The sequence below is a fragment of the Macaca mulatta genome, chromosome 16 (genome assembly GCF_049350105.2).
Source record: "Macaca mulatta isolate MMU2019108-1 chromosome 16, T2T-MMU8v2.0, whole genome shotgun sequence".
NCBI classification, from domain to species: Eukaryota; Metazoa; Chordata; class Mammalia; order Primates; family Cercopithecidae; genus Macaca; species Macaca mulatta.
The window spans coordinates 17,759,667-18,336,382 of NC_133421.1; the positions used below are offsets into that span (position 1 = coordinate 17,759,667).

At 43.0% G+C, this 576,716-nt stretch overlaps 6 protein-coding genes, 2 long non-coding RNA genes, 2 other non-coding genes and 2 pseudogenes across 65 annotated transcripts; 4 read left to right on the forward strand and 8 right to left on the reverse strand.

The window, feature by feature from the left end:
* Window positions 1-8,795: 8,795 nt before the first annotated feature.
* Window positions 8,796-19,978, forward strand: CENPV (centromere protein V). 2 transcript variants are annotated; one of them, XR_013406143.1, is made up of 5 exons: window positions 8,796-9,244; window positions 12,281-12,379; window positions 13,760-13,829; window positions 17,531-18,892; window positions 19,222-19,978. XR_013406143.1 is itself a non-coding variant. In XM_015118717.3 (5 exons), the coding sequence occupies exons 1-5, from the start codon at window positions 8,829-8,831 to the stop codon at window positions 19,711-19,713; spliced, it is 825 nt and encodes a 274-aa protein (XP_014974203.2). In that variant the 5' UTR covers window positions 8,796-8,828; the 3' UTR covers window positions 19,714-19,978. The 2 variants fall into 2 exon arrangements, 1 of the variants encoding a protein (XP_014974203.2); XM_015118717.3 differs by having other exon boundaries at window positions 17,531-17,645; window positions 19,589-19,978.
* Window positions 16,850-17,475, reverse strand: LOC144335351 (uncharacterized). The gene is made up of 2 exons (XR_013406146.1): window positions 17,332-17,475; window positions 16,850-16,931 (listed from the first exon to the last, which is right to left on the reverse strand). It is a non-coding gene; the product is annotated as an uncharacterized LOC144335351 (long non-coding RNA).
* Window positions 19,979-31,500: 11,522 nt separating the features above from the next.
* PIGL (phosphatidylinositol glycan anchor biosynthesis class L) lies at window positions 31,501-143,318 on the reverse strand. Of its 4 annotated transcripts, XM_077970458.1 has the most exons (8): window positions 143,071-143,318; window positions 126,648-126,747; window positions 122,292-122,408; window positions 61,551-61,641; window positions 49,945-50,012; window positions 46,825-46,856; window positions 44,974-45,107; window positions 31,501-32,036 (listed from the first exon to the last, which is right to left on the reverse strand). In XM_077970458.1, the coding sequence occupies exons 1-8, from the start codon at window positions 143,303-143,305 to the stop codon at window positions 31,938-31,940; spliced, it is 876 nt and encodes a 291-aa protein (XP_077826584.1). In that variant the 5' UTR covers window positions 143,306-143,318; the 3' UTR covers window positions 31,501-31,937. The 4 variants fall into 4 exon arrangements, with proteins under 4 accessions (XP_077826584.1, XP_014974200.2, XP_077826585.1 ...); XM_015118714.3 differs by lacking the exon at window positions 122,292-122,408; XM_077970459.1 differs by lacking the exon at window positions 44,974-45,107.
* A 1,681-nt stretch (window positions 143,319-144,999) lies between these two features.
* NCOR1 (nuclear receptor corepressor 1) lies at window positions 145,000-334,409 on the forward strand. 47 transcript variants are annotated; one of them, XM_077970417.1, is made up of 49 exons: window positions 146,660-146,790; window positions 147,486-147,545; window positions 166,324-166,501; window positions 177,289-177,422; window positions 191,573-191,765; window positions 198,690-198,872; window positions 205,750-205,863; window positions 211,767-211,823; window positions 213,164-213,216; window positions 213,546-213,572; window positions 215,662-215,728; window positions 218,607-218,779; window positions 219,838-219,928; window positions 224,994-225,172; window positions 225,965-226,019; window positions 226,760-226,861; window positions 238,277-238,404; window positions 243,457-243,674; window positions 245,312-245,374; window positions 246,752-246,891; window positions 255,160-255,286; window positions 262,216-262,771; window positions 265,529-265,658; window positions 270,254-270,449; window positions 275,603-275,776; window positions 276,509-276,669; window positions 282,331-282,451; window positions 282,549-282,650; window positions 282,993-283,093; window positions 287,881-288,049; window positions 289,678-289,818; window positions 290,970-291,053; window positions 291,530-291,786; window positions 292,677-293,037; window positions 295,018-295,245; window positions 297,475-297,684; window positions 298,167-298,316; window positions 299,002-299,127; window positions 302,496-302,661; window positions 302,868-303,361; window positions 306,146-306,274; window positions 306,672-306,829; window positions 306,996-307,219; window positions 317,057-317,200; window positions 318,940-319,082; window positions 325,152-325,205; window positions 325,999-326,220; window positions 330,762-330,941; window positions 333,322-334,409. In XM_077970417.1, exons 3-49 carry the CDS (start codon window positions 166,394-166,396, stop codon window positions 333,507-333,509), a joined length of 7,581 nt encoding a protein of 2,526 aa, XP_077826543.1. In that variant the 5' UTR covers window positions 146,660-146,790; window positions 147,486-147,545; window positions 166,324-166,393; the 3' UTR covers window positions 333,510-334,409. The 47 variants fall into 47 exon arrangements, with proteins under 47 accessions (XP_014974183.3, XP_077826549.1, XP_014974188.3 ...); XM_077970419.1 differs by having other exon boundaries at window positions 238,280-238,404; XM_015118697.3 differs by lacking the exons at window positions 146,660-146,790; window positions 147,486-147,545 and adding an exon at window positions 145,000-145,175.
* On the forward strand, window positions 226,301-226,405 carry LOC114673251 (U6 spliceosomal RNA). Its single transcript, XR_003723979.1, has one exon. It is a non-coding gene; the product is annotated as a U6 spliceosomal RNA (small nuclear RNA).
* LOC114673264 (U6 spliceosomal RNA) lies at window positions 265,227-265,330 on the reverse strand. Its single transcript, XR_003723991.1, has one exon. It is a non-coding gene; the product is annotated as a U6 spliceosomal RNA (small nuclear RNA).
* LOC106993925 (large ribosomal subunit protein eL22 pseudogene) lies at window positions 278,462-281,177 on the reverse strand (annotated as a pseudogene).
* On the reverse strand, window positions 321,060-323,932 carry LOC106993926 (large ribosomal subunit protein P1 pseudogene; annotated as a pseudogene). The gene is made up of 2 exons (XR_013405857.1): window positions 323,914-323,932; window positions 321,060-321,539 (listed from the first exon to the last, which is right to left on the reverse strand). The product of XR_013405857.1 is annotated as a large ribosomal subunit protein P1 pseudogene (transcript).
* Window positions 334,410-337,352: 2,943 nt separating the features above from the next.
* On the reverse strand, window positions 337,353-368,047 carry TTC19 (tetratricopeptide repeat domain 19). Of its 3 annotated transcripts, none has more exons than XM_015118719.3 (10): window positions 367,839-368,047; window positions 367,623-367,753; window positions 365,870-365,980; window positions 364,765-364,803; window positions 363,708-363,764; window positions 363,331-363,392; window positions 361,027-361,121; window positions 340,924-341,078; window positions 339,421-339,583; window positions 337,353-338,746 (listed from the first exon to the last, which is right to left on the reverse strand). In XM_015118719.3, the coding sequence occupies exons 1-10, from the start codon at window positions 368,020-368,022 to the stop codon at window positions 338,613-338,615; spliced, it is 1,131 nt and encodes a 376-aa protein (XP_014974205.2). In that variant the 5' UTR covers window positions 368,023-368,047; the 3' UTR covers window positions 337,353-338,612. The 3 variants fall into 3 exon arrangements, with proteins under 3 accessions (XP_014974205.2, XP_077826579.1, XP_028691886.1); XM_077970453.1 differs by having other exon boundaries at window positions 337,353-339,022; XM_028836053.2 differs by having other exon boundaries at window positions 367,483-367,753.
* Window positions 368,048-368,153: 106 nt separating this feature from the next.
* Window positions 368,154-390,404, forward strand: ZSWIM7 (zinc finger SWIM-type containing 7). Of its 3 annotated transcripts, XM_015118658.2 has the most exons (6): window positions 368,154-368,341; window positions 374,405-374,426; window positions 381,486-381,588; window positions 388,198-388,302; window positions 389,974-390,090; window positions 390,221-390,404. In XM_015118658.2, the coding sequence occupies exons 1-5, from the start codon at window positions 368,266-368,268 to the stop codon at window positions 390,085-390,087; spliced, it is 420 nt and encodes a 139-aa protein (XP_014974144.2). In that variant the 5' UTR covers window positions 368,154-368,265; the 3' UTR covers window positions 390,088-390,090; window positions 390,221-390,404.
* LOC144335352 (uncharacterized) lies at window positions 388,927-389,193 on the reverse strand. Its single transcript, XR_013406147.1, has 2 exons — window positions 389,059-389,193; window positions 388,927-389,026 (listed from the first exon to the last, which is right to left on the reverse strand). It is a non-coding gene; the product is annotated as an uncharacterized LOC144335352 (long non-coding RNA).
* Window positions 390,405-391,206: 802 nt separating the features above from the next.
* Window positions 391,207-420,888, reverse strand: ADORA2B (adenosine A2b receptor). Its single transcript, XM_001088484.4, has 2 exons — window positions 420,338-420,888; window positions 391,207-392,271 (listed from the first exon to the last, which is right to left on the reverse strand). The coding sequence occupies exons 1-2, from the start codon at window positions 420,859-420,861 to the stop codon at window positions 391,611-391,613; spliced, it is 1,185 nt and encodes a 394-aa protein (XP_001088484.2). The 5' UTR covers window positions 420,862-420,888; the 3' UTR covers window positions 391,207-391,610.
* Between the last annotated feature and the right edge of the window lie 155,828 nt (window positions 420,889-576,716).

Sequence of the window (576,716 nt, forward strand, 5' to 3'; positions counted from 1 at the left end):
GCAAAAGAAGATAAGTTAAGCACCTATGTACTCAGTATCACCCATGCACCCTACCCGAGGAAAATACGGAAAAGTTCTCTAGGTGTGCAGTGGCTCACGCCTGTAATCCAAGCATTTTTGGGATGCCGAGGCGGGCAGATCATGAGGTCAGGAGTTCAAGACCAGCCTGGCCAACACAGCAAAACTCTGTCTCTACTAAAAATACAAAAATTAGCCAGGCATGTTGGTGGCTGCTTATAAGCCCAGCTACTTGGGAGGTTGAGGCAGGAGAATCACTTAAACCTAGGAGGTGGAGGTAGCAGTGAGCCGAGATCGGGCCACTGCACTCCGGCCTGGGCGACAAGAGTGAAACAGTCTCAAAAAAAAAAAAAAAAAAAAAATTCTCTAATCAATTGTTAATCATATTTAAAAAGAGACCTCAGGCTGAGTGCAGTGGCTCACACCTGTAATCCCAGCACTTTGGAAGGCTGAGGCAGGTGGAACACTTGAGGTCAGGAGTTCGAGCTGAGCCTGGCCAACATGGTGAATGAAACTACGTATCTACTAAAAATACAAAATTTAGCTAGGTATAATGGCCTACCCCTCTATTCCCAGTGACTCAAGATGCTGAGGCAGGAGAATTGCTTGAACCTGGGAGGCGGAGTTTGCAGTGAGCCAAGATCATGCCATTGCACTCCAGCCTGGGCGACACAGCGAGACACCATCTCAAAAAAAATAAATAAAGTAAAATAAAATAAAAAGAGACCTCAGTATTAGGTAGATGGTGAGCACAATGCTTGTTGTGAACAATTGATCTTGTAATTTATATCTAAATGAATAGTTTATTCATTCAACAAATATTTTGAGTGCTGGGCTCAGTTCTTAGCTCTGTGGACACAAAAGAACAACAAAAGTCATCAGAATTCTTGGAGCTGGCCTTATGGTTAATAAGAAATACGGAGTGTACATGCTCTGAAGGAATCTTCAGAAGAAAGTGTACTTCAGAGAGGCTGGGCATGAGGTCAGTGGGAAAGTGAGGAACTAAAAATTTCAATTTCCAAAATTTTCCTCTAGGTGAAGGGTTGGGGAGTGAGTGGATAAAATATTTTGGAAAACATATTTGTTGATCAATTTGGCAACATTACTAGAGGAACACAGGTTTTATCATAACTACTAGATATAAGAAAGGAAACCACCACCATTATAAAGACAAACGATAGAATTTCCAAATTAACAGGAAGGCAAAAAGGGAATGAAGAAAACTTTTCCAAGTCAATATAAAGAAAAAGATGGCCGGGCGCGGTGGCTCACGCCTGTAATCCCAGCATTTTGGAAGGCTGAGGCGGGCGGATCACAAGGTCAGGAGATCGAGACCATGGTGAAACCCCGTCTCTACTAAAAATAGGAAAAATTAGCCGGGCGCAGTGGCGGGCGCCTGTAGTCCCAGCTACTCGGGAGGCTGAGGCCGGAGAATGGCGTGAACCCGGGAGGCGGAGCTTGCAGTGAGCCGAGATTGCGCCACTGCACTCCAGCCTGGGCGACAGAGCGAGACTCCGTCTCAAAAAAAAAAAAAAAAAAAAAAAAAAAGATAAGGGCTGGGCACGGTGGCTCACACCTGTAATCCCAGCATTTTGAGAGGCTGAGGTGGTTGGATCACAAAGTCAGGAGTTTGAGACCAGCCTGAACAACATGGTGAAAGGCTGTCTCTACTAAAAATACAAAAATTAGCCAGGCATGGTGGCATGTGCCATTAATCCCAGCTACTCGGGAGGCTGAGGCAGGAGAATTGCTTGAACCCAGGAGGAGGTTGCAGTGAGCCGAGATCATGCCATTGTACTCCAGCCTGGGCAACAAGAGCGAAACTCCATCTCAAAAAAAAAAAAAAAAAAAAAAAAAGATAAATAGATTGAGTTTTAAAAAAGTTCACCTATTAATTATTTTCATTTAAAAGTGTTGGCTGGGCATAGCAGCTCACGTCTGTCATCCCAGCACTTTGGGAGGCCGAGGCGGGCGTATCACTTGAGGCCAGGAGTTCAAGACCAGCCTGGGCAACATGGAGAAATCCCGTCTCTACTGAAAATACAAAATTAGGTGGGCATGGTGGCACATGCCTGTAATCCCAGCTACTCAGAGGGTGAGGCAGGAGAATAGCTTGAACCCAGGAGGCAAAGCTTGCTGTGAGCCGAGATCGTGCCATTGCACTCCAGCCCGGGGAACAAGAGCAAAACTCTGTCTCAAAAAAAAAAAAAAAAAAAAAATTCAAGTGATCCATTACATGTGGATCAATGTCTCAACCCTCCATTCTGTTCCAGTGATCTACTTACTTATCCTTAGACCAGTTCCACTTTGTTTAAACTACTTAGCTTATTTCCTTAGTTCTGAAATGAGATACATCAAGTCCTCCAAATTTTTTGTTCTTCAAGATTATTTTGGCCCGTCTAAGTCATGTGCATATCCACATAAAGTATAGAATTGGCTGTTAATTTCTACAGAAAAGCCTGATGTGATATGCTATGTCAATCATATTTCTGTTTTTTTGTTTTGTTTTGTTTTTGACAGAGTCTCACTCTGTCGCCCAGGCTGGAGTACAGTGGCGCCATCTCAGCTCATTGCAACCTCTGCCCCCCGGGTTCAAGCGATTCTCCTGGCTCAATGTCCCAAGTAGCTGGGATTACAGGTGACTGCCACCACACCTGGCTAATTTTTGTATTTTTAGTAGATACGGGGTTTCACCAACTTGGCCAGGCTGGTCTTGAACTCCTGACCTCATGATCCACCTGCCTCGGCCTCCCAAAGTGCTGGGATTACAGGCATGAGCCACCGCGCCCAGCCTATCAATCATATTTCTATGAAAATCCCTCACTTCCTCCAATTTGATAGCCTTAACCTCATTCCTTTAATTTTCAGTTTTTCACTTCTAGTGTTCTGAGAGCCTAATGAATAATTTTCATCTTATTCTAGTTACTCCTTGATTTTCCAATGCCATGATTAAATCAACTCAATTTCATTCCCAGAGTCAGACTGTTCCGGGCACATGCCTTGTTTGTTTGTTTTGAGATGGAGTCTCTCTCTGTCTCCCAGACTGGAGTGCAGTGGCACCATCTTAGCTCACTGCAACCTCTGCCTACCGTGTTCAAGCTATTCTCCTGCCTTAGTCTCCCGAGTAGCTGGGACTACAGGCACGCACCACCATGCCCGACTAATTTTTTGTATGTTTTTCATAGAGATGGGGTTTCACCATGTTGGCCAGGGTGGTCTCGAACTCTTGACCTCAAGTAATCCACCCGTCTCGGTCTCCCAGATCACAGGCGTGAGCCACCGCACCCGGCCTTTTTTTTTTTTTTTTTTTTTTTTTTTTTTTTTTTTTTTTTTTTTTTGAGACAGAGTTTTGTTCCAGGCTGGAGTGCAATCTCACTGCAACCTCCACTTTCTGGGCTCAAGCGATTCTCCTCGCTCAGCTTCCTGAGTAGTTGGGATTACAGGTACCTGCCATCATGCCAGGCTAATTTTTGTGATTTTAGTAGAGATGGAGTTTCACCATGTTGACCAGGCTGGTCTTGAACTCCTGACCTCAATGATCTGCCCTCCTAGACCTCCCAAAGTGCTGGGATTACAGGCGTGAGCCACTGCACCTGGCCAGCACATGCCTTTTTAATTGCCTTCTTGAGTTTTGGGTTTGCATAACTATTCAATTGTTTTCTTCACCTCAAGCCTACTTAATGGTATAATGTCTTTAAAATAAAAGCTTAACTTATAGATTTTTTTTTTTTTTTTTGAGACAGAGTTTCACTCTTGTTACCCAGGCTGTAGTGCAATGGCGCGATCTCAGCTCACTGCAACCTCCGCCTCCTGGGTTCAAGCAATTCTCCTGCTGCAGCCTCCTGAGTAGCTGGAATCAAAGGCATGAGCTACCATGCCCAGCTAATTTTGTATTTTTATTAGAGATGGGGTTTCTCCATGTTGCTCAGGCTGGTCTCGAACTCTTGATCTCAGGTGATCTGCCACCTTGGCCTCCCAAAGTGCTGGGATTACAGGTGTGAGCCACCGTGCCCAAACACATTCTTCATTTTTAAATTGAGCTAAGTCTTACATACACTGAAGTGTTTTTATGTGTTTTACATATCTCCGTAACTACCACCTGGATCAAGATAATATGGAGAACATATCCAGTGTCTTGTTTTTCTTTGAGACGGAGTTTTGCTCTGTTGCCCAGGCTGGAGTGCAATGTTGCAACCTCCCGCTCACTACAACCGCCATCTCCCGGGTTCAAGAGATTCTCGTGTGTCAACCTCCCGAGTAGCTGGGGTTGCAGGTGCCTGCCAACACGCCCAGCTAGTTTTTGTATTTCTAGTAGAGACAGGGTTTTGCCATGCTGGCCAGGCTGGTTTCAAACTCCTGACCTCAGGTAATACGCCCACCTCCACCTCCCAAAGTGTTGGGATTACAGGCGTGAGCCACTGTGCCTGGCCATATCCAGCATTTTAGAAGAGTCCTTTGTTCTCTTTCCCAGTTAGTTCTCCTCAAGGATAAGCACTCTCCACACCCAGTTTTTTTTTTTTTGTTGTTGTTGTTGTTTTTACTTTTTTGAGACAAGGTCTCACTCTGTCACCCAGGATAGAGTATGGTGGTGCAATCACAGTTCACTGCAACTTCTACCTCCTGGGCTCAGCAATCCTCCTTCTTGCCTCAGCCTCCTGAGTCGCTGGGACTACAGGTGTGTGCCATGACATCCACCTAATTTTTGTATTTTTCGTAGAGATGCAGCCTCGCTCTGTTGCGCAGACTGGTCTGGAACTCCTGGCCTCAAGTGATTCACCTGCTTCGGCTTCCCAAAGTACTGGGATTAAAGGCATGAGCCCCCACACCCAGCCACCACTCATCTTATATTATTACTGTGAAATAGTTTTGGTTGATTTTGAACTTCATTTAAATGTATTTACACAATATGTACTCTTGTGTATGACTTATTTTACTCAATATGTCTGTGAGATTAATCCATGTTGTTGTACATATCTGTGGTTCACTCACTTGCATTGTGCTGTAGGATTCCATTAAATGATTATACTTTTTTTTTTTTTTTTTTTTTTTTTTTTTTTTGAGACAGAGTCTCACTCTGTCGCTCAGGCTAGAGTGCAGTGGCACAATCTCGGCTCACTGCAACCTCTGCCTCCCAGGTTCAAGTGATTCTCGTGCCTCAGCCTCCCAAGTAGCTGGGATTATAGGCATCTGCCACCACACCCGGCTAATTTTTGTATTTTCAGTAGAGACAGGGTTTCGACATGTTGGCCAGGTTGGTCTTGAACTCCTGACCTCAAGTGATCCATCTGCCTCAGCTTCCCAAAGTGCTGGGATTACAGGTGTGAGCCACCTTGCCTGGCCTACATTTTATTTAATCTATGGTTGAAGAACATTTAGGGTGTTTCCAGTTTTTGGCTATTTGAACAGGCCGCTATGATATTGTTGCAACCCCCTAACCCCACTGGAATGTTGGTGGTTTGTGTGGTGTGTGGTGGTGGGCACCTGTGTTCCCAGCTACAGAAGGTTGAGGTGGAACAATTGCTTGAGACTGGGAGGTGGAAGTTGCAGTGCGCCCGATCATGTTACTGCACTCCAGCCTGGGTAATGGGGAAGACCTCGTCTCAAAAACAAAAACCACACCAAAAAACAACAGTGCTAACCTGTGACCCACAGAGTCCACTCCAATGTATGTACTGAAGAGAAATGTTAATCCACAAAAACCTTGTATACAAATGTCCATGTAAATAGGAGCTTTATTCATAATTGCCACAATTTGGAAACAACCCAAATATCCATTAACAGAATAAATTTTAATATATTCATAAATCAAATATTTCAGAGCAATAAAAAATCAATATACATAACATGGATGATTCCCAAAAACATGCTGAGTGAAAGATGTCAGGTGTAACAGAGTACATGCTGCTTTTACACTTGGTCTTAGCCAAAAGGCCGAGAAGCGATAATGCTGTTTTTATTTTTTAAATTTTTTAAGTTGTTGAGACAAGGTCTCTCTGTTGCTGAGGCTTGACTGCAATGGTGTGAGCTCCACTCACTGTAGCCTCGACCTTCGGGACTCAAGCGATCCTCTCACCTCAGCCTCCCGAGTAGCTGGGACCCCAGGCACAAGCTACCATGCCTGGCTTTTTTTTTTTTTTTTTTTTTTTTTTTTTTTTTTTTTTGACAGAGTTTCGTTCTTGTTGCCCAGGTTAGAGTGCAATGGTGCGGTCTCAGCTCGGTGCAACCTCTGCCTCCCGGGTTGGAGCAATTCTCATGTCTCAGCCTCCGGAGTAGCTGGGACTACCGGCAGGTGCCACCATGCCCGGCTAATTACATTTTTTTCAGTAGAGACGGGTTTTCACTATGTTGGCTAGGCTGGTCTCGAACGCCTGACCTCAAGTGATCCACCCGCCTCGTCCCAAAGTGCTGGAATTACAGGCGTGAGCCACCGCACCGGCCCCGACTATTTTGTGTGTGTTTGTTTGTAGAGACGGATTTCACCATGTTGGCCAAGGTTGGTCTTAAAAAACTCCTGGGCTCAAGCGATTTGCGCGCCTCGGCCTCCCAATAATGCTGGGATTAGGCATGAGTCAATGCGTCCGGCCTACATGTTGTTTTAAAATGATGTTCAAGAATAAGGAAAACCAACCTATGGTGGTGAAAGAACAGTGATTGCCTCTGTTTTCTTTTTTTTTTTTTTTTTTTTTGAGACGGAGTCTCGCTGTGTCTCCCAGGCTGGAGTGCAGTGGCGTGATCTCGGCTCACTGCAAGCTCCGCCTCCCGGGTTCACGCCATTCTCCCGCCTCAGCCTCCCAAGTAGCTGAGACTACAGGCGCCCGCCACCACGCCCGGCTAGTTTTTTTTTTTTTTTTTGTATTTTTTAGTAGAGACGGGGTTTCACCATGTTAGCCAGGATGGTCTCGATCTCCTGACCTCGTGATCCACCCGCCTCGGCCTCCCAAAGTGCTGGGATTACAGGCTTGAGCCACCGCGCCCGGCCAGATTGCCTCTGTTTTCTTTTACCTCAAAGAAACTAGTGTGTTGAAAATGTTCTGTATCTGAAGTGGTGGTGGTCACATAAGCTGTACATGTAAGATATTTGCACGTTGCTGTGTGTAAACCATAATTCCAACAACAACAACAAAATGGCAAGGTGGGGCTCGGTGGCTCACGCCTGTAATCCCTACACATGGGAAGGACTAGGCGGGAGGATCGCTTGAGGCCAGGAGTTAGATAGAGACCAGCCTGGGCAACATAGGGAAACTCGGTATCTACAAAACAATAGCAACAATTAGCGGGGCGTGGTGGCGCCCGCAGCCTGTTGTCCCAGCTGCTCCAGAGGCCCAGGCGGGATGATCGCTTGAGGCCAGGAGTTCTTGGCTACACTGAGCCGAGATCGCCACTGCACTCCAGTATGTTAGATCCTGTATGGAGGGCGGGGGGAAGACAGTTAAACTACGCCTTTAATTCAATAAACTATTAAACTAAAAATACCACGAAGAAAATCAGAATAAAGAAGAAAGATAGACTGAGTCAGGAGAATCGCTGGAACCGGGAGGCGGAGGTTGCAGTGAGCCGAGATCGTGCCACTACACTCCAGCCTGGCGACAGAGCGAGACTCCCCCCAAAAAAGAAAGATAGGCTGGGCACGGTTACTTAGTAATCCCAGCACTTTGGGTGGCCGAGGCGGGCAGATCACCTGAGGTCAGGAGATCAAGACCAGCCTGGCTAACATGGTGAACCCGTCTCTACTAAAAATACAAAAATTGGCCGTGCACTGTGGCTCACGCCTGTAATCCCAGCACTTTGGGAGGCCGAGGAGGATGAATCACCTGAGGTCGGGGGTTCGGAACCAGTCTGACCAACATGGTGAAACCCCGTCTCTACCAAAAATACAAAATTAGCCGGGTGTGATGGCGAATGCCTGTAATCCCAGCTACTCGGGATGCTGAGGCAGGAGAATCGCTTGAACCTGGGAGGTGGAGGTTGAGGTGAGCCGAGGCCATTGCACTCCAGCCTGGGCAACAAGAGCGAAATTCCGTCTGGAAAAAAAAAAAGAAGAAGAAGAAGAAAGAAGAAGAACTTAAAGACGTAGAAAAATAAAAATGAGTCAAAAAAAAAAAAAACGCGAGTTCTTTGCAGATATGATTAAAATAGAGCAACTAATAGGTTTGGGGACCATCTGGGTTCCATCAACGATTCTTGTGCCTTTTGTCTTTAAACTTTGGTGCTGCATTCATCAAAATCATACTAATGAAATTCGATGCGCCGGGTCATTCATTTAATTAAAATGAAACCCTAAATCTGTTGACTATTGGTATCCTCATGACACTGTTCTATAATGTGACAGAAAAGACGAAGGTGAAGAACTATGGTTTTGGCCGCTGTTACCCAGGAGGTAGCAGGTGGCAGGCCGTTTACACAAATTAACTCGTTTTTGCAGACGAAGTTACCCTAGGCTGCCCGCTCGGATGAGCCTGCGAATTCAGGCCCGACCCAGGCCCCTCCAGGTCAGGAAGGTACGAAGAGCCCGCTGGATTCACACAAGGCAGGGGCGCCTTCGCAGGTGCGAGTGGATTCTGGGTATCGCGAGCGTAGGCCGGGCGCAGCCCCTCTGGGCCTGCGGGACTGAACAGGCAGGTGCGTCCCAGCGGCCGGGCGGGCCGGGTCTCCCTCCTGCGGGCAGGCGCCTGGCTGCGGGACGCGGCGGGCGGAGCGGGGGAGCCGGGCGCAGCGCCCCCTGGGCCTGAAGACTGGCGGGCGGCGGGGGCGCGCGCGGGCCAGCGGGGGCGCGCCGCGTTGCGAGGCCTGCGCGCCAGGCTGCGGGAGCCATGCGGCGATCGAGGAGCTCTGCGGCCGCCAAGCTGCGCGGGCAGAAGCGGTCCGGGGCCTCCGGGGCCTCCGCGGCCTCCGGGGCCCCCGCGGCCGCTGCCTCGGCCCCCAGCGCCATCCGCACACGGCGCTCCGCGATCCAGGCCGAGAGCAAGAGCCAGGCGGCGGCGAAGCCGCCGTCGGAGAAGCCGCGGCTGAGGCGCTCGTCGCCGCGGGCCCAGGAGGAGGGCCCGGGGGAGCCGCCGCCGCCGCCGGAGCTGGCGTTGCTCCCGCCACCGCCGCCGCCGACTCCCGCGACCCCGACGTCCTCGGCGTCCAACCTGGATCTGGGCGAGCAGCGGGAGCGCTGGGAGACGTTCCAGAAGCGGCAGAAGCTCACCTCCGAGGGCGCCGCCAAGCTCCTGCTGGACACCTTGTGAGTGCGGCGGGCCGGGACGCGCGGGAGCCGGTGCCACGCGGACCCCTCGGCAGGAGTCGGGCTCGCCGCCCGCGCGCAGGCCTTGGGCGCCTTTCAGCTCTGATCCTTCCACGTTACGGAGCCGACGCGGCTCCCCCGTTAGCACTGGGGTTGTTCGCTAATTCTAAGGGCGGCGGGGCGGTGCTTCTAGGGCTCTGTGGTCCGGGAATTGAAAGGGGGCTTCGTCCGGAGCTTGAGGGCGCGCGCGGCCGTCTTGGGACACAAAGGGTCTTTCCCGGCTACAAGCATCGTGCTCGGGGACGTTGTCTCTTGCTGGCGCGCAAAGGGTGTGGGGGCCTTTCCTAATGAAAAGAAGATATATCCCACGGCTTTCTCTTACCCGAATCCCGTTTTTTTTATGTTTGCACACGTGTTTTTGAGGGTAGGTGGAAGGGAAAGGTAGAATCGCTGAAGCAAGCATGAGTAGTTTTGAACTAACTGGGAAGCGAAATCCCGTCATTGTTCCAGGCACTGCCAGGGAGGGAGCAGGGGGCGGGGGTTATTGATCTGGGAGAGAAGCGCGCGCAAAGAGATGCTCCGGCGGCGGCGGCGGGGATGCCTGCGCAAGGAGGCTTTTATGTGCTCCGCCAGCTAATGCTCCCGGCCGCTTGTCGTCCTGGCTGCTCCGCAGTCTTTTAGATGTCCCAATGAGCATCCCGAGTGTCCGCAAGTTAGAAAAGAGCTGTTAACTGGGGTGTTAAAGGGCTGCCTTCTTTTCTCCAAATGTGATCTGGATTCCTGCTTCAGGGAAAAGTTGTGCTACGGAGAGATATTTTAACGGCCTGATAATGTATTTCAGTGTCAATTTTACGAATTAAAAAGAACAATCAAAACACTAGGGGGAAAGACCGACAAGAATAACCTAGCAGTTGCATAACCTGAGAATTACTTCTTTTCTTGAACGTGTTCCTTTGAGCTGCTTGCAGAAGAAATTCTCTTAGTTAGGATGGGTCGTCCCCGACAGAAGATATATATTTGGTTTTCTGTGTGCTTCATACATATTTGGTTTTCTCTGTGCTTCACTTTTTGGTTTTTCATCTTGGACTGCACACTGAATTTTTAAAAAACGTTCATCCATCAAACATTTTTTGAGTACCTATGGGGTAACGGCTGCCTCTGGGCAGAAGGAATATGAAGATCCTTAGGAATGTAAAACTCATGGTGTCTTCAAGGCATACAGAAAAAGAAAAAAAAAAGGAATGTAAAACTCAAATTTGAGGTAAATTTTGACTTTAAGACAAACTGATAAATGGTCAAGAAAAAGATTTAAAATAGTGACATAAAAGAGATGTTTTTCTCCCACTAGATTGCCATGACTTTGTACTTATAAAGTCCACTAAATTATATTCAAAAAGTGTGTATAACTGTACCATTTTCATTACAATATTGTATAGAAAAAAGTTTGGGAGAATATATAGCAAATAATTACCTGTAGATCCCTCTGGGTGTAAAGATTACAGGAGGCTTTCACTTTGAGCACTCTCAGATACTGTAAAGTTTGGATTTTTTACAATAAGCATTATGTATGCCCCCAAAATTAAAATACATAAACTTGTAAAGAAACATGAAAAAATGATCAGTCTTAATCATGCAAATTAAAACTGCAGTGAGCTATTTTTCCTATGATTATTGCCGGAGACTGTACTGTGAAATGTTTTCTCATTTGTGTATCGGGTAAGAGTGTTCAGTCCTTTTGGAAAGCAATTTTATGACATTTATCAGATCTTAATGTTCATTTCTGAGTTTGGCTTATATATAAGCTTTAAAAGGATTAAAATGGTATATAGGCCAGGTGAGGTGGCTTACGCCTGTAATCCCAGCACCTTGGGAGGCCAAGGCGGGCGGATCACCTGAGGTGGGGAGTTTGAGACCAGCCTGACCAAATGGAGAAACCCTGTCTCTACTATAAATACAAAATTAGCCAGGTGTGGTGGAGCATGCCTGTAACCCCAGCTACTCAGGAGGCTGAGGCAGGAGAATTGTTTGAATACTGGAGGCAGAGGTTGCAGTGAGCAGAGATTGTGCCACTGTACTCCAGCCTGGGCAACAAGAATGAAACTCTGTCTCAAAAAAAAAAAAAAATTGTATGTAATGTGTATTACAACTATATAAAACGCCTGTGTATGAAGAATAGTGGAAAGAAATAGAGTAAAAATATGAGCCTTTATTAACTTTCTCAAAAGGCTCTTCGGAACCTCTGGACTTGATTGAGTACCCAGTCTTAATTTTCATAGCAGCCTGTACCTCCTTTATCACAATCATAATTAATTATTATTTGAGTAATTTGTTAATGTCGGTAAGGGCAGCAATCGTGTCTGCTGTGTCTTGTTTACTGTTCTCTCCTTCGTGCCCAGCTCATAAAAATTTTTAGTATTTCAGGCTGGGAGTGGTGGCTCATGCCTATAATTCCAGCACTTTGGGAGTCCAAGGTGGGTGGATCACGAGGTCAGGAGTTCAAGACCAGCTTGGCCAAGATGGTGAAACCCTATCTCTACTAAATACAAAAATTAGCAGGGTGTGGTGGCAGGCATTTGTAATCCCAGCTACTTGGGAGGCTGAGGCAGAAGAATTGCTTGAACCCAGGCGGCAGAGGTTGCAGTGAGCCAAGATTGCACCACTGCACTCTAGCCTGGGCAATAGAGTGAGACTCCATCTCCAAAAAAAAAAAAAAAAAAATTTGTATTTGACATATAAATAAAAATGTTTGGTAGTGGGTTAGGATCCCTCACATTTTCGAAATGTTTGGAATGTTCTATTTTGCAACTTAATACAATTTAAGAAATTGGAGAAAAGAGAGCTCATAGATAAAGAAGGTGCTGAAACCATTCTTGACTTAGAAAATTGACAGTATCTCCCTAAAAGCAGAAGTGCATTTGGTTGTCATGTAGAAAAGACTTTTGTCTAATCTTACGTCTTTCATTCAACAACGAAAAGAAAGAGAGCAGGAGGTACCTATTCAGAAATTCTTATCTTTCTGATTTTTGTTTCATTTAGTGAATACCAGGGCCTGGTGAAGCACACAGGAGGCTGCCACTGTGGAGCAGTTCGTTTTGAAGTTTGGGCCTCAGCAGACTTGCATATATTTGACTGCAAGTGAGTATTTTTTTTTCCCCCTAAATTGACTTAAAAGAATTTCAGAGTTAAAATGCAGTATTTCAAAATAATCTGGGGAGTTGGGGTACAGAGGAAACACTGGCCATGGGGTACAGAGGAAACACTGGCCATGGGGTACAGAGGAAACACTGGCCATGGGGTACAGAGGAAACACTGGCCATGGGGTACAGAGGAAACACTGGCCATGGGGTACAGAGGAAACACTGGCCATGGGCTGGTAGCTGCTGAAGTCAGGTGATGGGGACAGAAAGTTCATTGTTCTATTCTTTCTCCTTTTGTGTGGCTCACCACAGAGCTTCAACAGCATGGCCCAGGTGAGACAGAGCAGGGTCCTCAGGGCTTGTGACTTGTGGCAGCGTCACCCTCAGACTGACACTGCTGAGGAGCCGGGGGCGGTTAGCTGCAGGTGTGCCTGGCTGGGTACTGAATGGAAAGCCTTGGGCAGAATCTTCGTAGGAGTCTGGAGTTGGGGAGAATTGGAGGGTGCTTTAGTGAAGGGTGTGTACACCTAGAGGCTCCCCAGGCCCTACACTCTCGCTCTGCTCTTTGGTTGAGGCAGATGGTGCTGCTGGCTGTGGAGGGCCTGATTTGTACCACCTTCCCCGGCATTATGATGGAGCAGGGACGACAGGCTCTGGCTTTGGGACCCAAAGTTGGCATGCAGCTAATTATTTAACAGCATCCAGTCCTTTTTGCCCCTAGGTACCGGAATTATATATGAATAATAAGCACATACGATGGAATTACTCAAATGGAGAACTGACCAGGCTACTAACAATAGAGTCCAGATTGGAAAAGAAGCACTGTGGAATAACTTGTGAGAGGATTCTATACTAAATTAGAACTTTTTCAAAGGTGGCCTGAAAAGAGGGGACTTCAGTTTAATTCCAGAGATGGTAATTCTGGGGACGTGTTTTACTTGGAGCTGGACTTTTTGTGACATGGTGATGAAGAAAGAGGGCAACCTAAACATCCTTGTCCATTTTTGATGTGGATGTCTCAGAGACATCAGGTTGTAGAAGTGTCTGAAATTTGTTTTCTAAGTGTCTCTGAAGTCCAGCGCCTCTCCTTCACTATAAAGAACTGGGGGGTGGGCAGTACAGACGTGTCTGTTGGTCCTGTGTTCTGAGCATTGCAGAGCCTCGACTGCTGACTTGGGACCCCCCTGGGCTCTGCTGTACCTGCAAACCAGAGGCCCTGGATATCCAGGCCTTTGCCCCAGCTCCTCAGCCCTGGATGGTACTGAAAAGAGCCTTATCTGTGGGGTCGGCTGGCTCTGAAAACATATCAGGCTGGGCTGCTCAGGCACAGAGGACGCAGGTGGCTGCTCACAATCTGGAATTTGCTCTCTTTTTGTAGCTGCAGCATTTGCAAGAAGAAGCAGAATAGACACTTCATTGTTCCAGCTTCTCGCTTCAAGCTCCTGAAGGTCAGTGCTTAAGAGCAGGGTCAAAGAGTGCAGAACGCATTGGTGAGATTTACAACACTCCCCAACGAACCCTCAGCATGCCCTCTGTAGCATGGGAGGGGCCTGGAGCTTAGCAGGGCCTCTCACAGGCTTTGGTTTCAGATTGACATTTAAAAGGTGGGCTGGGCGCAGTGGCTCACGCCTGTAATCCCAGCACTTTGGGAGGCCAAGATGGGTGGATCATCTGAAGTCAGGAGTTGAGGACCAGCCTGGCCAACATGGTGAAACCCTATCTTTACTAAAAATACAAAAATTAGCTGAGCATGGTGGTGCATGCCTGTAATCCCAGCTACTTGGGAGGCCACGACAGGAGAATCACTTGAACCTGGGAGGCGGATGTTGCAGTGAGCCAAGATCGCGCCATTGCACTCCAGCCTGGTTGATGAGCGAAACTCCATCTCAAAAAAAAATGAAAATAAAAAATAAAAGGTTGTGTTATTTTTTACCTTTATTTTTTGGAGGCCTATTTGGTATTGTGGAAACATTTTCAAATTCAGAGAATCAAAAAACAATAAAATCACCTAAATCCTATCAACTAAAGGTAACCACTGTTAATATTTTGGTGTCTGTCCTTGTGTATAATTTTCTACTCTGAGAAAATACATCTGAGACTACATCTAAACCTATTGTCTTATGTTTATTAAATAGAATTTTACCATTCTTTTTGTTGATAATCTGCTTATCTCATTTCCCAATGAAAAACTTATATACATATTTTTAACTTTAATTTTATTATTTTGGGGAATTTTTTGTACTTGGTACAAAATTTGAAAGGTAGAAGAAAATATATATATACACAGTGAAAAGTCTTTCCCTACTGTCCCCATGCCCCAGTCTCCCTCTTCCCCACAGCCGATTTCCTAGTCTACTTATCCCATCACTGTCTCTGCATCATTGCACTTCTAGGTTGAGTCCAGTTTTTTTCTGATTATCAACAACACTGTGGTGAACCTCCTTGGTATACATTTTTGACAATTTAGAAATTTTTTCTTCGGGATCAATTCTCTTAGAAATAAGTTATCTGGCTATTCTGGGCACACTTCTATACCCTGCTCTACAAGGAGCAGTGAAAAAAAAAAAAAGAGAGCGCTTTAATTCCATCCAGATAATGCTGGATGGCTTGGGACCACCTGGTAGTCCTTTGCTGCTTTTCTGTGCTGCAGTGGCTATGGAGTGAGCAAGGCTCCTCAGGGAGCTATTTCTATAGGAAGCACAATTCTGGATGGTATGTTAGTGGCTGGGGAAGCGTAAAGAGGGTTAACAATGATAAGAAACCTCTACCCCCTCCCCTTCAGCTGTCTGATTTCTCTCCCTAAAGGTAGGCCATTGTTTCTTGGATCCCTCTTCAAAGATACACATGCATATAAAAGCACATACAGGCCAGGCAGGGTGGCTCATGCCTGTAGTCCTAGCACTTTGGAAGGCCAAGGCGGGCAGATCACTTGAGCCCAGGAGTTCAACTCCAGCCTGGGCAACACAGTGAGACCCCCATGTCTACAGAAAATAAAAAAATCAGCTAGGCATGGTGTTGCATGACTATAGTCCCAGCTACTCGGGAGGCTGAGGTGGGAGAATCACTTGAACCTGGGAGGTCAAGGCTGCAGTAAGCCGTGATCATACCACTGCACTTCAGCCTGGGTAACAGTGAGACCTTGTCTCAAAAAACAAAACAAAACAAAAACAAAAAACAACACACATACCAGTATATAGCCTTAAAAAAAAAAAAAAAGAAAAAAGAAATGGTAGTATACCACATACATTGTTTTATACCTTGCTTAACTTTTTTTTTGAGACAGTCTCACTCTGTCGCCTAGGCTGGAGTGCAGTGGTGTGATCTCGGCTCACTGTAACCTCCGCCTCCCAGGCTCATGTGATTCTTCTGCCTCAGCCTCCTGAGTAGCTGGGACTGCAGGTGCCCGCCACCACATCTGGCTAATTTTTATATTTTTAGTAGAGTCGAGTTTTTGCCATGTTGGCCAGGCTGGTCTTGAACTCCTGACCTCAAGTGATCTGCCCACCTTGGCCTCCCAAAGTGCTGGGATTACAGGCATGAGCCACTGTGCCTGGCCTATACCTGGCTTAACTTTGTAACCTTGGCAATTGTTCCATGTTAGTATTTGTAGCGCTGTCTCATTCTTCTCAAAAGTCGGAGAATATTCCATTTTATGAGTGTCCATAATGCCTAACGGGTCCTCTATTGATGGACATTTTCAATTTTTTCAATCTTTAGCCTTTATAAATGGTGCTATAGTATCTATATACCTATGTCATTGAGACATTTGTAATACATTTGTAAGATAAATTTCAAGAAATGGAATTATGTGCTAAAGCGTATGTACGCTTTAAAATTTTGGTAGATATTGGTGAATTGTACCAATTCCTATTCCTGTGACTGATGTATGAGAGCACATATTTCTCTACATACTTGTCAATACCATGTTAACAGCTTTGATTTTGCCCACCTGACAGTGAAATACATCTCACTGAAGTTCATTTAGGTGAGCATTTCATAGGCTAAAGAGTGATTTATTTTTCTATCTGAACTGGCCATTCATGTCCTTTGTCCAGTCTCCCATTTGTATTATCCATTAAGGAAATTAGCCTATCTATGATGTCTGGCAAATATTTTTTTCCTGGTTTGTCCTTTGTGGATAAATTAAGCACAGCCATCTGTTTTCTTAAGACCTTGAGTCGTTCTGTTTGGGGACATGGAGAGCCAGACCCTTGGGTAAACTGTTTCTCCACATAGGCCCTAGGAAGCAAGCTCTCTCCCTCCCTGATGTGATGTATGAGGGAAGGCTCAAGGCTCAATTCTGTGTGCAGCTGACCTAAGGGAAGCTGTAAGCTGTCACGCTGCAGACTGACATGACTCTGTATAGTGTAGATGGGTCTCTGTCCTCAAGAAGGTCCCAGTCTCTTACAGGAGATAGGAAGTGGCCTCTTAATACAAAGAGCCCTACAAAAGACCTCCCCCCATTAAATTTTTTTCAATATGTATTTTTTAATGGTGCAGTCTCAGCTCACCGCAGCCTCCACCTCCCCAGGCTCAACTGATGCTCCTACCTCAGCCACCCAAGTAGCTGGGACTACAGGTGTGCGCCACTGCACCTGGCTAATTTCTGGAGTTTTTTTTGTAGAAACAGGGTTTTGCCATGTTGCCCAGGTTGGTCTTGAACTTCTGGGCTCAAGCAATCCGCCTGCCTCGGTCTCTCAAAGTGTTGGGATTACAGGCGTGAGCCATCATGCCTGGCCAAAGATGTATTTTTTAAGTGACAAAAAAAATCTCTTTGTGGCCAGGCATGGTGGCTCACACCTGTAATCCCAGCACTTTGGGAGGCCGAGGCAGATGAATCACGAGGTCAGGAGTTCGAGACCAGCCTGGCCAACATGGTGAAACCCTGTCTGTACTAAAAATACAAAAAATTAGCCGGTCTTGGGGGCACGCGCTTGTAATTCCAGCTACTTGGGAGGCTGAGGCAGGAAAATCTCTTGAACCTGGGCAGGCGGAGGTTGCAGTGAGCCAAGATCGTGCCACTGCACTCCAGCCTGAGAGACAGTGGGAGACTCTGTCTCGAAAAATAAATAAATAAATAAATAAACAAACAAACAAACAAACAAAGCTCTTTGTAAAAAAGAACACCCGTTTGTCTCTTTTCACCTAGGGAGCTGAGCACATAACGACTTACACATTCAATACTCACAAAGCCCAGCACACCTTCTGTAAGAGATGTGGCGTTCAGAGCTTCTATACTCCACGCTCAAACCCTGGAGGCTTCGGTGAGTAATGGGGATGGACTGCAAGCTCAGGGGGACACAGAGAGGCCCGTGGTGCTCTCACTTAAAGTCTTGGTTGGACAGGGGGACACTGACTAGACCCTGTCACATGCGTATCTTAGAGGAACAGGGCTCCTCAGCAGAGCGCTTTCCACGTGATAGAATGTGAGTTGGGCTCTGGTGAAACTTGTCTGAATCCCATATCTGAATGTGGTGAAGTTGGACTCGGAGCCCATCCAGGTTGTGATTCTCATTCACTGGTGCTGCCAGAGCTGGTGTTGCTGGGGATCGTGTTGAAGGGTAGGGAGTAGAGGGGTGGGGAGATGGGCTTGTGGGGCCAGGGGAGGCAGGTTTAATAATGACAGGGGTTAAGGGAGTGAAGGAGGCAAGATTGGGGAGCATTGATAATGCCATTTGAAAGCTTTTTGGTTGTTCAAAAATTAGGCAGGACTGGCTGGCTGCGGTGGCTCACACCTGTATCCCAGCACTTTGGGAGGCCAAAGTGGGAGGATTTCTTGAGCTCAGGAGTTTGAGACCAGCCTGGGAAACATAGCAAGACCCTATTTCTGTTCTTTCTAAAAAATAAACAAGCAGGGGACCCTCCAAGCCCCGCTTCAGGGCCTACTTGGGTCTGACAGTTGTTGAGAATCATACCAATTGTAGTGTGAATTGAAGGGGAAAGCAGAGGTGGAAGATGTTCCTGAGGACTCTTGTTCTCTGGGTCAGTGCAGCCTCCAGAGCTGCGAGAGCAGCTGTGACTGTCAGTGTCTTTTGCTTTATGTCAGTGTCTTTTGCAGAGGGGTGCATGGTGTCATCCTTACCGCACCCCCATTGCTTCAGGGGCTCTGTTCCTCATCTGTCACATGGAGACTCATTCCTGTCTACCTCGCAGAACAGGAAAGAGTTTTGAAAAGTATGAAATCTTGTACAAATGGGAAGACATTTAATTCTTAGAAAGTTATCTATCTAAGGCCAGGCGTGGTGGCTCACCTGAGGTCAGGAGTTCGAGACCAGCCTGACCAACATGGAGAAACCCTGTCTCTACTAAAAATACAAAAGTAGCCAGGCTTTGGTAGTGCACACCTGTAATCCCAGCTACTTGGGAGACTGACGCAGGAGAATCACTTGAACCCGGGAGGCAGAGGTTGCCAAGAGCCAAGATCACACCATTGTACTCCAGCCTGGGCAACAAGAGCTAAACTCTGTCTCATAAAAAAGGAAAGAAAGTTATCTATCTAAACACAGGAAAGGCCTGTGAATTCTTTTTTTTTTTTTTTTTTTTTTTTTTTTTTTTTTTTTTTTTTTTTTGAGACGGAGTCTCACGCTGTTGCCCAGGCTGGAGTGCAGTGGCGCGATCTCGGCTCACTGCAAGCTCCGCCTCCCGGGTTCCCGCCATTCTCCTGCCTCAGCCTCCTGAGTAGCTGGGACTATAGGCGCCCGCCACCGCGCCCGGCTAATTTTTTGTATTTTTAGTAGAGACGGGGTTTCACTGTGGTCTCGATCTCCTGACCTTGTGATCCGCCCGCCTCGGCCTCCCAAAGTGCTGGGATTACAGGCTTGAGCCACCGCGCCCGGCCAGGCCTGTGAATTCTTTAGGCCGCCAGTCAGAGATTGCTCTGGGCTGTGCCTTTCTGCATGTTGTACTGTCAGCTTGGTATTGAATGATGTCTAGCCTTGGCCATCCCTGGTTCAGGGAGTGTGATTCCCATCTGGCAGCTGAGGAAAGTGAGCCAGAGGGCTGAAGCGGTAGGCTAGAGCCAGTGCTTTCCGAGCCAGCTGGCAGCCTGTGGGTCTCATCGCTGAAGCCATAAGCTGTGGCATATCCTTTGGAATCCCTAATGTGTAGCATGATGATGCCTGCAGGTGGGAGCTTATCCAGGAGCCAGTACACCATCTGGTCTCACTCATACTGAGGATCCCTCTTTGTCTGTGCCACTTTCTCCTAGGAATCGCCCCCCACTGCCTGGATGAGGGCACTGTGAGGAGTATGGTCACTGAGGAATTCAATGGCAGTGATTGGGAGAAGGCCATGAAAGAGCACAAGACCATCAAGAACATGTCTAAAGAGTGAGCTTCTGCCTCTCCTGCCCTGAAAAGGAGGAATGATTGGGGCCAGCAACTTTGCTTTCCTTGCCGTGCCTCGGTGGTGCTCCTAAATGTGGCTGACCTGGGCTGCTGGTTCCGTTAACTAGGGCCATCTTGATCTCTGCAGTTTGCTCCAGCTACCAGTTTCTTTAGGCAGCTCTTTGTCCTCCCTCTGCCCAGATTTTGATGTAGTCTAGTTGACATCCTTCTCTTCCCAACTTTTGTGTGATCTTTTAGGAAAAAAAAATAAATATTTTTAACATTAAAGCAGTTACTTTGGTTTATCATTTCTTTTGTACTGTGATTTGCTTCTGAGGCCAGTCGATTAATAGCAGATATATACTCAGCACTATCAAGATGTTTGCAACCAGGCATTGTGGCTTAAGCCTGTAGTTCCAGCTAGTCTGGAGGGTTGATCGAGCCCAGGAGGTTGAGGCTGCAGTGAGCTGTGTTCACGCCACTGCACTCCAGCCTGGGTGACAGAATGAGACTGTCTCGGAAAAAAAAAAAAAAAAGTTTGTAGCCAAATTGGAAAGAAGACATAAACAATTATTAAAAATGGAAGATTGTGGCCGGGCATGGTGGCTCACACCTGTAATCCCAGCACTTTGGGAGGCTGAGGCGGGTGGATTACTTGAGGTCAGGAATTCGAGACCAGCCTGGCCAACATGTTGAGACCCTGTCTCTACTAAAATTACAAAAATTAGCTGGGCATGGTGGTGTGTGCCTGTAGTACCCAGCTACTTGTGAGGCTGAGGCAGGAGAATCACTTGAACCTGAGAGGCAGAGGTTGCAGTGAGTGGAGATTGCGCCACTGCACTCCAGCCTGGGTGATGGAGTGAGACTCCATCTCAAAAAAGAAAAAAAAAAAAAAAAAAAAGGCTGGGCACCATGGCTCACACCTGTCATCCTAGCACTTTGGGATGCCAAGGCAGGTGGATCACCTGAGGTCGGGTATTTGAGACCAGGCTGGCCAACATGGTGAAACCCCATTTCTACTAAAAATACAGATTAGCCTGGTGTGGTGGTGGGCGCTTGTAATCCCAGCTACTCAGGAGGCTGAGGCAGGATAATTGCTTGAACCCAGGAGGCAGAGGTTGTAGTGAGCCAAGATTGCACCACTGCACTCCAGCCTGGGTGACAGTATAAGACTGTCTCAAAAAAAAAAAAAAAAATTGTGAATGGTTACAATCCATGTGAGCTGTAAAGATAATAAGAGCTCTAAGAGTTCAAAGGAGAGAATTCAGGGAAGCCTTGAGGAGAGAATGATTTGAGTCTATTTTTAAAAAGTTAAATCAGCTTCTAATTTCTTTTTCAGTTGTAAAATACACATAAAATTTACCATAAACAATTTATTTAGAGACAGTCTCCCTCTTGAGTTATTTTGAGACTGTCTTGCTCTGTCACCTAGGCTGGAGTGCAGTACATGAACATGGCTCACTATAGCCTTGACTTAGACTTAGATCTCCCCACTCTTAGCTTCTGGAGTAGCTGGGACTACAGGTGTGTGCCACTACATCCGGCTAATATTTTTTGTAGAGACAAGGTCACTCCATGTTGCCCAGGCTGGTCTCAAACTCCTGGGCTCAAGCAGTCCTCCTGCCTCGGCCTCCCAAAGTGTTGTGATTACAGGCATGAGCCACTGCACTTGGTCTTAACCATTTTTAAGTGTACAATTCAGCAGTGTTAAGTACATTCTCATTGTTGCGTGGCCAACACTGCCATCCATCTCCAGAACTCTTCACCTTGCAAAACTGAAACTCTGTACCCATGAAACAACAACTTTGATCCTATTTTTAAAGGAAGCAGGATTTCGGCTGGGCACGATATCTCATGCCTGTAATCCCTGCACTTTGGGAGGCCAAGGCAGGTGGATGGCCTGAGATCGGGAGTTCAAGACCAGCCTGGCCAATGTCGTGAAACCCTGTCTCTACTAAAAATACAAGAATTAGCCGGGCGCGGTGGCTCAAGCCTGTAATCCCAGCACTTTGGGAGGCCGAGGCGGGTGGATCACGAGGTCAGGAGATCGAGACCATCCTGGCTAACATGGTGAAACCCCGTCTCTACTAAAAATACAAAAAACTAGCCGGGCGTGGTGGCGGGCGCCTGTAGTCCCAGCTACTCGGAGGCTGAGGCAGGAGAATGGCGTGAACCTGGGAGGCGGAGCTTGCAGTGAGCCGAGATTGCGCCACTGCACTCCAGCCTGGGTGACACAGCGCGAGACTCCGTCTCAAAAAAAAAAAAAAAAAAAAAAGAATTAGTTGGGCGTGGTGGCAGGCACCTGTAATCCCAGCTACTCGGGAGGATGAGGCAGAATTGCTTGAACCCAGGAGGCGGAGGTTGCAGTGAGCTGTTTGCGCCATTGCACTCCAGCCTGGGCAACAAGAGCAAAACTCCGTCTCAATCAATCAATCAATCAATCAATAAAGGAAGCAATATTTAAGGAGACAGGAGAAGTAACTGTGAACAGAGGTACGCACACATGCGAAAGCCAGGCTGAAGCTGCATGTGGTGGTGCACACTTGTAGTTGCAGCTACTCAGGAAGCTGGGGACCTCATGGGCCCAGGAGTTTTGAGACTGCAGTGAGCTTGATGGTGTAATGCATTCCACCCTGGGAGACACAGCAAGACCTCATCTCAAAAAAAAAAAAAAAAAAAAAAAAAAAAAAGGCTGAATTGGAGGCTTTTAATGGGAAGAAGTAATGAAGAGATCAGAAAGGTATGTTGAGGATAGACTGGACGGTCTTGGATATTAGGCTCAGGAATTTGGCCTTTATTTTGTAGGCATTGGGAAGCTGTGACCACCTCTGAACAGGATGAATAAAGCCTGGCCTGATACCGTCTTTTGATTGGTTGCCATCTCCCTCTTTTCTTAACTTCACATTGCCCCATATTACTATCATATTAACTTTCCTCAAATATTCCTGCCATTACCAAATACTGAGTACAAATAATGGCAAATGCTTAATAAATATTTGCTCTTTGCTTTAGGCAAATTAATCATGAAATGATTTGTGAGGTAGACTAGACAAGGAAAAAGAACAGGGAGAAGAAATAAAGATCTCAGAACAAAGGTCTCTGAGGAAAAAAAAAACATTAAAAAAAAAAAGCCAAGTGTGGTGGCTCACACCTGTAATCCCAGCACTCTGGGAGGCCAAGATGGGTGGATCACCTGAGGACAGGAGTTCAAGACCAGCCTGGCCAATATGGTGAAACCCCATCTCTACTGAAAATACAAAAATTAGCTGGGCGTAGTGGCGTGTGCCTGTAATCCCAGCTACTCGGGACGCTGAGGCAGGAGAATGGCTTGAGCCCAGGAGGCAGAGGTTGCAGTAAGCTGAGATGACACCACTGACTCCAGCCTGGAAGACAGAGTGAGATTCTGTCTCAAAAACAAACAAACCAACAAGAAAGAAATATAGACAGCCAGGCCAGGCATGGTGACTCACACCTGTAATACAGCACTATGGGAGGCTGAGGCAGGAGGATTGCTTGAGCCCAGGAGTTCAAGACCAGCCTGGGCAATATAGTGAGACCCCCATCTCTACAGGAAACAATAAAATACAATAAAAATGGCAGTTTCTCGGTTTGCTGTGCTGGGGTTCTGTGTGGTAACTGCCTCTTCAGAATCACTGATGGCCAGGTTCACTCCTCAAGACTGGAAGGAACACCCACAAGGATGGGATTTTCGAGGTCAGAACGCCAGGTATTTTTAATTTTTAAAAAAATTTTTAAATTATACAGGGGCCAAGCACGGTGGCTCATACCTGTAATCCCAGTACTTTGGGAGAACATGGCAAAACCCTGTCTCTACTAAAAATACAAAAAATCAGGCCGGGCACGGTAGCTCACGCCTGCAATCCCAGCACTTTGGGAGGCCAAGGCAGGTGGATCACCTGAGGTCAGGAGTCTGAGACTAGCCTGGCCAACATGGCGAAACCCCATCTCTACTAAAAATACAAAAATTAGCCAGGCATGGTGGCAGGCACCTTTAATCCCAGCTACTAAGGAGGCTGAGGCAAGAGAATTGCTTGAACCTGGGAGGCGGTGGTTGTAGTCAGTCAAGATTGTGTGCCATTGCAATCCAGCCTGGGTGACAACGAGACTCTGTCTCAAAAATAAATAAATAAATAAATAAATAAATTAGCTGGGTGTGTTGTGCTCACCTGTAGACCTAATTACTCAGGAGGCTGAGGTGGGAGGATCACCTGAGCCCAGGAAGTTGAGGCTGCAGTGAGCTGTGATCACACCATTGCACTACAGCCTGGGTGACAGAGCGAGACTCCGTCTTAAAAAAAAACAACTTTTTTTTTTAGAGATATGTGATCACAGCTCACTGTAACCTTGAACTCCTTACTTCAAGCAATCCTACCACAGCCTACAGGTGTGTGCCACCACACCTGGCAAATTTTTAAAAATTTTTTGTAGAGATGGGGTCATGCTATGTTGCCCAGGCTGGTCTCAAACTCCTGGCCTCAAGTAAGCCTCCTGCCTCAGCCTCCCTAAGTGCTGGGGTTATAGGTGGGAGCCACAGAACCTGGTTGCATTTTTTTATTTAATCACATCTTGATCTTTTCATATCAATAAACATATCCTCATTATTAACTGTTGCGTAGAATAGCATACTGTGGGTATAGTTTATTTAGCTATTCTTTTTTTCATGGAAATTATGATTGTTTCCAGTTTTTTGCTACTACCAAGAGTGTTAACAGTGAACATTCTTGTACCTCTTTATACATACATATGTGTATTATTTGAGAATAGAGAAGTGGGATTGCTGAGCTGAAAGATATGCATTTGTTTTTTTTTTTTTTGAGATGGAGTTTCACTCTTGTTGCCCAGACTGGAGTGCAATGGCGTGACTTGGCTCACTGAAACCTCTGCCTTCCTAGTTCAAGGGATTCTCCAGCCTCAGCCTCCCAAGTAGCTGGGGTTACAGGCACCGGCCACCATGCCCAGCTAATTTGTTTTGTATTTTTTGTAGAGATGGGGTTTCACTATGTTGGCCAGGCTGGTCTCCAAACTCCTGAACTCATGATCCACCCACCTCGGCCTCTCAAAGTGCTGGGATTACAGGCATGAGCCACCACACCTGGCCGAGTTTTAATTTTTGATGGAGTCAAATTTATTAGTCTTTTTTTTTTTTGTCTTAATGGCTCTCTGACTTGGGTTTTCTGTTTTTGTGTGTGATTTCTTTCTTTCTTTTTTTTTTTTTTGAGATGGAGTCTGGCTCTGTTGCCTAGGCTGGAGTGCAATGGCATGATCTCGGCTCATTGCAACCTCCACCTCCTGGGTTCAAGCGATTCTCCTGCCTCAGCCTCAGCCTCCTGAGTAGCTGGGATTACAGGTGCGTGCCACCATGCCCAGCTAATTTTTGTATTTTTAGTAGAAACGGGGTTTCAACATGTTGGTCAGGCTGGTCTCAAACTCCTGACCTTGTGATCCACCTGCCTCAGCCTCCCGAAGTGCCAGGATTACAGGCGTGAGCCACCGCATCTGGCTGTAATTTATTTCTTGTTTGAGAATATCTTTCTGGGACTAGGTGTGGTGGCTCACACCTGTAATTCCAAAACTTTGGGAGACCAAATGAGGAAGACCACTTGAGGCCAGGAGTTTGAGACCAAACTGGACAACACAGGGAGACCTCATATTTGCAAAAAATTTTTAAAAATTAGCTTAGCAGGGACGGGCGCGGGTGGTGGCACATGCCTGTAGTTCCAGCTACTTGGGAGCCTGAAGCAGAGGGTTCCTTGAGCCCAGGAATTTGAGGCTGCAGTGAGCTGTGATCACACCACTGCATTCCAAGCCTGGGTGACAGAACAAGACCCTGTCTGAAATAAATAAATAAATAAATAAATAAATAAATAAATGGATTTATCAGTGGCCAATAAACAGTCAACTTTTGTAAACATTCTATCACATAAGTGAATGTTTGCTTTATTCAAACGTTCGATGTTATTATTTTTTGCCAACTTGATTTTTCAAAATTCTGAAAAAATACTGAGGCCTCCTACTATTATTGTGGTGTTTTGTTTATTTTTGTTTTTTAATAAAGGTCTTGTATGTCTGGGAGGTTTTGTTTTATGTATCTGGCTACTGTGATGTTGGGTGCCTATCATCTCACGGAGTGAACCTGTTAACATACCCATCTTCATCCAGTTTAGTGCTTCTTGGTGTCATATTGGGCTTGGCCTGGATTTCTGGTGTTGCTCTTCCTTCTTTTTGTTCTCCTGCTATATGGTATATGGTTCATCCTTTTATTTTTAGCCTTTGTTACTTTTAGATGTACCTAGATTTTATTTTCTAACACATTGATTTGACAGTCTGTTTTGGTCGGGAAATTCAACCTATTCATATTTTTTGAAGTAGCTCTGATTTTATTCTTTTTGTATTACTTCTATTATATTTATTACATTTTATACTATTTTCCTTTTTTCTTACTTTTGCAGTCTTTTAAGTTTCTCTTCGTTTCCTGCTTTCCTCTTTGTTAATTGAGATCCCATGCTTTTCAGTTTCAGTCCTGGAACTGTATACCTTTCAGTTCCTCACAATCCAGACTGCAGCCCATCACTTGTCTGTTTGTCGCCCTGCACCATGCGGCTTTACCCCTAGCCCAGCCCAGCCTCCCCTTGACCCCAGAGGACACCATTTTTTTTTTTTTTTTTTTAACGAAGTGTCGCTTTGTTGCCAGGCTGGAGTGCAGTGGCGCAATCTTGGCTTACTGCAACCTCCATCTCCTGGGTTCAAGTGATTCTCCTGCCTCAGCCTCCCGAGTAGCTGGGACTACAGGTGTGCACCACCACGCCCAGCTAATTTTTTGTATGTTTAGTAGACAGGGGGGTTTCACCATGTTGACCAGGATGGTCTTGATCTCTTGACCTCATGATCCGCCCGCCTTGGCCTCCCAAAGTGCTGAGATTACAGGCATGAGCCACTGCACCTGGCCTGGTTTCTTTTTTTTTTTTGAAACAGAGTCTCATTCTGTAGCCCAGACTGGAGTGCAATGGCACAATCTCGGCTCACTGCAACTTCTGCCTCCTGGGTTCAAGTGATTCTCCTGCCTCAGCCTCCCGAGTAGCTGGGATTACAGGCATGTGCCACCACACCCAGCTGATTTTTGTATTTTTAGTAGAGACTCCTGACCTCAAGTGATCTGCCTGCCTCGGCCTCCCAAAGTGCTAGGATTACAGGTGTGAGCCATGGTGCCTGGCCCCCAGAGGAGACCTTTTGAATACTTTAATCTCCCCCTTCTCACTGGGAACTTAGGAATTTCATAGCATATTTGTGCTTCTGTTTTAAAAATCAAAGCTGCCTAGGATTTGGCGGGCTCTTTTAGTGTACTCAGTCTTCTTGAGATTATGGAAGTTCTCCTGTATTACCCTCCTGCTTTTGTTCCTTCTGAAACTTCCATTATTCATGGAAATCATTCATCCATTAAGGCTCTCCTTAATGTGTTTTCAAATCTCTTTCCCACCCTTATTTCTATTTCCTGGCTTTTTTACCTCTTTGTTCTGCAATCTATCTTCTGCTTGATGTTCCACATTACTAATTTGGTCACCATGGAGAAGCATGCTTTTTCGTCTGGGTCAGTGCCCGGGCTTTCCCTACTATTTCTGATAAAGTCTCTTCCATTTAATTGCTACGTCAGTGAGATCTGCCCTATTCCCCTCCGTCTGAGCCTCCTCAGGTCAGGGTTCCCCTTTTCTGTTGTGTCTGGTTGCTCTCGGTTTTTGTGTTTCCTTAATGAGTCAGGGCTGCTGAGTAGTGGCCAAGTGGGGAGTGGTTTCTGCTCTCTGGACCGAGGTGAGAACTGGCAAACCGTCAGCCCTTGCTGAGGATGTGGGTGGGGGATGGTTTGCAGGTCTCTCTGACAAGGGGTGACCCTCTCCTGATTTCAGCACACACACCCCGGCCTGGCTGCTCTCCAGGCCTCTGAGCAAGTGGATGCTGCCCCTCCCAGAGGATTCTTAGTTCACTGAGATCCTTTCTATGTGGGCAGTTGGAGGAAAGAATTCTCTCTCTTCTCTTCCTTTCTTTTTCTTTTTTTCTTTTTCTTTCTTTCTTTTTTTTTTTTTTTTGGTGTTCCTTCAAGGAACCATGAGATTCTGATTTTTGCTCCAGGCTTCGGCGCTACTGCTGCCTAGTTCTGCAAGTTGTTAACCAAACAAGGGCATCCGGTTAAGTGGATGCTTAAGTCTCTGGTCCTTCTCTACAAGGCTGTTGGTGGCTGTCCCTGGGGAGGGAATGTGTTGCCTGCAGGAAAGACTACCTTTTGATAATTTGCACAAGGACACTCTTTTCTTGCTAGGACAAGTGTCCCCAGGGCTGCATTGCATCTGGAGGGTACTTTCCTCACCAAGGCACTGGTAGTGGCTGCCCTAACTGGCTTCCAGGGGCTTCCTTCCCTCCTGTGCTGCGGTCCCTTGGCTCTCTGCTGGTACCAAGGAGAGCCTAGTTCTGGTCTGTCCTCTTTCCTGAACCCAGAGTAGAACTTGCAGTCTCAGATGCAGCAACCCTCTTTTTTTATTTTTTAAATTAAATTAAATTAATTTATTTATTTATTTTGAGACAGAGTCTCCCTCTGTCGCCAAGGCTGGAGTGCAGTGGTGTGATCTTGACTCACTGCAACCTCTACCTCTCAGGTTCAAGCAATTTTGCCTCAGCCTCCCAAGTAGCTGGGATTATAGGTGTGAGCCACCGTGCCGGCCTATTTTTACTTAATTATTTCAAAAAAGTGGAATGTACAGTAAAACAAAACAGGCAGGAAGGCTGGGCACAGTGGCTCACGCCTGTAATCCCAGCATTTTGGGAGGCCGAGGCATGCGGATCATGAAGTCAGGAGATTGAGACCATCCTGGCTAACATGGTGAAACCACATCTCTACTAAAAATACAAAAATTTAGCCGGGTGTGGTGGCAGGAGCCTGTAGTCCCAGCTACTCAGGCAGCTGAAGCAGGAGAATGGCGTGAACCCGGGAGGCGGAGCTTGCAGTGTGCCACTGCACTCCAGCCTAGGCGACAGAGCGAGACTCTATTTCAAAAAACAAAATAAACAAACAAACAAACAAAAAAGGCAGGAAATAAGTTTCAAATCTCACCATCCAGAAGCAATATTAATAATTTTGTTCGGCCGGGTGTGGTGGCTCAAGCCTGTAATCCCAGCACTTTGGGAGGCCGAGATGGGCGGATCACGAGGTCAGGAGATCGAGACCATCCTGGCTAACACGGTGAAACCCCGTCTCTACTAAAAAAAATACAAAAAACTAGCCGGGCGTGGTGGCAGGCACCTGTAGTCCCAGCTACTCGGGAGGCTGAAGCAGGAGAATGGCGTAAACCAGGGAGGCGGAGCTTGCAGTGAGCTGAGATCCGGCCACTGCACTCCAGCCCGGGCGACAGAGCGAGACTCCGTCTCCAAAAAAAAAAAAAAAAATAATAATAATAATAATTTTGTTCATCTTTCTAACCTCTAAGATTTATACATATAAATATACATATATATATATATATATTTTTTTTTTTTTTTTGAGACAGGGTCTCATTCTGTGGCCTAGGCTGGAGTGCAGTGGTATGATCATGGCTCACTGCAGCCTCAACCTCCTGGGCACAAGTGATCTTCCCTCTTCAGCCTCCTGAGTAGCTGGGACTATACATACCCACCACCAAGCCTGGGTAATTTTTAAATTTTTTGTAAAGATGGTGTCTTACTATGTTGCCCAGGCTGGTTTCAAACTCCTGAGCTCAAGTAATCCCCCTGCATCAGCCTCCCGAAGTGCTGGGATTACAGGTGTGAGCCACTGCACCCGGCCTATACACGCTTTTTTTTTTTTCCTTTGAGATGGACTCTCACTCTGTTGTCAGGCTGGAGTGCAGTGGTGCGATCTCAGCTCACTGCAATCTCTGCCTCCCAGGTTCAAGTGATTCGCCTGCCTCAGCCACCTGAGTAGCTGGGACTATAGGCGCTCGCCACCACGCCCGGCTAATTTTTGTGTTTTTAGTAGAGACGGAGTTTCACCATGTTGGCCAGGATGGTCTTGATCTCTTGACCTTGTGATCTGCCTGCCTCGGCCTCCCAAAGTGCTGGGATTACAGGCGTGAGCCACCGCGGCCAGGCCTATAAATGCACTTTTTAAAAACTTCACATGATATCAAAATTCTCCCATCCAAATGATCCATAAACAATAACAAAGTCCTCTACAATTATAAATGTTCATTGTTGAAAGATTACCTTGCCAGCTAGTATTTATCTTTTGGATATATATCTTTTGATATATATGTATTTATTTATTTGTATACTTGTGTATATATTTATTCAACAAAAATGGGATTGTGCTATTCCTAACCCTTTTAAAAATTTAATACGGTGTGAACGTTCTTCCTTGTTAGAAAACACAATTGCATCACTGGATTTTTCCAGTTTTGCTATTATAAATAATACAATGATGATCTTGTGTATATAATTATTGTTGTTTTTTTGGAGACAGAGTTTCGCTCTGTCACCCAGGCTGGAGTGCAGTGGTGCGATCTTGGCTCACTGCAGCCTCCGCCTTCTGGGTTCGAGCAATTCTTGTGCTTCTGAATAGCTGGGACCACAGGCCCGCGGCACCATGCCTGGCTAATTTTATATTTTTAGTAGACACGGGGTTTTGCCACGTTGCCAAGCTGGTCTCGAACTCCTGGCCTCAAGTGATCCACCCACCTCGGCCTCCCAAAGTGCTAGGATTACAGGTGTGAGCCACTGCGCCCAGCCTGTGCGTATATAATTTTGATTTTCTAAGTATTCCTTAGTTCATAGAGTATGCATATTTTAAAAGCTCTGAGCAGAGTTGCTGTTCAGAAAGGCTGGGTCAGTGTCTGTCTTCCTAGTAACAGGGCAGAAGTCAGCCTGTCCTACCACACTCTCCTACTGCACTCTAGCCAGTGTTAGTAACGTGCTTCTGGTCACACTTTCACATGAAGCCTATTAGGAGCTACTGACAAAGTTTAAGTAGACAAATCACATAACCACATTTGCATTTTTGATTCCAGCTTCAGGGCCTAATAGCTCTATTAGTCTTATATGGCCCCTAGGAGGCATTCAAGATAATGATGACACTAAGCAAAGTGGGGGCAAGTTGAGGTAGAGAGTCTGAACAAGCAGGTCTCTAACCTGCAGCTATGGAGAAGCAATTCAGTGTTTCCTGTGGCAGGTGGAGGGAATACTTACCCAGCAGAGCATGGGAGACTCCTCGATATGCACCTTCATGTATTATCTGGTTCAGTTCTCTGAGGTTGGGATCGTTGTTATCTCCCATTTTGCAGGTGGGAGAATTGAGGCAGAGAAAGGTTCAGCACCTTGCCTTTGGTTACACAGCTGATCATTCTGGCTTCAATCACAGGGCTACCAGCCTGTGCTCTTCACCACTGAGCTTCCCTGCCTCAGGCCACTTCCCCGGACCATTAGCTGGATTCTGAGAGTAGTTTCCAAGCCAGAGCTTTCAGAGTGCTTTTGTTTGTAGGACAATTTTAAGACAGTGGGTTCTTGAATCTTTTGTGTTTTTTTAAGTCTCAGATTTATCTTCCTATTTCCTACTTCTCCAAAAAGACTGAGAGCTGACATATTTGATTGTAAGCTCTTTGGGGCAGAGCCCTTGTAATCGTCTCTGTATAAAACAGTGCCCACCCCAGTGACTGGTACTTGGATGCTTCAGTCAACAGCTGTGCTGTTAAATAGGGCAAGTTTTTCCTAGACCCGCATTCTGATAAAAGAAAAATCAAATGAATTATGATTGAACCAATTCAACACACACTGTTGCATTTTATGTATGTGTTTTTGGTGACCTTACTTTGGAAACAATGTAAAAGTCACATCTGTGGAGTGTTTTTAGAGCACTTTTACATTCATTTATGATAATAGGGACCTGCCCAGACACTGGGCTAGGTGTTCCACATATACTGTGTCATTATGTAAATTGTGATTCACAAGAACTTGAGAAGCTAGCAGGGTAGCTATTATTATCCTTGGGGTGGTTTGTTTTTGGTTCTTTGGGTTTTTTCCCAGGGGAAGAAGCTGGAGTTTGGACAGCCCCTGGCCTACATGGGCTCCCTTTTGCAGAGGCTGCTCCAGTGGGGATCTCCTTGAGCTCAGGCAAATAAGCCAGTGCCAGGCCAGGTCCCCTGCACACCTTTGTCTATTTTCCCCTTTGTTCCTTGGATCTGAAAACCCTTCAAGGCTTCAGAGGAAGCTCAGTGAGTTGATTCTCATGTACCGGGAGAAGAGAATGTAGAGGCGGCGGAACCAGAGGAGCTGGCTGCGGTGGCAGGACATGGCTCTCTAGAAGAATCAAAGAGAATCAGTTATGAAACACTTGCACTGGAGCTGTTTCATTACTTTCAGATCTGGCCTCCTCACCTTAAATCCTTCCTCGCACTAATATGCTTCATGCTATAGCCTTATCTTCTTCCCGTAACCCACGAACCTCTCTGGATTGGCCCCCTATCATGGCCCCTGCTTTCATATGTCCTACTTACTCCCTGTGATTATAACACACAATGCTCACGGTAGCTACAACACTCACTATGGGATGCCAGAAAACTGGCAAAACAGTCCACATGCATCATCTCAATGTTAATAACCCTGTGAATCAAGTACTGTTATTACTGTTTTTTAAAAAAATAAATAGATGAGGAAACTCATCAGTCTCAAATAGCTAGTAGGTAGTAGAGCTGGCTGAGATTTTAACCCAGAGCCATCTGATTGACTCTACAGTCCACATTCTTTTTTTTCTTTTTTTTTTTTTTTTTTTGAGATGGAGTCTCGCTGTGTCGCCCAGGCTGGAGTGCAGTGGCCGGATCTCAGCTCACTGCAAGCTCCGCCTCCCTGGTTTACGCCATTCTCCTGCCTCAGCCTCCCGAGTAGCTGGGACTACAGGCGCCCGCCACCTCGCCCGGCTAGTTTTTTGTATTTTTAGTAGAGACGGGGTTTCACCGTGTTAGCCAGGATGGTCTCGATCTCCTGACCTCGTGATCCGCCCGTCTCGGCCTCCCAAAGTGCTGGGATTACAGGCTTGAGCCACCGCGCCCGGCCTTTTTTTTTCCTTTTTTTTAGTTTTTTCTTTTTTTTTTTTGAGATGGAGTCTCGCCCTGTCGCCCAGTCTGGAGTGCGGTGGCGCAATCTTGGCTCACTACAAACTCTGTCTCCCGGGTTCACGCCATTCTCCTGCCTCAGCCTCCCGAGTATCTGGGACTATAGGCACTCGCCACCACACCCAGGTAATTTTTTGTATTTTTGGTAGAGACAGGGTTTCACTGCGTTAGCCAGGATGGTCTCCTGACCTTGTGATCTGCCCGCCTCGGCCTCCCAAAGTGCTGGGATTACAAGCCTGAGCCACCACGCCTGGCCGTTTACAGTCCACATTCTTAATCATGTTGCTACTACCTCAAATGTACAACACAGACAGGGATGTTTCATGGGAAGCAACCTAGTACGTGCTAGTACACTATGCCCAAATTCCTCTGAGTTAGGTCATTTCGGAGGTACAATCACTGTCAGAAGAAGAAAACAAGGAATGGCACACAGGCGTGAGTTGTCGTTCCCACCTTCTAGGGGAAATGTACATTATCTTGTTATTCACACCTAGTATAGTTCGGTTTTTAAACAGAATAGATTACAGCAACTGACTTCACTAGATATACATAAAAGGATGTGCCTGTTTATCTCTGAGTACCATAATTAACTTGCCTCTCTAAGCTAATATCTTCACAAACTTTTATGTAAAGAACCCCTTTTATATTCATTGTCAGACGCTACATGACTTGCCAGGTGCAGTGGCTCACACCTGTAACCCCAGCACTTTGGGAGGCCAAAGTAGGCAGATCACCTGAGGTCAGGAGTTCGAGACCAGCCTGACCAAAGTGGAGAAACCCCGTCTCTATGGAAAATACAAAATTAGCCGGGTGTGGGAGCTCATGCCTGTAATCCCAGCTACTTGGGAGCCTGAGGCAGAAGAATCGCTTGAACCTGGGAGGCAGAGGTTGCAGTGAGCTGAGATCACACCATTGCACTCCAGCCTGGGCAACAAGAGTGAAACTCCATCTCAAAAAAAAAGAAAAGAAAAGAAAAAGAACCTACATGACTTTAAAGACATAAACACACCTGTGATAACCAAGCTTTAACTGATAAAGAGAATTGAGGCAGAACAATCACCATAGAATATTATTGAGTAAATATTATGCAGCATTATTTCAACAGGAAATCCAACTATGATTTTTTTTTTTTTTTGAGATGGAGTCTCTATCGCCCAGGCAGGGGTGCAGTGGCACGATCTCAGCTCACTGCAACCTCCGCCTCCCGGGTTCAAGCAATTCTCCTGCCTCAGCCTCCTGGGTAGTTGGGATTACAGGCTCCCACTGCCATACTCACCTAATTTTTGTATTTTTAGTAGAGATGGGGTTTCATCATGTTGGCCAGGCTGGTGTCGAACTTCTGACCTCAAGTGATCCACCCACCTCAGCCTCCTAAAGTGCTGGAATTACAGGTGTGAGCCACCGTACCCAGCCCAACTATAATTTTTTTTTTTTTCTTTTTTGAGATGGAGTCTCACTCTGTCGCCCAGGCTGGAGTGCAATGGTTCAATCTCGGTTTAGCGCAACCTCTGCCTCCTGGGTTCAAGTGATTCTCCTGCCTTAGCCCCCAAGTAGCTGGGATTACAGGCACCTGCCACCACGCCTGGCTAATTTTTGTTTTTTTAGTAGACACATGGTTTCACTATGTTGTTCAGGCTGGTCTTGAACTCCTGACCTCAAGTGATCCACCTGCCTTGGCCTCCCAAAGTGCTGGAATTACAGGAGTGAGCCACTTTGCCCGGCCCAATTACAATGTTTTCTTTTTCTTTCTTTCTTTTTTTTTTTTTTGTTGAGATGGAGTCTTGCTGTGTTGCCAGGCTGGAGTGCAGTGGCCCCACCTCGGCTCACCACAACCTCTGCCTCCTGGGTTCAAGCTATTTTCCTGCCTCGGCCTCCCGAGTAGCTGGGATTACAGGTGCGTGCCACCACATCTGGCTAATTTTTGTATTTTTAGTAGAGATGGGGTCTCACCATGTTGGCCAGGATGGTCTCGATCTCCTAACCACATGATCCACCCGCCTCGGCCTCCCAAAGTGCTGGGATTACAGGCGTGAGCCACTGTGCCCAGCCTCCAACTATAATTTATAAAGGAAATTTACCATCAAACAAAATGGATGTGTAAGATCACAGAATAAAATGAAAATTTTGAAGACTGTAATAAAGAAAAAAATATTTAGGAAAAAATTGAGAGAGAACATTGTAGTCCAATCACACTTGATTTGTCTACTTGTAATAGTTACCAAGTTACAAGGATTTCCCATATCATGCTGCCTACATGGCCCATATACTGAGATGCCCTAATCTTTCAATGACTTTCAGCATTCATTAAGATAGACACTTACAGAAATTATTTATGTAGTGTGTCCAAAAATTTATTTAGATGTGTCCAAAATTATGTGTGCAATTTTGTATTTCTGCTTTTTCCCCTCTTTTGGAGCATTTTCACTATATATCCTTCAAAACTGTAATTTTATTCGTTATATAGTACTGTCTCATTCACCTGGTGAATATTAGTTCCTATTTTGGTTATTATAAATTATTCTAATGAAAATCCTTGGACATAAATTTCTGGACACATCTTTGTTCACTTCCTGAACATAAAATTATAAAAATATACAGAAGGAGTAGGATTGAAAAAAATTATGGAAATAAAAATTATCGGGTCAAAGTACATATATTTTATTTAATTTATATATATATATATATATATATATTTTTTTTTTCTAGAGACAGGGTCTCACTCTATTGCCCAGGATGGAGTGCAGTGGCATGATCATGACTCACCGCAGTCTCCAATTCTTGAGCTCAAATGATACTCCTACCTCAGCCTCTCAAGTAGCTGGGACTACAGATAGGCTTTGCCACACCTGGCTATTTTTTTTTTGTTTTTTGGAGACAGAGTTTTGCTCTTTTTGCCCAAGCTGGAGTGCAATGGCGTGATCTCGGCTCACTGCAACCTCTGCCTCCCGGGTTCAAGTGATTCTCCTGCCTCATCCTCCCGAGTAGCTGGGATTACAGGCGCCTGCCACCACGTCCGGCTAATTTTTTGTATTTTTAGTAGAGATGGGGTTTCGCCATGTTGGCCAGGATGGTCTCAATCTCTTGACCTTGTGATCTGCCCACCTCGGGCTCCCAAAATGCTGGGATCACAGGCGTGAGCCACTGCACCTGGCCTTTTACACCTGGCTAATTTAAAAAAAATTTTTTTTGTAGAGACAGGGTCTTGCTATGTTGCCCAGGCTGGTCTTAAACTCCTGGCCTCAAGCGATCCTCCTCCCTTGGCCTTCCAAAGTGCTGGGATTAGAGGCATGAGCCACCATGCCCAGACTAATTTTTTCTTTTTAATTATTTTTGAGACAAAGTTTTGTTCTTGTCACTCAGGCTGGAGTGCAATGGCGCGACCTTGGCTTGCTGCAACCTCCGCCTCGCAGGTTCAAGTGATTCTCCTGCCTCAGCCTCCCAGGTAGCTGGGGTTACAGGGATGCGCCACCACGCCCAGCTAATTTTTGTATTTTTAGTAGAGACGGGGTTTGGCTATGTTGGTCAGGTTGATCGCGAACTCCTGACCTCAGGCGATCCACCAGCCTCCCAAACTGCTGGGATTATAGGCGTGAGCCAATGTGCACAGCCTTTCTTTTTAAAATTTTTAAACATCTTAATAATTGTGTAATTATTACTTGTAATTATACATAATAATTACTTATATAATTCAATACATTTGCCCAGGTGCAGCGGCTACTTGGGAGACTGAGGTCAGACGATTTCTTGAGCTCAGGAGTTCAAGGCTTCTGTGGGTTATGACCATGTCACTGCACACCAGCCTGGGTGACAGACAGAATGAGAGCCTATCTCTAAAAAAAATTTTAAATTATATTTTAAAAAATGTAGGGGGCCACCACAAACAGCAGGGAGAGAAACAAGGGAGAGAGACTGTGGAAAACTTGACTAATAGAAGGCAGGAAAAGAATTGGGGGTGGGAGGAGTGTTGAACAGAAAACACAAAATTAGATAGTAGAACTGTCTAAATATAGCAGTAATTACAAATAAAAATAGACCAAATATATCCGCGATATTTCATAGCAGGACTTAAAAAAATTCCAACTACATGCCACTTACAGAAAATACAACTAAAAATCACAAGAAAAGGGTGAAAATAAAAGGATGAAAGAGATAAACCATGCAGATACTAACCTAAAGAAAGCTGGTATATGGAGGCCAGGCGTGGTGGATGACACCTGTAATCCCAGCACTTTGGGAGGCCGAGGCAGGTAGATCATCTGAGGTCAGGAGTTTGAGACCAGCTTGGCCAACATGGCAAAACCCTGTCTCTATTAAAAATATAAAAATTAGCTGGGTATGGTGGCACATACGCATAATCCCAGCTACTTGGCAGGCTGAGGCAGGAGAATCGCTTGAACCCAGGAGGCGGAGGTTGCAGTGAGCCGAGATCGCACCGCTGTACTCCAGACTGGTGACAGAATGAGACTCCGTCTCAAAATAAAATTAAAATTAAAAAAAAAAAAAGAAAGAAAGCTAGTATATGGGCCAGGAATGGTGGCTCACGCCTGTAATCTCAGCACTTTGGGAGGCCAAGGCGGGCGGATCACGAGGTCAGGAGATCGAGACCATCCTGGCCAACATGGTGAAAGCCCATCTCTACTAAAAATACAACAATTAAGGCTGGGCATGGTGGCTCATGCCTGTAATTGCAGCACTTTGGGAGACCAAGGCAGGTTGATCACCTGAGGTGGGGAGTTCGAGACCATCCTGACCAACATGGAGAAACTCTGTCTCTACTAAAAATACAAAATTAGTGGGGCGTGGTGGTGGGCGCCTGTAATCCCAGCTACTCGGGAAGCTGAGGCAGGAGAATTGCTTGAACCCGGGAGGTGGAGATTGCAATGAGTGGAGATTGCAGTGAGCCGAGATCGCCACTGCACTCCAGCCTGGCGACAGAGCGAGACCCTGTCTCAAAAAAATAAATAAATAAAAATAAAATAGAAGATAAAGGGAAAACCATTACAAAAGAGGGAACTTATAAGATAATAAGAGGAATTGGTTAGACGCAGTGGCTCATGCCTGTAACCTCAGCACCTTGGGAGCCCGGGGCGGGTGGATCACTTGAGGTCAGGAGTTTGAGACCAGCCTGACCAACATGGTGAAACCCCATCTCTACTAAAAAAAAAAAAATCCAAAATTAGCTGGGCGTGGTAGTGCATGCCTGTAACTCCAGCTACTAAGGAGGCTGAGGCAGGGGAATCGCTTGAACCCAGGAGGCAGCGGTTGTGGTGAGCTGAGATTGCATCATTGCATTCCAGCCTGGGCAACAAGAGCAAAACTCTGTCTCAAAATAAATAAATAAATAAGATAAATAATCTCCTAAAAAGATATGACAGAGCCTGGGCGCAGTGGCTCCCACCTGTAATCCCAGCACTTTGGGAGGCCGAGGCAGGCGGATCACAAGGTCAGGCGATCGAGACCATCCTGGCTAACACGGCGAAACCCCGTCTCTACTAAAAATACAAAAAATTAGCTGAGCGTGGTGGCAGGTGCCTGTAGTCCCAGCTGCTGGGGAGGCTGAGGCAGGAGAATGGCATGAACCTGGGAGGTGGAGCTTACAGTGAGCCGAGATTGTGCCAATGCACTCCAGCCTAGGCAACACAGCGAGACTCCGTCTCAAAAAAAAAAAAAGATATAGCAGCTTTGGGCAGGGTGCGGTGGCTCATGTTTGTAATCCCATCACTTTGGGAGGCTGAGGTGTGCGGACGACCAGGTCAGGAGTTCAAGACCAGCTTGGCCAATATAGTGAAACTCCGTCTCTACTAAAAATACAAAAAACTTAGCCAGGCTTGGTGGTGTCAGCCTGTCTGTAATACCAGCTACTCAGGAGGCTGAGGCAGGAGAATCACTTGAACCCAGGAGGCAGAGGTTTCAGTGAGCTGAGATCTCACCACTACACTCCAGCCTGGGCGACAGAGCAAGACTCCACCTCAAAAAAAAAAAAAAAAAAAAAATCAGTGTTACGAAAACCATTCACTGACCACAAAGCAATTAAATTATAAATTAACAATAAAAATACCACATACACGGCAGGGCACAGTGGCTCACGCCCGTAATCCCACCACTTTGGGAGGCCGAGGCGGGCAGATCACCTGAGGTCGGGAGTTGGAGACCAGCCTGACCAACATGGAGAAACCCTGTCTCTACTAAAAATTAGAAAATTAGCCGGGCATGGTGGCGCGTGCCTGTAATCCCAGCTCCTTGGGAGGCTGAGGCAGGAGAATCATTTGAACCTGGGAGGTGGAGGTTGCAATGAGCTGAGATCGCACCATTGCACACCAGCATGGGCAACAAGAGTGAAACTCTGTCTCAAAGAAAAAAAAAAAACAAGAAAAAAAAAAGACCACATATACACACATAGCCATGCCATTCTCATTTGTGGTAGTTCTATAAAGTCACTGAGAACACTGAATTAGTGAATACTGAACCATTGTTTCTAGCAGAAATACAGGGTTGGGTTCCCCCAAGCCTTTGGCCACAATAGTTTCATCCATCCATCAATATATAACCTTGTTTTATGTATATTTCTGTTTAAAAACTCCATATGAAATACATATTGTGGATTCATTAGCACTGAACTCATGGCCAATTGCACTGTAACTCATGCTTGTGATCAAACCCACATAAGGCATATTACAGCCTCTTGTGCTTAGGAATGCAAGACAGCAGTTCAGCATCATTCTTAGAGGCTATTTTAAACAGCAAAATCAACAAAAACCACAAAAATGAGAAAAATGGGGCATGAAATATACCACAAAAAGGTATTTTTTTACAGTGGGAGAGTTGAAACAGTTGGGAACATGCATATGTGCATCCAGTGACTCACGTTTCACCCCTCTGCGAGTGTCCACGAATGACCACAAAAGCACTTCGAGCACTGACTTTGGAGTTACAAATGAATTTTAGTGAGTAGGTGCATTCATAAATATTGAACTACAAATAATGAAGATTGACATACATGTCTGTAAACTCTATACCCTCAAAGATTAAGGAGGAACTCACAATGGAGACTATAAATTACTTATAATTAGGTGACAATAGGAGAACTACATATCAAAACTTATCATGTGTAGCTAAAGAAACACTTCAAGGAAAATTAATAGTATTAAAGTTTTTTTTTTTTTTTTTTTGAAGATTGTAAGTGAAAACAAAACTAACCTTTCAAGTTAAAGAGATTTAAAGAACAGGCTGGGTGCAGTGACTCACGCCTGTAATCCCAGCACTTTGGGAGGCCGAGCTGGGTGGATCACTTGAGGTCAGAAGTTCAAGACCAGCCTGGCCAACATGGCGAAACCCAGTGTCTACTAAAAATACAAAAGTTAGCCAGACACGGTAGTGGGCCCCTGTAGTTCCAGCTACTCAGGAGACTGAGGCAGGAGAATTGCTTGAACCCAGGAGGTGGAGGTTGTGGTGAGCTGAGATCGCTCCACTGCACTCCAGCCTCAGCGACAGAGCAAGACTGTGTCAAAAAATAAAAATAAAAAATAAATAAATAGGCTGGGTGCGATGATTTATGCCTGTAATCCCAGCACTTTGGGAGGCTGAGGTGGGCGGATCACCTGAGGTCGGGAGTTTGAGACCAGCCTGACCAACATGGAGAAACCCTGTCTCTACTAAAAATACAAAATTAGCCAGGCATGGTGGTGTGTGCCTGTAATTTCAGCTACTCGGGAGGCTGAGGCAGGAGAATCACTTGAACCCAGGAGGCGAAGGTTGAAGTGAGCCGAGATCACACCATTGTACTCCAGCCTGGGCAACAAGAGCAAAACTCTGTCTAAAAAAAAAAAATAAATAACAGCAGAAAGAAAGAAAGAAAGAGCAGAAAGAAGGAAGGAAGGAAGGAAGGAAGGAAGGAAGGGAATAAAACCATAAATAAAGTAGGACAGAAATAATAAAGTACAAAAACTAATGTACGATCGAAGAAACAAGATATGTGCTCAACACTGCATTCTCAGTACCTAGCAAAGTGCCTCTTACTAGGTACAAAGGTTTACTGTAGAAAATTCAGAAAATATGGGCTGGGAACGGTGGCTCATGCCTGTAATCCCAGCACTACGGGAGGCTGAGGCGGATGGATCACCTGAGGTCAGGAGTTCAAGACCAGCCTGACAAATGTGGCGAAACCCTGTGTCTACTAAAAATACAAAATTAGCTGGGCATGGTGGCACATGCCTGTAATCCCAGCTACTCGGGAGTATGATGCAGAAAAATCACTTGAACCCAGGAGGTGGAGGGTGCAGTGATCCGAGATCGCACCATTGCACTCCAGCCTGGGCAACAAGAGCGAAACTACGTCTCAAAAAGAAAAAAGAAGAAAAAAAAAAACAAGCCCAGTGCAGTGGTTCACGCCTGTAATCCCAGCACTTTGGGAAGCAGAGGTGAGTGGATCATCTGAGGTCAGGAGTTCAAGACCAGCCTGGCCAACCTGGTGAAACCCCGCATCTACTAAAAATACAAAAATTAGCTGGGCGTGGTGGCATGTGCCTGTACTCCCAGTTACTCGAGAGCCTGAGGCAAGAGAATCGCTTGAACCTGGGAGGCAGAGGTTGCAGTGTGCTGAGATCATGTCATTGCACCCCAGCCTGGGCGACAGAGCAAGACTCCATCTAAAAAAAAAAAAAAAAAAAAAAAAATCGCCAGGCACAGTGGCTTAGCCTGTAATCCCAGCACTTTGGGAGGCCAAGGTGGGTAGATCACCTGCGGTCAGGAGTTCGAGACCAACCTGACCAATATGGTGAAACTCTGTTTCTATTAAAAATACAAAAATTAGCTGGGCGTGGTGGTGTGCATCTGTAGTCCCAGTTACTGGAGAAGCTGAGACGGAATTACTTGAACCTGGGAGGCGGAGGTTGCAGTGAGCCGAGATTGTGCCACTGCACTCCAGTCTGGGTAACAGAGGAAGACTCCATCTCAAATAAAATTTAGAAAATAAAGCTAGGCCGGGCGCGGTGGCTCAAGCCTGTAATCCCAGCACTTTGGGAGGCCGAGACGGGTGGATCACGAGGTCAGGAGATCGAGACCGTCCTGGCTAACACGGTGAAACCCCGTCTCTACTAAAAAATACAAAAAGCTAGCCGGGCGTGGTGGCGGGCGCCTGTAGTCCCAGCTACTCGGGAGGCTGAGGCAGGAGGATGGCGTAAACCCAGGAGGCGGAGCTTGCAGTGAGCTGAGATCCGGCCACTGCACTCCAGCCTGGGCGAAAGAGCGAGACTCCGTCTCAAAAAAAAAAAAAAAAAAAGAAAAGAAAATAAAGCTAAACAAAAAAACCCCAAAACCAAAATAATCATCCTGAGTTTCTTCTATTCTCTTAGATTTTTTCCTTCCTTCTTTCCTTTTTTCTCTCTCTCTCCCTCTTTCCCTCGCTTCCTTGTTTCCTTCCTTCCTTCCCTCCTTCTCTCCCTTCCTTCTTTCCTTCCTTCCCTCCCTCCCTTCCTTCCTCTCTCCTTCTCTCTCCCTCCCTTCTCTTTCTTTCTCCCTTCCTCTCTCTCTTCCTTCCCTTCCTTCCTTACCTTCCCCTTCCTCTCTCCCCGCTTCCTTCCTTCCTTCCTTCCTTCCTTCCTTCCTTCCTTCCTTCTTTCCTTTTCTTTCTCTCACTCTCTCCTTCTCTCTCTCTCTTTCTTTCTCCCTTCCTTCCTCTCTCTCTCCCTTCCCTTTCCCCTTCCCCTTCCCTTCTTCCTAATAAAGCTGTGTTGCCCAGGGCAGACACAAACTCCTGGGCTCAAGCCATCCTCCCACCCCAACCTCTCAAGCAGCTGAGACTACAGGCACGAGCCAGAATCCCCGACTTGGTTCTTTCACTTATTGTGCTACCCGTCTCTCTGTGGGGGGCTTAAGTCTACAGGGGGATGCACCTGGAGACAAACTGGGGAACAATTCTCCCAGCCCACCCTCTCCCTAACTCTGATGGCACTCAATCACCTGCTCCATGGACAGCTAAGAGTTTTCCCTAGGATGACCTGACCTGGCCTAGCTCTTCCTCAACCTGCATATAGGCTTCATATAGGCTTCTTGCAGTCTGCCCTGGGCTCTTTTTTTTTTTTTTTTTTTTGGAGACGGAGACTCGGAGTCTCACTCTGTTGTCCAGGCTGGAGTACAGTGGCGTGATCTCAGCTCACTGCAACTTCTGCCTCCCGGGTTCAAGCAAGTCTCCTGCCTCAGCCTACTGAGTAACTGGGACTACAGATGTATGCTGCCACGCCCGGGAGGGCGTGTTGTGTTGATAGTGTGAGACCTGCCCATCTCACAGGATTAATATAAGAATCAAATGGCTGGGTGCAGTGGCTCATGCCTGTAATCCTAGCACTTTGGGAGGCTGAGGCGGGTGGATCACCTGAGGTCAGGAGTTCAAGACCAGCCTGACCAACATGGAGAAACTCCATCTAAAAATACAAAAAAAAAAAAAATACTTTTTTGTATTTTAGTAGAGACGGGGTTTCACCATGTTGGCTGGTCTCAAACTCCTGAACTCAGACGATTCGCCCATCTCAGCCCACCAAAGTGCTAGGATTACAGGCGTGAGCCACCCCGCCTGGCCTCCCCTAGGCTCTTTACAGAGGCTCCTGGCAGGTCTGAATTCTCCTTAACCTCAAGCTGGGAGCATTGCTCCATGTATAACAGTGATAAAATGGCAAATCAAAATGTCCAACAGTAAGGGATTCATGATATATCTTATGGTATATACATACAGTGGAGTAATTGGCAGCCATTGCTATTTGAATACTAAATGAAATAGGAGAAAATGTTCATAATAAATAGTTCTGATTTTTTTTTTGGCTAGGGTCTGGCTCTGTTGCCCAGGCTGGAGTGCAATGGTGTGATCAGGGTTCATTGCAACCTTGACCTCCTGGGCTCAAGTGAACCTCCTGCCTCAGCTTCCCGAGTAGCTGGGACCACTGGCATGTGCCACCATGCCTGGCTAATTTTTTTGTAGAGGTGGGTTTTGCTCTGTTGCCCAGCAAGCAGTCCACCCACCCTGGCCTCCCAAAGTACTTGGATTACAGGCATGTGCCACTGTGCCCAACCCATAACATATTGTTAAAGCAGGTTTTTTTTTTTTTTTTTTTTTAGACAGAATCAGCTCTGTCGCCCGGGCTGGAGTGCAGTGGTGTGATCCCAGCTCACTGCAACCTCTGCCTCCCAGGTTCAAGCGATTCTTCTGCCTCAGCTTCCCGAGTAGCTGGGACTACAGGTGCATGCCACTATGCTCGGCTAATTTTTGTAGCTTTAGTAAAGACGGGGTTTCAACATGTTGGCCAGGATGGTCTTGAACCCCTGACCTCGTAATTTGCCCGCCTCAGCCTCCCAAAATGCTGCGATTACAGGCGTGAGCCACCGCGCCCGGCCGAAGCAGGTTTTAAATAGACACTGTGTGATCCCATCTGAAATGCGTTTACACCTACACACCATAAATATATAAAGAGTAGGGCCGGGCGCAGTGGCTCACGCCTGTAATCCCTGCATTTTGGGAGGTCAAGGTGGCCGGATCACCTGAGATCAGGAGGTTGAGACCAGCCTGGCCAACATGATGAAACCCCAGCTCTACTAAAAATACAAAAAATTAGCCAGGTGTGGGGGCGGGTGCCTGTTATCCCAGCTACTCAGGAGGCTGAGGCAGGAGAATCGCTTGAACCCGGGAGGCGGAGGTTGCAGTGAGCTGAGATTGTGCCACTGCACTGCAGCTTGGGCGACAAGAGCAAAACTCCGTCTCAAAAAAAAAAAAAGAGTAGAAAGATGTAGCCCAACATGTTAACAAGGATTACCTGTGATTGGTGGGGCTGCAGGTAATTGTTCCTATTTTTATTTTCTTTTTGATGCTTTTATGTTTTTCAAAATTTTCTGCAATGAGCATGTGTTACTTAGTTTTAGAAAAAGCATATATTATTTTTATAATTAGAAAAAAAGGCTAAAGTCATTGAAAAATCTATGCCTCTCAAGATCTAGCTGGCCTAGTCCTAACTCTCAGGGACAGATGCTGAACCACTGTGGAAGGCCTTCAAGTAGGGCTTCTGCAGAGGTGGGGCTTTGAGGAGACAAGGGGTCTGGGGCAGAGATCTGAGTTGGGGTGTCCAGGAATTTACAATCCTCACCTTGGCCTGTGCCACTTCTTTGCTGTTGAGCACAAAGAGGACATCCTGAGTATGAAGCCGAGACAAGGGCAAATCCAGAAGGGAGATGTACTTGCGCAGCACATTCACAGACTGAAGTGTGAGCACAGAACACCCTGGTTGGAAAGGAGACAGGGAGAAGTGATGAGCCTTGAGGTCTCCAGCCAGATTTTCTCCTGAGCGTCCTCCCTCTACCCTGTGGCTCAGGGCAGGGCAGGACAGTGGCCACAGCATTGCCAGGTGTTTCTGTGGCACCAAAGCTGCTCTGTGCCCATCATTCTTGCAGCTAGAATGAGTAAAAGGGCCACAGAAGACCTGGCTGGCTACCCTCTACCCTGCCGTGTGCCCTACCAAAAAAAGGTTGGTTGCTAGAGGTTGAGATCTGGCTACCTCAAAGCCAAAGGAAAGGTGAAGGAGACAGGAATTACTGTATTGGGAGGTTAGAGACCCGGTTCTAGCTCCGTCAGTCAAAAACTGACAGGGTTGGCAAAGTCCTTTAACCTCCCTGAGACTCAGGTATTTTTGTTTGTTTTTGTTTTTTTTTAGATGGAGTCTCGCTCTGTTGCCTAGACTGGAGTGCAGTGGCATGATCTTGGCTCACTGCAAGCTCCACCTCCCGGGTTCATGCCATTCTCCTGCCTCAGCCTTCCAAGTAGCTGGGACTGCAGGCGCCCGCCACCATGCCTGGCTAATTTTTTGTATTTTTTAGTAGAGACGGGGTTTCACCGTGTTAGTCAGGATGGTCTCGATCTCCTGACGTCGTGATCCACCCGCCTGGGCCTCCCAAAGTGCTGGTATTACAGGTGTGAGCCACCGTACCCAGCCTGAGTCTCAGTTTTCTAATCTGTAAAATTGTGTTGATAGTGTGAGACCTGCCCGTCTCACAGGATTGATATAAGAATCAAATGGCTGGGTGCAGTGGCTCATGCCTGTAATCCTAGCACTTTGGGAGGCCGAGGCGGGTGGATCACCTGAGGTCAGGAGTTCAAGACCAGCCTGACCAACATGGAGAAACTCCATCTAAAAATGCAAAAAAAAAAAAAAAAAAAAATTAGCCAGGGATGGTGGTGCATGTCTGTAATCCCAGCTACTGGGGAGGGTGAGGCAGGAGAATGGCCTGAACCCAGGAGGTGGAGGTTGCAGTGAGCCAAGATCCTCCATTGCACTCTAGCCTGGGCAACAAGAGCGAAACTCCATCTCAAAAAAAAAAAAAAAAAAAAAAAAAAGAGAATCAAACGAACTATAGTCATGTACCAAAGACATCATGGCTTGGTAAGCTCTTTTCAGTCATCCCACACAGAAAGGGCATAACCTACTTATGTTTTCATTCATTGAATCTTCATATCGCTCCTATGAGGTATGACAGACCACCCCAGAAACTGGCCCAGAGAGGATAAGCATGGGGGTCATGCAGTAAATGGTCAGGTGAGGTCAAATACTTCCTGTGGGTTAGGGAGAGTTCCTGACTAAGGCAGATTGATCCATCAAGCATCCAGCAGTCATTTACAACCTGCCTAATTGGTGGGGGGATGGGATTGAGTTCAGACTGGAAGAATACCAGAGGTGTAAAACATCCACCCTGTGAAAAAGCTAGACAGGTGAGGGGCAAACCTGGCCTCCCCACTCATCCAGAGGTGGCCCTGCAGGCAGGCACTTGCTGGCAGATACAATTTGCCAGGTACCCTGAGGTGAGTGAGGAAGAGCTTGGCGGCCTCCCCAACCACTGCCTCTGCTCGGCTGAGGGCAGCTCTCCGTGGATTTGCAAATTTCCCTCTCATAAGTTTCTCAGAAGGACAGTATATTGTGGCCCTTTGCAAAAGGAACAAGCCTTACCTTTAGGTAACTTCCCTTCTGAGTGCAGGGCCCTGGAGGAGGGAAAGGACAAGAGTGAGACGCATAAGAATCATTTCCTTTGTAGGTAATAGGAGGGGCCTTCAGAGGAAAGCCTGCCATGCCCATGGTCCCCCTCCATGTGAGTTTCCAGGTGGTTTCTTTTGCATAAATCACTGCATAGATTTCCAGGATCCCATACCTCTGGCAACAGCTGAAGGGATCCGGATGGGCACCTGAGCCAGGGACAGCCAATCCAGAGGCTGGTCTGTGGCTTGTGAAGTACCCTGGTCTAAGCTTTGCCCATTAGAGAATGAAGATAACTGTGCTGGACTCTTCATAGTTTTCCTCTTGAAATTGTAATGGGAGTATGATGGGGGAATATTTTACAATGCTAACTGATAGCTCTTCCCTGATATTTCCTTTCTCCTTTCTGAGCTCCCCCCCACATCTACCTTCTGACAGTGAAGGTCATTCTGTGCTCACCACCTTAAGAGGAGGAGAGTGTCAACTGCAATGAGCTCCAAGTCTCTTCCCTACTTTGTTGTTTAGAAATCTGGGGGCAGAGAAGGATTGGGAAGGTAGCCCCGGCAACATAGACACACATACTTATATGAACAGAGACTCTTGGGAACAGGGGTTAAAGAAGAGAAGTTGAGAGAGAATTGACAAACTCATGGAACTGACTGCCTGGCAGAACCTGAGAGGTAGAAAAACCTGAAAAAGGAGCCAGGCGCGGTGGCTCACACCTGTAAACCTAGCACTTTGGGAGGCCGAGGTCGGTGGATCACGAGGTCAGGAGTTCAACTCAGCCTGGCCAACATGGTGAAACTCCATCTCTAATAAAAATACAATAGCCAGGTGTGGTGGCATGCACTGGTAGTCCCAGCTACTCAGGAGGCTGAAGCAGGAGAATTGCTTGAACCCAGGAGGCGGAGGCTGCAGTGAGCCGAGATCACGCCACTGCCCTCCAGCCTGGGTGACAGAGCGAGACTCTGTCTTAAAAAAAAAAAAAAAAAAAAAAAAAAAAGAAAGAAAAGAAAAGAAAGAAAAGAAAAACCTGAAAAAGATTTCTGGGATCCTGAGAATGAAGTGGCTTGTTCTGTTCTCTGGGCAAAGCCCTGTGGATATTCTGATAACCAGGGAAAGCAGTGAGCTGGAGGCACCTGTCTGGAAATAGAGCTTATAGTCCTTAAAGCCACAGGGGAAGCTGTGCTGAGGAGGCCTGGGGAGCGAGTCTTGGGGACAGGGGGATCAAGGGGCCACTGGTGGGAGGGAAGCCAGGAAGAGACTGAGAAGTAGCCAGAAAGGCCAGAGTGAGGAGGGCAAGCTGGTGCCATATAAGCCAAAGCAGCATTGCAGTGAGGGACATGCAGGGCCAAATGCCACAGAAAGTTGAAGATGGCTGAGGGCTAAGGTGAGTCTAATGAATTTAGCAGGCAAGAGATGACTGTGGGGAAAAAGGTTTTAGAAGATTGGTGGCATGTCCACGAATTGTTTTATCTGAAGCACAGTGGCCCACCTTCGTGCTGAGAGCCTGTGGCACTCCAGCCTCTTCTGAGGAAAATGGTCCCAGGCAGTTCTATCTACACAGAGTTGTCTCCTTGGGTTCTTTCCATCTAGAATGATGCCTTCTCTGCTTTTCCCCACTTCAGTGATGACTGGACCAGGAATGGGACCAGGTGACTCAATCTCAAGTGCCCCAGCCCCCTGCCTGTGGAGGTACTCTTAGTATGTTTGCAACAGACCTGACCTGATCCTTTCTCTGGTGCAGCGTAAATTCTTGGTGAGAAATCACCAGGCTCAGTGTGCATCCAGAATGAGGTGAGACCATTTTTCCAGTTCTCCATGGGGCTTGCTGTCCATGCTAGTCTTGGAAGCTCAAGGCCTCAGAGTAACCATGTGGTTGGAAAGACCACTCCGGGGCTGCCTCATTTTTCCATATATCATAAAAAAAATTTGTATTTCAGACTAACCAGGGAATGTTCCTTTCCTGAATCTGAAGGGACCTAATGTGACTAGCAGCACGTCTCCTCTAAAGCTGTGGCCGCTGGCTGGACCAGGAACTGAATAGCCTTCACGGGAGAACAGTCTAGCCTCCCCTCATTCCACAGTCAAGGAAACAGGGAAAGCTGCCTAGAAAGAGTATGTGGGTAAAACTATAGCATCTTCCACCAAGTGATGTAAAATTTAAGGACAAGGAGGGTCTTCAGTTTGGATTGGTCTTCACATACATCTGAGAGAATAATGAATGGAGAACTAGGATTCCTGAATTCTGCCTCTGCCATAGTTTAACCTTGTAGTGCTGGGCAAACCACATCCCAGCCTCAGTAAAATGAGGTGGCTGTACTTAATGGTTGGTGAGGTCATTTCCAACTTTACATATTGCATTGCTTCAGTCTGAGTGTTAAGCATGTTTAGAAGAAGGTTATCAAATAAGTCCTTCCCTTCAAGTTGCTCCTTTCCTTCCTCAGTAGCTGGGACAGGCCTGCCACACCGCTGATCAGGGGCCCAGGAGAAGCACTTTGCTAGGGGACAGGAAACACATCTATGTTTCTATGACTCTATGTCACTCCATATCTTTGAGCTTGCATTTTATTTTTATTGGTAAAATGTAAATAAATATCAGTAAAATCGGGTGACTGTGAAGAACAAACGCATTTCATATTATGTATGTATATCCTCCTTCTCCAAAGATTTGAGAGTTGTATAAAATACATGAAGGAAGTGAGAGTAAGGGGAAGAAGATGGTGAATCTGGAGGCACACTGATTCACAGCACTCATTCCTTAAAGTCTTGTCCATGTGCCACAGGGGTTGCAAATTTGGCCCTCAAGATTTCTGTGGCCACAGAAAAGAGATGAATAAAGTCAATTACCCCATTTGCAGTATTCAGTGTATACAAAAAATTCAGCTGTTTAGGAGATGAGCATTCGTACTAGGACTCGAGAGAGATTTCTCAGAGAGAGGACATGGTGAGATGCAGTGAGCAGGGCTAGATGATAAGCCAGCAGTGAGTTTCATGGGCTCACATAACAAGTGGGAAAGTGCTTTAGACTTTAAACCATGAGCCCTAATCAAACAAACAAACCCTCCCCCACCTCCATCGCCCAGAGAATCATACCTCACAGCTGCATACAGAGCAATGTGATTGCTGTGGCCACTTACTCCCCCTGCATCGAAAGTCACCACCTGTAGAGAAACACAGGGTTTTCACTTATGACTGTCTGAATGCCTTCTCCACCACCTCAACTTCAATGGAGCTATCTCCATCCCTTGGGAAGGAGAGGAGAGAACAGAACCCTGAAACTTTCCAAATGCAGCATCTATCTGAAGTGACTTCGGAGCAGATCAGTGGTGTGTAGCTCGTGCTGTGGTTGATCACGTAGAGACTGTTTCCCAGGGTTTGACGCTTTACTCTTGTTCCTAACCAGTGGAGCAGAGTGGAATTCGGCCATGATATCAACTTGGGTTCAGAATATCTTTGTTGCTTATCGGTTTAGCCATTTATTAGCACATTTAGCATTCCTGGCTAGCTTCTAAGTGAACTCTGTTCATGCAGATACAGTCTGAATTACTGGTTCTCTTTTTCTCGTGCCATACTGAGGGCAAAAAAAAAACTTTGAGGGACAATGTCCACCGTGTCCTGGGATTGAGTTCATGGAAAAAGTGTATTTATTCATAGACTGCCTCTGTTCCCATTTTCACAGCTATATCAACATCTGTTTAGTAACTACAAGCTCAGTCTGTATTCCAACATTTCATTTCTACACAAATGAATTAAAGAAAAAACAAAGAATAATTTGAATAATTATAATAAAAAGGCTAACTTAAATAATAAAAGAAACATAAAAACGACAACAAGGACTGAAGAAAAGGATAGAATGGTTGATTAGGGGTGATAGAAAGAGGCCAGCTGTCCCCAAAGAAAGGTGACCATCCTGCATGGATGAAGGAGCCTGGAACTGGGATTGGAATGGTCTGGGAAGGGATTCACTCTTGGTCTTTCTATTTTAAAGTGTAAAGCATAGTGACTGCATATACAGCAAGCCCTCTGTTAATAAGAGTGGCTAACATTTACTGAGCAAAGGCATAGTATTAACCCTATCTTACATCTGAGGAAGTTCAGAAAGCAGAGGCCGAAGCTGGGATCACCTTGCCACTGAGTGGAGGAGTTGTTCTTGGGGTTTGGATCTTTCTGACTCCACAGTCCACGCTCTTTACCAGCATCCTCTATGTGAGAAGGCGTGCTAGGTTGCAGGAAGAAGCACTGTGTAAGAATCAAAAGACCTTTGGGAGACTGAGGGGGGCAGATAACTTGAGGTCAGGAGTTCGAGACCAGCCTGGCCAACATGGCGAAATCCTGTCTACTAAAAATACAAAAATGAGCCGGACGTGGTGGTGGGCGCCTGTAATCCCAGCTACCTGAGAGGCTGAGGCAGGAGAATCACTTGAACCTGGGAGGTGGAGGTTGCAGTGAGCCAATATCACGTCACTAGACTCCAGCCTGGGTGACAAGAGTGAAATTCCATCTCAAAAAAAAAAAAAAAAAAAAAAAGAGAGAATCAGAAGACCTGTACTCTTATTCTGATAGCTACCAACCAAGTACATAAGTTTAGATTAGTTATGCTTTCTCCTGGAGTCTGGAAGAGCTCATCTGTGAGGGAATATGGTATTCCAGGCAAGCAAACACTCTGGTTAGAAGGATTATCTTGAGAGTCATTAATAGATCCCTTATTTGAAAAGATAAGTACATAGTTAACCTCACTGTTCATGGCACCAAACACACACACACACACACACACACACACACACACACACACACACTTTTGTTTTTGTTTTTGTTTTTTTTGAGACGGAGTCTCGCTGTGTCTCCCAGGCTGGAGTGCAGTGGCATGATCTCGGCTCACTGCAAGCTCCGCCTCCCGGGTTCACGCCATTCTCCCGCCTCAGCCTCCCAAGTAGCTGAGACTACAGGCGCCCGCCACCACGCCCGGCTAGTTTTTTGTATTTTTAGTAGAGACGGGGTTTCACCATGTTAGCCAGGATAGTCTCGATCTCCTGACCTTGTGATCCACCCGCCTCAGCCTCCCAAAGTGCTGGGATTACAGGCTTGAGCCACCGCGCCTGGCCACACACACACAAACTTTTTAATAATTCAGAAGACATTTTAGGATCCTGTGACGTTAAAGTTACCATGACCCTCAATGTATTACCATGTTGACAAAATCAACAGAAGTGGTGGGTAATGGAAGAATTTTAACAACAGAATGCCATAATTCAACTAGAGTCTTTTAATGATGAATGGTTTATATTACTTTTTCTTTCTTTCTTTTTCTGAGATGGAGTCTTGCTCTGTTGCCCAAACTAGAGTGCAGTGGTGCAATCTTGGCTCACTGTAACCCGTCTCCTGGGTTCAAGAGATTCTCTCACCTCTGCTCCCAAGTAGCTGGGCCTACAGTTACGTGCCACCACGCCTGGCTAATTTTTGTATTTTTAGTAGAGACAGGGTTTCACCATGTTGGCCAGGCTGGTCTCGAACTCCTGACTCAAGTGATCCACCCGCCTCGGCCTCCCAGTGTTGGGATTACAGGCATGAGCCATGCGCCTGGCCTAATGTTTATATTTCTGTTTCTTTTTTTTTTTTTTTGAGATGGAGTCTTGCTCTGTTGCCTAGGCTGGAGTGCAGTGGCGTGATCTCTCGGCTCACTGCAACTTCCACCTCCCAGGTTCAAGCAATTCTTCTGCCTCAGCCTTCTGAGTAGCTGGGATTACAGGTGCGTGCCACCACACCTGGCTAATTTTTTATATATTTGGTAGGGATGGGTTTTATCATGTTGGCCAGGCTGGTCTCGAACTCCTGACCTGCTGATCCACCCGCCTTGGCCTCCCAAAGTGCTGGGATTACAGATGTGAGCCATGACACCAGGCCTAATGTTTATATTTCTATCCTGAACCAGATTACTGTTTTGTGCTCAACGATGGAATCCAAGTAAGAACTAATTTAAAAATGATACTTTTCGGCTGGGCGGGGTCTCTACAAAAGGTACAAAAAATTAGCTGGGCGTGGTGGCGGGCACCTGTAGTCCCAGCTACTCAGGAGGCTGAGGCGGGAGAATGGCGTGAATCCAGGAGGCGGAGGTTGCAGTGAGCCGAGATCATGCCACTGCACTCCAGCCTGGGTGACTGAGTGAGACTCATCTCAAAAAAAACAAAAACAAACAAACAAACAACAACAAAAAAAACCAGGATACTTTTCATGCTTCTGTCACTTACTTTTCAAACTGCTTTTATGTTCACTTTATCACTTTCCTCTTTAGGTCCCTGGAAGAAGACTAATCTAATTATCTATGAGATGGTTAAGTGTTCCTGCTCTGCCTCCCAGGCTGTAGTACAGTGGCATGATCATAGCTCACTGCAGCCTTGACCTCCTGGGCTCATGCAGTCCTCCCACCTCATCCTCCTAAGTAGCTGGGACTACAGGGGCATGCCACCATGCCTGGCTAATTTTCTAAATTTTTAGTAGAGACAAGGTCTCATTATGTTACTGAGGTTGGTCTTGAACTCCTGGGCTCAAGCAATCTGCCTGCTTCAGCCTCCCAAAATGCTGGGATTACAGGCGTGAGCCACTGCATCCAGGGTTTCTTTGTTTTTGTTTTTGTTTTATTTTTTAGAGACAAGGTCTTCCTCTGTCGCCCAGGCTGGAATGGTGTGATCATGGCTCACTGTAACTTTGAACTCCTGGGCTCAAGTGATCCTCCTGTCTTCCTCTCCCAAGTAGCTGAGACTATAGGCACATGCCACCAGGCCCAGCTAATTTTTTTTTTTTTTTTTTTTTTTGAGACTGAGTCTGGCTCTGTCGCCCAGGCTGGAGTGCAGTGGCCGGATCTCAGCTCACTGTAAGCTCCGCCTCCCGGGTTTACGCCATTCTCCTGCCTCAGCCTCCCGAGTAGCTGGGACCACAGGCGCCCGCCACTTCGCCCGGCTAGTTTTTTGTATTTTTTAGTAGAGATGGGGTTTCACCGTGTTAGCCAGGATGGTCTCGATCTCCTGACCTCGTGATCCGCCTGTCTCGGCCTCCCAAAGTGCTGGGATTACAGGCTTGAGCCACCGCGCCCGGCCAGGCCCAGCTAATTAAAAAATTTTCTTTTTGTAAAGACAAGGTCTCGCCACATTGCCCAGGCTGGTCTCAAACTCAGGGGTCAAATGATCCTCCTGTTTTGGCCTCCTAAAGTGCTGGGATTACAGGCATAAGATATTGTGCCCAGCCGAGCATTTCTTTTTAGAGGTTGTGGTAATAGCTGTAATAATAGCTAACTGACATTACTGAGCACTTACTCTGTACCAGGCACTGGGGTCAAAATCATTCTTACCTTTGATGACAGAACTATATGTAATGCCCAGAGGATACATAAGGGGACACATTTTTAAATGTGGTTTCCTTCATGGTAGTAAAGAAAGAGTCTTGACAACTGTGCTAGGTGCAGTTATTGCATTCAAGCTGCCCTCTCCCACCCAGCATGCACAGTGCAGGCTGGAAACGCGCAGCTGTGGAAATAAAGCAGAAACTTTGAAGGAGTTAGCACCTAGGCCAAGGTGCCCTGGACTTTACTGCACTGGGTCAGGCCCACACCCTATGGCCTAGCAAGAGGACCAAATCTAAGAGGTGGAGACAGTGGAAACAACCACAGAACACAAGGTCCAGTCACCAAACATCCTCTGAGAGTGCCATGGCCATGGGGAGACCGGCTTCTGGGCATCATGAGATTCAGGAATCATTGGGAACATCATGAAGAGTCAGCATCACTTTAGGTGAATTCAGGGTAATCTCAACATGGTCTCCTGATAACAGAGAGAAGGGTTGTGCCTGTGCCATGGGAATGGCCCCTTTTGTTAAAACCGAGCAGCTCCCTGACAGAACCCTCTCTCTTTCATTTCCCTCTCCCTTTCCTTTTAAAGCTCCAACTGCCAAGTTTCCGTGGGATCAAGTGCCCTGAAGAGAAAGGCTTTCCCAGGGCTGGGCAATCGAAGCTGAGCCTTACTATTAGTAGCATGTGTTTCCATCTCCCCTACTCTCCTGGCCGTCTCTGAACTGTCATTCTAAGAATCTCACCCCTTCAGGGTTGATATAGTTCAAAAGCCGGCCGGGTGCGGTGGCTCACACCTGTAATCCCAGCACTTTGGGAGGCAGAGGCAGGCAGATCACCTGAGGTCGGGAGTTCAAGACGAGCCTGACCAACATGGAGAAACCCCGTCTCTACTAAAAATACAAAATTAGCTGGGCCTGGTGGCGCATGCCTGTAATCCCAGCTACTCGGGAGGCTGAGGCAGGAGAATCACTTGAACCTGGGAGTCAGAGGTTGCAGTGAGACAAGATTGCGCCATTGCACTGCAACATGGCCAACAAGAGGGAAACTCCATCTCAAAAAAAAAAAAAAAAAAAAAAAAAAGAGCTAAACATATAACTCAGATACATGGTTCTGATCTCACCCTTCCATGCAGTACAAGGTGGGTGGTGGGGTGGTGGTTGGGGGAGATCAAAGTCTACTTTTATCTCTAACTCTAGTTAATCACAGCACCTTGGGTAAGTCGGAAAACTTTAGTACTGGAAGTTATTTCAACACGGAATGTCTTGGTTTTCCTCATGTATAAGATCAGGAAAAGTAATGCCAGCTCTACTTTCCTCGCTGGGTTGAGGTGAAGATAGTCTTTAAAAACTGTACAGCGAGGCCGGGCACGGTGGCTCACACCTGTAATCCCGGCACTTTGGAGGGCCGAGGTGGGTGGGAGATGAGGTCAGGAGTTCAAGATCAGCCTGGCCAGGTTGGTGAAACCCCGTCTCTACTAAAAATACAAAAAAACTAGCCAGGCACAATGGCGTGCTTCTGTAGTCCCTGCTACTCGGGAGGCTGAGGCAGGAGATTCACTTGAACCCGGGAGGCAGAGGTTAGTAGTGAGCTGAGATCACACCACTGCACTCCAGCCTGGCGACAGAGTGAGACTCTGTCTCAAAAAACAACAACAGGCTGGGCGCCGGTGGCTCACGCCTGTAATCCCGGCACGTTGGGAGGCCGAGGCGGGTGGATAACGAGGTCAGGAGATCGAGACCATCCTGGCTAACATGGTGAAACCCCGTATCTACTAAAAATACAAAAAATTAGCCGGACATGGTGGCAGGTGCCTGTAGTCCCAGCTACTCGGGAGGCTGAGGCAGGAGAATGGCGTGAATCCGGGAGGCAGAGATTGCAGTGAGCCGAGATGGCGCCACTGCAGTCCAGCCTGGGTGACAGAGCAAGACTCTGCCTCAAAAACAACAACAACAACAACAACAAAATTAGCTGGGCATTCTGGCGTGCACCTGTAGCCCCAGCTACTCAGGAGGTTGAGGCAGGAGGGTCATTTGAGCCTAGGAGTTTGATGTTATAGTGGGCTATGATAGCACCACGCATTCCAGCCTAGGCGACAAGAACAAGAACCTCATCTTGCTACAAAAACGAAAACTGTACAGCAGAAAACCCTAGAATAACTCAACTCCCAGTCTGTTGCCATCAGATGGAGCTGGCTAGCACACTGGCTGGATGAATATCAGAAGGGTGCTGGAGGGGAGTCCCTTGGTTAGTGGATTTGGGGTCCCATGAAATTCAGCTCCATCACTTTTGAAATTCTCCAGTCTTTGCTTTTTCTCTCATCCTGTACCTTGCAGTTTCTCCCTTTCTGTTGCAAGTAGGGCTAAGCTAAATTATGTTCAGCTCTCTGAACTTTGCAAATTTGTACATGACAATGTCACCTGTCATTCTTTACAAAACTCCATCCACTGTTATTTTTTCCTGAAGTGCAAAAGTATTTGTTCAAATAAAATCTTACCCAGATCCCAATAAATAGGTAACTATGGGGCTGCTCTGGTTTCTAAGACACTGGTTCTCACCTAGGGTAGTTTTGCCCCGGGCTCATTTGGTAACTTCTGGAGGTTTTTGTTTTTTTTTTTTGAGTCACAGTCTTGCTCTGTTGCCCAGGCTGGAGTAGTGCAGTGGCACGATCTCAGCTCACTGCAAGCTCTGCCTCCCGGGTTCACGCAATTCTCCTGCTTCAGCCTCCCAAGTAGCTGGGACTACAGGCGCCTGCTACCATGCCCGGCTAATTTTTTGTGTTTTTAGTAGAGACGGGGTTTCACTGCATTAGCCAGGATGGTCTTGATCTCCTGATGTCGTGATCCGCCTGCCTCGGCCTCCCTAAGTGCTGGGATTACAGGCGTGAGCCACTGCGCCCAGCTGGTTTTTTTTTGTTTTGTTTTGAGACAGGGTCTCATTCTGTCACCTAGGCTGGAGTGCAGTGACGTGATCATGCTCACTGCAGCCTCAACCTCCCAGGCTCAAGTGATTCTTCCACCTCAGCCTCAGCCTTGTGAGTAGCTGGGACTATAAGTGTGTGCTACCACACCTAGCTAATTTTTAAATTTTTTTGTAAAGGCAGGGTCTCACTGTGTTGTCCAGGCTGGTCTCAAGCGATCTACCCCCTGCCTGAGCCTCTGAAAGTGTTGGAATTACAGGTGTGAGCCATTGCATGCAGCCTAGAGACGTTTCGATTGTGACAACTGAGGAGGGGGATTGCTACTGACATCTAGTGGGTAGTGGCCAGGGATGCAGCTAAACATCCTTCAATTCACAAAGCCAACCCCCACAACAAATTCTCCAGTCTCAAATGTGCAATAGTGCCGCACTGACACATCCTGCTCTATGGGAGCAAGGACTAAGTGCTTCTGGCTCACTGTTGTATTGCCAGTTCACCACTGATAGTGAATGTCCCATATTGAGTACTCAATAAATATTGGATGAAAGTTGAGGTAGAGGGGTTGAGGCCCAGGACCTAGCCTGCTTGACACCCAGAGAAGACATTACTACCCCTCTAGGCTGCTTTCCAAGGATGGTAGCTTTGTACTTTTCTTTTTAACATTTATTTTATTTCATTTTATTTAAAAATAGAGATGGAGTCTTGCTATATTGCCCAGGCTGGTCATAAACTCCTGGCCTCAAGTGATCCTCCCACCTCAGCCTCCCAAAGTGCTAGGATTATAGGCGTGAGCCACCACACCCAGCCACCTTCGTACTTTTCAAAGCTCTGTCCTGTCTGCTATTCCTTGTGGTCTTTGTGATGTTCCTGCAGTACTATAGAGCTGAGGCCAGACAGAACCCAGTTTCCTGCATTGATGGCTGCAGAGTCAGTTTTGCTTTGGATGATGATGGAGAGCTTATGCTCTCATCCTGGTTCAGCCCAGGTGAGAAACTCTCTCCCCGTGGCTTGGTCTGTGCTCCACACCTCTGTCTGTGCTTCTGTGTTGCTGTTCCACCATCTCTTGTGTGCAGTTGAAACTTCTGGGCTGAATGGAAACCCATGCTCAGCTCGAATGATGGCCAGTTATAGCTACACTGGCCACGGTGTTAGCATGATCTTATACTTCTACTATGGCACTAAGTGCAGGCCAGAGAAATCATTCTCAACTGTACTGTAAACTTGAGTTTCCTTATTAATAGCAAGTGTGTCACAAGAAATTTGTTAGTAGGCTGGGCGCAGTGGCTCACGCCTGTAATCCCAGCACTTTGAGAGACTGTGAAACCCCATCTCTACCAAAAAAACAAAAATTATCTGGGCATGGTGGCGCACACCTGTAGTCCAAGCTACTCGGGAGGCTGAGGCAGGAGAATCGCTTGAACTGGGGAGTCAGAGGTTGCAGTGAGCTGAGGTCACGCCACTGCACTCCAGTACGGAGACAGAGTGAAACTCCGTCTCACAGGAAAAAAAAAAGATGAGAGTATCCTACAGCAGGAGCAACTTGAAGACCAGTAGTTCTCGTGCATTGAAGTAGGGGAGGACAGAGATTATTTAGGGACTGGGAAGCCACTAGCATAGAAAATGAGGTGCCAGGGGGTACTTCAGGCTGGCCCTGACAACTTCCAACCTCAGCCCTGTCTACATATCTAGGCTGTGGAGGCTCTGAGAAGTTCCAACTGTGTGGGCTGAAGAGGAGGAGTAAGAGAACCAAGGCAAGCCCCAGTCAGCACAGCTGGGCATTATTCCTAAGCCCATGGATCTAACACTACTGCTTTCATGCTCAGACCCTCTGGGAAGGGTAAGCAAGATTGTGGGGCCTGCAAGCTGCCAGTGACCATTTTTCCAGCCAGGAAAAGGAATAAAGCCAACATGCAGAGCAAGATGGAGATGAGTCCTGGTAGGGTCGGGGTATCTGAGGCCCATCTGTAGCTCAGCCTTTATGTGACTCAGGGTGAGTCAGTTAAGTGCCTGTTTTGGCCTCTGTGTACTAAATTTCAGTTGTATTTCTGTCATTAGAAAACAAAAACAGTTCAATCAATATATCAATGAAAATCTGCTCTCAGGACCTGGTGCAGTGGCTCACACCTCCCAGTGCTTTGGGAGGCCAGTGAGGGAGGATAGCTTGAGCCCAAGAGATGGAGACCAGCCTGGCCAACATAGCAAGATCCTGTAACTAAAAAAAAAATTTAGGCCGGGCATGGTGGCTGATGCCTGTAATCCCAGCACTTTGGGAGGCCAAGGTGGGTGGATCATGAGGTCAGGAGATCGAGACCATCCTGGCTAATATAGGGAAACCCCTTCCCTATTAAAAATACAAAAAATTAGCCGGGCGTGGTGGCAGGCGCCTGTAGTCCCAGCTACTCGGGAGGCTGAGGCAGGAGAATGGTGTGATCCCAGGAGGTGGAACTTGCAGTGAGTGGAGATCGTGCGACTGCACTCCAGCCTGGGCGACAGAGCAAGACTGTATCTCAAAAAAAAAAAAAAAAAAAAATTAAAAATTGGCTGGGTGTGGTGGCTCACGCCTGTAATCCCAGCACTTGGGAGGCCGAGGTGGGTGGATCACGAGGTCAGGAGTTTGAGACCAGCCTGACCAACATGGTGAAACTCCATCTCTACTAAAAATACAAAAAAAAAAAGTAAAATTCTCAGTTTACGTTGAAGAAACAGGTTTTGCAGAGGCCAAGCAGCTTGTCCAAGGTAAGCAAGTGGTGGTGAAGCTAGGATTTTTAAGCGTTGATTTCTTCATTCTAAAAAAACCATGAGAATGCATTTATACCCACTAAGGAAGAAAATTTTACATGCAATTAGAGCAATAGCAGAGATTCGTATTTACTGCAAAGGTGGACAAGCCAAGCAACACCAGTCTCAGCTCTTCTAGGATCAGCAGGACTGCTTAGCCCATAGTCAATTTTAAAGCTGCCAAGGAGGCTTACTGTCTCAAAAAATATATAGTAATCCTTCATGAGATAATACCTAAAATTCCACATTTAAAGCCTCACTCATTTGGCTTGAGTTTTGATTAAGTTCTCATTAAACATGAATCCTGCTGGCAGAGAAACATATGAGGCTTTTTTTTTTTTTTAGGCACAGGTTGTCCCTCTGTTGCCCAAGCTGGAGTGCAGTGGCTGCCTCAGCCTCCCAAGTAGCTAGGACTATAGGCACATACCATCATGTCCAGGTAAATTTTTTTTTTCTTTTTTTCCTTTTTTTTCCTGAAATGGAGTCTCCCTCTATCGCCCAGGCTGGAGTGCAGTGGCGGGATCTTGGCTCACTGCAACCTCCGCCTCCTGGGTTCAAGTGATTCTCCTGCCTCAGCCTCCCGAGTAGCTGGAACTACAGATGAGTTCCACCACGCCAGGCTAATTTTTGTTTTTTGTTTTTTGGTTTTTGGTTTTTTTTGAGACGGAGTCTCGCTCTGTCACCCAGGCTGGAGTGCAGTGGCCGGATCTCAGCTCACTGCAAGCTCCGCTTCCTGGGTTTACGCCATTCTCCTGCCTCAGCCTCCCGAGTAGCTGGGACTACAGGCGCCGCCACCTCGCCCGGCTAGTTTTTTGTATTATTTTTAGTAGACACGGGGTTTCACTGTGTTAGCCAGGATGGTCTTGATCTCCTGACCTCGTGATCCGCCCGTCTCGGCCTCCCAAAGTGCTGGGATTACAGGCTTGAGCCACCGCGCCCGGCCCTACTTTTTTTTTTAAATTTCTGAGACAGAGTCTTGCTCTGCCGCCCAGGATGGAGTGCAGTAACAGAATCTTTGCGCACTGCAACCTCTGCCTCCCAAGTTCAAGTGATTCTCGAGCCTCAGCCTCCCAAGTAGCTGCGATACAGGCACACACAACCACACCCGGCTAATTTTTGTATTTTTAATAGAGACGGGGTTTCACCATGCTGGCCAGGCTGGTCTGGAACTCCCGACTTAGGTGATCTGTCCAACTCGGCCTACCAATGTGCTGGGATTACAGGCATGAGCCACCGCATCCAGCCACAAAGTTTACTTTTAAAGTTAAGATGATATTCTGTGAAAATGCTTGGTAAACAGTGAGGTGAAGTTCTGTATAAATGAGAATCATTGGGCAGGCTATGGGAGACCTGAGTTTTTAGGTGTCAGGACAAATGCAGGGGCTTGAGGGTGTTAAGGAGGGCACAGTTTAGAAAAAACTTCTGCCTCTATCTGAGCATTGATAATTTAGTTATTCAGTCTCACAAAAGATAGTAAAGATATCAAAAGGCATGTTTGTTCCTCAGTAGGTTTAACAGTGAGCATTGGAAGTTCTGGCCTCCTTAGAGAGTGGCCCTGGAGAAGGACTGGAAGTGGGAGGGCAGCCACAGGAAAAATTACAGAAACCACCTGGTGTGAATGGGACCAAGACCTCAGGCTTTCCATTCAGGGAGCTGTCCCCTTACCAGATTGATGCCATTCACTTCTATGTGCTGGAGGAGGACGCTGGCCACATGCTCTGTGTCCCACTGCACACCTGGGTCATCTGGGAAATCCCTACAAGGGAGAAGCACAACTTGAACACCTTTTCTAATCAGGCGCAACCTTCTCCCTAAGCTCCAGTAAGTAGGTGCATGCCCGGTTTTGTGATAATTACATTGGGGGTAAGGGGTCCCTGCCCTTAAGCTTCCTCAGATTTCAGTTAAGGTGAAATTCACAAACATGAGACAACTAGAAATTAATGCACAATTCCACACAACACACTTTTGGAGCTTTATGCTTATTGCTGAGGGGAAGAAACAATATCAACGAGATAAGGCTCTGTTTACAAGTTGGGGAGACAAATGTGTTAAAAATGAACTTGAGCACAAGGCATGATGATATGCACTTTATGAGAATAATAGTAACAGTACTTTAATAAAAAGTACAAAGATATGTTATTTCATTAACCTCATGAACACCTTTTGATGGAGTTTTTTTTTTTTGAGATGGAGTCTCCCTCTGTCACCCAGGCTGGAGTACAGTGGTGAGATCTCGGTTCACTACAGTCTTTGCCTCCTGGGTTCAAGCGATTCTCCTGCCTCAGCCTCCTGAGTAGCTGGGATTGCAGGCACCCACCACCACGCCTGGCTAATTTTTGTATTTTTAGTAGAGATGGGGTTTCACCATGTTGGCCAGCCTGGTCTCGAACTCCTGATCTCAGGTGATCGGCCCAACCTCGGCCTCCCAAAGTGCTAGAATTACTGCTCCGTCACCTAGGCTGGAGTACAGTGGCTCACTGCAACCTCCGCCTCCTGGGTTCAAGCAATTCTCCCACCTCAGTCTCCCGAGTAGCTGGGATTACAGGCATATACCACCACCCCTGGCTAATTTTTTTTTTTTTTCCCTGAGACTGAGTCTTGCTCTGTTGCCCAGGCTGCAATGTAGTGGCGTGATCTTAGCTCACTGTAACCTCCACCTCCTGGGTTCCAACAGTTCTCCTACTCAGCCTCCCAAGTAGCTGGGATTACAGGTGCCCGTCACCACACCCAGCTACTTTTTTGTATTTTTAGTAGGGATGAAGTTTCACCATGTTGGCTAGACTAGTCTTGAACTCCTGACCTCAGGTGATCTGCCTGCCTCAGCCTCCCAAAGTGCTGGGATTAGAGGTGTGAACCATCATGCCTGGCCTTTGACAGAGCCTTTATCAATGAAGTTAAGTAGCTTGTTTGCAAGACTGTTAGAGTTAGATTTTGAATGCAGGTTTTGCCTGCAAAGCCAAAATGCTTTAGCAGTAGGGAGCTGGCTACATCCCCCCTCCATCAGGACTGGGGCTTGCTGCATGTTAGGTACAAAAGTCTTTACCAGAATAAACTGCAACTTATCTGTGTCTCCACCTGGCCACACCACAGGCCTATCTATCTCCTTCTCCAACCTGCTGAAATCCTTCCTGTCTCTTTTTTGTGCTTTGATCTATGGTGTCACCTGATATGAGACCAAGGCCTACTTTGGCCCCCTTTTTTGAAAATATTATTTGTTTTTTGTTTTTTTTTGTTTTTTTTTGAGACGGAGTCTTGCTCTGTCGCCCAGGCTGGAGTGCAGTGGTGCGATCTCGGCTCACTGCAAGCTCCGCCTCCTGGGTTCACGCCATTCTCCTGCCTCAGCCTCCCGAGTAGCTGGGACTACAGGCGCCCACAACCGCGCCCGGCTAATTTTTTGTATTTTTAGTAGAGACGGGGTTTCACCGTGGTCTCGATCTCCTGACCTTGTGATCCGCCCGCCTCAGCCTCCCAAAGTGCTGGGATTACAGGCGTGAGCCACCGCGCCCGGCCTGAAAATATTATTAATAATCTTATAAACTGATACCTATCTCTCTTTTGGTCAGGTCCTACAGCAACACCCATAATGCTGCTGAGAGGACATGGGCTCTGCTCCCTACCAGGCAGGTTGTTATCACTTCCCTATGGACAAAGGTCATTAACTGGCCCCCTTTCGAACTTTGGGCAAAGGAGAGTCACAGGAGGTTTTTCAGCACAAAAATGACATGAGCCTCAGCAATAAATAGTGTCATTATTTCCTTTGCTTCAGCTGGTTCATTTACCAACCACTTATGGCAGTGGTCCCCAACCTTTTTGGCACCAGGGACCAGTTTCATGGAAGATACTTTTTCCACGGACAGGGGTGGGAGGCATTAGATTCTCATAGGGGTGTGCAACCTAGATCCCTCGCATGTGGAGTTCAAAATAGCGTTTGCGCTCCTATGAGAATCTAATTCCACCACTGATCTGACAGGAGGCAGAGTTGGGGCAGTAATGCTTGCTTGCCTGCCACTCACCTCCTGCTGTGCTGCCTGGTTCCTAACAGGCCAGGGACGTGTACTGGTCTGAAGCCTGGGGGTTGAGGACCTCTTCTTTAGGGTGTTTACTGCAGAGGGCAGCTTTGTACTTTTCAAAGCCCTATCCCGTCGGCCACTCCAGGTGGTTCTCATAGTGCTCCTGCAGTGAGCAGGACGGGCAGCTCAGCAGGTGGGGGACAGGATTGGGAGAAAGGGATAAAGTGGGATCAGGACAAAGTCCAGTTTTTCTTCCTGGATATGGAGCTGAATATGATGTGTAAAACATAACCCCCTGAGCTCAGGCAGCTGAAGGAGAAATAGACACAGGGCACAGAGAAAATGTCTTGGAGTGACAACAGCTACATACATACTCCCGGCTGAGAGGTCCACATAAATGTACCAAGGCATCATTTTGGAGAGAGAATACACCAGTAATAGTATATGGAACGTTAGCACACGAGAGAAAGGATAGGAGGATAGTTGGCTAAGCCTACTAATTCTCTGTTGTTCTGAGATTCTAATGTGCTGAAAGATAAACCTCAAAGAGGGGGAAGTTCATGGCTGCCTTTCATTTATCTTCAGAGAACTGGGATCTGCTTTTTTGAGGGGCGATGCAGGAACAAGTGTTGCTCCATGCCTTTCTTTCGGTGGCTCCACCCAGTCATTGTGGGTGAGGCCAATCATTTAGGGAGGGACTTTGAACTGTAAATATCTGCTCTGTGATGTGACACATCTGATAACGCATCATCACTTTTATGATTAAGTCCAAACTCCTCTGGTCAGGCATTCAAGTTTTCCCCAATCTATATCCTATTTTGATTCACTTCCTTTCTCATTATTTGAAGGGGTCAATGAGATAACACAGGTCAGAAAGCATTTAAGAACTGTCTGTAATGCCAGCACTTTGGGAGGCTGAGGCGGGTGGATCACAAGGTCAGGAGATCGAGACCATCCTGGCTAATACAGTGAAACCCCGTCTCTACTAAAAATGCAAAACAAATTAGCTGGGCGTGGTGGCGGGTGCCTGTAGTCCCAGCTACTCAGGAGGTTGAGGCAGCATAATGGCATGAACCTGGGAGGCGGAGCTTGCAGTAAGCTGAGACTGCACCACTGCACTCCAGCCTGGGCCATGGAGCGAGACTCCAAGAACTGTAAAGAAATGTGTAAACATCAAAATCGTGGCTGTTATTGCTGCATTAGCCTAATTTAAACCCCCCTTAAAAAAAAAAAAGAAAGAACTCCCCAGTCCTTTTTTTTTTTTTTTTTTTTTTTTTGGGACGGAGTCTCACTCTGTAGCCCAGGCTGGAGTGCAGTGGGGCAATCTCAGCTCACTGCAACATCTGCCTCCTAGGTTCAAGTTATTCTCCTGCCTCAGCCTCCCCAGTAGCTGGGACTACAGACACCTGCCACCATGCCCAGCTAATTTTTGTATTTTTAGTAGAGACAGGGTTTCACCATATTGGACAGGCTGGTCTCAAACTCCTGACCTTGTAATCCACCCACCTCGGTCTTCCAAAGTGTTGGGATTACAGGTGTGAGCCACCGCGCCCAGCCCCCAGTCCTTCTTTCTTGCAGTCCCTTGCAGAGCTCTTTGACGGCCACTTCTATTGCAGTTGATGATTTCAAAGTGGGGTAGGCACCACAGGAGATGTGTAAGATGACTCACTGAGGTAAAGCAATGAATCACCAGGACTTCTATTTACCTGTTTTTCTGTTTAAATCTATATTTTGTAGCTATTTTATAAGGCATCATATACGAACGGGGTTAACGTGTATATAATTTGAGTAAATAAGTACATAAATATGGAGGTGCAAGCTCAAATGTTGTTTCTTGCCATTAGGGGAGTGTGATAAAAATGTTTGGAGATCACTAATCTACTCATTTTTCATTTTTCATTTATTTTCTCCTAAATATTTTATTTTATTTATTTATTTTTGAGACAGAGTTTTACTCTTGTTGCCTAGGCTGGAGTGCAATGTCACCATCTTGGTTCACTGTAACCTCTGCCTCCCGGGTTCAAGTGATTCTCTTGCCTCAGCCTCCCAAGTAGCTGGGATTACAGGCGTGCGCCACCATGCCCGGCTAATTTTGTATTTTTAGTAGAGACAGGGTTTCACCATATTGGCCAGGCCAGTCTCAAACTCCTGACCTTGTGATCCACCCACCTTGGCGTCCCAAAGTGCTGGGATTACAGGCGTGAGCCACCACGCCTGGCTGATATTTTATTTTTTTGAGACAGATACTTGCTCTGTCACCCAGGCTAGAATGCGGTGGTACAAGCACAGCTCACTGGAGCCTTGACCTCCAGGCTAAAGTGATCCTCCCATCTCAGCCTCCCAAGTAGCTGAGATTACAGGTGTCAGCCACCAAGCCCAGCTAATAACTCGGTGATTTTTAGTACATGTATGGAATCTCTACATTTTATTTTACTAGTATTTTACATATATATATACACACACACATATACACACACACACACACACACATATATATATATATATTTTTTTTTTTTTTTGAGACAGAGTCTTGCTCTGTCACCCAGGTTGGAGTGCAGCGACATGATCTCAGCTCACTGCAACCTCCGCCTCCTGGGTTCAAGCGATTCTCCTGCCTCAGCCCATCAGTAGCTGGGATTACAGGCATGCAACACCATGCCCGGTTAGTTTTTGTATTTTCAGTAGAGACAGGGTTTCACCATGTTGGCCAGCCTGGTCTAGAACTCCTGACCTCAGATGATCCACCCACCTCAGCCTCCCAAAGTGCTGGGATTACAGGCTACATATATTTAATTCTTTACTCTCCAACCTATCATAAGTCCCCTGATGGACGATGTTACATGAGCCATTCATCAGTCAAGGTCTAGCCAAGTAAATAGAGACCACCAGGTATTTCAGAAGGAATTTAATACAGAAATCTGTTTACCCACTCACTGTATGGGAAGAGCTGAGAGGCCAAACAGTGAAACAACGCAGAGACTGGCAACAGCAGAAGGGCACCACCGCCTCTAAGATGGGACACCAGAGCCATGGAAGGGGAGCAGTGGTGGGAACTAGATGTCAGGAGAACTAGCCTGATGTCAGGGAAAATACCAACCTGCTGATGGACATGCCACTTAGGGTGGAGGGTGGGGGAAATACCTTGTTCTTCCCTCTGCTACCTCCTAGTCATCCATCATTGCCATCTACTGGTCAAACCTCTCCAGAAGCCAATGGACATGGGAGCCTGGAAACTGTAGTTTCCATTGGAAAAGAGCAAAGGCGTAAGATTGAGGCGACGTCTTACTCACAGCAAGTGTTCAATTGATACTTACTTTCAATTGCTGCTCAATCTTGACCCTAAACCTTCAAAGGACAGCAGCAGTCTGACCACCTGCCTCTCACTGTCTAAGAGTTTTCCAACTTTATGGAAAAGCAATAACCCGCCATGTGCTTGGTTATAGAGGGCAGCAGGGAGCACTGTAGTGGGGGACATGGGGGCACCACAGGGCAATCAGGATTCAAGGCCAGCGAAGGGAGACATGGCAAAGGTTAATAGCCAACTTCACCCCAGAAGCTCAAGGACAAAGTACTGTCCATGATTACAATGGTCCAGTGTCACCAGCAGGCAATGTGATGTGGCAGAGAGAACATGGGGTAGGATGACACAGAACCCGAGTTCTAGCTCCCCTGCTTTCCATGTGACCATGGCAGGAGCTGCATCATCAGTAAAGATAAAATAATTCTGGGATGCACCTGATGACTGCCTGAGAGTCCTTCCAACTCGTAAGTTTAGGACTGTGTCATAAGCAAATGATTGACCTCACCCACTATCAGGAGGTGGACCAACTGAAAGAAAAGCATGGAGCAACACCTGTTCCTGTGAGCCTTTCTCCAAACGAGCTTCCCTCACAGAGCAAAGACACGGCTATCAGGTATGACACAGATAACCTCCCAAAAGCCAGAGACCAGATCTCTCATTGGGCAAGGCCAAATTCTTTTAAAAAAAAAATTTTTTTTTCTATGAAATACTTTATTAGGCAAAACTGCATACTATACACATGCTTTAAAATGCATCAGGAAAGGTGAAGACACAAATGAACAAGTGTGTAGTGACACATGGCTGTCAGAACACACTAAAGAACCCAGTTTCCCTCCTTTACCAAGAAGCAAGGCCAAATTCTTTACTACACACCTTTCTTGTATTTAAAAACCTTCACTGAACTCCTCTACCAACTATAGCTCAAACTACCCGACTTCGTACCTGATTCGAATAGTATTCTATTATTTTCTGTTGTTTTGTGTGTCTCTTCAGCTAAAGTTAAAATATAAGACTAGGCCTGTTCCTTATTCTTCTATTTCTTAGGTGGTACATGGCACAACTCAAGTAAATGAACAAGTTTTTAAAGTAAATAAACAATGAGTAATTGTGCTTCTACCCTATGCAAGGAAGAGTGTTTGGGGGTTTAATAAGCACCAGTTGCTTGATAGAAGTACCCTGTATTTGGATGAATCAAAGGCAATTATACCAGCCACTGGGGGCTGATGCATGTAAGCAAGATGTTTGAAAGATTGCAATTTTCTTTTTCTTCTTTTTTTTTTTTTGAGATGGAGTCTGCCTCTGTCGCCCAGGCTGAAGTGCAGTGGTGTGATCTCGGCTCACTGCAACCTCTGCCTCCCGGGTTCACGCCATTCTCCTGCCTCAGCCTCCCGAGTAGCTGGGACTACAGGTGCCCGCCACCATGCCCGGCTAATTTTGTTTTTGTATTTTTAGTAGAGATGGGGTTTCACTGTGTTAGCCAGGATGGTCTCGATCTCCTGACCTCGCGATCCGCCCGCCTCGGCCTCCCAAAGTGCTGGCATTACAGGCATGAGCCACTGCGCCCGGCTGAAAGATTGCAATTTTATAAAACAGATTAGGGGTAAAAAGTGTACACACTGGGCAAAAGGGCAAAATATCCTAATAGAACCCCTTCCCCTCGATATAGGAAAATATAAAATTTAATGCTGGGAAATTTCAAACAGATAAATGTAGAAAAAACTCCTTTTAGACCAACTATCTGAGTTGTTATTTGCCTAAAGTTCAATCCTAATCAGCTCAAGGCCTAGGTCCAAGTATTGTTTCTGTCTTCTATAATAGAGTAACAATTCTACCCTAGATAAACATGTTGTAAGTCAGTTTTTGGATGCTTCCTTAAGAGACAGTTGGTGAATGCCATTTGCCCCAGTTTTCTTTGTCTCGTCCCTCTTCCTGATAACTAGAACAGGAGAAGCCCTCTTGGTCTGTGAAGTAATCTTAGGTATGAAGTCAGACACAGCAGAGTAATGAAAAAGGAGAAAACCTGCAAGGACTCTGGGGAGTGAGCCATCACACGGTCCCGGACAGTACCCCTCCTCCTACCTCAGTTACTGTGGGTCATCTGCTATTTGCAGCACAGCCAAATTCTCATTTACAGATGCCATAATTTTTTAAAGCTTCCCTATCATCAGTTATTTAGGTTGTATCCAGTTTTTTAGTATTGTAAAAAGGTTGTAATGAGCATCCTTATCCATAACTCTCTGTACGCCTCTCTCAATACTTCTTTGTGATAAAATCATAAATGTAACTTCTGAGTCAATGGTGAAATGAAAAGCACATGTGTGGATCTCTCTTGTAAGAACTCTGCTATGAAGAGTAGATGGAAAGTGTGTTAACTTGCAAGGGGTACAGCATCAAAGGACTGCTTTTTTTTTTTTTTAAAAAAAGAGAGAGATTTGTACATTTTATAGGCTGAAAGGAAAAACTAATAAGTACAATTTATATCAAGAGCTCCATTCCAGCCCGAGATATTGGCTCGTGCCTGTAATCCCAGCACTTTGGGAGGCTGAGGTGGGTGGATCACCTGACATCAGGAATTCGAGACCAGCCTGGCCAACACGGTGAAACACGTCTCTACTAAAAGTCAAAAAATTAGCTAGATATGGTGGTGCACGCCTGTAATCCCAGCTACTCGGGAGGCTGAGGCAGGAAAATCGCTTGAACCTGGGAGGTGGAGGTTGCAGTGAGCCAAGATCATGTCACTGTACTCCAGTCTGGGTGACAGAGCAAGGCTCCATTTCAAAAAAAAAAAAAAAAAAGAGCTCCATTACTTTGAAAAATCTAAGGTATTTTAATATTGTCTGCTTTTTAATCCTTTTTAAATTTTATAGCCATGGGGTCTTGCTATGTTGCCCAGCTAGTCTTTAACTCCTGGTATCAAGCGATCCTCCTGCCTCAGCCTTATTTTCTTTTTTCCTTTTCCTTCTTTTTTTTTTTTTTGAGATGGAGCACCCGCCATCATGCCTGGCTAATTTTTGTGCTTTTGTAGAGACGGGGTTTCACCACGTTGGTCAAGCTGGTCTCAAACTCCTGACCTCAGGTGATACACCCTCCTCTGCCTCCCAAAGTGCTGGGATTACAGGCATGAGCCACCGCATCCAGCCAAGTCCTATTCTCTTATCCTTGTAAGCTCTCTGAAAAATCCATATCATTTACTTCTTCTTCTTCTTCTTTTTTTTTTTTTTTTGAGCCAGCGTCTCGCTCTGTTGCCCAGGCTATAGTGCAGTGGTGCCATCTCAGCTCACTGCAACCTCTGTCTCCTGGGTTCAAGCAATTCTCCTTCTTCAGCCTCCTGAGTAGTTGGGACTACAGGCACCCACCACCACGCCCGACTAATTTTTGTAGTTTTAATGAAAATGGGGTTTCACCATATTGGCCAGGCTGTTCTCAAACTTCCGACCTCAAGTGATTTGCCCACCTTGGGCTCCCAAAGTGCTGGGATTACAGGCGCGAGCCACCACGCCCAGCCCCATATAATTTACTTCTTTCCACAGTTGGAAAGAACTGGTTAAAAGAGATTTACTTAGTACATGTGGACTTATACAAGCACTAATGGGGCCAACTGAGAATATAAAAGAATGCACATATGGTAAAGACCACAATTTTATCTTGTTAACTGACGCTCCTCCTTGGAAATTACTTGTATGTAATTCAAAACCAATTTGAAAGCATAAGTCAAGCCTCAAAGAGCAGTCAAGCTTTACACTTAAAGAATATCTGGGGGCCATGTATGGTGGCTCACACCTGTCATCTCAGCACTTTGGGAGGCCAAAATGGGAGGATCACTTGAGCACAGGAGTTCAAGACCAGCCTGGGCAACATAACGAGATCCCATCTCTACAAAAAATAAATTATAAAAATTAGCCAGGTCAGTGGCATGCACCTGTAGTCCTAGCTACTTGGGAGGCTGAGGTATAAGGATCACTTGAGCCTGGGAGATCAAGACTGCAGTGAACCGTAATCACACCACTGCACTGCAGCCTGGGCAACAGAATGAGACCCTGTCTCAAAAGAGAGGGAAGGGAAGGGGAGGGGAGGAAAGGGGAGAGGAGGGGAGGGGAGGGGAGAGGACAGATCACTCCTGTAATCCCAGCACTTTGGGAGGCCCGGGAGTGGGGGGCGGATCACTTGAGGTCAAGAGTTTGAGACCTGCCTGGCTAACATGTTGAAACCCCATCTCTAGTAAAAATACAATAATTAGCCGGGTGTAGTAGCACATGCCTGTAGTCCCAGCTACTCTGGAGGCTAAGGCAGGAGAATCACTTGAACCCAGGAGGCGGATGTTGCAGTGAGCAACTGCATTCCAGCCTGGGCAACAAAGCGAGTCTCAAAAAACAAACAAACAAACAAACAAAACCCCCCCAAAAAAACAAAGAAAAAAAGAAGGCTGGGTGTGGTGGCTCACACCTGTAATCCCAGCACTTTGGGAGGCCAAGGTGGGCGGATCACCTGAGGTCAAGAGTTTGAGACCAGCCTGACCAACAAGGAGAAACCCCATCTCTACTTAAAATACAAAATTAGCCAGGCGTGGTGGTGGGCGCCTGTAATCCCAGTTACTTGGGAGGCTGAGGCAGGAGAATCGCTTGAACCCAGGAGGCGGAGGTTGCAGTGAGCTAAGATCGTGCCACTGCACTCCAGCCTGGACAACAAGAGCGAAACTCTTTTTTTTTTAAAAAAGAAAAGTCTGGCATTTCCCTCCCTATGTGACATAGGCATGAACCAGGCAATGGATTTGCTCCAACAAAAGACAGGTATTCTAGTGCACTTCCCTTGCTGCCTGTGACTTTTCAAATCCAGACCTTTGCAGCTGTACAGGGAATGGTCGTAAAGTTACTGAGCTTAGAGTTCCTAGAAACTTCCTTTCATTTTAAGCAAGGTCCTTTGTGACTTTTATTGCAATTTTAATCAAAGAGTATGGAAATTTCTCAGATACTGATGTGCGTGGGTAAGTTTGCAAAGATGTAAAGCTGAGTTAAGTCTGCCTAAAACAGATGGATATGGAGGACTGAAGCCAAGTTTCCGGCCAGGTTTTATCCAAGTAAAGGAGAGATGACGAATCTGAAGAATGGAGCTAGATGAGATAGCATCATATACTGCTGGTGCAGGACGAAGATAACTAGAGATTGCATCAGGCAGTTGCCAAATCCTCCTTTGTTGACATATTGCTCTCCTTTCAGAATTCCAGTCCAAAGGGTTTATCTCACCTGGCCTTCTCAGCTCAGAAATGATAAAAGGCAAGCTGTGAAATATCTGGTAAGGTTGTACCTTGCACCTAAACCTTCGAATACAGAGACCTGTGGTCTTTGCACTCCATCACTTTACATCTCAAATCAGAATTCCAGTCCAAAGGGTTTATCTCACCTGGCCTTCTCAGCTCAGAAATGATAAAAGGCAAGCTCTGAAATATCTGGTAAGGTTGTACCTTGCACCTAGACCTTCGAATACAGAGATGGTCTTTGCCCTCCATCACTTTACATCCCAAATCAGTTAGGTGGTGTTTCCTGATAAGAAGCCAGCAAAAGAGAACTGAGAATAAAAGGCAAAACTTTCAAGAGGGTTCACAGAGAAAATCTGAGGACTACTTAAAACATTAAAGAGACCTATTAAAGAATGTTTAGCCAGGTGCAGTGGCTCACACCTGTAATCCCAGCACTTTGGGAGGCCGAGGTGGGTGGATCACCTGAGGTCGGGAGTTCGAGACCAGCCTGGCCAACACGGAGAACCCGGTCTCTACTAAAAATACAAAAATTAGCCGGGTGTGGTGGCAGGCACCTGTAATCCCAGCTACTCGGAAGGCTGAGGCAGGAGAATAGCCTCAACCCAGGAGGCGGGGGCTGCAGTGAGCCGAGACTGCACCACTGCACTCCAGCCTAGGCAACAAGAGTGAGACTTCGTCTAAATAAATAAATAAATAAATAAATAAATAAATAAATAAAAAGAAAACAGGCAACTTAGAAAAGAAGAAATGCAAACTGCCAACATATATTCCTTCTGCTTCTCAGAAAGAATCAAAGAAATGCAAGATTAAAGCAAGATGTCTGTGTTGGAGAAAGACACAGAGAAAGGGGCACCGTTATATACTGCTGGTATGAGTTTAAATTGTTGCATCTCAAGAAGAAGGCAACTTGCCTAGATGTGAATATCTGTGCCCTTTGACCCTGTGTTTCTGGAAATCTATCCTAAGGAAATAATTAGAGAAGCCTAAAGGCCAACGTCAGCTCAGGCAGAGAGATATCACTTTCACTGCAATTGGAGCGGAAAGAGGTCGGCAGTTCTGTTGCTCTGCACCAGGGAGCAATTTCTCTAACTTCCTGAATTGTGGCTTATGAAAAATGCTAAAGATAACACAAGAGTTTTTTTGGGCATGTTCAGAGTAACAGCAAAGAAAGCACAGATACACCCACAGTAAGGAATGTCAACGTATAACAGGACAAAAAAACCCTAGTCACTAAACTTTAATTTTGCTTCTGACTTCTCAGTCAAAAAGAATGAGACTCAGACGAAAGAGGAACAGAAATATATTTAGAGGAATTGAATTTTGAAAACAAAAATAAGTCTGTGAGAGAACTTCTTAAAGGGCTCTGAATGTATTCAAGTCTCAGTTCCCCTAGGAAGAAGGCCTCAGCTTAGTGTGTACTTTACTGGGGACTGCGACCCCAGGAGCAGAAGCCACTGACAGATGGAGAAGGCAGGGAAGCAGGGATGCTCTATTGATGTGGCCCTACTTAGGGGCACTGGCTGTTGTGATCCCACGAGACTGTCTGAAAGATGTAAGAAAATCATCTTACAAATGTCCATCTTCCCAGGAAGATAAAGAAGGAAGTACTTATCTCCATAGGCTGTTAGCTCTCTAATCTTTCCGAGTTGAGCCCGCTTGGGGACCCCAGAGCAATGGCAAGTCCTGGGGCAGACAGCAGGAGGAGCAGTGTGGGCCTGAGGCGAGGGGCTGTGAGCTGGAACCAGCCTGAGGCTTCTGGGTGCCTGCACAGCCGTGGCTGGAGAAAGGCATCTGGAGGGGTCCCCAGGGACCCACACCACCAGAGCGGGGCTCCGAGATAATGAAATCATTGTATATTTAAGTGATCTGGACTAAGCACACAGTATGTGCCAAACATAGGGCTGAGTTTTAGGGATATAAACATGAATACAAGTCATGGTCCCTTCCCTTGGGAAGCTTAGAGGCAGAGTTCGGGCCGCTGTAGGCTGAGCAGTTTGCTGAGGGAAGGAGAGATGGGCAGGGGAAGAGGTGAGAATCCAGGCAGGTTCACGGTACCATCAGTCAGTGGCTATTGAAGCACACGAGGCACCTCATGAATATGACGGCACCGCGCGTCTGACTCTGAGGAGAAAGAGACTACTATTTTGGAAGCTAAGAATACAACAGAAGAAGCCAACTCTTGCCAGTCTTTAAGTGTGACACGTACAAGCCCGACGACTCCTTCCCTGAGGTGTACTTAGCAAACACAGTGTTAATACCTCTGGAAAAGGCCCCAAACTCTAAGCCCCGCCCTAGACCTTAATGTTCAGGAAACAAGCCAGGCTGAAAGAGTTCATTAAAATAACGTTGTGTTTTTCTCCTCCACTGGCTGAATATCCTCAAACAGTGACCTTTCCTACACATTCTAATGAGTCACACTGGCTGGCACTTTTTAGTCGGGAGAGTCATGGAAACCCTTTGTGAAAATCTGTGGGGTTATGGGTCCCTTCAGTCACCAGGTGCTGGTGAGGGAAGCCCCCCTTCCTTCCTCTCCCCTGCTAAGTAAGCCCAGGGGCCCAGATCTTCCTCCCCCAGACCTAGCCCTGCACGGAGCGGGAGACTCCGCAGCCTCCGCTGCTGGAACTCAAGCAGGGTTGGGTAACAGCTTATCTCTGAAAACCGAGTCCCACTTTTGCACACTGCACTCTGAACTTTAATACAGACGGAGGCGGCTCACACGCCCTTATTTGGTCCTGTGGCTTGTACAGCGCAGGCCGGAAGGTTCAGCCACCCCTCCACCCACCTCTGGCCCATCTCTAAACTCGATTACTTCCTTTGTCATCCAAAGCGAGCAAAGGTCAGTAGAGTTCAGAGCTAACGTTAAGGCTAGCCAAGGACGTGGAAGCCTAACCTGGGACTGCCAATATCGCCCCCCAAGGGCCACTGTGGGAGGCAGCAACTGTCTCCTGGTCTGAGGGCCTGGCAGGATGGTAGCTGCTCCAACTATAGGAGTGTGAAGAAATGAAGTCTAAGCTGCAGGGAGATTGCAGCAGGGTCCAACAACTTCTGGGGGGTGTCTCTGCACCGCCAAGGACTAACCTAAACCATAGGCAGAGAAAAGAAACGGGAAAAGATGAGTAAGAGAAGGAAAAGGTAATCCGAGAAAAAGAAAAAGGACTGAAAAAAGAGGTGTATAAAGATCAATGCACTTTTATTAAGTATCTGCTGTGATAAGGACATCATTTCCAAGCAGCTTAGGAGCCCAGACAGACCAAATGCCCCAAGAGAGCCTTTTCCACATACGGCTTGAAGCCCCCAAATCAAACCACAAAATGGATTTTTTTTTCTTTTTTTTGGGAGACAAAGTCTCACTCTGTCGCCCAGGCTGGAGTGCAGTGGCGCAACCTCTGCTGTCCGAGTTCAAGCGATTCTCCCGCCTCAGCCTTCCGAGTAGCTGGGATTACAGGCACCTGCCATCATGCCTGGCTAATTTTTGTAGTTTTAGTAGAGACGGAGGTTTCACCATCTTGGCCAGGATGGTCTTGAACTCCTGACCTCGTGATCCACCTGCCTTGGCCTCCCAAAGTGCTGGGATTACAGGCGTGAGCCACCATGCCCAGCCTGGATTTTTCCTGTCTCATAGGACATAAAAGGATTAGCAAATCATGAGTGCCAAGTATTATACCGAAATCAGTTACCTGTGTTCTTCTTCCCAGAAAGATGCATTTCATATTATTGCAACAAATAAAGTACATAAAGCTTGCAAAGTCCTTGTGAGAAATCTTTCTTCAAAAATTGCCAATTTGGCCAGGTATGGTGGCTCATGCCTATAATCTCAGCCTTTTGGGAGGCTGAAGTGGGAGTGCTGCTTAAGGCCAGGAGTTTAAGACCAGCTGGGCAACAATAGTAAGATCCTGTCTCTACAAATATATTCTTTAATTGCCAATTTGCTATCTAATGTTGTAACCACCCAGTGGGTTCACCTTGCCTGCTGCCTAGACAGAGTCGATTTATCAAGACACAGGAATTGCAGTAGAGAAAGAGTAATTAATTCATGCAGAGCCGGCTGTAATGGAGACCAGAGTCTCTTATTATTACTCAAGTCAGTCTCCCGTAGCATTCTGGAATGAGTTTTTAAGGACAACTTGGTGCAGGGGGAAGCCAGTTAGCGAGGAGTGCTGATTGGTTAAGTAGGAGATGAAATCATAGGGAATTGAAGCTGTCCTGTTGTGCTGAGTCAGTTCCTGGGTGGGGGCCACAAGATCAGATGAGCCAGTTAATCGATCTGGGTGGTGCCCGCTGATCCATCAAGTGCAGAGTCTGCAAAATATCTCAAGCACTGATCTTAGGAGCAGTTTAGGGAGGGTCAGAATCTCATAGCCCCCCCCCCCCCCCCCCCCCCACTGCATGACTCCTAAAACCTAATTTTTAATCTTGTGCCTAATTCGTTAGTCCTACAAAGGCAGTCTAGTCCCCAGGCAAAAGGAGATATGTTTTGAGAAAGGGCTGCTATCATCTTTGTTTTAAACTATGAACTGGCGGGGTGCAGTGGCTCACGTCTGTAATCCCAGCACTTTGGGAGGCAGAGGAGAGTGGATTGCCTGAGGTCAGGAGTTCCAGATCAGCCTGGCTAACATGTTAAAACCCGGTCTCTACTAAAAATACAAAAAGATTAGCCAGGCCTGGTAGCGCACACCTGTAGTCCTAGCTACTTGGGAGGCTGAAGCAGGAGAATCGCTTCAACCCGGGAGGCGGAGGTTGCAACCCGAGATCGCGCCGTTGCACTCCAGCCTGGGCAATAGAGCGAGATTCCATCTCAAAAAAAAAAAAAAAAAAAAAAGAAAAGAAAAGAAAAGAAGTTTGAGTGAGTGAGAGTGATAGGAAAGTGAAAAAATAAAGATCTAAAGGAGTGACAGCCTGGGGAAGGAGTTTTATAAGCTAGAAGATGTTTGACTAGTGAGGCAAAGAAGTTGGTAGAATTGGAGGATGAAGCTACTGGAGGGGGCAAAATAACAGAGACAGAACAGAGGAATTGCAGATAAAAGTGTGGTGCAGTTTGTGATTGGGGAAAAGGGACATATCAAGCAGGGAGCAGAGCTGTTGGTTTTAACTGGGTTAACTGCTCCCACTTCATCAGGCCGCTATGAGGATTAAATGAGATAGTATCTGAAAATCACTAAGAACAGAGGTTGGCATATGGCAAGTGTCCAATTAATGTTAGCTATTGAGCTTATTCTTGATTGGAAGGTAATTCAATGCTGGGAAAGAAATGAGCAATGGGGCGGCTAGGCGCAGTGTCTCACACCTGCAATCCCAGCACTCTGGGAGGCCGGGGCAGGTGGATCACTTGAGGTCAGGAGTTTGAGACCAGCCTGGCCAACATGGTGAAACCCAGTCTCTACTAAAGATACAAAAATTAGCCAGGTGAGATGATGGGTGCCTGTAATCCCACCTAATTGGGAGGCTGAGGCAGGAGAATCGCTCAAACCCAAGAGGCAGAGTTTGCAGTGAGCTGAGGCCACTGCACTCCAGCCTGGACTACAGAGTGAGATGTCATCTCAAAAAAAAAAAAAAAAAAAAAAAAAAAGAAAGAAAGAAAGAAAAAGAAAAAAATAAATGAATGGGATATGAGGCTTCACGAAGAAGTGGTCAGCTAACAGCAGACAGCCCTGTGTGATTAGATTGCAAAATGAAGGAGAATAGAGCTGGGCCATGAGGGGCCTTCAATATTCTGCTCAAGGGATTGGACTAAGATAGACCCAATAGGGGGCCTTTAAAGATTTTGGGGGATTCAATCTATGTTTTAGAAAGGCATACTCTGGAGCAGGCTGAATGAGATAAAAATCTTTGCAGATGTGCATAGAGAAGATGATGAGGAGGGCCTGGATTAAGATGGTGGGGTTGAAAAGATGGATATCAATAGCAGAATGACACAGAACTAGACTCTACCTGATGAGGATGCTGACTAGAATGGAAGGCAGACTGAGAGAGAAGACCTGAGGCATTTACCAGAGGGACTGGGGGGAGGGTGGTGGTGCCAGCAGCACAGATGTGAGAACTGAAACTGCCTAGGAGAGGGCACTTTAAAGACAGCACTTTAAAGATCTACAAAGAAAGAGCTGGCAAGAAGAGGAGCCAGGAAAGGAGAGAGGAGGAGCAGTTGGAGATTGCCTGTCTGACTTGCTCTGGATAGGACATAAACATTTACCAGATACCAGCAGCATGCCAAGGACGAGGCTGGGTGCTGGTAACTGAGCATGACAAGTACAGAACCTGTTTATAAAAGCAGCTTTCAGGCTGAGCGCAGTGGCTCATGCCTGTAATCCTAGCACTTTGGGAGGCCAAGGTAGGCAGATCACCTGAGGTCAGAAGTTCGAGACCAGCCTGGCCAACATGGTGAAACCCCATCTCTACTAAAAATATAAAAAAATAGCTGGGCATGGTGGCGGGCACCTGTAATCCCAGTTACTCGGGAGGCTGAGGCAGGAGAATCGCTTGAACCTGGGAGGCAGAGGTTGCAGTGAGGCGAGAGTGCGACATTGCACTCCAGCCTGGGCAACAAGAGTAAAATTCTGTCTCAAAAAAAAAAAAAAAAAAAAAAAAAAGCAGCTTTCATGAGCAATATCCTGGTGGCCACCCAAGTTCATGAGGCAAACGCAAGATACATTTCCCTCTCTATGAGGCAACCCTGGCAGACCAGGAAGGGAATTATGAGATAAGGCTTTAAGCTTGATCAATGGATTCTGATCGAAGTGAAGTGGGTTCTTACTCATATTCAACAGCATTAATAGTAATTGCTAACTCCTTAATAATTCAATAAGAGCTTTTGTATAATCGGTGATTTAAAAAGTTTTACAGGCCGGGCGCGGTGGCTCACGCCTGTAATCCCAGCACTTTGGGAGGCCGAGGCGGGCGGATCACAAGGTCAGGAGATCGAGACCACGGTGAAACCCCGTCTCTACTAAAAATACAAAAAATTAGCCGGGTGCGGTGGCGGGCGCCTATAGTCCCAGCTACTCGGGAGGCTGAGGCAGGAGAATGGCCTGAACCCAGGAGACGGAGCTTGCAGTGAGCCGAGATCGTGCCACTGCACTCCAGCCTGGGGGACAGAGCGAGACTCTGTCTCAAAAAAAAAAAAAAAAAATTAAAAATAAAAAGTTTTACAAAATCTTCACGCTATTCAATTGTTTAATATAGATTAACATCTCTCTCTCTCTCTCTTATTTTTTTTAAGAGACAGAGTCTTACTCTGTTGCTTAGGCTGATCTTGAACTCCGGGTCTCAGATGATCCTCCCACCTCAGCCTCCCAAAGTGCTCAGATTACAGGTGTGAGCCACGCCACCTGGCCAGATTAACACCTCTTCTAAGAGCAGTGAGTCTTGAATGATAAATTTTGCTCCTCAGAAATATATATATTTTTGAAACAGGGTCTTGCTCTGTCATCCAGGCTGGAGTGCAGTGGTGCAGACACAGCTCACCGCAGCCTCAACCTCCTAGGATCAGGTAATCCTCCTTCCTCAGCCTCCTAAGTAGTTGGGACTACAGGCATGCACCACCACGGCCAACTGATTAAAACAATTGTTTTGGCCAGGCATGGTGTCTCACACCTGTAATCCCAGCACTTTGGGAGGCCAAGGCTGGCAGATCACCTGAGGTCAGAAATTAGACACCAGCCTGGCCAACATGGCGAAACCTCATTTCTACTAAAAATACAAAAATTAGCTGGGCATGGTGATGTGCGCCTGTAATCCTAGCTACTCAGGAGGCTGAGGCAGGAGAATCGCTTAAACCCGGGAGACAGAAGTTGCAGTGAGCCAAGATCATGCCACTGCACTCCAACCTGGGCGACAAGTGAGACTCTGTCTCAAAAAAAAAAATTTTTTTTTTTTTTTTTTTTTTAACACATGGGGTCTCACCATGTTGCCCAGGCTGGTCTTGTACTCCTGGGTTCAAGTGATGCTCCCGCTTCAACCTCCCAAAGTGCTGGGATTGAACCACCGCACCTGGCCAGAAATATCTTTTGAAGTAGGCATTGCTTACTATTACTGGCTGCTGGACCCATAATGGGGGCTGAGTCCTATAACCAGCCTGGACATCTTGGCCAGCTTCTTGAGAGGTGCCAGCATCACATCAGGATATATGTATGAGCTGCATTCTGCACTGACTCTTTCACCAACTTAATGAGTACTCTGGATTCCCTGATACCATTCTTAAAAAGAGTTTGAGGAAGATACTTTCCTTCCACATGATTAATGCTGATTCATTAACCAGAGAATGCAGGAGTTAGAAGGGACTTTAAGAATCATCCAAGTAGTCCTGTTAGCCTTAGAAAGAGTAATTCTAGGGATATTTTGTGAAATCCTCACTGACTATGTTTGGGAAGTAAAATGATTGCTTTGTTAAGGTGTTCAGGTTTGGGTGTTTAGGGTATGTAAAAATAGGTATTTTACATAATAGTAGTAACTAGACTGGTGAAAAAAAACCCAGACCAATTATTTACCTCTAATTCAGCATTCCATTGTGCTATCTCTCTCCTATAACTCAGGCTTTTCTAAGTTGTAAAGAACAAGGGTATGGAGTCTTTCTACCTCCCTCCTGCATGTTCGCTCTGAGATGCTGGCTATGGTGGGCAAGAAGGAGGCTAAGCCAAGGAATCCCCAGCCATTCCTGTCACACCCAGAAAAAGAGAGGGCTTTTAGGGCACTGTGGGCAGGCAAAGCTGAGGGAAATTTGGGATTTGTGCTAATTTCCAGGAAGACCTTGTCTGGTGATGCTCAGATAGCTTTTGCAGGGTGAATTCTTCTCAAAAGGCAGTGGTCTCCAGATCAGGGCAGTCCACCACTATGGTGAGTTACAGTCCTGATCTGCTGATCAACACCCTCTTAGCAGTGCCCCTATGGACAGCTGTCGCCCCCCTTCCATTGTCTAAGGGCAACAGCAGAATGTCTGAGGATAGGTCTTACAGGTTGCATTGCTCTTGCTCCCCTTTGGCTTGCCTGCTTCTTGTCAGATGGGAGCTGTATCAGTGGGCACCCCACCTGTGTACCAGAGCTCCTGCTTCTGCAGGAGACTGAGGCCAGTATTTCCCCCTTGTCTTGGAAGATTCTAACACAGGTCCCCTTCTTCTTTCTCCTTTAGCCAGTCTTGTAAAAATTTGTCAATATCGGTACCCAATTCTTTCTAAAATTAGTATTTCTTAGATGTAGGCAAGGAACTAAGCATTAAATATTGCAGCAGAAAATATGCACGCCTACCAGGCTAGGGATTTATAGAGAAAATATACAAGAGAGATCCAAATCACTTCAAAATCATTTCCAAGTGGGCTGACGCTATTTGATGTGGTTACTTAAGAGTGTAGATAAAAGATACACTTGCAGTGCTGGCCAGAAGATAGCCTTAGTTATTACAAATGTTGCATCTGGCTTTGCAGAGAGCAAATGCCTAGACACACTCTCAGGGATGGGATGGGATTTGTTAAACAATCTCTTGCATCCAGTCTTTGAAACATAAAAGCCGTTGATATTCTTTTAGAGCAGGTGAAAAATGCTTGGACTTTTCTTAGAAAAGGGAGAACATTCCTAGAATTAGCATCTAAAACATGTCAAAATTTAGCTTGCAAAAACGAGTTAAAAATGAACTACTGTTCTACAGCAATGTTTTCCAACTGAGGTCCACAAATCCCTGAGAGTCTGTGGCTAAATTCTCAGGGGTTCATGCATTCCTAGAAAAATTTTTACTTAAATAATAATCTGAAACATTTCACGATTATTTCCTTGACAACTTCAAATGAATGTATGTTCACGTGATTTTAGTGCTTATATTTATACATGTGAAAGCACAAGAGTCTTCTCAAAGTAACTGAGATTTTTTTCCTTTTAAAAAACACCTAGTGGGCCAGGCATGGTGGCTCATGCCTGTAATCCCAGCACTTTGGAAGGTTGAGGTGGGTGGATCACAAGGTCAGGAGTTCAAGACCAGCCTGGCCAAGATGGTGAAACCCCATCTCTACTAAAAATACAAAAATTGGCCGGGTGCAGTGGCTCAAACCTGCAATCCCAGCACTTTGGGAGGCCGAGACGGGCAAATCACGAGGTCAGGAGATCGAGACCATCCTGGCTAACATGGTGAAATGCCGTCTCTACTAAAAAATACAAAAAAGTAGCCGGGCGAGGTGGCGGGTGCCTGTAGTCCCAGCTACTCGGGAGGCTGAGGCAGGAGAATGGCATAAACCCGGAAGGCGGAGCTTGCAGTGAGCTGAGATCCGGCCACTGCACTCCAGCCTGGGCGACAGAGCGAGACTCCGTCTCAAAAACAAACAAACAAACAAACAAACAAACAAAAATTAGTCAGGCATAGTGGCAGGCACCTATAATCCCAGCTACTTGGGAGGCTGAGGCAGATAATTGGTTGAACCCGGCAGGTGGAGGTTGCAGTGAGCCAAGATCGTGCCACTGCACTCCAGCCTGGGTGACAGAGTGAGATTCCATCTCAAACAAACAAACAAACAAACAAACAAAAGAAAACACTGAGTGAACCCTAATGTAAATTATGGATTCCAGGTGATAACTATATGTCAATGTTGGCTAATCAAGTGTAACAAATGTACCATTTTGGTTGGGGATGCTGATAACCAGAGAGGCTGTGCAGGCGTGGGACAAGGGCTATAACTTCTGCTCAATTTTGCTGTGAACTTAAAACTGCTCTAAAAAATAAAGTCTGTTAGAAAAAAAATTATTTAAAAAATGACCCAATACTGTATGTAAGCTAAACATGAACAGAAAAGTTAAATTACAAGAAAAAAAAGATCCATCCATCACTCAAAGTTAACCAATTCTGCTCCAAAGTATTGGGGGCTGAAAACCAGCTGACGTTCGCTAGGCAATTAAGGCTAATCTATCTGCATCAACCCTCTTTCTCCAGTCTTATGGGACCCTTAGCCTCTCTCGAGTAGAGTCAGTATGGACCCATGCAGGCACCATTTGGTGGGACCTGCCCCTGGGAGCAGATAAGGTCTAGAATTACCAATGTGAAAACATATTTCAGACCCAGTATCTAATGGACCGGGGTGAATCTCAAGCATCTGTGTGTACATCAAACTCCAGGCACTTCCTCAGTGATGCATACAGTTTTCCATGTCCATGTGCCTGGGCTTCTGCCCTGATGTAGTTGTCTGTTCCTCTACTGAGAATAAAGCCTGCCCAGTTGGTCAAGACCGTAAGAGGGTCTGGCAAGATGACATGTTCAAGCCTAGTGACTTGAACCCGTTTTCTCTCCTAGATGCTGGCTATAGTCATCTAGCTCCAAACAAGGTCAACCCAGAATCACAGCAAGGCACCCCTGCCTGACTCTGACCATCTTGTTAGCTAGAAACATTTGCCGTAATGGCTTACCCAATAGATTGGGCCTCCTTGGAAATAGATACTAGTCCAGTTCAAGCCTGTATTCACCCCATTCCCAGGCTACTATAATCTGATGACTGACTCACTGGCATGTGCTGTTGAGGTCCCTGTGCCTCTGATAGACACAGCAGTCTAAGATATGACAATCTGGAGCAAGAGAAAGACAATGGGGACTGAGCTGAGGTACAATAGGAAGAATTTAATAAACCTTTTATAAAAAATCTTCTCTTGGGAAGTGTAATAAAATAAACAAATGTAAATGAAAATTTAAAAGTTAGATATATAAATCTGTTCAAGGATAATGCTGAGCCTAAGTCCATCCTAAGTGGGTCTCATTGGCCTTGCAGGCAAAATATCTCTTTATTACATGCATTTGTTTAGAAGTCGCAGTCCTTTGATGCCAACAAGTCTAATCTTATGCCTTACACTAAATGAACTGGCATCTAAAATATGTGAAAAATTAGGTTGTAAAAATGAATTTAAAGTGACTGGCTGCTCTGCCTATGGAGTAGCTATTCTTTTATTTCCTTTACTTAATAAACTTCCTTTCACTTTACTCTATGGATTTGCCTTGAATTCCTTCTTGGGCAAGATCCAGAACCCCCTCTTGTGGTCTGGATCAGGACTCCTTCCCGGTAACATCTTTCAGGTGAACCCTGAAGGGACAATACTGAGGAAACCCTGGCCCAAAGGAAATAGACTGCTGCACCAATTGGCCACCTTTGGCTGTACCTGCTTACGATGCCCTAGAAACTGCATGCTTTCCTGGGCCTGTTCCTCCAAGTGCTCTACCCTGAAGCCCATAATCCAATTAAGAAACTGGTAAATGAAAAATCTTAACAACTACTGAATATTCTTCTGTCTGTGTATTTATATGTGTTGTGTGTATGATATGAAAGCATTTTGATTAATTAGTTTAAAAATAATAGGTGCTTAAATCAAATATTGTCAGAAAAGTAAAAAGTATAAATGCTTTTTAGTTCATGAGACTTAAGCAATCTTTGAGAAATAAAAATAGTTTTACATGCAAGGAAAGTGAAATGTGGTTTTTGGTAAAAGATTATAAGAAGGCAAGTGAATGTGGATTTTTTTTTAACCTAGATTTAAGGGTTAAAGGATTGTTTTAGGTTAGATAGGAAAAAGCTGAAGTTTGAACAAGTTGTAGAAGGTGTGTGAAAAATTAATCTTGTAAAAGAAATTCTGTGTGTGAACATATTAGCTAAAATTAAAGGGGTATTATTCAGTTTATCCATAAATTGAAGACTGAAATAAAAGCACAACAGAGTTTTCTTAGAACACGAATCTGCCCTTTAACAAAAATTGTAAAGGGTTTTAAAAGGTTTATAAGAATCTTACCTTATGGTCAGACATTAAAATTGGATAGATTTGCCTATAAGGTTTTATTTTATTTTTTTTATTTTTATTTTTTTTGAGACGGAGTCTGGCTCTGTCGCCCAGGCTGGAGTGCAGTGGCGCGATCTTGGCTCACTGCAAGCTCCGCCTCCCGGGTTCACGCCATTCTCCTGCCTCAGCCTCCCGAGTAGCTGGGACTACAGGCGCCCACAACCGCGCCCGGCTAATTTTTTGTATTTTTTTAGTAGAGACGGGGTTTCACCGTGGTCTCGATCTCTTGACCTTGTGATCCGCCCGCCTCGGCCTCCCAAAGTGCTGGGATTACAGGCGTGAGCCACCATGCCTGGCCTAAGGTTTTATTAAGAATCGGGTTTGAGCCTGGGCACAGTGGCTCATGCTTATAATCCCAGCACTTTGGGAGGCCAAGGCAGGTGCATCACCTGAGGTCAGGAGTTTGAGACCCATCCTCACTGGCGTGTGCTGTTGAGGTCCCTGTGCCTGGCCAACATGGCAAAACCCTGTTTCTACTAAAAATACAAAAATTAGCTGGGCGTGGTAGCTCACACTTGTAATCCCAGTTACTTGGGAGACTGAGGCAGGAGAATTGCTTGAACCTGGGAGGCAGAGGTTGCGGTGAGCCGAGATTGCACCACTGCACTCCAGCCTGAGCAACAGAGTGAGATTCTGTCTCAGGAAAAAAAAAAAAAAAAGAATTGGATTTGACATCAATAATGCACTAATTCAATTGTGAAGTTTGACTTATTGGTATAAAAATCACATAGGAAGCACTGTCAAATACAAAATGGTGTTTGGCTTTCTTTGGGCTATATTTGTATAAATATGTTATTGGTATATGTTCCAAAATCATAGAAAACTATAATTCTGATATGACTCAGTGTATGTTGTTAATCATTATAATTGTTATGTAAAAATTGTTATATGCCACAGAAGTAACCAAAATTCTTAGTCAACAGTGGCTTTAATAGAGGCTGCCCTAAGGTGTTTTGTCATCCATGGATAATTGTTGTCTTGTCTTGATCCTCTTTAGAAGGTGGTTTTATAATCAACTATAGAACTCTAATAGGTGTTATTGAATGTAGGTTTCTAATAACTTTGGAAATTGTGACATTAAAATAGAGGCAAAAGCTTTCAGGACTCATGGAGAGCTGAAATGTTCATGAATATCAAGCAAAACAGGAGTTAACTGCATGGATTGACCTAACAGAAGACTGAAGCAATCTTTTTTTAACTTTGGCTTAAAATGTTGCTGATCCTGGCCTGGTGCGGTGGCTCATGCCTGTAATTCCAGCACTTTGGGAGGCCGAGGTGGGTGGATCACAAGGTCAGGAGATAGAGATCATCCTGGCTAACACAGTGAAACCCCGTCTCTACTAAAAATGCAAAAAAAATTAGCCAGGTGTGGTGGCGGGCTCCTGTAGTCCCAGCTACTCAGGAGGCTGAGGCAGGAGAATGGCGTGAACCTGGGAGGCAGAGCTTGCAGTGAGCCGAGATCGCGCCGCTGCACTCCAGCCTGGTTGACAGAGCGAGTCTCTGTCTCAAAAAAAAAAAAAAAAAAAAGTTGCTGATCATTCCTTTTGTTTTTTAGAGCCAAAGAAGCTTTTCTTTTGAGCTATTAACAGCTTTTAACAATTGAGTAAAGTATACTCCTGTGAACAAAATTTGAAGCATATTTGTTTCTCTCTACCCAATTTCTCCAAAATTTGGAAACCATTTGTGAATATTTTTAACTTATAGCAATATAATTGTTTGCATAAATGCAATAAGAATGTTTTCTTTTGTACCAGAACACAATTGGAGAAACTGATTTTTTACCAAGGCTTTGACTGGAATGACACTTTTTCCTTTAAGGAATCAAACTTGGCCGGGTGCGGTGGCTCAAGCCTGTAATCCCAGCACTTTGGGAGGCCGAGACGGGCGGATCACGAGGTCAGGAGATCGAGACCATCCTGGCTAACATGGTGAAACCCCGTCTCTACTACAAAAATACAAAAAAACTAGCCGGGCGAGGTGGCGGGCGCCTGTAGTCCCAGCTACTCGGGAGGCTGAGGCAGGAGAATGGCGTGAACCCGGGAGGCGGAGCTTGCAGTGAGCTGAGATCCGGCCACTGCACTCCAGCCTGGGCCACAGAGCGAGACTCCGTCTCAAAAAAAAAAAAAAAAAAAAAAAGGAATCAAACTTGACTTATAGTGCCAATAAAAGCCCCTTAGGAAAACTGGCCTCATACATTGTCTACGTAGTCCCTGTACAGGGTTCCTGACCTGTGGTAAGTAAGGAATGTCACTTTATGACAAGTCCAGGAGCCTCAAGTTATCTTGGGACCTCAAGAGGAGAGAAATTTACCCAATTCATACAGATATTTGAGGGTACAGATCCATGGCTGGGCTCAGCTTTAAAAAAGTCTTATCTGAGATTCCTTCTAAGGAACAAAGTTCCATCAAAGCCGATTTAAAAAGCCTATCTGAAAAATAATTATTGTTGCTGTACTTTATACAAATAATCAGGCCACGTATAATAAAGCAAACCACTCTTACTTGTTTTTAGTAAAAATGGGAGACTAGAGAGAAAAAAGTTATGTTTCAAAAACTATGGTACATGTGTTATTAGAGTGTAGATTTTTATTTTATTTTATTTATTTTATTTTTTGAGATGGAGTCTTGCTCTCGTCACCCAGGCTGGAGTGCAGTGGCGTGATCGTGGCTCACTGCAGCCTCCATCTCCCAGGTTCAAGTAATTCTCCTGCTTCAGCCTCTTGAGTAGCTGGGATTACAGATGCCCACCACCACGCCCACTTGGTTAATTTTTGTACTTTTCGTAGAGACAAGGTTTTGCCATGTTGGCCAGGCTGGTCTCAAACTCTTGACCTCAGGTGATCCACCCACCTCGGCCTCCCAAAGTGCTGGAATTACAGGCATGAGCCACCGCGCTCAGCCAGAGTTAGTCTTATTGGTTGTTTTTAAGTTTTTTTTCCTGCAATTTTAACTGACTGCTTATTCCTGAGAACCAACCAGTGATCTCTGGCTGCTGCTTAGAAGAAACAAAAGGGATGGATAATGTAAAAATCTGGATCAATATTCTAATTCTGGCCACATATTGGAATCAGCTAGTGACCCCATATCAGCTTGGTTTCAACAATTGCCCAGTTCATAGAAAGCCTTCTTATTTAGTTTACTTGGAATAATTTCACTTATTTTGCTTTACCGTTGTGGAATATGTTATTGTTATACTCTTTGTGTAGGAATGCAGGATAAGCTTATTGAATGTTTCCTTAAATTGAACACTTATTAATCTTTTAGATATCACCTTTTGTCAGAGTTACAAATGGACTTCACCATAATGACGCTTTCTTTCTTTTTTTTTGAGACAGAGTCTCACTCTGTCACCCAGACAGGAGTACAGTGGCCTGATCTCGGCTCACTGCAACCTCCACCTCCTGGGTTCAAACGATTCTCCTGCCTCAGCCTCTTGAGTAGCTATGATTACAGGCACCCACCACCACACTTGGCTAATTTTTATATTTGTAGTAGAGACAGGGCTTCACCATGTTGCCCAGGCTGGTCTTGAACTCCTGATCTCAAGTGATCTGCCTGCCTTGGCCTCCCAAAGCACTGGGATTCCAGGTGTGAGCCCCTGCGCCCAGCCTCTATACTGACACTTTCTGTCAGAGCTCCTCTCTACCCCAAATACAAGAGACCCCAATAGGCAGTAATATCATTGCCCCTATTCAGCCTGAAGAAGTCACAGAAGATGGATCTTCATCTCTCTACAACCCTTAGGATTAAGGTTCTCTTATAAAAGGAAAGGGCGAAATATGTCAGAGGCATTTGAACCAGAGCAATTCCATCTTGAATAGCGGCTGGGTAAAATAAGGCTGACACCTACTGGGTTGCATTCTCAGGAGGTTAGCATTCTTACTTATGAGATAGGAGGTCGGCACAAAATACAGGTCGTAAAGACCTTACTGATAAAACAACATGCAGTAAAATGTTGTTTTACTGCATGCCCACCAAAACCAAGATGGCAATGAAAGTGACCTCTGGTGGTTCTCATTGCTCATTATTCGCTAATTATAATGCATTAGCATGCTAAAGGACACTCCCACCAGTGCCACTGACAGTTTACAAATGCCATGGCAATGTCAGGAAGTTACCCACTATGGTCTAAAATGGGGAGGAACCCTCAGTTCTGGGAACTGCCCACCCCTTTCCCGGAAAACTCACGAATAAGCCAACACTTGTTTAGAGTATAATCAGGAAATGACTGTAAGTCTTCTTAGTGCAGCAGCCCACTTTGCTGCTCTGCCTGTGGAACAGCCATTCTTTATTCTTTTACTTTCTTTTTTTTTTGAGACGGAGTCTTGCTCTGTCTCCCAGGCTGGGGTGCAGTGGTGCGATCTCAGCTCACTGCAGCCTCTGCCTCCCGGGTTCCAGCAATTCTCCTGCCCCAGCCTCCTGAGTAGCTAGGATTATAGGCGCAAGCCACCACACCCGGCTACTTTTTGTATATTTAGTAGAGACAGGGATCACCTCAGGTGATCCGCCCGCCTCGGCCTCCTAAAGCGCTGATATTACAGGCGTGAGCCATAGCGCCCGGCCTATTCCTTTACTTTCCTTTTTTGATTTAGATGAAATCTCGCTCTTGTCCCCCAGGCTGGAGTGCCATGGGGCGATCTCGGCTCAATGCAACCTCCGCCTCCTGGGTTCAAGCGATTCTCCTGCCTCAGCCTCCCGAGTAGCTGAGATTACAGGCGTGTGCCACCACGCCTGGCTAATTTTTGTATTTTTAGTAGAGACAGGGTTTCACCATGTTGGCCAGGCTGGTCTCGAACTCCTGACCTCAAGTGATCCGCCCGCCTCAGCCTCCCAAAGTGCTGGGATTACAGGTGTGAGCCACCGTGCCTGGCCTCCTTTACTTCCTTAATAAACTTGCTTTCACTTAAAATAAATAAAGTGACCTACGTTCTACAGCAACATTTTCCAGCTGAGATCCACAAGAGAACTCTTGCCTTCCTCTTCTTGGCCTCAGGTCTGAACTGCCTGTCCTGCGACCCATTTCCTTTATCACACTCCAACCTCCTCCTCACGTCTGGCCTCAGTCTTATCTCCTACATCTGGCGTTGTCCTGACTTCCACACTTGACACCTGACACTATCTTCTTGGCAATAACCTTAGTTCCCAACTGACCGGACTAAGGTTCCCTATTTGTGATAGTCAGCTTCAGAATACTTTAAATAAATGCCTTTCCTGATTAAGTACACTCTAGAAGCCCTGATGATCTGGGGCTTTGAACCACACCCTGTGAGTATCAAGGGCAACGACGGAGGCCATCAGTTTGCTAATGAGAACAGGAGCCTCTTCACTAGCCAGGAGAACCTGGAGACCTTACTCTCCTCCAGAAGCCCTGTTCACGCCTCTAACACTTCAGCCCTAAAAAGTATTCAATGGCTTAGTTTAGCCATAGGGCAAAAGGGTTTTCCCTCAAAGAAATGTTTTCCCCCTTTAGGCAGAGTGATATTTTTGGTGTCCAGACTAACAGGGATGATGAACCGATGAATTATTTAGTGGAGGTGATGCATTATGCAGTCACTAAATCCACACATCTGGGACACCCTTTGGTTTTTTTCCTCCCTCTTATCTTTGACAATCAATTGTTCATCAAGCCTTAGAAACGCTACCTCTGTAGCAGCACTAGAAACTATCTCCTCTCAATTTCCTCTGCCATTGTTTCTTTTCTGACTCTCCTTTCTCACCTGACCATGCCCATTGGTTCCACTGCACCAAGTCTGGAGCCCCCTTCCCAAGCTGCTCTCCACAGTATTGTCAGAGAAATCTTTCTAAAATGAAAATCAGATCAAGTTATCGCCCAGTTTGACGTACTTCAAAGCTCCTTATAGTTTTAAGACATTTCAATTCCATAACCTTCGCCTCACACATGGTCTTTGTGATCTGGCATTTGCCTGGCTCCCTCACTTGATCTTCTGTCATATTCCCTCAGGCATGTGGACTCCAGCTATCTGGAAGAACTCATATGGAATGCACCTGGCTAATTCCTACTTGTTCCTTAAAGCTCAGATCACAGGTAACCTGTCTCTAGTGTCTTTCCTGGCTCCTGCATCTGAGTCCATGGTACCTTTGTGTGCGGTCCTCACATCATTAGTCAGTTTGTTGGCTTTTACTAGACTGCAAGTTCCTTGAGGGCAAGGACTTGACTTGCCATTTTGTACTCCCAGGACCTGATATTTGAGATACAGTATATGCTCAAAAAATGAGTGCTAAATGGACAAACAAATATATTTCAAAGATTAATAAAGAAACAAAGTGAAATCCATGTTCCTCTCATGTCCTCTCAGAATCCTGTTTCATCCTGACTTCCATGTGAACCTGGGTCAGTGGGGCACCAGTGTTTTGTAAATACCTCAATCACAACTACAGAGTGTGCATCAAACACTGAGAATCCCAGGCAGATGACAAGAGTGGCTGAAGGTGAGTGACCCAAGTGGTCAGGGAAGTAAGAAGGTAGGAGGACAGCTGGAGCCAGGGACTGTTAACAGAAGCCAAGAGTGGTTTGTGGGTTGGGGGAGTGGTCAACATTGGCCAGAGCTGCTGAGAGGTCCAGTAGGACTGGGACTGAAAAGCATCCTACTGATTTCACAAATGGGAAGTTACCAGTGACTCTGGAAAGAGGAGCTTCAATGGCAGTGAGAGGAAGGAGGATGATGAGCCAGAATTTAATGCATTGGGGAATTAATAAGAGGATGTGAAGACAATACATGTAGATAATACTTGGTTATGAAGGAAGAGAGAGAAGTAGGGCAGTAGTGGGATGAGGAGGGTTAAGCAGAGGTTCGTGTTTATTTGTTTTTAATGATGAGAGAATCTTGAACAAACAAATATGGAAAGAACCCAAGCAATACAATAGGAATAGAGGCAAATGAAAATTTCCAGGAAGGCATGCTATGGTATAACAGATTACATGGCATAGGTCAGAACTATTGACAAAATGTCAATAATGAGGCTGTAAATAACAGACGTCCAGGTGTAGTCCTGGCAGCTAGTTGTAGGAAACAGATTGCTGTTAACTATTCTCTCCAAGTTCTGGGAATTTATTTCATAGGTAAGGCAATGGAGTGAGTGAAAATTTGATATTCACAACCTGTTTCAGGCTAAGGATAAAAGGCAGAAATAAGCAAGTTCACAGGAGGGAAACAGTGACACTGACTTTCACAAAATGGGATAAAAAGCAATGGCTTTGGGGTTAGGGTTGCCAATAGCCAGTTACAATTTGATTTTAAGCTGGGCATGGAGGCTCATACCTATAATCACAGTGCTTTGGGGGGCCAAGGTGGGAAGATTGCTTAAGGCCAGGAGTTCGAAACCAGCCTGGGAGACAGAGGAAACTATGTCTCAAAAAATAATAAAAATAAAATAAAATAAAATTTGAATTTCAGATAAACAAGTGAATAATTTTTTCAGTATAATTATGTTCTGGCAGGGCATGGTGGCTTACGCCTATAATCCCAGCACTTTGGGAGGCCGAGGTGGGCAGACCACGAGGTCAGGAGTTCAAGACAGGCCTGGCCAATATGGTGAAACCCCATCTCTACTAAAAATACAAAAATTAGCTGGGTGTGGTGGCGCGCGCCTGTAGTCCCAGCTACTCAGGAGGCTGAGGCAGAAGGATTGCTTGAACCCAGGAGGTGGAGGTTGCGGTGAGCCGAGATTGCACCACTGCACTCCAGTGTGGGCGACAGAGTGAAACTTCATCTCAAAAAAAAAAAAAAAAAAAAAATTTGTTCTATGTTAAATTTGGGACACACTTAACATTAAAAAATTATTGTTTATCTGAAATTAAAATTTAATTAGGCATTTTGTATTTTAGTTGTAACCCTATGTAGGGTACATACCTATTTGCAGGACAGTTAATCCGTTTATTGAATCACAAAATGCTAGTTGTGAAAAAACCTCAGAGATAATCTAACACAATGCTTCTGTTTGATGAAGAGAAGCCTGAGGGTCAGAGCATGAATGTGCCTGCCCGCTGTCGCAAAAGGTGGAGCTGAGGACTGATCCTGGACTGCTCGAGGTTGCTACAGAAGAATAATTCCTAATTCTATTTTTGAGTCTAGCTTTAGGAGACATAACGAAATTCCCTAAGATGCCTTAGAATCACAATAATTTTAATAAACATTATTCAATAAAGAAATACATATATATTCCATGACTTCTTTAGGAATTGCTGAGGAAAAAGGTACATTGTTGAATTGATCTGTCATTCATAATACATCCCAATTACAAAAAGGTTAATAACCTTTACACTGGAAATGAGTCCAAGGGAGGGACCATGACTACTTTTCTTTTTCTCTCTTTTTTTTTTTGAGACAGAGTCTCGCTTTGTCGTGCAGGCTGGAATGGAGTTGCACGATCTCGGCTCACTGCAGTCTCCACCTCCTGGGTTCAAGTGATTCTGCTCAGCCTCCCGAGTAGCAGGGATTACAGGAGCCCGCCACCACACCAGGCTAATTTTTGTATTTTCAGTAGAGACAGGGTTTCACCATGTCCGCCAGGCTGGTCTCAAACTCCTGGCCTCAGGTGATCCGCCCACATCAGCCTCCTGAAGTGCTGGGATTATAGGCGTGAGCCACTGTGCCCGGCCTGACTACATAAGTTTTCATGGGTAACGTCTAGCATGCTTGTAAGTAGGAGGCTGACAATCATCTAATGAAAAAAATACTGCATAATTTTTTCTCAGGTTCTATTTAATAAACTTGAAATTAATTGTGTGATCACAGAGGATCAGTCTAGGAAAACACCCGCAAAATTAGAACACAGGCAGGACAATGAACTAAATATGCCACAGTGGGAAGACTGGAGAGTGACAGCAAGACTAGCATCTGATTAGAATTTTTTTTTTTTTTTTTTTTGACACAGCGTTTCACTCTTGTCGCCCAGGCTGGAGTGCAGTAGTACGAGCTCGGCTCACTGCAACCTCCGCCTCCTGGGTTCAAGCAATTCTTCTGCCTCAGCCTCCTGAGTAGCTGGGACTACAGGTGCCTACCACCATGCCTGGCTAATTTTTTTTTATTTTTAGTAGACAAGGTTTCGCAATGTTGGGCAGGCTGGTCTCAAACTCCTGACCTCAGGTGATCTGCCTGCCTTAGCCTCCCAAAGTGCTGAGATTACAGGCGTGAGCCACCATGTCCGGCCTAGAATTTTTAAAGTATAGATGAGTGCTGAAGAAACAGGATATGGTTTCAGCTCTGTAACTTTGTAAAAACAGATGAATGAAGTGTAAGATTATCTTGGTCAAATACTTGAAAGATGCAATGACTCATTCTTAAAAAAAAACAAAACAAAACTTGGATTTCAACCCAGAGACTCCAGCCCAGAGATTCCCAAACATTACTGTGCCTTAGGATCATTTGGGGAGTTAAAAAAAAAAATTCGGGTTTTTAATCACCCACCCCATTAGATTCATGCAGAGTACAGTGGAGCCTAGGTATCTGTGTTTTATCAAATGCCCCAGGTAATTCTTTTTCTTTTTTTTTTTTTTTTTGAGATGGAGTCTCACTGTGTCACCAGGCTGGAGTGCAGTGGATGATCTAGGCATCTAGGCTCACTGCAACCTTAGCCTCCCAGGTTTAAGTGATTCTCCTACCTGAGCCTCCTGAGTAGCTGGGATTACCGGCACATGCCAACACACCCAGCTAATTTTTTTTGTATTTTTAGTAGAGATGGGATTTCACCATGTTAGCCAGGCTAGTCTCGAACTCCTGACCCCAGGTGATTCACCTGCCTCAGCCTCCCAAAATGCTGGGATTGCAGGCATGAGCCACTGTGCCTGGTCTGCCCCAGGTAATTCTATTGCACCTAGGCTGCAGATCAACCTCTGTGTTTTACAAAACACCACTCTAGTCAGTCTGGATGGAGAGTGGTCATGTAAAGTCTAGGCTATAGAGGCCATATGTGTCGGCTAAAGCACAGATGACAGACCACATGGCCCTATGTGTACCTTTGAGAAGTTACTTACTCTCCCTCTAACTCAGTTTCCTCATCTGTAAAATGGGAGTAATAACAGCATTTACTCCTAGAGAATTTAACAACTTAATAAATTTAAGGGATGTAGAATAGAGTTGGACACAGAGTAAAAACCTGGCTGGGCATGGTGGCTCACGCCTGTAATCCCAGCACTTTGGGAGGCCGAGGCGGGCAGATCATGAGGTCAGGAGATCAAGACCATCCTGGCCAACATGGTGAAACTCTGTCTCTACTAAAAACACAAAAAAATAGTCAGGCATGGTGGCGCACGCCTGTAGTCCCAGCTACTCGGGAGGTTGAGGCAGGAGAATTGCTTGAATCCTGGAGGCAGAGGCTGCAGCAAGCCAAGATTGCGCCACTCCACTCCAGCCTGGGTGACAGAACAAGACTCCATCTAAAACAAAACAAAACAAAACAACAACAAAAGAAAAAATGCCAGGCGCGGTGGCTCACGCCTGTAATCTCAACACTTTGGGAGGCTGAGGTGGGTGGATCACTTGACGTCAGGAGTTTGAGATCAGCCTGGCCAACGTGGTGAAATTCCATCTCTACTAAAAATACAAAAAACTAGTAAGGCATGGCGGTGGGTGCCTGTAATCCCAGCTACTTGGAAGACTGAGAGGTAGGAGAATTGCTTGAATCCAGGAGGCAGAGGTTGCAGTTAGCCAAGATTGCACCACCGCACTCTAGCCTGGGCAACAAGAGCAAGACTTCATCTCAAGAAAAACAAAACAAAACAGAACAAAAAACAAAAAACACCTAATATATGTCAGCTATGATTGTTATTAGGCTGCTAGCAATGTTTCACTTAAAAGGGGAAAAGGAAGTGGCAACAGAAGGGAAATGGCTCAGAAGACAGCCAATATCTCACTTTACACCACTGTCTTGCACTATGTTTGTGCTACTATTACCCCCAATATTCATAGCATGCAGCTTGGGGCCTCTGATGTCTTTGGGTTTTCTTTTTTCTTTTTTTTTTGAGACTTTGAGACGGAGTCTCGCTTTGTCGCCCAGGCTGGAGTGCAGTGGCACGATCTCGGCTCACTGCAAGCTCCGCCTCCCGGGTTCACGCCATTCTCCCGCCTCAGCCTCCAAGTAGCTGTGACTACAGGCACGCACCACCACGCCCGGCTAATTTTTTGTATTTTTAGTAGAGATGGGGTTTCACCGTGTTAGCCAGGATGGTCTCGATCTCCTGACCTTGTGATTCGCCCGCCTCGGCCTCCCAAAGTGCTGGGATTACAGGCGTGAGCCACCGCGCTCAGCGCCTTTGGGTTTTCTATCTGTAATGCTCTTCTCCTGCTTCTTCACAAGCCTATCTTTCAACCCATTCCCATCTTGGCTGAGGTCATGTAGACCAGTCATCATCTTCAGGAGAACTTTCCCTAAATCTCAGGTTAGACAAAGTACCTCTCTTCCGAGATCTTTCTCTACACTTCCCCTTGTGCTCCATCTCTGCTCTTACCACGGCATGGTGAATATTTACAATCTCCTCCCCTCACTGGTCTGGGAGCTCCTTGAGGGGTGAGTCTGTTCTCCTTACCAATCTAGCCCCTGTTCTTCCCTGGCATAGAGTTAAGTAGAGCAGAGCCTGCCTCCACCAGGAGAGCCTGGGACACCTTCTTTACTGTGGCTAGTATTGCGCAAACAATTCTGGTGCTCAAGTTGCACCCCCTGGGCTGGCTCTTAGTGAAGATATTGAGTCTAAACTTGGGGTCAAAGAAAAATTAATTGCCAAGTTAGAAACCGCAAATTCGGGTTAATTTCTTTCCTTTTCTTTTCTTTTTTTTTGATATGGAGTCTCACTATGTTACCCAGGCTGGAGTGCAGTGGCACCATTATAGCCCACTGCAGTCTGGGTTCAAGTGATCTTCCTGCCTCAGCCTCTCAGGTAGCTGGAATTATAGGGCGTGTGCTACTGTGTCTGGCTAAATTTAGGTTAATTTCTAAGACCTAATGGCTAAAGAACCCCGACAATATGACCACAGTTGACCCTTGAACATGTTTGAACTGTGTGGGTCCACTTATACAAAGATATTTTTTCAACAAAAGTTACACCAACTGTGCCTGCCTCTCCCGCTTTCCCATCCACTTCCTCTACTTCTTCCGCCTCTGCCACCCCTGAGACAGCAAGATAGCCTACTCAATGTGAAGACAGGGATGAAGACCTTCATGATGATCCATTTCCACTTCATGAATAGTAAATACACTTTCTCTTCCTTATGATTTTCTTAATAACATTTATTTTCTCTAGCTTACTTTATTGTAAAAATACAGTATATGATAAAGATACAAAATATGTGTTAATCAATTGTTTATTTTATCAAGAAGGCTTCTGGTCAATAGGCTACTAGTGGTTTGGGGAATCTAATGTTTTATGTAGGTTTTCAACTGCGTGGTGGGGGGTTGGCACCCTAACCCTCTCATTGTTCAAAGGTCACCTGTAACTCTAAAAACAATGAAAAGGAATTGCTGGGATGGTGCTGTTTGGAATAATTCAGAGATCAAGGAGATTCATAAACTTAGTTTCCACGACAATCCCCCACCCCTGCAGGAAAAAAAAAAAAAAAAGAGCCAGGCTCGGTGGCTCAAGCCTGTAATCCCAGCACTTTGGGAGGCTGAGGCAGGCAGATCACAAGGTCAGGAGATCGAGACCATCCTGGCTAACACAGTGAAACCCCGTCTCTACTAAAAATACAAAAAAATTAGCCGGGCGTGTTGGCGGGTGCCTGTAGTCCTAGCTACTCAGGAGGTTGAGGCAGAAGAATGGCGTGAACGCAGGATGCAGAGCTTGCAGTGAGCCGAGATAGCGCCACTGCACTCCAGCCTGGGTGACAGAGCGAGACTCCCATCTCAAAAAAAAAAAAGAGACTATTATCTGTTGAGCAGCTTCCCTTGTAAGTCAGGATACTAGGCAGTTAAAGGTCTTGATTCGGTCAACGTAAGAGGCTGGTGATGTGAGTACCAGCTCACTCAATTCGTAGATATGAAGCCATGATTTCAGTTGCCCAAAAGTATTTGGCACAATAAATGAAGTAATAGAAGATATTCATTCTTTTTTTTTGAGACAGAGTCTTACTCTGTTTCCCAAGCTGGAGTGCAATGGCGCGATCTCAGCTCTGGCAACCTCCCTCTCTTGGGTTCAAGCAATTCTTCCGCCTTAGCCTCCCCCTATCATGTGGGGCTAATTTTTGTATTTTTGTAGAGATGGGGTTTCACCATGTTGGCCAGGCTGGTCCTGAACCACTGACCTCAGGTGATCCGCCTGCCTCGGCCTCCCAAAGTGCTGGGATTACAGGCGTGAGCCACCACACCAGGCCAGAAGATACTCATTCTAATTCTGGAGATGAATGAGGTTATGTAAAATAGCACTGAGATTTTTCTAGAAAGAGACATGACAGCCAGATACTTGGTGTGTTTTTCAGACTAACACTTAAGGGTATATGGTAAGGTAACTAAGACATGTCCTCTCAGTCCTCTTACTTCTTTTCAGCATGAAGAGTCCTTTCTGGGTGAAAGGGCCCTCAGTTCCCCTTCTTCATGATTAGTACTGAGGAGAAGCTGCCCAGGGATGGGATGATTCCTAACAGGATATTCAGGACTTTTACTCTTCTTAAAGTACAGGGTCTATAATGCTCTTCAGGGCATGGGGGGAAATGCAGGGTCTGAAGCCCAGAAACTCTCCTTTACTTGTTGGGACTATTAAGCCCCAGCTGTTTCTAAGAAAGTTTCCTTGATTTTTCTTTCTTTTTTTTTTCAATATGGAGTCTCACTCTGTTGCCCATGCTACAAGTGCAGTGGTGCAATCTTGGCTCATTGCAACCTCTGCCTCCTGGGTTCAAGCGATTCTCCTGCCTCAGTCTCCCAAGTAGCTAGGACTACAGATGTGCGCCACGATGCCTGGCTAATTTTTGTATTTTTAGTAGAGAGGGGTTTCACTATGTTGGCCAGGCTGGTCTCAAACTCCTCACCTCGTGATCTGCCCGCCTCGGCCTCCCAAAGTGCTGGGATTACAGACGTAAGCCACCACGCCTGGCCTGGTTTCCTTAACTCTTGATGCCAATTAGGTTGTGAGGACTAATATTCCATCATGGGCAGTCTTGAGCACCTATGCAGTCATCATGTTAACACCCACAGGAGTCTCCAGCCCTAAATCATCTGTCCAAATCACCTCGTGACCACAACTTGCTCACTATGTGCCCGTTTGCATCACTCCCCACCCATTTATGAATGTGACCTAATTAGCACCCTTAAGGTCACCCTTAGTTACCTTACCATATACCCCTAAGTGTTAGTCTTAAGGTAACACTATTGCCTTTATTCCTAGATGTTCTTCTCCAAACTGTTACCTCACAATGACACAGTGTCACTTCCCCTCTCATACAGAAAGAATTAATACCACTACTCTGCAGTCAGTGGGCTGATTCTTCACAAAGGCCTTTACCATCTTAGAAGGACTATCAGCACTATATAAATTGACGTGAAACGTTATAAAACTGTTTGTCTCTTTATTCATGTTGCCACGTGAAAATGACTACATTGCATTTCAATAATATGGAAAGTAGCCAGGCACAGTGGCTCACGCCTGTAATCCCAGCACTTTGGGAGGCAGAGGAGGGCGGGTTACCTGAGGTCAGGAGTTAGAGACCAGCCGGGCCAACATGGTGAAACCCCCGTCTCTACGAAAAACACAAAAATTAGCCGGGCGTGGTGGCGGGCACCTGTAATCCCAGCTACTTGGGAGGCTGAGGCAGAAGAATCTCTTGAACCGGGGAGGCAGAGGTTGCAGTGAGCTGAGATCACACCGTTGCACTCCAGCCTGGGCGACAAGAGTGAGACTCTGGCTCAAAATAATAATAATAATAATAATAATAATAATAATAATAATAATAAGGACAATGTGTTTGGGAAGACTAGTTTGACTTAAAGGTTACATGGCATACACAAAATTCCTTGTGAGGACATTCTAGGTGAGGCATTTCAAAGAGATAGGCAGTTATCTCCTAGAGCAGCTAATCTGCTTCTGGTATTAAGAGTCAATTTATATAGGCCATATGTAGTGGTTCACACCTGTAATCTGAGAACTTTGGGAGGCCGAGGTGGGTGGATCACCTGAGGTCAGGAGCTCGAGACCAGCCTGGCCAACATGGTGAAACCTTGTCTCTACTAAAAATACAAAAAATTAAGGCTGGGCCCAGAGACTCATGCCTATAATCCCAGCACTTTGGGAGGCTGAGGCGGGTGGATCACTTGAGGTCAGGAGTTCAAGACCAGCCTGGCCAACATGGTGAAACCCCATCTGTACTAAAAATATAAAAATTAGCCGGGCATAGTAGTATGTGCCTGTAGTCCCAGCTACTCTGGAGGCTGAGGCAGAAGGATCATTTGAGCCCAGCAGTTTGAGGCTGCCATGAGCTGTGACTAAGCCACTGCACTCCAGCCTGAGAGCAAGATCCTGTCTCAATGAAATAAAAGAAAATGAACAATTCAAGTTTTTAGTATGTTCACAGAGTTGTACAGCCATTACACTAATCAATTCAATTTTTTTACTATGTTCACAGAGTTGTGCAGTCATTACCACAATCAATTATCAAATCTAGAACATTTTCATCCCCCCCCACAAATAAGTCATATTTTAATAAACCCCATTTTTCCCTCCTCCCAGCCCCTGGCAAACACTTATATACTCTGTTTCTATGGATTTGCTTCTGGGCATTTAATATAAGTGGAATTGTATGTAGCTTTTTGTGTCTAATTTATTTCACTTAGCATAATGTTTTCCAGTTTCATCCATGCTACAGCATCAATAAGTATTTTATTCCTTTTATGGCCCAAATAATATTGTAATTGTATTAACATACTACATTGTGTTTATCCACTTATCAGTGACAAACGTTTTGGTTGTTTCTGCCTGTTGGCTAGTGTGAAAAGTATTGCTATGAAAATTCATATACAGGTTTTTGTTTGAATTATTATTTTCAATTCTTTTAGGCATTTACCTAGAAAGAGAATTGCTAGTCATATGGTAATTCTATGTTTATTTTTAATTTTAATTTTTTTTTAGAGATGGGGTTTCACTATGTTGCTGAGGCTGGTCTTGAACTGGCCTCAAATAATCCTCCTGCCTCAGTCTCCCAAGTAGCTGGGGTTACAGGCACAAACCATTGTATCTGATGTTTATTTTTAATTTTTTGAGGAACTGCCAAACTGTTTTCCACGGTGGCTGCATCATTTTTCATGCCTACCAGCAATGTATTAGGGTTCCAATTTCTTTGCATTCTCACTAACACTTTTATTTTTCCTTTAAAAAATTTATGTAGGTGTGAGTGGCATCTCGCTGTGGTTTGGATTTACATTCCACTAATGACTTATGATGTTGAACATCTTTTCATGTGATTTGGGGCCATTTGTCCCATCTGACATCTTCTTTGGAGAAATACCTACTCAAGTCCTTTGCCTGTTTTTCAACTGGACTGTCTTTTTTTTCTTGAGACAGTGTGTCACTCTGTTGCCCAGGCTGCAGTGCAGTGGTGTGATCTTGCCTCACTGCAACCTCTGCCTCCCGGGTTCAAGTGATTCTCCTGCCTCAGCCTCTTGAGTAGCTGGGATTACAGGCGCCCACCACCGTACCCGGCTAATTTTTGTATTTTTAGTAGAGACAGGGTTTCACCATGTTGACCAGGCTGGTCTTGAACTCCTGGTCTCAAGTGATCTGCCCGCCTTGGCCTCCCAAAGTGCTGGGATTACAGGCATGAGCCACTGTGCCTGGCCACAGGGGCAATTTTAATAATTTTTAAAATTATTTTTTCAGCCACACATGGTAGCTGACACCTATAATCCTAGTGTTTTGGGAGGCTGAGGCAGGCAGATCACTGGGAGCCTCAGAGGTCAAGACCAGCCTGGGCAACATGATGAAACCTCGTATCTACAAAAAATACAAAAAAATTAGCCAGGCATGGTGGTGCGCACCTATAGTCTCAGGTACTTGGGAGGCACTGAGGTGGAGGGATCATCCCTGTCTCAAATTCCAGGCTGGTCTCAAACTCCTGGCTTCAAGCAATAATAATAATGTATTATTATTCTCTCTGCCTCCAGAGTATTGGGATTACAGGCGTGAACCACTGTGCCCACCCTATTTGTTGTCTTTTTGTTGTAAGACTTCTTTATATATTCTGAATGTCAATCCCTGATGAGCTATATGGCTTGTAAATATTTTCTCCCATTCTTCAGATTGTCTTTCCCAATCTAGGTTCAAATGATCCTCCTGCCTCGGCCTCCCAAAGTCAACTTCATTATTTTGCATGTGGATGTTCCAGCACCATTTGTTGAAAAGAGTATTCTTTTCCCATTGAATTGTCTTGGCACCATTGTTGAAAATCAACTGACTATATGTGAGAGTAGAATGTATTATTCTTTTTTTTTTTCCTGCCAAGTCCAGGATTGAGGCTTAGAACGTATTACTAAAAAGAAAGAAACAAAAAAGAGCAACAAAACATAATAAAGCCTACTCATCCTTCCATTACAGAAACCAGCCCATTAAGTTGTGTCTCAGTCTTAAGGAACTAGGTCTATCTGATCATAACAGTTGTACCAAACTAGTAGATGTAGCAACACATCATCTTGAATTACAACACAAACAGTTGCAACTTTACTTGTCCTAAGGGCTCTCTGGAACATCCCACACACGACTAGAAATTGTTTTTTGGAACTTGGTGTTATGGGGAAATAATCTGAAAGACTGACCCAATAACCTTTCTTCTGGACACTAACATTATTTGTCTTTAAGACTTGCATTTTAGAAAATTCGTTGCCTCATATACAGTTTTTGGTCCCAGTACAATTTTTGTAGAGGCAACGGTGAGCCAACTAAATTCATTTTGGTTAAGAAAAAAATGTCTACTTCCAGGCTGGATGTGGTGGCTCACACCTTTAATCCCAGCACTTTGGGAGGCCGAGGTGGGCCAATCACCTGAGGTCAGGAGTTCAAGACCAGCCTGACCAACATGGAGAAATCCCACCTCTACTAAAAATAAAATTAGCTGGGCGTGGTGGTGCATGCCTGTAATCCTAGCTACTAGGGAGGCTGAGGCAGGAGACTCCCTTGAACCCAGGAGGTGGAGGTTGCAGTGAGCTGAGATTGCACCATTGCACTCCAGCCTGGGCAACAGCAGCGAAACTCTATCTCAAAAAATAAATAAATAAAAAAAATAAAAATAAAAGAGGCCAGGCGCAGTGGCTCACGCCTGTAATCCCAGCACTTTGGGATTGGTGACAGTGGGAGACTCCATCTAAGAAAAAAAAATAAAAAGAAAAAAAAATCTCCTTCCTTCCTTCCTTCCTTCCTTCCTTCCTCCCTCCCTCCCTCCCTCCCTACCTCCCTCCCTCCATCCCTCCCTCCATCCCTCCCTCCCTCCTTCCTTCCTGCCTTCCTTCCTGCCTTCCAAGTTTTGCTCCTGTGGCCCAGGCTGGAGTACAGTGACGCTGTCTTAGCTCACTGCATCCTCCGCCTCCCAGGTTGAAGCGATTCTCCCACCTCAGCCTCCCGAATAGCTAGGATTACTGGTGCCCGCCACAACACCCAGTTAATTTGTATTTTTAGTAGAGATGGGGTTTCACCATGTTGGCCAGGCTGCTCTCAAATTCCTGACCTCAAGTGATCCGCCCGCCTTGGCCTCCCAAAGTGCTGGGATTACAGGCATGAGCTACCGTGCCCGGTGGAAATATGGACTTCTAGTTAAAGGACTAGTGTCATTTTCACTTTACTCTCTTCTCTCAAACCCCATTAAAAACAACAACAAAAGGAATAAGAATTAAATAGCATCAATTTCTATTAAGAAAGAAAAAAAAAACACCGCTGAAAACCACAAAACATGATACATTCCTGCCTATTACTGTCAACCCTGCCCCAGAAAGAGGAGGGCATACAGCCGTCTGGTACATGCTGCACCTTGGACTTTTAACAGGATATAGAATTCCCTCAAAACTGAGCCTCAGAGGCATCTTCAGAGGCTCACCATCTTCAGAGACAACTAGTGTTCTTTTTGGTTGTTTTTTGCTTGTTTTTTTTCAGATGGAGTTTCGCTCTTGTTGCCCAGGCTGGAGTGCAACGGTGCGATCTCAGCTCACTGCAACCTCCGCCTCCTGGGTTCAAGTGATTCTCCTGCCTCAGCCTCCCGAGTAGCTGGGATTACAGGCGCCCGCTGCCAGTCCTTGCTAATTTTTGTATTTTTAGTAGAGATGGGGTTTCACCATGTTGGCCAGGCTGGTCTCAAACTCCTGACCTCAGGTGATCCACATGCCTTGGCCTCCCAAAGTGCTGGGATTACAGGTGTGAGCCACCGCGTCTGGCCTGTTGTTTGTTTTTTAAGGACATTAATTAATTAATTTTGTTTGAGACAGGGTCTCACTCTGCTGTCCAGGCTAGAGTGCAGTGGCAGTGGAGTGCATGGCTCATTGTGGCCTTGACTTCCTGGGCTCAAATGATCAGGAAGAGGGTCTTAAAAAGAGACTGGCTGGCATGGTGGCTCATACCTGCAATCCTAGCACTTTGAGAGGCTAAAGTGGGCAGATCACTTGAGCCCAAGAGTTCAAGACCAGCCTAGGCAACATGGCAAAACCCATTTCTACTAAAAACACAAAAAATTCCCGAGTGTGGTAGAGCATGCCTATAGTCCCAGCTACTTGGGAGGCTGAGGATCACCTGAGCCCAGGAGGCAGAGGTTGCAGTGAGTTGAGACTACACCACTGCACTCCAGTGACAGAGTAATACCCTGTCTCAGAAACAAAACAAAACAAAAAACAAAACAAACAAATTTAAAGGGTGAAAAATGGCTGGGCATGGTGGCCCATGCCTGTAACCCTAGCACTTTAGGAGGCTAAGGCAGGCAGATCACAAGGTCAGGAGTTTGAGACCAGCCTGGCCAACATAGTGAAATCCCATCTCTACTAAAAAATACAAAATTAGCCAGGCGTGGTGGCACACGACTGTAGTCCCAGCTACTTGGGAGGCTGAGGCAGGAGAATCGCTTGAACCCGGGAGGTGGAGGTTGCAGTGAGCAGAGATCACGCCATTGCACTCCAGCCCAGGTGACAGTGTGAGACTGTCTCATACAAATAAACAAACAACAAAAACCCCTCAATATTATATTATGAGCATCTTCCTGGGTTATTAAATATGCACAGAAAACTTTAAATTGTGGTTTAATGTTCTAGACCATGGCTATAAAACAGTTCACCTACTGCTAGATGTTTCAGTTGCTACCAGTTTTTTGCTATTATAAATAGTACTGCAATGAATATCACAATATATAAAGGCACCTCGAATCCTATTTTTGTGGTATTTGCAAACCTTTTCCAAACAACCTCTTCCAATGAGTGGTATTAGCTCCAAGTGTATGCTTTGTTCCTTCCTGGTCTCATTTTTTTTTGTATTTGACTTCCCTAGTCATATTACTTGAAGGCTCAGTCTCCCTTCAGTTCCCAGAATAAACTGGCTTTGAAGTAGTATCGAAGCAGCTTTCAGTTTTCACGTAATAGCTCTATTATCAGCTAGGTCTACTTTGGTCTCCTTCCTTGGTTTCTTTTCTAGGAAACATTCTTGTCCTTTGCACCCTTTGGGAGGACCAGAGCCCTGCCCTGCTCTTGCCAACAGGGACTGGAACTGTGCCCTTGAGCCTCAGCCCAGTCACTTCTTTGTGTATTTGGAGAAAAGGACTGCTGGAGGCTTTATTTTAATCTCTCAGAGTGAGAGGACACTTGGTCAGATCCACTTTGGCAGCAAGCTACGGTCTTTTTTGTTTTTTGTAGGGGGAAGCCTCTCACAGAGTTTCAAGAGGAGAAAGAGTTTAATTACTAACATGATCCCAACAGTCCCAGCCTCTGCTTTGTGGCTTCTCTTTCCCTGTTACGATTTGCATGGATTTATTGGAAAACACAATGACTTCCAGGAACTGTTAGCAAGCCAGGCCCATTTATGTTTCTTAGTAGGTACTAGATTCTATATCCTTGTTCAGCTTAAATTAAAAGTCTTGGACTTTTTAATGCTACATTGATGTCAAGACAAGCACTGGGAGAAACGAGATTTTTATTGTGCTGAAACCTTAGGACAATGGAGCCAAATCTATAGAATGGCAAAATAAATAGATGTAGAAAAATACTTTCAAACCTAAGTATTCATTTAGAACTTTCCATCCAGTGTGGCAATCAGGAACAGGAAGAGAGAGAGAGAGAGAGAGAGAGAAAGAACTTTCCAGAAGGTTAAAACTAGTAAGTCAAGGGTTTAGACTTTAAATAAAATGAAAACAATTTCACTTAAGACTCAGAAATTAGTTTGCTAATTTCCATTTCTGGGTAAATAAAAACTGAGGAAAGTGGGTTGAATAGCTTAAGCATCATTCAAGTTCTTAGAGACCACACATTCACATGCTGGCCACAGGAAGAAAGTTTATTGTATAAATGGAATCATTCCTTTACTAAACAAACATAATTGAGCAAGTACTATATATCAAGGGTTCAAAGGGTCTTATGACCTACAGTAAAAAACTAGTGTATATGGGCCAGGCGCGGTGGTTCACGCCTGTAATCCCAGCACTTTGAGAGGCTGAGGCGGGCGGATCACGAGGTCAGGAGATGGAGACCATCCTGGCTAACACAGTGAAACCTCGTTTCTACTAAAAATAGAAAACATTAGCCCGACCTGGTGGTGGGCGCCTGTAGTCCCAGTTACTCAGGAGGCTGAGGCAGGAGAATGATGTGAACCTGGGAGGCGAAGCTTGCAGTGAGTTGAGATAGCGCCACTGCACTCCAGCCTGGGCGATAAAGCAAGACTCTGTCTCAAAAAAACAAAACAAACAAACCAAAAAAAAAAAAAAAAATTCGTGTATATGCCGGGTGCGGTGGCTCACGCCTGTAATCCCAGTACTTTGGGAGGCCGAGGCAGGCAGATCACCTGAGGTTGCAAGTTAGAGACCAGCCTGAACAACATGGAGAAACACCATCTCTACTAAAAATACAAAACTAGCCAGGTGTGGCGGCGCATGCCTGTAATCCCAGCTACTCGGGAGGCTGAGGTAGGAGAGTCACTTGAACCCAGGAGGCAGAGGTTGCGTTGAGCCGAGATCACGCCATTGCACTCTAGCCTGGGCAACAAGAGCAAAACTCTGTCTCAAAAAAGAAAAGAAAAAAAGAAAAAAAAATTAGTTTATATGCTAGATATACAACACAGTGGAACAATGGGAATGTAACAAAAGTGTTCAAGAAAACCTGGGGCAAATCAGGGATGATGCCATGGGATCTAAGATAATTCTTCTGAAGGATAAACAGAAGGTTGCTAGAGGGACAAGACGAGCGGTGTTGGAAAATGAGGAAGCGTGTTAGAGGAGGGACTAGCACATACAAAGGCGTGGATGCATTAGACAGCATGGTGTATTGGAGGCACAGCTTAAATAGGAGACTGGGAGATGGAGAGGAGAAACATAGATTGGGGTACTGAGAAGTCCTGCCTTTTTTTTTTTTTTTTTCTTAGACAAAGTCTTGTTTTGTCACCTAGGTGGGAGTACAGTGGCATGATCATCACTAATTGCAGCCTTGACCTCCTGGGCTCAAGTGATCCTCCTGCCTCAGCCTCCCCAGTTCCTAGAACTACTGGTGTGCAGCATGCCTGGCTAATTTTTAATTTTTAGTAGAGATAGGGTCTGGTGTGTTGCCCCGGCTGGTCTTGAATTCCTGGGCGCAAACTATTGAGCCTCCCATCTTGGTCTCCCAAAGTGCTGGGATTACAGGCATGAGCCACTGTGTCTGGCCAGTTCTACCTATTTTTGTTATGGGAATAGAGGTGATATGTGTATAAACAAGTGCTAAAAGATGAGGCTGAGCAAGGAAAAAGAAATTAGACCACAAACTGCTTTTTGTGTGTATTTTTTAAAAGTTTTAAAAAACCTTTTAGAGGCCGGGCGCGGTGGCTCAAGCCTGTAATCCCAGCACTTTGGGAGGCCGAGGCGGGCGGATCACAAGGTCAGGAGATCAAGACCACAGTGAAACCCCGTCTCTACTAAAAATACAAAAAATTAGCCGGGCGCGGTGGCGGGCGCCTGTAGTCTCAGCTACTCGGGAGGCTGAGGCGGGAGAATGGCATGAACCCGGGAGGCGGAGCTTGCAGTGAGCCGAGATCACGCCACTGCACTCCAGCCTGGGAGACACAGCGAGACTCCGTCTCAAAAAAAAAAAAAAAATAAAAAAAATAAATAAATAAATAAATAAAAAACCTTTTAGAAAAGTAATAATTGTATATATTCATGGGTTACAATGTGATCTTTTGATATAAGTATACATTGTAGGTTGATCAAATCAGGCTATTTATCACATTCATCACCTCAACTATAAATTGTTTCTTTGACCAGGAACAGCTTTTAGACCTTCAAGTTGTGCCAAACAATAGGTCATTGGGGCCCCATGCACTTTAATAGGCATGGATTTTAATTGGAGGGATCTTGTTTGTTTTCTGTTTTTTTTTTGAGATGGAGTTTCCCTCGTGTTGCCCAGGCTGGAGTGCAATAGCACGATCTTGGCTCACCGCAATCTCCGCCTTCCAGGTTCAAGCTATTCTCCTGCCTCAGCCTCCCGAGCAGCTGGGATTACAGGCACATGCCTCCGCGCCTAGCTAATTTTTGTATTTTTAGTAGAGACGGAGTTTCACCATGTTGGCCAGGCTGGTCTCGAACTCCTGACCTCAGGTCATCTGCCCACCTCAGCCTCCCAAAGTGCTGGGATTACAGGAATAAGCCACCGCGCCGAGCCTTCTTTATTTTATTTTACCATAAACAGTCCTCTTCTGACTCCCTCACCATTTCTAGTCTAAGCGCTTAGGAGTGGTGTCTCTGGGTCACTCCCCACTCATCCTCCAGAAAGAAGCCCACGAGAAGACTACACTGTTTATGAAAAGGTTTAAAGGCATTGTCATCTTTTAAAGGAACTCTGTTCTATGCTTTGAACTTATCAAGTAAAATATTATCAAAATGTACACAGAATTATTTCTAATCTAGCATTCACTTGGATGGCTAGAAGTTGAGTAGAGAGGGAGGAAAGTTTTATTAGTTATGTAGGGTAGTCTTTTAAATTATATATATGCTTTCAAAATTATATACATATTATTATATACACATAATTTTAAAAGTAATAAAGGCTTACTAAAAACAACCTACACAGATTCATGTGGAATTAAAAAGTGATTATCCCTCTTCCCTGGCTCCAACTAAGTAGTAGCTACTGTTAAAGAGTTTGGTGTCTATCCTTTTAGAAATTGTCTGTGCATACTACCTAAGTCTTGTCTTAGTGTTATTTAAAAAAGGAAAAGAGGCTGGGTGGGGTGGCCCACGCCTGTAATCCCAGCACTTTGGGAGGCCAAGGTGGGTGGACCATGAGGTCAAGAGATCGAGACCATCCTTGCCAGCATGGTGAAACACCGTCTCTAATAAAAATACAAAAATTAGCTGGGCGTGTTGGCGTGTGCCTGTAATCCCAGCTACTTGGGAAGCTGAGGCAGGAGACTCGCTTGAACCCAGGAGGTGGAGGTTGCAGTGAGCCGAGATCGCACCATTGCACTCCAGCCTGGTGACAGAGCGAGACTCTATCTCAACAACAACAACAACAACAAAAGAAATAAATTATCTGTGCATACAGAAATTCATGTTTTTGTTTTTTTAAATATAAATAAAATAATTCTATAGATTCTTCATAATATGCTAAGAAGCACAAAAGCAACAAATGAAGACCAAATCTGTTGGCTGCATTTCTCAATCACATACAGTTCCCAAGTATTCTGGAAAGGGTCTCTAATCTTCTTTCTAGGCCTGACCTTCAACACACACATAATGAAATATCTGTCCACAAATCCAGCAGCAATGACTGTCATGGCAAAACCTATTATTCATTTCCTATACCTTTCACTACTTTTCTCTTTCTTCAGCATCTAGCACAGTGTTATTCTAGGTACTGACTAGGTATCTGTTAACATCTGTGCAGCACACATTTTAACATCATACTAGATGTTAAGGTACTGGGTAAAGTTGCCAAAAGTCCCCATATAGTCATCTTATGATTGAGATTATGCCTTCTTTTCTTGAGAACTAGATTTTTCCCCCTTCTTTAACTGATTAGTTGAGGGGTTTACTTGGATGAGCTCCCCTGGCTAAATGTTTTGTAGTGAAGTTCAGAACAAGGGGAAAATAGAGCTGATTCTGTACGATGTCAACTAAATATAGTCATAAACCCATGTTGGTCTTTTAAAAAAATTTTATTATTTTTTTATTTTTATTTTTTATTTATTTATTTTTTGAGACAGAGTCTTGCTCTGTTGCCCAGGCTGGGGTGCAATGGCATGATCAAGGCTCACTGTAACCTTGACCTTTTGGCCCCAAGCGATTCTCCCACTTCAACCTCCCGAGGAGCTGGGACCACAGGCACACGCCACCATACCAGGTTAGTTTTACTTTTTGTAGAGACGGGGTTTCACTATGTTGCCCAGGCTGGTCTTGAAATCCTGGGCTCAGGTGATCCTCCCACCTCGGCCTCCCAAAGTGCTAGGATTACATGCACAAGCCACTGTGCCTAGCTTGTCTTTCAAATACAGTAACAAAGTGGTGATCTGTTTCCCTGAAGAAAGTCAGAATCTATTCCATCTCCCTTTCTGTTTTTGAATCCTCACATTGTCATTTATTAAACGTGTGACCACAAAGATTCTCTTAACCTCTCTGAGCTTTAGTTTCTTCCTGTGAAACAAAAAAAGAAAATAAAACCTATCTTGTGCAGTTAGTCTAAGAATTAAATGAGATTGCCTTTGTGAAAGCATGTGTCAGGCATGGAGAAGGTGGAAAATACAGTGGTTGAAGCGTACACTCTGCAGCCAGATTGCATCAGCTCAAATGCCAGCTCTACCACTTATTAGCTGGATGACCTTGAGCAAATTACTCAGTCTCTCACTGTGTCTCTGTAAGATGGGAAAAATAATTGGACTATTTTGAGGATTAAGTAAGATCATATATTTATTACTATTTTTTGGCACTGACAGTAGTAGTTTTATATTTACTCTTATTGTTATAAGTGCAGGTCCTCTATAAAACTTCCCTTTCTCTTCTTCCCCTTCATTATTCTCTTTGATTTATCTAAATAATCTAAAGTAAGATTTGAAAGCTCTGCTTTTTCTGGGTTAAGAGATGAGAGGCTGAAAGACTGACTGTTGCGTGTTGCTATGGATTAAACTGTGATCCCTCCAAATTCATCTTAGGTTGAAGCCCTAAACCCAAATGTGACTGTATTTGGAGGCAGGTTTTTTGGAGGTACAGCACCCTCCCTTTACCTGTGGATGATATGTTCCAAGATCCCCAGTGGATACCTGAAATAGCGGATGGTACTGAACCCTATATATACTACGTCTTTTCCTATACACACATAACTATGATGAAGTTTAATTTATAAATTAGACACAGTAAGTGGGTTAGTTAATTTTAAGTATTGGCCAGGCATGGTGGCTCACACCCCTGTAATCCCAGCACTTTGAGAGACCAAGGAGGCGGATGGATCACCTGAGGTCAGGAGTTTGAGACCAGCCTGACCAACATGGGAAAACCGTGACTCGACTAAAAATACAAAATTAGCTGGGCATGGTGGCGCACGTCAGTAATCCTGGCTACTTGGGAGGCTGAGGCAGGAGAATAATTTGAACCCAAGAGGTGGAGGGTGCAGTAAGCCAAAATCATGCCACTGCATTCCAACCTGGGCAACAAGAGTGAAACTCTGTCACACACACACACAAAAAATAATAATTTAGGTATCAACTTGACTGGATTAAGGACTACCTACAGAACTGGTAAAGGATTATTTCTGGGCATTTTTATGAGGGGGTTTCCAGAGGATACTGGCCTGTGATTCAGGGAACTGAGAGGGGAAGACATGCCATCAATGCAGGTAGGCACAATCCAATCAGTGGGGGACCCGCATGGAACAAAAAGGTGACTTCTTCTCTCCTGGAGCTGGGATACATTCTTTTTCTTCTGTCCTTGGACATCAGAACTCCAGACTCTTTGGCTTTTAGATTCTAGGGCTTATACCAGTGGCCTGCTGGTTTCTCAGGCCCTTGGCCTTGGACTGAGTCATACTTCTGGCATCCAGCTTGCAGATGGCCTGTTGTGGGACTTCTCAGCCTCCATAATCACATGAGCCAACTCCCCTAATAAATCCCCTCATATATCTATATCCTACTTTTTGTTTTTTTTTTGTTTTTGTTCTTGTCTTTGTCTCACTCTGTTGCTCAGGCTGGAGTGTAATGGTGCAATCTTGGCTCACTGCAACTTGTTGCCTCCCAGGATCAACTGATTCTCGCGCCTCAGCCTCCTGAGTAGCTGGGACTACAGGCATGTGCCACCACGCTCAGCTAATTTTTGTATTTTTAGTAGAGATGGGGTTTCATCATGTTGACCAGGCTGGTCTTGAACTCCTGACCTCAGATGATCCACCTGCCTCAGCCTCCCAAATTGCTGGGATTACAGGTGTTGAGTGAACCACTGTGCCCAGCCAGAATGGTGTACATTTTAAAAGGTATAAATTGTTTATTTCTGGAATTTCCATGTAATATTTTTAGACCACAGTTGACTGCAGGTAACCGAAACAATAGAAAGCAAAACTGTGGATAAGGGAGGACTACTGCAATTAAGGTTATATAAGCCCATAAATGTAGGGCCCTAATCTGATAGAACTGATGGTGCTATAAGAAAAGGAAGAGATCTCTCTCCGTCTGTCTCTCCACCACATGAGGCACAGTGAGAAGGCAGCCATGTGTAAGTCAGGATGAGGACCCTTACCAGAAACCAACTCTGCCAGACCTTGATCTTGGACTTCTAGTCTGCAGGACTGTGAGAAAACAAATTTGTGTTGTTTAAGCCATCCAGTCTATGGTGTTTTGTTTTGGCAGCCCAACCTGACTAAGACAGATTTTAGTACTGTGAAGTAACAGATACATAAAAATGTGCAAGTGGCTTTGGAACTAGATAATGGGTAGAGGTTGGAGGAGTTTTGAGGTGAATGTTAGAAAAAATCCTAGACTGCCAGGAAGGAGTGGTTGGTAGAAACATGGACATTAAAGCTGATTCTCGTGAGGACTCAGTAAGGGAAAAGGAGAGCTGGAGAGAAAACCTCCATCTTCTTAAGAGAATACATAAACAATCATGAACAGAATGTCAGTAGAAATATGGTCTTTAAGGCCATTCTGATGGGGTCTCAGAGAAAAATGAGATAAGATATTGGAAAATGGAGAAAAAGTGATCACTATTATAAAGAAGCAAAGAACTTGCCCGTATTGTGTTCTAGTGTTTTGTGGAAGATAGAACTTGTGAAGGATGAAATTAGATATTTAGCTGAGGTGAATTCTAAGTAAAATTTTGAAGGTGTGGCCTGGGTCCTCTTGACTGTTTATAGTAAAATGTAAGAGTTGAGAGATAAAGAGGGAAGTGTTATGCTTAAAAGGAACCAGAACGTAAAGGTTTGGGAAAATTTTCAGCCTGTCCATTTTGTAAAAAAATGAGAAAGCTTGAGGTCGAGTGCGGTGGCTCAAGCCTGTAATCCCAGCACTTTGGGACACCAAGGCGGGTGGATCACGAGGTCAGGAGTTCGGGACCAGCTTGACCAACATGCTGAAACCCTGTCTCTACTAAAAACACAAAAATTAGCCTGGTGTGGTGGTGTGCACCTGTAATCACAGCTACTTGGGAGGCTGAGGCAGGAGAATCACTTGAACCCGGAAGGCAGAGGTTGCAGTGAGCCAAGATCGTGCCACTGCACTCCAGCCTGGGCAGCAGAGTGAGACTCCATCTCAAAAACAAAAAAAAAAAAAAAAAAAAAAAAAGAGAGAAAGCTTGTTCTGAAGAGAGCACTCTGGTGTGACTGAACAACCATTTGATGAGGAGATTAGCACAGGTGTGAACCACACATGTAATCAACCACCTCAACAACAGCCAGGAGAAAGAAAAAATCGGGCGGGACGAAAGAAGGCTGCTGGACTTAGAGTCTACAGGACGAGACAACAGAGCTATCTGGCTGCAAACATGCATTGTCCTTCAGGAAAAGGGAAGAAGGACCTCAAAAGTTATCCAGAGATCAGAAGGACTACTATTTCCACCACAGGCTCCAGAGGGCTTGGAGGGCCTAATATCGACCCAAAGAGGATTATTCTCAAGCCTCAAGATCTAATGGAGTTTACTTTCCTAGGTTTTGGCCTTGCCTGGGGCCTGTCACCCATTTCTCCCTTTTGGAATGAAAATATCTATCCTATGCCTCTCCATTCCTTGTATTTTGTAAATATATAACTTGTCTGTTTTCACAGGTTCCACAGCTGGTGAGGCTATTTAGATGAGACTTTGGACTTTCGAGTTAATGCTGGAATGAGTAAAGACTTTGGAGGCTGTTAGGATGGGATGAATGTATTTTGTATGCAATAAGGACATTAATTTTGGGAGTCTGGGATGGAATGCTATAAATTGAATAGTGTCCTCAACAAATTCATGTGCTGAAGCCCTAACCACTAGTTGTAACTGTATTTTGAGATAGGGTTTTAGGAGGTAACTAAGATTACATGAGATCATACGAGTGGGGCTTTAATCCAATAAAACTTGTAGCTTTATAAGAAGAGCCAGGGAAGAAGGAGAGGGTGAGAGAATCTCTTTCAAGCATGTGAGAACATAGCGAGAAGGTCATCTGCAAGCCAGGAAGAGAATCCTCATCAGAAAGTGACCCTGCAAGACCTTGATCTGGACTTCTAGCCTGCAGAAATGTGGGAAAATAAATTTCTATTGTTTAAGCTACACTGTCTATGGTATTTTGTTAAGGGAGCCTGAGCAGACTAAGATGCATTTTTCTTGAATCTTCAAACTGGTTTCTTGAAGTATTTACTTTTTTTTTTTTGAGACGGAATCTCACTCTGTTGCCAGGCTGGAGTGTAGTGGCACGATCTCAGCTCACTGCAACCTCTGCCTCCCGGGTTCAATTGATTCTCCTGCGTCAGCCTCCCAAGTAGCTGGGACTACAGGCATGCACCACCACACCCAGCTAATTTTTGTATTTTTAGTAGAGATGGGGTTTCACCATGTTGGCCAGGATGTTCTCAATCTCTTGACCATGTGATCCACCCCTCAGCCTCCCAAAGTGCTGGGATTACAGGTGTGAGCCACTGCACATGGCCTGAAGTACTTACTTTTAACAGGCTTACTATCCCTCTACTATAGCATTTCACGAGTAGGAGAGTGATGCTGAAGCTACATGGTCTTCATGTGATACTATAAAAAATACAGGGGCCATGGCCGGGCGTGGTGGCTGGGCCAGGCATAGTGGCTCGCACCTGTAATCCCAGCACTTTGGGAGGCTGAGGCGGGCGGATCATGAGGTCAAGAGATTGAGATCATCCTGGCCAACATGGTGAAACCCCATCTCTACTAAAAATACAAAAAATTAGCCACTGCACTCCAGCTTGGTGACAGAGCAAGACTCTGTCTCAAAAACAAAAAAACAAACAACAACAACAGAAAAACATATATATATGTACTCCCTGGCTTACAATCCGGCTACATCCCAATAAACCCATCCTAAATTGAAAATATCATAAGTAAAAAACACACTCTAGGCCGGGTGCAGTGGCTCATGCTTGTAATCCCAGCACTTTGGAAGGTCGAGGAGGATGGATCATTTGAGGTTAGGAGTTCGAGACCAGCCTCGCCAACATGGCAAAACCCCATCTCTACTAAAAATACAAAAATTTAGCTGGGTGTAGTGGTGGGCGTCTGTAATCCCAGCTTCTTGGGAGGCCGAGGCGGGCGGATCACGAGGTCAAGAGATCGAGACCATCCTGGCCAACATGTGAAACTTCGTCTCTACTAAAAATACAAAAATTAGCTGGGCGTGGCAGTGGGTGCCTGTAATCCCAGCTTCTTGGGATGCTGAGGTAGGAGAATTGCTTGAACCCGGGAGTTGGAGGTTGCAGTGAGCCGAGATTGCACCATTACGCTCCTACACTCCAGCCTGGGCAACAAAAGCGAAACTCTGTCTCAAAAAAACAACAAGAACAATAAAAAACACACTCCAGTCTGGGTGTGATGGCTCACACCTGTAATCCCAGCACTTTGGAAGACTGAGGTAGGTGGGTTGCTTGAGCTCAGGAGCTCAAAACCAGCCTATGCAATGTGGTGAAACCCTGTCTCTAAAATAATTACCAAAAAAATTAGCTGTATGTGGTGAGGTGTGCCTGTAGTCCCAGCTACTCAGAAGGCTAAGGCAGGAGGGTCACTTGAGCCCAGGAGGTGGAGGCTGCAGTAAGCCATGATCCTGCCACTGCATTCTAGCCTGGGTAACACAGTGAGACCCTGTCTCAAAAGCAAAAAACAAAAACCAAAAACTCCCCACTCTATACCTTCAACTTAGTAGGTGTTTATCCAAATGTAACCCCATCCCAAGTTGAGGAGTGTACTGAATGCACATTGCTTTCTATCAGAGTAAAGATCTTAATAACCAAGATCTCCAAAACAGATTTGGCCCTGAAAAAAATTGCATTACTGGGCCAAAGCAGACACTGCACAGGCAGGACACTGTGCAAATGGAGTGCCTGAGAAAAAGTGCATCATTATTAACATTGAAATTGCCTTTGCAAAATTTTGACTGAGGCAGTGAAAGAGAGCTAACTTAACCGACTCCATCTTGCTTCTAACCTCCATGCTGTCCTTGTTCATTCCTGGGCATAGGATGAACTAACTTTGGGAGAAACTCAGTTTATAGATCATAGTTTAAACAAAGATGGTAACAGCCCTTTCCCAAAGCAGACCTCCTTCTTGCCTGGGGACTAGATTGCCTTTGTAGGACTAATGAATTAGGTCCAAGATTAGAAATTATGGTTTAGGAGTCATGCAGCTGGAGGATACAAGATTCTGACCCTCCCTAAACTGCTAAGATAAGTGCTTGAGATATTTTGCAGATCCTGCATTTGATGGATCACCCAGATCAATAAACTGGCTCATCTGATCTTGTAGCCCCCCACCCAGGAACTGACTCAGCCCAAGAAGAGAACTTTGACTCCCCATGATTTCATCTCTGACCAATCAGCTCACTGGCTTCACCCCACTCACCAAGTTATCCTCAAAAACTCTGCTGCCTGAACGCTCAGGGAGACAGATTTGAGTAACAATAAAACTCTGGTCTCCCGCAGCTCTGTGTGAATTACTCTTTCACCATTGCAATTCCTGGTCTTGATAAATTGGCTCTGTCTAGGCAGTGGGCAAGGTGAACCCCTTGGGCGGTTACAATATTAATGTGAAAAAACAAATCACAACATTCACAGAGTAAGAGGGCGGGATATCATCTTTGAAAACAAAGGAACCCATGATTCCTTTCACAAATTGACTCAAAACCATGTATCTTTCGAGGTTTACGGAGGAAGAAATTTAGGAACAGAATTCAGTAACTTGCCTAGGTTATGCAATTAAAAACTTGACTAAACTTGGGTCTCATTCTGGGCAGTCTGGCTCTATAAATTCACTGGCATAAACAGAAGAAAGTCTCCCGTGGTGACCTCAGCAGTTTACCCTGAAGCAAGTAAGATCAAGAATAAATCTAAACTTTTTCTTCATCTCTTTGTAGCATACTGAAATGAACAGGATCCCCTACCCAAATTGAATACAATGAACATCAATTCCCACCAATGCCTAATATTATAAAGAATAACCAGCAGGTCGGGCACGGTGGCTCATGCCTGTAATCCCAGCACTTTTGGAGGCTGAGGCAGAAGGATCCCCTAAGGTCAGCTTTGAGACCAGCCTGGCCAACATGGTGAAACCCTGTCTCTACTAAAAATATAAAAATTACCTGGGTGTGGTGGCACATGCCTGTGATCCTAGCTACTTGGGAGGCTGAGGCAGGAGAATCGCTTGAACCCAAGAGGTGGAGGCTGACATGAGCCAAGATTGCACCACTGCATTCCAGCCTGGGTGACAGAGCAAGACTCCGTCTCATAAAAAACAAACAAATAAACAAACAAACAAACACACACCAGTAACAACACAGTTAATGGTCAAACACTAGATATGTTGTCAATCAAATCATAAATAAAGATAAAGTTGCCTGCTTTCCCTATTTTGTTTAACATAGATTAAGGAAATCCACTCAAAGCAATAAGAAATGGATCAGGGCCAAGCGCAGTGGCTCACGCCTGTAATCTCAGCACTTTGGGAGGCAGATCATTTGTGGTCAGGAGTTCAAGACTAGCCTGACCAACATGGTGAAACCCTATCTCTACTGAAAAAACAAAAAATTAGCCGGGCATGGTGGCGTACGCCTGTAATTTCAGCTACTCAGGAGGCTGAGACAGAAGAATCACTTGAACCCAGGAGGCAGAGGTTGCAATGAGCTGAGATCGTGCCACTGCACTCCAGCCTGTGTTACAGAGCAAAACTCTGTCTCAAAAGAAAAAGAAAAAAAAAAAAAAGGATCAGAAATAAGAGACATACCTTGAAAAAATGAAGGATTGTATTAGCATTATTTGCAGATGATTTACCTACAAAACTTTAGGGAATCAAGTTAAAACTGGTAGGTTTTTTACAGAAGTTTCAAAGTGATGAATATAAAATAAATATGTTAAAAAAATCAATAAAGCTACATACTAGCAGTAAATTCTTAGCCAAAAAATCTTATTCACAACAATAACAATAAAAAAGAATCAAAATAACTTTAGCAGAATTGTTTAGTACCTAGATGAAGAAAACTACAAAAAGTCCTATATAGACTGGGAATGGTGGCTCATGCTGTAATATCAACACTTTGGGAAGCTGAGGCAGATCACTTGAGCCCAAGGGTTGGAGACCAGCCTAGGTGACATGGCAAGACTCTGTCTCTAAAAAAACTTTTAAAATTAGTTGGGCATGGTGGTGCACACCTGTAGTCCTAGCTACTTAGGAGGCTGAGGTGGGAAGATTGCTTGAGCCCAGAAGTTAGAGCTTGCAGTAAGACATGATCACGTCATTGCACTTTAGCCTGATGGCAGAGACCTTGTCTCCAAAAACTAACAAACAAAAAAAAACTCCAAAGAAAAAGTCCTATACTCTGACCCAGTAATTCAATATCTGGAAATTCATTTATGGAAAGAGTCAGAACTTCAAAGATTTGCTAAAAAAAATTATAAGTGCTTAAATATTAGAAAGATTTAAATATTCAATAGTAGGAGCATGTTAAATGTTATGGTACATCTTTACTATTAAATCTTTACAATCATTAAAAGTCTTTAATGATTATTTAATGACATAGGAAAATGCTAAAAATACTCTCTAGTGAAAAAAAGCAGGGTACCAAATTTCTTATACCATTTGATGCTAATTTTGTTTAACACTGGGCAGATAATTCTCATTTTCCTTATAATTTTCTCAAGTATTCCCACCTTACATCTCAATTCTTCCAGTTCTCCTCATTATAGTTTGTGGTTTTATTTTCCTCTGACTGATCCCCAATTCTTATCACTCCAGTTAATCCACAGGCAATTTCATTCACCCCAAATACTTTCTTTTTTTTTTTTTTTTTGGAGATGGAGTTTCACTCTTGTTGCCCAGGCTGGAGTACAATGGTGCGATCTCAGCTCACCACAACCTCCTCTTCCCAGGTTCAAGTGATTCTCCTGCCTCAGCCTCCCAAGTAGCTGGGATTATAAGCATGCACCACTATACCTGGCTAATTTTGTATTTTTAGTAGAGATGGGGTTTCTCCATGTTGGTCAGGCTGGTCTCAAACTCCCAACCTCAGGTGATCCACCCGCCTTGGCCTCCCAAAGCGCTGGGATTACAGGTATGAGCCACTGCACTCAGCCCACCCCAAAGACTTTCATCCTCCCATATGCTAAAGATGCCTAATTTATTATCTCTTCATACCCAATTCTCCTCCTTTGCAAACTACCCTCGCTAATCTTTATCCACCTAGATATCTAGGTGGGTTTCCATTATCCCAAATTTCTTCTGTTCCTTGAATTCCTACCATTTCTTTCTTTCTTTCTTTCTTTCTTTTGAGAGGGAGTTTCGTTCTTATTGCCCGGGCTGGAGTGCAATGGCGTGATTTCGGCTCACGGCAACCTCTGCCTCCTGGGTTCAAGCCATTCTCCTGCCTCAGCCTCCCAAGTAGCTGGGATTACAGGGATGCGCCACCACACCCAGCTAATTTTGTATTTTTAGTAGAGACCGGGTTTCTCCATGTTGGTCAGGCTGGTCTCGAATTCCTGACCTCAGGTGATCTGCCCCCTCTCGGCCTCCCAAAGTGCTGGGATTAGAGGCGTGAGCCACCGCACCCAGCCTATTTCTACCTTTTTTTTTTTTTTTTTTTTGAGACGGAGTCTCGCTCTGCCGCCCAGGCTGGAGTGCAGTGGCCGGATCTCAGCTCACTGCAAGCTCCGCCTCCCGGGTTCACGCCATTCTCCTGCCTCAGCCTCCCGAGTAGCTGGGATTACAGGCGCCCGCCACCTCGCCCGGCTAGTTTTTTGTATTTTTTAGTATATTTCTACCTTTTAAATAAGACTGGAGGCCAGCTGTGGTGGCTCATGCCTATAATCCCAGCATTTTGGGAGGCCAAAGTGGGAGACTGCTTGAGTCCAGGAGTTCAAGACCTGCTTGGGCAAGCTAGCAAGACCCCATCTCTACCAAAAAAAAAAAAAAAAAAAAAAAAAAAGGTAGCTAGCATGGTGGTGCATGCCTGTGGTCCCAGTTACTCAGGAGGCTGAGGTGGAAGGATCCTTGAACCGCGGAGTTAGGCTGCAGTGAGCTGTGATTGTGCCACTGCATTTATCCTGGGTGACACAGCAAAACTCTGTCTCAAGTAAAATGAAACAAAACAAAACTTTGAGGCTCGGGCTGGGCATGGTGGCTCACATCCATAATCTCAGCACTTTGAGGGGTTGAGGTGGGAGGATTGCTTGAGGAGTTCCAGACCAGCCTGGGTTCATTAGTCCATTCTCACATTGCTATAAATACCTGAGACTTGGTAATTTATAAGGAAAAGAGGTTTAATTGGCTCATGGTTCTGCAGGCTATAAAGGAAGAATAGTAGTTTCCGATTTTGAGGAGGCCTCAGGAAGCTTCCAATATGGCAGAAGGCAAAGGGGGAGCAAACATCTTACATGGCAGAGGGAGGAGCAAGAGAGAGAGGGAGGAAGTACTATATACTTTTAAACAAGCAGATCTTGCCAGAACACACTGACAAGGACAGTACCAAGCAGGATAGTGCCAAACTATTCATGAGAAATCGGCCTCCATGATCCAACCACCTCTGACTGATTCAAGGCCCCACCTCCAATATTAGGATTACAATTCCACATGAGATTTGGTGGGGACACAGATCAAAACTATATCACTGCGTAACTCAGGGAGAACCCATCTCGACGAAAAGTTAAAAAATAAGCCAGGCATGGTGGCCCACACCTGTAGTCCCAGCTACTCAAGAGTTCAAGGCTGCAGTAAGCTAAGATTGCACCACTGCCTAACAGCCTGGGTGTCAGCGTGACACCTTGTCTCTTAAAAAAAAAAAAAAAAAGAGTTGAATTCATCCCATCATCTCCATCTCAGTTGCTGCTACTCTAATTTGAGATATCCTCCTTCCACTGGGACAAAAACAGTAGACTAACCCATCTACAATCTTGATCTCTTCAATCCATACTTTCATTAGAGTAATCATTCTAAAGCACAAAACTCATCATCTCTCTCCACTATTCAGTTTACATTTCTGTATGGTATCATGAAGGTTCAACAGAAAGAGATATATGTTCTGCCAAAGCTAATTTGTTCACAGCTCACCTGAATTTTACTGCCTTTTCTTTTCCTTTTTTTTTTTTTGAGACGGAGTCTCACTCTGTCACCCAGGTTGGAGTGTAGTGGTGCGATCTCAGCTCACTGCAACCTCTGTCTCCTGGGTTCAAGTGATTCTCCTGCCTTAGCCTCCCGAGTAGCTGGGATTACAGGCACGTGCCTCCACGCCTAGCTAATTTTTGTATTTTTTAGTACAGACGGAGTTTCACCATGTTGGCCAGGCTGGTCTCGAACTCCTGACCTCGTGATCCACCCGCCTTGGCCTCCCAAAGTGTTGGGATTACAGGCGTCAGCCACCGCACCCGGCCCTGAAATTCTTGAAAAGATTAAAGAAGAAAATGAGTAATTATGTTCATGTTCTTGGAAAGGACTTTCAGTGTGACAGAAAAAAGATTCAGTTTTTTTTTTTTTTTTTCTTTTGAGACAGGATCTCACTCTGTTATCCAGGCTGGAGTTCAGTGAGCATGACCTTGGCTCACTGCAGCCTCTACCTTATGGGTTCAGGTGATCTCTCACCTCAGTCACCCAAGTAGCTGGGATTTCGGGCATGCCACCATGCCTGGCTAATTTTTTGTATTTTTAGTAGAGACAGGGTTTCACCACATTGCCCAGGCTGGTGTCAAACTCCTAGGCTCAAGCGATCTGTCCACCTCGGCCTCCCAAAGTGCTTGGAGCCACTTCACCCAACTAGAGATTCCATTGTAAATATCAATGATGTTAAACAAAACCCCTGAAATATTAACTTTGAATTGTAATTATCTGTATATATTTCTGATTTTTTTTCCTTAAAAAAAACAAAAATAGGCCAGGCATGGTGGCTCACGCCTGTAATCCCAGACTTTGGGAGGCCAAGGAGGGTGGATCACTTGAGGTCAAGAGTTCAAAACCAGCCCGGCCAACATGGCAAAACCCCTTCTCTACTAAAGATACAAAAATTAGCCAGATGTAGTGGTGTGTGCCTGTAATCCCAGCTACTCGGGAGGCTGAGGCAGGAGAATCACTTTAGCTCAGGTGGCGGAGGTTGCAGTGAGCTGAGATCGCACCCCTGCACTCCAGCCTGGGCAACAGAGCAAGACTCTATCTCAAAAAAAAAAAGAAAAAAAAAATTAGCCAGGTGTGGTGGTAAGTGCCTATAGTCCCAGCTACTCGGGAGGCTGACACAGGAGGATTGCCTGAACCCAGGAATTCAAGGCTACAGTGAAGTGTGATCATGCCAGTTCACTCCACCCTGGGTAACAGTGAGCTCCTGTCTCTAAAAAAGCCAAAAGCACACAAAAAACACACATCCTAGCTCTGTCCACTATAAAAGTCAAGTAGCAATGAGAAATAATAACACTATAGCAGCCAGGCGTGGTGGCTCATGCCTATAATCCCAACGCTTTGGGAGGCTGAGGCAGGCGGATCACCTGAGGTCAGGAGTTTGAGACCAGCCTGACCAACATGGTGAAACCCTGTCTCTACTAAAAATACAAAAATTAGCTGGGCGTGGTGGCGTGCACCTGTAATCCCAGCTACTCAGGCTAAATTTTTGTATTTTTAGTAGAGGTGGGGTTTCACCATATTGGCTGAAACCAATATGGTGAGGCTGAGGCAGGAAACTTGCTGGAACCTGGGAGGCAGAGGCTACAGTGAGCCAAGATCGCACCACTGCACTCCAGCCTGGGCAACAGAGCAAGACTCCGTCTAAAAAAATAAATAAATAACACTATAGAGGCCGGGCGCGGTGGCTCAAGCCTATAATCCCAGCACTTTGGGAGGCCGAGACGGGCGGATCACGAGGTCAGGAGATCGAGACCATCCTGGCTAACACGGTAAAACCCCGTCTCTACTAAAAAATACAAAAAAAACTAGCCGGGCGAGGTGGCGGGCGCCTGTAGTCCCAGCTACTCGGGAGGCTGAGGCAGGAGAATGGCGTGAACCCAGGAGGCGGAGCTTGCAGTGAGCCGAGATCGGGCCACTGCACTCCAGTATGGGCAAGAGTGCCAGACTCCGCCTCAAAAAAAAAAAAAAAAAAAAAATAACACTATAGCAATGAACACTCCTACTATGCTGGTTATGGCCTCTAAATACCATTCCCTACCAAGACAAACAAAGGCTCTTTGGAGAAATGGCTGATTTCAGAATTGGGGCAGGAAAGTATACAACATAGTACTGGAAAGTCTCATTGTACTTGAAAGAAAGGAAGGAAATCATAAAAGACAAGGAGGTCATATGAAAAGGATCTATAAGCCAACATGAAGAGACTCTCTGGCCAAACATAAGACAATTTAGTATTAAAGAACATTACAACTGAACCTGAAACACTGAATACATGAAAACACACAATTTCCTAATGAAAGTTAAAAGTGTCCTCCCCATTCAAGAAACAAACAAACAATAGATCACGACTGTAGGTGTACAGCGTATCAACTCTTTATTCTGAAAAATGTCAATTAAAGGGAAAAAGTTAAGCACATATCCTGTTTTTTGTTTCAGATTATTATATATAGCAGTGTAACTTAATAGTGAAGATTCTGTTTTACAAAAGAATTATAGCTAGTACACATAGAATATGTGAGACAATTGGAAACTCAGCATTTTGCAACTTCTAGGTAATTAATGATTCAGGCAATAGGCATGAGAACATATGAAAGGTTGATGGGGGCCTTTAAAATAAAGGGAATCATTGCCATCTGAACTTGCTGATCAATTGTAGATTCACTATAGGTCTATCAGATAGTACATGTCTCCTGATAAGATGCAAAGTACATAGTGCAGCCTATGAAATATTCTTGCCCCCCAAAAATTTAGACCCAAATCTGATTTGTTGTGTGAAAAAAAAAAAAAAGACCAGGCGTGGTAGCTCATGGCTATAATCACAGCACTTTGGGAGGCTGAGGCGGGTGGATCACCTGAGGTCAGGAGTTCAAGACCAGCCTGGCCAATATGGTGAAACCCCATCTCTACTAAAAATATAAAAAATTTGCCAGGTATGGTGGTAGATGCCTGTAATCCCAACTACTCGGGAGACTTAGGGGGGAGAATCGCTTGAATCCAGGAGGCGGAGGTTGCAGTGAGCTGAGATGGCACTACTGCACTCCAGCCTGGGTGTGACAGAGTGAGACTCAGTCTCAAAAAAAAAAAAAAAAAGAAAAGAAAATAACTTAGACATACAGGAAACAAACAGATAAATCCAGAACATAGAACACTCTGTATGACAACATAATTCAGTTTCTTCAACAAATCCACTGATTTGGAGAAAAGGGGAATTAAAAGCAGAATATCAACTAACTATAATGTGTGGTCCTTGCCGAGATCCTGATTTGAGTAAACCAAGTGTAAAAGGAAATTTTTGAGCTACCTGAAGAAATTCTGATATGGACTGGGTGTTAGTGGACACCAAAAAATTACTGTTATTGTTAATATTGTTAGATGTAAAGATAATGGCTGTCTGTAGCTAGGTGAAAAGTGTCCCATCTTCTTAAGAGATGCAGACCTAGGTACTGAGGGGTAAAAAACCTGATGGCTGGAGTTTTCTTTAAAATGCTTTGCATACACAAAAGATGTTAAGTTAGGGATAGCTGAAGAAACAAGCACTGTATAGTAAAGTCTAGATAATCAGTGAGTTTAGGTAATGGGCACATGGGAGTTTATGATACTATTCTTTATACTTTTGTGTGTTTTTGAAATTTATAATAAAACTTTTTAAAGCTGTAGATATAAAGAGAAGTAGCCATGTCAGGAAAAAAAATCCAAACAGAAGTTAAAAAATTTCTTTCAATCACGCTGTCATTTAAAAACAAATGTGAAGTTTTATTACTATTATTATTATTATTATTTTTTTTTTTGAGATGGAGTATTCCTCTTTTGCCAAGGCTAAAGTGCAATGGTGTGATCTTGGCTCACTGCAATCTCTGCCTCCCAGGTTCAAGTGATTCTTCTGCCTCAGCTTCCCAAGTAGCTGAGATTACAGGTGTGTGCCAAGAAGCCCGGCTAATTTTTGTATTTTTAGTAGATGTGGGGTTTTACCATGTTGGCCAGGCTGCTCTCGAACTCCTGACCTGAGGTGACCTGCCCACCTGGGCCTCCCAAAGTGCTGGGATTACAGGTGTGAGCCACCGTGCCCTGCCATGAAGTTATTTTATGTAGACTTTTCGTTTCTTTTTTTTTTTTTTTTGAGATGAAGTCTCACTCTGTTGCCCAGGCTGAAGTACAACGGCTTGATCTTGGCTCACTGCAACCTCCGCCTCCTGGGTCTAAGTGATTCTCCTGCCTCAGCCTCTTGAGTAGCTGGGATTACAGGCGTGTGCCACCATGCCCAGCTAATTTTTGTATTTTTAGTAGAGGGGGGGTTTCACCATGTTGGCCAGGCTGGTCTCAAACTCCTCACCTCAAGGGATCCGCCCACCTCGGCATCCCAAAGTGCTGGGATTATAGGCGTGAACCAAAACACTGAGCCCTAGATTTTTCATACAAGATGTTCTAAGCCACTCACATTAGTTTTTTTTGTGTCTTTTGAGTATATCACTGCATATTTATTGCCAATAAATTTCTACATTGTTAAAAGATATATTACCTGTTGTCAATAATCATTACACTGGAGAGTGGAATCCCCAAAACATCACAGCTCTGCAAAAGTTCTTTCTTACGAGTCTCTCCTTGATTGTAGTAATTTCCTGAGGATAACAAATATACAGTGGTAGATTTTTTTAACAGTGGAGAACTATCTATTCACTCATTCTCATCCTGTTTTTGTTCCTTGAAGGATTTAAGCTGCCTGAAAATGTGTGATTATGATACAAAGTTTAAGAAAACACAACACCAAGATACTCCTGTGAGAAGACTACCAGTAGCACAATCTTTAGAACCACCATTCACAATTCTTTCCCATCTTTGTATTTATCTACCTATCTTTCTGACTGCATTTCAGTCACATGCTAGAGGCAGCATGGTACACAGCCAAGGGTACTAACTTTGAAGTTAAGCAGATTTAGGATCAACCCATGTATGACCACTGAGAACAACTGGGACCCCCTCTTCATTGACAGCCCTCAAATAACTGTTTAACATTGATTTAAGGATGAAGCTTTCCAAGCTCATTCTTGTTGGTATAGAAAAAGAAAATAGAGGCTGCTACTCTTGAGTATTACAGGAAAATGTGCAGATACACGGAAAGCATCCTCTTTTGAAGAGTTTCACAGCCAGCTATCCAGCATGCCCCAAGGGGATCTTGATCCCATTGGCACCCCAAACAACATATATTCTTTATTTTCCCAAAACATATACTATATTCCCTAAAAATAGTTCTGGTAAATAAAACTCTTCTGTATTCTTACAAATAATACAGTGACATTTTGGTGTCACCTAAGTTGGACTCATTTTGAGCAACTGTCCAGCTAATGCACCTGTTAATTCAACTCTCCGATAAATAATTGCAGGTCTGATTTGTGCAAGTTACTTAACTTTCTTGAGCTACAGTTTCTTCACCAGTTAAGTGGGGATAATGGCTATTTCTTTTTTTTTTAGAGTCTTGCTCTGTTGCCCCAGCTGGAATACAGCAATCTCAGCTCACTGCAACCTCTGCCTCCAGAGTTCAAGCGATTCTCCTGCTTCAGCTCAGTAGTTGGGATTACAGGCACCCGCCACCATGCCTGGCTGATTTTTGTATTTTTAATTGAGATGGGGTTTCACTATGTTGCCCAGACTGGTCTCGAACTCCTGACCTTGTGCTCCACCTGCCTCAGCCTCCTAAAGTGCTGGGATTACAAGTGTGAGCCACTGCACCTGGCAAACAGGCTTAGTTTTGTATTGTCCTCATCATACCTTTTTTCTTGTTTTTTTTTTTTTTTTTGTCATAAACATTTTGTGTATATTTTGGGTTTCCCTCAAATCTCTATACATACCCTCTCCCATTTTTTTGCTCCCTAGATTACTTGATTTTTGGTGATAGTCTCATGTACATTAGTACTGCAATTGCTAAGTTCAAAGGCTGTGCACATTAGTCTATGATTATGGTTATGAGAAACTGCTTAGAATTGAGGTTAATGTGTTTTATTGGGGCCAGTTTTATTGCTTTGTGTTTGAACTAAGGAACTTACAACAGTTCTGGAAGTTGAAGTCAAGGACCATTTTAATTGTTTTCAATAAGTTTGGTGAACATGTAGGCACTCAACAGAACACATGTCTGAGATCCTTCAGCAGCTTTTAACTGATACATTCTAGAACAATGTCCAAGTAAGATGGGTACACCCTGGGATGCACAAAATAATCTTTTGGGGGTGGTAGAGGAAAAGCATTAGGATGTCTCCCCCTAATTTTCTTTTCTTTTTTCTTTTTTTTTTTTGAGACAGAGTTTTGCTCTTATTGTCCAGGCTGGAGTATAGTGGTGTGATCTCAGTTCACTGCAACCTCCGCTTCCCGGGTGCAAGCGATTCTCTTGCCTCAGCCTCCTGAGTAGCTGGGTTTACAGGTGCCTGCCACCACGCCTGGCTAATTTTTGTATTTTTAGTAGAGACAAGATTTCATTATGTTGGCCAGGCTGGTCTTGAACTCCTGACCTCAGGTGATCCACCCACCTCAGCCTCCCAAACTGAAGGGATTACAGAAGTGAACCACAGTGCTCGGCCATCTCCCCCTAATTTGTTTACCTTGTTTTTTACAAATGTAAGTTTTTGTTAATGTTTTTAATGTACACATTAGTCCATATACTTATGATATATTGTAAATAAATATACATATAATGGTAGTATATGCTCCACATTTTTTACCGATAGGAAAATGTGACCAAAGAGTTTTGAGACTATTATTCTAGGAAACAGAAAATGATAAAATTAATGTAATTTCTAGATGTAGAACTACATTATGCGTGTGTGTATAAGCTCATGCACAATTGTATGCTTAGTAGTCTTCCCATAACATACTTCTCAGTCATAACTAGCAATCATAATCACATTTAATACAAAGTAAAGACATTTTGTAAAGACTCAAATGTATACATTATAATTTATAAAGGTAAACATTTTATTTTACTTAAAAAATTTAAAATTAATTTATTCTAAATAGGTAATAGATTTATATGGTTAAAAAAAAAATCAAAGCTGGGCATAGTGGCAAAGTGTCCCAGCATTTTGGAAGGCTGTGGCAAGAGGATCAGTTGAGGCAAGGAGTTCAAAACCAGCCTGGTCAACTTAGTGTCTTTACAAAAGAAAAATTTTAAAAATTAGCTGGGCATGGTGGTTCACGCCTGTAGTCCCACCTACTCGGGAGGCTGAGGTGGGAGGACCACTTAAGCCTGGAAGTTCGAGGCTATAGTGAACCATGACCACACCACTGTATTACAGCCTGGATGACAGTGTGAGACCCTGTGTCTCAAAAAAAAAAAAAAAAAAAAAAAAAAGAAAAAGAAAATAAATCAGTAAGAAGCTGGCTCATGCCTGTAATCCCAGCTTCCACCACTTTAGAAGGCAGGAACATTGTTTGAGACCAGGAATTCAAGACCAGGCTGGGGAATATAGCAAGACCTCTCTCTACCAAAAAAAAAAAATAATAATAATAAAGGAAAAAAAGCTCCTCTCCCACTCCAACCTGGGAAGTTTTAATTTGTTAGAACAAGAAGTGGACTGGGCATGAAGGCATCATGGTCCCAACACTATCTGGTCTTTTACTAACTATATGAATTTGGAGAAATTCTTTAATTTCTTTAATTTTATTATTTAAAAAAGTTTTACCTTTATACATTGTGATGTAAAATTTGAGTCTTTACAACGTGACTTTACTTTGTATTAAATGTGATTATGAGGCTGGGCGCGGTGGCTCAGGCGTGTAATCCCAGCCTGTAATTACTTGGGAGGCTGAGGCAGGAGAAATGCTTGAACCCAGAAAGCAGAAGTTGCAGTGAGCTGAGTTTGTGCCACTGCACTCCAGCCTGGTAACAGAGTGAGACTCCAACTCAAAAACAAAAAGTGATTATGACTGCTAGATTGCTAGTTACGACTGAGAAGTATGTTATGGGAAGGAATAGCTGCAAGGTTTTTCCTTTAACATGACCAAGTAATTCTAAAATGTATTTGGAAGACAAAATGGTACAAGTTTCTTCCCCTATAAAATGAGGGAATTTAGATGCTATGTCAAGATCTATCCAGGGTAACAGAAACCACATCAAATAGTTAAAACAGCAAGAATTTAATGCAAAGATTTTGACACATAACTGTTGGAGGATCTAAGGGGTGAAACAGAACAGTGAAGTAATCCAGAGTTTAGAGATAGCTAGAAGTGACTACCAACCCTCGGTTGGTGAGGTAAAGGAAGGAGGCACTGTTATTGGAGCCCAGAGGCCTGGGTTCCCAAAGGAAGCTGAAACTAAGACAGCTGGATCCCCTTCTGTTAGGATGTGTCCACAGAACCTAGTCTAAGAAATCATGACTTGGCCGGGTGCAGTGCCTCACACCTGTAATCCCAGCACTTTGGGAGGCCGAGGCGGGCGGATCACGAGGTCAAGAGATTGAGACCATCCTGGCCAACATAGTGAAATCCCGTCTCTACTAAAAATACAAAAATTTGCCGGGCGCGGTGGCTCACGCCTGTAATCCCAGCACTTTGGGAGGCCGAGGCGGGCGGATCACAAGGTCAGGAGATCGAGACCACGGTGAAACCCCGTCTCTACTAAAAATACAAAAAACTAGCCGGGCGCGGTTGTGGGCGCCTGTAGTCCCAGCTACTCGGGAGGCTGAGGCAGGAGAATGGCGTGAACCCGGGAGGCGGAGCTTGCAGTGAGCCGAGATCGCGCCACTGCACTCCAGCCTGGGCGACAGAGCGAGACTCCGTCTCAAAAAAAAAAAAAAAAAAAAAAAAAAAAAAAAAAATACAAAAATTAGCTGGGCGTGGTGGCAGGTGCCTGTAGTCCCAGCTACTCAAGAGGTTAAGGCAGGAGAATCTCTTGAACTCAGGAGGTGGAGGTTGCAGTGAGCCGAGATCGTACCACTGCACTACGGCCTGGCAACAGAGCGAGACTCCATCTCAAAAAAAAAAAAAAAAAAAAGAAATCATGACTTAAAAATGAAACTAGAATCAGAAAATGGGCAAAAGACTTGAACAGGTATTCTCTAAAGAAGATATATAGATGGCCAATAAGCATGTGAAAAGATGCTCATCATCATTAGTCATTAGGGAAATGAAAATAAAAACCACAATGTGACATCATTACTGCACACTTACTAGGATGACTATAGTCCAAAAAATGGAAAATTACAAATGTTGACAAAGATGTGGAGAAACTGGAACCATGGTTAATTGCTGGTGGGAACGTAAAACTGTACAGTTGCTGCAGAATACAGTTTGTCAATTCTCAAAAAAATTAAATATAGAATTACCACATGTCTCAGCAATTATACTCAAAAAAAAAAGAAAAAGGAAAACTGGTACTCAAATAAATACTTGTACACCGATGTTCATAGAAGCATTATTCCTAATAGCCCCAAATTGGAAATAACCAAGTGCCTATCATTAGATGAATGATAAACAAAATGTAGTGTGTGTATATATATATATATACACACATACAATGGAATAATAAAGCTATAAAAAGAAATGAAGTTTTTTTTTTGAGACAGGGACTTGCTCTGTCACCCAGGCCAGAATGCAGCAGACTGATCAAGCTTACTGCAGCTTTGACCTCCTGGATTTAAGGGATTCTCCCACTTCAGCCTCCCAAGTAGGTGGGACTACAGGCACTTGCCACCCAGCCTGGCTAATTTTTTTATTTTTATTTTTTGTAAAGACGAAATCTCACTATGTTGCCCAGACTGGTCTTGAACTCCTGGTCTCAAGGGATCCTTCCACTTCGGCCTCCCAAAGTGCTGGGATTACAGGCGTGAGTCACTGGGCTCAACCAGAAATGAAGTTCTGATAACATGCCACAATATGGATGAACTTTGAAAACAGTATGCTAATTAACATAAGCCAGGCATAAAATAACAATTATTATATGATTCCACTTATTCAAGTTACCTAGAATAGACAAATTCATAGATATAGAAATAATGGTGGTTACCAGAGGCTGGGGAGAGGAGGGGATAAGGAATGCTAAATGGGTATAGAGTTTCTATTTGGGATGATGAAATAGTGGTCATGGTTACATAATACTATGAAAGTGCTTACTGCCATGGAATTGAACACTTAAAATGTTTAAAATCGCCGGGCGCAGTGGTTCACGCCTGTAATCCTAGTACTTTGGGAGGCCGAGACAGGTAGATCACCTGAGGTCAGGAGTTCAAGACAAGCCTGGCCAACATGGTGAAACCCTGTCTCTAATAAAAATATAAAAAATTAGCTGGGCATGGTGGCAGGCACCTGTAATCCCAGCTACTCAGAAGGGTGAGGCAGGAGAATTGCTTGAACCTAGGAGGCAGAGGTTGCAGTGAGCCGAGATCACGCCATGGCACTCTAACCTGGGCAACAAGAGTGAAACTCCATCTAAAAAAAAAAAGTTTAAAATGGTAAGTTCTTGTTATGTATGTCTTAACACAATTTAAGTAATATTAAAAACTGGATTCTCAATGAATAAAATCTTTCAATTATGAAATTGCTGGGATTACAGGCGTTATCCCTATAAAACAGAAATTGTCTTTAAAATTCTTCAACAACTTTTTACAGGATCATTAAGATAAAAAAATTAAAAAGGCCAGGCGCAGTGGCTCACGCCTGTAATCCCAAACTTTGGGGGGGCCAAGGTGGGCGGATCACCTGAGGTCAGGAGTTTGAGACCAGCCTGACTAACATGGAGAAACCCCATCTCTACTAAAAATACAAAATCAGCCGGGCGTGGTGGCGCATGCCTGTAATCCCAGTCACTCGGGAGGCTGAGGCAGGAGAATAGCTTGAACTTGGGAGGCAGAAGTTGCAGTGAGCTGAGATCATGCCATTGTACTCTAGCCCGGGCAACAAGAGGAAAACCCCGTCTCAAATAAAAAAAAAAGAAAAGAAAATTAAGAAGAAAGCTGAGCACGTATCTCTGCAGATCAAGAAACATTGTCACATGATATTATCAGCCAATATAGCCATACTTGCGAGTAGTGTCATTTCTCATTATTCCCAAAAGGATTGCATTCATATCGACTCTTACTAATGAAATTGCTACCTTTCACCGGGTGTGGTGGCTCACGCCTATAATCCCAGCACTTTGGGAGGCCAAGGTGGATGGATCACTTGAGGTCAGGAGTTTGAGAGCCATTTATTCCACTACTAATTTATTCCACTCTTTTTTTTTTCTTTTGTCACCCAGGCTGGAGTGCAGTGGTGCTATCACAGCTCAATGCAGCCTTAACCTCTGGCTCAAGCTATCCTCCCATCTCAGCCTCCCGAGTAGCTGAGACCCCAGGCACACGCCACCATGCTTGGCTAGTTTTTTTTTTTTTTGCAGAGACGATGTCTCACTATGTTGTCCAGGCTGGTCTTGAACTGTTGGGCTCAAGTGATTGTCCTGCCTTGGCCTCAAAGTGCTGACATTACAGGCATGAGCCACTGCCCATTCCATTCTTTTTTTTTTTTTTTTTTTTTTTTGAGACAGGGTCTTGCTCTGCCTTGTAGGCTAGAGTGCAGTGGCACAATCTTGCTCACTGTAACCTCCACCTCCCAGGTTCAAGCGATTCTCCTGCCTCGGCCTCCCGAATAGCTGGGAATACTGGCTTGTGCCACCACGCCTGGCTAATTTTTGTATTCTTAGTAGAGACGGAGTTTCGCCATGTTGGCCAGGCTGGTCTTGAACGCTTGGCCTCAAGTGATTCACCCACTTCAGCCTCCCAAAGTGCTGGGATTACAGGCCTGAGTCACAGCGGCCAGCCCCAGTCTATTCCATTCTTTACAGGATGCAGTCAATACTTAAAATCATATTTAAAAAATTTCAAAGATATTGAGTTGGAAAGAACAGAGTTAGAAAGACAAGACTAACACTTTGAGGCTAGGTCTAAATATATCTCAATATGAAAAACTTTGGGTCAGGTGCAGTGGCTCACACCTGTAATCCTAGCACTCTGGGAGGCCGAGGCGGGCAGATTGCCTGAGCTCAGGAGTTTGAGACCAGCCTGTGCAACTCGGCGAAGCCCCGTCTCTACTAAAATACAAAAAATTAGCCGGGCGTGGCAGTGTGCGCCTGTAGTCCCAGCAACTTGGGAGGCTGAGGCAGGAGAATTGCTTGAACCTGGGAGGCAGAGGTTGCGGTGAACCGAGATTGCACCACTGCACTCCAGCCTGGGCGACAGAGCCACACTCCGTCTCCAAAAAAAAGAAAAAACTTTGAAGAATTATTAATGATTAAAAGCAATATTAAGGCCTGGCATGGTGGCTCATGCCTGTCATCCCAGCACTTTGGGAGGCCAAGGCGGGTGGATTACTTGAGGTCAGGAATTTGAGAACAGCCTGGCGAAACCCTGGCTCTACAAAAATACCAAAATTAGCTGGTTATGAGGGTGGCACGTGCCTGTAATCCCAGCTACTCGGGAAGCTGAGGCAGGAGAATCACTTGAACCCAGGAGGTGGAGGTTGCAGTGAGCTGAGATCGTGCCACTGCACTCCAGCCTGGGTGACAGAGGGAGACTCTGTCTAAAAAAAAAAGCAATATTAAAAATAACCTCATAAGTTCTATTTAGGCAACATGGCAAATCAGATATGCAGAGAAACCCTCAGGACGAATACCTGAACATGTGAGATAAGAGGCAAATGTGTTCTAGAATGCATGGTTTAACTAGCAGGAATGTAAGGGATATCCTTGATGGACTAAAACAATAGGCAGACATGAATCCTGAGAGGTATTATGGGGCTGACCCAGAGCACTTTGTGAACATCTGCATATCCTTGGTGGCCTAAAGTCAGGGGAGCAGGAGATAAAGCTTGGACACAAATAAGGAGACCTCCACATAAAGACAGGACCTTCAAAAGGCAACACCTTCTCTGGATGAACCAGGAAAAAACTTGCCCTAGACAGATATGGTGGGGCTACTTCCTATCCGTAGGCTTGGTTCTAGCAGAAGGGAAAATAAGACAAAATGTCACCGCCTAAGAATTGCTAACCACATACTCTCTTTTACTTGGTGTGATAGACTGTATTTTCCAAAAGTAGTGAAAGCAATATTTCTAGTCCCACATGCACTTCTAGAATGTCTACATTCCCCATTAGGAGGTGGAATCTAATTCTCTCCTTGAACCTGGATGTGGCTTATGATATTGCATGATTTTCAAGGATAGGTCCTGAAAGGAAATATGGTTATCCCTAGCACAGGTCTTTCTTAGGACACTTGCCCAAGAACTCAGCCACCAGGCTGTGAGGAAGCCCAAGTCACATGGATATACCGTATGTGGATGTTCTGGTTGACATCTGTAGCAAAGTCCCCAGCTGACAGCCAGATACATAAGTGAACGAGTATTCAGGTGATTCCAGTCCCTAGTCTTTGGGTTCTCCAAATGAGGTACTAAACGTTGTGAGGCAGAGACAAGTATACTTTGTCTGAAACCATGAGAAAAAAGGTTTTTCTTGTTTTGTTTGTTTTTGAGACAGGGTCTCAGTCTACAAGGCATGATCATCATAGCTCACTGTAGTCACAAACTCCTGGGCTCAAGTATTCCTCTACCTCAGCCTCCCAAGTAGCTGAGACTACATGCAGGTGCCACCAAGATCGGCCTTTTTTTTTTTTTTCCTGGTCTGGCTATGTTGCCCAGGCTGAACTCTTGAGTTAAGTGATCCTCCTGCCTCGGCCTCAGAAAGTGCCAGGATTATAGGTGTGTGCCAGCACACAGGCTGGAAAGATTTAATTACGGTTTTAAGCCACACGGTTTTGAGACAATTTGTTACACAGCATTCCACAATGAATGCTCTTGGGTTAGATCCCTGAATTTATATGACCTCTGTGGCCTGAAAAATCTCAATCTAAAATTTTAGAGTGATCACAGGTAGGTAGTGCCCTTAGCTACCTGGCTGAAGCTAAAGCAAATCACCAAAATATTACCACAAATACGGTTCTAAGAAACATGTGCAAAAAAAAAAAAAAAAAAAAGGCCAGGCACGGTGGCTGACGCCTGTAATCCCAGCACTTTGAGAGGCTGAGGCAGGTGGATCACCAGGTCAGGAGATCAAGATCATCCTGGCCAACACAGTGAAATCCCGTCTCTACTAAAAAAAAAAAAAAAAAAAAAAAAAAAAAAAAAAAGCAAAAAATTAGCCGGGCATGGTGGCGGGTGCCTGTAGTCCCAGCTACTCGGGAGGCTGAGGTAGGAGAATGGCATGAATCCGGGAGGCAGAACTTGCAGGGAGCTGAGATCGCGCCACTGCACTCCAGCCTGGGGGACAGAGCAAGACTCCGTCTCAAAAAAAAAATAAGAAAGAAAAAAAAGAAACGTGCTTACATTAAAAAAAAAAAATCACAAAATACACATGGAACCAAGTCACCCAGAATGAATTACTAGAACAAAGAACAGAATCAGATATACAGACTGCAGAAACTGGAATTATTAGAGGCAGATATAAATGTTTAATATAGTTAAAGAAATTAAAGAAGATACTGAAGTATGAGAAAGTAACAGACTATATTTGCAAAAGGAATGTCTACACATAAGAACAGATTAATGGACACAGTGACATAATCATCTCAATATACATATTTAAGACATTAATTATAAAACTATTAACAGACAGTAAAAAAGGCCAACATATAATAAATGGAAGCATACCATAATATCAGAGACACAAAGGCTTTATATTGGAAATGTCAGTTCTCCTTTTATTAATCAGTAGAGTCAGTGAAATTCCAATAAAAATGCCAGCAAGCGCTGTGCACTGTGGTTCATGCCTGTAATCCCAGCACTTTGTGAGGCCGAGGCGGGTGGATCACAAGCTCAGGAGATTGAGACCATCCTGGCTAACACAGTGAAACCCCATCTCTGCTAAAAATACAAAAAAGTTAGCCGGGCATGGTGGCACATGCCGGTAGTCCCAGCTACTTGGGAGGTTGAGGCAGGAGAATCGCTTGAACCCGGGAGGTGGAGGTTGCAGCGAGCTGAGATCGCGCCACTGCACTCCAGCCTGGATGTCAGAGCGAGACTCTGTCTCAAGGGGGAAGAAAAAATGTCAGCAAGATTTTTCCTTGAACATCACCAAGCTAATTCTAAAATGTATTTGGGGGCTGGGCATGGTGGCTCATCTTGTAATCCCAGCACTTTAGGAGGCCTAGGAGGGTGGATCACCTGAGGTCAAGAGTTGGAGACCAGCCTGGCCAACATGGCAAAACCCTGTCTCTACTAAAAATACAAAAATTAGCTGGGCATGGTGATGCATGCCTGTAGTCCCAGCTACTTGGGAGGCTGAAGCAGGGGGATCACTTGAATCCAGGAGACAGAGGTTGCAGTGAGCGTAGATCGTCTGTGCAACAGAGTGAGGCTCTGTCTCCCCACATAAAAAAGGTATTTGTAAAAAAGGGTCAACGACAGCAAACATACCCTGAAGAACAGTCAGAAGGCTATTCATATCAGATAATAGAGCTTCCATAACATAGTGTAGCTTTTTTTTTTTTTTTTCCCTGAGACAGAGTCTTGCTCTGTCACCCAGGCTGGAGTGCAGTGGCACAATCCTGGCTCACTGCAACCTCCGCCTCCAGGTTCAAGTGATTCTCCTGCCTCAGTCTTCTGAGTAGCTGGGACTACAGGTGCACGTCACCATGCCCAGCTAATTTTTGTATTTTTAGTAGAGACAGGGTTTCACCCTGTTGGCCAGGATGGTCTCGCTCTCTTGAACTAGTGATCCACCCATCTCTGTCTCCCAAAGTGCTGGGACTACAGGAGTGAGCCAACATGGCTGGCCTAGTGTAGCTTTTATAAGCTGCAGTAATTAAGATAGGGTTGTTGAAATGACTATAGTGTATAGACCAGAATTACATACAAATCTAATATATGAGAGCTGGCAGTGCAGTCTAGAGAAGAAGCCTGGGCTGAATTGGTTTTCCTGACTCCAATCTTTCCTTCCAAACCATTCTCCACATTGCCACCAGAATCAGCTTTTTTTTTTTTTTTTTTTTTTCCTTTTTTAAATAGATGGGATCTCACTATGTTGACCAGGTTGGTCTTGAACTCCTGGCCTCAAGTGATCCTCCCACTTTGGCCTCCCAAAGGGTTGGGATTACAGGCATGAGCCACCATACCTGGTCCAAGACGGAGCTTTTATTTTTGAGACAAGAGTCTAGCTCTGTCACTCAGGCTGAAGTGCAGTGGAGTAATCTTGGCTCACCGCAACCTCTGCCTCCCGGGTTCAAGCAATTCTCCTGCCTCAGCCTCCCGAGTAGCTGGGATTACAGGCATCCACCACCATGCCCGGCTAATTTTTGTATTTTTAGTAGAGATGGGGTTTCACCATGTTTGCCAGGCTGGTCTCGAACTCCTGACCTCATGATCCACCCACCTCAGCCTCCCAAAGTTCTGGGGTTACAGGCATGAGGCACTGTGCCTGGCCAAGAATGAGCTTTCTAAAACACAAAACTGATTATGTTACTTCTCTACCATATATATTCAATGACATCCTACTACATAAGAGATGCATCTATTAGTAGGTATTTTAGTGGTCACATAAATTGGAGGAATACTGGATTAAACCAAGTAAAAGTTTTTTGCAGCAATGCTTCTCGAAGATGTTGATATTCTCATACAGACTATAAACGTCTACATAAAGGATAGCACATCTGGCTATTCTCCAAACTTGACCAAGGCATTCTTTTTAATTTATTTATTTATTCTGAGTTGGAGTCTTGCTCTGATGCCCAAGCTGGAGTGCAGTGGTACGATCTCTGCTCACTGCAACCTCTGCCTACTGGGTTCAAGCGATTCTCCTGTCTCAGCCCCCCAAGTAGCTAGGATTACAGGCGTGTGCCACCACACCTGGCTAATTTTTGTATTTTTAGTAGAAATGGGGTTTCTCCATGTTGGCCAGGCTGGTCTGGAACTCCTGACCTCATGTGATGCACCTGCCTCGGCCTCCCAAAGTGCTGGGATTACTGGTGTGAGCTACTGTGCCTGGCCTCTTTTTTTAAAATAGCAGCTTGATGAACTAATGTTCCTTGGAACATACACTGGGAATCAATTTAGGTATTTCATCAACTGACAAGGCATACAAGGCAATGTGAGAGGCAGATTGGGTGTAACGGTTTTAGAACAGAGAAAAACCACGGGGTCCTGGCTTCTTCACACTGTAGCTGGTCACTTCGGTTGTTAGTTAAACTTCATGATTCAGTTCCCATACTTGTATAATGGAGAAAACAATAGTACCTACCTCATAGAGTTGCTGACAGCATGAAATGAGCCACCAATAACAAAGCAATTATTAGTTTTTCCCTGCTTCTCCCCTTCTCTTAAACTGAAGATCTTGTTAGAATGAATTATTCACGCGAATCCAAGAGTTACTGATGCCTTTACTACTGCTTGCTTCCTATATATATCTACTCCTATTTTTAAAGTCCAGCTCAAAAGAAAACCAATTTGGAGATTACCTTAATCTAAAACCCTGAAAAGAGATTTAATGCTTTTTTCCATTTTGTGTCCATAGTACTTTCTCCATCAAAACATCATAGCTTTCATTATATTACAAATCAATAGCTTCCTGTTTTTCATATTAGTATGTTAAGTCAGCAGAATAGATAATGTTTAATCCATACATGTTTGAATAACTTGTGAATTTAAAAAGTGATTTTAAAAATTAGGCCTGGAGCAGTGGCTCACGCTGTAATCATTATTTCCTCTGAATCCAACTTACCATTTTTTCTTGTATGTTATTCAGTTTGGTTTATTTTATAAAGACAGGGTCTTCCTCTGTCACCTGATATAAGAGCTGGCAGTGCAGTCTGGAGGGGAAAGGCTCTAGACAGAACAAGATCCTGTTTTATAAAATAAACAAACAGGCCATGTTCGGTGGCTCATGCATGTAATCCCAGCACTTTGGGAGGCCGGGGCAGGCGGATCGCCTGAGGTCAGGAGTTCGAGACCAGTTTGGCCATCATGGTAAAACCGTGTCTCTACTGAAAATACAAAAATTAGCCTAACGTGGCCAGGTGTGGTGGCTCATACCTGTAATCCCAGCACTTTGGGAGGCCGAGGTGGGCGAGTCACTTGAGGTCAGGAGTTCGAGACCAGCCTGAACAACATGGTGAAACCCCGTCTCTACAAAAAATACAAAATTGGCTGGGCGTGGTGGTGCATGCCTGTAATCCCAGCTACTCGAGAGGCTGAGGCAGGAGAATCACTTGAACCCAGGAAGCAGATGTTGCAGTGAGCCAAGATCGAACTACTGCACTCCAGCCTGAGAGACAGGGTGAGACTCCGTCTCAAAATAAAATAAAATAAAATAAAATAAAAAAATAAAATAAAAAACAAAACACGAATAAAGAATAAATAACATACAAGAAAAAACAAAATGGATTCAGAGGAAATAATGAAAGACAATAAAAACATTGAGTGCCAAGTGCGTGCTCTCTCTCTATACATATATATGTACATATATCTCTATGTATATATATATTTTGAGACGGAATCTCCCTCTGTTGCCAGGCTGGAGTGCAGTGGTGCGATCTCGGCTCACTGCAACCTCCGCCTCCCGGGTTCAAGTGATTCTCCTGCTTCAGCCTTCCGAGTAGCTGGGACTATAGGCGCAGACCACCACAGCCAGCTAATTTTTGTATTTTTAGGAGGGACGGGGTTTCAACACGTTGGCCAGGATGGTCTCGATCTCTTGACCTCGTGATCTGCCCGACTCGGCCTATCAAAGTGCTTGGATTACAGGCATGAGCCACCATGTCCAGCCTATATTTTTTATTTGAACAAATTTTCAATTGTGGTCCCAAATTTTTATGAACTTATTGAAAATAAGGGTAAGTTTATTAAAGAGCAGTACCTATAATGTTTTGCAAATAAAATCTAGGCTTCTCTTGAAGATCTTGTAACAAACTAGCTTATCATTTGACTCCTATAGTTGTAATATAAAATACAAATACAACTAAAAGCTAGCCGGCTGGGTGCGGTGGCTTACACCTGTGGGCAGATCACTTGTCAGGAGTTCGAGACCAGCCTGGCCATCATGGTGAAACCTTGGCTCCACTAAAAATACAAAAATTAGCCCAGCATGTGGTGCACACTGTAGTCCTAGCTACTCGAGAGGCTGAGGTAGGAGAATTGCCATCCTGGCTAACACAGTGAAACCCCGTCTCTACTAAAAAAAACAAAAAAACAAAAAAATTAGCTGGGTGTAGTGGTGGACACCTGTAGTCCCACAAAGAAAGGTGTGAACCTAGGAGGCAGAACTTGCAGTGAGCCGAGATTGCGCCACTGCACTCCAGTCTGGGCAATAGAGCGAGACTCTGTCTCACACACACGCACAAGAAAGAAATTTATAAAAAAATCAGTCAATGCTACAGGAAGTAATATATTAAGACAGATACTCTCATTAGTGTCAGTAAGAATGCAAATGGGTAGGCCAGGCATGGTGGCTCACACTTGTAATCCCAAGCACTTTGGGAGGCCAAGGTGGGTGGATCACTAGAGGTCAGGAGTTTGAGACCAGCCTGGCTGACATGGTGAAACCCCATCTCTACTAAAAGTACAAACATTAGCCAGGTGTGGTGGCATGCGCCTGTAAACCCAGCTACTCAGCAGGCTGAGGCAGGAGAATCACTTGAACCCGGGAGGTGGAGGTTGCAATGAGCCGAGATCGTGCCACTGCACTCCGGCCTGGGAGACAGAGTGAGACTCCATCTCAAAACAAAAAGAGTAAATTGGCATATAGTTTTTGGGAATGTGTTTTGCATGCAAAGCCTCAAAACAGCCAATTTTAGAAATTAATACTAATGAAATAATATAAAATACATAAAGATGTTTTCTGCTCTTTGCAATAAACTAGGAAAAAACCTCTGAAGGTACAGACAATAAAGGATGATTAAGATTTATCCCAATGAAGCCATTTAACAAGCTATACATTTAGATCTAATTAATATGGGTAGATGTTTTAAGTTTCATGAGGACACTGCTCTTATCTAGCTTTTCACTTTTGTATCCCTAGGGCATAGAATAAGGCCTAGCACATAAATGTTTAATAAGTATTTGGTAAGTAAATGAAAAAGTAATGTTAAGTAAAAATGATATAAAATTTTATAAAATGTGATTTCTGTGAAGAAGCTGTATAGAAAAAGAATTGGAAAGACACACAACCAAATGGGAAAAGAGGTCATGGGCAATTTTACAAAACAGCTTTATTGAGGTATAATTTGACATACCATGAAATTCACCCATTGTATGTGTACAATTCAATTACTTCATTTATACAACTGTTCAATAATCACCATATTCCAGCTTGATGGTCAATATTTGCTTTGTCATTTGATCTTTTCTCTATGGTAAACAAAAATCTATTATTTGAAAGGTTCCTTCACTGAAAGCTGGGTGCAGTTGAACTCTAAAATTACCTACAAAATTACTTTCTATGTAATCATCTATGTCTAATTCTTCAGTTTGACACATGCGTTACTAGCACAAGTTGCATTTAAAGGCAGCAGGAAGGTCTTTCACTATTATTAAAAATTAACTTTAAGGATGGAGCAGGCACGATACAGTATAGATTGTTTCGTGAACTATATAGTAAGGTCAATATTCTTGCTCCTTCTACAAATAAAAAAAAAAAGTTCCGCAGAATAACAAGTACAGGTGGAGTTCCCATTGGAAATGCAGGTATTGAATGCAACCAACCGCAACTGTTTCTCTGCTCCTCAATCCTGCTAGCGTACTACGCGAGCTGCCGACGTCCCCCAACCCACCAGGTAAGCCAGCCGCTCCTGTCCCCAGCCTGTGAGGGGGTCAGAGGTAAGACCCTCGGTGTATTCACTTAGCTCCCTACGGAAAACTCTTCGAGAAGAAGGCGACTGAGATCGGTTAGCACTTAAATCCCTTTCACAGCCCCGGCTCCCATCGCCCCTCCTATGGCCTCCTACCTGCAGAGAAGCAGAGCAGGTACACCCAGTGCCTTAGGCGGGCCAAGCCTAGCACTGTGGGAGCAAAAAACATGGCTTCATCGTCAGGGTGCGCTATGGCCAGGAGGGTCCGGCTTTCGGCTCCCAGCCGTTCTCCCTGCTCCCGACTCTTCACTCGTTCTGAGGAGTCCCAAACCCAGAGGAAGCCCCATGCCACGACCGCCGCCGCCACACACAGGAGCCACATTGCTTCCATTACGGGTAAGTAGCATTGAGCCTGCGCAGTAGGAAAGGCTAACTGACCCCGACTCCGGCTGGAAAACGGCACCCGGGGATGTTGGGTTCCGCGGTTAAGTCCCTCCCCACCGACATGCTCCGGAAGCTTGAGGTTTTACCATTAAGGGTGCTCCTGTGTTTTAACACAGAAGTCGCCATGCCGTCCAGTTTCCTAACCTAGTCCTACCACACTGTACAATCGCTTTAAAAGGACGCGTCTTATATATAAGCTACCACTTCTTGTCTTGTAGGAAGAGTGCCTTCCTCTTCTTCAACTCATTTTCGAACTCATTTCTTAAAACTCGGGCCCTTCTCGTAATTATAGGGTTAGATAGCCCGTTATCCGGATGACAGTTTTCCGAAACAGCCAGTTACACCAACTTTGTTTTTCCTTCTCACTTTTGGATGGCTTTGCTTTTTTTTTTTTTGAGAGGCTCTGTCGGCCAGGCTGTAGTGCAGTGGAGCGATCTCGGCTCACTGGAACCTCTGTCTCCCGGGTTCAAGCGACTGTTCTGCCTCAGCCTCCCGAGTAGTTGGGACTATAGGCGCGCGCCACCACGCCCGGCTAATTTTTGTATTTTTAGTAGAGACAGTGGTTCACCATATTAACTAGGCTGGTCTCGAACACCATATTAACTAGGCTGATCCGCTCGCCTAGGCCTCCCAAAGTGCTGGGATTACAGGCGTGAGCCACCGCGCCCGGCTCCTTCTTTTTTTTTGAGTCAGGGTCTGGCTCTGGTCGCCCAGGCTGGAGTGCAGTGGCGCGATCTAGGCTCGCTGCAACCTCAGCCTCCCGCGTTCAAGCAATTCTCCCACTTCGGCCTCCCCAGTAGCTGGGATTACAGGCACGCGCCACCACGCCCGGTTAATTTTTGTATTTTTAGTAGTGACGGAGTTTCTCCATGTTGGTCAGGCTGGTCTCGAACTCCTGACCTTAAGTGATGGGCCGGCCTCGGCCTCCCAAAGTGCTGGGATTTACAAGCGTGACCCACTGCGTCCTGTCGGGCCTGGCTTTTCTAAAGGAAAGTATGCGTGCGGTTACGAGGAACCGTCATTTCCCCGGCAGGGTAAGGCACTTAACAGTCGCGAGGGCCACAGGCTCCTATTGCAAGTAACTTAAGGTTAAGGAGCAACATCGTGGACAAATCGGCCTCGCCCAGCATTTCAGTGAGGGCTTGATGCGAATTCCAGCCAGAGCCCTAGAAAGTATCTTGGGCAGGTCGAAATGCACCCCTCCGGCTCCCAGCCACGAGGGGGACCTGGCTTCCCTCTCCGCGGCTCCGGACAGAGGAGGCCGCCACCGCCCCGCCGCCGAGGGGTTGCAGGGTCCCTTGCACGGCCTGGCGTTTTTCCTTTTCCCACGCCTGCGGAAGGCCTCGGGCGCGCAGAACAGACTGGCTCGCGGGGGGCGCACAAGCCCAGGGCGCGATGGCAGCCGCGCTGGATCCGGCTAGGCGCTGCCCGGCCCCGTCTCCGTCCGAGAGGACCGCCGCTGCCAGGCCTAGAGGAGATGTGAGGAGACCGGGCGCGGCGCGACCCAGGAAGCTCCGCCGAGGTAGGAGAGGCGACCGGCCAGCGGAGGGAGTCGGTCTCCCAACTCTCCGGAAGGAGGAGGAGCCGGCGTCGGAGCCGCCTTAGCCGCGGCTCCCCGGGCTGGGGGGAGGGAGAGGGGTTGAGTCAAGATGGCGGCCAAGGTGGCGAAGCAGCAGCAGCGGCGGCGGCGGCGGCGGCTGGAGTGAGCGCCCGGCTCGCCGCGCCAAGCGAGGTCCCGGTGTAGGGCCGCGCGCCGGGACCGCGCCCCACTGCTCAGGCCGGGGCGCACGTCGGCTCCCACGCTCAGCCAGCTCCCGGTGAGTAGGCCCTGGCGCCTGCAACCCCGGCCTCCGGGCTCCTGTTAGTCCGGGGGCTTCCGAGGTCTCCCGGGGCAGCAGCCGCTGGGACGGTTTCTCCGCCGGGCGGGGGGTGTCGCAGGCCTGGGCAGGTCGGGACCCGTCCTGGCCGCCTGGCCTCTTCTCGGTAGCCCAGGGGAGAGCCGGGCGCGGCGCGGAGCTCGGGCTCGGCTAGCGGAGGCTTATGGAGTTTGAAGGAAGAATGGGCTGTGGCCGGGCCGGGGCTGGTCCCGAGGTGTCCTGTGCGGAGGGGCGTGCAGAGCCTACAGGGCCCGCGAGGGAGAGCGGGCAGCCGGGGCCCCGGGTGGGGCCGGCGCAGGTGGCGGGCCTGGGCTCACTGAGGCGGAGTTGGTGGCCGACTTGGGAGTGTAGAAGGGGGCTAGGGAGGGTGACAGCCATGGACAAGTGCGAGCAGAGTAAATTAGTTCACCTTTCTAACAGACCGCTTCAGGGTGTAATGGCGAAGGCTGGGTACTGGTGGAGATGGCAAAGATCCGAACCCTATACCTCTGCCGTTTATTGTTGGTGTTTTCTTGAGCGAAGTCCGTGAGTGCACCTCTTTTTGGGGAGACAGGAATTTGAGAAACTGTAGTTGTGAAATCAGCCTTTATGGAGAGGAGACTGAATTCTTCAAATTCACTGGATCAGGAATAGTCACGTATTAGAGGAATGGATGGGAATAAGTGATATGGACGAAAACTATTTGCTCAGAAAGTGTCAGTTTTCTTTATGTGATGTTGCATGCTGCGGTGCCCCTTCAACAGAGTTAACCTTGGAGAGTAGTGGTATAGGTAATTCTAATCTTTGGGATTAGTATGTAAACCTGCATCAGATTTGCTTCTCTAATTATATCCTAATTATATTGAAATTTACATTCCATGTGTGCACCCTGCTGAGGCGGTGATGGAAGGCTGAACATGGCAATGTGCAAGGAGCAACAGGCCTGGGATCTAAAAATGCCTACAAAGATTCATTCATTCGTTCAACATATCTTGATCAATAGCTGCTGATGCTGGGTTACATGTGATTGTCCTGTGGATAACTGAAGAGTTGATGGCATTGTTTAATTTTTAATAGCTTTTTGAAATGTTTTGATGTACCTTTTCATGAAGATATTTATTGGATGAACCAACTTGTACTTGCCCGGGCTCAGGAGCAGACCAATTTTAGAATGTTATTTAGACAAGGGTAACAATTACAGAAGAAGTAACCGCAAGTTACTGGAGAGAGAAATCTTGTATCTTTTTTTCTTCTTCTGTTAACATCCGGTGGAAATTTATTTATTTATTTTAGTATTTATAGTACCCAGTTGCTTGGCCTTGCTTTAAGCACACCTGTTAATGGAAGTCAAGATTAATTGTATATATGGATATAGCTATGTATAAAATGCTCACAGTAGGAACTGATTACTTACAATACTAAAATACTCTTTCCTTTTACAAAAGGCTTGCCATATGTTGAACTACTCCCCCGGAGAAAATATAATACAAAGTATCTTGATTCTTGCTGTAACTATGTGACATTTTGGAACTTGATCAACCTTTCTGTGCTTCAGTTTCCTCATCTTTCATATTAGGTAAACATCTACTCTCCTAGGGTTGGCTATTGTGAGCCTAAAGGGAGTTAATAGTTATCAAATTGTTTTAAACAGATTGAAGGGGTTATATTTCTGTGAGGTGGTAACAGCTCCCTCTGGACTCCTGTAATGCTTTTTCTGCACATCTCTTGTGGCATTTACACTTTCAATCTTGTAGGTATTTATGTACCTATTTTATCTCTTGAGAGCAGGATAGGCCCTTCTCTGATTTTATCTTTTTTTTTTTTTTTTTTTTTTTTTTTTGAGATGGAGTCTCGCTCTGTCGCCCAGGCTGGAGTGCAGTGGCACAATCTTGGCTCATTGCAACCTCTACCTCCGGGTTCAAGCGATTCTCCTGCCTCAGCCTCCCAAGTAGCTGGGACTACAGGCGCGTGCCACCACGACCGGCTAATTTTTTTGTATTTTCAGTAGAGGCGGGGGTTCACCGTGTTAGCCGGGATGGTCTCGATCTCCTGACCTCGTGATCTGCCCGCCTTGGCCTCCCAAAGTGCTGGGATTACAGGTGTGAGCCACCATGCCTGCCTTATTTTTAATTGAATTTAAAAAACAGTAAAATTTGTGTTTTGCCTATCCTCTTAATCAAAAAAGAATGAAATGATGGAAATTAACTTATAGGCAAAATTAGATTAGTCAATAACTTCTGTAAAGCTTTTTTTTTTTTTTTTTTGAGACAGGGTCTCTTTTGCCCAGGCTGAAGAACAGTGACTCGCTGCAGCCTTGACCTCTGGACTCAGGTGATCCTTCCACCTCAGCCTCCCCAAGTTGCTGGGACTACAGGCGCAGGCCACCATGGCTGGGTAATTTTTTTTTTTTTTTTGAGACGGAGTCTCGCTCTGTCGCCCAGGCTGGAGTGCAGTGGCTGGATCTCAGCTCACTGCAAGCTCCGCTTCCTGGGTTTACGCCATTCTCCTGCCTCAGCCTCCCGAGTAGCTGGGACTACAGGCGCCCGCCACCTCGCCCGGCTAGTTTTTTGTATTTTTAGTAGAGACGGGGTTTCACCATGTTAACCAGGATGGTCTCGATCTCCTGACCTTGTGATCTGCCCATCTCGGCCTCCCAAAGTGCTGGGATTACAGGCTTGAGCCACCGCGCCCGGCCTTTTTTTTTTTTTTTTTTTGTGGAGACAGGGTTTAACCATGTTGCCTAGGCTGGTCTCCAGCTCCTGGGCTCCAGCGATCTGCCTGTCTCAGCCTCCCAAAGTGCTAAGATGATAGGGGTGAGCCACTGCAACCGGCCTTAAAAGCATTTAAAAAAAGTTGTGTTATGAATTGGTGAGATTTTCTTTTCTTACCTTTGTTATCTGCTGTAGAAGGCAAAGGACTTTGGATAGACTGGGGGCTGATGTAGGTGAATGTCAGGCTGTTTGTTTTTTAAAAAATATGTTTTGGTTATTTGGTTTTGATTGTATTCTGTGATCTATCTTAGTTGTAATTTCAAATTCTTATTGATGCCTGGGAATGATATAACTCTTGCATATTTAGTTCCATCTGTTCTTTTACTTCCGATATTGGATTTTACTAGACTATGATACAAAACAACTAGTAAAGGTTGATCAGAATTTATTATGTATAATCTTATTTGTAGATTAGAGATTCATGTATTTTTGTTTACTCACTTATTCAACCAGTATGAGGTGTTTTTTATGTTCTGGCACACTATTAGTAAATACTAGAGAGTTATAAAGTATAGTCGAGCAGGTCAGTTATGTTCACAAATAACTCAGTCTATAGATTATCTTTTTTTTTCTTTTTTTTCTTTTTTTTTCCTTTGAGACGGAGTTTCACTCTTGTCGCCCAGGCTGGAGTGCAGTGGCGTGATCTCAGCTCACTGCAACTTCCGCCTCCCAGGTTCAAGTGATTTCTCCTGCCTCAGCCTCCTGAGTAGCTGGGATTACAGGCATGCGCCACCATGCCTGGCTAATTTTTGTATTTTTGGTAGAGACGGGGTTTCACCGTGTTGGTCAGCCTAGTCTCGAACTCCTGACCTCGTGATCTGCCCGCCTTGGCTTCCCAAAGTGCTGGGATTACAGGTGTGAGCCACTGTGCCCGGCCACATAGATTATCTTATATTTGGTCCTTTCCAGGTTTGAGGATGTGAAAAATACATGTAATACATGTAAATGGTTAAGAAAACATTTTGTTTCTTTTTTTATTTGCCCTTTTTAAGAGCACTGAAAAACTATGAAAAGCTTCTGTAATGTAGTAATAACCGTATGTGGAGCATCTGTTTTTTATTTTGGTTTTTTTCTGGTGGCATTTTTCCTTGAACACTTACACTATTCTTCTACTATTTTTTCCTACCCCAGTAGCTTGTGTGGTCAAAATATTACTAGAATAGTCTTCAGATACAACCTATTTTTTTTTCTTTGCATTTGAAAGTCAGAGACTGTATGAAACACTGCAGATGTTCCTATGGAGTTCATCAGACAGTTTGCTTCTTCCATATGTGCTGCTGTTACTTTTATTTAACGACGATCTCAAAACCAACAAAATTGGTTAAAATAAAATGTTAATGGCAGGGCACATTAACAGATCACGCCTGTAATCCTAGTACTTTGGGAGGCTGAGGTGAGAGGACCACTTGAGGCCAGGAGTTTGAGACCAACCTACATAACAGAGTGAGATCCCATCTCTATAAAAAAATTTAAAAATTAGCAGAGCGTGCTTGTGGTTCCAGCTACTTGGGAAGCTGAGCCTGGGAGGTTGAGGTTGCAGTGAGCCGTGATGGTGCCACTGCTCTCACTTCAGACTGGGTGATAGAGCAAGACCGTCTGTCAAAATAAATAAATAAAGCTAATTTATAGAATGTAGAGTCAGATTATCTAGTCTTGTTTTACTTTTGATAAAACCGAAGGTCCCAGAAGTAAAGTGATTTATCTGCCTAAGTTGCTAAAGTTGGGCAATAGTGGAAATCTAAGTCTTTTCATATCCATTATAGTGTTCACTGTGTTACACTGTATCATCCATGGGATGAATCGATTTGATGATTGACACTTAAAAATTGGCCGGTGGCGGTGGCTCACACCTGTAATCCCAGCATTTTGGGAGGCTGAGGCGTGCAGATCACGAGGTCAGGAGATTGAGACCATCCTGACCAACATGGTGAAACCCCATTTCTACTAAAAAAAAATACAAAAAATTAGCCTGGCGTGGTGGCGGGTGCCTGTAGTCCCAGCTACTCGGGAGGCTGAGGCAGGAGAATGGCTTGAACCCGGGAGGCGGAGCTTGCAGTAAGCTGAGATCGTGCCACTGCACTCCAGCCTGGGTGACAGAGCAAGACTCTGTCTCAAAAAAAAAAAAAATTGGAGTAATAGGAAATGAGAGATTACTCTGGATATTTAGCTTTGGTGTTGAATTTAAGGTACTTCTTAATATTAAATTTCTGCAATGAAAATATAGTTTGAAAAAATTGATACTGATCTATGTCAGTGTTACAGTGATCAGGAATTATTTAGTTTGCTTAATTTTTAATCTGCTTTGATGAATATCTTCTTAAGATATTCTAGGCCGGGCGCGGTGGCTCAAGCCTGTAATCCCAGCACTTTGGGAGGCCGAGACGGGCGGATCACAAGGTCAGGAGATCGAGACCATCCTGGCTGACACGGTGAAACCCCGTCTCTACTAAAAATTACAAAAAACTAGCCGGGCGAGGTGGCGGGCGCCTGTAATCCCAGCTACTCGGGAGGCTGAGGCAGGAGAATGGCGTAAACCCGGGAGGCGGAGCTTGCAGTGAGCTGAGATCCGGCCACTGCACTCCAGCCTGGGCAGCAGAGCGAGACTCCGTCTCAAAAAAAAAAAAAAAAAAAGATATTCTGTCTTAGAGGTTATCTGGATCCAGTGACACTTCATGGAATTTAAGTATTATAGTGATGGAAATTTTATTATGCCAGTGGTTTAAATACCTCTGAGGCCCAAACAAATAGGTTAAATAATAATAATAATAATTATTATTATTTTTGAGGCAGAGTTTCACTCTTGTTGTCCAGGCTGGAGTGTAGTGGCGCCATGTCAGCTCACCGTAACCTCCGCCTCCTTGGTTCAAGCAATTCTCCTGCCTCAGCCTCCCGAGTCGCTGGGATTACAGGCGCCCGCCATGACGCCTGGCTAATTTTGTATTTTTTAGTAGAGACAGGGTTTCTCCATATTGGACAGGCTGATCTCGAACTCCTGACCTCAGGTGATCCGCTCGCCTCGGCCTACAAAGTGCTGGGATTACAGGCGTGAGCCACTGCACCCGGCCTACAAGTAGTTTAAATTATTTTGTAAATTAGCTGTTGCCTGTTTTGCCTACTCTCAGACTTCTGGATTTTTTTTTTTTTTTAAGTATGAAGGATTTCAATTGTTATATTAATATAAAAGCTTAGATAAATAGTACAAACATGAACCTTTTTTTTTTTTGAGACAGAGTCTCACTCTGTTGCCTAGGCTGGAGTGCAGTGGCACAGTCTCAGCTCACTGCAACCTCCACTTCCCAGGTTCAAGCGATTCTTGTGCTCAGCCTCCCAAGTAGCTGGGGTTACAGGCATATGCCACCATGCCCAGCTAATTTTTGTATTTTTAGTAGAGACGGAGTTTCACCATTTTGGCCAGGCTGGTCTCGAATTCCTGGCCTGAAGTGATCTGCCTGCCTTGGCCTCCCAAAGTGTTGGGATTACGTAATAGGCGTGAGCCATTGCACTCGGCTGACTGTATTCTTTATGAATTTTTTTTACATCAAAAAGCTCATTTGTAATATTCATTTTCTTTATGTATTCATGCTATAAAATTTATTTTATTTTAATGTTTTAAAAATAGAGACGGGGTCTGACTTTTTTGCCCAGCCTGGTCTTGAATTCTGGGCTCAAGTAATCCTCCCACCATAGCCTCCCAAAGTGCTGGGATTACAGGCATAAGCCACCATACCCGGCCTATAAAATTTATTGTAAAGGAAAAGGCATATTCTTATTAAGCTGATAATCTTTACCTAAATACTGAAGCATGGCATATTTATTCTACTTGGGCTATTTTGTGTTGCATTAAGAAGAATTTTTTGTTTGTGTTTTCTTGTTACTATGCTTGCTTCTGGAATACTGCTTTCCTCCCTTACTCTTCCAAACTCTACTACGTCTAAATTTATCCTATTTTTCAAGGGTTTGATCACATATTACATCATCCAGGAAGTGTCTCTGCTATTCCCTCTTCTCCAAAATGTATATTTTTTATTCTGGAAACTCTTGATCCTTTGCCTCTAGACCATAAGCCCTTTGTAGGCATGTCTGTATCTGAGTTTTAAAAAAATTTTTTCTTCTTTTCCCACTCCCAGAATAACACCCTATGCCCAGGAGTAGTAGATACTTGTTGAATACATAAAAAAGAGCTTAGCAGCTAGAGTTAGTGTGGATGCTGTAGAAGATGTCTGATACACATGTGGCAGTTTGATGCTGAATAGTTTTTGGAAATTAAAAAACAGGTAGAAATTTCACCAATGTCAGTGACTAACATAGCTGTAATTAGTAAATTATCAAAATATTTCTTTCTTTTTTTCTTTTTTACAGAGAGGGTCTCTCTCTGTTGCCCAGGCTGGAGTGTAGTGGTGCGATCATAGTTCAATGCAGCCTCCAAGCCCTGGGCTCACGCGGTCCTCCCGAGTAGCTGGGACTACAGGTGTGTGCCACCACACCTGGTCAATTTTTTTATTTTGTAGAAACAGGGTCTCATTATGTTGCCCAGGTTGACCTCAGATTGGTGGGTTCAAGTGATCCTCCCACCTTGGCCTCCTGAAGTGCTGGGGTTATAGGTGTCGGCCACTGAACCCAGTTAAAAGCATTTCTTTAAAAAAAAAAAAATTCTGGCCGCCGCGGTGGCTCACGCCCGTAATCCCAGCCCTTTGAGAGGCCGAGACGGGCGGATCACGAGGTCAGGAGATCGAGACCATCCTGGCTAACACGGTGAAACCCCGTCTCTACTAAAAAATACAAAAAAGTAGCCGGGCGAGGTGGCGGGCATCTGTAGTCCCAGCTACCCGGGAGGCTGAGGCAGGAGAATGGCGTGAACCCAGGAGGCGGAGCTTGCAGTGAGTTGAGATCCAGCCACTGCACTCCAGCCTGGGTGACAGAGCGAGACTCCATCTCAAAAAAAAAAAAAAAATTCTGTTTATTGGGATTTTGGGGAGGAAGAGAAAGTAAACATGGGGTTGGTTCATCCTAGACAGCACTCATGGTTCTAGATAATATTAGAATGCAGTAATGTTTTAATTTATATATGCATTTATATAATTATTTATTTATATAATTTTTATTTATAATTTTATTTAATTTATATAATTTTTATTTATATGGAGTAGTTTCAATCTTAGGAGAAAACTGTGAGTTAGAAATATGGAAGGCTGGCTGGGCACGGTGGCTCATTCCTGTAATCCCAGCACTTTGGGAGGCCGAGGCAGGCGGATTATGAGGTCAAGAGATCGAGACCATTCTGGCCAACATGGTGAAACCCCATCCCTACTAAAAATATCAAAAAAACCAAAAAAACAAAAAACTAGCCGGGCATGGTGTTGGGTGCCTGTAATCCCTGCTACTCAGGAGGCTGAGGGAGGAGAATCGCTTGAACCCTGGAGGTGGAGGTTGCAGTGGGTGCCATTGCACTCCAGCCTGGCAACAGAGCAAGACTCTGTCTCAAAAAAAAAAAAAAAAAAAAAAAAGAAATACAGAACGGTTGGTGTTGATAGGATTATAATAGAATTTGAGACTCCCTTTGAAAGAATAATATCAACTAGTTTTATATAAAAAATTAAATTCTTAAGTAGATTAGTCAGGAGTAAAGGAAAAGTCAAGATTCCCAACTTATTTGGATTTCTTTCCCCCATTACAGTGTACTCGAGGAACAAAATTCGGGCTGTTTGGCTGTTTTTATTCTTTGTTATACACAAATAAACTGATATAAAAACCAAATATGTTGAGGTTACATCTTTCTTTTCTTTTCTTTCCTTTTTTTTTTTTTGAGACAGAGTCTCGCTCTGTCGCCCAGGCTGGAGTGCAGTGGCGTGATCTTGGCTCACTGCAAGCTCTGCCTCCCAGGTTCACGCCATTCTCCTGCCTCAGCCTCCCAGTAGCTGGGACTACAGGCGCCTGCCACCACGCCCAGCTAAGTTTTTGTATTTTTAGTAAAGACGGGGTCTCACCGTGTTAGCCAGGATGGTCTCGATCTCCTGACCTCGTGATCCACCCGCCTCGGCCTCCCAAAGTGCTGGGATTACAGGCGTGAGCCACTGCACCCGGCCAAGATTACATTTTTCTGGGGAAAATTTGACTCTTAGATTTATGATGAGAGTCACCTTTATGCTTATAGATTGCCCCTTTACCCCATACTTTTGTTGAACTAAGACATTCTTCTTGCCATTATCACTGTCATACACAGTTCACATTCAGAGTAATTTGTTTCAGGCAATTCATTTCCCTTGACAATAACAGCGATTTGTGTAATTTTGAAAATATTTGTTTTAAGTAGTCATGATCATGACTTTGAGTTTCTGTTCAAAGATGTTTAACTTTGCATTACTTTAAGAGTTTTAAATTCATTTTTAATTACAGTAACTTTTATGTATTTGGAGGTATTTGGAATGAAATCAAAACTTGTGCTATCTAGGAGTTATAACCTAAAATATGCAGAATGTAAATATACCTGATGTAGGAGTATATATATTCTGCTGAGGGGGGAAGAAGAAGTTACTTTATATTCACACAAAATCATTTTAATGCATGAAGGAGGATATGCTATTTTAAAATCTTATCTTTCATTAATTATAAGTAATACATTATTTTACATATATACTGAAATTGAAAGAACTACTTCCTGGATGTAATCTAGTGAGAGTTTGTTGCATTTTAAGACAGAGCCTTGCTCTTGTTGCCCAGGTCGGAGTGCAGTGGCACGATCTTGGCTCACTGCAACCTCCGCCTCCCAGGTTCAAGCGATTCTCCTGCCTCAGCCTCCCAAGTAGCTGGGATTACAGGCGTCCGCCACTATGCCTGGCTAATTTATGTATTTAGTAGAAGATGGGGTTTCACCATGTTAGTCAGGCTGGTGTCCAACTCCTGACCTCAGATGATCCACCCTCTTCGGCCTCCTAGAGTGCTGGGATTACAGGCGTGCGTCACCACGCCCAGCCATATGTCTTTTATAAATTGCCTTCTGTTGTTCTTTGGTTATTTTCTGATGGGGTTATTGGTTTTTAACAGGTTAAAAAGTTCTCTACATATTCACTTTTTTCTTTTTTTTCTTTCTTTCTTTTTCTTTCTTTTTATTTTTGAGACAGAGTTTTGCTCTTGTTGCCTAGGCTGGAGTGCAATGGCATGATTTCAGCTCACCTCAACCTCCACTTCCCAGGTTCAAGCGATTCTCCTGCCTCAGTCTCCTGAGTAGCTGGGATTACAGGCATGCGCCACCATGCCTGACTAATTTTGTGTTTTTACTAGAGATGGGGTTTCTCCATTTTGGTCAGGCTGGTCTCAAACTCCTGACTTCAGGTGATCCGCCCACCTCAGCCTCCCAAAGTGTTGGGATTACAGGCGTGAGCCAATGCGCCTGACCTTATTCACTTTTTTCATACGTGTGCACATATCCCCCTAGCAATTCTTTCGTAGTGTTATGTACTCAGATATATCCAAACCCAGCACTGTGCTGCTGTGGGACCTTGGGCACATTATTTAACCTCTGTACACCTTAATTTCCTTATTTGTAAAATGGACATAATGTAAATAGCATTAGGCATAGTGGCTGGCACAAAGTAAATAATAAATCTTAGCTGTGATTATTTGTCTATTTATGTGACTTTTGTGTTTTGTGCTCTACTTAAGACTTTCTTTACTCCAAAATGTAAAATATTCACCTATCTACTAAACTAGAAAAACAAAGTGACATTATATGCCTCTATGTTTCTTTGCGTTAAAGATGAAAAGCATTGTATACATGTTTGCTTGTATATCACAGGATATATGATACTTGGAAACACTGGTTGTCATAGTAAGAAGAATGAATGAGAGGAAGACTTTTTGACTGCATGCCTTTTTGTATTTTTAAAACAAAGAAGTCCTCAGATTGTAATTTAATACTTCAATGGTTTCTTTTTCTCCTTTTCTTTTCCTTCTCTTTTTAACACTTCTAATTCTTTGATCCATCTGGAATTTATTTCTGGTATAAGAAGTGAGACATATTTTGGGGAATAAAATTATGTGTGAATTCTACCCCAACTAGCTAGTTGTGTCAGCACCATTTAGTGAATAATCTGTTTTTTGCCCCACTGTTAGAATTGCAACTTTTGTCATTTACTAAATGTGTTTGGGACTGTTTCTGATTGGCCTTATTATTTTATTTTGATCTCGTGTGTTACCATACCCTTTAAATTACTATCATTTTATAATTTTAATACAGATGGGGTTAGTTACCTGTTCATTACTTTTTTTTTCCATACTTTGACAATTCTGGTCTATGTGTTCTTCTATATGAACTTTAGAATCATTCTGTGACATTCAAAAAGAAATCATAGAGATTTTTATTGAATACTGAATGTTGATTGGGAATACTGAAATTGTAGGTGAAGTTTGGGGAAATTGACATCTTTATGTACTTTCTGTCCTGTGTTCAAATAGATTTTTATGTCCCTCAGTAGATTTTCAAACTTTGCTTCAAATAAGTCCTGTACAAATAAGTCTTGTATATTTCTTCTTTATTTCTTTTAAAAAACATCAGACCCATGAATGGGAGTTTGTTTGTTTATTTTATTCAACAAATATTGTAGAGAATCAAACAGGTAGCTTTTATTCTAGTGAGAGAAGACAGAACATACTCAAATAAAATGAAGTACATAATCCATTTAAGATTATGATAAACCTATAAAGGAACCAAAAGGGTGATGTGATGGAGAGTAACAAGTGGGAGCTTACCTTATATGTAGGGTGGTTGGAAAGACTCCTGAGATGACATTTGAACTGAGACCTTAAGTTTGAGGAGGAGCTAGCCACCTGAATGAGCCAGGAACAGCATTCCTGGCAGAGAGTAAAGAAGGACAAAGGCCCAGCTAGGAAGGACCTGGCAGAGAAGGGCTCCTGAGGAAACTAAAAGGAAACTCACGTTGCTGGGGCCTAGCAAACAATCTGGAAAGTAAGCAGGCCAAATCAAGTAGGGCCTTGGGTCATCGTAGGTAGTTTAGAGTTTGTTTGCCGCGCTTAGGAAATCCTTGGGGAATCTGAAGCAGGAGAGTGATGTGTTCTGATTTAAGGCTTAAAAAGAGTACTTGGCTTTTTGAGTTGAGAAAGTATTGAAGTGGGAAGCCCAGTTAGGAATTTTTTTGCGGCAATAGGTAACGATGGTGGTAGTTAGATGGAGAGGCCTGGGAGGCTTCAGAGTGTGTGTGTGTGTGTGTGTGTGTGTGTGTGTGTGTGTGTGTGTGTGTGTGTGTGTGTGTGTGTGTGTGTGTATGTAAGGAACAGCTAAACAACTTGCTGTTGGACTGGGTGTTACTGAGAGCTAAGTACTGCTAACTCCTGCAGAGGCCATGTAGAGCAGAACAGAGCTGATCTTTGCCTTCATAGGTGGTGTCTGATAGCTCTGTTTGTTTCTAACGTGTGTACCAAAATAAAGTAGGCTAAAAGCATTTGACTTTAAGATTTATGGAGCTCGGGGGTGCTGAGGCGGGTGCAGCAAAAAACAGAGTCTGTTCATAACCCATGTTTTATATTGCTTAATAACCTGTCTCTGTTAGTGGGTCAAAGGGGAGGCAGCAGCAGGTGATCTTTAAGGTATCTGTCTCTGAGTTAGAAAAACATAGCTTGAGGAAGTTATGTAGCTTCCCTACAGCCTTAGAGGTAATAGTGGAACCAGACTTTTAGGTGAGCTCATGCACACACCAAGTCTTAGTACACTGCCTAGTATATATGTAGAACTCAATAAATGGTAACTCTTTTAGTAATATCCACTTAGATATTGTTATATCTGTTTATTTAGGCCAAATATCTACATTAAAATTTTTCTCATCTCAATTTCTTTGTTCTTCTTTTGTGTTAATCAAGGAGGGAATTGGCATGTAGTCATCCATTTTTGTTGTGAAATATATTTGTTCTTTTTTTTTTTTTTTTTTTTTTTTTTTTAAGATGAAGCCTTGCTCTGTCACCGAGCCTGGAGTGCAGGGGTGCGATCTCGGCTCACTGCAACCTCCACCTCCCAGGTTCAAGTGATTCTCATGCCTCAGCCTCCTGAGTAGCTGGGATTACAGGTGCACACCACCACGCCTGACTAATTTTTTGTATTATTATTATTATTTTTTGAGATGGAGTCTTGCGCTGTCGCCCAGGTGGGAATGCAGTGGTTCTCTGCTCACTGCAAACTCTGCCTCCCGGGTTCAAGCAATTCTCCTGCCCCAGCCTCCCAATTAGCTGGGATTATAGGCGCACGCCACTATGCCCAACTAATTTTTGTGTTTTTAGTAGAGATGGGGTTTCACATGTTGGTCAGGCTAGTCTCGAACTCTTGACCTCGTGATCCGCCTGCCTCAGCCCCCCAAAGTGCTGGGATTACAGGCGTGAGCCACCACGCCCAGCCAATTTTTTTGTATTTTTAGTGGAGACAAGATTTCACCAGGTTGGCCAGACTGGCCTTGAACTCCTGACCTCCAGTGATCCACCTGCCTCAGCCTCTCAAAGTGCTGGGATTACAAACATGAGCCACCACGCTTGGCTGGTTTTGAAATAACATTTGTTCTTATAAGTTGAGTGAGTGAGTGTTGTTCAGTTCAGAGAATTAGTTCAATGTAGTGCCGATACACCACAGAGTTCTCAGTTGGATATTGTTATATTGTACTGCTGTCTTGGGACAGTACTTTATGTAGAGGTAAAGTAGCATCATTTTCCTTTCATTTAAGAATTATATATTATTTATTATTATTTTTTGAGATAGAGTCTTGTTTTGTTGCTTAGGCTGGAGTGCAGTGACACGGTCTCGCCTCACTGCATCCTCTGCCTCCTGAGTTCAAGTGATTCTTGTGCTCAGCCTCCTGAGTAGCTGGGATTACAGACATGTGCCACCACGCCTGGTTAGTTTTTGTATTTTTAGTGTAGACAGGGTTTTGCCTTTTTGGCTGGACTGGTCTCAAACTCCTGGCTTCTAGTGATCCTCTTGCCTCGGTCTCCCAGAGTGCTGGGATTACAGGCATGAGCCACTGTGCCTGGCCAGAATTACTTATTGAATATGTGTACCCATAGATTTATCAAATAATTATATCCTTATTAAAAATTTTCTTTCAATATCATATTTTATAAGAGGTAGGATAGGTTAACTAAAAATCTTTTTCTTTAGCTTCCATTTGTTTCTCTGTCTTTAAGTAAGATGTCATGATATCAAAAGAGGCTGCAAATAAAATACCTTGTTAATGGCATTCCCCCAGAGTAGATCTTAACCAAAGGCTGAGAAACAGTAGCTTTTTTTCCCCCCAAAGAGAAGAATGCTTTAGTTTATTTTACAAGAGAAAATTTATTATAGTGTAGCACTACTCTGGTCTTGTACAAATTACAGAATTCACTTAGATAATTTCTAGTCTTTTCTCTCCTGGATGCTGGACTCTGTAATACGTTTAGGAGGTTGTCTTTGTTTAAATTGTCCCCAGGTTGGAGGATTTTAGGTGGTTGGGATGCCCAGGGTGGTGATCCTTCTTAGCCTTGTCTTGCCTAACATACTTTTAGAATTGGACTAGAGGTGGACAGCTTTGTGGGAACTGGTGTGACCTAATTTGCCTCAGTTTAATAACTAATATTTAAGCATTTGAATGTCATAGAGGCATTGCCCTATCCCATACTTGTGTATTAGGATATTTTATTATTTTATCAGTTAAAAATTGCGTATTTTGTAGGATCCTTTTTCTGCTTTGGTGAAATGTAGGCTTCACCTATATTGTGACGCTTGGTGGATTCATTCTTGCTCATCCGAAGTGGCATCTTTAGTCCTGCCACAGTGAAGTGTATTTTTAGCTTCTTTTTTTTTTTGTGAGATGGAGTCTCACTCTGTTGTCAAGCTAGAGTGCAGTGGTGCGATGCCAGCTCACTACAACCTCTGCTTCCCAGATTCAAGCGATTCCCCTGCCTCAGCCTCCCAAGTAGCTGGGACTACCAGGTGCGTGCCACCATGTCCGGCTAATGTTTTTTTTTTTGTATTTTAGTGGAGATGGAGTTTCACCACGTTGGCCAGGATGGTCTTGATCTCCTGGCCTTGTGATCTGCCAGCCTTGGCCTCTCAAAATGCTGGATTACAGGTGTGAGCCACCGTGCCAGGCCATTTTTAGCTTTTTTTCCAAGATGGCTTAGGCCACCTTGAACACCTTTGCATAACACATTTTGGTTATGCAAAGGTTTTGGGCCAAAAGCCAGGAGTTCCTGCTGAGAGGAAAAATTGCTTTTTTTTTTTTTTGGCAGGATAGTATTTGAAATTTTGTTGTTGCAAGATTTTCCTGTTGAGTAAATATGTATGTGTTTATTTAATATGAGAAGATTTAAAAAGGAACTTAAATAGATCATTTTCATTTTGCAATATCATATTGCTTGTTTGCAATATATATGAGGCTAGTTCTGGGTTTATCTGTGTAATTCAGTTAGAAGTGCTATTGTCTTTTATGACAGTGACATATAATTATTACTATATTATTCCCATCCTAACACATTGTATGTTGATATTTAAGAGATGAGGAAGTTGATTATAAAATCTTGATCAGATTTCTTAAACAATTCATAGAATTTTTTTCAGTTCATGAGTCAACCATGTAACTACCCTGAGTTAATGAGTTTTGGTGGCTAAGAACTGAAGTTATAATTTGATACTGCCACTTAAGGTGCTCCCTTCCCCTTCAGTCTGAACTTTAAGCTAGATTCTTTTATTTCAGTGGATTTCAAATGTAAAGTATTCTGCCCAGATATCTTAGTGAGCCAGGACTGGAGTGAAGGGTGGAGGGGAGGATGGGGAAGGGCAGGGGGAGACTGAAAAGATGAATCCTAGGTCTCCCATTCTCACTAGATCAGAATGTTTCTCCATTGTATCTTTCGTACATTTAGCTTTCATTTAAGACTTTTGAGGAAAACATTCTGGTTAAAAAATAAGATCTGAGCACTGTTGCTGTGTATCTCGTGGATACGTTTTGAGGGAGGAGGTTGTAGTGTTCTCCAGGCTGCAGTTCATGTGAGGACAGGAAGGGCTTGCTTTAACCTGTAAATTTGTATGCCAGTAGGGGCTAATTTCCTGATTTTGCTAGTGTTTTTGTTTTTTTTTTTCCCCTTCTGTGTTGGGCGGATAATACTTTTAAATAAAACTGACTTTTTTTTTTTTTTTTTTGAGATAATAAAGTTAAACTTCACTAAAGTCATACCACAAAACTAGGACAACAGGAAGGATTACTGAGATGAGGGAAAAAATGGACAAGTCACTTAACTTGTGACTTTGAGTGACATTGAGTGTAATTGTTGAACCCAGGACTCACCATAGCTGAAAGTTAAACAATGTGCATTAAAAAATTATACCTCATGGGTTTCTAATCATTTAGGCCACTGTTGGAAAAAAATTGGATGACCCTGGGTTAAAATCTTTTTATTTTTATTTTTTGCTTCTCCATTCCATTTATAGCTTTATTTATTTGGGATGTCTGAGTTGGGAGGAGAACGCAGAGATAGATCACTTAAAGCATGTTTTAGGACAGCACATCATAATTAGTTGGAAAACTTACAAAATGAATGAACGTTCATATAGTGAAATACTCTTTTTTTTTTTTTTGAGTGAGTTTCACTCTTGTTGCCTAGGCTGGAGTACAATGGCATGATCTCGGTTCACCGCAACCTCTGCTTCCCAGGTTCAAGCGATTCTTCTGCTTCAGCCTCTCGAGTAGCTGGAATTACAGGCATGTGCCACTATGCCTGGCTAATTTTTGTATTTTCAGTAGAGATGGGGTTTCACCATGTTGGTCAGGCCAGTCTCGAAAACTCGACCTCAGGTGATCCACCCGCCTCAGTCTCCCAAAGTGCTGGGATTACAGGCGTGAGCCACCATGCCCGGCCCATATAGTGAAATACTCTTTAGCAATAGAAAGAACCATAAATTCTTGAGAATAATTGCCAAGATTTTTTTTTATTGTTTGTTTGGTTTTTTTTTGAGATGGAATCTCGCTCTGTTGCCCAGGCTGGAATGCAGTGGTGTGATCTCGGCTCACTGCAACCTCTGCCTCCCAGGTTCACGCCATTCTCCCGCCTCAGCCTCCTGAGTGGCTGGGACTACAGGCGCCCGCCACCATGCCCGGCTAATTTTTTTGTATTTTTAGTAGAGACGGGGTTTCACCGTGTTAGCCAGGATGGTCTTGATCTCCTAACCTTGTGATCCGCCCACGTCGGCCATCCAAAGTGCTGGGATTACAGGCGTGAGCCACCGCACCCGGCCAGCCAAGATGTATTAAGTAATAAAAGCAAGATACAGAACAGTGTGTATCTAGTATGCTACCATTTACATAGGGGAAAAAGTGTGAGTGTATGTATGTGTAGGATCTTTCTAAAGGACACTCTAGAAACTAGTAACTTTAGTTGCTTTCTGGTAGGGTAACTGGGTAGCAGCTAGAGGAGAAGGGCGAGGAGATTTTTCACTTTGTATTCTGTGGTACTTTTAAAAACTCTTAAGTCCTGCATATAATATTTATTTCCAAAAAGATCAACCCTCCCCACAAGGCCAAATGTTGGCTTTTCCCTTTCCACTTGGAGCAGTTGCAGGTGTATAGATGAGGCGAAAGCTCCTCAGGTGGTTTTAATGTGTGGTCTCACTGAACATCTCAGCTCCTCCTAGTTCACTACTTGCTGAGAAAGCGGCAAAGCATTGCAGAAAACATTAGTTTTTCCCGTTTTGCCACAGACAATTATGTGATATTGGAGGAATTGTTGACTTTCTCTGATCTTCAGATTTCTCATCTGTCAAATCAGTGTTAGCTGGGTAATCTCAACCTTCCAATCCTTAAGATTTGCTGACCTCCATGCCTCGGGCCTTGGAAGGGAGCAGGGAGAAAACAGACTGAGGGACAACTGGTCAGTCTTCTGACTCTTTTCCTGGTCAGCTTTCACAACAGCAGGAAATGTGACATCAGGAGGAAATATGGTATATTTATTTAAAATATTTATATATTACATGGTACCACATATGGTTTTTTTTTTTTTTTGAGACAGAGTCTGGACCCCTCGCCCAGGCTGGAATGCAGTGGCGCCATCTCAGCTCACTGCAACCTCTGCCTCCCAGCTTCAAGTGATTCTTCTGCCTCAGCCTCCCCAGTAGCTGGGTTTACAGGCATGCGCCACCATGCCTGGCTAATATTTTGTATCTTTAGTAGAGATTGGGTTTCACCATGTTGGCAGGCTGGCCTTGAACTCCTGACCTTGTGATCTGCCTGCATTGGCCTCCTAAAGTGTTGGGATTATAGGTGTGAGCCACTGCGCCCGGCCTTAAAGTTCTTTTTTTTTTTTTTTTTTTTTGAGACGGAGTCTTGCTCTGTCGCCCAGGCTGGGATGCAGTGGCCGGATCTCAGCTCACTGCAAGCTCCACCTCCCGGGTTTACGCCATTCTCCTGCCTCAGCCTCCTGAGTAGCTGGGACTACAGGCGCCCGCCACCTCGCCCGGCTAGTTTTTTGTATTTTTTAGTAGAGATGGGGTTTCACCGTGTTAGCCAGGATGGTCTCGATCTCCTGACCTCGTGATCCACCCGTCTCGGCCTCCCAAAGTGCTGGGATTACAGGCTTGAGCCACCGCACCCGGCCTTAAAGTTCTTTCTATACGTTTTTTCTTTTGTTTTTTGAGTCAGAGTTTCATTGTATCACCCAGGCTGGAGTGCAGTAGCACAATCACGGCTTAATGCAGTCTTGACCTCCTGGGCTCAAGTGATCCTCCTGCTTCAGCCTCCCAGGCAGCTGGGACCATGGGTGTGTACTGCCATGCCTGACTAATTATTATTATTATTATTATTTTAATTTTCTTGTAGAGATAAGTCTGCCTTCATTGCCCTGACTGGTCTCGAATGCCTGGCCTTAGGAGATCCTCCGATCTTGACTTCCCAAAGTGCTGGGATTACAGGTGTAAGCCACTGTGGCCAGCCTACAAGTTTTGTTTTAAAGTTAGATTGAACGACAATTCCCTAGAAAATTTTACTTTCTTTTTTTTTTTTTTTTTTTTTGAGACGGAGTCTCGCTCGTCGCCCAGGCTGGAGTGCAGTGGCCAGATCTCAGCTCACTGCAAGCTCCGCCTCCCGGGTTCCCGCCATTCTCCTGCCTCAGCCTCCCGAGTAGCTGGGACCACAGGCGCCGCCACCTCGCCCGGCTAATTTTTTGTGTTTTTAGTAGAGACGGGGTTTCGCCGTGTTAGCCAGGATGGTCTCGATCTCCTGACCTCGTGATCCGCCCGTCTCGGCCTCCCAAAGTGCTGGGATTACAGGCTTGAGCCACCGCGCCCGGCCGAAAATTTTACTTTCTAAACCTAAACTGGGTAAAGAATATATTGATAAAAACTGGGAAATTGATCAAGTTGTTACACTGAATTATTTTTTGAATTTGCCCTCTTCCCAAATCCCTTGAAATGATGGAAATAAAATTAAAACTTTATGAATAAAATATTAAATGGGTGGAGATTTTATATATATAAAATTTATATATTTTTATATATGCAGTTATATAATTTTCATCTTATGTATAAATTCTGTTTTTTTAAAACCACCCAATTAGGTAATAATAGAAATCCTGTCTTAAAGTAAGAGTGTATGTACACACATGCACATGTATATATGTGTATGTATATAACATTTTTGTCATGAGAGTTTTATATATAATTAAGATAGAAATTATATATTATAGCACACATTTTTATACATATGTAATATTCTTTATCATATGTATGTAAAATACTCCCATATTAATTATGTATAACATACATATTTATGCTATCCTGAAACATAAACATAGATAATCATGTTTTAGGATGGGAATACTCAGGAGTATAAAGGTACCTGTTCTCCCATTAGTCAGTCTGTGAATTCAGTATTTATGTGTTCTTATCCAGAATTTCTATGGGACCTGACAAGCCGACTCTGATGCTAGTGTGCAAGAGGAAATGTGCTAGAATAGCTGAGAAGGCGATGAAAGTAGCGCAACAACAAAGCACAGCGCAGGTGAAACTTGCCTTGCTCAATATGAAACCTCGTAATACTAGAGTAATTTGAAAAGTATGGCATTGGCACAAGAAAAGACAGACAAAAGACAAATCAAATTAGTCTGGAATTGTGGATAAGTAGGAATGTGCTTTATAATGAAGATGGCTTTGTTTTTCTTTGTTTTTTCTTGAGACGGAGTCTTACTCTGTTGCCCCGGCTGGCGTACAGTGGCGTGATCTTGGCTCACTGCAACCTCCGCCTCCCAGGCTTAAGCAATTCTCCTGCCTCAGCCTCCCAAGTAGCTGGGATTACAGGCGCATGTCACCATGCCCGGCTAATTTTTGTATTTTTAGTAGAAAGGAGGTTTGACCATGTTGGCCAGGCTAGTCTCGGAACTCCTGACCTCAAGTGATCCACCTGCCTCAGCCTCCCAGAGTGCTGGGATTAACAGGAGTAGCCACCACTCCTGGCCTTTTTCTTTATTTGCTATTTCAGGTCCATAGAAGCATACAAAGAGTAATATAGCAAATGTCCAACTACCTACCATCTCTGATTACAAAACTTAGTATTTTATCATCCTTGCTTCAGAATTATTAAATAAAGACAATACTTCCTCTGCACAAATACTTACCTTAAAACTACTCTTGAATTCTTTTCACAATTGACTTATCAATTCCCAAATTTAGAACCATGTATTTTTGTCTTTATATTTGTTTCTCAGACATTTATAGAAATATATTTACTGAGCAGTTACAATGTGTCAGACCTTATGCTGTTTTTATATACTGTTTTTACTTATATAGCTAATTATATTATTTGTCACATATTAACCTATTTTAAGCATAAAAAGAAATGACCCATTAATGTTTTGAAACTTTGGTAACTTTTATTAAGTAAATACATGAGAGGAAGCTTTTACTGGTAATTCTGGTTTTATTTATGTAGCTATAGTTATAATTTATTAGAAGTACACTTGGTGTTGGCCGGGCGCAGCGGCTAATGCTTATAATCCCAGCACTTTAGGAGGCCGAGGTGGGCGGATCACGAGGTCAGGAGATCGAGACCATCCTGGCTAACACGGTGAAACCACGTCTCTACTAAAAAAATACAAAAAAACTAGCTGGACATGGTGGTGGGCACCTGTGGTCCCAGCTACTTGGGAGGCTGAGGCAGGAGAATGGTGTGAACCTGAGGCAGAGCTTGCAGTGAGAATAGATCGGGCCACTGCACTCCAGCCTGGGTGACAGAGCGAGACTCTGTCTCAAAAAAAAAAAAAAAAAAAGAAGCACACTTGGTGTTTTAGTTCTTATTAATTCTATTTTTTCCCATCCTGTTTAGGTGGTTTCCTGGAAACATGATTGTTTATTGGTGTTGATCTCACAGTCTGGTGAGGACTTCTTTACTGATAATGTCAAGTTCAGGTTATCCTCCCAACCAAGGAGCATTCAGCACAGAACAAAGTCGTTATCCTCCTCACTCTGTCCAGTATACATTTCCCAGCACCCGCCACCAGCAGGTAAGGAACAAATACTATGCAAATTATACATGTTTTTTGTGTTTTTCTTTACTTTTCCTATTTAAGACACATGTTGGTCAGAAACCACCACATTTACATTTTTTTAAGTGGCAAGAGCTATTTACAAAGACGAGGAACCAAAGGTTGGGAATTAATTATTTCTGTCTTCTTACTGTGGTTTTATGCCGGATTTCAGGAGTTGAACTTGTCTTTGCTTTTGATGATAGGAATTGATGATAAATAGAAAACGTATCAATTCTCTAGAATTTCTAGGGTAAGACCTATATTTATACTCCCAAGTTGTGGTTGAGTTTTAAGCTGGCCAGATAACTTCGCATGTCTTGAGAGATGGCCAGGATAAAAACCTCTCTCTTCTTGAGAGATTGATGGTAGGAAGATTTGCATAGTAGGTAGGAAGGAAGGAAGGAAGGGATGGTAGATAGAAAGGAAGACTTTATCATAGGAAGAGTTTGTAAGAGATTGATTTACCTTGTGAAAAATAAAATATGAGGTGAAATAATCATCTCAGAGGGAGACCAAGGATATGTAAGAGGTTTAAAGAAAAATAGGAAAGGATGGGATAAAACGACCATCTCAGAGGCTAAGAAAGCAGATTTGTCATCAAAATGTACTATGGGGTCCTACTGAGGACTCCTTTGAAGTGTAGTCATGATTACAGAGTTAGAATGGACATTCTTACATTGTTCCTATGTAGGGAGGCATTTAGTCTTTCACCATTACATGGAATGTTAGTTGCACGTTTTTGTTGATGCTTTTGGTTGAAGAGGTTGCTTTCTGTTCCTAGTTTGAGAATTTCTGTCATGATTGGGTGTTGAATTTTGCTTGTATTGTCCCCCTACCCCAGTGTTATTAATCTGATTACCAATTTTCTGGATTATCGTTGCTGCTGGTTTTTTTTTAAAAATCAGGCCGGGCGCGGTGGCTCACACCTTTAATCTCAGCACTTTGGGAGGCTGAGGCAGGTGGATCACTTGAGGTCAGGAGTTTGAGACTAGCCTGGCCAACATGATGAAACCCCTTCTCTACTAAATATATGAAAAAATTAGGCCGGGTGCGGTGGCTCAAGCCTGTAATCCCAGCACTTTGGGAGGCCGAGACGGGCGGATCACGAGGTCAGGAGATCGAGACCATCCTGGCTAATATGGTGAAACCCGTCTCTACTAAAAATACAAAAAACTAGCCGGGCGAGGTGGTGGGCGCCTGTAGTCCCGGCTACTCGGGAGGCTGAGGCAGGAGAATGGCGTAAACCCGGGAGGCGGAGCTTGCAGTGAGCTGAGATCCGGCCACTGCACTCCAGCCTGGGCGACAAAGCGAGACTCCGTCTCAAAAAAAAAAAAAAAAAAAAAAAGAAAAAAAGAAAAAAAAAAGAAAAAATTTGCCAGGCATCGTGGCAGGCACCTGTGATCCCAGCTACTTGGGAGGCTGAGGCAGGAGAATCGCTTGAACCCGGGAGGCGGAGGTTGCAGTGAGCCAAAATCGTGCTGTTGCACTCCAGCCTGGGCAACAAGAGTGAAACCCCATCTTAAAAGAAACAAAATTAACTTTGCAGTTTAGTTTATATATATACACATATATCTTTATTAATGCACTCATTATATGTGTACATTGTAACAAATTTTGAAAAATTCATAAACTCATAGAACCATCACCAAAATGAAGATGAACAACATTTCTAACACTCCAGAACGTTTCTTGGTACCCCATCCTCCTTGGCACCCTATCGGTGTCAGTCCTTCTCCCCCACTTCCTACTAACCTCAGCTCCTAGGAAACCACTGATCTGCTTTCTATCATAATACATTGTATATGTTCGGAGCTTCATGGGAACTCTTTTGTCTGTGGCCTCTTTTGCTTCCCATGATACTTCTGTGATCTATCCATGTCTGGCATGTCTCGGTTCATTCCTTTTTATTGTTGAGTATGGGTATGCCACAATTTATCCAGTCGCCTATTCCAGTTTTTGATTATTATAAGTAAAATTACTTAGAAAACATATATCTATATATTTGTTGTATCTAGATTATTAAAAGAAGTATTGCCTCGTTTTCTTAACAGTATCCTTTGGAGAGTGTACATTTTTTATTTTCATCAAGTCCGATGTACTTTTTTTTTTGAGATGGAGTCTTGCTCTGTTGCCCAGGCTGGAGTGCTATGGTGCCATTTCAGCTCACTGCAGCCTCTGCCTGCCGGGTTCAAACAATTCTCCTGCCTCAGCCTCCCGAGTAGCTGGAATTACAGGCATGTGCCACCACACCCAGGTAAGTTTTGTATTTTTAGTAGAGATGGAGTTTCACCATGTTGGCCAGGCTGGGGTCGAACTCCTGACCTCAGGTGATCCACCCTCCTCGGCCTTCCAGAGTGCTGGGATTACAGGCATGAGCCACTGTACCCAGCCCCAATGTATTATTTTTATTGTTCCTTTTTTGTGCTTTTTGTGTCATACCTAAGAAATTTTTGCCAAATTCACTAAGATTTTCACTTATGTTTTCTTCTCTAAGTTTTATAATTTTAGGTTTTTCATTTAGGTAAATTACCTATTTTGAATTAAAATTTTATATGTGATGTGGTAAGCATTGAGTTTCAGTCTTTCTGCATTAAGAATAATGTTAGCTTGGAGAGTGGTCTTTACTCCTGTGTTTTCTTAAGGGGTTTGCGTAGGATTGGTACTTTTTTTTTTGAGATGGAGTCTCGCTCTGTCGTCCAGGCTGGAGTACAGTGGCATGATCTTGGCTCACTGCAACCTCCATCTCCTGGGTTCAAGCGATTCTACTGCCTTAGCCTCCTGAGTAGTTGGGATTACAGGTGCGTGCCACCACACCTGGCTAATTTTTGTATTTTTAGTAGAGATGGGGTTTCACCGTGTTGGCCAGGCTGGTCTCGAACTTCTGACCTCAAGTGATCCACCCGCCTCAGCCTCCCAAAGTGTTGGGATTATAGGCATGAGCCACCATGCCTGGCCTTCTCTCTCTCTGCCCCTCTCCCTCTCTTTCCCCCTCTCTCCTCTTTCTCCTCTTTCTCCCTTTGAGTCTTACTCTGTCACCCAGGCTGGAGTGGGCAATTGCATGATCTTGGCTCACTGCAACCTCCTCCTGGTTCAAGCAATTCTCCTGCCTCAGCCTCCCAAGTAATTGGGATTACAAGCGCCCACCACGTTGCCTGGCTAATTTTTTGTATTTTTATTTGCAACAGGGTTTCGCCATGTTGGCCAGACTAGTCTCGAACTCCTGACCTTAGGTTATCTACCCACCTCAGCCTCCCAAAGTGCTGGGATTACAGATGTGAGCCACCACGTGTGGCCCAGGATTGATACTTTTTCATCCTTAGATATTTGATAGAATTTATCAGTGAAACTATTGGGCCCAGAATTTTTTTTGTGGGAAGAATTGAAATATGAGCTCCCTTTCTTTAATAGTTATAATTCAGATACTCAGTTTTTTTCTTGAGTCAGTTTGGATGTATTTTGTTGTTTAAGGTATCAGATTTATTGACATAATTTGTCACAATATTTCCTCATCATTTCAGTGCCTTTGATCAGATATGTTGCGATGTTGTTCCTCATGTGGATAATGTGTTTATTTTATTTTATTTTTTTTAAATCAGTCTGCCTAGAGGTTTATCAGTTTAATAGATTCTTGAAGAACTACCTTTGGTTTCAGTCATTTTCACTATTTTCTCTATTTCATTGATTTCTGCTCTTTATTGTTTTTTTCCTTCTTTAATTGTCTGTGTATATATCATTTCTGACATCCTTCATTCTTTCTGTATATTCAGGTTTTCTTCTGATATTATTGTGTTTTTGCCTGAAGAACTTCATTTCTCTTAGTTTAGGTCTTTTGGCAATTAATTCTCTCAGCTTTTATTTGCCTGAAAAAGTTTTTATTTCTGAAGACTATTTTCACTAGATATAGAATTCTAAGTTGACAGTTTCAGTATTTTAAGAGATACCTGGCTAGTATGATTTCTGACTAGAAGCCTGTGGTCATTCTTAATTTTTGTTCATTAATGTATAAAACACATTTTCCCCCCTCTGGCTACTTGTTGTTTTTTTTGAGGCAGTCTTGCTCTGTCATTCAGGCTGGAGAGCAGTGGTACGATCTCAGCTCACTACAACCTCTACCTCCCGGGTTCAAGCAATTCTTGTGCCTCAGCCTCCTGAGTAGCTGGGGCTGCAGGCATGCACTACCATGCCCAGCTAATCTTTTTTTTTTGAGACGGAGTTTCACTCTTGTTGCCCAGGCTGGAGTGCAGTGATGCAATCTTGGCTCACCACAACCTCCGCCTCCTTCAAGCGATTCTCCTGCCTCAGCCTCCCGAGTAGCTGGGATTATAGGCATGTGCCACCATGCCCGGCTAATTTTGTATTTTTAGTAGCTACAGATGGGATTTCTTCATGTTGGTCAGGCTGGTCTTGAACTCCTGACCTCAGGTGATCCATCCGCCTCAGCCGCCCAAAGTGCTGAGATTACAGGCGTGAACCACTGTGCCCGGCCCTAGCTAATTTTTTGTATTTTTAGTAGGGACAAGTTTTCGCTATGTTAGCCAGGCTGGTCTTGAACGCCTGGCCTCAAGTGATCTGCCTGCCTTCGCCTCCCAAAGTGTGGGGATTTCAGGTGTGAGCCACTGTGCCTGGTCTCCTCTTGTTACTTTTTAAGAGTTTTCTCTTTATCATTGGTGCCTTGCTATGTTGCCTAGGCTGGAGTGCAGTGGTTTTCATAGGTGCAGTCCCACTGCTGATCACACAGGAGTTGTGACCTGCTCCTTTTTGTTTTTTTTTTTTAACCTGGGTGGGTTCATCCCTCCTTAGGCAACCTGGTAGTCCCCCTGCTTCTGAGAGGTCATCATATAAATGCTGAACTTAGTGTAGACATCTGATTGGCATAGCCCAGAGCGGTAGCCCAGAAGTACTGGGCTGAAGGGATCCTCTTGCCTCAGCCTCCCAAGTAGATGGGAATACAGGTGTGAGTCACGACGCCTGGCTGTTGTGCTTTTTGAATGAATACATTATTGTCCCTGACATTCACCAAGCTTCCTGATTCTGTGGATTTACAATTTTCATAAAATTTGAGCAGTTTGGGGCCATTGTTTTTTCAAATATTTTTTCCTGTCTCCTTTCCCCCTAGTTTCTATCTGGCACTCCAATTACTCATGTTGCATGTTATTCCACAGTTCACTGTACCTCTGTTCACTTTTTTCCTCCTGTGTTTTTAAATCCATTAGCTTCATTTTGCTATGGTATCATAGTTAGTGATCTTTTCTTTTGTACTTTTCAGCCTGTTGTTAATTTTATCCAGTGACACTTCTATTGCAGATGGATTTCATTTTTGATTAGAATATGAACGTGAATTTCGTACTTTTTTAGTGCTGGCCTTTGTTATATTCCTGTAAAGAGAGATGAAGTCCTTCTGGTAGGAAATTAAGTTACTTTTGAGGCTTGTTTTTAAACTCTTAGGGCAGGTCTAGAGTAGTCTCTTTATTCTAGGTCTAATTTATTCCCCACTTCTAAGCTTGTCTCCTAGGGTTTCTGTTGAATGTCCCATGTATTCAGTGGGGTTTCCTCACTCTTGCTGGAAGAAATTTGAATGAGTTCTTGCCCTGAGTGAGCTCAGGGAATTGTTTGCTTTATAGTTGCTTCTAATTGTTCTATCATCAGAAATTATTTTTATCCCAGCCTGTGATATTTCTCCTTATGCATTTACAGACTAGAATTCAGACAGAGGCTTAAGGGATCCTAAATTCAGAGTTCAAGAAATCTTTCTCTTTGAAACTCACTTGTGAAAGTTCAGTCCCTATGGCTTATCCAAACCTCGTACGGTTGCTTCTTCAATGACTGTGATTGTGGGACACGAATTAGGTTCCCTTCCCATGGCTGCAGTTTGGAAATTGCCTTTAGGCAGAGGGCCTAGAGTATGGTAGGTAGGGCTTACCTCATTTGCTTCATTTCTCTCAGTGATCAAGCCCTTTTTTTTAGCTGTTGACTGTGGGAAGGTAATTCTGAGCAGTGTTACCTGCTTATACCTGGAAGCTGCAGTGCACTGTTGTTACTTTTATTTTACTCCTTACTCTTAATTTTTCTTGCTGGGTACATCCTTTAGAAATTCTTTCAGAGAGTATTGGCTGGGCGCGGTGGCTCATACCTGTAATCCCAGCACCTTGGGAGGCTGACGCGGGCAGATCACGAGGTCAGGAGATCAAGATCATCCTGGCTAACACGGTGAAACCCCGTCTCTACTAAAAATACAAAAAAAAAAAAAAACCCAAAAATTAGCTGGGCATGGTGGCCGGCACCTGTAGTCCCACCTTCTCGGGAGGCTGAGGCAGGAGAATGGTGTGAACCCGGAAGGTGGAGTTTGCAGTGAGCCGAGATTACGCCGCTGCACTCCAGCCTGGACGACAGAGTGAGACTCCTTCTCAAAAAAAAAAAAAAAAAAGAAAAAAAGAAGTTCTTTCAGAGAGTGTCTGTGGTTGGTACATTATTTGAGTTCTTGAATACTCAAAAGTTAGTAGCCTTAAAACTTGAGTGATGGTTTATTTTTTATTTCATTTTATTTTTAAAGACAAGGTTTCACTCTATCACCCAGGCCAAAATGCAGTAACACAGTCATAGTTCACTGTAACTTTGAGCTCGTGGGCTCAAGTGATTCTCCCACCTCAGCCTCGTGAGTAGCTAGGACTACAGGTTTGTACCACCGCCGTGCCCAGCTGATTTTTAAATTTTTTGTAGAGATGGGCTCTCACTGCACAGGCTTATCTCAAACCACTGGCCTCAAGCTGTCCTCCTGCCTTGCCCTCCCAAAATGCTGGGATTACAGGCATGAACCAGCATGGCTGGTCAATGATGACTTAGTTATTCAATTTGTAGCTTCAAAGTTATTTTCCTCTGAACTTGGAATATGCTATTATTTGCTGTTTGCTTCTATTCAGTGTTGCTAATGAGAAGCCTGCTTTTATTATGATCCTTCTAACTTTGTAGGAAATCTGTTTTTTATTTCATGGAACTTATAACAAAGTTTCAATTTATTCTTGTTTTCTAATATTTTTATGTGTCCAGTATGGATTAATTTTTAAAATACATCCAGTTTTTTCCTTAAGCCCTTTTAAATCTGAAGACCATGTTTTTTTTTCTAACTTCAGAGAAATGCTGTTCTATTATTTCTCAGGATCCTGTCTCTTACCTGTTGATATGGGAAGTTGGAACTTTTTGCACTAGCTCCCATTTTTAACTTTTCTTCTGTGGTTTCTATGTCTTTGTGCTTTACTGGGTACTGAGAGAATTCCTCAGTTCTCTCTTAGCTTTTCACTTCTGTGTGTTCAACTATTGTTTACATTCAGTGATTCAATTTTTAGTTTCTTTGATTTTTTTTTTTTTTTTTTTTTTTTTTTGAGATGGAGTCTCGCTCTGTCACCCAGGCTGGAGTGCAGTGGTGCCATCTCGGCTCACTGCAAGCTCCACCTCCTGGGTTCAGGCCATTCTCCTGCCTTAGCCTCCCGAGTAGCTGGGACTATAGATTCTGCCACCGCGCCTGGCTTATTTTTTGTATTTTTAGTAGAGATGGGTTTTCACCGTGTTAGCCAGGACGGTCTCGATCTCCTGACCTCGTGATCTACCTGCCTCGGCCTCCCAAAGTGCTGGGATTACAGGCGTGAGCCACCGCACCCGGCCTCTGATTCTTTTATTAAATTTTAAAAAAATTTTTTGAGACAGAGTCTGACTCTGTTGCCCAGGCTTGAGTACAGTGGCACGATCTTGGCTCATTGCAACCTCCACCTCCTGGGTGCAAGCAATTCTCGTACCTCAGCCTTCTGAGTAGCTGGGACCACAGACATGTGCCACCATGCCCAGCTAATTTTTGTAATTTTAGTACACATGGGGTTTTGCCAAGTTGGCCAGGTTGGTGTCAAGCTCCTGGCCTCAAGTAACCCTCTCACCTTGGCCTCCCAACGTGCTAAGATTACAGGCGTGAGCTACCATGCCCGGCCTACCATTTTATTTATTTTTTATTTATTTATTTTTTTACAAACCCTTGTGATGAGGGCTGACTTTTTTTTTTTTATTAAAAAAAACAAAACAAAACAGAATCTCGCTCTGTCGCCGAGGCTGGAGTTCAGTGACTTGGTCTTGGCTCACTGCAACGTCTTTCTCCCAGGTTCAAGCGATTCTCCTGCCTCAGCCTCTGGAGTAGCTGGGATTACATGTGCCTGCCACCATGCCTGGCTAGTTTTTGTATTTTTAGTAGAGATGGGATTTCACCATGTTGGCCAGGCTGGTCTTGAACTCCTGACCTCAAGTGATCTGCCTACCTTGGCCTCCCAAAGTTCTGGGATTACAAGCGTGAGCCATAGCACCTGGCCTATTTGATTGTTTTTGAGAATATTATTATTATTTTCTAAGTCCTTTTTATTTTTATCTACTGTTTTTTTTTTTTTTTTTTTTTTTTTGAGACGGAGTCTCGCTCTGTCACCCAGGCTGGAGTGCAGTGGCCGGATCTCAGCTCACTGCAAGCTCCGCCTCCCGGGTTCACACCATTCTCCGGCCTCAGCCTCCCGAGTAGCTGGGACTACAGGCGCCCGCCACCTCACCCGGCTAGTTTTTTGTATTTCTTAGTAGAGATGGGGTTTCACCGTGTTATCCAGGATGGTCTCGATCTCCTGACCTTGTGATCCGCCCGTCTCGGCCTCCCAAAGTGCTGGGATTACAGGCTTGAGCCACCGCGCCCGGCCTTATCTACTGTTTTACCTGTTTCCTTGGATGTAAATTCTTTTTTGTTTTGGTGCCTTTGAAAAAACTTTTTTTTTTTTTTTTTTTTTTTTTTTTTTTTTTTTTTTGTGAGACAGAGTCTTGCACTTTTGTCTGGGCTGGAGTGCAATGGTAAGGTCTCGGCTCACTGCAGCCTCCGCCTCCCAGGTTCACGTGATTCTCCTGCCTCAGTCTCCTGAGTAGCTGGGATTACAGGAGCACGCCACCACGCCCAGCAAATTTTTTGTATTTTTAGTAGAGACGGGGTCTCGTTATGTTGGCCAGGCTGTTCTCAAACTCCTGACCTTGTGATCTGCCCGCCTTGGCCTCCCAAAGTGCTGGGATTACGGGCGTGAGCCACCGTGCCAGGCTGAAAAAGTTTTTTAAATGGTTTTGTTTTTTATGTATTCAACTTTATATCTGAGATTTCTTCTTAGACTATGAGTTATTTTTCACTCATAACTTACAGAGAAGGGCTCTCAATGGCTTTATCTACCCCCTGTTTTATCCTGGACAGCACAGTTTTATCTGTTTATGATTTTTAAAACATTTTTGTTGACACAGAATTCATATAACAGAAAATTTACCATTTTAAAGTATATAATATAGCAGCTTTTAATATATTCATTATATTGTGCAACTATCACCATTACCCGATTTCAGGATATCTCCATCACCTGCAACGAAACCCCATACCTAATAGCAGTTTCAGTTCTCCTCCTCTCCCCATCTTTTGGCAGCCACCAATTCATTTTCTGTTTCTATGGATTTGTTGCCTTTTCTTTTCTTTTTTTTTTTTTTTTCTTTTTAAATACAGTGTCTTGCTCTGTCACCCAGGCTGGAGTGCAGTGACGCAGTCGGAGCTCACTGCAGCCTCTAACTCTTGGGCTCAAGTGATCCTCCCGCCTTAGCCTACCGAGTAGCTGGGACGTGCCACAATGCCTGGCTAATTTTTAAATTTATTTTTTGTAGAGATGAAGTCTCACTATGTTGCCCAGACTAGTCTTGAATCTCTGGGGTCAAGCAATCTGCCCACCTTGGCCTCCCAAAGTGTTGGGATTACAGACGTGAGCCATAGCACCCAGGCTGGATTTGCTTATTATAGACATTTTATATAAATGGAATAATAATATGCGACCTTTTGTGCCTGGCCTTTTTTTTTTTTAAACTTAGTATAATGTTTTCTATGTTCATCTGTGTTCTAGCATGTGTTCTAGCATCTCTTCTTTTTTAAGGCTGAATGATATTCAGTTGTATGGTTATACTACATTTTGTTTATTTGTTCATTAGTTGATGGACATTTTGGTTGTTTTTTGTTTTTATTTTTTGGCTATTGTGAATAATGCACCCATGAAAAATTGTTTACTAGGTTTTGTGTGTGGTTTTATGTACTTGCAATTCTTTGGGGTATATACCTAAGACTGGAGTTCCTAGCTTATTTAGTAATTTAGTAATTCTGTGTTTTTCTGTTTATGATTGAGTTAGCACAATAGATTTGTTTGGAAAATAAGTTTTTGCCAAAAAACAAAAACAAAGGAAAGGTACAAAAACAAACACAAAAAACGCACCTAGTTTTGATGGGAAAAACTACTACTCTTAACTAGCAGGTTGATTCTCCGGACTTCAGTTTCTTCATTGTAGGTGTGGAAGGATTTGATTAGACTTCCATGACCCTTCTTCCAGCTTACTCATTATGAATTTAGTATTGGAATGCTTTTTAGGATTTCATATTGAACACGTGAGTTTGAGATTTTACTGACGTGAGTAATACGGATTGGGAGTTATTGTAATTTGTTATTAGAGGAATGAATCAATATAGATTAAACTTGAAATTTCATTTTGGATTATTTTTAATGATACACGGTTAAAATGCTGATTATTTTAAGGAGAAGATTATGTCAATGAAGGATTGAAATAGTCATTGCTCTTTCTTTCCATACTTAGTGGTCCATAACTACCTTTATACTTGCTTTGATTTCATGATGCTGTTCAGTTTTTGGTTAACAACTGATGTATGATTATTTTAATACTAGGAGTTCGCAGTCCCTGATTATCGTTCTTCTCATCTTGAAGTGAGTCAGGCATCACAGCTTTTGCAGCAACAGCAGCAGCAACAGCTTCGAAGGCGACCTTCCTTGCTTTCAGAATTTCACCCAGGTTCTGACAGGTAATGAGGTTTCTTTTATGTTTCTATTTAGGATTATAACTGTGAAGTATACAAGTTTGTCATTATTTTATATTTTTACTTTTTATTAACCAAGCCATGACTGGTCATTTATAGTTTACATTTTGAATTCTTTCTTGTTGGTTGGTTGCAGTAGTTAACAAGCTCTTAAAACTTGTTTCCTTAGTTTGGCATTAATATTATATAGTAGAAAGGCAGTAAACCCCCTGGTCACCTGTGTGTCCTTGGTTATGTTCTATAGACTTGGGCTGCACATTAGAACCACCTGGGATGCCCAAGTCTCATCACAAAACACTTAAATCAATCTCTGGGGTTGGGCCCAGGCTTTATTTTATCGCGGAAGTTTTTCTGGTAATTCTGATTTGCAGCTAGGGTTTCCAATCAGTGATCTCAACTCTTCAAGCTTTAGTTTTCCCTCCTATAGAAATGGAGATAATAGTGGCATTGTCCTCAACTGATAGTAAATATTCTATCAGATAATGTAGGTCCTGTAAAATGCATGGTGGGTTCTCTTTTTCCTCAGTGTCCTTACCATCTCTGCTTTCTTTTACTTCATTCTCATTCTGAAAGTTGTGTGTTTTTGTTTTTTTTGAGACGGGATCTTTGTAGCTCTGTTGCCCAGGCTGGAGTGCAGTGGCATGATCGTGGCTTATTGCAGCCTCAGCCCCCTGGGCTCAAGTGATTCTCCCACCTTAGTTTCCCAGTCCAGGCAAATTTTGTAATTTTTGTAGAGACAGGATTTCGCCATGTTGAGGCGAAATTGAAGGAGTCTTGAACTCCTGAGCTCAAGTGATCCGCCCACCCCTACCTCCCAAAATAGTTAATTCTTTTTTTTTTGAGGAGGAGGAGTCTCGCTCTGTCACTCAGGCTGGAGTGCAGTGGCATGATCTCAGCTCACTGCAACGTCTGTCTCCAGGGTTCAAGTGATTCTCATGCCTCAGCTTCCTAAATAGCTGGGATTACAGGTGTACACCACCACACCCAGCTAGTTTTTGTATTTTTAGTAGAGACGGAGTTTTGCCATGTTGACCAGGCTGGTCTTGAATTCCTGGCCTCAAGTGATCTGCCTGCTTTGGCCTCCCAAAGTGTCGGGATCACAGGCATGAGCCACTGCACCTGGCCAGGGTTTTTTTTTTTAAATTGCGTGTGTTTAAGGCATACAGCATGTTGTTACGGGATATGTATAGATAATAAAAAGGTCACTATGGTGAAGCAAATTAACGTATCCATCATCTCACAAAGTTATTTATTTTTGCTTTTTGGTTTTTTTTTTTACTCTTATGGCTGGACCAACTAAAATCTACTCATTTATCATGAATCCCAGATACAGCACAATATTATTGCCTGTAGTCCTCATGTTGTACACAAGAACTCTAGACTTGTTCATTCTATATATCTGCTACTTTACATCCTCTGACTTTCATCTCCCGCATTTTCTTTCCACCTCCTGCCCCTGGTAACCACTGTTACCACTGTTTTGTTCTCTTTGTAGAGTTCCTTTTTTTTTTTTTTTCAAGATTCCACATATAAATGAAATCATGCAATATTTTACTTTCTGTGTCTGGTTTATTTCACATAGCATAATGTCCTCCAGGCTTATCCATGTTGTGGAAGGCAAGATCTCTTTTTTTTTGGGGGGGGGGTGGTGAATAATATTCCATAGTATATATATACCACAGTTTATGATTCATTCATTGACAGACACTTAGATTGTTTTTATATCTTGGCTATTGTGAATAATGCTGCAATAAACATGGGAGTGCAGTTATCTTTACAAGATGGTGATTTCATTTCCTTTGGGTATATATCCAGAAGAAGGATTGCCGGGTCATATGGTAGTTCTATTTTTAATTTCTTTAGGAACTTCCATACTGTTTTTCATAATGGTTGTACTAATTTACATTACCACCAGCAGTGTACAAGAGTTCTTTTTTCTTCACACCCTCGTTAATATTTGTTATCTTTTGACTTTTTGGTAATAACTATCCTAATGGGTGTGAGAGTATCTCATAGTGCTTTTAATATACAGTTCCCTGATGACTAATGATACTGAACATCTTTTCATATACCTGTTGGTGATTTTTGTGTTTTCTTTTGAGAAATGTCTATTCAAGTCTTCTGCCCATTTTAAAATCAGGTTATTTGTTTCTCTGCTATTGAGTTTTATGAGTTCTTTATAAATTCTGGATATTAATCCCTTAGCAGATACATAGTTTACAAATATGTTTTCTGTGTCTACAGGCTGCTGACTCATTTTGTTGTTTTCAGAAGCTTTTTAGTTTGATGTAGTCCCATTTACATATTTGTGCTTTTGTGGCCTGACCTTTTGATATGCAAAAAATCATTGCCAAGGTCAGTGTCCTGGAGTTTTCTCTTGCAGGACTTTTATAGTTTCTGATCTTATATTTAAGTCTTTTATCCATTTCGAGTTGATTTTTGTGTATGGTGTAAAACAAGGGTCTAATTTCGTTCTTTTGCATCTGGATATCTAGTTTTCCCAGCATTATTGAAGAGACTACCCTTTCCCCATTGTGTTGCTGTGGTGCCCTTGTCAAAAGTTAGGCGGCCATATGTTTAGATTTATTTCTGGGCTTTCTATGCTAATGATCAGTGTGTCTGTTTTTATGCCAATACCATATTGTTTTGATTACTGTAACTTGGTAATACAATTTTAAATCAGGAAGTGTGATGCCTCTTTGTTTTTCTTTTTCAGAATTGATTTTGCTATTGGGGGTCTTTCATACACTTCCATGTGAATTTTAGGGTTTTTTTCTATTTATGTGAAAAACGCCATTGGGATTTTAATAAGGATTGTGTTGAATCTGTACTGTATATTTCTTTGGGTTGTGTGTACATTTTTGCAACATTCTTCTGATCCATGAGCACATGATATCTCTTCATTTATTTGTGGCTTGAGTTTCTTTAATCAGTGTTTTATAGTTTTCAGTATACAGATTTTTCACCTCCTTGGTTAAATTTATTTAAATGTTTTTTAAAACTCTGTCATAAATTGTTTCCTTGATTTCTTTTTCAGTTAGGTTGTTATTTGTGTATAAGACTGCTGTTGATTTTGTATCCTGCAACTGTACTGGATTCATTTATTCTAACAGTTTTTTTTAAATGTGTGGAATCTTGGGGAACTTTTATATGTAGGATTGTGTCATCTGCAAATAGAGATATTTTTACTTAGGATGCCTTTTATTTCTTTTATTATTATTATTTTTTGTTTGGTTGCTCTTGCTAGTACTTCTAGTACTATGTTGAATAGAAGCGTTTGCCACTGCTTCTAATCAACATAGTACTAGATGGGAAAAGGATCCCATCCTTACCTTTCATGGTATCTTAGTGGAAAATCTTTCAGTTTTTCCCTTTTGATTATGTTGTTAGTTGTGGAATTTTCCCAAATGGCCTTTATTTATGTTAAGGAACTTTCGTTTTCCTAAGCTGTTGAGTTTTTTAAGTCAAGAAAAGATTTTGGACTTTGTTGAATGCTTTTTCTGCAGCAGTTAAGATGATGTGTTTTGTTTTTGTTTTTACTTCTCTTCTTTTTACCAATAGGATATTTTATATTGTCGTTTTTTTCTTCTTGAATATTTATTTCTTCTCCTCAGTAAAATTTTTTTGCTAACGTATTTATTCTTAGTAGCATTTTACTTACTGATGACTCTCATATATTTCTGCTACAAATACAGAAATTTTGGGCCAGGCACTGTGGCTTACGCCTGTAATCCCAGCACTTTGGGAGACCAAGGCGGGCGGACCACGAGGTTGGGAGATTGAGACCATCCTGGCTAACATGGTGAAACACCATCTCTACTAAAAATACAAAAAAATTAGCCGGGCGTGGTGGCGGGCACCTGTAGGCTCAGCCACTCTGGAGGCTGAGGCAGGAGAATGGCATGAACCCGGGAGGCGGAGCTTACAGTGAGCCAAGATTGTGCCACTGGACTCCAGCCTGGGCGACAGAGTGAGACTCCATCTCAAAAATAAATAAATAAATAAATAAATAAATAAATAAATAAATAAAATAAATTTATTTAAATTTTCTGTGATTTTAGGCCCTGAGTGTTTAAAAGTTTTACTCTGGATTAAGTTATGACAATTAGTAGTAGTAGATCATCGAACAAAAAACATAAATATATGTATACATTTTATTTATATTATTATTAAAAGCAAAAAGTAAAATCTTATTAAAAACATATCTTTTAATGAGAGAGGACTGGTTTCCCTTCCCCCAATTATTGTAATTTTTGAGTACTAATTACTGGAAACAGGCAGGCTTCTATGTGAATACTATTCCAATTTTTATTTTTTTTAAACAATGAATAATGTTCATATAAGTAGGTAGAAGTGGAATAAATTTTGTAGCTGCAATTTTGCTTAATTCTCTGAGTGCCTTCCAATTTCTAGACCAACAATCACAATTATCTGATGTCTAAAATTATTTTTTTGATCTTTCAGCTAAAATACAGTTTCTCCTTTGATACAAAAGCAAAGAATTAGAAACCACTTGGTTTGGAAAAAAGTTTGTTACCCATACTTTTCCCAGTCTCTTCTTTCAGTATTGACATCATTATTTCAAATTGTTCTTTTGCAGTACTGGAGGTTTAGTTTTATTGGTTTTTCACTTTTTTTATTATCTAGGATAGAGGTTGCCAAACTAAGGCTAGTTAGTGCTGACCATATCTTGCCTGTCCTGTTTTTGTTGAGCCCTCAAGAATGATTTTTTACATTTATGTGTTAAAATAAATTTTATTTTGTATATTTGAGGTTTACATGATGTTATGGAATACACATAGTTTAGCCAATGAACATGCCTGTCATCTCACATATTTTGTTTTGGTGATGAACAGCTAAAATCTATCCATTTAGCAAAAATCCCTGATATAATATAATTGTATTAACTTTAGTTCTCATGTTATACATTAGATCTCTAGACTTGTTCATCCTACACATCTGCTATTTTGTATCTTTTGACCTGCATCTCCTTATTTCCCCATCCCCAACTGGTAAACCACTGTTTCATTCTCTAGCCCCGTGTAATTGAGTGCTTTTTTTTTTTTTTTTTTTTTAAATATTTCATATATAGGGGAGATCATGCAATATTTTTCTTTTTGTGTCTGGCTTATTTCAGCATGGTTTCAGCGTGGTCCATCCACATTATGGCATATGAAAGGATTTTTTTCTTTTTTAAAGCTGAATAATATTTTATATACATATATATACACACACACACACACACACACATACACACATACATACATATATATGTATACACACACACACATCACATTTTCTTTTTTTTTATTTTAGACAGAGTCTCACTCTGTCACCCAAGCTGAAGTGCAATGGTGCAACCTTGGTTCACTGCAACCTCCACTCCTGGGTTCAGGCTATTCTCCTGCCTCAGCCTCTGGACTAGCTGGGACTACAGGCACGTGCCACCATGCCCAGCTAATTTTTGTATTTTTAGTAGAGATGAGGTTTCGCCATGTTGGCGAGGCTGGTCTCGAACTGTGGACCTCAAGTGATCCACCCACCTCAGCCTCCCAAAGTGCAGGGATTACAGGTGTGAGCCACTGTGCCTGGCTTGCACATTTTCTTTATCCATTCATCTGTCAGTGGGCATCTAGGTTGTTTCTATATATTAACTATTGTGAATGATGCTGCCGTGAACATGGGAGTGTAGATATCTGGTGGTTGTTTTTTTTTCTTTTGAGATAGGGTCTTGCTTTACCACTCAGGCTGGAGTACAGTGGCATGATCATGACTCGCTGCAGCCTGGACCTCCCAGGCTCAAATGATCCTCCCACCACAGCCTCCCAGGTAGCTGGCACCACAGGTGCATGCCACAGTGGCATGTTAATTTTGTATTTTTTGTAGAGACAGGGTCTCACTATATCCAGGCTGGCCTTGAACTCCTGGCCTCAAGTGATCCTTCTGCCTCGGCCTCCCAAAGTGCTAGGATTACAAGCATGAACCTCTGAGCCCAGCCCAGATATCTTTACGAGGTGGTGACTTCATTCCTTTTGAGTATACAACCAGAAGAGGGACTGCTGGGTCTATAGTAGTTCTATTTTTAATTTCTTTGGAACCTTTCATACTGTTTTCCATAATGGCTATAACAATCTACATTCCCACTAACAATATACTAGGGTTCCCTTTTCTCCATACCTTTGCCAACATTTGTTATCTTTTGTCTTTTGGAGAATAGCCATCCTTACAGGTGTGAGGTGAGATCTCATTGTAGTTTTAATTTGCGTTTCCATTGTGATTAGTGATATAGAGCGCCATTTTATATATCTCTTGGCCATTTTTATGTTTCTTTGGAGAAGTGTCTGTTTAGGTCCTTTTCCCATTGTTTTCACTTCTCTTAATATATCACATTGATTGATTTGTATGTGTTAAACCAGTCTTGCATGCCGGGGTAAATCCCACTTGCTAGTGGTTTGTAATCTTCGTGATGTGTTGTTGAATTCAGTTTATTAATATTTTATTAAGGATTTTTGCATCAGTGTTCATTAGAGAGATTGGCCTCTAGTTTTGTTTTCTTGTGATGTCCTTGACTTAGATATCAACCTAAATGCCATTGACTTAGATATGCTGGCCTCATATAATGTGTTGGGAAATATTCCCTCTAGCTTTATTTTTTGGAAGAGTTTAGGAGGAGTTGGTAGATATTTTTCTTTGACTATTCAGTACAGTTCTGCCATGAAGCCTTCAGATCCTGGAGTTTTCTTTGTTGAGAAGTTTTTGATTACTTCTTCAGCCTCTTCATTCGTTATTGGTCTGTTCAGGCTTTCTACTTCTGCCTAACTCAATCTTGGTAGGTTGTATTTTTCTAGGAATTTATCCATTTCCTCTAGGTTATCCAATTTACTGACATATAATGGTTCATATAGTTCCTTATGATCCTTTTCATTTCTGAGGTATCTGTTGTAATTTCTTCATTTTCTTTCTTTATTTTATTTATATGAATTCTAAGGTATTTTGAAATATAATTACCTTGATAAATTTCCTTTCTGATTTCAGCAATTTTATAAGGTACCTGATTTCCCATTTCAAAAATATGCTCACTGTTTAGGTTCTAAGATGATCAAAGATTTGAAATATAATATTATTTTTTTTGAGACGGAGTCTCACTCTGTTGCACAGGCTGGGGTACAGTGGCGTAATTTTGGCTCACTGCAATCTCTGCCTCTCATGTTCAGGCGATTCTTCTGTCTCAGGCTCCGATTAGCTGGAACTACAGGCACTACAAAAAAAAATACTTTTTTTGTATTTTTAGTAGAAACAGGGTCTCACCGTGTTGGCCAACCTGGTCTCAAACTCCTGACCTCAGGTGATCCCCCGCATCAGCCTCCCAAAGTGCTACGATTATAGGCGTGAGCTACCACTCCCAGCCTAAAATTATTATATAATACATTTCTTGGTTAAGTTTGGAGAGAGAATTCAGATTACTTGTCCCCTGATACCTAAAAAATATACAAAAATATTTATTTTTCAAAAAGGCTAAAAATTTACCCTTTTATGAACAAGGAAAGGCATATAGATATTGTCAAAAACTTGGAAAAGTGGGATTCACAGAAAGAATTACAAGTATCTTGAATGACTTGGCCTATTTTCTATTTTTTTTTTTTTTTTTTTTTTGAGACGGAGTGTCGCTCTGTCGCCCAGGCTGGAGTGCGGTGGCACGATCTCGGCTCACTGCAAGCTCCACCTCCCGGGTTCACGCCATTCTCCTGCCTCAGCCTCCCGAGTAGCTGGGTCTACAGGCGCCCACCACCGCAACCGGCCAATTTTTTTTTGGTGTTTTTAGTAGAGACGAGGTTTCACCGTGTTAGCCAGGATGGTCTCGATCTCCTGACCTCGTGATCCGCCCGTCTCGGCCTCCCAAAGTGCTGGGATTACAGGCTTGAGCCACCGCACCCAGCCTATTTTATTTTTTTGAGACAGAGTTTCGCTCTTTTTGCCCAAGCTGGAGTGCAGTGGTGCAATCTCTGCCTCCCAGGTTCACGGGATTCTCATGCCTCAGCTTTAAGAGTCGCTGAGATTACAGGTGCCTGCCTCCATGGCCGGCTAATTTTATATTTTTAGTAGAGGTGGGATTTCACCATGTTGGCCAGGCTAGTTTCGAGCTCCTGACCTCAGGTGATCCGCCTGCCTCAGCCTCCCAAAGTGCTGGGATTACAGGCGTGAGCCACTGTGCCCGGTGAACATGAGTTTTTAGAAAAGAAAATTTTAAAAAAGCGATATTGAAGAAAATAAGTTAGTGAAATCCTAGGATTTCTCATGAATATTCCTTGATTGGAGAAAATTTAAATTGGTGGTGGTGAATGGTTTGCTTGAGAATTCCCATTATGCCATCCTGGTTTCTTAACAGCTGCAGAAAGGACAGTTGGGATGTGCCATTCTGTAAAGTGATGAGCCAGAACCTTCTGGAGTGGTCTACATGTCTGGCTGGTAGAGGGGGCCAGAGTCCTTAGCAAAGGCAGTTACAGCCCTAACCAAGATTTTTCCTCCTTTGCCCCACTTCCTTGCTCCCTCGGGTCGTAGAACAGTATATAGGAAGCCATACCCAGTCTTCCCGTTTGCAGAGAAGATGAACACATGCCAGAAAAAGTGGGAACAATCAAGGAGAACCTACCCAGACTATCCCACACCGAGAGAAAGGCTGCCACAATGTACCTGAGCAGGAGGGTGGGGAATGGCACAAACAAGGTGAATATATTCCTAGAGAAGAAAATTAAAGCAACACAGTATGCCAAAAATAAAATCACCACGTGTAAGAAACATAAAGAGCATGCCTCGTAAGTGCTATGCACTATAAAAGAACTTAAATAATGAAGTATTCAAAAACAAAATGATAAGACAGACAAATGGGCTAAGTGTAGTTCAGACATTTGACTGCCCTCGAGATATAAAATGAGAAAGAAAAGGAATAAAGTAGATGTGGCTTAAGGTAAACCTTGTCTTAGAACAAAGTCTTGATATAATTAGAGTGAGTACAGAAGAAAAGGACAAAGATTAAGACAATTAGAACTTGTAGGGAGGACAAATAAAGATCATCCAGGATACTGTAAGAACATGTTTTTGAGGTGGAAAACCTGATAAAGGAACAGTAACAATATTCATAATACAGAAATTCCCCATAAAGTTAAGGAAGAATTGATAGAATCTATAGATTGATAAAACACCTTGTTCCAGGAAAAATTTGTACAGAAAGAATGATCCATACCAAGACAGATCATGGTTAAGGAATTAAATTGCGAGGATAACTAAAAGAATTAGGAAGTCAGGAAACAAAATAAATGCTCCACAAGGTGGAAGAATCAGGCTGCAAACGTCTATATAGCAGAATTGAGTGACTGAAGATAGTGGAGCAATAGCTACAACGTTCTGAGTAAAAGAAATTGATATTCAAGAATATTATACCAGACAGTTTAACAATAAAAGCAACAGGCAGATGTTCTTAGACATGAAAGCACTGAGCAATTATAGCATCTAAAACTGAAAGAGGCCGAGTGTGGTGGCTCACACCTGCAATCCCAGCACTTTGGGAGGCCAAGGCAGGCGTATCACCTGAGGTCAGGAGTTCAAGACCAGCCTCACCAACATGGTGAAACCCTGTCTCTACTGAAAATATAAAAAATTGCCGGGAGTGGTGGCGCACGCCTATAATCTCAGCTACTCTAGAGTCTGAGGCAGGAGAATTGCTTGAACCCAGGAGGTGGAGGTTGCAGTGAGCCAAGATTGTACCACTGTACTGTTGCCTGGGAGACAGAGCGATACTCTGTCTCAAATAAAACAAAACAAATCAAAACAAACAAACCAACCTGAAAGAATTTCTTTTTTTTCTTTTCTTTTTGTTTGTTATTTTTTTTGAGATGGAGTTTTGCTCTTGTTGCTCGGGCTGGAGTGCAATGATGCGATCTTGGCTCACTGAAACCTCCGCTTCCTGGGTTCAAGTGATTCTCCTGCCTCAGCCTCCCGAGTAGCTGGGATTATGGGCATGCGCCCTCACACCTGGCTAAATTTTTTGTATTTTTAGTAGAGATGGGGTTTCTCCATGTTGGCCAGGCTGGTCTCGAACTCCTGACCTCAGGCGATCCACCTGCCTCGGCCTCCCAAAGTGCTGGGATTATAGGCATGAGCCACTGCACCTGGCCTGAGAATTTCTTGATGACCGATTCCAGCCAAATAAAGAATGGATGCCACGGTAAGAGGATTGGTAGTAAGCCATAAACCCATCTTTTTTGTTTGTTTGTTTGTTTGTTTTTAAAGAGACAAAGTCTCCAAATTCCTGGGCTCAAGTGATCCTCCTGCCTCAGTCTTCTGAGTAGCTGGGATTACAGGCGCATGGCATTGTGCCTGACTAATTTTTTTTTTTTGTAGAGACAGAGTTGCTATGTTGCCCAGACTGGTATCAAAACTTCCAGCCTCAAGCGATCCTCCTGACTTGGCCCCCGAAAATGATGGGAAACATGTGTGAGCCACTACATCCGGCAACTAGGGCACAGGAAAATTAAGAAAAACATTGAGTATGGAACATTTTCTTTTTATCAAGAAATCAGACTGCTTTAGAATTCTTTAAAATTCAAATGATAAAGTGTAGTTATTTAAATGTGTTTTGTAATTTTAATTTGTTTTAAAGATGTTTAAGGATGGTGTTACTAGATGACAAAAGTCAGTAAAATGGGGAACTTTACAAAGTTTGCAAGCCTACAGAGTTTTGTTTTTGTTTTTGTTTTTGTTTTTTAAAGACATGAGTCTCGCTTCATCGCCCAGACTGTTGTGTTGTGCAGTGGCATGATCTTAACTCACTTCAACCTCTGCCTCCCGGGTTCAAGCGATTCTCCTGCGTCAGGTTCCCGAGTAGCTGGGACTACATGTGCGCACCACCACGCCCGGCTAACTTTTGTATTTTTTGTAGAGACAGGCTTTCACCTTATTGGCCAGGCTGGTCTCGAACTCTTGACCTCAAGCGATCCACCTATCTTGGCCTCTCAAAGTCTTGGGATTACAGGCATGAGCCACGGCATCCGACCCTACAAAGATTTCTTTATATGAAAATTTGGTGTTAGGTTTTGTTTTGTTTTGATTTGGTATACCACATTTTATTTATCTATTTTCATCAGCTGATGGGTGTTTGGATCATTTTTACTTTTTGACAATTATGAATAATTCTGTGAACATTCATGTACAAGTTTTTGTTTGGGCATATATTTTCCTTTCTGTTGGTTAGATACCTAGGAGTGGAATTGCTGGGTCATATGGTAACTCTATGTTTATTTAACTATTTGAGAAACTACCAGATCATTTTCGAAGTGTACCATTCTACTGGTGTTAATTTTAAAAGGCAAATACATTAATTTAAATTGGAGATTTCATGCTTAGTTGTATCAGAACTCCTAATATTAAATTGTACTTAGTGAAGATTTTCGTAGTTTATTTAAATTTCTGAGATTTTATACATTATATATTTATTTATGGCTGAGTAGGTTTGTTCTTCTAAAAAGGATTGGCGGGCTGAAATGGGAAGTAGTCTGATTTCTAGATAGAAAAGGAACATTCCATACTCACTGTTTTCTTAATTGTCCTGTTCCTTGGTTTCCTTAGTTTCTTCTCCAGTACTGGGTATGGTATATCTCAACTTCTAGCTTTGATAAATCTCAGAGGCAGAGTTGCTGGAAATGAAATGTCATACTTGAAAATTATGCTTTTGTCGGTTATGTTCTAACTGAGGGGGCAACTGAGGGTGGAAGTCCAGGTAAGGCATTACTTGGGTAGATTACCTCTGGCCTTAGTGGAGGATGAATCTTTTGATTATAATAGCTTTGTAGTAAGCTTTAAAAGGTGAAGTGTGAGTTTTCCAACTTTGTTCTTTTCCAAGATTGTTTGGCTGTTTGTAATCCCTTGAGATTCCATATGAATTTTGTGATGACTTTTTCTGTTTCTGCAAAACAAGCCAATGGCATTTGATAGAGATTGCATTGAATCCACAGGTTGCTTTGTGTAGTATTGTCATTTTAATGACATTGTCTTCCAGCATACGAATTTGAGATTTCTTACTATGTATTAAGTCTTTTATTTCTTCGAGCAATGTTTTGTGGTTTTCAGCGTTTTAAAGTTGTAAGCCTCCTTGGTCAAATTTATTCCTAGCTATGTTCTTTTGGGTGCTCTTATAAATGTATTGCTTTTGTTTTTTGAGACAGAGTTCCGCTGTTATTGCCCAGGCTGGAGTGCATGGCACGATCTCGGCTCACTGCAACCTCTGCCTCCTGGGTTGAAGTGATTCTCCCGCCTCAGCCTCCTGAATAGCTGGGATTGCAGGCGTGTGCCACCACGTCCGGCTAATTTTGTATTTTTTAGTAGTGATGGGTTTCTCTATGGTGGTCAGGCTGGTTTCGAACTCTCCATATCAGATAATCCGCCCGCCCCGGCCTCCCAAAGTGCTGGGATGACAGGCATGAGCCACCGCACCTGGCATAAATGTATTGTTTTTAAAGTTTCATGTTTGGATTGTTTAATGCTAGTGTATAGAATACAACCGAATTTTGTGTGTTGATTTTGTGTCCTGCAACTTCGATGTATTTATTTGTTAGCTCTAATAGTTTTTTTTGCCAATTCTTAGGGTGCTACATATGGAATCATGTTGTCTTGAATAAAAATGCTTATTTCTTTTTAATTTGGATACCTTTTATTTCTTTTTCTTTCCTAGTGCTCTGACAATAATTTCCAATATCATATTGAATATAAATGGTGAATGCAGTCATCTTTGTCTTGTTCCTGAAGTTTTCCACCCCATCATTTTTTGTGATGTCACTCTGAATTTTAAGATAATGGGATTCTATGTGTTGAATGAGATTTAAAATTTTGAAGTATAATAATTTTTACAGAATTTAGCATTCAGGCCAGGTGCGGTGGCTCATGCCTGTAATCTCAGCACTCTGGGAGGCTGAGGCAGGTGGATTGCTTGAGCTCAGGAGTTTAAGACCAGCCTGGGCAATGTAGTGAGATCTCATCTCTACAAAAATTAGCCCGGCATGTTAGCTCTCGCCTGTAATCACAGCTACTGGGGAGGCTGAGGCAGGATAATCACTTGAATCTGGGAGGTGGAGGTTGCAGTGAGCCAAGATGGGGCACTCCAGCCTGGGCCTCCAAAAGCAAATGAACAAACAAACAAGGAATTTAGCATTCATTTCATTGTCTGTCCTCAATATGAAACCTAGTGATTCTGTTTTCAATGAAATATTGCTTTACAAAGCATTAGTTTACAGGTTGTCTGTGAGATACAATATCACCTCTGTAAACATCTGGTAGAAAATGAAAAGTCAAATTAATGAGCACTCACGAGCAGGACTCAACAATACATCCTGTAAAGAAATAAAAGATTCTGATCTTCAAGTCGTGTATTTAGGGAAACTAGACAGAATACATGTTTTGGGGGCCAGGATGATGTTTTAGAAGCAATGTTGGATTTCTCCTCAAGATACGTGTCTTTAAGACTGAATCGTACCTCATAACTGAAGTCATTTCTCTTTCTATGTAGCGGTAGCTGGGAGAGTTTTATTTCTTGCTTGTTTTTATTATTGGTTGAAAAATGGTGGCTCTTCTGGTTTATATTATCCCAAATTTAATTATTATGGCATTTTAACATTTAAAAATATTAGTTTATAGATATTCTTCAGCAACTAAATTTTCTGCAAATGTTTTGTTTTGTCTTTCACTTCCAGATTAGTTTTTAACCCTCTCCTCAAACATTTTTTTTTAAGACGGAGTCTCATACTGTTGCCCAGGCTGTAGTGCAGTGGTGCCATCTCAGCTCACTGCAACCTCCACCTCCCAGGTTCAAGCAATTCTCCTGCCTCAGCCTCCTGAGTAGCTGGGATTACAGGGGCCTGCTACCACGCCCAACTAATTCAAACCTTTTTTAGAAATTAGAATTGAAGTTGAATGGTACTATAGTGAGGTATATATTCTTCGGGGGTGGGAACAGAAGGGGTACGGGTTCACTTTGAATGCAAGCATGACTTTTTCATTTATTATTTCAAAGTCTATCCAGGGATATTAGCAGGGAGTTGTACATCACTTACAAATTTTCAAGTGTTTATTTTCTTTGTATGTATTAGGCCTCAAGAAAGGAGAACTGGTTATGAACCGTTTCATCCAGGCCCATCCCCAGTGGATCATGATTCACTGGAATCGAAGCGACCACGGCTGGAACAGGTTTCTGATTCTCATTTTCAGCGTGTCAGTGCTGCGGTTTTGCCTTTAGTGCACCCACTGCCAGAAGGGCTGAGGTCTTCTGCAGATGCTAAGAAGGTAAATATTTGTTCTCTTACCCTGTGGAGTTGTAGGTTTGTAATGTTTGTTTAGTTGTATTCATGCATAGCATCTCAAAGAAAGTCCAATGACGCCAGTCTCTAAAGGTTAGTGGTATGGGAAAGTAAAAATTTTGTTAAACAAAGCTAGAAACCACAGATGAGTGCTCCAGACTGGTAAAGTGAGCACTTTTGCCTTTTTGGTAAGTGAAAACAATCCAAGAAGACTGCTCCCGTAAAGAAGAATTTCTATTAAATAATGCTCAAGCATTTTTGTATTGGCTTGCTGGCTATAAAATGTGGTCAGAGGTACTCAAGACTACTAGTTTTGTTAAATCTTAATTAAATTTTAAATAAGTCCCTTAAATTTAGTAGCAGTTTATTAACTGCTATATGGGAGAAAACACATCTAGGTTAGGTTTAATTGTGCTTATAAGTTTTATACAAAAAAAATTGTTCCTAATTTATATAAGTAATACATACTTATAGAAAACTTGGAAAATACAGAGGAAAAAAGTTACTTGTAATCCTATAACTTGGAGATAATGACCCTCCCCCAGTTTTATTGTGGAATAAAACTTGTATATATTTATGGTGATATTTATACAGTGTGATATTTTGATATATGTATACATTGGGAAACACATCAAGCTAATTAACATATCACCTCACATAGGTTTTTTTTTTGTGGTAAGAACATTTAAAATCCACTCTTAGCAATTTTTAAGTATATAATACGTATTGTTAGCTATAGTTGCCATGCTGCACAAAAATAACAAGTTTTAATATTTGGCTATATTTTGTGATATTTCAAACAATGAGAGTTCTATTAATAACTTTCCCCATGCACTTATTTTTATTTACCCATCTTTTGTGAAATGTTTGCTCATGTATTATGTCCTTGTTTTGTTGCTGTGTTTACCTTTTTCTTTCTTTTTGTTTTTTTTTTTTTTTGAAATGGAGTCTCGCTCTATACCCCAGGCTCCCAGGCTGGAGTGCAGTGGTGCAATCTCGGCTCACTGCAACCTCTGCTTCCTGGGTCCTGGTTTAAGCAATTCTCCTGCCTCAGCCTCCCGAGTAGCTGGGATTACAGGGATGCACCACCATGCCCAGCTAATTTTTGTATTTTTAGTAGAGACAGGGTTTCACCATGTTGGCTAGGCTGGTCTCTTGAACTCCTGACTTCATGATCCACCCACCTTGGCCTCCCAAAGTGCTGGGATTACAGGCATGAGCCACCGCGCCTGGCCTATGTTGACCTTTTTCAGCCCTCTGCTTTGCTTATTATTAATTCTGCAGATTAGGAAGTGCCTGACACTTAGTAGATACAGAATAAATATTTGTCATAGAAAGAACAAATGAATTTAAAAAACTCTTAAAGTGTTAACCTTTTTATTAACATATACTAATATTTTTCCCAATGTCTTTTTGTTTCAGTTTTTCTTTTTTTTAAAGCATACTGAAGTTTAAAATGTTTTTACTGTCATCAAATCTTTTTTCTATAATGTTTATTAACCTTTATGCCTAATTGCCCTTTCTTCCCTGGTATCAGGTAAATAAGTACCCACGCATTTTCTTTGAGTTTTCATGCAATGAAGAATAATTTAAAAGATAGTAAATGTTACGTACAATTTATTTTCAAATAGTTCAGGCAAAATGAAGTTATATACACACACACACACATACACACCCCCGAACACACACACAGAAAGCAAATATATTAACTACTGGTGAATCTAGATAAAGGATAAATGAGTGTCCATTATACTGTTCCTTCAACTCTTAAGTAAATTTGAAATTTTTCAAAATAGTAAGTTGGATGGGGAAAAATTCTTTGCCATAAGCTAGAAATTAGCTAAGCGTCTAGGTGTTTTGTGACCCACCTTATCATGTAAAATATCTTGATCATACAGTAGTCTGTGAGGTTTATAAGAAATGTTCTGCTGCATTAAAAAAAAGGAAATTTAAAAATATAGTGAATAAAGGTCATCTTCCATGGCTGAATACATGACCACAAATGTAATTTATAACTATAGAATTTTGTTTTTTAGCAGAAAAGTGTCTTAAAAACTCATTCATTAAAATGGGACGTGTCATGTTGTAGTGTGACCCATTTCCATGTTATAATTAAGAAACTGGATGTTCGGCCGGGCGCGGTGGCTCAAGCCTGTAATCCCAGCACTTTGGGAGGCCGAGACGGGCGGATCACGAGGTCAGGAGATCGAGACCATCCTGGCTAACACGGTGAAACCCCGTCTCTACTAAAAAATACAAAAAACTAGCCGGGCGTGGTGGCGGGCGCCTGTAGTCCCAGCTACTTGGGAGGCTGAGGCAGGAGAATGGCGTGAACCCGGGAGGCGGAGCTTGCAGTGAGCTGAGATCCGGCCACTGCACTCCAGCCTGGGCGGCAGAGCGAGACTCTGTCTCAAAAAAAAAAAAAAAAAAAAAAAAAAAAAAAAGAAACTGGATGTTCAGAAAAATAAAGTGACCTAGGTAGTACCTCCTGAGTTGGAATTAACCCAGGACCCCTGACTCTAGTCCTGCTTTTTTCCCCCTAAAGTGTAAACCATGGCTACTACTACTAACTAATACTTCTCCTTCCGTCTTCCTCTCCCCATTCTCTCCCAACTGCCCACCTCCAGAAGTAAGGATTTAAAAAGAACTGACATTTGTTATATATATATTTTTAAATGTTAAGCCTAGGTATATCATTTATAGAAGAGTTGAATAAGCTTGAAAGAAAAAATTACCTACAGTTTTGCCACTTAAAAGTTATTAACATTTTCATGTTGATTCTTCCCTATTTCTATGTGTATTATTTTAATATTAATTTTGTGGGGTTTTTTTTTTTTTTTTTTTTTGCTACTCCTTGTGGAACAGGGCTAACCCACAGGCGGTATATCCAAAGTCAGCCTGTATGACTATTTTAATGTGCTCACTTCACTTTGTACATTCTGTTTAACTTTACTTTTGCTTAAATATGTGCTTAGCTTCTTTTTGTGCCAATAAGTTTACAACTGCATTGTTAGTGGCTGCTTAGTATTCCACATATGAATAAATAAAGTTCATTGATTAAGTAATTTATTAAATTGTCATACATTTAGGTTACCTATTTATTCAGAAGTACGGTGTTGTGACATGCATTGTTTTTTTTTTTTGAGACGGAGTCTCACTTTGTTGCCCAGGCTGGAGTGCAGTGGCACGATCTTGGCTCACTGCAACCTATACATTCCAGCGGTTCTCCTGCCTCAGCCTCCAGAGTAGCTGGGACTACAGGTTCATGCCATCAAGTTCAGTTAATTTTTGTATTTTTAGTGGAGACGAGGTTTCACCATGTTGGCCAGACTGGTCTCGAACTCCTGACCTCAGGTGATCTGCCCACCTTGGCCTCCCAAAGTGCTGGGATTATAGGCGTGAGCCACTGAAGCTGGCCCATACATTATTTAGGTTGATTTTTTTGTATACATTCTTACTTATTTCCTTAAGGTAGATTTCTTTTAGTATAATTAATTACAGACCAGGTTGATTTTTAAGGTTCAGTGGATATTTCCCGATTGTCCTGCAAAAGAGTAGGGCCAGTTCTTAACTCCTGACAGCAGTGTAGAAAGGTACCCACTTCTTGGCCAGGCGTGGTGGCTCACGCCTGTAATCCCAGTGCTTTGGGAGGCCGAGGTAGGTGGATCACCAGAAGTCAGGAGTTCGAGACCAGCCGGGCCAACATAGTGAAACCCTGTCTCTACTAAAAATACAAAAATTAGCCAGACATAGTGGCAGGCGCCTGTAATCCCAGCTACTCAGGAGGTTGAGGCAAGAGAATCGCTTGAACCTGGGAGGCGGAGGTTGCAGTGAGCTGAAATTGCGCCATTGCACTCTAGCCTGGGGGACAAGAGTGAGACTTCGTCTCAAAAAATAAAAAAAAAAAAGGTATCCACTTCTTTTGTATCCTTGCTGACACACGTGTTTATTGTTTAACAAAAAGATTGTTAATTTGATGAATGATTGTTTTTTAACTTAGTTTGTTTATTGGTTATTTTTCCTGTTTTGTAAATTGTTTTTTCATATATGTTGCCCATTTTTCTGTTGGTTCATTTTATATTGAGTTGTTAGTGCATGTTTTACAGAAGGTTTTCCTATTTAATCATTTGCCTTTTTAATTTGTTATTGCTGTTTTGATAAGCAGAAGAAGATTGTGTTTTTTTGTGTGTGGGTTATTTATTTATTTATTTATTTATTTATTTATTTATTTATTTATTTTGAGACGGAGTCTTCCTCTGTCACCCAGGTTGGAGTGCAGTGGTGCCATCTCTGCTCACTGCAACCTCCGCCTCCTGGGTTCAAGCCCTTCTCCTGCCTCAGCCTCCCAAGTAGCTGGGATTACAGGCACTCACCACACCTGGCTGATGTTTGTATTTTTAATAGAGATGGGATTTACCATGTTGGCCAGGCTGGTCTTGAACTCCTGACCTCAAGTGGTCTGCCCACCTTGGCCTGCCAAAGTGCTGGGGTTACAGATGTGAGCCATTGTGCCCAGCAGAAGATTGTTTTTATTTTGATCCATCAATCTCTCCTTTTTTGAAACTAATGTCTTTTATATCTTTTGCTTTTGGCCTTCCTGAACAAGATAATGTGAATCCTTTTTTTTTTTTTCCTTTAAACTTGAGGCTTTTGTGATTTGCTAATAAGCCTTTTATAAATGTTTACTATTACTTGGCTTTTTATTTGATGTAAGATATGAGGTAAGAATCTAATTCTTTTTCTTCAGGATTGGTATCTGGCTGTTTCAACCCAAGATTGTAAGCTGCATGAAGGCAGATAGTTTGTTTTGATCCACCACCCTATTCCTGTTATATAAGTAGGCACTTGAGGATTTGTTTTCTTGTTAAATATTTAATATTTAGAAAGGAAGTCAGTGGAAAATATTCATTTGTAATATTAATTCTTTGGGCATGCATCAGAATCACCTGAGGAGCATTTTTGAAGATTGCTGAATCAAAATATAATCTCTTTTGCTATTATATATGTTTCTATAACACAAATTTGCTCATATGCGTATAGTGGGAGAATGATATTAATTAATGTATCATGAATGTCCTGGTGGTTCACCAAAGATCTTTCTTTATGCATTAACATTTCTAAGTTCTATGCCATCTCATAATGAAAGAAAAAGGCTTCACAACACATGAAGACTTAGAAATATTTGAACATTCTGCATTTAGTTTTCATTTAGTGCAAGTAGTAGCTGGTTTAGTGAATTTAAGAACTGCTGTGCTTTTCACAGTGCTAGTGAAGATTTGAGCATTGAAAAGACAGTGTGAAGAAAATTTTCTTTTAACGTTGATAAAGGAGGGAGGGGGAGAAAAAAAGGTTGATAAAGATGGTTATATGCCAAATCTGATTTTTTTCTTTTCTTGAGATGGAGTCTCGCTCTGTCACCCATGCTTGAGTGCAGTAGTGCAATCTCAGCTCACTGCAACCTCTGCCTCCTGGGTTCAAGCCATTCTCCTGCCCCAGCCTCCCGAGTAGCTGGGACTACAGGTGCCTCCCACCACGCCCAGCTAATTTTTGTATTTTTTAGTAGATATGGGGTTTCACCATGTTGGTCAGGTTGGTCTCGAACTCCTGACTTCGTGACCTGTCTGCCTCAGCATCCCAAAGTGCTGGGATTACAGGCATGAGCCACTCTGCCCGGCCACTGATATTTTATTTAGATGAAACATACTGGTTTATTTTGGAAGCCAGTGACCTCAAGGATTTACATCTTAAGAGAGGAATCATAAACTCTAGGGCTTAAAGCTGCCAAAGATTGACTGTATGCCAGATGCAAAGGATACTGGAGCTCTAACTCTATTAAGTCTATTAGAATTGTTATTGTTTTTATTGGTGCTTTCCTTACAGAATTGTACAGGTTTTAGGGTATAGCCATAATCTTATTTTCCCAGAAGGCCTCTTAGATTCAGTGCATACTATTACAGAATTTGAGGCTTTTCATCAGTGTATAATTAGCTGAAATATCTGTACGAAGGTGTTTTGAAGCAGCTGTCCCGTTATCTCCTGTATACATTCTTGGCTCACAACTATTGACTTTTCACAGTTCCTTAATCATTATTTAATACATTTTAGGGTTCTGTAATCCTGTGAACTCTCATTGCAGGTTTCTCATAGTCTAAGTAAAACTAGTTCTCTAAAATTTATCTGTTTTATAGTATTGCTTATATCTTTAGAGCAGACTGGAAATTAATAGGGTGTGTGTGGATGTGTGTTGGAGTGTAGTGGATTTTGGGTTGAAGGGGCTTTCATTCTGGTACAGCTCTGCTGATTTGGAGGTACAGTGGGATGTTTTTGACTAAGGAAATGTTATGTATGCTGTAGTGTGGGCTTTATGAAATTAGGCCCAGAGATAGTAGCAACTGAAGTTCCTAGGTCACTTCTCTGACTTGTGTACCTCAGTTTTGGTTTGGAAAGCCTGAAAACTTTTGATAGGAACTCTTGGCCATGTTATAGTTGTTAAGTTGGGTGGGTACACAGGTTTTGCCTGGAATAATAATATTTCCCAACCCCTTGTTCAGACCATTTGAAGAGCCATTGCAAGGAAATGGCTGAGAAGTTGGTATCTTCCTTTGTCGTGGTTGCATTATTTACCTATAAATTCTCTATAATTTTGGTATTGTTACACTAGAGGCTGAACAACACTAACTCACCTCACTTTGTATAGCTTTTATGGTCTTCAAAATAGTACATGGTATATCTGAACTATGAGTGAGGTGTGAATTTGCATGTATGTGAATATGAAAGTTACTACTAAAAGTTTCATTAGAGACATAGTACACATGGCTCTGCTGTGGTTTAAAACTGACTTTTTCATTTAAGGCAATCTGGACTCTATTAGTTAGAAATAAATTGTTTTTCTTCGTTTTATTCTCTAAAGGATCCAGCATTCGGAGGCAAACATGAAGCTCCATCCTCTCCAATTTCGGGGCAACCATGTGGAGATGATCAAAATGCTTCACCTTCGAAACTTTCAAAGGAAGAGTTAATACAGAGTATGGATCGTGTAGATCGAGAAATTGCAAAAGTAGAACAGCAGATCCTTAAACTGAAAAAGAAACAAGTAAATGTCTTTGCTTAATATATTCTAAGAATGTATGTTTGTCTCCCTACAGAAGATATTTTTGAGTTTTCCATATTTTGAAACTTTACATAAAAGGAATCATGCCTTATATATTCTGACTTGCTGTTTTTTGTTACTATTGTGGTTTTCTTACATTCATTCATTTCCCTTGCTGCACTGTCTGATTATGTGATTGTAGAGGGTGAAATTTGTTTGTCCATTCTATTTTTTATTTTTTTTTTTCCTATTCCATACAATGGTGCTGGTTTTTGGTTCACATGTAGAGGTTTTTCCAGGGCATGTGCCCAGGAATGGCAGTGCTTGGCCCAAGATTATGCACAGTGAACTATTTAATAGATGATACCAAATTTGCTAAGAAGTAACACCATTTTACATTCCCACTGGCAGCTTATGTGAGTACTGGTTTGTGCACATTCTTGCCTTTACTTGATATCGTTTTTTCAGATATGAGATAGTCTTCTCTGTGGTTTTGAAGGAGGCTGAGCTTATTTTCATTTGTTTATGGGTTATTTGGGTTCCTTATGTGCATTGTTCAAGTCTTTTGTCTATATTCTCCTATTTTGTCTTTGAAATTTTTAGGATTTCCTCAAGTCCCTTGTCAGATATGTATATAGAAGATTTGCCTAGTTTGTGGCCTGTCACTTCACTTTTAGCCAGTATTCACTCTAAGTGTACACTAAGTGCATTTTTTTTTTCTTCTGATTTGGAGTCTCACTCTGTCACCCAGGCTGGAGTGCAGTGGTGCGATCTTGGCTCACTGCAACCTCCGCTTCCCAGGTTCAAGCAATTCTCCTGCATCAGCTTCCTGAGTAGCTGGGACTATAGGCGCTTTAAATGCTTTTAATGTATTTGTAAAGTTGTACAGCTATCACCACTCTCTAATTCTAGAACATTTTTATCATTTCAAAAAGGAACTCCATACTTACTAGCAGTTATTCCCCATTTCCCCCTTTCCCCAGCCCCTGACAGCCACTAGCCTATTCTCTGTCTCTGTGGATTAGCATATGCCAAATATCAGAAAAAACAGAATCATATGTGACCTCTTTGTTTGGCATCATTTATTTAGCATGTTGTCCTGATTCATCCATGTTGTATCTCGTCTCAGCACTTCATTACTTTTTATGCCTGAATCCCATTGCATGAGTATACTATGTTTTGTTTATCCATTCATTAGTTGATGGATATTTGAGTTGTGTTCATTTTTTGACTATGATTAATAATGTACTGTGATGAGATTCATGTACTCGTTTTTGTGTGGACGTATTTTTACAATTTTCTTTATATATCCAGGAGTGGGCATATGGTAAATCTATGTTTAAATTTTTGAAAAACTTCAAAACTGTTTTCCAAAGTCTCTGTACCATTTTATATTCTTACCAGCAGTGTATGGAGGTTCCATTTTTTCCTACCTCCTTGCCAACATCTGTTATTTTCCTTTTTTAAAAAAAATAGCCATCCTTATAGATGTGAAGTGGTATCTAGTTGTAGTTTTCATTTTCATGTCCTTAATGACTAATGATTTTGAGCATCTTTTCATGTGCTGATTGGCCATATGTATATCTTTTTAGAGAAATGTTCATTTAGATTGTTTGCTCATTATTTAATTGGGTTGTCTTTTTGTTATTCTAAGAATTCTTTATATATTCTGGACATGAGTTCCTCGTCAGATGTATGACTTAATAGATATTTTCTCTCATTCTGTGGGTTCTTTTCCCTTTCTTGATAGTATCCTGTGATGTACAAAAGTTTTGAATTTTGATGAAGTCCAGTTTGTTTTTTCCTTTTGTCGCTCTTGCATTTGGTGTTGTATCTAAAACCCATTGCCTAATTCATGGTCACAGATTTATACCTATGTTTTCTTCTATAAATTTTATAGTTTTACCTCTTATATTTGGGTCTTTGATCCTGATAGTGTTTTTTTTTTTTTTTGGTGAACAGAATTTGTTTAGGTTTTATATGAAAACCCCCTGGGGTTATTAAGGTAGTTTTACTGTATTATTTTTAGAAGTTTTATAGTTTTGCTTCTCATCTTGTTCTTAATCCACTGAAAACTACATGTTGTATAGTCAGTGTTCATTTATATTTACCTATATATTTGTCTTCTTACATGCTCGCCATTTCTTCTCGCAACTCAAGTCTTCCATCTAGGGGAACACCCTTCTACTGAAGAACATCTCTTAGAATTTCCTTTAGTGAAGGTCTTTTAGTTGGCAAATTCAGTATTTGTTTGGTTTTTATGACTTAAATATTGTCTTATATTTGGCCTGTTTATTAAAAGATATATTAATTTGGTATGTAATTATCTTGTCTTAGTACATAGTCTTCTTGCTTCCACTTTTAAGACATTAGCTCTTGGTCTAAATCCGTATTCTTTAATGGATAATGTGAATTTTCTCTCTGGTTGTTTTCAATATATTCTTTTCTTTGGGGTTCCGTTATTTTTATGATGATATATTTAGGTGTTTTCTTTTCCTTTTAAATCTATCCAACTTGAGCTTCCTGAATATAAAGGGTGGAGTTTTTCATCACTTTGGGAAAATTCCAAGCCATTATCTTTTTTACAAAACCTTTCTAACCGTTTCTTGTTCTACTTAAAAAATTCCTGTTAGTTGTAACATCTTATCACTCTTGTCTTCCCTATCTGTTGTTTCTCTTTCTTATTTTTTACTTCTTTAGGCTTCATTCTGAGCAATTTCTTCAGCCTGTCTTCCAGTTTACATTTTCCTTTTCAATTATATGTAATCTGCTGTCAAATCTGTCTTCAGTTTCAACAATTATGTTTTTATTTCTGGAATTCCTGTTTGTTGTCCTTCTCAAATTTGCCTGGTCATTTTTTAAAACTTTTTTTTTTTTTTTTTTTTTTGAGACAGAGTCTCGCTCTGTCACCCAGGCTGGAGTGCAGTGGCCGGATCTCAGCTCTCTGCAAGCTTTGCCTCCCGGGTTTACGCCATTCTCCTGCCTCAGCCTCCCGAGTAGCTGGGACTACAGGCGCCCGCCACCTCGCCCAGCTAGTTTTTTGTATTTTTTAGTAGAGACAGGGTTTTACCTTGTTAGCCAGGATGGTCTTGATCTCCTGACCTCGTGATCCGCCCGTCTCGGCCTCCCAAAGTGCTGGGATTACAGGCTTGAGCCATCGCGACTGGCCCTTTAAAACGTTTTTTTGCTTTCATTGAGTTGTATTAAATTTTTATTATATGCCCAACAATTCTAATTAAGTCTTTATTGGTTTGATTTTGCTGAGTCTCTTTTCTTTCTTTTGTCCTTATTTTCTTTACTTGCACAATGGTAATAATCTAGTAATAACACCAACTAAATCACATGATTGTTTTATGAATTGAGATAATGAATATATTGCATAATATCTGGTACATAGTAAATGTACATGCAATCCATTATAATTAGAAATAATGAAATACGGTATATGATTATTATGAAATGTACCAGAGCCACAAATTTTATTGAGAGATATAAAAGACAACTAGAGAAAACAAAGAAATATGCCATAGCTGAATGGAAACAGTAATAATACTGTGTGTTCATCTTGCATTAAATCATGTCTCATACAGTTTCAATAAAATTCCAATTAAATTTATTTTTAAAACATGGCAAATACATTGTAAAGTTAATGTAAAAGAACAACCAGGGCCAGGCTTGTTGTCTTGACCTATAATCCCAGCACTTTGGGAGGCTGAAGCAGGCCGGATCACCTGAGGTCAGGAGTTTGAGACCAGCCTGGCCAACATGGTGAAACCCCACCTCTACTAAAAATAGAAAAAATTAGCTGGGCGTGGTGGCGGGTGCCTGTAATCCCAGCTACTCTACCTGGGAGGCTGAGGCAGGAGAATCACTTGAACCCCGGAGGTGGAGGTTGCAGAGAGCCGAGATTGTGCCACTGTGCTCCAGCCTTGGCAAAAAGAGTGAGACTCCGTCTCAAAAAATCAAAACAAAACAAACAAAAAACAAAAACAAATAGGTGAGGAGGGAGTGTGTGTGTATGTGTGTGTGTGTGTGTGTTTGCTTTTAGCCTTTGAAGTGTAATGGTTTTGTCCCAGGGCTATTTGAGTACTAAGAACAAAGTGTGATGTGTTTATTCCTTAACAAAGATTCTTTTTTTTTTTTTTTCTTTTTTTTTTGAGACGGAGTCTCGCTCTGTTGCCCAGGCTGGAGTGCAGTGGCTTGATCTTGGCTTACTGCAAGCTCCGCCTCCTGGGTTCACGCATTCTCCTGCCTCTCCCTCCGGAGTAGCTGGGACTACAGGCGCTTGCCACCGCACCGGGCTAATTTTTTTGTATTTTTAATAGAGACGGGATTTCACTGTGTTAGCCAGGATGGTCTCGATCTCCTGACCTCGATCTGCCCACCTCGGCCTCCCAAAGTGCTGGGATTACAGGCGTGAGCCACCGCGCCCGGCCTACAAGGATTCTAAAAGAAGGACTGAGGCAGGAGAATGGCATGAACCTGGGAGGCGCAGCTTGCAGTGAGCCGAGATGGTGCCACTACACTCCCACCTGGGCGACACAGCAAGACTCCGTCTCAAAAAAATAACAACAACAAAAAAAAATAAATAAATAAATAAAATAAGACCCTCTAAGCAGGAAAGAAAGGGAATCATTGAAGAACCCTTTACCATAAAAATGATCTCAGAATTTCCAAATCTTTCTTTTGCTTATACAGATAACAGACTGCAAGAGTACTTATAATTCCAAAAAGTGGAAGTGTTCCATACAGTTTACACTCTCTTGGTGGTTATTTATTATTATTTAAAAAAATTTTTTTTCAAATCAGGCAGCCTTCTGAGCCAGAATAGATTCAGAAACTCCCTCTTGGTGTATTTTTTTTTTTTTTTTTTTTTTTTTTTTGAGACGGAGTCTGGCTCTGTCTCCCGGGCTGGAGTTGCAGTGGCCGGATCTCAGCTCACTGCAAGCTCCGCCTCCCGGGTTCACGCCATTCTCCTGCCTCAGCCTCCCGAGTAGCTGGGACTACAGGCGCCGCCACCTCGCCTGGCTAGTTTTTTGTATTTTTTAGTAGAGACGGGGTTTCACCATGTTCACCAGGATGGTCTCGATCTCCTGACCTCGTGATCCACCCGTCTTGGCCTCCCAAAGTGCTGGGATTACAGGCTTGAGCCACCGCGCCCGGCTTGGTGTATTTTTATGCTTTCATTTGGACATGGTCTGATTTAGAGTACTGGGAGCTTTGACTATCACCCTTATTTATTTTATTTTTTTGAGACGGAGTCTCCCCTTGTCACCTAGGCTGGAGTACAATGGTGTGATCTTGGCTTACTGCAACCTCCACCTCCTGGGTTCAAGCGATTCTTCTGCCTCGGCCTCCTGAGTAGGTGGGGTTACAGGTGTGCGCCACCACGCTGAGCTAATTTTTTGTATCTTTAGTAGAGATGGAATTTCACCATGTTGGCCAGGCTGGTCTTGAACTCCTGGGCTCAAGTGATCCACCTTCTTGTTCTCCCAAAGTGCTGGGATTACAGATGTGAGCCATTGCACCCAGCCTGTCAGTCTTATTTAGTAGTGTAGATCATTTTTTCCTATAGGCTATACTAGACTTAACCTTTATTTGTCTTTACCTAATTTTTCTTTTATCATGTTAGACAGTGAACTTATGCTAAATTTATTCATGTGGATATTTTTAATGCATTAACTAGGTATCAGGCACTGGTTTAGGTGTTGAAAAAAAGCAGTAGACAAAGCAGACAAGTCCCTGCTTGCTTCACTGGTAATACTGGATAATATTTAAAAATTTATAGTTGTAATATGCTTTATATATATGTTAAGTCATTTAGTCTTTTCAAAAAACTGTATGATAGGTAGTATTATTATCCCTACTTTATTTATGAGTAGTTTAGGTGTTTGCTTAATATTGACTTAAGGGAGCCAGGCATGGTGGCTCACACGGGTAATCCCAGCACTTTGGGAGGCCAAGGTGGGTGGATCACCTGAGGTCAGGAGTTCGAGACCAGGCTGACCAACATGGTGAAACCCCGTCTCTACTAAAAAAAAAAATACAAAAATTAGCCGGGCATGGTGGTGGGCACCTGTAATCCCAGCTACTCAGGAGACTGAGGCAGGACCAGGCTTGAACCCTGGAGGCGGAGGTTGCAGTGAGCACCATTGCACTCCAGACTTGGTGACAGAGCAAGACTCCATCTCAAAAAAAAAAGAAAAAAAGAAAAAAAGAAAAAAAAAGATTGACCTAAGTACCCAGAAAGTTTCCTAGGATCACACCACCTATAAAGGGTGACCCTGAGGCTCAAACTCAGGCACGCTAATACAGTTAGCTTTTTCTTTATACTTGCGCACACCAACAGTCTATATTTTTGTAGTTTTGTTGATTGCCCTTTGACTGGAGCACTGTAACATGTGAAGGTTGGGTGTTGAGGGTGGCATGGTGCCATGCTGAGTTAAGGATTAACCCTTGAACTCCTTTCTACCATATTCTGCCCAGCAAATATTAATGTATACTGTGTATCTATAACATAAAAGAGTGTTTTTTCAGTGCTGTCAAAGGTCATTGTGATAGAGGTATGTAGAGTACCTTCATTAAATTTAATTTCTCTTATTATTTTGCTTTAAGTTTGTCAGAATTAAAATCTTAAAGGATGCTTCCTCTTATTTATTTATTTTTTTAACTCTGTGTCTTATGAAAATTTGTGTTGGTTGATTATGAAATAAATCTGGTTAATTCTCTTTGAGCTTGGTCCATGAGACCTTTGTGGATTAATTGGTTACCCTACAGAATCTACAAGCAAAGCTTAGTAGCCTGTGTTATCTCCAGCGGTTAATCACTGCTGGGTGTGGTGTGCAGCATATGCTTAATTCTTTCTTTCTGGATCTCTCAGCAACAGCTTGAAGAAGAAGCAGCTAAACCTCCTGAGCCTGAGAAGCCCGTGTCCCCTCCTCCTGTGGAGCAGAAACACCGCAGTATTGTCCAAATTATTTATGATGAGAATCGGGTAAGCTCATACCATCTCTGGCAGCACAGGCCTTTAAACCCACTTGACTCTGCCTTTTTCAGTTTTGAATGTATGCTGGTATAATTTTAATTTTATTAAAACCTGATTTCTTTTATAATTTTGAATGTTCATAACTTTGGCTGACTGAAGCTTGGTGTTTTTTTCCTTGTCAATTGAAAGAAAGTTTACAGTTGTGCTTTAAATTATGTAATATTTCATTTTACATTATACATTATATAAATATTTAATCAGTAAAATTTTGTCAGCTGAGTCTACTATTGTATGAATACTGGCAAGGAAGTTTGGTAGCACATAATACAAAACAACCATTCTGCAATTTTTCATATAATAAATGATGTTTAATGCTGACTACTGATAACATTTTAGTAAAGATAGGTCATTGTATGTGGAAATGAACTTTCTTATCAGCATTAGTTCACAGTCCAATGTAGTTGGGCTGTGGTTTGAACTTCAGTTAAAAAGTTCAAGGCGGGGCATGGTGGCTCACTTAGGGTCAGGAGTTCGAGACCAGCCTGGCCAACATGGAGAAACCCCGTGTCTACTAAAAATACAAAAATTAGCCAAGTGTGATGGTGCATGCCTGTAGTCCCAGCTACTCGAGAGGCTGCGGCGGGAGAATCGGTTGCACCCAGGAGGTAGAGGTTGTAGTGAGCTGAGATTGAGCCACTTCATCCCAGCTGTTTGGGTCTGTTTGGACAACAGACCAAAACTCAGGTCTCAAAAAAAAAAAAAAAACCAGTTCAAGGTAGATTTTGACCTTTAGGTAGACTTTGCTTTTTTAGGTTTACTTTCATACTCTTAATTAAAAATGTTCATGGATTCAGAAAAGCCAGCCATGAATTCTATGAATCATTTTTGTAATATCAAAATTAGTTTTGGCCAGAATATAGCCCAGGAACTAGCTGTTAGAGGGAAACTGATTTTACCTCAACATGAAGAAAGTGTCTGTTTAACAGTGGGCTTCCAGAAGTCCTCAGTGCAAAAGATGATAATATGCTCTATACTGTGGGATAGAATAGGCTTTTTAGCTAAAGGTGTGATCATCAGGTAAAATTTGGGATTGTTGTTTTGATTTATTTGATTTGTAGTGAGTGGATTCATCTGTCAGTGTATCTTACACATACAGTCTGTAACTTTATAGTAGTCCACAGCCTAAAGGAAATTGACCTTAAGTAAAGCAATTGTGAATTAATAAATATTTATGCACATGTACTCCTGAACTTAAAAGCTAAAGAAATAAACATTTATAGGAATGATCTTGGATTTAGATATACATGTATCAAGTAGATTACTGAGAGTCATCAGAAATATACTTATGGTAATGGTAAGTGTTATGGGCAGGTAAAAATACGGGCAATTAACATTATTTTCTTGGCTGGGTTCAACATTTGTCCAATTTATTGTATGGCCACAACAGTCTACATGAAGATAAATCCAGTAAAGAAAGGGAAGGAGGTGACCATGCCTAAGATGGGGGCTGTGGCCCAGGATATACAGTTGCTCCCTTGTTTAAGAAAAGCCCAAAATAGGGGTTTTATGTGAAATCTCTGATTTGTTTAAAAAAAAAAAAAGTCCTCTGCATAGCTGCAAAACACTTTTGTGGGCTCATGGGCTCCATAGCCAGTTTGTGACTGTGACCTCAGGGATAAAGTAAATAGGCATTAGTGGGGATACCAATGGAGATTTGATAGTTTTTTTTTTTTTTTAAGTTTTATAACTTTTTTTTTTTTTAGTATGAATTATTTTTCAAATACATTGGATTTGGTAATAATTATTAATGGATCTAATTTATTAATGAGCCTTTTCTTACAATATTAGTCAATTCTGTGGTTGCCTCACTGAGATTTGAGGACTGAATACTATTGAACAAGATCTGATCTGATAGAGAATTTAATTTGTGTTTAATTTTTATATACAGATGTTTTTATTAGTATAGTGTTTCTTGGTGCACATTAGCAAAACTTGAAAACTACTTTTACACCTCTTCTTTCTGTTTTAACATGTCCATATTTGGTTTGTTGTTTATTCTATGAAGAAAACCAAATCTGAAATCTGTTTTAGTATTAGACTTGCCTTCCTACAGTGAAGATTTTTTCTAACCCACAGCAACTATAGAAGTCATCTTTCTTTTCCTTTTTTTCTTTTATTTTTCTTCTCCACCCTCTCCTATTCTCCCTCTCCCTCTTCTCCTCCCTCTCCTTTCCTTTCCTTCTTTTCTTTTCTTCTTCTTCTTTTTTTTTTTTTTTTTTTTTGAGACAGAATTTTGCTTTGTCCCCAAGGCTGGAGTGCTGTGGTGCAATCTCGGCTCACTGCAACCTCTGTCTCCCAGGTTCAAGCAATTCTCCTGTGTCAGCCTCCCAAGTAATTGGGATTACAGGTGTGAACCACCACACTCAGCTAATTTTTGTATTTTTAGTAGAGACGGGGTTTTGCCATGTTGGCCAGGCTGGTCTTGAACTCCTGGGCTCAAGTCATCTACCCATCTCGGCCTCCCAAAGTGTTGGGATTACAGACGTCAGCCACTGCACCCGGCCTCTTTTATTCCTTAACAGACAGGGTCTCACTAGGTCTTGAACTCCTGGCTTCAAATGATCCTCCTGCCTCAGTCTCCCAAAGTACTGAGATTACACATATGAGCCCCCATGCCTGGTCTCATCTCTTTTTTATGTATGTTTTATACATGTACCTGTGCAGTTTCACAATTGTAACAGGGAGCTCCCGGAGGGAAGGAGGAGAGCACAGTGGGCCTAGAACCCAGTCTTTCTCATATGTACTCTCCAAGGCTTTTTCTGCCCCAATATGCTCCCTTTGAAAGGCCCTCCCTGTCTCTTTAGCATTTTTTAATGAATGAGCATATCTGTTTCAGCGCCATAGGCAAGGAGGAAAGGGGTGATTACAGAAGTACACCTCCCTCTTATTCATTGTGTGACATCGGTCTACACTAGTTGGAATTAAGCCAAGTGTAGCTTAAGAGATCGAGGGACCGTTTCTTTTATTTAGAAAGTTAGTGGGAGGAAAAAAGACTGCCCCAAAGTGTTAATTTTAAAGTTGACTTCCTGAGAAAAGTCGACTTGCATCATAGTTAAATTTCAGTCTAAGTTTGTTTAGTCTCTAAACAGACTATTTTTAACAGTTCTATTTGATATTACCCTATCAGTTGTAAGTTCCAAAAATATTTGTAAATATACTAATTTCAGAAGAATAATACATATAGAAAGGTGATTATTGGGCTCTACTAGAGAAATTTGCAGAATATCTTGTGTGTGTGTGTGTGTGTGTGTGTGTATAAAAATATTTTTTTTTTTTTTGAGGCGGAGCCTTGTTCTGTTGCCCAGGCTGGAGGGCAGTGGCACGATCTTGGCTCACTGAAACCTCTGCCTCCCGGTTTCAAGTGATTCTCCCGCCTCAGCCTCCCAAGTAGCTGGGATTATAGGCACCTGCCACCTTGCCTGGCTAATTTTTGCATTTTTAGTAGAGACCGGGTTTCGCCATATTTTTAGGCTGGTCTTGAACTCCTGACCTCAAGTGATCCACCTGCCTCAGCCTCCCAAAGTGTTGGTATTACAGGCATGAGCCACCGCAACCTGCCTTGTTTATATTTTGATGGGTTGATTTGCAAGAGAATGTGACATCAGAAGAAAGAAAAGGGTGATGGTAGGAAGTATATTCTGTGCCAGCACCTCTGGTCATCTAGGCCAGCATCCTAGGAATTATCCAGTTCTCTCTCTTTGCCTCTTCATGTATGTTGAGGTAATCAATGAAGAGTGTTAGTCCCACCTCCTATATATTGGTCTGGTCTTGCGCTTCTTTCCTCTACCTTTATCATTAGCTTAATTTGAGCCTTCATCTCCCACACAGTTACTGAGTCTCACTCTTCAGTCTTTTTTTTTTTTTTTTTTTTTTTTTGAGACGGAGTCTCACTTTGTCGCCCAGGCTGGAGTGCAGTAGCGAGATCTGGGCTCACTGCAAGCTCCGCCTCCCGGGTTCACGCTATTCTCCTGCCTCAGCCTCCCGAGTAGCTGGGACTACAGGCGCCCGCCACCTCGCCCGGCTAGTTTTTCGTATTTTTTAGTAGAGACGGGGTTTCACCGTGTTAGCCAGGATGGTCTCGATCTCCCGACCTCGTGATCCGCCCATCTCGGCCTCCCAAAGTGCTGGGATTACAGGCTTGAGCCACCGCGCCTGGCCTCAGTCTTTTCTTGCTAACCCATCTTTCATATTTTCTCCCATTTAACGATTCTCCAAATAGAACCTTTTGATGATTTCCCACTTTATACAGAATAGCCCAAGCTTTTATTGATGTTTACATGCTTACCCGTCTGGCCCTTTCCCCATACTCTTTTCTTAGTAATATTCCACCAGAGGAGGTTTTGGATGTTCTCTTGTTAGTAATATATTTACCCCACTATGTTGCCCCTGCTGTCACGTGGCCCCGTGTTTTGTCTTTTTTGCCGAGCACACTCTTACCTCAAGCCCCAGTTCAAGTATCATTTTCTCTAGGAAAACTTTCAAGACTCCTCATCTTCCTATGGTAGGAAGGCTTATCTTATTCATTATTTTCTTAGTGTCTAGCGAGTGCTTGGCACATAGAACATACCGAACATATGTTTGAAGTGTTGTTTACTTATGTCTGTAGACTTAGAATACAAATTCTAATACGAACATATGAGGGTCTTAAGTTAAAATTTTTGTTGCCAAAATATTGATTGATTAATCTTAGCAAGGGAAGATTTCTGCTAGTTAACACTTTGGTCTAGATTATTTTGCTTTTGAAAATAGCAACTGGGGCCGGGCACGGTGGCTCACGCCTGTAATCCCAGCACTTTGGGAGGCCGAGGCGGATGGATCACAAGGTCAAGAGATCGAGACCATCCTGGCTAACACGGTGAAACCCCATCTCTACTAAAAATACAAAAAATTAGCCGGGCGTGGTGGCAGGTGCCTGTAGTCCCAGCTACTCGGGAGGCTGAGGCAGGAGAATGGCGTGAACCCAGGAGGTGGAGCTGGCAGTGAGCCGAGATCGCTCCACTGCACTCTAACCTGGGCGACAGAGCGAGACTCCATCTCAAAAAAAAAAAAAAAAAATAGCAACTGGGTGCTGTGGTTCACACCTGTAATGGAAGAGCTTTTGGAGGCTGAGTTGGGGACATTATTTGAGTCCAGGAAGTTGAGGCTGCAGTGAGCTATGATGGTGCTATTGTGTTCCAGCCTGGGCGACAGAGTGAGACCCTGTCTCAAAAAAAAAGGGGGGCGGGGGGGGAATAGCATGTTACAAATACATATAATTCAGCATTTTTTAACTACTGAGCACTTTGAATAATTCAAATTAGCGGTTTTCTTTGTTGTTCAGCTATTACTAAGGATTCCTTGTGACTAGAAAATTAGCTCATTAACAGCTTTTCTTCAAAGAGATCAGTGTGGCTTACCACAGTAAAGAGTGGCCATTTTATGGTATTTTATTGCTTTAAAAAGTTTCTGTTAGAGATAATATGAGTTAAAGTATGTAGAATGTTTGGGGGATTTATTTCTAATAGTGAATTTTCATTCCCTCTCTCCAGATTTTTAATATTATTATTTGCTTTTTAAAAACTTGTCAATTCTTCAGGCATTGCTTTCAATACAAATGTTAAGTTTTGACTGAATTTGGTGAGGAAAGCTATGAAAATACAATTTCAGAGTTTTTTTTATCATTGTAACTACAAATTAAGAAAAAATAAAAAATAATTGGAACATATTTCAGCCTATCATATAGAAGAAGGATATTTGGAAATAAGGATAAGTTCATCTATAGATTAGTCTTAGATAAATATTTTTAAATAATGATTTTGCACTTAGATAATGTAATTTTTAATTATATGATACAACAATGTCTTTATCTCTAGAAAAAAGCAGAAGAAGCTCATAAAATTTTTGAAGGTCTTGGCCCAAAAGTTGAACTGGTAAGTAAGAAATTACTTTTTTCATTTGCAGTGATTTTATTTTTATTTTTTTTGGTAGTTTTTCTTGGGATAAGATGGAATATGATCCATTTACTTTGAGATAAGAGAGATGTAGCTGAGCAGAGTTTGAGATGAAGTTTAAAGTAATGATGAGTGAACTTGGTTACCTTGGCAGACCTTTGCAGAAGCATCATCCTGGGCTTGTTTTTGCTTGAGCAGCTATTTAATCCTTCCAGGTAGAATGAGAATTAAGAACAGAATTAGAAAACTCTTTGAATGTTACTGTTAAAATAGTGACAATGGTTAATACTCCTGAGTATTAGGGAATATTAATACTTTGAAATTAAAAATGTGTATAAATATACTTATTATGGGAAACAATGGATTTATAAACTGTATTGTGGGAGTGACAGGAGATGGGATTAACAGTTATTGAGGGAATCTAAAAGTTAGGAGGTTTTGCCACAATGAGGTACCATCTCATACTAGTTAGAATGGCGATCATTAAAAAGTCAGGAAACAACTGGTGCTGGAGAGGATGTGGACTAATAGGAACACTTTTACACTGTTGGTGGGAGTATAAACTAGTTCAGCCATTGTGGAAGACAGTGTGGCAATTCCTCGAGGATCTGGAACTAGAAATACCATTTGACCCAGCGATCCCATTACTGGGTATATACCCAAAGGATTATAAATCATGCTACTATAAAGACACATGCACATGTATGTTTGTTGCGGCACTATTCACAATAGCAAAGACTTGGAACCAACCCAGATGTCCATCAATGATAGACTGGATTAAGAAAATGTGGCCCATATACACCATGGAATGCTATGCAGCCATAAAAAAGGATGAGTTCATGTCCTTTGTAGGGACATGGAGGAAGCTGGAAACCATCATTCTGAGCAAACTATCGCAAGGACAGAAAACCAAACACCATATGTTCTCACTCATAGGTGGGAATTGAACAATGAGAACACTTGGACACAGGGTGGGAAACATCACACACTGGGGCCTGTCGTGGGGTGGGGAATGGGGGAGGAATAGCATTAGGAGAAATACCTAATGTAAATGACAAGTTAATTGGTACAGCAAACCAGCACAGCACATGTATACGTATGTAACAAACCTGCACGTTGTGCGCGTGTACCCTAGAACTTAAAGTATAATTAAAAAAATAAGTAAATAAAAAAAATAGAAGTTTGGAGGTTTTGGTAGGGCATGTTATTGTGTAGATCCATTAGTACTTTACCTGTGCTTACATTAAAATTATGTTTCTTTGTCTCTTCATAGATATATGTACAACATTTTATATATAAATATTTGATTTCTTTTATAGCCACTCTATAACCAGCCATCAGATACCAAGGTGTACCATGAGAACATCAAGACGTAAGTATTGATCATCTTTGGAGTTCTTCAATTAAAGACCATATATTCTATAAAGAGATCATTTTTGTTATCTGCTGACATTATTATAATATAGTGTAGGTATGTTTTAGATTTGTGTAATTTGCTGTCGTTTTACTATATGTTATCTTCCTCTGGCTTCTTGGGGGTTGGGGTAACAGCTTTGAGTTTCCGAGGCCAAAAAATGAAATAAATTATTGCATAAAACTAGCTGGTTTTATAATCTGCTAGTAAAAAAGGTGGATACTTAACATTGAAATGGCTTACCTTGAGGCTTGAATTTTTTGCCTCCTGTTTTGTCTTTTTTTCAGTGGAGTACCTGCAAGGCGCATGATGAAGTAAGATAATGAAGCTTTTTCATTTAAGACTAGTGATGACACCGTCCCCCACCAAGCCACATCTGCCATTGCAAAGTAGAAGTGCCACGGATCATTTTATCATTATTCAAAATCCTATTCTAGGGAAATCCCTTCCATGACTCTTGCTAATGACGGTATTTGTAGACCCTTCTGCCATTTAATGTCCTGGTGCCTTGGAAGCGCTCAGTCACCTCGTGGGTGAGGAGGCTGCTCCAGAATGTAGTTTGCTTAGCCTTGCTCATCCTAGTACCAGGCCTTTATGGATGCAGATTTTGGAATAAGAAAATAAGTGAAAAGAAAATCTTAATTTCTTGATCTGATTGAAGTAAGAGAGGAAGCTAGATAGGTATCTTTTTTTTTTTTTTTTTAATTATACTTTAAGAGAGTTTTAGGTGCTTTATTCTTAGTTTGTGACAAAAATGTGATATTTCTACTTTATATGTTTTATTAAGTATAACCAGAACATTATAATTATTTACTAGTGTGGTTACTAATGAGCACATTGCTATTTTTTATATATATATATATATATATATATACTTTTTTCTTTTTAAAAATTTCTTAACTGAGAGTATGTGCAATTATTGACTACTTTGCAGAACTGGTGGCAAATATGATTTGCATGGTAGTATGCATGAAAACAATTGAATTTGAATAATTTTAACTTTTGTTAAGTAAGTGGTTCATAATAAAATTTATGTATTTGTGAATTTTTCTGTGAGATGCTATTATGATCTTGAGAACCCTTAGAAGTAAGTTAGTCAAAACTCACATATAATATACCTTGTTTTGGAACTGCTTAGCTGTTTTAACATTTTTAAAGAGTAGAAGAGCAGATAAGATCTAGTTGGCTACTTAATGACTTTTTTTTTTTTTCCCCACAAAGCCTCGGTGTTATGTTTGTGGTGTTGTCCTGTTTCTCCTGATACAGTCTGGAGAGCAGCCCTGTCCGATTTATTTCATGTCATCTACATTGCCTATTTAGTGCTCAGCACACTATCCTGAGATGGATTACTGACTGGCTGACTTCATTTAAATTCCTAGGAAACATTTAAGATTGTATTTGTTCATTGTCATTTGCTTTTGAGTAACATATAATTATAATTAGAGCAAATTGAGTATATAGTAATGCTTCCCTGTATGACACCTTTTGAAATATTTCCTCAGCTGCATGCATCTGTATGAGTCATTCAGTAGCTATTCTTTCATCACCGTCATTTGCTTTGTATGAAATAGCAAATGTACATTTTAATAATTCTTTTCATCTCTTGGCTACTTTTTCATATAGCCAGCTCCTGATTGTCCATGCTTATTTGAGTGGAGCCAGTGTCAATGTTAGTCCTGAGTGGCAGATAATCCAAAAAATTATTTCTACTTGCCTTGGCTTTGTATTTGTATTTGAATAATCAGCTTGAAATCCTTTCTGGAAATAGGTGGGGTATAAATATTTATATTTGAACCTGCATGTCATTGTTTTTGAAGGTCACAGTGCTTCCAATTTAAAAAGTGATTAAGATATATTAGAAATCTTCCTGTTTTGTCACATCGCCCTCCGTTACTTCTTAGAGTGGACTGTGTCATTCTGTGACTGAAGAAAATCTTCTGTTTAAAGCAGAAGTCTCCTATCTCTACATATGTTGGTATACATTCTCCTCGTAGAAGGGAGGTTAGCACCTGATGTAGGGAGGTAACTGTAAAAACACTTCCTTCTCTTCTCCCTCCCTTCCTCAAAGAGTAAGATGTTTATGTCACCAGAGTTGTTAAGAAGGATAAGTAACTGTAATTTTAATTTGAAAATATTTATCTTATAATTGGATGTGCTAATTGAAAGTTAAAACCATTTTGTATAAAGTCTTACTGTAGAATGGGAGGAACTTTAGTCAGTTCTAAGTTTTGCAAAAATTATAAAGTCTTATTTTGCAGGGTGAAAAAATTAGGATTAACTTTGTTTACATCATAAATTCTTAAGTGATCTTTGCCTATTTTCCAGTGTCTCTGGAAAAAAAGTGAGTGCATTATTAAATTGTGCTTTTTCTAAATGTCATGCAACCATATTTTTCTCTTCTAGAAACCAGGTGATGAGGAAAAAACTCATTTTATTTTTTAAAAGAAGAAATCATGCAAGAAAACAAAGGGTGAGGTCCTATCCTTGTTAACTGAAATTTGTACAGCTTTCCCATTCATGCTCATTTAGGCATTCACTTTCCTACTATTAATAAGATTGGTCCTTGACTTCATTTGAGGATAAGTGCTGATTTAGAAAGTAATCATATATATATATGACTTAAATCTAATTGTAGTAACATTTTGATACCATAGTTTATATTTAATATTATCAAATTAATTTCATTGGTCATCTATCTAGCACATTTTCATTTAGTCAAAATAAAATGGTGAGTAGTTTAAAAGAATATGAAAGATACTTTAGTTTCTTAAGCCTCAAACAGTTGTGGGTAAGTTGCAGTCGTGCTGATTAGATATTACTATTCTTTCTTTTATTAGAAATGGGGTCAGCTAGGGTTCAGCTTTTTCAAATTCAAATAGTTTTCCATATTTTGTTATATGACTTGCAGTCCAAAAGTTTTGTGGTTATATACATGGGAATTAAGTTATAGAAAATATAATGCCAGTAATTTTATTTTCACAATATGTTTATACTAATTTTACAGATAAACTGTTACTACATTTAAACTCAAGTGTCTATTAAATAAATGCTACTCTTTAAATCGACATCAAAAATGAACTTTGTGCCTTAAGTTAATGACCTGACAGTTTAATGAGTTGTAAAGCTCAAGAGTCAGCAGCTTTTATTTGGTGGAAAACATCTAACGTTCTAATTTGCCAGTCTGTTCCTTCATACAACCTTTAATTACTGGTCTTGAATTGCTTTTTTGCCAAGAACATATAAATATCAAGTAAGAAATTCGTTCATGTATTTTTTTTTCCTTTCCAAGTAATTTTGTTGTAATTCTGGTACTCACTAAGTAAGTTCACTGGTGATGCAAACACTATAAGGTTTGTATTTTCACCGATTTGCTTAGATATCACTTGGCTGTGTACTCTGTGCCATATATTATTCTGCAAAGGTGAGCAAGATAGCCATATGGTTTTAGTAGTTAGGGGGAGCCTAACGTGTTGGGAGTCAGACAGGTCAGTCATAGTATTGGATCACACCATGGTCATGGACTATGGATGACTGAGGAGGACACCTAAGGCAGATAGGAGTTATGAGGGGAAGTTTCAGGGGAAAACCAATTCTCTGCAAACTTGTATACACAGAGGGAGTGGCTTAAGTGAAGGTCTGGGAGCCGGAGGGAGTGTAGACTGAGCTGGCAGTGTGGTGAGAAATGAGGCTGCTGAGGGAAGCCAGAGCCAGGTTGCATACTGTCCTGGAGGTTGCATAATGTTTGGGTTTGCATTTTAAGAATTTGCATTTAGCGGGGCAGGCGCAGTGGCTCATGCCTGTAATCCCAGCACTTTGGGAGGCCAAGGCCGGCGGATCACGTAAGGTTGGGAGTTCAAGACTGGCCTGACCAACATGGAGAAACTCCATCTCTACTAAAAATACAAAATTAGCTGGGTATGGTGGTGCATGCCTGTAACCCCAGCTACTCAGGAGGCTGAGGCAGGAGAATAACTTGAACCCGGGAGGCAGAGGTTGTGGTGAGCTGAGATCATGCCATTGCACTCCAGCCTGGGCAACAAGAGTGAAACTCCATCTCAAAAAAAAAAAAAAAAGAATTTGCATTTGGCTACAACATTAAGAATGTATGGGAGCTATTGTTTTGATCTAGGTGAGGGATGGTGTTGGCCTGGATTATGAGGGTACCAGTGGAAATGGAGAAAAGGTGAAGGACACAGAAGACATACAAGAGTAATTGAGAAGTGGGAGTGGGGTGTGCTGTGAAATGTGAGGAAGACAATATTCTCTTCTACAGTGCCACTTTCTTAAGATGAACATGTTAGCAGTTTTTCATGAACCCTTCCTCACTTTCCTCTATCCATATGTCATCAGATATGTTGACAGTTCTTTGTCCACAGTGGGGGGTTCGTCTGTCTTTTCTTCTCTATTTAGAAAATGGTATCATAATTCAATTACTTCTCTAGAAGCATTAATTCTCAATTTCATGTAGTTCACTGGATTTCTGTTTTTTTTTTTTTTTTTTTTGTCTGTCACCCAGGTTGGAGTGCAGTGGCGTGATCCTGGCTCACTGCAACCTCCGCCTCCCGGGTTCAAGCGATTCTGCTTCCTTAGCCTCCCAAATAGCGGGGACTACAGGTGCCCGCCACCATGCCTGGCTAATTTTTGTATTTTTAGTAGAGATGGGGTTTCACCATATTGGCCAGGCTGGACTTGAACTCCTGACCTTGTGATCCACCCACCTCGGCCTCCCAAAGTGCTGGGATTACAAGTGTGAGCCATGTGCCCAGCCTGGATTTCTTTTTTTGATAAAGTACAACCAATCATTTTCTGCCTTTTTCATACTGTCAAAATGTTTATTTTATAACATTATTTATAATAGCAAAAAATGTCAGTCAACCAGAACCTCCAACAATAGAACCGTTAAAGCATGCGTGTTTTGTTTCGCAGATTGGAAGGATGACAACAAAATGTTCATATGGTTGCCTTTGGGTAATTGGTCAGATTATGAACTATTTACATGTTTGTATTTTAAATTTTCCATTTTTTTTGGACAACAATAACATAATGTTTTAAGCAAAATAAAAGTAACTGGTCAGCTACTACTAGTAGTAGGTGTCAAGTAGTTTATAAATATGCATAGCCTTAATGTTAACTAAAATATCCAGCCAACCTGTGCTCTGTGTATTGATCTTAGTAGGAAACAGAGCTACCTTTCCTCTCTCCTCTTTCAGCTTTTCATTCACAATTGAGTCATAAGCCAAATGTACTTCTGACTTAACCTTAAGAAGTAGCATTTATTTTAAAGTATTAGGTTTGTCAGAATCAGAGTTTAGTTTAATTATTATTAATTTGCTACGGATATTTAATAGGAACAAAAAATCTGCCAGCGTTATGATCAGCTCATGGAAGCATGGGAGAAAAAAGTGGACAGAATAGAAAATAATCCTCGGAGGAAAGCTAAAGAAAGCAAAACAAGGGAATACTATGAAAAGCAGTTTCCAGAAATTCGAAAACAAAGAGAACAGCAAGAAAGATTTCAGCGGTAAGTAGTTTGATGTTTAATGACTGTGATATTTTTCCTCAAATATTTATTGTTTCTTGAAACTGATCATGAAGAAAGTTTATAACGAACTTTTATGTTTTGGACATATAGAGGGGAACAACACATACTGGGCCCTATCGGAGGGTAGAGGGTGGAGGATGGAAGGAGGGAGAGGGATCAGGAAAAATAACTAGTGGGTAGTAGGTTTAACAGCAGAGTGATGAAATAATCTGTACAATAGATCACCATGACACAGGTTTACCTATAAAACAAACTTGCGCATGTACCCACGAACTTAAAAGTTAAAAAGAACTTTTATGTTGAAAAGAAAACTTTATTATCAACCAGTAAACATTGTGTCTTAGTAAATTTAATTTTTTGTATTATCCCGTCGAATCTAAATATGTGATTATTTTGAAATTAATTCTGAAGTTCCTAAAAATATTACATCCTTTGGAAATGATAGTGAACAAGAACAGACCTAAATATCCTTTAGTCCTTTGTTACCAACATATTCGAAGTATATTCAGTTGATGGCCAATTAAATTCTTTGATAGATTCTGATTTGTTTTACTTTTAGCGAACAGGTATTTTACAAAGATTTTAAAACCATTAGTTTTCTCTTTTATTGTTTCGTGTAAGAGTCATGTATGGAAGCCCCTTAACTCACAATTAAATCTTTGTGAGGGATGTTGGTTGAGTTTTTTCTCTCCTTTTAAAAATGTTTCATGTGTTTTTCTAAGTCTACTACAGGACATACAAAGACTGCCATTTGAAATGGAAATGGCATCAGTAACTGTGATTTTCTAGAAGTTTTCCCTAACTAGTTCTCCCATTTGAACTTGGACATGTAACCTTCAAATCTCAATCGTAACATTTAAATTGTTGTTAATAGGTGACACAAACATTACTTAAAAGTATATATTCAATAGTATTTTACATTTCTTCTCTTAACTTTGTTAAAAAGTTCCATTTAGAAAAGTAATCTATAATTTAATTGATATGTCTTCTTTATATAAGGCCTTTAAATATATTTTTAATTTCTCCCTCATGTTTAGAGTTGGGCAGAGGGGAGCTGGTCTTTCAGCCACCATTGCTAGGAGTGAGCATGAGATTTCTGAAATTATTGATGGGCTCTCTGAGCAGGAGGTAAGAAAATTTAATTCAGGTTAATTCATTAATTATTAAAGCATTTTAGCTCTGTAGACTAGGAGCTAAGGGTTTATTTGTATGTAAATGTGGGAACTTTATTTAGTGCTAAAGTTTAGACTGTGTCAAAGATTTGAGGTGTCTATTAAAGGGTTTTTAAATGAGGCATTCACATGATCATACTGGAATTTTACAAAGATGGCTTTGGCAGCAAGGAGACCTGGAGAGAAGTGAAGAGGCTGTTAGGATAAAACTAAGGTTCTGAGTCAGGGCAACAGTTGTAGGGATGTATAGGAGAGTGTAATAGAAAGGTAGAATGGACAGGCCAAGATGGATGGGATGTGGGAGATGAGAAAGAGGAAGAATAGAATGTGACTCCCTGGTTTCTAGGTTAGGGGACTAAGCTGGTGGTGCCTTTTCCTAAAGTGGCAAAGGAGCATGTATTTTACAAATGGCAGTATGTTCTTCAAAGGGTGTTGTCTAGCAGGTGAACCTGGGATATAGTTGAACTGGGGATGGTTAGATATCAGAGTCATCTGTATGCAGGTGATATAGTCCCAGACAAGTATGGTAACATGAAGTGAAAGGGACCAGTGAATGAGAATATAGAGATTAAGTTTATATATGGAAGAGATTCATCTATGAACAAGAATGTTTCATCTATGAAACAAAAATTTCACTAATTTTTTAGGTGAAGATATTCTTTTGTAGCAAGTGGTATTACTTTGTTTTTCAAGCATTTCCTTTGCCTGTATAAAGAGCAGAATTAATAAAATTATAACACAGGTAGTAGAGACCAAGGTATACGTTTGACAAATATATCTTCAGACCCAAAAGCAGTATTTCCTCCCTTGTGAAGCTTCCCCACTCACTTTCCCAAAACAGAACTCAATGTCTAGTTAGTGTCAGTTTACATTTATTTCTATTGTGTTTTGTTCAATAAATATTTATGATCAGCTAAAGTGTTGTCTTCATGAGTGCAGTTATTATAAACCTTTGGGTCAGGCTATCTTTGAGTTCCTGGTGCCTAATGTTTAATTGGATATTAATAAAAATAAATGCAGAATAAGAATAAATTTCCATTTCTAACATTGAGTCTTCTTAGCCGTGTTCAGACTCTCAAGATTGTTCCAAAAGCCATCTAGTATTGACTGAGTTTTGCTAGTTTTGATTTTATTATATGGCTTTTCTTTTTTTTTTTCTGTTTTATTATACTTTAAGTTCTAGGGTACATGTGCACAACGTGCAGGTTTGTTACTATATGGCTTTTCTTAAACCTCATCTCAAAATTCTGAGAGTCTTGTTTATTTGAAGTAGTGGCCTTAAGTAATGATCAAAGATATTTTTTACAATGCTTTATACTTCAAAATAAATGTTAAGTGTAAATAAATATATTTTTTGAAGACTTAAATATACAGCTAATACTCGATTTGCAAAATTAAGTGAAGTGGATTTAATCTGAAATGTTAAATAATTTAGAAATAATATAGATAAGTCAAATTCCTGTTTATATACTGCTTAGCACATTTAGAAGTAAAAAGCAGTGTCATGAATTCCTCTGCTGTACCCTTTACTACTACTTAACCTAGCCAGTTTTTTTTCTCCTCTTTCTATGGATATTGTTGGTTTAGGTTGTGGTGGACTAACTATATCTGGTTTTTTGAGGAGGGGGAGTTTGAGGGGTAGTTACTACTTAAAATTGCCAATTGTGATAAGCACCTCATATGTATTATTTAAACTATGAAAATTCTGTGAAGTGGAGGCTATAATTTTTTTTTTTTTTTTTTTTTTTTTTTTTTTTTTTTTTTGAGACGGAGTCTTGCTCTGTTGCCCGGGCTGGAGTGCAATGGCCGGATCTCAGCTCACTGCAAGCTCCGCCTCCCGGGTTTACGCCATTCTCCTGCCTCAGCCTCCTAAGTGACTGGGACTACAGGCACCCGCCACCACGCCCGGCTAATTTTTTGTATTTTTTAGTAGAGACAGGGTTTCACCGTGTTAGCCAGGTTGGTCTCGATCTCCTGACCTCGTGATCCGCCCGTCTCGGCCTCCCAAAGTGCTGGGATTACAGGCTTGAGCCACCGCGCCCGGCCAGTGGAGGCTATAATTAATGGCTGTTTTGCAAGTTAGGAAACTAAAGCCCAGCTGCAAGTTAAATAATTTGCCCAAGGTCACAAATTAATAAATAGTGGAGCCAGACACTCAACCTAGGCAGTCTGACTCTGGAACTGTGTGTTCTTTTCCATATCTATATTCAATCAAGTCTATTCTTTCAACAAATATTTATAACCCATTATGTGCCAAACTTTCCTTTAAGCATTGGGAATACAGTGGTGAATTAAACCATCAAGTTGCTTGATCTCATGAAAAATTACTTGCAGTAAGTTTTCCTCTAGGATGAAAAAATAGCCTGTTTGTACAGAGTTTGTCTTTGTGTTGATATATGTTATAGGGTTCTATCAGTATTTGATTATGATACCCTGTTTTGCATTCATAACTAAATAAAAGTATATAGTATGTTCTTATAACTTACTGTGTTTCAGAATTCTAGTTAAACTAGCCCTGGAGGAGGTAGAGAACTATATAAGCTATATCTCAGGGTTCCTTGATCCATATTACTTCTCAGATTGTTCTTACACTGATCAAAATAGACTTTTACAGGTGGTTTTTCTTTCCTTTCTTATTTCTGATATTCTCTTTTCCCAAAGAGAGGTTTCCAAGGTGATTTTTGGTGCATTGAAATACATAACCCTTTAGGGGCAATTACAATATTTAGTCACAGAGGTATATCCCACACTCAAGCTTTTCAGTGCATTGTTATGTGATTTCAGGATCTTAGCCATTTCTAGAGACACCTTTGAGTTATCAGTGTTCCAGAGCACACCAGCTTCACTGTGTCCAGATTCCCGGAGATATACTTCTTTTGGAATACATTGATGATGTTATCCTTGCTAAATTTTATCTCAAGCCCTAAATACATATTGCACATAATATTGCATAATATCAGGACAAGTGGGTTTTTCTTTTTCTTTTTCCTCCTCTCCTCTTCTCTTTTTTCCTCTTCTTCTTCCTCTTTCTCTTTCTCTGTTTTTTTTTTTTTGAGATAGGAGATAGGGTCTTACTCTGTCACCCAGGCTGGAGTGCAATGGTGTGACCATGGCTTGCTGCATCCTCCACCTCTTGGGCTCAAGTGATCCTCCCACCTCAGTCTTCTGAATAGCTGGGACTACTGGTACACCACTATGTCCAGCTAACTTTTTGTTTGTTTGTTTGTTTGTTTGTTTGAGATAACGTCTTGCTCTGTCAGCCAGACTGGAGTGCAGTGGCATGATCTTGGCTCACTGCATACCTCTGCATCTCAGGTTCAAGTGATTCTACTCCCTCAGCCTCCCGAGTAGCTGGGACTACAAGCGCATGCCAACACACCCAGCTAATTTTTGTGTATTTAGTAGAAACAGGGTTTTACCATGTTGGCCAAGCTGGTCTCAAACTCCTGACCTCAGGTGATCCACCTGCCTTGGCCTCCCAAAGGGGTGGGATTACAGGTGTGAGCCACCCCACCCAGCCTCTCACTTAGCTAATTAAAAAAAATTATTTTGTAGAGATGGGGTCTCACTATACTGCCTAGCTTAGTCTTGGACTCCTGGGCTCAAGCAGTCCTCCTGCCTTGGCCTCCAAAAGTACTGGGATTACAAGCGTGAGCCACTGTGCCTAGCAATTTTTCATTTGTTTTGTAGCAGTATATTCAAGAGCTTTAAAACATAACCACTTACTCTATATTGCTTTTAAAATTACCTCTAAAGTATATGATTGAAATGACATTCAGCCCTTGGAATATGTAGCCATTATTTTTACAATGATAAGTAAATCTCTGTTAAATTTCTTTTTTTTTTTTGAGACGGAGTCTCGCTCTGTCGTTCAGGCTGGAGTGCAGTGGCCGGATCTCAGCTCACTGCAAGCTCCACCTCCTGGGTTTACACCATTCTCCTGCCTCAGCCTCCCGAGTAGCTGGGACTACAGGCGCCCACCATCTCGCCCAGCTAGTTTTTTGTATTTTTTAAGTAGAGACGGGGTTTCACCGTGTTAGCCAGGATGGTCTCGATCTCCTGACCTCGTGATCCGCCCGTTTGGCCTCCCAAAGTGCTGGGATTACAGGCTTGAGCCACCGTGCCCGGCCTAAATTTCTTTATTGGCTCTTTGACTGATTCCATGAGGAAACATCTGTAAGCATCTAAAATTAGTTTATGTATTGAGGTAATTTCAATCTAATGTGTAATTTCAATCTAAACACTATATGTTCAAACTGATTGAGAGTGTCCCAGGAAATTAGAGACTGTGTAAGGACTTGACTATTAGGCAGTATCCACTTTTATGAGGATAATTTTTAGGGAAATACCTTTTCTTATACTTGGGTAAATACTTGTAATTTGGGTAAAAGTTTTTAAATAGAAGTTTGTACTTACAAATTTCCTCAGTTAAACTTTGCGAAAAATAACTTCTACACGTGTAACAACGTTTTAGTTGAAACAAGTTTCATTTCTAAGAATAACAACCTTAAATTTTCAATGGAAGGATGATGTAAAATTAGCAAGAAGCATTTAATAGTAAAGTGAGTGTAATTTAAAATCACTGACTTAAATTTTGATGCCTGTTTTTTTTCTATTCTCTAATATGACGGTAAAAGTTGTTCTCTAAAATGATGTTGAGATTTTTAAAAATGAGACTAATATGATAATTAAATGCTCTGTAAGGAACTTGACATTACTTTTTATCTTCCAGGTCTAAAATTTTATTATGTTAAGGATCAGCTTAGTTTAAGAAAATAATTATTCTCAAAGGATTAGATTATTTAAAAAGTGATATGGATATTCTCTGCCTCTGTAATTCATACAGTGAATATTTATTAGACATATGAGTAATTATCGTATGTTAGATGCTGTGGTGTACACTGCTGTTGTTTTTAAACTGCACACATGGTTTTTTAGTGTATATTAAGAGCATTGGTCCATGGCCCTCCTTAAATTTCTAGTTTATGTTTTATTCTAAGTAAGTTGTATTTTTTTTCCAGAATAATGAGAAACAAATGCGGCAGCTCTCTGTGATTCCACCTATGATGTTTGATGCAGAACAAAGACGAGTCAAGTTCATTAACATGAATGGGCTTATGGAGGACCCTATGAAAGTTTATAAAGATAGGCAGTTTATGAATGTTTGGACTGACCATGAAAAGGAGATCTTTAAGGACAAGTAATTTATATTTTAAATTATTCTCTAATAGACGTCTACATAAGTTAGTAAAAAGTATTTGGCATTTACTTGTAAATTGAACTGTTTTCACAAAAACTTGGTCTCATTTTGGTGTTTGAATCAATACTGTGAAAAGTAGAGAATATTGATCTTCCTGTAAGTTTATAGGTGGGAAGAGAGGTAACAGATAAGAACTGGGGTTATGAAGTCATGTTAAGAGTGGTTCCCAAACTTGGGTGCTGTCTGAACTTTTGGGGAGCTTTTATAAAGTACAGATTTCTGTGTATTACCATAGACCAATAATTTCCTGGTGTATGGTGCCCAGAAATCTGTGCCCTTTAAAAGTCTCCAGTGATTCTACAGTTGTTCCTCAGATTGGCAGTTAGAAAGCCCTATACATAGTATTTCTTTTCTGTTTTTTTTGAGACGGAGTCTCGCTCTGTCGCTTTAGCTGGAGTCCAGTGTTGTGATCTCGGCTCACTGCAACCTCTGCCTCCTGGGTTCAAGCGATTCTCCTGCCTCAGCTTCCCGAGTAGGTGGGACTACAGGCATGTGCCACCATCCCCGGCTAATTTTTGTATTTTTAGTAGAGATGGGGTTCTGCCATGTTGGTCAGGCTGGTCTTGAACTCCTGACCTCAAGTGATCCACCTGCTTTGGCCTCCCAAAGTGATGGGATTACAGGCGTGAGCCACCACGCCCGGCCTATACATAGTATTTCTTTTCCCAAGTTTTCTTTTTTAGTTGCTGAAATGTTTGTGTGCAAGTGTGTTTTTGTTTTCGTTTCACTCAGGTTTATCCAGCATCCAAAAAACTTTGGACTAATTGCATCGTACTTGGAGAGGAAGGTAAGACATGGTTTGCATTGGGAATGTTTGTAGGTTTGTGATGTTTGTTACTTTGAAATTCTTGTGCTCTAACACACATAAGTAGTTAACTAGAACCGATTTTAAAAAGACTGCGAAGAGTCTCATGTGATTAATATAGTGATAATTATAATTATAACAGAAATCTTAGAACACAGAACTAAATGGTTAATGAAAGATGACCTGATTTTTATTTCCCTAAAAACACATAGATTACAATGCTTTTAGAGCCTCATTAAATTTCTTATTAAAATACGAGTCTTGTGCTCGCTTCAGCAGCACATAATACTAAAATTGGAACGATGAAGAGATTAGCATGGCCCGTGCGCAAGGATGACAAGCAAATTTGTGAATCATTCCATATTTAATATAAAATTGATTTTAATGTTTTTGAACAAAATATTTAAAGACATTTTAAAAATTTACATATATGTAAGCAGAAAGGGAATTTACTTGTTAATAAGAAAATATTTGAATGTTTCTGATAGTTCCTGGTATCTTTCACATAATTTGGATTAACAACTGTAACTGTCTGTTATAATAGTAGATAATGTAAATAGTTTTAGAGCCTAGATATGCCTTAAAATGCTAGCAAAGTATCTTGTTGTTTTTCTTTAATTTGTACTTTGAGAATACCAGAGATTTTCCTTGAAAGTAATATTTAATTAAAAAAAATTTTTATTTCATTGGATCCTCAAGAATAATTGTTTTGTTTCTTACAGAGTGTTCCTGATTGTGTTTTATATTACTATTTAACCAAGAAAAATGAGAATTATAAAGCTCTAGTCAGAAGGAATTATGGGAAACGGAGAGGCAGAAACCAGGTGTGTTTTCTTACTGTATGGAAGATATTTCAGGATTGGAGGAAATAGGCAAGCAAAAAATGTTACAACAGAAGTCCTGCCCTTAGTTCTGCCCTTAACAGAAACATTGATGTTTCTGTTAAATTAATGAGGATGTTGTAATTATTTTGAAGTTTTATATATATATATTTAATGTATTGTATCTTGTATTTCAAATATATTTTAAGTTTCTAGTGTGATAAAATTAGAAAAGTTTTATACCTTTCTGTCATCTGAGTCATTCATTTCAGTGTCAGCAATAATCATGTAATTAAATATGAAACCATTAATACTTTTAATACACTATCTTTAGCCAGTCTGTTTATCTGAGGAGGGGTCAGGTAGAGTAAGGGAGAGAGATACAACATGGTACCTTGGTTAGGGATTTTTTACAAATCCTGGAACCTGATTTTGTTTCATATTAACTTCATTTGTGGAGTTTAGATAATTTAATTTCTTTTTTTTTTCTGAAACAGAGTCTTGCTCTATCGCCTAGGTAGGCTGGAGTGCAGTGGTGCTATCTTGGCTTACTGCAACCTCTGCCTCCTGGGATCAAGCGATTCTCCTGCCTCAGCCTCCTGAGTAGCTGGGACTACAGGTGCCTGCCACCATGTCTGGCTAATTTTTGTATTTTTAGTAGAGATGGGATTTCACCATGTTGGCCAGGATGGTCTCTATCTCCTGACCTCCATGATCCACTTGCCTCGGTCTCCCAAGGTGCTGGGTTTACAGACATGAGCCACTGCACCCAGCCTAGATAGTTTAATTTCTAAAAAAGCACTTTTTCTGCCTGGTGTGGTGACTCACGCCTGTAATCCCAGCACTTTGGGAGGTGAGGGCCAGAGCATCACCTGAGCCCAGGAGTTCAAGATCAGCCTAGGCAACATAGCGAGACCCATCCCGTCTTTTACAATATAATAGAAAAAATTAGCTGGGCATGATGGTGCATGCCTGTAGTCCTAAATACGTGGGAGGCTGAAGTGGGAGGATGGCTTGAGCTTGGAAAGTCAAGGCTGCAGTGAGCCGTGATTGTGCCATTGCACTCCAGCCTGAGTGACAGAGCAAGACCCCTGTCTCCAAAAAATAAAAAAGACACTTTTACTAAAGGTAGTTTTCCACAAGTACAAAACTGAAAAGGTTAGTTTTCATAGTTGTAATTCAGTAATTTCAAAATGATTTTCCCCAAAACAACTGATCAGCAGCTGCCATCGCTCACGGGTGCTTACCAGAGAGGCTGCTGTGCTACTGCCATCATCACAGCTAATATGGAGGCTTTTGCTGTCCACACCCAGATAGATATTACAATAAGGACTTGCATACATGAGCTCCGACATTGCAACTATTCGTTAGCATTATTAAATCTCTTCGGGCGTTCCCACTCAGCCACCCTTTTATTGGGGTGGGGTCTTAACTCCCTTTCTTCGTTTGATACCCCCTGATTACCAGATATAGGTTATTGACCCAGTTCTCAGTATGCACAGCTATAACCTTTTTATGTTTTCTGGGTCATTATTTCCCACAGAACACCGCCACCCCACATGATGTGATTACATGTTCTTTGGAAACAGTATTTCTTATTTTAAAAAGTATAGAATGTTTCATGAGTCAACTGTGTAAAATGCTGCTAGAGGTTGAGTAAGCCAAGGTGCCTTAGACATGGATTTTCAGTGGATTAGTGAGGGGGCAGAAACACGGTTACACAGAGTTGAAGAAGATATAGAAGGTGAGGAAGTGGCATTAGTACAAGTGCAACCTTGTTTTTAAAATTTGTATATAAAGTGGAATAATGAAATGGGTCGGCAGGGCTAATGAGGATCAGGGAAGGGAGGGTAAAGGGCATACTTGTACACTGATGGGTGCAGTACCGTAAGACAAAGGATGGATACTTGCCAAGCTTCATAAAGATGTACTGACAGAAAAGGAATAAATTGAGTGTTGACAGTGAGATAGGAAGCACTATTCCATCAGAGAGAAGAATATTGCCAGGGCTTTTCTTCCTGCTTCCCCTAAAGAATGTGGAATCAAGGTCCTGTAATACTTCCTGCTTCCCCTAAAGAATGTGGAATCAAGGTCCTTTTAGCTAGAGATCATAGGGACCGTCTATGTTTTAAACAAGTTTCAGCTGCAATTTTTTTTTTTTTTTCGAAACGTAGTCTCGCTCTGTCACCCAGGCTGGAGCACATTGGCGTGATCTCGGCTCTCTGCAAGCTCCGCCTCCCAGGTTCATGCCATTCTCTTGCCTTAGCCTCCTGAGTAGCTGGGACTACCAGCACCTGCCACCACATCTGGCTAATTTTTTGTATTTTTAGTAGAAACAGGATTTCACTGTGTTACCCACGATGGTCTCGATCTCCTGACCTCGTGATCCGCCCCCCTCAGCCTCCCAAAGTGCTGGGATTACAGGTGTGAGCCACCATGCCTGGCTTCAACTGCACATTTTTAACAGTTTTTTTCCTAATTACCAAATAGTATTCATAACTTTATTTTTAGAAATTATGTATGTTACTGTTTAACATGTTCAGTCCTACATTAATGTGAGGGGATAAGGTGATACTTATCCAGTGTACCTTAACCTTTGCCAGATTAGCAGCCAGTTGCCCATGATGATAGAGGAGAGAGCTCTAGGAGGAAGTTCTGTGGGGCAGGGATGTCTGTTATTCTGAAACAGTCGTTTCTGTCCTGAAGTTGTCTGCGACACGGTTTCACTCCTGTCTGTGGCACACTGATCCTTGTTAAGATCCAGCCGTGTCGGTATTCTCTTCCATACATTCTTGTCGCATGTTTCAAAGTACCTGTCTCAGAATGTATTTGCAGATCTAAGGCTTGCCACGTACACCCTCACCTTGACCTGAGCCTTAGGTTGCTTACCTCCAAGTAGGCTCAGTTTTGGGTTGGTCAGCACTTCTAGTAGGCTAGCCCTGCCCTCATTGGCTTTTAAGTTATTATTTTGAAGATTTTTCCTCCAGTTTTACATTTCTCTGGTTGTTTCACTGGGTATTTGGGAGAGGTGTGAGTTAAATGATGAATTTAGAGCATCATCTCACGCCACCAAATGTATCGTTTCTTAATTGTTTGTATACTTATTCCATTTATTTGTGTCAAAATAGAGGGGCAGCTTTTCAGAAATTAGGTGGTGTTAGTTTAAGGGCTCTCTGTGTAAAGTTGAATGCCTTTAGAGCTAATAGCAGGTAAGAGAAGAAGCCACTGGGTTTTGAGGAAAAGAGTGATGCCAGATTTCAGTTGTGACATGATTACTCTGGTTGCTCTGTTGAGAATAGTTTGTAAGGAGACAAGAGAAGCAGCAGAGAGACCAGTTAGGAGTTTGTTTTTAGTAATCCCATTGGCTTGGACTACGCTACAGTGAGGAGGTGGGGAGAACGGATTAGTTTCCGGATGTACTTTTGAAGGTAAAACCACGAGATTTTGCTGATGGATTGATTGTGGGGATGAGGGAAGGACAATAATCAAGGAAAACAAGTTTTGACCTGTGGACTTGCCATTTGCTGTGATAGGCGTGAATGAAGGAGGAGCAGGTTTTGAGGGGAAATCTGGACGTGGCTGAATTTGAAATAGCTATTAGGTGTCTAAGCAGATATCCAAATGAGATGTCCAAGTAAAGTGGGTAGTCTAAGTCTGGAGTGTAGGAAAAAGTTCTAGGTTAAAGATAGAAAATTTGCTATATAGAAAAAAGTTTAGAAATACTTCTTTTTAAAAACAATTGAGTTGCAAGGTTAAGATTTTCAAAATTTATGTATAACCTTTCTTGATTTTACCCTGGTGGAGACAGAGATCCAGATAATTTGAAAATCGCTTTGCAAAGGACACAAACTCATCCTTTTTGATGGCTGCATAGTATTCCATGGTGTATATGTGCCACATTTTCTTAATCCAATCTGTCACTGATGGACATTTGGGTTGATTCCAAGTCTTTGCTATTGTGAATAGTGCTGCAATAAACATACGTGTGCATGTGTCTTTATAGCAGCATAATTTATAATCCTTTGGGTATATACCCAGTAATGGGATGGCTGGGTCGTATGGTACATCTAGTTCTAGATCCTTGAGGAATCGCCATACTGTTTTCCATAATGGTTGAACTAGTTTACAATCCCACCAACAGTGTAAAAGTGTTCCTATTTTTCCACATCCTCTCCAGCACCTGTTGTTTCCTGACTTTTTAATGATCGCCATTCTAACTGGTGTGAGATGGTATCTCATTGTGGTTTTGATTTGCATTTCTCTGATGGCCAGTGATGATGAGCATTTTTTCATGTGTCTGTTGGCTGTATGAATGTCTTCTTTTGAGAAATGTCTGTTCATATCCTTTGCCCACTTTTTGATGGGGTTGTACATGGATGCAGCTGGAAACCATCATTCTTAGCAAACTATCACAAGAACAGAAAACCAAACACCGCATGTTCTCACTCATAGGTGGGAACTGAACAATGAGATCACTTGGACTCAGGAAGGGGAACATCACACACAGGGGCCTATCATGGGGAGGGGGGAGGGGGGAGGGATTGCATTGGGAGTTATACCTGATGTAAATGACGAGTTGATGGGTGCAGCACACCAACATGGCACAAGTATACATATGTAACAAACCTGCACGTTAGGCACATGTACCCTACAACTTAAAGTATAATAATAATAAATAAATTAAAAAAAAAAAAAAAGAATAAATTTAAAAAAAAAAAAAAAAGAAAATCGCTTTGCTTCTCTGCTATGTAACCAAGCTCCAGTTAGGAAGGTTTAGCTCAGCTAATCTCACAGCCATTATGGCATGTTTCCTTAAAGATTCTTTAGAGTTCTGCTGAAGTTTATGCTTGATCCTGTCAATATGAGTTTGATTACCTATCCTCTACTCCCAGCCTCCTTTTTATAGGAAGTAGTTTTTATTCAGCGGATAAATGTATAGTTTGTGGCTGGGTGCGATGGCTCATGCTTGTAATCCCAACACTTTGGGAGTCCAGGGCGGGTGGATCACTTAAAGTCAGGAATTCGAGACCAGCCTGGGCAACATGCTGAAACCCTGTCTCTACTGAAAATGCAAAAATTAGCCTGGAGTGGTGGTGCACACCTATCATCTCAGCTATTCTGGAGGCTCAGGACGAAAAATCACTTGAACCTGGGAGGCAGAGGTTGCAGCAAGCCTAGATCATGCCACTGCACTCCCACCTAGGGTGACAGAGCAAGACACCCCCGTCTGGAAAATAAAGAAAAAAGAGAGAAGAGAGAGAAAGAAAAGGAAGGAAGGAAAGGAGGGAGGGAAAAAAGAAGAAGGAGGAGGAACGGAAGGAGGGAAGGAAGGAGGGAAAAGAAGGAAGGAAGGAAAGCAAGAAAAGCCAGGCTGGACTTGGTGGCTCATGCCTAGAATCCCAGAGCAAGACTCTATCTCAAAAAAAAAATGTATAGTTTGCTATTGATAGATTCTAAGTTCGCAAAGTTTGATTTTTTTAAACCTGTTGCCATAGGGAAGCTTGTGTAGTATTTACTCTGAAAATGAGTTTTAATCTTAGACTCATAGGAAAATGAGACAGATATTTATATTTTTGTTAAAATTGTGTTCAGAGGTGATTATTGGCAGGAATTTTAACTCCTCTCTCCAAATTCTGATAAGAGTCTGCCCCAACCCATTTTTATAGTTCAGCTTGTTACCATTCCATGGAGAGTGAGTGTGGTTCTCTATATGTTTTTGTTGAAGTAGTGAATACATATTAGAGATTAGAAGCCAAAAACCACTGTTGAATGTTATTATTTGGGATCTGGGATTATGCCCTACGTAATAGTTTGATTCTATGTACGTTGTTCTTGCTAGCAGTAAGAATTTCGTCCCCTAGTAAATGCTGCATTTTTCCAACATAAATTGCCATCTGGTAAGTCTGTCACTGTGCGGGTAGAATTTACCGCTAGTTACCTGCGGTAAAGCAAGTCATGTTAGAAACCATATTCTTCATTTCCAAATGCTTGATTACTTTTCACAGGAATTCGTGCCCTTCTTTTTATGCTAACACCATTTTCCCCTTTATACCAACATGTTTTTATTCTCTAAAGGTATTCAGAAGCATATACTTAGGTAAATATAGCAATTTTGAAATTGGAGGAATTTCTGACTAAACTGTTAGCTAGTCACTAGATCGAAAGAATGTTTCAGACAAGTTAAAAAGTTTATTATACCAGCAAGAGCTTTAGACCCCAGAGTGCTCTACCCCTTTGTAGCTATGTGACTCTAGGTGGGTCTTTTCACTTGGTGAGCCTTGGTTTCCACATTCATGAGAAGCGGGGGGACAATAATACTTCGGTTGCATGGTTAATGAGAACTGGGTATGTGTGTAAAGTACCTGGAGTGCAGAGTCGGGCACAGAGAGTGCTCAATAAATGGTAGCCACTGTTATCTTCATTGCCATCGCCATAGTCTTGTTTTTTGGTGATTGACAGCTTTCACTCTTCAGGAAGTTAGTCTGAAATTCAGTTGGCTTAGGAACACTAATTGTTAATATGTTTTGATAAGATAGGCTTAAGATATTTTCTGTTTATTTCCTGAAGTATATTTTTAAAGAAAATATTGTCCAGTGGTGAAACGGTATTTCATTTTCTTCCTCTTGTAAATTTTTATTTACAATTGCTGCTTGTTATTAAATTTAGTAATTTAGTTTTTTGGCAACTTATTTTCTGCTGAGTGGGAACTTGTCTGTTTTTCCATTTTCTAAAAATGTGAACATTTTCACAAATATAATTAGCATATATATATAATTAGATATTCATTTATATATAGTAGTAATGAATCTCAGCATAAACTATTATTTGATCTTGCCAAAGAGGACCCAGATGAAACTGAATCCTGTTCTTAAGTTATGTTGAAATACACTTACCAGGTCAAGCATGGTGGCTTACACCAGTAATCTCAGCAGTTTGAGAGGCTGAGGGAGGAGGATTGCTTGAGCCTGGGATTTTTGAGACCAGCCTGGACAAAAAAATTTAAAAATTTATACAAAAAGTTAAAAAATTGAAAAATTTGATTTTCTACCAAAAAATTAAAAAATTAGCATGGCATATTGGCATGCACTATAGTGTAATCCCAGCTATTCAGGAGGCTGAGGTGGGAACATCGCTTGAGGCTGGGAATTGAGGCTGTGGTGATCCGTGATTGTGCCACTGTACTCCAGCCTGGGCAACAGAACAAGATCCTGTCTTTAAAGAAAAAAAACAAAATCCAGGTGCAGTGGCTTATGCCTATAATCCCAGCACTTTGGGAGGCTGAGGTGGGGAAATTGCTTGAGCCTAGGAATTTGAGACCAGCCTGGGCAACACGGTGAAACCTCATCTCTACAAAAAATACAAAAAAATTAGCCAGGTGTGGTGGTGTGCGATGGTAGTCCCAGCTACTCAGGAGGCTGAGGTGGGAGGATCATTTGAGCCTGGGAGGCATAGGTTGCAGTGAGCCGAGATTGTACCACTGCACTCCAGCCTGGGTGACATAGTAAGACCCTGTCTCACAATAAAAATAAAATAAAATAAAAATAAAAGAAATACACTTAACTTTTACTTTTTTCTTTGAATTTTCATTTTGTTTTATATGTGTTCTAGCATATTCATTCATAGTGAATAGTTTGTTATTTGACCGAAGTGTTTCATGTTGTATTAACATCCTGATAGAATTAAACTTGTTTTATTGACTCTCAAGTATTGGGTTTAAAGAAGGGGGGAAAAGGAAAAACCTGGACAACGAGCCATTGAGAATATTTGTGTCAGTATAGGGAACTTTTAGAAGGGTTTCTTTTGAAGGGGTGGACCTCTTTTGCTCCAGCCACCCTGCAGAGTTGAGGGATGTAACTTGTAACCTTCATCCTAGACCATGTGGATTGATTGGCACTTCTCTTTACAGATTTGCCTGAAACAAAAGTAGTAGTTCCAAGCATCTCTTGTTTAAATTGGAGGTAATTCCTTACTCTCTTGAATGTCAGTGGCAGTTGTTTTGATAGGTCTTTATGCATATTGCACAAAGGTGAGGTCCTTCAGTTGCTGCTGACTGCACTTCCTCTCCGCTCACCACTGCCTGGTCAGTATACAGAGTGGTGAGAAGTTCTACTGGACAGGTGCCAAATACTTCTCTAAACTCTAATCCAGCAACTCTGTCCATTTCTTTGGATTGTTTCCACACTTTCTGCAGAGCCAGGAGCTGTTGCCTTCTTTATACTGATTGGTTTAAGCAGGTGCTGCAGTTGTTTCTTATTCTCTAGCACCAGGGAAAGGGGAGTGAAGTTATTTGTTGGCTGGATTTTAGACAGCAGGGAATGTGTGAGATCACTTTGAAGCTCTGATTGGCATTAGAAGCAGAAAAGTATTGGGGAAATAAGATTAGCATGTGTTACCCAAGTCTAAGGGGATATTGAATCTCTTTCCTTACCTTCTGCTGAGTTGACATGTCCTTATCGTATCTTTAGGCTATAAACCATTTTCTGGGTTACACAGCTCACTTGCTAGGCAGAAGACATGATTTGTCCTTCCTGTGCCATCTTACTGGTTCAGAGTGACACATGGATGCTACATTGGTTGCAGGGTTAGGTTATTAGCATTTAAACAGGTCTTGTGACCACTGTAGTGTCCCAGGGAGTCCGAGCAGAATAAAACTTGCCCAGTTATAAAGCAGACCTACTCATGGTTTGAAAGTTTAAATTTTAAAATCTCTGTGATTGATCAGTTTTCTCTAGCAATAAATACCCAGAAGAAAGAGAAACTGGCAGTTAGCCAGGGTGAGAAGTTAGTAAGGTCAGATAAAACAAGTGAAGGAATCATGGTATTGAAATTAGCAAGTACAATAGTAGGTACAGTTCTCACTGGACTGTGAAAATTTGATAGACTAAGGGTTTGAAGGTCACGATGAGGACAAAGCAGGATCAGTCACAATGAAGGCGTGCGATGGGTGGTTGTAGTTGGAGAGAAGACTTTCTGATTTTAGGATCTAGGAGGCAAAGCAGTGCCTACTGCTGATGAGGCAGTTGTGATTTTGCATGTAGGGAGTTTAATGGACATGACCTAAAAGTATTTTAACGGTTAGATGTTATGTTGATTGAATGGCGAGTGTTAGAAAAGCCATTGACATGCATTTTGAAATCTGAAAAATAATGTCAAGGCATAATGAGCCATGTGATGCAATCACTTATATATTCTAGGGAATATTTAAGAAGTCATTCCATAACACCAAAAGAGAATGTCGACATAGGGAGATTTTATGAAACGTGAAAAAGGAATTATTTTTAAAATATCACAGTTCAGCAGTGTTCTGGAAGTGGACCAAGAGGGATTCATTTTCTTCTTTCCTTCCCCCTTGGATTAGAAGGAGGCATAATGTGGGTGGGACTTCTTTTGGGGAGGCGAATAAGGCCTTCGTTATCTTAAGGAAAAAGCTAAGTGTTGGTTTTGATGAATAGGTAGAAGACTTTGGAGCACTATTAAGGGAAATTTTTCTTAAAATTAATGAGTTACTTCCATGTTTTCTGGTGAAAACAGGTAAGAGGACAGGTAGAGTTACTATGAGGCAAGATTGACATTAGCCTGAATCAGAATGAACAGTCGGGATTGGAAGGTAAAAACTTTTCAGATAACCAGAATAAAGGAATTTGATTTTTGTTTTATCCAACATACGCATACACCTATCATCATGGTCCAGACACTCTCCTGGGAGCTGGGGCTGCTTAGAGAAGTAAGATTGGATTCTTGTTCTTGATGAGATGATAAGGCACAGAGAGCCAGACGGATGCTGATAAGCAGGCACTAAGCTGCCTAGTAACAGTGCTACAAGCAAGTGTGGGCTGTGGTGGAGAGGGAAGGACATGGGCCCAGAGTTCCTCTGTGGAAATCAAGAGAGGCTTCACAGGAGATACTGCATTTTGATCTGAATTGTAGAGATTATGTGGGACTTTACCAGGCAAGGGAAGGGTAGAAAGCTGTGCAAGTGCTGGGTGTGTTTAGGTGAGTCCAGAACAGCGAAGATGATGTGGCATGATTTGGATTGGAGGGAGGTGTGCACGGGCCAGCCTGCTGTGCTGTAAAGATGTGTTGAAGTTCTGTTTTAATTTGGTTATACAGTCTTGATTTCTGAATTAAATAAAAATGCAGGCCAGTCACAATGGCTCGTGCGTGTAATCCCAGCACTCAGGGAGACTGAGGTGGGAGAATCACTTGAGGTCAGGAGTTTGAGACCTGTAGCCCCAGCTACCTGAGAGGCTGAGGTGGGAGGATTGCATGAGCCTTGGAGTTTGAGGCTGCAGTAAGCTAAGATCACACCACTGTACTGTAGCCTGGGTGACAGAGTGAGATGTTGTCTCTTAAACAAAATACAGCAGTTCCCCTTTATTCACAGGGGATATGTTCCAACACTCCCAGTGGATTCTTGAAACCGCAGATAGTACCGAACCTTAATATACTATTTTATATATATATTTCCACACATATATATACACACGTATATGTATATATACATACACTTATACACACACACACACACACACACACACCCCCCTATGATAAACTTTGATTTGTATATTAGGCACAGTAAGGAATTAACAGTAACAAATAAATAATAAAATAGAGCTATTATAGCAATATACTGTAATAGAAGTTACATGAGTGTGGTCTTTTTTCATATATACTGTACTTCAGTCACCCATTTTCATACTGCAGTTGACTCCAGGTAACTGAAACCACAGAAAGAGAAACTCCTGATATGGGACTACAGTAGCATTCAGTGCACCCTTAGTTTCACTTTTTTCTTTTAGAGTCACAGGTTTTGCAAATGAGACATCAGAGATAAAAGGGTTCCTAATCTGACTGCTCAACTTAGAAATATTTAAGCATTTTACTTCTTTTCACCTTATTATATCTTTAGTATTTTTCCGAATTACTTCAGTCTTAGTAATGACAATAGCTGTTTACTGTTCCATTAAGTAGACTATAGCTCAAAAGTATAAACGAATAAAGATGTTTCTTATAGCATTATAGATAGTGATGAAAAAATTGGAAACATATTAAGTATCTAAAACATGATAAATTATATATGGTTAGCAAATTTTAAGGTAGAATTGAAATGCTTGAGTGACAGATTAGATGTGGAGGTTGCCAAAAAAGGGAACCACCCCCAGATTTCCAAGTAGAATCTTAACATATTTACTTTCTCATGGGTCCAGATGCTATGAGCATTTGTGTCTGTGTAAGACCCTTTAAACAGTACATATAGAATACATTATAAACCTCTAGACTGGTTTTTAACACATGATCACCAGTTACATTGTAAATGACTAACAATCATTTAAAATTTTTTTGGATAGACATAATTTATCACACTATAAGGAGCTATTTCTGTTGCCTTTGAATTTTACAAATGATGGTTGATTCTAGCAGCAAATTGCCCGACCCTCGCAAGAAGAAAAAGTAGAAGAAAAAGAAGAGGAGAAAGCAGAAAAAACAGAAAAAAAAGAAGAAGAAAAGAAAGATGAAGAAGAAAAAGATGAAAAAGAAGACTCCAAGTGAGTTAAATAATTAGTTATATAATAAGTTAAATGTTTATTTTTATTTTTAGTTTTGTAGATTTACGGAGTACAAGTACAATTGTCACATGGATATATTGCATAGTAGTGAAGTCTGTGCTTTTAGTGTACCATTGCCTAAACAGTGTACATTATACCCATTATACCTCACCCACCCCCTCATACCCTCTCACCTGTTTGAATCTCCAGTGTCTATTATTCCACTTTCTATATCCATGTGTCCACATTATTTAGCTCCCGCTTATAAGTGAGAACATGTGATAGTTGACCTTGTGTTTCTGAGTTATTTCACTTAAGGTGATAACCTTTAGTTGTATCCAAGTTGCTGCAAAATTATAGTTTTTTTTTTTTTTTTTTGCGACAGCATCACGCTCTCTTGCCCTGGCTGGAGTGCAGTGGCATGATCTCGGCTCATTGCAAGCTCCACCTCCCAGGTTCATGCCATTCTCCTGCCTCAGCCTTTCAAGTAACTGGGACTACAGGCACCCGCCACCGCACCCAGCTAATTTTTTATATTTTTAGTAGAGACGGGATTTCTTTTTTCTTTTTTTTTTTGAGACGGAGTCTCGCTCTGTCGCCCAGGCTGGAGTGCAGTGGCCGGATCTCAGCTTACTGCAAGCTCCGCCTCCCGGGTTCACACCATTCTCCTGCCTCAGCCTCCTGAGTAGCTGAGACTACAGGCGCCTGCCACCTCGCCCGGCTCACTTTTTGTATTTTTAGTAGAGACGGGGTTTCACTGTGTTAGCCAGGATGGTCTCGATCTCCTGACCTCGTGATCCGCCCGTAGAGATGGGATTTCACCATTAGCCAGGGTGATCTCTATCTCCTGATCTCGTGATCTGCCAGCCTTGGCCTCCCAAAGTGCTGGGATTACAGACATGAGCCACCGTGCCCAGCCTAGTAATTTTTAAATAATGAAATTTAATCTGCTGAAATTTTATTTTATTTACTTATTTTTGCGACAATCTCACTCTATCGCCTAGGCTGGAGTGCAGTGGCGTGATCTCGGCTCACTGCAACCTCTGCCTCCCAAGTTCAAGTGATTCTTGTGCCTTGGCCTCCCAAGTAGGTGGGATTACAGGTGCGCGTCACCACGTCCTGCTAATTTTGTGTTTTTAGTAGAGATGGGGTTTCACCATTTTTGCCCAGGCTGATCTTGAACTCCTGACCTCAGATGATCCACCCGCTTCAACCTCCCAAAAGTGCTGGGATTACAGGCATGAGCCACCATACCTGGCCGAAATTTTAGAAACATCTAATAGTTACATGATTAAGTTGATGTGATTAAGGAATAGAATATTATAGTAAATGTAACTTTTGACTTAATGAACTTATTTGCAAGTCATGAGTTATTACTGCTTTTCAGAAGGAATGGGTTATAGTAATAAATACTTTCCCCCAGGATATATTGAATGTCATTTAATCTTTGATTTGGAAGATTCCTCAGGTTCTGTTTTTGAGTCTCAGGTAGTATATATTAGATAGTAAAAATGCTAAGAAAGGAAGACTTTTTAAATTTTAGATTCCAGCTTTATTGACTTTGTCATATAAAATGGAGTTTTGGGTTTGTTTGTTGTTGTTATTGCTGTTTTCTTGGTTATAAAAGTGCATTATAGAAAAACAGGAAAAGAAAGAAAAATATAATGAAAATTAACCTATGATTCTGCCACTCAGAGAGTTATTTTTGATGCTTTTGTGTATATACAGGGGTGTGGTAGGTGTGGCGGCATGACAGTTGGTTTGGTTTCTTTTTTCCCCAAGAACTAGCTTTGTAATTTACATGGAACAAAATTCACCATTTTGAAATGTATACATTGATGTGTTTTGACAAGCATATGCACTTGTGTCACTATTATCACAATTGTGATGTAGAATGTTTCCATCACCCCAAACAGTTCCTGTATGCTCCTTTGCAGTCAGTTTCTCTTTCCTCATTTCCAGCCTCTGGCAGTCACATACCTGTTTTGCTTTCTCTAGAATTACATAAAAATGAAATCATGCAGTATGTATGGCTTCTTTTACTTAGCATGAATGCCTTTGAGATTCACTTAGGTTATTGAATGTATCAGTAGTTTGTTCCTTTTTAATATTTATTATGTTATTTCTTTAGTCCTTGTGGAACTATTTAAGATTTACCTAGTTTTGTGGAAGCTAAAGTAGCTAGTCACTTGCCATGGTTTTAAAAGAGACAGATATTCCTCTCATTGTAATTTTATACCTTAGGAAGATACCTATAAGGGAATATATTTTTTTCTTTTAATTTAGGTTAAACATATTTTGGGCCATGTAACCAGTGGTTCTTCTCACATAGAACTCTGTCATATCTTGATTTTATTTTTTTGTTAAAATTTCTAAACTATTTAACAAGCTTTCATTTATTATCTGTGTGAGCTAGGTCTTAGGGAGAATGTGAAAATATGTAAGATGTATACTATTCCCAGGTAGTTCATGATTTAGTAGGGGAAAACTAGGTAAAGTACAAGTATTACTTTAAGAAATAAAAGCCTGGCAGTAAGAAGTCAGCAGACAACCAGTTAAGTGCTTTGGCAGATTAAGAAGAGGTCGAGGCTACTTCTCTCTGGATAATTTGAAGGACATTATGCAGATGCTAGTGGTTAATGTGCGTAAGGTAGAGGGAATCACATGAATAGCTAGTGACAGATAATGATTTCATTAGACTTAACATAGTGTGCATCAAGAAGAGAAGTGGAAGGTGGATTGGAGTTAAATTATGTAGAGCTTTCATGAAAGCCAAACATGTTAGACTTCATTCAGGAGGCTGTGCAGTGTGTCTGTTTGGGAGTAGTTAAAAAAGGGATTAGAATGGATGGAGTGGTTTATTGCCAAAGCTATCCTGCTAGAATATTGATTCATTGGCAAGGTAGAAATGAATAGACTAGAGATATGGATCAGGGAGGCCAGTATGAAAGGCCAGGATTGGGATACTAAGGTGTTGAATAAGTGTAGTGATAGTAGAAATAGAGATGGTAGAATTAGTGAGAGAGGCATTTCTGAGATGAAATAACCAAAACTTGGCATTAGATCACATGCAGGAAGTATGGGAAAAAGGAGAGAGCAAAGGATGATATCAAATCTGTAAACCTGAATGATGATGAACATGGTAGGAGTGTTAACAACAAATGATTAGAGAATGACTTGGAGCAAGGAGCAGAGGTGAGGATGAATCTGATTTTGGATATGTTCAGTTTCTGTTGATGGGAAATCCAGGTGGCCCTTCCAGCAGGTAGTTGGGAAGACAAGCCTGAGTCTTTGGAGTTGGTGTGTGTCCAAAGATAGAGATTGGAGTCTTCCCAGTAGAACGTATGAGAATGGGTAACCTCACATAGCTCTAAGGCTCTAGGGGAGAGCCTTGGGAAATCCCTGTATGAAAGGATGAGAGGAGCCCGGCACAGTGGCTCACTCCCGTAATCCCAGCCAAGGTGGGAGAATCGCTTTAGCACAGGAATTCATGACCACCCTGAGCAACATGGTGACACCCTGTCTCTACAAAAAATGCAAAAATTAACCAGGTATGGTGGCACGTGTCTGTAGTCCCAGCTACTCCGGAAGTTGAGGTGGGAGGCTCCCCTGAGCCCAAGAGATCGAGGCTGCAGTGAGCTGTGTTCACGCCATTGCTCTCCAGCCTGGGTGATAGAGTGAGACACTTTCTCAAAAACAAAAATCAGAAACCCAAAAGAAAGGAATGAGAGGAGAAAGGTCTGTCCCCAGTAGGAAAGCCAGAATAGCAGCAGGGATATTTCAAAAGCTAAGTTTAAAGTGATATAAAAAGAAGAATTAACTGCAGCGTCAGTTGTGACAGAAAGACTTGTGGGGAAAATTGAGAAGAGGTCATTTGATTTTGCTGTTTGCAAGTCATTGGTGACTTTTGAGAAAACATCTTTTAACAGGAGGCTGCAGAATAGAAGCCAGCTTTATAAGGGAATAAGTAAGTAAAGGGAAAGAGGGCTATGCAGTAACTTCAATTTAGGACTGAAGGGGAGAGAATTATTTTTGGAAAAAAAATCAACATCTTCCATTAAGCAAGAATAATCAAGTCTTTGAGTATTGCCATCTATCCATTCATTTGCGAAAATGTACATTGAGTATGTTTTCTTAAATATAACAACCATGGGAGGTAAGTAGTACAGAGAATGGTCTTCCAGTATTACATGTAGTACTGTTGCTATTAACAGGAACTACCATTTTTCTACATGCCTGAGACGATGGTAAGCACTTTATATCCTGAGGGAATTTTAGCTTGAATAATAGCCAATTGTTATTTGATGCTGACTGTGTTCCAGGAACTGTTCTGGGTACTTTATTTAACTCCTTCAGTCCTGGCAACAGTCCCATGAAATAAATTCTTTTTCTCATTGTACAGATGAGGAAACTGAGGCCCATGGAGGCGAGGCAGCTTGTCCAAGGTGATCACATGGCTAGTAAATGACAACTGTGGTACAAACCCAGGCAGCCTGGCTCCAGAGGCCGTTTCCTAAGCATTAACCGTTACTGCCCAATTTGTACATAATTAGTATCAGACATGATTTAGAGCACTGAGTCTGGTTTTATAACACAATATTGTGGATTGTTACTATAGAAAAGGCATCTATCATGAAGATCATCTATTTTAGCTTCTTCATTTCATGCATGAGGCAACCTAGAACAAAGGCAAATAAAACCCTAGAATTTCTGCCTTTTGGTGTAGACTCTTGCCTCTGGATTGGAGGTCTAGGGCTTTTCTGATGTCATTTGTTGCTTTCTCATGTAGTTCTGGTTTCTAAATCAGTTGGTTTGAAATGTGTTTAAATTTTGAGTCCATTAACATGTAAAACATGTCTTATAAAATGTCTTAATTTTAGCTGGTCAAAACTCTTAAAAATTATGGTATGGCAGAATTTTTTTTTTTTTAAAGTAACTGAGAGATTAGGTAGTTTTATTCAGTTTCTATTTAGATAATATTCAAAACTAAAACCTTCTTTGATGGATGTATACTTTTGAATCACACAAGTTTTCATTTACTTTTATGTCCAGAGAAAATACCAAGGAAAAGGACAAGATGGATGGTACAGCAGAAGAAACTGAGGAAAGAGAGCAAGCCACACCCCGGGGGCGAAAGACTGCCAACAGTCAGGGCCGCCGTAAGGGCCGGATCACCAGGTCCATGACAAACGAAGCTGCAGCTGCTAGTGCTGCAGCTGCAGCGGCCACTGAAGAGCCCCCACCACCTCTGCCACCGCCACCAGAACCCAGTGAGTGGAAGAGATTGGCATAAACAGGCCATAATTTTGTTTGGGATTCTGTTTCACCGCTAGGATAGGGTTGGAGGGACTTTTAATATTGACAACCTAGAAATAATCCTGAAGTGTGATCTTTAAATTTTTTTAACTTCAATATCAAAGTTTTTTGAAAAAGAGCATCACCCGCAGTCTTGCCACTCCAATACAGCTGTTTTTCTTTTTTATTTCGTTGTTAGCTAGTCAGCATGTTACTGTGTCTTCTGATATCTTAACTTGGTATATATCATAATTTCTAATTTCTAAGTAATTTCCATTTTTATTTTTTAATGGCTGTGTAATATTCAGGCATGACTTCTTTAACCATTCTCTTATTTCTGAATGATTAGGTTGTCTGTCCTCTTCCCTGCTTTTAAAATGTATAAAGCACTATAATAAAAAAAATCTTTATTCACATAGTATTTTGTTTACGTTAAATTATTTTTCATGGAATAAATTCCTACGCAAGGGAATACTGGATCTAATAGTTCAAGCATCTTTCTCTCTCTAAGTATTGTCTTATTAGTTTATAAAAAGGCTAGATTAATGATAGAGTACCACTGTTAATGATTCAGAGGTACCAATGTTACTCTAACATGAAGTATGAAAGAAAATGCAGTTTAGGGAATGGCAAGAATGAGATAGGGGCACTAACTAGATAGGAGGAGGAAAGATAGGCTGGGGCAGGTCACGATGGGCCTTGTTTGAGATGTATTTTGCTTTGATTATGAAGTGGGGAACTTGCACAGGTTTTTAAGTAGAGGAATGCTGTGATTAGATTTGTGTCTTAGAAAGATAACTGGTAGCAATTGTGGAGGTCAGGTTAGACAAAATAAAGGCTGGAGGCAGAGGGCCCGGCATATATGCAGTGGCCCAAGCAAGGAGGGGATGGATTCAGAGTTGATGTATGTCATTGGATGTGAGTGGTAAATGGGAGGCAGGATTCAAAAGTTAGTCATCAGTCTAAGGAGGCTATTAGTACTTTAAGTGACTGGGTGAATAGTGGTACTTATAAATTGGGAAAGGGAATGTGACAGGAGCTCATCTCAGGCCTGATGTTCTCAGGAGTTTTTTTTTGTTTTGTTTTTTTCTGAAGCAAAAGAGAACATATTCAGTTTATGATCCATCTTTACCCACTGGATGTCAGACACTCGGGGATGAACTGAGGGGTCTTCAGGAGTTAGGACAAGATGGAGGCTTAGAGGAGAGGAGAGGGAATTGTGCTTGGACAGGAAGGAGGAGGGTTGCTTCTTCCTTTGACGCTGCAGGAGAGGAGAGGTGGAGATCACTAAGTGGGAAGCTACTGGGTGAGGTGGAACTTCTCCAAAAAAAAAAAAAAAAAAAAAAAGCTAAAAACGTTTAAAAAATGTAGACATGGAGAGAACTTTTAAGAACATTGAAAAAGATCGTAATATTGAAGTGTTGACTTGTTTCTTTTAGTTTGGTGGAGGAGAGGTTGATACTATCCTATCCTATTTCTGCAGTTTCTTTCACCAAATACTTTTACATAGTCTTTTATGTCAGATAAACAGATTATATAATTATATGATTGGTTTGAATGAAGGATTTAACTTTGTTTTTCTCTGCCTGATTGGGTTCTCTCTTTATTTTAGTTTCTACAGAGCCTGTGGAGACCTCTCGATGGACAGAAGAAGAAATGGAAGTTGCTAAAAAAGGTAAATTGTAGTAGTTCTGGTTTCTGAGGTTTTTGTTTTGTTTTTTAGGGTTATTAGTAATGAGTGAGATGGAACTAATTTTTTTAAAAGGCAAACAGGAGTCAGAAGTGACTTTAAGAGTTCTTTTTTGGTAGTATAGTACCCAGTAAAGTACCCCCAGTGTGCCTTGTTTAAGATGCCCAGTTTTGAACGATTTAAGATTCTCTCTACAGTTTTATTTTGAATGTCATTTAATTAAAGAACAAGTAGGTCATTTTCACTTTTTTAGAGTAATTATGACTATATGCTATTGAAATTGTTTTGGAATGAATGTTGATATAAAGTCTTATGTTTCTGTTAATTAAAAGTTATATTTATAGGATGGTAAATACTTTTGTCAGTTTGCATTTGGTAAGTCATTTAATTATAAACCACTAGCAAATTGCTCTGTGATTCAGAGGAAAGAGCATGAAGTTTGTAATCAGGCCAACACAGGTTTGAGTCCTGTCTCTGCCACTTTCATAGCTTTGTGGCCTTCCTCTTACTCTGGCACTTTATGGACCTTGTGCTTTTCTGTTGTTGCTTGTTAATGTACTATAATTTGAAATTGAACTAAAATTTCTAATAGGATAAATAATTGGTAATATTGAGAAAGATTAGCTAATTTTTTGGTGGTTAAATATTTACCTTGTAGTTGTAAAGATAAATTATTGTAAATAGCTTGACATTTGAGTGACACATTTCAGATTTTTTTTGTATCTTCCGTATATATGTATACAAATGCATAGATACATATTCTTTGCACATATGTGTGTGTTTATGTGTGTGCATATATATATGTGTATGTATATATAGATTAGAGAAGTGTTAAATTGCATTGGTTTCTGTAATGCATTGTATTACCATAGGATTGTTTTTAATTGGCTAGTATTTTTCTGATGGCATTGCTTGATTGTGAATTGACTGAGGACAAATATGGATTATAAGTGGAGTCATATATATATCTTTAAATTGTGTTCATTTATATATGATTACCTTATTGGCTTGATATATTGTGTCCAGAGATCTAGATGTACCTAATCATTTAGTTTGCAAGTATTTGAGCTATTACTAATGTGTCTAACGTTGTCCTAGCCCTGTGGGAGATACATGGGAAGGACAAGGTTTAGCCCTTCTATTAATGAGCATATTTTAAATTTGAGGGGGAAAAATATAGAACTGTAAATGAGTTTTGTTTCAATAAGTATTTTTATAAGTATCAAAGTATATGTAAGTAATTGAAAGCACACTTCTAGTGTCAATGGTTGTGAATACAATGATTAAGTTAATTTATTATTTCTCTTGTTTGCTTGATCAGGTGACTGTTCAATTAACATTTGGTCTGTTTTTAAAATGCAGGTCTGGTAGAACATGGTCGTAACTGGGCAGCAATTGCTAAAATGGTGGGAACAAAAAGTGAAGCTCAATGTAAAAACTTCTATTTTAACTATAAAAGGCGACACAATCTTGACAACCTCTTACAGCAGCATAAACAGAAAGTGAGTATATCAGGGGTGGTGAATCTTTTACTTATTGTTTTTTACTTAGAGTGTTGTTGTTGTTGTTTGAGATGGAGTCTCACTCTGTCACCTAGGCTAGAGTACAGCAGTGCAAGCTTGGCTCACTGTAAACTCTTCCTCCTGGGTTCAAGCAATTTCCTGCCTCAGCCTCCCGAGTAGCTGGGACTGCAGGCACCCACCACCATGCCTGGCTAATTTTTGTAGTTTTAGTAGAGACAGTGTTTCACCATGTTGGCCAGGCTGGTCTTGAACTCCAGACCTCAGGTGATCCACCTGCCTCAGCCTCCTAAAGTGCTGGGATTACAGGTGTGAGCCACTGCGTCTGGCCTTGATGTTTTTTCCTGAGCTTCAGAGATTGGTTATAAGAGAAACCTTTTTGTATCTTACATTTTTATTTACTGCACTTACATGTAAAAGGTATGCTAAATTTTTAGTACAGGCTAGCTGTTTCTCTATTTATTGCCCAAGGAGTAAAGTTTCTATTTGTATTCCTAACAGTCGAAACAAGGCCTATCGTGACCTGCCCCAACTTACCTTTCCTCCTTGGAAGTTTCTGTTTGTAGTAAAGGGAATTAAATACTCTTGAATTACTGTAGGCCGGATTTGAAAAATATAAACTTTTTGGAGGTTGAATTGAAAACTTTAGTTGGAGGTCTGTTGATAATATCGAGTGAATTGATTTGGTATATTAGACATTTTTTCAGAGAGAAGATTCCATGGTATAAATATTAAAAACCAGGGAGTATAACATTATTGGAAATTCCTTAATAAGAAAGTTCCAGTGTAGTGGTTGTCAAAGACCATAGAGCTTTTTTGATGATTCCATGAGGACACGGCTATTTTCATAAAAATATCAATCAAATGTTATTTACTTTTTTTCAGTATATGATGTTTGCATTTATGGTGTCAAAGCAGTGGTAGATAAAATTGCTGATGCCTTAGCATAAATCTTGGCAGGGAACCAAACGATGCTAATACTCAATGTATTTTTCATCTCTGAGCATTTGCAGTTTTTTCTTAAAATGTCACTTAAGAATGTCCTTGATGACACAGTGAAAGTTAGTTTTATTAAATCTTGCCCCTTGACTACGTCTTTTTATACTTCGTGTCATGTAATGGGAAGTAAACATAAAGTTCTTCTGCTCTATACCAGAATATGATGGTTCTCTCAAGGAAAAGCACTTTGGCAATTGTTTGAGTTCTAAGTTGCACTAGTCTCCCCTTTTTCATGGAATGTCATTTTAGATTGAAAGAATGACAGACAAACTATGTTTTCAGACTGGGATTTTGGGAGACATTTTCTTGAAAATTAATGAATGAGGCTGTCTTGCAAATAAAATAACTGATAGTATTTGTCGCCACTTTAAAATTTGGAGTTTTCAAGCAAAAAATGAGAATTTTGGAAATAAGTTTCTCTAACCATGAGCTTCACACCTTCTCATTACAGATTTTCTGATGAGATCAGTGGTAATAATAGCAAATGTGATAGTTGTTATTGTGTGATGAAATGTATCCAAATTACAAAAACTTGCTTTAACTCAGTACTTTCCAAATGGCCATTTCATGATGTCATAATGTGATTTGGTTTGACTGTGTTGCCACCCAAATCTCATCATTAATTGTAACTCTCACAATTACTGTGTGTTGTGGGAGGGACTCAGTGAGAGATAACTGAGTCATGGGGCGGGTTTTTTTCTCATGCTGTTCTCGTGATAGTGAATAAGTCTCAGGAGATCTGATGGTTTTATAAAGAGGAATTTCCCCGCACAAGCTCTTTTTTTGCCTGCCCTATCCATGTGAGATGTTACTTGCTCCTCCTTGCTTTCTGCCATGATTGTGAGGCCTTCCCAGTCATGTGGAACTGTCAGCCCTTTAAGCCTCTTTTTCTTCCAAGTCTTGGATATGTCTTTATAAGCAGCGTAAAAATGGACTAATACAATAAATTGGTACCAGTAGAGTAGGGCATTGCTGAAAAGATACCTGAAAATGTACAAGCAACTTTGAAACTGGGTAACAGGCAGAGGTTGGAACAGTTTGGAGGGCTCAGAAGAAGACAGGAAAATTTGGAAATGTTTGGAATTTCCTAGAGACTTGTTGAATGGCTTTGACAAAAATACTGATAGTGACATGAAAATAAGGTCCAGGCCAAGGTGATATCACCTCAGATGGAAATGAGGAACTTGTTGGGAATTGGAGCAAAGGTGACTCTTCTTATGTTTTAGCAGAGACTGGCAGCATTTTGCCCCTGCCCTAGAGATTTGCAGAACTTTGAACTTGTGAGAGATGATTTAGAGTATCTGATGGAAGACATTTCTAAGCAGCAAAGCATTCTAGAGGTGACTTGGGTGCTGTTTAAGGCATTCAGTTTTATGAGGGAAGCAGAGCATAAAAGTTTGGAAAATTTGCAGCCTAACAACGTGATAGAAAAGAAAATCCCATTTTCTGAGGAGGAATTCAAGTCTGCTGCAGAAATTTGCATAAGTAATGAGGAGCTGAATGTTAATTTCTAAGACAATGGGGAAAATTTCTTCAGAGGATGTCAGAGGTCTTTATGGCAGCCCCTTGCTTCACAGGCCTGGAGGCTAAGGAGGAAAAAATGATTTTGTGCCCTGGACCCAGGAACCCCTGCTGTTTGCAGCATGGGGACTTGGTGCTCTGCACCCCAGCAGCTCTAGCCATGGCTGAAAGGGGCCAAGGTACAGCTTGGGCCGTGGCTTCAGAGGATGCAAGCCTCAAGCCTTTGCAGCTTCCATGTGGTGTTGAGCCTGTGGGTGCACCAAAGTCAAGAATCGAGGTTTGGGGACCTCTGCCTAGATTTCAGAGGATGTATGGAAATGCCTGGATGTCCAAGCAGAAGTTTGCTGCAGGGGTGGGGCTCTCATGGAGGACCTCTGCCAGGGCAGTGCAGAAGGGAAATGTAGGATCAGAGTCCCTACTAGGGCACTGCCTAATGGAGCTGTGAGAAGAGGGCCACTGTCCTCCAGAATGGTAGATTCACCTACAGTTTGCGCCCTGCGCCTGGAAAAGCCGCAGACACAACGCCAGCCTGTGAAAGCAGCAAGGAAGGAGGCTCTACCCTGCAAAGCCACAGGGTCAGAGCTGCCCAAGACCATGGGAACCCACCTCTTGCATCAGCATGACCTGGATGTGAGACTTGGAGTCAAAGGAGATCATTTTGGAGCTTTAAGGTTTGACTGCCCTGCTGGATTTTGGACTTGGATGGGCCCTGTAGCCCCTTTGTTTTTGCCAATTTCTCCCATTTGGAATAGCTGTATTTACCCAATACCTGTGACCCCATTGTATCTAAGAGGTAACTAGCTTGCTTCTACTTTCACAGGCTCATAGGGGAAGGGACTTTCCTTGTCTCAGATGAGATTTTGGGCTATGGATTTTTGGGTTTATGCTGAAATTAGTTAAGACTTTGGAGGACTGTTGGAAGGCATGATTGATTTTGAAATGTGAAGACATGAGATGTGGGAGGGGCCAGCGGCAGAATGATATGGTTTGGCTGTGTCCCCACCCAGATCTCATCTTGAATTGTAGGTCCCACAATTCCCATGTGTTGTGGGAGGGACCCAGTGGGAGATAACTGAATCATGGGGCAGGTCTTTCTCATGCTATTTTTATGATAGTGAATAAGTCTTATGAGATCTACTGGTTTTATAAAGAGGAGTTCCCCTGCACAAGCCCCCCTTTTTTTCTTCTTTTTTTGGCCTGCCACCATCATGTAAGATGTTACTTGCTCCTCCTTGCCTTTTGCCATGATTGTGAGGCCTCCCCAGCCGTGTGGAACTGTAAGTTCATTAAACGTCTTTTACTTCCCAGTCTCAAGTATGTCTTTATCAGCAGCGTGAAAATGAACTAATGCATAATGGATCATGCATTGATAAAATATTGATAATTTTTTTTTTAATATACCAAATGTAAGATAGATTTTAGATTTTTTTCTTTTTTATTTTTTTTAAGATGGAGTCTCGCCCTGTCGCCCAGGCTGGAGTGCAGTGGCATGATCTCGGCTTACTGCAACCTCCGCCTCCCAGGTTCAAGCAGTTCTCCTGCCTCAGCCTCCTTAGCAGCTGGGATTACAGGTGCACGCCACTACACCCGGCTAATTTTTGTATTTTTAGTAGAGACAGGGTTTCACTGTGTTGGTCAGGCTGGTCTTCAGCTCCTGGCCTCAAGTGATCTGCCTGTCTCGGCCTCACAAAGTACTGGGATTACAGGCGTGAGCCACCACGCCTGGCCAGATTATAGATTTTAACAGGGTATAAAGGGTTCCTTGATATGGTATCAGATTTCATATTGTAACTAACAAATAAGAAGTGACATTTGCTTAGTTTTGGTACAATATCAAAAAATAATATTCACAAGTATCTGAAAAATCTGTTAAAATATTCTTCCCTTTTCCAACTACATATCTGTGTGAGGCTACATTGTTTTCTTATACTTCAACCAAAACATTAGATGACCTAATGTAATCCACAGATTAAATCATATGTGGAAGCACCTTGAGAATTGTGCTGTCTCTGTTAGATCAGACATGGAAGAGATTTCCAAAAACGGAAGGTTGTGCCACTTTATTTGTAAGTCATTTTTTGTTTTGGAAAATGGTTACGTTTCATTAAAAAAATAAGTCGCGCGTGGTGGCTTACGCCTGTAATCCCAGCACTTTGGGAGGCTGAGGAGGGCGAATCACAAGGTCAGGAGATCGAGACCATCCTGGCTAACACAGTGAAACCTCGTCTCTACTAAAAATAAAGGAAAAAATGTTAGCTGGGCGTGGGGGTGGGCGCCTGTAGCCCCAGCCATTCAGGAGGCCAAGGCAGGAGAATGGCATGAACCCAGGAGGTGGAGCTTGCAGTGAGCCGAGATTGCACCACTGCACCCCAGCCTGGGCGACAGAGCGAGGCTCCATCTCAAAATAAATAAATAAATAAATAAATAAATAAATAAATAAATAAATAATTTATGAGTTTATATTGTTTTTAATAAGTTAAAATTTTAAAGTTTTCTTAGTTTTAGTTTCTGATATAGTAAGTGTCTATCTGGCTGTCTATGTATATTTCTCTCATAAAGAAAAGTTCTTTGGCCAGGCGCGGTGGCTCACGCCTGTAATCCCAGCACGTTGGGTGGCCGAGGCGGGTGGATCACGAGGTCCAGAGATCAAGACCATCCTGGCCAACATGGTGAAACCCTGTCTCTACTAAAAATACAAAAATTAGCTGGATGTGGTGGTGTGCACCTTTAATCCCAGCTACTCGGGAGGCCGAGGCAGGAGAATCACTTGAATCTGGGAAGCGGAGGTTGCAGTGAGCTGAGATCACACCACTGTACTCCAGCCTTTTTTGAGGCATCTCAAAAAGGAAAAGAAAAAGGAAAAGTTCTTTGCGGCCTTTAATACTTTTTAAGAATGTTGCATCCTTAGACCAAAAAATTTGAGAATTATTAAAGTGTGATAGTAAAGCTAATAAGATTTGAATTTATTAAGAGTATACAAGATACAACATCAACTGATTTAAAAGGGTGTATACAAAGGGGTCTTTAGGTTAATAATAAGAATGTGAGAGTTAAAAATATGCTGTAGCAACCAAAACATGAAAAAGTCTACTGACAAGATAAAGACTTGACTTCACGAGATAACATCCAAAATGTTTTGAGACAAAGTGAAGTAAAGAATGAATCAGATGTGTATTTAAAATATAAATGTTGGCTGGGCGTGGTGACTCACGCCTGTAATCCCAGCACTTTGGGAGGCTGAGGAAGGCAGATCATGAGGTCAGGAGATTGAGTCCATCCTGGCTAACATGGTGAAACTCCGTCTCTACTAAAAGTACAAAAAATTAGCCGGGTGTGGTGGCAGGCACCTGTAGTCCCAGCTACTCGGGAGGCTGAGGCAGGAGAATAGTGTGAACCCAGGAGGCGGAGCTTGCAGTGAGCCCAGATAATGCCACTGCACTCCAGCCTGGGTGACTGTGCGAGACTCCGTCTCAAAAATAAAAGTAAATAAATAAATGTATGTTATATTAGTCATGGTCCTTCTGAGAAACAAAATTAACAGGATGTGTTTATGCATATATATAGAAAGACTGAGATTTAAGGAATTGGCTCACGCTATTGTGGAGGGTTGGCGAGTCCAGTGTCTGATGGGGTAGGCTGGTTGATTAGAGATTCTGGGAAGAGTTGCAGTTGGACCCCAAAGGCAGTTTTCCCGGCAGAATACCTTGTTTTTATTTTTATTTTTATTTTTTTGGGATGGAGTTTTGCTCTGTCGCGCAGGCTGGATTGCAGTGGTGCAATCTCGGCTCACCGCAACCTCCGCTTCCTGGGCTCAAGCGATACTCCTGCCTCAGTGTCCCGAGTAGCTGGGATTACAGACACGCACCACCATGCCCGACTAATTTTTGTATTTTTAGTAGAGACAGGGTTTCACCATGTTGGCCAGGCTGGTCTTGAACTCGTGGCCTCAAGTGATCCGCCCGCCTTGGCCTCCCAATGTGCTGGGCTTACAAGTCTGAGCCACTGGGTCCGACCATGAGCCACTGCGCCTGGCCTGTGTTTCTGTATATTTGACTTTACATTAAGAATTAGTGAATACTATCATATATTGAAGAAAATGCTTGGTGACGTAGTGGATTATTGCATGTGAACAGAGGGATGTTGTAGTAGGGTAAAACGTTGTCTCTTCCCTAGTTACTAGTGAAAGGATCAAACAGAATGGGTTAATATTGGCAAGAGAGGGACATACACTGGGCTCTGGAAAAATCCATATAATAACTTATCTGCTGGGCATGGTAGGTCATGCCTGTAATCTTAGCACTTTGGGAGGCCAAAGTGGGAGGATTGTTTAGGCCAGACGTTCCAGACCAGTCTGGGCAACACAGCAAGACCTCATATTCAAAAACAAACAAATAAATTAAAAGTAGCTATTATCTAATCCTTGAAAATTTACAGAATCTTCTGAAAGCTTTTTAGAAAGTGTAGCTAGTGTGTCTCTGGGATTCTCTTGCATTCCTACTATGAACATAGAAATATTAGCCTTGAGAATTGCAGCTAATTCTGTGACTCTAATATAGAAAATGATTGTTTCTCTTGAGTTAATTAATACTTTAGGTTGGCTCCTAAATATCATCCACATGAAAATGTTGAGTAGACGTGCAGGTAATTTTTAACAAGGTAGTAATGTATTTTCCTATCCTGAGGAGTCTCACTGGGAGAGGCTGACAGCTGAAGTGAGGTGAAATGTAGGCTCTGTAAGGGGCGCAGGATAGAGGACCATCAGGTCTGGGACTTCCAGAAACCTGGGTCTGCAAATGCAGAAGATATTAAGCTTTCTATTTAGTAACATGAAGTTATAAATATAATGTAAATAGTTAATGTCTTACAGTTAAATGCATACATATGTACTCTTATGTATATGCGACCCCAGTAGAAGAATGAGCAATTTTGTATAAACATACTTTGCAGAAGGGAGCATACTATTTTTTTAAAAAAGGAATTAAAAAAAAATTTTTTTTTTTTTTTTTTAGCAAGTCTTACTCTGTCACCCAGCCTGGAGTGCAGTGGCGTGATCACAGCTCACTGCAGCTTCAGCCTTTTGGGCTCAGGTGATCTCCCTGCCTCAGTCTCTTGTGTAACTGGAACTACAGGAGAGCACCAGCACACACAGCTAATTGTTTTTTGTAGGGGCAGGTGTCTGACTTTTGTTGCCCAGGCTAGTCTCAAACTCCTGGGTTCAAGTGATCCTCCCACCTCAGTCTCCGAAAGTGCTGGGGTTATAGACATGAGCTCCTGTGCCTGGCTGAATTTGCACTTTTTTTATAGTAAAATAAATTGAGTGGTATTGGCTGGGCATGGTGGCTAACGCCTGTAATCCCAGCACTTTGGGAGGCTGAGGCGGATGGATCATGAGGTCAAGAGATCAAGACCAGCCTGGCCAAGATGGTGAAAAACCCCGTCTCTGCTAAAAACGTGAAAATTAGCTGGGCCTAGTGGCGGGCACGTGTAATTCCAACTACTCGGGAGGCTGAGGCAGAGAATTGCTTGAACCCAGGAGGTGAAGGTTGCAGTGAACTGAGATCGTGCCACTGCATTCCAGCCTGGGTGACAGCAAGACTGTCTCAAAAAAGAAAAAGAAAAAAAAAAAGAAAAATAAATGGAGTGGTAAAAAGAAATAATGTTCTACATTATTTCAGAAACGAAATTTTCTTTTTAGTTATTTAAATCAAATAATACTCTTTACTCCTTTAGACTTCACGAAAACCTCGTGAAGAGCGAGATGTGTCTCAATGTGAAAGTGTCGCTTCCACTGTTTCTGCTCAGGAGGATGAAGATATTGAAGCCTCCAATGAAGAGGAAAATCCAGAAGACAGCGAAGGTATCTCCAAATTTTAAATTTAGTTGTGACATCTGCTACCCAGAATAAATAATTTTTAGTCATTTGACTGTGTAGGAGTTGCTTCATTGAGGAAACAGTGTGCCAGTGTTTTCATGGTTATTTTCATGATGTGGAGACTTCAAACTTGAACATAATTTTTTTTTTTCATTCAGTCAACTAATATGTAGCACCTAGGATGGTCCAGAAGATCTTGGAAATGGCAGTCCTGCTTCAGACATCAAGTGCCAACATCAATAAAGTACCTGTGTGTCTGTGTTGTTGCCACATTTATTTGTTCAATTAGTATAGTCGGTTATATTTCTCTTTTATTGCCTTGAGTTTGATTTATTATCATATTTTCACAAAGATTTATATGTACTATAGTAATGTTTTTATGTAAAAAGAATTAGTGACCCTAGAAGCACCAGTAGGGAAAAAAACAAAACAAAACATGAAACTTAAGGAAATTTAAGAAATCATGTCTCTTTGTCATTTAAACTAATGACAAGTTCATGAAAAGGTAAATGTTTTCTTGATTTTTTTGGTTAAAAAAAAAGACACCTAATTTATTTCAATATACACTCTGATTAAAGTTTCTGGTTTTTTGTTTTTTTGTTTTTTTTTGTAAATTGACTGCTTCTGATGTGGGGATTTTTATAATGGTTTTAGTAGCTCTTCATATGTATTAAACATGTTCATGTTTTGTATATGCAGATAATTTTTCCATCTTATTTCCCTTTTGTTTTGCTTTTAAATTACCTTTGCTTAAACTTTGTGTAATTAGAGTTGTATATCTTTTCTTTGTAGGGTCTTTATTTTGTATAAGCTTTAAAAGTTCTACCTCCTCCAGGTTTAGTAATATTAGATTTTGGGTTTTTTTTTTCCCTGTAGATTATTCTTGTTATCTTTTAAAGTTAAACTTGTATTGAAATGGGTTTTGGCTTTGAACAACTCCTAACCTTAAACTTGTTTTTGGGAGGGTTTGTGAAGAATGAGGTCTCTTTACAAGAGTAAAGAGAGTATTAGAGAAGGCTCACCCGAGGGTAAGGTAAGAGTGCTGTAAACAGGGAAGGTAGTTGGGTGTGTTAATGGCACTTCCAGAGAGGTTGTCAGAGTTTCTTGGTTTTAATGGGTTTCTGATGGCTAGTATTCTCTGGGGTTATAAATGTTAATAAAGCCTGGAGGTTAATAAACCTTGGGCTGCCATAAGAAAATACCATAGATTGGGTGGCTGCAGCAACAAGTTAATTTTGTCATGGTTCTGGAAGCTGTACGTGCAAGGTCATGGTGCTGGCACAGTTGCTTTCTGATGAGGACTGTCTTCCTGGCTTGCAGATAGCCAACTGCCTCCTTACTTTGTCCTTACGTGGCCTTTCCTTTGGGTGTGCGCACTCCTGGTGTCTCTTCCTCATATGAAGACAACTCCTACTGGATTAGAGCCCACCATTATAACTTCATTTAACCTTAATCATCTCCTTAAAGGCTTTGCCTTCAAATACAGTTACATTGCGGGGTAGGGCTCCAACAGAAGAATTTTGGTGGGGAGGGGCACAATGCAGTCCATAACAAAGCCCAAGTCTGGTATTAATATATCTGTCTGGGCTGGGCACGGTGGCTCAAGCCTGTAATCCCAGCACTTTGGGAGGCTGAGTAGGGCGGAACATGAGGTCAGGAGATCGAGACCATCCTGGCTAACATGGTGAAGCCCTGTCTCTACTAAAACTAGAAAAAGAAGTTAGTCAGGCATGGTGATGGGCACCTGTAGTCCCAGCTACTGGGGAGGCTGAAGCAGGAGAATGGCGTGAACCTGGGAGGCGGAGCTTGCGGTGAGCTGAGATCACGTCACTGCACTCCAGCCTGGGGGACAGAATGAGACTTCGTCTCAAAAAAATATATATGTGTTCATATATGTATCCGTCTGATCAAGTGTAGGATGGCACCATCACATCTGCTCAATCATCTAGAAGAGTTTCCTATTAAGAGGAAATGAATTTCCCAGTAGAATTGTAGACTCTGTCTTCCTGTTGACTTAGCTTCATTTGGAAAGTGTCAAGAAGAGAACATAAATGCAGTTCATGTGACCTATGATCTCATACTTATTCCTAATCTTAATGAGACACCACAGATGCACTGTTCATTGTGTGGCAAGGCTCTTGCCAATTGAAAAACGAAGGCAACTGCTGAAGGGAGGGTTCCTATATCTGTTTTCCTAAAACGCATCTGACTGTGTGAGTATCTTTCACGATTGGAATAATTAAATCAGACCAGAACTTCACCAAAATTTGGATTTGCTCTTGTTCTGTTTTTCTACATCATTCTTTAAGGTTTTCTTTTTGTATTTTTCGGGGAAGAAAGATACTCATGTTTGGCTGCTGCTTGGTGAAACAGTATGCCTTGGAAACTTTCCTAGTGTTTTGTGGCTTGGAAGAAGAAAATTGGAAAAGTGGTTATGTCAAATGATATCATCTGCTGTATAACCACTAACATGTCTTCTACTAGTTTGAAGATAAATGCCTTGTTAGTTTACCCTTGGATTTGGGGCTTTCTACCACCATGTAAACAGAAATGAAGGTTAAGTTGGGCTTTTTGTTAGCTTTTCAGTGCTTTGGTAGAATCTTTCAATAATGGTAATGGCTGCCGTTTTTGTTTGTTTGTTTGTTTGTTTTGGAGATGGAGTCTTGCGCTTGTTGCCCAGGCTAGAGTGCAGTGGTGTGATCTTGGCTCACTGCAACCTCTGCTTCCTGGGTTCAAGCAATTCCCCTGCCTCAGCCTCCCAAGTAGCTGGGATTATAGGCGCCTGCCACCACGCCTGGCTAATTTTTGTACTGTTAGTAGAGATGGGGTTTGGCTATGTTGGCCAGGCCTCGAACTCCTGACCTCAGGTGATCCGCCCACCTTGGTCTTCCAAAGTGCTGGGATTACAGGCATGAGCCACTGGGCCCAGCCGTGGCTGCCATATATTGAAACCTTACTACATGTGAGGTACTGTTCTGAGTTATTTGCTTGTCTGTCTTTTGTTTTATTTTGGAGACTTGAACTCTCATGTGAACTCCAGGCTTATACATTTGATCACCTACAGTATTTTCATTTGGATGCCTAAGAGCCATCTTATCGTTAACAGCCAGAGCAAATTCTTGTGTCTCTACCACCACAAGCTGCTTTTCCCTCTGGTCTTTCGCTATATCAATAAATTAGGTTTTCTTTAGTCTCTTTAGAATTGGATCCTTGTCTCCATTGCTCCTACCCTGCTTCCGAGGAGCCCTCATTGCAAGAGCTTTTTGATTAGTCTCTTGCTTCTTTTTGTTCCATTCTTTTTTTTTTTTTATTTTTAGAGATGAGGTCTCGCTGTGTCACCTAGGCTGGAATGCAGTGGCTTGATCGTGGCTCACTGCAGCCTTGAACTCCCAGGCTCAAGCAATTTTCCTACCTCATCCCCCCAAGTATCTGGGACCATAGGCATGCAGCACCACACTTGACTAGTTTTTTTATTTTGTGTAGAGACAAGGTCCATTCTGTTTTTTCTTCTGCAGCAGCCCGAGTGATTCTTACAAAATGTAAATCAAATCATGTTTCTTCTCTAGTTCAAATTCTGTAATACTTTCCCATCTCAGTAAGAATAAAGACCTAAGGCCTTACTGTGATTTTTGAGGCTCTGCATGAACTGACCTTTGTACCTCTGTGAACTTTCTGCCAGCTACTTTTTTGTTGGTCTCCTCTGCTCCAACCACACTGTTCTCTTTGTTGGTTCCGGGCAAACCAACCCCGACTTCAGGAGCCTTTGTGCTTTCTAATCCCTCTACCTGGGATGCTCTTCCCCACCATGTGCCCAGGGCTCATTCTCTCGTTTCCTTGAGTCCTCTGTTCAGATATCACTTTATTTTATAATACCTCCCACCTCTTTCTCAGTTTTGTCATTTAGTCACTGCACTGATCACCACCTGATATATTACTTTTTTTGATTTTTTGAGACAGGTCTCACTTTGTTACCCAGTGCTGAAGTATAGCGGCATGAACATGGCTCACTGCAAGCCTTGACCTCTTGGGCTCAAGTGATTCTCTTGCCTCAGCCTCCTGATAGCTGGGATTACCAGTGTACACCACCATGCCTAGCTAATTTTTTAATTTTTTTTTTTTGTAGAGATGAGGCCTTACCATGTGGCCCAAGCTGGTCTTGAACTCCTGGTCTCGGGCAGTCCTCCTGCCTTAGCTTCCCAAAGTGCTGGGATTGTAGGTGTGAGCCACCACTCTCAGCTTGTATCACATATTTACTGTTTATTGTCTATTGCATGCTAGAATGTGGGCTCCATGAGAGCATCTGCTTACATTTTTTTAAATTACTATGTCCGCAGTACCTCAGATAGCTCCCTGCACATACATAGTTGACACTTCATCATATTTGAAAGAATGAATTTGTAGAAGTTTTTTTATATTGCTGTATGTTATATACAATTAAAAACTAATTTTTTTCCCAGATGGTTATTTAGGTTTTCACAACCATTCATGTACTTTATAATCCAGCCAGTATTTGAGTCTACTGTGTACCAGGCTAGTACTTAAGTGATAATCAAAATATATGATCTCTGTCTTCATGGAGTTTATAGCCTAGTGGAAGAAATAGCCAGAAATCATTCTAGTAAAGAAATGTAAGATGTAACTGTAACTACTACATGTGGTATCAGAACTATATTAGCAAAATATAACTTTGCTAAGGAAACCATGGAAGGCTTTTTTGGGGGCGGGGGTGGGGGGACAGAGTTTCACTCTTGTTGCCCAGGCTGGAGTGCAATGGCACGATCTCAGCTCACTGCAACCTCCACCTCCTGGATTCAAGCGATTCTCCTACTTCAGCCTCCCAAGTAGCTGGGAGCACAGGCATTCCACACCTGGCTAATTTTGTATTTTTAGTAGAGATGGGGTTTCACTCTGTTGGTCAGGATGGTCTTGAACTCCGTACCTCAGGTGATCCTTCCACCTCGGCCTCCCAAAGTGCTGGGATTACAGGCATGAGCCACTGCGCCCAGCCCATAGAAGGCTTTTTAAGCATGTGATGTTTGAGCTGATCACCAAAGGAAAAGTAGGTAAAAGAGCCTTTCAGTAAAGGTGAATGGTATGTACAAAGTCTCTGTGGTAGAAGATGCGTGAGGCATTGAACAAACTAAATAAAGGCCAGAGTGACTTAATTCAGAGAGCTGTGTGCAAGCTGGAGAGGCCCCACTGGGCAAGGCCTTGCAGGTCATACTAGCAATTTTGGAACTTTATCCTAACAGTAATGGGGGTCTATTGAAAAGTTATGAGAGAGACAGTGAGAGAGTGAGTTATTGTGGTAAAATCTGGCTTTTAAAAAGATAACTCTGTCTTTGTTGTAGAGAATGGTCTGAAGTGGAGTGAAGAAAGTTGGTTTTGGATTAGAGTGCTAGCTGTGAAGTCAAACAGGATTGGATAGATTCAGGAGAAATTTTTAAAGAGAAAATCAGTAGAACCTTGTCAAGGCCGGACATAGGGTAAATGAGATGGTTTAAAAGATGACTTCTTGGTTTCTGGTTTGTTTAATTAGATAGTAAACCCTAGAAAAGAATCTGATTTGCGAGTGGTTATTACAACTCTAGTACAGGACATATTAAATTTGTAATGCGTTTGATATATCTAGGTAAAGATGTCAAAAGCACTGAAAGTCTATTCATAGAACAATACAAATGATATGGGGAAACATCTGTGTTACAACATTAAATGAAAAATCTCTGAAATATTATTCTAGAGTCTTCTGTCCAGTGCAGTAGCCGCTAGACACTTGTGGCTATTGAGCACTTGAAATTTGGCTAGTTTAAATTTAGATATGCAGGCTGGGTGCTGTGGCCTATGCCTGTAATCTCAGTACTTTAGGAGGCCGAGGCAGGCAGATCACCTGACGTCAGGAGTTCAAGACCAGCCTGGGCAACATGGTGAAATCCCATCTCTACTAAAAATACAAAAATTAGCCAGGCATGGTGCCAGGCACCTATAATCCCAGCTACTCAGGAGGCTGAGGCACAAGAATCGCTAGAAACTGGGAGGCGAAGGCTGCAGTGAGCCAAGATAGCACCACTGCAATCCAGCCTGGGTGACAGAGCGAGACTGTGTCTCCAAAAAAAAATATTAGATATGCAGAAAATGTAAAATACACACCAGATTTTGAAGACTTAGTACCAAAAAAAGGAAAAATAATTTTTTTTATGGTTTTTCACTGTTGATCACATGTTAAAATGATGTTTCACGTATACTGGGTTAATTAAATTCTACAAAATCAGCTGGGCATGGTGGCACACACCTGTAAATCCAGCTACTTGGGAGACTGAGGCAGGAGAATTGCTTGAACCTGGGAGGCGGAGGTTACAGTGAGCCGAGATCGCACCATTGCACTCCAGCCTGGGTAACAAGAGCGAAACCCCATCTCCAAAAAATAAAAAAAAATTAAAAAAATTGTTTCAATTATTGACCCATTTCTTCTTACTTTTTAAATGTGGCCATCAGAGAAAGTAAAATTACAGATGTTATTACATTATATGCCTATTAGATGGAGCTGTTCTAGAGTGTCAGTTCAGCTGGGTAAAAGGAAATTCACAGGAAGAGCTTCTAGAAATACACCAGAATGTCATCATTTATAGGAATTTTTTTTGTTTAGTTTTATTGTTCGTTCTTTGTTTTTCAGTTTCATATAAATTATTTTCAGACATTAAAATCCTTTATGCTCTTAGTTTCAGAAGGTCAAGACAATTTGATCTTTCACTTTTATACCCTGTAGGAAACTTTAGCCTTCTCGATGGCTGTAAGTACTTCAATGAGGTCATCAAAGGAGTAGAATTCATCCTAAACAACTACTTTCAAGCATGGTTTCTATCACCACCTGAAACATGTTCATTATCAGATTTTTATGCTGTATCATTATCTTTAAGGTGCAGAAAATAGTTCTGATACAGAAAGTGCTCCTTCTCCTTCACCAGTTGAAGCTGTCAAGCCCAGCGAGGACAGTCCTGAAAATGCTACTTCTCGAGGAAACACAGAACCTGCGGTTGAGCTTGAGCCCACCACGGAAACTGCGCCCAGTACATCTCCCTCCTCAGCAGTTCCAAGTACAAAACCAGCTGAAGATGAAAGCGTGGAGACCCAGGTGAATGACAGCATCAGTGCTGAGACAGCAGAGCAGATGGATGTAGATCAGCAGGAGCACAGTGCCGAAGGGGGTTCTGTTCATGATCCCCCACCCGCTACCAAAGTCGACTCTGTGGATGTTGAAGTGAGGGTGCCAGAAAACCATGCATCTAAAGTTGAAGGTGATAATACCAAAGAAAGAGACTTGGATAGAGCCAGTGAGAAGGTGGAACCCAGAGATGAAGATTTGGTGGTAGCTCAGCAAATAAATGCCCAAAGGCCCGAGCCCCAGTCGGACAATGATTCCAGTGCCACGTGCAGCGCTGATGAGGATGTGGATGGAGAGCCAGAGAGGCAGAGGTGAGGCTCGTTCCATAAGTCCTCCCCTGTGCTTACTCTGCTGGTTGGTGACTGAATCACAGGGTGGTGCTGGCTGCAGACATGGCTCCTATATAAATATTGGCACCTTATAGGTAGTCTGTACGATTTTAATGTTGGGCTGATATTATTCTGTTTAAATAACCACAAACAATTGTATGATCATTTTAATGAAACAGATTATACATTTCTTCTACGTCTGTCTTGTTACGTGTGTTCTGTATGATAGCATAACAGGGAATTTCAACTAATAAAGTTGTGAATAAACCACAGATAACTGTTGTGCCCGAGGAGGGCAGCAGTGGGATGTGGTAGATGAAGGTGGAGGCTAGAGGCATTGAGGAGCTCCCACTGCACTAAGGCAGTGCAGCCTCAAAACAAGGCCTACCAGCCCCTACTTACTAGATAGAAGAAAATGCTATGGAAAGAGAGAGATGTTTGGTGTTCTGAAAATTTTTAGAAAGCATAATTTAAATGCAAATTAATGATAATTATGATGACCACTTTTTTGTATCCATTAACATTTTAGATTGTTCATATTTGTAATTTAAAATATCAGGTATAATGCGATTAATTTGCAATTTTTTTTTGGTTTTTGTTTTTGTTTTTTTGAGACGGAGTCTTGCTCTTCCCCAGGCTGGAGTGCAATGGCACAATCTTGGCTCACTGCAACCTCCATCTCTTGAGTTCACGTGATTCTATTGCCTCAGCCTCCTAAGTAGCTGGGACTACAGGCACATGCCACCATGCTTGGCTAATTTTTGTATTTTTAGTAGAGATGGGGTTTTGCCATGTTGGCCAGGCTGGTCTCAAAACTCCTGACCTCAGGTGATCCACCCACCTCAGCCTCCCAAAGTGCTGGAATTACAGGCATGAGCCACTGCGCCCTGCAGTTTACAAGTATTTTTAGTCATTAAAGGTTAATTAATTATACAAAAAATGCATCATATCTTTATGGTTTTTGTAAAAATTACAGTAAAAGATATATATTTTACAGGTATAGTTACTACTTTATTTCGTATATTTTATTTCCTGGTGTTTCCTTTTCCTTAAAAGAAATTGAATCACTTACAATTTTAGTAGAATGTTAAATTGGTGCAAATTCTAGAAGTGAATCAGACTGAAACATCACTTAATCCGAGCCCAATTAAACCCCTCTCCTTTTTTTCTTTTTAATAAGAAAAAAGAGACAAGCTACTCAACAGAGAGCTAAATTCTCTTCCAAGTTTAGCTTTCAAAGTGTGTCTTGGTGTTACTATTTTCAGTTCATATCCAATATATTTTTATGTACTCCATAATGAGATTTGATACTAGAAAAATAATAGCACTATAGTGCTGATTCTTCAAAAGAGTGTTTTATATAGTAGATGCTAGAATTTTCATCAACATGAGTTGAAATAAAATAGGTGTTCTGCTTAACTATTGGTTTACCAGAAAATTTGACTATCACTCTTTTTCCTTCGCCTCACAGTAATCTAGATTTTATTTTAATGGTGTCAGTCTTTAACTGCAGTAAACATAAATGGATTCAAGCTGTGTAGTCCCTTTTTAAGCATTTTTTATGAAACATCTCATCTAAAATAAAGATTATCTGTGTTTTGCACTGTTGTTTTTGGTAACTATACGTGAAGGAAAGATTAGGATGGCAGTAATTTTAAATGGTAAACATCCTAAGAGATGAACATGATAGTAGTTTTGAAATTCAGAAATTCCTTGGAAAAATATGATGGTTTCTGAATGACACCTTGAAGTCTACACTGCTCCCCTATGACCGAAATAACACTTTCAATTTTCTATAGCTTTAATATCATCTTTCTTCTTTATGTAGTATGTGAATTGTTTTTTAAAATAGATTCTAATTTTCTTACCAATTTATACATTTTTAAATGTTCACCTTCCCCCAGTGACCATGACAACATTGGGAAATATGACCAAGCTCATAAAGCATGACACTAGTACAAAATTTCCTGAAGTTTATATATTGGGCGTCCTAAACTTGAGTGTAGGTATTGGCAGCATCAGCTGGTGGAGTGTGAGATGGCAGGGACTATGGTGAGCAGAGGAGTGTGTGCTCATGTGAGCAGGGCAGCGGCTGCTAGATGCATGGCAGGTCGCTGCTGTGGGGGAGTGCTGATTTCGTGTTGTTGGTTCTTTCCATTTTTCATGAGAAGCCAGAAGTCTGGAATTTTGGATGAAATTTTCAGTTTAAAAATCACAGCAGCTTATTCAAATATTAAAAAAAAAAATACTCTGATCCCAATAAAACATCCTCTAACAGGTAACTAGTTTTTAACCCATGTTAGGACATTTGTGGTAAATTAGGACTGAACAGTTTTAAATGGACTTTGTTCAGATTGTTTTGTTCAGATTGGTCTTATAGACGATTGACATAAATTTCAACCTGTAAGTCAGTATTAGGTTTCTTTTTTCTTTTCTTTCTAATATAAAATGCTTTGCAAATTTGCATGTTTTTCTTGCGCAGGGGCCATGGTAATCTTTGTATCATTTTAATTTTAGTATGTGTACTGCTGAAGTGAGTACAATATTCAGTTTCTTTATCTGGAAAATCAGCTTTATAGGTTCCTTTTTCCTTAACTGTCCAAATATCTTATACGGGTATATGTGTGTCCAGTTGTGCATGTGTATGTACATATTAACTTAGAGGAAATTATAGTGATCATATATGTTTGGGTCTCAAAAATGTATTCATTTATCTTTTTTTTCAAATTGCAATTGCAGGATGTTTCCTATGGACTCAAAGCCTTCACTGTTAAACCCCACTGGATCTATACTAGTCTCATCCCCATTAAAACCAAATCCACTGGATCTACCACAGCTTCAGCATCGAGCTGCTGTTATCCCACCAATGGTAAGTTTTCATTGAGGAAGAAAACTAAAATAGAAAAACTGAGACCTTGATAGACAAATTTCTTCTCTTCTTTAATTGGTTCTAGATTTTAAAAAATTGTGGTACAAAATGTAACATGAAATTAATAATCGTAACCAATTCTAAGTATACAGTTCACTAGTCTTCTGTGTGTTAAGCATATTGACATTGTTTAGAAAATGATCCCCAGGACCTTTTTGTCTTTCAAATACGATATTAATTAAACAACTCCTCTCTTCCTCCTCCCGCTAGCCACTGGTAACCACTCTTCTGCTTTCTGGTTCTATGAATTTAACACACAGTTTAGATACCAATGAACTGTTTTTTCCCACAATACTTACTATAACAAATGTATGGGGTTTTTTTTCCTCACACCAATGAATTCTCCACCTTTTTGGTCACCAACTAGGTTCCTACAGTTCAGTTCAATTCGGACACTAACTACCTGGTGTAATCGTCTAATACCACAAATGTAAGGGCTCAGTATCACAAGGCTACCCCCATTTCTGATGCCAGCTCTATAGGTATTGGGTCCCCAGGTTACTCACACTTCTGACTAGGCTGCAAATTGGGGATTCCTCTGACTCTCCCCGTCAGGTTCCATAATTTGCTCGAATGCCTCAGAGATCTTAGGAAAGTGCTTTACTTATAATTACTGGTTCATTATAAATGATATAACTCAGAAACAGCTAAATGGAAGAGATGGATCGGGCAAGGTGTGCAGAAGGGGTGTGGAGCTTCTGTGCCCTCTCTAGGTCTGCCTGCCTCCCAGCATCTCCACGTGTTCACCAACCTGGACACTCTTTAAACCCCATCGTTTGGAGTTTTTAAGAAGGCCTCATCACATAGGCATGAATGATTACATCATTGGCCCGGTGATGGATACATGAACCTTTAGCCCCTCTCCTCTCCCTGGAGGGTTGGTGGTGGGGTGAGCTGGATGGAACTGAAAGTTCCAAAATATTGAGAGACATCTTACTCCAATCCCCAAAGAAGTTCCAGCCCCTTGCCTTGTGGTTTTTTGGACTGCCAGCCCTTATCCTGTGGCAATCTAGAGTCCCCTAGCCTGGAGTCAGTCATCTTGTTAGCATATAAAAGACACTCTACTGCTCTGGAAATTCTAAGGATTTGAAACAAAAAAAGTCTTTGGGAGAAGGACCAAATATTTAATTTTTATTGTATCACACTATGTCATATAAATGAAATCATACAGTATTTGTCATTTTGTGATAGGCTTATTTCAGTCAGCATAATGTCCTCCAGGTATATTTAGCACGTGCCAGAATTTCTTTCTTTTGAAAGGCTGAATAATACTCCATTGTATCTGTATACCACATTTTATTCATTCATCCATTCATAGATATTTGGATTGCTTCCACCTCTGGGCTAATGTGACTAGTACCTGTATGGTCAGTCCTTGATTTTAGTACCTTGGTTTTTCATATATCCTCCTGTACTTGGCGTGGACATATGGGTGAGAAGGGTAAGAAGATGCTGAGTCTAATTTTGAGTAAACTCTTTGAGATAACCAAAGGTTATATCCTTAGTACATTGCTTTTTCAAATGACTTGTAATGATTGATTGCAATGGTCATTTCCAGTTAAGAAAAAAAAGAAATATAATGCTGTAGTCATAAATATTAGTAAGTCCTGTTTTTGTTTGTAACCACAGCAATGAGCCATAAAACAGTAGTAGCATTAAGCATGTAATTAGGTTTTGAATATTTAGAATGAATTGTAGAGATTATGGCTAGCTCCAGTATATAATTTCAAGTCTAGTTTATATTTTACCTTAATAATCTACAGATTTCAAGTATATTTTATTTACATTTTACCTTAATAATCTGTAAAATTTGACTCATTTTTGATACTGAATTCCCATGTTGGGTATTGTTCTTTTCTTTAGTTATTTTCTCTTTATTCAAATATTTAAAGCTCTTACTTTATTAAAAAATGTGTTTTCTATCTTAAATAATAATTGGTAAAAGTTGTTAATTGTGTACTTATCACAAAAAGATCATTAAACATTTGTTCATTCACTGATTCATTCAAACGGACGAATGATTGAGTGATTAGTTTAAGACAATGTTCTTAATACTGGGGAGAATATATATTATAGTCTCTGATTTCAAAAAACTTAGGGACTGGTCTGCATAATAAGGCAAAGAGGCTGGGCGTGGTGGCTTACGCCTGTAATCCCAACCTATTGGGAGGCTGAGGTGGGCGGGTCACTTGACCGCAGGAGTTCCGAGACCAGCTTGGACAACATGGCGAAACCCTGTCTCTCCCCCCCAAAAAAAAAAAAAAAATTAGTTCGGCATGGTGCCATGTGCCTGTGGTTGGGAGGCTGAGGTGGGAGGATTGCTTGAACTTGAGAGTTTGAGGTTGTGGTGAAGTGAGATGGCACCACTGCACTCTAGCCTGGGTGAAAAAGCGAGACACTGTCTCAAAAAAAAAGCATTAAAAAAAATTATCGTAAAAGTTAAAATGGGCCGGGATCGGTGGCTCACGCCTGTAATCCCAGAGCTTTGGGAGGCCGAGGCGGGCGGATCACGAGGTCAGGAGATTGAGACCATCCTAGCTAACACAGTGAAACCCCGTCTCTACTAAAAAATACAAAAAAATTAGCCGGGCGTGGTGGCGAGCGCCTGTAGTCCCAGCTACTCGTTAGGCTGAGGCAGGAGAATGGCCTGAACCCGGGAGGTGGAGCTTGCAGTGAGCCGAGATCGCGCTACTGCACTCCAGCATGGGCGACAGAGCGAGACTCCGTCTCAAAAAAAAAAAAAAGTTAAAATGAATTAAAATGCGATGCTCTATTCGGTTAAAAAATACTATGGATGTTTTGGAGAAGAGGGAGTGTCTTAATTAGAAGCTTAAAGAAGATTCTGCATAAGAAATAATATTTTCACTGGATCAAAACAGCTCATTTGGCTTTATAGCAAAAGGAGGAAAAGCTATGTTTACGTGTAAGACAATGCACAAAGGCAAGAAAGTTATGGCTTTTAGGATCAGTGAATAATACTACTTCTGCGAGGGGAAAAACTATGGAAGTCTTAAGTTACCAGATTCTAAAAAAGTCAGATCTCTAGGGCTTCCTAGGGATATTTGTTATTCATTAGGTATTTAATCGTGTACTGTGTTCTGGGCTATTTTTTTAAGTATTGGACAAAACAGCTTGGTTGTTTCCTTCATAAAGTCAGAGAGACAGAAAAATAAAACAGTTTCAAACTGTGGCAAATGCTGTGTACTGTGAAAGCAATGAACAGGTCTCAATGAGAGGGAAAATGGGGAGGGAATCGCCATGTTTTATTGGATGGTTCTGGATGGCCTATCTTAAAGAACAGTCCATTTCTATCCTAAGGGAATAGCTATGTAAATGAATTGGTTGTGGGAGAGGAGAAGATTGTTTAGTCAGGGATGGCTGCCAAGTTTCTGGCTGAAGCACCTGAGGTTCCGTGTCTAAAATGGAGAGCAACTGAAGAAGAAGAATGGAGTTTCAAAAATGGGAAGTTCCCTTTTTAACATAAGTTCTGAGCTTCCTTGAGATATCCCAAGTGGAGTTGTTAGGTAGGTCATTTTATATGAGTGGGGAACTTGGAGAAAGTGTCTTGAGGAAATAGAAAATTTGTGAATCATTAACAAATGGATGACATTTAAATCACATAAATGGATGTGATCCGCCAGGCACGGTGGCTCATACCTGTAATTCCAGCACTTTGGGAGGCTGAGGCGAGAGATCACTTGAGGCCAGGAGTTCGAGACCAGCCTGGCCAACATGGCGAAACCCCTTTGCTACCGAAAAAATAGAAAAATTAGCCGGGTATGGTGGTGTGCACCTGTAATCCCAGCTACTCGGGAGGCTGAGGCAGGAGAATTGCTTGAACCCGGGAGGTGGAGGTTGCAGTGAGCCAGGATCACACCATTGCACTCCAGCCTGGCCAACGGAGCCAGACTGTGTCTCAAAAAAAAAAAGAAAGAAAAGAAAAAAAATATATAAATGGATCTGATCCCTGGTAAGAGAGAGATGAGGGATGGGACCTAGGGCCACAAGGGACTTGGCTGCCATAAATTAGAATCAGACAGATGTGTTGTGATTTCTGATTTTTTGTTTCTCTTACTACAGATTGTGTGATTTACATTGTGATCAGTTCTGAAAGAAAACCAGGTCTCGCTGTGTTGCCCAGGCTGGAGTGCAATGGTGCGATCTCAGCCCACTGCAACCTCTGCCTCCCCAGGCTCAAGTGATTCTCATGTGTCAGCCTCCCGAGTAGCTGGGACTACAGGCATGCATCACCGCACCCGCCTAAATTTTTGTATTTTTGTTAGAGACGAGGTTTCACCACGTTGGCCAGGCTGGTCTTGAACTCCTGACCTGCCTGCCTCAGCCTCTCAAAGTGATGAGATTACAGGCATGAGCCATTCACCCAGCCTTAAGCATCATTCTTGAAGATACCTTTGATTAAAAAATGATAAAATCAATTCAACCAATAATATGACAGAAATAAGCATTACTTGTAACAAATGGCAATTATTATTACATTGGTTGTTTGCATATTTAGATTTATTTTCTTCCTGTAGGTATCCTGCACCCCATGTAACATACCAATCGGAACCCCAGTGAGTGGCTATGCTCTCTACCAGCGACACATTAAAGCAATGCATGAGTCAGCACTCCTGGAGGAGCAGCGGCAGAGACAAGAACAGATAGATTTGGAATGTAGAAGTTCTACAAGTCCATGTGGCACATCCAAGAGTCCAAACAGAGAGTGGGAAGGTAGGTAAATAGAGCCATCACCACAGAGAACTTTTATGAAGGGAAATAAAGCTAAACCCATAAGCAGTGTCCATTGTGCTTTGTAAGTTATCAGCCTCCCAACTGATTATTACATTTGTCCCTAACAGACACAGTTCCTTAAATTGACCTTAAACTCTGAAGAAATGTTAGTATTATTAACTATTAAAGGATGCCAGTAACATTTTTAGTAGCATTCTAGTTAATGTGAATTTTCTGATATTCATCTTTGTGCCGGAAGACTTACAAATAAAGTCATGCTTTATGTTCCATTCATCTGAATTTTCAGAGTAAGTGAGAATTGTTGTCCGGTCCTCGAAGCAAATCCCCTTCAAATATTACAGTGTAATATTCACATTCTCTGGTAGATGAGAGACACAACTTTGTGTAGTGGCTGTTCCCAAGCAGATGCTGGTTAAGCCTTCACCTTGGCGTTTGCCAGCTGTGTGGCCACAAGCAAGTCACTTAACCTTTCATAGCTTTAGTTTTCTCATCTGTAAAATGAAAATAATAGTACAACCACCTTGTTGTGGTTGTAAAATTAAAGAAGGAGCATTCGGTATTGTTATATAACATGTGGCTCTGCGTTATTTTATGTATAATGTAGTGTATAATTACATACTAATTAGTGCATTAGTACTGTATATACACAGTATTAGTAGATACTATGGAGGTACCTGTTTTCATTGTTACATCACTGTTTTTATTTCAAGTAATAGATTTGAATTGGTCTGTTGCTGTTTTAGTTGGTGTGTGGTACACTTTTACTTTCTTTAAAAAAAGAAGAAAGGAGCGGTTTTTAAGTTTTAATACATTCTTCTGACATGGTTAGAAGATGGGCACATGTTTCTGGTTAAGAATGAGTTTACAGTCTACTTATATGCTATGATATGCTTAGAATATAAGAATACTGAAATAGTCTGAATGATTCAGAAGATTCTTTACAGTACTTTATTTAGCTAAATAAGAGCTATTAGTTTTACAATGCCATGCGTTCCAAGGGTTATTTAATATAAAATAGGAACTGTGGTATTTAACTGATCCTGCTGACTCTGCCTAGATCACACCAATAATGAGTTATTAGTTACATAACACACTGAACTTCTTATGTTAGAGTTTTAAATGTAAACTTGTTAATCTTTTAAACATAAATCTTGTGCTAGGAAAAATGTGAACCAGAATGATAATATCCACCAAGGAATATAAAAGGTGCTAAATGAATATTTCCTTGAATGAAGGTAGAAATATTGATAACTTTTAGGCTTTTACTTTGTTGGTTCTAGGGAATTCTTAATCCCTAGTTCTGTAATTGACATATGTACTCGGTAATTACACCTTAAAGGAATGAATTATAAATGAATGACATAATGGAGATATCTTTATTTCGTTTCACTACAGCATATTAACGGACTTATCGCAGGTGTTTGTCCTTTGAACGTTCCAATTATGAGGAAATTCATCAGTGGAAAATGATACTTTAGAGAATAAAAGTCTCTGGATGTATTTCTTACATTAATAATTTAGGACAGATTTTGTGAAGAAGTAGTAAAAGTTAGAAAAATGACATTCAGATGGTATCATTTGTTGAACTTATGCCAAAGCATAACATTATTGTTGGTAATATCTGGGTCATTTTAATATGGATATCATATTATAATTTTAAAGCATCAGTATCTTTTATTGATCTGCTTTATAAAATGAGTTGTATTTGGGAACTGAAAAAACTGAACCAGGCTAGATCTCCAAATTCTGAGACTCCAAACTGTGAATTGTACTTCTCTGTGTTAGTCACATTAATACATGTGGTTTAGATCTCAGTGGTATCCTAATTTTTAATCATAATTCAATCATCTTAAAACAAAATTGTAATTGTATGTTTGATTAGTATGACATTAAGAATTTTACAGTTTGGTTGAAGGTGATGCTCTATAAGGAGGGAAAGTTTATCCAAAGGTGGTTTTGTTTTAGCTAATCTCCCTAGTGTATTCATCCTATAATTTGTTTAACAAGTACCAGAAATCTTTCTTTGAATCTATCCTGTAGTTCAGTGTATAGGATAACCTTTCAAATAACATTTTAATGTTTGCAGTTAAGATGCTTGTGTCTAGAATGTTTGACACAAATGGTTTAAATTTAACCTCACAGAACAGTTTATAGAGTGTGAAGAATAGTGAGAGTATGGATTTATGTATAAAGTATCACCAAATATTGGTACGGTCCACCCGAATTAGGGCCATGTTTTCTACTTTTCCCTTCATGGTCTCTTAGCAAGTAACAGGCAGCACTTGTTGTCCAACTATTTGGTTGTATTTATTTCTCTTAATGTGAATGGTATAAATAATTACTGTAGGTATGCCCGTTTTAAGTTGCTTAAAGCTTTTCCCATCTTTAGAAAAGGTTGAAATAAACCTTACAGAATTGTTTTCACTTACCAGTAACATTTACACGAGTTGACCTCTGCTTTATTGGTAACTTTTAAGCTTCTTTTCTACAGTGAAGGAACTCAAGCATATGGAGGTAGAGTTACAATTGAACTTCTAACGCTATTTAACAAAATTATCCAATTAAAATAAGAGTTAAGGCTGGGCACGGTGGCTCACGCCTGTAATCGCAGCACTTTGGGAGGCCGAGGTGGGCGGATCATGAGGTCAGGAGATGGAAACCATCCTGGCTAACACGGTGAAACCCCGTCTCTACTAAAAAATACAAAAAAGTAGCCGGGCGAGGTGGCGGGCGCCTGTGGTCCCAGCTACTCGGGAGGCTGAGGCAGGAGAATGGCGTGGACCCGGGAGGCGGAGCTTGCAGTGAGCCGAGATCACGCCACTGCACTCCAACCTGGGTGACAGAGCCAGACTTCGTCTCAAAATAAATAAATAAATACAAACAAACAAAAAAAGTTAATGCTTCTTTGTAACTGACCCTAGTTTGTTGCATGTTTATTTTCTTGCTGTTGCTGTTTTTCTTTTCCTGCTCCGGGTACATGGTAATTTAAATAGCTGTGTTTAGAACCATGCAAATTTCCATCATTAAAAAAAAAAAAAAAGGCCGGGCACGGCGGCTCACGCCTGTAATCCCAGCACTTTGGGAGGCCGAGGCGGGTGGATCACGAGGTCAGGAGATGGAGACCATCCTGACTAACACGGGGAAACCCCGTCTCTACTAAAAATACAAAAGTTAGCTAGGCGTGATGACGGGCGCCTGTAGTCCCAGCTACTTGGGAGGCTGAGGCAGGAGAATGGCGTGAACCCGGGAGACGGAGGTTGCAGTGAGCCGAGATTGTGCCACTGCACTTCAGCCTGGGAGACAGAGCAAGACTCTGTCTCAAAAAAACAAAAACAAAAACAAAAAACCTACTTTGACCAGTGGATTTTTTTTTTTTTAACATAGTTATAAACTGACTGGAAATGGTAAAATAATTAGACATTGGATTTTTAATACATTATCATATTAAATTCTCTAGGAAAGAAGTGGTGATTTTCTTTTGGAGTTGGGTTATTTCATAAATCTGTTTGCTCAGTATTAGGACACTTACTCTAATTCATTATATTAATGTGTCATAGAAGGAAAAAGTACCGTCATCTTGATGGATACCCCAGAGACATCTGAAATTCAACACCCTGTCCTTTAGTGAGACACTATTGACCTGTGGTTTAGAGCTAATGGTCTGTAATTATACTGCTTTAAAAAAATCCCTGGTAGACCTTGGTTGGGCAATTAGATGTGATTTTTCTGAGCCTCAGTTTCCTCATCTGTAAAATGGTATTAATAATCACATTGGTCTTGAGGGCTAAATAGATAATATATGTAATGCACCCTGCCTAGTGCTTGAATATTAGTTGATATTTTTGTAATTGTTTCTGATTTTTAAAAGCACCTTAGTAAATGATTACAAAAAATAGTGTAGTAAGGAAATAAGAGGTTTAGGTATTTGAAGGGAAAAGACAAATTATTTATAGGATAAGATTATTCACCTAAAAGCCTAAAAGAATCAACTGAAAAGTTATTAGAGCTAAAAATAAAGTTCATTAGTTTCTCAGAAAAAAATATTACACAGAAATCCGCATCTTTCCTGTACGTCTGCAGTAATCAGGTTTATTTATATAAACCCATATATATGAAAGAGATGGTTTTCTTACCAATATGACACATCTAGGAATAATTTTTAACAAGCAATGTATGGACCTATCTGACAAAAACAAGATTTCTCAACTAGAAAACTCATTATTATAAAATGTCAAGTCTTCTGTATTTATTCATAAATTTAATACAAGTCTGATGAAAATTCCAGTTGTTTGGGAACATTTTAAATTTAGATTTACCAGGAAAGATAAATGGATACAACTAGGTAGTGAAAATAATAAATAAAATGTGTGGGAATTTATTCTGACAGACATTAAAATGCTACAGATCTAAGTGGTCAGGGTTACAAATGAGTTTTACTTTGTGCTTTTTGGATTTTCAAAAATTACAGATGTTAATTTCATTTTAAAAATAAACTATATATTTTAAACTCTTAATATGACTGCATTTCTGGCATGCCCTTTAAAATGTTTAAAGTTTCTTTATGCTTTATGTGGAGGTAACTTACATGATAAATAATTTTAATTAGTATTATTGTAGTTATATTCATGGTTTTGATAAGCTTATATAGGATTTTTGGATTAGTTTGATCTGCATCTTTTGAAAGCCTTCTTCCATTTCTTAATTAAATTTATTTCTGTGCATATTATCATGGAGTGAGCTTCAACAGGCTAATTATAAGAGTTGTGAAATCCTCGCAAAGCTAATAACCTCCAGTCAGGCCAGATTTGAATTAACAGAATTGCTTGATAATCTGATATTTCCCTGTTGTGATTTTATTGCATGTGAAAACACTTGATTCTCCTTAAGAGGAAAGAGAAGTTCTTGGTCCTTTAAAGGGAAAACTCGTAAATGAGTATTTGAGGATACACAGAAGATTTAGAGTTAGAGGATTTCTTAACTTCTCTGTGGGTGGATTTTGCCCCCAGGAATTTTAGACTTTAATGTTAGTAATATAGTTGGATCTGCCCCTGGATGGTGTGGGCTTGGTCCTTTCACACTTACTATTTTAATTTGGGGTTCTTCCCTTATTTTGATAACTTTAACTTTCATAGGAAAATCAGTCGCCTATATGCCTTATGCTGAGGTCAAACGTGCTCTAGAACAGGAAGCACAGATGCACAATACTGCAGCAAGGTCAGCCTCACCGTGTAGGCTTTCTCCAAGAGAAGTCAGTAAAGCCGCTCCACAGCCTGATATGAGTGCAGCCCGCTATAGTGTCCCGCCAGGTAAATATCACTCCTCTGTGCAGTGGCTGCTGGCCATCCACCCACACATGTTCCACGTGGGCGGTTTAATCTCGTGAATGAACTGCTCTTCCAGGACATGTCCTTGCTGTTTCAAAATGACTTTGTTTCTCTGCATTCCATCATCAATTGTATTTAGCTGAGTTCACTGGGCCACTGGGAAATTTGTGTTCACACATTTATACTGTGACATTGACTGGCTCTTCCTTTAAGAAGAGTACATGAATTTGTAAAATTCTTGAGATCTCCCCATCCCCAAAATTCAAGTGTTCTGTGAGAGCCGGAATCAGTAAATGTTTCTCAAAATGTGCAAGATGCGAAAAGGATGTATAACTGGTTGTCAGTCATGTGTGTGCATTCTATGAAGTAGTGTTATCAGCTGTTCTTAAGAAGTACCCTAAGAGTGGTGGCGAGAGATAAATATTTGAAGACTGATGTTTGCTCTGCTAAGCAGAAGTAGTTTGAAATGAGCATCAGCTTGGAAGCTCTGGTTTGAAAGGGAGTTGAACATTTCAACCCCACAAATAGTATTTGTGACTTAAATATGTATACAGGCTTACGTGAATGAGAAATTTTAAATAGAAATGTTCATTGTTGGTTTCATGTTGCATTTTTTAATTTGTGATTTAAAAATTCAGGAATGACTGAGAGAGGTAACCTGTTGTAAACTAGGAAATGGACTATTTTTAAATCATTTTTCTTTCCTTTTAAAAGTCCTTCAGCCTGCTCCACATCAAGTGATAACTAATCTCCCTGAAGGCGTTCGGCTTCCAACAACTCGACCAACCAGGCCACCGCCCCCTCTCATCCCGTCATCCAAAACCACAGTGGCTTCAGAAAAACCATCTTTTATAATGGGAGGCTCCATCTCACAGGTGAAACGACTTCTCTTTACAGTAGATTTCTTGTTGAATATGCCTTTGTTAAAACTTGTCCCTCCTTCTTGCACTGATTTGTCAGAGTACTAATAAATAATAATCTGTCTGAATATGAAATTTCAAGAGATAATGACCAGAAAATGCAGCAGTCACTATACTTTTGCCACAAATCAGAACTTTCAGTGAGTGATGTACTCAGATTGAGTAGTCATGGCATACCACCCATTTAATTACACTTGGCACTTGGCATACCACCTAGTTTAATTTACATCACTCTAAACTTACCAAGTTTTAAACTTAGTTTCAAACAGTAGAATATTTGTTCACTAATCTATGATAAAGACTCTAAATATTAAATTGTAGGTGGTTAGTATTATAATTTATTCTGACTTTGGCCACTAAATCTTCTTCCTGGTTCATTAGTTTTTAAAAAGTTGAGATATGGTCTGGTCTTAACAGTTCCATCAGTTTTGATTAACATGGATATCAGTGGTCACACCCCTGTCAACTTATTGAACACTTCTTCACTTCAGAAAGTTTTCTCATGTTCCTTCCCAGCCCATCTCCCCTCCCACTTCCTGAAGCAACCACTATTCGACTTTCTATTGTTGTAGATTAGTTTTGCCTTTTCTAGAACTTCCTGTGAATGGAATCAAACATGGTGTACTCTTTTGCATCTGTCTTCTTTAACTCAGCATAATGGTTTTAGGGAATTCGTCCAGGGTTTTATGTAATCAGTAGTTTTTTCCTTTTTATTGCTGAGTAATACCAGTTTGTTTATCCAGTCTCCTGTTGATGAAAACCTGAGCTGTTTCCAGTTTTTGGCAGCTATAAATAAAGCTGGGCATTCTTGTAATGGGTTCTTTGTGGACATATGTTTTTATTTTTCTTGTACAATTACCTGGCAGTGGAATTACTAGGTTTATGTATGTTTTATACTTTTCCAGAGCGGTTCTACAGTTTTATGCTGCCACTAGCAATGTACGAGACATGATTGCTTCATTTGATGTTGTCAAGTCTTGGTCATTTTAGTCATACTTGGTGTGTAATAATATCTTATTGTGGTTGTATTTCACATTTCCCTGACAACAAACAGTGTTGGGCACTTTTCATGTGCTTATTGGCCATTTGTACACCTTTGAAGTGACTATTTAAGTCTGATTATCTCTTTCTACTGAGTCTTTTTGATACTGTGTTGTAGGTCTTTATTATGGTTGAAAGTTCTCTGTTAGATGTATGTATTACAAATATTTTCTCTGTTTTTTTGTCTATTTTCTTACTGGTATTTTGATGAGCAGAAGTTGCAAATTTTTATGTCGTCTAAATATATATACACACTTTTTTCTCCTATGATTAATTTTATTTTGCTAAGAAATCTTTGCTTGCTCCAAGGTTGTGAGATATTTGCCTGTTTTTTTCTTCTGAAAGCTTTATAATTTTGGCTTTTATATTGAGGCCCATGACCAGAATCAAATTAATTTTTGTGTATAGTATGAGGTCAGGATTAACATTCATCTTTATGTAAATTTCTAGTAGAAAATAGCACCAATTGAAAAGTCTTTTACTCCTTTGATCGCTTTAGTTCCTTTGTTAGAAATCGTTTGACAGTATATATGGTTCTGTTTCTGCATTGTCTCCATGCTGTTCCATGGATGTACTTTTTCATCCTTTTGTCAGTACCACAGTCTTGATTACTATAGCTTTATTGTAAGTACTGAAATCATGTAGTATAAGTCTTTGGTGTTTTTGTTTTTCAAGATTGTTTTGGCTATTTGGTGCCTTTTGCATTTTCATATAAATTATATAATCAGCTTAACAATTTCTGTCTCCCACACTTTTTTTGGTTCCCAAGTTTTATTCAAGGACTCATACAAAAAATTCCAGGTAAATGAGTTTTAATCCTCATCTTCCTTCTCTTCTTTGTCCTGATTAATTTGGAAGTAACATAATCCGAAATTCTCTTTGCTGTTAGCAGCTATGCACACCAATCACATAGCTTACTCTTCAGATATTTTTTGGTGAGCTATTTCAAATACCCTTTGGAAAAAGGCACCTCAGAAGTTACGGTGCTTGTATTCTTGCTCCTTTCAATAGTTACTACCCCTCCACCAAGATTCCCAGCTTTTCCATTCACTTTAATTCTGTCTTGGAGAAACTGCTAACATTTGGCAGCAACATCTGTGGGGTAGGTTCAGTCAAGGGTGAACTTCAGAACCTGCTCTTTTTTTTTTTTTTTGCCCCCACTTTTTCATGGGCACCTGGCAGCAGCAGAGGCTGAAACAATCTGTCAGTCTACTTAAAGAAAAAAATTTTCTCTTTTCCTTCTTCTCCTTCTCCTTCTCCTTCTCTTTCTCTTCTTCCTCCTCCTCCTCCTCCCTTTCCTTTCCTTTCCTTTCCTTTCCTTTCCTTTCCTTTCCTTTCCTTTCCTTTCCTTTCCTGTCCTGTCCTGTCCTGTCCTGACCTGTCCTGTCCTGTCCTGTCCTGTCCTGTCCTTTCCCCACTTCATTTATTTTATTTGCAGGAGGAGTAGAAATATGTTTTAAGGGAGAGTTTTATTTTTCCCCCTAAACATGAATCTTGTAAGTAAAACCAACTTAACTCTAGAAATGTAGCAAAGTAAGGGGAAAGTAGCACAAACCACCCAAGAGGCAAAGGTTGTGGGGAAGAGGTGGGTGCAGTGGGCATATAACATATGCGTAAATGCTTTATGATTCACCTGCTCAGCACTGTCTCCCCAGAAGGCAAGCACAGGGACCCATTTTAAGAAGATGTTGCCACCCAAACATCTGAGAATGCTTCAAATCATAGTTTACGGTTTAAAAGACCAAACAAAACAAAACAAAACAAAACCAGAAACCACCCATCTGCTGGGATTTTTGTTGGAATTGTATTAAATCTATAGATCAATTTGGGGTAGAAATGGATATCTTAACATCGAATCTTCTAATCCATGAACTTGTATATCTTTTCATTTATCTGTATCTCTCAGCAGTGCTTTAAAGTTTTCACTTTAGAGATTTGTACATGTTTTGTTTGATTTATATTTGGCTGATTCCTTTAAATTTTTTTAAAATTTTTTTAAAATTTTTTAACAAAGTCTTGCTCTGCAGTGGTGTGATCATAGCTCACTGTAGCCTCCAACTCCTGGGCTCAAGCGATCCTCCCACCTCAGCCTTCCGAGTAGTTAGGATTTTTTTTTTTTTTTTTCTGAGACAGAGTCTTGCTCTGTTGCTCAGGCTGGAGTGCAGTGACGCGATCTCGGCTCACTGCAACCCTTGCCTCCCAGGTTCAAGCGATCCTCCAGCCTCAGCCTCCCAAGTAGCTGAGACTACAGTCATGTGCCACCCTGTCCAGCTAATTTTTTTGTATTTTTAGTAGAGACGGGGTTTCACCATGTTGGCCAGGATGGTCTTGATACAGGAATGCTAAATAGTGAATTGGTAAACATGGACATGCATTTCTTGTTGCTTATCTTAGAAGGAAGGCATTCAGTATTTCACTGTTAGGCAAAATGTTAAGTTTTTCATGGATGTCTTTCATCATATTGAAGATGTTTCCTTCCATTCTTAGTTTGTTGAGACCCACCTTCACCCCTAGTTCTTATATTTTTTTAGCTCCAGAATTTCTATTTTGTTCTTTTTAATGATTTCTTTCTCTTTGTTGGTATTCTCTATCTGGTGAAATATCATTCTTGTACTTTCTTTTTTTTTTTCTTTTTCTATCTCCTGGAGTAATTCTGTTGCTCAGGCTGGAGTGCAGTGGCATGATCTTAGCTCACTGCAGGGTCAGTCTCCCAGGCCCAAACAATCTTGCCTTAGCATCCTGAGTAGCTGGAACTACAGGCATGCACCACTGTGCCTTGGCTTTTAATTTTTTTTAAATTTTTTTTGTAGAGACAGAGTCTTAATATATTGTTAAGGCTGTTCTCAGACTCTTGGCCTCAAGTGATCCTCCTGCTGGGTTTCCCAAAGTGTAAGGATTCAAGAAGGCAGGCCACTGCACCTGGCCTCCTTTAATTTAGACATGGTTCATTTTAGTTCTTGGAATATATTTATAATAGCTGATTTAAAGTCTTACTTTAGTTTCTGTTCCCTGATCTGTTTTGTATGTATAGCTCACATTTTCATGTTTCTTTGCATATCTTATAATTTTGGGTCAAAAACTGGACATTATATATAATGTAGCAACTCTGGAACTTGAATCCCCCCGGGCCCCCCCCCACTTTTCTTTTCAGGGCTTGTTGTTTCTGTTTCTTTTGGCTGTTATTATTTGCTTAGTGACTTTTCTTAACTAATTCTGTAAAGTCTGTATTGTTATGTGTGGCCACTGAGGTCTGATGAACTTAGTGATCAGCTAATGATTAGACAGATTCCCTTAAATGTCTAAAATCAGTAAAATCAGTCTTTGCTGAGGGGTGCTCTTTGTGTGTTGGGCACTTGATAGCTTTGCCTTAGTCTTTACTTCCTGGCCTGCAGAGCCTTAAGGACAGCCTGAGATGAGAGCATGGCGTCTTCCCATGTCTTTCCTTGGCATATCCATAGCCTTGCACATGCATGTAGCATTCTAGGTTCTAGGGAATATGTTGGAGCTTTTCAGACCCCCATGGACATCTCATTCCCTGGCTTTTCCTTTTAAGTGTTTTGGTTAGCCTGTTGTTTACCCTGGCTGTGATCTACTGTCTCAGGCAGTGGAGAAGTTAATCAGTTGCCTCTGATTGTTTTTGACAAGCCTGCACCTCCTCTCCCACTCCAGTCAGGTCAAATAAAGACACCTTTGTGAATGGAGTTTCCCAGAGAACCAGCAGACAAGTCAGACAATGACAGTTATCTGGGAATTAGGCTTGTAAGGAGCTCCAGCCTTGCTCTTTCCCTTCTAGAGGGTGCCAGGCAGCTGGTTTGCACTATGATTGTGGGCTTTTGGTTTTCAACACTACCATAGAGCTTAATCAGGAGAATGAGAATGGAACAGGTTAAAATGCCACAAAGCCCATTGTTTTTACCTAGATTCAGCTTTTTTTTTTTTTTTTCTTTTTTAAATAAATGTTTCCAGATTTCTACAAGCCTTTGGTTAATTTCCAGGGTTCTTTAAAAGTCGATTCTTACATTGCTTGAGACTGGGAGGTGGAGGTTGCAGTGAGCTGAGATCGCTCCACTGCACTCCAGCCTGGGTGATAGAGCAAACCTCTATCTCAAAAAAAAAAAAAAAATAGAAAAAAAGAAAAGGTTGATTCTTAAAACGTTTCCAGGTTTTCTTGTTGCTTTTATGGAAGAGAGTTTTTGGAAGTCCTTATTACTTTGCTGTATTTGCTGATACCACTCTCCATAGCATTTTTAGTAGGAGTGAATATTAATAATAGTAGCTTACATTTTTATTGCAACGTATTAGTGCTTTATTTATGTAATTTATTAATAGTAAATACGATCTACATGTAATGTATGGTAATTTTAGGAGACATATCCTACTCCCCTTAAAATTTTTTTAAATTTAAGCAATCTACGATGAAGATTATCTTGCTTTACAAAAACTATTCTTAGTTTTGGGTAGAAGGGGTATAACTTTTTTTTTAAAACCGAAATGGGAATGCTGACTTTGTGAAATTGACCTTGTGAAAAAACAATGTTTGTTTAATCTTTAAATTAGTATTTTTTTTTTTTTTAGGGAACACCAGGCACTTATTTGACTTCTCATAATCAGGCTTCCTACACTCAAGAAACACCCAAGCCCTCAGTGGGATCTATCTCTCTTGGACTGCCACGGCAACAGGAATCTGCCAAATCAGGTCAGTGAGTTAATACAGTCATAATGCATCTACGTTTGTAGCATCAGAGCCAGTAATTTAGTACTGGATTGCTTCATGTTTCTCTGCCTTTCCACAGCTACTTTGCCCTACATCAAGCAGGAAGAATTTTCTCCCCGAAGCCAAAACTCACAACCTGAGGGTCTATTGGTCAGGGCCCAACATGAAGGTGTAGTCAGAGGTAAAATATGCTGTTTGGCAGAAATATTAAACTTTTGTTCCCAGTAAATTTATTAAAGTAAGTTATTAGTATATTTTAATGATGGGCTTTTTTAACTATAGTCTTTACATTCTAAATTTGTTTTCTTTCCATGTAAAAGTCATTTTAAAACTTTGAAGTTCCATGTTTCAGCAGTTCTTTAGTATTATTTCGGAAGTACATTTTAATAAAACAAACATGATGGGTTTTGTGCTGCTTTTTTCTTTTCTTCTTAGTTGAGTTCTATCCAAGTAGGGGCTGTTTTTTTGTGTTTTGGGGCAGGGTCCGGGGGTGTAATTTGCTAATAACTTTGTTTGTATTCAGGTACCGCAGGAGCCATACAAGAAGGAAGTATAACTCGGGGAACTCCAACCAGCAAAATTTCAGTGGAGAGCATTCCATCCCTACGGGGCTCTATCACTCAGGTTAGTTATGATCATCTCTGATATACTCAACAAAAGCTCAGGAAAAAATGATAAATAATTCTTAGCACTTTGGCTACTTTGTGACTTAAATTCATTTTTCTGCATTATGGGACAGGGTCTCAATGGTAGTAAAACCTAGATGTACAGACTGTCTGCACAGAGATGTTCATGTGGTCATTTTGACTGGAAGCTATATTATGTATACTTTGGTTCATTTGAAAAGGTCACTTATTTGCAAATTGGAAGAAGAAATATGTTCTAATTGATGCAGCTCTTATTGTCTTCCTGGAAAAGCTTTTACCATGTGTTTAGCCTAGATAGAAATTGAGAAGAAAACCATTACAAATTATTTGCTTACTTTTGCCCCTGTGGAGAGGTAGTTCTAGAATCTCAGTATGTGAGCTGCCTTGTTAGAATCTAATGCTAAACCAGGAAATGTGGATGGCATTAACAAAGGCACCAAAAATCTTCCAGTTTTGGGCTAAATAAATCACTAGTTTTGATTAATACAGTTTCTCTCAGTTAGTTGTTAATTTTAACTTGATGTTTAAAAAGTTCTTAGCCTCATTATGTATACGCATAAGAGGGAAAATTCTGTGTTGGGAAATCATTGTAAACAGAAACCTGTGCCTTGCATTTTCTAAAGTGTTCATTCATTGTCACGAGTTTTTTCTTTGTCTAGTTCCTGTTCTATAGGACAGTTGTTCTCAGAGTATGATTCCCCACACCAGTAGCATCAGAATCACCTAGAAAATTGCTACACATATAAATTCTCAGGGCTTACCCCAGATTTACTGAAACCCAACCCTCGTTGGTGGGGGCTGGCAATCTGTGTTTTCCCAAGCCCTTCACTGATTCGGCTAGGGCTTTGCTGGCCAAGTGTGGTTTGTGCACCAGAGCATTGGCATCACTGGGAGCTTGCTAGAGTAATGCAGAAATGTCAGTCCCCACTCTAGATCATGTGAATTAAAATCACCATTTTAATGAGGTTCACAGGTGATTTCTTTCTGAAATGTAGTTTACATGCTACTTCCTTGAGTGGATAAGTTAAAAACAGAAGAAAAGAAAGTTACATACTGACTCCTAAAATCTCTCTTTTTAGGCCGGGCGCGGTGGCTCACGCCTGTAATCCCAGCACTTTGGGAGGCCAAGGCGAGTGGATCATGAGGTCAGGAGTTTGAGACCAGCCTGACCAGTATGGTGAAACCCCATCTCTACTAAAAATACAAAAATTAGGCGGGCCTAGTGGTGTGCGCCTGTAATCCCAGCTATTCAGGAGGCTGAGGCAGGAGAATCGTTTGAACCTGGGAGGCGGTGGTTGTAGTGAGCCAAGATTGTGCCACCTCACTCCAGCCTGGGTGGCAGAGCAAGACTCCATCTCAAAAAAGTCTCCTTTTATATTTGGTCAGTGTGTTTCTGTTTTTACAGCAAGCTAATACTTTAATATGGACAGAGGAAAGTAAATGGGCCTATATGTTTTATTCTTTCTCTTCACTCTGGTATCCAAACTATGGGAAGAAAGACAGTATGAACTGGGCCAAAGGGGACTAAATTTTATCTGTTTGTTTTACAGTCTGTTTGTGCATTTGAGATGAGTACTTCTGAAGTGGGTGTTAAAGATTTCTAGATATTTACTAATGAGTTCACTTAATGACTAGACAAGTAAATGTATGTCTTTTTTTTTTTTTTTTTTTGAGACAGAGTCTCGCTCTGTCGCCCAGGCTGGAGTGCAGTGGCGAGATCTCCGCTCACTGCAAGCTCCGCCTCCCGGGTTTACGCCATTCTCCCGCCTCAGCCTCCCGAGTAGCTGGGACTACAGGTGCCCGCCACCTCGTCCGGCTAGTTTTTTGTACTTCTTTTTAGTAGAGACGGGGTTTCACCGTGTTAGCCAGGATGGTCTCGATCTCCTGACCTCGTGATCCGCCCGTCTCGGCCTCCCAAAGTGCTGGGATTACAGGCGTGAGCCACTGCACCCGGCCAAATGTATGTCTTTTATCGCTTTTCTTAAGCATATGGTATCAGATTGTGCTCTCTAGGGTTTTAGCAGTACTCATCGTGGTGACCCTAAATGTGTGAGTAAACTCAGTCTAGGCCTCTAACTCCTATTTTACGGCAAGCTGTTCTCTCTTACAAAATGCTCTACGTATTAGGTTCTATGAACAATTTTCCTTGAAGGAAGGGCTCACTGCTTAAAGGAACGGTAAAAAGAATCATGGTCATTGGCAACCCAGAGGAGGACTGATGATGGTGAAAATGTAGATAACCTGCCCTAAACTGAATCAGTGTCACAACACGGAGGCATCCAACGGCCTAACAACCTAGTAGTCAGTTTCATATTTGAAAGTTATTTTTCCCTCATATCACAATTTGAGAGACCCTCATATCACAATTTGAGAGAAAGTTGTAGTACTCTAAATTTAAAACTTACTTTATCATCTTATTTTTATTAGAAAATTTATATTAGGTTGGTGCGAAGATGCGATTTCAGACTGTGAATTTTAAATCATTACAACTAGGCTCAAACACATCTTTATTTATCAAAATAGGAACCATTACAATCCACACATTTTTGCCAATGAGAAATAATCTTGTTTATTCTTGTAACATAAAAATACATGCTTCGAGATTCGACAAACTCTTGGAAAGCTCGCTCCTTCCTTCCTTCCTTCCTTCCTTCCTTCCTTCCTTCCTTCCTTCCTTCCTTCCTTCCTTCCTTCCTTCCTTCCTCCCTCCCTCCCTCCCTCCCTCCCTCCCTCCCTTCCTTCCTTCCTCTTGCTCTGTTGCCCAGGCTGGAGTATGGAGTGCCGTGGTGCCATCTCAGCTCACTACAGCTTCTGCCTCCAGGGTTCAAGTGATTCTCCTGCCTCAGCCACCCAAGTAGCTGGAATTAACAGGCGTGCACAACCATGCCTGGCTAATTTTTGTATTTTTAGTAGAGATGGTTTTTGCCATGTTGGCCAGGCTAGTCTTGAACTCCTGGCTTCAGGTAATCCGCCCGTCTCGGCCTCCCAAAGTGCTGGGATTACAGGCCTAAGCCCCACACCCAGCCATGGAAAGCATTCTGCTGGTTGTGGAAGAATTTTCCCTGCATAAAGTAGTCGAGATGCTTGAATAAGTGGTAGAGAGAGAGGTCAGGTGAAAATATGGCAGATGAGGCAAAACTTCGTAGCCCAATTCATTCAATTTTTGAAGCATTGGTTGTGTGACACAGGTGTTGTTGTGGAGAATTGGGCTATTTCTGTTGACAGGTGCTGGCAGCAGGCATTGCAGTTTTCAGTGCATCTCATTCATTTGCTGAGCATACTTGTCAGATGTAATGGTATTGTGGGGATTCAGAAAGCTGTAGTGGCTCAGACTGGACGCAGACTGCTTCTTTTTGGTGCAAGTTTGGCTTTGGGAAGTGTTTTGGAGCTTCTTCTCAGTCCAGCCACTGAGGTGGTTGTCGCCAGTTTTTGTATAAAATCTACTGTTCTTTTTTTCTTTTTTCTTTTTTTTGAGACAGAGTCTCACTCTGTCATCCAGGCTGGAGTGCAGTGGCGCGATCTTGGCTCACTGCAAGCTCCACCTCCCGGGTTCACGCCATTCTCCTGCCTCAGCCTCCCGAGTGGCTGGGACTATAGGCACCCGCTACCATGCCCGGCTAATTTTTTGCATTTTTAGTAGAGACGGGGTTTCACCATGTTAGCCAGGATGGTCTCGATCTCCTGACCTCATGATCCGCCCACCTCGGCCTCCCAAAGTGCTGGGATTACAGGCATGAGCCCCCGTGCCCAGCTTAAAATCTACTTTTCATCGGATGTCATGATCTGATTGAGAAATGGTTTGTTGTTGCCTAGAATAGGAGAAAACACTTCAAAAAGACAGTTTTTAAAATTTTCGCTTAGCTCACGAGGCACCCACTTACTGAGCTTTTTCATTTTTCCAATTTGCTTCAAAAGCCGAACAACCATAGAATGGTTGGTGTTAAGTTCTTTGGCAACTTCTCATGTAGTCGTAAGAGGATCAGCTTCAGTGATTGCTCTCAATTGGTTGTTGTCAACTTCTGATGGCCGGGTAATATGCTCCTCATCTTCAAGGCTCTTTTTCCCTTTGCAAAACTTCTTGAACCACCACTGCACTGTATGCTTGTTAACAGTTCCTGGGCCAAATGCGTTGTTGATGTTATTAATTGTCTCCGCTGCTTTACGACCCATTTTGAACTTGAATAAGAAAATCACTTGAATTTGCTTTTTGTCTAACATCATTTTCATTGTCTAAAATAAATATAAAATAAACAGCAAGTAATAAGTCATTAACAAAAAAACAAAGTGACAAATGCACATTAAAATGATATGTAGCATAACTACATTCAAACGAAAAAAGAACATAACCACATTTATTTAAGAATGTATTCTAGTATCAAGCGGCAAATTTCAACAATGCAAAAACTGCAATTACATTTGCAGCAACCTAATAAAAGCTGTTTCATTTACTTGATTTTAGTCCTTAAGAGAAACTTCTGAGAGTTAAGTCCTGTAATAGAGTCCTCACATGAAGGTGGGAGCAAAGTTGATTCACCTAATATACCTGTCATAATTTTAAGTGTTACGTAGCTGAGTTGAAGGATGAAGGTACAGGATGTCTTCATGCCGATAAAAATTCAATGTGTAATTTCCTTTCATGTACGTGTGCTTTCTTCTTTGAAGCAATAGATTAGCCTGATTCTGTGATAGGGTAAATTTTCTGAACACCTTGTGTTTTCCCTAAACTCGAGTTACTCCTTGATTTGATGCTTGATTTGATGGCAGGGCACTCCAGCTCTGCCCCAGACTGGCATACCAACAGAGGCTTTGGTGAAGGGGTCCATTTCTAGAATGCCCATTGAAGACAGCAGTCCTGAGAAAGGCAGAGAGGAAGCTGCATCCAAAGGCCATGTTATTTATGAAGGCAAAAGTGGACATATCTTGTCATATGATAGTAAGTATTGTATGTATGTACCAAAACCAGTATTACAATATGTACTAAAAACATAGGCTTGGGTTTTCCCACATTTCTGCTATCTGGAAGTCAGTTTATCTTTGCTGAGCCTATGTTTTCTCTCAGTAAAAGGGGTTAGTAATTCTTGTCTCATGAGAATTTTGTGAATATCAGCTCAGTCAATGAAAAGTAATTAAAAACGCAGAGCTCATATTAAATGTCCCATAGGTGGTAGCTAAGATTATCGACTGTGGTCAGTTTAGCTTAGGTAAAGAGCCTTTGTTGAACTTTAATAGAATACTTTTCTTTTGAAGAGATTCATGTTTTATGAATTAAGAATTAGAGGGTAGATAATACTCTGATAATCTTGATAAGAATATTAAATACTCTTTAATAAAACTATTTTAATGTCTGTGTACATTTTTTAGATGTATTAAGTTATATTTTCTCAGTAGTAGTATTTTATAAGAATGACTCAAATGTGATAGAAATATTAGCTAAAGTTTTGACTGAGTTTGAGTTCTTATTTGCACCTGACTCTGTGACCTTGGAGTAGTCATTAGCTATGCATTTTCTCTTCCAATACAAAGAAATAAAGTATGTGTGTACATAGTGCCAAATGCTGCAAAATGCTTGATAACATTCTTATTTCCCTCTGCTTTACATGTCTGGCATATTTTGATTAACATTTGGTTTTTGGGGTTAAGAAATTAATAATTAATGTACGTTGTCCAAACCAGAAGTCTACACACCTCTGTTTCTTTCCACATCCACCAAATCACTAAGCCATTTCTGTTCATTTTCCTAAAGTGTCTAGAATCCATCCATTACTCTGTATTCACCACTCTTACCATCATCTTTAACTCAGCAGCCACCTAACTCATCTCCCTACCTTCAGTCTCACCCATATTCAAAGTGTGTGCCACATCACTCCTTGATTGATTTTTCCATCACCCTTGAGATAACTGCAAGCCCCTACCTTAGCTTTATCACCCTTCCAGGAGCTGCTTCCAGCTTAACTCTTCAGATTTTTCCTTTCTCACTTCTGTGTTTACCTCCCCTACACTCTTCCTCCCAACTCCACTCTACACATTAGCCAGTTACCAAGCTTACGTTCTTTTAATGTACCATTCTGTGTCTCACCTTGGGGTCTTTGTGTTCACTGTTCATTCTGCCCGTACGTTCTCCTCCTATTACCTTTGACTTGAACAACTCTTATTCATCCTTCATTCTCAGCTTACACATTGCTTCCTCTAAGCTGGCTTATCTGAACCTGGAGGTGTTAGGTTTCTCTCCTAGCATTTTCATAGCACATTATACTTCTCCTTTCATAGCTTATTGCACAACATAATCTGTACCTACCACTGTTGGGTATGTTTCATGCAGAAAGGGATTTAATTTGTTAATCTTATCTGCAAGCCTAGCTTATGCCTAGCACACAGTAGGCATCAATAAACGTATTTGAATGAATGAAAATATTTTATGAATCATCCACACAGATTTTATTGTAGGTTAAGACGAGTTTTTATATTATTATTTTTAAAAGATAGACTATGAAATTAACCTATTTACTGTACATTGTATACCATGTGCTCTGTCTGAGCAAGTCTTGTTTGTGTATTCTGTAGATATTAAGAATGCCCGAGAAGGGACTAGGAGTCCAAGAACAGCTCATGAAATCAGTTTAAAGAGAAGCTATGAATCAGTGGAAGGAAATATAAAGCAAGGGATGTCAATGAGGGAGTCTCCTGTATCAGCACCGCTGGAGGGTAAAGCACTGTTTTCAGAATGTTATTTTGATACATGTAATTTTATATAGTAAGTTTGCATTGTTGAATTAAGTTGTATGCAGTTTTTATCATTTCCACCTGAAATGTATATTTATATTAACTTTATATCTATATACATAAAGTGGCACATAACAATGGAAGGAGGTAAAAATTAAGCATAATTGGTCATAGGTTACTATTAGAATGTTCATATTTGAATGCTCTTACAATTTCCAGATTATTCCTGTTTCAGCTAAGTGAGTTAAAAAAGGTAAAATTTGTTATGAGAACTTCTTTTTGAATTGTGAGACGGATAAAGTGGTGTAATGGGTAAAGACATGAATTTAAATTTCAGTTTCACCCTTCCCTGGTGAATTCCTCTGAGCCTGTTTCTTCCTCTGTAAATTAAGGGATCGTACCTAACACTGTGTGAGGGTTGGAGGCAGGCGTCTGAACTGGTGCTGCTCATGTGATATGCCTTCAGTACACGATCAGTAGGATTTTGTTTTGTTAATGGCCCACTTTGTTTAAATGTTAACCTGCCTCAACCAATTTTAAGCTAGATGAAATACTAAAAGCAGGGTAAGTCCTGTGTAATTCTCTAAGAGCTGTATTTTTCTGTTAAAAAAACACACAGACACACTTTCACTGTAAATGTGTGTGGTTATTTCTAACCCTTGATTTATATTTATCAGCAACAATAATGTGAAACTTCTTAGGAGGTTATTTACAACTCTTTCATTTCAGTTTGCATGTTGCATTTAATACATCTTCCCTATTTTTATGGTATCCGTATTTCCCGTTTTCCCTTTATCGCAAGTATATTTCAAAACTAAGCAATGGTTTCCAATCCTATATCTTCTTTCTTCTTGATAAAGAAGTGTTGGGATTTTAGATTTAACTTTGAAGGTATCTTTCCTTTTTAACCTTTCATTTAGATGCCTTTGGTGGCCATTTTTTATTTAGGAAAATATTTACAAAGGACTGTGTGATGTCTTATTAGCTACTTCTGGATAGTTCACAAACTTAAATTGACATTCCTTCCTTCATAGAGCATTTATCAAAAACATATACTTTAAGAACAGCATTCAGTATATGTGAGTTGACATATATGTTATGTTGAATAATTGATTGCTTTCTTGTTTTGGAAGGGCTGATATGCCGAGCATTACCCAGGGGGAGTCCTCATTCTGACCTCAAAGAAAGGACTGTATTGTCTGGCTCCATAATGCAGGGTAAACTTTCTGCTTGTTTTGCATTTTTATTTATAATTGCCTTCCTGGCAAAATAGTTTGACATTAATTTACAGTGTATTTCTGCTTTTCAGGATATTTTCCCTTTTGAAGTATTAAAGTCTTGGTTATTACTTTTCTGCCTCTAAGCTACATAATTTATTGGAAGATGATAGTTGCTTAGTCTTTTAATATAGAGATATCTTTATTATGCAAGAACCATTCTGTGACTATTATGAATGATGCATTAATATTATATCTCGAGCAACCCTAAAGAAATGATTGATGAATACTGATTAGAGGATCTACTGTAAATAGAAAATTAATTAGAAACTACAAGATGTCAAGGCATTATTTTAAATTATGTTAAAATATGTGTAACAAAATTTACCATTTTAACCATTTTTAAATGCACAGTTCCGTGGCATTGTTGTGCAACCATCAGCTTTATTTTAATGTTTCCTGAACTCTTTTTCAAGGGACACCAAGGGCAACAACTGAAAGCTTTGAAGATGGCCTGAAATATCCCAAACAAATTAAAAGGGAAAGTCCTCCCATACGAGCGTTTGAGGGCGCCATTACCAAAGGAAAACCATACGATGGCATCACCACCATCAAAGAAATGGGGCGCTCCATTCATGAGATTCCAAGGCAAGATATTTTAACTCAGGAAAGTCGGAAAACTCCAGAAGTGGTCCAGAGCACAAGGCCGATAATTGAGGGTTCCATTTCCCAGGTAACTAAGTTTTGGCTCTTTTTGTCAGTAACTGATATTTATGGAACATTTTAAAAAGTGTGACTTAATAATTATAAGTGGTTCTTACGATGTCAGACCTCCTGGAAGTAAACGTGAAAGTTTCCTGTACCTTTTTTTTTTTTTTTTTTTTGGCTCTGTGGACCAGGCTGGAGTGCAGTGGTATGATCACAGCTCACTATAGCCTTAACCTCCTGGGCTCAAGCAGTCCTCCCACCTCAGCCTTCCAAGTAGCTAGGACTACAGGCATGTACCACCACACCCAGAATTTTTGTATTTTTGTAGAGACAGGGCTTTGCCATGTTGCCAAGGCTGGTCTTGAACTCCTGAGCTCAAGTGATCTGCCCACCTCAGCATCTCAAAGTGTGGGATCACAGGTGTGAGCCACCGCACTTGGCCTTTGTGTAATGGCACTATCTCGGCTCACTGCAACCTCTCCTTCCTGGGTTCAAGCGATTCTCCTGCCCCAGCCTCCTGGGTTGCTGAGATTATAGGTGCCCGCCACCACGCCCAGCTAATTTTGTATTTTTAGTAGAGATGGGGTTTCTCCATGTTGGTCAGGCTGGTCTCGAACTCCCGACCTCAGGTGATATGCCCGCTTCAGCCTCCCAAAGTGCTGGGATTATAGGTGTGAGCCATGGCGCCTGGCCTTGCGTACTTCTTATCATCAAGTTTTCTTGTGTCCATAGCATGGAGTGTGGAATGTGGGAAAGTATGCAGCTTGGGATCAGTGGGGTTGTGATTGAGATGTCCAGCAGACAAAAAAAAGGTCACCACAGTGAACTGTAACTGCCATGGGCCAGACGTAGACCTGAGATAGAAAAGTAGCCAGATGACTTTGCCACCTGTAATGTTTGTTTCTTTCCCTTTAGGGCACACCAATAAAGTTTGACAACAACTCAGGTCAATCTGCCATCAAACACAATGTCAAATCCTTAATCACGGGGCCTAGCAAACTATCCCGTGGAATGCCTCCGCTGGAAATTGTGCCAGAGAACATAAAAGTGGTAGAACGGGGAAAATATGAGGATGTGAAAGCAGGCGAACCCGTGCGTTCCCGGCACACGTCAGTGGTAAGCTCTGGCCCCTCCGTTCTTAGGTCCACACTGCATGAAGCTCCCAAAGCACAACTGAGCCCTGGGATTTACGATGACACCAGTGCACGGAGGACCCCTGTGAGTTATCAAAACACCATGTCCAGAGGCTCACCCATGATGAACAGAACTTCTGATGGTATGTTACTTTTGTTGCTTGGTCTGATCCTTTTTATTGCATTAAAAAAACAAAACAAAACAAAAAAACCTTTGTCAAGTAGTAAATATCAAATTGTTAGCTTTAGAGTATCCCAAGATCTGCAGGTCATGCTTGATTCTAGGAGTATGGAAGGCTACTAATTTAAAAGTAGGCATAATTTAAGTAAAATACCTAATATTTAAATCAAGTGCAGATTACGGCACAGTCCAGAAATGCTGTAGAGTAAGTATATTTTTAGAGTGGATTTTCAGCCAATTGCATAAGGTTTTCTGGAAGTCAGTTTTCACATTGTTCCTTCAGTGGCAGTGTGGTGTGAAAGCTGAAAGTAGCCTCTGGAACAAGACTGCGTAAGCTTGAATTAACATTCTTACTGCATAAACTCAGATGAGTTACTTAGCTTTTTTGTAGCTTAGTTTCCTGATCTGTAAAATCATAATGTAACATTAAGACCTACCTCTCTGGATTATTATGAAGATCAAATAAGGTAGTACATGTAAAGAACTTAGAAGGGTGCTGAGTATTTACAAAGGGCTCGATAAATGTGAATTAAACTGTTGGTGTTACTGTCGTTATCATTGTTATCACTATAACCCCATGCTGCTGGCAGCTACATCAGTTGAGAAGTGATTTTTACCAAGTGGTCCCTGAATCAACCTGAGGCCCTTAAAAATGCATCCACCTACCATTTTTTATTATAATACAAATTTATTGGTGGCTCACATGCTACATCCTGGGCTGGGCACTGCGAGCTGTAGAAGAGTGTTTTGGCGGATGTGAGAGGCGTAGCACAGAGTGAGGAGAAGGGGAAGTCCTTGTTAGGGATAAGGGGGTGAGTCCAAATGATTGTAGCTTTAGTTCTTACGGAGAGTTGCCCTGCAGAGGGAAGGGCACTACATGTTTGAGCACAATGGGACTTGGAAGGGGATGTGACAAACCAGTGTGATTTCTTTCTTTGGGCAGGCAGATTTGTTTGTGGTAAAGTTTATAGTATCAAAATATTAGTATTTAGATGTAATGGTTACACAACCATCATGCATTGTACTTAATGCCACTGTGAATTGTACCCTTTAAAATGGCTAAAATTGTAAATTTTATGTTATGTATATTTCACCACAGTTAAAAAAATTGAGGGTGGCTGGGTGCGGTGGCTCACACCTGTAATCCCAGCACTTTGGGAGGCCATGGTAAAACCCTGTCTTTACTAGAAATACAAAAAAAATTAGCCTGGCATGGTGGCGTGCTCCTGTAGTCCCAGTTACTCGGGAGGCTGAGGCAGGAGAATTGCTTGAACCCAGGAGGTAGAGACTGCAGTGAGCCGAGATCACGCCACTGCACTACAGCCTGGGCGACAGAGCGAGACTCCATCTCAAAAAAAAAAAAAAAAAATTGAGGGTGATGGCTAGTAAGTGTTCGAATATATAGTTATTGGTGGGACAGTCTGAACACTCTGAATAACATAATTTAAAAGAGGAGAGGCTGGAGTAGGGAGGAGATAGATGTTGGTGAAGTAATGAGAAAGTCATTGTGGAAGAACAGAGCAAGGAAAAAATTAGTGAAATTTGTGATTAATGAGTAGTAAGGAAGTTGCATAACACAGGCAATGAGAAAACTGAAGTTTACTACATGTGGGGACAAAAGAATTTAGAATGTTAAAGTCATACAAAAAACAATCATTCATAATGAGATTTAAAGAAGAGTATTGAATTTTATTTTTAATGTTACATAAGGTGGTAAAATACTGGTGCTGTGATCCAAAAGGTGACAGTACTCTCCAAATCTCAAGTTTCTACTAGTTGTTTCCATTTTCATATTTTGCAATATTGAATGTTAAATGTTGAGGGGAAAGAGAAGATCCAAATACATGAATATAGTCTGTATTTGAATGGTTGAGAAATGGACAAATATTATCATACTTTGCAAGTTTCTTAAGAACTTGTGGCATTGGCTCTTTTTTTCCAGTTACAATTTCTTCTAACAAGTCTACCAATCATGAAAGGAAATCGACACTGACCCCTACGCAGAGGGAAAGTATCCCAGCGAAGTCTCCAGTGCCTGGGGTGGACCCTGTCGTGAGCCACAGTCCGTTTGATCCCCATCACAGAGGCAGCACTGCAGGAGAGGTTTATCGGAGCCACCTGCCCACGCACTTGGATCCAGCCATGCCTTTTCACAGGGCTTTGGATCCTGGTAAACATGAAATATAGTGATAATTTATGGCAAATAAATATGCCACCTGTATGCCTTTTCAGCTTTCTGTTGTTGTATAATACAGTACAATTGCAAGTACCATTAATGTACAGCTCAGTGAATTTTCACAAACTAAATTCCCCCATGTTACCAGCACCCAGATCAAGAAATAAAATCTTATCAGCACCCAGTAAAGAACTAAAAATAATAGTATATGAAAAGCTCTCTTATGGCACTTGGTGAAGCTAATTGAAAATGTGGGTTAATGTGAATAATTATTTTTAAATGACAGGGGCATACCTTAAACGTGTTAACTTACAGCATAGATGTTCATTTACCAGTACTCTGATCTAAGGCCAAGGCTTTTTCAATAACGATTGATTAAAGCTCACTGTCTTATATAAAAGAAATTCACATTTCCAGGTGTTTCTTTTTTTAAGTAAAGCTAGAATTTCCAAGTAAAGACACTTCCAAGCAATCTAAATACAGAATCCTTCTAGATTTTTTTCCAGCCTTTTAAAGTTGTCTGGTCCACACCTGATTCAACTTCTGTATCAAGTCTTTCCAAAGCTATTAACTTAGTTTTCAGAGAAACCGCTCTTCATTCTTCTTTGATTTACAAATTATGTCATTAAGGTCCATAATTCTAGTAACAAGTACAGCTGGAAGAAACTTTAGAACACCACTGACGTTGGTAGACAGAATCTGATAGGTGCAGACATGTGCAGGTTTCTAGAGAGCAGTCTGTGCTGGGCAGAGGGCACTGTGTTTTACATAGGGAGGGGAGGGGAGCAGTCCCATTGGTTGGTACAGAGAGGCTCGGCTGGGCTGTTATAATCTGCAGGACCAGCGGCTGCACCTTGTCCTCCCAGGGTGCAGTCCTTGCTCTTCCTTGCCGCTGTTGGCTGAGCCCAGTCACACATGTGTTTTCTGCTCAGACCTCTTCTCTGGCCTAAACTCTTTGCTTTGCTTATTACTCATATCCTTCAGGTGCAAATTAGAACACAGAATACTTGTGCCTCACTTTGGTCCTTAGGGAAGAATTTTTCATTATCAGTATGCTAAATTTTAAAAGTAAGAATTCTAAGGGTTATTTACATTTCATAATAGCAAAGTACCTGTGGGAAATGTTTTATCTAAAAGCTGTGTAAGTGTCATCAAAGTATGTGTCATTTGACAACACTGTTTCAGAGGAGCCCAATACCTATTACTTAGGGCACTGTGTCCCAGATTGTGTCAGCTGACAGACTTACCTAGCTTCTAGATGAAGGGGAAGCAAATATTCCAGAAAACATGTTATTTGTTTTTCTAGGGAGAACATATACATATAAAATAGGTCACTCCGGTTCTCAGACAAAATGGAATGTTTCTAGTTTCTATTTAGTGTTTATCATAGTCTTCATTTTGTAATGGTTTCATTTGCTTGTTTTTGAGCCTGAGCTGGATTATAATGTTTCGAGGAGAGAGACATTATCTTCTACTTTTTACCACACCTTACGCCTTCCTTGTGTCATGTGTCTTGTGTCATTCTGTCACCTAGGGGTTGCGAAAAACTACAGCTTTTTAGCCAAATCCTGTTGCCTCTTGTGTTTGTAAATAAAGTTTTATTAGGACACAGCCACACCATTTATTCTTTTTTCCTGTAGCTCTTTTTGTGCTACAGTGTCAGAGTTGAGTAGCTGTGACAGATACGAAAAGGCCCACAAAGCCTAAAATATATTTACCATTTGGCCCTTTATGTCAAAAGTTTGCCAGTCTGCTCCAAACACATGGGCTAATTAAATGCTTATAGTCTATAATCATTTTCACCCCCTGGAGAGTAAAGTTACTGATTGCCATAAAGTGTTTTCGTATACATTTCTGTTGGTTGTATTGGATGATCAGTACTGTAAAAACAATTCTGTTTTCAAACACAACTCTTGCAGATGGCAGGTAAAAATATAATAAAGTTGCATGTCAAAGATTGAAAGTAAAAGTACTTGAGTAGTTTTTAGCTACTGTTATCCTTCCCCTTTTTCCATTACTTCTCAGACATTAGAATGAATTAGAAGTGATACTGCTAATATATCAAGGTCTAAAATAAATCCACCTTAATCCTTATAACTAAGTAAAAGTTCCATGTGCACTAGCTCAGCACATGATTTTTCTCTACTCTTTTGTAGATGGTGTTTAGCAAATGCATTTCAGCCAGGACAAAACTCAGTGCCTTTCTTTCATTCTCTCAATCAGCAGCGGCTGCTTACCTGTTTCAGAGACAGCTTTCACCAACTCCAGGTTACCCAAGTCAGTATCAGCTTTACGCAATGGAGAACACAAGACAGACAATCTTAAATGATTACATTACCTCACAACAGATGCAAGTGAACTTGCGTCCAGATGTGGCCAGAGGACTCTCCCCAAGAGAGCAGCCACTGGGTCTCCCATACCCAGCAACGAGAGGTGTGTGTCTTTGCATTTCAGAATTCATAGAATATTTATGTTTACCCAGTGTTTCTTAGGTACTCGATAAATACTTGTTGAATGAATGATGGGAAGAAAGAAAGAAAAGAACACTGTATCCTTCTTCCCATAGACTTTTTAGCCCCGAGACATACATTGAGAGAAGGTGTTTTGGTGAATACTGAAATTTTGGTTTAGTTAAACCAAATCCTTGTGCTGAGTATTTGTAATCCATGTTTTACAAATTTCTCTGTCTCTTTAATCTCCCCATACTTTGAGGTTACTAATATGAAGTAGAGTCTTTAATATCCTTCTTGAGAGTTAAAGAATGTTTTAAAAAGTAATGATGATAGTAAACATTTTTATTTATATTATATACAAATTATCCTTGATTCACAGAGATAGACAAAATCCAAAAGTCATGTATGGTTCTGTACCTTTAGAATAACACTTAACATAAATTGTATTTGTCTTTTGGATAGGAATCATTGACCTGACCAATATGCCTCCAACAATTTTAGTGCCTCATCCAGGGGGAACAAGCACTCCTCCCATGGACAGAATCACTTATATTCCTGGTACGCAGATTACTTTCCCTCCCAGGCCATACAACTCTGCTTCCATGTCTCCAGGTAAGATTCTACAGTCACACACCTCTCTAATAGAACCATTGTGTTTATGTTTTTACAACATAGCCTTTTAAGGTATTTAGGGCAATTTTCCTTTCTTTGGTTTCTTGTTTTTCTTTTAACATTTAATAGTAGTTCTTATGTGCCAACTGTCACTAGATACCTTAGAAATGCCTTAAAAGCTTATGTTATGCTTCAGTTCTTATCCAGGACTCTTAATAAAACAAACTCCTTTTTCTGTTTTCTTGTCTTGTCTTTTTTTTGTTTGTTTTGGAGACAGAGTCTGGCTCCGTTGCCCAGGCTGGAGCGCAGTGGTGTGATCTCAGCTCACTGCAACCTCCATCTCCCGGGTTCAAGAGATTCTCATGCCTCAGCCTCTGGAGTAGCTGGGATTACAGGTGTGCGCCACCACACCTGGCTAATTTTTTGTGTGTTTTTAGTAGAGACAGGGTCTCACTATGTTGCCCAGGCTGGTCTCAAACTCCTGGCCTCCGGTGATCCACCTGCCTTGGCCTCCTGAAGTACTGGGATTATAGGTGTGAGCCACTGCACCTGGCCAAAAGAAGCTTCTTATATCCTAAATTTGAAGCTTTGTGAAAAATTTTCAGTCACTTGGAATTTCAGAATGGTTTGATATACTCAGTCAGTTGATATTTTTATCTTTAAGCTGCAGGTTTATGTTTTACAGGACACCCAACACACCTTGCAGCTGCTGCAAGCGCCGAGAGGGAACGGGAACGGGAGCGGGAGCGGGAGAAGGAGCGGGAGCGGGAACGGATTGCTGCAGCTTCCTCCGACCTCTACCTGCGGCCAGGTCAGTGAAAGGCACTGCTCTTCCATTCTCTGGACACATCTTAGCAGTCTTGTACTCTGTGTTTAATGCTGCACACAAAAATTTTTGATGCAAACAAAAATTCTAAGACATCGTTTTTACAGGCCCCAAGTGAAAAACAGGTGAAAGTGCTGTAACAGCTGAGATGGTGGAAACATGGATTTTACACGGAAAAATGTTTTCATGATGAAGCTATCATTTTTATTTGGTGCAAACAGTGGACTGCGGGGGCCTGAAGATATTGGTCACAGAGCTTTCAAGGCTGAAAGAACAGCCCTAGCAAAATCTCCTGGATATGAAGGTGTTTTTGAGCTTGAGTTTAGAGGAGGAATGGAAAATACAGTTAGCAGCTTGTGTAGCATCTTGAATTACAATGAAATGTTGTGTCCAGGAGGCAGGTGACATGATCAGAGGTACATTTACATACGAGTGGAATAGGCGGATTAAAACCCTGAAGGGTGGGTATGGCTGGTTCCAGAAGGCCAGTGAGACTGTCAGTAGTTCATATGCATCCTAATGGTGGCCTGGAATACTTTACACTGGGAATGGCCAGAAAAGAACTGCTGGGAAGAATATCACTGTAGACTCAAAGGGACTTAACTAGATATGGGGAGTGAGAAAGAGACGAGGAACAAGATTAGTCTGCAATAAAGATAGAGCATGATGAGTGAAAGCAAAGATGTAATGATTTTAGACATCCAGGTTGAATATCCCAAATGCTTGGAACCAGGATTTTTTCGGATTTTGGAATATTGGCATTATGCCAGTTGGACATTGCTAATCCAAAAATAATGAAATTTGAAGTGCTCCAGTGACTGTTTACTTTGAGTGTCATGTCAGCTAAAAAGTTTTGGATATTGGAGCATTTCTGACTTGGATTTGGGATGCCCAGCCTCTCATGTGTCCATGGGGAATCTTTTTTATCCATGGTATACTTGCTCTTTTCAGTTCTTTTACTTAAATCATTGACCATGTGTGTATTGTCAGATACTCTGATCTGGTACTCAGAAGAAAAGACAGAGCTTGGAGATACTGATTTAGGAGTCACCTGCAAGAGCTGAAGCTCTGGCTTGAATGAGATTTCCAAGGGGCAAGAGTGTGAAAAGAAGTGTAGGTCAGTCTTTAGATATTACCAGGAGAGTCGATCTAGGTCGGGGCAAAAGGAAGCAGAAACGTGTCAGAGAGTTAGGTACAGAACCACACAGTGGCAGAAGGTTGTCACATTGATACTGCCATAGGAAACAAACCTTTGAAATCAATATGAATGGCAATATATGGAAGGAGCCCAAAAGATAGTCATCATATTTGATCCAGTAATATTTCTGAGGAGTTAAATAATTCAGTGGTTACAAAGCTCAAACACATTTAGCTATAACTGTGTCACCCAGAAGATCTTGTATAATCTATGTAAAGTAAGATTATCTAAATACCTTTATCTGTGTACAATAAAAATCACTAAGAATTTGACTATAGGAAGTGCTTTAATGAATTGTAAGGCAGAACAGTAATATTGATTCCATGTTAATTGCATAAAACATGGAAAATTGTTTAAGAAACCCTCATACAAATAATACATAACTTTGGTAGAGACCAGATTTTTAAAATGTTTGTGATCCTACTGATGAACAAAATTTATATTTAAGGCACAAAGATACCATTTCTCTGCATCAGACATGTAAGAAAGTTGATAAATATTGTGTTGGAGTTTCTGCAGAAACAGATACTCATGTTGGCAATGGCAGTGTAAATGGTGTAGCCTCTGTGGAGATAGAAATTTTAAATACTCTTCCATCTAGTAATTCACATCTAGGAATATATATCCCATAGAAATAGTTAGATAAGCTGGGCATGGTGGCTCATGCCTGTAATCCCAGCTACTCAGGAGGCTGAGGCAGGAGGATTGCTTGAGGCCGGGAATTCAAGACCAGCCTCAGCAGCATAGTGATACCCTGTCTCTAAAATATATATATATAAATTAGCCAGGAGAGGTGCTGTGCACCTGTAGTCCTAGCTACTCAGGAGGCTGAAGTGGGATGATCCCTTGAAGCCAGGAGTTTGAGGCTGCAGTGAGCTGTGGAGTGCCCTGGGTAACAGAGTGTGATGCTGTCTCTTAAAATTTTTTAAATTTAATTAAAAAATAAATATTCATATAAGCTGATGAATGGTTAGAAGGGAGAAAACTGCTGAGAAGCCTGGCTGAGGTGGTGGTGTGTGTGAGAAGAGTGGTGTGTGCTAAAACGGCTAGCTGTTATGAAGCCAGTGAGCAGGTTAGAAGGTTGGAGTGAGGACACAGAACAAGACGAGGTCAAGAGGAAAGTGATTGGGGAGGGATTTGAGAGTTCAAAATCCTCTGCGTGAAGTAGTTCTGACCAAGTCCAAGCTCTGACTTTGTTATGGGAGAGTTAGAGTTAAGTGAACAAAAACATACCAAATATTGTAGAAGTGTAATTGTGGGAGCCAAGTTTTATGTGGGAGGATAATGTGAATGATTTCATTTCAAAAGAGAGCTTGCTGAGAGAAAGAGTCACCTGTGAAGGGGACAGTGAAGAAATGAAGCAGGGCAAACTGTGGTTGAATGAAACAGTCTCAAACCCTAGTGTAGCAGTGGTATATTATTTTCATTATGATGCTTAGAAAGTTGTGCCTGATTAGATTTTGGAAATCATGTACAGACTGGAGTTTGAGGAAGACTCTGAAAGATGAACTTATATGATTTGTAGTAGTACTTCTTGTTGGTGCTGTTTTATTTCTGGGATCAAGATTGAAATTTATCAGAGAAATGGAAATGACAGTAAATGATGGCTGACGTTTTGTTTCAAGTTACTGCTGCGGTTTTATTGCATCTTTATTTGGAAACTTTTAGAACATATTTCTGGAAAGGCCAGAAAGTAGACTATCAAGTTTCTTGTCTTGTTTTCCTTTTTTCTATTTAGGTATATTAGGAAATAAACAATCCGGCCGGGCGCGGTAGCTCACGCCTGTAATCCTAGCACTTTGGGAGGCCGAGACGGGCGGATCACGAGGTCAGGAGATCGAGACCATCCTGGCTAACACAGTGAAACCCCGTCTCTACTTAAAAAAATACAAAAAAACTAGCCAGGCGAGGTGGCGGGCGCCTGTAGTCCCAGCTACTCGGGAGGCTGAGGCAGGAGAATGGCGTAAACCCAGGAGGTGGAGCTTGCAGTGAGCCGAGATTGTGCCACTGCACTCTAGCCTGGGCAACAGAGCTAGACTCCATCTCAAAAAAAAAAATAAAAAATAAAAAAATAAACAATCCATAAGCATTGCTTCCTTTTATCTGTAGCTTCCTCCTTACGTCTTTTTTTCTTTTTTCTTTTTCACCTCTGCAGGCTCAGAACAGCCTGGCCGACCTGGCAGTCATGGATATGTTCGCTCCCCTTCGCCTTCAGTAAGAACTCAGGAGACCATGTTGCAACAGAGACCCAGTGTTTTCCAAGGAACCAATGGAACCAGTGTAATCACACCTTTGGATCCAACTGCTCAGCTACGAATCATGTCAGTCTCTTGTACATATTTTGACAAAAAATGTCTCTTGTATATTCATTTTAAAATTTGTGACTGCAATAGTCTAAGTATAGTCATGCTTTTCTGCCCGTGCCACGAAGCCTTTTTTGTTGTTGCAGTTTGTCCTTCCATCTCCCCACCACATTCCCAGCAAATGGTCTTCCCTTCACAGAGCTGTGATTTGGTTTTATTTACAGGCCACTGCCTGCTGGGGGCCCTTCAATAAGCCAAGGCCTGCCAGCCTCCCGTTACAACACTGCTGCGGATGCCCTGGCTGCTCTTGTGGATGCTGCAGCTTCTGCACCCCAGATGGATGTGTCCAAAACAAAAGAGAGTAAGCATGAAGCTGCCAGGTTAGAAGAAAATTTGAGAAGCAGGTCAGCAGCAGTTAGTGAACAGCAGCAGCTAGAGCAGAAAACCCTGGAGGTGGAGAAGAGATCTGTTCAGTGTTTATACACTTCTTCAGCCTTTCCAAGTGGCAAGCCCCAGCCTCATTCTTCAGTAGTTTATTCTGAGGCTGGGAAAGATAAAGGGCCTCCTCCAAAATCCAGATATGAGGAAGAGCTAAGGACCCGAGGGAAGACTACCATTACTGCAGCTAACTTCATAGACGTGATCATCACCCGGCAAATTGCCTCGGACAAGGATGCGAGGGAACGTGGCTCTCAAAGTTCAGACTCTTCTAGTAGCTGTATGTATCTCAATCTGAGTTTCACAATGTGATGTCTGAGTAAAGAATTACTTTATTCTTTAGGTCAAGTAGAACTATATGGTATTTAAAAATCCTAATGCTTGATAGTAAATGTAATGCAAAAATGTATCTTCTGCTGTTTTTATGATTATTTAAATATCCCAGTTTCCTACATATAAGCCTATCAATGTATTTTCCACAAGAAAACTGTATCATTTATGTAATTAAATTTAGAAAGTAGAAGGCAGACCTTATTAACATATTTAGGCATCTGAAAGGTAGTGGATATATCTCCAGGCTCTGTGCTACTGAGGTATAATTTCTCAGGAAGCATTTGCTAGGACATGGTTCTGTATTTATGCCAATACCCCAAAGCCTCTAATATCCTTTTTCTAAGACACAGATTTTTAAAAGTGAGACTACCTATTACTGGTGATTGGTATTTATATTGCATCTTTTTTGCAAGTTGGATTTTGTTCAAGTCTGGTTAGTCATTGTGATGGCTAACCTGCAAATCTTGAAATTCACAGGTCTACATTAAAATGCTAGAAAAGTTACTTTTTAAATTTTCTTTTAAACTATTGCCTCAATTCTATGTGGAATTGTAGAAAGAACAAGCAAGTATTTAAATAAGCATCTGCTAACACTGGAAGTAATTTAATCATATATAGTCATCTTTCTGTTACATCCATTGAATAAATTCAGTAGAGTTAGAGATCATGAAAAAAAATGATTTCTTATGCTCCAGAATGCAATGTGCAGTTCTTTTGATCTCTAAGTAGCCACTAGCTTAATTATAATTTGTTTAGGTCACATCTACCCCATTGCTGAGGCTTTTAGAGAGAGAGGGTAGTGTTGTGTAGACAAAAGACTTCTTTTAGCCTGAGATTAGGAAAATCTGCAATATAGATTTTCTGCATGCAGAAAATTGCTCACTGAGAAAGAGATATTCTATAGTTGTATGAATAGGTCTTTTGAAGGGAAGTCGCCAGCACACTGGGAGATCCCACCTGGGCTTATTGAATGGTATAGCACATGGGTTCCTTAATCATTGGATTAAACATTTCTTTTCAGTTTGCATCACAAACCAAACCTTGCTGTAGGAATTTGATTTTCAGAAGGTTTGAAAATAGCTCATCTTTTCTGAGTGTCCATGTCTCTGTGTGTGGTTATCATTTTTGTCACTGGTCAGTGAATTCCATGATGTCCAAAGGCTATGTACAGTTCTTCAGTGTGGCTTTCAGTTTGACTCTTGAGAGCCCCCCTCATCCTGAAGGTGAAGTCCGTTGCCATATAGTCTTGCCCCTTAAGGCTTCAAGAGCAATGTGAACACAGTTCGGAATCAGACTTTCTACTGAGTGAATATTGGAAGTTGTAAGCAGATTTAGGATGTGAATACATAACCAGTGATGAGTAACAGTGGATACAAAAGTCACAAATTGCTGTAAACTTCTTAGAATATAGTGATTTATTTTAGTTTCTCAATGATCATTTCTGTCCCATTTATCAAGTTTCCAATCTCCTAAGTGTACTAGAACCCAGGTAGCTGCAATTTCCATGACCTGGTGGGGATAGGAAGGACTGTTGAGTACCAGAGGAGCAGCTGGTGGCTAGGGAGCAGGGTTCATTCCCACCTGCTGCATCTGTGTCCAGCCAGGGCCATGTGCCCTTTGGAGCTCTGACAGTGCTCTCAGATTCTATAGTGTAGTTTGTAGATGTGAAGAGCCCTCTGAATTCAGAGGTTCCTGAATAGGTGGTTACATCTGCTCTCAACTGTCAGCTCTGAGGCCATGGCAGGACTGTGAAAAGCTGCCTGTTAGCCCCACTGCACAGCCCCTCTGTTTACTTGAGAACTGCGTCTTAGAGGAGGTCCTTTTTGATGTGGGTATCCTCCAGAGTTGGTTGACATCCTCCCTTTCTGGGAATATACTTCCCTTCAGACATTCTGTACCATTTCTGGTTATTTTCACAATGTAACACAGTGCAAAAAAATTATTAATATTTGGAGTAACTTTTGTTAGCAATACTCCAGTTATTTGAGAAAATCATTATATATAGTGTTATATAATCCATAGCTTTAAAATCATCATGGTAGTGAATGAAGCAGCTTTATAGCCTCAGCGTTTTTCTAAGAACGGAATGTCCCACAGAATTGGAATTATTGGAATCAGTTATTGAGATCTACTCCCTTATTTGTTTATTAACCTCTTTCCATAAATGTTTCCCTGGTGATTTCTTTTCCAGCTCCCAGGAAAAATATCATAAATCTGTTCTCTGTTCTGCCTCATTCCAGTGTTTATTATTGTGCTTTAAAACGTGTCTTTTTTTTTTTTTTTTGAGACGGAGTTTCGCTCTCGTTGCCCAGGATGGAGTGCAATGGCGCAATCTCAGCTCACCACAACCTCTGCCTCCCGGGTTCAAGCGATTCTCCTGCCTCAGCCTCCCGAGTAGCTGGGATTACAGGCATGAGCCACCACGCCTGACTAATTTTGTATTTTTTTAGTAGAGACAGGGTTTCTCCACGTTGGTCAGGCTGGTCTCAAACCCCCGACCTCAGGTGACCCACCTGCCTCGGCCTCCCAAAGTGCTGGGATTACAGGTGTGAGCCACTGCACCTGGCCTAAAATGTCTTAAAGCTCATAAAACTTCAGAAAACCCTCATTAACCTGGAATACCATTGAACATGGTTGATCAGAATTGAAAATATGCTGTAGGTTTGAAGAACTTAGACTTTAGAAACTTTTCCCAGGATTAGTTTTAAAATAAGATTTTCTTTTCTTAAAGTATCTTCTCACAGGTATGAAACACCTAGCGATGCTATTGAGGTGATAAGTCCTGCCAGCTCACCTGCGCCACCCCAGGAAAAACTGCAGACCTATCAGCCAGAGGTGGTTAAGGCAAATCAAGCCGAAAGTATGTCTTCTTAAGCTACCATTTACATGTTTTCATATTTACATTTATCATTTGCTTCTAATTATCTGTCTAGACCATGGTAAGAATTAACTTGTTTTGTTTATTTTAGGGTTATCTTACATGAGCCTGCTTTAGAAACAGCTATCGATTCTTTTTTATTTTTTAATGATACAGAAAATAGTTTATATTAATTTTGTTTGCTTCTGCATTTATATTTTGTTCTAGTCCTCAGACTTCTGTTGGTGAATAATTTTTTTTTCCAAAATTAAGATAAGTTTTTTGTTTGGAGCTGTGTACCACATCCTTTCATGTGTTCTTCTGAATTATATTTAATCTTTGATAATGAGTGAAAGGCACAGACATTCCTGGAGTAAGACATCTATGTGTTCTCTACTAGACGATGCTACCAGACAGTATGAAGGACCATTACATCACTATCGACCACAGCAGGAATCACCGTCTCCCCAGCAACAGCTGCCCCCTTCTTCACAGGCAGAGGGAATGGGGCAAGTGCCCAGGACTCATCGGCTGATCACACTTGCTGATCACATCTGTGTAAGTTTTTCATTATTCTTATTAGCTGATTTTCTTTTTTGATCATGGGGAAAGCAGATTTCATATAGAAAAAGAAATTTATAATAAAGATATCTAGATTTCTTAATACTTTTTTTTTTGCAAGTACTCAATGAATTTTCCCACTTCCTTCTTTTCTCATTCACAGCAAATTATCACACAAGATTTTGCTAGAAATCAAGTTTCCTCACAGACTCCCCAGCAGCCTCCTACTTCTACATTCCAGAACTCACCATCTGCTTTGGTGTCTACACCTGTGAGGACTAAAACGTCAAATCGTTACAGCCCAGAATCCCAGGTTCAGTCTGTCCATCATCAAAGACCAGGTTCAAGGGTCTCTCCAGAAAATCTTGTGGACAAATCCAGGGGAAGGTATGATCTTTATTCCAAATTATATATAAATTTCCCAACAGTAAAACAAATGGAATATATCTACAGGATAAGGAATTTGTTTCTCACAACTAAAGTTCATTTGCCTTTAATCCCTGGAAAGTGTAAATGAGCTTTGTTCCCCTGAATATTATTCTTAGAATGTCCACTGTCTTGGCATCTGGTACTATGTCTTTTTAATATATATTCAAAAGATGATTATGTTCTGTTGGTTGGTTTGTAAAGACAGTTAAGAAGAATGTGTAGTTTGGTAGTGGTTTAGGGACACTTCAGTGGTCCTTCCTAATAATACCTCTCATATTTATCTGTCTCAGTGGTTTCTACTGGGTCAGCATCAGTAGAAGTTTAAGAAGGTGATATCGACCAGGCACAGTGGCTTATACCTATAATGCCAGCACTTTGGGAGGCTGAGGTAGGAGGATTGCTTGAGCCCAGGAATTTGAGACCAGCCTGGGCAACATAGTGAGATCTCATCTGTACAAAAAAAACTTAAACAAAACAAAACTGTCTATTTATCTATATATATATATAGGTTGTTTGCTTCTGCATTTATATTTTATTCTAGTCCTTAGACTTCTGTCAGTGTATATCTATACACACACATATATATACACACATATGTATATATTTTAAGGTGACATTAAATAAAGGAAAGGGAAGCCAATAGTGGCACCATGAGTGGAAACATGTTATATGCCAGGGCTCTCGGATAAAGAGCATATCTTCTTACCTGATAGTCTGTGTTTGGTTAAAATAAAGTGGATGCAGGATTCTTGCTTCAAAGTGGTAGACTAAATATTAGCACATGTTAAATTATAGTTAACAAGCACAAGGGAAATAAATTTAAGAATGCTGAGAAGGCCGGGCATGGTGGCTTATGCCTGCAATCCCAGCACTTTGGGAAGCCAAGGTGGGGGCATCACCTGAGGTCAGGAGTTCAAGACCAACCTGGCCAAAATGGTAAAACCCCGTCTCTACAAAAACACACACAAAAAAAAATTAGCCAGGTATGATGGCAGGTGCCTGTAATCCCAGCTACTCAGAAGGCTGAGGCAGAAGAATCGCTTGAAACTGAGATCATGCCATTGCACTCCAGCCTGGGCGACAGAATGAGACTCCGTCTCAAAAAAAAAAAAAAAAAAAGAATGCTGAGAACAAGACTGAGATATTGGCAGATCAAAGATTCTGGCAAATACTTGGAAGACATAGAGGACAGATGAGCCAAAGTAATGGAAGCCATGGCTCAGAGCCTGAAAAAGAGAAATTTGTAGCAGAAGTGATTCTCCGGCCTACCTACCAATCCATCGAAGTGAGCAAAGAGTAGAAAGAAGAATATAGATGAGAAGCTAGATGGTCTTCTTTAAAAAAAAAAAAAATATTGTGGAAGTTTTCAAATACATACAAAAGTAGAGAGAACAAGTATAATATACCTCTAGGAATCGATCACCTAATTTTGGTAATCATCAGTGTATAACGAGTTTTGTTTCATTTTTATCCCCGCTTGCCCCAACCCCTAAACTGCATAATTTAGTCATTAGAAGAAGCTGGATAACCTTAAGGATAAGATGAAAGCACATTTATTCCCTGTTAGCCAAAACAAAACCAAAAAAAGAAAAGAAATGCAATTATCAAGAAAAATGGAAAACTATATAGCACTGCCATGGTCCATTCCTGATGAAAATGTTTACACAATCTGTGGTGTTAGAAAACAGAATCAACTGGTTTTCATTTTAGTTATTTATTTAACTTTCATTTTAAGTTCAGGAGTACATGTGCAGGTTTATTATATATGTAAACTTGTGTCGTGGGGGTTTGTTGTAAAGATTATTCTGTCACCCAGGTATTAAGCCTGGTACCCATTAGTTATTTTTTCCTGAGCCTCCTCCTCCTACCCTCCACCCTCCAATAGGCCCCAGTGTGTGTTGTTTTCTTCCATGTGTCCGTGTGTTCTCACCATTTAGCTCCCACTTATAAGTGAGAACACGTGGTATTTGGTTTTCTGTTTTTGCGTTAGTTTGCTAAGGATAATGGCCTCCAGCTCCATCCATGTCCCTGAAAGGGACAGGAGCTCATTCTTTTTAATGGCTCCATAGTATTCCATGATGTATATATATACTGCATTGTCTTTATCCAGTCAATCACTGATGGGCACTTGGGTTGATTCCATGTCTTTGCTGTTGTCAGTAGTGCTACAGTGAACATACATGTGCATGTGTCTTTATAATGGAATGATTTGTATTTCTTTGGGTATATATTCAGTAATGGGATTGTTGGGTTGATTGGTAGTTGTGTATTTAGGTGTTTGAGGAATTTCCACAGTGCCTTCCACAGTGGTTGAACTAATTTACACTCCCACCAACAGTGTATAAGTGTTCCATTTTCTCTACAACCTTTCCAGGATCTGTTATTTTTTCACTTTTTCGTAGCCATTCTGACTGGTGTGAGATGGTAGCTCATTGTGGTTTTGATTTGCACTTCTCTCTTTTTTTTTTTTTGAACAGAGTCTTGCCCTGTTGCCCAGGCTGGAGTGCAGTGGTGCGATCTCAGCTCACGGCAACCTCCACCTCCCAGGTTCAAGCGATTCTTCTGCCTCAGCCTCCTGAGTAGCTAGGATTACAGGCTTCTGCCACCATACCCAGTTAATTTTTGTATTTTTAGTAGAGACAGGGTTTCACTATGTTGGCCAGGCTGGTCTCGGACTCCTGACCTCAGTTGATCCACCTGCCTCAGCTTCCCAAAGTGGTGGGATTACAGGCATGAGCCACTGCACCCGACTTGATTTGCACTTCTCTAATGATCAGTGATATTGAGCTTTTTTTTCATAGGCTTCTTGGCTGCATATATGTCTTCTTTTGAAAAGTGTCTGTTCATATCCTTTGCCCACTTTCTTTTTTTATCTCATTCTGTTTGCCCAGGCTGGATTTCAGTGGTGCAGTCTCGGCTCACAGCAGCCTCAACCCTCCCAGGCTCAGGTGATTCTCCCACCTCAGCCTCCCAAGTAGCTGGGATTACAGGCGCACACCACCACACTCACTTTGCCTCCTCTTTAATGGAGTTGTTTTTTCTTGTAAATTTGTTTAAGCTCTTTATACATGCTGGATATTAGACCGTTGTCAGATGCATAGTTTGCAAAATTTTTCTCCCATTCTGTAGGTTGTCTGTTCACTCTGTTGATAGTTTCCTTTGCTGTGCAGAAGGTCTTTAATTAGATCCCCCTTGTCAGTTTTTGCTTTTGTTCCAGCTGCTTTTGGTGTCTTTGTTATGAAATCTTTGTCCCTGCTGATGTCCTGAAAGGCATTTCCTAGGTTGTCTTCCAAGGTTTTTATAGTTTTGTTTTGTTTTTTTTTTTTTTTTTTTCACATTTAAGTCTTTAATCCATCTTGGGTTAATTTTCATATATGGCATAAAGAAAGGGCCCAGTTTCAATCTTCTGCATGTGATAGCCAGTTATCCCAGCACCACTTATTGATAGGGAATCCTTTCCTTATTGCTTGTTTTTATTAGGTTTGTCGAAGATCAGATACTTGTAGGTGTGAGGCCTTATTTCTGGGTTCTCTGTTCTGTTCCATTCGTCTGTGTGTCTTATTTTTGTACCAGTACAATGCTGTTTTGGTCATTGTAGCCCTGTATTATAATTTGAAGTCAGGTAGTGTGACACCTACAGCTTTGTTCTTTTTGTTTAGTATTGCCTTGGCTATTCAGGCTCTTTTTTGGATCTATATGAATTTTAAAATAGTTTATTCTAGTTCTGTGAAGAATGTCGTTGGTAGTTTAATAGGAATAGCATTTAATCTGTAATATGCATTGGGCAGTATGGCCATTTTAACGATATTGATTCTTCCTATCCATGAACATGGAATGTTTTTTCATTTGTTTATGTAATCTTTTATTTCTTTGAGAAGTGTTTTGTAGTTCCCCTTGTAGAGATCTTTCACCTCCCTGGTTAGCTGTATTCCTAGGTATTTTATTATTTTTGTGGTGGTTGTGAATCAAATTGCATTCCTTATTTGGCTCTCATTGGTGTATAGGAATGCTAGTGATTTTTTTTTTTTTTTTTTTTTTTTTTTTGCACACTGATGTACCCTGAGACTTTGCTGAAGTTGTTTTTCAGCTTAAGGAGCTTTGAGGCTAAGACTATGGAGTTTTCTAGATATGTGGTTATGCCTCTGCAAACAGAGATAGTTTGACTTCTTTTCTTTCTATTTGGATGCCCTTTCTTTCTTTCTCTTGCCTGATCACCCTGGTGAGGACTTCCAATAGGCTGTTGAATAAAAATGGTGACAGAGGGTATCCTTGTCTTGTGCTGGCTTTCAAGAGGAATGCTTCCAGCTTTTCCCCATTCAGTATGATTTGGCTGTGGGTTTTCATATATGGCTTTTTATTTTGTTGAGGTATGTTCCTTCAATACCTAGTTTACTGAGAGTTTTTAACATGAAAGGGTATTGAATTTTATTGAAAGCCTTTTATGCATCTATTGAGATTTGTGTATATTGAACCAACCTTGCATCCCAGGGATAAAATCTACTTGATTGTGGTGGATAAGCTGTTTAGTGTTTTGCTGGATTTGGTTTGCCAGTATTTTGTGTTGAGGATTTTTGCATTGATGTTCATCAAGGATATTAGCTGGAAGTTTTCTTTTTATTGTTGTTGTGTCTCTGCCAAGTTTTGGTATCAGGATGATGCTGGCCTATCAGGAGAACCTGCTCCCGATGTTTAACATGGGTTCTTTTCTATTTCCTGAGTGTCTCGGCTGGGTTGAGAAATAAAGGGAAAGAGCACAAGAGCCAGAAATTTAAAGCTGGGTGTCCGGGGGAGACATCACATGTCGGCAGGATCCGTGATGTTCTCCGAGCCGTAAAACCAGCAAGTTTTTATTAGCGATTTTCAAAAGGGGAGGGAGTGCATGAATAGGGTGTGGGTCACAGAGATCACATACTTCACAAGGTAATAAAATATCACAAAGCAAATGGAGGCAGGGCAAGATCACATGACCACCGGATGAGGTGAAATTAAAATTGCTAATGAAGTTTCGGGCACTGTGCCCAAAACAGTGATAACATTGTTTACATCTTATCAGGAAACAGGGTTTGAGAGCAGACAACCTGTCTGACCACAGTTTATTAGGCAGGAATTTTCCTCGTCCTAATAAGCCTGGGAGCACTACAGGAGACCAGGGCTTATTTCATCCTGTCGGCTTCGACCATAAAAGACAAAAGACTGCACGCTTCTAAAGGGGCCATTGATAAGCCTACCTTCAGGGCACATTCTCTTTCTCAGGGATGTTGCTTGCTGAGAAAAATAATTCAGCGATATTTCTCCTGTTTGCTTTTGAAAGAGGAGAAATATAGCTCTGTTCTGTCCGGCTCACCAGCGGCCAGTTCAAAGTTCCTCTCTTGTTCCCTGAACATCGCTGTTATCCTGTTCTTTTTTTAAGATGCCCAGAGTTCATATTGTTCAAACACACATGCTCTATAAACAATTTGTGCAGTTGACACAATCACAGGGTCCTGAGGCAACATTCATCCTCCTCAGCTTACGAAGAAGATGATGGTATTAAGAGATTAAAGTAAAGACAGGCATAGGAAATCACAAGGATATTCATTGGGGACGTGATAAGTGTCCATGAAATCGCCACAATTTATGTTCAGAGATTACAATAAAGACAGGCATAAGAAATTAGAAAAGTACAAATTTGGGGAACTAATAAATGTCCATGAACTCTTCACAATTTATGTTCTTCTGCTGTGGCTTCAGCCGGTCCCTCTGTTCGGGGTCCCTGACTTCCCGCAACACTGGCCTCAGAATGAGATAGGGAGGAGTCCTTTCTCAATGTTTGGAATATTTTCAGCAGGAATAGCTCCAGCTCTTTTTGTACATCTGGTAGAATTCAGCTGTGAATGTGTCTGGTCATGGGCTTTTTTTGGGTGGTAGGCTATTTATTACTGACTCAATTGCAGAGCACATTATTGGTCTGTTCAGGGAATCAGTTTTTTCCTGGTTCAGTTTTGGGAGGGTGTATGTGTCCAGAAATTATCCATTTCTTCTAGATTTCCTAGGTTATATGCATAAAGGTGTTCATAATATTCTAATGATTGATTGTGTTTCTGTGGGGTCAGTGGTAATATTCCCCTTGTCATTTCTGATTGTGTTTATTTGAATCTTCTCTGTTAGTCTTAACTAGTGGTCTGTTTTATTAATTTTTTCTAAAAACCAGATCCTGAAGCCGGGCATGGTGGCTCACGCCTGTAATCCCAGCACTTTGGGAGGCCGAGGAGGGCGGATCACGAGGCCAGGAGATCGAGAGGCTAACACGGTGAAATCCCGTCTCTACTTAAAAAAAAAAAAAATTAGCCGGGTGTGCTATCAGGTGCCTGTAGTTCCAGCTACTCGGGAGGCTGAGGCAGGAGAATGGCGTGAACCAGGGAGGCAGAGCTTGCAGTGAGCCGAGATCGCGCCACTGCACTCCAGCCTGGGCGACTGAGCGAGACTGTCTCAAAAAAAAACAGAAAAAAAAACCAGATCCTGAATTTGTTGATTTTTTGAGTGGTTTTTTGTGTCTCAGTCTCCTTCAGTTCAGCTTCAGTTTTGGTTATTTCTTTTTTTTCTCTTTTGAGACGGAGTTTTGCTCTTGTTTCCCAGGATGGAGTGCAATGGCGCGATCTCGGCTCACTGCAACCTCTGCCTCCCGGGTTCAAGCAATTCTCCTGCCTCAGCCTCCCGAGTAACTGGGATTACAAGCATGCACCACCATCCCAGTTAATTTTGTATTTTTTTAGTGGAGACAGGGTTTCTCCACATTGGTCAGGCTGATCTCAAACTCCTGACCTCAGGTGATCTGCCTGCCTCGACCTCCCAAAGTGCTGGGATTACAGGTGTGAGTCACTGCACCTGGCAGTTTTGGTGATTTCTTGTCTTCTGCTAGCTTTGGGATTTGTTTGCTCTTGGTTGTGATGTTAGCTTGTTAACTTGAGATCTTTCTTTTTGATGTGGATATTTAGTGCTATAAATTTCCCTGTCAACACTGCCTTAGCTGTGTCCCAGAGATTCTGGTATGTTGTATCTTTGTTCTCATTAGTTTCAAAAAACTTGCTTTCTGCCTTTATTTTATTATGTACTCCAGGAGCAGGTTATTCCATTTCCATTGGAATTGTATGGAGTGATTTTTATAAGCAAAACACAGAGGAGTTTCTCTGTAGTTCTAGAAAAGGATGTGAGGCAATAAATCATAAAAATGGCTGACAGATATTGAGAGTTGAGGGTTGCATAGGAAAGAGAGGTAGAAGTAAAGGTATGTGTACTAATTTCTTCATTTTTAAAAAAGAAAATATAAAAGGCTGAAGTATGCTATGTAAAGGCAAAATGCACAAAATTAAAATAAAATAGGCAAGCCAGCACGGTGGCCAACACCTTTAATCTCAGTGCTTTGGGAGACCAAGGTGAGAGGATCGCTTGAGGCCAGGGGTTCAAGACCAGCCTGGGCAACATAGTGAGACCCCATCTCCACAAAAAAAACTAAAAAATAAAATTGCCCAGGCATGGTGGCATGCACCTGTAGTCCCAGCTACTTGGGAGCCTGAGGTGGGAGGATCACGTGAGCCCAGAATTTGAGGCTGCAGTAAGCAGTGATCATACTACTGCACTCTAGCCTGAGTGACAGAGGGAGACCCTGTCTCAAAAGTAAAAATAAAATGGGCAGCAACAGAGAAGGCAAATCAGATTCTTCATCTTTCATGAAAGAGAGTTAACAGATTCTGTTTCAAGTTTTATAAATCAAAAACATGTTTAAGATTATTTACCAAGTTTTGGAGGTAAACACTAAAACAACTAAAAAAAAAAAAAAAGTGACTATCTTGAATAACTGGATGGACTGACTGGGAAAGGCCATAACAAATCATGTTATAATTTTGCTTTAGTGTTATAGTCATAATTCAGATGTTGAAAGTCACAGGTGGCTTTAATATGCATAATCACTATGTCAAAAAATTTCAGGGGGGCTGGGTGTGGTGGCTCACGCCTGTAATCCCAGCACTTTCGGAGGCAAGGCAGGTGTATCACTTGAGGTCAGGAGTTTGAGACCATCCTGGCCAACATGGTGAAACCCTGTCTCTAATAAAACTACAAAAATCAGCCAAGTGTGGTGGTGGCTACCTGTAATCCCAGCTACTTGGGAGGCTGAGGCACTAGAATTCATTCAGCCAGGGAGGTGGAGGTTGCAGTGAGCCAATATCATGCTATTGCACTCCAGCCTGGGTGACAGAGCAAGACTCTGTCTTTAAAAAAAAAAAAAAAAAATTGGGGGTGTGGTGGGGCCAGGTGCTTATAATTCCAAATACTTTTGGAGGCTGAGGTGGGAGGATTGCTTGAGGCCAGCAATATAGTGAGACCCCGTCTCTACAAAAAATTAAAAATGAGCCACACAGACATAATAAAACATATAATAAAAACATAAGCTGGGCATGGTGATGCATGCCTGTAATCCCAGGTACTCAGGAGATGGAAGTGAGAGGATCACTTGAGCTCAAGAGTTTGAGGCTGCAGTGAGCTATGATTGCATTCCTGTACTCCAGCCTGGTCAACCTGTCTCTAAAAAATAAAAATTGTAATAATAAGATAAACGGGCCAGGCATGGTGGCTCATGCCTGTAATCCTAGCACTTTCGGAGGCCCAGGCAGGCGGATCACCTGAGGTCAGGAGGCCTAGCCAACATGGTGAAACTCTGTCTGTACTAAAATTACAAAAATTAGCCGGGGAGTGGTGGCGGGCGCTTGTAATTCCAGCTGCTCGGGAGGCTGAGGCAGGAGAATCCCTTGAACCTGGGAGGCAGAGGTTGCAGTGAGCTGAGATCACACCACTGCACTCCAGCCTGGGTGACAAAGCCAGACTCTTGTCTCAAAAAAAAAAAGAGAGATAAATGGGTGGGAGCTAAATAGTGTGTCTATCTTATATTATTCTTACCAAATGGTATCCAGAGAAAAAATATAAAATTGCAGAGAACCCCTCTGCCATAATACAGTGTAACTAGAACCTATGTTGACTCTCACGCCTGTAATCCCAGCACTTTGGGAGGCCGAGGTGGGCCGATCACCAGGTCAGGAGATCGAGACCATCCTGGCTAACAAGGTGAAACCCCGTCTCCACTAAAAATACAAAAGATTAGCCGGGCGTGGTGGCAGACGCCTGTAGTTCCAGCTACTCAGGAGGCTGAGGCAGGAGAATGGCGTGAACCCGCAAGGTGGAGGTTGCAATGAGCCGAGATCACGCCACTGCCCTCCAGCCTGGGTGACAGAGCGAGACTCTGTCTCAAAAAAAAAAAAAAAAAAAAAAAAAAAGAACATAAGTTGACTCACCTGATAAAACTTCTTGGGTGTCAGTTTAGTACTGAAGTCCTTTATCTTTAACTTGCTGATGAAAGAACTGGTCAGTCATGACTCAAAATAGGTAGGAAAACCTCAATAGGTAGGAAACAAGGGTTTTCCTAAGGAGCCAAGGAGCCAAGGGATGGCGTCTGACGTTGAAGTACATGTGGGGAGCCTCAAGGACGCAACTTCTGCCACTGCTGCTGCCCGGGCAGCACTGTCTGATGACGTGACTCCTGGATCCACGGGGTGTGCATGGGTCAAGTGGCAGTAACACAGTGGTTTTTGTTTGTTGGTTTGTTTGAACTATGTATATAGTGAATACCTGAGGTAACTTTTTTTCTGATAGAAATTGGCAGCTTTTGCTCCTTCTCCTGAATGAAGTCATGAGTTAACAAGTTTCTGTTTAGGTAAGTCTCAGGTGTGCCTTTGAAACACAATCTAATATTTCACGTTACAATAGTAGGCCTGGAAAATCCCCAGAGAGGAGTCACGTCTCTTCGGAGCCCTACGAGCCGATCTCCCCACCCCAGGTTCCAGTTGTGCATGAGAAACAGGACAGCTTGCTGCTGTTGTCTCAGAGGGGCGCAGAGCCTGCAGAGCAGAGGTACGTGCACTTCCTAGTGACAGCAGCCATTCCTGGCGCGGGTGCTTATGCTTTAACATTTCCTTCAGTTGGTGCCATTTTTCTCCTTTGGGCTTTTATGTCTGGATGGCATTCTCAGAGGATCATTTGTCTCTGTTTTCCTACTGATTTAATGCTAGTGGATTTTAGCAAAAAGAAAATATTTATAATATCACATTTAAATAGGTTAGAAAATATTTGTTCATTATTCTTGAAATTAAGTCTTTCTAGATATTATTTTAAATGTTTTTGTCTAGGGGAAAGGGTCATCCATTGATTCAGCCAACATTTGAATGCTTACTGTATACCAAGCACTGTGGACTCTGAAAAGATTTAATGTTACCTATTTCTAACCCTGACCCCAACCCTATTAATTATTAAATTATTATCCCCATTTGACTAGATGCCTTTGAGTTGGCTCCTTTCCAGTCAATCTCCATACCTCCACCTGGGTGATTTGTCTAAAACTCATGCAGAATCCAGCACCCAGTCTTTAGCATGGCATCTGAGTTCTTGCATGACCAGGTGTATGCTGCCCATTCAGCGTCACTTCCCTCTGCATCACCCCTACACTGGAATCTCTGTCCAAATCATGTTGTTTATTGTTCCCTGAATTCCATAGTCATACAGTTTGCCTAATGCTGAACCCTTCACTGGTGCGCTGAAAGCCAGACCTGTCACTTGCTCATGGTCATACTGATACTAATGGGGAAGGGCCAGTTTTAAACGAAGGTCTAACTCCAAATTGCTAGTGCCTTTCTTACAATGTGTTGCTATTAATTTATTGCATTTATTCTTAGGGAGCTAAACAGATATTGGTACTTTTCAATGAAATGAAGAAAATCCATTTTTGGAGAGGGAGTGATGTTCAATTTTATTATACATTTACGTCTTTCCCCCTATGTTTATGAGTGTTTTGAGGACAGGGACCATGTCTTATTCCTGTTCCTATCACCTTAATTGTCTTTCCTGGCATAGAGTAAGTGTTCTTGTATTTGAATGATGAATGAATCCACATGACTGGATTAGGCTGTCAATAACCTATATTCTCTGTTCTCAGCTCTGGCTCTAGCTAGATCCTTGTGGCCTTGAGCTGTTAGGGGAAACTTGTTTTTTAAAATGTGTTAGTATAGGAAGCTGCCTATAAAATATGAAACTCTTTATATTAAATTCAGCTCATTTGTTAGGTGGCTTAACAAATGATTGTTAACAAATAGGCAGTTTTATTCCTATACTGTTGTGTTCCAGTCCAGCTGTTGATTGCTTAGATATGAGTTCTTGCTATTTTATAGGCAAGTGTGCTATTAGTTTTAATTGTAGTTTACTTAAAACTAATTCTAGTAAAATAGTTCCCAGTTTAGGTGGTAACCATGAATATATTAATGTTTGTGCTGTTAAGAAGGCATCACGATAAGCTGTTTCTGAGTTCTCCTATTAATATTCATTTGCTACTTCTTTATTCCTTCCGAATAATTTCTGCTCTAGATTATCTCCATTCTAATTCTAATTTTATGATTTCATTTTGAGAGCTAAATCCTTTATCTTCAAATGATGTACTAAGTGGTTTATGATTACATACTGTTTCTTAGGGCTGTAACCACAAACACGGGATGAGGAGGCGGTAGTTTTCTAAGTACTCTCTGACTGTTGTTATCATTGATAGGAATGTCCCCAGGATTAGGACTACATGGTTGTAATATACTTAACTTTGGCCCTAACAGGAATGATTCCCGCTCACCAGGGAGTATAAGCTACTTGCCTTCATTCTTCACCAAGCTTGAAAATACATCACCCATGGTTAAATCAAAGAAGCAGGAGATTTTTCGTAAGTTGAACTCCTCTGGTGGAGGTGACTCTGATATGGGTAAGTGGGATTTCTTTCATGAACCCCAAATAAAACATGCATTAATAATGATCTCCAGTGTTGCCTCTCCTATAATGCTTGAGTTTGAAGGCTCTTTACAGGACATCTGTCCAACACATCTGATCCTAGAGTTCCTTCTCAAGTGTCTGCCAGCCCGTGAAGAGTTCTAATTAGGAAGCAGGAGTTCGCCCCTTTCTGAAGCTGTGCCATTTCTCTTTGAAGGAATCTGTGTCTAGGTTACTTTTCTTTCCGTGGGACTGGATTAACTCTCCATAGTTTATTTTTCTTTCTCCCCTACCCGTCAGTCTTCCTTTTGTCCATTTGGGCCCATCCCCACGTAACATCTCCTCAGATATTTGAAGACGTGTCTTTCAGGAGTCCTCTCAATCAATGTCCCCAGTTTCATCAGCTGTGCATCACATGTCCTCATTCTTAGTACCCCTACCATCTCAATTATTCTCCACCAAAAACATTTAGCCTAGCCTTTCACTCGGTTTCGAGTAATACAAAATAGAGTAGTGTAATATGATCTATGCTAAATTCATCATTTTTCACCTAAGATTATTTAAAGTAGCATTTAAACTAGCCTAAGACTATTAGCTGTTGTGTTGGCAGCCTGTACACTGTTAAATTATGAAGTACACTGTTAAGTACTTAGTATGAATGTTGATGTCAAGGTCTTGGGCTACTTTTAATTCACGCCTTGCCCTCGCTCTACTTTTGCAATAACTAGCTCCAAGTATAGGACAAGTCCAAGTCCGTCTGTGCTTGCTCCAGTCCAACTACTTTTTCTACCCTACCGGTGTCTTTCTGGTCTTGAGTTGATTCATTCACTATTCATATGCAACTCTGATAAACTCACAGTGTAAAAATACAACATTGGCCAGGCACGGTGGCTCACACCTGGAATCTCAGCACTTTGGGAGGCCAAGGCAGGAGGATTGATTGGGCCCAGGAGTTCCAGATTAGCCTGGATAACACAGGGAGACCCCGTCTCTACAAAATATAAAAAACTAGCTGGGTGCAGTGGTATATGCCCCTGTAGTCCCATTTACATGGGAAGCTGAGGTGGGAGGATCGCCTGAGCCTGAGAAATTGAGGCTGCAGTGAGCCATGATTGCTCCAGCCTAAGCCACAGAGTGAGATGTCTCAAGAAAAAAAAAAAAAATTACAAAAATTGTCTGGGTGTGGTGGCTCCCGCCCGTAATCCCAGCACTTTGCAAGGCCAAGGTGGGTGGATCACCTGAGATCAAGAGTTTGAGACCAGCCTGGGCAACATGGTGAAACCCTGTCTCTACTAAAAATATAAAAATGAGCTGGTCATGGTGGCGTGCACCTGTGATCCCAGCTACTCGGGAGGCTGAAGCATGAGAATCACTTGAACCTGGGAGGCAGAGGTTGCAGTGAGCCAAGATCGTGCCACTGCACTCCAGCCTGGGCAACAGAGCGAGTCTCTGTCTCAAAAAAAATAATAAAATAAATAAAATAAAATATAAAATCAGTAATAATGGTAGCAAAAGGTTATCTAGCATGTACTATGTGGTAGGCTCTATTCTAAGCACGTGTAGATATAATCTCATTTATTCCTCACAACAACCCTACATATTACACATTACAATTATCTCCATTTTGTAGATGAGGAAACATACTCAAGTTTAAGAGTTGGAACAGGTTACATATCTAGTAAGTAATGAGGCTGCTGTTCAAACCCAGGCATTCCAACTCCAGAGTCCCTGTTGCTAATGATGGACCAGCTGGCTTCTAACAGTTCCATACTCATAGCATCTTAGGCAGATTGTTGGTAAATACCCTGCCTAATGCTCTGTGGCAGAACCTTTCCTCTGGGTTGATATGCAAGTATTAATCAGAACCTCCTCGTGCCCTGTCAGCACTCTCTCAGCACACTCAGTACTATCCCCCAGTCTTACTAGTCTTTTCCTCAGTCCCTGTGATAGAAAGACTTTGGGTATACCATAGTCTGGTTTATTCTTTTTTTTTTTCTTAAGTTCAGCTTTGTATTGAACACATTATAAGAGATTTAGTCAAAACGACTAAAGCCCATGTCATCACACTCCTCAGATTCTTCCTTCTTTGCTTCCACTTTCTTCTCCTTAGCTGGAGCAGCAGTAGTGGAGTGGGCAGGATCTCCTGCTGGTGTAGCACCAGCTGCTGGAGCAGGTCCACCAGCCCCTACATTGCAAATGAGGCTCCCAGTGTTGACATTGGCCAGGGCCATTGCAAACAAGCTAGACCCAAAAGGTTCAACATACACCAGTTGCTTAATGAGAGCATTGGTCTTATCCTCTGTGATGGTCACCTCACTGCCATGCAGAGTGAGGGCTGAGGAGATGCAGGCAAGCTCGGAGACAGAGGCCAGGGCGCAGGCGAGTGTGGGGCTGGCACTACCGGATGTGGTGCTAGTCGCTGGATCAAGTGAGGGCCTCACCCCACCGTGGCCTTAGCTTCCTTGGAAGGACTGAGCACTGTGGCGGCAGCTGAGGAAAGGGCGATCTGCTTTATTTCTGTGATCTACCATCTACTAGTCTCCTGACCCTGTCAAAAGAAAGGAAAGTGGGGGGCCTTGCACTGTGATACATGTTTAGATCTGTGCCACTCTGTTTCTGAACTTGTCCTCGCTCTTAATTACTAGATTCTCTGTTTAGGTGGCAACAAAATAATCTAAAAGACAAATATTTTAGAATGCTGACCAAAATTGTTATCAGGCTTACAGATACCCTTTCTTTTCTTTTCTTTTTTTTTTTTTGAGATGGAGTTTTACTCTGTGGTCCAGGCTGGAGTGCAGTGGCGCAGTCTTGGCTCACTGCAACCTCTGCCTCCCGGGTTCATGTGATTCTCCTGCACCAGCCTCCCAAGTAGCTGGTATTACAGGCACCCATCACCAAGTCTGGCTAATTTTGTATTTTCAGTAGAGACGGGGTTTCTCCATGTTGGCCAGGCTGGTCTCGAACTCCCAACCTCAGGTGATCCGCCCACCTCAGCCTCCCAAAGTGCTGGGATTACAGGCATGAGCCACCATGTCTGGCCACCTTTCTTTTAAAAAAATATTGTTATTACTATTTTCTGTCTCCAGTCTTCAACAGTTTAATGTATTATTTACAGCTCCTCAAGTGTCACCAACAAAAATATACTCTCATTTTCAAATTCTTTCGGCACTCATAGATGAATTTGTGTGAGCATGGAGAGCTAGAGATCTCAGTGCAGCCGGGAACTGAGATGCAAATCATTTCACCTTTGTGTGGTTTGCTCTCATCTGCTAGTCTATCTTTCCTTAAAGTGGGAAACTCTCGACAGGGAAATGCCATGTTTGAAATGAAGAAGCCTACTTTATAGTTTCTCCTCTCTTGCCTAATGTTTTGAGTAGTGTACTATGTTGGGTGTTTTAGTATGCCAGATGGTCTCTACTCCCTGAAGCTGTATGATGAAACAAGTACCTAACTTTAACAGGAGATAATTATGTCTTAAGGGAAGTACTAACAGAATTGCTTTAGAGTCTGGGATTTTTTTTTATTGCAAGAACTATTTTTCATGGTGGAAAGGAGAATTTATATTAAAGAACCAGTAGGCTCCTGGGCCCACCATGGCACATTTAGCCTTCACTGGGAAGCAGAACTAAATGAAAGCCATCAGCGGCTAACACAGCTTCACTTCAGCTCATTGTATCCGAATCCAGTGTTCCCAAGGACATCAATGACTTTATTGTTTTGAAAACTGTAATGCTTTAAAACTTACTTTATTGGATCTCTTTGCAGCTTTTGACACAGTGAACCACTTTCCTTCCCTGAAATGCTTTCTTTTGGCTTTCTGATGCCATGTTCTCCTGTTTCTTCTCTACTTCTCTGGCCACTTGTGTCTCCTTAGAAGCTCAGTCTTGCTTTGCCTGGCCCTTGACTGTTAGTTTTCCCCAGGGCTCACTTCTTAGCTCCTTTCTCCTCATGCCTTATAATCTGAGTCATCTCATCTACTCGGGATTTGAATGGTCACCTGTATGCTGAAAACTGCCAAATTTGTATCTGTAGTCCAGCTTTTCCTACTAAGCTCTACTTACATATCTTTGCAGACCTCATTACTTCTTGACTAACTTACTGGCTCCTTAAGTATCTAAACTTAAATTCATATTCTACCTCCCCACGCAAAAAGTTCCTCCTGCTTCCCTACCACAGTTACCTTTACTCTGGCTGTCACTATCCTGGTCTCTCTGCCTCCTGATGGGAGTTACCTCTTCCTGTCAAGTTGGCCTCCACAGTGGCTTTCACATGCCTACCTTCCCTTCTGCTAAGTTCTGAGCAGTTACCACATTCTTGCTCAACAGTAGGTACCAGTCACCTGGACTGCTTATTAAATAGTTGAACTATGGGGCCCCAGGAATGTAGACAATTTGCTAAGCTACCCAGGTGATTCTAATTTGGCCTCAGCAAGTACCACACTGCACTGTAAGCTCCATAAGCAAAGGAAGGGGTATCCTGCAAATGTGGTATCTAAGGATTATCATTGGTTAACTTATAGGAAATTGTCTTCATCTGACCATTTTTGATCAATAAGAAGGTAATCTTACGATTCAGCCAAATAACTGCTCAATTAAATATCTATCGAATGAATGAATGACTCCTATTCCACACACTTCATGATAACAAGGCTCTGCTATTTCAGGCTCAAATTATTTACCTAGTCACCTGGCCCATAAGAAGACTATCATCCATGGCCATTGTTTTCTAGTTCTTCTGAAGACTTTTCTCCTCTGTCAGTTTAAAGCCTCCCTAATCAAGTTTGTTTCTAGGCACATGCACTCTTCCCTTTTCTCTAATGTGCTCACCCCTTGGGTAAGAGTCCATCGTTCTGTGGTTTCATTAGAGATTTCATTGTGGTGGGGCACGGTAGCTCACGCCTGTAATCCCAGCACTTTGGGAGGCTGAGGTGGGCAGATCACCTGAGGTCAGGAATTCGAGACCAGCCTGGCCAAAATGGTGAAACTCCGTCTCTACTAAAAATACAAAAATTAGCTGGGTGTGGTGGTGGAGGCCTATAATCCCAGCTGCTCAGGAGGCTGAGGCAGGAGAATTGCTTGAACCCAGGAGGCAGAGGTTGCAGTGAGCCTAGATCACGCCATTGCACTCCAGCCTGGGTGACAATGAAACACCGTCTCAAAGGAAAAAAAAAAAAGAAACTTCACATTCTTCAGGACACATCATTTGGCCACCCACTTGCTTTCTGCATTCTTTTTTTCTCTTTAAAATTCTTAGCATCAAGTTGGGAATGACGGAAACACCAATTTATGTCCCAAATTCTTCCCCTTTCTGGCACACTGCTTTATTATAGGTGGTTCCCAGGTCTTATGCTGTTAGCATTCAAACTGCAGATTACAAGTTGCACAGTCAGCAGGAATGAAAAGGATCAAGAGTCTTTTGTTTTTTCCAGCAAATATCCTGAGTTTCCAGTTAGCCATGCAGGGAAACACAGTCATTTTCATAGTATTCACTGTGGTGGCTTTCCTCTGGATCACATCCCAGGCTGCCTCAAACCTGTTGGTACTCATGGCGGTTATCCCAGAGTCCAAGGTTTCTTCTTCATCAGAAAGCCTTGGTTCCTGTTCTGAGAACAGTATTTTCCTATTTGTTTTTCTCCAGCAGTGCAAAGTTCCTTAACTTTTCTGGGTTACATTGCTCCTTTATTTACCTTTTTGGGAGAGTCTCACTGTGTTGCCCAGGCTGGCGTCAAATTCCTGAGCTCAAGCAATCCTACCGCCTCAGCCTCCTGAGTAGCTGGGGGACTAGAAGTGCACCACTGCACACAGTTTATTGCTCTTCTTTTGATGTTCTTACCTTACGTATTTCCTGATTTCCTTTTAAAAAACAGCCTGGGCAACAGAGTGAGACCCTGTCTCAAAAAAAAAAAAAAAGTTCTTCCATTTTATCTTCACTTAATGGGTGAAAAATAAAGGTTGAGGTCATGGAAAATAAAAAGATTAATTTTATTATAGGAATTTTTTGAGACTTTAGTTTGGTGTATATGATTATCACATCTTAATTAACTCAAATGTTTGCTTAAATATAGCAGCTGCTCAGCCAGGAACTGAGATCTTTAATCTGCCAGCAGTTACTACATCAGGTAAGACTGAAAAGACATTATTTACCAATACAAAATTGGCACAGCAGTAGTCAGTCCAACAAATATGTACTGAGTACCAACTGTATACCAGGGGAGTGACTGCTCTAATCTGAAAAAATGAATAAATAATTTAGTGAAGGAAGGTTTACCCAGTAGTACACAAAGGAATTGAGATCCAATAAATACCTATTGAAAAGATAAATGAACAAAAAGAATGGAAACTATTAAAGAACAAGGTTGAAACTAGGGAACTGGGAAAACTGTTGAGTAACTTTAATAAAAGTGTGAGTGACTGATTCACTTGGGAAACAAATTTCCTTAAGGAGTTATTTGTGGATTAAGATGGTCTCTGGGCTGGGTGCAGTGGCTCACGCCTGTAATCCCAGCACTTTGGGAGGCCAAGGCAGGCGGATCACCTGAGGTTGGGAGTTCGAGACCAGCCTGACCAATATGGTGAAACCCCGTTTCCTAAAAATACAAAAAAGTAGCCCAGTGTGGTTGTGGGTACCTGTAGTCCCAGCTACTTGAGAGACTGAGGTGGGAGAATCCCTTGAACCTGGGAGGCGGATGTTGCAGTGAGCCAAGATCATACCACTGCACTTCAGCCTGGGTGCAACAGAGACTCTGTCTCCAAAAACAAAAAAAAAAGGGGGTCTCTGTGTGGTGGGTCCTGGTGTTGTTCTAGGTCACTTGCCAAGTGCTATGTGTATTCAGTGGGCTGATGGGGCAGTGCATGTTTGTTTCCTGATTGGCCTTTCAGAAATAAGTGGAAATGTTTTTGATTCTTTTTCAGGCTCAGTTAGCTCTAGAGGCCATTCTTTTGCTGATCCTGCCAGCAATCTCGGGCTGGAAGACATTATCAGGAAGGCTCTCATGGGAAGCTTTGATGACAAAGTTGAGGATCATGGAGTTGTCATGTCCCAGCCTATGGGAGTAGTGCCTGGTACTGCCAACACCTCAGTTGTGACTAGTGGTGAGACACGGAGAGAGGAAGGGGACCCATCACCTCATTCAGGTACAGCTTTCATTTTAGTGCTTTTCTGCTGCTTTTCCCCAAAAAAGCCAGTTTATTTCCCAAGCTCCGATGCATCACTAAGACATTTCATTTATGTCTTTATGTGCTCAGAGTTACCTCTTAGGGTTTCAGTTACTTAAAAAAGGTTTTTTAAAATCTACCCAGACATTATAGTAACATGAAATGGAAGAAAACTTTTACCCTAAGTGTCACCCTAGGATGTCCATTTTTTGTTTGTTTGCATCTAGTCCTCATCTATACATACTACATTGTAATTATAACACAAATATGTTTTTGAATAAAAGTGATTTAACTGTAAACATTAGGTTTAATATAAAAGAATCATAAGCCGGCCGGGCACAGTGGCTCATGCCTGTAATCCCAGCACTTTGGGAGGCCAAGGCGGACGGATCATGAGGTCAAGAGATCGAGACCATCCTGGCCAACATGGTGAAACCCTATCTCTACAAAAAATACAAAAATTAGCTGGGCGTGGTGGCAGGTACTCAGGAGGGTGAGGCAGGAGAATCGCTTGAACCCGAGAGGTGGAGGTTGCAGTAAGCCGAGATCACGCCACTGCACTCCAGCCTGGCAACAGAGTGAAACTCTGTCTCAAAATACATACATACATACACACACACACACACACACACACACACACACACACACACACACAGAGTAAAATTAAAATAAATCATAAGCCATAGAAAAGAGTAGGAAAAAAGGTGTAATCATAGCACTTTGGGAGGCTAAGTTGGGTGGATCACTGGAGCTTAGGAGTTTGAAACCAGCCTGGGCAACATGGTGAAAACCCCGTCTCTACAAAAATTACAAAAAGTAGCTGGGTGTGGTGGCTCACGCCTGTAGTCCCAGCTACTTGTGGGGGCCGAGGCAGGAAGAGCACTTGAGCCCAGGAGGCAGAGGTTGCAGTGAGCTGCGATTGTGCCACTGCACTCCAGCCCAGGTGACAAAGTGAGACCCTGCCTCAAAAAAGAAAAAAAAAAAAGAGTAGGAAAAAAGGGAAGAAAAAGAAACAGTTCTTCAGAGCACATCATCCAGAATGCTAATGCTTCTATCTGGTAAGCATTGTTTCAGACATGTCTCTGGATAGCCAGATAAGAGTTGCTAGAATGAGATTTTATACATTCTGTTAAAAACAAGCACACAAAAAAACCATAATAATCCTAAGCTTTAATCTTACAACCTTTTCCTTAATATTTTGAGAACTAATATCTCTTGTGCTTTTAAAAATTATCTGAAGTTCAGCAGTATTTGTTTTAGCTTAGATTTATTTTCCTGTTATCATCAAGCAAAAGATCTTTCTCACTATGATTAAGAAAAATATTAAAGAGATTAGAGATCTTTAAAAAAAAAAAAAACTATACATGTTAACTTTTAAGACCGTATCAGTGTACTTCCTCCTCTGAAAAATGAGCATCATCTTCTTCTTTCTGTTCTTACCTTCCAAGTTTTATTGGCTTTAAGTGTGTATGTTTTAAGGTTATAAGACTGGTGACATAGGCAATTACAGTTGTACTGGTTGTATAGGAATTTGGGGCAGTGTGAAATTGTTTTGCTGTGGCTGAGGAAAAAGTTTGATGGTGACCTGGGCTCTGATCTCTTCTGAGCTCTTTTTGATATTTTCTTTTAGAGCACAGTCAGAGGTGTCTCACTTCTGTGAACTTCTGCTGAGTTAATCAGCTACACAGTGTGGAAAATCCAAAAGGGCTATCAAAACTTGCTGAGCCTCTGCTCAAGTCCTGTACAGCATGGAGAACCTTTGTTCTGCAGTTTTTCCTTTACATATTTCTTTGTGTGGTGTATTAACTCCAGTTGGGAAGGGGGGTTGGTCATTAGTGAAGTATGATTTTTGTCACCCTGCCTTCTTTCTTTAGCAGTTTCTCTACTCAGGCCAGTAAAGAAGCCTTGATGTTCCAGAAATTTCAGTTCCTTAATTACCACATTTTAATGGCAGGAGGATGACCCTTGTTTTTTGTTTTGATTGTTACAAGTGAAATTCTGGCTTTCTTCTAAATACAAGCATACCTTGTTTTATTGTGCTTTGATTTTTTTTTTTTTTAACTGAAGGTTTGTGGCAACCCTGCATCAAGCAAGTCTATCAGCACTATTTTTTTAATAGCATGTTCTCTCCTTTGTGTCTCTGTGTCATATTTTGGTAATTCTCACAATATTTCAGACCTGTTCATGATTATTATCTGTGTGATGGTGATCAGTGATCTTTGATATTACTATCGTAACTTTTGGGGCACCATGAGCAGCGCCCATATAAGATGGCAAACCACCCATAAAGGTGGTGTGCGTCCTGACTCCTCCACTGACTGGTTGTTCCCTGTCTCTCTCCTTTTCTGGCTTCCTTATTCCCTGACACACAACAATATTCAAATTTGGCCAGTTAATAACCCTACAATGGCTTCTAAGTGTTCAGGTGAAAAGAAGAATCACAAGTCTGTCACTTGAAATGAAAAGTTAGAAATGATTAAGCTTAGTGAGAAAGGCATGTTGAAAGCCAAGACAGGCTGAGAGCTAGACCTCATGCGCCAAACAATTAGCCAAATTGTGAATGCAAAGGAAAAGTTTTTGAAGGAAATGGAAAGTGCTATTCCAGTGAACACACAAATGGTAATAAAGCAAAACAGTGTTTCGTGAAACACAGAAAGTTTTAGTGGTCTGGATAGAAAACCAAACCAGCCACAGCATTACCTTAAGCCAAAACCTAATCCTAATCCAAGCCCTAACTCTTCAATTCTCTGAAGGCTCAGAGAGGTGAGGAAGCCACAGACGAGAAGGCTGAAGCTAGCAGAGGCCGGTTCAGAGGCTGAAGAAGCCGTCTCCATAACATAAAAGCGCAAGGTGAGGGAGGGAGAAAGTGCTAATGAAGATGTTGCAGCAAGTTACTCAGAAGACCTAGCTAAGATCATTGATAAAGGTGACTACATTAAACAACAGATCCTCCATGTAAACAAAACAGCCTTCTACTGGAAGAGTCCAAAACGTCAAAATACAGGCTGACTCTCTTGTTAGGGGCTAATGCAGGTGGTGACTTGAAGTTGAAGCCAGCGCTCCTTTACCGTTCTGAAAATCCTAGGGCACTTAAGAATTATGCTCGGTCTCCTCACCTGTGCTCTAGAAACGGAACAAAGCCTAGATGACAGCATGTATTTACAGAATGGCTTGCTGATTATTTTAAGCCCACTGTTCAGAACCTACTGCTTAGAAAAAAAAAATGGTTTTCAATACTGCTCATTAACAATCCACTTAGTCACCCAAGAGCTCTGATGGAAAGGTTCAAGGAGATGAATGTTGTTTTTACGCCTAACACAACATCCATTCTGCAGCCCATGGATCAAAGAGTAATTTCTACTTTCAAGTCTTATTATTTAAGAAATACATTTCATAAGGCAATAGCTGCCACAGTGATTCCTCTGATGGATCTGAGCAAAGCAAACTGAAAACCTTCTGAAAAGGATTCACCATTTTAGATGCTATTAAAGACATTTGTAATTCATGGGAGGAGTTAAGAGTATCAACATTAAGAGGAGTTTGGAAAAAGATGATTCCAACTCCCATGGATAACTTGGGAGGGTGTCAGTGGAGGGAGTCACTGCAGGTGTAGTAGAAATAGCAAGAGAGGCTGGGTATGATGGCTCATGCCTGTACTCCCAGCACTTTGGGGTGGCTGAGGCAGTAGAATCACTTGAACTCAGGAGTTTGAGACCAACCTGGGCAACATAGTGAGACCCCATCTCTGCAAAAATTTTAAACAGTAGCCGGGTGTGGTGGTATGCACCTGCAGTCCCAGCTACTTCTGTCTGAGGTGGGAGGATTGCTTGAGCCCAAGAAGTTGAGGCTTTAGTGAGCTGGTAAGCCGTGATTGCACCACTGCAGTGCAGCATGGGCAGCAGAGGTGAGACCCTGCCTTAAAAAAAAAAAGAAAAAAAAGAAATAACAAGAGAACTAGAACTAGTAGTGGAGCCTGAAGATGTAACTGAATTGCTGCAATCTCATCATCAAACTTGAAATGGATGAGTTGCTTCTTAGGGATAAGCAAAGAAAGTGGTTTCTCGAGATTGAATCTTCCTCTGAAGATGCTGTGAACATTGTTGAAATGACAACAAAGGATTTAGAATACTACATTACATAAACCAGTTAATAAAGCAGGGTTTGAGGGATCAACTCCAATTTTGAAAGTTCTACTGTGGCTAAAATGCAATCATTGCATGTTACAAATAAATATTTCATGAAAGGAAAATAAATTGCCACAGCCACCCCAGCCTTCGGCAGCCACCATGCAGGTTTAGTCAGCAGCCATCAACATGGAGGCAAGACCATCCACCAGCAAAATAATTGTGACTTACTGAACCCTCAGTATCTCTGAGGTATGCCTGCAGTGTTTTATTTCATTGAGTACCAGGATCTGGATTCTCTGTGTTCCCATTATGCTTTTTTCATTTAGCACTATATAATCATTAGCATTTTGAGAACTTAATATATTAATACTTTAACTTGAATTTCACTTTTAGGAGGAGTTTGCAAACCAAAGCTGATCAGCAAGTCAAACAGCAGGAAATCTAAATCTCCTATCCCTGGGCAAGGCTACTTAGGAACCGAACGGCCCTCTTCAGTCTCCTCTGTACATTCAGAAGGGGATTACCATAGGCAGACGCCAGGGTGGGCCTGGGAAGACAGGCCCTCTTCAACAGGTAAGAAGCCTGCTTTAACTTAGAAAATGAGACAAAGCAGTAATATCAATGTCTTGGTTATTAGTTCTTCAAAATTCAGCAACTCTTCTAATTTGGAAACCTGTATTCCCATTTCTGTATCATTAGTAGGTTCCACTTCCCAGAATAGAAATATTTTTTTGAGGGGTCTTGCTCTGTCGCCCAGGCTGGAATGCAATGGTATGATCATGGCTCACTGCAGCCTCGACCTCTGAAGCTCAGGTGATCCTCTAGCTGGGACTAGAGGTGTGCACAACCATACCTGGCTAATTTTTCCTTTTTTTAACATTTTTTGTAGGGACAAGGTCTCACTGTGTTGCCCAGGTTGGTCTCGAACTCCTGAACTCATTCCTCCTGCTTTGGCCTCCCAAAGCATATTACAGGCATCAACCAATGCACACGCCCAGAATATGCACATATAACCTGAAACATTTTTAGAATGCAAAGCCTGATTACCATAAACAAAGGAAGAGCTATGAAAAAATAATCTCAACCATTCTCCTCACTTCTGTATTACACTGGTAATGAACATTTGCAAAGCAAATAAGGTGGTTTTAGTTACTTTGAGAACTGTACCTGAATGTACCCATGCCACTTCTAAGAGAACTTAACTTTCTCTAAGATACCAATATGAAGGGTAAATACTAAGAAATCAAAATTAGAAATGAGAAGACTAGTTTAAAAAGCCATCATCTGGCCAGGCGCGGTGGCTCACGCCTGTCATCCCAGCATTTTGGAAGGCTGAGGCGGGCGGATCACTTGAGGTCAGGAGTTTGAGACCAGCCTGGCCAACATGGTGAAACGCCATCTCTACTAAAAATACAAAAATAAGCCGGGTGCAGTGGCACGTGTCTGTAATCTCAGGTACTCAGGTGCCTGAGGTGGGAGAATCGCTTGAACCTGGGAGGTGGAGACTGCAGTGAGCTGAGCTTGCGCCGCTGCACTCCATCCTGGGCAACAAAATGAGACTCCATCTTAACAAAAACAAAAAAAGCCGTCATGTCTCTGTACATTCACTACATTTACACAAACTGATGAAAAACAATACTCCAAGACACTCATTATTTCCTATTTTGTGCCTATTTGTAAACTTAAAAAAAGTATATAATAACTATGATCATGGTAGCTTTAAAAAGTAACAGACTTTTAAAATAAAACTGGGATATTATGAATTTTAGAGTCTCAGAGAATTCTAAGCCATCTTTTCCTTAGGATTAAATACAAATATGTCACTGAAAAAAATCTGAAATGTGCCCTTCCCCTTAAGATATATATAAATTATATCAGCCTTTTGCATTATAAAACTCATGCCACATGACATGCAAAGTGGTTGTGTTTGAGTTTGAAAGCTTACAGCCTAGACCAGTGGTTGCGGCTTCTCAAATCTCTCTTAGGGAAGAATTAATTAGACCATACATGAGATTTATTATTTGATGAAATGGTTATGTTTTATGTTTTTGGTTTTTTTTTTGAGACGGAGTTTCACTCTTGTTGCCCAGGCTGGAGTGCAATGGTGCTATCTTGGCTCACTGCAACCTCCACCTCCTGGTTTCAAGCGATTCTCCTGCCTCACCCTCCCAACTAGCTGGGATTACAGGCATGCGCCATCACGTCCAGCTAATTTTGTAAGACGGGGTTTCTCCATGTTGGTCAGGCTAGTCTCGAACTCCCGATCTCAGGTGATCCACCCGCCTTGGCCTCCCAGAGTGCTAGGATTACAGGCGTGAGCCACTGCACCTGGCCTGTTTTTGCATTTTCTTAAGCTGTAGGAGGCTTTCTGGGGACAATTAAACATCTAGAAACTGATGAAGGGTAGCAGTGTTCATTAATTACCTCATTTCTCAATCTTGTATACTTTAAAATCTGCCCAGTGAGATTCAGCAGATGACATGCATCCTGCTGCCCCTCAGTGTGCAGATGTTCCTGGGTACTTGTCTGTTGTTGTCTGAGAACTGTACTCTTGGATTTCTCTTGAAGAGTTAAGAAAGCTCCTGGTATAACCTGACTCTGTTTCAATTAGAGCTTAATACTCAATAGTTCAACTTGGATTCTCCATGGAAACACCTGATAGTTATAGACTTAACTAAAAATCTAGCCTGGGCTTTCTCTTCTGGGCTCAACAGCCCTCAGTCATATGCTACTCATGTTACTCTTCTTTTTTGGATCCACACTGACTGCTACATATCATTGGCTAGGATTTAAGTGGTGAGACTTTGGCCCTTCCGTGTTGTATTCATTTTGCTTTCATGGTGTCACATGACCATTTTAGAACAATCCTATTCTACTCCATCCTACAAAAGTTGGATTGGATGAAGTAGCAGTTATGCTCATGACAATGAAAACCTAATTTTTCTTTTGTCAGGCTCAACTCAGTTTCCTTATAACCCTCTGACTATGCGGATGCTCAGCAGTACTCCACCAACACCGATTGCATGTGCTCCCTCTGCTGTGAACCAAGCAGCTCCTCACCAACAGAACAGGATCTGGGAGCGAGAGCCTGCCCCGCTGCTCTCAGCACAGTACGAGACCCTGTCGGATAGTGACGACTGAACGGCACAAAGTGAGGGGAACAGGGTGCAGGAGAGGGATCTCTAGTTTTTGGTGGTTTAATTTTTAGTAGCAGGTCAAAAACCTGCCCTCCTATGACTTATTCCCTGAGACTTTTCAGGAGAGCCAGCCCACAGATGATGAAGAAATGATGGAAATTCATTTGGAGAGTCAAATGGGAAAAAACCATACAAAAAACTGCCTTTGATACAGGCAATTCAGTGGACTATAATAATAGTGGAGGGTTGAGATGTAGAGTTTTTAAAAAATGGACAGTTCCTGTTCTTACATCTGTTTGTAAAGAAAACCATAATGTCTTTAAATCACTCTTCTGTAAATAGATGACCTTTTTGCAGTGTATATCCCCTTGCTGTAGTATCTGGTGTACTTATGTTCAAATCAGCGCATCAACTTTGGGGGTGATTTTTAAAAATCTTTTTGTCTATCTTTTTAACCCTAGCCTTCTAAACAACCTCATACAGCCCAGTTACATAATGTTGGCTGTCACGGGCATTGTACTTTTATCTGATTTTGTTTCCTCTAAATTCAGCTTTCCAGTGATGTTTAAAATCTTGTGAAAATGTTTAGATTTTTAACACAGACCCTGTCATAAAATCTGTACGTTAGGGTCAAAAGGTAGAAGTAACAAATTCTGCCATATTGTAAATTTCCAGTGCAGGCTTTAATTTTTTTTTTTTTTTTTTTTCATTAGTAGCACTGAAAAAATATTACTGCATGGGTATGTTCTAGTTCAGTTTATAAAGTTTTAAAGGCTTATTTGAGGCATACCTCACTGTTATGCACACTGGTAATTTAACCATGCCCCTAAGTATTCCTTTTCTCCTGCATTTGATGCAGCCCAACAAAGCTTTTGTTTTGAAATAAATTTGACTACCCTGTCCATAGCTACAGTAGATTATTTGTGGGTTTAAGGCTCCTGGTGTCTCAGGTTCCAAAGGAAAAGCTTATATATTTTTCCCTTAGTTTGATATATATGATTGGTTGGGTTAAAAGATAATGATCTGTGTAGTATTTAGACGTGCTTTGTGCTGTATCCTGAAAAACTCATGGTGAACACAGTCCTTTTCCCTATCACTATGGACCAGCACTTACTCTCACTTTGCTTCCTTGGGATAATAGTTTACTGTTAAATGTTTTCATTTCACAGATTCTCAAGGTGCAAATAATTTAAAAGACTGAATTCTAAACTAATTATGGTACTAGAGGGCCAGTTGTATCTTTCATTAAGAATTGCTTGCTGAATTTTTAAGTTTTTTTCATACAATTTATCATAGCATTTAATTATCTTTCCATAACATATAGATACTAAGTTTTGGGAGAATGCCACTGGTAACTGGAAAGGGGAGAAATAGATCTCTCAAGATGATAAAAATTAGTACTTTACAGACTTTCAAGTAGACCTAAACTTTTAAACAAAAGTACTCAAGGCTTTTAAGGAAGCAGCTCTGTGATTAGCTACTGACCAAGACCCTCCTATCACTAGTGTCTAATCCCTATGTTACAGATGAAGACACAGGTTTAGTACTTTGCCCATACAGTTAAATGAGTGACAGAGATAGGCCATAAGCCCACATTTGTCTCCAGTCAAAGCTTTCACACTCCTGTCCCTGTTCCACTTCTGTATACCTGAGGTCCCCAACACAAACTTTAGATCAGGCTTAGTGGTCAGCGTTCCTAGTACTTGGAAAGTTGGTATATTTACAATAGATATATGTAAATACATAAAAATTTCAAAATGAATGAAAAACAGTGACTAAATGTTCCACTTCACAGTTTTCTGCTGAATTTTTCTTTCCAGGTACTGGTAATATTTTAGAATTTGTTAATAATTTATATTGCCAACCTACCATAAAAGAGATTATGATGGTATTTTTCTATGACCCTGAGGGTCTTAAGCTATTCTGAGTCAGAATACAGTTGACCCTTGAACAACACGGGTTTGAACTGTGTGGGTCCACTTATACACGGATTTTCTTCCACCTCTGCCACCCAAGATAGCAAGACCAACCCCTCCTCATCCTCAGCCTACTCAACATGAAGATGACGAGGATGAAGACCTTCATGATGATCCACTTCCACTTAATGAATAGTAAATATATTTTCTCTTCCTTATAATCTTAATAACATTTTCTCTTCTCTAGCTTACTTTATTGTAAGAATACAGTATATAATACATATACAAAATATGTGTCAATCGACTATGTTATCCGTAAGACTTCTGGTCAACAGTAGGCTATGAGTAGTTAAGTTTTGGAGGAGTCAAAGTTAGATGTGGATTTTTTACTACTTAGGAGGTCTATGCCCCTAACTCCTGCATTATTTGAAGGTCAACTGTATAGTGTCTGAGAACATGTCAGATCAGAGCCTAACTTGTTACTCTTGCAGTTCCACTTGAGGACCCGAAGGTGAGCTGCTGTGAACCACTCACTCCATCCTCATCATAATGAATGTGCGTATTACTTTATTTACCATCACCTGGAGAAGAAATCTCAGAATGAGAGTTAAAATCTAGTAACAGTTCTTGGTTCAAAATAAATGAAAGGACAGAATTCTCACACGGCTTACCTATGGAGGTTCACCTTATCATGATTTAAGTGGTAAGCACAGCACAGAGCAGCACTGACAACTTACTGAGGTTCACCGCAAACCAAGGCGTGATACTCTTTGTAGACTTAGATTTCACTGTTCTGACACTATATCCTTACACATGATTTTTTAGCACCCAGAACTAAATTAAGGTCTTCCTAATACTCTTCATAGAAGTATTCTGACAGCCAATTTTCCAGTGCATGTTTATGATTGGAAATTGCATAATGTTTTAATTTTGGTACACTGAGTGATTCTATTTTAAAAATATCTATGCCCTGAAAACTCCAGTGACCACTGGACAGTTCAAAAAATTTAATTACATGATTTTAACCAATTCACTTTTGAATTTAGAACAATCAGTAAAGGAGATCAGTCCTCCTTTTGCTGCAGTACTTTATTTTACAACAGTGCAAATGAACTGTAATGAGAACACCCACATGAGGAGACTGTCCTGAAAACTCCTAGTGTTTCCAACAACCAGACCACTGAGTCACTGTGGATGATTTAAAATTAATAAATAAATAAAACTTGGAATGAAAAACCTTTCAGTAACCCCTGCAGTTGTGAAAAGGTAAAAACATTCTCAATGCAAAAAGGTGAGTGGTTGATATTAATTTTTTTAAGAAATCACCATATGGCCGGGCGCGGTGGCTCAAGCCTGTAATCCCAGCACTTTGGGAGGCCGAGACGGGCGGATCACGAGGTCAGGAGATCGAGACCATCCTGGCTAACACGGTGAAACCCCGTCTCTACTAAAAAATACAAAAAACTAGCCGGGCGAGGTGGCAGGCGCCTGTAGTCCCAGCTACTCGGGAGGCTGAGGCAGGAGAATGGCGTAAACCCGGGAGGCGGAGCTTGCAGTGAGCCGAGATCGCGCCACTGCACTCCAGCCTGGGTGACAGAGCCAGACTCCGTCTCAAAAAAAAAAAAAAAAAAGAAAAAAAAAAAAGAAATCACCATATGTTAATACTGGTTTCTACTGAAACTCAATCTGATTTATACTGTATCTTATCTCTCTGAGCTAGACTTGATAAATGGCATTAGCTGGATGGTAAATTGAGATTAGAGAGAAAATAGGAAGAAATTTACATCTGCAACATACAAAACTCTAGTTTTAGTCTAATCCCTGAGGATTTGGACCTCAAGGTTTCCGGTGTTTTTATTCTTCAGGAAGTTTTTTTTTTTTTTTTTTTTTTTTTTGTGAGAAATGCAAAGATTACTGGGATACATACAATCTTGTTGTATAGTCTCATTTATTATGAAAAGATTCTTCCAGTATGTACATACGAACCAAAAATATCAGTTTATCAGTCCCACTCACATCCCACCCCCACAGGCATACCAACAGGGTCCTTCATGGTACCTAGAAAAACTGTCTTTTTCCTTAGGTAAATGGCTAAAAATGTACCATACAACTGCTGCGGTAAACGCATCCACCTATGTATCTTTACATACTTTGAGGCAGTGTGGCAAAGCTCTTCCAGCACAGCAGTCTATTCATTCAAAGTCATCTAACCAAATACCTTCTCCCACAGCTAAGAAAGAATCCCAGTGTTTCCCTAGTTTAGAGATGAAGATACTGAAGTTGCAAAAGCAAAAAGGCTAGGACTAAGATCCAGGTCAGTAGTTCAACTATAGCAGCAGTACACATCAGAATTACGAAGAGTTTTAAAATATACCTGTAGGGGCCTATTCTGACTCAGAACAGCCTGGGCTGTGTGTCCTTAAAGAGTACTTGAGATGACTCAGTTGTGTGACTAAGGCTGCAAAGGAAGTAGAGCGTTCAGATAACGTAGACAAAAGGTTACATCATTCTTCCTAGCCCATCCCCACTTTTAGTTTTATATAACCAGATACATATGGTTCACTTTTATTTAAATTCAAATGGGTGCTATACTGTCATGTGCCTAATCCCCACTTTAAAACTTCATACTGGATGCTGGTAGCAAACTAAGATATTTTCCTTTTTTATGCATTAAATTCCATACTGTGCTTCATGAAACAGATTATAAGAAGAACAGTTCACCATAATCCCCCTTTGCCATGAAGAAGGTAATTCTGGTTAGTTTGCCAGGTATTGATAAAGTACGAGAAGAGAGGGCAGCATATCAGGAGACCAAAAACTTATAGTAGAAATGCCAGGCTGAATCACCACACCCACAGCCCACAGGAACGCCAGCCCATAATAATCTATAGTTCTACTTAGACCAGCAGGGACAGCACCAAGTCACGTGTTACAACTGAAAGCATCACTTGACAGCAGTCCTGAAAGATCATAATCAGTTGGGAATGAAAGTCATTTTTCCTTTAAAATACAAAAATGGCAGTGTATACAACTCCCCCTTCACTAAGGCTAAATTGAGGAAACCTGAATATCAAAAACGACAGATTTAAGCCATTGATTTGGGTGCCACAGAGACAGGAATGACAGCTATTCTTCCGCATTGCTAGACATTATTCTCCCTACACAAAAATGGATTTAGAGCTTGACAGAATTTAAGTCAAAGGTCTACTTTTCTTTGACAGCTCAGCCAACTCTTCCCTGATGTGTTGTACAGAAATTTCATCTTTTTTCAGCTTTGCTTGCTTCAGTGCTTCCTGGTAGATCTCTTTTGCTTGTGTATATCGTTCTAAAATAACCCAGAGAGAAGGGACAGTAAGAAGAAAGTGTATGTTTCCCAGGTGATTCTGAAGAGACAGCACTAAATGTGGATATAGGGCTAATTTACTGTGTGCTTATGAAGTGACAGGCTGGTGCTGCCTCATTTCATCCACATCTGACAGGCTGGAACTCCACTAAATGCTGGGGGATTCTTTACAGTCCTTTCCAGTATATCTTGAGGCCTTTGATGAGCCAAAGATTTCATGAATGGTGGTATGTGTAATACACCTGTCATCCCAGGTTTCTGAAAATGATAGGTATAGTGTGCTGACACTAAGAAATGTCTGTCAAACTGATACTTCCTGTCATACAAGCTTCACCAGCACTCTGTGAGAAACACAATGTAACTGAACACATTTAGAAATCCGTAAAGCACTACTGACGTGTAAGGTACTATCATTGCAAGGTTTTCTGCAGCTTGATGGGGTTTGACAGGCTACTGCAGGTCTGCAGAAGTTATGTGAATTGAGCACAACAGTACTTCAACCTAATTAATACCTTCTTTCTCTGCCATTCAACCAGCCTTTTAATTTACATGTTTCTTTGTTGGCCCTTGCCCTCCCTACATACCATTTCACAAATTATCAATCCAGTGACATCCCTCCCTTAAAGGAAGTCAGTTAAGTTTCCATTGCTACCTACCTCTGTGCATCAAAACTGCAGCTAGATTACTGAGTACCATGTGTAGCTCAGGATGATTTATCTGTCTTGCCAGATCTGATGCCCTTTGCATATAAATATAGGCCTCATCAAAGCGGCCCTGTGCATCCAGGGTAGTAGCCAGGTCACTCATCAGCACAATGGTCTATATGGAAAAGAAAAAAGTAGTTTCTTTAAAAACATGCCTGCACAGAACTTTAATGTGGAGTGCATCCAACTCTGAATACATAAGATTTCATCTTTCCTAGCATTCCACAAAAGATGAGGGATACCAGCCTTTAACAAATTTGTGGGCATTTGGTAATCACATTGTACAGTGGAGAATGTTAGTTCGACCTTCTGGGAAATACAAATCTGGAAATTAGGAAACAGTACATATTAATCCAACTAATTACCCAATTAGAAACACCAAATGAAAAACAACAGCAAGATGCTATACATATGATCTCATTTAAGGCTGAGCAACTTTGAGAAGCCAGCCTCGTATGGTTTGATTGCCTCTAGAACCCCCCTGTATTATGTTGTTCCTGCTGATAACCCTGAGGCTCATCAAAAACAAGAAACATACCATCTATTTTAGGAAGATGCCCAGTAAGTTTTTTTTAATTTGGCTACTGTAACAGGTACACTGGAGTATGGAACCTACTTCCCCACTGATGCCATGCTTTAAGCCCCCTGACCCTAGTACTTGGAGATCTGAATTCTGTGCTTGCTTGTTTATTATTCCTCACTCTATTAAGGGACTCTTCATAATAAGTCATAAATCCCTTTCATGGAGATAATTCATAGCTCAACCCCCCTTTTCTTCCAAAACATATTACTCACCCTGCCCATGTACCCCAGCCTTGGGACACATTCAGTTAAAATAGTTATGTCTTATATTGGGGGTAGCGAGCATTCACAGACAAAGCAATGCACTCCTTACATCTAAGAACTTATTTGGATGGAGGGGAGACCCAAAGAGATGATTTCGATTGAATGTGTTTAGTGTTCTAACACAGAGCTTTACACGTTACACTTAAATTCTATAATATGCCAATGGTTTAAAAGTGTTTTTAATGTGGTCCCTTGTTCCTTCCCTCACCTCCTGCCATTTTAACCGTGGGGTAAGGGAGGCAAGGATATCTGTGTATTAAACTGTTCCCCATAAGCTTCTACTGGGGGTATCTACAGACCTCACTCAAATACTGTGCTGTGTCCATTGAAGCCTGACCAGTCCTGCCTTGTAGAAAGGTTGCTCTGTTGTGCAAACCGTGGATCACGCGAAAAGTTCTGGGCAGACCTAGTAACTGATAACTAGTCCCAAATCCTTTCTGAAACAAGTAGTTGGGGTGAGGGTGCTGGTGGTAAGAAAATAAGTAGACTGGGGAGAAAGGAGGATCTAAGACCATCTGCTGATCCTGTTACCAATGAGTGTGACATTTCACACCCTTCAATTTTGAAACCTTTGTTTTATATTCCCTCTTCTGTGTTTTCCTCCCTTACCTGTGGGTGTCTTTCTCCTTGTATTTCTTCAGAAATCTGCAGAGCTTTTTCATACATCCTTTGTGCCTGTGATGGCTGCTTGGAGAACAGAAGGTAGCGAGCACAGGCGTCTAAGCACATGCCCAAGAGGAGGTGGGTATTGGCTTTCTCTTCCACTAAGAAGAAAAGAGGAATCAGCAATCTACCCAAATTGTTGTTACCAGGACCCACAAATATGTCAGCAGAATGGGACCCACATGTCACTTAGGGGACAAAGTAGGTGGATTAACATCCAGTTAAACGACCTATTCCAAACTAGCTGGAATCATGGAACTTCACCCCACATTTTAAGTAGATTAAGAGTCCACATATTAATTAAAATGTGGAATGTTATTTTTAGTTTGAAACAAATAATATTCAGCAGAAACAAATGAAGATAAACTCAAAGAAGAATGAGTTAACAACAAAAAGTCAAGGCCAATGAAAAATCTGTAAGGTATAAGAAAAACAATGCAGGAAGAAGACAGAGAACACTCAGAATCCTGAAGTGCAAAGTCACAAGCCGAATTTAAAGAATTCAAGGTAAAAGCCAGGCATAGTGGCTCACACCTGTAATCCCAGCACTCTGGGAGGCCAAGGTGGGTGGATCACAAGGTCAGGAGATGGAGACCATCCTGGCTAACATGGTAAAACCCCATCTCTACTAAAAATACAAAAAAAAAATTTAGCTGGGCGTGGTGGCAGGTGCCTGCAGTCCCAGCTACTCAGGAGGCTGAGGCAGGAAAATGGCGTGAACCCAGGAGGCAGAGCTTGCAGTGAGCCGAGATCACACCGCTGCACTCCAGTGTGGGTGACAAGAGCGAGACTCTGTCTCAAAAAAAAAAAAAAAAAAAAAAAAATTCAAGGTAAAATTGAAACAAGCTAAGAAGAAGAATAAAGCTTACAATGACATAGCACCTCTCAACACATTCAAGAATTGACTATACGATGTCTGAAAAAGAACAAGTTTAAAATACCTAATGCCACATAAGAAGAATTGGAGACACAGATCATAACAGTAACCTGTATCAACCTGGGTAAGACTTCTAAAAGATGATACAAATAACGCAGAAGTGTTCATAAGCAAGATTATATGGAAATTCTGCAAACAACTCAGCAGGAGGTAAATGTTCACATAATAAAAGACTAGAAAAAGAGGTTACCTTAGATAATCTTAGGTAACAAATTAGTAGACACCCAACTGAGTATATTCAGTTGGGTTTATTTGCCAGCAAAGCTGTCGTTCATACCAAACCCTTTCCCTTCCATGTCTTCAGTTTTCAGAAATCTACAATTGGCATACAGAGTTTAAGGAAGACTATGTTACTAAAATGAGACTTTTCGTTAATACCTTCCCATTTAGAAAAAAAGTGCAGCTTCCTTCTATCGCTTACCTAATTTTACATAAATATGCTCTTTAAGGCTGGAGCAAATCTGATTTTCAATGTGAAAATAAACTATTAAAAGTGTTCTTGGAGTTATTTCTAAACAGAACACCAGAATCGTCTGAATCATCTATTTCGGAAAAATCGGATTCATCAAATGAATCTTCAACCAACCACTGTTCAAGAATGATGTTAACATCACGCGTAAGCATGCTATGTTTTCTAGGATTTGACATTTTCAGCGATCAAGAATTACTGTATTTTGTAAATGGAAATACCACTACTAAAAACAGAATGCTATAAATAGAATGATATCTTGTTCCCAAAGTTGATATACTAGAGCAATGTGAAAATGATAAAAGCAAGATATTTTGTGGCAACAATTTAAAAAGATGTTCAGTGGTATAACTAAAGTACAAGAATAAAGTGACAAACAATTCTAGCGGAAAATTGTTACCCTTGTTATCACTGAGTAGTGGAGTGGAAGCAAAAGCAGTAAAGCTTTTTAGAGAAAACAGTGAGGTACAATTTAGCTATAATATTTTAAAAGTACATGCACATTCTGACTACAATAAAAATGGAAACACTTTTTTGAAAAGCAACCTTTTCTAAAAATAAATGTACTATTACTGAACTTTTAGAAAACATAAAACCTTTAGCAACTGCCAAGAGAAAATTTCAAAGTTCCCCCAGAGTTCCTTTGCTAGTAATTTACTTAAACACAGTTCTTCGAAACATTAAAATAAAAATTGCTAAAAGTTAGGCAAGAAAAAAATCAAGTACTTTAATAACAACTGAGAAATATATTGGAATCATTTATATAGAGCCCCCAAAGGATCATTTGAAACTGAGGCATATTTACTTCTTCAAACATAAATGATTCTCTTTCATAAATAACTTCTGATCACAGAAAAAGATACTCTACTATACTCAGTCCATGAGGTAAATAGGATTCACTATAGAATTTTTTACTCAAAATATTACCAAATGGAATAATAATCAGATGTATTAAGGAGATGACCAAACAGCATTTATTCCAGGAATAAAAGAATGGCTCAGTATATCAAACTAGGTTTATATAAATATAGACTAAAGGGAATTTGATAAAGTACTGGGGCAATTATATGCATTTATAACAATAGCAAAAGAGCATCTCTAATTTAGGGAAACTTGAGCATAGGCCTCTTAACTCTCCCCTACCCCCTCACCATCAACAGCAATATAGGAAAGTCTACAAGGGTCTTTGAAACTAGAGATATTTATGGACCAAATTCCAAGAATATCCTGAAATTTCTGCTAAACTAAATCACTTGTTAATCAACTGATTAGCACTTCCTAATTAGTGTTAATGGTTTTAGTAGAGGGAATAAAGGAGAATCTAACAACGCTATTGATGAAACTCATCTGCTTCAAACACCTAGAAATCTTAGATAAACTGTAACACACATCCTTTCCATGCAGAGCTGAGCTCCCAAGAGAAGGAAATCCCAAGTGCCAGAAATTAGGAGTAAGCTAAAACCCAAAGTGGAGAGTCTGTGAGTTGACACAGCAAAAGCCTGGTTTTTGTTGTAGCTTGAGCGTTTCTGTAATCCAGGAATTCAAGCTGTTGATGTGTACTAAACAGAACTAGATCCGAAGCCAATGCATAAAACCAGGATTACCATTAGGACCACAACCCCAGGAAAAGAATGTATGTGAAAAGAATTGCACCACTCCAACCTACACCTCCCCTAACCCCCTGACCACAGGCACAGGGAGACAACAAGGAGCTCTGAATGGCCAAGTCTGGAATCTAGATGAGAAAAATGACTACCCTGTAAATTTGATGTCTAAATTTATAACATCCACTTCGGCCAGGAGCTGAGTGCCTGGAAGACACAAAACTATTCTGGAATCTCACTGTATAGCTAAAACCTTGCTGAAGATGAATGTATAATCCAAATAAATGAGAATCAGCAGACAGTAAGAAAGCAGGCCTCATCCCCCAAAATTTTATAAAATCAGACAACTCCAGTAGTTCTTACTTCCAGTAAGTCAAGCATACGCCACCTGAGTCTTGTACCTGTAATTGCCCTTTGCCTGTAATTTTCTTCCCTCACAAATAGCCACTTGCCTATTCTCTCCCATTCACCAGGTTTCATACTAACAAGGCCTTCCCGAACCCCTCTATAAGACAGCATACTTCCCCAATGTATTCCTGCTATACATATTCCTTCATAAATATCTACATAGCACTCTGGACACACCAACTTACTGGATAGTGCTTACTATGCGTCTTTCCCCCACCAGAAATGTAGCTCCATGAGGCAGTGACTTTTTTGTTTTTTCTTTTTTGAGACGAAGTCTCACTCTGTCGCCCAGGCTGGAGTGCAGTGGCACAATCTCCGCTCACTGCGACCTCCGCCTCCCTGGTTCAGGTGATTCTTCTGCCTCAGCCTCCCGAGTAGCTGGGACTACAGGTGCACCACCACGCCCAGCTAATTTTTTTTTTTTTGTATTTGTAGTAGAGACGGGATTTCACAATATTGGCCAGGCTAGTCTTGAACTCTTGACCTCTTGATCCGCCTGTCTCAGCCACCCAAAGTGCTGGGATTACAGGCGTGAGCCACTGCACCCAGCCAACTGTGTTTTATTTATATCTGTATCTCAGAACCTAGCAGCATATCTAGCATGTAATGGGCATTCAGTATTTCTGACTGAATTGTTGAATGAATGAACAAATAGAAGGATTTACAAAAGGGCTAGGCATGGTGGCTCACACCCACAAGCCTGTACTTTGGGAGGCCGAGGCAGGAGGACCACTTCAGCCCAGGAGGTCGAGACCAGCCTGGGCAACATAGCAAAACCTCATCTCTACCCTCCCCAACCCCCCCAAAAAATATATACATTCCCCAAAAAATACATATATATAAGTCAGACATGGTGGCACGTGCCTGTAGTCCTTATTCTTCTGGAGGCTGAGGTGGGAGGATCACTTGGTATCAGGAGTTTAAAGTTGCAGTGAGCTGTGATCATGTCACTGCACTCACTCCAGCCTGGCCAAAGGAAGACCTTGTCTCTTGTGGGGGAAAAAAAATAAGGTACTGAATTAAATAGGGAGAAATTATAATGAAACTAAACATTAGTTATAATTACAGATTTAAACATTAGCACCCCACGAATTTATGAAAACCCAATATAGAGATGTCATTACAAATCAAGATATAACAAGCACAAACTATGAAGATAAATATCGATTCTGTTAATATCCAAAGTTTTAATCTATGTCAAATGCCCTAATGTGAAAAGACAAGCTACAAAGAGATAAGTAACCTACAAAAATATAAAATGATCGAATACATAAGGAACTCTTACAGATTGTTAAAAGACAACCCCTCAAAAAAATAGGCAAAGGATATGAATAATTTTCAGAGCACATAATCTAATAGCCAATAAATACAGTAATCAGAAACATAGTGAAGCCACAATGAAATTCCTTTTCAAACCCTGCAGATTATCAAAAATATCTGATGATAACAAAGATATACAGAGAGCATCACGAACACTAATATATTGCTAGTCAAAATGTAAACTGGTAAAACCACTTTCATCAGCAATTTGGTTTTTGTTGTTTTTGAGACAGAGTCTTGCTCTGTTGCCCAGGCTGGAGTGCAGTGGCATGATCTCAGCTTATTACAACCTCTACCTTCCCGGGTTTAAGCGATTCTTGTACCTCAGCCTTCCAAGTAGTTGGGATTACAGGTGGCCACCACCACGCCTGGCTTTTTTTTTTTTAAGTAGAGATGGAGTTTCACCTTATTGGCCAGGCTGGTCTCCAACTCCTGACCTCAAGTGATCTGCCCATCTCAGCATCCCAAAGTGCTGGGATTACACTACACCCAGCCTGATAAGCAATTTGGTATATGCACCCCGGCAACTCCACTTTTATGTACATATTCCAGGGACTATCTTGCAGGTGTGTACAAAGATGCAGGTCCAAGAATGTTCAGTGAAGTATGACTTTTAATAGCAAAACATATAGAATGACCCAACAGGTCCATCAATAGAACTGTGGGGTATATTTCGGTGTTTTAGACATGAAGTCCTTGCCCATGCCTATGTCCTGAATGGTAGTGCCTAGGTTTTCTTCTAGGGTTTTTATGGTTTTAGGTCTAACATTTAAGTCTTAAATCCATCTTGAATTAATTTTTGTATAAGGTGTAAGGAAGGGATCCAGTTTCAGCTTTCTACATATGGCTAGCCAGTTTTCCAGCACCATTTATTAAATAGGGAATCCTTTCACCATTTCTTGTTTTTGTCAGGTTTGTCAAAGATCAGATGGTTATAGATGTGTAGTATTATTTCTGAGGTTTCTGCTCTGTTCCATTGGTCTATATCTCTGTTTTTGTACCAGTACTATGCTGTTTTGGTTACTGTAGCCTTGTAGTACAGTTTGAAGTCAGGTAGTGTGATGCCTCCAGCTTTGTTCTTTTTGCTTAGGATTGTCTTGGCAATGCGGGCTCTTTTTTCGGTTCCAATTCTGTGAAGAAAGTCATTGGTAGCTTGATGGCGATGGGCATTGAATCTAAATTACCTTGGGCAGTATGGCTATTTCCACAATATTGATTCTTCCTATCCATGAGCATGGAATGTTCTTCCATTTGTTTGTGTCCTCTTTTATTTCGTTGAGCAAGTGATTTGTAGTTCTCCTTGAAGAGGTCCTTCACATCCCTTGTAAGTTGGATTCCTAGGTATTTTATTCTCTTTGAAGCAATTGTGAATGGGAGTTCACTCATGATTTGGCTCTCTGTCTGTTATTGGTGTATAAGAATGCTTGTGATTTTTGCACATTGATTTTGTATCCTGAGACTTTGCTGAAGTTGCTTATCAGCTTAAGGAGATTTGGGGCTGAGACCAAAAGCAATGGCAACAAAAGCCAAAATTGACAAATGGGATCTAATTAAACTAAAGAGCTTCTGCACAGCAAAAGAAACTACCATCAGAGTGAACAGGCAACCTACAGAATGGGAGAAAATTTTTGCAATCTACTCATCTGACAAAGGGTGAATATCCAGAATCTACAAAGAATTCAAACAAATTTACAAGAAAAAAACAAATAACCCCATCAAAAAGTGGGCGAAGGATATGAACAGACACTTCTCAAAAGAAGACATTTATGCAGCCAACAGACACATGAAAAAATGCTCATCATCACTGGCCATCAGAGAAATGCAAATCAAAACCACAATGAGATACCATCTCACACCAGTTAGAATGGCGATCATTAAAAAGTCACAAAACAACAGGTGCTGGAGAGGATGTGGAGAAATACGAATACTTTTACACTGCTGGTGGGACTATAAACTAGTTCAACCATTGTGGAAGACAGTGTGGCGATTCCTCAAGGATCTAGAAGTAGAAATACCATTTGACCCAGCCATCCCATTACTGGGTATATACCCAAAGGATTATAAATCATGCTGCTATAAAGACACATGCACACGTATGTTTACTGCAGCACTATTCACAATAGCAAAGACTTGGAACCAACCCAAATGTCCATCAATGACAGACTAGATTAAGAAAATGTGGCACATATACACCATGGAATACTATGCAGCAATAAAAAAGGATGAGTTCATGTCTTTTGTAGGGACATGGATGAAGCTGGAAACCATCATTCTGAGCAAACTATGGCAAGTACAAAAAACCAAACATCGCATGTTCTCACTCAGAGGTGGGAATTGAACAATGAGAACACTTGGACACAGGAAGGGGAACATCATACACCGGGGCCTGTCGTGGGGTGAGGGGAGGAGGGAGGGATAGCAATAGGAGATACACCTAATGTAAATGACGAGTTAATGGGTGCAGCACACCAACAAGGCACTTACTGACATATGTAACAAACCTGCACGTTGTGCACGTCTGTCCTATGATTTAAAGTATTAAAAAAAAAAAAAAGAACTGGTATATTTCTACAATGGACTACTATACCATGGTTGTAGTGAGGGAATCACACAGGGCCACCTTTAGCTTGTGTCTACACTTGTGAGAACAGAAAAAAGATTCACCTTACCCCTCACCCCAGCAGATTAATTAGAGGAAGTCACTCTTTAAAGACAGATGCAACCCAGCAGACATGCAGTTTGGCAAGCAAACAGGGCCTCTGTGCTAAGAAAACGGCTTTAAATATCAGCCCAATAAATCTCATTAACATAATATTGAGTGACAAAAGCAAACTACAAAAACAATTGTACAGTATGATACCATTCATATTAAGTTTAAAAACATATTAGCCCTATGGTATATTGTTTGTTTTGGAGACGGAGTCTTCACTCTGTCACCCAGGCTGGAGTGCAGTGGCGCGATCTCAGCTCACTGTAACCTCTGCCTCTCAGGTTCAAGCAATTCTCCTGCCTCAGCCTCCCGAGTAGGGGGGAATACAGGCGCCCGCCACCATGCTGGGCTAATTTTTGTATTTTTAGTAGAGACAAGGTTCCGCCATGTTGGCCAGGCTGGTCTCGAACTCCTGACTTCAGATGATCCACCTGTCTTGGCCTCCCAAAGGGCTGGGATTACAGGTGTGAGCCACTGTACCCAGCAATATATTGTTTATTGATATATACAAGTGCAATAAGTAGGCAAACAAAACCAAATTGAGGATAGCAGCTACCCCTAGGCAGGGAGGGGTATACAGGGGTTTAAATATCAAAAAAAAAAAAAAAAAAAAAAAAAATCTAAAGCAAATATGGTAAAACATTGAAATTTGGCCAAGGCTGAAAGTATACAGATATTTGGTAAGTCCTGAAAACTTTACTTTTGTTTGAAATCTATTTTAAAAAAATACATCAGAGCGCAGCCAGGCGTGATGCCTCATGCCCATAATGCCAGCATTTGGGGAGGTCAGGGCAAGCAGACTGCTTTAACTCAGAAGTTCAAGACCAGCCTGGGCAAGATGGTGAAACTCTGCCTCTACGAAAAATCCAGAAATTAGCCAGGCATGGTGGCATGCGCATGCAGTCTCAGCTACTTGGGAGGCTGAGGTAGGAGGATCAGGTGAGCCTGGGAGGTTGAGGCTGCAGTGTGCCATGACTGCACCACTGCACTCCAGCCTGGGCGACACAGTGAGACCCTATCTCAAAAAACAAAAAACAAATCAGAAGAAAAGCACAGAACTGACTTTCCTTAATCATAAATCGGTCATGTGGAATATCAACTGAAGAAACTCCCAAAATATAGATGAGAAAACTGATGGAAGAGGGGATAATGTGAAGGATAGAGAAGAGAGAGGTCAACATACAGGTAAAGGACATTCCAGAGTAAAAGGCGGCCGGGCACGGTGGCTCAAGCCTGTAATCCCAGCACTTTGGGAGGCCAAGACGGGCGGATCACGAGGTCAGGAGATCGAGACCATCCTGGCTAACACGGTGAAACCCCGTCTCTACTAAAAAAATACAAAAAACTAGCCAGGTGTGGTGGCGGGCGCCTGTAGTCCCAGCTACTGGGGAGGCTGAGGCAGGAGAATGACGTAACTCGGGAGGCGGAGCTTGCAGTGAGCTGAGATCCGGCCACTGCACTCCAGCCTGGGCGACAGAGCGAGACTCCGTCTCAAAAAAAAAAAAAAAAAAGGCAGAGTAAAAGGCCAGAGCATGTGGGACAGAAGCATTGAGCCAGGATAGACTACAGAAGCTCCAGAGAACTGGATGCTAAAAATGAAGGTTCACCAGGGATTAAACAAGCTTCACAAACAGACAACTCCCTAACCTTATGCTGATGTAACTTCTGAGTCCAGCAGAGCATCTGAGCAGGAGAAAATAGACTACTTAAAAAACAAGGCAAATATGCAGGCTTCAGAATTCTCCTCTGCAATAAATTCCACTAAGTCTAAAATTCCAGATCACAGAGAAAAAACAAGTGAGGAAAAGGGAAAGGTAGGATAATGTTAAAATGTACTCATCTCATTTTAGAGAAGAAACTGAAAACAATTTTTTTTCCTCTGAGTCAACTATGTCTTTAAGAAATGTTTAGGTTACTCCTTATAGAACTGAAAATCATATATACATATACCTTCCCTACAAAATACAAATATAGGTCAGTGAGGGAAAAATTCCTATAAAAATTCCTATTAAAAAAATTCCTATAAAATTTTGTTAATTCCTATTAACAAAAATGCAATAATTAGACCAATTATCCCTTTCAATACCAATTTGTTTTTTGTTTTGTTTTGTTTGAGACGGAATTTCACTCTTCTTAACCAGGCTGGAGTGCGATGGCGCAATCTCGGCTCACTGCAACCTCCACCTCCCAGGTTCATGTGATTCTCCTGCCTCAGCCTCCCGAGTAGCTGAAATTATAGGTGCCCACCACCACACCCAGCTAATATTTTGTATTTTTAGTAGAGACGGGGTTTCACTATGTTGGCCAGGCTGGTCTTGAACTCCTGACCTCAGGTAATGCACCTGCCTCAGCCTCCCAAAGTGCTGTGATTACAGGTGTGAGCCACTGCATCCAGCCTCAATACTAATTTTTAAAAGGTTTTCAGATTCTGTATCAGAAGACAGTGATACTCAGGTTTAAAAAAAAAATCCAACCATAGCTTTCTACAAAAGATACACTGAAAAATGACTCAGAAAAATTTAAGGGTTAAGATATAGTAGATAATATAAAACTAGAATTTGTAACAAATACCTTAAATAGGGAAAAAGGAATCATTTTCCTGATGAAGGGACAATTCATAACAAAGATAGATATATATATATCTGAGACTGTCTAAACAGCACAGAAACATGTATAAAGAAAGAAGATTTTTAAAAAGTTATCAGCCAGGCATGGTGGCTCATGCCTGTAATCCCAGCACTCGGAGGCTAAGGCAGGTGGACCACCTGAGGTCAGGAGTTCGAGACCAGCCTGGACAACATGGTGAAACCTGATCTCAACTAAAAATACAAAAATTAGCCGTATCCAATGGCACATGCCTGTACTCCCGCTACTCGGGAGGCTGAGGCACGAGAATCGCTTGAACCCGGGAGGTGGAAGTTGCAGTGAGCCGAGATTGCGCCACCGCACTCCAGCCTGGGTGACAGAGCAAGACTCCGTCTCAAAGAAAAAAAAAAAAATTAGAACAACTTGACAAAATCAGTAAGGACACAAAAGACTTGAATAACACTATAAACCAACTAGACCTAACATTCATTCATAGAAAACTCCATTCAACAGAATACACATACTTCTCAAATGCACATGCAACATTCTCCAGGATAAGCCATATGTGAGGCCATACAACAAGTCTCAATAAATAAAATCATGCACAGTTGTTCTCTGAACACAATGGAATGAAACTGGATTCAACAGAAGAAAATTTGAGAAATTCACTATATGTGGAAATTAATCTATATACTCCGAAATATCCAAAGGGTCAAAGAAGAAATCCAAAAAAAAATTGGAAAATACTTGAGACACATGAAAATATACCTTACCAAAATTAATGAGATGCAGCTAAAGCTTATAGTTATAAATGGCAATTATGTTAGAAGCAAAACCTTAAATCAGTAACCTCATCTCCTGCCTGAGAGACCAGAAAAAAGGGAACAAAATAAACCCAAAGCAAACAGGAGAGATGCAATAAAGACAGAGAAGAAATAAGTGAAATAGAAAATAGAAAAACAATAAAATTAATGAAACCAGAAGATGGCTTTTTGAATGAATCAACAAAATTAACAAAAACCAAGGAGAAACTATAAATACAATAGCCAGGAAGGTCCTTCATAAATTGAGAGTAGTAAAATATAGGTGCCAAATCATATAATAAATAAGATTAGTAAATATATCACATTCCACACACTCTTATATAACAGTGCCTAATGAGTACCGGTCATAGTCCTGGAGCATTTCATTCTCATAACTCTTACGAGGTAAGTTCTATTATTATTTTCATTTTATTGATAAGGGAAGCTGAGAATAGAGAAGTTAAATAACTTGTCCACTGCTAGTAAGTGGTAGAACCAGAATCTGAACTCAGGCTCCAGACTTTAAGCACTCATGAAACCAAATATTACGTCATCAAAAATAACTTTCTAGAAATGTTTTATTTAAAATGTAAAAATAAAAAGTTTCAAGGAAAGGAGGAGGAAAGAATCAATGGGAAACATCTTTTTACTAATTTAAAAAGAAATCCACAAAATTAGGAACTAGAAAAGGAAGATGATATCAGATATGTTAAGAGTAGTGTAAAATATGCTTTAAAAATATAATTCCTTAAAGTTTCTTCTGGAAATTAGTAAGTTATAAAATTTGTTCACCCATACGTTCATTTATTCAATAGATATTAATGCTTATCATGTATTAGCACTGTCCTATATTGAAATTAAGAAAATGGAAGAAATACATGAGTAATCAAGAAGGAAGAAAAAATCTGTCAGAGAATTAACTCAGGAGTTCTGGTCCATCTGGCATGATAGACTCTACAACTTTCAAGGAACAGACCATTCCAATGCAATATCATACACTTATTTCAGAATAGAAAATAAAGCATCCCAATTCATTTTATCACATTAATACAATCCTGCAATAACAAATAATACAAATACAATAGTACAAACAATACAATAAGAAATTTACTGTGGATCTCATAAGAAACACAAAAGTTACATATCAGCATTAAATATTATCCAGCACTACACAGGTACTAAGCAATTAACCTACAGGCAAGCCTGGTCTGCTCTAGATATATAATAGTAATAAATCTAGTCACATAGTTTGGAACCAAATTGGATATAAGACTAAGTTGCCTATTACTACTATTTCTTGATGGTACGCCAATGAACTAATTTTATAAAGGGTAGGGAAAGGAGACAGTAGTATAACTCTCTGGAAGGAAACAATTACAGCTTGAGTATTCCTTATCTGAAATGTTTAGGACCAAAAGTGTTTCAAATTTCAGATTTTTTGAGTTTGGAATATTTGCTTTGGATACTGCCAGCATCCCAAAACCAAAAACCCAAATCCAAATGCTCCAATGAGTACTTTCTTTGTACATCATGTTGGCACTCAGAAAGCTTCAGTTTTGGGGGATGCTCCACCTGTACCATCATTTCTGGAATGTATGATTATAAATATGGAATTAGCGTGAATATCAACTGAAAAGCAAAGAGTTCAGTCAAGGAGTCAGTTAGAATCAAATTTAATAAATAGCTGCCATTTATATGAAGAAAACTATAATATAAGCAGGAGCTATAGAATGTTCCTCAGTGAGACGGCTCACTATTACAAAGATTTTCCTTTGCTAGCAGAGCAGCTGGTTTGTCCCAGTATCCGTTCTTTTCTCACATGACTCACATCCTCAGGAAAAGATACTGATGAGTTTTAGCCAATCATGATAATCCATTTTTCTTCCCAAGGACTGGGTTAGAAATGGCATGTAACCCAATTCTAACCAATAAGAAGTAAGGATAAATCTACTTGGAGACTTCTAGGAAAGATTACCTTGATCCTATGAGAAACATCAAAGAAGTCTCCTTTTCCTCTGGACACTGTCATTTCTGGATGAGATTCCTGGGAATTGCTAGTTTCACGTTTCAACCACCAGGGGAGCATGGGAAAAAAATACATGAGTGAGGATGGAAAGAGCCTGTTCCGTCACGATTTTAATGAATCACATTATCAACTAACTCAACAGCCTGCTCCCTGTCACTGAACTGCCAGTTACTTGACATAAATGTCCTTACTGTTAAACCTAATTTAGCTGAAATTTCTGCTCTTTGCAGTCAAAGATATGCTAACTTATTCAGATGGCAATCTCCTCAGACTAATTTGTAAATATAATGCAAATCTGATAATTCAGTTTCAAGGCACTTTAGGAACTTGAAAAAAATGATTCTAAAATTCATGTGAAAACAGTGAAATGTGGGAAGGAATTCTGCAAAGGAAGCATGTGTCAACTGTCCTACCATATAACTAAATATATAATTCAAACAATGTATACTGTTATAAAACTCATCAGATAAATACATCAGAATGGAAAACCCCAAAAGAAACCCAAGTATATACTAATTAGTACATATAGATTGATTACTATCTGTAAGAAAACAGTCACCAGCTTCACACCAAAATAAATTCCAGATATACTAAAAAGTTAAATTAAAAATGTTTAGAAATACAAGGAGAAAAATAGAAAATTATCAGGAAAGATAAGTGAGGATGCATACGATTTCAAAGCTTGAAAAATACTTCTAAGCATTAAGCTCCAGAAGAGCAGGGACTTTTACCTTACTTGCTGCTATTCAAATCCTAGAATACCTGGCACAGAACAGCTACTCAGTATGTATTAAAGACGAATAAAAGCAAAGGAAATTAGAAATGAATTCTGATCTAATTCTGAAAAGATTACTCGTGCAAGTAATAAAAATGCCCTAAAATGAATACATATTACGATTCATTTATATAATTTTAATTTGTTTTGAGACAGGGTCTCTCTCTACTGCCTGCGCTAAAGGACAGTGGCACTATGATAGCTCACTGCAGCCTCAACCTCTTGGGCTCAAGTTATCCTCCTGCCTCAGTCTGCTAAGTAGCTGGGACCACAGGCATGTGCCACGGTGCCCAGGCAATTTTTTTATTTTTTGAAGAGACAGGATCTCACCATGTTGCCCAGTCTGGTCTCAAACTCCTGGGCTCAAGCGATCCTCCCACCTTGGCCTCCCAAAGTGTTGGGATTACAGGCATGAGTCACTGCACCCAGCCTATTTAAATTTTTAAAAGCAATATGCAAAAATTAAATGACACCTTCTTAAGGGACACAGAGTAAAACTAAAGAAAAGCAAATGGGCCGGGCATGGTGGCTCATACCTGTAATCCCAGCACTTTGGGAGGCTGAGGCAGACAGATCACCTGAGGTCGGCAGTTTGAGACCAGCCTGACCAACATGGAGAAACCCCACCTCTACTAAAAATACAAAATTAGCCGGGCGTGGTGGCACATGCCTGTAGTCCCAGCTACTCGGGAGGCTGAGGCAGGAGAATCACTTGAACCTGGGAGGTGGAGGTTGCGGTGAGCCGAGATCGCGCCATTGAATGATAGTGACAAGATTAAGGAGAGTATTATCTCAGGTAGGAAGAGCTCCAAAGGTACTGGTAATGCTGGGTCCCTTGTCTATACTCACAATCATCTTCTGCCTACGCCCACCCACCCCCGCCCCAAGACAAGGTCTTGCTCTGTCACCCAGGCTGGAGCACAGTGGTGGGACCTCAGCTCACTGCAACCTCCACCTCCCAGGCTCAAGAGATTCTCACCTCAGCCTCCCGAGTAGCTGGGACTACAGGTGTGCAACACCACGCCCAGATAATTTTTGTAAACATGGGGTTTTGCCACATTGCCAGGGCTGGTCTTGAATACCTGACCTCAAGTGATCCTCCCACCTTGGCCTCCCAAAGTGCTGGGATTACAGGCATGAGCCACTGTGCCTGGCCAATTCTCATAATTCTTTATACAAATGTTAATTTCACATTCCCTTTTTATTAGGAAAAAAAAACCACTCTATAAACACAAATCAGGAGGAAAACCCAAGAGACAAAGGATTAATGTTTTTACAATAAAGCTCCAATGAAAGATAAACCTCTCAGCACCCTAAGACATGGTGAGAAAAAAAAGATAAACCTCACTGTTTATCAAAGAAATGCTAGATAATGCATCAAGGCCATATCATCAAGCTAACAAAGATTATAAAAATTAATGAGTTTTGGGAAGGAGGACATAGCCTTATCACAATAATAAAAACCACTAACAAACTCTTTTTGAGCAGCTACAATGTATTATTCTAAGTACTTTTTATGTATTAACTCATTCCACCTTCCTAAAGGTCCTATGCATATTACTCTTAATCCCATACTGAAGAAAAAGCACACAGGGATTAAGTAATTTGACTAAAGTCACAAAGCACATAAATAGCCAGACCAAGAAATGTAAATTAACACAGTCCTTTCAATGGCAATTTGGCAATAGTCATCAACAACCTTAAAATGTGCTACTCTTGACTTGGAAATCTCAGTGCTAAGAAGCCACTTAAAAAAAACAGGTTTGGACACCATCTTGATGCCCAATAACAGATTTACTATTCTGAACTGAACACATACATTCCTCTCCACTCCTTCCCCAAATACCACTAAAATGAAAGTTACAGGATGAAAAAGATATAACATGGCTGGGCGTGGTGGCTCACGCCTGTAATCCCAACACTTTGGGAGGCTGAGGCGGGCGGATCGCCTGAAGTCAGGAGTTCCAGACCAGGCCAGCCAACATGGTGAAACCCCATCTCTACTAAAAATACAAAATTAGCCAGGCATGGTAGCTCACGCCTGTAATCCCAGCTACTCAGGAGGCAGAGGCATGAGAATTGCTTAAACCCAGGAGGCGGAGCTTGCAGTGAGCCAAAATCGAGCCACTGTACTCCAGCCTGGGCGACAGAGTGAGACCCCGTCTCAACGAAAACAAACAAAAAAGGAAGATGAAGACTGAATGCCTATGGCCAGCCATGCCAATGAAAAGTGAGCCAACATGAACTCTAGAACACTGGGAAAGCTTATGAATTGAAGAAAGCAAATAATATATAAAAGTGAAGAATCTGACATATACATAACAAACGGAGCCACAAAAAAACCTAGTTAACTTCAGAGGAAGCAAAATGTACACAAAAGGAAATGTAATTGTGTAATCATGTTACTTGGCTCAGCAGCTAACACTATTCATACACTCATAATATAGACACAAGCAGAAATTGCACTAAATATTCACTTTCCCATAAATCAACAGATTCTGAAAATAATGAATTAGGAAATAGCAATTTATATTACTGAGAAATGTGAAGGTAAATACCAGAGGAAGCTGGTTTAAGAGCTGAAAACAGGGGCCGGGCGCTGTGGCTCAGGCCTGTAATCCCAGCACTTTGGGAGGCCGAGGCGGGTGGATCACGAGGTCAGGAGATCACTGGCTAACATGGTGAAACCCCGTCTCTACTAAAAATACAAAAATAGCCGGGCATGGTGGCGGGCGCCTGTAGTCCCAGCTACTCGGGAGGCCGAGACATGAGAATCACTTGAACTCGGGAGGCAGTGGTTGCAGTGAGCCGAGATTGCACCATTGCACTCCTGGTGAAAGAGCGAGACTCCATCTCAAAAAAATAAAATAAAACAAAACAATAAAAAAAAATAGATGGGGTGGGGTGAGGTAGCAAGAAAATGCTCTCTTAAATTAAGCTTTGTACTATTAATATTATTTGACTTTTTATACTAATAGATAACATTGGAAATTAAAAAGAAAAATATAAATTTGTGCAAAATTATAGAATACTCAGAGAAACACAAATAAAATATAAATTCCCTATAAACCTACCAACCAAAGAGAATCACTGCCTATATTTTGATATCTATCATTAAGCCTTTGTTCCATTCCTATCATTAGTCTACATACTAACTATACTGTTTTGTAACCAAAGTTTTCACTTAATTTTTTATGGGCATTTCCTCAGTAAGTATATATATATTTACAACATAGGTAACAAAATAATTACCCTAGAGCAAGGTTTTATGTAAGTAATGTAATTTTACGTAATTAAGTAATGCTGTCCTGGGATAGAGATAGTTGTGTCAATAAAAAGCACATAAATTTGATAATGGATTTGCTTTGTGCAAAACTGAATAAGTAGGAATTTATTTCTTTTCTAGAAAAAATAAGATGAAGAATCATGTAACACATTTTCTATATGGCACACCTAGTAAAATGTAAAAATAATATTTATAATAGAGATTAGTTTGCTCTATCCAACAAGAATTCCTTTGCCTGGGGAAAAAAAAAAAGTGTTTTCACAGTATGTTACTAAATTTTTAAAACTCAGGTTACAAAGTGGGATATACAGTATCATCCCAAATTTATGTCTTAAAATGTAACCTGAAAAGTCGTAGGAAAAACAGTAGCTTTTTCTTAGTAGTATGATTATAGATGATCTTTACTTCTTAGTGCTTTTCTCAGTTTTCTTCAGTGTTTACTGGAATTACTTTTTGAGTCAGGAATACAGCTTTACACTCCTAAGAAACCATAGAAAGATAGCAAAGGTGTAAATAGTTCAGAAGTGACTTACTTGACAGCTAGACTTGTTTTTACACCTCTTGTGGATTTCCTCAAAGCACTTCCACACTGCACTGAAACTGGATTTACTTGTTGGTCTTTCTTGGGTCTTTTGTTCTTTCATTCAGTAATTATTGAGCCTCTATTATGTGCCAGGCACTGTTCTAGGCACCGAGGATTTAGCAGTGAGCATAAAGGATGAAGTCTCTATCCTTCTTTGATAAGGAAGACAAAGACTAAAAATTTTTAAACAAAAACATACTTTTAGTAGAGAAACAAACACAAGCACACAACACACACACCTCTACTTTCAAGTGTGATGAAGAAAAATAAAGGAAGGAGGAGTAGAGCAATAGTAAGGTGGGAAGAGATGATAATTTTAGTGAGGAGAGGACTCTGAGGAAGTGCTATTTGAGCAGAGACCTGAGTGAAGTACGGGAGTTGGCCAGGAAAAGGTAAGAGAGAACAGTCTAGGTAGAGGGAATATCAAGCAAAGTGGCCTTGAGGCGGCACTGAACTTGGAATGTGCCAGAATAAGACCAGTGTGGTGAGACTGGAACAAGCGAGGAGAGAGCAGCAGATGGCGTGGAAGAGGTGGGTGGGCCCAGGTCATAAGCGCCTTACAGGTCCACGCAGGGATTCTAAATTTATTCTAAAGGTGATACAAAGGTACTGAGGTCTTGAAACAGTGATGGCCTGGACCAAAGCAGTAGGGTAATGGGATGAGATGTGGTCAGTATGGATATATTTTGATGGCTGATCCAATATAACTTGCTGATGGATTAGATCCGAGGAATGAGGAAGAAATCACGGACAATTCTTAGGTTCTTGGCCAAAGCAACTAAATGAGTAGTGTGCCATTTACAAATCTGGGGCTGACTGGTGAAGAAACAAGTTGTGAGCGGCAAAACTGAAAAGATCTATTTTGGACATGGGAAGTATGAGATGACCATTAGACTTCAAGTCAAGATGTCGGGTAGGCAATCATAATCATAAGCCTGCCATTTAGGGGCAAGTTGGGGCTGAAGGTGTAAATGTAATATTTAAAAGTATGGAACTAAAAGATATCTCCTAGGTGTGGGGGCAGAGAGAAAAGAGAATAGGACTGAAAACAGCCCTAAAGCCTGCCAACATTAAGAGGTAGGGAAGTCTGTTCACCTCACTGGAGAGACCACTGAGGCATCCCAGAAGCCAAGTGAAAGTATTTTCAGTAGGAGATAGTGACCCCCTAAGTTAAAGCTGCTGATGAGTAAATTAAGGATTGACAAGTAACCATTGGATTTGGTGACTTTGATAAAGGTAGCTTCAGTGGAGTGATGAAAACAAAAAAATTGGTGTACAGTGATCCCTCCTAATCCACAGTTTTCGGGGGTTTCAGTTATCTGCAGTCAACCATGGTCTGAAAAATATTAAATGAAAAATTCCAGAAATAATCCATAAGTTTTTAAATTGCATGCCATTCTGGGTAGCATGATGAAATCTTGCCCTGTCACACTCCATCCTGCCCAGGACGTGAATCACCTCTTTGTCCAGTGTACCCAAGTTGTATACGGCACCTGGCCTCAATCACTTAGCAGCAGTCTCAGTTATCAGATCAACCCACAGTGTCGCAGTACTTGTGCTCAAGCAATCCATATTTTACATAATGGCCCCAAAGTGTAAGAGTAGTGATACTGGCAATTTGGATATGACAAAGAGAAGTCATAAAGTGCTTCCTTTTAATGAAAAGGTGAAAGTTCTCAATAAGAAAAAAAACAAAACTGTATGCTGAGGTTGATAAGATCTACAATAAGAATGAATCTTCTGTCTGTGATACTGTTAACAGTATATAGTTGTAATTGTTCTATAAGTTATTGTTGTTAATCTCTTACTGTGCCTAACTTATAAATTAAACTTTATTATAGGTACATATGTATAAGAAAAAAGCACAGTGTATTAGAATTCTTTTCAGGCATCTGCTGGGGGTCTTGGAACATATTCCCCATGGATAATAGGGGACTACTGTCTGTTCAAGAGAGAGTTAGAAGACAATTAGGTACAGAAGAGTTGACTGCTGTATCCCTACCATCTTGATAGCTCTTGGTATAGAGTAGGTATTGAATAAATGACAAATCTGAAAATTCTCAATACCTCAACCCAAATTAAGAAACCCAAAATGGTGGAGAACTAGAGAACTTCCTGCTCATCCAGTTCTATTCCTAGTCTCTAGAATGAGTGAGGATGAATTCCAAAAACATGAGCTTTTTTTCTCTTCTTTCTTAATTTGCTGCATATCTAGGGCTAAAATGTAATAAGCATTTTGATTGGTAGCTGAACTAAGAGATAATAAAGAAAGACCTTCTTCTTCTGCTCCCCGATTTTCCATAAGTTATATGTAACTAAAAGTTAACAGATAAATTATGAACATGTCACCAAGGGGGTAAAAAAAAAAAAAACCACCAAAACAGCAAATATTTTAAACAAAACATCTTATTCCAAAACTTCTGCTGATACCTTAAAGATAGGTAACTTTCCCTCTTCCCAATTTAGATCTCTTTCCATTTCTCAAAGTGTAAAGTAAAGCCTTTTGTGGAGAAAAGTGATGCCCAGATAATGGGTTTCCTACCTGACATAATGTCTTCTGCTAATTCCTTTTCTCTTTCAATTTTTTCCTCTAGAGTTGAAATGCAGAATTCATAGCCAGCAATAGCAAATTCCTGTCTGTAAAGCAAAATCAATAATCAGCCATTTACCTTTTCTTCTTTTTTTTTTTTTTTGCCGTTGAGATGCAGTTTCGCTCTTGTTGCCCAGGCTGGAGTGCAATGGCGCGACCTCGGCTCAGAGCAACCTCCACCTCCCGGGTTCAAGCGATTCTCCTGCCTCAGCTCTCAAGTAGCTGGGATTCCAGGTATCTGCCACCATGCCCAGCTAATTTTTCTTTTTTAGTAAAGACAGAGTTTCTCCATGTTGGTCAGTCAGGCTGGTCTCGAACTCCTGACCTTAGGTGATCCACCTGCCTCGGCCTCCCAAAGTGGTGGGATTACAGGCGTGAGCCACCACACCCGGCCCATTTACCTTTTCATAAATTCCTTTTTTATCTTCATTTTTGCAGCTCAGTTTAAACATTATCAGTAAAGGAAGTGTAAAATGGGAAGAGGGAACTTTGTTTAAAGTCTAAGGAGTGTCAAATCTGCCATTTCTCAAAGTAGTTAAAAGTCATCCATTTAATATAACTTAATACACAAAAAGCTAGGAATGCTGCCCTAATTTTAATAACTGACATAGCCAGCGGTCTTCATCATCTCCCACTAACAGATGGTCTCCAGTGAATCAGTTTCTCCATGTGCGAAAGTCTTACCTCTGTTCAAACTAATACTACCCTGAACAGAGGTTCAGGCCACCCTGCAGTGAGGATTCCAACTGTTGACCTCATACAGCTTCTCAGGAGCTTTAGTCATTTTATATTTATTTCAAGCTGTAGGTCTCTGATAAAAGTTTCTTTTGCAGAAATGGAACTCCTAGCTGTGGCAATAGAAGTCGTTTAACCCAACTCTGTAGCCCTGGACCCTCAATCAATTGGAGAGGGTTCAGTTAACCCAAGCAGGCTGGCTGACTGCTGCTTTTTACAGAGATGCAGAGGAAATGTGACAGAAATCCCTTCTCCATTTAGGAACTCAGTTTTGGTTCTTGTTCTTCGGTTTTGGCTCTAGTTTCTTACAGAAGTGGCACTAAAAGCTCATCTTTTCTCTAGTGCTTTGCCGGGGGAGAACTTATGACCCTACTGTTCTGCTCTGTTCTCAGAAGAAGAGAAGCATCCCCTTCCTTCCCTAGACTCAAAACTTGGCAAGAGGGCCCTCTCCAGCCATAACACAGGGCAAGTGGATGCTGCCCACAAGATGCTCCCAGTCAGAGCAAGAGGTCCACAAACAATTCCCCTCCTAACTTATATCAGCCTTTCGAAGCCTCAGATCTGGCCATGTCTTTTCTAGTCTCATGCTTGTCTTAATAAAACAAAATAAAAAGTACAGTATACCATGTAACTTAGAGGCTAATTGTTACTAGCTTTCACGTCTATAAGACTATGAATTTGTCTTATTCAACAACGTTTATTAGCTCCGGGCTTCTTCTTACCCTAGGAGTTCATACCCAATCAAGAACTAGGCATGTTTGTTACAATTCCAAGGAAGATTGACCAAGCTGCAGTGTTCTCTGGCATAGGCCAAGCTCAAAGCTCCTCAAAAGACATGAAGTCAAAGGCTCTAGGAAGCTCTAGCCTATCTAGTGTCCAATCAAAATGCAAGGAGACTCTGCAGGTCCTGATGAGAACAAAGGAGCTGGTGAGTAGGACAGCAGGGACCAGTACCAGGGCCTGGTCTCGGTAAGCACCCTTTCTACAGCATCAGGCTCCGTGTCACTCCAAACCTCTAGCACCAACTTCTGCACCACTAAAACCCTAAGTGAAGCTAGTCTTAGGTCTCTCCCTAAATTCACCCCAAATACAACTCCCTAGAGGAGTTCTCTGCTTACATCCTAGATGCTTCATCTTTGAACTCTATCTATACCAGCAAAATGGCTTCTTCAGAGTATTAATATATTATCCCCAGCAGCTTTCACACTGCTCTTTCCTCTTCTAAAAAAGTTAAACTAAAGTTGTAACTCTAACTTCCCTTCCCACTTCAAGCAGCAACAGAAAACTTAGCTTTGTCACAGGGCAGCCAGAGATGCTGTGTGCCCCACTAGGCAGGCTACTGGAAACAGGAGGGGCAAACTGGAAAAGACTGACAATTCCAAAGATGAGGGACAGAACACTTTTTGAGTGTGGCACCCAATTTCTGGGAGACCCAGATGACCAGCAGGCAATGAATATTATGTAACATCCCAGAGTCAAACTTTTCTGCCCACAGTCCTACTCCCTGGCTGCCGTACTTACCTATTCTGCGCAGCATAGATACTAGCCAGCTTTAGGGAAATTTCAATTATGGCATTGTCCTCCTGTGAGAGAAAGAGAATGAAGAGAATTCATAACAAGTCAAATATTCAAATTGGATTATTTCAGATCAACTTCCAGACTGACGGTGGCCTCAAAGCCACAGTCTTTATTCTTTTAGAGTGATTAGCCAACTGTGAATTCCTTGGCGAACATGCTGTTGCATTTAGTGAAAGAACGTCTATTTGTATACAGATCTCAGAAGGGAAACTCCACCTTTCCTGACCAAAGCGTATGGTGGGGCTAGCAGGAGTTTTCAGCAGACAAGACTGTTCTGAAAACTGCTTCAGTGAGGGGCCAATACTAGGCAATGTCCTTACCTGCTTCATGCCCCCTCCAAGGAGGTAACTCATTGTTGCTTTAAAAAGTTGTTCAGCCTAAAAGCATAAGAAAAAGATTTTTCTTTTAATTGGGACCCATTATATATATATGGCCCCGGATTCTAAGTACCAATCTGATGTATCATTCCTTGTAAAGCCCATATACTCACACACATGCACACTCACACACAGAAAAGTACCCTTTTGAAAGGAAAACAGATCAAAATATCAGGACCCCCAGCATCCTCTATGTACCTTAAACTACTCTCTGATGAGCAGAAAACAACCTCAGAGATTAACTTCTTATCCAAACCCACTGTGGCAGAGACTACAAACTGTCTCCTAATAGTCATTCTGCTTCTCCATCTTTTTGATTACAGAGTCCCCTCAATTTAGCCTGGGAAACATGGTGAAACCCCGTCTCTACAATAAATAAATAAATAAATAAATAAATAAATAAATAAGAAAATTAGCCAGGTGTTGTGGCACACGCCTGGAGTCCCAGCTACTCAGGAGGCTGAGGTGGGAGGATCAACTGAGCCTGGGAGGTCAAGGTTGCAGTCGGCCGTGATCAAGCCACCACACTCCAACCTGGGCAACAGATCAAGACCTTATCTTAAAAAAAAACATTCAGTCAATTTTAGCAGCTTGGACACCCTGAAGTTAGATATGGTCATATGATAAAATTTAGGCAAAGGGATGCAGGCAAAAAGAACATGAACTTCTAAATCATATTTTATAAGGAAGCTGCTCACAGTCCATCTTCTCCCGCTTCCTGCAGGCTGGAGGTGAGGCAGTTCACCCAGGCAGATGAGGGCTTATCTTAGAAGGAACCTGGACTTCTGGATCAGAGAGCAATGGTGCCTATGTCTATCTGCCTTCAGTCTTTAGCCTATCTCTGGACTAACACAATAAAGAGAAATACACTTGTATCTTGTTTGAGTCACTATATTGTGGGGTCTCTTTGTTATAGCAGCTTATCCTGTACCCTTACTATCACAGTACCCTTGAAGCTACTCCTTCACAAATTCAAGACATTGCAAAGTAATTTACTTACATTTTCAAGCTGACCCCGTATAAATGCTAAGTTGGCCATCTGAAAGCAAATTACAAATTGTTTTTCAGTTTAGAGTACTGTGTTCCTACTTATTTCAAAACTTTAAAATTCCCTTTTGCTTTCACCCTCAAAATTAAAAAAAGTTTAAAATGAAAAGCATGTCACCAATTAATCTGCTAGAAGCGCAGAACAGCAATCATGTGAGAAGTAAATACTTGCACATACTTTGTTGTTAACAAACCAAATCTAGGTCCACTCATCATTAAAGAAACATGCTAATGATACTGGTTTCTTTTGGTCTGGAATTGAGAGGTCTTATGTCACCCCAAGGGTAAAAAAACTGAAGCCATGGCCGGGCATGGTGGCTCATGCCTTTAATCTCAGCACTTTGGGAGACCAAGGCAGGTGGATCACCTGAGGTCAGGGGTTTGAGACCAGCCTGGCCAATACGGTGAAACCTCATCTCTACTACAATACAAAAATTAGCCAGGTGGCCGGGCGCGGTGGCTCACGCCTGTAATCCCAGCACTTTGGGTGGCCGAGGCGGGCGGATCACAAGGTCAGGAGATCGAGACCACGGTGAAACCCCGTCTCTACTAAAAATACAAAAAATTAGCCGGGCGCGGTGGCGGGCACCTGTAGTCCCAGCTACTCAGGAGGCTGAAGCAGGAGAATGGCGTAAACCCAGGAGGCGGAGCTTGCAGTGAGCCGAGATCGCGCCACTGCACTCCAGCCTGGGCGACAAAGCGAGACTCCGTCTCAAAAAAAAAAAAAAAAAAAAAAAATTAGCCAGGCATAGTGATGCGTACCCGTAATCCCAGCTACTCGGGAGGGTGAGGCAAAAGAATCGTTTGAACTCATGAGGCGGAGGTTGCAGTGAGCCAAGATCGTGCCACTGCACTGCAGCCTGGGCAACAGAGCAAGGCTCCATCTCAAAACAAAACAAAACAAAACAAAACAATAAAACTGAAGCCAAAAGAAAACTCATTGAAAAAGAAAAGGAGCTTTAGAACATCATGAAAGGAATATGAATCAGGAGAACTAATAACCCTTCCCTTCCATCCAACCTTCCTCATCAGTGGTTCAGACTGGTTATAAGAGTTACCAGATCATAAGTGTAAGTGATGGCCTTCTTGTTATCAGTCTGATAGGCGAGGCGAAGAGCGTCATGCAAAATTAACTCAGCCTCTTCTGGCTCATCTTTCATGATGCTCAACTGAAAAGGGAAGACAAAATAATAGAAAATGAAACATATAGTAGATGCATATGCTACCAGACAGAAGTGTATGCAACTACACATCCCAATGATAGAAGGAAGCAAACTCATTCATCAGACATTTACTGAATTCCTACTATGTACAAGGCATTGTCTATAGAGGTGACAGGGAGGTCAGTCTCCCTTGCAGCTAAGTGTGGCCATCTGATGAAGTTTTGGCCAAGAGACACAGGCAGAAGGAATGTGATCTTACAACATATTTTATAAGGAAGCTGCTTGTCCTCCATCCTCTTTCTAATTTCTTGCAGGCTGGAGGTGACCATACAGGACAAGTAAGCTTAATTACAACTAATGATAAGAGCTATAAAGATGACAGAAAGGAATGATAAGGGGTCTCCTCCAAATGGGACTTAGGGAAGCTTTCCAAGGAAGTGACAGCTAAACTGAGATAGGAAGGATGAGAATGAGTCAACCAAAGAAGGACCTGGGGAGAACAATGACTCAAACAGAGGGTAGAAAATGAGTGAAGTCCCTACAAGCTGAAGAGAATGGTTTTGGGGAAGAAATGCAAAGAAACAGATGTGAAGGGAGGATGGTGAGCTAGAGGATTACTGCCAAACGGGTGGGCAAGGTATGCTAGTTTAGATCATGTGGGGTGTTGCAAGCCATGGCAAGGAGTTTGTATTTTATCATAAATGCAGTGGGTAGCCATTCAGAGCTTTCAGGCAAGGAGATGATATGATCCAATTTACTTTTTTTTTTTTTGGTCGCTTTGGTTTCTGCATGGAGAATAGATTGCAAGGGGACAGGAGGCTAGGAAAGACTATTGGAGCATAGGTGGTGGCAATGATGGTTTCCACTAGGGTGACAGCAAAGGAGATAGAGAAAAGGGGAAAGATTTGAGACATATTTTGCATTTGTTGGCAACAGGACTTGTTGCTGGACTGTAACTGCATTGGAAGGCAATGGTAACGTACCACAAGTTTTAAGAATGACTATGAGGTTTTTAGGCTGAAAAACTTATGGTAGTAAAGAGATGGTGAAAGCACATGTTGAGGAGGCATTAAAGATCGAGTTTAGTTTTGGGCATGTTAAATCTGAGAGGTAGGTAAAGTACCAAAGTGCAGATGGCATGTCAGGAGCACACTACAGTCTGGAAACACAAATTTGGACGTTGTTGGCATGAGATAACTTGGGGAGAAGGGGAGACAAGAAAATAGAAAAGCATGTGGAGAAAGGGAAGAATTCAGAAAGAGAACCGAATCGCATAACCAACACTAAGTTGACATTTTCAGGCCGCTATATACGTGCGAAATTGTGTCATTTCAGGTAGGCTGGTTAATTGATAAAACAACTACAAAACGTTCCTGGTATTTCGTTTGCATAAAAACATGATGCCTGGGGCGCCATCTCCATTTGCACTTGACACTGCAGAGGTTTAACTGCAGGCCTTAGAGTCGGGAAAGCCTGGATGGATTCCAATCCCCTCTCTGATGACCCACCTCATTCTCGGCAATTTTACCCGCGGAGCCTCCATCCACTCTTCGGCGAGGCGGAGAGAGCAATGCGCAGCGACAACGCCAAGACCCCGCTCACAAACGCTACCGCGCTCGGCCGGGCGCAGGGCCCGGAGCCGCCTCACCTTGGCTCGCTTCAGCAGCTGGATGATCTCGGCCTCGGCTTCGTCCGCCCCGTCCTCGGCGGCGGCCCCGTCGGCTCCCTGCTGCTCCTCCTCCTCCTCTGCCGCAGCGGGCCTCGAGAACCAGGCGAGCGCTGCGGGAAGGGGCTCTGAGGTCATCGGGCCCGGCCCGCGCCCCTGTCCCCGCCCGGTCGGCCCCGCCCGGCCCGCGCCCCTCACCTGCCAGCAGCGGCAGCAGGCCTGGGCCCCGGCCGTGCGGCGCGACTCGGGATGGCGGCACCTGCACCTCGGGCCCCGGGCCTCCTGCCAGCCCAGGGAGCAGGCGCGCGGAGCAGCCCCGGTACCGCCGCCCCGCGGCCCGCAGGAGGCCTCGGCCCAGACTCCCGCTGAGGAGCCTGTACATGCTCCCGCCGCGTCCTCTGCGCACTGCAGGCCAGGCGCGATCCTGGTCCCCGCCCCCGCGGCGAGCGCCCTCTGGATTGGCCGGGCCCTGACGACTGAGCAGGACCTCCTTGCGTCCGCACGCGCGTCGACGTCACTCTGTCTCGCCCTGCCCCGGCGGGCGTCGGAATCCTCCGCGGGTAGGCGCGGTCAGTTGGAGCGTCGCAGCGGTTGACCAGTCGTGGAGGGCGTGTCCTGCGGTACGATGGCCGTAGTGTTGCCGGCAGTCGTGGAGGAGCTCCTGAGCGAGATGGCCGCGGCGGTGCAAGAGAGCGCGCGAAGTACGGGATCGAGGTCGTGTGTGGCTGCGCCGTGGGCGCGAGCCCGGCATCCGGGCACCGCCGGGCCGGGAGGCAGGAGGCGGGGCGTCCGGGCCTGGCCTTGCCTTTTTTCCATGTGGTTCTCTAAACCTCTTGTTCGTAAAAAAGCAACCAAAAAAAAGCGAAATTGGAACAAGTAAAAGTCAAAACGATTCAGCAAATATTTAGGGTACAGCGCAGTTGCAGGAGCCCCTCCGTCGGATCGAGTAGACCAGTGGGGACCGAAGTGCTGAGAGCTGGCTGGGTCCCTGGGAGGGGTTCCCGCCCGGGGGTGGAAGGGACAGGAGCCTACAGTGAGTGATAGAAACGTGGAGTTCTGGATTATTTTAGACGAAATTTTGAATTATTAAACTTCTTTTTCTCAAATTCTGATGTTAACATTAAAGTTAATGCTTTCATACACTTTAAAAAGTAGGCCCGGCGCGGTGGCTCACGCCTGTAGTCCCAGCACTTTGGGAGGCTGAGGCAGGTGGATCAGCTGAGGTCAGGAGTTCGAGACCTCAGCTGAGGTCAGGTTTCAGCCTGGCCAGCATGGTGAAACCTCGTCTCTACTAAAAATACGAAAGATTAGCTGGGCGTGGTGGCGGGCGCCTGTAATTCCAGCTACTCAGGAGGCTGAGGCAGGAGAATCGCTTGAACCCGGGAGGCGGAGGTTGCAGTGAGCTAAGATCGGGCCATTGCACTCGAGCCTGGGCAACGAGCGAAACTCCGTCTCAAAAAAAAAAAAAAAAAAAAAAAAAAAAAAGCATTTTGAGAACCACAAACCCTAAATGCGTATGCAATCACTGGAGTAAATCTGGGTATTGTGAAAGCACCATTTTTTTTCTGACCAGCAGAGGATGCTCTTTGGCTATACTTGCCAAAATCACTTGAGAAGGGTTGAACTCAAGATGTGTTCAGAGTATGCTAGGATAAGATCAAATCAAATTTGATCTAATCAAAATGCATTGACTAATGAACTACTCTCACGATGTAAAAATGGCCAGCTTATAAATAACAGCCATATTAGGCCCCAAAACTGCCACTGCTTATTCAATGTGGATGTCTTTTGTTTTAAAAGTACTGTACTGCATTTTTGAAAGGGTTTATCTTGAGTTACTGTTTTTAAGGAACTGAGAAAAATAAGCCAACTTTTGTTTTCTCATCTCAGTCAAAATTAAGGAGACTTAAATATATGTGCTTGAAAGATTAGTGCAGCCAGGTATTCAAACATACTTGATTCCAAAAAAGATGGGAAAAAAGCCAACTGATGTTAACTTATACAATTGTTCTGGGCTCTAAAATTTGATGGCCTGAGGGTTTGGAATACTGTCACTTTAAACAATCATCACCAGAACTGTTCTGTGTCTGAATAGATTAATCCATACACTGACAGCAGTTTGGTTTTTTCTTTTTTTTTTTTTTTTAGGCAGAGTGTTGCTCTGTCTCCCAGGCTGAAGTGCAATGGCACCATTTTGGCTCACCGCAACCTCCACTTCCCGAATTCAAGCGATTCTCCTGCCTCAGCCTCCCAAGTAGCTGAGACTACAGGTGCATGCCACCACACCCAGCTAATTTGTGTATTTTTAGCAGAGACGGGATTTCACCATATTGGCCAGGCTGGTCTTGAACTCCTGAGCTTGTGATCCACCCACCTCAGCCTCCCAAAATGCTGGAATTACAGGCATGAGCCACCGTGCCCAGCCAGTTTTGGGTTTTTTCCCTCCTGCAAGAAGGTTCACAAGACACATTGACAGTCCTGAAGGGGGCATAATCATTGCCCCTGACACCCATGGTTCAGACACAGGGACCAATGCTGTTGATTCATGTTTATTTTCAGCAGCCCTGTTTTATGTGTTTTTAAAAATCTTTGTTCAGACGGGCGGATCACGAGGTCAGGAGATCAAGACCATCCTGGCTAACACGGTGAAACCCCGTCTCTACTAAAAAATAGAAAAAACTAGCCGGGTGACGTGGCGGGTGCCTGTAGTCCCAGCTACTCGGGAGGCTGAGGCAGGAGAGTGGCGTAAACCCAGCAGGTGGAGCTTGCAGTGAGCTGAGATCCGGCCACTGCACTCCAGCCTGGGCGGCAGAGCGAGACTCCGTCTCAAAAAAAAAAAAAAATTCTTTGTTCTATTAATGTATAGTTATACACCCTTCCTAACTCCCATTCTTCAGTGGTAATTTTTTTAGATCAAGATTCCAAATTTATACTTGTATGATATATAAACTAGTCACAGTGGAACCATGAAGGAAGCTATGATTACTTTTCGTTTTCTTTGTAACTTTTGGATTTCCCTGGAGTTATAACTGTCTTGGTTTTATTTACTTGTTCAGTTTTTTACATATTTATTCCTACTTTAACCTCACATCCTTTACTAGTATTCTCAATCTCCCCTCAAGATGTTCAGATGAATGAAGTGTGCTATCAGTTTCACCTTCCTGAAGACATCTCTAGAGCCTTCTGACTTGCTTAATATGGACTGGCTAATCTCTTGGCTGTTTCCTGAGATCTCTCTTCACCATTATTATCTGGGAATTCTCTGTATCTATGTTGGGTGTTATGTTTAGTATATCCTACAGTTTTCTTTTTCTTGGTTTACTACTTTTTTTTTTTGAGACAGTCTCACTGTCACCCAGGCTGATGTGCAATAGCATGATCAAAGCTCACTGTACCTTAGACCTTCTAGCCTCATGATCCTCCCACCTCAGCCTCCCAAGTGAGTATCTGGGACTGCAGGTGCACAATACCACGGCTGGCTAGTTTTTTGCATTTTTTTGTAGAGACAGGGTCTCACCATGTTGCCTAGGCTGAACTCGAACTCTGGGGCTCAAGAGATCCACCTGCCTTGGTTTCCCAAAGTGCCAAGATTACAGGCATGGGCCACCGCACCCGGCCCATGTAAATTTTTTTTTTTTTTTCTGAGACAAGGTCTTGCTCTGTTACTCAGGCTGGAGTGCAGTGGCACAATCATAGCTCACTGCTACCTCAACTTCCCCGGCTGAAGAGCTGCTCTTGTCTCAGGCTCCTGAGTAACTGGTACCACAGGTGTGTACCACCATGCCCAGCTAATTTTTGTATTTTTTGTAGAGACAGGGTTTCACTGTGTTGCCCAGGCTTACTACCTTATTATATGGCACACATACTCTGCCAGCTTCCTGAAGAAGGGGGCATGAGATGTACTTTTTGAGGCTTTCTTTTCTATTTTTTGAGACCGGGTCTCACTCTGTTCTCCAGCCTAGAGTACATTGGCGCAATCACACCTAACGCCCAGCTGATCATTTTATTTTCTGTAGAGACGGGGTCTTCCTTTGTTGCCCGGGCTAGTCTGGAACTCCTGGGCTCAAGCGATCCTTTTGCCTTGGCCTCCCAAAGTACTGGGATTATAGTTGTGAGCCCCCACACTGGCCCCTTTTTGAGGCTTTTTATGTCTGAAAAAGTTGTGGGGTTTTTTTTGTTTTTTTGTTTTTTTTTTGAGACGGAGTTTCACTTTTGTCACCCAGGCTGGAGTGCAATGGCACGATCTCAGCTCACCACAACCTCCGCCTCCTGGGTTCAAGGGATTCTCCTGCCTCAGTCTCTCGAGTAGCTGGGATTACAAGCATGCGCCACCATGCTCGGCTAATAGTTTTTGTATTTTTAGTAGAGATACTAAATGTTGGTCAGGCTGATCTTGAACTCCCAACCTCAGGTGATCTGCCCACCTCAGCCTCCCAAAGTCCTGGGATTACAGGCGTGAACCATCGCGCCCAGCTGAAAAAGTTCGTTTTCTACCCTCACACTTAAGTGATTGTTTGTCTAGGTATTGAATTATTTGTTGGAAATATTTCTTCAGACATCTGAAAATCTTATTCTACCTCCTGGCTTCTAGTGTTACTCCTGATTTTTGTGTGTGACTTTTATTTTCTCTGGAAGTTTGAATTATCTTTTCTTTATAACCAGTGTTCTGAATCTTCCGATAAAGTTTGTTTTTTTCACTTCACAGTGTGGGCACACAGTGGGCCCTTTCAAGCTAGAACTTCATGTCCTTCAGCTGTAGGGAATTTTGAATTATTTGACTGATGAGTTCCCTCCATCTGTTTTCTCTGTTCTTTCCAGTATTTGTGTAATTAAGTTACTGGATGTCCTCTGTTGTCCTTCTGGTTGACTTACTGTGGCTTCTGTGTTTCTTTTATATATTCTCTACTTCCTGGGAACTTTCTTCATCTTCCAGATTTTCTGTTGGATTTCTGCTTTTTTTTTTTTAAGAGATGGGGTCTTGCCGGGCACAGTGGCTCATGCCTGTAATCCCAGGATTTTGGGAGGCCAAGGCCGGCAGATCACCTGAGGTCAGGAGTTCGAGACCAGCCTGACCAACATGATGAAACCCCGTCTCTACTAAAAATACAAAATTAGCCGGGCGTGGTGGTGCATGCCTATAATCCCAGCTACTCTGTAGGCTGAGGCAGGAGAATCGCTTGAACTTAGGAGGTGGAGGTTGCGGTGAGCCAAGATTGTGTTGTCGCACTCCAGCCTGGGCAACAAGAGTGAAACTCCATCTCCAAAAAAAAAAAAAAAAGAGAGAGAGACGGGGTCTTATTGTATTGCCCAGGCTGGCCCCAGACTCTTGGTTTCAAGCAGTCTTACTGCCTCAGCTTCCCAAGTAGCTGAAAGTACAGGGACGTACCATGTATTTTTAATTTATAACTTCTTTTCAGAAAATTTATTTTTTCTCATTATTTATTTTTCTTATTAATGTTTTGTGCCTGTTTTCTGATTGCATTAACTTTTTTCTAATGATAAAATATTAATAATAGATGTTTAAAATTTTCTCCTTTCTGCAGTTTTTCCTCTAACTTTCTTCTGTTTGTTTTATTCTGTTTCGTTTTTCCTTTGTTGTCTGGTAACCCTTGGCTGTCTAGTCATATTTCAGAGTGGAAGACTAAAAAGCTTCTTGGAAGCTCTGGGTGGTAGAGGGGCATATGGAATATGAACGTCATTATAGTTGTTCTCACTAGACAGTTTAGTTGGGGAAACCATTTCAGTGTCATTCCCACTTCTCTTGGGAAATACCCAGGGAAGACTTCCAGTCTCCTGGCTGGAGGGCGAAGGCCTGATTGCTCGTGTTATGGGAGCCATGTTAGGGAAGAGAGCAGGAGATCCTGTTTTCAGTGTGACACCTTGACTTTCACTGTACCTAGTATTTTTCCCTAGTGCAGATAGCCTATGTTTGAACTTCTCCAGAAGATAAACCTAGCTCTTTTGCCAGAATGAGGGAAAGGCAGTCACCTAAAGCTGTGGAGGGAACTGGGGTGCCACTACTTCTCAAACGTACTTGAAAAGAGTCTTATTTTCATATCCCTGCTTCATCCCCAGTGAAGCTATTTGGTGCCAATTTGTTAGGGTTTGGGGAAGGGGAGAGGTGGATTTTGCAGTGTAACTCAGGCTGGTGCTTGACTCTCCCCATTGCTAGCCTAGGATTCAGTTTTCTTAGGTCTTATAAATCATTTTCCACTCTTCTATCAGCTTCCAGTGTATCATAGCTGTTGTTTCTCCCTGTCCTTCTCATCCTTTGGAATTCATACTTTTAAAAAGAAATCTGGCCGGGCGCGGTGGCTCACGTCTGTAATCCCAGCACTTTGGGAGGCCAAGGCGGGTGGATCACTTGAGGTCAGGTATTTGAGACCAGCGTGGCCAGCATGGTGAAATCCCGTATCTACTAAAAATACCAAAAAAAATTAGCTGGGCGTGGTAGTGCATGCCTGTAGTCCCAGGCTGAGGCAGGAGAATGGCTTAAACCCAGGAGGCAGAGGTTGCAGTGAACCAAGATTGCACCATTGCACTCCAGCCTGAGCGACAGAACAAGGCTCCATCTCAAAAGAAGAAAAAAGAAATCCTTTTATTATGGTTTTAGTGGGATTTGGAGAAGGAGTAAAACCAGATGCATAGGTTCAGTTGACCATCACACACAGAAGTGTTTGTAGTTACAGTTTTTTTTTTAAGATTTTTATGTCAATGGTCACTGGCTTAATATGATTAACGTTTTTTCCATTCTCATTTTACAGTTCCTGATGAATATCTGTTATCGTAAGTACATATACTGTTGTGTTTGATTATTTTTTTAACCATTAATGTTAAAATCCTTTCAACATCAACTCTTCATTTTTAAAAATATTCTTAGCCGGGCACAGTGGCTCACGCCTGTAATCCCAGCACTTTGGGAGGCTGAGGCAGGTGGATCACAAAATCAAAAGATCAAGACCATCCTGGCCAACAGATTGAAACACCTCTCTACTGAAAATACAAAAAAGTAGCCGGACGTGGTGGCAGGCACCTGTAGTCCCAGCTCCTCGGGAGGCTGAGGCAGGAGAATCACTTGAACCTGGGAGGTGGAGGTTGCAGTGAGCCAAGATCGCGCCACTGCACTCCAGCCTGGGGACAGAGTGAGACTCCGTCTCATAAATAAATAAATAAATGAAAGATAAATAAAAATATTCTTACTACCAGGCACTGTGACTCACACATGTAATCCCAGCACTTTGGGAGGCAAAGGCAAGAGGACTGTTTGAGCCCAGGAGTTCGAGACCAGCTTGAGCAAAATAGGGAGACCCCCATCTCTACAAAAAAAATGTTAAAAATAGAATAAAAGTCTGGGCACCATGGCTCACACCTGCAATCCCAGCACTTTGAGAGACTGAGGCGGGTGGATCACTTAAGGTCAAGAGTTCAGCCTGACCAACATGGTGAAACCCTGTCTCTACTAAAAATACAAAAGTAGCGGGACGTGGTGGCACACACCTGTAATCTCAGCTACTTGGGAGGCTGAGGCAGGAGAATTGCTTGAACCCGGGAGGTGGTGGTTGCATATCTTGCTGCAATTGTGCCACTGCACTCTAGCCTAAGTAACAAGAGCAAAACTCTGTCTCAAAAAAAATAAATAAATAAAAATAAAAAATACTCTTATAAACTAGGAATAATATTTTCTTGACATGATTCTTAAAAATTGTCTCAATTGAATAGCCAACATGATATCCAGTATTGTCCTATTTGCCACTCTTATTTAACACTGTTTTAAAAATTGTGGCTGTTGGCCAGGTGCAGTGGCTCACGCCTGTAATCCCAGCACTTTGGGAGGCTGAAGCAGGCAGATCACCTGAGGTCGGGAGTACGAGACCAGCCTGACCAACATAGAGAAACCCTGTCACTATTAAAAATACAAAATTAGCCAAGCATGGTGGTGCATGCCTGTAATCCCAGCTACTCTGTAGGCTGAGGCAGGAGAATTCCTTGAACCCGGGAGGCAGAGGTTGCCGTGAACCAAGATCGCCCCATTGTAATCCAGTCTGGGCAATAAAAGGGAAACTCTAGGCCGGGCGCGGTGGCTCAAGCCTGTAATCCCAGCACTTTGGGAGGCCGAGACGGGCGGATCACGAGGTCAGGAGATCGAGACCATCCTGGCTGACACGGTGAAACCCCGTCTCTACTAAAAAATACAACAACTTAGCCGGGCGAGGTGGCGGGCGCCTGTAGTCCCAGCTACTCGGGAGGCTGAGGCAGGAGAATGGCGTAAAAAACCCGGGAGGCGGAGCTTGCAGTGAGCTGAGATCCGGCCACTACACTCCAGCCTGGGCGACAGAGCTAGACTCCGTCTCAAAAAAAAAAAAAAAAAAAAAAAAAAAAAAAAAAAAAAAAAAAAAAGGGAAACTCTATCAAAAAAAAAAAAAATTGTAGCTATTTAACACATGAAAAAGAAATTAGAAATGTACCTATCTGCAAGGAAAGACAATTACCATTTATTTGCAGATGATATGACTACTTAAATGAGAATAAAATAGAGTGGTTAGTTCAAAATTGCAGAGATCAAAAAAGTGAAAGCTACCTAGGTATAAGTGATACTTAATTGCTGACATACACTTATATTTAAAAGTCCTGGCCAGGTGCGATGGCTCACGCCTGTAATCCCAATGCTTTGGGAGGCCGAGGCGGGTGGATCACCTGAGGTCAGGAGTTTGAGACCAGCCTGACCAACATGGTGAAACCCCATCTCTACTAAAAATACAAAAACGAGCCAGGCATGGTGACAGGCACATGTAATCCTAGCTACTCTGGAGGCTGAGGCAGGAGAATCGCTTGAACCCAGGAGACGGAGGTTGCAGTGGGCTGAGATAGTGCCATTGCACTCTAGCCTGGGTGACAGAGGCAAGACTGTCTCAAAAAAAAAAAAAAAAAAAAAAAAAAAAAAAAAAACCTGTTCCAGGAGGATTGTTTGAGCCCAGAAGTTCGAGGCTGCAGTGAGCTATGATTGTGGCACTACAGTCCAGCCTGGGTGATGTGAGACCTCGTCTCTAAAAAAATTAAAGTTCTGAAGAATATATACCAAGCTCTACCACTGTTTTTTCTTCGGGGCAAGGAAGGAGGTAGAATTGAGGGAAGGGCTGTAACCTTTACTGTATTTCTTAAATTTTTAATAAGAATTAAATGTTACTGGAAAAAAATGTACTACTTTAAAAACAAAAGGGCAAAGAATAAAAGATGCAAATAACCAAATACTTTGGGAGGAAAAAGATAAATCTTACTGGTGACCACAAAAATACAAATTAACATAACTTTTCATCTAGAAAATTAGTGACCACAGAAAAGAAGTTGACAGAAATATGGGGAAAGGGATCATTTATAACAGGAATATAAATTGCAGGGTAACAGGCAATAGAAACTTTAAAACGTACATATTCTTTGACCCAGAAATTCCACATAGAAGAACATATACCCAGGAATTAATTATAGATGGACGTAAAGATTTTACAGTGAGGATATTCTTAGTGTGATGAATATCCAGTATTGTTTGTGGTAGCAATAAAACCTAGAAACAATAATTCATGGGGTTTGAAGAGAATAAAAATGATTCATCTTTACAGTAGAATTATTCGTAGCCATTAAAAGTGATATGGAAAAATCTTTAATGCATTCAAGAGATGTTCACAATAGGTATTATAGTGGAAAGAGCAGGTTAAAAAAAGTCTTTTTTTTTTTTTTTTTTCAGAGTCTCGCTCTGTCGCCCAGGCTGGAGTACAGTGGCGCCATCTCAGCTCACTGCAGCCTCTGCCTCCCAGGTTTCATCAATTCTCCTGCCTCAACCTCCTGGGTAGCTGGGACTACAGGTGCCGCACACTGAGGCAGGCGGATGATGAGGTCAGGAGTTCCGCCTGCCTCAGCCTCCCAGGGTACTGGGGTTACAGGCATGAGCCACCACACCTGGCCTTAAAAAATCCTTAAAGGTAACTGCTATGATTGATTGGTAAGGTTCCCGACAAACTATTTCATTGTGTTTTGTATTTTGTTATTTTGTAGACTAAATCTTCATATGTTTAATATAAAAATTCAAAGCACTCTTTTCTATTTCCCCCAATAATTTGTTCTATATGTGGCTGGTTTGTTAAAAAATGAAGTAAGAAGTTGAACATTTTAATTTTGAAGACTTACTAGGTTTGTCTTACTCTGTGTTAAGTCATATAAGTTCTTTAAAACATTAACTTTTCAGTTTGAGTTTAACCCTGCCATTTTATTTTCTAGTTTATAAAAATAACCCACACTTAGGCCAGGTGCGGTAGCTCATGCCTGTAATCCCAGCACTTTGGGTGGCCAAGGAGGGAGGATCACAAGGTCAGGAGTTCGAGATCAGCCTGACCAATATGGTGAAACCCCATCTCTACTAAAAATACAAAAATTAGCCGGTCATGGTGGCGCATGCCTGTAATCCCAGCTACTCGGGAGGCTGAGGCAGGAGAATCGCTTGAATCTGGGAGGTGGAGGTTGCAGTGAGCCGAGGTTGTGCCACTGCACTCTAGCCTGGGCAACAGAGTGAGGCTCCAACTCAAAAATAATAATAATAATAACCCACACTTACAAAAAACTTTTATTGGAAAATAAAACCTATAAAAAGCATCAATAATCATACCACCCAGTAATAATCACTCTTAAATGTTTTTATTTTTAAACAGAAAATTTGAAACATACATATTCTTTGACCCAGAATATGTATGTTTTAAAATTTTTGTATTTTTAGTAGAGATGGGGTTTCACCATATTGGCCAGGCTGATCTCAAACTCCTGACCTTGTGATCCTCCCTCCTTGGCAACCCAAAGTGCTGGGATTACAGGCATGAGCTACTGCACCTGGCCTAAGTGTGGGTTATTTTTATAAACTAAATAAACTTAAATTTTGGTTTTACTGCCTTTTATAAACTTAAATTTTGGTTTACTGCCCTTTCCAAAAATTAAATTTTGGCCAGGCATGGTGCATCACGCCTGTAGTAACAGTACTTTGGCAGGCTAAAGCTTGAGGATCACTTGGGGCCAGGAGTTTGAGATCAGCTTAGGCAGCACAGAGAGACCCTGTCTCTACAAAATCAAAAAATTAGCTGGGTGTGGTGGTGTATACCTGTAGTCCTGGCTGCTAGGGAGGCTGAGGTGGTGGGAGGATCACTTGAGCACAGGGGGTTCAGGCTGCAGTGAGCCATGACTGCACCACTGGAATCCAGTCTGCCTGGATGACGACCTTGTCTCAAAAAACAAAACAAAACAAAAAAGTCCGGACACGGTGGCTCACGCCTGTAACCCCAGTACTTTGGGAGGCCGAGGCATCAGGAGTTTGAGACATGGCAAAAGCCCATCTCTACTAAAAAAAATATAAAAATTACCTGGGCATGGTGACCTGCACCTATAATCCCAGCTATTCGGGAGGCTGGGGCAGGAGAATCTCTTGAACCCAGGAGGCGGAAATTGCAGTGAGACGAGATTGTGCCACTGCTCTCCAGCCTGGACAACAGAGTGAGACTCCATCTCAAGGAAAAAAAAAAAATTAAACTTTTAATTTTGACATAATTGTAGCTTTCCTTTAAGAAAGTTAACATGCTTGAGAGTTCCTAAAATATAATTTTCTTTCCAATCTTTCTCACTTAACATTATAAGAATTTTCTCACATATAAAAATTTTTTCCTGTGTATCATTTAACAGTTGGAGAACCTTATTACTAATCCAAAAAGTACACATTTAATATCTTCAGATGGACAAACTTAAAAAAGCCTGATAATACTGGTGTTAGTGGGGACATGGAGAAAATAGAAGTCTGGTTTTTCTGTCTGTTTTTTTTGTTTGTTTTTTGATACGGAGTCTTGCTCTGTCACCTGGGCTGGAGTGCAATGGCACAATCTCGGCTCACTGCAACCTCCGCCTCCCGGGTTCAAGTGATTCTCCTGCCTCAGCCTCCTGAGTAGCTGGGACTACAGGCGTGTGCCACCACGCCCGGCTAATTTTTTGTATTTTTAGTAGAGACGGGGTTTCACCATGTTAGCCAGGATGGTCTTGATCTCCTGACCTCTGGTGATCTGTCTGCCTCAGCCTCCCAAAGTGCTAGGATTACAGGCGTGGGCCACCGCGCCCGGCCTGAGAAAATAGAAGTCTTAACGCAGCGCTGGTGGGAGTCCTGTTTTCACTTTTTTATGTGTTTTAGTTTTTTTTTCTTTTTCTTTAGAGATGGGGTGTCGCTACATGCTCACACTGGTCTTGAACTCCTGGACTCAAGCGATCCTCTTGCCTCAGCCTTCCAAAATGCTGGGATTACAGGCATGAGCCACCACACCTGGCCCCGTTTCCACTTTGGAGAGCTATTGGCAATATCTATTAAAGTTGAAAAATGAACGTATCCTTTAGTTACATAAACTAAAGGAGGATTTTCAGAGATGTATGCCAAAGGATACGTATGGGGATAATCGAGTATTATTTATAATAGTATAAAATGGACACAGAATGTCCATACATAGGGTATTTAAATAAAATTCAGTGTGTACATATAATGGAATATTATTCAAAGGTAAAGTAAAAATAGATGTTTGTCAAACATGCCTCATTTTCAAAAATGCATTGAGTAGAAAAATGCAAGTTGCCAAAAGAATTCTATGATATTTTATATTTTCTTTTATTTTTCATGAGCTATTTCAGGAACAGCAAAAAGAAGCCTACAATATATCTTTTATGTTTTAAAACAATATCATATATGTATATGCATACATGTATGCACATGTGTTTATTATGTATGCATACATATGTTCTACATATATATATATATATATTTTTTTTTTTTTTTTTTTGAGACGGAGTCTCGCTCTGTAGCCCAGGCTGGAGTGCAGTGGCCGGATCTCAGCTCACTGCAAGCTCCGCCTCCCGGGTTTACGCCATTCTCCGGCCTCAGCCTCCCGAGTAGCTGGGACTACAGGCACCCGCCACCTCGCCCGGCTAGTTTTTTGTATTTCTTAGTAGAGACGGGGTTTCACCGTGTTAGCCAGGATGGTCTCGATCTCCTGACCTCGTGATCCGCCCGTCTCGGCCTCCCAAAGTGCTGGGATTACAGGCTTGAGCCACCGCGCCCGGCCATGTTCTACATATAATATTTAATATGAACACATTAACAGGAAGGAAACCAACAAATGCATGTGGTTACCTCGGGGATAAGGGGAAGGTAAGAGGAAGTACAGGAAGCACTACAAAGAAGTATAAAGAGGGCTTCTTTATCACTAACAGTGTACTCCCTGTATTAAAAATATAATACAGGCTGAGCACTGTGGCTCATACGGTAATCCCAGCACTTTGGGAGGCCGAGGCGGGCAGATCACCTGAGGTCTGGAGTTTGAGAGCAGCCTGACCAACATGGAGAAACCTCGTCTCTACTGAAAATACAAAATTAGCCAGGCGTGGTGGCACATGCCTGCAATCCCAGCTACTTGGGAGGCTAAGGCAGGAGAATCGCTTGAACCCGGGAGGTGGAGGTTGCAGTGAGCTGAGATTGCACCATTTGCACTCCAGCCTGGGCAGCAAGAGTGAAACTCCATCTCAAAACAAAAAAAAACATATATATATATAAAATATATACACACATATATATAAAATACAAGAAGATCTGAAGTAAGTACAGAAGATATTATCATTAATTCTGGGGAGTGAATGGGTCCATGGGTTTTGCTGTATTATTTTCCTTTTTTCGAAATTAAAATGAATTTTTAAAAAATGCTAAGGCTAGTGATCCTTTGGGTCAAGTTACTGAGGTGACTTTGAGAATCAGGCCTTCTAATCTGAAGTGTTTTTATTTCACAGGCTGAAGTTTCTCTTTGGCTCATCAGCCACCCAGGCCTTGGACCTAGTTGATCGACAGTCCATCACCTTAATCTCATCACCCAGTGGAAGGCATGTTTACCAGGTAGAAGTGCACAGATGGGGGTGATCCCTACAGAAACCCCTTAGGACAAAATGTTTTCTTCATCTCTGTAGAAGCTGGTGACTAGCTTTAAATAGTTCCTCGACTGTTAAAAAGCTTTTGCCCCAACTTGGTAAAATTAACAAATTGATAATTTTTAAAAATTTTTATTTACTTTTAACTGACAGAAATTGTCTATATTCATGGCATATAACATGATGTTTTGATATATGGATACCTTGTAGAATAACTAACTGAATCAAGCTAAATAGCGTATCTAATACCTTACATACTTATTTTTTTTTGTGGTGAGATCACTTAAAATCCACTATCTTAGCAATCTTCAAATTTACAGTACTTCAGTCTTTTATTTCTTTGTTTTTATAGAGACAGGGTCTCACTCTGTTGCCCAGGCTGGTCTCAAACTCCTAGGCTCAAGCCTCCCACCTTGGCCTTTCAAAGTACTGGGATTACAGACATGAGCACCATCCCCGCCAATACTTTGTTATTAAATATATTCACCATGTTGTACCATAGTTACCCTGAACTTATTTCTCCTAACTGAAATTTTATACCCTTTGACTAATATCTTCCTCTTCCTCCCCCACCCCAAGGCCCCTGGTAACCACTATTTCTTCTTCTATGAGTTCAACATTTTTTTTGTTGTTTTAAAGAAAGACAGGGTCTTGCTATATTGCCCAAGCTGGTCTTGAACTCCTGGCCTCAAGCAGTCCTCCCCTCTCTGCCTCCCAAAATGCTGGGATCACAGGCATGAGCCACTGCACCCAGCCTATGAGTTCAGCTTTTTTTAGATTCCACATATAAGTGAGATCATGTGGTATTTATCATTCTATACCTGGCTTATTTCACTTAGCATAGTTTCACTTAACAAAATCCTCCAGACATTTTTGTAACTAAAATAAGATGGCTGGGTGTGGTGGCTCACGCCTGTAATCCCAGCACTTTGGAAGGCCAAGGCAAGCGGATCACCTGAGGTCAGGAGTTCAAGACCATCCTGGCTAACATGGTGAAACCTCCTTTCTACTAAAAATACAAAAAATTAGCCGAGTGTGGTGGCACACACCTGCAGTCCCAGCTACTCGGGAGGCTGAGGCAGGAGAATGGCTTGAACCTGGGAGGCAGAGGTTGCAGTGAGCCAAGATCGTGCCACTGTACTCCAGCTTGCAAAACAAGAGTGAAATTCCATCTCAAAAAAATAATAATAATAAGATAAATACCTACTAACTGTACCTAAGAGCATTGTGTAGAAGTCTGCTCACCTGGCATGGTGGCTCACGCCTATAATCTCACCCTCTATTGACCCAGGCAACATAGTAAGACCCATCTCTGCAAAAACCCAGCAAGTTTATTTCTTTTGCAGGAAACGGAAATGCAGAAAAGTAAAGTAACAGTCACATCTGGCTACCCCACACTGCCTGTCTTATGAGACATGAATAAAGACTATATAAACAGGGAGCCAGACTCCAACCACCTGACCCTTCTCCCTGTACCACCCAACCCCAGTTTAGCTATATGAGACACAGTGGTAAGTGCAGCTGGGATTGAAGGAAGGAAATCATGAATGAAATGAAAATATTGGCAGTGGTGTCCAAAATTTTGTGTCTGTCTTGGAAGCCATGTGTCTTGTGTCTGTCTAAAAGCCATCAGCTCTTGTATGTAATCCAGGCCTTACTGAGACCAGAAAAGGGTAAATTTTTCAGAGTTTGAATTCTGGTTTATTTACAGTTATCTACTCAGAGGTGAGACCATATTGGTTAACTCTCATTGAAAGATCGTGTGAGTGGTCTTAGGGAGTGAATGGCTCGAGCAAAGCCTGGTTGGGCAGATAGATGCCTTTGCTGAGTGAATTAACTTGCCCTTCCTCACACTGATCTGGTAAAATCTTCATGCATTTCTGCATTAAGGAAAATATGGTAATTAGTGTTGGTTGCTGTGTTTAAAACTTTTGGATGGACAGGCATGGTGACTCACACCTGTAATCCCAGCACTTTGGGAGGCCGAGGCAGGTGGATCACCTGAGGTCAGGAGTTCAAGACCAGCTTGCCAACATGGTGAAACCCCGTGTCTACTAAAAATACAAAAATTAACTGGGTGTGGTGGCGGGCGCCTGTAATTCCCGCTACTCGGGAGGTTGAGGCAGGAGAATCATTTGAACTCGGGAGAAGGAGGTTGCAGTGAGCCAAAATCTTACCATTGCACTCCAGCTTGGGTGACATGACAAGAGCAGAACTCCATCTCAAAAAAAAAAAAAAAAAAAAAAACTTTTGGATGGTATTGGCCTACTCAAAAGAGACTGCCTATTAGATGAATTTTCTCATGGAGAACTTAGAGATTAATAATCGAAGTCACTGAACTTACAGTTTGTACCTGAGGAAGTGTGTCTGTCCTCTTTCCTGGTGTTTTTATTTTTGGTTTTTAGGTAGCTAAAATACCCGAAATTAGAGGGACCTTCAGGTTTTTCACTTTGCTTTAGTTTGGGATATTTGGTCTTGATTCCATTATGGGCACAACACTTGACCTAGGCAAGTAGACTTTTGTTTGAAATATTTTAATTACTGTTGACTTTTTGTTCTTCCCATTGGTCAACAGTAACTTGTTTAAGTTATTTGTTTAGTTTTTGTCATTCACATCTGGTATATATTATATTGCTTTATTAATTATAAAATACTAACTTCCAAGAATTGTTACTGTCATCTTGGACTTTGAATTAAATGAAGCTGCAGAAATCTTATACACCCTCAAATTAACCTTAATGGTTGCATTGTATGGTAATATAGTAAGAATTTGGCTGAATTCAGGAGTTCTATGAGATGATAAAAGTTGAGTCACATACTGCCTCAATGCCCAGCTAGTTATCTTTTCATAGGTCAATCTTCATCCCATAGGTCAACTCTAATATTATTGTTCTCCAGATGTAATGTGAAAAAATTCTAAAGTCATTGTTATGTTGCTGACACCTGAGTTGTTTTCTATACTTTTTTTTTTTTTTTTGAGGCGGAGTCTCGCTCTGTTGCCCAGGCTGCAATGCAATGGCATGCTTGGCTCACCGCAACCTCTGCCTCCTGGGTTCAAGCGATTCTCCTGCCTCAGCCTCCTGAGTAGCTGGGATTACAGGTGTGCACTACGACGCCTGGCTGATTTTTGTATTTTTAGTAGAGACGGAGTTTCACCATGTTGGCCAGGCTGGTCTGGAACTCCTGACCTCAGGTGATCCACCACCTTTGCTTTCCAAAGTGTTGGGATTACAGGCCTGAGCCTCCGCACCTGGCCACTTGTTATACTTTTTTGGTTCACTTAAGAAGGGAGATATTTCAATCAGGAGAGGCTAAGTTATGCTGTGGTAACAATGACCACAAATCTGAAAGGCTTACAAAAACAAAGTTTCAGATCTCATTCATGCTGTGTATCCACCAGGAGTCAGTTGTAGCTCTATTCCAAAACAGCTTCATGCAGGGATCCCAGTGAGTGAAGCAGCCCATATCTGGAACACTGTGAATCTCAAAGAGAAAAAGGAAAACATGGTACACAATTTTTAACATTTTTCTGCTTGGCTACTCAGATTTTACTAAAGCAGGTCACATGGCCAGCCTGTATTCAACAGGACAGGAATGTATAATCCTGTTTTCAGAGAGAAGCACCCAACACAAGGAACAACAGAGACACTGTAGAGTGTCCTAAGAGGCTTGGAGCAGTCATAAAATAAAACTGTACCCATGAATGGATGACCTCGTACATGGGTCACCTCTCCTGGTGACCTAACTGAAACCACAGTAGAACCATAGTAGAAACCACCTCCAAATGAGGTTCCTACAAGTGCAGTCAGCCATGGTCTGAGTATCCTCTTTCCAGCATGTTCCTTTTTTAAAAAGCTCTCTCCTTCTGGGGATAAACATTCCAGACTATAAGCAGGAAAACTAGGAGCAATTCCTGTAAGAGGAAGTTGTTTTTTCACTGAAGGGTGAAGGAATTGAATTATGTTATCCTTAAGGTCAATTTCCAGTTCTAAATGTTTCTAACTCAGATTTTGCCTGATTATTGGGTTCATTAGTTGTCTACTGCTAGATAAGCGAAAAGCAAATTCAAAATTTAACCTCTTTCAGTGTTTATTGCTTTAGGCAGTTGAACTTTTTTTTTTTTTTTTGAGATGGAGTCTCAAAAAAAAAAAAAAAGAATTATACATGTCACTGCTGGATGTTGTGAGTTTTTTCTTTAGGATTAAGTGAAAACCAATCTGCTTTAATGCTCTTCCTTCAGTGTAAGCTTCCACACATGCGGGGAAATCTCTCCATTGATACTGAATGGTTTAGGTGATATGTTAATAACACGTCAGAGCCTTGCGGTAGGTAATATGCAAGGTGTGCTTTTTCAACACCTAATTTGTAACTGGGCGGAAATTTTTTTTTTTTGAGACAGAGTCTTGCCCTGTCCCCCAGGCTGGAGTACAGTGATGCAATCTTGGCCCACTGCAGCCTCCGCCTCCTGGGTTCAAGCGATTCCCCTGCCTCAGCCTCCTGAGTAGCTGGAATTACAGGCACTCACTACCACGCCCAGCCAGTTTTCATATTTTTAGTAGAGACGGGATTTCACCATATTGACCAGGCTGGTCTTGAACTCCTGAGCTCATGATCCTCCCACCTCGGCCTCCCAAAGTGCTGAAATTACAGACGTAAGCCACTGTGCCCGGCCTCAACTGAAATCTTGAATGTGTTCAGTAGGTATCTTCTTACCCAATCATTGGCCATTTTTGGTAACTCCCAAGGAATTCTGACTGTCAAAAAACCACACTGAGGCTGGCTGTGGTAGCTCATGCCTGTAATCCCAGTGCTTTGGGAGGCCAAGGTGGGAGGATCACTTAAGCCCAGCAGTTCAAGTCCAGCCTGGACAACATAGCAAGACCCCATCTCTACAAAAAATGTTTAAAATTAGCATAGTGTGGTGGTGGTGCACGCCAGTACTCCTGCCTACTCAGGACACTGAGGTGGGAGGATCACTTTAGCCGAGGAATTGAAGATTGCAATGAGCTATGATCACACCACTGTACTCCAGCCTGGATGACAGAACAAGACCCTGTCTCCAAAAAATAGAAATTTTAAAAAAATGTTAATAAAAGCTGTAGTGGGATAACTGCATTATATGAACCGCTGAAAATGCGACAAAAGCGCAGCACTGGAACCTGCTGTTTGTTCTTGCAGTCAGACCACACCTGTAGCTTCAGTCTCTGCGGGTAAGAAAGGTTAAAGAATCCTAGGAGTGCTAACATTGTAATTCAAAAAAAATTTTAAAGTTCTTGCTTTTTCATTTAGATTGCCATCTGAGAGCCTAAAAGTGCTTTGAAGGCCGTGTGGCAAATTCCTAAGTGGCAATTCATTATAAAATCACCCTCAGGACATTTCTGCTTCCCTCAGATACTAATAAGAATCTTACGCCTCCAACTGGGAAGTTAACTCTAGGAATGAAGACCTCAACAAAAAGTTTTTGACTGGCTGGTGGTAGAGAGACTTAAAGGATTTCTCCAACAAATTTGTGCAATCATACTACAGATGTATCTTGTTTTTCCTGTACCTTTCCTTTTTGTCCCTCTTGACCACCACCAAGACTGTTAGACTGTGCCTCTTCCCAGCCCACTATGTATCAGGGTCCTCCTTCCATCCTGCTAGATGAGTAGGCAGATCTGGGCCTGCCTCTTTTCCTGAGACCTCCATCCTTAACAGCTGAGTCATTCCTTTCACAAGGGTCTTTGCTTTATTTATTCTCTCTGCTCTCCTGTTCCCAAATGCTTTTCAAAAGCCTCTTCCCAGTTTCTTCTTTTCTTCTATGACCTATCTTTATTTTAAAGACGGGGTCTTTGTCACCCAGGCTGCAGTGCAGTGGTGCAATCACAGCTCACTGCAGCCTTGACCTCCCAGGCTCAAGCATTCCTCCCCTCTCAGCCTCCCAAGTAGCTGGGACTACTGGCATGTGCTACCACACCTGACTTTAAAAAAAAATTTTTTTAATAGAGACGAGGTCTCACCATGTTGCCCAGGCTGGTCTTGAACTCTGGGGCTCAAGTGATCCTCCCACCTCAACCTCCCAAAGTGCTGGGATTACAGGCTTGAGCCACCACACCTGGCCTGAGACCTGTCTTACTCCTGCCCTGCTACTGATGCTTTGCCTGTTTTTACTCTCTCTTTAGGTATGTAGGAAGCTTTAGAAATTTACACACCTGCTGTGAAATACCAAAGGTTAAGAACCCCCACAATGAAATGTAGATGAGAGATTGCCCCTCCACTTCCTTCTTACAGTCTGCCCATAGAGTGGGCCCCATGAACCACTAGGCGTCGGAAGAGAATGGTCTATGTGGTTGGTTGAACTAATCTGAAACTTTTCAATTCCTTTATATGAAGTCCTAAAGGTAAGCACTGAGGTGAGGAAGGGAGAGTCTGCACGCTGAAGGAAGAGAAGTTGTTTCGTCTTTCATGTAAAACATAACTGCAGTTCTTCTCAGTGCAATTTGCAGAGCAGCTCTGAGTCTACATAGATAAAAAGGGAAAGAGGTGGTTTTTCGAGCACATCATCTGAGGTCTGATCCCATCTATCCTTTCTTTGTAGGTGCTTGGAAGTTCTGGTAAAACATACACGTGTCTGGCTTCTTGTCATTACTGTTCATGTCCTGCATTTGCCTTCTCAGTGCTACGGAAGAGTGACAGCATCCTGGTGAGGACGGGGAAGGCTCTTCCCACTGTAGTTGAATGTAGAGAGAAATTGGCCTTACTTTGTGGTTTAACTATTTTACAAAATGGGAATCTTACTACATGTTGAAACAAATGGTAGCTTTTTGTCCTTGACTTCAGTTAGTCATCTCTTAGGGGTTTAGCCTCTCAAAATGCAATGTCATTTTTAGAACTACATCAATTTCCTGAATTTTTATTTAAAAGATCATGAGTGAAGCTTTGAGAAGTAAAAAAAGGGGAATTAGATGGCCCCATAAAAGTATGAACTAAAATTCGATGTTGGCAACTTTGCATATCCTACCTTCAGCCATGTCGTATATCTTTGCACTACCTGTAAGACAGCCTGACACCACACTTGACCTTCACATGGGGCATGAGTACCTTCACCTATTCCTTTAAGCCTTTGCCAATTTCATCAGAGTCCAGATCATGAAGCAGAAACAGGACATACTCATACACACCTTATTCCAAAGGGAAAAACGCCACCTTCCTGAAAGCAGGCAGCTATTTTTTAAGTCTTGCCAAAGAAGCAAATAATGGTGTCCACTCCATTCTTCCCTTCTTTTACACTGTTAACTTCTTAAACATCTTGGGACCTGGCTGGCAAGTTGGGTATACCATTGTACAAGAGACCACATTCATAACTGATGTGCCGGAAGTTTATCTCAACTGCAAGAGACAGGATTGAACCAGGGCCCCTTCAGGATCTAAAGCTGTGTTCTCTGACATCAGCTGCAACATAAAGCTGTGTTCTCTGACATCAGCTGCAACATAATCATCTCCCCAGAAGCGTGTACAGGCCAATATATGCAAGAGTTTCGCCACTACTCCCCGCCCCCCAACCCCAGAAGTATAACACAGTAGCTAAGAGAGTAGCCTAGAGACTCTGATGAGCATCTGGGTACAATACCTGTCTTCCTAGGGAGCTGTCAGATTTCAGTGAGGTAATCTGTGGAAAGCACTTCACAGCATAGTGCCTCAAGGAATGTTAGCCATTGCTGTGACAGCTTTCTGAAGGCAAGGAAGAAATATCACTTAGGACTAAAGTGAGGAGCGCAGCTAGTCTTGGTTTTCACCATGGGTTACATACCTTGTGCCTGATGGATCTAAGCCGTTTTCCAAAGCAGCAGGCAAAGTAAGTCTGTCTTTGTCCACTCTGATTTCTAAAGAGAATACACCTGTCTCATTATCTTTATCTGCAGTTTTTATTTATTTATTTTTTGAGATGGAGTCTGGCTCTGTCGCCCAGGCTATAGTGCAGTGGCGTGATCTCAGCTCACTGCAGCCTCTACCTCCTGGGTTCAAGCGATTCTCATGCCTCAGCCTCCTGAGTATCTGGAATTACAGGCGTGCACCACCATGCCCAGCTAATTTTTGTATTTTTAGTGGAGATGGGGTTTTGCCACATCAGCCCAGCTGGTCTTGAACTCCTGACCTCAAGTGATCCACATGCCTCGGCCTCCCAAAGTGCTGGGATGACAGGCATGAGCCACCATGCCCGGCCTGTCCAGTTTTTAGACAATCAGTTAGAGACCCTGTAATCTGTGTGCTCTAGTCTTTTCCTGCCAAATAAGATGGTAATGAGAAATCTTGGTTAGACTGGCCAGCCTCGGCCCTGCCTATTTCTAATAGGTGTGTGTGTTTTATATTCCAGTGCAAGCATCTCTTGGCAGTTTACCTTAGTCAGGTTATGAGGACTTGTCAGCAGCTAAGTGTCTCCGACAAGCAGTTGACTGACATATTATTGATGGAGAAGAAACAAGCATAAAAGGTACAGATTGAGCATCCTTCTTTCAAAATAGAATCCTGTCAAGAAATGCATTTAAAATGTCACGATTCACAAGGAAAAGAGGTGAAATAGATCTTCAGACACTTCATGTTACTATCCCTTTTCCCTCCAGGACTGCAGGAGGTGCTGTGGGTTGGAGCCGTGGGCTGTGGAGGGTTTGCGTATGATTAGAAGCCTTGTACAGTCTTCTCAAGAAAAACCCTAAGCCAGTCTCTGAGGTGCTTGGGTAAAAAATGTCCCTGGATGGAATCAAGATTTTAAATTCAAATAAAGCCTAATATCATGTTGTGTCCACATTACTTAGCCTTTTATTTTGAGACGGAGTCTCACTCTGCTGCCCAGGCTGGAGTGCAGTGGCATGATCTCAGCTCATTGCAAGCTCTGCCTCCCAGGTTCAAGCTATTCTCCTGCCTCAGCCTCCTGAGTAGCTGGGACTACAGGTGCCCACCACCACGCCCGGCTAATTTTTTTGTATACACACAGAGTTAAATTATTTTACTTAGTAAAATTTTCACACTTTGGGTTCCAAGAACTTAACGAAACTTCAACTTTGGAGAGAAGCAAAATTCCCTACCTAGCTCTAGAAGGCAGAATTTGGTAGAGGAGGGATCCCATTTCACCAGTTTCTTCCCCACGGGTAGTTTTCTGTATATGGAAAGGAATGGAGCTTAAAATTACATGATGAAAATTTGACTTATGAGAATATCATTTCCCTAAATTAATACAGCAGTTTTTTGATTGAATAATTATACTTTTTTTTTTTTTGAGACGGAGTCTCACTCTGTCACCCAGGCTGGAGTGCAGTGATGCAATCTGGGCTCACTGCAGCCTCCACCTCCCAGATTCACGTGATTCTCCTGCCTCAGCCTCCCAAGTAGCTGGGACTACAGGCACGTGCCACCATACCTGGCTAATTTTTGTATTTTTTAGTAGAGATGGGGTTGCACCATATTGGACAGGCTGGTTTTGAACTCCTAACCTCATGATCCGCCCGCCTTGGCCTCCGAAAGTGCTGGGATTACAGGTGTGAGCCACCGCGCCCAGCCGAATAATTATACTTTTAATTTTTGAGATCACCTTCCTAGGAACAAGTATACATTTTTAGTACGGCCAACTTTTATTTTTCCATTGCCTCTAAGTTAAAAATGATTTGCATTATAATAGTTCACAGTGTTTCACAGTAAAATAGTTTCAGTAATTTTCCACTATAAACAAGGCAGACTTTTAAAAACAAAAGTGTCTCTTAGAATCCATTCAAGCTGTCAGCGTCATCCACACAGTAAAAGCAGCTGAATAGATCATAAATATATTTGTCAACCCTTGGAGCCTACTAGTGACACATACGTATTAGCTAGATACGTGGTGGGTCCAGGGAAGTGCTCAAGAAAGGCAGTCCATGTCCTTGTGAGGTGTAGCTATCTTTCACAATGAGAATAAGCCAGCCGTGTCCTCTTTGTTTCCTGTGGATTTGTATCTTCTCCTGGAAGAGGTGAGAGCCTACATCATAGGCCCACACCGAGAGCAGGCTGTACCCCAGCCTGACCATCCCCACTCTTGACATCTGCTTGGCAGAGAAGATACCTGGAGATAATTTTGCGAAAAGTAGAGCGGAAGTCTCGGTTCCGGTAAGCATAGACAATGGGATTGACAACTGAATTGGCATGTGACAGAAGAATGGCCATGTTCATTGCCCACTTGGGCTTATTTTTACCCTGAGTTGGCTGGAAAAGAGTGACACAGTTAACAGCATGCACTGGTAGCCAGCACAGGGCAAAAATCCCCACAATCATGGCCAGTGACTTGGCTGCATGGATCTCCCGCTGGAGGGTAGTCCTCGAGTGGTCCATCAGCTCAGTGCGCTGAAGCTGCCTGCAGGCCACCATGAAGATCTTGATGTAGATCACCAGCATTATAAGCAGTGGGGGCAGAACACACCCAAAGAAATTGAAATACACCATGTAGCTCATGGGGACCACATTCTCAAAGAGACACTTCACGAGGCAGCAGCTTTCATTTGTGGTTCCATCCCAGGGTTCTGTGCAGTTGGTGGCACTGTCTTTACTGTTCCACCCCAGGAATGGAGTCAATCCGATGCCAAAGGCAAGGACCCAGAGGACAGCAATGACCCCTCTTGCTCGGGTCCCAGTGACCAAACTTTTATACCTGTTTAAAAGAACACCATCTGGTTATGGTCAGTTTATAGTGCTCTGCAACCACAATCCAAGACCCCGCCTCCTCTTTATTTCCATGACCCTTTAACAACCTCTGAAGTTCACCTTCCAGGGCACTATGGCCTTTACCCTCAACACTAAAGACATGCAAGCAGGGATGAGCAGCTTTGCTCTAGCAAATGCAATGAGATCTTCATTCTTGACTTAGTAACTCCTTTCTGTTTAGTGACAGAAGTCCTCACTTAATGTTCTCAGTAGGTTCTCGCAAACTGTGACTTAAAGTATATGTCATAGGAAGTTAACTCTTGTTTGTGTTGTTAAGTTTAGCCTAAAGCTGCCTCCTTACATATTTTAAATTTGGCCTAAAGGTTTCTCTTCATCGTGGACTATAACAAGTGGGGGTGTAGACAGACTAGCCTGCACTCATGCCAGTCCCCAACTTTTGACCAATCAGATGTGGCCAACTGTTTGAACCGTGTTCAAATAGGGTAAATGCCGAGCTATAACCAATCCAGCTGTTTCTGTACCTCACTTCCATTTTCTGTACGTCACTTTTCCTTTTTCTGTCCATTGCTTGCTTTTTCCTGTCCATAAATTATCTTCCACCACATGACTGCAGTGGAGTCTCTGAGCCTACTCTGGCTCAGCAGGCTGTGCAATTTGTGAATCATTCCTTGCTCAATTAAGCTCTTTTAAATTGAATTCAGCCGAAGTTTTTCTTTTGACAGTATCAACTGTGGTAAAACTGGCTTTGTTATACAGTGCATCATTTTGCTTCAAGTCACAGCTTCCAAGAACCGATCAACTTCCTATACTTCCTAATTACCTAGGTACCGCCCTCTGAGTCTAGGTCTTCCATAAGGTATTGTTCTAGGTCAGCAGTCCCCAACCTTTCTGGCACCAGGGACCAGTTTCATGGAAGACAGTGTTTCCACAGACCAGGGGTGGGGGTGATGCATCAGATTCTCATAAGGAGCGCACAACCTAGATCCCCTGCATGCGCAGTTCACAATAGGGTTCAGCTCCTGTGAGAATCGAATGCTGCCGATCTGACAGGAGGCAGAGCTCAGGCGGTAATGCTCGCCTGCCTGCTCACCTTCTGCTGTGTGGCCCAGTTCCTAACAGGCCACGGACCAGTACTAGTCTGCGGCCCAGGGCTTGAGGAACCCTGTTCTAGGTGCTTGAGATATACCAGTGAACAGAGCACACAGAGAGTCCTACTAAATTTTAAGACTCAAGAGTCTAGCAGGGGTAAACATAGTAAATACAAGTTAGTAAACAGTATGGATATGTGTGTGGTATGAAAAAACAGTAAGAAAGATCAGGATGGGCAGGACTGCAGTTTTAAAGAGGCCAACATCATGGATAAGGTGACACTTGAACAAAGGCCTGAGGCAGGAGTCAGCACCACCTGTGGCTCCAGGCAAGGATCTTTCTGGCTTCCCACAAACACCACAAGAGATTTGCCTAGGACTGGGCAGAATCATTTCTGAATACCTCTGCAGACTGCTGGAAAACAAGAGTCTGTCAATGCCCCTGTCTACTGAGAAATATTTGGGAAATAGCAAATATTAAAATGTTTTGGTCCTCTTTAAGCCATTAGATCAGGAGTTTGAGACCAGCCTGGGCAACACGGTGAAACTCCATCTCTACAAAAAAATACAAAACTTAGCCGGGCAGGGTGGTGTATATCTGTGGTTCCAGCTACTTGGGAGAATGAGGTGGGAGAGTCAGGATCACTTGTGCCCAGGAGGTGGAGGGTGCAGTGAGTTGTGATTGTGCCACTGCACTCCAGCCTGGGTAACACAGCAAGACCTAGTCTCAAAAAAACAAACAACAAAAACATGCTAGAAACCACTACTGGGGATACCAGTACAAAGGGACAAGGTCCTAGTCCTTAAGAGGTTGACCAGTATCCAGTTGAGGGATACGACATGTATCAGATAAGCAGGCTCTATGACAAGTGAGTTATGGGGCAAGAGAATGGGAGCAGCCACCTCTGCCTAACAGGTGACCAAGAAAGGAAGTGACCTTATAAGAGCAATATACCTAATATACCTTTTAGACATTTTGCTATAAACTAGTCTATCCATAGTTTATAGCAAAGGTATAAATTTTGTTATTAACAACTGGTCCATAATACATACATAATGTATAAATGAACATAATCAATGTAATAAGTAAATGAAATAAAAATCCTCTGTAATCTCTGGGAGAAAACTGGGAAATAATTTGACATTACCTGAAAACTTGCCTATTTATTTCCTTTACCTGCAGTGTAAGACGTACACTTCCCAGCATGGCCACAGAGCCCTCCAGCCTCAGCTCCACACATCCAGTGTCTGCCATTCTTGACCAATGGCTCCCTCTGGCTCATGCTATTCTCAACATCAGACAAAAGCATGTGTTGCTCTTATAAGGTCACTTCTTTTCTTGGTCACCTCTTAGGTAGAGGTGGCCACTCCCATTCTCCTGCCCCATAACTCACTTGTCATAGAGCTGGCTTATCTGATACCTGTGGTATCCCTCAACTGGAATGTCAGCCTCTTAAGGACTAGGACCTTGTCCCTTTGTATTGGTATCCTGAGGACCTAGCACAGTGCCCGGCACATAGTAGGTTCTTAATATGGCCATTACAGGCCAGGCATGGTGGCTCATGCCTGTAATCCCAGTACTTCAGGAGGTCGAGGTGGGTGCATCACTTGAGGTCAGGCATTTGAGACCAGCCTGGCCAACATGGTGAAACCACGTCTCTCCTAAAAATACAAAAATTAGCTAGGCACGGTGGTGGGCACCTGTAATCCCAGCTACTCAGGTGGCTGAGGCAGGAGAATTGCCTGAACCTGGGAGGCAGAGGATGCGGTGAGCCGAGATCACAACATTGCACTCCAACCTGGGCGACAGAGTGAGACTCCCATCTCAAAAAAAAAAAAAAAAAAAAAAAAAAGGCCATTACAAATACATTCATCATTTATTATCTGACTTTATTAAGCAGCTTTAAAGAATGACTCCACTTACTAAGAATACTTGAAGTTGCAGCCTGGACAGGCAGAAGAACCAGTAGTTTGCTGAGGAAGTTAATTGCGGTCTTGCCTCATAATTTACAATGATCTCTAATCTTTTCTACTCCCTCTTAGCAACAGGCAGCTCAATCATGGGCCCCTGGACTACAGAGGACCTGCTGGGCTCAGTTTTTTCACTGAATTTTTCTTGGCCAGTGAATCCATCCGTTTCCCGCCTCATTCAGGAATGTAAAGCCTTCCTTAGAAAAAGTTGTTCTTTGCCATTGCCTCACTGGAGGTGTGAACAACACAATTAGTCCCTGCAGCATAACAAGGAAGCCTCCCAAAGGCGGAGCACTAAGAATCACAGAACTTCAGGTCCATGAGGCAGCCCATGCAGCAGCCTGCCCTTACTCCTCCTTTGTTCACAGGACTAAGCTGTATCGAGTACAGCGGGTAACAGGTCAGCTCTGGGGGATAAACTTATATCTGGGATAAGGAAATGATGGCACTTCCATTCTCACGATTGGTCTAGTGGATCCATGAAGTGGTTCTGGCCAGTGAGACATACAAGGACATCTGCTAGGGGACCTCCAGGAAAGATTTTACTTCCTGATGAAGAGAGAGGGACCCATGAGGAGGGCTCTGCCCCATGCCCATCCTTTTCTGCTTTTGATGCTCTTGTGGAAGGGTGTGATGCCTAGAGCTGCAGCAGCCACACTGTGACCACGAGGGACAAGCCTGGAGACAAAGCTGATGGCAAAGCAGAAGACAACAGTAGAGCTTGGATCCTTGATGACACCTTTGAACCACCTGACTAACCCTAGAACCATCATGGCTCCGTATTCTGGTTTCAAAAGATAATTAAATGTTTTGATTGCTGATAACGCTGTGAGGTACTCTGTTAACGCAGCCAAACTGGAGAGGACTTTTATCTTTCTAATCCAATCTCTCTTATTTCACAAATAGGAAAACAAAGAAAAGAAAAACAAAGCTAATACACAAACCAAAGACCAGAAGCTAAATTAGTACTCAAGAGGCCTGTGTTCCTTGCACTATGTCATGCTGCCTCTTTTTTCCCAAAGCACTATTATATTTGGAGTACCCTGTACACAGAGGCTCATTCATGGGAGTGGCTTCCCACGAGCGTTCAGAACAACAACTGGAATCCACCCCATCTGAACTTCTCATAACTGCTGGATCCTACACATGTGCAAAACTGTCATGCCTTGTCTTGGATAAGGAAAAGCAGCTAATTCAATCAGTGGGGCAGCTGGTCACTGCCTTCTCTGTGAACCTCCATCACCACCTCTCTTCCCTGTTGGTTCATTAGTTCATTTGAAGAGTTTTTCATTTGTACCACACATTCTGCCAGGCACTGGAAACACAATCACTGCCCTCATGGAACATAAGCTAATGGGAAAGACATAAAATAAGTAAACATACAAATCTGAAACTATGAATTGGGATGGGCTCCGCCATACCAAAATGAATTGGATGTGCTGATAAGAAAAAAAACGGGAGGCCTTGGATACAGGATGTCAGGAAGGCCTTTCAGGCAGAAAGCTAAAGGTTGAGGAGTGAGAAATGTGAAAAATAGAACATTCCAGGCAGAGAGAACAGCATGTGCTAATAAGGCTTTCATGCAGGAAAATGAGCTCAAGATGAGGCAGGGGCCAGTTCATAGGCACTGGGACCCATGGAAGACTTAAGCAGGGGATGGTACTGATTTATGTTGTAAAAAGGTCACCTGGTCAGAGTACGGAGACTGAATTTTAGGGGAGCCAGAAGAAAAGCAGAGAGATCAGCTAGGAAACTATTTCGGTAGTTGACTCGAGAAAACGTCAGCTTGGGCCAGGGTGACAGCAAAGATGATGGAAATGGATATACTCTGTGGAGGCAGAACCAACAGGTCTTGAAGATCGATGGGTGCAGGAAGATGAAGACTGGAGGAGATTCCTTAGGGTTTTCCCCCTATGCGTGTGCATTTCCTGAAAGAGAAGATTAAAGGAAGAGTGGGATAAAGATCAAGAGAATGGTGGATGTGCTCGAACTGCTGAAAATGATCAGTAGTGAAGATGCAGGAAAAAGGGACAGATTATTATCATTATTGTATTTTATTTTTAATTATTTTTTTTTGAGATGGGAGTCTTGCACTGTCGCCAGGGCTGCAGTGCAACAGCGCGTCTTGGCTCACTGCAACCTCCGCCTCCTGGGTTCAAGCAATTCTCCTGCCTCAGCCTCCTGAGTAGCTGGGACTACAGGCGCCCGCCACCACGCCTGGCTTTTTTTTTTTTTTTTTTGTATTTTTAGTACAGACGGGGTTTCACTGTGTTAGCCAGGATGGTCTCTATCTCCTGACCTCGTGATCCGCCCGCCTCAGCCTACCAAAGTGCTGGGATTACAGGCGTGAGCCACCACGCCCGGCCAAAGGGACAGATGATTAAAGGAGATAAGAGTGGGAGGAGGTGAAGGATGCAGGGTCCAGGGCACGTGGGGAAGGACACTTCCTCAGCTGTAGTGGAAGGAAGAACAAGAACAGCACCAGTACACGGAGTGGGACAGTTGAGTCGTGAGAAGATGGGCCAGAATCTCCTTCGAGAACTGCTGTTACCTCAGAGAAGGGTGGAAAAAGTCATCAGTTGAGGCAGGGGAGGAACCACATGACCAAACCCCAAGTTTTGTTGACAGATACCTGCAGACCCTCCCCCAGGTGTCCGGATGGCTGGCACAGCTACCACCGCCTACACACCGCTCTTTGGGCAGCTCTGGGCTGTGGACCTCTCACATCTCATCAAACTACGCCTCCTAAGGTGAGAGCTGCTATCTTCAGTTTACAGATATGGAAGCCACAAGGCTCAGAAAGGCTACCTCATGTGCCTGCTGCTGCTAAACTGCAGTCAGGACACAGACCTCGTCTAATCTGATTCCAATTTCGCCCCAAACGACCGTTTTTCTGCATAGCAATCTACAGCTCTTCCATGTTCATCTCACAAATTCCAGCTCCCTCCTCTGCCTGACCACACAGCCATAAGTCAGCGGCTTGAAGACTTGAAGGAAGGGGTTTCTGCCACCCTCCTGGGAGGCAGTCCTCAAGGACAGCAAAAAGAGGCGTGCTGGAGGACATAACCAGACCCCTCAGCACAACCTCTGTAGGAAGTGGAGTGTTCTCTGCGATGTTACGGTATGTGTGTACAGTCACCTCGCAGTATGTACACATGGGGTTGGTTGCAGGACCCCCACGTATGCCAAAGTCCTCACATACTTAGGTTCCGCAGTTAGCAGCCCTCCATATACGTGGGTTTCACATCCCAGGAATACTGCATTTTCAGTCATGTTTGGTTAAAAAAAATCCAGTCCAAGTGGACCTGCGTAGTTCAAACCTGTGCTGTTCAAGGGTCAGCTGTGTTGGCTTTGGTCCGCAGTTCCTGGCACATAACTCCCATAGCCCTTGTTACTTCTCCCCAGACAGGCCATGATAACTAAAAACATATCTTCCTCTGTCTTTCTGTCTTGGAGCTGTCCATAAAGAAATTCTCTGACCTACCTTGTTTGATTGTGACTCATAAGACCCGCATTTCAGAAGGGGTCCTGCCCCTCCCCTAGAAGGAGCCACACAGGCCAAGCAGCATCGGAACAGATAGGTTTTGCTGAGTTTCCCCATTCAGCCTGTCAGTCTGAGATCATGCCCTTTTCATCCACTCACATTTCCACCCGGTTGTCCATGCTTGAGTCATGTCTATCCAATGAAGAATCCAAAAAAGGGCTACGAGGAAATGGTACGGAGAGCTTCAGGACAGCCAAACACATGGACGTTCCTGAAGGGTGGTGCACCCAAGGAGGGCATGGAAACGCCACGCTCCTCCTCACACCTCACCTTGTGTATCTCTTCATCTATGTCCTTTGTAATGTCATTAAAAAATTTTTTTTATATTTTTTTGAGACAGAATCTCGCTCTGCACTCCCAGGCTGGAGTGCAGTGGTACAGCTGAGGAAGTGTCCTTCCCCACGTGCCCTGGACCCTTCATCCTCCACCTCCTCCCATTCTTATCTTCTTTAATATTCTGTCCCTTTGGCCGGATGCAGTGGCTCACGCCTGTAATCCCAGCACTTTGGGAGGCCAAGGTAGGTGGATCACCTGAAGTCAGGAGTTCGAGACCAGCCTGGCCAACGTGGTGAAGCCCTGTCTCCACTAAAAAAACAAAAATTAGCTGAGTGTGCTGGCGCATGCCTGTGATCCCAGCTACTCATGAGGCTGAAGCAGGAGAATTACTTGAACCCAAGAGGCAGGGGTTGCAGTGAACTGAGATTGCACCATGGCACTCCAGCCTGGGCAACAGAGCAAGATTCCATCTCAAAAAAAAAAAAAAAAAAAGGACAAGCAGGTGTCCCTGCACTGGGCAGGACACTGGAAGGAACGCCTGGGGACTCTGGCATCTCAGGAGGGCTCTGGTAACTGCCTGCCATCCTGCCATGCCCTCTCCTTTCCCACTTCCTGCTGGGCCTCCGTCCTCTCCCCAGGCCTGTCTCCCTCCCTGGCCCCACCCCTTGCTGCAGACTCTGCCTCCCTCCCTGCACTCCGAACACCCTCAGGTCTGCATGCGCGTGTCCATCTTCCCAAAACATTCCTGAAGAGCATGGGCCACGTCCTTCCATTCACCAGCCCGTGGCAGTCACTGCTCTGCTGCAGAGGTCACTGAGCACTGCAGTGAGGCCAGGGAAGCAGGACAGCCGCCCCAAGTGTAGGAGAGTGGATAACAGGCGACTGAAAAGTGAACACAGGAAACACAGGCAGCTTTATTATTCCAAACAAGGCAGAAACAATCCCAGCCTTTGCAGACCCACACAAAAGGGGGGTTCTGGGAAAGTCCACACTCTGGGAAATGACTATGCCCCACCACTGTGTATGGAGCTATGCTCTGATCCATCCATTCACCTTATAAGGAGCTCATTAGCTAAGAAGATTGATAGAAAAACAGTCACATGGAGGGAATCAACAAAAGGAAACAGCGTGAACACGGAGGTTACGTAAGGAAACGAGGAACCGCCAAGGCCTGCATAACAAGCGCTGGCCTACTTCTGGGGCAGGGTCTCCTCCTGCTCTGACTCTGTGGCCCTCAGCTCAAACCAGGCTTAGAAATCAATTCCTAGTTCTAAGGTGCTCCTAGTATAGATCAAGGGCAGCTACCTGGGGAGTGACATTGAGCCTGGCCAGTCCAGCCACAGGCTGGATGGAGCCTGAGCTTCCCATCAGAAACGCTGGCCCCAGAACCTGCCTCCAGGTTGCTGCTGAGGCTTTTAACATAAGACGGAATGTGTACAAAGCACTTTATAAACGCAGATTGCTAAGTAAATGCACACAGAGTTCTACTGCCGCTTATTAAAAGTGTTTCCTGTTTGTTTTAGGGACGTTTCTTCCCTTTATAGTCTATCTAGCTCACAAGTTTTAAATTCCTCTGAAATACATACATTTCTGCTATAAAGCAATATATACATTCTTAGAAAACCTCATGTTATCTTATTGTACATAATTAACAGGCCTTCTGTGAAACATGAGGCTAGAGCAGACCACTCAAACCTACAAAATGTTGTCACTAGAGCACTAACAAAATCTTTTGGGCCATCCAGGCAGACAGCTCAGTGGGGCGAGAGGCTGCCACCGTGGGTATTAAAACTGCACCAAAAGAGTCAAATAGAAAGCCTGGCAAACTTTAATTAGAGCAAGGCTGACAGGTGCCAAGACAGTGCAGATGAAAAAGGAGTTCTAGGCCGAGGCAGGCGGATCATGAGGTCAGGAGATCAAGATCATCCTGGCTAACACGGTGAAACCCCATCTCTACTAAAAATACAAAAAATTAGCCGGGCGTGGTGGCGGGCGTCTGTAGTCCCAGCTACTCAGGAGGCTGAGGCAGGAGAATGGCGTGAACCTGAGAGGCGGAGCTTGCAGTGAGCCGAGATCGCACCACGGCACTCCAGCCCGGGCGACAGAGCAAGACTCCGTCTCAAAAAAAAAAAAAGAAAAGAAAAAGGAGTTCTGAGCCAGGGGGCTCTTACTAAGTGGGGCCTGGAGGCAGTGTAGCCTGCCACGGCCAAGACCCCAACAGGCTAGGATGTGGCTTTCTACGGGAGTGCCAGCTGCAGGCACTGGTTTTTTCTTGTTCCCAGGAGCCCACAGGGCTGACTGCGGCAGAGCAGTCAAAGGGCTTTTTCCTTTCCTGCTGAAGACTGTCATTCTCCTCCCCCCATTCCATCTCCTTTGCCTAGGCAAAATCACAGGTGAACTAAAACAATGTCTCCATTACACCAACATCCTTCCCCTGCTCACCTGCCAGGCATGAATTAATTCACAGTACAGAAGTTCACATGGAAGCAGAGTAGCTTATCTGCCCCTGAGCTCTCAGGGCAGCTCATGACCGCCCAGAGCACCTCTTCCGTGTACCTACCACATGACTGCATTTTCTGTCTCCACTGAAGGATGAGCTCCTCCGTGGAACAGACTCACAGCTGTATCCAAAACACCTAACACTGCCTGGCAAGCAAATGGTGAGAGAAAGCCTGAGTTTATAAGAAGGGAACAGAACCCCGCCTTCTTAATCAAAGAAATGTGTGGAACACCCACTTTTGGGACTTGGGAGTTCTAAATAAAGCAAGGTATCAAGTGCGTGAACACGGTTTCAGCTTCAGCTTACAAACCACTAGAGGCTGTCTATGTAAGAGCAGATATTGTTATGACGAGTCTCTGAGCAGCCTCCCATTTTTCAGATCTCCCATGGGACCAAACTATAAAACTTTTTCTGTTTGTTTGTTTGTTTTTGAGATGGAGTCTCACTCTGTCGCCCAGGCTGGAGTGCATCTCGGCTCACTGCAAGCTCCGCCTCCTGGGTTCACGCCATTCTCCAGTCTCAGACTCCTGAGTAGCTGAGACTACAGGCGCCCGCCGCCATGCCGGCTAATCTTTTGTATTTTTAGGAGAGACGGGGTTTCACCGTGTTAGCCAGGATGGTCTCAATCTCATGACCTCGTGATTCGCCCACCTTGGCCCTCCCAAAGTGCTGGGATTACAGACGTGAGCCACTGCTCCCGGCCACATTTTTTTTTTTAATATTCATCCATTTTTCAGATTTCCTATGGTACCAAACTATAAAAGGTTTTTTTTTTTAAATATTCACGAACAGAAAAATAAATAGAAATTTTAATAGCACTATAACAATTAAAAAAGTAGAATTCACCTTTTTTTTTTTTTTTGAGACGTAATCTTGCTCTTGTCGCCCAGACTGGAATGAAAGTGCAGTGTCATGATCTCAGCTCACTGCAACCTCCACCTCCCAGGTTCAAGCAATTCTCCTGCCTCAGCCTCCTGAGTAGCTGGGATTACAGGTGCCTGCCACCACGCCTAGCTAATTTTTTTGTATTTTTAGTAGAGACGGGGTATCACCATGCTGGCCAGGCTGGTCTCGAACTCCTGACCTCTGGTGATCCCCCCGCCTCAGCCTACCAAAGTGCTGGTATTACAGGTGTGAGCCACCCCGCCCAGCCTAAAATTCATCATTTTAAACCTTCCCACAAAGAAAACTTTAGGCCCAGATGACTTCACTAATTAATTCTACCAAACATTTAAGGAACAAATAAAATCATTCTTATACACAAAAAAAAGCCGGGCGCGGTGGCTCAAGCCTGTAATCCCAGCACTTTGGGAGGCTGAGACGGGCGGATCACGAGGTCAGGAGATCGAGACCATCCTGGCTAACGCGGTGAAACCCCGTCTCTACTAAAAAATACAAAAAAAGAAAAAAAACTAGCCGGGCGCAGTGGTGGGCGCCTGTAGTCCCAGCTACTCAGGAGGCTGAGGCAGGAGAATGGCGTAAACCCGGGAGGCGGAGCTTGCAGTGAGCTGAGATCCGGCCACTGCACTCCAGCCTGGGCGACAGAGCGAGACTCCGTCTCAAAAAAAAAAAAAAAAGAAAAAGAAAAAAAGTAGATACTATTCGATTTTACTTGTACAAAGTTCAGGTCTAGGAACGGGAAGCAGGTTTCTCCGCCATCTGTGTCCTGAGAGCAAACCACCTTGTCTCTGCAGACAGTCATAGCTGTAGCCAGGAGGCGAGTCTGAGGAAAGGAGAGCATCTGCCTGCCCACTGGATAGCAAGGTTTGGTCACCAGAGGTTACTTTCAGGCTGAGTCTTCCCAGGAGGCCCTGGCCCTGGACTGCTCTGGCTCCTGCGGGGTTCTCATCTACTCCAGCAAGTTCAGACATGTCTGAATTCCAGTGGTGGACCTGGCTGGGCCTGAGCTGAGCCCACCTGCCTTATGTGAAGGTGGTTGGGAGAGATACCATTTGTCCTTCACAGTCACCTAAGAACAACAGATGAGCAATACAGGTCGCGGTCAAGAAAGCTGGCAGCACTCCCAACCAGCTTCCTATGGCAATAAGAGGCAATCCAAGGTGGTCCACCAGTGATTCAACCAGTTGAGGTGAGGGTAGGGGCTAGAACCAGGTCTCCCAGAGTTCCCCCTTTGGGATTGGTGATTCTCATGCGCTGTTTTCATGGATCACATGGGACACAGAGACAGCCCAAAGCTGCTGGGCTCCAGACTCTGATCTCCTTCGCATAAAATAAGCAGCCCTTGAGACAAAGGGCTGCTGCCTGGAACCAGACCAGAAGAGAACAGGACAATCTGTCCTCTGCCCCAAAAGTGCCCTCCCATGGCTGGGGTCACGGAACACTGCCTCAGATGTGACATTAACTGTCAAAAGCATCAGCCGCCATAAACACAAGCGACCAGTGAGAGAGGACATGAGAAGGCACTTGGTTGATGTGGTGTCTGCCAGGTTTCTCCATCATAACGTTCCCATTTTAATTAGTAGGTATCTTGTGGTACGTGTTTGGGGACTGTAAGAATCTTATTCTTCATCAAACTCTCAACTATGAGTTTTAGCACCTACTGATGATTCTTGCCTGAATCAGTTCTTACTATGGCAGTCGTGAAATGGTGATTTGCTTAACTCAATCATTCCTTCTCATTAATTAGACGGCATTCTATTGTAAGCAAGAGTTCTTGTAATTCACTATTTTTTTAAAAAAAAAAACCTCCTTCCTCTGTTTATTGCTAGGGCCCAGAAAAAATGATACTCCAGTAGCACTAAGCAAATCTACTCAAATCTTGGTTTCTATATGCAGTTCTCCACTAAAAGGAACCAAGGCTCTTTGGAAAATGGCTAGTACTCAAACTGGAAACTATAACGTGAGCCTGGAATACCTTTCTATGCCAAAATATAGGAAAGTGCTCAAAAACAATAGGAACACTCAAACAGAAGTGGCCTTGTAGGCCTTCTGTCACTGGCTGACCTTGGGCATCAAAATAAATAACACGGGCCAGGCACGGTGGCTCACGCCTGTAATCCCAGCACTTTGGGAGGCCGAGGCGGGTGGATTGCCTGAGGTCAGAAGTCCGAGACCAGCCTGGCCAACACGGTGAAACCCCGTCTCTACTAAAAATACAAAACTTAGCCGGGCGTGGTAGCAGGCACCTGTACTCCCAGCTACTCAGGAGGCTGAGGCCAGAGAATCTCTTGAACCCGGGAGGCAGAGGTTGCAGTGAGCTGAGATCGCGCCATTGCACTTCAGCCTGGATGACAAGCACATAACTCTGTCTCAAAAAAATTAAAAAAATAAAAATAAAATAAATAAATAACACGAATGGATTATAACTCATTTAATGAAAATAAAATTCCATAAGTCCATACTGACATTAATAAAATAAGGAAGGGCAAGCAGAAGCTAAAGCATGTCTTTACAGAAGAATGGAAACTGATAAATGTGGAAGGAATGAGGAAAAAAAGAAAATTAACAATTTTTGTTTTGTTTTGTTTTGAGACGCAGTCTCGCTCTATTGCCCAGGCTGGAGTGCAATGGCGCGATCTCAGCTCACTGCAACCTCCGCCTCCCGGAACAATTCTCCTGCCTCAGCCTCCCAAGTAGCTGGGATTTCAGGTGCCCACCACCACGCTCAGCTAATTTTTGTATTTTTAGTAGAGACAGGGTTTCACCATGTTAGGCAGGATGGTCTTGAACTCCTGACCTCAAGTGATCCACCCGCCTCAGCCTCCCAAAGTGCTGGGATTACAGGCATGAGCCACTGCACCCAGCCTGAAAATTACCATTTTCTAATCACCGTGGTTGCTGTGATTTGAATGTGTCCCCTGAAGTTCATGTGTTAGAAACTTAATCTCCAATGCAACAGTGCTGAGAGGTGTGACCTTTAAGAGGCGATCAGGTCATGAGGGCTCTGGCCTCAGGAATGAATTAATGTCACTATCATGGGAGTGGGTTCATTATCTTGAGAGTGGGTCTGTTATAAACGCAAATGCAGCCTTCTCTTGCTTGCTCATTCTCTCACCTCTCTTACCCTCTCACTTTCTGCCATGGGATGATGCAGCAAGAAGCCCCTCGCCAGATGCTGGCACCTTAATATCAGACTTCCCAGCCTTCGTAACTGTGAGAATATATTTGTTTTCATTATAAACTATGCAGTCTGTGGTATTCTGTTATAACAGCATAGAATGGACTAAGACAATAGTAATAACTCATTCAGGCAAGAATCATCAATGGGGAAAACATACCCTTACAGTGAAGAACCCTGGCAGACATAACCTTCACCATGTGATCAGATTTATACCAACAATGGGAGAAACAGGCATTGTGTCCTTCTTATTTGATGGACTGACTGAGGATACAACATCACTCATGTAGACAGTATTGCCACCAAAAAGGTTTAACCTGAATGTAACCATAAGGAAACAACCAAACTCAACTTGAGGGACGTTTGGCAAAATCACCTGAACTCAACAATGTTAATTTTTTTTTTTTTCCGAGAAAAGGTCTTACTCTGTTGCCTAGGCTGAAGTGCAGTGGTACACTCATTATTATATTAGGGTGATGCAAAACTAATAGCTACTTTTGCCTTTTTTTTTTTTTTTTTTTTTTTTTAGACGAAGTCTTACTCTGTCGCCCAGGATGGAGTGCAGTGGCACAATCTCCGCTCACTGCAAGCTCCATCTCCCAGGTTCACACCATTCTCCTGCCTCAGCCTCCTGAGTAGCTGGGACTACAGTCACCCGGCTAATTTTTTGTATTTTTAGTAGAGACTGGGTTTCACTGTGTTAGCCAGGATGGTCTTTATCTCCTGACCTTGTGAATCGCCCGCCTCAGCCTCCCAAAGTGCTGGGATTACAGGCGTGAGCCACCGCGCCCGGCCAGTATGTGCCTTTTTTTAATGGCAAAACCACAATTACTTTTGCACCAATCTAATAGCTCACTGTAACCTTGAACTCCTGGGCTCAACCAATCCTCCCACCTCAGCCTCCTGAATAGCTAGGAATACAGGCATGCGCCACCACACTTGACTAATTTTCTTATTTTTCATAGAGATGGAGCCTCGCTGTGTTGCCCAGGCTAGTCTTGGACTTCTGGCCTCAAATCATCCTCCTGCTCGGCCTCCCATTACAGGTGTGAGTCAACACGCCTGGATGAAAATATTAACGTCTTGAAAGACTAAAACAAACAAACAAAACACTGAGGAACTCTTTCAGATTAAAGGAACATATTAAATGCAAGCATGACCTTTTAATAGAATCCGGATTTTTTAAAAAGAACAACTATAAAGATATGATTGGATAACTGGGAACATCTGACTATAGACTGTGGTACCTATTACAATTTCTGAATGTGGCCAGGCACGGTGGCTCACGCCTGGAATCCCAACACTTTGGAAGGCCGAGACGAGTGGATCACCTGAGGTCAGGAGTTCACGACCAGCCTGGCCAACATGGCAAAACTCCATCTCTACTAAAAATACAAAAATTAGCCGGGCATGGTGGCATGCACCTGTAATCCCAGCTACTCGGGAGGCTAAGGCAAGAGAATCGCTTGAACCCAGGAGGTGGGGTTGCAGTGAGCTGAGATCGCGCCATTGCACTCCAGCCTGGGTGATAGAGCAAGATTCTGTCTTAAAAAAAAGAAAAAAAAAAAATCGGAATGTGATCATTGTGCCAGTGTATGTGTGTGAGAGAGAAACCAAATGTAGCAAAATATTCATAATTTGTGAATGTAAGTGAAAGACATAGTAATGCACTGTATTACTTGTGCAACTTAAAAGTTGTGAAACAATGCACTGTTTCAGAATGACTCATTATTTCTGAAACCACAAACTTCGTTAGATGAGTCAGATACAAATATGTACTGTACTCATTTTGTAATTTTTTTAAAGTCCCTGCAATTAAAAAACTAGGTCGCTAAATGATTTCTAAAAATGCCAAATTTAGGAGGTATTTTATCCCTCTGTAACACTACTAACCATTCCCCTGCTGGTTTTGTAGTAAAGCCAGTCCAGCTTTTCTGCCTCTTCAGTTTCTCCTATCTCTCCTCTCAGGACACCCCATGTGGGATTCTTATCTTTAGGCGACAAGCTCATCGGTTCAGAGCTAATCCCACCCCCGAGTATACACACACAGAGACACATGTTCATTTGCATGCACACGCATACTGCCAACTCTTAAATATGTCACAAGCCAAGCCAGTGACTGGACAATGTATGGGGAATAATGAGAAAGTTTAAATGGGGAAGGGAAGAGGCAGGAGTAATGAACGGTGCAGGGCTCCCATAGAGCAGGAGGAGTTGGCTCCAGAGCCAGCTGGAAGAACTAGCAGCCCCAAACTCCCCAAGACTCGATCACTACTGCATCTCTCAACCTGCAGGCACCTTAAACACAACCTAGGCAACACCTTCCCAAAGCCCCCCATCTTCAGGATGGCATCACCCAGGCGACTGAAAATCTGGGAGTCATCCTGGAGTCTTCCCTCTCCCTCATCTCCACATCCAACTGAGTCACCAAGTCCTCCTGAACCTGTCCCCGTGTGCCCTGTCTTCTAGCCAGAAGGACACGACTATGTGCTGTCGATTAGATCCGCTTGCCAGTCACGCGCGCTGACTCATCACGGCTCCACGACTGCAGATCTCACGCACATCAGTTCCACTCAGCCTGGCCCTAACTACCCACATTTCTAGGTGTCGCTCACTGATTGTGGCTCCAGGGCCCATCCGTGGTTCTCAGGACTCTTTCCTACATGATTTCACCTGTGGCTCCTCTGCTCCAGACTGCTGAACTCCATGGCTGGCATCAAACATCAGCCTTCTCTGGTACAGAAATTGCGGTTCTACGAGTCTCCAATATCTGTAGAGTCTGCTGCCACCTCCATGGCCTCTGCCCTGGTCATGCTTTTTTCCTTCTCACCTGGATGGCAAGTGGCTACCCTATATCATCTTGTCCCATCCATTCCTTCCTTCGCCTGTCCAGTGACTTTTAAAATGCAAACCTGACCACATCAAACTCCAGATTAAAATCCTACCTTGGCATTCCAAGTTCCACCTAATTATCTCTCCTCACAAAATCACACTTTAATGACAGTAAAGAAACACAGGCTGGGTGCAGTGGCTCATGCCTGTAATCTTGGCACTTTGGGAGGCTGAGGCGGGTGGATCACCTGAGGTCAGGAGTTCGAGACCAGCCTGACCAGCATGGTGAAACCCCATCTCTACTAAAAACACAAAAATTAGCTGGGCATGGTGGTGGCATGTGCCTGTAATCCCAGCTACTTGGGAGGAGGAGCCAAGAGAATCGCTTGAACCCAGGAGGCAGAGGTTGCAGTGAGCCAAGACTGCACCATTGCACTCCAGCCTGGTCAGTAAGAGAGAAACTCTGTCTCCAAAAAAACAAAACAAAACAAAACAAAACAAAAAAAACAACACATAATCATCCTAAAAACAGAAGTAGAGGGTGATATCAGCAAACCAGAGATTTTGATAAGTTTCTAAAAACAGAAGGTGGACAGGATCATCATCATGAACCATGGAGCCCTAAATTGGAAACATGGATGGCCAGGATGAGAGGCTCCAGTCTAGCAAACAGCAGGGATCAGAATGGGATCAAGAAAAGAACAGAAAAAAAAAAAAAAGAGAAAATAAATAAAAGTTAAAAAATAAATAAATTTAAAAAAAAAAAAAAAAAGAACAGATATCGAGAGGAAGACAGCCTACAGGCCAGCTTTGGGAGCTGTGGCATTGATCCCCTCCCCCTCCCACTCTCTCCCCAGGCTGCAGCTAGAGACCTAGTGATAAAGGGTGGGGGAGGGGAAGAGTTTAGATTAGGTACACTCTGTGCCACACGAGGAATCTCAACCATGTGAATCTAAAAAATGTTTTTCAAAGTCAATTTAAAATCCTTTCGTCTTCATCAAAAGTAAACATATGAATGCCAAAACTGTATTTAAAAAATAGAAGAACAAAGGAAAAAAAATCAAGGAACTCTTCCAGAGAATGAGAAAGCACTGGGAACTGTAAGAGAACAGTGATCAGGAAAGGAGGGGACGTCCCCATCTGCCTATTAAGAATCCCAGAGGCGTGACTCACACCTGTAATCCCAGCACTTAGGGAGGCAGAGGCAGGCAGATCGCTTGAGGTCAGGAGTTCGAGACCAGCCTGGCCAACATGGTGAAACCCCGTCTCTACCAAAAATATAAAAAATTAGCTGGGGGTGGTGGTGCATGCCTGTAATCCCAGGTACTCGAGAGGCTGAGGCAGAAGAATCACTTGAACCTGGGAGGTGAAAGTTGCAGTGAGCCAAGATCGTGCCACTGTACTCCAGCCTAGGTGACAGAACAAGACTGTCTCAAAAAATAAAAAAGGAATCCCAGAGGCGGCCAGGTGCGATGGCTCTTGCCTGTAGTCCCAGAACTTTGGGAGGCCAAGGTGGGCAGATCACCTGAGGTCAGGAGTTCAAGACCAGCCTGGCCAACATGGTGAAACCCCATCTCTACTAAAAATACAAAACATAGCCAGACATGGTGGTGCATGCCTGTAATCCCAGCTACTCGGGAGCTTGAGGCAGGAGAATTGCCTGAGCCCGGGAGACAGAGGTTGCAGTGAGCCCAGATCATGGCACTGCACTCCAGCCTAGCCAACAAGAACGAGACTCTATCTCAAAAAAAAGAAAAAAGAAAAAATCCCAGAGGAAAGAACAGAGGAAATGGAGAGAAGGAATTAATCAAGAAAATACAGTTTTCGCTTGGTATACACAGGGGATTTGTCCTTGGGCACCCAAGTACACCAAAATCCGCATCAAATCCTGAAGTGGGCCCCCAGGAAAAGTTGGCCCCCTGTATACTCGGGTTCACATCCCACAAATACTATGTTTTCAATCTGCGTTTGGTTGGAAAAAAATCCATTTTAAGTGGACCCACGCAGTTCAAACCCAAGTTGTTCAAGGGTCAACTGTATTCTTTGAAAATTTCAGAGCTGGACCTAAGTCTTCAGGTTGGCAAGGTTCACCTACTAGTGCCATCCTCAATGAAGGAGAAAAAATAAGAGTCACTATTTAGACCCAGCCTCACGAAATTTCAGAACACCAAGGAAAAACAAATGATGTCAAAGTTTCCCAGTGCAGAGATACAAGTTACAAGTAGTTACAAGTAAGAATCCTTATGCACCAGACTTTGTGAGCAATACCGGATGTTACAGCAACCCCTTCAGACATCTGAGGGAAAACAATTCCGAACCACAAGCCATCAACCAACCAATCATATGTGAGAAATAAAAACTTTTTTTTGAGACAGGCTCTGTTGCCCAGGCTGGAGTGCAGTGGTGTGAACGCAGCTCACTGCAGCCTCAACCTCCTGGGCTCGAGCGATCCTCCTGCCTCAGCCTCCCAATGGGCTGGGATTACATCTGTGAGCCATTGCACCAGGCCAAAAAAACATTTTTTACATGTAAGAACCCAGAAAGTTTATCTCCATGTCTAACAAATATGAAATCCTAGAAAGAGAACACGGAATGCAGGAAATGCTGGAACCACTCCAAGGGCACAGTAAAGGAAGCCCTAGCAGCTATGTGGCACACGTAGAAAGGGGGTGAGGAGGCTCAGCATGAGGGTGATTAAGCAGCTGGCTGACCATGAGGATGTGGGAAGGCATGCTTCTTCCTTTAACTTTCTAATTTCCAGATGGGAAATGCTAATTTCCAGATGGTAAGCCTGAAGCAGGCTAAAATATGACATAATTTTGAGTAATGTCTGAGTAATGAATAGCATCTAAAAATAGGATCCTAGGCCAGGCGCAGTGGCTCACACCTGTAATCCCGGCACTTTGGGAGGCCGAGGCAGATGGATCACCTGAGGTCAGGAGTTCGAGACCAGCCTGGCCAACGTGGTGAAACCCCGTCTCTACTAAAAATAGAAAAATTAGCCAGGCGTGGTGGCACATGCCTGTCATCCCAGCTACTCGGGAGGCTGAGGCAGGAGAATGGCGTAAACCCGGGAGGCGGAGCTTGCAGTGAGCTGAGATCGCACCACTGCACTCCAGCCTGGGCGACAGAGTGAGACTCCGTCTTTAAAAAAAAAAAAAAAAATGTACATGGTATAAACCTTAACTGCATAAAAGTCATGGTATAATGCAAATGTGTTCAATACACAATCTGTGCAGAGGAAGCCATGAGAAATAGTGGCTGCCTCTGACAGGCAAAGTAGGAAAGCAGAGATCCGAGACAGGTGACATCTCCACAGCTTCCCCTGTGCAGGATCGGTTTCTTTATAGCAGCATGAGTTACCTTTCAAAAGGAAGACCTCATGAGAGGCAGCGGGCTCACCGTAACAGCGCAGCTCACAGAAACCAGGAGCAGACCTGGGAAAGGAATGGGGGACACGCTCTTCCTCGTTTTTCTTGACAGTCAGCAGATATAATCACCACCTGACAGAAATACAGGCCGAAATGTCCACAGGAAAAAAATCAAAACACAACAGAAATTAAAGTGGGACGTGGGGGAGAAGGCTGGCATGAGCCACGGGCCTCGCGGCTCACAATCGGGAGTCAACAGATTCTGCTTCCAAGATGGCAGCACAAAACCAGGGCTCAGCCCGGAGCACCCCTCGGGGCAAATGCCAAGAGAAATGGTCTGGGGGCTGCCCCTGGCAGAGGGACTGTCGGGGGGCTCTTGCTTTCCTTCTTGGGCCCTTTTGTACTTTTGATTGTTTACTTCTTTTTTTTTTTTGAGACGGAGTCTCGCTCTGTCGCCCAGGCTGGAGTGCAGTGGCTGGATCTCAGCTCACTGCAAGCTCCGCCTCCCGGGTTCACGCCATTCTCCTGCCTCAGCCTCCCGAGTAGCTGGGACTACAGGCGCCACCACCACGCCCGGCTAGTTTTTTTTTTTTTGTATTTTTTTTAGTAGAGACGGGGTTTCACCGTGTTAGCCAGGATGGTCTCGATCTCCTGACCTCGTGATCCGCCCGTCTCGGCCTCCCAAAGTGCTGGGATTACAGGCTTGAGCCACTATGCCCAGCCTGATTGTTTACTTCTATGCCCACTGGTTGATTTGTAACTCAAAAACATAGAAAATAATAAATGCGACTCCTTCATGGACTCACCAGCACCTTCAGGACAAAATCCAAACCCCTCAGCAAGCTCTAGGCCCTCCTCCAGCTGCCTGCTCCCTGGCCCGTCCCCCACCACAGCCCGAATCTCGTGCCCACTCACATCCCCAAAGTGCGAAGCACCCAAGGTGCCAGGCCAGCTCAGGAGTCCCCCTGCTCCGGCGTACCCTGCACTCCCAGCTCCGCAGGCGCTCTCCTCCCACCTACCACACCGCTCAACCCTCCACCCTACAGAAGAAGCACTGCCCCTCAGCCCAGACTGAGTGGAAGCCTGCCTGCCCGCCCGTGCCTGGCACAGGCTGTTCTCCACTTCAATTCTGTCCAAGAAGATACATTTGCTATTTGCCATTGAATTCCCACTGCCCATGGTGCTGTCTCTGGCTGGTGAGCCACAGAGTCCAAGAGCCTGTCAAGTTAATACCTTAGGGAAGAATAATCATGGTTAAAGCCTCATTCTGGAGTCAGTAATGAATCTGAGGCAAAAGGAAAGGCTGGGCCTCAGTTCCCCAATCCGAGGAAGGAGCAGGTGGCAGGAGATCCACAGGGCCTCGCAGCTGTCAGGCAAATGCTGTGAAATTCCATTCACACTGGCCAGGGCTTAGCTTTCTTCACTCGTCCATTTGATGGGTTAGCTGGAGTCTTCTTTGTCCAGGTAATAATTAAAGGGATCTAATCACAATTTGCCAGTGTCCTTATTCATCCACCACTAGAAGGGACCCCTCATCAAGGGGGTGTTTGGAGGTAACCTCGGGGTGTGCAGTCCTTCCCGCTAGCTGCTCACATGATGGTTAAGGGCTCCTGGGAAGATAGGCTGACTCAGTCCTGGCTTCCGTGTGACCCTGGGCTAAATGTAATTCTCTGCACCTCCATCTCCTTATCTGTGAGGTGTGAAAATAACTGTATCTGCTTCCATAGGGCGGTTGTAAAGATCAAAGGAAATTATGGATGTAAGGTGCCTGGCACCCAGAAACGGCTTGGGAACAATGACTGCCGTTCATGAGACTGAAAATCTCAATGTCCAGAATGGCTGAGGACACTTCCCCATATCTGTACCTGCAGGGTACACCCATGGTGTGATCTCATGCGCCGTTTCCCTGGCTGTGCTGCTCCAGGACACCTGGTCACCTCCAGGCATGCAGAGCTGTTGCAGGCTGTGCCTGGTCTGAAGAGGAGGCCTCTGCCCTCTGGGAGCAGCTCCAGGCTCCGGTCTCAGGGCAGGGCCCAAGGTGGCTTGAGTTGGCCCTCCTTCCCGGCCTCCTTCAGAGGGAACCTGTCCACAGCACCCCAGCACACGCCAAGTCCACTTCCATCTCCCCTGCCTTGCAGTTCCCATGTGCTCCTGATGACCATCCAGCCAGGTCAGGCTGACTCTACCCTCTCCGAGGGGACAGGGCCTTCAGGTACCCTCTGGATTGAATTACCCCAGTTCTGACCTGGTTCCAAGACACGTTTGAGGGCCTCACTGACCAAACTAGACCTTGGCCCCTGCCTAGGCATGTGTGTGTCCCTTGGAACAACACACCGGGAACCAGCCCCTTATCTCAGTTGGAGGCCCCAGCACGATTATAAACAGCACCTGCTGGTTTTAAGGTTGCTACCTGGGAAGTGGAGTTGGGAGGACTGTGTACTAACAATGGAGGATAAATCACAGCAAAGTAACACCCAGGCCTGGGTGATACCCTGACGCAGGCCAGTGCATGGGACCAGGAGCCAGGGTCCACGGGTCACGTCCTGCGCGTCCGCAGCCCCTGGCCTCAGCCTGGGCCTCTGGCCCACAGCCCTTGCTGGCTGCCTGGCAGTCCCTGGACACCTCTGCACTCCTCCCCACCCTTTTGTCCCTCAGGCCCATGAGAGATGTTTTCAGAAGACGGTTTTCCTGTCTTCTGTTCATTGGAACTTGTGGGAGCAGGTCTTCTGGCGGTTCACAGAGCCCTTCGGCCCTCACTGTACATCTGCTGTCTCGGACCCTCCCCTCCCCTCCCACATGTCCAGCTGTTCCCTGGGCATGATGTAGCCTGACATGTACCCTTTTCACCCAGTCACTCATGCATTCATCCACAATGTGCTTTCCTAGCCTGTGCCAGCATCGTGCTGCATCCTGGGGTGTAAGACAAGGCCCCTGCCCACAAAGCTAGCGCACTGGGTGCAGAGAGACTCTAAGTAAGGACATGGTTTAATGGGATAACTAGAGATGGCGGTAAACCAGTGCAGTGGCTGAGAAGTCTCTCCAGGTGGGTGAAGTGAGGAATGGGGGTGCAAAGACCATGGGTGAGAAAAGAACTTGGCTGTGGTGAGACTGGGGGGTGAAGGCCAACCATGCACAGCCTCAGGCTATGGTAGGGCATGGGGATTTCACCCTCGGTGCCTTGGCAGCGCGGTAAGCAGGGGAACGGTATGATGTGGCTTAGGTTTGAAGTCATCCATCTGGCTGCTGTGTGGAGTGGTTACAGGGGAGCAGGAGTCCAGCTAGGGGCCCACAGTGCCCACCAGGAGCTGCAGAGAGAACATGTTCAACGAGGTCCGAGAAGTGACAGCTCGATTCTGCCAGAAGAGGGACAGCGCATGGGTGACCTGACAGGAGAATTCAGTGGCATCCTGGTGACAAGTGGAGGAGTTTGCGGGGGAGGGGAGGCAAAGGAATAGATGAGGAAGTGAAGGGGCGTTGACCTAGGGTACTGAGGGTGGCTTCCTGGTGCTGCTCTGACAAAGCCCCACAAACCTAGCAGCTTAAAACAAGCAGGGCCAGAAGGCTGACTTCGAGGTGTGAGCTGCGCTCCTGCCAGAGGTTCCAAGGGAGGATCTGTTGCCTCTTCCAGCTTCTGGTGGCCGTCCTTCATTCCTTGGCTGTGGCCTCCACCTTCACATGGCCTTCTCTGCAGATTTATCTGCTGAGTGCGATCGCATGAAGGGGCCACCCAGATAATCCAAATAAGCTCCTTCTCTCAAGATCCACAGAAGGCAGTATTTGTGGGGTTTTGGTTAGTTGTTTTTTGTTTTGGCTGTATAAGCGCATAGTCAGAGGTTCTGGGAATTAAAACATGGACATACGTTTTTTAGGGGGCCATCACCCAACTCATTCCCATGGGAATGATCTGGAAGAGAAAGATAACACTGATGCAGAAAAAGGGTGAACCCAAGGAGGGAGCTCTTGGGAAAGCTGCAGGATACGACCTAGAGCCAGATATCTTCCTGCCGAGCTTTTTTATTTATTTATTTTTTTGAGACAGAGTTTTGCTCTTGTCACGCAGACTGGGGCTCACTGCAACCTCCACCTCCCAGGTTCAAGTAATTCTCCTTCCTCAGCCTCCCGAGTAGCTGGGATTACAGGTGTACGCCACCATGCCCTGCTAATGTTTGTATTTTTAGTGGAGACAGTGTTTCATCATGTTGGCCAGGCTGGTCTCAAACTCTGACCTCAGGTGATCCACCTGCCTCGGCCTCCCAAAGTGCTGGGATTACAGGCGTGAGCCACCGTATCCAGCCCCTGACAAGGTTTATTTCTAACATTACCAGTGAATTTTATGGGACAGGAATTATAGCTCAATTTTTGTGTGTGTGAGACACAGTCTCACTCTGTCGCCCAGGCTGGAGTGCAGTGGTGTAATCCTGGCTCACGGCAACCTCTGCCTCCTGGGTTCAAGCAATTCTCCTGCCTCAGCCTCCCGAGTAGCTGGGATTACAGGCGTGTGCCACAACGCCCAGCCAAATGTTTGTATTTTTAGTAGAGACGGTATTTTGCCATGTCAGCCAGGCTGTTCTCGAACTCCTAGTTTCAACTGATCTGTTTGCCTTGGCCTCCCAAAACACTGGGATTACAGACGTGAGCCACTGTGCCTAGACTATAGCTCATTTTTTTTTTTTTTTTTTTTTTGACAAGGAGTTTCACTCTTGTCACCCAGGCTGGAGTGAAATGGCATGATCTCGGTTCACCACAACCTCTGCCTCCTGGGTTCAAACGATTCTCCTGCCTCAGCCTCTTGAGTAGCTGGGATTATGGGCACCCACCACCACGCCCGGCTAATTTTTATGTTTTTAGTAGAGACAGAGTTTTGCCATGTTGGCCAGGCTAGTCTCGAGCTCCTGACCTCAGGTGATCCACCCTCCTAAGCCTCCTAAGTGCCGGGATTATAGGCGTGAGCCACCGTGCCCCGACCTATAGCTCAATTTTTTAAAGTTTTGAAAAACATTCAGAACCCCCTGCCAACTCCCACCCTAAGTGGAGGCCACATTTTCACTCAAGGCACAAAGTCTTGCTAAGAGGTCTTTAATCCCTACCTCGAAGACCAGATACATGAGGCGCAGAGAGAAGCCTCAATGTGGCAAGAGTAGGGAGGGTGACTAGGCAAGGTCCAGGGATAGGTCAGATAAACATGGCGCTGGACCCATCCGACCAACTAAACCCTCCCGGATCCACCCTCTTTCAGTTCCACTAGGAAAACAGCTGGCCTCAGCCCCACCAGAGACTCAGTGCCAGAGGGCCAGGGAAACTGAGTCTACCAGCAGGGAAGGCCCCCACAGTGGGTGTGGCATGAAAGGAACAGGATTCAAGCAGGGAGGAGGAAGTGCTTCTCCCTGAGGGTGAAGTGAGAGCTGGGAGCAGCTTTGGGCAGGGCCCACACCCTCCTGCTTGTAAATGCCCACCTGCCCCAGCCCAGGAGCTGCACGCACCACTGGGACGGGACGCCCTGCCAGGCCCCAACATCAGGAACTGTCTATGGACTTGAACCAGAGGCAACGGACTTCTGTTTGTGGCCAGCCCTGTCCTGAAGGCAAAGGGCAGTGCCTGGTGTGAGCAGACACTCCTTTTCCCAGCCAGGCCAAGGGTGTCATATTTGTCCCCGGCATTCCCTCGGGGCTCCCCTCCCTTCTACACTGTCATCTGTCATATCAGTAAACACCTAAACACCTTGGCAACGCGGTGGCAGGTGGGGGCTGTGGTCTCTGCGGCTGCAGGCCTCACATTTGGAGCCCGTGAACCGGGAGGAATTGGGGGTAGGTCCCAGGACTGTCCTTGCCTAAGCCCTCAGCCCTCACTCCCTGCACCTCACCCTCCTTATTGCTTGGCTTCAAAGGAGAGACACCTCCTCCCAAACAGGGCACTTCCGACTTTACTCTCACCTGGACTTCCACGACCCCAGGAGGGCCTCAGGGCCAAGTCAGAGTTTGGGGCGCCCTGCACCCAGCCTGTGTCAGTCAAGTGAAGAGAGCTTCAGGCCCCAACTCTAGGAGGGTTCTCAGATAGGTGGAACCAGATGTCCCTGGTTAAAGATCCCACTGCTGGAATCCCCCCACATCCCACTCCAGAGATTCTGATTCAGTACAACCAGGTGGGGCCCTGTAATCTGTATTTTAACCTCCTCCCAAGGGGCCATGAACTGCTAGGCCAGTTGAGGGAAGGCCTGCCCCAGGCACCAGCCCCCGCAGAGGGAAGCCCTGGGGGCCCCAGTACACTTCTCCCACCCACCAGGGTTGGGGTGGTGCTGTGGCCAGGTCAGATGAGTACCTCTGGGGCAGGGAGCTGGGGACTGCCTGTGCACCTCTTCCAGACCTCCAAGCTCTGTGGAAGGGCCAGGAAGGCAGGATGGGGCGAGCCTCAGTGATCTCCCCTCCTGCCCTTGGCAATGCAAAGAAGTTCAGGGCCTGTGATTCACAGCACTTTCCCCTTAACACGCCCACACCCTTTTTTTTTCAAGACCCCACCCAACACAAACCAGGACAAGAAGGAACAGATTTAAACTTTTATAGAACTTCCTGCTCCCTGTGGCCTGGGAGATTGTTCCAGTAACTCCTCTCTGGGTCTCTGGTCTCTGCCAGGGCAAGTCCAAGGGGTTTCCATTAGATGGACAACTCAGGCTGGGGCTCGTGACTCCTTTGCTAGATGCAAAACATCCAAGAGGCCATCAGGTAGCAACGATGACACCAAAAGGCAGGGGGAAGGGATCCAGAAGAGAGAAGAGAGACTGCTGTCCTCCCTAAGCCTTGGAAATCCCTGGGCTGTCACACCTGATGGGAGGCATGAGGCCTCCTGTTCCAACAGCATGGGCAGCAGCATGTAGAGCGGCCAGACACCCACATGTGGCTCACAGCCCTCCCAAGCAGGAGGTTCCTGTTCCTGTTGGGATCCACAACACAACCCACATTTTGCAACCAAGCCCAACACATCTGCCTACTCAAATGGCCTCTGGGAGCATTCTCCCGCTCCATTCCCACAAACACATTCCCCTACAACCACCAATTTACTGCAGGCAGGCTCCTCCTCCAGAAACGGCAGAGCACTTTTCTCCCTGTCTCCCAAACACAGTGCCACACATGGCCCTGCAAGGTGGCCATGGGTGGGGACATGGTGCCAGCTGTGAGTTCAAGCCCCGGCTCTGACACCCATCCCTGATACACCATCCTGGGCAGGACTCCAGCCTCCCTGAGCCACCACCCCTCCTCTATGAGATGCAGGTTACAGCACCTATCCTCTGGTATTACTGCAAGGACTGCTGGGGACATGTTTGTTATAAACTGTCTGCAGAGTTGGCACCCAATAAATGACTTCCTTCCCTTCTTTCCTAGTCTGTGATTTAGTTTCCCTGTCTCAGCTCCAAATTTACAGAGATCTCAAGCTCTCCTCAGAAATGCCAAAGTGGCCCAGGCACCAAAAACAGAGAATAAATACTTTCTACAAACTCTCAATGTTGAAGTCAAAAGCTCCAACTGGGAATCCACTCTGGTCGCTGGCTGACTCCATCCCCTGAATCCTAGACTTTCTCAGCGTGGGAGAAAGAGTGGACAGGTAAATTCGCCACCATTTTCCGCACTTCTCAGCCTGCTCCCCGACAGGGCAGCAGGAGATAAACGGTTACACAAGGGCAGGGAGGCTGTAAGGCCGTTTGCCAGACACCAGGAAGCACTGTAACTCCTTTTAAAAGTATATGGAGGTAATCTGAGTCACCATTAAACACGCAGGAACAAGTGTCCGTAGCGTTCCCCAAAGTTAACGGACACATTCCCCTGGGATGGGCCGGGCAGCCTCTCTGCAGCAGGCACATTCTGAAGCTGGCTCATGCGTGTCCATCCTGATGGTGCGAATGCCCAGCGTCCCAAGTTGCCATGCCCTTGGTGGGAAGCTCCCGGGACTGCGTCTGGCCGCCGCTCTGGACCCGGGGCCCCGCTCTGGGGCGGCCGCTCTCGTGGACACCGCCGCTGCGGGCGAGTGTTAGGAACCACCTTCGCGGCAGGGGTGGAGATGTGATCACCAAACCTCCCGCGCCCCGGGCTCCACCCGCCCACGAGGGTGACGCTTTCCCCTGGGTTTCCAGGGCGCCTCCCCGGGCGCCGCACTCCCCGGATCCCCTAGAGCTGTCCCTACGCGGATCTCCTTAGAGGGACACGCATCCGAGACGACTTGGGTGCCCGGGCGCACTTGTTCAGCGGGGCAGGGTGGCCAGGCTGGAAACCAGACTTCCAAGCGCCCCGCGCGCCGCCAGCCTGTCCCGTCTCGGGTACCCGAGGGAGGAACCCTGGCCCTAAGAGAACGACCCATTTGGGAGCTCCGACGGGGCCCCGAGTTCGGGGGACGCCGAGCGCCTCACCTGAGCGGGACACAGACGGCCAGGTACCTGTCGACTGCCACGGCCATAAGGCTGAAGATAGAGCTCTGCGTGAGCACTAGCACGAAGCAGGCGAGGAAGAGGCAGCCGTAGAAGTCAGTGCAGAAGCCCAGGCTGATGGTGATGGCAAAGGGGATGGCGAAGAGCCCCACGGCCACGTCCGCCGCCGCCAGGGACACCAGGAAGTAGTTGGTGGGCGTCTGCAGCGCGCTCGCCGTACCCACCGCGGCGCACACCAGCACGTTGCCCGCCACCGACAGCGCGGCGATGACCAACTCCAGCGCCACGTACAGCGCGTCCTGTGTCTCCAGCAGCATGGCCGGGCCGGCCAGGCCCCGGGCGTCCCCTACCGGAGGCGCGCCGGGCGCGGGGCAGCCGCGTGAGCCCCGCCGGGCATGGCCGTAGCGCCCGGACCGCGCCTCCGCCGGCCGCTTCTGAGCCTCGGGTCTGGGGAGCTGCCGGCCGGGACCCAGGGGTCGGGGCCGCGGCCAAGAGGCGGCACCCATTGGCCGGCGCGCCCGCCCGTCTCGGGCTGGGCGGAGCACCACCCCCTCGCCCAAGCCCAAAGTTCGCGCCCGCGCGGGGGCCCTACGGTCCAAGCGCAGCGCCGCGTCTTGGTGGCGGCGGATAACTAACAAATTGCCCCAACTTCCCGTCACGCTCGAGCTCGGAGGCTGCGTCCCAGCGCTCGCACGGCCTTCCAGTCCGGGCGGCTCCTGGGATGGGGCCGGGCTCTGGCCGCGGCGCCGGACTGCAAGGAGCCCTTGGGGGCTGCAGCCCCGGCCGCCTCCCCGCTGCTCAGCGCTGTCCACCCGCTCCCCCGCCACTGTCCTACGGCCCCGCTCTGCCTTCTTCCTTAAGGCAGGCTCGTGTCCGTCCCATCCTCGTCCACCGCCCGAAAATACCAGTGTTCCCCGGGCCCTCTTTCTTCTTTCCTTCACACTCACCCTGGATCGGCACCGGCTCCCGAGGCCTCCCACGTAGCCCTCACACCCTTAACTCCCAAATCTCCTGCTTCACCCCTAACAGCCTCCTGAGGACCAGATCCTAACATCCCACTGCCGACTGCGGGACTCGCCCGGAGAGAGACTGGCGGCCCCAAATCCAACAAGTCCAAAACCAAGCTCATCTCTAATTCTCCCCAAACCTGTGCTGCCACCTTTTCCTGGGACCCTGTTCGTTACTGACCTCGCAACCCTCACCCAACCTAGGAATTTTGCTGACACCCTGAGCCTCTGCCTTTCTCCGCGTCCCAGTGATCAGCAGTGCTGCTGGTTCTGCTTCCAGAGCCTTGCTTCCCTCTACCCACAAAGTCCTGCCCCAGTCCCTTCTCACCACCTGCTTCTGCCATCGCTCCCTCTCTGCCTGTGGGTCCTCAGCTTCTGCAGCCCTCACCACCACCATTGTTCTAGAGCACGCCTGGTCACGCTATTTCACCACATGAAAGCCTTTGCTGACAGTCACCAAAGAGGATGGGTAAGGAGATTTTCCAGAAACAGGAAAAGGTGCTTGTAAAATCATGTTAAACAAAAGGCAAAACATGGGGTGACTGCTAAAGGGTACAGGACTTTTTTTTTTTTTTTTTTTTTTTTTGAGACGGAGTCTCGCTCTGCCACCCAGGCTGGAGTGCAGTGGCCGGATCTCAGCTTACTGCAAGCTCCGCCTCCCGGGTTCACGCCATTCTCCTGCCTCAGCCTCCCGAGTAGCTGGGACTACAGGCGCCCGCCACCTCGCCCGGCTAGTTTTTTGTATTTTTTTTTTTAGTAGAGACAGGGTTTCACCGTGTCAGCCAAGATGGTCTCGATCTCCTGACCTCGTGATCCGCCCGTCTCGGCCTCCCAAAGTGCTGGGATTACAGGCTTGAGCCACCGCGCCCGGCCTGGGTACAGGACTTTTTAGGGTGATAAAACATTTTCTCAATGTGGTGACGGTTGTACGGTTCTGTGGATATACCCAAAGCCACTGAACTGTACACTTGAAAGGGATGCATTGTGCGGCACGTAAATTGTATCTCAAGGTAGCTGTAACAACAACAACATGGCTCATGCCTATAATCCCAAAACTTTGGGAGGCCAAGGCGGGAGGATCATTTGAGGCCAGGAGTTCAAGACCAGCCTGGCCAATGTAGGGAGACCCCATCTCTAAACAAACAAACAAACAATAAATCAGTCAGGCATGGTGGCAGGTGCCTGTAGTCCCAGCTACTTGGGAGGCTGAGGCAGGAGGATCCTTTGAGGCCAGGAGTTTGAGGCTGCAGTGAGCTGGGATCATGCCACTGCCTTCCATCCAGTCTGGGCAACAGAGGGAGACCCTGTCTCTAAAAAAACAAGAAGAAAAACCCCTCAGCTCTCCACAGGCATGAACAGTTAACATCTGTCCTTGTACCGAGGACAGCAAAATGTCAAAAGCACACACAATATACCTCCTAGTTGGGTAGGATGATTATAGGGAATTTGTTCTATTTCCCTTGAGGTTTTGTTACTTCCATAATGAAAACACTTGATTTATATATCAAAATATTGGCAAGCCCACACATTCCATGTCCTGGTCACCTGAGTTCTGGAATCACCTGCTCCACCAGCCATGTTCCCATAGCACTTGACACAAACTTCTGCTGCCACACAGAAGGCCAGAGAGATCAGGCAGCTCATCCAATAGCACTTCCTTGGAGTGGCAGAGGGGAAAGGGTTAGAGGAGGCTTCCTGGGGTACTGGCTTTTACAGAGTGAGGGAGGCTTCACAGTGAGGCGGTTCCAGCCATGCCAGGCAGAGGTGGTAGTTAGGATTTTGCCCAAAGATGCCACCATGCCCAGAAGAGTGGAGAGAAAAAAGCCTAGTGGGGAAGGCTCTGGTTGCCAGGCTGGAGAGTTGGGTCATCCTGCTGGGACACCAGTCCGCAGAAGTCACAGGGCGAGGTGGGGATGGTCACAGTGCTATCCAAAGGAGTGAGTGGAGATTTTGCAGAGGGAGAGGGGGCGAACAGTGTCTGGCTGGTTGCTATGAGTGGTTCCTGCATGCCCTGCAGCTGCTGGGCCTGGGCTCTGCTCCAGCATTTTCTGTGCCCAGAATCCCCATTTCCCCTTTTCAGAGCCCAACCTCCAACAGGAAACCTTCTCTGAATCACCCAATGTATTAGGCCATTCTTATGTTGCTATAAAGAAATATCTGAGACTGGGTAATTTACAAAGAAAAGAGGTTTATTTGGCTCACAGTTCTGCAGGCTGTAAACCATAGTGCCAGCATCTGCTTGGCTTCTGAGGGGCCTCAGGGAGCTTTACTAGTAGCAGAGGGTGAAGTGGGAGCAGTCATGTCACATGGGGAAAGCAGGGGCAAGAGGTGGGGGAAGGTGCCACACCTTTTTTAACAACCAGATCTCGTAAGAACTCACTATCATGAGGACAGTACTAAAAAGGATGGCACTAAACCATTCATGAGAAACTGCTCCCATGGACCAATCACCTTCCACTAGGCTCCACCTCCAACACAGGAGATTACATTTCAGTATGAGATTTGGGAGGACAAATTTCCAAACGATAGCACCCAAGTAGGAAGTCTCCAGCACAGGGCTGTACCCTGTTCCCTTCTATGCTGCAGTCCACCAAGTTTCCTGTCCCTGGTGTCCCTCACCAGCAAAGCTTCCCCTTCTCTGTCCTCTCCCCACCCCAGCCCCACCTGGTACCCTTTGACTCACACAACCACACACTCCTCTTCACGAAGTCTATGTGAAATCAATAATACATCATACATTTTCTGGACTCCTTCAACCCCTGATCTATGCTAGGATTTGAGTTGGACCCACTAGGTCCATGGGGGTGCCAATTATTATTATTAAATATTATAATAATTATTAACAGGCTATTATTCAGGAAACACGAGGAAGGGTGGAATCTGAAGAGAGTCATGGAATTTAGTCTTTTTTTTTTTTTTTTTTTTTTGAAACAGAGTCTCACTCTGTCACTGAGGCTGTAGCACCATGGTGGGATCATAGCTCACTGCAGTTGCAACCTCCTGGGCTCAGGTGATCCTCCCACCCCAACCTCCCAAGTGGCTAGGACTACAGGTGCACACCACAATGCCTGGCTAATCTGTAATATTTTGTAGCGACAGTGTCCCACTATGTTGCCCAGGCCAGTCTTGAACTCCTGGGCTCAAGCGATCCTCCCATCTCGGCCTCCCAAAGTGCTGGGATTACAAGTGTGAGCCACTGCACCCAGCCGGTTTAGTCCTGAAAGCAATTGGTGTGCAGTGAGCAGAGCCTTGGTCTTAGCAACAGAGAACCCAGGTTTGATTCCCAGTTCTGCTGTTGATGTTGGACAAGTCAATTAATCTTTCTAAGCCCCTATTTCTAGATCCTGACTCCTGGAAAACAACTGCAGTGATGAAAACATTTGGGTAGGTTAGGACTACAGCCCTAGAAACTCAAGTGGGCTTTTCACTGGTGAAAGTGGAAGGGTATGTTTCGTGAACAAACTGACCCTCCATGGACCTCTTCCAGACTGCTAGTACACATCCTCTCATCTCTCACCTCTCTCATCCTGCCTCAACTGCCAGAGCAGAATCCAGGTGGCATGCAGATGGTCCCAGAAATGGCATGAAAGACCCAGGCTCTCTCTTTCTGCTCTGCCCTCTTCAGAGCTTTCCTCTTAGGCTTGTTGCCACATGGTTACAAAAAGGCTGCCACAGCTGCAAGCATTGCTTGCTCATGCAACCTCATTCAAAGCAGAAGAGGGCTAGCCTCCCTACCATTTATCATGGGGTGAAGTCGTGGATCACGTGCTACCCTACACCAACCATGAGCACAGGGAAATGGAATGATCGTGCCTGGTTTTGACCAAATATGGTTTATTCCATGGGGAAGAAAGAGGGGCATACTTTTCCCAAATATGTTACCATCCAAATAAACTCGGGGCTCTATAAAATAAAGAGGAAAGGAGTACAATGCACATTGCCCCTCAGTGTCTGTGTGAGTGTCAGAGGGAACTTTTAACTCTAACCTGAGAGCTCCAGGCCTCACTGGCTTGTACCTAAAGATGGCACACATCAGGAGTCACAGCCTGTATTTCAGAACAGCTGACTCTCTCCAGGTGTCAGCTCCCCACGAAATCCATCAAGCACTTCTGGAAATCAACAAGGATTTCTTACTGTACCTCAACTTTCTACTTCTCTTTGAAATCCAAGGACTTGTTACTGGTTCAAACTTGGGACTGGCTCCAATTTTCCTGAGAATGAGCCCAATCCCAGGAGGCTCCTCAGTCTCTGGTCAGTGAATGACTGTTGGGTAGGTCTTGCCAAGTCTCCAGAGGCAGCTCTACACCCCACAGATGGACCCGGCCAGACTCCTGCACCACTGCACACACACATCGCATATTCCCAACACTGATGGGCTTTAAGTCCTTGGACTAAAAGACTTTGCCTTCTATTTCTTCTGTACTGTCTTTCCTAAGGTTCTTGAACAATGTTTGCAAAATAGTGAGCCCTTAATAATGTTACCACACATATTGTTTCAGAAGTAAAGTGGGTGCCAGACAGTGCACCTCAATTTCCTCAAATCTGAAATGAGAATGAAAGTTAAAATAGGCCTGGCGCGGTGGCTCAAGCCTGTAATCCCAGCACTTTGGGAGGCCGAGGCGGGTGGATCACGAGGTCAGGAGATCGAGACCATCCTGGCTAACATGGTGAAACCCTGTCTCTACTAAAAAATAAAAAAAAAAAAACTAGCCGGGCGTGGTGGCGGGCGCCTGTAGTCCCAGCTACTCGGAGGCTGAGGCAGGAGAATAGCGTGAACCTGGGAGGCGGAGCTTACAGTGAGCCAAGATCGCGCCACTGCACTCCAGCCTGGGTGACACAGCGCGAGACTCCGTCTCAAAAAAAAGAAAGTTAAAATAAGGACCAAATTATATGATAAATATAGAAGCACATTAAAGAGTATTCATTCCATATATGTATGAAGTAATGTTACACATACATTCACTCTGCCCTCAGACATTCAGAGAAAATGTAACTTGTTTATGCTCTGAATTGTCTTGAACTTCTTCAGGCTCCCCCAATCAAACAGGCAGTGGAGACAACTTGGATTTTCCAATTAACATTTTTTGAGTCCAATTACCAAGATGGTGGTGAAGGGAAGCCCCAGAATGTCTGCTTTGCAGTGGTCCTGGTTAATCAGTTCAGAGTTGTGTGAAAAGACAGAATACTCCAGGAGGAATGTTTCCAAGAAAGAGTAGAAAGCAGCAGCCAGGTGCTGTGGCTCACGCCTGTGATTCCAGCACTTTGGGAGGCAGAGGTGGGAGGATCACAAGGTCAGGAGTTCAAGACCAGCCTGGCCAACATAGTGAAACCCTGTCTCTACTACAACTACAAAAAATTAGCTGGGCTTGGTGGCGGGCACCTGTAATCCCAGCTACTCAGGAGGCTGGGGCAGGAGGATCGTTTGAACCCGGGAGCTGGAGGTTGCAGCAAGCCGAGATCCCAGTGTTGCACTCCGGCCTGGGCAACAGTGCAAGACTCTGTCTCTCTGTCTCAAAAAAGAAATAAACAAATAAAGTTAGAGTAGAAAGAAGCAATTACCTGCTATGTTTGATGTTATGGAGAGATATTTGGTATACATTTGGAGATCTTAGCAAATAGTGATAGTTACTAAGAAAAAATAAGGTAAGCAATTAGTAACTATAAAAAAAAAAGAAAGTTGAAGAGAGAAAATGCAGTAACAGTACATATGTTTCAGTGTAAACATAACTATACAGTCGAAATACTGTGAAGCAGATTATTAACCAAGTGATACTGCCTGCTGAGCTCAAGAGGATGTTTAGAAATATGTAGGCAAGTTTTTGGTTCCCACTGTTATATAGGCATCATTGGCAATTAGTGGACAGAGACCAGAGATGTTAAATATCCTTTACAATGAAGAATTGTCCCACCAAAATACCATTATTGCTCCTACTGGGAAACTCTGATATAAACACTGAATATGAGCCGGGTACAGTGGCACATGCCTGTAATCCTAGCACTTTGGGAGGTCAAGGTGGGCGGATCATGAAGTCAGGAGATCGAGACCATCCTGGCTAACATGGTGAAACCCCAATACAAAACATTAGCTGGGCCTGGTGGCAGGTGCCTGTAGTCCCAGCTTCTCAAGAGGCTGAGGCAGGAGAATCATGTGAACCTGAGAGAGAGGTTGCAGTGAGCCGAGATCGCACCACCGCACTCCAGCCTGGGCGACAGAGCAAGACTCTATCTCAAAAAACAAAACAAAACAAAACACAACACTGAATACTGATTTAATGAAAAAATTTGATAAATCTCTTTTCCTTCCTTCCTTTCTTTCCTTCCTTCCTTTCTAACTTCCTTCCTTCCTTCTTTCCTTCCTTCCTAACTTCCTTCCTTCCTTCCTTCTTTCCTTCCTTCCTTCCTTTTTTTCTCTCTCTCTTTCTTTTTTGACAAAGTCTCAGTTGCCTAGGCAGAACGGCAGGGCTCATGTGATCCACTCACGTTGGCCTCCCAAAATTCTGGGATTACAGATATGATCCACTACAACCAGCATGATAAAACTGTCTTGAAGAAATGGAGGCATGGAAAAGTGTGTGTGTTTAGGGGTGGGTAAGGGAAAAGTTTAAGCCACAGTTGCCTGAGATGTCAATACCAGGCAGGACTAACAAGCAGCTGGTAAAAAATTAAAAAGAAAAACTAAAAAAGGACATGTCCATAGGAGGCTTTGAAAAGCTCTTATTCAGGCCAGGCTTGGTGGCTCATGCCTGTAATCCCAGCACTTTGGGAGCCCGAGGTGAGTGGATCACCTGAGGTCAGGAGTTCGAGACCAGCCTGACCAACACAGTGAAACCCCATCTCTACTAAAAATACAAAAACTAGCAGCGTGTGGTGGCACACGCCTGTAGTCCCAGCTACTTGGGATGCTGAGGCAGGATAACTGCTTGAACCTGGGAGGCAGAGGTTCCAGTGAGCCAAGATGGTACCACTGCACTCCAGCCTGAGTAACAAGAGCAAAACTCCATCAACAGAAAAGAAAAGAAAAAGAAAAAAGCTCTTATTCCTGGGAATATGTAAGGCCTTGTGCATGTGCATAGGCCCAGGAAAGACATGAAAATGCCATAATCTGTCACCTTTGGCTGACTTTGAGGCTGTGCATAAGCAGGAAATGAAGGCTAAAGTAGAGTTGTCAATCGTGAAAGTGTACCCCAACACACACACTAAGCCCTTCTGCAAAGGCTGGGAGACCTATAGATTCAAGGCATTTAAGGAAACTGCTATGCAATTATCAGCTGACTGCTAAGCTAACTAGGCAGAGACTTTAGCTGCTGTATGTGACAAAAAATACAGACATCACATAATTTGTCTAGGAAATTCACTAAACAAATGAACAGCAACAACAGCAACAAACAGTATCAACCACAAACCCTGGGGAGGCAGGATCCAATTTTCAGAGTTGCCACATTGTATTATTTTAAATGTTGTGCTTTCAACAAAATATTATGAGACATGCACATAAGAAGGAAAACATGGCCCACATACAGGAAAAAAAAGAAACAATAGAAACTGTTCCTAAGAAAGTCGAGATGTTGGGTTTACTAAGCAAAGACTGTATGTAGGTATGTTTTATTTATTTTTATTTACTTAATTTTTTTAGAGATAGAGTCTCACTGTGTTGTCCAGGCTGAAGTGCAGTGGCACAATCATGATTTGCTACAGTCTCGAACTCCTGGGCTCCAGTGATCCTTTTGTGTTAGCCTCCTGAGTAGCTGGAACTACAGGCATGTGCCACCATGCCGGCCAATTTTTTAATTTTTTTGTAGAGATGGGGTCTCATTTTGTTTTCCAGCCTGGTCTCAAACTCTTGGCTGCAAGTGATCCTTCTGCCTCAGGTGCCCAAAGTGCTGAAATTACAGGCATGAGCCACTGCGCCTGGGGCCTAGACAAAGATTTTAAATCAGCTATTTTAAACATGTTCAAAAAATTAAAAGGGGCCAGGTGCAGTGGCTCATGCCTGTAATCCCAGCACTTTGGGAGGCTGAGGGGGATGGATCACCTGAGGTCAGGAGTTTGAGACCAGCCTGACCAACATGGTGAAATCTCATCTCTACTAAAAAAATACAAAATTAGCTGAGGGTGGTGGCTCATGCCTATAATCCCAGCTACTTGGGAGGCTGAGGCATGAGAAGTGCCTGAACCCAGGAGGCAGAGGTTGCAATGAGACAAGATTGCACCACTGCACTCCAGCCTGGGTGACAAGAGACTCCATCTAAGAAAAAAAAGAAAAAAATTAAAAAGGAATCATGTCTAAAGGATTAAAAGAAAGATGTCTCACCAAATAGAGAATCTCAAAAAAGAGATGGAAATGATGAATCAAACAGAAATTCTGGAGTTGAAAAATAAAATAACAGGCCAGGTGTGGTGGCTCATGCCTGTAATCCCATCACTTTGGGAAGCCAAGGGGCAAGGAGGGCAAGTCACTCAAGGTCACGAGTTCGAGACCAGCCTGGCCAACATGTTGAAACCCCATCTCTACTAAAAATAAAAAAAATTAAAAAGTAGCTGAGCATGGTGGCACGCTCCTGTAATTCCAGCTACTCAGGAGGCTGAGGTGGGAGGATCACCTGAACCTGGGAGGTGGAGGTTGCAGTGAGCCAAGATCGCCATACTGCCCTCCAGCCTGGGTGACAGAGTGAGACTCAATCTCAAAAAAAAAAAAAAAAAAAAGTACAATAACAAATGAAAAATTTAATAGAAGGGCACAACAGCAAATTTGAACTTGCAGAAGTAAAAATTAGTGAACTTGAATGCACTGATCAATTGAGATAATCCAATTTGAGGAACAGAAAGAAAAAAGATAAAAGAAAAATCAATAGAGTTTCAGAGACCTCAGGGGTATCATTAAGTGTACCAATATATGCAAAATGAGAGTACCAGAAAGAGAGTGAGAGAGAAACAGAAAAACTTAAACATAATAGTCAAAAATTTCCCAAATTTGATGAAAAAAATAAATATGTACATCAAAGAAACTCAGTGAACTCTAAATGGGATAAAATCAAATATATCTATACCTAGACACACCAGTCAAATTGTCAAAAGCTAAAGTCAAAGAGAGAATCTTCAAGGCATCAGGAGAAAGGTGACTTATTATGTACAAGGAACCCTCAATAAGATTAACATCTGACCTCTAATCAGAAGTCATGGAGACCAGAAGAGGCATCTACCACGACATACTAAAAACTCTGAAAGAAAAAAACTGCCAACCAAAAATTCTCTATCTAGTAAAAATGTCTTTCAAAAATGAAGCAGATATTAAGAGAGAAACAAAAATTCACCAAGGGATCTACAATAAATACTAAAGGGATTTATTCAGGCTGAAATGAAAGCACACTAGACAATAACTCAATATGCATGAAGAAATAAAGTACACCAGAAAAAGCCACTACAAAGACAACTATAAAAGAGTATGAAATGTAAATACAGGCCAGGCGCAGTGGCTCATGCCTGTAATCCCAACACTTTGGGAGGCCAGAGTGGGTGGATCATTTGAGGTCAGGAGTTTGAGACCAGCCTGGCCAACATGGTGAAACTCTGTCTCTACCAAAATATACAAAAATTAGCCGGCATGGTGGCATGTGCTTGTGGTCCCAGCTACTTGGAAGGCTGAGGCAGGAGAATCATTTGAACCCAGGAGGCAACGGTTGCAGTGAGCCAAGACTGCACCACTGCACTCCACCTTGGGCAACAGGGCGAGACTCTGTCTCAAAATAGATAGACAAATAAAAACACAGCATCAAACAATAATTAGAAATATGTGCTGATGGGCACATAATGTATAAAGATGTTATTTGTATGATGTTAATAGCCAAAAGGAGAGGAGGAAATGGAACGATATAGGAAAAAAGCTTTTTTATATCATTATATATTCTGACCTTTTAACAAATAATTGACAAGAGAATTAAAATGGTACACTAGATAATATCTATTTAACAAAAAAGAAGTCAACAATGGAGGAATAGAGGAACAAAAAGGATATAAGATATATAAAGGATGTGCGTGGTGGCTCACACCTGTAATCCCAACACTGGGAGGCCAAGGTGGGCAGATCACAAGGTTAGGAGTTTGAGACCAGCCTGGCCAATATGGTGAAACTTTATCTCTACTAAAAACACAAAAATTAGCCAGGCATGGTGGCATGCACCTGTAGTCCCAGCTACTTGGGAGGCTGAGGCAGAAGAATTGCTTGAACTCAGGAGGCAGAGGTTGCAGTGAGGTGAGATTGTGCTACTGCACTGCAACCTCGGTGAGAGAGCGAGACTCCATCTCAAAAAATAAATAAATAAATAAATAAAATATATACTATGATCAGGTGGGATTCATCTCAGGAATGCTAAGTTGGTTTAATGAATAAGATTTAGTTATGCAACATATGTTATTAATAGAATAAAGGAAAAAATAACATGATCATCTCAATATACACACAAAAAGTATTGGGTAAAATCTAACATTCTTTCATGATTTAAAAAAATCAACTAAATAGAAATGGAGGGAAATATCTTCAACCTGATAAAGCACATCTATGAAAAACTCAAAGCTAATATAGCATACTCAATGATAAAAGACTGCAAGCATTCCCTCTAAGATCAAGAATAAGACAAGGATTTTGCTCTCACTTCTTCTATTCAGAATTGTATTGGGGGTTCTAGCCAGGGCAATAAAGCCAAAAGAAAAAATTAAAAAACAAATAATAAGAGGCATCCAGATTACAAAGGAGAACTAAAACTCTCTCTCTCTCTCTCTCTCTCTATATATATATATACACACACACATATATGTATATTGCAAATGCCATAATCTTGTATACAGAAAACCCGAAGAGATCCACAAAACAAAAACAAAACCTCTTAGAACAAATAAATGCCTTTCAGCAGGGTTGCAGAATACAAGATCAGTATCTTGGACCAAATATAAAATTAATTGTATCTTTACTCAATAGTAATGAATAATCTTAAAATAAAATTAGGAAAACAACTTCATTTACATTAGCATCAAAAACAAAATTCTTAGGAATAAATTTAACCAAAGAAGTACAAGACTTTTACAAAGAAAACTACAAAATATAATTGAAAGAAATTAAAGAACTCCTAAATACCTGGAAAGACAGTCTATGTTCACGAAATGGAAGACAATATTAAGATGGCAATACTACCCAAATTGATCTACATATTCAATGCAATCTCTGAATATCTCTGCTGGCTTTTTTGCAAAAATTGACAAGCTGATCCTAAAAATTATATGGAAATGCAGGGGACCCAGAATAGCAAAAACAATCTTGAAAAAGAAAAACAAGGCTGGGCACGGTGGCTCATGCCTGTAATCCCAGCACTTTGGAAGGCCAAGGCAGGTGGATCACGAGGTCAGGAGATCGAGACCATCCTGGCTAACACAGTGAAACCCCATCTCTACTAAAAATACAAAAAATCAGCCAGGCATGGTGGCGGGCACCTGTAGTCCCAGCTACTCGGGAGGCTGAGGCACGAGAATGGCGTGAACCCGGGAGGCAGAGCTTGCACTGAGCCAAGATGGCGCCACTGCACTCCAGCCTGGGCAAGAGTGTGAGATTCCGTCTCAAATAAGAAAAAAAAAAAGAAAAAAAGAAAAATCAATTTGAAGGACTAACACCTTTCTTTCTCTTTATTTGTTATTTTTGAATTTTCACTTTTAAATGAACATTTCTTGATTTCAAAACTTATTACAAAGCTATAGTAATCAAGACAATGTGGTACTGGCATAAGGGCAGACATATAGATTGATGAATTAGAACTGAGAAGCCAGAAATAAATCCTTACATTTATGGTCAATTGATATTTGACAGGGGTTCCATGACAATTTAATGGGAGAAAGAATAGCTTTTTTAACAAATGCTCCTGGGACAGCTGGGTATCCACATGCAAAAGAATTAAGTTGAACTACTACCTCAAATCATATACAAAAATCAACTCAAAATGGATCAAACACCTAAATGTAAGAGCTAAAACTATAAAAATCTTAGAAGAAAACATAGGTGTAAATCTTCATGACCTTCGGCAACAATTTCTTTTCTTTTTTTTTTTTTTTGAGGCATTGTCTTGCTCTGTCGCCCAGGCTGGAGTGCAGTGACGTGATCTTAGCTAATTGTAACCTCTGCCTCCCAGGTTCAAGCAATTCTCCTGCCTCAGCCTCCCCAGTAGGTGGGAATACAGGCATGTGCCACCACACCCAGTTAACTTTTGTATTTTTAGTAGACACGGGGTTTTACCATGTTGGCCAGGCTGGTCTTGAACTCCTGACTTTGTGATCCAAAGTGCTGGGATTCAGGCATGAGCCACCGCGCCCAGCCAACAATTTCTTAACCATGACACCAAAAACCCAAGCAATCAGATAAAAAATAGATACGTTGAACTTCATCAAAGTTAAAAACTTTTGTACATCAAAGGGCACTATCAAGAGAATAAAAAGACTGTTCACAAAACGGGAGAAAATATCTGCAAATCATATATCTAATAAAAGTCTAGTGTCCAGGCCAGTGTGGTGGCTCAACCTGTAATCCCAGCACTTTGGAAGGCTGAGGTGGGCAGATCACCTGAGGTCAGGAGTTTAAGACTAGCCTGACCAACATCGTTAAACCCCATCTCTACTAAAAATACAAAAATTAGCGGGGCATGGTGGCGAGTGCCTCTAATCCCAGCTACTCGGGAGGCCAAGGCACGAGAATAGCTTGAACCTGGGAGGCAGAAATTGCAGTGAGCCGAGATCATGCCACTGCACTTCAGCCTGGGTAACAGTGAGACCCTGTCTCAAAAAAAAAAAAAAAAAAAAAAGACAAATAATCCAATTTTAAAAATGGGCAAAGGATTTGAATAGACACTTCTCCAAAGAAGATACACAAAAGCAAGTCACACAGCTTGTAAGTTCATCCTGTGTAGAGAGGTGAAATGGCTGAGGCTGCAGGTGACTGGATGACCTTCCCAGAGCCACAACACATAGCTGGTAAGTGGCAGAGCTGGATCTTAAGCCATGTCTATTTGCGTTCTTGCTGCCCCTTTGGTGATGCCCACACCATGCCCATCCCAGGGCCAGATCTGCATGTGGATCCTTGCTAAGGAAAAGGACATGGAAGTCTTTCTTAGGCTATTTCTACCCAATGTTGATGTCCTTCAAAGATATCAGATCTCACTTCACACATGAGTGGGTGCTGGGGAGGACTGAACGTTTCCAGCCTTCTGGAGTAAGATGAAGAGTTGCCTCAGGGTCACCTTGGATTTAGGCCCTTGGTAGAGGCCAGCATTGAAGCACTAAGGTCCAAGGGGAAAGTCCCAGGTGGGATAACATAGACATTACATCTGGACACCCTGTGTTTCTCTTTTCTTTCCTATCTGTGTGGCTCATTTTGAATTTTTTTGTAGAGATGGGGCCTTGCTGTGTTGCCCAGGCTGGTCTCAAACTCCTAGGCTCAAGCAATCCTCCTGTCTCAGCCTCCCAAAACACTGGGACTACAGGCATGAGCCACAGTGCCTGGCCAGCACTGCATCTCTATGGGGTGTTTTGATGTGTACAGGGTGCATCCTCCTTCATTCTTATTCCAAATTTTCTTGGCTTCATCCTTCCCAGCGAACTTAGGCTTGTCAAGTTCCAAACAAGTGCTGTCAGGCCAGCTGTGCTGAACAAACACTCAGGTGGATATTATGGATTTTAGCAGACACTGTTTTCTCTAAATGAAAAAATATGGACATTTTAATGATAGTTTTGAGATTTGGCACTTGAGACTGAGGTCAGGAAAATAACCATAATGCTCAGGGCCTGCTGTTTGTGAGCATTTCAGCTTTTTGCTGAGCCGGGGCTAAGCTAAGTGCCCATGGTGCTCTGCTCCACCCGATGCAAATCATCACCCTTGGGAATTCAAATGTCTCTGGGTAAGATGTGAGTGTGGCAAATGCGTCAGTGAAAGTTCTTCCTGGCCAGGCACGGTGGCTCACATCTATAATCCCAGAACTTTGTGAGGCCAAGGCACGCAGATCGCTTGAACTCAGGAGTTCAAGACCAGCTTGGCCAACACAGCGAAACCCTGTCTCTAGGAAAAATACAAAAATTAGCCAGGTGAGGTGGGGCACACCTGTTGTTCAAGCTACTTTGGAGACTAGGTAGGAAGACTGCTTGAGCCTGGGAGGTGGAGGGTGCAATGAGCTGAGATTGTGCCACTGCACTCCAGCCTGGGTGACACAGTGAGACCCTGTCTCAAAAAAAAAAAAAAAGAAAAGAAAAGAAAGGAGACATGCAAACCAATTGTAGTGTCTCACATTCAAATAAACTAACCACAAAATAAATAAATAAAAATGTAAAAAGTTCTTCCTAAGAGGCTCAGCAGGGTCACCCCAGGATGCTCACTGTTTGTAATCACCACAGCCCCAACTCTTCCTCTGCCTTGCAGAGCCCCTACAGGGCGTGGGGTCAGAGACACATTCTGGCCCAATGCTGCAGCCTTATGTCAACTGCGTGGCCTCGAGGCAACAGGATAGCCTCAGCTTCCCCAAGCTGACATTTTTTTAAATCCTCTTAAAACATTTTGGTGGCATTAATCAAAATGTACCTTCACATTATTGTGCATCCATTCCCCTCACCTATCTCATCCTGCAAAACTTAGAACTCTGTCCCCATTAAACACTAATTCCCCATTTTCCCCTTCCGCCAGACCCTGGCAACCACCATTCTACTTTCTGTCTCTATGAATCTGACTACTCTAGTACCTCATATAGGTGGAATGACACAGGATTTGTCTTTCTGTGTCTTACTTCACTCAGCATAACGTCCTCAAGGTTCATCCAGGTTGTAGCACTGTGTCAGAATTTCCTTCCTTTTTAAAGTTGGATAAGGCCCCATTATATAGATGAATCATGTTTTGTTTATCCAGTTATCTGTAGATGGATGCTGGGGGTGCTTCCACCTTTCTGCTATTGTTTGGAGTGCTGCTGTGAATGCGGGTGGGCACCAGGTTGACTTTTGATACCGGATGGAAGGAGGAGAGCACAGTGCTCCTTGGCCACCTCCACAAGGAAAGCCTTCCTGGCCAGGGCAGCCCCTCATGAACTGGGCTGAGAAGAGCATGGTCAGTGAGTTTCTTCATGGATGGTTCTACTATAGCCTCAGCACATCTTGGAGTCCACCCCATGGCTCCTGGGCTCACCTGGTCATTCCATTCACCTGACTCCAGAAAGTGCTCCTGGCTCTTTCCTGTTTTAGTCTGGATTCCACTTCACATTCCACACCATTGTCATCTCCAGAAGCTTCAAACATTCTCTAAACTGACGTAAATGTCCACCTCTTCCTGACCCCCAAATTGTCAGTAGGTCACTGGGAACTCATGGTGTTAACAAATCACGGTGTCATCAGAAAACCCTCACATCCTTAGCCTCTTCTCAGACATCCCTCCACTCTCTCACTCTGCTAGAAGCTGGGCTCTCCCCTGAAGACGCCGTTTCTCCTGCAGCTCTCTCAAGGGGTGGCTGTTTTTGTCTCCCACACCCTGCCTTCTCTAAGGACCTGCAACTGACAAGAGTTCTTCTCCCCACTTTTCCAGCATATTCCTCCCCTCTCCTTCTGTTAACAACTCAGCCTCTCCAAAAGCATGCTTGGGGACCACATCACCCTCCAGCCTGGCTTGCTGCAGTCACCTCCAGACCTCTAGCCATTCTGCCCACTCAGGGAAGGTTTCTCATCCTCCTCACACTGTCCTTCTGTCACCAGACACTCCTGTGCTCATTTCTGGCAGCTTCAACAATGTTGTTCATGAATCCTCCTGCCTCTGCTTCCCAATCTCTTCCTCCACAGCCCTCTTTCCCTCCAACACACCTGACCCACCTTCATGGAGTCCTGGCCAAGGCTGAGACTTGTCACTCTCAATAACTGCATCTTCTCCAGAGTTTCTGCTTCAGGTGTCCCCTCTTGGACAACTGCCTCCACCTTGCCAGCCTATTTCCTCCACCTTCCCTCAGCCTTGTCTGGCTGACATCCAGTCCCATGCCCTTGTACAGCTGCACCCACTGTAGGAAGCAACAACACGCCTCAGCCGCCAGCCTCCCCACACTCGCCTCCCTGCTCCATGTGTGCCCGGAATCTGGTTCCTTCCCTATCTCCCTGGCATCCGCACATCCTCCCTCACTGGACACTTTCCCCCACAGGCAAGATAATGCACTGTTATCTTTCCATACTTTCAGAAAAAAAAAACAAGAAAGAAAACACCCTCTCTAATCCCACATCCCTTTCCGATGATCTCCCCACGTCTCCGTTCCCTTTTACAGCAAGACTCCTCCCAAGCGAGGTCTGCCCTCGGTCCCCACTCCTGACACCATCTTATAAAGCCACCAGCAACACACGTCTTGCCAAACCCAATGGCCGCCCCTCAGGCCTTGCTCAACCTCTCAGCAGTTTGTCACCCATCACTTCCTCTTTTTTGAAACCCACGGCCTCGGCCAGGCATGGTGGCTCGCCTGTAATCCCAGCACTTTGGGAGGCTGAAGTGGGCAGATCACAAGGTCAGGAAGTTCAGACCACTGTGAAACCCCATTGCCAAGACCAGCTCGGCTGGGGAGACCCTATCCCAGCGGTGCTAGAGGAATTAAAGACACACACACAGAAATACAGAGGTGTGAAGTGGGAAATCAGGGGTCTCACAGCCTTCAGAGCTGAGAGCCCCAAACAGAGACTTACTCACTTATTTATTTATTTATTTATTTATTTATTTACTTATTTTTTGCGATGGAGTCTCGCTCTGTCACCCAGGCTAGAATGCAGTGGTGCAATCTTGGCTCACTGCAACCTCTACCTTACCGGTTCATGCCATTCTCCTGCCTCAGCCTCCGGAGCAGCTGGGACTACAGGCACCCACCACCATGCCTGGCTAATTTTTTGTATTTTTAGTAGAGACGGGGTTTCACCGTGTTAGCCAGGATGGTCTCGATCTCCCGACCTCGTAATCTGCCCACTTCGGCCTCCCAAAGTGCTGGGATTACAGGCATGAGCCACTGCGCCCGGCTACTCACATATTTATTAACAGCAAACCAGTCATTAGCATTGTTTCTATAGATATTAAATTAACTAAAAGTATTCCTTATGGGAAATGAAGGGATGGGCCGAATTAACTGCAGCAGGAACATGCCCTTAAGACACAGATTGCTCATGCTTTTGTTTGTGGCTTAAGAATGCCTTTAAGCGGTTTTCCGCCCTGGGTGGGCCAGGTGTTCCTTGCCTCAGTCCCGTAAACCCACAACCTTCAAGCTTGGGCGTTAGGGCCATTATGGACATATCACAGTGCTGCAGAGATTTTGTTTACGGCCAGTTTGGGGGTCCGTTTATGACCAGACTTTGGGGGGCTTGCTCCCAACACCCCATCTCTACTAAAAATACAAAAATTAGCTGGGCGTGGTGGTGGGCGCCTGTAGTCCCAGCTACTCGGGAGGCTCAGGCAGGAGAATGGCGAGAAGCTGGGAGGCGGAGCTTGCAGTGAGCCCAGATCGAGCCACTGCACTCCAGCCTGGGCAACAGAGGGAGACTGTCTCAAAAAAAAAAAAAAAAAGAAGCCCATGGCCTCCCTCTTGCCCACCCAGCTCAGCTACTCTTGGGAGGCTCCAGGGCTTGGTCTTTTTTCTTCTGGGCTTTAGGCTTCTATATTTCCCTGTCTACTCACCTTCTCCACTTGGATGTCGAAATGAAATCTTGCGCCTGACTCTGGATCCCTGAGTCTTCTCCACAGCAACAGCAGGCACTGAGGGGCATCCTGGATTCCTCTCCTTCCTGCACTCTCCAGAGCCGCTCCATCTGCTCTGCCCTTGCTGGGCTGAGTCCCCTCATCTCTCACCTGAACTACTGCAATGGCCTCCTAGCCAGGCTTTACTTTTAATTTTATTTTATCTTATTTTTTTGAGATGGAGTCTTGCTCTTGTTGCTCAGGCTGGAGTGCAGTGGCGCGATCTTGGCTCACTGCAACCTCCGCCTCCTGAGTTCAAGTGATTCTCCTGCCTCAGCCTTGCGAGTAGCTGGGATTACAGGTGCCTGCTACCACACCCAGCAATTTTTTTTTTTTTTTTTTTTTTTTCTGAGATGGGGTCTCATTCTGTTGCCAGACTGGAGTGCAATGGCTCAATCTTGGCTCACTGAAACCTCCGCCTCCTGGGTTCAAGGGATTCTCCTGCCTCAGCCTCCCGAGTAGCTGGGACTACAGGCACATGCCAGCATGCCCGGCTAATTTTTTATACTTTTAGTAGAGATGGGGTTTCACCATGTTAGCCAGGATGGTCTCGATCTCCTGACCTTGTGATCTGCCTGCCTCAGCCTCCCAAAGTGCTTGGATTACAGGCGTGAGCCACCGTGCCCAGCTTATTAGTTTATTTTTAACTCTTGTGCCTCTACAATCACTTCTCTGCATGGCTACCAAACAGATTGCTTATTTTTAAATTTTTATTTTATTTTTTGAGACAGGGTCTTGCTCTGCTGCCGAGGCTGGAGTGCAGTGATGCAATCAAGGCTCACTGTAGCCATGAACTCCTAAGCTCACGTAGTCCTCCTGCCTTGGCCTCCTGAGTAACTGAGACCACAGGTACACACTACCATGCCGAGCTGATTTTTAAAAATTTTTCATAAAGATGGGGTCTCACTGTCTTGCCTAGGCTGGTCTCAAACTCTTGAGCTCAAACAATTCTCCAACCTCGGCCTCCCAACAAAAAAAATTGTTTAGAAATGTAAATTAGGTCCTGCTCAGAACTTTGCCGTTCCTTAGATAAGGCCTTGGGAGGTTCTGCCCTACCCATCTCTCATGAGCCACCCCCTAGCAGCTGCCTTGCCCATTCTGCTGCTCACACTAGCCTTCTGCTGCCCCCCACACCCTGACCCTCACCAGTGAACCAGCAATGGCCCTGCCACAGGGCCTTTGGATGTACTGTGCCCACCCATCAAGCTCTCCCCAGATTGTCACATGGTTCTCCCCGCATACCTTTCAGGTATCTGCTCACATTGTGTCACCCACTGAGGGACTTTCTCTGACCATTCTCCCTAGAACAGCACCCCTCTCCCTGGCTCTTCTTTCCTCGCCTTGCTCTGCTTGTCTTCCTAGTGCTTATCAACACCTGTCATCTTGTGTATTCAGCTGATTCATGTCTGCGTCCCCTACCAGAGTGTGGGCTCCAAAAGAGCACAACCCGGTTTGTCTCACTTACTGTTCTATCTCCAGCAACTGGCAGGGTGCCTGGCACAAAGGAGCCTGTAGAGCATCTGCAGAGGAATCTTGGGGCTGCTCAGAAATGCGAGGCTGAAAGCGTGGAAGTATATAAAACCGACGCTGGGTTATTGCTTATTCAGAGGCAAATGCAACCAGCTATTTTAAACAATAAGTTTGTATAAGTAGAAAAAATTGCTTTGGAGAAAAAAATAAGGAATTCCTCTCATCCCATGCCTTACCCCTAAATCTGTCTGTTTGCTCTGTCGCCCAGGCTGGAGTGCAGTGGTGCAATCTCAGCTCACTGCAACCTCCGCCTCCTGGGTTTAAGCAATTCTCTGCCTCCGCCTCCCAAGTAAGTGGGATTACAGGCAAGCGCCACTGCGCCCAGCGAATATTTTTTTTTTTTTTTTTTTTTTTTTTTTTTTTTTTTTTTTTTAGTAGAGACAGGGTTTCACCATCTGGGTCAGGCTGGCCTTGAACTCCTGACCTCGTGATCCACCCGCCTCAGCCTCCCAAAGTGCTGTCTGGATTTTACACTTTTGAAAAGGAGGTCACAATTACCAACTCAGGTTAATTATTCAAATATGCAGAAAGAGAACAGCCAAATCCTAGTAGTAACTGCACAGAAATACTGACACAGATTTCACTAACATTTATGACTTCACCTCTATTTGAAGGGAAGATCTCTCATGCAACATAACAATGAAGCATGCTTAAAATTAATGAAGTTAACATACAACAGTGTTAGATTACTATTTATAAATAGGGAGGTACATATAAAAAGAAACTTTCAGACTAGACTTGGTGGCTCCTGCCTGTAATCCCAGCACTTTGGGAGGCTGAGGAGGAGGATCGCCTGAGGCCAGGAGCTTCGTTTCTATATATATTAAAAAAGCAAGCAGAGCACGGTGGCTCACGCCTGTAATTCCAGCACTTTGGGAGGCTGAGGCAGGCAGATCACCTGAGGTCAGGAGTTTGAGACCAGCCTGGCCAACATGGTGAAACCTCGTCTCTACTAAAAATACAAAAACTAGCCGGGCGTGGTGGCACCCGCCTATAATCTCAGCTACTCGGGAGGCTGACGGAGGAGAATCACCTGAACCCGGGAGGCGGAGGTTGCAGTGAGCCAAGATCGTGCCACTGTACTCCAGCCTGGGCGACAGAGAGAGACTCCATCTCAAAATAAAATAACTGGGTGTGGTGGCATATGCCTGTGGTACCAGCTACTCAGAGGCTGAGGCAGGAGGATTGCTTGAGCTCAGGAAGTTAAGGGTACAATGAGCTATGCTCACGCCACAGTACTGCACACTTCAGCCCAGGTGACAGAGCAAGAAGACTCTGTCTCTAAAAAGAAAAAAGGAAAAAAACATTTTGAAAGACTAGAGGGGCTAAGGTGGGGGTAAACAGGGAAAGGGTTATAACAGGAGACTGCTGTCTTTTGAGATATACCATAAATACTACTTAACTTTTTTTTTTTTAGATGGAGTCTTGCTTTGTTGCCCAGCCTTGAGTGCAGTGGCGCGATCTCGGCTCACTGCAAGCTCCACCTCATGGGTTCACGCCATTCTCCTGCCTCAGCCTCCTGAGTAGCTGGGACTACAGGCGTCCACCACCACGCCCGGCTAATTTGTTTGCTTTTTGTATTTTTAGTAGAGACGGCATTTCACCATGTTAGCCAGGATGGTCTCGATCTCCTGACTTCGTGATCTGCCCGCCTTGGCCTCCCAAAGAATACTACTTAACTTTTAAACAACAAGCTTGTAATACTATGGGAAAAGTAAATATACTTATTTAAAATGTATATAAATCCATAGTCTACCATGTACATCAAGATAATTCCCAAATGCATTAAGGATTTAAGACAAAACAATGAAAGTTCTAGAAAAAAACAATGAAAGTTCTAGAAGAAAGTTCTAGAAGAATTCAAGTTGTAGAAGGTTATAAAAGAGCACACCTTTATAACCTTGGAATGGGGAAGGGCTTTCTAGCTTTGACTTATCCAAAGCCACAAAAGGGCTGGGCGCAGTAGCTCACGCCTGTCATCCCAGCACTTTGGGAGGCCAAGGCAGGTGAATCACCTGAGGTCAGGAGATCGAGACCAGCCTGGCCAACATGGCAAAAACTCATCTCTACTAAAAATATAAACATCAGCTGGGTGTGGTGGTGGGCACCTATAATCCCAGCTACTCTGGAGGCTAAGGCAGGAGAATGGCTTGAACTTGGGAGGCAAAGGTTGCAGTGAACCAAGATCACATCATTGCACTCCAGCCTGGGCAACAAAAGCAAAACTCTGTCTCAAAACAAAACAAAACAATAAACAACAAAAAACACAAAGCTATAAAAGAAGAGACAAAAATTAAAATATTTTTCTGCATGGCGAAAACAAATCATCATAAGCAAAAACAAAGACAATCACTGGGGAAGCTATTTACATCTCAAATCACAGACATAATCTCTCCAAAGTACTAAAAGTTCCAAGATGAGGTTTCCAAACACAAAGAAATAATGGGCAATGGGGCCAGGCGCGGTGGCTTATGCCTGTAATCCCAGCACTTTGGGAGGCTGAGGTGGGTGGATCACGAGGTCAGGAGATAGAGACCATCCTGGCTAACACGGTGAAAGCCTGTCTCTACTAAAAATACAAAAAAATTAGCCGGGCGTGGTGGTGGGCGCCTGTAGTCCCTGCTACTTGGGAGGATGAGGCAGAATGGTGTGAACCCGGAAGGCGGAGCTTGCAGTGAGCTGAGATCACGCCACTGCACTCCAGCCTGGGTGACAGAGGGAGACTCCATCTCAAAAGAAAAAAAAAAAAAAAAAAATATATATATATATATATATATAGAGAGAGAGAGAGAGAGAGAGAGAGAGAGAGAGACAGAGGCAATGGCAGGGTGTGATGGCTCACGCCTATAATCCCAGCACTTTGGGAGGCTGAGGCAGGTGGATCGCCTGAAGTCAGGACTTCGAGACCAGCCTGGCCAACATGGTGAAACCCCATCTCTACTAAATACAAAAAAAAAAAAAAAAAAAATTAGCCAGGCGTGGTGGCAGGTGCCTATAATCCCAGCTACTCGGGAGGCTAAGGCATGAGAATTGCTTGAACCTTGAACCCAGGAGGCAGAGGTTGCAGTGAGTCGAGATCACACCACTGCACTCCAGCCTGGGTGACAGAGCCAGACTCCATCAAAAAAGAAAGGAAAGAGAGAGAGAGAGAGAGAGAGAGAGACAGAGAGAGAGAAACAGAGACAGAGAGAGACAGAGAGAAAGAAAGATGGGCAATGAATATGAAAAGGCAGTTCACAGAAAAAGGAACACAAATAGAATTTTAAAACATATTCAGTCTCATTTATAACAAAATGCAAATGTAAACTAAATTCAGACACCACTTCTCACCTATTAGGCCAGAGGCCAGCAAAAATCCAAATGTCTGATAGCACTCTCTGTGGGCCAAGCTGTGGTTAAAGAGGCACTCTCCTATGATGCTCATGGGAGAACAAATTAATCCAATTCCCACAGGAGCAATTTGGCATGTTCTATCAGAAGCATAAACTCTTTGATCCAGCAAGTATATGTTTGAAACTTACACACATGAACATATACATATGCACGTTAATGTTGATAGCATTGTCATAAGAGCAAAAGACAGGAAACAGTCCCTATGTTCATCATCTATGGGGTGACCCTACATCCCAGTTTGCTTGGGACAGCCCTGGTTTATACCTTTGCCCCAGTATAATTAATAATAGAACCCTGTTCACTCTTGAAAATGTCCCAATCTGGATGGTTGGTTTTATGGCTACCCTAATCATAGGGGACTAGATAATTGATGCTACACCCATATAATAGAATACCATGCAGCAGAAAAAAAGAGTGTGGATGCGGATGCTTTCTATGTAATGATAGGCAAATGTCTCCAAGACACATTGCTAAGTGAAAAGAAAAAAAAAAACAAACAAAAACGAAAAGCCAGGTGCAGAATAAAATGTATAGCATGCTAACTTTGGGGTTAAAAGTAAGAGGATATGATGCTACTCACATTTGCCTGTATGTGCCTAAGAAACTCTGGAAGGATACACAAAATACTGATAACAGTAGTTACCAGTGTATACGCATATGAGAAGGGAAGGGAAGACTGAGTGGCAGGGACTTTCACTGTATATTTTTTCATAATTTTTATTTTTGAGTCAAGTAAAAATAAATGTTTGAATCCATTCAGAGTTAAACTTTAAGATGAAAAGTATATAAATTGTCACAGACTTCTAATTGCCTACACAAGTCATCCTTCCTTTTTGTAATAGAACCCCAGATTAGATTTCCCACCCTTCCTTGAAGCTAAGTGTAGCCATGGGACTAATGAAATATAACAGCAAGTGTCACATGAGTCTTCTAGAAAGACATAAACTTTATCCTGTCACCTGGGATATAGTTGTGATGACTGCAACTCTGGCAGCCATTTTCATTTATGAGGATAAATGCCACTCCCTTAAGGACGTGAGAGCTAAAAGGTGCCTGGATCCCTAGTAATTTTGTGAATTCAACATGCTAGCTTTGGAAGTTTTACCTCTGGACTTCTTTTTTTTAATGAGAAAGAAGGAAGTTTCTTACCTTAAAGCACTGTTTTTCAGGACTCTATTCCTTGCCACTTAACCTAATTCTAACTGATACGGACGTGTGCTAAACTACCAAAAAATATGTTAATTTTCATTACCCACTTTTGGTGAGATGACAGGACGTCTCTATTTTCTTTGTACCTTTGGTATTTTCTGTACTGAACATGTATTTTAGCATCAACTATCACTTTAAAACAACATTTACACGATTACAGAAAATGGATCTTCTAGTTTCTGGTTTTGTGTCAGGTAAATTTCACTTTCTTTTCTTTTTTTTTTTTTTTTTTTTTGAGACGGAGTCTCGCTCTGTCACCCAGGCTGGAGTACAGTGGCGCGATCTCGGCTCACTGCAAGCTCCGCCTCCCAGGTTCACGCCATTTTCCTGCCTCAGCCTCCTGAGTAGCTGGGAGTACAGGCGCCCGCCACCACGGCCGGCTGATTTTTTGTATTTTTAGTAGAGACGGGGTTTCACCGTGTTAGCCAGGATGGTCTCGATCTCCTGACCTCGTGATCCGCCCACCTCGGCCTCCCAAAGTGCTGGGATTACAGGCGTGAGCCACCGTGCCCGGCAAATTTCACTTTCCTTCTTTTTTTTTTTTTTTTTTGAGACGGAGTCTCGCTGTGTCTCCCAGGCTGGAGTGCAGTGGCGTGATCTCGGCTCACTGCAAGCTCCGCCTCCCGGGTTCACGCCATTCTCCCACCTCAGCCTCCCAAGTAGCTGAGACTACAGGCGCCCGCCACCACGCCCGGCTAGTTTTTTGTATTTTTAGTAGAGACGGGGTTTCACCATGTTAGCCAGGATAGTCTCGATCTCCTGACCTCGTGATCCACCCGCCTCGGCCTCCCAAAGTGCTGGGATTACAGGCTTGAGCCACCGCGCCCGGCCAACTCACTTTCAAAGGACATAATGACAGCAACCATCAAGAGGGATAATATCTCCAGAAGCCATCTGCTGTGGTGCTTTGTTAGCAGCAGAGATCCCATAGCATTCTTGCTGCTGCAGAAGCACAGGCTGAGGCCTTTCAGTTGAGGAAAAGCCGCCTGTTGCTTTAAATTGTTAAGTGGGACCTAGAAGATGCTTGGAGCCAGTTCTGATTGAGATTTGCCAAATCCCCAGGCTCAGCTTGTCTGCTTTCTGCTGGTAAACAGGTTTCTATTGTCTACGACTGTCTGAAGCAGGGGAGAAATCCTCCATGGCCTGCGGAGATGGATGATAAAACTCACATGGGTGCCCCACTGGCTCATTGACTCATCCTGGAATGATCGGAAGGCCGGAAGGCTGGCACATGTTCTTGGACTCAAACGTCAGTTTCCTATATTGCCATATACAAACAATTCCAGAGCGAGAGAACTTTTATAGAAGACGTGTTGAAAGTGGCTGAGAAGACCATCAGCAGGGAGCTCCTAGATGCCTGCAATTGTGCAATCTGTGAGTCATCCTGTTGGCCTCCTGCTGTGTTTCTCCAGCTGGGCTCATAGCCTCTAAGGGATGAGGCCTGTCACAACTACCTGAGCGGGGCTATGATGCACCTTTCTGGCATGTCATTTTTATGCAAAAATTTATGGAGGGGAAAGTCATCTTTTTTTTTTTTTTTTTTTGAGACGGAGTCTCGCTCTATCGCCAGGCTGGAGTGCAGTGCCGCAATCTTGGCTCACTGCAACCTCCACCTCCCAGGTTCAAGTGATTCTCCTGCTTCACCCTCCTGAGTAGCTGGGACTACAGGCACGTGCCACCACACTCAGCTAATTTTTGTATTTTTAGTAGAGACGGGGTTTCACCATGTTGGCCAGAATGGTCTTGATCTCTTGACCTTGTGATCTGTCTGCCTCGGGCTCCCAAAGTGCTCGGATTACAGGCGTGAGCCACTGCACCTGGCCTGAAAGTCGTCAGTTTTATATTAAACTATCACTGCTATGTTATGAGGGGAGTAGAAACCTTTTATTTATTTTGTATAAATTTAGGGGGTACAAGTGCAGTTTTGTTCCATGGGTATACTGAATAGTGGTGAAGTCTGGGCTTTCGGTATAACCATCACCTGAATAGTGTACATTGCACCCATTAAGTAACTTCTCATGCCTCACTCCCCTTCCACCTTCACACCCTTCTGAGTCTTCCATGTCTATTATTCCACTCTGCATGTCCATGTGTACATATTATTTAGCTCCCACTTATAATGAGAACATTCAGTATTTGACTTTCTAAAAATTCTGAAGCATTTATAAGGCTTCAAAAGAAAAGATTTCAAAAAAAATTATTGTAGTACACAGCTTCAAACTGTGTTCTGAGACCCCCTAGGGGGCCACTGGGGTACTTTGGTCTAGGGAAAAGGTTTAAAACTCTGACTTACAGGACTGCACGCTGACACTAACTGAAACTATCTTTGGGTCTGTATCACATCCAATCTTGTCTAGACACATTCACCCAATTTCTTCATGAAGAAAGATTTTTTTTGTTTTGTTTTGTTTTGTTTTTTATTTTTTTATAAAAGGTGGCTGGAGAGGTGGGTCTTTTTCATCCTGTACACCCAGCTGGCCACTGGGGCCTCCTCTGCCCCACCTGGATCCCACCTGGCCTCCCTTCCCTTCCCACTCCCTGGGCACCTCCACTGCAGTACCTGGTGGCTGTCTCCTGACCTCAGAAGGCTCAACTCTTGCAACATGCCTGCCACTGGGCTCCCAGGCACACATTTCCTACCGACGAGGTGGTGCCAGGACACACTAGGGGACCAAAGACACAGCTCCCTGCCCTGGCACAGCTTGCAGTCCCTGGTTGACAGTGGGAAACAGACCTTCACCCCAAAACGACACCCATAGCTGGAGAGTTAAACATCTGATGATGACCCTGAAGGAAAAATTAAGGCCACATTTTTTCAGGGGTCCCAGTTTAATTGGGATAGGGAAATGGAGGGGTGCTTCTCTAAGGCAGTCTTGTTTCAGGTAGTCCTGAAAGGTGAATAGAAGCTGGTAGGTGGAGGACAGATGCAGGGATGACTCGACGGGCTGCAGTGGGATTGGATGGGCACCTTCTAAAGGCTTTGGCTGGAAAATTCGGATCAAATAATCCAAACTGGTTCCTACCAGGGCCTGGAATAGGCCACTGGGCTTTAGAACAAGACGCCTCCAGTGGGCACTGTGGTTGTAAGATGGCAAGGAGCCCATCACAGTTTCCTTCCCTAAGAGGTGGCACCGAGGAGGCCATGCTGCATCTGGAGAGTATCTGCTTAGGGCTGCCAGCAGTCAGGATAGGCACTGGACAGCTGCCCAGGATGCAGAGGAGAAAATAAACTTCCTCCTGGAGACTGAGAAGGGACAGAAACCAGATGTTGGTGGAGGGCTCAGGACCTGCCTGGGTGATTCACTCAGGCTTCACTACTTGCTCCTCCTGCCTGGGCCTCTGGCTGTCCCCAGTCACACAGAGTGACCTGCCTGCCCCAAGGTTCTTACAGGGCTGCCAGCGAAATCTGAAATTCAGATAAACCACCAGTAATTCCTGAGTCTGTCCCAAATATTGCAGGAGGTATACTTATGCTAAGAAATTATTCACTGTTGGCCGGATGCGGTGGCTCACACCTGAATCCCAGCACTTCGGGAGGCTGAGGCGGGTGGATCATGAGGTCAGGAGTTTGAGACCAGCCTGGCCAACATGGTGAAACCCCGTATCTACTAAAAATACAAAAATAAAATGGGCGTGGTGGCGAGCGCCTGTAATCTCAGCTACTCAGGTTGAGGCAGGAGAATCGCTTGAATCCGGGAGGCAGAGGTTGCAGTGAGCTGACCTCGTGCTACCTGCACTGTAGCCTGCGAGCCAGGGCGAGGCTCTGTCTCAAAAAAAACAAACAAAAAGAAATTATTCATTGTTTATCTGAAATCCAAATTTAATTGGGCATCCTGTGTTGTATGTGGTGACTGTACTCAGCCTACAAACTAGGCCCGAACCCGAGGAAAGGTTTAAGACTCCCACTTTTAAGGGACCAGAGGAGGCAAAAGAAGATACAAGCCCAAGACAATGCACTGAATGTTTGTGTCCTCCTCTCCAAATTCCTCTGCTGAAATCCTAACCAAGGTGAGGGTATAAGGAACTGGGGCTTTGGGGAGATGACAAACGTCATGAGGATGGAACGATTCCTGCCCCTGTAAGAGGAGGCCAGGAGCAGCTCGCTCTGTCCCCCAAGTGAGGACACAGCAAGAAGCTGGCCTTGGGCAACCAGGAAGAAGGCCTTTTCCAGATCCCGACCACGCTGCCACCCTGAGTGCAGACTCCCAGGACCACCAGACACCAACGTCGTTTCTAAGCCGCCCAGTGTAAGGTGCCTCGCGACGGCCGCCCGGACGGACGGTCACCCACAGGGATACGGAGGACAGCCTGGGCCCAGTGCAGGCTCGGGAGAGACGGAGGGAGGGACAGCGGCGGGAGACAGGGCTGGGACCGAGCCCCAGCACTGGCTTGGACAGGCGAAGTTTGGGGCGGCCTCCTGTGGCAGGGATTGGGGAGCTTAAGCCAAGGGGCCGAGTAGGCGGTGACTGCTCGCCCCTGCCCGCGCCAGACCCGGAGCGGTCGTCTGCCGAATGGAGCCCCCGATGCGGCCAGCATGGGCCAGGTAACCGGCGCGGAGCCGCAGCCTGGGGAAGCCCCTGCCGCGGGCGTCCCGCCCGGCAGCGCGAGGTCGCCGGGCATCTCTGTTCCCTGGCCAGGAGCCCAACCTAGGGGCGCCGTCCAGCGCCTGCGGGGGCCGGGCTGGGCCGGGGGGAAGGGGTCCTCGGGCGTCAGACCCAAGCCCGGCCCACACCGTCCACGAGGTGCAGGGGCGCGGTCCCAGGCTGGGCGGCCCTAGCCCTGAAGGGATTTGGCCGCGCTGGCTCAGCCTGGCGCCTGGCGCCTGGCGGGCGCCCCTTGGGAGTCCTGAGGGGCACGTCCCCTCAGGACTCCGCGGGTACCGCTGTCTCCGCCCAACCCCCCCTTCAAGAGCACCGGCGCACCGTGGCAGTCACGCTGGTCGCCCCTAACCTTCCAGGCGAACAGCACCCGGATCTCCCTCAGGCGAAGGGCGTTCGCGTCGGGGAAGCTGCGCCCGCCTCCACCCACCGCGAGCCCGAGCCCGGGCAGCTCCAGACCTGGGGGGCTGGTGGGCACTGCCTTCACCCGGATTGACTGCGCCAGGGACTACAAGCTGGGCCAGCGCAGGGACCTTTGTCTTTGGTCCCCACCTGACTCCGTTTTGGCCAATGGGATGGGGCTGGAGGCGGGCGCCGGGCAAGGCCTGCCAGCGGCGCGCCAGGGAGTTCTGACAGGCGCCGGCCCGTGCTTCCGCTGCCCTCAGAGAAAGAAACGCACCCACGCGCTCGCTGCAGGCTGACCGCGCGCTGAGGCCTGGGGCGCCAACTGGTTTCTAACCTTTATCAGATGGGAATCACGTGCTTGTTTTTCTTTCTTTGAGGCAGGGCCGGGCTCTGTTGCCCAGGCGAGAATGCAGTGGCGCAATGACAGCTCACTACAGCTTCGACCTCCCGGGTTCAAGTGATTCTTCCGCCTCAGAGTCCCAAGTAACTGGGACCACAGGCACGCGCCACCATGCCCGGCTCATTTTTAGTTTTTTGTGGAGATGCAGTCTCTTTTTGTTGCCCAGGGTCATCTTGAACTCCTGCTCAAGCCATCCCCCGTGTTGGCCTCCCAAAGCGCTGGGAAGCCACCACGCCCGGCCTCGTTTTTCAAATAAGAGATCACAGCAAGTGCTCTTCCTTCTCCAGGACAGGTGGCCAATGGTGGAGCATTGAGCGGTGACTAGGAGTGCAGGCTTTGGTGCCAGATCACTTGGGTTTAAATCCTTGCTTTGCCTTCTCCAAGCTGAGCTGTTTTAGGCAAATTATTGAGCCTTTCTGTGCCTCAGTTTCCTGGTCTATAAAATGGTCTAGCAATGACCTAATTCACTGGTGCTGCAATCCCTTCTAAGGGAGGAGACCACCCCTCATATTGTCTTATGCCCAATTTCTGCCTCCAAAGAAAGAAGTAAAAACTAAAAGGCAGAAATGAAATCCACAGGCAGACAGCCTGGCGCCACACCCTGGGCCTGATAGTTAAAGATCGACCCCTGACCTGATCGGTTATGTTATCCAGAGTACAGACACTATAGTAAAACACTATGAAAATCCCTGTCCTGTTCTCTTCCGTTCTAATTACCGGAGCATGCAGCCCCTAGTCACGTACCCCTGCTTGGTCAATCAATCACAACCCTCTCACGCGGACCCCCTTAGATGTGTGAGCCTTTAAAAGGGACAGGAATTGCTCACTCAGCAGCTCGGTTGTTGGGAGACATGTCTTGCCAAAGCTCATGGCCGAATAAAGCCCTTCCTTCTTTAACTCGGTGTCTGAGGGATTTTGTCTGCTGCTTGTCCTGCTACACTTCAACTCAGGGGCTGGCTCAGACCCATGCTCCTGCTGGGCTTCCAGCTGCAGTAGCACAAAGCTGCAATCCCCAGGAAGGCTGACTTGTTTGGGAGAAGCCTGATTCCCATCCCAGGACACGTATCAGCCTGCAGCCCATCCCGCTTACCACTGCCTTTGGAGGGAGACAGCTCTGGGCTGCAAGAGTCTTGGCCTGTTTTTAAGCAGGCAGCCGTAGTCAGTGCCGTGTGACCTCCCCCCCAACCCCAGCTGACAGCCAGGGCAGCCGACCGCTGACTGGTTACCCGTAAGGCAATCCCATATGAAAATCAGTGCCTGCTCAGGCAGAATGGGGAGACCTAACGCAGGCTGATCTGATTCTTCAGCTTGTGTGATGGTTAACTTTATGTGTCAACTTCACTGGGCCAAGGGATGCCCACATAGCTGGTTGAACAGTGTTTCTGAGGTGGCTGTAGGGTGTTTCTGGAAGAGATTAGAATTTGAGTTGGTGAAGTGAATCAAGCAGATACTCTCCTCGATGTCAGTGGGCATCACCCAATCCACTGAAGGCTTGAATATAAACAAAAGGTGGAGGAAGATTGAATTCTTTAGGCCTTTGAACACCACCACTGGCCTTCCTGGGTCTCCACTTGGACACAGCAGATTGTGCGACTTCTCAGCCTCCAGTCACATGAGGCAGTTCTGTATAATAAATCTCATTCCCTATCTGTCCACCTGTCTACCTATCTATAGATCTATCTATCTATCTATCTATCATCTATCATCTACCTATAGGGTCTGTTTCTCTGGAGAACCTTGACTAACACAGCTTGGTAACTACAGAAAATACAGAAAGATTCCATGGATTGTTAACAGAAGGAGAAAGAAAGAAGAGATGACTTTGGCAGGCAGAATAATGGTCCCCAGAGATGTCCACTCCTGAGTCCCTGGAACCTGTAAATGTGTTACCTTACATAGCAGAAGGGACTCTGCAGATGTGATTAAGGTTAGAGACCTTGCAATAGAGAGAACAGCCTGGATTCTCCAGGTAGGCCCAATCTACTTACATGAGTCCTTAAAATCAGATTGCCTTTCCCAGTGGCAGAGAACCAGGGGAGATGTGACTGGAAGAACAGCCACAGAGGCAACGCTGCTGGCTTTGAAGACGCAAGAAGGGGCCACAAGCTAAGGAATGCGGGTGGCCCTTGGAGGCTGGGAATGGTGAGAAGGTGGATTCTCTTCTAGAGCCTCCAGGAAGGAAGCAGCGCTGTGACACCTTGATTTTAACGCAGTGAGGCTATGCTGCCCTTCTGAACCCCAGGACTGTGAGATACCAGTTCCTGTTGTTTTAAGCCACTGAGTTTGTGGTAAATTGTTACAGCAGCCACAGGAAGCGAATACAATGATAAACAGTGAGCAGTCATGACCCAGCCCCAGGGAATCACAAAATGAGGGTTGCCCCAAAAGACCTTTGAGGAGAGTTGCCTAAGAAGGTAGGATCTGAAGTCGATGCAAAAGGTGGAAATTCTCCTGTGTCAGTTGCCATCAAGATACCATCTGGAACATCTAAAAATCCTCTGAAATGGCCCCAACACAGTCAAGTTTTCCTCCAGAGATGGGCCGAGCATTAGATGAAATAGTTGGCTGGCAGTTAAGGTCCATACTGTATCCAAACAAGCAAGCAAGCAAAGAAAGCTTTAAATACTGAAACTGCACTCAGCATCACAGGATACTCACACCATGAGGGACCCATAGGAGCTGAGGCTGTAGACAGGACCAGCTACATGGTTCTTGCTTGCTCGGGGGCACATGATTATTGGCTACAATGGCAGGTGGCAACAGACACATCCTGCTTTTTAACAGCTGGGCGCAGTGGCTCACACTTGCAATCTCAGCACTTTGGGAGACTGGGGTGGGAGGATCACTTGGGGCCAGAAGTTTGAGGCCAGCCTGGGCAACAAAGCAAGAGCCCTCTCTCTACAAAAAGTAAAAATAAAAAAAGTCAGCTAGGTGTGATGGTGTGCATCTGTAGTCCTAGCTACTTGGGAGGCTTAGGTGGGAGGATCCCTTGATCCCAGGAGTTCAATGTTCTAGTTTGCTAGGATCATGCCACCACACTCCAGCATGCGCAACAGAGTGAGATTGTCTCAAAGAATTTTTTTTTTAAACTTATTTTTTCTTTCAACCACAGGTGGTCAAATGTGTGGGAGTGAAATGTGAGTTCGAAATGCCTTCCCAGGACTCAGTATGGCTCATTTCCCTCCTTGCCATGAGCTGCATGTCCCCATGATTCCAGGCAGCCCGCCTGGATATCTGTTCCTGGCTATCGGAAGAGCCCGGTGAAGTCCTCCTGCCCCTGAGAAGATCGAAGACTCTGAAGTGGTCAAGGTTCCTTCTCCAGCCAGATGTGTTTTCTAGGATTAGACCTTTCAAATGGTGGCCAGGCCTTCTGAGGTCACATGCAGCAATAAAAGCAAGCTGCGGCTAACTTTTCCCATGTTCCATTTTCTGTTTTGCTATTTTTCTGATATGAGGGTAACGATCTGTTTTAAAGGGTGATATAAATAGTAACCCAGATGGACATATGGGAGGGGTGACTGGGCCGGCCCTTTGGCCAACACTGCAAGATGTCCAGGCCAAATCTTTTTACAGCATATTTTTATAATCTAGAAAAATCTTGGTGAGGTTTTAGTAGGGCAGGTGAGTCAAGTTATAATGTATCAATTTAATGAGTTTGGAAGGCTCAGAGATTCTGCTTGGAAATGTATTGTGTCCATACCACAAGTGATATTAGCAAAGAAAGAAGGAAAAATGACAAAGGTCTTAGAATGGCCAGCTTTTGAGTTTCCCCCCAGGGGTCTTTCTCATTTGCAATTCTGGGATTTTCACCATCAAGCTGGAAAAGGCTGGAAACAATTGTTGGCAAGATTGTACTGCAGCTCTGAAACCAGGCTGGATGCGGAGCTGTTTATTCCTTTTGAGTTCAATGAAGAATTCCAAGTCAGAATGAGGGTGAGTGGGAGCTGGATATTTCCAGTAATTAATCAAAAATTATCTATTTAGCAACTGTTACACATTAGGCTGTAGCATTTTGAGCCAGTAAACACACAGCTCTGCTTCCAAGGAGCTCAGAGTGCAGGATGTAAACGCACAGCCTAAGAATCCAAGCCCTTCTGGCTCAGGGAAGGAAGAGCCAGCTGTGGGCCAAGGGGACACATGGTAGGCAGGTCCCCGTAGGCTCCTGGGCAGCAGAGACCACTGCCACAGACAGTGCAACAACAGACGCCTCAGGGGGCACATTGGGAGCCTCTCACCTGACACCTCATTTAATACGATCACTTTTTGGGATGTTTTCTCTCTGTCACCATATGAGGAATCTAGGCTAGAGAGGCGGAGGAAGAGGCCCTGGGGCTTCAGTGCAACTAAGTGGCCTGATGCCAGGGACCTGTAAAGTGTGTGTACTCAGACAGCCTAGGCTCGAAATGTCCACAGATGATGCTTTATTTTTGTAGTGGTCCAAGCCACAGGATGGGAACCTCCCTAATGGGGCCCAAACAGCGGCAAATACGGAAGAGATCATCCCATGTGCTAAAACATTGGCCCTCCATAAAATGCATGTGTGTGCATGCATGTGTGCGTGCGTTCACATATGCCTGCATATGCATGTGTCAACCACTGAGTAGCTGAAGACAGCTGCAGATGATCAGATGTTGGACAAACAAGACACGGTATCTCCTGGACACAGCTTCTCTTGTCACCTGACAGCCTGAGAGGGAAGTGAGCTGTGGCTGCTATCCTGGCTAGGTGGTAAGTGATGATCCCTTATCCGAGCCTGTGCTGTCTGAGAAGATGCAGAGGCCCTAGGGAGAAAAAGGCTGGGACAGTGTGGCTTCCTTGGCAGTAAGAAGTGAAAATTTCAGGACAGGCAACCTCACTGCCCTGAAACACCACCTGCATTTTTTTTTTCAAATTTGATACAGGGTCTCCCTCTGTCACCCAAGTGGGAGTGCAGTGGTGCAATCATAGCTCAACCTCCTGGGCTTGAGCAATCCTTCCATCTCAGCCTCCCAAGTAGATGGGGCTACAGGCATGTGCCACCAGGCCTGGCTAATTTTTTTTTTTTTTTTTTTTTTGAGACGGAGTCTTATTCTGTCAGCCAGGCCTGGGTGCAACGTCGCAATCTCGGCTCACTGCAACCTCCACCTCCTAGGTTCAAGCGATTCTCCCTGCCTCAGCTTTTCGAGTAGCTGGGATCACAGGCCCCTGCCACCACACCTAGCTAATTTTTGTATTTTTAGTAGAGACGGGGTTTTGCCATGTTGGCCTGGCTGGTCTCAAACTTCTGACCTCAGGTGATCCACCTGCGTTGGCCTCCCAAAGTGCTGGGATTACAGGCGTGAGCCACCGCACTCACACTTGGCTAATCTTTAAAAAAATTTTCTTGTAGAGATAGGGTCTTGCCATGTTGCCCAGGCTGATCTTGAATTCCTGGCTGAAGCAGTCCTCCTGCCTCGGCCTCACAAAATGCTACAATTACAGGCATTTTGAGCCACCATGTGTTATTTCTATGGACAGGATATGCCATTCATCTTCTACATGCATGTCTATTGGCAAGTAAAATGGTAGTCAGGGAACCTCCTTGAGTTACAAAAATAAGTTGTACATGGCCTTTCTTTCATGCGATGTTTCCTTCCTTCTTGTTAGCCTAAAGGGATCAGGATACAGACCAGAATGACTGAGTTTGGCTAAAGTAATCGGCAACTTGGGCTCCCATTGGAGAGGGGCTGGTATGGCCCCAGTGTGGAGAGAGGGAAACCACAACACCATCCAGCATAGAAACTGCTTTGAGCAGAGCTGGTTCTAGATCATTTACATGTAATCACTCAGAGCCAATCACAGTTAAACACTGACTCCAGGTATCCCAAGACCACAACTACCTTCCCACACAAAACCCTGGAGTAATTTCAGCTTAAACCCAACAACCAACAACTCAAACTACTTGGGATATTACTTTCCCCCACTTTAATAGCAGGTAAAGTAGAAGCACAGGAAGAAAGAAAAATGCATTGGTTATGTCAACAAAACACAGGTGCGTGAAGCAGCCCAAGTAATAACTTTCGGGTTGAATTGGTTCTGACTGTGCCTCAAGTTTCACTTAAAAACAAAGGCGCGGGTGGTATAATGACCGTTGCCAAGCAGCTTCTCAGGAGCTCCCACAGGCTGCCTGCCCTGGGGCCACCAGGGAGATCCCCACCCCACTCAGTGGTTCTCCATGCAGCTGTGCATTGGAGTCGCCTAGAGAACTTTCGAAACATGTAGACTGCATCTCTGGTCCCATTCCAGACATTCTCAGTCAACCAACTGGGGCAACCAGTAATGTTTTCAAAACAGTGCCCTGAAGATTCTGATAAAGAGCTGCAGCTGGGATCCACTAACAGAGCCAGGGCAGAGTCTCTTGTCCCCAGGTCAGTGCTGGCTTGATACTCAGGGATCCACTGACCTGCAGAGCCCAGCTGCCACCTCTGCAAAGGTCTGGTTTGGAGGAGGGGACCGAGCTCCTATCCTTTCCAGGTACAGGAAGGGGCTGAACCTGCAGCCCCCGGGGTGTCCAATCTTTTGGCTTCCCTGGGCCACACTGGAAGAACTGTCTTGGGTCCCACATAAAATACACTAATACTAATGATAGCTGATGAGCTAAAAGAAATCGCAAAAAAATCTCACAAAAAGATTACGTATTTGTAGGCCGGGCATGGTGGCTCATGCCTGTAATCCCAGCACTTTGGGAGGCCAAGGCAGGTGAATGACCTAAGGTCAGGAGTTCAAGACGAGCCTGGCTAACATGGTGAAACCCCATTTCTACTAAAAATACAAAACATTAGCCACGCGTGGTGGCACACGCCTGTAATCCCAGCTCCTTGGGAGGCTGAGGCAGGAGAATTGCTTGAACTGAGAGGCAGAGGTAGGAGAATCGCTTGAACTCAGAAGGCGGAGGTTGCAGTGAGCCGAGATTGCGCCACTGTACTCCAGCCTGGGTGAAAGAGTGAAACTCAGTCTCCGGAAAAAAAAAAAAAAAAAAGGTTACATATTTGTGTCGGGCTGCATTCAAGCCACCCTGGGATGCATGTGGCCTGCGAGCCATGGGTTGGACAAGCTTGCTCTAGAACCTGGCTCTGAACCAGTAGCTCAGATCAGCAATCAAGAGATGTACTTTGAATAGTAATGTCAGTCACTGTCATTCTCGGTCACTCACTGGATGGATGATCCTTTGTCAGAGGAGCACTAACAGGCTCTTTTGCACTTAAAACAGCAAGGGATGGGCATTACCCATTTCCCTCAACCACCTGTATGAGCCGCGCCCTCACTCACTGTGTAGTCCACACTGATCTGCCCAGAAGAACACCGCAGAGCCACCAGATGGGCACCTGGGCTGGACCCAGCACTTCTGAGGGACTGGGGCGGCTCTGGGGAGGGCTCTGCTGCCACTTGAGGTAACCAGTAGGGTGCCAGGGGCAGCTGCATTCCTTTTTGTTAATTAAAAACGGGCCTTCCCTCACACCCTTAAGGGCTTCTTTTTCCCATGCTGATGTAAGAGGCCTGGGAAAGCACTACAGGCCAAGTCAGTCCAGAGCCGAAATACTGTCGGGATTTGCTGTCAGCCCAGGGTCCCCAGAGGCACACACCCTCAGCCTGCTCAACCCTGCAAAGCAGGCACAGGCCATTCCCACAAACGTGACCTCCTGTCAAGTTCTGTGGGGGACAAGCCTGTGTGGGTGTGAATGGGAGTGTGAAAGAATCGGAGGTCAAAGGCGTGGGCCACGAGGACCGTGGTTTCCCTAGCATGAAAGAGGCCGGCTGCTCCACAGCACGGAGACTACGGTGGCAAAGGTGTGGGGCGCCTCCCAGGGACTCCAGCAAAGCAGCCAGGGGTTCCCTTGCATTATCACAGGCTTTCCTTTTGCTACAATGAATCAAATAAGGGACTATGAGAGCTAAAAATGTAATCAAGTTCTAGGTGTTAACATTGTTACCCAGAATTCTCATCTTTCCCCAAACGCAGGGCCCACGTGTTTCCAGGTTGTCCTGAAGCAGATGTTTGCTTTTGTGTGTTTTTTTTGGATAAAACAAGCACAAGGTTCCCAAGAGCAAAGTTTTGTTGTTATTGTTGTTGCTGTTTTTTTAGAGACACAGTCTCGCTCTGTTGCTCTGTAGCCCAGGCTGGAGGGCAGTGGCTCAATCATAGTTCACTGTGCCTCCAACTCCTGGACACAAGCAGTCCTCCTGCCTTGGCTTCCTAAAGTGCTGAGACTACAGGTGTGAGCGCTACCACACTCAGCCAAGGGCAAAGTTTTTATAAAGGCAAAAGCCAGGGTATTTTTAGCAAAAAAAGGAGACTAATTTGGAGGTGCTGTTTCACTGAATCTCTGTGCGGATGATGTGTTCGTTCACCCAATGTAATTAGCAAAACAAGCCTGGCGGTGGGGTCTTGGTCTGGAAGGAGGGAGGCTGCCCTCTTTAGAAGCGTTCCACGGGAGAGCAAAGCACCCCAATTTATACTCCAGCTGTGTTTGCATTTGAGACAGGAACACGGTGGGACCCACTCTGTTTCTTATTTGGGTGTTGGTCCACTAGGATTGAGCCTGCCTTTGAAGTTCCTCTAGCTGGGTGGTGGGCAGAGCAGGGTCAGTGGACAGTAATCAGGTGCTTCCAGGACAAATTGCAGTAGGTGGCAGTGGTGGCTGCTCCGGGCCCTCAGGGGTTACGTCCCAAAGTACCTGTAGATTTGGGCCACATACTGCATCACACTCTGCCAGTCAGGCTGGTCTGTGTTCAGCATCTTGCTGTGAGCAGGGGAAGGGGATGGAGGACAGAGCACAAGGCAGGACATCACAGATCCCTTCCCCTCAGAGACTTCAATCCAGGTTAGAGCTTACGCTGCCTGGAAACCCTCCACCTACACAGATGGGATGTGAAGACCAGCACAGGTGGAGCTGAATGTGATGAGTTAAAAGAAAAGACCTTTTCTCCCACTTATTCAGGAGATACTATCCCTTTCCAAAAATCGAAGACATGACCTCCCGCCACTTTCATCTTTTAACCGTATGACAGCATTTTAAAAAGTTTTAAAAAGAAAACTCAGGCATGGTAGCACACACCTGTAGTTCCAGCTACTTGTGAGGCTGAGGTTGGAGGACTGGTTGAGCCCGGGAGGTTGAGGCTGCAGTGAGCCGTGATTCTGTTACTGCACACTAGCCTGGGTGCTCTGGGTGACAAGGGCAAGTCTCAAAAAAAAAAAAGAAAGAAAAAGAAAAAAAGAAAAAAGAAAAATAAAAACTCACCCATAATTTAACGATTAAGATGATTTCCAAATTACATTTGGAAATTACAAATGTTTCAAAATTACATTTGAATCCACATTTCTAATTCCCCAGGCTCCCAGCATAGTGCATACGCTATTATGTGGGCTGAGCATTTCACACCCGGGTCCCCGTGCTGCTGTGCTGTTCTGTGGGCTGCCATTCTAGTGGATGCGCACTGACCAGGGAAACTGCTGTCCATGAGGAACATGGCGTGCAGTGTATGCTCACCTCGTCAGCACCACAGACTTTGCGATCAGCATCTTTGTGCAGTATTGTTTTCTTCTGTTGAACTAGTCCCTCAAGATAAATTACTAAGAGTAGGATTATCATGAATCTTGAACCAATTTCGAATGCAACCATTTATTTTACCAGCATTGTTACCATTTAATGTGTTTTTTTTTGTTGTTGTTGTTAGTTTGGTGATTTTTTGCTTATTTTTAGTTTTTGCTAATTAGTGGTTTTTACTGGTTGATTTATTTTTGTTCATTTTGCAAGTAAGCTTGTATTCAGCATGTGTAAGGTCCAGCCCAGAAAGGGAGGGGCAAGGGCATCCTGTCAGGCACTCAGTCAAGCTTTTCTGAAATTTGTGTCACTGGACATATTTAATAATGAACTTTGGGGTTGAATTTGGATTCCTGTGTGGTTACAAGAGAAGAGCAGGAAAGGCCCTGATGTAAAGCCAGAAGCAGAGATGCCATGGAAAAGTAAGGCTGAACTTTGCACACTGGTCCCCTGATTCAATATCTGAGCAGTCTTCATCTATTCTGCTTCCTGGTGATGCTAAAAATTTATCAGCATATCATTAGTCATGGGAAAGGTGTGGAAAAGGAGTGAAACATTCCATGCAGATACACCTAGAACAATTTAAAAAAAACAAACTTTCACAGTATACAAGGATAGAAAGTCTCCTTCTACCTACACTGCTCTACTCATAACTACACACAGACTGAAGCCTGGAAAGCTAAAATCCTTACCACGAAGGTTTGCTACATGACTCACAGAAAGCAAGTGATGAAGAATTGGGTATGCTATTTGGGGGACAGATGAGCTCTGGGCAAAGAAGGGATGCCTACAAACCCAAGAGAGATGGCAAGCTTTCCTCTCTACAATGGGAAGGGTGTCTTTAACCTCAGAGAGGACTCAGAAGTCCGGTCAATATTCACAGTTTTACTCAGACTATCTTACATGCTTGAACTTCATAATACTTGAACTAAAAATATTTGATACATTGTTAACATCACGTTTGAGAATTTGTGAAGAAAGATTTTGCACATGTCAGAAGAGAGTATGCTGCATTAGGAATAATCTTATAATGCATGACATTTGTTTGAAATAGTAATTAAAACCTTCCAAAAAACCACCAGACCTATATGACTGTACTTGTGAATTCTATCTAATACTTAAGGAAGAAATTATACCAATTCTACAAAATCTCTTCACAAAATGAAAGAGGATGGAATACTTCCCAACTCATTCTATGATGCCAGCATTACCCTAATATCAAAGCTAGACAGAGACATTATAGGAAAACTATAGGCCAATTTCTCACATGAATACAGACACAAAAACCCTTAAAAAATTAGCAAATTGAATCCATTAATCTATAAAAGTATAATATATCATGATCAAGTGGGGTTCATCCCAGGAATGCAAGGGTGGTTCAACATTTGAAAATCAATGTAGGCCGGGCACGGTGGCTCACGCCTGTAATCCCAGCACTTTGGGAGGCCGAGACAGGCGAATCACGAGGTCAGGAGATCGAGACCATCCTTGCTAACACGGTGACACCCCGTCTCTACTAAAAATACAAAAAAAAAACTAGCCGGGCGTGGTGGCAGCGCCTGTAGTCCCAGCTACTCGGGAGGCTGAGGCAGGAGAATGGCGTGAACCCGGGAGGTGGAGCTTGCAGTGAGCTGAGATCACGCCACTGTACTCCAGCCTGGGCGACAGAGCGAGACTCCGTCTCAAAAAAAAAAAAAAAAAAAGAAAAAAAGAAAATCAATGTAATTCATCATATTAATCAATTAAATGAGAAAAATCATATGATCGTATCAACAGATGAAGAAAAAGCATTACATAAAATTCAACAACCATGACTGTTATTTGTGCTAACTCTCAGCAAACTAGGAATAGAAGAGAACTTTTGCCTAATAAAGGATAGGTGCAGAAAACAACAACTAGCATCATACTTAATAATGAAAGACCTGAACACTTCCCTCACAAAATCAGAACAAGGCCAGGATGTCTTTTCTCATCTGTCCTATTTAACACTGTACTGGAAGTTCTAGCTAATGCAAAAAGGCATGAAAAATAAATGGCACACAAATTGGAAAGGTAGAAATAAAACTGCCTTTATTTGCAGATAACATGATTGTTTATGTAGAAAACCCCAAAGGGTTTACATTGCAGGTTTAGCAAAGTCTTAGAATACAAAGTCAGTATACAAAATTCAATTGTGGCCGGGCGCAGTGGCTCACGCCTGTAATCCTAGCACTTTGGGAGGCTGAGGTGGGTAGATCACAAGGTCAGGAATTAGAGACCAGCCTGGCCAACACAGTGAAACCCCATCTCTACTAAAAATACAAAAATTAGCTGGGCATGGTGGCGCACACCTGTAGTCCCAGCTACTCAGGAGGCTGAGGTAGGAGAATCACTTGAACCCAGGAGGTGGAGGATGTGGTGAGCTGAGATCGCACCACTGCACTCCAACCTGGGCAAGAGATCAAGACTCCCTCTAAAAAAAACAAAAACAACAAAAAACAAAAAAACTGGGCTGGGTGTGGTGGCTCACGCTTGTAATCCCAGCACTTTGGGAGGCTGAGGTGGGCGGATCACAAGGTCAGGAGATCGAGACTATCCTGGCTAACACGGTGAAACCCCACCTCTACTAAAAATACAAAAAAACAGCTGGATGTGGTGGCGTGCACCCCTAGTCCTAGCTATTTGGAGGGTGAGGCAGAAGAATCGCTTGAACCCGCGAGGTGGAGGTTGCAGTGAGCCAGGATTACGCCACTGCACTCCAGCCTGGCAACACAGCGAGACACCGTTTCAAAAGAACAAAACAAAACAACAACAACAAGTCAATTGCTGTCCTGTATACCAGAAATGAGCAATTGGATTTTGTAATAAGAAAAAAAAAGCCATTTACAATTGCACCACCTACCGCCTCCCCCCAGCCCCGAAAAAAAAAAAAAGAACTAAGGTCTAAATCTAACAAAATAGGTGCAGGATCTATATGCAGAAAACTACAAGACACAGATAAAAGAAATCAAATACCTAAATAAAATAAGATATATTCTGTGTTCCTGGACTGGAAGACTGAACACTGTTCAGATGTCAGTTCTTCCCAGTCTGACTTACAGAAACAATACAATCCTAATCAAAATTCTAGCAAACTTTTTTTTCGGTAGATAATGACAAACTGAGTCTAAAATTAAAAAGGCAAAGTACTAGAATAGCCAAAGCATTCTGAAAAGAACAAAGAAGACTAGATTTCAAGATTTTTAATAATGCTGTATTAATCAAGACAGTGTGGTATTGGTAAGAAACAGATTCTTAAATCAATAGAACAAGAGAGAGCTCAGAAATAAAACTACGCAAATATAGCCAACTAATTTTTGACAAAGGTGTACAGAAGGTCAATAGCTAAAGGACGCTCTTTCTAACAAATGGTGTTGAAATAACTGGATGCCCATATGCAACAAGAAAAAAAAAAAACCCAAAACCTGTATTTTATAGTTTGCACAAAAATAAATTAATTCAAAATGGATGATAGACCTCAATGTAAAAAGCAAAAATACAAGCCCGGCATGGTGGCTCACGCCTGTAATTCCAGCACTTTGGGAGGCTGAGGCAGGCAGATCACGAGGGCAGAAGATCAAGACCATCCTGGCTAACAAGGTGAAACCCCATCTCTACTAAAAGTACAAAAATTAGCATGGCATGGTGGCGGGCGCCTATAGTCCCAGCTACTCAGGAGGCTGATTCAAGAGAATGGCATGAACCCAGGAGGCAGAGCTTGCAGTGAGCCGGAACTGCATCACTGCACTCCAGCCTGGGCAACATAGTGAAACTCCCGTCTCAAAAAAAAAAAAAAAAAAAAGCAAAAGTACAAAAGTTCTAGGAAAAAATACAGGTGAAAATCTGTGTGATCTTGGGTTTGGTGATGAGTTTTTAGAGACAACAGTAAAATATCATCAAGAAAGAAAAAAACTGGCTGGGTGCAGTGGCTCATACCTATAATACCCGCACTTTGGGAGGCCAAGGTGGGAGGATCACTTGAGCCCAAGAGTTCAAGACCAGTCTAGGCCACATAGCAAGACCCTGTCTCTATTTTTAACTTAAATAATAATTTTTTTAAAGCTAAAACTTTGTGCTAAGAGAGATTCTGCTGAATGAAAAGACCAGCAGCCACAGACTAGAAGAAAATACCTAAAAATTATATATATGATAAATGACTTGTATTCCAAAATACACAAAAAAAATTCTTAAAATTCAACAGGAAAATAATCAGATAAAAAAATGAGCAAAAGGTCTGAATAGTGACTTGAACAAAGAAGATGGGCTGGGAAAGAACCCTATGAAAAGAGGTTCTGCGTAATGTGAAGTAGGGAAATACCAATTAAAGCCACGAGATACTATGCTACACATATTAGAGTGGCTAAAATCTAAAAAATGACAATACCAAATGCTGATGCAGAGGTGGGGGCAACAGGAACTCTTACTTTTGAACTCTTACTTCTCACAACTAAAACCACCACCAAAAAGTCAAATCATTTATGGAATAACTTTTGTAACGTGGACACAAATTCTTCCAAAAGATATTAATTCACCCAATAATTTTTCAGACAAGAAACTGAAAACCCACAGGGAGATAGCAAGTGAGATGCTAGGGTGGTGACAGGCTGGGAGGCTTGACAGTGGGTGCTGGAGGCGATTTTGAAGCGTAGGTGCATGGGGAGGGTCTCCAGGTAGCATTCAGCCTAGAAGGTGCTTTCTTCTCCCTACATAGTGCTAAAGTAGGCCCTTCTCAGTAAAATTTCCAATTTACATAAAAGGTGAATTTAGCAAAGTTCCCACTATATCTAGATAAAAATACAGCCTAAAGTGGGTAACCACAGAAAATAACATATATTTTTCATTTCAATCTTATATTTTTCATTTTAACTTGAAATATACAACTATACATACTCATTTGCCCATCTAATGATTTGAACCTAGGCCTTTTATCTGAGCATGGTCCAAGGTCGAGGGCTTGATGCCATCTTTCTTGCAAAAGCCAGACCCAAAATGGATAGTCCAAAAGGCCCTAATTTACTTTTTAAAAATTTTCAAGCAGAGCAAAAATTTAAAAACAGTTATGAAGCAAACTGCAGAATCCATCTAGATGTTCATAATTACTTCCAATCTTTTAACAGCTCCTCATTGTGAAACATAAGATACATTCAAAAAATATATAATATAAATTTGTAATTTAATGAGTTATTATAAAGCAAATATTATATATGATCACCTCCCAGATCACAATCTGCATCCCAGAAGCCCCCGTGGGATGGGGCTTCCCATCACAACCTGCCATGACAGGTTGCCAGTACGCCCTTCGGAATCTTCTGCATTGTTCATCTGACAAGGAGAATGCTTCTACTGTGCATCTGAAGCTGATTCTGAACTTCAAGGCTACTGAGGAACTGTAGATCCAGAAGCCAAGTAGCCTTTGTAATGGTATGTCAGCTCTGATATAGGGAAATCATCCTCCCATGTGGTTTGGTGTGGACAGCTATGGGATGGATTAACATGGAGTAAGTATCCAATCCGTGGGATGCTGAAGACAGAACAAATGAGATGGAAGAGAAAAAGGCTCCAGCCAGGATGAAAATGAACTTGGTTTGGAAAATATTGACTGATAAATGGATGAGCAAAATGTGGTTTATCCGTACAATGGGATATTATTCAGCCTTAAAAACGAAGCGGCTGGGCACAGTGGCTCATGCCTGTAATCCCAGCACTTTGGGAGGCTGAGGCAGGTGGATTACCTGAGGTCAGGAGTTTGAGACCAGCCTGGCCAACATGAAGAAATCCTGTCTCTACTAAAAATACAAAAATTCGTCAGACATGATGGCGCAGGCCGGTAATCCCAGGAGGCTGAGGCAGGAGAATCGCTTGAACCTGGAAGGTGGAGGTTGCAGTGAGCCAAGATCGCACCACTGCAGACCAGCCTGGGTGACAGAGCGAGACTCTGTCTCAAAAAAAAAAAAAAAAAAGGAAGGGAATCCTGGTACACGCTAAACCTGGATGAACTTTGAAAACATTATGCTGAGTGAAATAACCCAGTCACAAAAAGACAAATCCTGTATGATTCCACTCAAATGAGGTACTAGAGTAGTCAGATTCACAGAGACAGAAAGTGGAATGGTATGAGGTACTAGAGTAGTCAGATTCACAGAGACAGAAAGTGGAATGGTGACTGCCAGAGGCTGAGGGGAGGGAGAATGGGGAGTTAATGTTTAATGGGTACAGAGTGCCAGTTTGAGAAGATGAAGACTTCTGGAGAGGAAGGTGGTGACAGCTGCACCCACAACATGAATGGACTCAATACCACTGAACTGTAAACTAAAAATTAAGACGGTGACTCTTACGTGTATTTTACCACAATAAAAAACAAACAAGATAAAACTTCTTGCTCTTGGGAGCTCGTGGTCTTGCGGAGGTGGTGGGGGGAGATTTGCCATATGATCAGATAAATTACAATATAATAGGGTATGTGCTCGATTATACCATGAATACATTGTGTTTTAGGAGCCAGAGGCTGGACACAACTGTCACCGTGGTTGAGGGCATGGGCTCTGGAGCCACCTGCCTGGACTTGCCTCTTGCCTATGCTGCTTATGAGCTGTGTGCCTCTGTTTCCCCCTGTACAGTGTATTCATTTTCTAGAACCTCCGTGAGGGTTCAATAAATCTATGCGTGGAAAATGCCTAGAACAGGTAAATAGTAAATAGACATAGTAAATATTATTCTTCATGTAATCAAGCTCAAATTAGCTTTTTTTTTTTTTTTTTTGAGATCGAGTTTTGCTCTTGTTGCCCAGGCTGGAGTGCAATGATACGATCTTGGCTCACCACAAACTCTGCCTCCTGGGTCCAAGTGGTTCTCCTGCCTCAGGCTCCTGAGCAGCTGGGATTACAGGCGTGCACTACCAAGCCCGGCTAATTTTGTATATTTAGTAGAGACGGGGCTTCTTCATGTTGGTCAAGCTGGTCTCGAACTCCTGACCTCAAGTGATCTGCCTGTCTCAGCCTCTCAAAGTGCTGAGCTCAAAGGTGTAAACCACTGTGACCAGCCTCAGATTAGCTATTTAAGTACAGCTCCTCAAGTTTAGACTGCAGAGTAGGTATGGCCATGCCTCAGGAATCGCTTTGTAGTGACCTCCCTAGAGGGCGCCTGCAGCACCCAGTCTGTGTGTGCAGCAGCTGACCTGGTGGGCGTGCTGGCACTCAGTGAGCAACAACCCTCATGGACTAAATGGCCCGGTACAGACATGGCAGCCCTGGGGACACACGTTCTGACCATTTTTACAACAGCAATGTCACATACCCTCCCTCACCAAATTCTTTCTGTGGGGAATTGCTCACACTTGCAATTGGGCCGGCTAAGATGCTTTCCTTACATGGTGGCTGAGGAGGAACACTTTCTAAGATCTGGGGGACACTGCAGAACTTCACTATTAAAGATTGCATCCTCTCACACCAGTCAGAATGGCTACTGATAAAAAGTCAGGCTGGGCACTGTGGCTCACACCTGTAATCTCAGTACTTTAAGGGGCCGAGGTGGGAGGATTGCTTGATCCCAGGAGTTCAATACCAGCCTAGGCAACATGGTGAGAATTCATCACTACAGTTTTTTTGTTTAAAATTAGCTGGGCATGGGGGCACATGCCTGTAGTCTCAGCTACTTGGGACGCTGAGGTGGGAGGATCACTTAGGCCTGGGAGGTCAAAGCTGCATGAGCTATCATCATATCACTGTGCTTCAGCCTGGGTGACAGGGCAAGACGCTGTGTCAAAAAAACAAAAATAAAAAGTCAAAATATAACACATGCTGGCGAGGTTGAGGAGAAAAGGGAATGCTTATACCCTATTGGTGGGGATGTAAATTAGTACAGCTACTGTGGAAAGTGATTTGGAGATTTCTCAAAGAAATCAGAACTACCATTCAACCCAGAAACCCCATTACTGGGTATATATCCAACAGAAAATAAATCATTCTACCAAAAAGACATATGCACATGTATGTTCATTGCAGCACTACTCACAATAGCAAAGACACAGAATCAACCTAGGTGTCCATCAATGGTGGACTGGATAAAGAAAACGTGGTTGGCCAGGCGCAGTGGCTCATGCCTGTAATACCAACACTTTGGGAGGCCGAGGCAAGCGGATCACGAGGTCAAGAGATCAAGACCATCCTGGCCAACATGGTGAAAGCCCGTCTCAACTAAAAATACAAAAATTAGCTGGGCATGGTGGTACATACCTGTAACCCCAGCTACTTGGGAGGCTGAGGCAAAAGAATCGCTTGAACCAGGGAGTCAGAGGTTGCAGTGAAAAAAAAGAAAATGTGGTACATAAACATCATGGAATACTACACAGCCATAAAAAAGAATGAACTCATGTCCTCTGCAGCAACATGGATGCAGCTGGAGGCCATAATTCTAAGCTAACTTACGCAGAAACAGAAAACCAAATATTGCATGTTTTCACTTAGAAGAGGAAGCTAAACACTGGGTAGTCATGGACATAAAGATGGGGACAACAGACATTGGGGACTACAAGAGCGGGAATGGAAGAAGGGAGGTAAGGGTTGAAAAACAACTGGGTGCTATACTCACTACCTGGGTAAGAGGATCAATCAGGCCCCAAACCTCAGCAGCATGCCATATACCCATGTAACAAACCTGCACATGTACTCCCGGAATCTCAAGTAAAAGTTGACATTATAAAAATAAGTAAATAAAGATCTCATCCTTGCTAATATGTTATACCCAGAAACTTCTATTTACTTGAATACATACATATAAGAACATTTTCCCTGCATAATCTAACTACAGAACTTAATGGAAGATTTATGGATTATTACTGCTGTCACTTCTGACTGGGTGTAGTCTAAAAGTGTCATGTATAATTCAATATATTATTTCCTTTTTTTTTTTTTTTTTTTTTTTTTGAGACAGAGTCTTGCTCTGTCACCCAGGCCGGAGCACAGTGGCGCTATCTTAGCACACTGCAAACCTCCACCTCCCAGGTTCAAATTATTCTCCTGCCTCAGCCTCCCAAGTAGCTGGGATTACAGGCATGTGCCACCATGCTTGGCTAATTTTTGTATTTTTAGTAGAGATGGGGTTTCACCATGTTGGCCAGGCTAGTCTCAAGACTCCTGACCTCAAGTGATCTGCCTGCCTTAGCCTCCCAAAACGCTGGGATTACAGGCGTGAGCTACTGTGCCCAGCCTATATTATTTTTCAATCTACATCACAGTATTGAAAAACAAATGTAAGAATGTAGGACATTTCTATGTCCTACATGTGAGGAGTCAGCAGCTCCTCACAGACCATCCATACAAATAAATCCCTGGCTCTGACAATTAGGATAGGAACATAATCTCATTCTCTTCCCAGCTAACTTCTATAGTGCATTAGGCAAAAATTAAGACAAAGATAATAAATTCAAAAAGCAAGGCCAGGGGACAAAGATAATAAATTCAAAAAGCAAAGCCGGGGGCAGTGGCTCACGCCTGTAATCCCAGAATTTTGGGAGGCTGAGGCGGGTGGATCGAGGTCAGGAGTTCGAGACCAGCCTGGCCAACATGGTGAAACCCCATCTCCACTAAAAATACAAAAATTAGCCATGTGTGGTGGTGGGTGCCTGCAATCCCAGCTACTCAGGACTTTGAGACTCTGTCTCAAAAAAAAAAAAAAAAAAAAAAAAGAGAGTGGGAGATTAAGAAAGTATAAAACCCAGCTACCCGGGAGGCTGAGGCAGGAGAACTGCTCTAAACTGGAAGGCGGAGGTTGCAGTGAGCCGAGATCACGCCATTGCACTTCAGCCTGGGCAAAAAAGCAAAATGCCATCTTAAAATAAATAAATAAAAATAAAAAGCAAATTATTAATTAAAACACTCCAAAGAAAAATATCTTCTGCATAGAATATAATCTTCCAACAACGTCTCATTGTATCTTTATCCTTACCTGATCTCTCTGTTGGTACTCGTTAGTTTTGTTGTTTCTGAAGGGAGATCCCTGCTACTCCACCCTGGTCAGATGTGTAAGTTTCCTCACTCCTTTTTAAATTCCCTGGACTTGTAAATACACAATAGGGATATCTGTTTCTTAAAGATTTAGTAGAACTTGGGCTTGTTGGGACATTTTTTGCTTGTGTGACTACATTTTAAAGTATGAATTCAACCCCTTTAATGGTTAAAAGTTTTAATTATTTTTAAGTTTTGGAGAAATATTTACATTCAATGTTTGAAGAAATATATTTATATTTTTCTAGAAAACTGTCTATTCTGTTTCAGAAATAAACTGGCATAGAACTGTTCATGGTGTTGAGCTTTCTACAATAGCTGTACTTTCACTTTCTCATTTCTTACATTCCCCACATCCTCTGAGGGTTATCAAATTATATCTCACTGTTATTTCAACTTAGATTTTCCTGATCACTAATGAGACTGAACATCTTTAAAAATGTCTACTGGGCATTTGTGATCCTCTTCTGTGACTTGTCTATTCTAGCCTTTGATAATTTCCTGCTAGGTTGTCTTTTTATTACTGGTTAGCAGAAAGTTGTGGGGGGTTTTTGTTTTGTTTTTGAGACAGAGTCTCACACTGTCACCCAGGCTGGCGTGCAGTGGGGTGATCTTGGTTCACTGTAGCCTCGACCTCCTGGGCTCAGCCAATCCTCCCACCTCAGCATCCCAATTAGCTGGGATCACAGTCATGCAACATCACACTTGGCTAATTTTTAAATGTTTTGTAGAGATGAGATCTTGCTATGTTGCCCAGACTGGACTCCAACTCCTGGGCTCAAGTGATTCTCCTGCCTCAGCCTCTCATAGTATTGGGATTACAGGTGTGAGTCACCATGCCTGGCTAGAAATTTTTAATAGATTACCTATCTTGTCTTTGCTCTTCCTGCAGTTTCATAATAATGTGTCTAGATGAATATTTTCTTTTACTCATCCTGCTTGAGCTAAATGAACAATCTGTGAACTCTTGTCTTTCATCATTCTGGAAAAATTTCAGGTGTCTTATCTTCAAATATTGTTTCCACCCCATTCTCTCTATCCTTTTCATCTGGAATTCCCTCTGGGCATGGGGTACAGCCATCGTCTGATTTTTTTCATCTATGTCTCTTAAGCTCTGAGACAGACAGTATTAGATAGCCCAACAGTCATTCCCAAGCTCTCTCGCCCTTGCAGGCTTCCCACTAAAGAAGCTGAAAAATGTTATATGCTCCCTTCCTCAAACACCCTTGTAGCTGGGGACCACGTAACAGACTACTTGTCAATGAGCCAGAGAAACCCAGGGAGTCTTTTACTTTTATTATTTAAAGGGAAAAAATAGGAGGGACTTATCTCTTCCTCTTCTTCCTGCCCTGCAGGTGGAAGTGATGTCTAAAGTTTGGCAGCTAAAACGAACCAGTCACACAGGAACAAGTATGTGGACAAAAGTCAACAGATTAAAGATGGTGAGCATGGAGAGGAGACACTCTGGGGCCCCGATTACAACATTGAGTGGTGAACCAATCCTGAAACTACTTTTGTTAAAAAAGAAAATTAACATTTTTAATGGTTTAAGCAACTGTTGGTTTCTTGAAGGTGAACACATACTAATTCAACCCCTCTATTATATTTTCTATTTTTTAAAATATCTCTTTTATATTCTGGGTAATTTCCCTATATTTATTTTCCAGTTCATTAGTTCTCTCTTCTCCTGCATCTAATCAGTTTGGCAACACATCTCATTGTGGCTTTAATTCCAAATTTTCATTTCTAGAAGTGTTCTTTTTCCAAATTTCTTTTTTAAATAGAATCATTCCTTCCTTGTGGTTTTCTATTGTTCTCTTTCTCTCTTTAATATGTTTAAACACAATCTTTTTGTAGTCATTATTTATCATCTCAAATTCTGGTAGATAATCTTTTCATTTGCTGTATTTGCTGAATAGTTCAAGTAGATAATTTTCACGAGCTATTGTGTACTATAAGCCCAGGGGCTTCTGTATCTGGGAGCAGAGCATAATCTAAGGTCTTTATGCAGCATAGATACTATAAATGTGGACTCCAAACCTCATCTGGCCTGATTTTCTTTCCTTACAAGAGACTCTCTCTTTTCCTCTCTCTCTCTTTTTTTCTCTCTCTGCCCATAACCAAAAAATACCAGATGGAGACCAGCTTCCTTATCACCTCCCTGGACTGGCAGGTGGAGCTGCAAAAATTTCTGCTCTTACTAAAAAGAGCAGCATGTTGTGAACCTTGGTTGGCTTTACACAGGGGTCTTGGTACTAATGCTGTGTTTATGGAAGTGCAGGACCTTGTCTCTTGTTCCTGTGTGGGCAAACACTGGGGTCCCCAGGTTTGTTCTTCAGTCCTCCCTCTCTATGCTTCCCTAAGACCAAGGGCCTCCACTCTGACAGCTTTAAATACCATCACTGTGCCCGCCCTCTCCAACACAGCAGCCACACATGACGTAGCTATGTAAATTAAATTAATTAAAATTAAAATTGGAATTAAAAATTCAGTCTCCAGACATACTAGCTGTATTTCAGGGACTCAAGAGTCCATGTGGTTGGTGGCTGCCATGAAGGCAGCATAGATACAGAACATTTCCATAATCTCAGGAACCTCCATTAGATGGAGTGGATTATGGATGACCCCCAGATCTGTGTTTCCAGCTCTGCTCTCCCATCCTGGCTCTGGATTTGCTGTGCAATCACCTGCCTACCATCATCACCTGCATATTTCACAGCACCTCGGACTCCACATGATTTAAACGCAACCTTTCCCCTAGAATGCTTAATAATCCTGTCCAGCCTGCTTCACAAACAAAGCACCCCACAGAAAAGTAATTTAAAGATTTTAATACATTCTGTGATGGTTAACTGCATGTGTCAACTTGGAAAGACATGGATGGCACCCAGATATTTGGCCAAATATTATTTTAGATGTTTCTGTGAAGGTGTTTTTAAAAATGAGCTTAACATTTAAATGTTAACATTTAGTTTAAATTAGTAGACTTCTGGTAAAGCAGATGCTCCTCCTTAATGTGGATGGTCTTCATTTAATCAGTTGAAGGCCTTCATAGAAAAATACTGGCCTCGCCTAAGAAGAGGAATTTTGTCAGCTGACAGTCTTCATACTCAAAGCATCAACTCTTTGCTGAGTCTCTAGCCTGCTGGCTTACCCTGAAGATGGTGGAGTTGCTAGCTTCTATACTCTTGAGCTAACTTCTCAGAATAAATCTCTCCCCCCTCCCAATTACCCCCAATATCCTACTGATTCTGCTTCTCTAGAGGACTCTTAACACTTTAAAAAATTAAATTACTTTGCTCAGTTATTGTCATTACCATGACCATTCTTTGGACTTTATTTAAATCCTGACGTGGAGTAATCAAAACAGAGCTTTTAAACGTATTTATGCCCTCCCCATCTCAGAAAATGGCCCTATCAAACCAGACACCAGGGTGTTGTCTTTGACTCCTTCCTCTCCTCCTCCCCTACAACCAATCTGTCACTAAGTTCAGCTGATTCTAAGACATATTTCGAATCTTTCTATGTCTTTCCATACGCATTGCTACACCCTCATGGTTAGTGGGTGAGGCCAAACCTGAGCCAGGGAGAAGCTCTGCAGGCTCTGCCCCCTTGGACTGCCTGGATCAGCACAGCCTCTCTGGCTCCACTAACTGCATCCAGCCAACTGGCTTTCTTCCATGTCCTGAACCACACCAAGGTGTTCCCTAGCCGCAGCTACTCCTTTGCCCTGGCTCTGCACTGCTCCTCCTCCACCTTCTGACACTGGTTTTGACATCGCTGCCACAGTCTCCCTGGTCTAAATGTGACCCCCATCACTCACTCTCACGGCACTGAGTTTCTCTCTGGGCTCTTTGATGACTTATCCTTGTTCATTTATAGTTTTACTTGTTATAAAGTCTACCCGCTTGCTTGTCTGCCTAGTTCATGAGAGCATCAGAGTTCAGAGTTCATGAGTTCAGAGAGCATGTCTCTACTGTTGACTGCTGTCTTAATATGGTGCCTGGTCCTTGGCAAGAAATTCTTGAGTGACCAAGTGTAGGGCCCAGCACAGCATTTTCCAAAGTATGTTCTATGGGACTTATTGTAGGATGTTCTAGGTCAAGGGTTGGCAAACTGCTGCTCACGGGCCAAATCTGGCTTATAGCCTGTTTTCGTAAATAAAGTTTTGTTGGGACACAGCCATGCCCATTCATTTACAAAGTGTCGAAGCCCTCTTTAGCCCCATGGTAGAGCTGGATAGTTTTGACTGAGACCAACTGACCCACTGAGCCTATTACGTGGCCCTTAACAGGGAAAATGTGCCAACCCTTGTTACCGTGATTGTAGTAAAATAAACAAATAGTAAGTAAAGAGGTTATGTGGATCTGATCTATGTTGGGTTAAACAGTCACACAGATTTCTTAATGTAGGACTTCTTGAAGTCTTTAACGTGTTAATAGGCACTGTGCTGTCTACAAATGTCATGTAATATACAGTGTTCCAGCAGGGAATGTTTTGTTAGTGCTTGCTGGTTCTTTGGAATAGGCTTTGAAAAATGCTGGCCAAGGTCTTGAAACATGAAGGTGAGATTCCAGCAGGGCTTTCTCTGGAAAGCAGTGATAGGAACTTATCAGTGACCACAGTGGGGAGGAAGAAAGAGAAGGAGGGAAGGAAGGAGGGAAGGAGGGAGGGAGGGAAGGAGGGAGGGAGGGAAGGAGGGAGGGAGGGAGGGAAGGAGGGAGGGAGGGAGGGAGGGAGGAAGGAAGGAAGGAAGGAAGGAAGGAAGGAAGGAAGGAAGGGGCGGGCTGATTATCTTAAGGGGCTGGAGCGTGGTGTCCACTCTGAACGATAACATTTAGAATTTATGTACAAGATTTATTGGGAGGAAAAAGCAGAGCAAAAACAGAAACAGAAGGAAAATTTCCCCGGGGAAATGGTAGTTACTCATTGCAGATTATCTCTAACTTTCCCTAGGATATAAATACCTTAGAGATATTTCTCAGTAGGATATGGGACTTTTTGATGGAAGGAAGTCTCAGATACAAAAAAGGTTAACATTCCAAGCATCTCCAAAATTGGTTAGGTCTCTAGGAAAGCTTACACAAATATTGTGTAATATACAGAATTTTATTCCCCTCAATGCAGCAAAAGTCATTTGAGAAAAAAGAAGATATTGAATTGCACACGGGAAGGTAAAATCCTAATTTTAGTGCATATCCAAGAATATCTTCCCAGAGTGTTGAGGTTGTACTAAAGTTCCAGACGGGGGAATGTAGATACAGCACTCATGTATAATGCGGCAGGACAGGGCAAAGCAAAACAGCACAGCCCAAGGCATTTGCTTCTAGAAGATGCTTTCGCTTGCCTTGGTTGCCTGGTTACTTGCCTTGCCTTGGTTACTAACATTTGGTACAGACATCAATCACTTGGGGGAAAAGCTGCAGTGTACACACTGAATTGTGTACTGTGCTAAATTCCACTGAGGACACAGTTGGATTTGTGGCTGCATTCCCAATACTTCTTCACCTTTGCCGAGGTCTTCCAGGTGCCTCCATGAGGTGTCTATTAATGAATTGACTCTGTACATTAATTGCAAGAGTCAAAAAAAAGAAAGAAAGAAAGAAAAAAGCAAACCGTCTTGGGAAGAAGGCAGAAGACTGATTAGAAAATGCTGTATGGGCCAAGCGTCATGGCCAAGCCATTACAAGGCTCATGCCTGTAATCCCAGCACTCTGGGAGGCCGAGTCAGTCGGATCCCTTGAGGTCAGAAGTTCGAGACCAGCCTGGCCAGCATGACGAAAAAATTCGGCCAAGCATGGTGGCTGATGCCTGTAATCCCAGCACTTTGGGAAGCCAAGGCGGGCGGATCACCTGAGGTCAGGAGTTTGAGACCAGCCTGGCCAACAGGGCAAAACCCTGTCTCTATTAAAAATACAAAAATTAGTTGGGCATGGTGGTGCCTGCCTGTAATTCCAGCTACTCGGAAGGGTGAGGCAGGAGAACTGCTTGACCCTGGGAAGCAGAGGCTGCAGTGACCCTAGATCACGCCACTGCACTCCAGCTGGGGCAATAAGAGTGAAATTCCGTCTCAAACTCTGTCTCAAAAAAAAAAAAAATTAGGACAGGCACAGTGGCTCACGCCTGTAATATCAGCACTTTGGGAAGCAGGCGTGGGCGGATTACCTGAGGTCAAGAGTTTAAGACTAGCCTGGCCAACACGGGGAAACCTCGTCTCTACTAAAAATACAAAAAAAAAAAAAAAAAAATAGCCGGGCATGGTGGTGCGTGCCTATAGTCCCAGCTACTGGAGAAGGCTGAGGCAAGAGAATTGCCTGAATCCAGGTGGTGGAGGTTGCAGTGAGCCAAGATCATGCCACCGCACTCCAGCCTAGGCGACAGAGGGAGACCCATCTCCAAAAAAAAAAAAAAAAAAAAAAATGCCAGGCGTTGTGGTACACGCCTGTAATTCCAGCTACTCAGGAGGCTAAGGCAGGAGAATCGCTCGAATCCAAGTGGAGGTTGCAGTGAGCCGAGATCACGCCACTGCACTCCACCCTGGGTGACAAAACAGAGAGTCCATCTTTAAAAAAAAAAAAAAAAAAAAAAGTTCTGTACGTTCGTTCTTGCAGGAACCAGCTGTCTCAGGCTCATGGTGATCTAAACAACCTCATTCCCAGGATCTCTCTGGGGTTTTCCCAATAGGTCTTTATTATTACAGCTGTGGAATCAGTTTGAGTTTTCGGGAAAATGTAAGCTTACAGATCACAGAGGATAAAAGCAGTTCATTCCTCACTGGAGCTCAGCATGTGCAGTAAGAGCCCAGGGAGGACCACACTTACATTAAAGGTCTGGTGAGAGAGAATACAAAGCAAACGCACACATAAGCAGGTTCATGTGAAATCTCAGCAAATGTAGCCTGTGCTCTTCCCCTGCTGTGCATTCAGTGTTCAGTCCTTGCCTGGGACTGGTGTATACACACATTCGATTTTATTTATTACTTATTTATTTTATTTATTTATTTATTTATTTATTTTGAGACAGTGTCTCACTCTGTCACCCAGGCTGGAGTGCAGTGGTGCAATCTCGGTTCACTGAAACCTCTACCTCCCAGGTTCAAGCGATTCTCCTGCCTCAGCCTCCTGAGTAGTTGGGACTACAGGCGCCTGCCACCACACCCAGCTAATTTTGTATTTTTAGTAGAGATGGGGTTTCACCATGTTGGCCAGGCTGGTCTCAAACTCCTGACCTCAGGTGATCTGCCTGCCTTGGCCTCCCAAAGTGCTGGGATTACAAGCGTGAGCCACTGGGCCCAGCCACAGACATCCAGTTTCAGTATCTCTGTTCCAATCTCAGGCTAGCTGGTAAACCTCGCGTGGCCTCGTCCTGCACACGGAGATCACAGCCCTTAGCCATGGACTTGTGGTGACCTGCACATAGACTCCTGGGTCCCCTCTCTTCATAGCATCCTCCTTTCTGATATCCCATTCCATAAAATATGCGGCTTCAGCTGCCCTCTCTGGTCACTGCTTGATCACCATCTCCTCAGCCAGTGGGGCTGCTATGCTCTGGTCAGAAGCCAGCTCCCTGCACTGGGCGGTGGATATTGTTCCCAGGTAGAGAACTGGTGAGCTGGCCATCACTGCAGGAGTTTCCCTTCTCTCAGAGATTATTCCCACACTGCTTGTTTCCTAGAGATGAGTTCCAGATGGCTAAGCTTAAAAACTAAAATTATAACATTATAAAAAGAAAATACAGAATTAAGATTATAATCCTGGGGAAAGAAAGCCATATAAGGCACAAAATACAAAAGCAAAACAAAACAAAAAACATAAAAGAAAGGACTGAGAAATCTGACTACAAAAAATTAAGTTTCTGTATGACAAAATTAAAACCTGTGTGTGTGTGTGTGTGTGTGTGTGTGTGTGTGTGTGTGTGTGTATAGAGAGAGAGAGAGAGAGCAAATGTCTAGTATCCAGAATATATTCCTATAATCACTAAGAAAGAGACAGATAACTCAAGTAAAAATTGGCAGGGAAATGAACCAGTAACGTACTGAAGAGGAAACACAAATAGTCTGAAATGTACGAAAAGATGTTCAGTCTCATAGAAAAAAAAAAATGGTAATGTATCATGTTCACCCATTAAACTGGCAAAAATTGAAAAAGACTCTTAATCCATACGGTTCATGAAGATGTGGGGAAATGGGTAGTCTTATATTGGCTGATGGGAACATAAAATGATACAGGCTTTTAAGAACGCAACTGGAAGTATGTTTTGGAAAATGAAAATACAATTTGACTCAGTAATATCACATCTAGGTGTCTGGTATAGAGGAAACAGATATGACACACGCACAAGGACGTTTACTGCAGCATTACTGTTCAAAATGGGGAGCTGAAAATATCTGAATTATCTATCAATTAGGCTAAGAAAACTTATTTATTTATTTATTTATTTGTTTGTTTTTTGAGACTGTCGCCCAGGCTGGAGTGAAGTTGCATGATCTCGGCTCACTGCAACCTCCACCTCCTGGGTTCAAGCAATTTTCTTGCCTCAGCCTCCCAAGTAGCTGAGATTACAGGCACACACCACCATGCCTGGCTAATTGTTGTGTTTTTAGTAAAGATGGGGTTTCGCCATGTTGGCCAGGCTGGTCTCGAACTCTTGAGCTCAGGTGATCCACCCGCCTTGGCCTTCTAAAGTGCTGGGATTACAGGCATGAGTCACCATGTCCAGCCTAGGCTGAGTAAACTTTTAAAAAATTTTTTACAAAAAACATTCTATTACTCCATTTGCTAATCTTCAGATGTTCCTGTAAAGCTCATGGGAAAACTGATATTCTGATTTTTGATGGCTTTGCTATATGCAGCACCTTCTAGGTACTTGATGTTTTTCACTCATTATTTGATACACGTCAACCTAAAAGGTTGGACCTGTGCATCTCTACATTTTCTAATGTGGTCAGAGAAGTCTGGGAAGGATAGAGAATAGCAAATTAATAGATGGTTAGTATCCAAAAAGATTTTGATATGCCAGAAGTAGGAACCAAATTAAGTGAGCTGACATTTAACTCAATTCTTCTTCACCTTAATGTGTGTGTTTACATTTTTTCACAATGACCATGTATTACTTTTACAAATTACACATTTTTAAAAATAATACACATTACGAAAAATATTAGTGGTGGGCTGGGTGCGGTGGGTCACGCCTGTAATTCCAGCACTTTGGGAGGCCGAGGCGGGTGGATCACCTGAGGTCAGGAGTTCGCGACCAGCCTAGCCTGGCCAACATGGTGAAACCTTGTCTCTATTAAGAATACAAAAATTAGCTAGGTGTGGTGGCAGGCACCTGTAATCCTAACTACTCAAGAGGCTGAGGCAGGAGAATCGCTTGAACCTGGGAGGCGGAGGTTGCAGTGAGCTGAGATAGCACCACTGCACTCCAGCCTGGGCAGCAAAGTGAGACTCTGTCTCGAAAAAAAAAAAAAAAAAAAATATATATATATATATACACACACACACACACACACACATGTGGTATCACATATAGACAAAATAGGCCAATGTGGATTCCAAAGTCATGAATGAATAAGAGTTCTAGTAATTATATGACTCTGTGTCAAACAGATCGTAAAGGAATGCCTTATCCTTTTCATTCCAAAAATTTTGAAGAAGATTTGGCTGTAAATGAGGGAAACAAGATGCAATTCAACCCTTGCTAGAAAGGCAGGCCTTAATGTTTTTTTTCCTTATGTGATAGGTTAAAGATGTCTACAGATTCTGAGAAATCCTCCATTTAAGAGACAGAGTCCAATTCTCCTCCCCTTGAATCTAGGCTGGCCTTAACAATTTGCTCGAATGTGGAGTAAGTGACTTGGGACTCAGAAGGCCAGTTCCTAAGAAGCTTGAAGTTCCTACCCAGGATTCTGGGAATGCTCTCTTGGACCCCTGAGGCTCCTGGGGTATGTGGAAATTCACGCTGGCCAAGTATACAGGCTGCATGGAGAGAGATGGCGGCCCCACTGTCCCAGCGGCAGCCATGAGGGCTGGTGACCAAGGAGCAGACAGCAGTCATGCCCAAACAAAATGAACACTGTTGTTATTCTAATCCACTGTGTTTCAGGGTGGTTTGCTCTACAGCTATAGCAACCACAACACCTGACCTGACTTCTTTCACATCTGATGCAAAGGAGTGAATCACATCTCTGTGGTGGTGGAAAGCAACCTATTGTCCCCCAAGCAAATAACTCTGGGGTTCCTTGGAATTCCAATTCTGATCCTGTTCATGTTATTGTTTTAGTCACCTTCTTTTTATTTTATATGGCTCATTATCTCCCAAATCAAGGTTGGCAACTTCTGCTTATCTTTTTTTTTTTTTTTTTTTTTTGAGACGGAGTCTTGGCTCTGTCGCCCAGGCTAGAGTACAGTGGCGCGATCTCGATTCACTTGCAAGCTCCGCCTCCCGGGTTCACGCCATTTTCCTGCCTCAGCCTCCTGAGTAGCTGGGACTACAGTGCCCACCACCACGCCTGGATAATTTTCTGTATTTTCTTTTAGTAGAGACAGGGTTTCACTGTGTTAGCCAGGATGGTCTCGATCTCCTGACCTCATGATCCGCCCACCTTGGCCTCCCAAGGTACTGGGATTACAGACATGAGCGACCGTGCCCAGCCTGCTTATCTTTTAAAATTTAAGAAAATGCAGACCTCCTCAACCCACTCAGTTCAATGTCATTACTACTCTGAAACATGCGCTGCAGGGGCCATGCTCATGGCTGTTTCCACTGTGCCTTTCCTTCTGCAACGCTAGGGTGGGCAGAATGACGTGTGAAGGGGGCCTTCGTCGCACCTTTCCAATCAGGCAGGGCAACCTGCCTTCATCAGCACTCTTTCTCTATACTTTCTTCTTGTTTCTTCTTCCAGGTGAATTTTTAATTATTTTGTTAAGTTCAAGAATAAAGTTTGTTGGGATTTTAATTGGAGATTGATTTGGAATAATTTGCCTTTTTTTTTTTTTTTTTTTGAGACGGAGTCTCGCTCTGTCGCCCAGGCTGGAGTGCAGTGGCCGGATCTCAGCTCACTGCAAGCTCTGCCTCCCGGGTTTATGCCATTCTCCTGCCTCAGCCTCCCGAGTAGCTGGGACTACAGGCGCCTGCCACCTCACCCGGCTAGTTTTTTTTTGTATTTTTTAGTAGAGATGGGGTTTCACCGGGTTAGCCAGGATGGTCTCGATCTCCTGACCTCGTGATCCGCCCGTCTCGGCCTCCCAAAGTGCTAGGATTACAGGCTTGAGCCACCGCGCCCGGTCATAATTCGCTTTTTAAATGGTTCCTCTCACTATCTGCCCTGACGGAACTGAGGGTTTGAGACTGGGAAAGAGGAGACAGCGACCACGGTGAGTTGGTCCAGGAAGCAGCGCCCCTCCCTTTACTCCTCTGTGGGCAAGAGCCTTCCCATGGCAAGAGGACAGCTGTGTCCCAGACATGTTCAGGCGGATGCTGCACAGCCTCTCCCTGGAGACAGAATCACAGGAGTTCACATATCAGGAGTGGCTGGGGCCCCATCTTTCTTACTTCCTCTGTTTTCATTTGACAAACACTCAGGAGTCCCCACCTGCGGCGTTTCCTCCCTGAGGTTCCCTGGCTTTGGCATCGTGACACAGGGTCTGGTTGCTTTGCGAGCACAGGTCAACACCTCCTGCCCCCTGGCTAGGTCCACTTCCTCTGGCCCACCAGCAGCTCAGGTAGTGCTGGCCTTGCACAGCATCTGAAGGCAGGCGAAGCCCCGTGCCTCAGCAGGCGCCTCTGGTTCTTCTGTGGCATCGTGAGAGCAGGTCTTCTCTGTGCCCTCAGTTCAGGACCCACACGATTTCCTGCCATCTTGTGTCCCCAGGACCATGCTCCAGGCCTCTGGACAAACACTTTCCCAGAATTTTCTTCCTCTCCTTTCCTCTTCTGCCTTTCTGTTAAGCTGGCTACCTCATTTTCATTAATTCCTCTCTTCTTCCTTGCTTGCTGCTTCTAAAAACTGTCATAACTATGCAAAGCTCTGCTGGCTCCTCTCCTCCTGGAGTCACCTAGGGTCGGTGGACTGGCAGCCCCCCGAAGCCCCATCCTGCTCCTTGCTGAACGTTTACCTGTGTCCAGCAGCTCCCCCAAGGAAATGCTGGAGACACCTTCTCATAAGCCACCTGCACAACTCACTAGCGGTTCAGCCCTCGAGGCTGGGAGTAGAGTCCACACAAACCTTTCTAAAGCCCTCCATGTGTGAGGGGCTGAGGAGTACACCTGCAAGGAAGTGTGGTCCTACCGCATGTGATTTACCCATGCTGTGGTGCAGGCAGGCAGCACAGCCTGAGGTTGGGGTGTACAGGAGGCAGGATGAACTCTGGGGCTTCAGGAAAGGGTGAGCCACTACAAGATTCCTCATGGAGTTCTGGGTAGGCCCGGGAGACAAAAATCTGGTTCTTTCTTTGTTTTGTAGTAAGTCCTCACTTAATGTCATCGAGAGGTTCTTAAGACACTGTGATGTTAAGTGAAATGGTGATGTGCTGTGTCACAAAACCAGTTTCACTGTAGGCTAACTGATATGAGCCACAGTTGAGTTCTCATGGCTTATGGTATGTGGTTTCACCCAAAACTGCAGTTTCCAGGAACCGACTGCCCACACTAACAACTGAGCTGACATCAAACTGAATGAAGCCCCTGGCTAACCTAAATGTCCATTGCTCTAAAGAGTAACAAACCAACCCAAACCGTGACCAGCTCCTCCTCCTCTCACTAAAGCAACTCAGTGTGACTTCAGGAAAATGACTCATCTTTTCTGCCTTTGGTTTTCTCATCTTTCAGATGAAGTGGCTAGATTAAATCAGTGGTTCTGAAATAAACAGTTATGAAACCTGTTCTTCCAACTTGACATTTCTGCAAAGGTTTTTCTTTTTTTTTTCCAATATGGAGTCTTGCTCTGTTGTCCAGGCTGGAGTGCAGTGTCACAATCTCGGCTCACTGCAACTCTGCCTCCCAGGTTCAAGTGATTCTCATGCCTCAGCCTCCTGAGTAGCTGGGACTACAGGCACATGCCACCATGCATGGCTAATTTTTGTATTTTCAGTAGAGTTGGGGTTTCGCCATGTTGGCCAGGTTGGTCTCGAACTCCTGACCTCAAGCCATCTGCCCGCCTCGGCCTCCCAAAATGCTGAGGTTACAGGTGTGAGCCACCATGCCTGGCCTGCAGAAGCTTTTTTAAAGGTAGGGTTTGCAAACCACAAAATCCAGTGATCTTCTCTTTTACAACCTTCTGTGTTTTACCTTGCATTGCCCCAAAGAGCAGCCAGCAGCCACATGTGGCTGTTTAGTTAAAATCTTAAACAAATTTACAAGAAAAAAACAACCCCTTTAAAAAGTGGGCAAAGTCGGCTGGGCGCGGTGGCTCAAGCCTGTATCCCAGCACTTTGGGAGGCCGAAACAGGTGGATCACGAGGTCAGGAGATCGAGACCATCCTGGCTAACCTGGTGAAATCCCGTCTCTACTAAAAAATACAAAAAACTAGCCAGGTGAGGTGGCGGGCGCCTGTAGTCCCAGCTACTCGGGAGGCTGAAGCAGGAGAATGGCGTGAACCCGGGAGGCAGAGCTTGCAGTGAGCTGAGATCCGGCCACTGCACTCCAGCCTGGGCGACAGAGCGAGACTCCGTCTCAAAAAAAAAAAAAAAAGGTGGGCAAAGTACATGAACAGACACTTCTCAAAACAAGACATTCATGTGACTGAGAAACAAATGAAAAAAAGCTCAACATCACTTATTAGAGAAATGCAAATAAAAACCAAAGTGAGATACCATCTCACACCAGTCAGAATGGCAATTATTAAAAAGTCAAGAAACTATGGATGCTGGCAAGTCTGTAGAGAAAAAGGAATGCTTTTACACTGTTGGTCAGAGTGTTCAATCATTCTGGAACACAGTGTGGCAATTCCTCAAAGACCTAGAAGCAGAAATAACACTTGACCTAGCAATCTCATTTCTGGGCATATACCCAAAGGAATATACATCATTCCATCATAAAGATACAGGTATGCATATGTTCACTGCAGCACTAGTCATAAGAGCAAAGACATAGAATCAGCTCAAATGCCCATCAATGATAGACTGAATAAAGAGAATAAGGGACATATACACCATGGAATTCTATGCTGCCATAAAAAGGAACGAGATCATATCCTTTGCACGGACATGGATGAAGCTGGAAGCCATTATCCTCAGCAAACTAATGCAGGAAGAGAAAAAAAAAAACACTGCATGTTCTCACTTATAAATGAGAGTTGAATGATGAGAACACATGGACGCATGTATGGGAGCACCACACACTGGGGCCTGTCTGGGGGCATGGAGGGAGTGACAGCACCAGGAAGAATAGCTAATGGATGCTGGGCTTAATACCTGGGCGATGGGGTTGATCTGTGCAGCAAACCATCACGTCACATGTTTACCTATGTAACAAACCTACACATCCTGCACATATACCCCAGAAGTTAAAAGTTGAAGAAAAAAATTAATAATTTTTAAAATTAAAATACAATAAAATTAAAATTCAATTTCTTAGGCACATTAGCCACCTTTTAAGTGCTCAGCAGCCACTGTGGCTAAGGTTCAGCCAGCATAGATCTAGAACATTCCCATCATCACAGAAGGTTCTACAGGACAGTGCTGCCTTGTACTTATGCAAACATGCATGCATAGTTCCCCTCTTTTATGCAGATGGCAGCATGTTCTGCTCCCTTACCAAGATATACAGAGCTAGGTCCTTCATGACATCTGGAGGAACAGTTTCAGTGTAGAGACCAAGGGACCGGATGCTGGGCCCAACAGCAGGAGTTCAGTCCCAGCTCTGACCTTTACTAGAGTGTGACTTTGAGCAGTCATGGAGCCTCTTGCTGCTTTGGTTTCATATTCGTAAACTGGATATAAAATGCCTAACTCATGGAATTGTGGTCAAGACCAAATGCACTTAGACAATGTCGGTCACACGGTAAATATTTCATCACTGCTAGCTTTACTTCCGTCACCATTGCCTACTTCATTCTCTGATGACACATGCAGGCCCATCATATGGATGGAGACAGTAGGCGTTTAGGGTGTTTCCAGTCTTTCGTTATCACAAACACCAGTGCAATAATTATCCTCCCAAGCACATCTCTACACACAGGTGGAATCCATTTTAATGGATTCTGCCAAATTGCCCTCAAAGAGGTTCTTCCACCTTAGACTCTGTCTCCCAACAACACACGCGTGACTGTGTCCCTCTACCATACAGCATGTGCCCTTTGATGACGGGCTTCTTTTTACTCAGCACAGGCCCATCCGTGTTGTCGTGTGTGTCAGCCATGCTGCTTCTGCATCCACCCATCCACCTTCTTCTCTCAATACCCCAATTCCCATCATGGTTCAGGAGTTGTGGGTTTCCTCGTGTCCTCCAGAACCACAGTTCTGGCTGAGAGACCACCTGCCACCATGGCTTGAAAACCCTTTCCAACTCTGTAGCCAGCGGAGTTAGATCCATATTCCTGGCCTATGTGGAAAGACGTTAAGTCATAAGTTAATCCACAAAGTTCTAGCACTCCAAAGAGAACATTTTTAGTAAGTGAAATTTTTTTTAAAGGAAACAGCACTTCTATATTTTTGGATGTGCTTACTAAGAAAATAATATGTAATAACTAAAGAATTAATTCAAAGGAATTTTGTTCCAAGATTAAGTTTAGTTTATACTTAGAAAGGCGGAATTCAGCCTCTAAAATCGTGAGTGTCTTGTGGTGAAATCACTTCTTTTTCCCAAATGGACATTTCATGAGTAAGGGAATGGAAAAAATGCTCAGTGCAGATTCACTTGGGACTGTAATTATCTAAATAGGCTCACATGCTGTCCTGGGGGATGGAGCGGGAACAGCAGCAAATACCAAAGCCTCCTTTTTCTGAATGGTGACATGATGGCTTTGGTGTTGGGTGTGTCATGTCACAGCACCAGTTGCTGCCATATTTGACCTACTGAGGCCCTCAGCCTCAGATAGCCCTCGGGAGGAAAGAAGACAAAGATACTTAAATCACCCTCAGTCTCCAGGAGGAGGACACTTTCTGACAATATTTATTTTTGAAAATCCTATTTTTCCTTCCTAAAGCTGGCATGACATCTAGTATTTCTATTTACACGGAAAAAAAGTGTAAATGGGCAGTTTTGATATAGATATTTCCTTCAAATGACCCTGGAAAGCCAGAAAATGAAGCTAACTCATGACAATAACCTTTCTTTCGTTTTAGAGACAGGGTCTCACTCTGTCACCAAGGCAGGAGTGCAGTGGCATGATCATGACTCACTGCAGCCTTGAACTCCTGGGCTCAAGCAATCCTTCTGCCTCAACCTCCCAAAGCGTTGGGATTAAAGGCATGAGCCACTGTGCCCGGCCAAGAACCTTTAACTGAAAGTCCAGTGAGGTCTCTAAAAGCCCACCTTGTGAGTCCCCTCACTTTCTCCCGCATTTCATAGGAATTTGGCAGGTTGGAAGAGGCAGGATGTGGGCCCTTAGTCTGCAGGGTGGCTGAGTTTCTGGTCTTCCTAGATGTTCCTCTCAGGCACCGGCCACCATCTCCAGGGGGCATGCTGGCCTCTGCTCTCCCTCCACAGCCCACTGGAACTTTCGCTCTTATCCTCTGCCTCTGTTACACCTCTAATTCTCCAATATGGACCTCGATGAGTTGCCTTGATGAAGGCCTGGAGCCCAAATTGCTGGCAACCAAAACACTCTCTCCTTTTCCTTGAGGACACGGAGGACCTAATCTTCCCATTTTTCAGGTAGGTGGTGGTGAGGGCAGGGAGGGAAGCTGCGTACCATACCTCTGAGAAAAGGGAGGATAAATAAAACAGCTAAGTACTCCTGTTAGAAAAAGCCAGTCTTTCCACACAGGCCAGGAATATGGGTCTAACTCCGCTGGCTACAGAGTCAGTACGGGTTTTCAAGCCATGGCGGCAGGCGGTCTACCAGTTGTGGTTCTGGAAGACACAAGGAAAACCACAACTCCTGAACTAGAATGGGGTAGGGGCTATGGAGAGAAGAAGGTGGACGGATGGACGCAGAAGCAGCGTGGCTGACACACACCGCAACACAGATGGGCCTGAGGAAGCTGCACTGAGTGAAATCAGCCCCTCACCAAAGGGCACATGCTGTGTAAGTCCACGTCTATGAGGTGCCCAGAATGGGTAAATTCAGAGACAAAGCAAAACGGTGGTTAGAGGCTGAAGACAGGGAATAGGAAGCCCCCACCCCAGTGTTTAAAGCTTACAGAGCTCAGTTTGGGATGAGGAAAACGTTTTGGAAATAGAAAGTAGTGATGATTGCACAACCATGTGAACGTGCTTCATGCCTCTGAACTGTACATTAAAACAGTTAAAATGATAAATTTCATGTTATGTGTATTTTACAATAAAAAATAAAAAAAGAGGCCGGTCATGGTGGCTTACACCTGTAATACCAGCACTTTGGGAGGCCGAGGTGGGTGGATCACGAGGTCTGGAGATCGAGACCATCCTGGCTAACACAGTGAAACCCCGTCTCTACTAAAAATACAAAAAATTAGCCAGGCGTTGTGGCAGGCACCTGTAGTCCCAGCTACTCAGGAGGGTGAGGGCAGGAGAATGGTGTGAACCTGGGAGGCAGAGCTGGCAGTGAGCTGAGATTGTGCCACTGCACTCTAGCCTGGGTGACAGAGTGAGACTCCGCCTCAAAAAGAAAAAAAAAAAATCTTCTGACCACGTGTGGTGCCTCATGCCTGTAATCTCAGCACATTTGGAGACTGAGACGGGTGGATCACCTGAGGTCAAGAGTTCAAGACTAGCCTGGTCAACATGGTGAAACGCCGTCTCTACAAAAATAGAAAAATTAGCTGGGCATGGTGGCGGGTGCCTATAATCCCAGCTACTTGGGAGGCTGAGGCAGGAGAATCACTTGAACCCGGGAGGCAGAGGTTGCAGTGAGCCAAGATCGTGCCACTGCACTCCAGCCTGGGTGACAGAGTAAGACTCCATCTCAAAATAAATAAACATAAAAAAAAAAAAACCAGATCAAGAACAACAAGGCTTAAGGGACAGACCACACCCCCTCTTCATCAAAGCACCAATAAAAGGAGCTAGGTAAGTGAACTTCATTTGGCAAAAACGGATCCTTGCTGTGAAATAAAAAGTACTTTCATTTAGCAGTATCATTAAAAAAATGTTTAAAAAGTACTTTAAGCATATGCCCTACTTCACAAGCTGGTAAGTAATCTTGCCCAATTAGGATGAAGAGTTTCCAGTTATCCCTTTAAACAGCTGCTAAGAAGTTCTGCTTGGTCATGTGGGTGTTTCTGTCCAGGAGCACCCTGGTGCTACGAGGCTCAGTCTTGCAGAAGTGTCAGCCCACAAATGCAGGCGCGACCCCATGCGTGCTGGTGACTAGGCATCAGATGCCACGAGACGCTGGTGTGGATCCCTGAGTGGGCCACATCTGTCCTTCTCTGTTCACCCTGTTTCTCACCACCCTCACCCTTGCAGGCTGCTGTCCGACCCCGACTCCTCCAACTCACAGTGCTCCAGATCTACTCTGGGTCTTGGGAGTCCCTCTTGCTCCCAGGCACAGCCCTGACTTTTGGTTGCACCCCTGGCGACAGTGGCCAGTGGTCTTGGCCCAAGGCTCTTCCTCCATTCTACCCTAGAAAACAGCCCTGGCAAGAGCACTTGGGTCCAGACCCTGCCTCCAACTCTGATTTTTAACCTCAGAACATAGATGGAAACAGTAATGTTAGTATTGTAACATGTATACTTCAAGATTAAAAGGACTAACTAAAATTAAAGGTAAAAACCGTCAAGAAGATAGGGCTAGAAACCTTTATGTATGGTTCGACATAATCTCTCAGAAATCAAAGCTTTTGACACAAACCACAGTTAAGAGTAAGAGACTTCAACACACCTGACTCAGAATTCAGCAGATCAAGTGGCCACATGGGATGGGAGACACTCGATCTCCCACTGAGGCACAGGGGTCGCTGACGGGCCTCAGACCACTCACACCTTGAGCCCTGAGAACAGGAGGAGGCCTAGCCTTACCTCTGTACAACTAACAGGTCCTTTCAGAGGACCTTCTCCAAAACAACAGTATCAGTCCCAGGGAAAACTTCAGTCTTCACTGTTAGAGAACATAAAAATTGTCTGGAACTTTTAAATGAGAAGTTTTCCAACTTCCATCCATTTTTTTTTTTTCAAAGCTTCAAGTTTTCATTTGTCAGATTGGAGAGTCAGAGTCTTATACCCAGAGTATAAAACATCTTTGGCCGGGCGCAATGGCTCACACCTGTAATCCCAGCACTTTGGGAGGCCGAGGCAGGCGGATCATGAGGTCAGGAGATCGAGACCATCCTGGCTAACACAGTGAAACCCCTCTACTAAAAATACAAAAAATTAGCCAGGCGTGGTGGCGGGCATAGTCCTAGCTACTCGGGAGGCTGAGGCAGGAGAATGGCATGAACCCGGGAGGCGGAGCTTGCAGTGAGCAGAGATTGCGTCACTGCACTCCAGCCTGGGTGACAGAGCAAGACTCTGTCTCAAAAAAAAAAAAAAAAAGGCCGGGCGCGGTGGCTCAAGCCTGTAATCCCAGCACTTTGGGAGGCCGAGATGGGCGGATCACGAGGTCAGGAGATCAAGACCATCCTGGCTAACACGGTGAAACCCCGTCTCTACTAAAAAATACAAAAAACTAGCCGGGCGAGGTGGCGGGCGCCTGTAGTCCCAGCTACACGGGAGGCTGAGGCAGGAGAATGGCATAAACCCGGGAGGCAGAGCTTGCAGTGAGCCGAGATCCGGCCACTGCACTCCAGCCCTGGCGACAGAGCGAGACTCCGTCTCACAAAAAAAAAAAAAAAAAAAAGTTTGGCTGAGAATTAATTCTGTCACCAACCCTACTAGAGAAGGCAGTAAAGTAAATACCTATTAGTTTTTTGTTTTTTATTTAAAGAATCAGAGTCTCACTCTGTTGCCCACACTGGAGTGCAGTGGCATGATCACAGCTCACTGCAACCTTGAACTCCTGGGCTCAAGCAATCCTTCCACTTCAGCCTCACAAGTACCCAAGACTACAGGCATGTAGTGCCACTATGCCCAGCTATTTTTCTACAAAGTTTTTGTAAGAGAAGGTCTTGCTACGTTGACCTCATTGGTCTCAAACTCCTGGCCTCAAGCAATTCTCCCACCTTGGCTTCCTAAAACCCTGAGATTATAGGTGTGAGCCACTTCACTTGGCCCTTAAATTGCATTTTTGACTATATAAAAAGGTGATACAAGGTTTTAGAGCTCACTAACATCATAACTAAAAAGATCAGCCCTTATTAACACAAAACTTCATTTATACTTAAAGCAAGCAACCACAAGCCAAATGTCTCTTCAACAATAAGAATATAAAAAATAATATGCTTGATACTAAATATTAACCGCAATCAAGTAGAGATTTCCCACAACAGTAATACACCATAACCAAATTGGAATTTTGCCCCCAGATATGTAAGAATTTTTTCCTATCAGAAAATCTATTCATTATTAATTACATAAATAAGTTTAAAAAGAAACCATATGAACAGCTTATTAACTGCCAAAAAGGAATTTGCTGTAATTCTTATCTATTTCTGGATTTAAAAAATAAGTTTAAAAAGAAACCATATGAATAGCTTATTAACTGTCAAAAAGGAATTTGCCATAATTCTTATCTATTTCTGGATTTAAAAAAACTCAGTAAATTCAAAACACATGCAAGCTTCCCTTAATTGATAAACTATTCATCAGAAAACAATACAAAAATCTTATTTAAAGTAAGATATTGCTATTAATGGAAAAATAAAACAATGTCCAGCATTAATAAGTATTAGTTGTTCTGGACTGTCATGAATGCAATAAACCAAAAAAAGTACAAGAGGTATAAATATTGGAAAGAAGAAACAAAATTATCATTATTTGTAATAATTTATCTAGAAAACCAACAAGTATAATGAAATAATGAAAAATGCCAGGGCATAAAAGTCATCACGACAATGCACATCACAGCACTGGCTGACCCTCACGGGGCCCTGGCTGGGGCCCAGGACGCTGTGCCACACTCAGGTCACACTCTCATTTCTCTGCTCAGCAGCAACCTGTGGCAGAGGACCAGACCCACAGAGCCACAGAAGGGAACAGCAAGTCCAGACACCACGCAGTTCCCATTCATACCTAGGCCTATCAGGTAGTTCAAGAGAGATGATGAAGTAAGTGATGCTGAAATAAATGGCCATCCAGAACAAAGGGGTATGTGTATTTACATAGTGTGTGTGTATAGATGTCTGTGTGTGTCTATATATATAGACACACACAAATATATATATATATATATATAAAGGATACAACTGCAATCTCTGTGACAGATATGGTTAATATCCTTCAGGAGAAACGAATAAAGCTCTCTGAGGCCTCCAGGCAGACAGCGATGAAATGCACGCACTCACTCACAATCTCATTCCATTGTGAAGCCCCACGAAACCACAGAAAGGAATTTTTTTCCCCCAAAAGCATTAACTGACAAGGAAAAAGAGAAGAGGAAACAAAACAAAACATTGGCAGTTGAAAAGTTGATGGACAAGAAATAACTAACGTAACAGACCTAAGCAAATTAAATCCCAAGACAGCAGTGGGGAAGGGCAAAGACCCAACCTGATTTATGGTACAAAATCCCCCAAAGGCTCAGGAAATTTGTGGCAAGAGGTGCTTCGGGTGGGGGAATGAAGGTGGTTAAAAACAGGAGGACTGGGTTAGAAATCTGTTCACATAGCAGCCAAAGCTCCAGACACTCTCTCTTCTCTGCACACCAGAGGATAAAATGAGGCCTCTGGACCAGGTGGATATCGAGCAGTTGAGGCACAAGTGATGCACCGAAAACAAGGGAATTAAGTGAATTTACAAGGTGAGGGCTGAGATCGTCACTCTCCATCCCCAGGCCTCTTCTCTGACTGATCCCATCATCCCGGCTGCCAAGTCTAAGCCCTCAAGCAGGAGACTGGAAGGCCCTTCTCTGGGGAATGGATGAGCCCAAGAGGAAGGACCTAAAGACACTGACATCAGGAGTTCGTCATGGACATGCCACGGGAACAGCTCTCTACTATGAAGACCATAGTCGCAGGCCTCATACACAGGTCCGGGCAGTGGTCAGCTTTGCAGAGCCTCCAACTAAACATGAGCAGTCAAACCTTGAGCATAAAGATAGAGACCTAAAGATACCAATGGAGCAAAGGGACTGTAGGAAACAATCCAGGTAGGGAGATTTGGTGATAAAATCAACCTACAATCTTCAGTGAAATTCGTATGTGACATTACATCTAGGAAACAAGAACAGGATGCTATAAAAAATTTAGGGAACAAGAAAAATCCTAGAAGTTAAAAATATGAGAGCAAACATATACGATGGAATTTTATTCAGCCTTAAAAAGAAATGAAATTCTGACATGCTATAATATGGATGAACCTTGAGGTCATTATGCTAAGTGAAATAAGCCAGACAAAAAGGACAAATACTATATGATTTCACTTATATGAGGTACCTAGAGTAGTTGAATTCATAGTGCTACAAAGTAGAATGGCGGCTGGGGGATGAGGGGAATGGCAGGTCAGTATTTAAAGGGTAAGAGTTTCAGTTTTGCAAAATGAAAAAGTTCTGGAGATTGGTTACACAACAAGGGGAATATACTCAACAATACTGAACTGTACACTTAAAAATGGTTCAGGTGGTAAATTTTATGTTATTTGTATTTTGCCACAATTAAAAATAATAAAATTGAAGGGATGCAAAAACAAAAAAAAAAGATAGCAGAAATGAACCATTTAATAGAATTTGTAAGATTAAACTTAGGGAAGTCTCAAGTTTAATCCCAGAAAACAAAACTATAAGGCAAAGAGATAGAAAACAGGAGAAAAAAATATGATAATTAGGGGACCAGGGTAAAGGGAGCTCCAGAAAAAGAAAACAGAGTAGAAGAAATTACCAATGAAATAATTCCAGAAAATAAAGACACGAATTACTGTATTGAAAGGGTGCAGTGAGTGACTAGCATGATGATTAAAAAAAAAAAAAAAAGAAAAGAAAAAGAAAAAAAAAAAAAACCTTAAGCTATACAGCAAGGCCAACCACACTGAAAGTTTAGAATCCTGGGAACAGCCAGAACCTCCTATGAGCTTTTGGAAAGAAAAAAGTCACAAAGGACTGGAATTATTTTCTTCTTGCTGCAACACTGGCAAATAGAAGACAATGGAGCAATGCCCACAAAATTATAAAGGGAAATAGTTTCTGACCTAAAATGTTATACCCAAGGAAACCATGAAGCATTAGGGTAAAACAAAGATGCAAGGCCATAAAATTTTACCTTCTATGAACCCATTCTCAGGGAGATACTGGAGGAAAAGAAAAAAAAAAGAAAAAGAATAGGATGTAGGATACAGAAGATCAAAAAAGGGAGGCAAAGAACTAACAGGAAATCTGTGCACCAGGCACAGAGGGCGGCCATGATGGAGGAGAGCAGAGGCTCCAGAGAGATCTCAAGATGACACTGCTGTGATCCCCGACCCCTGTGATGTATGGGGATATCTCACAAAGAGTTGGGTTGAATTAGTGACATTTACATACAAAACTAAGTAAACAGGCTGGGTGCGGTGGCTCACGCCTGTAATTCCAGCACTTTGGGAGGCCGAGGTGGGTGGATTACCTGAGGTCAAGAGTTCGAGACCATCCTGGCCAACATGGTGAAACTCCGTCTACTAAAAATACAAAAATTAGCTGGGTGTGGTGGCATGTGCCTGTAATCCCAGCTACTTGGGAGGCTGAGGCAGGAGAATCACTTGAACCCAGGAGTCGGAGGTTGCAGTGAGCCGAGACCGTGCCATAGCACTCCAGCCTGGTAACAGAGTGAGACTCCACCTCAAAAAAAAAAAAAAAAAAAAAGATAGAAAAAGAAAATTAAGTAAACAGACAAAAACAGATAATTTTAAGTGGAGGGCGAATAAAAGGTTGTGTAAAAGAAAAAGCAGCAGCAGTGTATACTACTACATGGCTAATCTACGAATGTCACTCACAGCATCTTAACGTGAACTCCAGGTACACACAACCACAATGAGAGAATGCAAAGACAGGAAGCACAGAGGCTGGGGGCTGAAAAGAAATAAATCCTCATCTTTCACAGTAGGAGATCAAAATATAACATCTAAAATGAAAACCTAGAAACAGCAGTGATAAGCATGCTATTTAGCAATGTAGAGGTAAATGCCAAAAAATCAGCAAGGTGACTTGAAAACGCTTGACTCTGGGGAGCAGGAAGCACAAGCTCCCAGGCCAGACTGACTGTTTTACTCATCAGGATCTCTGCAGACTTGATTATGGGAACACTGAGCTTTGATAGAAATAAAAACCAACACAAAACAAAAAAGAAGTTGAAAATTTTGAGGAAAAAAGAAGAACATGCAAATAGAAAAGCAAGCAAAGCAACTGTACTAGTAATTCACAGAAGAAAGATATAAATGACTAACAAACTGATAAAAAGTACTTCACTTTCATCTACAATGAAGAATTAAAAGGAATGCCATTTTCTCCTCTTAGGCTGAAAAAGATCAAAAGAGTACATGTATCCAGCATTGGGAATGAGTATAATCTTGTACATTGTGTAGGGAAGTGTAAACTAAATAACCTTACAGGAGAGCAATTTGAGAATATGTATCAAAACGGAAAGTATAACACACCCTTTTGCAAAGCAAATTCACTTCTAGGAACTTATTTCACAAAAATTTAGCAGTATTTCATAACTATTTAGCACAAGCATAAAAAGGCATAAGTGATATTCATCATCATGGCCATTTTTTATCCCCAGAGATGGTGTCTCTCTTTGTTGCTCAGACTGGAGTAGGGCAGCATGATCATAGTTCACTGCAGCCTTGAACTCTTGGGCTCAAGCCATTCTCCATCTTCAGCCTCTTAAGTAGCTGGTACTACAGGTTCATGCCACCACACCTGGTTATTATTTATTTATTTATTTGGTAGACACAGGGTCTCACAATGTTGCCCAGGCTGGTTTCAAACTCCTGGCCTCAAGTAATCCTCCCACCTTGGCCTCCTAATGTGCTGAGATTACAGGAGTGAGCCACTGTGCCCAGCCATGACACTTTTAAAAATTTGGGCAAAATTCATATATTTTTATTTTATTTTTAAAAAATTAATCCCCCTCCCTACCTTTCCCTTATGAGTCTCTAAAGTCTACCATACCACTCTGTATGCCTTTGCATACCCACAGCTTAGCTCCCACTCATGAGTGAGAACATATGATTTTTGATTTTCCATTCCTGTGTTACTTCATTTAGAATAATGGCCTCCAGTTCCATCCAAGTTGTTGCAGAATACATTCTTTCATTCCTTTTTATGGTTAAGTAGTATTCCATGGTGTGTGTGTGTGTGTGTGTGCACGTATGTATATATAAACATTTTCTTTATCCACTCATTAGTCAATGGGCACTTAGGTTGGTTACGTATCTTTGCAATTGTGAATGTGCTGCTATAAATACACATGTGTGTCTTTTCCACATAATGACTTATTTTCCTTTGGGTAGATACCCAGTAGTGGGATTGCTGAATTAAATGGCAGATCTATTTTTAATTCTTTAAGGAATATCCATACTATTTTCCAAAGAGGTTGTATTAATTTACATTCCCACCAGTAGTGTATAAGCGTTCCCTTTTCCCCACATCCACGCCAACATTTATTGTTTCTTGACTTCTTAATAATGGCCATTCTTCCAGCAGTAAGGTGGTCTCTCGTGGTTTTATTTTGCATTTCCCTGATGATTAGCGATGTTGAGTATTTTTTTCATATGTTTCTTGGCCATTTGTATATCTTATTTTGAGAAATGTCTATTCATGTCCTTTGCCCACTTTCTGAGAGGATTATTTGGTTTTTTCTTGCTGATTTGTTTGAGTTCCTTGTAGATTCTGGATACTAGTCCTTTGTTGGACTGTAGTTTGCAAATATTTTCTCCCATTCTGTGGGTTGTCTGTTTACTCTGATTATTATTTCTTTTGCTGTAAAAAGCTTTTTAGTTTAATCAGGTCCCACTTATTTTTGTTTTTGTGGCATTTACTTTTGGGGTCTTAGTCATGGATTCTTTGCCTAGGCTGAAGTCTAGAAGAGCTTTTCCAAATTGCCTTCTAAAATTTTTATGGTTTCAAGTCTCATTAAGTCTTTGATACATCTTGAGTTGATTTTTTGTATAAGGTGATAGATACACAAGTCAATAAATGTGACATCGCATAAACAGAATTAAAAACAAAAACCATATGATCATTAGATGCAGAAATAGCATTAAACTAAATTCAGCATCTCTTTATGATAAAAGCTCTCAACAACTAGGCATAGAAAGGACTTGCCTCAAAATAATGTATATGTGGATATATGACAAACCCACAACCAGCATAATACTGAATGGGGAAAAGTTAAACACATTCCCGATGAGAACAGGAACAAGACAAGGATGCCCACTTTCACCAATCCTATTCAACATAGTTCTGGAACTCCTAGCCAAAGCAATTAGGCAAGAGAAATAAATAAAGGGTATCCAGATTGGAAAAGAGGAAGTCAAAGTATCTCTATTTGCAGATGATATGATCATATACTTAAAAAATTCTAAAGACTCTTCCATGAGACTCCTAGATTTCACAAACAAATACAGTCGAGTCTCAGGTTACAAAATCAATGTACACAAAGAAGTAGCACTGCTATACACCAACAACGACCAAGCTAGGAATCGAATCAAGAACTCAATCCCTTTCACAACAGCTGCAAAACAAAAACAAAAACCTAGGAATATACTTAACCAAGGAGGTAAAAGATCTCTACAACAAGAACCACAAAACCCTGCTGAAAGGAATTATAGATGACACAAACAAATGGAAACACATCCCATACTCACAGAATCAATATTGTGAAAATGATCATACTGCCCAATCTACAGTCTGCCGAATGAAATTCCCATCCAAATACCAACATCATTTTTCACAGAATTAGAAAAAACAACCCTAAAATTCATATGGAACCACAAAAGAGCCTGAATAGCCAAAGCGATCCTAAGGAAAAAGCAAATCTGGAGGCATCATATTACTGGACTTCAAATTATACTAGTTACCAAAATGGCACAGTACTGGTATAAAAGACCAATGGAACCAAATTTGTGTATTTAAACCAGTTTAAAGTGTATAGTTCAGTGGCTTTTAGTACATTCCCAATGTTGTGCGACCATCACTAGTCCAGAACATTTTCATCATGCAATAGAAAACTGTACCCACTAAGCAGCCACCCCACTCCCTATTCCCCTCTCTCAGCTCCTGGCAACCACTCATCTGCTTTCTGTTTCCGTGGATTTGCCTATTGTGGACTTTTCTTATAAATGGACTTGAACAAGATGTAGCCTTTGCACCCAGCTCTTTCACCTGGCATCACGTCTTCAGCGAACATTCATACTGCAGCCTGTGTCAGTGCCTTACCCATTTTTAAGGCCCAATAAAAAGTCTGTGTTCAATGATCAGGCGGAGGACTCGCAGGACACAGCATGGAGCCATGGCCACAGCTATGCACAGATCTATTACAGTGAAAGGACACAAAGCCAGATCCGCAAAGGGAAAAGGCACAGGGCATTAAGTCCAGGGGAATCCAGGCATGAGCTTCCAAGAGTCCTCTCCAGTAGTCACGGGCACGTTTAATTCCCCCAGGGAATTAATTAATGAGGGAAGCTCATTAGGGACTCTGCATCCAGTGTTTTTATCAAGGGCTGGTCACATGGGCCCCTTCTGCCCAGCATATACCACATTCCAGTCTCTTCACAGGAAAGCCACTGTTCAGCACAAACCACATATTTGCACAAAAACAGTTTCAGCACCGTGAACCCCTCTCATCAGTTCTGGGAATGGTGCAAACCCTCCTGTAATCCTAGTTCTCAGACTCCAGCCAAGGACCAGCCTTGCAAGCAGCCTTGCTAAGGGGGAGCCGTCCCAGGCTTCCTGGGTTAACTCTTTTCTGCACAGAGGCAAAAACATGGCTGCCAACAGCATCTGGGCTTTGTATTTTAAGGTGATCTTACTCAGTTTTACTTCCGAAAATCCTGAGGAAGAGGCTGATGGGCCCAGCTTAGACTTGTCAGGGCTGCTTCTTTGGTGTTTGTGCAGATGAAGGTGGGAGAATGCGTCCCTCCCCATCTGCTGTGCAAACAATCTGACAGGTCTCTACACTGTTTGATATTTTTGTTCAGAAAGCCATTTTTATCCCTCAAAGTTTCATACCTCTGGGAGTGCACACACCACTAAGAGTGGGAGCAGGTGCCCCAAAGCACACTGGTTCATGACAGAAAACCAACCAGAAACACGGTCATCAGGAGAGGACTGTGTCTCCCACAACATGCGAATTTTCAAACAAACTCCACTGTTAGGTTGTAGCACAATGCCTGTGCCACTTGACAAGCCACTGTGTCAGAAAGGGCACAGAAGCAGGGAGAGCGGGTAGAAAAGGCCTCAACAGACTGGGGAAGCCCATAGTGCCGCGCATCTGCTATTGAGGCTCTATCTTCACAACCAAGACAGGGAAAGGACCACTCTGACGGCAATAAATAAGTCAAAGGCTTTATGTTCTTTGAATTGTGCATGTAGCCCTCAAGAGACCTCTCTCAAAAAAGACAAGAAACAGAGCCCCAAGAGGCCTGATATTTCAGGGGCTGCTTGCTATTTACTGGCTAAGCAGATTTTAGTGCTTGTCTGTGAGAATTCAAGAGACAGAAAAACAATTTGCCTGCAACGTGTGTGTTCTTTCCAGATTTAAAACAAGATTCTGTTTGGATAGCACTCTGTCATCCAGGATGGAGTGCAGTAGCACGATCTTGGCTCACTGCAACCTCTGCCTCCTGGGCTCAAGCTATCCTCCCGCCTCAGCCTTCCAAGTAGCTGGCACTGCAGGTATGTGCCACCACAACCAGCTAACTTTTCTGGTATGCCCAGCCTGGTCTCGAACTCCTGGGCTCAAGGGATCTGTCTGCCTCGGCCTCCCAAAGTGCTGGGATTACTGGTGTGAGCCACTATGCCAAGCCCCAAATACAGGAGATACTTGCATATATCTTCATCGAAGGGATATGTGTATTAGGTTGGTGCAAAAGTAATTGCAGTAATGGCAAAAACCGCAATTACTTTACACCAACCTAATACATATCTTCATCAAAGTGAATTTTTTCTATAAAGGGTCAAATTGTAAATAATTTCAGTTTGGTAGGTCATCTAACTGAAAAATTTCTGTTGCAACTACTCAGCTCTGCAGTTGCAGCAAAAAACAGTTCTAGAGAATATGTAAATGAATGTGTGGAGCTGTGTGCTTACAAAACTTACTTACAAAAACATGTGGCGGGCTGGATTTGCCATTCATCTGACTCAAGACTTAAATCTACTTTAACAGTAGCAGACTCACATCATTACTATTTCAAATTGCAAAAGCTCTGATGATATAAAATGTTCACTTTTATTATTTTTATAAAATAAGAACAGACCATGTCAAAATGAGAAAATTCTGAGTTATAACACAGTATATGCAATTCAGGCTAAGGGCATTTTTAGGTAAGCTACTTGGAGAAATACCATTTTTCTGAACAATGTTTTTATCACTCTTTTATGTGTATATTTTAATTTAAAAAGTCACAGTTTAGGAAGAAATAACTGACTTGTGAATTGTCACAGGGCTGTGAAGTGGGATAGAAGCACTGTGGATCGTGCCCAGCTCAGGAGGCCCCTCAGGTCCATTCCTGACGCTGTCATTCTAGGACAGCACACTCCTCATGGGTTTTATTTCTCCATTTTAAATCTTTTCTCAGAAAGCATCTGGTTTAATTTTTAACTACCATACTTCTTCATGGCCTTTCCTTCAGATTTTCCACATCCAAATTGTAGGTCATAATATAACCTCTGACACAAAGAATATGCTTGGATTATGAATGATAATAACAAAATAAATACTTGTGAATCCCACCTCCCAAGTAAAAACTAGATTACTAATAACTTGCATCTATCTCTTTTACTTTATTGTTTTGCTTCAATAATAATAATAATTATTATTATTATTATTATTATTTGAGATGGAGTCTCATTCTGTCACCCAGGCTGGAGTGCAGTGGCATGATTTTGGCTCACTGCCACTGCTGCCTCCTGAGTTTGAGCAATTCTAGTGCCTCAGCCTCCTGAGAAGCTGAGATTACAGTTGCGCATCACCACACCTGGCTAATTTTTTTGTATTTTTAGTAGAGACGGGTTTTCACCACGTTGACCAGGCTGGTCTCGAACTCCTGACTTCAGGAGATCCACCCACCTCAGGCTCCCAAAGTGCTGGGATTGCAGGCATGAGCCACCGTGCCCGGCCTTCAATTTTTTTTTAATATACAAAGTAATACATGTATATTCTTAAAATTATAGTTTGATAATATTTATAATTTAAATCACAGCTCCTACCCCATCTGATGTACTCCCTCCCAACCTCTTCCTAATCCCTCTACTTAAGCCCTTCAAACTGTATTATTTTTAAATAAATCACTTATTGGTATATAAATCACATACCACAAAATATACCCTTTAAAAATGTGCTATTCAGTGATTTTGAGCATATTCACAAGGTTATGCAACCATCACTGTTCACTTCTGGAACATTTTCAACCCCCAAAGAAGCTCTGTCTTATCAGCAGTCACTCCCTATCCCCTCTCCCCTGGCAACCACTCATCTCCTGTCTCTATGGATTTGCCTATTCTGGACATTTCATAGAAATAGAATCATACAAGATGTGGCATTTTTCACCTGGCTTCTTCATGTAAAAAAAGGCAATTTTAGAAACTTTTTTTTCTGTTAAAAATACAATATGTTTGGAAGGACACAATGGCTCATGCCTGTAATCCCAGCACTTTGGGAGACTGAGGCGGGTGAATCAACTGAGGTCAGGAGTTTGAGACCAGCCTGGCCAACGTCTCTACTAAAAATACAAAGTTAGCTGGCGTGGCAGTGCGTGCCTTCCTGGCCACCGGGGGCTGAGACAGGAGAATCGCTTCAACTGAGGAAGCAGAGGTTGTAGTGAGCTGAGATCTCATCACTGCACTCCAGCCTGGGTGACAGAGTGAGACTCCATATAAAAAAATAAATATATATATGTATATATGTATGTATGTATATGTGTGTATATATGTATATATGTGTGTATATGTATATGTGTGTATGTATATGTGTATGTGTATGTATATATGTATATGTGTATATATACACACACATATATATACACATGCATACATATATAAAACGTTCATTGCAGAAAATATAAAAATACAGAAAAGCATGAATTTTAAATATTCACCCAGAGATAAGCAATGTTAAAATTTATATAGATCTCTTTTGCAAAACTGAAATTATACTCCCGAGACTTAGAATCTGCTTTTTGACTTAACATACTGTGCACATTTTTTCCTGTGCCTTTAAATAGATTTTCCCAACCCATGATTTTTAAGGGCTTTATAATATTCCACCATACACATATACCATAATTTATTTAGTTGATTCCCCTATTGTTAAAAATGTGCACCATTTCCAGTTCTTTTGAAGTAATTATAAATAAAACTATTACGAACTTACTTGCAATTACATCTTTACAGGCATCCATGACTATATCGTTAACAAAAATATCTAGAAATACAATTTCTGTGTTAAAGAACATACTCATTTTTAAGATTCCTGATACACACTGCTCAACTGTCCTCCCCAAAGGCAGTATTCATCTGCACTCCCAACAATGATGTAGTAGGATTCTCACTTGGACCACCTTTTCATTTTAAAAAATCTTCCAATATTGTAAGCAAAGAAACATTTCACGCCGGGCACAGTGGCTCACACCTGTAATCCCAGCACTTTGGGAGGCCGAGGTGGGTGGATCACCAGAGGTCGGGAGTTCGTGACCAGCCTGACCAACACGGAGAAGCCCCGTCTCTACTAAAAATACAAAATTAGCCAGGTGTGGTGGCACATGCCTGTTGATTCCAGCTACTCGGGAGGCTGATGCTGGAGAATCGCTTGAACCTGGGAGGTGGAGGTTGCAGTGAGCTGAGATCACACCACTGCACTCCCACCTAGGCAATACAGCAAGACTCCATCAAAAAAAAAAAAAAAAGAAAAAAAATAGCATTTCATTCTTTCATTTGCATATCTTTGGTGACCAATGGGATTGAGCAATTTTACATTTAGTTTACGAAACAATTTCAATATTTCTGGCTATTTATAACTATTTACAATGCTTGTTAATGATTGAAGCCAACCACTTTAACTTATGTAGGGGTTCACCACATTGAGCTTCAGGATCTACAGTCAGAGGTGGTTGTCTGAGCCTGTGCTGCAGAGAAGATGTTCAATGCTCTGGGAAGGCAGGGTTGCCACGTTAAATCCCCTGGCAATACATGGGGGAGTGCGACAAATACAGGTGCCAAGGTGTCCATGACTTCAAGGGTAGCCACTTTCCAGCTGGGATGGAACAAAGGTCAAGCAACCATTACCTTTTGGAGGCTCTGAACCCTCACCCAGAAGCCCCATTTCCACAAGAAATAATAAACCTATGATGCAATATTGGTTCAACTCTCCAATCTCATTGGGCCCACTCTGTGCCCGCCGACCATCACCCTGGCCACAGAGCCTTCCTCTGTCCCCCCAACATGGCAAGCTCCTTCCTGCCCCAGGCCCTTGGCTCTAACTGCTCTCTGTACCTGGGATCCCTCCACCCCATCTCCACAGAGTTGGTTCTTCCTTTCATTCTGGTCCAGGTGTACATGTCACCTCCTCAGCCGGCCTTCCCAACTTGGAGCACCCCAGGCACTCCTGTCCATCCTGTGCAATTCTCTGCACAGCCCTTCTGCCTGTTCCCCTTCCCCTTTTATTTTCCTTCTTTATTGTCTGTATTTCCTTCTTTCCACTTCCCTTGACTCACCTGTTTCCTGGGGGTCTAGGCCTGGTTGCTGAGCACAGGGTCCAGCAAGTATTTAGAATATATTTAGTGAGTGCACACATGTGTGCACAGAGTTAGCCTGGAGACTGCCCCTCTCCCACCACTCCCTTGGACTGGAACTTGTTTGGTCATTCCACAGTCACGACTCGCCTAATAGACTGTCTCAGGATGGGGGTGAAGGATCCCCATGATGTGCCCCCCAACCCTGAAGCTGCCCTGAACCAAAACTGCTGGATGCAGCACTGCCCCCATCAACAGCAGTGCCCAGTCTCCAACACCTGCTCTTCCTGCAGCCTCAGCCAGGCTCCATTCATCCTCTGACTCTCACTTCTCTGGGCCCACTGCTTGCAAAAGAAAATTATAAGCCCCTCAAACATTGATTCAGCCTGGATTACAAAGAAAAGATAAAATGTGAATCACAATGATGTGCAAAGAGTGCTTCGAGAAGAAACCTTCCTGCTGACATTGAAATTCTCTTACTAAATTGTCTTTTCTCAATGATCTCACATCAGTGACCTCACTGAAGGCACATAAAGGATGAGGCAGTTAGAGGATATTATACTCCAGCAACTATAAACGTACTGGGAGGAGAAGCATGATCAGAAGAGGGCAAACGTCTTACTTGAGTTTAAACATGTGGTACTTCTCCTACTCATCAGAAATCATAGTCATTCTGTTCAAAATATCCTGAGAAGGGGAAAGTAGCTCCCTGAGCTACTCAACTATCTGCCATAATTTTTGGTTTAGTTCCTCATAGATGAAGTCCTTAACTATGAAGTATACTATGGTAGCAAAGCTTGTAAACAGGCTTGTTATAGAAAATACCATCTGCTTATTATCATACGGGATATAGGAAAATGGATTTCTGTTAAGAGGAAAATGAACTCAAGAGTCATGAGGTGAATGACCCACTCCATGGGCAGTGTACGGCTTTCTCTGTCAGGAGACTTCAGAATCCTTCTGGCCTTGTAGGATGCTTGACATAAGGGGTGCCTCTAGGGCTTTCTCTGTCAAGAGACTTCAGAATCTTTAGGTCTGGCCTTGTAGGATGCTTGACATAAGGGGTGCCTCTAGCGAATCCACATCCAGCTGTGGAACCTCGTTCTTCCTTGGTGCCTGTGGGTTGACTGGGACAGGCCAGCACTAAAGCATTAGAGTGCTGAGGCTGACAGCTGCAAGTGTGGTGCCACTGGGTCCTTTGTCCTCTTTCTCCTTGTTCTGATAGGCAGGAGATGGGTCAGTTTGCTTTGCCCTCTGCCTTCTCTTTGCTGAAGGACTTTGGCCTGTAAGTCATCTGATGAATGTGTGAAATTCAGCCCTAGGTCTCTTCTCAGTCTTCTGTCACTTCCCAAGAAGCATGACGAGGCACAGCTACCGTATACCTCCACGGCTCGCAACCTTGGCTGCGTTCCTAGGGCTCTGCCATGTCCTAGATTCTGCGGCTGACACTGGTGATGTGGTCAAGGTCATAGGGCAATTTTTAAAGGGTGAAGTCTGCCAACACTGGAGTGAACTTGGAATCAGATTCCTTCCCAGAGCCTCCAGGTAAGAGCCCAGCCGACGCCTGGACACACGGAGCAGAGAACCCACCTGGGCTCATAGGGGCTTCTGATGTACAAAACTGTGAGCTGCTAAGTGGGCACTGTTTAAACGACTATTTTTGTAGCATTCTGCAGCAACAGAAACCTGATAGAGAGGAATTACTGGGATCAAGGAAAACAGAGAATTCCACAGTTCCTTAGGATCAGATTATTTTCCTGGCCTAGATGGTGAAAGAGTGGTGGTCTCTTCTTCAGGCCATCAGTGTCTCCATCGTTCACGTCCACCACGTTTCTCATCTTTTATAGCACGCAGACGGCTGGCAACTGGAGACACAGAACTGGAAAGACTTCTCTCAGGTTTAGGCATGAGTTTTAGATCAGAGGTTTTCAACACTGCCTGCATGTTAGAATCACCTGAGTAGCTGTCCTAGGTAATTGTGTGGCTACAACGAAGTATCACAGGTGGGGTGGCTTATAAGCAACACAAAGTTTTCACAGTTCTGGAGGCTGGACAGTCCAAGGTCAAGGCAGGTTTGGTGTCTGTGAGGGCCCATTTCCTGGTTCATAGGTGACACCTTCCCACTGTGTCCTCACACCGTCGGAGGGGAAAAGCAGCTCTGAGGTTTCTTGGATAAGGGCTCTTATTCAGTCCCGGGGAGGGGACTGAATCACCTCCCTAAGGCCCCACTGCCTAACACCGTCACACTGGTGATTAGGTTTCAACATACTAATCCGGGGTTGGGATAAGAGGAACACAAACAGACCACAGCAGCAGCTTTTTAGAAACCCTGGTGCCTGGGGCCCTCCGCAGTAGAATTTGATTCTTTAGATCCAGGGTTAGACCCAGACACGGATATTTTTAAAAGCTCTCTAGGTGGTTCCAATCCATAGTCCACATTGAGAACTGCACCTGAGGGGCTGAATTCTAAGATGCCCCGACGACTTCTACTCCCTGGTGTCAACCTGGTGTTATTCCCATGATTACTTATGGCAAAGGGATTTTGCATATGTGATTAGCTGATTAATGAACTGACCCTAAAGTAGGGAGAAGATCAGATGGACCTGACCTAATCACATTGGATGTTTAAAGGCAGAGAGTTCTCTCCAGCTGGTGGAAGAGGAAGTCTGAGATTGGAGGCACGACCACGAAGGCACTGCCACAAGGGATCAGCCTCGATGGAGGAGCTGAGCATGACCCCTGGCCAACAGCCGGAGGGAAAACAGGGACCTTGGTCTTACCACCGTGAAGAGCTCATCAATCCCTGGATGAGCTGTGGATGCAGGCTCTCCCCAGAGCCTCTGGGTGAGGGCGCTGCTCAGCTGATGCCCTGACTTCAGCCTCAGGGGACCCTCAGTGGACAGCCCAGCCTCGCAAGCCAAACTTTTGACCTGCTGGGAGCTAATGAACACATGATGTTTACGTCACCAAGTCTGTGATAATTTGTTACACAGTGAAAGAAAACTAATGCAATGACTTAGATGAAAGCAATAAAAGTACTTGGCCATTTCTAGCCAAACCGTTTTCAAAGTTATGTTTTCCACAAGAGTGAACTTTGCTGTCACTTTACATCTTTTCCTTTCTGCTACAATACTGCTCTAATATTCTAAATTGACATGTAAAACCAGTGGACTTTAAAATTCTTAAACTTGGGCCATTATAACTTCCTAAGGATTATGGATTCCAGCTTTGGAGACGCAGGTGAGATGTATGGACTCCCCACCCCTGCCCTTGCCTGATTCACCAGTATTGGCCAAGGGCCCAGGGAGCACAGCCAAGCTGCCACCCATCAAGGGGCGAGGCAGCTATACCTCTTGATGCTTCTTGGGAGGTGACAGAGGACTTGGGAGAGACTTAAGAGCTGAATTCCACATACTCATCAGAGTGACTTTTAACCCAAGATCCCCTAGCTGAGGGAAAGCAGAAGGCAAAGCAAACTGAGCATCCCTTGGTCTAGCTGAGGTCTGAGGGCATCAGGCCAGGGAGAGAGGACAAAGGACCTGGTGGCACCACCCTTGCAGTTGTCAATCTCAAAACTGCAGAGCGCCCCATGTGACAATTTCTGGCCATGGCTAGGACCTCAGCACTAATGCTTTAGTGCCACAAAGTCCCTGTTTCCTGCTGGCTGTCAGCCAGGGGCCCTTCTCGGCTCCTTCTTACGTGCTCCTCCCTCTTTAAGCCACCAGGAACACAAAGAGTCCTTTTCACACTTTGAATTTCCCCGACTTCTGCCACAAGCCAGAGACATCGCTTGGCTTTTAAGGGGCTCTGTGATTAGGTGGGGTACACCCAGACCATCTCCCTGTGTCATATAAAAGGGAGGACATTATACCAGGGAGAGTCATGGGGGTTATCCTTACAATTCTGCCTGTCACATTCATCCTCCTGGCTTTCTGTCCTTTCAGAATTCTTACTGGTAATTACATTAGAGATAGAGATCTTCCCATTGTAACACAAAACTAGGAGCTCAAGGTAGACTTTTAGATGAAAGGAGGTGTAGGGGTTCCCTGGGTCAGGGCTGCCTTTAGCGTGGAAAACAGCTAACAGGCATCAGGAGCATGAAATGTGAGGACTGAGAGTAATTTGCAGGGCCTTCCTGGGAGTGACTTATTCCAAAAAGACTTCAGGATGTCTGAGTTGAGCAGAATGTGTGGAAGGGTCTCCCAGGAGCATCATTTTGAGCTCAGTGAGGGCCTCACTTGATAATGAGGGCAGACTCATGTCCTGTTACTGGGTCTCAATCCTGGGCCACTCAAGACGTCAGGCAGTCGGCTCGGGGCTCGGCAGGTGGGTCTGGCTGCGATGCTCACTTCCCAGTGCTGCTGACCTGGGGCGGCCACCATGTGTCACTTCAGCTCCAATTGGCACAGTAACGGCAGTGAGGACCTCCTTACTCTGACCCTCCACACCTAGTCCTTGGTGGGAAATAAACCTTCATGCAGACACCAAAGCCCTTCAGGGGAGGGGAGCAAGTGCTCGAATGTCACCTCCCTGACCACTGTGTATAAACTGTACCATTCACCCAACATTCGCAATGCTCCTTTCCTGCTTTATTTCTCTCCACAGCAATACAACCTTCAAATACGGTACACATATTACTTTCTAATTTTAATTAACTGCCAATACCCCTGAAAATGTAAGTTCCATAACAGCAGAAACTTTTGCCTGTTTCTTTCGCTGTGTAATCCCCAGCAACTGCAATTACCTGGAGCTGAACAGGTAATTGCAGCTCAACAAAAATTCATTATTGAAATAACACACAATTTAATTCATTATTGAATAATATATTAACAAAGACCAGTAGAAACTGGTTACAGAACCCAAAAATAAAGCTGTATACCTATGATCATCTGATCTTCAACAAAAGCAACAGGAAAGGACCTCCTATTCAGTGAATGATGCTGAGATACCTGGCTAGCCATATGCCCAAGAATGCAACTATACACCTACCTTTCCCCACATACAGAAATTAACTGAAGATGGATTAAAGATTTAAATGTAAGACCTCAAACTATCAAAAATACTAAAAGGAAATGTCCTTCTTGACATCGGCCTTGGCAAATAAATTTTGGTTAAGTCCCCAAAAACGACTGCAGCAAAACCAAAAATTGACAAGTGGGACCTAATTAAGAGCTTCTGAACAGCAAAAGAAACTATAAACAGAGTACACAGACAACTTATAGAATAGGAGAAAATATCCACCAACTCTGCATCTAATATCCAGAGTCTATAAGGAACTTAAACAGATCAACAAACAAAAAACAAATAACCCCATTTAAAAATGGACAAAGGACATGAATAGACACTTCTCAAAAGAAGACATACAAGTGGCCAACAAACATGAAAAAAATGCTGATCAGCACTTAACATCGGAGAAATGTAAATCAAAACTGCAATGAGATGCCTTCTCACATCAGTCAGAATGGCTACTAAAACGTTGAAAAATAACAGAGGCTGGTGAGGCTGTAGAGAAAAGTGAACACTTAAACACCATAGGTGGGAATGTAAATTAGTTCAGCCAGTGTGGAAAGCAGTTTGGAGATTTCGCAAAGATCTTCAAACAGAGCTACCATTAAACCCAGCAATCTTACTACTGGGTATGTACCCAAAGGAAAACAAATCATTGTACCAAAAAGACATGTGTACTTGTATGTTCATTCCAACACAAGTCACAATAGCAAAGACATGGAATGAACCTAAGTACTCATCAATGACAGACTGGATAAAGAAAATATGGTACATACATACCATGGAATACTACACAGCCATAAAAAAGAAGGAAACCATGTCCTTTGCAGTAAGATGGATGCAGCTGGAGGCCATTATCTTAAACAAACTAATGCAAGAACAGAAAACCAAATACCTCATGTTCTCACTTATAAATGGGAGGTAAACATCAAGTATATGGAGACAAAAAGATGGGAATAACAGACACTGGGGACTCCAAAAGGGGTGACAGGGGGTGGGGAGTAAGGCCTGAAAAGCTAACCATTGGGTACTATTCTCACTACTTGAGTGATGGCATCAGTTGTACCCCAAACCTCAGCATCACACAACATACCAGTGTAACAAACCTGCACATACACCCCTGAATCTAAAATAAAAGGTACATGGCTACCGGTTTTCAAAAAGACTATGAACTATCTGACTTTCACCCGTTCTTTTTGGCTTCCTAATTCTGACAGAATAAGCCTATGAGCCATCTTAGACAAACAGGTCTAGACAGAATATTTTGTGAAGAGTAAATAAAGCAGACACATATTTATATTTCTAATCTTATGGAGATTTAACAACAAATGGAAAGTACTCCAGGCAAAATGAGTTTTGGGTTTCATTAAAATGTTATGAAAGCTAATATAAGACATTCACAAAAACAAACAAAAAAAGCACTCCAGCAGGAAATACTATCCGTAGGATCATGACTGGAAACATCTTATTTTCTGTCTCTTCACTGCAATCGCATTACAACAAGGTTACATCATAAAAGGCCACTCCTTCTGAAAATGTGAATTGCCTTTTCATATCTACTCTGGCAGCTGCCTCAGTCCATTTCTTTCAGGTGGGGAACAGCACAAGTGGCATCTGTGGCGTCATTCTTTTTTTTTTTTTCTTTTTCTTGAGACGGAGTCTCACTCTGTTGCCCAGGCTGGAGTGCAGTGGCATGATCTCGGCTCACTGCAACCTCCACCACCTGGGTTCAAGCAATTCTCCTGCCTCAGCCTCCCAAGTAGCTGGGATTACAGGCCTGTGCCACCAAGTCCAGCTAATTTTTGTATATATATATATTTTTTAATAGCGATAGGGTTTCGCCATATTGGCCAGGCTGGGCTTGAACTCCTGAACTCAGGTGATCCGCCTGCCTTGGCCTCCAAAAGTGCTGGGATTATAGGTGTGAGCCACGGCACCTGGCCAGTGGTGTCGTTCTTGAATGATTGCTCCTTTTAACTATTTTCTTCAATTTCTCATTACCATTCCTATCTTCTTTATGCTAAACCTCCTGCTGGCAGCTGTCTCCCTCTGGCTTCTTATTCTTTCCCATGTCCTTGGCAGTGTGGCTGATGGGCTGGGGAGGCTGTAATCAAGGGATCTTCCTTCATGGCATGGTCTAGCCTGGGAATGGGGCGCAGGCAGAGTGGACAGGGTAGCAGGAAGAACAAAAAGGCACTAACAGGGGTCTAAGGCACGTTTATACTTTGGGAGCCACTATTACTGGAGAGTAACACGAGAGACCCTCCCTCCCTCCCTCCCCCTTTTTTTTTTTTTTTTTTTTGAGACAGGGTCTCCCTCTGTCACTGTCACCCAGGCTGGAGTGCAGTGGCGGTATCATAGCTCATTGCAGCCTTAAAACTCCTGGGCTCAAGTAATCCTCCTCCCTCAGACTCCCAAAGTGCTGGGATTTTTTTTTTTTTTCTGAGATGGTGTTTCACTCAGTTGCCCAGGCTGGAGTGCAGGGGTGTGATATCAGCTCACTGCAACTTCCACCTCCTGGGTTTAAGTGATTCTCCTGCCTCAGCCTCCCGAGTAGCTGGGATTACAGGTGCACACCACCATGCCCAACTAATTTTTTGTATTTTTAGTAGAGATGTGGTTTCACCATGTTAGCCAGGCTGGTCTCGACCTCCTGACCTTGGGTGATCCTCCTGCCTCAGCCTCCCAAAGTGCTGGGATTACAGGCATGAGCCACCGCACCTGGCCTCTTTTTTTTTTTTTTTTAAACATAAAGTCAAAAGAAGCTAATGGCAAAGATAAAGTTACATACACTCTGAGTAGATTCTGGTTTTAAGACATCTGACAGCTGTTATGACAGAGACTTCCAGTTCTGCTAATTTACTATCTGGGCTGCATCTTTGCTGAGACTGGGTTTTTCCTTCCACCTTCTCTCTCTCCTCACCTCCCCCAAAAGCTTGAGGCTGGGAAGGGAGTGTTGTGGTGCCAGAATTTTCGGAAGGTTTAGCAAAATGTTGTAAGAATGCAGTAGGAATTGGTGATTCTAAAGAGGGTTTCTATTTAGTGCGAAAGATACAGTAATAAAGCTTTTACAGAAATAAGTAGGACAACATGTTTATGATCTATGAATAAACAATTTCTTTTTTGTTTTTTTGAGATGGAGTCTCGCTCTGTCGCCCAGGCTGGAGTGCAGTAGCGTGATCTCAGCTCACTGCAAGCTCCACCTCCCGAGTAGCTGGAACTACAGGCGCCTGCCACCACGCCCAGGTCATTTTTTGTATTTTTAGTAGAGACGGGGTTTCACCGTGTTAGCCAGGATGGTCTTGATCTCCTGACCTCGTGATCCGCCCTCCTCGGCCTCCCAAAGTGCTGAGATTACAGGCATGAGCCACCACGCCAGGCCATGAATAAATCATTTCTTATACAGAAAACAAAAAGCACTAACCATTAGAGGAAAGACTGATAAATCAGACTTAATTAAAATTAAGAACTGTGTTCATCAAAAGAAGAAAATTTAAGGCATACTGGGAGAAGGTATTTGCCATATATGTATTTGACAAAGGACTTACATGGAGAATACATAAAGAATTCTTAAAAGCAATAAGGAAGAGAATGACATCTGATTCTTAAAATGGGCAAAAGTTCATATCCTGTTTAAAGAGCCAATACTCCCCGCCCCGCTATGCAACCAACAAATAAAGTGGGCAAAAATTCTGAGCAGGTGCACTCCAAAAGGGATTATCCACATGGCCAATTTGCTATGAAAAGGTGCTCAATCTCCACTGCCAAAAGAAAAATGCAAATCAAAACCACAATGAGACACTACACATTACCCACATGACCTCCAGTACAGACTGATGATACTAAGTGCTGATGAAAATGTACAGAAATTGACCTCTCATACATTGCTGAAAATACATAAATTATACAAATATTTCAGGCATCTGTTTGGTACTATCCTAGAATGTATACATACCCTAAGGCCCAGGAATTCCATTCCAAAGTATGTAACCAACAGGAATGAGCACATATGTGTTTCAAGAGACATCCACAAGAACATAACAGCGCTATTCACCTTAGCCCCAAACTGGACTTGACTCAACTGTCTACCAATAATAGAATGGATAACTAAATAATGCTATAATCCTACAATGAGTTACTAAATGGTGAAGAAAATGAATAAATTACAGTATAGGCGACAACATGAGTAAATCTCACTGATTCAATACTGTGTAAAAAAAAAAAAAAAAGCTAGATGCAGGGGGTTCCCTCCCTCCGCTCTGAAGTCCCCCTCCCTCTGTCTCTGTACAGGGGAGCTTCTATTTTCTGCCTTCTCCCATCTTTCTTGCCTATTAAACCCTCTGCTCCCCAAAACAAACAAAAAAGATAGATGCAAAATTACACAGTTTTAAAAATTCCATTCATAATAAAATTCAAATGCAAGCAATACTAACATAATATTTACAGCTGCATACTTTTGTAAAAATCCATAAGGAGAAGAATTGAGGACAATGGTTATCTTAGGGAGTAGTGAGGGGTTATGATGGGAAAGTCATAGGAAAGGTCTGTGGGAACTGGCGATGCTCTTCTTCTGGATGCGAGTGGTGACTGTATGACTTTTCACTTCCTCACAGTTCAAGAAACTATCATTTGGGGCTGGGAGCGGTGGCTCATGCCTGTAATCCCAGGACTTTGGGAGGCTGAGGTAGGTGGATCACCTGAGGTCAGGAATTCGAGACCAGCCTGGCCAACACAGTGAAACCCCATCTCTACTAATAACACAAAAATTAACCAGGTGTGGTGGCTTACACCTGTAATCCCAGCTACTCCAGAGGCTGAGGCAGGAGAATTGCTTGAACCCGGGAGGCAGAGGTTACAGTGAGCCGAGATCACGCCACTGTACTCCAGCCTGGGCAACAGAGTGAGACTCTGTCCTTAAAAAACAACAACAAACTATCGTTTAAATTTTGTGCATTTTTATCTTTGTGTATAGTGTTTTACATGCACAAAAAAACTAAACTTATACCAGGTATTAATTCCTTTTCTGAACAGAAAACAGATACTGTCCTAGTAAACAAAAACTCTTAAACTAAATGCAAACAACTCTGAACGCAATAGAAAGAAAATATTTGGAGAAGTTTTGGAGGTCCATTTATGTAGGGCCTTTATATGAATTAAGCAAAGCACTCTTCTTTGGGAGTGTAATTTAGCAAAAGCTGTCTCCTTGGGTGGAGGCCCCACTACAGCATTCTTCCACACATTCCCACTGATCACAAAACCCACACCACTACCTCACTGACGCCATACCCACTAACAGTCACGCAAAGAAAACAGCCATTCTATATTGTTCTTTGGTGCTCTCATAATGTTTAACCTTGCCTTTTACTTAAAGGATTACAGGAACTGGCCTTAGGAGATCCAAAATATCCAACCAAGGTTGCAAGTATCCCACCTCAGGAAGGAATGCTAAACAACTGATTCATACAGCCTTGCTGCCACCAACCAGAACACCAGGTGGCCCATTACTCAAGACAACCATCACCAGCAGATAAGCTGACCCACATCCCTTCCCCCTCACGTTCTCTACCCTACCCAGCCAGCATTCCCTACCTTGACATCAATTTCCGCACATTGCCTAATAAAAAAAAAATCCCTACCAGCTCATTTCAGGGAGTCAGCCAGAGAATCCTCCCTCTCCTGTGCTTCCTCCCTTGTGCCTGGGCATATGCTCTAATAAAACCTTGCTGGAAAAACTCTTTTAGCCTGGTGAGAATTTCTATTGCATCAAAAGCCTAAGAACCCGTGGTCGGTAATACTTTGAGGAAAGGAAAAAGTCCCACTTCCCTAGGGAGATGCAGCTCTGCATGCAGCCATATGTTTGGTGGGTGGAGTGCAGACTGGCTTCCCGTTGCATTTGCCTCTCGGTTTGGGGGAATAGAAAGATGATAATTACATGCATACTGGCCCACTAAGCACAGGCACACATGGAACATGTACTGGCACAGGACTACTACTGCCCTGGGCTGGTGGAAGTTGGCTAATGTTGCCCCTTACCGCGTAACCTTCTGTCTTCTGGTACCATTTCAGTACAGCATTGTGCTTGGAACCGCCATATTCCCAGGCCAAGGCCACCAGGTTTCTTCTTTCCACACTGGTTAGAAAGAAGAGCAAATGTTAAGGAGAATATGCTAATGTTTAGAATCCTCAAATTCACAAGAAATAAATACCTACTTTAGAAAAGAGAATGTCTGGTTTATGCAGCCAGACTCTGAAGAAGCAACCACATTAGTTACATTAATAATATATTTGATGTCTCATAGTGTGAAATAAACATGAAATTGTGCCTCCTGTCATGAGTCTGGGGAGAGTTTTGCTACATTTTGTTTTAAAATCCATCTGTTGCTCATCCATCTAGTCTTTTATTTGTGTAAATATAATTCAGGCTAGAACTTTCAATTCAATCTCATTTGAATTAAGGATATCTATACAAAAGCATTCTACAGGTTTCAAGACTACATCAGTATCTAAATAACTTGCAAAGGGTAGAGATTGGCACAGCACAGTGGCTCACGCCTGTAATCCCAGCACTTCCGAAAGCTGAGGCAGGAAGATTACCTGAGCCCAGGAGCTTGAAACCAGCCTGAGCAACATAGTGAGACCTCGACTCTGAAATAAATAAATAAATAAATAAATAGGCTGGGCATGTTGGTGCACACCTATAGTTCCAGCTATTCAGGAAGCTGAGGTGGGAGGACTGCTTGAGGCCAGAAGTTCAAGGATGTAGTGCATTATAGTTATACCACTGCATTCTAGCCTGGGCAACGGAGCAAGATCCCCACCTCTAAAAAATAAAAATTTTTTAAGGTATATTGGAAGGGCATATTAAAAATACCAGATATCCTGCCATTGCTTTATCTCAATGAGATAAATGTAAAATCAAAATAAATTGATTTTACTAATTCAACTTTTCACTATGAAAGATAAAATATCAATAGCATATTGATAGCTTTCCTGTATGCATATCTGGTATAATAAAAATGAGAATTTTAGAATAGCACTAATACTGGTTTTTAAAACCTCTTTTGATTATTTATATCTTGTGCACATAAACAGGACAATATGTAATATCTGGGGCTTTAAATTAAACCTCTGAAATATATGACTTCATCTGTTTGGGTGCAAATATAGGCTACATCAAGGTATAACAATAAGACCTAACTTTTTCATTCAGACTTTCATAAATCCTTTGACAGTACCCTTATTTGTAATTATAATATTTATTAAAAAGCTACTACTAGCTACTCAGGAGGCTGAGGCAGGAGAATTGCTTGAACCCGAGGCAGAAGTTGCAGTGAGACTCTGTCTCCAAAAAAAGAAAAAAAAAGCTATTACTCCAAAAGTAGCCAATTTTATATATTGATAAATAAACATACATTCATAAGTTTTACTGAGTGAAATATTATGTGTATTGCACAATGCAAGGGGCTGGGAGAGATACCAAATGTAAGCTGAACATTTACTGTCCACTAAATTACAGCATAAATGGAGATAAAGGCAAATACTGTGCAGAAGTTATCCACACCACAAAGCAGTACAGAAATTAAACACTGGAAACAGTGTAAGACACCGAAGTCAGAGAAGGGAGATGTTGGCCAGGCATGGTGGCTCACACCTGCAATCCCAGCATTTTGGGAGGCTGAGGTGGACGGAGTTTGAGACCAGCCTAGACAAAATGGTAAAAAAACTCGAGGTCAGGAGTTTGAGACCAGCCTAGACAAAATAGTAAAATCCCGTCTCTACTAAAAAAAATTACAAAAATTAGCTGGGTGTCGTGGTGCATGCCTTTATAATCCCAGCTACTTGGGAAGCTGAGGCATGAGAATCACTTGAACTCGGGAGGCAGAGGTTGCAGTGAGCCCAGATCGTGCCACTATACTCTAGCCTTGGTGACAGAGTGAGGATCTGCCAAAAAAAAGGGAAAAGGCAGATGTCAATGCTGCCAGGTGTTAGCTATAACTTCATGGAAGTTTTGACCTTTAAATAAAGGGAACAGTATTTAGAGTATGAAAGGGCAAAAGGAAGACAATTCAAGTTAGAACCTTATACACAAAGACTTACACTCAGATATGCTTGTGCAGTATTGCTAAGACACGGACTAAAATAGGTTCGGGTGGAAGGAGAGGCCAGGCTATTCTGGCAGGTGGGCAGGGGTGGTGCTAAGTACTGGAGCATCTAGAAGACTAGGATGAGGAGTGTGGATGACAGAGTCATGAGAAATTTCTGCAAGGTCTGTAGCAGGATGTGCTCAGTGCTTCAGAAGATTAACCAACATGAAGAAGCAGGAAGACATGAGAGGAAACAGTTGAAAGAGGTTTGCTGTAACCTGGGTGACCAGGGGCACTGAAAAGGAAGGGGGTGACTGACAGAGGTGTGGCAGCAAAGACCAGCTCTTAGTGACCACCCTGCTGGCCTTGCAGTCCTATCCCTCTGCCAACCCCTCCTTCACATCCCTGCAAAAGTCCTCCTTAAACACTGATTTCAAAATGCCTCTCTAATCCTTATATGCCACTGTTTTCTGTTGACTCCTCCTTAAAATATGGGTCCAATCTCACTGTACCATAACTCAAAAACAGGAACAAAATCCCATAAACTTGGTGGCTCCTCAGTGTTTTACCAAAATAAAGCACAAACCTCTTCCTTAGTAATGAAGATTTGCAATATGGCTCCAACCTGCCTTCCAGCTAGAATGACCTAGCCACCTATCCATCCACCCAACAAATACTGACAAAGAGCCTACCATGCATATATATGGCAGAGTGCCTGGCCTCAGGAAGCCCACAGTCTAGTCCAGACACACACCACCACCCACATTCCTCAAACTTCTACTTCTCTCTAGACTTCTTAAGCCAACTAACGACTCTCAAGTACTTTGCCTATTCAGTATTGTTTTTTTACAGCTCTTAATTTCATCTTGCACACCACTTACTGTCCAGCATCCTCCTTTTAAACTCGCTGAAGGCGGGCACTGCATCTTAACAGGGACATGGATTCTCCAGGCAGGACCACCACATCCTTTATAGGATCGATAACCAAATCAACCCTTGCTCAAAAATTGTGAATTTCAAGATGATGTCGTCAGAGCCCTTATGAAATTGCCCTCACCTGGGGAAAGACATTACCTGCCCCCAGGTAATGTTTTAATTGACAGACATCTGATAGACAGAGAGAGAGGGAGGAAAATGCCTCATGTGATTATCAGATCACAGGCAGCAGCAGGCAAGAAACTGGGAACCATGAAGAACTATTTTACATGAGAAAAGGCCATTCCAGCCACAGGGCCTGGTTCAATAAAAAAGTAGAAATCATTCTGCAGCAGGAAGAGCCGCAAACAAAACCCCTCAGACACCAAGTTAAAGAAGGAAGGGGTTTATTCGGCTGGGAGCATTGGCAAGACTCCGGTCTCAAGAGCCGAGCTCCCCAAGTGAGCAATTCCTGTCCCTTTTAAGGGCTCACAACTCTAAGGGGGTCTGCATGAGAGGGTCATGACTGATTGAGCAAGCAGGGGGTACGTGACTGGGGGTTGCACACACCAGTAATTAGAACCAAACAGAATGGGACAGGGATCTTCATAGTGCTTTTTTATACAGATAACCGATTAGGTCAGGGTCGATGTTTAACTACCAGGTCCAGGGTGTGACACTGGGCTGTCTGTTTGTGGATTTCATTCTGTCTTTTAGTTTTTACTTCTTTCTTTGCAGGCAGAAATTGGGCATAAGACAATATGAGGGGTGGTCTCCTCCCTTAATTCTTTCAAGGCTCTTTCTGTTGTTATATTAGTCAGATTCAAAACAGATAATGAAATAGACCGAATCCTCCAGATGATATTTCTTTTTCTTTTTTAGATATGGGGTTTTGCTATGTTGCCCAGGCTGGATTTGGACTTAACATCCTGGGCTCAAGAGATCCTCCCAAGTCAGCCTTCTGAGTAGCCAGGACTATAGGAGCATGGCATGATACCTGGTCAGATGATATTTCGTAAAGGACCATAAAAATATAGAGCAGGAGAAACCTTTCAAGATTGTCTAGTTTATAGTTATAGAGGAAACTGGAGCTAAGAGAACTAAGTGCCTTGTTTAGAGCTATGCCACAGGCCAGAGACCAGGCCCACAGTTGCTGCCCATGACCCACAAATAGTCACGGAAGAAAACAATCCTTCTACAGCTCACAGCCACCAATTATGGGTACTAAAGTTGGGAGTGGGGCTAATTAGCTCTAAATAGCAGAGAAAAACAGTATTTACATCACTAAAGAGAACAACAAAAACAGCCCATTAATCCCTGTTTCTGTAGCTTCTGATGACCTCAATGTTGACAAGCAACTTCTGGGGACTGCTGGAAGCAAGCAATTGTCACTGTGATCCTTTGTTATTACAGTAAATAGAATCATCCAAGCAGACAGGTGCCTGGAGGGGGCTAAGTGGGGAGTATTGTCAGTTAGGTATTTACTTCAGGGCAATAGTTGTGGTCTCAACTTTAGCATGCATCTTGGCAATTAAAATAATGTTGTTTTTGGCCAAGCATGGTAGTTCACATCTCAGTGCTTTGGGAGGCTTAGGTGAGAGGACTGCTTGAGGCCAGGAGTTCAAGACCAGCCTGGGAAACAAAGCAAGACCCTACATCTCAAAAAAAAAAAAAAAAAATCAGCAACAAAGTTTCTGTCTCCCTAGCACAAGCACACTGAGAGGTACAGCTGGCAGGAGGTAAGACACTTAATTCCTTGCATCAGCTGCACTGCTGGATCTAATGTCCATGACATGTCCATTATTCAGGGGTTGAAACTGCAGTTAAGTCAAAAATCTTTTATGTTTACATAATTTACCTGAGAGGGGAAGGTCAGGAAGGTCCAAGTCACCCCTTTGCTGGCTGACCTCACACTGCTCTAAGCCAGATGCCTCTGTAAAAAGCGGGGCACCAGAATGGTGAGCTTGTAACATCAAGAACTGCACCAACACAGGTGTGTGTGTCTGTGCGTGTGTGTGTGTGTGTGCAACAGTTCTTAAACACAGTGGAGTAACTGGGGGAAGTTTTTAATTAACTCATTTATTCAAATAGGTAATATATGTAATAGACACAATCCTCAAAAGAAACAAAAAGGGCAAATAGCGAAGAGAAAGTCTCCCTTTCACTCCTGTACCCCAGTTCTCCTTCCCAAGTGTACTCAATACTAATCAGCTTTGTGAATATCTTTCCTGGAATGTTCTCTGTATATTCAAGGACATGTGTAAAGGTATTCTATTTTGAATGGCCAACGAGTATACGAAAAGATGCCCAACATCACTAATCATCAGGGAAATACAAATCAAAACCACAGTGACATGCCACCTCACACCTGTTAGGAAGGCCATCATCAAAACCCAGAAAAAATCAAGTGCTGGTGAGGAGGCAGAGAAACCCTTGTGCACTGTTCATGAGCACATACAATAGTGTAGCCATTATGGAAAACAGTATGGAGGTTCCTCAAAAACATAAAAATAGAACTACCAAATGATCCAGTGATGCCACTTCCAGGTATTTATCCCAAAGAATTGAAAACAGAATCTCAAGGAGATATTTACACTCTCGTGATCATTGCAGTGTTATTCACAAAAGCTAAGAGGTGGAAGCAACTCAAGTGTCCACCACCAGATGAATGGATGAAGAAAATATGGTATGAAATATACAATGGAATATTATTCACCCATAAAATGGAAATATTATTCACCCATAAAAAGGAAATCCTTCCCATGCCACAACATAAATGATCCTTGAAGACATTATGCTAAGTCAAAGAAGCCAGTCAGAGAAGGATAAATGTTGCATGATTCCATGTATGTGAGTGTATTAGTCCATTTCACACTGCTATAAAAACAAGTCAGTCACCTCCAAGATACAATGGGAGTACAGGAATTGAATAAATGCTCCTGTTCCAAATGGGAGAAATTGGCCAAAATAAAGAAGCCACAGGCCCCATGCAAGTCCAAAACCCGGTGGGACAGTCATTAAATCTTAAAGTTCTGAAACGATCTCCTTGACTCCATGTCTCACATCAGGTCACGCTGATCCAAGGGGTGGGCTCCTATAGTCTTGGGTAGCTCCATTCCTGTGGCTTTGCAGGGTACAACACCCCTCCTAGCTGCTTTCACGGGCTGGTGTTCAGTGCCTGTGGTTTTCCTGGGTGCACAGTACATGCTGTCAGTGGATCTACCATTCTAGGGTCTGGAGGACGGTGGCCCTCTTCTCACAGCTCCACTAGGTAGTGTCCCAGTGGGAGTTCTGTGTGGGGGCACCAACTTCACATTTCTCTTTTGTCCTGTCCTAGCCGGGGATCTCCATGAGGGCTCCATCCCTGCAGCAGACTTCTGCCTGGACATCCAGGCATTTCCATACATCCTCTGAAATCTAGACGGAGGTTCCTAAACCTCAGTTCTTGACTTCTGTGTACCCACAGGTCCAACACCACATGGAAGCCACCAAGACTTGGGGCCTGGGGCTTGCACCCTCTGAAGCAATGGCCCAAGCTGTACATTGGCCCCTTTTAGCCACCACTGGAGCTAGAGTGGCTGGGACACAGGGCACCAAGTCACAAGGTTGCACAGAGCAAGGCAGCCCTGGACCCAGGCCACAAAACCATTTTTAATTCCTAAATCTTTGGGGCTGTGATGGGACAGGCTGCCACCAAGATCTCTGACATGTCCTGGAGACATTTTCCCACTGTGTTGGTGATTAACATTTGGCTCCTTGCTATTTATGTAAATTTCTGCAGCTGGTTTAAATATCTCTCCAGAAAGTTGGTTTTTCATTTCTATTGCACTGTCAGGCTGAAATATTCCAAACTTTTATGCTCTGCTTCCCTTTTAATCATAAGTTCCAATTTCAGATCATTTCTCTCAAGTTTAAAGTTCCACAGATCTCTAGGGCAGGGGCAAAATGCCACCAGTCTCTTTGCTAAAACACAGCAAGAGTGACCTTTGCTCCATATCCCAATAAGTTCCTCATCCCCATCTGAGACCACCTCACCCTGGACTTCATTTTCCAAAACGTATCAGCATTTTGGTTAAAATCATTCAACAAATCTCTAGTAAGTTCCTAACTTTCCCACATCTTCCTATCTTCTTCTGAGTCCTCCAAACAGTTCTAACCTCTGCCTGTTACCCAGTTCCAAAGTCACTTCCACATTTCCAGGCTATCTTTATAGCAGTACCCAACTCTACTGGTACAAATTTACACTATTAGTTTTCATGCGGCTCTAAAGACCTTCCCTGAGACTCAGTAATTTATAGAGCAAAGAGGTTTAATGGACTCACAGTTTCACATGGCCGAGGAGGCTTCAGGAGACTTACAATCATGGTGGAAAGGGAAATAGGCACCTTCTTCACAAGGTGGCAGGAAGGAGGTGGGGGAAGGGGAGGGGACAGAGAAAGAGACAGTGCATGTGGAGGAGGAACTGTTAAAGACTTATAAAACCAGGAACTGTCAAACACTTATAAAACCATCAGATCTTGTGAGAACTCACTCACTATCACAAGAACAGCATGGTGGAAATGGCCCCCATGATTCAATCACATCCCACCAAGTCCCTCCCCAGTCACATGGGAATTATGGATATTACAATTCGAGATGAGATTTGGGTGGGGACACAGAGCGAAACCATATCAGTGAAGAATCTAAAGTAGTCAAACTCACAGAAGCAGAGAGTAGAGAGGCTGTGGGGAGGGGAAGTGGGGAGTTGTTCAGTGGGTACAGTTTCAGTCAAGCAAGATAAAAAAGTTCTAGAGGACAAAAAGATGGCAACATAGACATCAGGGAGTGCCAGGTTGAAAAAGGGTTGAAAAACTACCTATTGGATACTATGCTCACCACCTGGATGATGGGATCAATTGTACCCCAAACCTCAGCATCCCACAATATACCCATGTAACAAACCTGCACATGTACCCTGAATCTGAAATAAAGCTGAAATTATAGAATAATAGATTCTATAAATTATAGAAATAAAGCTGAAATAAGTTTGTGGAGATCTGCTGTACAACATTGTGCTTACAGTTAACTGTACTTGAAAATTTGTTAAGAGGGTAGTTTTCATGGTATATTTGTTTTACCACCATTAAAAAAAAGTATTTCAGAATGCAGGTGAGAGTGATATTATTCAAAGAAAAACCTTGAAGAAAAACCCTCTGTTATGCTAAAAACACAAATGTTATCACAGGATTCCATTGCTTTGCATACCGTTTTGCTTCTTTCACTTACTGGTCATTCTCTACCTATCATCTTGGTGGCTTCTCATGGGAAGTGTCACACAAGAGGCCAAGCACAGGGCTCTAGGGCCAGATAGCCACCACCCAGCTGCATGATTCTGGGTTACTTCATCCTCTGTGCTTCATTTTCTTTACCTATAAAATGGCACTGATATAAATAGTACCTACCCCAGAGGATTGCTGGGGGGATTAAATGAGTTAAATCTGGTTGGGTGTAGTGGTTCATGCCTGTAATCCCAGCACTCTGGGAGGCCAAGGCAGGTGGATCACTTGAGGTCAGGAGCTCAAGACCAGCCTGGCCAACATGGTAAAACCCCATCTCTACTAAAAAAATATGGAATTAGCCAGGCATGGTGGTGCACGCCTGTAATCCCAGCTACTCGGGAGGCTGAGGCAGAAGAATCACTTGAACTTGGGAGGCAGAGGTTGCAGTGAGCCAAGATTGTGCCATTGCACTACAGCCTGGGCAACAAGAGTGAAACTCCGTCTCAAAAATAAATAAGTAAATAAATTAATAAATGTCTCTGAATTGAGTTTTCCAAGATTTTGTTCAGGATTTTTGCATGGAGGTTCATGAGAGAGACTGACCTTTCAATTTTCCTGTCTTTTAATGTCCTTGCAAGAATTAGGTATCGAAGGTATACTGCTCTCTTAAAATGAGCTGAGAAGGTTTATCCTTTTTTCTAGTCTTTTTCTAGTCTCTGTATGAATATGTGAGATTGGTGTTATTTCTTCCTTAAATGTTTGGGAGATTTCATGATGAAAACATCTGGGCCTCCTGGTATTTCCTTTGAGAAAAATATTTAAATTACAGACTATCAGGATTTCCTACTATTTTTTCTTATGCCAGTTTAGTAAGTGGTTTTCTAAGATTTTGACCATTTCATCAACATTTTCTAATTTACAGAGTAGTACCATACAGAGCAGTAATCTGTAATCTCCTTATCACTGTTTTCATAATTATGGGATCTTTAGTGATACACCCCTTTTAAAATTCCTCATATAGTTAATTTATGCCTTTTCTTTATATCAGCCTTGTCAGAGGTTCATCAATTTTAATAATCTTTTAAAAGAACAAACTTCATGCAGAACTTTTTAAAATAATCTTTTCATTTCATTACAAGTACACTAGTAAAAAAAGAAATCTGTTTTTGTTGGACTGAAAGCATCTTCCTTTTGTGTCCATCTTTGAAGGATATTTTCACCAAGTACGCCATTCTAAGAAAGCAGGCATTCCTTCAGCATTTTGCAGACGCCACTGCATTGTCTTCTGGCTTCCATCATTTTTGCTGAGAAGGCAGATGTCAGTTTTGCTCTTGCTCCTTTGACATTAAGGTTTCTTTTTCCCCTTTGAGTGCCTTTACAATGCTTTCTCTTTCATTACTAGCAGTTTTAGCCTAATGTGTCTAGGTGGTTTTCTTTGCACTTATTTTGCTTTTGGTTCATATTGTTCTTGAATCTGGGGCTTGCCATCTGTTTAGTTTTCAAAATTCTTGGCCATTATCTCTTCCAATATTGCTTCTGCCCTATCTGTCTTGTTTTTCTTGTCTTCCCTTTTGGGGACTCCAATTACACATTAGATCTTTTCACTCCATCCCATAATAGCTCTTATGTCCTTTTCTCTATTTTCTATTCTTTGTTTTCTCTGTACTCCAGTTATTTCTATCGACTTGTCTTTAGTTCCTTAAGCCTCTCTGAAAACGTTTAATCTATAGGTAAACTTTGTTGAGTCTTAAATTTAGGCATTTTATTTTTAAGTTATAACATTTCTAATGGGTTGTTTTTTATAGATTGTGGTTTTCTGCTAAAATTATCCACCTTGTTACTTATTTTCTTTACTGGATTAATCCCAGTTGTTTTAAAGTCCATGTCTAATATCTGGATCTCCTGTGTCTGTTTCTGTTGCCTATTTTTTCTCTTGTTTTTTCATCATTTGGTATTACCTATTTGTATACTTAGTATTTCTTAAATTGACTATGACACCATTTTTTTTTTAATGTGGCTGTAAGTTGAAGTTCTGGATGATGTAATCTTCCTTCAAAGAGTATTTATTTCTGATTCCAGAAGGCAGTTAAGATAGAGAAAGATCTCTTTTTTTTTTTTTTTTTTTTTTTTTTTTGAGACGGAGTCTCGCTCTGTCGCCCAGGCTGGAGTGCAGTGGCACTATCTCGGCTCACTGCAAACTCCGCCTCCCGGGTTTACGCCATTCTCCTGCCTCAGCCTCCCGAGTAGCTGGGACTACAGGCGCCCGCCACCTCGCCCGGCTAATTTTTTGTATTTTTAGTAGAGACGGGGTTTCATTGTGTTAGCCAGGATGGTCTCGATCTCCTGACCTCGTGATCCGCCCGTCTCGGCCTCCCAAAGTGCTGGGATTACAGGCTTGAGCCACCGCGCCCGGCCGAGAAAGATCTCTTAAATTCAAACCCAAGTTTCTACGGGTTTTAAGACTGAACAAATAAAAGACTTCCTTAAGATGTTAAGGAAGAATATTTTCATAATCTAATAGCTAGAAAGGTCTTTTTAAGGCAGGAAACAAAACACTTAAAATCACAAAGGAAAGCACTGAACACAACATGCAACATTTTTCTTCAGTAAAATATAACTTCAAACAAAGTTCAAAGATAAAGAAAACAGCATTACATATAAAAAAGTTAAAAAGCACAATATATCAAGATTTCTTACAAATATGAAAAAGACTAATACCTCAAAAAGAAATACAGACAAAGTATGTAAGTTTTCATTCACACATACAAAAGACAGATAAATGGTCTGTAAACATATGAAGAAGTGCTCAACCTTACTGAAGAACAAAGTAAATCAAGATATTATTGTTCATTTATTTCATCTTTAAAACGTATAGAGTGTGAAAATTCTGGGAAAATGGTACCTTGCATGTTGTGAGGGGGAGGGTAAACTGAAGGGCAGTATGTCTACCAAGTTTTTCAACGTGCCAGGACAGGTCAAACACACTTCCTTTTCTAGGACTCCATTTTCCTTTTCTAGGCATCAATGTGTGGAAGATCTCAGGACAGGCTCACTTGATTTCATCCTCATCTCTTTGAAGGGTGACGTACTGGCTTATAAGAGACTGGAAAGTCAAAGGGTGTATTTGCCAAAGTCCTTAAAGCTTGGCTCATCAAGTGGCCTAGTTTCTGTCAAACAGGCCCCTTCTCAGAGGATGTGGAAGGTACAAGAGAGTAGAAGGCTGCCCTTCTGCAGCTTCTCCTGGCAAGCATGGCTGGGAAGGCATTTGCTGTTCTGTGGCAGGGGAGTGGAGGTTCTTGGGTCTATTTCATCATCTTCTGGGCAGTATGAGGGAGGCACAGAGCATGGTTTGCTGGCATGGGCTGCACCTGTGGCTGTGTGGTCCCAAGGCTGATCCTAGATCTTGGCAGCAATGGTGGACCTGGGCATGTATCTACAGAAAGACTTCCTGATTCTGGCAGGAACAGAAGCTCCTTTACTGGACCAGCACTGAGATGCACTGGGAACTCTTCCTAGAAGCTCAGTGGACGGAGCCTACTGCCTTCTCCAGCCCTTTCAGTACAAAATGCCCTGGATTAAATCCCTTTCTGCTTAACTACAGTGATCTCTCATATTTACAAATGAATCTTGATACACCCTTATGCAGAAATAGCCTGTTTAGTGGTCAAAAAACTGCATAAGGATCTTCACTTTATTGATTACCCCAAATAACCTAAAATCTATCAGTAGAAGTATGGCTACATAAATTGATGCATATTATGTAACCTTTACAAAAAGGAATCATTTCTCCAAATGTTGAAATTTAAAGATGTCTCAGACATATTCCTTTATTCATTCAACAAATATTTATTGAGCTTCTATCATGATGTGACCATGTGTCACTCCCTGTTAGCGACAAAAGATGTGTTAGCAAGCAAAATAAACAAAAATCTTGGTCCTCACGGTGCTCACATTCCAATGATAAAGTGAAATAAGTGTTGGACTAATGTGTAGTATAATCCAATTTACACAACACACACCCTCTCTCCACACACACACATATGTATACAGAAAAACATCTAGAGGGATATACAGCAAACCATAAGCAGTAGTTATTCCTGGGGCTCATCTACCTGACTGAAGAGACAGCAGCTGCTGGGGGGGGGTCCTCACTGCTATTTCACTTAGGGGGCTTCTAAGGGCCTTATGGACAGAAGTATTCTGTCCAGTTTCACCTGCCAAGAAAAGAGATGGGAACATTTATATGTTTTTCCAGTTCAAAATAGCAAATAATACTTTCTGATTTACCTTTCTGGTGACTTGAGAAGTATTCCATGTTGTTTAGTGTGATATTTATTATCCTTTTCTCCTCTGGACTAGAGCTGAATTGGAGAAATGAGAGGGGAGGAGGAGTTAGCTGAGTGGAGGCCAGTCCTAGATGTAGGACAACTGAATAAAATGAAGATGTTTAAATAATAAGGTGCCTAGGGGAGGAAGGAACAGGAAAGTTCTTGCACAAACTGTTACTGTTAATTCATTTCCCATTAACAGTAACAGTTAATGTAACAGTCACAGACTCACTCACTGAGCTTTCATGTTTTTCAGTATGTGTAGTTTAATCTTCATTTAATTTAATTGCAAACTATTTTAGCAGAGATAACAACTGGGTACATTCTAGGATTAATTTTTACTACAGTCTTTTTTTTTTTTTTTTTTGAGATGGAGTCTCCCTCTGTTGCCCAGGCTGGAGTGCAGTGGTGCAATCTCAACTCACTGCAAGCTCCGCCTCCCAGGTTCACGCCATTCTCCTGCCTCGGCCTCTCGAGTAGCTGGGACTACAGGCATCCGCCACCATGCTCGGCTAATTTTTTGTATTTTTAGAAAAGACAGGGTTTTGCCGTGTTAGCCAGGATGATATCAATCCCCTGACCTCATGATCCGCCTGCCTCGGCCTCCCAAAGTGCTGGGATTACAGGCATGAGCCACGGCACTGGCCTACTACAGTCTTTCAATACAATGGCATGTTCATTGCAGTCCAGGAAGAAAAATACTGTTACAGTGGAGAGATGCATGTTCTGTTTCTTATATTTGCTATCTTTATGTGTACAGTGTATGTATGAAGTATAGCTATGTATCTTTCCAATATATGAAGATAAGCATGACTAAAGGGGAATTGTGAGTCCATCAGAAAATTCCAGGAAAAACTGGGAGCACACCAAGATCAGGAGTGACAGATCAACACAGGTGCTCACATACAAGACAAGATAGAAAAATGTCTAGCAGGCTGCAACATGGGGATGGCCAGGGGTGCCTACAAAAGGGTCAGGTGCACAGTTGTGACACCTGGTTTCCTAGGAGATGAAGCCTCTGGCTGACCATGCTAATTCTCATGAGATAAGAAAATGGCAAATAGTAGTGACCTGAATTTAATGGCTATGAGACGCAGAAAAGAAATGAGGCAAGACAGGAACTGGAGGGGGGGAAGAGGTAGAGAGGAAGAGTCTGCAATTTGTGTTATTCATGAGTCAGGCTCTCCATCAGTGCCTCCCCAGAGCCTCGGCCAGGCTCCTGCATGCAGTGGCTGCACGTGGTAGCACCTGGAAAGTGCCCTTGTGTTTGTAACAACGTGAAGCCTGGGTAGAGTCAAGAAACGTTTGATATGTCAGGCCAAAGTTTGAATTCGGAGTTTTGCTTATAGAAAAAAATGATTAAATACCTGGGCATCCCAAGTCAAATGACTTGATGAGTGACTTACAGTGGCCATGGGCTTTGAGGGCGTTGCAGATGTTCTGTTAATGCAGACACCAGGCCACTGGCCAGCAGCATTGACCTTGGGGGACTCTGGCTCTTCATCCACAGGTCTGCAAGGCAAAGGTCAAATCAGATTGAAAAGGTGGAGGACGTTCCCATGGGAGAAAAAGACACAGAGGAAAACAGAGCTGATGTGGAGAAAATAAACAAAGCTGGAAGGGAAATTCTAAATTTAACATCCTATTTTCTCTACCAGCTTTGCATCTTCAGGAAATAATGTAGGCATTGCTCTCAATTTTTTAAAAAGCGGTTTCTTTGTAGGTTCTGGATATTAGCCCTTTGTCAGATGAATAGATTGCAAAAATTTTCTCCCATTCTGTAGGTTGCCTGTTCACTCTGATGGTAGTTTCTTTTGCTGTGCAGAAGCTCTTTAGTTTAATTAGATCTCATTTGTCAATTTTGGCTTTTGCTGCCGTTGCTTTTGGTGTTTTAGACATGAAGTCTTTGCCCATGCCTATGTCCTGAATGGTACTACCTAGGTTTTCCTCTAGGATTTTTATGGTATTAGGTCTAACATTTAAGTCTCTAATCCATCTTGAATTAATTTTCATATAAGGAGTAAGGAAAGGATCCAGTTTCAGCTTTCTACTTATGGCTAGCCAATTTTCCCAGCACCATTTATTAAATAGGGAATCCTTTCCCCATTTCTTGTTTCTCTCAGGTTTGTCAAAGATCAGATGGCTGTAGATGTGTGGTATTATTTCTGAGGACTCTGTTCTGTTCCATTGGTCTATATCTCTGTTTTGGTACCAGTACCATGCTGTTTTGGTTACTGTAGCCTTGTAGTATAGTTTGAAGTCAGGTAGCGTGATGCCTCCAGCTTTGTTCTTTTGACTTAGGATTGTCTTGGAGATGTGGGTGCTTTTTTGGTTCCGTATGAACTTTAAATCAGTTTTTTCCAATTCTGTGAAGAAACTCATTGGTAGCTTGATGGGGATGGCATTGAATCTATAAATTACCTTGGGCAGTATGGCCATTTTCACGATATTGATTCTTCCTATCCATGAGCATGGTATGTTCTTCCATTTGTTTGTGTCCTCTTTTATTTCACTGAGCAGTGGTTTGTAGTTCTCCTTGAAGAGGTCCTTTACATCCCTTGTAAGTTGGATTCCTAGGTATTTTATTCTCTTTGAAGCAATTGTGAATGGAAGTTCATTCATGATTTGGCTCTCTGTCTGTTACTGGTGTATAAGAAGAACCTACAAAGAACTCAAACAAATTTACAAGAAAAAAACAAACAACCCCATCAAAAAGTGGGCAAAGGATATGAACAGACATTTCTCAAAAGAAGACATTCATACAGCCAACAGACACATGAAAAAATGCTCATCATCACTGGCCATCAGAGAAATGCAAATCAAAACCACAATGAGATACCATCTCACACCAGTTAGAATGGGAATCATTAAAAAGTCAGGAAACAACAGGTACTGGAGAGGATGTGGAGAAATAGGAACACTTTTACACTGTTGGTGGGATTGTAAACTAGTTCAACCATTATGGAAAACAGTATGGCGATTCCTCAAGGATCTAGAACTAGATGTACCATATGACCCAGCCATCCCATTACTGGGTATATACTCAAAGGATTATAAATCATGCTGCTATAAAGACACATGCACACGTATGTTTATTGCAGCACTATTCACAATAGCAAAGACTTGGAATCAACCCAAATGTCCATCAGTGACAGATTGGATTAAGAAAATGTGGCACATATACACCATGGAATACTATGCAGCCATAAAACAGGATGAGTTTGTGTCCTTTGTAGGGACATGGATGCAGCTGGAAACCATCATTCTTAGCAAACTATCACAAGAACAGAAAACCAAACACCGCATGTTCTCACTCATAGGTGGGAACTGAACAATGAGATCACTTGGACTCAGGAAGGGGAACATCACACACGGGGGCATATCATGGGGAGGGGGGAGGGGGGAGGGATTGCATTGGGAGTTATACCTGATGTAAATGACGAGTTGATGGGTGCAGCACACCAACATGGCACAAGTATACATATGTTACAAACCTGCACGTTATGCACATGTACCCTACAACTTAAAGTATAATAATAATAAATAAATTTAAAAAATAAATACATAAAAAAATAAAAAATAAAAAAATAAAAAGCTGTTTCTTGAGATATGGTCAAAAATGGTATATTTATATGTAGAATGACTTGATATTAGCTCTAAGAAGCCTGTATGCTGCAAATTGTGAAAAAAATGCAAATGTTAACTGATCATAAACATTTCGCTTATTATCAATGGTGAATGCAGTGGATTGCCTTGCTGGCAAATTCTCCAAACCCCACGTAGCACACAGAGGCTGGAAAGATGAAATCTCGGAGCTCTCCTGCAGCTGGGATTTTGGGTGTGATTTAAGTTCCACCAATCAGAAAGACTTGGGCAAGACCTGGAGTGGCACCTGAGTCAGAGGAAGAGAGGCAAGGCACAGGGTGTTCGCTATGTGTACAGAGACTGTAGCAGAGACAAGATGCTTCTGGTGCTGGTAACTGGTGGCAGCTTTCCAACTGGGTGGGCAGCTTTCTGAAGTTAAGGCTCCTCTCCTGGTGGAGAGAGCAGGTTCCCTGGTGGTTCAATTCTGCGTGGAGGCTTTGGGAGCTGCTCCTGGAAGCTCAGCCCTCCCAACAATTCTGCAAGCCATTTAACACCTTTCTGCCAAAGCCAACGAGAGTGCAATCCATTAAACACAACAGAATCCTGACTCAGACATTCTGTCTTCTAAGCCTAAGAATCGTAACACCACTCTAGAATAACACCGCAATTCTGCATGAAGTGAAGCTCCTGCTCTCACCGAAATTCCCTGGTGTGTTCTTCGTGAGGTTTCTAAGTTTAAGCACAGATTCACAGAAAGTCTTTTATGATAGATCATCGACCCAATCCTCAATCCTCTCATGCATGGCTTCATCATCCAGGGGACTTTAGCATGTCATGTGATCTCCCTGTGAACGAGCCAAGACAAGGACTCCCAACCTTCTGATTGCTAAATCACTGCTCTCTTCGTTATATCATATTGCCACAGCTGTTTTGCAAGATGACTAATTTATGAGAATAGTTCAAACAGAATGTTTCTGGAAGTATATTTTAATAAGGTCAGTGGAAGTTTAAAATATTTATTTACTGATTGTTTTGAAGTTAATCTAGTTACTCATAAGCTTCTGTGGTTCAATTTACCGTGCACTTAATTCTCTAAGCTTTCCCCTGTTGCTCTATAAACATGAACAGAATACATTTCACAGGAACAGAACTTAAAACAGTTAACCCACACTGTCTTACACTCTTGACAGCCCCTTCTTCTGAGTGAAAAAAAAATCAGTAAACTGAAAACTTCATTGGAAGAAACCAGGAACTTAAGAAATTGTAAGGCGTTGGGTTTTTAAATGATTTTTTAAAGGTTTACTGAGAGGAACTGGTTTTCACATTTTCCCCTTTATGTTACACAGAATAAAATCAGGTGGCAAATACACAGAAAGAGAATGAAATCAGGTTAAGTCTGAGGAGAAAAAAATCTCCTCTGTCTGCGCCAGCCATTCTCAAGGTCATCAACAAACAAAATGGGCCACCTTCTTACCAGTCCATTTAAATGACTTCTTGCCCAAGGCCTCCAAGGACAATCATTTTAAATAATTCATGTTCATTTCCTTCTTTGATAATTTAATAAGAACAAAATAGAGAAGCCTACATTCTTCTGAGGTATTCCTTTCAGTTATCTAAATCTCTCTGCAATAAAAAAATACCGAATGATAAATAGACAAATTTAGACTGTATAAGAAAGGCCACAAGAATCAATTTCCAGTACCCCTGTCTTCAGGCATCCTAAGATGTTATTTCAAACACCCAGTCTGCTTGGCTAGAACAATACAAGTCAGTATGAGAAAACCCTGCATCATTTAAGCAGATTAGAGAAATACCCACTAATACTCACCATGTTATATAACAGCAGTTGTGTGTGTGTGTGTGTGTGTGTGTGTGTATGTGTACGTCTATGTGTGTAGGAGGCATTCACGGAACAAAGCCTGAACTGAATAACCAAAGAAAATGGTTATTAAGAATGCTATTGGTGGCTGGGCATGGTGGCTCATGTCTGTAATCCCAGCACTTTGGGAGGCCCAGGGTGGATCACTTGAGGTTAGGAGTTCGAGACCAGCCTGACCAACAGAATGAAACCCCGTCTCTACTAAAAATACAAAAATTAGCCAGGTGTGGGTGGTGGTACACATCTGTAATCCCAGCTACCTAGGAGGCTGAGGCAGGAGGATCACCTGAACCTGGAAGGCGGAGGTTGCAGTGAGTGGAGATTACTTCCACTCCAGCCTAGGCGACTGAGCAAGAATCTGTCTCAAAAGAAAAAAAAAAAAAAAAGAATACTATTGATGTCTAGGCCTGGTGGCTCACACCTATAATTCCAGCACTTTGGGAGGCAGAGGTGGATCACCCAGGCTACAGTGTAGTGGCACCATCTCGGCTCACTGCAGCCTCAATCTCCCAGGCTCAAGCGATTCTCCCACTTCAGTCTCCAGAGTAGCTGGGACTACAGATGCACACCACCACACTTGGCTAACTTTCTTTTTTAAGAAATGAGTTTTCACCATGTTGCCCAGGATGTTCTCGAATTCCTGGACTCAAGCGATCCGTCTGCCTCAGCTTCCCAAAGTGCTGGGATTACATGCAAGAGCCACTGAGGTTGGCTCTTTCCTTAGTTACATTACTGATGAAATAGCTGCTTTGTGTTTAGGGACCATATTAACACAACAAAATGAAGCATATGTTCTACTTGTCCCCAGTATATAAAACTATGTTAATAATCGAAAATTTCACCAAAACAAATATGCATATATAATATGGTTTGGTTCTGTGTCCCCACCCAAATCTCATGTTGAATTATAATTCCCAATGTTGGAGGTGGGGCCCGGTGGGAGGTGATTGGCTCATGGGGGCAGTTTCTAATGGTTTAGCACATCCTCCTAGTGTTGTCCTGCCTTAAGAGGTCTCAAGGGATCTGGTTGTTTGAAAGTATGTATTACCTCCTGCTTCATTCATTCTCTCTCTCCTGCCAGCCATGTGAATATGTACCTGCACCCCCTTCACTTTCCACCATGATTGTAAGTTTCCTGATGCCTCCCTAGCCATGTTTCCTGTGTGACCTGTGGAATGTGAGTCAATTAAACTTTTTTTTTTTTTTTTTTTTTTGAGCCAGAGTCTTGGCTCTGTCACCCAGGCTGGAGTGCAGTGGCATGATGTCGGCTCACTGCAAGCTCTGCCTCCCGGGTTCACGCCATTCTCCTGCCTCAGCTGAGGCAGCTGGGACTATAGATGCCTGCCACCACGCCTGGCTAATGTTTTCTGTATTTTTTAATAGAGATGGGGTTTCACCACGTTAATCAGGATGATCTCGATCTCCTGACCTCGTGATCTGCCCACCTCAGCCTCCCAAAGTGCTGGGATTACAGGTGTGAGCCACTGTGCCTGGCAATACCCAGTCTCAGGTAGTTCAATCTTTTTTTTTTTTTTTTTTTTTTGACTAAGTCTTGCTCTGTCTCCCAGGCTGGAGTGCAGTGGGGCAATCTCAGCTCACTGCAACCTCCACCTCCCAGGTTCCAGGGATTCTCCTGCCTCAGCTTCCCAAGTAGCTGGGGTTACAGGTGCACACCACCACGCCTGACTAATTTTTGTATGTTTAGTAGAGACGTGGTTTTGTCATATTGGCCAGACTGGTCTTGAATTCCTGACATCAAGTGACACTCCTGCCTTGACTTCCCAAAGTGCTGGGATTATAGGCATGAACCACTGTGCCCTGCCTCAAAGTAGTTATTTATAGCAAAGTGAGAACACACTAATATAAGTCCACTGTGTATGACAGGCATAGAACCATGTGTCTTAAAAGTGTTATCTACTTTAATTTTCCATAACTTCCACATATTGTCCCTTATTTTAGAGGAAAATTTGATGACAGTCCCATGGTTCACAAATGGTGAATCCGGGATGCAAATCCAGCTCTAGCCATGCCTTTCTCAAATCTTCTGTTGCGCACAAGTGTTCTGCGAGAGGTACACAAGGTTCTAAAAATAATGCTGTTGGTATTTCTTCTTAAAATATAAGAATATTTAATAAAAAATATCCCCAATATTGCTTTCAACATTCCTATTTTTGTACAATAATCTTGTCTTACAAGGCAGCAACCCATACCTACGAATAACAGTTGGAGGCCAGACTTTCTGATGGTGTGTCACACACAGCAGGTGACATGCACACACCCTATAAGCAGGCAGCCTCCCCACAGAGCACAGCAAGGTGCATGGCCCTCCTCACTGAATGGTGGTCTGCCTTCTACATCTTACCTTGTCATTTAAGACCATATATATATATATATGTCTGTAATTGTTTCCTTATAAAACTCTTATTTAACCTTTCTAATTTGTTGCTTTCCTTGTTATGTTAGAGAACAGAGTCTTCAAACACCTGTGATTGTCTAAAGCTTTTACTTCCTCAAGACACCACTTTACGTTGTTTATTCTGATCCAGGCACAGGTGAGCTCCTGTACATGATTTTTTTTTTTTTTTTTTTTTTTTTTTTTTTTTTTTTTTTTTTTTTTTGAGACGGAGTCTTGCTCTGTCACCCAGGCTGGAGTGCAGTGGCCGGATCTCAGCTCACTGCAAGCTCCTCCTCTCGGGTTCACGCCATTCTCCTGCCTCAGCCTCCCGAGTAGCTGGGACTACAGGCACCCGCCACTTCACCTGGCTAGTTTTTTGTATTTTTTAGTAGAGACGGGGTTTCACCGTATTAGCCAGGATGGTCTCGATCTCCTGACCTCATGATCCGCCCGTCTCGGCCTCCCAAAGTGCTGGGATTACAGGCTTGAGCCACCGCGCCCGGCCAATTTTTTTTTTTTTAATGTTTAGTAGAAACAGGGTTTTGCCATGTTGGCCAGGCTGGTCTTGAACTCATCATATTAAGTGATTCATCCACCTTGGCCTCCTAAAATGCTGGGATTACAGGCATGAGCCACCATGCCTGGCCCATGATGATTTTTTAAAGTATTCAAAGGTAACTCCCTTTGGGAAGCATTGCATGGCACCACTGCTACTTTCACAACAATATTTGTGAAGAGGGCGGGTTGTGCCAACCACATGCTCATGCCTGCTGGGATCTTTCCTCAACACCTGGATGACTCCCAGCCCCAGTCCTTTCAATTGATTTCTCATGAATCCCCTCTACCCACCTAGTTTTTGGACTATACACCCAGCCACCTGAAGTTTTTTTTTCTTTTATGTCCTGCCTCTGTGCCTTTGCTCATTCTATGCCCTTGCCTGGAGTGTAATTTTCTCTAAAAACTTCTTATTGTTTTACACAAAACAAATCTAGGAAAAGTTTATCCCTCTACTGTGAGACAGAAATTATGAAGTACTCTGTCTCTCAGATGTCAAACAGTATCTTCTGAATTTCACTTTCAAATTTCAATATAAGCATATTCAACAATAAAATCAAACAGGATAAGATGGCAATATGAACATAAGCATCTTAATCTACAAATCTGAACAAAAAGAATCAAAGAAACAGTAAAAATCTTGTAGTCAGGTATCATCTACAAGCTTGGACTTTGAAGAATTTCTGCTAATAGAGAGTATGTGTGTTGGGGGGGGAAATAAAATACCAAGAGCTTTCCCCCAAATCCCTTCCAAAGAAAATGGATATAAGGGAAACCCTCCACTAATGTCCCCCACCCTAGAGCGCCAGGGCTGGCAAGGAGCACAAGAAGCCCAGAGAGATGCAGGGCGTTCTGGCAAAGGATCAGGAAAAAGAGGAATTTACATCTGAGGAGGCCAAGGTTGGTTTACCCCAGACACAAAGGACAGTAGTGACAAGGGACAGGGCAGAAAAAGCCATAGTGTGCATCTAAAATGGACGAGGGGCATGCAAATGTAGACCCAGAGAGTTGGCTCTGCATCCCAGGCTCACCAAGCAGAGAAGAAACTGGGCAGAGGTGAATTTCCCCGTTAGGCACTCACCCTTCTCTACTCTACCTGAGCTTCTGTACCTTTCAATATGTAATATACATGCACCTTCAAGAGCCTTCCATCATGTTTCAGTCATAAGAAGATCCTAAGCACTGTCAGGCAAAGGCAGTGGAACTGAGCAGGATCCAGACACTGACGTGGGCCAAACGTCAGACCCTGCCACACCTGGATCTGCTTCAGCAAGAGAAGGTGACAAACAAAATAATGCCCTGCTTGATGCAAACATTTGTTTAAATTTTTATTTATTTATTTATTTATTTTGAGATACAGTCTAACTCTGTCGCCCAGGTTGGAGTGCAGTGGTGCAATCTCAGCTCACTGCAACCTCCACTTCCCAGGTTCAAGAGATTCTCCAGCCTCAGCCTCCTGAGTAGCTGGGATTACAGGTGTGTGCCACCATACTCGGGTAATTTTTGTATTTTTTTTAAGTAGAGATTGGGTTTCACCATTTTGGCCAGGATAATCTTGAACTCCTGACCTCAGGTGATTCACCCACCTTGGCCTCCCAGAGTGCTGGGATTACCGGCATGAGACACCACGCCCAGCCGATGCAAATATTTCATAATACAAAGTAAAGGGGAAACTGCACTCAAGAGAGGACCAATGTTTGTAAATTCATGACCAGAAACAACTTGATACTGGTAATATCTACCTTAAAGTTCAACAAAATAAGAAGACATAAATTAAAGATGACAATTTAAAATGAAAAGTGAGTTAAAAATAATATAAGCAATCTAATAACTCATTAATATTTTAAAGCAGAACTAACCCAAAAGAAAAAGAAATGGGGGCATATTTAGGGCAGTTCTCTCTGAATGCAGATGAAGTGAATCATGTAAAGGTGGGATTTCAATTCAGTGGACAAAGGATGGTTCTGACAACAGTGCTGGCATGACCGGCATCCAGCTGGGAGAGAAAGACCCACAGCTCACATCAGATTACATAAAGAAAGGTGGATCAACCCCTGCGAGTGTGTGTGTGTGTGTGTGTGCGCGCGCGCATAAAACAGACGGTGAAACTTAATCGCTTATTTGTAACAAACAAGATTGGAGAGGAAAAACCTTCAAACAAACAGAAACAATAAAAGAAAACACTAACAGTTAACATTACATAAAAATATAAACTTTTCTATGCTACAGATGTTAAAGCCAAAGGCCCATAGTACACTGGGGTCAAAAACACACCTTTGGGCAGGCACGGTGATTCACAATTTTAATTCCAGTAATTTGGGAGACTAAGGTGGGAGGATCACTCGAGCCCAGGAGTTGAAGACCAGCCTGGGCAATAAAGTGACACCCCATCTGTACAAAAATTCGAAATAATTATGAAGGCATGGTGGTGTTCGCCTGTAGTCCCCGCTATTTGGGAAGCTGAGTGGGAGGATCATTTGAGCCTGGGAGGTCAAGGCTGCAGGGAGCTGTGATCGTGCCACTGCACTCCAGCCTGGGTGACAAAGCAAGAACCTGTGTCAAAACAACAACAAAAAACCCCAAAACAAAAAACAAAAAAACCCTGACATCCCTAAAAAAATACTAACTTATAAACTGATGAGAAAGAAACAATCAGCTCAGTGAAAAAATAGGCAAAAGTGCTAAGTCTAGAAGAGAAAGTGCAATTGGTTAGTAAACATAAAAATATGCTCAGAGAAATACAAATTAAAATCTAATAAGATAGTATTTTTCACTTATCCTATTGGCAAAAATAAGATCAACACTCTCTGTGGCTGCTCAGACTATGTAGAGATGGGCACGTTCATCAAGAGTGAAATGTCACAGCAGTCAGGTGAGTAACCTGGAGACATCTATTAAAATAAAAATGTGCATAGTCTCTAGAGCAGCGGTCATAGTTTTAGAAATTCATCCTATAAAAATAAAATCACAACTATATAGGACTATATGAATAAGGACTGGTATTATAGCATCATTCGTAATGAAGAAAACCATAACCTTGCTGGCATTAGTAAGACAATATTTGAATATTCCAGGGCACATCCTTCCTGTGGAAGGCCATGCAGCTCTTAAAATGAGTTCTCTTTGTATATATTGACCTGGAAGGATGCCCATGTTACATGAAATAAAAAGTGAAGGTGCAGCGTACTGAGTAGAATATAGTCCTGTTTATATTTAAAAATATATAAACAAAGCCTATACATTTTATGATTAACACAAAATATACACACTGTTACCACTGATTACCTTGCAGGGTAAGTACTGAAGGAGGAGAAAGATTAGTATTTTTTTTTGACACATCTCCATTTTGCTACCAGCATACCTAAATATTACTTCATAAGTCCAGTACATGAATTCACCAATCTATTCATTTTTAAATTACAGTAAGACACACCTAGGCCGGGCGCGGTGGCTCAAGCCTGTAATCCCAGCACTTTGGGAGGCCGAGACGGGTGGATCACGAGGTCAGGAGATCGAGACCATCCTGGCTAACACGGTGAAACCCCATCTCTACTAAAAAATACAAAAAACTAGCCAGGTGAGGTGGCGGGCGCCTGTAGTCCCAGCTACTCGGGAGGCTGAGGCAGGAGAATGGCGTAAACCCGGGAGGCGGAGCTTGCAGTGAGCTGAGATCCGGCCACTGCACTCCAACCTGAGCGACAGAGCAAGACTCTGTCTCAAAAAAAAAAAAAAAAAAGACACATCTAGACTAAAAAGTCCATACTATATTTTCTGAGATTCTACAGTTTTGCTTAAAAATTAATTTATGCAAAACTAGTATTTTTGCTCCACGTCCTCTTGTTTAATAATAAAATCATTCATATCCCATGTCAACCTTCTATCTACAACTTAAAGTCCAGCTTGTTTCTCCCTCAAATTCTATTATTTGAGGAGGCTTTGAAGTTCTGAAACTATATTCATGAAAAAATGTAGAACAAAATGACATAAAGGCCCTGCAGAAACATAGCTGGTGATTAAAACTCAAGTAGCAGAAGGGCTTCTGTATAATAACATTATTTAGCATTTTATAAATGCTTACAGATAAAAATACTCAGCAGTACCAGGAGTAAAGACAGGACAAAATGTGGGGTGCAAATACGGTGGTACCTTTTAAGTTGAGGTTGCAGTTTTCTTACTGTTTATATTTAAAAACATCCAGCAAATGAGTTTTAAATCATCCCAATAACTCTGAATACGAGGTAAAGAGCTCCCAGAATATGCGGTCCTACTTGCAAGTATTTATTTTTACAGAGAAGATATCAATGTCTCTTCTTTCTCACAGCAAGCCAATTATTCTAGTGATTCTGGGCTGTCTGGTTTGACACCCCAAAACATCTTCCTGAGTTTAAAGAACATTCCTGTTCCTAATTTTCCTTTTATTAGACAGTAACTCTTGCCTTGTCTCATCCTTTGGATAAGATAGATATTAGTTATCCTTTGAATAGGTAATAGCTCCATGCTGAGAACTTCAGGAGGTTTCTGCCTGATGGAGGCTGCTGAATTGGGTTTGGATCTTCACAAACACATGTATTTCTGGAAGTTTAAAATCCACGTAAAATTGTGGATCGCTCTGAGTTGAACACAGTTTCCAGGGTGAGTTTCATTCATGAGGCTTTTGGTGTAGCTGTCATTCAACCGTTTTCCACTAGATTTCTATTGCCACTGTCACCGTGCTTACCTACCTAGCTTAACATCCTTTATGATCAAATGCCAAGACGAGCTCGGTCTGGAGACCCTGATCCAGCGGCGCTAGAGGAATTAAAGACACACACACAGAAATACAGAGGTGTGGAGTGGGAAATCAGGGGTCTCACAGCCTTCAGAGCTGAGAGCCTCAAACAGAGACAGACCCACATATTTATTGACAGCAAGCCAGTGATAAGCATTGTTTCTATAGATTATAGATTAACTAAAAGTATTCCTTACGGAAAACAAAGGGATGCACCCAAATAAAGGGATGCGCTCTGGCTAGTTATCTGCAGCAGGAGTGTGCTCTCCTTAAGGCACAGATCACTCATGCTATTGTCTGTGGTTTAAGAACACCTTTATTCTCTTTGAAGCAATTGTGAATGGAAGTTCATTCATGATTTGGCTCTCTGTTTGTTTGTTACTGGTGTATAAGAATGCTTGTGATTTTTGCACATTAATTTTGTATCCTGAGACTTTCCTGAAGTTTATTATCAGCTTAAGGAGATTTTGGGCTGAGACAATGGGGTTTTCTAAATATACAATCATGTCATCTGCAAACAGGGACAATCTGACTTCCTCTTTTCCTAACTGAATACCCTTTATTTCTTTCTCTTGCCTGACTGCCCTAGCCAGAACTTCCAACACTATGTTGAATAGGAGTGGTGAGAGAGGGCATCTCTGTCTTGTGCCAGTTTTCAAAGGGAATTTTTCCAGTTTTTGCCCATTCAGTACGATATTGGCTGTGGGTTTGTCATAAATAGCTCTTATGATTTTGAGATACGTTCCATCAATACCGAATTTATTGAGAGTTTTTAGCATGAAGGGCTGTTGAATTTTGTCAAAGGCCTTTTCTGCATCTATTGAGATAATCATGTGGTTTTTGTCTTTGGTTCTGTTTATATGCTGGATTACGTTTATTGATTTGCGTATGTTGAACCAGCCTTGCATCCCAGGGATGAAGCCCACTTGATCATGGTGGATAAGCTTTTTGATGTGCTGCTGGATCCGGTTTGCCAGTATTTTATTGAGGATTTTTGCATCGATGTTCATCAGGGATATTGGTCTAAAATTCTCTTTTTTTGTTGTGTCTCTGCCAGGCTTTGGTATCAGGATGATGTTGGCCTCATAAAATGAGTTAGGGAGGATTCCCTCTTTTTCTATTGATTGGAATAGTTTCAGAAGGAACGGTACCAGCTCCTCCTTGTGCCTCTGGAAGAATTCAGCTGTGAATCCATCTGGTCCTGGACTTTTTTTGGTTGGTAGGCTATTAATTATTGCCTCAATTTCAGAGCCCGCTATTGTTCTATTCAGGGATTCAGTTTCTTCCTGGTTTAGTCTTGGGAGAGTGTAAGTGTCCAGGAAATTATCCATTTCTTCTAGATTTTCTAGTTTATTTGCGTAGAGGTGTTTATAGTATTCTCTGATGGTAGTTTGTATTTCTGTGGGGTCAGTGGTGATATCCCCTTTATAAAATACCTAGGAATCCAACTTACAAGGGATGTAAAGGACCTCTTCAAGGAGAACTACAAACCACTGCTTAGTGAAATAAAAGAGGACATAAACAAATGGAAGAACATACCATGCTCATGGATAGGAAGAATCAATATCGTGAAAATGGCCATACTGCCCAAGGTAATTTATAGATTCAATGCCATCCCCATCAAGCTACCAATGAGTTTCTTCACAGAATTGGAAAAAACTGATTTAAAGTTCATATGGAACCAAAAAAGCACCCGCATCTCCAAGACAATCCTAAGTCAAAAGAACAAAGCTGGAGGCATCACGCTACCTGACTTCAAACTATACTACAAGGCTACAGTAACCAAAACAGCATGGTACTGGTACCAAAACAGAGATATAGACCAATGGAACAGAACAGAGTCCTCAGAAATAATACCACACATCTACAGCCATCTGATCTTTGACAAACCTGAGAGAAACAAGAAATGGGGAAAGGATTCCCTATTTAATAAATGGTGCTGGGAAAATTGGCTAGCCATAAGTAGAAAGCTGAAACTGGATCCTTTCCTTACTCCTTATACGAAAATTGATTCAAGATGGATTAGAGACTTAAATGTTAGACCTAATACCATAAAAACCCTAGAAGAAAACCTAGGTAGTACCATTCAGGACATAGGCATGGGCAAAGACTTCATGTCTAAAACACCAAAAGCAATGGCAACAAAAGCCAAAATTGACAAATGGGATCTAATTAAACTAAAGAGCTTCTGCACAGCAAAAGAAATTACCATCAGAGTGAACAGGCAACCTACAGAATGGGAGAAAAATTTTGCAATCTACTCATCAGACAAAGGGCTGATATCCAGAACCTACAAAGAACCCAAACAAATTTACAAGAAAAAAACAAACAACCCCATCAAAAAGTGGGCAAAGGATATGAACAGACATTTCTCAAAAGAAGACATTCATACAGCCAACAGACACATGAAAAAATGCTCATCATCACTGGCCATCAGAGAAATGCAAATCAAAACCACAATGAGATACCATCTCACACCAGTTAGAATGGCAATCATTAAAAAGTCAGGAAATAACAGGTGCTGGAGAGGATGTGGAGAAATAGGAACACTTTTACACTGTTGGTGGGATTGTAAACTAGTTCAACCATTATGGAAAACAGTATGGCGATTCCTCAAGGATCTAGAACTAGATGTACCATATGACCCAGCCATCCCATTACTGAGTATATACTCAAAGGATTATAAATCATGCTGCTATAAAGACACATGCACACGTATGTTTATTGCGGCACTATTCACAATAGCAAAGACTTGGAAATCAACCCAAATGCCCATCAGTGACAGATTGGATTAAGAAAATGTGGCACATATACACCATGGAATACTATGCAGCCATAAAAAAGGATGAGTTTATGTCCTTTGTAGGGACATGGATGCAGTTGGAAACCATCATTCTTAGCAAACTATCACAAGAACAGAAAACCAAACACCGCATGTTCTCACTCATAGGTGGGAACTGAACAATGAGATCACTTGGACTCAGGAAGGGGAACATCACACACCAGGGCCTATCACGGAGAGCGGAGGAGGGGGGAGGGATTGCATTGGGAGTTATACCTGATGTAAATGACGAGTTGATGGGTGCTGACGAGTTGATGGGTGCAGCACACAAACATGGCACAAGTATACATATGTAACAAACCTGCACATTATGCACATGTACCCTAAAACTTAAAGTATAATAATAAAAAAAAAAGAATAAATAGATATAAAATGCAAAAAAAAAAAAAAAAAGAACGCCTTTAAGCAGTTTTCCGCCCTAGGCGGAAGTGGGCCAGGTGTTCCTTGCCCTCATTCCAGTAAACCCACAACCTTCATTGTGGATGTCATGGCCATCATGAACATGTCACAGTGCTGCAGACATTTTGTTTATGGCCAGTTTGGGGGCCAGTTTATGGTCAGATTTTGGGGGCCTATTTCCAACAATCAATGAAACATGTACTTGTGTTTAGCCCAGCAAGATTCTGAAAATTAACCCAAAGCTTAGTGGCACTTAGTTTCAGATAAGGTAATGAAGTTAGATCCCGTGTGAAGAGGCACAATCAAGACCCCACAGAAGGAAGCCAAACTTTCTGACTTCTTCAAAATAAGACATTGCTCAGATCTGCTCTGCCACTGTGCCCTCTCAACATTCCAGCTGCAAATAACTCTTCTTCATGAGACTTGTACTTTGTTTTTTCAGGACAACTTCATTTTATTCTCCAAATAAAAGACTGCTGAAGCTTCTGAGAAAAACAAAAAAGAGTGAAGGATCATCTTTGATCACGCAGCGAGCTGATTCCAAAATGCGGACAAAAAGCAGAGACTCAATGGCAATGATTCCGAGAAACAGTGAATGTCACAAGGAGACAACTGGGCTCTTTACAAAGAGGCAATTTCTCTTCTACACATTCCCCCTTTCATATGGAGATGGCTGTGGCTCTCAATCATGGGAAAAGCTGGGCTGTCTTTCTTCCACCAAATGCTCTGCTAGCTGACAGAGCCCAGGGAGCTGTGAACATGGAAACGGGGAGGGAGAGGCTGTAAAGGAGTTACCTAAGGCAACACCGTCTTAGTTCACAAACGCAAGAATTTCCAGCTTACACTGTCCCACATGGACAAGCTAATGTCCAGGATAGGTCAATGGGTTTTAATTCCTACTGTTCCCATTTTTTGGAAGCCAAAGGTTTTCAGACATAAAAAAAAAAATGTCAGACTACAAGTGCCTGTACTAGGCTCCTTCCACCAGAACTTCTCCAACAAAAAACTGTGTGGTGAAGCAGAGATGCCCATGATGAACACCACAGGCCCCTCCAGAATTTACAGAGAGGCTTGTGCTTCCCTCTACTGTCAAGGCCAAAAAACTTTTTTTCTTTCATAATTTCAACCTAAAAATCCTGAAGGCCTAAGAGAAGCTTATGTCCACACTGTTTAAATCTGTAAAGATGCAGGTTAGGGAACAGGGAAGCAGACGCAGCTATTTAGAATTATAGACTGTGTATCTATGTCATAAATGTAACCTATAAAAAAAAGTACTATGTGAGTCAACAGATAATGCTGACTACAGTAAGAGGATATGAGAGGACCAGGTTCTACATTAACGGCCAAATTAAATGCCAGAGGCCCCTATCCGTCATGGGTACTAAGATGAGGTCTGTTCAGAAACGGTTCAGGAATCCTCAGGGGAAGGGCTCCCTCTACCTGGGACAGGGGCTCGGTACCAGAGCATCTGCGGCAACAGAGCTGAAAAAGGGACCTTAGGGACCCAAGAATCTATACCTCCAACTTCCACCCTTCCCCTCTGCACGGCAGCTGGAGAACACGTGCTGAGCGGCTGTGACCCATTAGAGCCATCAGAGCAACACAGAAGGCAGCAGTGCAGGCACAGCGGTGACGCTCGGGCTGATACTCATGTGCGCACACGGAGTTAAGCCAATTCCAGCGGAGTCTGCACATGCTGCGCTGCCACACTGCTCACCTCCGAGAGGGGACAACCCAGGAACTGGTGGTGCAGGCAAAACACATTCGAATCACAGACATTCTATTTAGATACCAACAGCATTAATTAGGCACAGATGTTAAGTGTGTTTAATGATCTCTTTTAAAGATGTTTTCCATGGATGCTTACTGGTATTATATAAGCACAGTAAGAACTAGGTAAGTCACCCTGAAATAACAGCATTTATGCTAAGGCTGGCACAGGAGTTTCTGACTCTCCCACCAGGGAAAGGTCAGTTGACCAACCACTCCAGAGAATAGCAGAGCTTAAACGACCTTGAAAACTACTCACTTTTCCCACCTCTTTTAACAGAGGCAGGAGACAGGGCTGGGAATGAGATATTGCTAGTTGGCTGCAAAGATGAGGCTGAGAATGAGATACCGCTAGTTGGCTGCAAAGATGAGGCTAGCACCTTCCTTCCCCACATACCTTAACATCCGTTATTCTAACTCTGAAATAAAAATATTTTTGAAAGTGTAACAGGGCTGAAGATCGTTGATGAGTTAGATAATATCCCACTGTAGAGTTACTGAGTTCCGGTAATAAATGCTGATTTGCATTCCTCTCTGTGCCCTTCATCTCATGCCTATCAGCCTGGCTGCAACCATCCCTGTGAGTGCCCATAGATGCAAACAGAGCTTAAGAACCAGGTAATTCCGTGTCAGGATCCAGGTGCTTTTTGGGTGTTCTTACCTTCTCGCAGTTGTACTTGAAGATCTCATCAGAGAATGTTCTGCAAGTTCTTTGGCTGTAGCTGAACCAAGAATGACTTTTGAGTTCTCATTAGATGACTGCCAAAGTCAAATTGAGTTTCAATCAAGAAGTCATTCAGCCAAGATGGAAATACTGGCTGGCTTCTGGAGCTTGGAGGGTGTGAGTTGGTTTTAATTCTTGCTCATGGGGTAGGTTCCAGAAGTGGGTGAGCCATGAGCTAGTAACTGCCCAATAGTCAACTCTTCAGAGGGGACATCTTGCCAGAGAAATGCAAAATCAGACAAGAAACCATCACTGGCACTTGTCTGACTTCCTGCCAAATGCAATGACAGGCAAAATCATTATGATGCCTGATTCAGTACCATGACATGTTCTCATTGGTGTCAGTTCTAAAATTTAGAAATACTTTATGGTAAGGGATTAAACTGCTATATTGAGAAAGTAATGTTGCAAATCACTGGAAAATCAAAAAAGAAAATTCTGTGTTTAAAAAAACAGTGATGTTAAGATTGAAGATGCAGGATGCAGCATAGGGGGTACTAAACTGCCAGGATGCATGCGGAGATTTCCTAGAATATCAGGGTTCACGCTGCATGGTCTGGACTGTGTCTCACAATATACATAAGAAATGCCGCAGCTCACACAAGAACCTGGTTATTCGGGGCCACCATGGAAACTTAGGACTTGTCTTTTACCATTTATCATTAAAATAGCATCCATGTGAAGCAACACAAGTTCTGACTGGGATCTTCTTCCAATGACAGACAATAGGGAAGCAAGACAGAGGCAAACAAACAACAGCAGACCAGAGGCCACCCAGAATGGCCTCACTGCTGTTTCAATAGGGAACACTGCAAAATCTAGTTTTCCTAAAATCCACATCCTTTGGTGGCCAGAAGGTAAAGGTCCAGCTATAAAGTAATGATCTTGTCTGGTGCAACTGTAGTCCTAGATACTCAGGAGACTGAGGCAGGAGGATCACTTGGGCTCAGTAGTTCGAGTCCAGCCTGGGCAACATAGCAAGACCACATCTCTAAAAACAAATAGCTAAATAAAATAATAATCTTGATTTTGATTTTTCAAGGTGAGTTGTCTGATCTTCATCTTTCTCCAAAGGCCATTTTATGTAAAAGTCATAAACAAAGAAATGAACTACTCAGAAGCAGAATTAACAGAAAAATCACAACAGAATTCTGAGAAATATCCTCTTTCCAATATCATGAAATTCATGAAAACAGAACATCAGACCCAAAGGCTCAGAAGGAAGTCACTGATCCTGGAATTGTGTAAAAATCAGGGCCAACTGATCAACATTCAGAGCCCAGTAAACTTGATCTAAAAAGACTGATATTTGAAAGATACTTAAAAATTCAAAATCATCTCCTAGTATCCAAGAATCTCAAAGGGCACTCATTCTTGATTGGGTGAATATAGTATCGCATTAGTTAAAGCATAAAATACTGTTTATAATTTTGTCTATAAACCATTTGAATTTCAGATAATAATTAACATTGGGCTCACTTTGGGAATACCTTCCTCTTAAATGTTGCTATTAGCAGAGCTCTCTGGACTGACAGGCTGTGTGTTTCTCCCCCTCAAGAGCAGAGGGGATTGTCACACATCAGCCAAATGCATGTTTTCCACTCTTTTTTAAATAAAGTGGGTTACGTCAAGGCCTTTTGAAGTAGCCCATGGGTGTTCTCAATGAGTAGGCACATCCCTGGGCCAGGAGGAATGTGTTATTATTTGGTGGCCCCTCCCTTTGGGAGTGATTCCAGCTTCTCCCACTGCATGGGAGTGACCTGTGCAAGGTGGTGGGTTCATATTTATTAGTGTGCACTCCCTGCACTAATAAATACTAAGACTCAAGGAGCATCCTAGACAGGACTTCTATTCTTTAAGCCTAGCAGGATACTTGGCTAGAACTTGCCCTTCATGTATAAGTGAGAAGCTTAACACCCCTTATGCTGCTAAGCATGGCAGAACTGCACTGGATAGAATGTTCCTAGAGTTGTGATGGTGCTGGTAGTGCAGACTGATCCCAGAAAAGAAACAGCAGAGCCTTGCACAGAGAGGCATGAAGCATCTCATCCCCACCAGGGAGCCCCACGCATAGTGATTAAGTGAGAAGCAAGCATGGCCTGGGTGCCCACCAGATTCATGGAGGGGCAGCTGTGCTGGGAACCACCCTGCTGGGGCCCTGCACATTCCCTAGCTCCTTCTGCAGCCAGGCATCATCATCCTCCTCCCCCTCCCCCTCCCCCTCCCCCACCTCCTCCAGCAGTTTCCTCTTCACAGTGCCCAGCTCCTGGTGGGCTTCTCACTTGATACTGTTGGCCACTGCCACCGCAGTCTGCAGATCCGGTTGGAATCACCTCCATTCCTTGGCCTCCTTCTGAAAATGCCAGAGCCCACCCCTGTGTCAGATGCCTGCCAGGGCTGGTGCCTGGGCAGAGACCCCAGAGTCCCTGTGTCAGTCACCAAGAAAGAACAGCCAGCAGTGCTTAGTGAGGCCCTTCTTTCACCGCCTCTCACTGCTAGGAAAAGGCACTGGTGGGAATTACACCTTCAGGTTATGAGAGCTCTCCATCCTGACAACAAATGACTGCTTTGATTTTACTTCCTGCTGGCAAGAATTTAGTTTCAGGGCCCAGGTCATGAAAATGTTCCAAGAGAAAGCAGGATAGAGACAGTGATCCAGATCTCGGAGGGGGTAATTTATAGGAAGATTGTGGTGAAGGCTCCCACCACATCTCCCCTGTATCTGCTCAGTCAGAGTCTTTAGTTGCCTCCCCAAATCTGACTTCTGTTCCTCCAGCTTGATCACATTACCTAGAAATAGACAATTCAGATAGGCCTTAGAAGAGTTGTGAGACTCTTGAGAGAAGGTAAGTCAGGTAGCAAAGGGGCAGCTCCAGATGCCACAGCAGGTGTTCAAATCTATCCATTCTACTCTAAATGCAACTTTTAGCAATTTCAATTTACCCTGCAAAGAGGGGCTGGAAGAAGTAAGTTCCTCCAAGACAGGGAACAGGATGATCTGAAAAATACATGGTGCATATTGAGGTTACAGCCTCAGCAAACAGAATGCACAACCAAATAGCAGCACTATGGGAAGAGGCCTCAATGGCCATGCACACTTGCACACCGAGCCCAGCCTCCCTTGCACTCACACACAGTTGTCCTAAGCATCCTTTATCACTGTGAGATAGAAGCTTTCACATAACAGAGCACATGACTGCTTATTCCTCCTGTGGTTTGTAAAGCACTTTCCAGAGTCGTGGGTGTCAATCACAGTTAAGCCTCTGAATCACTGATGAAGCTTTTGAAAAGCACTTACGTTCTAGTCCCACACTCCAGGTACATGGAGGCAGAATCTCCAAGGGCAAACGGAACCCAGGGATGTGTGCATTTAACATCTTCCCAGGTGGCTGGCCCGCCTCTCCCTACAGCCCCTCATTCTCCCTGCTTCCAATTCTCTCCATATGGCTATCAGTCATTCGAGTTTAAATGTGATGGTGTCAGTCACCAAGCTGAAATTTCTCAACAGGTCCTCATCCTCTAACCTAGAGCATTAGTTTTCTATGAAGCATGTGAATCAGAATCACCAGAGAAGGCTAAAAAGATGCCTGTTGGCAGGTCCTACCCCAGCAGTTCTAGTTCTAGTGGGCCTGTGAGTCTGCATCTGGGATCATTCTGCAGAGTAGAAAACACTCCCTAATTTCCTCTTATTTTTCAGTCCATTTCTCTCCTATCAGGATCTTATGGGAAGGAGTGATTGGTCTAGGGCCGGATTCGTGTGTCCCAGGGTCTCTGAGCAAAAAGATATCCAAATAATACTTCAAAATCCTTTTAAAAAGTTTAACAGCTTTTCAAAAGATGGCTTGGGTTACTGTCAGTCTTGGATATATGATGATATAACCACAGGGGTGGGACTAAATTTTGCTGTGGACATTAATTACACACTGGTTTTCTTGGTGTGTCTGTGCTGACTTTTAAGGATTTAGGGACAATACAACCCCATTCTCAACAGCAAAATATCACAAAAACAAAAACAAACAGAACAGAACTTGTCTTCTTTGACTTTTCTTCTCAATCATGGTGCTGGGTTTGGAAGGATACACTGACGATGATGGCGTACAGGTTTTCAGTTGTATTCTGAGAACAGCCTGGATGGCACCAACGCTGAATGCTGAGGTCCCGCAGTTCTACTGCATGTCATGTCCAAGGAGAAATGGGGCAGGCGCTGTCAACTCTCACTCATACCAACTCATCAATAACTGGAATACACAGGTTCATGCACAGAGTTGCCATGCACACCAAATCAGCGAACACTGAACTATCGTGAAAAATACAGGTTAATACAGGTTAGGTTCCCGAGATCCTCTGGTCACAACATTCTCATCAACTGAAATGCCATTTGTGTTATACAGGTTCATCTGCCAATCTCTCCATAAAACAAGTAAGTCTCATCAGCAGTGGAAATCCATTCTTCCCATTTCCTTCTTCCTGATACTGAGCAAGTATTTTTAAATTCTTCCTCAGCCTCCTGATCTGCAGAATCTGCCTTGCCTCCAGGGTTAACCTTTCTCACACTTTACAGCCTTTTGAAACCTGGGAGCCGACCAGCATTAGCCAAGAAGAATTTAATATTTTCCTGATTTGGGGCGATGTGCACGTAAATGTCTTTGGTTTTCAGTCTCACAATAACGTTGCCCACTGCTTTTTAAAATTGGCTGTCTTCTCATGAATCCATGAATTTGGCCACTTTTCCATCTTTTCCACGGCTGCATCACACTCTACAGATGTCCCTTTAGCACGTCAGGGCAGCTTTACAAACGTATTGTCAAACACAAACATATTGTCAAACTTCCTCTCCCTTTCTCTCGTCGATTCAATAACTCACGTTTAACAGCTCAGGAGCTCATGCCTTCACGAAGCTTCCCTAACACACATGTTTTCTCTGCACGTCTCTCCCAGCCTCCCTGTGCTTAGGGACAGTGGACAGCACTGCGGCACTGCACTTGGGGCCATTTTAAACAGCGAAGTCACCAAAACCAAGCAAAAAAATGCTAAAAGCGCAGTACTAAATAGACCACAGAAAAGACATGTGTACAGTACGAGAAGGTAAAGTGTTCGCCTGACCTCATGGGGAGCATAAGCACCAGATGACTCAACTTTTTCACTTCTCTGTGCATGTCCAAAAATGACAAAAATGACTGTGAAAGAGCTCGGTGTGTTGATTTGGGGGTTAAAATACATTTTAGAAGCTGGGTGCCGTGGCCCATGCCTGTAATCTCAGCACTTTGGGAGGCTGAGGCGGGAGGATCACCTGAGGTTGGGAGTTCAAGACCAGCCTGACCAACATGGAGAAACCCCGTCTCTGCTAATTAAATTCAAAATTAGCCGGGCATGGTGGCGCAAGCCTGCAATCCCAGCTACTCGGGAGGCTGAGCAAAACTCCATCTGAAAAAAAAAATAATAATTTTAGCAAGCAGGTGGATTTCAAAAATGTGAAATCTGTGAATAAGGAGGATCAACTGCATGGGGTGGGGAACTTCTCAGGCAACTGACCAAGTTATTCTTAGTAATGGCTGGTGTGACCTAAATGCTTTGTCCATTAAATCTTTTTTTTTTTTTTTTGAGGCAGAGTTTCACTTTGTTGTCCAGGTTGGAGGGCAATGGCGCGATCTCAGCTCACTGTAACCTCTGCCTCCTGGGTTCATGCGATTCTCCTCCCTCAGCCTCCTAAGTAGCTGGGATTACAGGCATCCGCCACCACACCTGGCTAATTTTTGTATTTTTAATAGAGACGAGGTTTTACCATGTTGGCCAAGTTGGTCTCAAACTCTTGACCTCAGGTGATCCACCCACCTCGGCCTCCCAAAGTGCTAGGATTACAGGCGTGAGCCACCACACACGGCCATGTCCATTAAGTCTTTTGTCACAAAAGCAAAGAACATTAGATATGACAATTTGATAAGGCTCATTTGGACAAAGCAGGCAATGTTTAATCCCTTTTAAAAATTTCTTTCCCAAGTCAAAGTAAACAATGAGCTCATAAGCCACATGCTGATGCCTCTTCAGCAACTAAGTGGCCGACATCTGTAAGTTACTTGATATCCTATCATCAATGGCACACATGCAGGAATTGTTTTCTTCCTTAGACGAAGAGCACACATTGTTCATCCACTGTGACACCTATCATCCATCTCTATCAGATCTAAGAGACAACACAGAGTCAATACTTGGTGACTGGCAAGGTATTTCTTCTGAATAACCCATTCCTACCCCGCAGAATGTCCTTAGGAAGAGTCCCTGTGAACTCTCACAGAGTCACAGCTGAAGTGTCCCAACTTGCAGCCTCCAAGCCGATCAGGCTGCATAGAGACAGTGGCAGCAGCATGGCTCACACACAGCACATCTAGCACACACAAGAAATATTTGTGGCCGGGTACAGTGATTCACATCTGTAATCCCAGTGCTTTGGGAGGCTGATTTGGGACGATCGCTTGAGCCCAGGAGTTTGAGGCTGTGGTGAGCTATGGTCGTACCACTGCACTCCAGCCTAGACAACAGACTGAGACCCTCTCTCTAGAACAACAACAAAATGAACAACAAACAACAAAGCATTTGCTATTTTTCACAGTCACTTATGTTGCTTATTTTTTTCTTCTGTTATCCAGTTTTAAACTTAGTTTAAGAGATTAATGATTGTTTCTTAGGGGCTATTCTTCCCAGGAGACTACAGCACACTCAAATGAAAGACTCTTCATAAACCCCAGCCAACACACGGTCGAAAACCTTCCCACAGTCACCCACTGCTGCTGGGTTCTTTAGTGTCCTACTCACTCCCATTCCACATTTCACCTGGGCTTGACCCCACTTATTTTTTAGCTCACTGATAAGTTGATTACTATGTAACTTGACAGCCTGGTGCTGTTCCACCTCATCTTCCAATGCAAACATGGTTTCTTTCATGTCTTTGATCTCTGCATCACTCTCTGATGTTTCTTCTTGTAGCTTTAGGCTTGTTCTGTTTAGCTGTTCTGCTTGGTGATTACATATCTCCTTCAGGTATGAATAATCTTTTTCCACTTAAAATAAAAGGAAAGTTCCCTGGTTGGCTTAACAACAACAAAGTTCACATGGTGATCAGTTCACTACAAGCCAAAGCCCCATCATGGACACAATATACCCATGTAACAAACCTGTGCATTAACCCCCTCAATCTAAAATAATACATTACAAAAAGCCCCTGGCAAGTCAGCAGCAGGCTCATGGACACAGTGGCAAAGACGCCCTTGGCATGTGCTGTTTCTTGCATTATTGGCCTCAGAAACAGCTGAGGCTACGAATAGTCAGAGAAAGATGATGTATGCTTCCAAACGGCTGGATTTTGTGCCCCTTCCTACAAGTCAAAGGGAATCTGCACGCACTTAAATATTCCTCTTTCCTGCAGCTGGGGGAGCAGTGCTTTCCTGGGAGGCACTGGCCCTGCACCAAGAGGGCTCCTTGGTGTGGCCGCCCCACCGCACATCAGCTGTGGAGCGGCGCCCTCTGCTGCTGAGCTGTGAACAACACCCCTGAAGCCAGGTTGATCTGCAATCTCCTTAGCCCTAAGATACTTAGCCATTAAGTTACAACGTTTCTTTAGAGAAATACATTATGAACCTGATAGAGAAACACAGTGGAAGGCACAGAGCACTGAAACATACACACACCAGAAGCAGAAAAGTGGCAGAGTACAGTCGTTCCACTTGTTCAATTTTTGATTGTTAAATATTTTAAATATACAGGAAACTACCAAAAATAATGATAAACAGGTATCCAGACTTAACAATAGTTAAATTTTGCCACACTTGCAAAATCTTTTTATTCTAGGAAGAATTTTTTAAGCTTCAATGTTCCCTCCCACCTCCAAGAGTAATAAACATTATCCTAAAATTGGTATGTGGTCATCCCTTGAATGGTTTTTCACTTTCACTATGTATGTATGTATCCATGATAATGCATAGTATAGTTCTGGGTGTTCTGAATGTTTTACACAATGATGTTATACTATATTGTGCTTTTAGAGTATACTATATTATGTTGGGTTTGTAACATGGTAACATGCTCTATCCCTCACCAACCTATGCTTATTATGTCCTTGCAGCTTGTTTTTAGCTGTGTTTTCAAAATGTATCCATACTGATACACATCCTGCTAGGTGGCTACTTTAGTTGCTGCATAGTATTCCACTGTCTACAGAAGAAACTATAAACAGAGTAAACAGACAACTTATAGAATGGGAGAAAATATACAGTTAAGGTATATATTAACAAAGGGAAGCCAGGCAGGTGGCTCTGGACTGTAATCGCAGCACTTTGGGGGGCCGAGGTGAGTGGATCACCTGAGGTCAGGAGTTCAAGACCAGCCTGGCCAACATGGTGAAACCCCGTCTCTACTAAAAAATACAAAAAATTGGCCAGGCGCAGTGGCTCACGCCTGTAATTCCAGCACTTTAGGAGACCGAGGCGGGCAGATCACTTGGTCAGGAGATCGAGACCATCCTGGCCAAGATGGTGAAACCCTGTCTCTATCAAAAATACAAAAATTAGGTGGGCGTGGTGGCGTGTGCCTACAATCCCAGCTACTTGGGAGGCTGAGACAGGAGAATCTTTTGAATCAGTGAGTCAGAAGTTGTAGTGAGCCGAGATTGCGCCACTGCACTCCAGCCTGGTGAAAAACTGAGACTCTGTCTTAAAAAACAAAAAACAAAAAATTAGCTAGGTGTGGTGCTGGGCGCCTGTAATCTCAGCTATTTGGGAGGCTGAGGCAGGAGTATTGCTTGAACCCTGGAGGTGAAGGTTGCAATGAGCTGAGAGCACACCATTGCACTTCAGCCTGGGCAACAACAGTGAAACTCCGTCTGAAAAAAATAAATAAAAATAAAAAGGAACATGGCGAGAAGATATAACAATTATAAATTTATATAAACCTAATGACAGGATCCCAAAACATATTTTTAAAAATTGACAGAGCAAAAGGGAGAAACAAATACTCTTACACTAGTATCAGGATATTTCAATACTCCACTTTCAATAATAGAACAACCAGACAGATCAGTAAGAAAATACAGGACCTGAACAACACTACAAACCAATTGGACACAACAGCCATATAAAGAACACTCCACTCAACAACAGGAGAATACATTCCTCTCAAGTGCACATAGTACGTTCTCCAGAATAGACCACGTTAGGCCACAAAACAAACCTTAATACATTTTTAAAAATTAAAATAATTCAAAGTATCTTTTCTGATCACAATGTTATAAAACTACAAATCAGTAACAGAAGGAGAACTGGAAAATTCACACGTGGAAATTAAACACACTCTTCTTCAATTGGTCAAAGAAGAAGTGACAAGGGAAATTTGAAAATATCTTGAGACAAAGGAAAATGAAAAGGCAATATGCCAAAAGTTATGAGATACAACAAAACAATGTGAAGAGGGAAGTTTATGTAAATACATACACTGAAAAAGAAGAAACATAACCCGATCATAACCTAATTATACACCTTGAGGAAATAGAAAACGAAGAGCAAACCAAACCCAAAGCTAGCAAATGGAAATAATGATTACAGCAGAGATAAATAACATACAGAATGGAAAAACAATAGAGAAAACCAACAAAACCAAAAGCTGGCTCTTTAAAAGATAAACAAAATTGGCAACACATTAGCTAGACTAATAAAAAGAGAGACTCAAATTAACAAAATCAGAAATGAAATTCATTAAGAAAAAGAAAACTCAAATTATCAAAATTAGAAATGAAATATACTAAGAAAAAGAGAGAGGACTCAAATTACTAAAATCAGAGGTGAAATTGGAAACAGTATTACTTATTTTATGGAAACAGAAAAGATTGTAAGAGAATACTATGAACAGCAGTATACCAATAAATTTTATAACCTGGATAAAATGGACATATTCCTAGAAACACACAATTTACCAAAACTGACACATTAAGAAACAGAAAATTTGGTGGCTGGGTGCGGTGGCTCAAGCCTGTAATCCCAGCACTTTGGGAGGCCAAGACGGGCAGATCACGAGGTCAGGAGATCGAGACCATCCTGGCTAACACGGTGAAACCCCGCCTCTACTAAAAAAAAAAATACAAAAAACTAGCCGGGCGTGGTGGCGGGCGCCTGTATTCCCAGCTACTCGGGAGGCTGAGGCAGGAGAATGGCGTAAACCCAGGAGCGGGAGCTTGCAGTGAGCTGAGATCCGGCCACTGCACTCCAGCCTGGGCGACAGAGCGAGACTCCGTCTCAAAAAAAAAAAAAAAAAAAAAATGATTTCAAGAGACATTTTACCAAAAAAAGACCTATGACTGGACAACAAGCACATGGAAAGATGCTCAACATCACTTGTCACTAGGGAACTGCAAATCCAAACCACAGTGGGATACTACCTCACACCCCCTGGGATGGCTAGAATGAGAAAGATGGTCAATGACAAGTGTCAGTGAAGATGTGGAGAAATCGGAACCCTCATGAATCAAGTGAATTATAAAATAGTGCAGCTGCTTTGGAAAGCAGTTAGGCAGATCCTTAAAATGCTAAATGTAGAATTGTATGACCCAGTAATTCCACTTCCAGGTATCCATCTACTCGAAAGAAATGACACATGTCCATCCAAAACTTGAACCCAAGTGTTCACGGAGACATTATTAATAATCATAGTGACTAAAAAGTAGAAACAACCCAAATGTCCATCCACCGATGACTGGATAAGCCACATGATATATCTATAAAATGGAATGTTATTTAGCCACAAAACTGAAGCAAGTACTGATACCTGATACAACATGGACGGCCTTTGAAAACATGCCAAGTGAAGCAGCTAGTCACAATACACCACATATGATTCCATTTATGGAAAATGTCCAAAATAGGCAAATCTGTAGAGACAGATAATAGATTAGTGGTAGCCTGGGGCTGGGGAGGAATGAAGATTGACAAGGTTTCTTTGTGGGGTCATCAAAATGTTCAAAAATTAGGGTTAAATTAAAATGAATTAGGTTGCCTAACTCTGTAAATACACTAAAAAACAGACTTGCATACTTTACACAAGTGAACTTTATGGCATGGAAATTACATCTCAATAAAACTGCTTATTCGAGGGGAAGCAAGAAGGGAGAAGTTGGTGGGAAAAAAGACTTTGTTATATCTTTCAACACGTTGTGAGTTTCAAACCATCTGACTATACTATCTATTCAAAAGGAAATCTAAAATCAAAGGATCAAACAAAATTAAAGACAGACTCCTGATACTCCCCCAATTTGGGCTGGGGAGTGAAGAAGGGAGCCACCACCCACCCTGCCATAGTGTGAAGCAGTGGCTGAGTAAAGTCCGGTGGTGGGTTCTATGTGACAAGGGCAGCCTTGGGGAGGTTCCAGGGCCCATTCATGGCCTAGAAGCCACCAAAGCCACTGGACGTGAGGGGGAGATAATGTCCGACTAATCAGATGGCAGATGGCCCCAAGTGACTGGAGGAGCTGTCCATGCCCTTCCTCCTCTACCACTATCTCGACCTACATAAAATCTCAGAACCACCATCAAGCCCAAAGAGGAGCACGAAAACCCCAACTGACACCAGTCAGGCAGAATAGAAGCTTGAGAGAGAAGCTCCATTAACGGAAAGGGAAGAAAGGGAATTCCTCTCTGACACTAACTCTGTGGGCTGGGCTTACACCCTGGACTACCGCAGACTGGGATCAGCATGGAGACTCTCCCCTGCACCCCGGGACCAGAGAGCAGCCAAGGAGGGTGATTCTCAGAGCCCTCTGCTATGCCTCCTCACGTGCTTGGCTGGTTAACAGGTGTTGCACCAAGAAAGATCTCTGTGGTCAAATTAGCTTGAAAAATGGTAGGTTAAAGAAAGTCAAAACATATTTTTTTTAACTGCAGGCCTTCTCAGATGGCCTTTTCTTGTGACTCTTCAAGAGGGAGTCTGGCAGGTTCAAAGCACTTTTGTGTTTTTTGAGGGATATCTAATAGGAAAGACAGTCTTCTTCATTTTACAGCCGAGAAGAAGCGGCTCAGCCAAGCTCCCAGAGTGGGTCAGTGAACAACCGGCCAGGGCTGATTCGGCAGCACCAGACAGCCTCTGCCACTGCCAGGTCACAGTTCTGGCTGGGTTCCGAATCATGGTGCCAGAGCTCTGGGGAATTTCATCCTGTGTCGAGGCAGCCTCTGGTCACTGCCTTATCCAGCTCTCTCAGAAACTACGTATCTGAGCCCCTGGTCAGGTACATGTCTGGGACATGGTCGGTGAGCACAAAAGATGATCAGAGAACAGATCTGCTCCCCGCCTGGGGTGTGGGGACAGAGCAGCAGGGAAAGGCTGTGAATCTAGGCTGTGTCCGGGATCCATCTGGCAGTGGGGTCCATCTGCACAGCGAGGGACCTGCAGTTTTCCCCTCAATCTGTTGTATATAAATCAGCCACAACGCCTCCCAGCCTCGTGCCCGCACCTTGGGTCTCTGAAGCCCAGGTGGGTGGCTGGGGTCCAGGCTCCTAGCATCCCATGAGGCACTGCCCACCAGTGCGCACAGAGCAGTGGAAGGCCTGCCTGGCCTTGGGATGAGGTATCAACTATGGGATGGCCCGAGTCTTCTAGATCTGGTCCTGGCCAAACCCTTGGTCCTCATCTTCTGCCCCACTCTGCCACACACCCAAGGCCAGCTCTCCAGCCTCCCAGTATCACTCAGGCCCCTCCTTTTTCCTGGACATACTTATTCATGCCTGGTCAGCTCCTCCTGCTCCCCCTTCAAGGCTCCACTGAGGTGTCACCTCCTCCAGGAAGACATCCCTGACTTCCCCAGCCCAAGTCAGGTGGTGTTCATTCTCTGTGTCTCGTTGGCCCTGTCTAACATCCAGCAGAGCACTTGAGAGGCTGAACCCCTGGGCTGGACAGCCTGGGTTTGAATCTTGATCCTGCTGCACACCAGCAGAAGGCCTCGGTAGCAATTTATGGAACTCCTCTGTGCCTGCATGTTCTCTGAGCAAGAGGGGATGAGAACATTGCCCATCTCACAGGTGGTTATGTGCATGAAGTGAAGGAGCACAGTTACGTTCTTAGAGCAGGTTCTTGGCAAACAGTAAGTCCTCGATAAAGGCCGTGGAGGATGAACACTGGCCCCTATTGCACTGCATGGCGACTGTACTCCTGTGTCTTCACCATCCTCTGAAACCTCCCAGGGGATGGGAAGCCCAGCAAGTCAACAGTGGAGTGAGAGGAACGTAAAAGCCAAAGAAAGCCCATGGGCCCTTGGGAAGAAACTGAAGGACGAGGAGGATGCGGGCAGGTGGAGACGAAGGAGGGAGGCTCCAGGAAGCAGCTGGAGCAGGGTGATGGTGCACAGAGCAGGAGAGGAGATGCAAACAGTCAGCAAACACGGAAAATGTCCAGTCTCCCAAAAATCAGAAAAACACAACTGAACAATGAAAAACTAACTTTCACCCATCAGGTTGCAAAGCTTTAAAGTTGGTAACATCAAGGGCAGAGGGGTGATCTACAGAAACATGAACTCAGGGCCCACTGGAGGGAGGGAGTTGGCAGCAGCATTCTGGAAAGTAACCAGACATAGTCAGTTAAATGCAGAACACAGACCTAACCCACTCCTCAGAAATTCTCCTCCTCGGTGAGCCTCCTAACGACAGTGAGAAACGGGAAACCATGTAAATGTCCACGCAGCAGAGGATGCCTGAATAAGTAGGGTGCACAGGGCAGAGCCAGGAGTCTATGCCACAGGTAAAAGCGTGAGACAGATGTAGAAGCTCTCAGGACAGATATTGAGTGAATAAAAGTAGTTTATAGCATGAGCCTTACAGTATTGTTACTGGAAGGATGTGAGTTGTCCAGGTCCTTAGTGTTTTGAACAAATAATTGAACAAAACACACAAAGTAGCAAAGAAATTAAACACAGGAAAGAAGCAGGAAGGCAGGGATTTATTAAAGTGAGAAAGCACTCCACAGGGTGAGAGTGGACCCGAGCAATGGGCTCAAGGGCCTGGTTACAAAGTTTTCTGGGTTTTAAGTACTCCTTTTGAGATCCCTATAGGCTACCCCTTACCTGGATGAAGGATTGGTGGTGGCTAACTAAAGGCTGGGGCAAACTGGTGCCCTATGCAGAGGAAGGGATGGCTCATGCTTGGCCCTGGCCAATATTATATGAATGAAGCCACCCATGAAAACACAGTAGATCAATACTAAGTGGAATATACACCAAAATGCAAGGGTCCTTAACATTCAAAATAAATCATTTAAGTCATCCCATTAGCAGAAAAATACAGGAGAAAATAGTAAGATCATTTAGACGAAAAGTTTTTTAAAGCATTTAATAAAATTTAAAATTGAACCACACACACACACACACACACACACACACACAAACTTGAGTAAAATATCAAAGAGGACGGGCCAGGCATGGTGACTCACACCTGTAATCCCAGCACTTTGGGAAGCCAAGGTGGGCGATCACCTGAGGTCAGGAGTTCGAGACTAGTCTGACCAACACGGAGAAACCCCATCTCTACTAAAAATACAAAATTAGCCAGGCGTGGTGGCACATACCTGTAATCCCAGCTACTCAGGAGGCTGAGGCAGGACAATCACTTGAACCCGGGAGGCAGAGGTTGCAGTGAGCCAAGGTCACGCCATTGCACTCCAGCCTGGGTAACAAGAGTGAAACTCCGTCTCAAAAAAATAAAAAATAACAAAAAAAAGAAGGCAACTTCCGGCCAGGCATGATGGCTCATGCCTGTAATCCCAGCACTTTGGGAGGCCGAGGCAGGGGTATCACCTGAGGTCAGGAATTCAAGACCAGCCTGGCCAACACGGTGAAACCCCGTCTCTACTAAAAATAGAAAAATTAGCCAGGCATGGTGGTGGGTGCCTGTAATCCCAGCTATTCGGGAGGCTGAGGCAGGAGAATCACTTGAACCTGGGAGGTGGAGGCTGCAGTGAGCTAAGATCGAGCCATTGCATTGCAGCCTGGGCGATAAGAGCGAGACTCTGTCTTGAACAAAAAAAAAAAGCAACTTCCTTAATTTGATGAAGTCTGATGAAGTCTAATATGAGCCAATAACAAACAACATAATTAATAGAGAATTACAGGAAGCTTTTTGCCCCAGTGCAGGACCAGACGAGGATGCCTGCTATCACTCTCTGATCAGGATTGTAGTGGAGAAACAATACAGTAAGAAAAAAAAAGGCATTAGGATTAATTTTTAAACCAAAAAAATTGTCATTACGACACTATTACATGCCTAAATAATCCCTGAAAACCCCAAAACCAATACCATTAATAACTTACTGGATACATTATTGTTATCAACCAGATTACTTTAAACTAGTATGAAACCAACAGAAAATAATGATCAAACTAGAGAACAAGTATGAGTACAAAATGAGCAAAGCATATGAAGAAAAGTAAGGCACAGAAGCCAATAAACATTTGCTAAACTCTACCTCACATGAAACCTGCCACTGCAAGTTCCAGGTGAGAGGATCCCTGCAGAAACACTGCAGGGCAGGAGGATCCCCGGAGGCAGGACCACTGGGGAAGTGATGGAGCCCCTGCAGTGGGGAGGGTCTCAGGCCCAAGAGGGCCAGGTGGCTCCAGACCTCCTGCTCCAGCTTCCCCTTACTCCCCACACTAGGCACAGCCCCACGTGACTGGCCATGTCTGCTCTGCCACTGTGCAGCCTGCCAAATGGCAGCCTCCTTGCCCATTACATCATTCTAGGCTTCCCTTTCATGGGTCACCTTCTCCCTCCCAACACAATGCCAGAATCCACCCCAGGAGGATAGGGATCGGGAACCAAACTGTGGCACAATGAGTGGAGACCCTGGAGGCAGACATTGGTGCAGGCACCAAGAGTAGAAACACACTAGGCCTGGCCGAAGAGTTACAAGCACAGAAGATGGGGACATTCAAGGGCAGACACGGGCTGTAGGCACAGGAGAGAAGACCTGGGCTACAGTTACAGGGGATCCATACAAAAAGGGAGCTCACTGGCTACAGATGCATGGCACAGAGGCACACCAGGGACAGACATGGGTACAGGTGCAGGACAGAGGAGTAGGTGAAGGTTGGTGTGGGCAGGGAGCACAGAGATAGAGACACCCAAAGGTAGATGTAGCTGTAGGCTGAAGGGTGGAGTCACAAGAGTCCTAATGTGGGCTGCATGGACAAGGGCTGGAGACACAGGAAGACGGGCATGGGAAGTAGGCACACTCAATGACAGGCCCCTACTGCAGTAACAACAGACGGAGACACCCAACGAAACAGACTGGCTGCAGGTACAAACACTAGGGATAGGCGTTTTGGGCACAGTCTCCTGGGAGAAATGATCCAGAAAAAGGACAGAAACAGGCTGAAGGCACAGGGGAAGGAGACACGAGTGCAGACATGGCCCAAAAAGCATGGATGAAAACACTGACTGTGGACATGGATTAGGGGGACAGAGAATGTAGCAAACACAGGCTGGCATGGGCAGAAGCTCAGGGGACAGACAGACAAAACCATCGGAATGGGCTGCAACGGATTGAGGCACTGGAAGACTGCTATTGCCTGAAGGCTAAGGAGATGGCAACACTCAAGGCAAGCAATGTGCTGCAAGCACACAGGATAGAGACTCACATGGCTGGCAAGGGCTGCAGGAGCAAGAAATAGAGACTTCTGACTGGAGGCTTAAAGTGCAGGCAGAGGACACACCAGGTGACAATACACAAGGGCAGACGTGGGCTTCAGTCATTATGGAATGGTGATACTGGTGAGAAGATACAGGCTTCAGGCACAAGGATGGAGACACACAAGGCCTTGCATGGCTACAGGCATACAGGGTGGAGACACTGGGAGGTCAATGCGGCTGCAGACACAGGGTTTGGAAACAGCTGGTGGAAAATGTGTGCTGTCAGATAAATCCCTGCTTAGAGAGAAATTTACAGCCTTAAGGGAATGTGTTACAATAGAAAAGAAGATTGACAATCACTCACATAAACTTCCTTCTCAAGAATTAAAAACGATCAAAATGAAAGAAAGCAGAATTAAAGTAATAAAGAGCAGACATCAATGAAATACGAAAAAAATGCAACAGAAACAAATCAAGGATAAAAGTTGGTTTATAGGGTCAGGCGCGGTGGCTCACGCCTGTAATCCCAGCACTTTCAGAGGCTGAGGCGAGCAGATCATGAGGTCAGGAGATCGAGATCATCCTGGCTAACATGGTGAAACCTTGTCTCCACTAAAAAATACAAAAAATTAGCCAGGCGGGGTGGCGGGTGCCTATAGGCCCAGCTACTCGTGAGACTGAGGCAGGAGAATGGTGAGAACCTGGGAGGCGGAGCTTGCAGTGAGCCGAGATCGCGCCACTGCACTCCAGCCTGGGCGACACAGCGAGACTCTTGTCTCAAAAAAAAAAAAAAAAAAAGGTTTATAAATATTAATATACTTAATAAACCACTAGTGAAACTAATTAAGGTAAAGAGAAAACACACAAAAGACCAATATCAGGAATCAAAACAGAAGCCTGCTCTACAGAGCAGTGTATTAAGACACCAGGAGGGTTCGGTGAAATACTTAGGACTACGAGTTTGACAACAGAGATTCAAATAATACCACAATGAAAAACAAACTTACTAGGCCAGACATGGTGGCTCATGCCTGTAATCCCAGCACTTTGGGAAGTTGAGGCAGGTGGGTCACCTGAGGTCAGGAGTTCGAGACCAGCCTGGCCAACATGCCAAAACCCTATCTCTACTAAAAAATACAGCCGGGCACAGTGGCTCACACCTGTAATCCCAGCACTTTGGGAGGCTGAGGCAGGTGGATCGTGAGGTCAGGAGTTCGAGACCAGCCCGGCCAACATAGTGAAACCCTGTGTCTACTAGAAACACAAAAATTAGCCAGGTGTGGTGGCACGCACCTGTAATCCCAGCTACTCAGGAGGCTGAGGCTGCAGAACTGCTTGAATCCGGGAGGCGGAAGTTGCAGTGAGCCGAGATCGTGCCACTGTACTCTAGCCTGGAAGACAGAGCAAGACTCTGTCCCCCCAAAAATAAAAATAAAAATAAATAAACTTACTAAAATGGACACAGAAATAACATAAAACAAGAAAACTCCTACATATGCCAAAGGATTTGAATTATTAGAAGTCAAACCAGCCAACAAAAATACTGTTCCACATGGAAAATTCCATACCTAAAGAAATATTCCAAATATTTAAGAAAGAAAACACCTAAATTTCTCAGACTCTTCTAAAGAGAAGAAATATAGGAAATATTTCTCAGTTTTTTTTGTGAAGCCTGCATTACGTTGACACCACAATCTGAACAGGACATTAGAAAAAATATATATAGGCCTTCTCTTTCATTAACAGAAATACAAATATTCTTTAAAAAATCACATCATATGAATTAAACCACATATGAAAATGTAACACATGGATACCAAGTGGGATATACTAAAAAATGCAGGATTGGTTAACACCCAAAAATAGTTCATGTAAAATATCCTATTTTGAGAAAAACAGGAGAAAAACGTATGATTATTTACAGCATATGTAAAAAAAGCATTTATTCAAATTTAACAATTAGTCATAAATAAGTCTTAGCATATGTAAAAGAATGCAGCTTCCTTAATCTGATAAAGTTTGTCTAAAATGAAATTATAACAAACTATATAATTAATACAGGACCTCTGAAATCTTTTCCCTGGAATCACAACCAGACACACCGTGTTCAGGAGGTGTGATCGGGACAATAAAAGAAAATAAAGAAAAATAAAGGTGTAAGAACCAACATTTAAGCAATATAGCTGCTATTACATGTGGCTGACAGTAAGTACATAAGTACCTAAGTACATAACTACATGTACATAAGTACATGAAAAATCCACCACAATCCAAAAATGACAGCTATGAATATGTGAATTAAGCCAGGTAACAGGATACAAAATCAATATATAAAATCAATTAGATTCTTATTTATCAGCAAGAAAGATATGCGAAATAAAATTAAGGTACAATGACCAGACTAAGAAACAACTATCTGCACTAGAAATGACCCTAGAAAGGATGAATTTATAGAATATCTTTTTAAATTCTTCAAATCAAGGTAAGAACACAAACGACCCAACAGAAAAGCCAGCATTGAAAATGAAGAAAAAGATGCAAAGGCCAATAAATATTGACAAACCTTCGCTTCACTAACATTTCCAGATGCAGATGACAGGAGGCCCGCAGGGACCCAGAAGGCAGGACCCCAGGCCCGGCCTCTGCCTTGGCCTGAGCTAGGCCACAGCTCCCCGGGGGCTGCGGGGGGCACGCAGCCTGAGCAGTCCGACGCTCTGGGTCCCTGCGCACGCTTCCCTCCCTCCACCCGGTTCCCCTCTCTCTCTGTGCCTTGGGCCCCGTGGGATGAGCTCACAACCAGACTCACCAGGCCCGAGACGTTAGGAGAATGGAGAAGCGCTTGCGAGCGGAAAGTCCTCCAAGAACACGTGAAGGAAGCTTCGCCTTCACCTGGGACACACTTCCCTGATGCTGGCCTCGAGGCAGGCGCGCCCGCACACGCTTCCGGTCCATGACGACCACAGCGCAGACGACTCGAGCCCAGCCTCCACGAAAAGAAAATGGCGGAGTGGGCCTTCCCCTCCCTTTTATAACAGCTGTGCGCAACCGCTGTATCTTGGAAGCTTGGTTCTGATTGGATGAGAAGGAACTTTTTTGCCAACTCTTATTGGATAATAGTCTCCATCTCTGACTGGATAATCTTAACTAATCAGAGTTGGAGACTTATCCAATCCGTGTTGTAGTACAGAGTCTGCTCTCATCCTATCAGAAAGAGGCTTCCAGGCTGTGGCATTTGAATACAGACATTATAAAAGGGAGGCAAAGATCTGCACCTGCGGTGGAGGTTGGGCTCATGTCCTCCGCTGTAATGGAGTTAGCCAAGGAGCGTGTGCAGAACGCTTGCCTTATAGGCCAGCCATAGAGAAGGATGTCCCAGATGCAGGCAAAGTTTTGTTCATGTGTTCCTGGAGGATTTTTCTTGTGACAAGCGCTTCTCCATCCTCCAGCATGTCAGGCCTGGTGAGTCTGGATGTGACCGCTTCCTATAGGGGCCCCAGGCACAGAAAGATGCAAAGGAGGGTGGATGGAAGGGGAACGTGGGCAAGGCCCAGAGAGCATCAGGTTGCCCGTTTCACCAGGCGCCCCTGCTCTGGTGCAAGGCAGAAGCCGGCCAGACCCCCACCCAGCGCCCCTCCTGGGCTCTGGCCCTGGCACCTAGACCCATCCCGCCCTTCTCTGCAGCTCCACTGCCCCGCAGGCAGGAGCTGCCAGCGTGGAACCTGCGGGCTGCAGTGCACAGTGGAGGCAGTAGCCGCTGCTCCCTGGATTCCCGGGATGTTTTTCTTTGGCTTTTTTCTTTTTCTATTTTATTTTAGATTCAGAAGGTGCACGTGCTTGTTTGTTACATGTATATTACATGCACAATGGTGCGGGTTGAACTTCTAGCATACCCAGCACCCAGATATTGGAGGTTGTACCGAATAGGTACGTTTTCAACCCTTCCCCCCAACTTTTTGAGTCCCCAGAGTGTATTCTCTCCATCTTCATGTCCATGTGTACCCATTGTTTTCACTTAATACATGAGAACAGGCAATATTTGGCTGTTTCTGCAATTCACTTAGGATAATGACCTTCAGCTGCATCTAAGTTGCTGCAAAGGACATGATTTTGTTTTTTTTTTATGACTGCCTAGTACTTTGTGGTATATATGCACCACATTTTCTTTATTTAATGAACCGTTAGTGGATACTTGGAACGTCAGTTCCATGACCTTGCTGTTTTAAGTTATCTTGTGATAAACATGGGAGTGCAGTGCCTTTTTATATAATGACTTCTTTCTCTTTAGGTAGATACCCAGTAGTGGGATTGCTGGGTCGAAAGGTAGTTGTACTTTTAGTTCTTTGAGATACGTCCCTACTTTTTCCATAGAAGTTGAACTAGTTGACATTCCCACCAACAATGTATGAGCGGTTTTAGGTCTTACATTTAGGCCTTTAATCTACCTCGAGTTAATTTTGTACAGGTCAATGATAGGGGTCCAGTTTCATTTTTAAGTAAATGGTCAGCCACTATTCCTAGAACCATTTAGTGAATAGGGTGTCCCTTCCACGTTAACTTTTTTGAAGATCCATTGGCTGATTTGTTTCCTGGCATTATTTCTTGAGCAAAATCCTTCAGCAGAATGTTGATGGAAGTGGTCAAAGTGATTACTCATGTATTGTTCCAATCTTATGGAGTAAACATTCTTTCCGCACTAACTTAGTTTAGGATGTTTATTGTAGGTTTTCTTAGATGCACTTGACCAGATTGTGGAAGTTCTCTTCAATTTCTAGTTTGATTAGGGTTCTAATCATATGATGGATTTAGCCAAATGCTTTTTTTCCTGTGTCAACCAGATTATCACAACTAATTCTGGTGGTCAAACCTGTAGACGTGTATAGTCTTATTACACACTGGATCATGGGTCACTCTTATCTCTGCTTTGCCCATGCAGTGCACCAGGCTTCCTGTGCCCATTGATGGACTGAGAGGAAGATGAGCCCTTAGGATGCCTGCTATGCTCACTGTTAAGGTAGGACTCATCCTTCTCCCATGAGCACCAGTGTTGCTCCTGCCCATCTCTCAGTGACCATTTCCTATCATTGGCCTGGACATTCTGGCACTTCAGTTCCCCACCTGAAGGTCTCGCCCCACCAAGTTCTTTGCACCGATGATTAGTCATGCCTACTGGGAACCTTTACAACTCCCCAGACTCCTCCAGGTGGTCAGTACCTCATAATATCACCCAAGCAAGGCACAGAGGGGATCTGCCCAGTTAATAGAGCTTGTGTTCTGAAACCCACCATCTCACCTTTTAACTCACCAATGGCCCTTTCTCAAGGCCAGGGAAAAGAATGAAGTCTCATTGCTAATAACTGCAATCTCAACAAGGCTGTACTTCCTTTTAGAGCCCCCTTACCTGGCATTGTCATTGTCTTGGAAGAAGTTCAGAATGCTTCTGCCTCTTGGTTTTATTACTCACCTGACAAACCTGTTCTGTCATGTCTAATTTGTGAAGAAGATAGGTGCAGCTCACCTTGGATTTGAAGGCTGACAGTACACCATTAGGAGGCATCTGATGGACTACCTCAACAATCCTCCACTGGCTCAAGGTTGCATTGACTAGATCTAGCTACCCTCTGACTGCCACCTGATGGCCACTTGTGGCACTATGTGGATAATGTCCTTGTGCCTGATAACAAAGAGGGAGAGGTTCAATGGGCCCTCATATTGACAACAAACCACACAACTCAATGGGGATGAGCCATTGTCCCATATGATACAACAGCCTGCCATTTCCATCAAATTGTGGGGCTATATTTACTTATTTTTTTGGATGTAAAATGTTAATTTTATAGGAAGAATGGAATTTAAATTGGCATTCTTTAAATGTGGAATATCCAAGTTCAACAGTCTGTACTCATTGATTTCTTCCAAAAACAGAAAAATTTAAGGGACAGATCTGAACAAGTCACTAATTACTTGAAGCTATATGGTTTGCAAATGTTTTGCCCTTATTTCAGTACAGTTTGATATAATGAGATCGAATTTTTCCAAAACTGATACACTATAAATCTCAGTGGACATGCTAGTATCCTTTCAATAAATTTTCATTTCAGTAATATGGGCAATATCCAAGTATTATATACAGAAGGCTAAGAAACAGAAGAAATTGCCAGACTATATTATTCAAAACATCAAGAAACTGATGTCTAACTAATGTATTCAATCCTTGTTCTGGAGATCAACATTGTGAATGCATGAATTTCTAAGGGAAAATTTTAAAATTATAATTTACTCATGTTATAGATTTTGATGTTGAGAAAATTAGTTTTTGGAATAAATCTTTGATTTTTGTCAAATAATAGAGGAAAAATTTCCAGCATACTAAATAGCATATGACATTTTTTATGGCAAAACAAAAACGATTCTAATTGATGTTTCCTTTTAAAAATCTAAAAAGTGCTCATCCCTTGACCTTTCTGAATTCCCAAATATACTCCCTTAAATTAATAACATTGAAAATGCAATTGTATCAGAAAAGAACTATTACATTCTTACATTGTTTTCAACATTGTTAAGCTATTGCTACTTTTAAAAAAAATTTTAGTAGATTTTTGGAGAACAGGTGGTGTTTGGTTACATGAATAAGTTCTTTAGTGGTGATTTCTGAGATTTTGGTGCACCCATCGCCTGAAGAGTCTATACTGTACCCAATGTGTAGTAGTCTTTTATCTCTCACCCTGCTCCCACCCTTTCCCCGCCAAGTCCAAATTGTGAGGCTATATTTAGAATAAGGAAGGCAGACAAAATCTACAACCAGTCGGCCTCAGGCTCCTCACCCTCAGGGATCCCATCTCCACCAAGAAGACCCAGGGCATTGTCGGTATTTTTGGCTTCTGGAGAAAACATATGCCAAACCTCCAGTAAGTTCCATTTTTCAGGTCACCTATGAGACATCCACCTTCACTCAGGCCCTTCTCCAGAAGAAGCTTTAAGGGCTGACCAGCAGGCAATCCAGGAGGCCCTTCCACTTGTCCTCTGGAGGAAGGATTTGCAGATGTAGGCTTTAGGTTTCAAAGACATCGCTTTTTCACACATAGAGGCTTTAGACTACCCAATCCAGGTCTCTTCTTCCGTGGGCTTTTGGCATAAATCCTGTGTTAAATGTGTTTGACTCTCTTGAGACAGCTGGCTGCAGCTTACTTAGCCCTCTCTGAGATGGACACTGATGGGATCCAAGCCCATCACAATAAAAATCGATTCCCATTGTGCCTTGAGTTTAGGATCCTCATCTTTGCAAACTGGGCACCACCACCGACCATCTCTTGCCAAGTGGAAATGGTACTCACAGGACTGAGCCAAGCCCGAATGCTTAGCAGTTTCTGCGCCTCATGAGGATTTCAGTCTCTGCTCCTCCAGAGTGCCTGAGGAAGATCTCCAATAAACAGCTCCCACTCAGCCTTTGGTTAGTTGGGGCCCTTCCACCAGCCAGGGGCCATCACATTGCTGCAGCAGGGGTGTGACTGCTTCGCTGATGGGGCATGCAGAGGTGCCATCTGGGTAGCTACCAGCCATCCTTCTGCATCAGACAACCCCTTCCAGCTGCAGAGGAAGGGTCACTAAGCTCAGTGGACAGAAATTACAGCCATTGTCCTGGTTCTATCATCCAAGGCCATCCTGAAATCCACATCTTCACCAACTCTGGGGCCTTCACTGATGGCTATGGGTGGCGTCATGCTGGGTGACCATGACCAGGCAGTGGGACGGGGGTGCTTCCCTTTGCGGGTATGTTGCTGATACTTAATAATGTGCCACTTGTTTGCTGTGTGTTAGCTCACAGCAGTCACCAAGGTGCTGCCTCTCGATAAGACCAAAAGGCAGACTGCCTTTCCCACATCTCTACCCTTATAGCTGAGACTGTGGTACTTGGACCGGCTGGACCTCCTGGGCACACCTGACTTTGGGACATCTAAGCTAGGCCTGACTGTCAACTTGGATTTGCACATGGGGCTTCCTTGTCCCATCCAACTCATTTGCTTGGGCCATCCAAGACTGGCTGCGCTGTTGATGAGACATCACTCTTTTTTCTCCCTTAGTCACCTTTGGAGAGGTGACTACCCACGTGCCAAGTGGCAAGTCGATTTTATTGGCCTACTCCGGCAAGAAGCAGGCCTCACCAGCTATGTTCACTATTGTTGACAGCTACTCTAGCCTGCTCCTTGCTTTTCTGTTGATGTTGACAGCCCAGAAGGTCTTCTTCCTACCTCAGTTGTGACCCCTTTGTGGAACTCCCATGTCATTCAGTCCAACCAAGGTACCCATTCTACAATTGAGGTCACCCAACAGTGGGCACTGGGGAATGGCATTCACCTGGGCATTTCACCTTCAACACCAGCAGACTGTGGTGGGCTAATGGAGAGAATGTGTGGGCTGTCGGAAAGACATCCCTTCTTTGTAAACACATTCGACTCCTTCTTGGCACTAATGTCTGCCCCTGGTGCTGGCCCATTTTAACGGCTGTCCACTGCTGCCACTACTCATCTCCACACCCAGGAGGCAAACCCACCTTTCAGTCTTTCTGTATGGTTCTTTAGGCCAACCTGCCACTCCATTGTGGGTTAATTGGACTTTGATGCTGCCATGGCCCTTGTCCTGGCCCTAGGAAAGGAATCCTTGAATCACGTTTTCCACTTACCTGTCTTCTCAAGGGTGCTACCCATACCTCAGGGCCACCCACCATGGGCATTGGCATCTCAGGGTCTCCTCACCTCTCCCTATCCAGTTACTGTTACAGGGATGGGTATGCCACCAACCATCCTGTATTTGATCTCACTTTGAGACATGGCAGCCACCACCATCTTGCTGTCCCACCGGGGACTCGACTGCAAAATCAACCCTGCATGAGAGTGAGCTGACAGCTGGCAGACTAGAAAAATATCTTGGCATGGCCGGGCGCGGTGGCTCAAGCCTGTAATCCCAGCACTTTGGGAGGCCGAGACGGGCGGATCACAAGGTCAGGAGATCGAGACCATCCTGGCTAACCCGGTGAAACCCCATCTCTACTAAAAAATACAAAAAACTAGCCGGGCGAGGTGGCGGGCGCCTGTAGTCCCAGCTACTGGGGAGGCTGAGGCAGGAGAATGGCGTAAACCCGGGAGGCGGAGCTTGCAGTGAGCTGAGATCCGGCCACTGCACTCCAGCCTGGGCGACAGAGCGAGACTCCGTCTCAAAAAAAAAAAAAAAAAAAGGAAAATTTCTTGGCAGATGCCCTGGGAAGCACATCACCCTCTTTATGTTTCTAGCGATAAGGTAACATGGGCTGAATCACATTTCTGCCCTACATACAGACATACCCAATCCTGGTTATTGCCACTGATGCCTTTGCTTTGTGTTAGTGCTTCTCTTTCAGGGCCTCATCTCGATAGCCTGGGCAAACCTCCTGAGAATGACCACCATGCAATGCTCTGGACTGGGAGCCTCCCTGTTGGTGTCCTCTACTGTATGACCTGCTTACTACTAACTCCACATTGTCTACCACAAACCTCAGAACTGAAACTGCCCCTCCAGTGCCAATAAGCACCCCTGGGGTCACTTGTACCAAAAATACACCTGATTAGTGAGGACAGGACCCTGCTCTTCCTGCTAAAATGCCTTTTGATTAGCATCTCCAGTGTTGGAAGGAGTGCCCTGACATCTGTTCCTACCAGTGCTACTACTACTGCTGTCAGCAAGCCTGTGAGCTGTGCTTCCACTTACAGCCCCAACTAGGAACTCTTGAATGGTGCCTAAGGCAGAGGCCATCCACTGGACCAAGTTCGCCTCCTGGGGATTCAACTTCTTGTGCTGCTTCTGGACTGGGCTGATTCAGGGTCCCATTGTCATTACATTGACTGGTTCTGACTGTGCTGTCTACAAGAGTTACTCCAGATTTGACCCCCTTTTCTCACTTTGCTTTCTCACCATGCAGTGCCTCCACTGCTAGATTGCCAGAATTCCAACAATTAGTTGCAGCATCGGCCTCATGACACCTTCTCTCTGGCACTCACATCTCTCCTCATGAGAAGTGGAAGCTGGGACTTCACTGCTAATTGACTCCTATCCCACGGACTCTGCCATCTTGCTATGTGACAATGCTACTGGCTAATATCACTGCCTGATTGACCACAGGCAGCCTTCTGTGTCACAGGCCGTCTTCTCTTATAAGAAGTCTGCTTTCTTCTAACACATAGCAAGCTTCCCTTCTGGATCAATTTCCATAAAAGTCTCCTCACCTTTTTTCTTAGCTTTTCTTTGGACCCCTCTATTGCTGTGATAACTATACAGGCTAGCGCTTTTGTGACACTCATCTAGTCCTTGAATCCACTCAGAGCTTTCCAATCTTCCGGGAACTACCTCATGCCTATGAAGCTTCTATGCCTTGTACCCCCTGGAGACTAGTTCATGCCTTTGCAGATCACATACTGATTTTTCCACCTGCTGGAAGACTCTCTCATTGTAACCATCCCTGTCATGCACCCAGGATGGCCACACACGGTCCCACTAACCATGACTACATTCCTATCCAGCAAGACCTTTACTGGTGTATTTAAAACTTTAGACAAATTAAATTTCACAGATTTTAATTGAGTAAAGAATTATTCACAAATTAGACAGCCTTCAGGACCAGAGGAGGTCAGTGCTCTGCTCCAAAGTGTGTGCAGGAGGGAGCATTTATAGATAGAAAATAGAAGTGAGGTCCAGAAACAGCTGGACCAGTTATGGCTTCGCATTTGCAATTATTAGGCATGCTTTGATATGTTGGCAGCCTATGATTGGCTGAATCTCAGCTGCTGTTATTGGTTGGGACTCAGCTATTTGTTACAAAAAATACACTCTTAAGTTAGGCTTCAGGTTTCTTTCCATGCTAAGTTAGGTTGCAGCTCCATATGTAGAAACTCAAGGTATGGAGGCAGCCTCAGGCCACGTTGAGTTTAACTCTTAGGCCACCTTTATCACAGTTTCTACAGCCTGTGCCTCCTAGAAACCCTTGGCATCTCAGTTGTGCTTCGCAGCCATTCGGGATAGATAGAACCTAAAACTTAGGGTTGATTAGGCCACCTCTGAGATCAAGCTTTTGTGCCTATGACATCACCTCCAGCACACACAGTGTATTTAGACCTTACTGCTTAGTTCTGAGTCCTCTTGGTCCTGTCCCTGTCCCCTCTAGCCTGTCATTGCTCACAATGCAATAACTCCAAGCCTACTACCACCCAGACCTTTCAACTCCTTTTATATCCCCATGGAACCATTTTTCCAAGGCTCCGTGTGCCGTGGCTTTTGCTGTCCCAGGTTTCCCAAAGTTCCTCACGTAACTGTGTCTTCTCCAGGCCTATTCACCAATTACTCGGCACTGAGGTCATGGACAGCTTTTATCATAGGGTCATTTCAGATACCACCCAGTAGCCAGCCGTTTAGCTCACCAGTCATGCCTTTGCTGACATTCTGCAGCCTTACAGTCAGACCCTGGTTATGACCCATTCACTGTTTTTCCCTCACCGTTGGTATGTCTGCCTCAAATCTGCAGCTGTACCTCACTCACAGAATCTCCTCTAATAGTTCAGCCACCAATGGACCTACTATGCCTTCTCTGCTGATGGTGCAGTTCAGTTCCCAGCAACCGTTTCAAGGATGCCACTGAGTCCTGTCTTACCATCACAATATGCCCTCCTATGAGATACCCTCACACTATTTTTAATTTTAATTTATCTTATGTTGTCTTTTTTGACCCATATTTTACTTACAAGCATATGTTTTAAATCTCCATGTATCTTGGGATTTTCCAGATCTTTCTGTTACTGATTTCTAGTTTGATTCCATTGGGTATGAAAACATAGAACATATGTTTTGTGATTTCTATTTTTTTTTTTTTGCATTGTTCAATGTATATTTTATGGCCTAGAATCTGGTGTATCCTGGTAAACGTTCCCTTATTCTGTTGCTGGGTGGAAGTATTCTATAGATATCTATCATATTCAGTTGATTAATCATGCAGGGGGAGTTCAACTAAGACCTTCCTGATTTTTCTGTCTGCCATGTCTGTCCATTACTGATAGAGGGTATTAAAATCTTCAACTAAAATACTGGATGTATCTAGTTCTTTTTGCAATTCTGTCAGTTTTTGCCTTGTGTTTTGATGCTTTGTTCTTAGGCATATACATTGAGGTATATATATGTACATTGATATCCCTGATTGAAAAATTGACCCTTTTAAAATTAACAGATGTTCCTGTTTATCCCTGATGAATTACCTTGTTCTAAAGTCTCCTCTGTCTCAAAACAAGCTTTTTTAAAATTAGTCTTAGTACAGTATATCTCTCTGTATACCTTTACTTTTAAACTATATGTGTATTTATATTTAAAGAGTGTTTCTTGAAGATGCCATATAGTTGCATTTTGTTTTGTGATTCACTTTACATCTGTCTTTTAATAGATGAATTTAGACCATTGATTAGTTATTGGCATAACTGGATTAATATCAACCATATTTGTTACTGTTTTCTATTCATTGCACCTGTTCTTTGTTTCTATTTTTCCTTCTATTATTTAACTGCCTTTTACAAAATGAGTTTATGGAAGAATGATTGACTTACAAAAAGCAGTAAATATTTAATATATAAGTTGTATAGTTTTGGAGATAAGTATATATCTGTAAAACCATCAACACAGTCTATTCTGTAAACATATCCAATAACTCCAAAATTTTCCCTGGTGCTCTTATTTATTATTATTTTATGTGATAAAAACACAACATAAAATACACCCTCTAGGCAAGTTATTTATTTATTTATTTATTTATTTTGAGACAGAATCTTGCTCTGTTGCCAGGCTACAGTGCAGTGGTGCAATCTCAGCTCACTGCAACCTCTGCCTCCTGGGTTCAAGTGATTCTCCTGCCTCTGCCTCCTGGGTAGCTGGGACTACAGGCATGCGCCACCACACCCAGCTAATTTTTTGTATTTTTAGTAGAGATGGGGTTTCACCGTGTTAGCCAGGATGGTCTCAATCTCCTGACCCTGTGATCTGCCCACCTCGGCCTCCCAAAGTGCTGGGATTACAGGCGTGAGCCACCACGCCCAGCCCAGCTGGTAAAAACAATTAAAAGCTTTCAGGAAGACAGTGATGCTGAATGATCATAAAATATATAGGGAGATTTTATGCATGAGGAGTTGACTTCGACAACTTTCTAGTTTTTTTGTTTTGTTTTGTTTTGTTTTTGTTTTTGTTTTTGTTTTTTGAGACAGAGTCTCGCTCTGTCGCCCAGGCTGGAGTGCAGTGGTGCAATCTTGGCTCACTGCTAATTTTTTTTTTTTTTTTTTTGTATTTTTAGTAGAGATGGAGTTTCACCATGTTGGCCAGAATGGTCTTGATTTCCTGACTTTGTGATCTGCCTACTTCGGCCTCCCAAAGTGCTGGGATCACAGGCATAAGCCACCTGGGTGTGAGCGCCTAGCCTAGGTCTTCGTTTTTTACAGAATGAGAATAGGCCAGTACAAAGATAGGAGCAGTTGGAATTAGAGCAACAAAAATATTTCTAGATGATGTTTTGGGGAAAACATCAGTGAGGTTTAGGTGTATCAACTATTGATATCAAAAGAAAATTTACAGAAGCGTTTTTTCCCCTATTTTAAACGAACCAGAGATATACTATGTATGTCTATGTATGTGTTGACTTACACATTTCAGTGCACTAATAAAAATCCATTATACCTAGAGTCACTTCTTAATGTCTTTCATTTAGGATCCCAGATAGTTAATTTTGGTGGAAAAAGTTCCTTGCTGTACACATTTAATCAGAAATTCGATAAGCCCAGCAAAAGAAATTATTTCTTTGAAATTTAAAACCAATTGGAGTGATGGAATCCTATTCCCTGGGGGACACAATGGCAAACACATCACCCAGAAATTGAAAGAAAACTCATCTTAATTCAGGTAGAAAACTAAAGGGCAATGGTTTTTGAACATGTGATTATTTAGAAGAAAGTATTTTTTCATACTTCATTTTTTTCAGTTAAGTGTTGATTTATCTTGAAACCAGAACACATTTGAGAATGAAAGGATGTCCTGTAAGTAATTTCTTTGGGCAGTAAGGGTGAGTCAGAACCATGTAGGTGTCAGGAACACAGTTATCCTATAATTGAGGTGTATTAAGGGCAACCTGTGTATATCTTAAATATGCTTTTATGTGAAAAGTCTTACAGTTTGGTAATTGTGT

Coding starts and splice junctions, on each gene's coding strand:
- CENPV (XM_015118717.3), top strand. CDS start 8,829: ATGCGGCGATCGAGGAGCTCTGCGGCCGCCAAGCTGCGCGGGCAGAAG. Junction 12,380..13,759: donor TTGCATATATTTGACTGCAA/GTGAGTATTTTT, acceptor CTCTTTTTGTAG/CTGCAGCATTTGCAAGAAGA. Junction 13,830..17,530: donor CTCGCTTCAAGCTCCTGAAG/GTCAGTGCTTAA, acceptor CTTTTCACCTAG/GGAGCTGAGCACATAACGAC.
- PIGL (XM_077970458.1), bottom strand. CDS start 143,305: ATGGAAGCAATGTGGCTCCTGTGTGTGGCGGCGGCGGTCGTGGCATGG. Junction 126,748..143,070: donor CCTGCTCTGCTTCTCTGCAG/GTAGGAGGCCAT, acceptor TGTTATCCTCAG/GAAATTACTACAATCAAGGA. Junction 122,409..126,647: donor GTAATGATTATTGACAACAG/GTAATATATCTT, acceptor AATCTTTTCAAG/AATTTCAGGGCCGGGTGCGG.
- NCOR1 (XM_015118697.3), top strand. CDS start 166,394: ATGTCAAGTTCAGGTTATCCTCCCAACCAAGGAGCATTCAGCACAGAA. Junction 238,405..243,456: donor GATGAAAAAGAAGACTCCAA/GTGAGTTAAATA, acceptor TTTTATGTCCAG/AGAAAATACCAAGGAAAAGG. Junction 288,050..289,677: donor ACATATCTTGTCATATGATA/GTAAGTATTGTA, acceptor TGTATTCTGTAG/ATATTAAGAATGCCCGAGAA.
- TTC19 (XM_015118719.3), bottom strand. CDS start 368,022: ATGTACAGGCTCCTCAGCGGGAGTCTGGGCCGAGGCCTCCTGCGGGCC. Junction 363,765..364,764: donor TACGGGGTCAGCTTGAAAAT/GTAAGTAAATTA, acceptor TTATGCTTTTAG/GCTGAACAACTTTTTAAAGC. Junction 338,747..339,420: donor TGCAGTTTTGATGCACAGAG/GTAGGTAGCAAT, acceptor GGGTTATTTTAG/AACGATATACACAAGCAAAA.
- ZSWIM7 (XM_015118658.2), top strand. CDS start 368,266: ATGGCCGTAGTGTTGCCGGCAGTCGTGGAGGAGCTCCTGAGCGAGATG. Junction 374,427..381,485: donor CCTGATGAATATCTGTTATC/GTAAGTACATAT, acceptor TTTATTTCACAG/GCTGAAGTTTCTCTTTGGCT. Junction 381,589..388,197: donor GTGGAAGGCATGTTTACCAG/GTAGAAGTGCAC, acceptor CTTTCTTTGTAG/GTGCTTGGAAGTTCTGGTAA.
- ADORA2B (XM_001088484.4), bottom strand. CDS start 420,861: ATGGGTGCCGCCTCTTGGCCGCGGCCCCGACCCCTGGGTCCCGGCCGG. Junction 392,272..420,337: donor GCCGTCTGTGTCCCGCTCAG/GTGAGGCGCTCG, acceptor TCTTTTAAACAG/GTATAAAAGTTTGGTCACTG.